General features: G+C 38.3%; 5 protein-coding genes across 11 annotated transcripts in view; 2 read left to right on the top strand and 3 right to left on the bottom strand.

Annotated features, from left to right (window-relative positions):
• The window catches only part of FAM172A (family with sequence similarity 172 member A), a 186,602-nt gene extending 132,762 nt beyond the window's left edge, over positions 1-53,840 (bottom strand). Inside the window, exons 1-6 of one of the 6 annotated variants that reach the window (XM_053474858.1) lie at positions 53,782-53,840; positions 37,871-38,004; positions 34,563-34,664; positions 30,529-30,629; positions 25,870-25,935; positions 20,322-20,513 (exon numbers count right to left, since the gene is read on the bottom strand). In XM_053474858.1, coding sequence (XP_053330833.1) covers positions 20,322-20,513; positions 25,870-25,935; positions 30,529-30,629; positions 34,563-34,664; positions 37,871-37,979 — 570 coding nt within the window. In that variant the 5' untranslated portion in view covers positions 37,980-38,004; positions 53,782-53,840. The other 5 variants (XM_053474876.1, XM_053474840.1, XM_053474867.1 and 2 more) reach the window with 5 other exon arrangements.
• Positions 53,841-61,046: 7,206 nt separating this feature from the next.
• KIAA0825 (KIAA0825 ortholog) lies at positions 61,047-195,407 on the bottom strand. The gene is made up of 20 exons (XM_053454363.1): positions 195,307-195,407; positions 191,157-191,295; positions 184,867-185,035; positions 183,596-184,241; positions 170,238-170,414; positions 166,771-166,847; positions 165,761-165,985; positions 163,876-164,132; positions 162,575-162,725; positions 156,388-156,578; positions 152,826-153,005; positions 150,066-150,179; positions 148,058-148,197; positions 145,142-145,324; positions 142,048-142,272; positions 140,227-140,635; positions 136,606-136,744; positions 135,582-135,734; positions 132,914-133,008; positions 61,047-61,440 (listed from the first exon to the last, which is right to left on the bottom strand). The coding sequence occupies exons 2-20, from the start codon at positions 191,288-191,290 to the stop codon at positions 61,335-61,337; spliced, it is 3,771 nt and encodes a 1,256-aa protein (XP_053310338.1). The 5' UTR covers positions 191,291-191,295; positions 195,307-195,407; the 3' UTR covers positions 61,047-61,334.
• Positions 195,210-245,167, top strand: SLF1 (SMC5-SMC6 complex localization factor 1). Its single transcript, XM_053474827.1, has 19 exons — positions 195,210-195,257; positions 209,739-209,791; positions 209,933-210,063; positions 211,541-211,616; positions 217,103-217,346; positions 218,764-218,914; positions 219,677-219,766; positions 220,029-220,082; positions 224,589-224,747; positions 225,343-225,509; positions 225,791-225,931; positions 226,351-226,513; positions 227,136-227,283; positions 228,221-228,366; positions 234,886-235,058; positions 238,948-239,054; positions 241,016-241,108; positions 241,872-242,054; positions 244,142-245,167. The coding sequence occupies exons 3-19, from the start codon at positions 209,947-209,949 to the stop codon at positions 244,636-244,638; spliced, it is 2,709 nt and encodes a 902-aa protein (XP_053330802.1). The 5' UTR covers positions 195,210-195,257; positions 209,739-209,791; positions 209,933-209,946; the 3' UTR covers positions 244,639-245,167.
• An 8,385-nt stretch (positions 245,168-253,552) lies between these two features.
• On the bottom strand, positions 253,553-490,247 carry MCTP1 (multiple C2 and transmembrane domain containing 1). 2 transcript variants are annotated; one of them, XM_053474807.1, is made up of 22 exons: positions 490,133-490,247; positions 428,172-428,286; positions 411,633-411,775; positions 410,596-410,675; positions 405,245-405,356; positions 403,326-403,355; positions 399,294-399,332; positions 392,107-392,277; positions 391,150-391,280; positions 381,188-381,374; positions 367,089-367,182; positions 354,615-354,717; positions 346,969-347,071; positions 346,502-346,603; positions 346,041-346,115; positions 339,515-339,634; positions 294,206-294,325; positions 279,955-280,008; positions 259,428-259,537; positions 258,251-258,360; positions 255,931-256,028; positions 253,553-253,805 (listed from the first exon to the last, which is right to left on the bottom strand). In XM_053474807.1, the coding sequence occupies exons 1-22, from the start codon at positions 490,214-490,216 to the stop codon at positions 253,734-253,736; spliced, it is 2,253 nt and encodes a 750-aa protein (XP_053330782.1). In that variant the 5' UTR covers positions 490,217-490,247; the 3' UTR covers positions 253,553-253,733. The 2 variants fall into 2 exon arrangements, with proteins under 2 accessions (XP_053330782.1, XP_053330790.1); XM_053474815.1 differs by lacking the exon at positions 490,133-490,247 and adding an exon at positions 449,252-449,419.
• A 43,127-nt stretch (positions 490,248-533,374) lies between these two features.
• Positions 533,375-547,994, top strand: part of FAM81B (family with sequence similarity 81 member B) — a 15,947-nt gene continuing 1,327 nt past the window's right edge. The window contains exons 1-8 of the mRNA XM_053457748.1: positions 533,375-533,714; positions 533,865-533,937; positions 535,080-535,317; positions 538,257-538,375; positions 539,334-539,463; positions 544,207-544,313; positions 545,341-545,476; positions 547,160-547,355. Coding sequence (XP_053313723.1) covers positions 533,894-533,937; positions 535,080-535,317; positions 538,257-538,375; positions 539,334-539,463; positions 544,207-544,313; positions 545,341-545,476; positions 547,160-547,355 — 970 coding nt within the window. The 5' untranslated portion in view covers positions 533,375-533,714; positions 533,865-533,893. The remainder of the gene's footprint in view (positions 533,715-533,864; positions 533,938-535,079; positions 535,318-538,256; positions 538,376-539,333; positions 539,464-544,206; positions 544,314-545,340; positions 545,477-547,159; positions 547,356-547,994) is intronic.

Genomic DNA, 547,994 nt, shown 5'->3' with positions numbered 1-547,994 from the left:
TCACTGGTTCCTAGATGGGCTTGTTACGGTAATATGAGGTAATATTTTAAAATCAGTTTAAAAATAAATTCTCTTAAATTTATTTACTATTGCGATTCGGTGGACTTTACTAATTCATTTTCCAGTCGATGATGGGAGCTGTAATCAAACTCTGTGTTGGAGGGAATGCATTCAAAGGTATAAAAAGAAAAAGTCTAATTGAATGATTGCCTAATCAGTTCCAGCAATATGGATGTTTTCTAGTGCTTTTTGAATAAACTAACTTAAGGTGTCTAGCCCTTATCTAATAAATCACGTTATACACATACTATAAGTGACCAGTGACGTATTCTGGTGACAGGCCCTATTGGGTTGTGATTAAGCTTCCAGTGCCATGCTTACTTAATGCGCTGGGTGGCGACATCAGACATCTCCTTTGTAAGTGCCCCGCTTTTTTATGGCGGCTGTGCTTATGATAACTGTGCCTTGATGCTGAGCAATGGCATATGATGTCATATTTGAACACTCAACAGAAAGGACAGTGCAGATAAGAGTGCTGGGGGCAGCTAGGGTGTTTTCCCGGTCAAGCCATAAGCAGCTCCCTGCCCAAAGACAGCACTGTAAGTGGCCCTAAATCCGTGTTTAATTTCACTTTCCGTTCAAGGAGCCTGTAAACATATGCAATTAGCACTTCAAAGTGCATTTTTTTCAGGCTGATTTTCCTTATACACATAACATTAATATGTTAACTTGTGTTTAAGGAACATCACAGTATGACATGGGTAGGAATATCAACAATTAAAACAAAGAAATTAAATAATAAAGAATAGTATACCTCTCCTGGTATAATCAATATCTGTTTTGAATCCTTGCAGTGTTTAAATAAATGTTTGCACTGAGTTCTGAAATTAGTAACTTCAAAGAAAACCAATAAAAGCACTTTATCACAAAACAGAGCAGAAATGCAGCTTATGGCGACTACCTTTGAAGTGTAAGCAATGCAATGTATTTCACAAGCCCTGGCATACAAAGGGTTATAAGGAACCATTACAGCAATAGGCTTAGTGATCCTTGGGCCCTACTTGAAAAACTACGAAACAGCATTTGTGCCAGATGGTACTAGGTAATGGTCATTGTTCCCAATTGCTAAATTAACACTTCGCCCCTAACAAGTAGAGGATGGAGATTCTTCTAAATGCTGGTCTTTCGGTCTCGGTTTAAATCACAAATGGATGTCGCCTACACAGAATTTCTGCAGAAACAGGTGCAACATTAAGTGTGAGGGTAACAGAATCACAGGGAGAAAGGACTCTAATTGGGATCCCAAGGACGTATTAATGTGCAGAAGTACTTGGTTTGAACCGTTCAGCAGGGGAGTATATGAAAAAATATTACAATACCTTGTATGGAAAGGGTTAAACTGGCATCTAACACCTGTTACGGCATTTGCCAATGATTAAAAGCCTTCCTTTTCATTTCTAAACCCTAGTATTATCCCAGCGTACTGTAAGCATCTATAAGCATGGACCTTGTAACTTAGATCTGTTAGTATCTGTCCATGTGAGTTTCTCTTACCTAGCATATAATTCTCCTGTATCTCGGTCAGTCTACAACAAGCACCTCCTTACCTAAAGAATCTGTAAATCTGTCCGTTCATGTAAGTTTTTCTTATCCCATACACTCTGTGTTATATTTTCATATAGCACCAATAATTGAAAGAGAAAATGGAGAAAAAAAAGTATCCTCTCTATATTTGGTTAACATGTTCTCAGGTTGAAAAGTTCCTGCACATTAGACAGGGTATAGGCTGATAAATAGCCATGTGTAATGTAAACACAGTCTACAAAGAAATCAAAGTATTTATACTTATGTTGGGTAGGGGTACAATTAATTATATCCTGTTATGAATGAGATAAATGTTATTTATGTATACTATATATATATATATATGTATGTATACACACGCATGTCCACCTGGCACACATTGAGTTAAATACTTCTGATATATAAAGACATGTTTTCCTTGATAAAATTTTCACACTGCGCAGAAAGGGTTAAAGCACACTGTCTTGACACAGTATGATGCTAGTTGAATGCAAAGAGAGGTTCTTAAGGTTCTGTACGTCTGATCTCAGAAAACCTTCAAAATCTATCCTTGATCTCGGCAAACACGGCAGAGCACAACGTTATTTATGCATTCATTTATCTTTTCATCAAGGGCGGCTTATGTGGTCTTTACTGACTTTGGTATCTCATCATCGCTGTTGCATTGTGTGCACTTGTAACAGGGATAATGGATCTCGGCTTACAATGCCTACAAACTCTGCCCAGGGCCTCGTAAAGCAAATGGCCATAAATGCCCCCATCGTGGCTCGAATCTTGATGAATAAAAATGAAGATCATGTCAAACAATAAAGTGACAGGTTTATTTGCAGAGCAGGGGGGGTGCAGGCGTTCCGTTTCCAGTCTGTATGGATGCTGCCATCTATCTGCAGCTTAGCAGAAAGCGGCGCTAATTTACACACCTGGGCAAACATAGCTACCATTGCTTGGTTTTAGTAAATATCAGAGGGATAGAACGGATGATAAAGGCAAATGCGAAACCGGACACATGCAGACGTTTTTAAAATGCCTTGGAAAAAAAAAACATTCAACAAAGAAATGTATTATCAAACAGTAACGCACGGCCTCGAGCACTCGTCTGATATCATGCCAGTTGTCTAGCTTAAATTCTGCTGCCCCATGGTTCCCGGCTTTGACATTGAGATCTGCACAGCTACCAGAGATAATTATTTCAACCTTCAGGCCATGAGCACTCAGTTTTGATCATAGTAGGTTGAAGGTTTTTTGGGGGGGTTTTGTTTTTATCTGGCGCTTCCAAGTAGATTTCAGTTTGAGGATAAAAAAAAACCATAAATAAAATATAGCACAAGACGTTTATTTTAAGGCATTGATTTTTCAAAACATAGCTTCTACAGAAAACGTTAATATAGACCTTCAGTGAGTGAAGTGCTAATAATCAGTTTATACGGCTACAGAAAGCTTACAGTTTTGCTGGGTTCATGATTAAGGGTGAATGATAGATACGCATACAAACACCATGACATCTCAGCGCCTTCCCAGCTGAATTCGTCGACTTGCTCAGCGTCACAATTATGGCTAAATGTGCACCGTACAGCATTACGGAATAACAACACAACGACAATATTAAAGTATAATAATTTTATACAATGTGCTTGTGCGACTTACAGCAAGACCTGGGAGATAAAGTTGAGCTTTAGTTGAAGCTTTATTGTCACTGTGTAAAACAAGTGTCCTACAATAGGGAAAAAACTTGTATTTTACTTATAAAGACATTTGTCATATAATTATTATTATTATCTTTTATTTATATAGCACCAACAATTTACGCAGCGCTTGATACAATACATATATTTAAGGGGTATGACAAGACGAGAATTGGCAGACTAAGACAAACCGATAAATTTGGTGCAACATATAAAATCTAATGCATATAATCACCTGGCAAATATGCAAAGTGAAGCACCACTTATTTTAGAACTGCCATGCTTGTGCTGGCAGCGTACCTAAGTATGCTTCCCGCTTCGTTATATATAAGCAGGGATGACTGATGTCTAATTTTATAAAGCTCCCAATAAAGGTTCAATGCGTTTGCATGACTGAATTGCATGCACTAATATGTACCGGAGTCTATGTAAAATGGACTACAATATGCATATATATAGGGCTGGAGTTTAAAGTCTATAAACATATGCATTTTAAACTCAAACACTTTAAACTGCTTATTTAAAGGAGAAGTCCAGTGTTAAATTTTGCAACTGAGTATGTACAAGACGGTTTCTGGATTCAGTAGAAGTGGCCAAGAGAGAAGACAAAAGTCTTACTTTTTCAACTCCAATAACTAAACAATGCAGTAAAATCATTTGGAGTCCGTGTAAAAGGGACTACAATATGCATTAAGAAATATACAATTTTAGAGGACTAGACTGTTCCTTTAACAATGCATTTCTAAACCGTCAAAACGCAGCACAATTTAATGAGCAGTAACGCTAATGGCAGCAATTAGCCTTTGCTTTTTTCTTACGTTTGTGTAGTCAGTTTTGGCCTAACAGACAGGCAAATCTCCCTTCAAGGGTGAAAGTGTGGCCACCCACCAAAAGAACTTGAACTAACCCACCATGTCATCCCCCTTACTGCCCCTTCCACATTACCACTCTGCAAGATACAATACCTTGTATTATCTGTTTATACCCATTGCATGAAAAAGGCACCTGCTTTCCCTTTTAAATCCTACGACTACAGAAGGTGGTCAGAAGTGATGTCGCGTATGTTCTCAGCAGCCTTTCAAGAGAATCACACAGAGTAGACTTAAGTCAAACATACTCGGTTACAGAAATACAATTTATAAATACAGCCACATAGTTACATCATCAATAAAATAATTTTAATATCTACAGAGAGAACACGTATCACAAAGTATCAGAATTAAAGTGTGAGCGTCACCTCGGAACAACCTACAAGGAAAAGCGACGCCAGCAGTGTGGGATTTGGGGTCATCTCTGGGCTTTCAGCCATTCAGATCACTTAGTTATAGGTTGATAATGCACCGGGGCAGTGCAGTGCCCTAATGTGTTTATCAGATGTGTTCTGGGTATCAGGAGTCATAATATCTCACTGTTTAAAATCAAACCATGCAAACTACACTGACTGCTCACGTTAACTGTAATATAATATTTTTTCTTTTAAAAGTTGTGGCATTAACTATAAAATAATTCATATTTGGAGGGAGGTTAAGAAAAAAGAATGCTAGAGCTTCTTATAATGCTAATATAACATAGGGATTGAAGGCTATTTAACCATATACCCAAATGTCAGGACGTGCTCGTGTTTTTCCATCTGGATTATAATAATTTGTGCAGTTTTGAGATGTGCATGCACTGTGAGCACTTATTTACAGACCTAGCATTATAAGAAGCACTGGCATTTTTTTTATTTTTTTTTTATTTTTTTACTATATTTACTAAAAATATATTTATTTATTTTGAACTGCCGTCCTGTTGTGTTTTCATAGAGCTCTGGGTCCAGTACAGCAGAAAACACCAGGTACGAAACTTGTAGACCCCACTAAATAACTACATAAGGAACTATTCATAATAATAGAATAATAAAACCGAATGGCCTTTTATTTATTTTTTCTTAGAAAAACTAAAAAACCTGAACTTTAAATATAATATTTTTAACAGTGTATAATCACCTAAGTGTATGTTCAAACCTTTGAATTATTTGCAGCATTTAAGATCAAATAATCTGTGTTAGGATCGTCAGGCAGTAAAACAGCAATGCTGAGAATAGCCACAGCTGCACTTCTGCTGACAAAGCTAAAGAATATGCAATAGAACAAAATATATTATATATATATACACATATATACCTGTCGCACAATTCCTTGTATGGTACATGCCCTGAGACATGAATCTGGTGTCAAAAAATAAATAAATGGATTTTAAGGGTTAAGGTGCCAAGGGACAAATGATTACGCACGTGGGGTTAAGTTTTATATTTTAAAATCCGAACGAGTTTTGAATGGTATTTGAACTGACAAACTTTACCCACACAAGGTTGAAGAAAGCGAGTCAGCATGTTCTCATAACATGCTAAGTCGGTCCCTTAACATCATGTAATGATTTAGAGAAAAAGTTCACACCGCTCCCTTGGGCTTCCGAAAGAAAAAAGCGGCCATTCCATTGGCAGGAAACCTCGCACAAATGAAGCGCCTGCAGCAAAATACCTTGTCCGTAGCATAATGATAGTCACGTGTGGGAGAAAACACAGAAAAGTCAAATTATTACAGGATTTCAGAATTAGCTTTCTATAAACCACCCTGATTTATTTTTTTCCCTTAAAGTTTGAAACGGGCAAATTCTTAGCAAAAATAATACAAGCAGGAAGCCAACTCTATACTCAAGTAGTATATAGAAAGCAATCTTCTTCTAAAAAGGAGGATGAATACAATTGCCCCCACGCCTCAAATTGTACCAGCATGGCATGAGAACTTGATTTGCACACCCAATACCGTACTTTGCAGCTTCCCCAGGTAATTATTCTTCTCGATACAGTTCCCGTGTATGCGGGAAGACATTCAGCTAAAAAAGAGCATCCACCAAGAAACGAGAAAAAAAAAAACCACACAAAATGAATAGTTCAGGCAAAGACTACAAATAAATTATTTATTTAGACTCATTACTGTTGACCTTTCAGAATTTACATGCTGCCTCATTTCCCATACCCGCATTTGAGATAATCATGCCCTCGGTTACGCGAGTATAAATAATATATATCCAGTCATCCCATGCGAGTCCTTGTTTATGCAACAGTGTCCTCAGATAAACAATAAAATAAGCACCGCATTGCCAGTTTCGGCAGCTAACTACTAACGCCGAGCGGCAGGAATGCGAGATACGGAACACCTGTATTACTTCGTGCTTCGCTGTCAGAGGCGCACAAAAAAATACAGCTCGTTAGTTTTAGTAACCGTTTGAGCACCAGGGGGTAAGCATTTAAGCAACTTGACAAATCGGATAACTAGGAAAGAGTTAAAACATTTTGGAAAACAGAAACCAATTGGAGAAGAAAAAGAAAAGTCCAAGGAATTCTCTTTTTGTTACTTCCAGTAAAGCATTAAGCAGGGGTGTAAATTTGAACACGCGACATGATTGAAATGAAACTAAAAATTGTATAAATTATTGGACGGTGACTTCTCTGCCGCTGTGCAGGTTTGGTTAGTATACAGATCCGTTGTTGCCAGAGCCCTATATATTCTTACATATGTAAAAACAGAGCTATCCCGTATAACGCTACTCTTAAAAAGGGCCATTCGTAATTTCAGCATTTAAGATCATGTCACATATACTGTGCTAAAGTTGCAGAGTTTTAGATTATGTTAAGCAATAACAATTTGTCCAGAGCTATTTGATCTGTAATTGTCTACTAAGCACTTAGTTGAATGATCTCCAGTCCAATGTGTGTGGTTTTTGTAATGTTAATGAACGTGAACGAATGCGGCACAACTTTACGGCCGATATAGCAGAGGTTAGATTCACCAACACAGCATTTGTTTGCATGTGCGTTATCTTATAATGCCTTAAACGATAGCCTTGTTTTGTTTTTCATGGGGGGGGGTGTTTATACCGGGAAATGATTACACAGTTTCTTTATGTAAACACATCGGCTGTGGAATATGGAAAAGGGAAAAGATTTAATTCTACTATATTAACTGGAAGTATTCAACATTTTTCAGTGATTAGCAGCGCACAAACTGAACTTTAAAGCTCTGGGAACAGTTAATATACGTCTAAATCTGTAAAATTCATTGGAAGAAGTGTGCTGCTTCATAACAGGTGTTATGCTTGCTTAAAGATGATTTCTACTGAGTAAATTATGCAAAAGGAGGTAAACTCTTAGAACCGCTATGGCTTGAAAGCCCTGTCCTTAGATTAAAATATTTTAACTATATTAATATTAATTTTATTTAGCTTTCTCAAGGATTTTTTTTTTTTTTGAAACAACGCAAAAATTAAACAAATTAATCTACATATCATGTCGTGGGAAGTGGAATGTATGTCTGCAACACCAGAAAAAATAAATAAAACTCCACAACATACAACTAAGAACAAGTATGCTAATTCTTCAATTGGGTATAATATTGTAATATGTTCAGGATATTAATAATATATAACATCAAAAAGGTACACCTAGTTTAAATCTAATTATTAACTATGAATAAAAGATCGAATTATTATAGCAGCTATATGCCGTGCCATATAAATTGACATTTATAATAAATTCAGTGTTTATTATATCTGTACATCTGCACACTCACGTGCACACTTACTCCATCAACATAGGTTATCTATTTGTACTGTACTTTTAGACTTAAGGGTCTGCGAGAAAGGTCTGACTATTACACATCATAGATGTATTCATCAAAATTAAACACAATTTCAATACTCTTGTTAATTCAAGCACAACACTTAATACTAATTCATAATCAGAGTAGTAGAAGCCTGTAAAAAAAAAAAAAGAAAAATCCCCAACACTTCCCCAAGCCGGACTACAGGTGCAAATTGAAAGTGAAATCCACAGCAAGTATTACTGGTTAAGTCTCATAGTCATGTCAACCCTGCTAAGATATTAAATCACAAATAGGAACACTTTATCATAATGCATATGAAAAAAGGCAAACTTATTAGAAAACAGTGGGCTTCACAAGTTCTGTTTCCCAAGAGCCATGAGCATTATTAATGTTCCTATATATATTCCATTAACACCTCCTGTGTTACCAGAGCCTGCAAAGCATAATGCAAAGAAGGCTTAACAGACGAGGACACAGATCCCTTTTTGAGAACAATGTGCATGGACAGGCAAGCTAGGGTATGATTTAACCCCTTACTGGCACCTGGTCTTGCTCACTAATGAATTGTTCAGGAATGATTTCTATGGACAAGAAAGCGGGAGAGAGGTAATTATTAATATAATGTGTGTATGCGTATTTAAAGAATGGTAACACTTCAAAGGTTCGCCTAAGTCATCTTTAAAAAAAAATTTCACAAAACTCTTCCAGCTGAGGGTCATAAATGTCACTTTTCAAGCTCCCAAGCCTCTAGAACATAGATTTGCAGTAAAGCTTTTTTTAAATCCCCACATCATCATCATCATCAAAAAAATAAATCTAGCTCCTGCTGGAGCGTTCTCTCTGGCTATACATTGCTGACCAAGACTGATCAGCCTAAACACCCACTACCTCCATCCACCCATCCAGACCCAGCTAAGCCAGGCTCTGGAAACCCTCCCCCAGGTCAGGCAGGTAATGCCACACTTGGCTCTGGGATCTTTAGGACCTCTTTTTGCCCTCGGACCACAGGGGGGCTTCACAACCTCCACAGTCTCTCTGATTGTGAGGCTTTGAGGGGTTTAAACGTTCAGAACCTGATGCGTGCTTCATACCAGTCCTGTACCGGATCCTGCTGACATCCAGTCTCTTACAAAAACTGGACTTGGAGGATTGGCTCCCCCTGCTTTCCAAATGCTCCACCGTAAGGATCTTAAATTCAAAATTGGAGGTGGCTAACATGACAGGAAACATGTTACCGGATGTCCTTCTGTGTATTCTATATAAGTGCTGTTAAAAAGCAGAGACATTTTAGAATATTTTAAGAGATGCAGATCGCAAGTGAGCCACTGAAGGGAATGAAACATTGAAGAACAGCCACTATGAACACTATGAACATGTATTAATGTGAGCCTGTTTCACCAGCACCATTTCCATTAATTATCTTAATTTGATCAATAGCACATGGAAGATTTTAAAATATCTGCCCCTAAGAACCTTCCACTGTGCGCTGTGATTCACGGATAAGCATGCAGGGTCATCTAATGTGGGCTTAACTCGGTCACCATTTATTTAGCAATGGAGTAACATATGACAATACCTACACCCAGTGCACCATTAAATTAAATCATGTGAATGTATGTGATCAAGATACTTCCAGGGGAGATTTTGGCTAGCACAGTAGTATTAGAGAACATCAGAAACATTAGAAAATGACCAAAACATTGAACATAAAATCTCTCCAGAACACCGTAAAATAACGAATCAACCAACAAACAATAAAATGGCGGCTTTAACTCCTGTAATACTAAACATGGTAGGGGTCTGATTAGTGCACGAGTTATATTTTCCCCATTAAAGGTTTATCCTTTCATTATACTCTTCATTGTCCTTCCCTGCCTTTGATCTCCCTCACAACCGAGCTCAGTGTTAAGTATTCACGGTGGTCTAGCATCAGGTCAGGTTGATCTGTCTCTCTCTATTGGCTTCCTTCAAGGGCTTCCTATCATCAGTGTTCTGACAACTTTATTAGCTCAGTCAGATAGTACATCTCAGTTGCTCATATACCATTCTCAAACAATCACACTTTTGTAGCCGACTTCGAACAAATAATTATATGAACTCTTCAGATGTTATGTTCAATAATAAGGTTGAAACTAGGGAAACTTCGCATTATATGTAAGTCAGGACTTTGTCTTCATGTTCGAGCCCAGAGAAAAAAAATCAATCTGGGATTGATTTTTGTCTATATATTGTTATTGTCAGAGGATTAATTGATGAATTTTTCATTTGATGAGTCAGGTGGAAGAGGCTGCCAGGCATAAAGTGAGAAGAATTTTAATTTACTCACTTATCTGAACTATTTTGATATTTCATTAGGATTATAGTTTGAGAAAAAAGAAAGGTTACAAAACAGAAAAAAAGAATAGATAAATGATAGTTTCTGTTTCAAGAGGAATTGTGTTAACCATTTGTAACTAATGTAATAAGTCCGAATTTCTCAATGCTCAGCTATACACAGTTAATGGGCTAGTGACTAGTGTTTTAAAAACTATATATAAAATATACACGTATACAAAAATATTTCTACCAGTAAAATGTTAGATGATGACGTTGATAATTGCTGTTCCCCAGCAGTTTTTCCAAGGAGCGTGCAGTCAGTTAGCTCTAGTGTACAATACAAGCTCATCAACTTGGTTAATTACGGTAAAAGTATAACAGGGAAACTATATTTTTTTATACAAAATATATGTAAAAATACCCACACCTTGAATGTGTTTACATGCAGAGGAAATGAACTGGCATTCGAGCTCTGAGACAAAATGTTTGCTGGATTTTATATATAAATGTTTCAAATATAACAATTTTGTACAAACACACATGTATGCGTATACACACACTAAACACCTTCCCTAGTATAATATACCCAAATTCTTTTGGAAATTTAGAATTAAATCTAATGTAATTGTCACTCATTTATAAATTCATTCATATATTTAAATACATACAAATCACGCATTGCCTACATTAGAAATAACTCACTGAACTCCAAATTGATGTAATGGACGGCAGACAGCATTATGCTGTCACAGTAAATTTAAGTGTTGATATATTTATGTAAAGTCCCATGCCCAAAAATCTACTTGAGCTACCTACTTATCAAGAGAGGTGGGAGAGTTTGGAAAAAGTGTAGTAGAGAATTCATTATGTTGCACCGCTATAACATGTAAGAACTGCTGGTGTTTAGGGGTCATTCCTCTAATAGTTTTTTCAGGGCCTTCAAATCTGGGGCTGCTGTTGCACTGTTCAGAATGAGGCGTGTTAATTACACACGTACACAGACACGTATGAATTATACACACGCGTGTTAATAAAGCATGGACATAAAACCTAAGCCTTCCAGCACAGCAGCCCACCGGATCTAGTGATACTGACTGCTGTGACCCCTTTTAACTGGGATTAGCATCACTGGTTATGTACATTATTTCCTCTTGATCACGATTCCGCTTGTAAAATGTCATCTGCAGTACCTGCTGGCGCTAAAAGAAGGCTGCAGCAAAGAGATGCTTGGCATGGCCGGGAAGGGCTGTGGATAACAGCTACGTGTCATACTGTGCCACAAACACATGAATTATCACACTCACATACAGCGTACCGAACGGCCAGTGACCTCAGCGGGAACTGCCTGAAAATCCAAGATTACACAGAATGAAGACTTGTAAACATGGCAATCAAAGGAATAACCAATTAAACACCAACGAACATGGGGCAATTAATAGCTAAAAAGCAGCCTGTGATCCTGTGGATGGGGTGCAACTCCCATCATTCTTAGTCAGGTGAAGTTCTATAATTCCCCAAAATACATATACATATATATATACATATATATATACATATATATATACATATATATATATATATATACACACACACCAAAAAAAAAAGGGGGGTTATGTTTTGTAACCGTATGAAAAAGAAAGTACACCTTCTTTAAATTCTATGATGTTGCTAACGGATTTCTTTGATTCATTTATCATGAGCAAGTGTGACCACCTCCATAAAAGCCAAAGTTTTACCGGTTTGCTGGTCTGAAGCATCCAGGCGTGTGTTGCTGCCCATCAATCTAGGAAGGATTACAAGGCCATTTTAAAACACACCAACTGTCAAGCACGGTGGCGGAGGTAGACTTGTTTTGCAGCTACATGACCTGGGAACTTTGCAGTCATTGAGCTGACCATGAACTAGAGTCAAATGTGAGGCCATCTGTCAGCCAGCTATATTATATATATATATATATATATATATATATATATATATATATATATATATATATATATATATATATATATATATATATATATATATACATACATATATATACATACATACACAGACACACACACACACAAATGCAGTTTTCTTGTCTTCATGCAATGACTGAAAAATCATGGCTGCCACATTTGCAGATCTCAAGAGTGACAAGGTGCTAATTCTATTTGATTTTACTCAAAGTACGATTTAATAGGAAAAGCTGGAAGCAAAGCACAACACAAAAATACACAATGCAGTAAACTTTTTTTTTTTTTAAATACAGTAAGTGTATACCATCAGACCGAGTGATCTTAACCTCCTGTTCCTGGGATCTGATTATCCTGCAGAGGAGCAATAAGGCCGGTGGCGTTGCACCCAGGCGCCAGCTGCAAGTGAAAGACAGAGGGAATGTGCGTATGTGTATGTTTGCATAAGAGCTCATGGTGTTTTTGGAACACAAAATAATATACACATAATACCAAAGTTATATATGATTCAGTCTAATAAATTGTTTTTTGGCCAAAATGTATGTTTTTTTTAACATATGTCCTATGACATTTGTGAAAATAGGGATTTGGAATCCCAAAGCTAGCTCTTCATACACTGACAGCTTTGAATGCATCGCGGTGTGAGAAACGATCATGAATGGCACAGTCATAACTAGGCTTAACTAGGCCCAGAGACTCAAACATTATTAAACGTTATTAATAAGTCATAAATCCACTGTACAGTTCTTTGTAGTCTACACATTATACATGTTTTACTTAAGAATACATTGAGTAAAAGTGAATTCCCAACTTCAAAAAACCTTTACAGTCAGAGATTAATTATTAATACTACTGTACTGGTACAAACTTAACTTCAGCATTATAAAGATGGGCAAGCAAGTTGTGAAGAGCCATAACCTCGCTGGCCCAAGTGTATACTTACTACAAAAAGGCCAGGGGCTGCAAGCATTTTTAGCCATACTCGCTAAACACTGGTGCGTCACCGGACTCATAAATCACTCTGTGGCATTATATATATATATATATATATATATATATATATATATATATATATATATATATATATATATATATATATATATATATATATATATATATATATATATATTCCAAATAATCCTAGCACCACATACCTTGAAACTTCATATACATGCCAACATGCCACACAATGGTCTTTAGTTTAAACAATACATTTAGCCAACCTTGTGTTGCAAAGGATCAAACACAGTATACTTTACTTAGCACAGTTTAGATTACAGACAGAATGCTATAGAAGATGACTTGAATCACAACAGCCCTATCCTGCTTGCTTACCTAGGATTAGACAGACAGCAAATCAATAGGCAGTCTAAGATGCCAGCCAAGCCAAAGTTTTGATACAGACTTACAGCCAGCTCTATGAATGGTGCATCTCCTTCAAAAAGCAAGACATGAAATGTGCATTTAAAATATATAATCAGTTTGCAAATGCTGGGGAAAAAATCCCCCCCCCCCCAGTATTTCTACTGCCCTAGTTACTAAGCCTAACAAAAAGACAATATCTGCAGCCAAACATAAGGCTGAAATGGTACTTGCCCCAAGGTCCTTACACAAATGACACACACGTGTACAACAAACACTAAAAGCCTGGCAGCAACGTGCTGTCTAAGAGCAGCAAATATCCTGACTTAACATGTGTGGCAGCAAATAATGTTGAATCCAACTTCTTTAGTTATGTAAGGGAACAGAGAAACAAAACTGCAGCAAAATTGTCACAAAGTTCCATTTCTCACTGGTTACAGCATTGGAGTCTCTGCTAAAAATATCCACAGTAAGCAAAATCAGCGTAACAAGAACTTATAGCTCACTCTCATGCAGTGACCTTTAGCTGATGTTGAATTAGATGACCATTTTAAAGTTCATTATCACACACAGGTAGTTTTAGAGGAGGTTGTGACTCATGTTCTTAATTTTACAACCTACAATCATTCTGTATCACTAAAATGATCTCATTGGACGGGATGACACATGCCACTTTGTTTTATCAAATTAATTCACTGGGCCAGACAATTAAAACCACCGAGCCAGGGAACAATGACTGAACATGTAGCTGGTGGAGTATAGTCAGGAAGATTTTACACAAAAGAGAGTTGTTGGAGGATGTGAACAAAACAAATACTGTGGAAGCTGGGAACCTCGCAGGTAGGAGGAGAAAGGAGCAAACAAGAAGAACTAAAGGACATTCATCTCAATGGTAGATCAAAAGGGCAACCATACTTTCCAGAGGCTCCTCAGGACATCTGGAGCACTTGAAAGTAAGCGCATGAACCCATCGTTATCTTCCATCCACCGCACTTCAGCATACAGCATACCAGGTAAGTACCTACTATGCCTAGACTATCTGTACCTACTACTGAAATAACCGTAGGTTTAGTTTTGTTACATATTTATTCTGGCCTAAACTAGCTATTAGGCATAACTGACACGTATCTGATGAGAAGGTGAAGGTGGCACCTCTAGCAACTCACACTTTTACATAAGGATACTTGTTGATTTCTTACTAGAAGACAGTCTCCATCTTTATACAACCTGACCGAGGGTCGGACTGGCAAGGTTATCAAACAGAATATTACCCCGGTCTGCTCTGCTTTAAAAGCTTTACACCATATCCTAAGGGTTTGAGTTTTTTTTTTTGATGTGCGTTGCTTGCAATTTCATACACAGGCACCGGGATTCATGGGTTTTCTATGCATTGCATATAAATCTGGGAATTTAACAATGAGTGATGGCAGCTACTCATGTGGAATATCAGGCACGAAGCAGGTTAAGCCGCGTGCCTAATCCATCTTTCCTACCACCCTGCATGAAGGCACTGAAAAATGTACAGTATCCACAATTTAGAACTTGGCATTTTGTTTCTCTTTCTTTCTAGTTTGTCTTCATTCCATCCGTTTGTCTTGAGGAGCAAGAAGAATTTAGGCTCCAGCTATTTTAGACTGCCAACATTAATTAGTCAGAGCATACTTTTTGAAATAGTTTTTGAAGGTTTTCTTCGGTTCTTAAAATGTGTAAGTTATTGATAAACACAAGTAAACTCACGCACACCAACAAGTATGCCATGAAATATTACAGCACAGATGCAGCCAAATAACAGTGATTTTTGCACACTTGGCACCCAATCTGGTTAAGCAAACAAAGATAATGTTACGCAAAAATTAAAGTTTTCAAATGGCCTATTTCTAACACAATGTGAAATGATATATACGTCTATATTGTGCGCCCTGTACTTAGGTATAATAGATGTCATCACTGCATACGTTACCATTAGCACTTCTGTTCCTGAGTAGAGGTTAACATATAGAAGTTGCTTTTTCTACACAGTAAAGCACGGCAGGGGAGTTTATATTGCAGCAACATAATTGGTTTCGCATATATTAAAAAAGCCTTTTTCACGCTATGTGGGTTAACTGCTACTATGTATCTTGAGTAAAGTTGCTCCATTACAGAAAATGGTGTTTCCCTCAAACATCCAGCAAGGTACAACACGAGAATGCTAGTCCCTGTGCACCGCTTACGATAATATAAGCAATGACTTGTCAACATGCGAGTCCGAGAGGGTTAAACATGTGACAGCACTGCAGGCTTCTTAATGGCATCTAGAGGCGAGGGGATTTAATTGTTGGTTAGGGCTGATTTCACTGTGAGGACTACTCCACCTCTGCACAAACAGGATGTTGTCTTCAGCGTGAAGGGAAAATAACACATTTTACAATAATTACAAGCATTGAATTGTTGCACGTGTATCCCCTCCTGCTCCTACAGTGTACACAAAGAATAAGGAAGGGCTCCCCTGAATAGATTAATGTTGTGTTAGTAAAGTGATGGATGGACTGACATAAGCAAAGTGGTAACGGGCTGGACTAGCCTTACACATTTGGCAGTCTGTCCCGCCACTCTGTAGGAAGTAGGATGGTTGATTCATGAAGACATCAGCGCTTTCTTTAGCCCCAGGTATTCCGATGGCATGTGGTCTGGCTGGCTTTACTTGCATGTGAAATCTTGGCAGGGGAAGGGAGATTTGCAACAAAGCCAATGGAAATGTCAGGGAAGGTCCTCAGCCTTCCACATAATTAAGATGTTAGATAGTAGCATTCGATTTGTTGTAATAAAGGCAGATACGAGGTTGAAGACAGACAATTTTATTTGATATAACGCATGCAATTATAGTAACAGTTGCTAACCTGAAATATTACTAGATTCAGCAAATAAAAACCTTAAATGTTACCTTTACACACATTATGAGTGATTACATTGTTTTGGCAGTGATTTACTGAGGATATTTCAATGTTTCTCTAATAGGTCTAAACAAAATTATCCAGAAAGCAAATCCCAAACACCCATATGCATTGATACTAAATAGCAGAAAACATCCTGCATGTGAAAAACCCATCACCATCTACCATTTATCGTGGAAGATTATTCCAGGACTAGTAAAGCCAAATAAATATGTGAATAACATCAAACTAACATGTAAAATGTCAAGTGTTGTGCACATTGCAACATCAATCTTTATGAAAAATATCCACTCAGATTATATCTAAATCAAGTATTTCAGATGAGATTATTGTCATCATAACAGAGCTGAAATTAAATATGTACAGAGGTTATGGTCCATTCCTATTGAAACAAAGTATCCATAAGGTATTAGATGTACCATCTTTAAGAAGGCATACTGAAGGTGCTTATATTATACATATACACACACACACACACACACACACACCTCATCCATCTCTGTCTGCCGATATTTTACAGGATTTCCATGCATCTGTTTGGGCCCTTCAGTCAAGACAGGATTTGGAAAGCCATTACACAGTCTACCGCAGGAGCAAGGACCAAGCGACAGCGATGGTCTAACAAAAATGTAGGCAGGGCGACAAATAAGGATGAGCGCTTGGCATTGAGCTGATGCAGCCAAGCACTGCAGAGAGAATACCCACCAAACAATACCCAAGTGCAAGACAAGACTAGCAGCCTAGTATCAAAAAGAAGTTCAAAGACCATACAAAGACCGGAACCACAGTACCGAGGGCCAGGGTAGGTACTACACATCCTATAATAAGGGGGTTTAAGTGGCTACTAGCATTAATCGAGCAGGCAAAGCACTAGCCAGGAGAAGTTAGTAAACCTATTGTCTTTTATTTCAAAGTTAATTTAAAACATATTTCCTGTATCGGTTAATGTGGCAACGTATTATACAGGTATTAAAACGTGAGTGAAGATTTAGTTAAAGATTCAATTGTTATTTGTGACCAAGTGAGAAACAACTATTTTACCTAATGCAAATAAAACAATGAAACAGCAAAATTAAGCACAACATGATATTTAGCAGTGTAGAAACGTCATACGCTCGCTTCCACCAGCCTCAAAGCAAACTATACTTCTTATATGGAACTTGCTGCAAATTACAGTGGATGGGTGATAATGAAACTGTAACACCATTTATTAATTTTAAATTTAAAACGTATCTACTGCCCTAGAGATTCCTCAGAGGGAAAGAACATGTGAATTTCACCATCCACTGCCACGAGCCATGAGTGAGAGAAACTAAACAAGGATGTCCCTAAGGGAGGAAAAATGCCTGCGGCTCTTAATGACCTTACATACCTTGTTGGTGAATATTTGATTTTGTAATTTGTTAATTTTCTGTTTTCTTTGTCTCAGCAGAAATGCCTGCCGTTTCAAACTGAATGATCAAAATAAACTGCTATTCTACAAAAAAAAGTCAGTTAATTGATAAAAAGGGGATTAGTCTTTCCTGCCACCCAATTTAGTTATCCAGGTTATGATTATCTATTTATAATCTATTGTAAATGTCAAACTATAATTACAGAAATAGTAGTCTAGACAGTTAAAACCAAATTAATACTGTTATACCAACTAAGACCCATATAAACCACAAAATGCCTGTTCAGAGTGTTTTAATTGGACATAGTAGAAAGTCCTCCGCTATTGAGCCATGGTGGCAGCATGGAAGACCTGTTGCATTAACATTTATCTCACCCACGTCCCTTAGCAATAGAAAGAAGAAGAGCTCTGAAAACGTCCCAAACATAAGGACAACTCAAGGCTCTGGGTCCCAACAAGGACTCCCAAATAGTCAAAAATAAACTCCTCAAGGATATATTATTTTTGCATGAAAAATCCTTTATTGATATGGCCACCCCACATAATTTCTACAATGCATAAAATATGCTTACTCTTTTAATGAAATAAAATCATTCAAAAACTGAAGTCTGTATGTGATATTAGTTTCAAAGGCATTTCAATTTTAGTTTTATCATGTATTAATATTCCGATCAGACATAAAACCCAAGGCTTTTGACATACTTTCACAAAATCCAAACCTCTTCTCAAAAAGGTCTCCAGAGTCACCGAGAGGCATCCAGCACACTGAATGGAACATCAGATGTGTGTAATAGAGGAAAGCTACGTCCATTTTACCCTGGTGGAAAACTTTTTTGTTGGCTGAGATAGACTGAATTATTCATAGTTATTTCATTTTTTAACACATTCATTTGAAGTTGAGATTGCAAGATAGATCAGCATAAATGTTAGATAAGGTGTGTAGGATTTACTTCAAGATGCTGTGTGCTCTCATAGCGATGACCTCGTGAACTATGGAACACTGGTGGATTCATGCAACAAGACAGCTCTTTTGGATTCCAGCTCCCACCCATGTGCTATAACAAGGAAAGGGGGTTTGATTTGTTTCCCCCCACCTGGCATAAGGAGAGAAGTTACATTTCAAACAAGTAACTGCTTTCTTGGGCTTTCTTTGCCTGCTCAGCCATGACAGGGCCACAAGGTAATGATACATCTGCCATAATGCAACAGCCTGGCATGTCTACTGTCAAAAGTTGAAATCATAAAGCGATAAGCTGTCGTTAACAGCCCTCTCCTCGAACACTAGAGCTGTCATCCCCATTGTTTCCCATCTCTGTTATGGGGGCTGGTGTGGGCTTCCAAAACCTGTCAAGTTCTGTAAAATAAGCTTTTAACCTCATCTATTTTTTTTTTAGATAATTCAGCATCTCTTTGCAGGCCTGCCCATGACAAAAGCTAATATTTTGCATAAGCAATTAACTTTGCCGTTAACAATGGTGCGTTATGATGTGCAAATCTAAGGCCACGTTCAGACCTTTTCTTGAAAAGCATTAAGACAAAAATTATTATAATTCTTCAGCGGCTTAAACAGTATTTACGTGCCACAAATTATACCTTTGCCTAACTTGATTTATTTCACACAGTGTATTTTTACTATACAGAATATAGATCTTTAATTACAATGTATGCCCGCGCACGCATGACTTTGGGACCTGACCTTTCTAATGCAGGATTTCAATTAAATCACACAATTTGAATCACACTATCTATGGGACTCAAAACGGACCATTCTGGGTATATTTTCCAGTTAGCCATGCAAAAAAAAAAAGTATATACAAATTGTATTTCTTTTGCCAATATAAGGCACTAAAATACTACAAAAAGGTACATTTCCATTAAAGGAAAGAAAACAGATTTGTGTCTTTGCTTGCACTTCCAAGACTACCGATAAGCAGAAACAGACCATTTGCAAATCTCTTCTTAAGGGTATTCCCACTGAATATGTCAACTTGAACACAGAAAAAATACTTTAAAACATAATAGTTTGATAAAAAGCAGAAAGCATGCAAAAACATCCCATAGCTAGGGTCATCATTTCAACACGACTGCAAGGTGTCTGCCCTCTAGAACTAAACCAGCCAAATGTGCTCATCTTTAAGATGCAGAGGACTTTATTGCCCCTGACCTCACACACATGAAACAAATAATGAGCAGGTCACAATATGCAGGGGAAAATCCATAATTTAATGTTATGTTCTACCTAATCCTACCGACTAGAAAAAGACTTGTCCCTATATTTTTGCTGTCTGAATGAAGTCACACACTCAGAAGATGGGGAGCACGAGGCACCTAGGAAGTTTCCCGCTATGCATATGATGTAAGTCAGTTCATTTAAAGGTTTTCATAAAGCCGTTTTACTCAGACTTAACATTATCAGATATACTGTACTTATTTTTCTTTTTTCATACCTTCATAGCCCGTTTGATGAAAGGGATTTGTGTACCACTGTCCAGGTCCTCGTTTATAATAAGTCTTCTAGCCCATTGTCCTGCTCTCACCACTCCACTGCCATGAATCAATACTAACAGCTTGTCTGGATTGGTCATTGCATCTTTACTCATAAAAATGAAACTTTTTGGTTCAGTCTCAGAAGCATCAACCTGTGAAACACAAGAAAGACAAATAAAAAACAAGAAAACTTAGGTGAACGTCAGTTATCAGATCGGATCACTAGTTTCCCCGATATCTATCGTTATCTTGTACTTTATGGTTAGAAATATAAAAACATGAAATGTTTATATGAAAATCAAGCGCACAGTGGAGGGGAATTACTTTCAGATTCTAAAGATCAAATCAACAATAAAGTCCAAATGTACCCTCTACTAAACAATCACAAAATAAGATTTCACATGCCCATAACAAAAGCCTGGACCCTACAAAGTCTTCATCAAAAGGGAACATTAGAAGCATAACAAGCCTGTTACAAAAATATCAACACGTCAACTGGAATACTGCAGCTTATAGCAAATGGAAAAATACATTTAGTTTAGGTAGTTTAAGTGCCATAAACTCTAACAGTAAAAGTCATTATAAACAGCTTCTCAAAACCTTTATTAAAATTAGAAACAAAGATTTTGAGAAAATGATATTTAATCCATACCGTTGGGTTATGCAAGGTGGGCAAAAACCCCGCAATAAAATGCCACATCCATGTAACCACCATCTTTCCTAGCGTTACGGAGAGTATATCTATTTGCTACCAAGTACTAAGTCATGTTTTGCAAAGGGGTCAAATACTTATTTCACTGAGTAAAATGCAAATCAATTTATAACTTATTTGAAATGTCTTATTCTGGATTGTTTTGTTGTTATTCTGTCTCTCACTGTTCAAATAAACCTACCATTAAAATTATACACTGATCATGTCTTTGTCAGTGGTCAAACGTACAAAATCCGCAGGGGATCAAATCATTCTTTCCTTCACTGTATAAGAGATTTGGAAAAACTACCTGTATATGTATATACACAAAGAAACAACACACGTACACAATGCCATTCTGTGAAGAATTAATCACCACGTTAAAGAAAACAATTTATTTTTAATTTAACCTATTTCAAAGTTCTAATTAAGACTTCATAGTCCGGCAATTTGTCTCTTTACTGTGGTAATTCATTAAATGGTGCTTTCACTATAGAAGTCTATGAAAGGTCAGAGAAGAGCACAACCTTACATTATCGACAAAGCATCCAATAATGAATTTAGTTCTCCAAGAAGGCAGACTACATAAAGCAATTTGTATCCATTAAAGCAGCACAGCATGATGTGGGTTAACAAACTCAACCAACCTTAATCTTCCCTTTAAAAACAGATTCAGATAACTTAGCGGGACCAAGGACATTTTAACAAGAGGAGGTCACTCCGTAAAGGTTATTAAAAGCACTGCCACTGAACTTGTATTACTCTATTCAGGAAGATAATATGGAGACAAATGTTTTATTATTAAGCAACTATATATACACTAAATAAAAACAGCCACAGTTGATTATATAAAACAAATATTTCCAAGAAAATAAAACAGCAGTACAATAGACAAAAGAAACAAAGTACTGCCAGACAAGACACAAAAACGGCAAAAAACAGGTCTAGCAGCGCACTCAAAATTCGAGAAAATGCTCTCACCCCATCGTACAATGAGCACACCAACCCAACCTGGAAGACACACCAAAAAGCAGAGGGCCACTGGTGGAAACATCAAGACATGGACAAAAAACAGTACACAGCTATATAGAGCAGATCATTTTCCAACATTTTAATCTAAGAGAGGGCAATAACGTCTTTTTAGAATCTATAGCATTTATTGATTTATACAGAATTGCCTTATTCCTCAGAGTCAGTCTGTCAGTGTGTGTATGTGTGTATATGTATAGTGCCCGAGTCAATGTGTGTAAATGTATAGTGCCAGAGTCAGTATATCTACGGCATTATAGATGAAGTATGTATATGTGCATAGTGTTAGATTGTGTGTTTTTACATATGTTTAGTCAGTGTTTGGTATTGTGTGTATGGTGTTGTGTATGTTACAGTATGGCATTAGCATGAATGTGTATGTCAGCATATGGTACGTATTAGTGTATGGTGTTAGCATGTGTGTACGTGAGTGTAGAATGTTTTTCTTTTAACTGCAGACCAGGGGGTCATGTATGAAAATAAAAACCTGATTGTGGGAGGAAAAAATGTAGGGCTGCAACAACTAATCGATAAAATCGATAATAATCAATAATGAAAATCGTTGCCAACGAATTTCATTATCGATTAGTTGAATCGATTTTTATCGATTATAAAATGAGGGTTTTTTCAGAGCAAACGCTCTGAAAATACCCCTCATTATATAATCCGTTTAGTCTGACTCACCGTCTCACAGCAGCAGCTCCTGCTTACCAGTCCCTCCCTGTAATCACTGTGACAACTGGCCCTGCCCCCTCCTTCTCCAGAACAACATGGCTGTGACACTCATCTAACTAAGTATAAAATTTATATTTGGGCTGCTGAAAGTTAGGGGAGGTGGGGGTTAATTTAGGGGCAGTTATGGTTAATGGGGTGTTTAGGGGCAGTTATGGTTAATGGGGTGTTTAGGGGCAGCTATGGTTAATGGGGTGTTTAGGGTTAATTTAGGGGCAGTTATGGTTAATGGGGTGTTTAGGGTTAATTTAGGGGCAGTTATGGTTAATAGGGTGTTTAGGGTTAATTTAGGAGCAGCTGTGGTTAATGTGTTTAGGGTTAATGTAGGGGCTGTTGTGGTTGATGGGGTCTTTAGGGTTAATTTAGGGGATGCTGTGGTTAATGGGGTGTTTAGGGTTAATTTAGGGGTAGTTATGGTTAATGGGGTGTTTAGGGTTAATTTAATGATGAGGACTGAGAGTTAATTTAATAAAGTTAACTTAAGGTGCAGTTAGAGATAAAGGGGGCAAACTAAAGGGAATCTAAATCCTGGGGGCAGTGAAGATTAACCCAGTACCCATTTATAAAAGCATTGTGTCAGTGTGATGGGAACGTGTCTGTGACTCTATCAGGGGACTATGAGATATCGGGGGCGTATAAGGCATATCTGGGGAGGAAGGAGTGACATATCTGGGGCCACAGTGGCATATCTGGGGAGGGCAGCGTGGCATGTCTGGGAGGCAGCGTGGCATGTTTGGGGAGGATGGAGTGGTGTATCAGGCACAGTGGCATATGTGGGAGGCAGCGTGGCGTGGCATGTCTGGGAGGCAGCGTGGAGCGGCATGTCTGGGAGGCAGCGTGGAGCGGCATGTCTGGGAGGCAGCGTGGAGCGGCATGTCTGGGAGGCAGCGTGGAGCGGCATGTCTGGGAGGCAGCGTGGCATGTCTGGGAGGCAGCGTGGCATGTCTGGGAGGCAGCGTGGCATGTCTGGGAGGCAGCGTGGCATGTCTGGGAGGCAGCGTGGCATGTCTGGGAGGCAGCGTGGCAAGCCTGGGCTCAAATGTGCATAAATTGGGGGGGCTGGTAGGGAAATAAATACAATAAATGCATTTTATCAAAGTTTTTTTTTATTCTGCTGTTTGTATTTAACATCATTTGTTTATTAAATTATTTTAAATAAATGAAAAATTTACATTCATTTTTTTTATCCGATTAATCGAAAAAATAATCGGCCAACTAATCGATTATGAAAATAATCGTTAGTTGCAGCCCTAAAAAAATGTTGGCTCCTAAATTTTTGGCTAGCACCTAGATCCAAACCAAATTTGACAACTGTATTACAAAACGATTTGAATTTACAGAAACAGGTAAACGGTGTGTGTTTAGAAAGTATCACAGTCCTAAAATGCATAATTTATCTCCCAACTTATAATTACGATAGAGGACTTCATTTGATAGAAATTTATCACTGGCAAGAACTATAAAATATTAAAACAAAAGTTTATAAAGTGTGTATAAAAAATCCGTATAATACAGACAGTAAATCAATTTTATTACCATTAATTTAAGTGAAAATAAAAAGGTGCGTGGCTGCATATTTCTATTAAGTAAAAAGTCCCTTGTGCAATTGTCAATAGTATTAGCCTACATGTGCTCTTTCATCTTTTAAGAACAGAGGAGGTACAGTCCCTTGGAAAATGAAATTCGGCCTTTATCAGGGCATAAGGGTATTCCTATCTGTCCAAGTCTGAAAGGGATCAAAATCAGGCTTTATGCCACACAGATATAAAGAATATAGGATTTCAACAGAGCAATAATAATAATAAAAAGAGCCAAGATCTGCAGAGGAACACATACAATACACTACATTACTACAAATGCACAGTGATCTGAGCCAACCAATTCAATAATTACTCTGCTGCTGAAAAGGCATTAGATTGTCTTTGCTTTCATCTTCCCCCATTATGAGTATAATGGGTTATAAATCAAGTATCCATCTTTGTATGATGCAGAGAGAGGAAACTTTCATGAAGGGCCACAGATTACTGGAAACATGAAAAGGAGCTAAAAGGGAACTCCATGGAGATGTCCAGCCGGGTTATTTGATTATCAGCTGAATGTTACAAAGGGCACTTTCCAAACCTTCAGAACCTCAAATAAGAAGAATTTACATTTATATAGCATCTTACATTTGTCTGGCTTCTTTATAAGGCTTTAAAAACAGAGGAAGTGCTAAGAAATCTCCTGTGCATTGATGAAATCAGTCATTTGCACCCGCACACAGAGTGAAATAAAAGACTTTCTTCTTCATATGTGGACTACAAACATTAATATAGGAACCGTTGATCTTCTATACTGCATCTCTCTTACATTCATTTCTGAATTATAGCGACTATATGCCTTCAGACAATTTTAACAAATCAATAGAATTTGGTAATCTTGCCTTATTAGTTGTAAAACTAGTTTATGCGGCACAAGAGCAGAGATTACACAAATTGTGCCAAAGAGCAGAGTTGACACAAACTGTGCCCAAAAATACTAACAGGTACACATTGTTTAAAAGCAACAGGACAGTATTCCAGGTGTAAAAACGTATTAACTAAATGGTATCGTCATTTCTGATACATAAGGGACTGCAACTGTTCACTTCATACCAATAGTCCAGTAGAGCCAGTTTTACAATCATATCTGGTATACTGGCACACTGAACCAGAAGACTCATTCTTCCCTCCCCATGAGAAAGCAGTAGAAACTTAGGGAAACTTGGTGTCGCTCACTCTCCCCACGAATCCAAATCGGTAAAAGTATGGCAGATGCATCAAAGACATACAGCCTTTGTGCCAAATCAAAGATTACATGTTACAACTTACATATGGAAGTACGTGGAATTATGCAGGAAAGCGCATGTGCTGCTCCAAAGCAATACACAAGGAAAGTATATGTAAATGCATGCAAAGCTTATCCAAGAACTGTAACTAACATTTTTTTTCCCAAGAAACATGATAATAAATCACATGGCTATACTGTATACAGTATATTTAAGTCAAACCTAATCGAAACCTTAGGTGGTTACTTACAGGCAAGTAAACTTTCTCTAGGTTGCATTCCTTCTCCAATAACTCATAAACATGATTGGTGATAATCTGCAGACAAAGAATATATCAATTAGTGCCAATATCAATCAATCTCATGAAGACTAAAAAAAAAAGGGGGAGAGAGGAGCTGCTTGGGGATGCCTTGATTTACTCGGGAAGTTCATAGGCTATATAAACTATGGGCCGATGATGCATATACTACTTTAAGCAGCAAGAGAAACTGAAAACTATTTTTGTTCGACTCTCAGGAGAATCTGGAGAATATCCATTTAGCAATAATATTCAACCAAACCAACGTGTCGCATTGGCATAAAGCATTAAACTTAATGATGGAAAGTTCAAATATGCACAATTTACAAAATGCCATAGAGAGTTAAGAGAGACACTGCATGGAACGTCACCTAATCCAGTAAATGTCAGGAATTGTAAGGGTTTAGAATACATATTTAATGCTTTCTGTAAAAATGCCTTCAAGCTTTATTAATGTTGTTTTCAGAGATTTGTTTTCACCGACTGCTCAGGACTTAGCAAAACTTTTAGCATGAAACTTGTGAGGGCTAACGAAGAAATAAAGTAGAAACTCTTGTTATGGAATAAGTGAGAAACCAATGGGATAGAACATGAAATACATTACCATGCACTGAATACTCTTTTGACCAAAAAAAAAAAGAATCTAAAATAAATAAAAGTGGGACAAACTTTTCAAAGGATGGTTTTAAAAGATTCCTTCTTTATCATTTAATCACTTGGTCACCATTTAAATATCCAACGAACGCACAACTCAAACTCAATGACTAAACTTTGAGGACTTATTGAATAATTCCCTTAAATGTTGATTTAAACTTGGTCCTACGATTGCGCAATTTATCTGAGAACAGAGGTACTTTGGAGCATGCAGCATGTCCCTGTCTGTGGCCTCGGTAACAGTTGGGAAAAGGTTATTCTTTTGTTGTATACACTACCTATCTCTCTAGGTATAAAAAACGCTGCGAAAAGTCTGAACGCACTGGAAATCTCAATCTGTATCTGGCATGGAAGACTGGATTAAGCAAGTGGAGCAAGTGAGAAATTCTGCTAAGAATAAGTACGAGACTTACACAGGTATTTAGACGGTGTGGCCGGACTTTCAGAAATACTCTAAAACCACACCTCAGGATTTCTTTTAATTTATTCTCTCTCTCGAGTTGGGAGTGGGGTTTTGATGTGTATAATAAACTTTGATTTGATCAGATTTTTGTGTTCTTTGTTACCAAATGTGTTTTTTGTTTCTGTTAAAAATGTTCCATGAATGCATTTCTGGCTTATTATAGAGAGATTGTTGATACATTTGGTCATTGCTCTTGGTATTTCCAGATTGTCCCTTGTTAAGCAGTCTGACTAATTGAGTTGGGATTTAATGTTGTACATCTTTTGTGTGGCAAAGTAAATTTAAAAAAAACCAAACAAAAACATATGGGGGTTTCATTTTGGAACTTAACATAAAATGTATTTTGGGTGACAGTGCACCTTTAATTAAACTACACCAACATATAAATAAATAGGTCTATATTCTATGACAGCTAATTTTCATGCATGTTTCAATTAACTTTCTATGCTAATTTTCCTTAAAAGTTTTTAGGGCCTAATAAATGTAATTTACCCAATAACAATATATACATATACACGTTGTAGGACCTGGCAATGTATCATGGAGGTTTATGGTTATTCAAAAGGTGTAAATAAATCTGAGAACTCTAGAACGGCACTTTTAGTTTCCAAGGACATAAAAAAAAACAAATTATTATTAAGTCATTTTAGAAAGTTTTGCTAAAGGCTTTTAAAGGAGATATCTTATTATTATTTAAAACTATTTTCTCCCCTAGCATTGGTTACTTTGATATAGGGCTGAAACAACTAATCGATAAAATCGATAATAATCGATAATGAAAATCGTTGTCAACGATTTTCATTATCGATTAATCGGATCGATTTTTATCGATTATAAAAAGAGGGTTTTTTCAGAGCAAATGCTCTGAAAAACCCCTCTCCTTATATAATCCGACCTCAAACAGAGATCGGATTATAACACCGGAATCCAGATCCCCCCGCAACGCTGCAGGGGACCTGGATTCCCCTCACTGTCGGCCGGTCTCTCACTTCCGTCTCTCTCCCCCTCCCATACATCACTCTGCCTCTCTACCCGGCACCGTTACTGACAGGCACTTTCCCTGCAGATTCATAGAAGCCTCAGTGTAAGTGAAGGTGAGTAACGGAGTCTGTCTGTGCGATGCAGACCCCCACCGGCTGACAGAGAATCATCCTCTCTGCATCGCACAGACAGACTCCGTTACTGCCCTTCACTTACACTGTGGCTTCTATGAAGCTGCAGTGAAAGTGCCTTCAGTAACGGAGCCGGGTAGAGAGGTAGAGCGGTGTATGGAAGGGGGGAGGAGTCAGAGGGGTGTATGGGAGCCACCCTCCAATACATCACTCTGGCTCCTCCCCCTCTCATACGCCACTCTGCCTCTCTACCCGGCTCCCTGGTTTCTTGTCAGAAACGGAGGTTCACAGGAGGCAAAGTGATATGGGAGGGGGAGGAGCCAACGTGATGTATGGGAGGGGGAGGAGCCAGAGTGGTGTTTGCGAGGGGAAGGAGCCAGAGTGGTGTATGGGAGGAGGCAGAGTGGAGCATGGGAGGGGGAGGAGCCAAAGTGATGTATGGGAGGGGAGGAGGCAGAGTGGTATATGGGAGGGGGAGGAGGCAAAGTGATGTATGGGAGGGGAGGAGCCAAAGTGATGTATGGGCGGGGGAGGAGGCAGAGTGGTGTATGGGAGGGGGGAGGAGGCAGAGTGGTGTATGGGAGGGGGGAGGAGGCAGAGTGGAGTATGAGAGGGGGGAGGAGCCAGAGTGGTGTATGGGAGGGGGAGGAGCCAGAGTGGTGTATGGGAGGGGGAGGAGCCAGAGTGGTGTATGGGTGAGTTATAGTGGTGTGTAGGGGGTATAAGACATATCGATATTAGGCATATCAGGGGGGCATAAAACAAATCTGGGGGTAAAAGGTATATCAGGGGGCTCAGTTGCATATCACTGGCATATAAGGAGTATAAGGCATATCAGGGGGCACAGTGGCATATCAGGGGGCACAGTGGAATCTGGCATATAAGAGGTATAAGGCATATATGGGGGCAGAGTGGCAAGCTGGGGGTCAGATGTGCATAACTGGGGGCAGTTTGGTAAATAAAAAAATTTAAACAAGGCTTTTTTCTCAGTTTTTATTAAATATGAAAAATAGTTAACATATGAATTAATATTTACTAATAACTTTGTATTAAAACCTAGTTTGAGAAACACTGTGTTTGGGTTTTATTATTATGTCAGTAAAATAAGACGGTGAATAGAGAGAGGCCATTGCAATAAAGAGATGAAAGTGTAAATTGTACGTTTTTTATTGCAATTTTTCTTCAATTTAAAATAATGTATTTTTTTATCCGATTAATCAACAAAATAATCGGCCAACTAATCGATTATTAAAATAATCGTTAGTTGCAGCCCTACTTTGATATACTGGCTAACACCTACAAAACAAGTGGAATAGTGTTGGACGCGGAAAGCAAGCATGGCACATTTTAGAAAGATAAACCTTACTATTGCTAATAATAATAATAATAATAATGCGTTCATTAACTTATATAGCTTTCTCTTATATATAAAGATATAACTTAATTCACTCTATGAATGGCAGACACCGACTTGTATTGGGTTTTAGTAAAATATCTGTGCGTCGCTGTTTTTTTGTTCCTCTCTACAGTAATTTTATTCATACTTCTATACAATTGTGTAATATACTGTAATGCCTAAGGGACAGGGTCTATAAAGACTCCCCAAGTAATATATATATATTATACACACACACTTTACTAATATATGGCTGCTTAACTCTTTAATAGTATAAATATTCTTCTATCCAGATCTTAAACCCTAGTAATTTTGGAGGTTGAACTAGATGGACACGCTTAAGCCTTTTAGAGATTTTTAATTAATTCCAGCATACCCCGACTTTAAAGAACGTGAAATAAAGGGGGACTATTATATCTTACTTACAGTAGAAAAAGAAAACAAAAAAGGCATTACAGCCAGCGACTTTTCACACTTGGAATAGCAGACTATGGCTCTTCTATACAGACGCATATTTACATGGACAATATTGCAAATTAAATCTATTACCGACTTCCAAATGGAGTGCGTGCTGCTCAGAGGGTCCTTAGAGAAGCAATGTAGCAATCAGATGTTAGGATGAAAACACTTTTAATTTTTAATGTGTTTACAATGTTTACTGTAATGTAGCTTATGAATGCAAGTGGTGATGGAGGCAAACAACAAAGAGAACAAACGGAGCAGATTATTTAAAGCACAGAATAAAAGTATGCAAGCGATATCTGTTGTGTGATAATGGTTTCAGATTAGCCTTAGATTTGAGGTTTTAGTATATTTTAAAAAAAACGCCTGGTCACACAGGGGTTAATACATTTTGTCCATTCCAGATTTTTTTCTTTTATTTTTGCTCGTACAAGACATAGTGTCTGTGACATAAAACTGTATTAGATTTCCAAGCTAATCGGCGGGTCACATGTGAACAAGGTTTCACGCAGCCGGCTACTTACCTCTCCCAGTGCTTCATACCGCTTTTGGTTCCATCTGTGTAAGTCTTCTCGATAGTTAAATACAAAAGGCTCTCCTGTTTTAATATGTCTTAGCTGGCCCACTAAAACAAAACGATTATTAATATACTTGTATAATCAGTGCAATCTAAAATGGTAACAGAGTATATAGATGTGCTCTAAATAATTTTATGACAAAAAAAACCTAGTTTAATCCAAGAAACGATGAACTAGAGATTGATTTTGTATCCAGGTAATTGATATCCGCCTCTTCTCTACAACGAGTAAGATTGTAATCTGATTAGAATAGTAGGGACAGACCGGTGTTCGGTGCCGCATTGCTACCTGGTGGCTGAAGCTCATTAAGAGCTTGGTTACTACCTGGTTGCATTTCTAGATATGTGGGAGATAAACTGCTAGATTGTAAATAACTACACAAACTTCTTTAATAGTAACATAGTAGTAATTTAGACAGTTAACTTTTTATTATTAAAGAGGGAGATGAAGGGAAAGAATCTCATAAGAGATGGAGATGCGTGAAGGTGTTGATCAACTCTCACAGAAAACCAGATAATGTTTACATTCAGTGAAGGAATTTAAATGTGCATGTAGGGCTGAAACAACTAATCGATAAAATCGATAATAATCGATAATGAAAATCGTTGTCAACGAATTTCATCATCGATTAATCGGATCGATTTTTATCGATTATAAAAAGAGGTTTTTTTCAGAGCAAATGCTCTGAAAAACTCTTCTCCTTATATAATCCGACCTCAAACAGAGATCGGATTATAACACCGGAATCCAGATCCCCCGCAACGCTGCAGGAGACCTGGATTCCCCTTACTGTCGGCCGGTCTCTCACTTCCGTCTCTCTCCCCCTCCCATCTGCCTCCTCCCCCCTCCCATACATCACTCTGCCTCTCTACCCGGCACCGTTAGTGACAGCCACTTTCCCTGCAGCTTCATAGAAGCCTCAGTGTAAGTGAAGGTGAGTAACGGAGTCTGTCTGTGCGATGCAGACCCCCACCGGCTGACAGAGAATCATCCTCTCTGCATCGCACAGACAGACTCCGTTACTGCCCTTCACTTACACTGTGGCTTCTATGAAGCTGCAGTGAAAGTGCCTTCAGTAACGGAGCCGGGTAGAGAGGCAGAGCGGTGTATGGGAGGGGGGGAGGAGTCAGAGGGGTGTATGGGAGCCACCCTCCAATACACCACTCTGGCTCCTCCCCCTCTCATACGCCACTCTGCCTCTCTACCCGGCTCCCTGGTGTCTTGTCAGAAACGGAGGTTCACAGGAGGCAGAGTGGAGTATGGGAGGGGGGAGGAGGCAAAGTGATGTATGGGAGGGGGAGGAGCCAACGTGATGTATGGGAGGAGGCAGAGTGGAGTATGGGAGGGGGAGGAGCCAGAGTGGTGTATGGGAGGAGGCAGAGTAAAGTATGGGAGGGGGAGGAGCCAAAGCGATGTATGGGAGGGGAGGAGGCAGAGTGCTATATGGGAGGGGGAGGAGGCAAAGTGATGTATGGGAGGGGAGGAGCCAAAGTGATGTATGGGCGGGGGAGGAGGCAGAGTGGTGTATGGGAGGGGGGAGGAGGCAGAGTGGAGTATGAGAGGGGGGAGGGCCAGAGTGGTGTATGGGAGGGGGAGGAGCCAGAGTGGTGTATGGGTGAGTTATAGTGGTGTATGGGGGGTATTATGAATTTTTAGGGCATATAGGGGGTATAAGGCATATGGATATTAGGCATATCAGGGGGGCATAAAACAAATCTGGGGGTAAAAGGTATATCAGGGGGCTCAGTTGCATATCACTGGCATATAAGGAGTATAAGGCATATCAGGGGCACAGTGGCATATCAGGGGGCACAGTGGAATCTGGCATATAAGAGGTATAAGGCATATATGGGGGCAGAGTGGCAAGCTGGGGGTCAGATGTGCATAACTGGGGGCAGTTTGGTAAATAAAAAAAATTTAAACAAGGCTTTTTTCTCAGTTTTTATTAAATATGAAAAATAGTTAGCATATGAATTAATATTTACTAATAACTTTGTATTAAAACCTAGTTTGAGACACACTGTGTTTGGGTTCTTGTAGCTTTTATTATTATGTCAGTAAAATAAGAAGGTGAATAGAGAGAGGCCATTGCAATAAAGAGATGAAAGTGTAAATTGTACGTTTTTTATTGCAATTTTTCTTCAATTTAAAATACCGTATTTGCTCGATTATAAGACGACCCCGATTATAAGACGACCCCTCAAATTTTGGATCTTATTGGGGAAAAAAAAGAAAAGGCCTGAATATAAGACGACCCTAATGGGAAAAAAATCAAAACCACTGTTTTTGTCATAAAAATAGTTTAATCATTAACATATAACAACCAGATTATCTGTAAAATAAACACACTTAAAATCTGACACTCACTCATATGCACTTTTAAAATCTAACACTCACTCATATGCACTTTTAAAATCTGACACTCACTCATATGCACTTTTAAAATCTGACACTCACTCATACGCACTTTTACACGATGACACAGGGGAATGGTGGTAGTAATGTGGTGGTTTCTTATTGCATGTGTATAGTGTTTTTTTTTTTCTTTCTTACCTGTCAGTGGGTATACGTCCCATCAACTTGTCCCATCAACATGTCCCATGCTCCTCAGTCACGCTTAAAGGGGTCTGGGAATCATGGGAAATGTAGTTCACTAGGTTGTGCCCCAAATTGAACCAGCTATGCAAATCATTCCTACCTGACAGTCTATGCTCCTCTTCACAAATTGTGAACAGGAGCACAGACTGTCAGGTAGGACTGATTTGCATAGAATCAAAGGCAAAAAACGTAAAAAACGAAGCTGGGTCATGTGAGAACAACGCGACCCACGTGACCCGCGCATCTATTATCTGTTATTCGGCCGCATCGGAGGATGCTGCTGCCGCAGATCACGGAGGCGGCGGCTGCTGCCGCGGATCACGGAGGCGGAGGCGGCGGCTGCCGTGTATACGGAGGCGGCGGCTGCCGCGGATACGGAGGCGGCGGCTGCCGCGGATACAGAAGCGGCGGCTGCCGCGGATACAGAAGCGGCGGCTGCCGCGAAAACAGAAGCGGCGGCTGCCGCGAAAACAGAAGCGGCGGCTGCCGCGAATACAGGCGGCGGTGGCTGCAGCTGATATGGCGGCGGCTGCCGATGGAATTGTAAGGTATCGTGGGGGATGATCTGAGGTCTGATTACAAGACGACCTCGATTATAAGACGAGGTCGGTTTTTCAGAAGTTTTTTTCTGGAAAAAACCTCGTCTTATAATCGAGCAAATACGGTAATGTATTTTTTTTATCCGATTAATCGATTAATCGACAAAATAATCGGCCAACTAATCGATTATTAAAATAATCGTTAGTTGCAGCCCTATGTGCATGAGATAGGCACATAAGACAAAACCAATGACTGAAAAAGGTTTGAATTCTTCACAGCAAATAAAAATGAGAAGGCATGGTGGGGGCCAAGGTGTTTTAACATGCCATGACATTCTATGATTCTACAAACTATAGGACTACTCATTCAGTGGTCATTGCCATATCGTTCTAACTTCTGTGTCAACAAATGCTACCCTTATGTGAGATTACTGATAAAAAGTAAAACATTGGTTTTCAGATGAATAGCTATTGTAAAAACAATAAACCTCTAGTATCCAGTATTTTAAAGTATCCATTTCTTATAGCAAACATATTACCGAGTGTCTTCAAAAGGTTTTAGCTGGATTATTTGATTGACCCCCCAGTGAACCTGGCTAAGGGAAGCTTAAAAGAGCCAACAGTATTATGAATAAATGAAAATGCAATTATTTAAATTATTGAACGCAACTCATCTGCCTGTAATTGATCCTGCATGATATGAAACAATCTCATCTATTCAGAACTAGCAGAGTATTTTCAAACAATATGAAGATCAATGCAGACAAAATGAATTTCTACTTAAAACATGCAAAATAAGGCATAAAGCATGGACATTTAAAGAAAGGAAAGGGATGCACTTACAGTCATTGAAGGCATATTCAAAACCCTCCAAAGTGTCAGGAAACTCGAGAGGTGGCTCGTCTTTTTTCATGAGTTCATCCAGGTCTATTCTGGAGAGTAGATCTAAGCATTTAAAGGATTACACAACCTGCATGAACGTTCAGTCACATAATGCCTACCAGTTCAAGCTTTAAATACCACAAAGGGGTCCAAGCGAGGCAGCCATACTTGCACAATCTTATCAGCTGCGGATAGTCACAAAAATCAAATCAGTGGGAGCCAACGAGACAGATACAGCCCTCAAGAGATGTCTGCTTGGTCCTTGAAAATACTCGGTTAAGTTGTATTATATGATGACATTTAACAGGGTCTAGACCTCTGTACTGGTTTTAACTGGCATTAAAGAGATAAAGACACTGATCCAGTTTAAACAGAGTTTATTTGAATACACATCGGAGTCCATTTTGCACGTTACCAAATCAGTGCATGACTTTTTACTACTGTCTCATTTGCCTCCTAATTATTCTGAAACAGACATTATACTTAAATATGATGTAGATCATCAGTTTAATTTGTGTATAAGCCAGTTCAGCTCCCAACAAAATCAATAAGAGTTCAGCACTTGCTTATTAAGTTCCTTCGAAGTCTATGGAATTGTATATCTTTATTTGCGGCAACTATCTAAGCAAAATATTGTAAAATAAAAACATTTTCTACATATATAGATTTTTTTTTTCATTCAGAAAACAAAACAAAAAAAAGCAGAATTGTTCCAGAATATGCATGAAACGCTCTTGGTTGCAGATGTAACATAGAAGCCGGGGGTTCTAACTATGGATAATTTAAAAATGGAATATTAAAAATGGGAACCCGAATTATGGTTTTCAGCATTGTGGCTAGTCTTATCTTAGATGTGGCATTAACTCTTCAGATCTTGTGATTGCAACTAGAAACCTCCGACTTGAATAAAATGTTTTGGGCCAAAAACACTGGAGCAGCATCAACATAAAAACCCATCTGATGCTCAAAAAAATATCTCTTCTGGTGATACAACTTAGTCTTTTCTGTTTCTTTTATAATATCGTGCCTTAAGTTGAGTTCAAACTACTGGAGACTTTTTACCTATTTCTGGTTTAGAAAAGGCCAACGACTCATTAAAAGCCAAACAAGATTACAACACATTTGTACTGATTAGGATGAGAAAACCGCGTTGAAACAGAAAGCTGTACTTGACCCGCTGAACTGACTAAATCCTACTTAAACTTACAATGGTTGCAAATAATAAATATACAATGAGCAGATTACTTTTCCCAGGTTCATCACATTAGCTTCTATCACAGAGTTGCACATTCTCTCGGTTTTATAATTAAATCTATAGCAGCGGCTTAATGAAAAATCATTTCCATAGCATACAGGCAGGCATCAGGGATTCTATTCAGCCAAGGTGTATGCCGAGCCTCCTTATTTGATGACAGGGATCTATGTAGCTGAAAAGTTCAGAATAATTAACAAAACAAATGCTTTCCTACTGAAAAACAGTGCAAAAAATGTTAATGAGAAGCCTAATCCTTAAATAAAAGCCTATGAACTTTACAGATCTGAGGCAGACCCATAACAAGAATTAAAAGTGAAACAATTAAATACTACTTTAAAAATGGAAGCAGGGAGATTGGTTTGTGAGAGAGGGTCTGACGCAATCATTAAAAAGCATAACCGCGTTACAAAACAAGCCCCACTAGAACAAGAGGACATATTGTAAAACGAGAGGGTAAGAGGTTTAGATGTATTCTCACCCTGAGCTGGTGGTAGATATGTGTTTATACCCTTGCAGCTAAAGTAGTACATATTAATCCAGTGAGGAGCTTTAAGTATACATGGGGCAGACATAAAAGTTATCATGAACAGTTAAACAAAGACAATGAGAGAAACAGCTTATTTTACTATCAAAAAAATTACATTTTAAATTTGTTGGCAATCACAAGACACTAGAGCAGGTAACGGAAGTCTATCTCTCCTGACATGTTCCAGAAAGAACATGCCCTGTTGCCAAAGGCACATCTCGTAACACTGCTCACACTCCACTCATGTTTCAAATAAACGATTGCTCACTCGTTCTTAGTGGTTATTTGGACACGTTTTACATTTTTTTGCATACTGCAGTCCTTTTTTGTATGGACCCCAATGCATTTTGTTGGGCACGGAAATAGGTGCCTATGTTCTTTTGCTATTGTAGTTAAAAATAAAACTTCGGTCTCAACTAAAATATAGGAAGCAATACTTCAGTACATATGTTATAACATGTCTTAAGCCTATGCAAGGCTTTTAAGACACATTAGGATGATGGGATTCCATATGTATAGAACTTGCAAATCAATAAAGTTTCCAAAAAAGAGGAAATGCTACCTCAGAGAGTTTTTAATCATATCTTATTATATTATATATTATAAAATGTGGTGCATGACCTCAACACAACACAACTTAGTGAGTAGGATCATTGCGGTGGGCGCAAAAGTGCAAGGAAGGGCCTGGGTGGATACGCTGTATGTGCAAATCATGATGGTAGCAGAACATATTGCAACGAAAAATTGGAAGACCAATGTGGAAAAGAGAGCTTGCCCTACTATGCACAATATCTTACTATATATTCCCCATTTGATCATTTTCTTTATCACAGTATCATTCCAGAAGAACCCTTGAAGAGTTGTGACATATGAATAAAAACACATGTTGCACCAATACCCAATTTCAGTATACACAACTACATGATTTCTTACATGTAGATTTTTGGGCCCAGATGGAGCCACAACAATAGGTGCAGATTTTAGCGATAGTAGCAAATATTCAAACGAGAACTCTGAAGGCCAAAGTAGAGAAGAGAGACCTCATCATAGTACAGAGTACAGACACGTTTTTTCACAATATGTGAATACTCATATTCCTACCGGATCATTTTACAATCAATATATGTATATGGAACAACAAAAATATTGATTCAACTAATAAATATTTCTCATATATGTAGAAAGATTAACATTTTTATATTTTTACAACTGGGAGTGTTACAGTTGGTTTTAATGTACACGTAGGCTGTCTTATTAGAGCAGTAATGCCCAAATCTGCGTGCCAACAATATCCAAGGTAAGAGGGAAAGATTCACTCCTTGAATGACACACGTAATATACGTAATAATCTTAAATAGCTAAATTAATTGAGCAGTGAAACGTAGATTTTAATTTCTTGTTGGGCTAAAAGTCATCTGGTTGGTTGTAGAAGGCAGATGCCATGTTGGTTGTGATCTAATACTGACAAAAGATAATATAAATTCATACCTTTCAATGCAGTAGTTTTCTCTTTTTCATCTGGACCCCCTACTTGCTGAAGCTGCGCCATTTTCACCTGAACAAGTAGCAAGACAAAGATAGAGAAGATAATGGGCATCAATCTTCACAAGGTACCCTGAAACTTAATAGAAAAAATAAAAAGTCACTACAAAGGCTTTCCGAAATCAGCACTTTTATGTTCAACAAGCCTTTATCTCTTAGAGAATTAACTACATAAATCCTAAATTATAGAACTCTAAGGGCTCTTAACAGAAATCGCTAAAAAGTGGTAGTAAGGCTTCCTGTTGTCTGTCCTAAAATAATAAATATATTTAAGAAAAATAGTAATACAAATTAAAGAAATTGGACAGACCAGAGCAATGTCACCATGATAGCATCATCAGGGGCCCTGTCTGATTTTGAGAACTGTTTTAATTTTTCTACAGTGATTTTTTTTAAGTTTAGGTATATAGAAGATTATTGATTACAGTGAAATTATTTTTAAGGAAATCTATAGTTAAGAAAGCTCTACAGATCTATAGGGTGACAATTCATGTTTTGATTAAGCAGCCCCTTTAAATACACAATATGATCAAAAGTAGGTGGACATCTGACCATCGTGTGTGTGTGTGTGTGTGTGTGTGTGTGTGTGTGTGTGTGTGTCACCCCATTCCAAAACAGCGTACCAAACTAGTCAAAGCATGTCCTTATTGACCTTGCTATGTGCACAAGGGCATAGTCAAGGTGGAACAGGAAAGGATCTTTACAAAGCTGGTGCCACAGAGCTAGAACTACACAGTTGTCTAAAATGTCTTTGGATGCTGTACCATTCATTTTACCCTTTACTGGAACTAAGAAGCCTAGCCAAAACACTGAAAAAACAGCCCCAAACAATTATCTCTCAAACCAAACTTTGCAGTAGGCACTATGCATTCTGGTAGGTAGCATCTCCTGGAAACCAGTGAAGCATAATTTCACTCCAGAGAACATGTTTCCAATTCTCCAGAGTCCGGAGGCAGCGTGCTTTACACCACTGCAGCCGAAGCTTGGCATTGTGCATAGTGATGTTGGTGCAGCTGCTTGGTAGGGCCAGATGCACAGCGCTTGTGCGGATGTCGCTGCCCGAAGCAGTTTGGAATTCTGTAGTAAGCGAGGGTTCAAAGAACAGGCGATTTTTACGCGTCATGCGATTCAGCGGCCCCGATCTAAGACTATGCGTGGACTACTAACTTTGTGGCTGAGCTGCTGTTACTCCTAGACACTTCCACTTTTTAATAATAGCACTTAAACGGGGCCAGGGCAGAGCTAGCAGGGCAGATATTTAATTGCCTAGAGGTAAAGATGGCATCCTATGACAGTGCCACCTTTAAAGCTCTTCAACGATTGTCAAAGGAGGTGACATGTCTATGTGCTTGATTTTATACACTTGATAGTAATGGGTGTTTCTGAAAAACCCAAAACACAATAATTACGAGCACCTGACCGTCCTCTTCTTGTGGGGGCAAATGCGAGACATATGTTCGGCCATTCACAGCCACATTGACAACCATGTGAAAGTACTGCGGCGGATACAGAAATGGTTAAAAGTCAGGCAAGTCGAAGAGGAGTACAGAAAAAAGCATTCCAAGATATGAAATCAAAAAAGATGTGTGTGGTTAACTTTCAAGCACCATTTGTGAGATACATTAAAAACCGAAGTACTCAACTGCACTCATGAGAAAATTTATATTTCATGCTTGAAATGGAATATATGTCGATTAAATAATTCTCAGTTCACTAGAAGAGTCAGAAGAATTGCATGTAGGAGGAAGCCCTCAGGAAACAAAAATAACCCTGATATTGCTTAATCGCAGAGGAGGTTTTCAGAATTTGGTAAGTGATTTGCAACATTAAAGCAGAATCGAATACTATTCCTCTTTATTTGCAATTTACATGAAGAGGTCTTCAGCTCAATGTTCCATGTAACTAAAATTGTTCAACATCCTCAAATCAATGTAGGAAATGTTCTGCTAAAAGTGACATCTCTCCTGTAAAAACACAGCTGCCATGAGAAAGAGAGCAAAAGAATTTAAGGAAGCCCATTTTCCAAGCAGTCATTACAGCTAATTGCTAAGTGTCCAGTAGATGACAAAGCAAGAAGCCAGCTAAAAGTCATCAAGTGGAGGAGAAAAAAGGGGAGATGGGACATTGATAAACGGATAGAATACCCCAAAACATTTGTGTAATACGAGTATAACTATGTAATGAAGGTATGAAATTCATGTTTTATTTAATCTTTACAATTATATATGGACTGAGCAATGGCAGCTCAGTTATTAAACATCGAGCAAAACCGCTTCAGACAAAATTTTCATTTCACTTTCGTGCAATGAATTTCAGGTTTGTTTTTTTTGTTTTTTTAATGTTCCTCTAGGGTTAGGCCAGTAAAACAGGTGCAGCAGCAGCAGCAGTAGTAGTAGTAGTAGTAGTAGTAGGGCACTGGGGCTAGGAAGGCAGACACTGGCATGACTGAATTTCCACAATATTTTATATAATACATATTATATTGTAACCAGTATTTATCAATGAAGAATAATAGATGATAATGTGATAGAAAGATACAAAATGTACTTGTCTACACATTACAGGTTTGGTCGGTAGCATAAATGGGCAACTGTGTTATTCAACTATACTCTACTCAGGGACAGGGGAAATGTCTGCTGCAGTCCATGTAATACACTACAATAGTCACTACAGCTTCTCCAAGCCATCATACAACAGTACATTTTCTGCACTAAAATAAACTATTCATTAACTTGCAATAACTACAATATGGTAGGTGAGTAATGAGCATTAGTGTCACTGCCCCACACTCCAACTCCTGGAGTCTGTAACTGCTGCTACTGACAAGATGAAACTGCAGTACATCAGTACACTTATACATCTAATGCTTGTCCCTCCCCTTGTAAATGCTGATTGGTCGGAGTGAAACAAGGAAAAAAACTCCCACTGGTTGTTTGACATTAAATGAGACCACCCCCCTTTTCTTTGGCTACTTATTCAGTCATTGATACGTACCCTCATACACAGAGTCCCTCCCACTTACCTCATCAACAAGCGCCAAAACGGCTTATAATGGTGCCAAAACGGCTTGTAATGTAACATTTAGACAGGATTATGAATTATTAAAAGGTAGAAATACATAAATGTTGCATATTGTCCTAAAGAAGTAATAACTTAAGCTACACAACACGTAGAAACTATAAGAAGGTACAGAACCTAGAAAAAATTATTCCAATATATGGCTTCCATAAGAAAAGGGGTGAAGGCTAAACCTGAAAACAGCTGGCTCAACAACAGCGAAAAATACCTGTAAAGTCCCACCAGACGTTAAGACACACAAGGTCATCATCAGTAATGTTTAGACTGACTAAGCCTGTCACTGTGTCCAAGCCAGTCTGTCACTTCATCAGTGTTCCTGGCTGTCAGTGAGCCGGATATTATGTCAGAGTGTCACTGTCAGTGCATCTTCCCAATGCTTCTCTGCTCGTCTGTAAGCTTCACTCGGCAGTGGCCTTTATTGTACCTTATTCTGTCTGTCAGTGTGTGGCCTGTCGAACGAGGCAGCGATGCATATAACAGACATAGGGGCAAAGGGACTGAGGACGATATGTGTATGAGGGATCCTGAGGGATGAGTGATTTAAAGGAAAAGGATTCTAAGTACAGAGCAACAACATTTAAACGGGATCAAATGACTACCTTAAAATGCACCCCCCCCATGAAACCCATGTCGTATATAAAATAATTATATAATTATTTATATGTAATGAAACATTATGTTTATTTCACTGATCCCATCGGGCTGCTAAGTCCTTACTTTAAGGAACACTCCAACCATCATAACCCTTCAAATTATCAGTGAGCCCCTCTTTCAAGTTCTAACGGACAGTCATGTCCAGGTCCAACAAGCATTTTCCTAATAGCTGAAGCCACCTTGGAGATTTTTTGTAAAGTACTGTGTAATGCTTTTTAGCGTCCTTCCTTCATGGATTCGTCTACCAGGCTTGAAAGACATCATGCCTTCCCACCTGAACCAAGCTACTGGGAGCGCACAACACCTCGATTAATACCACGAGGTAGTAAAATAATGAACAGATATCTGCTTCTGAAGTTCAGATACGTACATTACAGGGTCCGGTGGAACGTCCTACTCCGCCAACGCAGTTTACCGTGACAGAATGCTTCATACGTAATATGACGTATAATATTATATACGTATAATATGTATTGTATCTAAAGCAAACTACACAAAAATAACTTGGGAATTTTCTGTATGTCAGTACTTTAAATCCATATTTTTTGTTGAATTAGCATACTAGTCAAATTACAAGCAGCGCCATGTTTAGTTTTTCAGGCTCTCTTATAAATAACTTGTTTTTGCAACAACCAAAAACATGCACCCGCGGGACTCAAGGTCTCATTTGAGATGACCACGTTTTTGTTTTTCGTATATACTGTGAAGTTAAAAACACCAAATATCAAGAAACAAGAAGAGGTTGGCTGGTTGGTATGATCACAAGCATACACGCCATTAAGAAAACGGCAGCAGCCTATTAGCTCCTGTATTCGTGTCACGTGACAAATAACTGCTCCCTGGCAAAGATTATGAATGAGACATTTTACAATTTTGCCTCTTTAATAGTGTCCAGAAAAGGCTTTGAATTGCTTGAGAGTCTTTTGGGTTAAAACGCAAAGCAGTTCCATTGATTTAGCTCCTTGGTAAGCAACATAGCCATGAAAAATGAGGTAGGACTTGTCAATAGTTGACGTAGTGGTGAGATAAGCGATATATAGCCATATAGTGTGACTGAATCACCAATATTTCTGCCTTAGATAGTTGATTTTTGAATGGCATTCGCTGTGTATGTTCCAGATTCCTGCTTACCTCTCCCCTTTCTCTATACGTCATGTTTCTCCTGACCCCATTCCCTCTAGATTGTTAGCTGGGTACCTAATGTACCCGCCGCATAAATTGTTGGTGCTATATAAATAATACAAATAGTAATAAAAATAGTGTAAAGAACTTCATATTATCATATCATTCATCATTATTTGCATCTGTGCTACATGAATCATTTAACCAACTGTAAAATTAGCCTACTGGAAAAAACAATTTCTCACCATTTTTTTTTTTTTTTTTTTTAGATTTATAACAGGATATTTTCAGCTATATTTCATTAGTTTTGGGGGTATGGGAACCACACCTACTGGGATAACTTATGTCATATGAGTTAGCCCTTTAAATTCACATGTCGCCCATGTTGTAAATGCATGGAGGAATCTGTAGAAACTGGCATTTACCCTTTTCTCACCACCAGCTATTTACCGTGCAGGAGATGTGTTTGGCGTTTCACATTAAACTGTACCTTTTGTGAAAGCCTAAGAAAGTACCTTTCACAGCCCAATATTATTTTTACAGACTATAAACAGACCAATAATAGATTATACCATAGTTGTGACGAGTCAAGAATACACAATGCTTAAATTCCATCCTCTCACATAAGGGATGTACACGGCCAGGTACCGGGCTTGACGACCATTACTGATATATAAACAATGTGTGGTATAATATTAATGTCACATTCTGCCCAATGGACAATTTTTTCTCAGAAAGCAAACAATTATTAAAGAGCATTAGCTATTCATCAGAAATAACTGATTAATGAACTCTTTTGGAAAGCTTTACTTGTTAGGAGTCTTTAGGCTTATTAATATCTTCGTTTATGGGGTGTCATACTTTAGTGTTTAAATCTTAAAAGTGATGAAAAAAAATCCACATTTTGTTTGCTATAGCATCAGTGAAATACGTAGCCATCTCTTTTAGGACCATTGTAATTAGCTTCTACACAGGGCCAATAATCCATATATCATGTTATCATGAAATTCATGCTGCTAAGCCCCCGCCGTTGCACTAATCAACTCACAGGGCTAACTCACTCATCCATAACTAAGAACCTGTAAGCTGCAGAGTTGCTTAAAAAGAACATATACATATCTTAGGAATAGCACATTCTGTGTGATTTTTTTACGTGGAAGAATAATCACCTGATCACTTAAACAGCTTAGAATTAAAAACTTTTCATGTTCCAAAACCAGAACTTCCGAAGATAGTCTATGCAGGGGGTAGAAAAGAATATGTAAGACAAGATGCGGATCTCTGGACTGGAAGCTTGTTTGAGCAGGGCCCTCCTCATCTCTTGCTCTTTAAGTCAAGTGCATATGTTATATACTACTTGCTATGTCCAGTCTACCCATTGTACAGCGCTACAGAACATGATGGCACTACACCACTTGCTAATAAGATACAGTTTTGACACACTAATTGAAATACATGTCTGTAACACAGAAGGGTTTATATTCATGCCTATGGTTCAGGCAGTCTCTCGGTGGGTACCAACCTATGTTGAACTTTGATACACACTTGCTATGGGTTTAAAAATTACATTTCCCCCAAACTACACCTTGCTGTCTTAAGATGCCCATCCAGTTACATAACTCCAGGTTTGGACAAGGGGAATGAATCCACTGTTAAGGGGGCGTTAAAGTGCATATGATAGCTGTACTGTGCCTTTATATAAAAACCACGCACCCAACAGATATGTGCGAACACAAACAACCACAACGTACACAACCAAAAGCATTTATGGAGCCAAATATAAAAATCCAGGTGAAATCAAAAATAATGGCGCTCATAATGTTTAAATAATACTTACAAGAAGTCTGTAGTTAATATTCAGAGTAAAAATGTAAAAAGAGCACAGACTTTAATAAATGCTATTCATAACGGTGACATTTTAATGCAGAGTTTAACAGAAGATTACAGCGTATGAATCTGTAACGGCAGTGTCGGAGAATCTTGCTGGGCTCTTAACTGCATGTATTTTATGTATGCCGGTAAATGGACATGCCCTTCATGTGTATAAACACATGCATGTACATTTCCTAATGTATGCATGCAAACTTCCCTTTAGGAGAAGCTGCAGCTTCAGCGCAACACCTCCCTCATGGTCAGACGTCTCGCTCCATTGACTGGCTGGTTTAAACAGCTATTAAGTGTCAGGAAAGAGTCCCCATTGAAATAAACTGAAGCTCTTTCTGAATTTGCGGAAGGGGGTCTAGTTAGATTCCGCCGAGGAAGCTTGCAGAGCCAGCACTGGAGCCGACTGACGGGAAGTAGATCACCTGGCCAAACACATCTCTCTCGCACAGAAAATAGCTGGGGCCACATACAGAATCCCTCGCTATAAAAAGGGACCAGCTATCATATGATTATTATTATCTTTTATTTATATAGCGCAAACAATTTACACAGCAATTCTTACAATACATATTTCCAAGGGGTATGACAAGACTTGACAGGCCAACACAAACCGATACATTAGGTCATAGGCAATTAAGAGAATATGAGGGCCGGAGCATCTCTTTAACCTACTGTACAACGTTGACTCTGCAGATGAAGAGCGACGTTACAATAAAAAAAGAAAGCATCCCTTGCTTCCGCACTATGATAAAAAACTCTAACATAATGACTTGTTCCGAACTTTGCTTTTGGTGAGTATTTATAGACATGAAGGGCCGCTTGATGGCGGCTAATGCAAACGTTTAACATCAAAACATTAAAATGTTTACCGGTATATAGTGGGATTTTGTCCCTTTCACATAAATGCGGAATAAACAATTTGCGTTGGTTCTTTGAACAAGAACATTCCAGTAACAGAAGAGAGGTTGGAAAGAACACATTTCAATTTGTAAAACTAAAGACAAAAAAACCCCACGGTGCGTGCGAGTTAATGTAAAGGTCCCGTCTTTTGTTTTATGCTGCCTTAACCAGTCCCCAAAATAGAAGGCCATACTTCTCTCCAATATATGCAGAAGTAGTAGCAGGTGCAGCGAGCGGCGTGAACACCCCTTCCTCTCTAGAGCACCGTATCATTAGGCAAGTTGATCATTCACACAATCAGGACAATCAGCTAAACTCCACAAGAAATCCTACACAGAATTCAAAGCTTAGGGATTACATGTTTCCAAATTACAGTCACAGCGGGACAGCTTTATAAAAATAGGTGCCAGCACAAAACATACCTCCCACTACGGACCTAAAAACCCAATTACAAAAATAAAGCACAGCATGCGGGAAAATATTCCACTTTCCGAAGATTCAGATGGCTTCGCGGGGGTCCTTATATTTTGTAAACGGCGCAGTACTTAAGTATGGATCTTTATATATCCTTTTGTGTTTCCTGGAAATAAACATTATGCAGGCAAAACAAGCTGCTGCTCACAGGCGCTGCCTAGAAATGTATTTCACAGATAATAAAATGATAGAAGCATTAAATCAGAGCTTCTTCAACTCTGATCTGCAGAGTAATGGTGTCAGCAGAGCCACGGACACCCTGCGCAATAACGCGCTCACCTCTCGCCCGCAGTCTTGGTTTCAGTGCCGCAAAGTAACGCCACCGTGTGACCCGCGTGCCGGTCTATAAGAACACACCTGAACTAATGAGCATCTGCACGGGAAATCTGATGTTTTCTTTATGATCGATGAAAAGCTAATAACGTACCGTGTAGAAACCGTCCACAAGTTTTAGAAGAACGTGTCAAAAACTTCAGTCTGTCTGAGTCCAAAATCTTTACAACCCTATAAAAATAACGCGTCCCTTCCTTTCTATTTTCTGCTTCTAAAACAATTAATCAAACTTATATTGAAAGGATTGTTGACCATTACCGCCTAAGCAGTGTTTAAAAAAAAAAAAAAAAAAATTCAAAGTTAGAAAGAATTGTAACTTTGGCACCCACCTCCTGCGGCCGCATTAGCTGTGCTATTAGTCACGGACAGTCCTCATGGCAGCAGTATCCGCACGCAATATCAGATACTAATTCACAAGCAAGAAGTCACAAAAGGTGCAAACAGAAATGTTAGTGGTTGCCATGGCGATATATGGCAAATGTTCCCTACGCATAATTTTTCTTAAAGGGACCGCACCCCATATGCATTCGCTCCTTTCACCGGGCCCAGCTATTTGCGGTGCAGGGGACGTGTCCAACCCCCGCACGCAACATACTTACCAACAAGCAGCCAATCGGTGGCAACAAATGTCAGACCACAGAAGAGGTGGGCAGTTGCTGCAGCAGGGCTGCAACTTCAAGGTCAGGGAAGTGCCTTTTTTTCCCCCATTTTGGCAGAACGCCTACTAAATTGATGTGAGGTTATGAGGGGAATTTGACTGTCCCTTTAAATTCCACATAAAATTGCTCAGACCGGTGTGTGTAGAGTCGGAATTTTCCAAGAGTATTAGTTTTGAAATCCAAAGTACTTTTCACTATATATAATCAGTTCTTCTCTGAAAAACAGCATTTTGTGGCTAGCCGATTGATATATTTTTCCACGTTATTATACACCTATAATACTTGTATTTACAACATGTATGTCAATTTACAGCTAGCTAAATTCAAATATACGTGTCACATCATGTAGTCCAAAAGTAATGAAACCTAAATGAAGAAATAGCAAGCGGTGAACACATGAAATATCTAAACAAATACCATTAAGGTTAGCTAAGGGCACCCAGCACTGCCTAGGAGGACTTCAAGCACCAATGAAAGGTTATGAACCGTCTTGAATAAAGGAGCTCTTCAACAACTAAAGGAACAAGCCAACAGCTACTTGTTCTCTTATACATGAAAGAGCTATACAATGCAGCATCCTCCAGCTACAAAGAGGTCAAAGTGGACTCCCCCGACAGAACCTTTTCAGGTACAGCATGTCAATTTTACGTGAAGTACGACCTGTCTGCCCTCTAACTCACACTAATAACAAAGATGAGCTTTTTTCTTTAGCTAAGGGACCTCTATTGCAGTTTGATATGATCAGAGGGCAGCAGAAATGGGAAATCAGGGTTAGCAAATTTCATTACTGTTGGAATCCAATAAAACATTTCAGCTTTCATTGTGGAACAAAAATAGGCAAAGGAAACATATCCCATTTGAAGAAACGCTTGTTCCACCAGCAGTGATGGAATCTGGATTCAGAACATGAGTTTCTGGTTTTAGATGAATTATATTCAGTGGTTTTACAAAGCAATATCTAAAATTCAGATGATGTTGACTGGATCTGCATGGGAGCAGTAAAGGATCCAGGGCGATATGACATAGGAGATTAATAGAAAAACACGGTGTGGTTGGTCACATCACCTGAGCAAAAATAACGCAATGGTGGCTTGAACAGTGGATGCTGGGTACAAAATAGTGGGGCTCCTAGCCACAAAACACACAAAGAAGTGTGCGCAATTAATGCATCTCCATACTCCATCTGATGAATCCACAGAAGTCCAATGGATATAAAAATATGAAGTTTATTGAATAAAATAATAAAGCCAATGGGGAGAAGTCTCACATGTTTCACCGTGAGGCTTAATCATAGACTCCTAGACATAGGCGACCAAGAATACTGGCACTAATAAAACTATATTAAAAGTAAACACCTCATTTTGAAAACACAGAGGCACATTCATAAAAGATCAACATAGAATATAGAGTTAGGAGCCAGATGTAAAATCTAGGTACCATGCTATTTGTGTTTTCCCCCGAGCAGCCCCACCATATACATACTGAATAAAGGGAGATGGGAAGAAAACTTCATTATTCTGTGTGTGTACATATATAATTCATCAAGCTAATTCCTCAAATGTAGCACCAAATATATAAGGTTATTTATATATTGCTTTATATATGTGCTGTGTGGATTCTAATGCACATACTTCATTGATGGATATAGATCAACAAATTGAAGTTTTCAACAGAGCAGCCCTATTTTTTTTTGGCAACCTCCCACTGAGCAGCACCATTCTCATGTGGTCTTCTGCAATGACCTGAAGCGGAGTGCTACAAGGTGACTATCTGCAGTTCCGGGTGCCGGGCAGGTGTTTTGTTATTTTTCATTTAGCCTTGCTGTGGGCAAGCAGCAGGGCTAGGATCGAGGTCCTCTGCAGCACTGCAAGAGACCTGGATCCTCTTCAGCCAGTGAAAATCTGCGTGATGCGCACACAACGTCTGCTGCTGCCTGGCACTTCCGCCGGGACTTCTATGACGGAGCACCGGCGTGACATGACCTTTCGGTGCCCCCATCATAAGAGCTGCTGGGAACCAGCGGAGGGGGTAGCTGTCCCCACTAGACACCAGGGAGACTGGAGGGGGGAGGGGGACAAGTCTGTGGATGTATTGATAAGTCTGGGTGGGGCAGAGTGGCAAATAAAAGGAAATAAAACAAAAAATGCATTTTTCTCAATCATTTTTTATGAAATATGACAAAATAGTTTACATTTGAATATTTACTAGTAAAACTTTTTTAGGTATTAAAACCTAGTTTGAGATATAGCGTTTGGGTTCTTGTACCACGTTAATGTCAATGTTAAGGTTTTTTTTATTCTGCTGGTTGTTTTTAACAGCCAGTTTGTTCATTAAATTATTTTAAACAAAAATTTGCATATTGTTTTTTATCCAATTAATAAAAAAAAATTATTGTCCAACTATTTGATTATGAAATTAATCGTTAGTTGCAACCCTATGGATATCCTCCAACTCCTCACGCTGTGTTGTGGCTGCGCCGGATATTTCATATCCGACGCGATGCCCTCACGCAGCCCTGTTTGTTTCTGGCTGCGGGCACCAGAGCTTGGACGAGGAAGTAGTCTGGGGAGCAGATCTTCTGCATTTTAGTGGATGTGAGGAGAAACCCATGAGGTAAAGTCGCCGGGATGATGGGCTCTGTATGAGGAGGGCTGTTATGCTGGCTGACATGGTGTTATTAATATAACATTATTTAGCTGTTAATACATATGCCTTATTTAATTTAATACATAGATCTTATTATATTTCTGATTAAAATTCTTTTTTTGTATCAGGACAAACAGATTTTCATGAGAGACAAGTAGATTGAGCTACCATTTTAGTCCCTTGGACAAGTAGATTTTTTTAAATTTCCACATCCCTGTCTATAGAAACACACAGATGGAAAAATGTGCATTATTACCCATTCGCCCTACATGTCTAACATCTGTATGATATGAGCACTAATAGAAAAAAAATTAGGTGCATTAAGCCTACTGACTAACCCCACAGAACCGTGCAAGCTTTGCTGCTAATGTTTTAAACCAAGATACCTGTTCCCATTCAGGCCCTGTTCGCATAAACAATTTGGTTTAATAATTCAACGATAAAAAGTTTGTAGCTATCCAAACTTAGCTTTATCGGCTGACTTACAGCACACAGTGAGGTCGGAAGGAAAGAAAAACAAACAGAATTCCCTACCTTACCTCTTTGCTCATGAGCTGGTAGCGCATTGGGAGACATAGCGCCACCTCTTCTTAGGTAGGGCAGAAACAACAATTAAATACCACCCAAGCCTCTTCTTATCTTCTCAGTGAAATAAAGCCAAGAGAGAAAGCTTTATTGGGTGAGAACAAAAATAGGTGCTAAATGGTGATAAGGTAAAGAAATTCCTATGTAAGGAACTCTCTGTTTCCCTTGCTATCCCCAGTAGATTGGGAGAGATATACAAAAGGTTTAAGGAGGGTAAGACACAACAATCTTTAGAACTCTGCTCCCAAACATAGAATCCTCAGACGATAATGTTGACAACCAGTAGTAGTGATTAGTATAAAAACTCCAAGCTGCAGCCTTACAGATTGCACTTTGGCAGAACATCTGCTGATACAGCCCAGGAAGTGGATATAAAGCACATAGAATGAGCCTTCAGACCCACTGACACATAAGCTTCCCTTATGGCAGTAATGATCCAACTGATGGTTACTCTGGAAACCGTTAAGCCTCTTCTGGCACCCGAAAAATAAATTAACAGATTAGAAGATCTTCTCCAAGAATTAGATCTCTTTAAATACATTGAGAGATATCTCTTCATATTCAGGTAATGAAGATGTCGTCCCAAACTATTAAAAGTTTGAGGACATTTTTTAGATGAGATGTAAAAATAACTTTGGGTCTGGTGGTAAACAAAGGGAAACTTTCTTCATGAAGCCTCAGAAAACGATGGGACATGAAAAGTGCTTGGAGTTTGCTAGCATGCCAAGTAGAAGTGATAGTGATCAAGAATACAGTTGTCCTACCACATCTGGCATTATAACCTGGATGTCTTTCCTTAGTCTCTCTGGACTGACGCTTCAAAAATAAACCTTGAAATCTAGACCTAGGAATGTGCGAAACCATGGCACTTGTACCAGCAACCATGAGCATGGCTGACCGTTCACCTACAGTTGTCTCCCCCAGGAGTGTCTGTGGTCACTGGGACTCCTGTCCAGTTAGTTGCCAGTTCTTCACACCTAAGGCCCATCAGGTAATTCTTAAGGGCCTTCATTGTACTTCCTGGTCCTGCAGTATTATGGATCCTGTTCATTTGCCTTGTGTATTTTCTGGTTTTGACCCATTGGCCCTGGATTCTGACTATGATTCTGTTCTTACCTATGTACTTTCCCTAATTCAGATTATCCAGATTTCAACCTTTGGCTTGGACGTTAAATATTATCTTGGATCATCCTTTGGCACCACTTTTTCCCCATTGTGCATGACCTCATCTGCCTGACTTCATCTGTCAGTCACCCTAATCTCCGATGCCATCTGCCAATTTGCTATCATCTGGCATTTCCCTGCTCCGTGGCCGTCGATGGTGCCTAAGAAGAAGGCCAAACCTGCAACAGTCATCTGCACTGAACACCTGCCCAAGCCAAGTTCCAAGCTTGTATCTGTGCCAACACGAAGACTCCAGCCCCACTCAGTTACTGTAGTCATGACAATGTAATGTGTTGTTACAAAATCTCAAGGGCAATCTCTTGTGATGCCTGCCCCCTGTAATGAGTTAAAAGAGAACCTCAGACTACTCCCTAAAAGGGAGTACTGCAAAAAATATTGTTGGAAGCGGTATCTGTGGACAAGCCCCTTAAACCTCCTAGCCTGCACAGATAAAGCTTGATTGAGGTCAGAGACAAGACCAACCTTTCCCATATGTAAAAAGTTGCAGAGTATAAGTCATAGTGGATGTGGACCCGAAGCCCCGAGCCTGGGACAGAAAGGCCATAGGTATACATTGGAAGTACTTAAATGTTCTCTAGCATACAGAATCCAGGCATTTGGAAGGATCACTCAATGTCTTTCTACACAAAGTGAAGAGAGCATGCTTAGACTTCCTGGACTTCTCTTCTCCCAGCTCAAGCTCTGAAGACTTATCCGCAGACATGATGGCAGAAAACACAAGACAATACACATATAGGTAAATAAACAATAGCATAAACCTAACTCTCAATGTCAATCTCCCAAACTACAATAATAATCCGTCTTGAACGCCTAAAGCAGAAAGGAACAGGCAGTAGAGAAAGACAGTGTCACCAGACACAGAAGACTCAAGGAACTCTCAGGAAGGATCAGCCAGCTGAAGCATTAATTTCTCAGAAAAAGCCAGCAGAAAACTGAAAACATGCCAAAACCCGGCAATGTCCCTTTAATAGGGTGCATGTGAGGCTCTCAATACCCAGAAGCCCCATGACATGATCTGGTGATGCAAGCACGCACAGTTGCATGCTTGGCTGCTGCCCTAAAGGCAGACCTAACCAGGCCACTGGGGAACCCCAACCCGTCACAAAACAGCAGTGGCCGAGGACGTCCAGCGGAAGACCAACAAGACCGACCAGTAGCGAAGCGAGCCTGTCCAAGGGCTCAGTAGCTGGACAGTCTGCCCAAGGGCCCCTGAAGGGGAAAGCCCTGAAGATTCCCAGCCACCCGCCCGAGGCCGTGACTGCGGGAACGGGGAAGCCAAGGACCCCCCTAGGGTCCAAAGACAAATATAAAAGAGGGTAAGAGAGCTCCACACTAAGGATGGTCAGAAACAACACTGAGGGGGTAAGGGGAAGCTTCGGGGTACTTAAGTGTTGATTCTGCTGTGCCTAAGAAGAGGAGGAGCTGTGTCTCCCAATGTGCTACCAGATCATTAGCAAAGGAAAAGAAACTCCTGGATAAGGAATTCTATTTTTTCTTTCCTTCCAACCTCACCGCGTGCTGTAAGTCATCTTTACATTGACATCCCCTGTCACACTAATCGAGATAAAGGTAGGATTGGTTCATTTGAGGATAATGTTACTTATTAAGAGGGTACGAGGGTACCACAACGCCACAGAGACTGGCGACGTTTTATCTTACGTGCTATATAACTTTCAATAATTTCATAATTTCATACTTTATTGGAGAAGACTGCAGCAAAACAATACCAAAATATGACAAAATTAAAGCTGTATTTACTGAAATCATCTACTTTTATGACAGTTACCGCACTTACTCTTCACAGAATTGGCTGGGTAGAAGAAAGCTTTCAGATGCATTCAGAAGCAACAGAAAACCGCAGCGAAGTGCAACATAAATTCAAGCATTAATCCAGGCGCATACGAATTAATTCACATTTATGATTGCGACAAAATTCTTGTTTTGGGGGAGGGTGCTTTACCCACATTTTTAAACATCCTTCATTTGAAGCAAAAAACAGTTGCTGATCGTACAAACGCATGCGCTGCTCACCCACTCTGCCTCCTTTCTCACGGGGCACGTTGCACCGCTTCCACGTGCGATGACCACCACGTACGCAAAAGGTTAAAAACCAAAAATGAAAGAAAATTTCAAATAAAAATACATCCAGGTCTGCTACTATGCGTTCTGTGCACACATCTAAAAGGTAACACGGGATAAGTTACCACACAGAGGGTGCCAAGCAAACTAGCAGAGACAGGAGATTAAAATGGCAATATTGCCTGGCTTTCTGGAATGGGGTCAGTAACTTTTGCTCAGTATGAAAAATAATATCCCATTAAAAAAAAACTACACATCACAACACAAGCTACAAACTGGCAACAAGCTCATTTGAGAGAACCCGGCCGGAAGGAAGAAAAAATAAGGAAGAAAAACACAGAATGTATGCGTGCCAAGCCTCGTTCTCACTCTATCTCCTGATTGGAGTCTGTGAGCCATGTGAGAATTTTAGCGCCGAAATGCGTTCTGGAACTTATAGTTTTCATTTACATTCACCAAATTGGATTGAAGCCTCATAGGAACCACAAGTCCCAGAATTCTGCAGGCAGACGAACGCTCGTTGGTTAGTCTTATTTGAAGCGGACCTCTAGCGAAGTGAAGTATAACAGCGCCAGCTCGAATGCTAATTGGATTCCACGCTTGAACGGCATATTATATCTGCATGTTATTGTAATAAACGTCCCAAGACGTAACTTGACGCCATTATAATCCGATACTGTTGCTGCGTTGTGTAAATGTGCATATATCAGGTAATGTTTAGTAGTGTGTGGTTAGAGGGGTTGTGCTACAGTAGTATCTCTAGTAACTGCACGCACTCTTATATTCATGGTCAATAATTTATTATTCATTGTAATGGAAACCAACATTTCCAACAAAAACTGACAATACACAGCATGCATGGCAATTTCCAGGGGTATTTTTACTCCTTTACTAGCCGAGTAGGCCGTTTAACCCCTAGAGTGGCAGGTACGTATGTCCTATGTGGAAGGCAAAGAACTCCCTCACACAGCAAGGTAGGTTTTCCCCCCCATGAAACAAGCTGCACAATTGCTCCTATGAGTGCTAACCCTGCAATCACAGCATCGATCATGTCCCAGATGCCATAGGCATAGACGAGATCAGGGGATTGATGGGGTTAATGCATGGTCACTCTCATGGCAGCTTGATGGGAAAAAGTAAAGATCATTGACTTGCTCCTATGGAGTACTTGAAAAAAAAAAAGTCAAAGGTGCTTCCTGGTCAGTTGCTGTCAGTCAGCTCTGCAGTAGTTCAAAGTGCTGCAGAGCCAATCACGAGTGTGCTGATGATAATCAGATCACTCCATACAGGTAAAAACATTATAAATAAAAATATTTTTATCATTTTTTTTATGCTATTACGTACATTTTATTTTTCATGTTTATCTTTGATTAGCGACACTCACTGATCAATGTCAGTGGCCTAAACCTGTCATTTATAAGTGTTACAATATTCATTTTGACTTTTAACATTTTTGAACATAACACTTGTTGATCGCTGACTAATGTCCTTTTAGGTCACTGATCATAGATTGGTCTCGCCAATTAATAACCAGTGACCTAATCATCCCTACCACTAACACTATATATTAACTATAGCCCCAACATCTAACTGTACCTAACACTTTAACTCTCCACTACCAGTACTATAACACTGCATCTTACTCCAACCTAACCCCCAGAAATAATTACTAAGTGTTTTCATCATTTTTTAAAGTGCTAGTTTTAAGACCCCCGCCCCCCCCAAACAAATTACCTTCAAAGCAAGGGAAGGAGAGACACCAAAATCTACCAGGCCCAGGAAAGAACTTCAGCAAAAACCATGCCATTTGTGATGAAAATGAAAAAAAGGTGATACTCCTACGTCCACGAAATGTGAAAAGTCGACTGTTTCTGTTAGATGTGTGACTACAGTAGTCCACCAAGAAAGGTGAGTGGGGTGTCGATTTTCAAGTGGTAGGTTTTTAGGGAGTATATCGTTTTGTGTCTGGTTAGGGGTAGCTCCCTTCCCCCAAATGAGGTTTGCATCCTAAGTTCAACTGTAAAAATGTAGAAACCACTTTGTAAAAATGTGTGTATTTGTGTATTTTTGTTCCAGTATACAGCATCAAAAAATGTGCCTGACAAGTGAAAAGGTGTTTCCATTTGATTTGTGGTCGCTGTTGGCCACTTAAATGCCTTTGAGTGTTTGGTGTTTATGGGTAGTTAAGAACATCCATTTTAATTTTAATGTGGTCCATAAATAAAAGATTATAATACAAGTATTTTATGGTATTGAGGTAATTGCACTAATAGGGCTATTAGTGACTGTGGACATGAAAGTATAGGAAAAATAGTTTCTGCAATACATGTACGGATGTAGGTACAACAGACATGTTGCTACTTCAAGTGGGTTTTTCATATTGTAAAACTTACTACCTAAATATACAGCATACATACACAAGGTTAGGTGACCCAGGCAAACCACACACTGACCCAGGAAAGTATCCACTCAAATCGTAATGATGAAAAAAACCAAATCAATCTTTTCTTACTGCATAGAACTCATTGTTCAGGAAAATCGAAGATTCATAATCACATGACAGGAGGCTTCATATTTTGCTATTTCAACGCTCATGAATTAAAGCAAAGACGCATGGGCCCCAGGTTGAGAATAAAAACGTACAAAATGTCTCTTCCCTAGACCAATCAGCCAAATGTAAAATGTCAGATAAAGACGCACCATCTTAAAAGGCCTGAGAGGCAGCTTGACCTCCAAATGATTCCTCCACCCGGACCAACGATAAGATCCGTCAAACCCATCTGGACATTGTCACCAGTTTGTAAGGTTTGACATAGGACACCAACAGCTCTCCGGACCTGGAGAAGACTCCCAGAAGAAAGAATAAGAAATGGACGAAGAATCGCACTTAGTACGAAAAGAGATGGAAAAGGTAACTCCTTCAGGAGTAAAGGAAAAACCATCAAAATCTCTGACATTGGACACTCTCCTAAACAATACCAAGCACAACAGCAAGATCAATTTAGCCGAGAGCTGACAAAGAGACAACATGATTATCAGGCCAGTTCCTAATAAAAAGTAGCACCTCATCTACATACCAAAGGTGTGTAGATGAGGTGCCCCTCAAAAGCCTACACACTAAAGGGTGCTACCCAGCTGGAACACCCTGAAAAGGGACATGGGCCGCTGAAATAGCGGAGCGGAAAACATTTAAAGTACGAAACGACTTGTCTACTGAAAAAGGAAACAAAAGAAAATTCAATATGGCTGATATAGGAGCCGTAATGGGATCGAGATTCCTGTTCCACACACCAGCCACTCCAGTAATTCCAGATGGCAATATTGTGTACCTGGAGCTCATGAATCCCAAAGGAGATTTTTAGCCTGCAATAATCCATGGGCATCCCAGGATCCCCTGAATTCACCCAAGCCACCAAGGTGAGGCGTTCCTCCATCAGGAGTGGATGAGGTTGACCGCTGGGATCCTGAAGCAAAAGAGGAAACAACAGGAGAACTAGGTGGGATCCTGGAATGACAGATCCAAACTTGACTCTGCCAGAACGGTTCTATCAATAAAATCGACACTCCTTGATGCTGGACCTGATGAAGGACCCACAAAATCATCGCAACTGGAGGAAACGCATACGCTCCTTGAGGGGCCACTGTTGCAGAAACACTGCTAATGCTGAAGAACTGAGGAACTGGAAGCTAAAAGATCATGGAAAACTGACTGGTGCAACGTCCAGTCACTGGTGTGCCTCCAGTGATGTGAAAACCAGTCTGCCTTGAGGTTGGTCTCTCCCGGAAGCCTTCAGAGGGATATTGCAACGAAAACAAAACTGAAAGACATCTTTAGTGAGTTTGGACAGAACACGTGAGGGTGCTCCCACTAGATGATTTATGTACTGCACTGCTGGCACAGCAGAATACAGCAATTTGACATTCCTCTCGCCAGGCTCTGTATGACGAAAGATCCTGCCATCAACTCCAGGTGATGTGTAATCCTTTAGGTTTGAAGTTGGTCCCTTTGTGGCCCTTCCAATGTTTCCTCTTAGGTGCGGGGAACTCATCACCCGACCTCTGACTCTCCACTGTCCGCTACCCCTAGAACCTAACTGGCCTGAGGTTGTCTAAGCGATCATACTGTCGGTGGATGTGGTATTAATTTTGCCAGGGCACTCTCAACTGATGCCGTTAAGGTGGCATTTATCATATCGTGGATATCAGATGAAAAAAACAGTCTCCATCATTTTACTAATGAACAGGGAAACACTATAACTCCTGTAGCTGTCAGGATCCGGTTATGGGAGCAGGAGCCTATACAGACTATATTCATTGTTTTGTGATTAGTTGATTTGTTAACTCTTTGTTTGCTGCTGTTTGAAGTTAGTAAAGAGAGATTACCAAAATATGAAGCCTATAAAATTAAACTTTAAATTATGTTATAAAATTAAAAATAATAGCCTGCGACTAGCCACAGACAAAATGTCAAATTCTCCTCAATGAGTCCAGGAGGTGATTTCTTGTAGATTTCTATGGAAAATCCAACAGAAATTAAGCAAACCCCTGAAGCTTCAAATGCCAGCATTTCAAGAGTATTCTTATTCTGCCCACATGAATTACTGGCTAAATGAAGATAAGGAAATAAGTGCAGAAAAGAAATTGGCAACAATAAATTTAAGAAAAGTTAAGAACACAAAATACGACTACAGTTTAACACTTGTAAGTGACAAGTCAGAACCAACTTTGGCATAATGTTAATGGTACGTGACCGGACGTGAAGAGGTTAAAGGTCTTGGATAAATACGTTTTTTTTGTGGATTTCTTTTTAAACATTAATTCAAGAACATGTAAGAGTATAACCTCTGAAGGAGTCATAAACGTCATAAACAACGTTTAAAAATGCATCCTTTATCAGCAACCTCTTTTGTACCTATTGCTGTACCTTTTCTCAGTGCTAGTCCAAACCACTGTGCCCATATCTTCAAATGTCTTTCCTGAATCTATAATTTTATGTGAATTCTTTTAGTCCGTTAGTGGACAGAGTAGTGTACTCAGAGGAGTGGACAGAGTAGTAGACTCAGAGGAGTGGACAGAGTAGTAGACTCAGAGGAGTGGACAGAGTAGTGCACTCAGAGGAGTGGACAGAGTAGTGCACTCAGAGGAGTGGACAGAGTAGTGCACTCAGAGGAGTGGACAGAGTAGTAGACTCAGAGGAGTGGACAGAGTAGTGCACTCAGAGGTCACATTGCGTGCAAGAAGCACTAATTTAACTGGATCTGTATTGAACAGTGAAGATGAATGGTTGTCCATCCAATATTAGACAATTCCTAGCTCTTTAAAAATGGTCTTCCCTGAGAAGAATTGCTTTCTAATCTTACCCCAGAGACTAACCCAACAAAAACGGTTGGAAAGGTTGATTTAATTTATAGCCTGTTAAAGTGTTAGGGTCCTATATGGCCAGAAGTAAAATAAAAAAACACATCTGTTAACCTCTTACAAAAAGACATTGCTTGCGGCCTAATATTCAAATTATTTATTTGGCTTTTTTTAAATCATGAAATCAGAATCTTGTCTGAAAAGATACATATATATGAAAATATGAAAAAAGTGCAATGAATAACATCATGAGGTGGGGAGGATGATCACATTGGGAATTATGACTGTGCAACATGACGGTTTATACATGGCGACAAATAAATAGCAGAACATGAACAAGAAGTAGGAAATATGGCATTCATGTGCATAGGAAGGGTGCATGACAGTGACATAACTGGGTGGCAATGATAAGGCCCGGGAGGCTATGTAATCCTGGACTATGTATTATCACAGACCGGCAGGAGAGCGGGGAGACGTGGAGAGGTAAGGGTGAAAACATAGTGCTTCTATAAGAGAGGAACATGTATTACGCTGATGATAAACTTCAGAAAAAAGCAACTTCATACATGGCAGCTAAGACATAATAAGGTGGGTTGTTACATAACGAGCTATAATGTATAATACAAAGGAATTCATATTATACATTCCCGTAGTACGTGTTACTGTCTGTATTTTTTAGAAAATACATTTTCATTGATTCATCCTTGCTATTGAAAACTGAGATGGGCAACCCATGAGTCCCCTGTGTTTTGTTTATATTACTTAACAAAATATGAAGATATGTGATGGCAAAATGAAAGTGGTTGAAAAGTGGGGATTTTTAAATAATTGAATCAAGAATGAAGGTTGTGAATCCCTAAAATGCTATGTATGCTGGCTTTATGTAAGTGGAGACATAAAATGCAAAAAAAGTTCAGTATACAAATGCTGCATACAAAGATATTTTAAAAAAAATTGAGTTTAAACAGTTTTTGCAATGAAATTTTGTAAAACATGAACATATGCTGTGCTGAGAAAATAGCAGTACTTTACTCAGCTCCTGCTGATGTTATAACGAGAAGAATGGGAAACAGAAAACAAATTTCAATATCACTTTAAAAATGACACCCAGTATACTGTAATAAATCAGTGGCATGCCACTTAGTAATGTAAATTATATGCTTAGTTACACTTCATTTTCCTATAATTTAGCTCAATAGATGCTGGATGTTTTTAAAAACATCACCTACTCATAAGGTTTCATTTCAGTCATGTATTCTATGAGACTGAGCTCTAATCTGCTAGTTAACTTGTTAAATGTGACAGTTCCAGGGATGTACAGATCATGGTTGAGGGCTTTCTAGTAAATATAGGTAGGAAAGTTTGTCAGGGAGGTGTTGGCCTCCTCCTCTCACCCCTTTACCACCAAATTCCTTCCTTTTTTCCTCTTCCTTTACAGATCACACATCTCTTATCTGTATTATCGATCCCTGGACCTATGCATGGCTCTTATATTTTTCCAGCCCCACACTAATGCTGGTTGACTTCAATTTACCGATTGACAAACCCCTCTGCTGCCTCTAAACAGTTGCCTCTCACCTTTTTCTTTGGTCTTTCATCGTGGACCTAATCTTCTACCACCTCTGCACTGTCATCTATTTCTCAAGCACCCCCTTTTCTCTGACCACCACCTCCCAACCTGCAACCTTACCGTATCTTCTACCCCTCCTCCATTGATACCTTTCTAGCACTCCTTTCAAGCACCTTTTCCTGCCCTGATGTTGCCGCTGCATAGTACAACCACATGCAAGCCTCAGTCCTAGATGAGGATGCTACTGCTGTTGTGTTTACCTCCCATGCCTTTCACCCCTATAGCACTCCAAACAGACAGTGTGGCTGTCACAACTGAAATCTCTTTCTTTTACGCTTCAACAAATACTGCTGTTTACTCCTAATTGTGCCTCCCTACTAACCATCCCTTATCCACCCAAATCCATTCAGAACAACTTTGCTGGTCTTATTTTCTTGTTCCATCATTTTTCATCTCTGCTGCACCACTCTGCAGTCCCTCCGCTGGCTCGGTATAGTGTCAGTCAGAATGTCTACTGTAATGTAGTGCGAGATTCAGTGTGTGTTTGTATGTGTGCATAGTGTTAGAGTGTGTAGAAAAAATATACATGTTACACAAATATACAAATGCAGTTGTCTTATTAAACAGGTAGGAATTGATTTGCACAGCAATATAACAAAAAACCTGAATAAATACTTACTTTATTAGAACTGCTATTTTATTACAACTGCTCTATAACTCCTTTCTAAGCCCCTATAGCAAACAATAGAATGTCCAAAATGTTTGAGCTGCTCACATCAATCCCCCCATGAAAGGTAAAACCAACATTGTTTTTGTAACATTGAGCCACTGCATTAATGTGGCAATAAATATGTTAAGAAGCAGGAAACTTGTGCTGATGATGTCATTTGTTTAAAGATGATGGACTTTCGTTTAAAGTAATTTGTTTCAAATCTTCAAGGAGAATTTTCTCTTCCTCGGTGAGATTCTCTTCATCTCTGGCCTCCCACCTGTTAGACAGAAAACATGAATTAAACTTTGGAGTTTGTGACCCTTTTGAATGCATTCATATAGCACTGACTCAAAGCTGAATGAATCACATGGCACTTAATGGGTGACATATATCTCATAGTCAGAGGCGGTAAAATTACCAAAAGAAAGTCGTATGAGAATCGTATGATCCATTTGTCTTAGACATAAGTCAAATAATCACAGCAATTATTTACCTGCTTGGAAAAAACCCAACATTTTGATGTTCAGTGAATATAAATGTTTATTAATTGTTGATTGAAATGAAATAGTAATTAAGTTAAGTAAACTAGCTTAATAAATAATCAGACATTGCAATTAATTTATACAACCAAATAAATTGTATATGAATTATGCACATTAACTTTTCCTGGTCACAAGACCATAATCGACAGGTTATGATGATGGGTACTTTTGTGTATTAGAAGTGTAGGTGATAGGCTTCTTGTATGAATAGTTTAGGGAATGTGGAAAGAGCAGAGAGTTTAGGGAGAGTGTGGACTGATGCAGGAGTAGAGGTTCTTATGAGAGAAGAAGGATGAATAGGTCCTTGCCTATATAAAGATGGTGACTGTGGTGTGAGTTGTTTGAACAATAGCAAATATATATGGAGGAGCAGTATTATGTAAGAATTTTATGTTAGGATAAGAATAAAACATCTGGCTTGGTTGGGATGAAGTGGTGGCTAAGACACTGGGGAATGTTTACAGTGGTAATCTTAATAAGGCATTCATTATATAATGGAGAAGGGAAAATAGGGGTTCAGTGAGGGACCTGATGTAAGACCCCCTGTCTCAAAATGCCATCACTCAAAGACTTAACTTGGTTATTCAGTAGGGGCATGAACAAGTGTGAGAATAACCCTAAATGCACCAGTGGATTCCACGTGTCTTGTCATTGACACTTGTGTCCTTTGCCTTCCCTTGCTTGTGGATGTCAGATTTCCTGAAATATAGCTTTAGATTAAAAATCAGCCTGTTGACAACTCACAGATAATATTATCATTGCAATTTTTTTCTGCTTTTCAGAAGCATATGAGGAATGGAGAACTAAAACCTTTTACTACAGCACAAGTGCCAAGTTACTGTACATTACCTAGGGCTGACTTGGGTTTGGCCCTTCGTAATGCAGTGGGGTTCAACTCTTCTGCAAACTTGCAAAAAAACTCACATCAATTACTCCGCCGCAAAAAAACTCACATCAATTACTCTCCCACAAAAATAGTCTCTAAGGTTTGTTCTATTTAAATATATTTCAAGAACTTTGAAGCATAACATAAGGAACAAATGAAGAAACATTACACATAGTTAAATATTTTAAATTTAAAGTCTATTACTCAATATGTATATTGATTCATATTGATCATTTTGAAATGTCTGTGTCAAAAGTTGTGTTTATCTATCAATTCATCAGGTTTATATTATATGTCATAATTAACAATAGGACCAGTCTGTACTGGCTTTGGTTGGGGTATATTTGGAAAAAATATAATATGAATAAATTTACAGTACAGCATTTTACTCTGTGTGGCAGATGTTGAAAGGCAGGTCACTAGCCTGTTAAACAAATGCTGATACAGGGAAGAGAATATCTAACCCTGCTGGGTGAGAATATTTTATATGAAGCAATCAAACACCTTCTTCAGTCCTATGTACATCCAGAATTAAGATTTGCCCAGTAACAATAGGAGCAATTATCTAGTAGGCTGTACATTTACTGGATTACTCGGGATTACTCAATGTCATCAGATATCATTCTCACAGCAATTTGTAAAACAGTTTGATAAATAGTGAGGAATTATATTGTTCAGGTAGAGATAAAACAGCCAGTTAATAGTTCATTTCCCAAGTGTTTCAGCCATGCCCTCAAACCATTTAGCAAAGTCAGTTCCTTACATCAAGTCTGTGAAATGCTAGCATGTAACACTTTCATATTGAAATCATAGTGAGATCGCATTTCAGCAAGATGAGCAGAGTACCTTGTTCCCCAGCAGAAAATGCAATTTGTAAAGAGAAAACAATCAAAGGATTGGGTAAAGATGATACCTTTGTTGGCCATATGGTATTATCAGATTGAAGGTTTCTGTGGAGCTCATGTTATTTCCTCAGGCATCTATTTATAAGGATGTCTGAGAAAGAGAGCTATTGAATTATTGCCTCTAATAACAACAGTGTTCTATTATGCCTTAAAACCTTTGGTTATCTCATCTCTTAAAGGCATATACTACTCACACAATTATTACAACACACATTGTTTGTAGAAAAGGTGTATGAATGCCTTTTGTTATGCTATACGCAACTCAATAACTGCAATAAGATCTTTGTCCACATGGAACCTCTGTAACCCGTGTGATGAGGTTATTTGAGAATCAGGGATAACATACTCCGTAATCTATGGAATCCATAAACCAACTAAGGCTTAAAACCACAAGAGGAGCTGTCATTTGGAACAATAACTGGATGTAAACTGCTGCTTGGGTTCTGACTTAGATGTAAAGGCACAGGATGTGTAGAACTCCACCATATTATAGAGAAATTTGGGAACTGGTGCAGCAAGACTGTCTGCAGTAGGTTTATGCATTTTGGTCCCCCCTTTTACTAAAGGGACTTACACCAGTTATAAACTCACTAGAGGGCAATCTCACACAGGAGAGCTATCTGAGTCTGACCTGGAGTTGCCCAGTGAAGCACTGCCTCCCCTGGATTGAGTATTGTTTGGCCATGCCCATTCTGCACTCAAATTGCACCCACTGCTTCCCAACTAATGGGGATAGCCTTGCCACTAAGAATAGCTAGCCCTTCTCCTTCATAAAGCCATTTGCCCAGAAGAATGAGACCAGGTAGTTTACCTCAGACTGTTCCCAGGTTTGGCCATGACTATACATTGCTAAGTCCGTGATCCATTATCATATATATAATATATAATGCTTTGTGGCTTATTAGGCTTGGCATAGTGATCGAACATTACCATCTTCATCAAACACCAAGACTTGCTCAGAAACCCAAACGCTGAATCTTTGCTGGTGGATAGCAGGGGGAGATGCGGTTTGTTAGGCTGAAGGTAAATATGCCACTTACTAAATCCAAGAGGTTTTCAACATTAAATCCATAATTTTCTGAATGTTTACACAATGCCTTCAATAAAGACATGAAAACATATTTTCTGTGTGTCAAAGCAGATTGTGTTTGTCTATTACTGTGATTTAGTTGACGATCAGATTAAATTTAATGACCAATATATACAGAAATTGAGGTAATTCCAAAAAGTTAAGATACTTTTCTTCTGCAACTGTATTTTGTATACCATATAATATAACTCTGAATATAGTATTAGAAAGCCATCCTTGCCCATCTTGGCATCACATAGAAACTATACAAGCAGACTGTTCTCCTTCAGATTCACAATTATCAAAATGCAAGTTTTTGTTGACCTCAAAATATACATCTTATTTTTACAATGCAAGGGAATTTTTCTTTATGGAAATACAATACTGTCCTTCTTTAAAATCTATTTTAAATAATTAGAATCTATTTTTGTTTTTTAGGCCCATAACAATGATTCTATATGCATTTTTGGAACTCTTTCTGCTTTTTTTTCTCACAGACTTGCATTAATTTACCATCTGCTGGCTTCCAGTCATTTATTTGCTTTAATTGCCGGTCATTCATCTCTATGGTTTGATGAATCACTGGGAAAAGCTAGCAATATCAAAAGGATTATGTATGAGGTTTAATTTCTGTCTGAAACCATCACAGTCAGCAAGTTAACACCAGGAGCTTTTTTTATTATTATTTTTACTTCGCCCCCTCTGTCCCTGCCTTAACCACCACCTGCGTTAACGCTTTCACTGCAGGCCAACAACTTGCAATCTGTCATGCAGCTGAAAGAGTTAACAGAGGTCTCCTTTCAACCCTGTCCCCTGTTTGTTCGCAGATGCTACCCATGACGGTACTAAAAACATTATTCTTAGACATTCTCTACATTTACTCATGTAATTTACCACCACTGCCACCGTGATCTACAGAGTAAAAATGAAATCTGAAATAAAGAAAAATTAGGGTAAATATCTTTAATGACCATCATTGATTACAGTGAGACAGGTGTCTAATGCCGGGGAATTAATGTCAGAGAGCTCATTTTTCATCTTTAGGTGGCTTAATTTGAAAACATTCAATGAAAAATCGGTGTATTATAGTGTGTGCATTCTATCATACCACTGAGTAGAAGACAAGAGTCCCAAGGTGGGTTGCAGTTAGAGATAACCCAGATAAAAATTAGAGAAACATTAATGTTATATGTGGATGGGTGCGAAGAAACCTTTACAAGACTTAGAAGAGTTTCAGCTGCGTATTTCTTTGGCATTCATGATCTGAGGTGATACATTTTCTAGTTGCTGTAGCCTTAGCAACCTTGTTATCTTTTTTCTTATCTTTTCTTATTTTGTCAAAGATCCAGAATACAAAATCCATTCATCAGTAAAGATACTTTAAATGTAACTGAAAGTCTGGGGCAAATTATGTTTAGAAGTACATAAGCTAGTGATGTATAAATAATAATAATAATATAACATGAAGGCAAAGCACAGGCCTTAAATCAGACACCAGCAACATTCTGTAACAGACAGCCCATGGTCTACAGAGCCACGCTGCTGTGTATCATTTTCAGAAGAAAGGGTAGATAAGATCATAGATACTATGATAGTAGTAAGGTACCTACTAACAGAATACAAGGCTCAATATGTCTCCAAATAAAAAAACTGAGCAGTCTTACACATTACAATATCTCACTGTAGTGTGATCAAAAACATATATATAAACTGCAATGCCTTGTCTCTATCATCACGGCTAGATATGAGTATGGGACTGGATATCTGAATTTCCTAACATTAAGTATGGCTTAAGAAAAAAATTACTCACCCAGTCTACTTGTGATGCCTCTAGGTTATACTTAGCTCTGTAATAAGACAGACTTGGGTAGCCAACTGAGTAACACAGTTTGTCATCACTTTGTTTTCAAACAGGAGAACTTAAGTAATGGCTTTTTAAAGCTAAATTAATGGCAAATATTCCACTTACCTTCAAAGTAAAATACACAGTTGAATATAATTGATTGATAAAAACGCTCTAGGGGCAATTTTATTGGCATTTTCCCCTTATGTCCTTGAGCCAATTTTACTGGCATTAAACTGAGAGCAGCCTTTTAGACTAAAAAATCTTTTGGTTGTAAGTACATACTGTGCATTGTTGCAAATGTCAGGTAAACTAAATGATACAGAATATGTGGCCGGCGACACAGTTGTCTACAAAGTAGCAATTTGGCCCCCCTGGTACTATGGTCTTGATTGTCTAGTTACGAGATATGTGGATATTGTATGGATCAAGCATGTGTAGTACATTATAAAACAACACACTATGAGGTGTAACGCACACATAACATGTAGCAGTCAAAAAGTGATCCATGTCTCTGTGTGTCCTGGATTATATTCACAAGGATTGTTACACTTCAAACTAGAAATGCCACATATAGTACACATAAAAGTTCACCATTTAGGAGAGCATCAAACTTTAGCTTCTTTGTACCATTACAGAAAAAAGATCTTCATCAGCATATCTGACTTATATCACCCACAAGGGAAATTTATTCTGTAGGAGATAATTAACAACCATGCCTTGAGGAATACCACCCTGTGACAAGGTCCATTTCAGCCTCTAACAGGCCTTGTCGCTAGCTGGTATTCCTCAAGATACAGTGAGTAAGAAGACCACATCTGGACTGCTGTTTGGCTTTTAGGAAAAAACCCATAAATTTGTTTCTAAGAGCAGCAATGCCAACATCAGGCTATAGGGACAGAATATACGTATTGTTAGTATCTTTTCATTCATGCACCTCTGCCCTGCAATACATTACTGTGTTTTGTAGAGTTCCTGATCACCATATGTATCATGCTAATCTCCTATGGTTCAATGGCCTATTAGGAGAGGCTATCTATATGTATAGTGAATACAGTAAAACTTGTAGACAGCTGCCCATCTACTGTGCTCATAACACCTTGTACCTTAAGGAAGGCCATAAAAGCATTATTCCTCATACTTCTGACTGTCCAAACCCTATCCCGCAAACATTAGTCATGTGACACAAAAGCAAGCACTGATAGGTTGTTGTGATAGGCACATATTAAAAGCTCCTAAAAGGTTTCTGTGTTGTTTAAATTGAGGAAATAATTAAATGACATCGGCATGAAAGTCCCTATTTGCTTAACATGCTAGTATGTGTAATTAATGTCATTTATTGGGCACTCACTGGGAAGATCTGTAATATTAATATGTGAATACCAGTACCAAGCTCCCTCAGTTTTTGAGAAATTAAAGATCTTTCAGTAAACACGTTCAAAACCGCTGCATATTTCTTTGGAGGACCTATAACAAATTTTAGACGCCATTAGTACACGTCACTATCATACTTGTAAAAGATAATAATATATTATTAGGCATTATGTGGAAATTTCAGTTCACTGCAATTGCAGCAAAGGGATTCCCACGTGACCCACCACCCAGAACAAAGATAAATGGGCATATCCAGCATATAGGGGTGGCACTTCTGGGATACTGTATGCTCCTGACCCTGGAAGGATTAAGCCACAAATTGTGTGCACACCATGGCTATGCTACAAACATGGGCAGGGTGCAATGGGGTGGTTATGTGGTAGGTCAATGACATGCTCTACAGATTGAATTCACATCCCTATTGAAGACACTTCCCCTAACGGCAAAGCCTTGAATGCTAATAGCATGTTTGCTGTGTTGTCTATGAGTATCATGATAGCTGCCACTCTATAACATGTAGAAAGAGACAGAGTCAGACTATGTGATTGAAAGCATGTTTGGAATGCATGTACTCCATATCTCTAACTGAACATAATTAACTTCACAAGACTTGTTTAAGTACAAAAACAATAAAGTGGCAGTCAATAGCGACAGGAGATTAACTTCCCTTTTATTGATAAATCAATTGATACTCGCTTCCATCAATTGCCGGTTCTGCCAACCTGTCATTTATCACTAAGGATAATGTCTTCTTACGGCAATTCTTTATTGTCTGCTGCAAGTCAGATAAAACCAGATAGCTAAGACCACATTCATTCCTTATATTCAACCCAGCAAATAAGCGCAGTATAAGTACAATTAAAATATTTAATAGTCAAATTCAATAACTAACCCAATGCAAAGCTCAAACCCTTCCCTCACTTTCATACCACTCTGTCTTTTCAGTTATTCTGCCACTGATTTTATTTTATTCTTTCGTTTGCAACCACCTTATTTCGTTCTTTTAACTCCTTATATCAGTCACACAATTTTACCTTGCTTCACATGTCAAGGTTGTCCGTTTACTCATTTTTCATCTGTATGACCCCAGCATTAATAAAGTGTACAGATAATCATTTTACATCCTATGCTTTTAAACAGCTTCATAAGGGAAGGATTGCTCTTAATTGTTGATGTTCATTTCTGTCTAGTCACATGCATACAGCAAAATCCACTGAAGGCTGATTCCGTGATAGTAATGTGTGTAACAAACGCATTCCCTTCTTTGTAGGCTGCCGATTCCTTGTATATCAATAATCACACCTGGGGACTTCCAGGATAGAACACCAGGAGTTCTCCTATTCCTGGGTAGGAGGGAAGGGGTTGGGGAGAGCGCGTGACAAAACAGTGCTCACCTGACCAGAAAATACATTTTTTTCTTCCTCTTGTGAAGCAGGGCTTTACCAGAATCCTCCAGTTCAAACCTGGAGAAGCAGGTGAAACCCAGAGAGTTCTCGGGTATGTCAATGATAAATACATACATACATTTTAAAAAAAAGAAGTAAATAAAACCCTTGGAATAAACTGGTTTTCTTAATTAATTGTTCATAAAATGTGATCTGATGTAAGTCATCATGTTATCATCTAAGTCACAAGTATTGACAAACAAAATGTGCTTACTCTAATTACACACAAAGATAATTGTCCAGGTCTTTATTTAACACACATTAAACATTCACATTGCTTGTGGAAAAGTAAGTGAACGCTTGGATTTAATATCTGGTCGATCTTCCTTAGGCAGCAATAACCTCAAACAAGCCCTTTCGGTGCCTGCGGATCTGTGGAACATTCAGAGGTATGTTAGATCGTTCTTACAGATCAGCTTAAGCTCAGCCACATTCCTAGGATGTCTGGTGTGAACACCTCTCTTGAGGTCAGTCCACAGCATCTAATGGGTTCAAGCCCGGGCTCTGACTGGACCACTCCAAAAGGTGGATTTTCTTTTTTTTTCTGTAGTATATTTACTTTGATGTTTAGGGCCATTGTCCTGCTGCATTACACAACTTCTACTGAGCTTCAGCAGGCCCCTAGGGAGCAAGACAGCCCTAAATAATGATGCTCCCTCCAACGTACTTCACCACAGGGATGATGTTTTCATGAGGGTACGCATGCCCTTTTTACGCCATACGTAGTGCGGCGTGTTCTTGCTGAACAATTTAAATTTGGTTTAACATTTTCCCAGTAGTGTTGTGGCGTGTCAAAGTATTAACTGGCAAACTTCATGCAAACAGCTATGTTAAATTGGAGAGCAGTGGCTTCCTCTGTGGTGTCCTGCCACTGTTCAATGTTTTGCATTTATTACACTTATGAACAGAGATGTTAACCAGTTCGACTGATTCCTTCAAGCCTTTAGCTGTAAGTCTATTGTTCTTTTTTTACCTCTTTGAGCATTGTGTTGTGCCCTTGAAGTCGTCTTGGTTGGGTGTCCACTACTAGGGAGAGAAGCCACAAAACGAAATAATCTTCACTTATAAACAAATTGACTAACTGTGGACTTATGAATATGTAAACTCTTTGAGATTGGATTGTAACCATTTCCAGCTTCATGCAAATCAACAGTTCTTGATTGTAGATCTTCTGAGATTTCTTTTTGTGAGGCATGGTTCACATCAGCAGATGCGTCTTGAGAACATTTTATGTCAAAGTAGCTGTTAACCACATCTTAATTCAATGGACTCTTGTTGAAGTGATTATCGTAGGGGTTCACATACTTTTTCCAACCCACATTGTGAATGTGTGAATGATGTACTCAATATGGACACGAACAATACAATTATTTGTATGTAATTAGTTAAACGATTATGCTTCTTCATAATTACAACTTGGATGACGATCGTATCGGATTTTAAGACACATTTATACATAAATGCTTGTAATTCCAAAGGGTTCACTTACATTTTCTTGCCACTGTATAGAATACTGAAGATCCGATCCCATAGATATATGTATTAAATTAATGTTTACTTTATTCCAATAGCATACGTTGGGTTATTCAATACTAACAACAGAGCCTGTTAATATACCTAATACAGAAGAGTTTGAAATCCCGACAAATTAAAGAAAGTGCAAACAGAAGGTTAAATATGGCAAACAGCAATTGCAGGACAGCTTGCTGTGCATTTAGCAGCTTGGAGTGCTTTGAACATATGTTAAATTATAAGATAACTTTTAAAAGTGGTTTATAATGTAAGTGCCGAAAGAAATTGTTCCAGACATGCACGTTACTAACATGAGTGAGCTCTAAGTATCAGCCGATTTATTGCTATGCATGGCCCAATTTTGAATACATTGTTTTTTGATTAAACGTTAGAAGTGCATTAAGCTCCTTGATACTTTGCTGGTTTAGGGCACTCTTTGCCTATCTATAACAAAGTATAATTAATGAATACAGAGGCAATGATCCCAGACCCTGCACACACTGGCCTCACTTATGGATTTTTTCTGTAATATGTTATTGAATGCCAATTGTTTTAGAACAATATACATTTTAGTCTAACTAGTGAGCATCATTTATTATGAATTTTTTGCTGACAGCATTGGGCATCCCTTGGCCAATGATTTATACAGGAGTAACCCAGAAGAAACCCAGTGGATCTGAATATTTGTGGATGCCAACTCATGATACATCAGCTATAGTCTGCTAAGAAGTCTAATCGCTGCTTCCACTGATATGATTGATGCAAATATGAGAGAAAAGTAAGAGCTAGCCTTTTTTCATTAGAATTCAATCATTCAATCATACATGAGGAATTTTCCTTGAATTGCATTAGGCTTTACATTACTGTGTTTCTAAATTGCCTCTTTACATTCTAGTTAGTGGCTTCAGCATTAAAGAATCAACTCTGGATTCAGCCAATCAAGCCCTTGGATCTTCTTAATATTTAGGCATGCCTGTAATTCCCCCTCTCCCTGAGAAAGACTGAGGCATGCTTCGCAAGTAGGGATAAGGAGGTAAGTCCGTTAGTGTGAGTGCTCCTCTTGAGTCCAGGCTCTAGATCCACCCCTGTATTGCAGATGGTTTTTATCATTTCCATAAAAACTGTTATTATTTCTAGCTCTGTAAAGGAACTATGAAGTCACAAAACATTTTAATTTCTAATGCATTTTAACATCTATTTTCCACAGTTCATATAAATCAGTGCATGGATTTTGTAGTTTTTTTGACACCATTTGCGTCTACTGAAACCAGAAGTAGAAGTCGCAAGCTCCCCCAAAATCAATGGGAGAAGCAGCTGCCAGCATCAGCGAGCTTCTCCTATAAAAATGTTTACCTATAAAAGCCATACCAAGAGATTAAAACTGAAATTCTTGGTTATCAACGTCTACCATGGTTTAGTAGCAATCCTCATACAGTTTGCAGAAGAAAATGACTATAAGCACATTTGTAAGTCCAAAATTGTTATATTTACCCATTTTACAGTGCTGCAGAATAAGATATACATATCAATAAATTATAATAAAGAGGTTAAAAACATGACACATTGTAGCTCCGTTAATACGAGTGCATTCTCCAAATGATCATTCATACAACCTAGGACAACTCTTTTGTTAATATATTCATTTATAGCCATTCTTATGAAATATGTGTACTTTATTATGGTATCCTTACATAAGATGTGGAATAATTTTAAATCTGTACAATTTTAACAGTTAATTCCTACAACATAATAATTTATGAAATATCTGTATTTTTAATGTCTTGGATTTATTACATGATGCCATCAAAAAACAGCATAAATGCATATTATAATGTAAATACTGACATGAGTGTTTATCCTAGCTCTGTCAGTCAAACTCCCCGAGAGTCAGAATTCTTTCTGAAGTTGACAATCATATTTGAGTCCAAGATTCTAAAAGGCAAGGTTGAGGAAAGCTGTATGTTGAATGTATCACTTAATTATGTGTGAACCAAAGATGATGTTAAAATATATATGTAACCTAGTTAAAAAAAAAAAAGAAATACAGTAAAGAAAAGGTAAAATTTGGTTTCCAGCATATCTTTTTCAATTTGGTTTTCATAAAAAGGATTTTACAATTGTACAGTGTTATTGTGAGTGTGTTACAGTATGGTGTTGGATATATGTATGTGTAAGTGTACAGTGTTACTGTGACTGTGTGTTAGTGTATAGTGTTGAATAGTGTGTATATGTGTATATTATAAACGTGTAAGTGTATGGTGTTATTGTGCATCTGTGTTGCATAGAGTATGTGCTAATGTATGGTGGTAGACAGCGTGTTACTTTATGGAAGGGTGTGTTTGTTATATGGTGTTAATATGTGTGTGTGAGAGTGCATGTGTATTATATTAACATGTTTTAGTTGGTCCACAATGCAGAGCTAGTCGGCCCTGTGAAAGTTATGGTGTATAAACAAAGCACAGGAACAGCAAGAATGCAGACAGGAGGTAACAACCAGAGAGGGGCTCCAGGCAGAACAGGACCATAATCAAGATGGGCACACAGTTCTGTAACATAGTGCAGAAGGCAGGCCGAGGTCAGGTATACTGGAGCAGGACTCAAAAAGTCATTAGAAAGGGATAAGGGAGGAACAAAAGGCAAGGCAAGGCAGAGGTATGGTACATGGTTCAGGATCCAATGGCAACAGTACAGCAGGATAAGACAAACTGGTGGTCAAGGCAAGTTAGCAGATGTGATAGTGTTACTGCGATCTTGCATGTTACTGTGTGTTTTAGCTATGTGTGCTACACCCAGGGACCACTAAACTTAGGCTTGTCCCTGTAAAAATATTAATTTTGCACTGCTTTGTAGCACTAATAAACATATTTATTTGTGGTGCATTCATCAAGAAATCGACTTAACTTTTGTAGTGGAAACCTTCAATTATAGTGACATGTTTGTTCTGAAACATTGATTTCCACTATTCCTGAAATTACACAAATAATCCATGTACTCCATTTAGAACACTTTGATCTAAACAATGTATTATACACAAGGGTCCAAAGTTCTAGATCTCAACTCAGATATCAGTAATGTAAATATCTATTGACAAAATGATTTAGTTAAAAATACCCTACCGTTTTTTGTTCTTATCTCATTTCCATAAATCTTTATGCTAAATTACATTACATTAACAAAGGAGGAAGAAATAAATCCCCTGTATCTGGACTGCTCTATGCAGTTAATCAAGTTAAGAATAACATGCATGATCAAATTAACTGTTAGCATAAGCATATCCATTTTTATTCAGATTATCTAATAGATAACATGTTTACAAAAAGCATGTTTTAAACTAATTCATCAAGATATACTGTGGTATAGTTTGTGTGTATATATATATATATATATTGTGACAGTGAACCGGGCATGGTGGTGGATAACATATATATTTCTCAGAAAATACTGCAGTGCAATGTATATGATAACCCCAGGGAGAATGGTTTGTTACCGACAAAATAGTGGTAATACCGTAGTTACGTTTGGGTCCCTGGGGTGGAGCATTTGGAGAGAAGGGAGGGCCAGTGCTGACAGAGAGGATGATCCTCTGCAGGAGACCCCGATTTTCTGTCAGCCGGTGGGGGTCTGCACGATGCGCACAGACAGCCTCTGTTACTGACCTTCACTTACGCTGAGCCTTCTATGAAACTGCAGTGAAAGTGCCTGTCAGCAACGGAGGTTCACAAAATACCAGGGAGTCGGGAGAGAGGCAGAGCAGTGTATGGGAGGGGGAGGAGTCAGAGGGGTGTATGGGAGGGGGGAGAGAGACAGAAGTGAGAGACCAGCCGACAGTGAGAGGAATCCAGGTCCCCTGCATCCTCTTTTTATAAAAATCGATTCGACTAATCGATAATGAAAATCGTTGTCAACGATTTCAATTATCGATTATTAACGATTTTATCGATTAGTTGTTTCAGCCCTAGTGGTTACATGATCCCAGCTCACAATACACACATACACACACACACACGATATGACCAAATGTATGTGGATACCCTTCTTAATTAAGTTTAGGTGTTTCATCCTCAACCATTGCTAACAATTCCTAATAAAACTAAGCACGTAAGCAGCCATCTCCATAGACAAACATTGGCAGTAGAATGGGTTGCACTGATGGGCTCAGTGACTTTAAATGTGGCAGTGTCATATGATGGCACCTTTGCTCCAAGTAAAATATCTGCCCTGCTAGATCTGTCCCTTCCACTGTAAGTGCTATTATTGTGAAACATCTAGAAGTAACAACAGCTCAGACCATGAACAGTCACAGAGTGGGCCTGCCAGGTGACGAAGAGCATAACATGTAAAAGTGACCAGTCCTCTGTAGCATCATTCAATACACAGTCCAAATCTGCCTTCACAAAATGGGTTTCCATGGCAGAGTAGCTGGTGGCATATCCAGGCCTATGGCGGCCCCCTGGCAATCAAGCCGCCTGTGTCCTGGCTACACAAAGATCTCCCCAACCATCCTGTTTCCACTATGCAGGATGTACCAGCTCAGCGCAGTCTCCATAGGCTTCACTAAAAGGCCTTTAAAGTATGGCGCACCATGATATGACATTATCTCCAAGCAATCCACTTCTTGTAGGCACACAGTGCTTTTTTTTGTGAGAGGCTCACTTTACACTCTAACCGCAGTTTGAGTGCATTGTTTTTGGCAGCATGAACCTACAACAAAGTGAGAAAATAACACACACCTTGCAAATGCACATATATGAAGCATACATGTTGGTATTTGCATCATATTATACATATGGCCATATATAGCTTAGCCCGCTACTGCAAATTACCCCAATCTTGACGAGTCAGATCTGCTTACCAAGGAGCTGAATCAGTGGGATTACACTGCCTTCTAACCCACTGAGACTCTCCTGCAGTTTATAGCCCTCTTTGGACACCATGAGGCACCATGTGACGGGAGGGGTGCCAGGACAGTGGGATTGTCCCACAAAAACCAGGACTGTTGGGAGCTATGATATGCTTGGTATGGTGTGGTGAAATTTTTTAACCCCAAATACAGCCTTTAAATACCTGTGGTTTAAAGTGTGTCTACTAAATATATAAAGTACGTTATTAAAAAAACATTAATAATGTTCCACTTTCATAAAGGTAGAGTTTGGTTTTAAATCCCCGCTGCACATTTAATCCTACCGATAGCATAAACCCATAGACATTTTACAGAAAACCTGCAGTTTCAGTACATGTGTAGCTTCATAATTACTGCAGATTTTTTCATTTGTTTAGCTTTACAATAAGTAATTTTATTTGTGTTTCATCTCTCATCTTCAGTGCCAAAAAAGTCATCTAGCAAAACATGAAACAGCAGGCCTGGAAATATCGTAAGTGTGTTTTCCAGTTTTACTAGCACTTTCATGAAATTGTTCTGTTAAAAGCTACAATTTCTTTTATCTTTAGTGGCACAATTATTGAATGTAAAATAAAAGTGCCAGCTTCCAGGGCTACATATATCAACATACTTTCTCCCACTCTGAATTATACAAAATGCATGGAAGCCAACATGCATTGTCAACCCCCCCACCCCTAAAATAAAATAAAATAAACAGCCATGTATTTTTTCATTTCCTAATAAACTTGAAATAAAAACATCAATATTCCACATGTTTTTGATTAAAGGGGTATCACGTCTCCAATAATTTATGTTTCTAAATTATTTAATATTAGGGATTATATCTTATAAATTGTGTAAAATTGTAAATCTTGAACAGCTACCCAGAATTCATTAATATTTGGTAGACGGTCATAAATACTGGGCACTAGCCTTCTTTCTTATAACACATATGACAGTCCATGCACAGCTAAGCTGAATGTGTCTATATAGTTGGAAGTGGCCCTAGTGGCCGATTGGGCTCCTCAGTGCACTGCTCACTCAACAGGAGATCTCCCAAGTTACACTATGGAGTCTGGGAAAAGAATCGGCCTCATAAAAGCTCCTTGCAGGGTTACATGGTGTGTGAGATGTGTGTATTTAACTTAAATTGTATATACACGTTGTAAATAGTGCAAGAGGAGAATTCATTTGCAGCGTAAGCTGTTGTGGGGGATTTCCTGCAACAAAATAAAGCAGTGTTAAAGCATTTTACTGCAAGTAGGGGGTTTCTTTCTTATGCCAAATAAGACAGCCTCTGGGGGGACATGGAGAGCCACACTGGTATACTCCTACCAAATACCTACCATGATTGTGAGAAAAAAACACCCAATGATTTTGTGGCAATTAAATATATATTGCTTTGAAGGTAGAGATTTGCAAAAAGGGAGCCAGGGGAGGCAGCCATACTTCTTTAAAAAGGGGACCCTGGCAGAGGCGATGTGTTTTTAATAACAAAAAAACAGATGGTACCCTGAAATATTAACATTATGGACCATGTCTAGGTTGGTTCCAGTGGTTGATAATACTAAACTAAAGAAATTCTAAAGGCAGCTGTGGGTGCAAATTTCTAACTTCTGAGCTGAGTGGAGAACAGAGGGAATGGAGAGATTAAAGTAACAGGCAATTTGAAGGACATGCTACATTGGGGAAGTTATACGTTAAACAGTATAGAGTATGAAAGTAAGATTATGACCATCCTGGTGCATAGGAGAGTTTGGCCATTGTATGAACTTAAAGGAGAATGTTCAAGAAAGATAACTGGAAACAGCCGAGGAAGGTGGTGGCATCAATAGGTAATCAGACACATAGAGAAAGAACAGAATAATTATATATCGTAGGTTTTTAAAAGATTAGAAAGAAAAAGAGACTAAAGGTGGAATGGAATTACCGTATTTGCTCGATTATAAGACGAGGTTTTTTTCAGAGCAAATGCTCTGAAAAATACCCCTCGTCTTATAATTGAGGTCGTCTTCTAATTAGACCTCAAAAAAATGTCTGCTGGGGCCAGGCTGCTTACCGGTGCTTTGGTCCCGAGCAGCGTCTCTTCTATTAGCAGCAGGAAGCTATCAGAGTGTCACATAATTCTGCCTCCCCCTCCTTCCTCTGGGGGCGGGGCCAGAGAAGTTGCTCGCACAGCCGGGCCCCTGCAGAAGTCTGCGAGTGGGAGATCTGCAGTTCAGGTAAGGGGGTGGGGGGTTTGAGTGTGTGTGTGTGTATGTGTGATTAATGGAATGAATGAGTTTTTAAATGTTTGTGAATGAGTGTGTGTGTGATAGCATGGATGTGTAAGGGGGGGTGGTAGCATGGCATAGGGAGGCTGTACTCAAACTCCTATCATCCCCAGGTTCCTGCATGTACTGGCTGCCTTGGCTTGATAGGAGTTTGATTGCTGTTAGCAGTTATATATACCTCCAGAAATGCATTTTAACCCCCTATATGCCACTCTGGCATATAGGGGGTTAAAAGGCATATCATGGGGCAGAGTGGCCAGTGGCGTTGGCAGGGGGGGGCCAGAGGGGGCCATGGCCCCCCCAACATCATGCTGTGCCCCCCGGTGTGCCCCCCCAATTGAAACGCCGGCTTTTTTTTAATAGACCCGGAGGAGAGAAAGAGATGCGCCGAGCGGTCGCTGAGGATTAAGTTCTCAGCAACCGTTCGGCGCCTCTCACTCTTCTCCGCGACCGCGAGGCCTCTGCCTTGGTCGCAGTGCCGGCATTTCAAGCCGGGCGCCGGTATATGTTGTCATATCCGGCGCCCGGCAGTGAAGCCGCGCACACTGCAGAACCAGGGATACAGAGACCTCGCGATCTCACCGCTGGACAAGCCCAAGGTAAGTGAAATTCAAAGGGGGGGTAGAAAGTTAGAAGGGGGTTAGAGAGTCAGAAGAGGTAGATAGGAAGTGAGAAGGGGTAGATAGGTATAGATTGGGAGGGAGAGGGGATAGAAAGGATAGATTGGGAGGGAGAGGGGGTAGATGGGATAGTTATGATAGATAGGGAGGTAGATGGGATAGATTGGGAGGGAGAGGGGGTAGATGGGATAGATAGGGAGGGAGAGGGGGTAGATGGGATAGATTGGGAGGGAGAGGGGGTAGATGGGATAGATTGGGAGGGAGAGGGGGGTACATAGGATAGATTGGGAGGGAGAGTAGGTATATAGGGAGGCAGAGGTGGTAGATAGGGAGGGGGAGGGGGTAGATGGGATAGATTGGGAGAGAGAGGGGGTAGATGGGATAGATTGGGAGGGAGAGGGGGTAGATAGGATAGATTAGGAGGGAGAGGTGTTTATGGGACAAACTTGGCGTACGTTCAGCTGTTTGGGGACAAAGTTGACACAATATGTAATTTGGGTGCTGGTCGGGTTTTATGTGGGCATTTGTGGACACCAGGGTTGGCTTTGGGGTGTGTGACCAGTGATCTATGCCTGTAATTTAGGGTGTTTTATCTATACCTTTAATGCAGAGTTTATATGTAATTTCCAATTGATTTATATCTGCAAAGATGGGTTTTGTGTCATTCTGTTCATCTGTATCGGCTATATTTCCATACATTATGTTTACCCGCAAATATAGGATTTGTATGTCTTATTCAGTTGATCAATACCTGGAGTGCTGTTTCCATGTGTTGTTTATTTGATCTATACCTTCAGTGCTGAGTGTACATGTGATTTCCAGTTGATCTATACCTGCAATGCTGGGTTTGTGTGTTCTGTTGGTTTATAACTGCAATGCTATGTTTCCATACATTATTTATGTATACCTGCAAATACAAGTTGTTGTTTTTTTATATCTCATTTAGTTGCATGTGCTGTTTCCATGTGTTGTTTATTTGATCTATACCTGAACTACAGGGTGTAAGTAAAAGAGCGGTATGGTTTAGTGAATGAGGGGATAAAGGGACTCTGGGGATGATTACAGGGGAGAGGACCTCTCAATGTCACGGTGCAGGACTGACTCTCACGGTCTTTCCCTGATCTGCAGTCAGTGTGGGAAATATTTCTTTTTTTTGTTGTGGTAGCGGAGGGAGTGATTGTATGCAAGGAAGTGTTGAGCGGGGCCCAAGGAAATGCTTGGATAGGGTCCAATTTTTTCACTGTAAAATATATTGGCAGCAGGGGCAAATATTTATATATGTTTTGGCAGCAGGGGCTAATATTTATATATTGGCAACAGGGTCTAATATTAATATATATATTGGCTGCAGGGGCTAATATTAATATATATAGGAAGCAGGGACCAATACTATATATATCGGCAGCAGGGTCTAATATTAATATATATCGGCAGCAGGGTCCAATATTAATATATACCAGCAGCAGGGGCTAATATTAATATATATCGGCAGCAGGGGCTAATATATATTGGCAGCAGGAGCTAATATTAACATATATTGGCAGCAGGAGCTAATATTAACATATATTGGCAGCAGGGTCTAGTATTTATATTCATATTGGCAGCAGGGTCTAGTATTTATATATATATCGGCAGCAGGGGTTAATATTAATATATTGGCTGCAGGGGCTAATTATATATATTGGCTGCAGGGGCTAATTATATATATTGGCTGCAGGGGCTAATAATATATATTGGCAGTAGGGGCTAATGTTAATATATACTGGTAGCAGGGTCAAATATTTATATATATCAGCAGCAGGGTATAATATAAGTATATATCCGCAGCAGGGGCTAATATCAACATATATCCCCAGCAGGGGTTAATATTAATATATATCAGAAGCAGGGTGTAATATTTCTATATATCGGCAGCAGGGTCTAATATTTATATATATTGTCAGCAGGGGCTAACTTCAAAGAGATAAGTGCATATTATGTAGTTAAAAATGCACGTCTAACGTGTGTGTGTGTATATATATATATATATATATATATCTATATATATATAGATATATATATATATATATATATATAGTGTATATGTACCGTTTTATAGTTGGCCCCCCTACTTTGGTCCCTGGCCCCCCATGTGCCCCCCTAAATATGAAAGCTGGAGACGCCACTGAGAGTGGCATATAGGAGGGCATAAGACATTTCTGGAGGCAAAGTGGCATATAGATGGTTAAAAGGCACATCATGGGGCAGAGTGGCAAATAAAGGGGAATTAAGGCATTTCTGGGGGCACAGTGGCAACCTTGGGGGCAGATGAGCAAAACTGGGGGGGGGGGCAGGTTGGCAAATAAAAGGAAATAAAAAATATATATTTTTCTCAATCATAGCTTTTATTAAATATGAAAAAAATTGTTTACATTAATTAATATTTACTAGTAAAACTTTTTTTCCTATAGGGTAGTCTTATATTCAGGCTTTTTGTTTTTTTCCTAAATTAATATTTAGATTTTGGGGGGTCGTCTTATAATCGAGCAAATACGGTAAATGTGCAGTATAGCATAGATAAAACACCCATCCCACCAAGTTTGGCTGGAGGGTGGTCTCTGAGATTTCCAGCCAGTACCATCATCCATAGAACCATAACGTTTGTGGATGTATTGGAATGACTCCAGGATCACAAACATATTAAAACAAATTATGATACCTAAATACACTGCTTAAAATGGTTACAATATAATATAGGAAAACAAAATAAAAATAGTTTTCATGCTGAATGCAATCTTAATGAATTCACAGTTGAAAGAAAGGTAAATTATAAAAGTGTGCAGTTACCGAATAGTTTGAATACCATAATTGCAGAGACAGCTCATCAAAAGACTTGAAAGACTTAAAACATAAAACAATACTAATTAAATCCATATTTAAACAAAGGTTGTATGCCTAATGATACAATCAACCAGGGTTGAAAAAAATGTTTTGAAATAAATTCTAAACAAAAATATCAATATTTTAATTATTATTTTTTTTTTTACAGAAATAATTACAATATGTGTTTAGATCTCCTACCTTAGTACTAATCATGAATAAGTGATTCAAACTTTTTTATTGTGTAATTTAAGAGGCAGGGTAACCTTTAAACTGAGAATTAGGAGTTTATAAAATGAGCCTAACTGCACACACAGAGGATCCTGTGAGCGAGCGTAGGAATATACATATCAATTTTGCACTTGTAACCAAGAATATTCATATATCGTCTTTTGTTGGGATACTGCATGGGTATCTTGTAAAAATATTAATTACATGCAAAGTAGCTTAAAAGTTCCACATGTACTTAACAAGCATTGTTTTTTCCCCATAAGAAACCTCTCTTCCTAGGTAGCATTAATGCTAAAGCACCGCCATAAAGAGATTTCCTTCTTTTTTAATTTAAAAAGTGACATTTTGCAACAAGATCAAGGATCGAGGTTACAGGAAGTTACACATTCTCCCCACACGTCAAGGATTTTAACAAAATAAAGAGCACGCATTACCAAACTTTTTAATTTACATTTTGTTAGAAAATAGCTTCCTAAAATAAGTACATTTCATATTCATGTTTTCCCACTCATATGACCCCATTCATATCTGATATCGTTATACTAGGAGGCCAAACGAGATCCAGACTGGTAAAATGAATTATCCTTATATTAACAAATGAATTGAAATTCTTCCTTCCGCACAATCAGCCTCAGAATTAATTGTGTCTGTAGCTTTTCCTTGTGACACGTTCATCTTGCCTCAACTTGCCCGGAATATTCCGTGGTGTAAAGCAAAGCTTTCATATGTGATTATGAACATACAAATGAACCCCTAAATTACTAATTTGTCACCCAATACAATATGCCATGGGATATCACTAGGGTTGGTTGGTTGGTAAATAAATATATGGATTTCACTTAACAAGTGATCTACTAAAACACACAAAGTGATGGTGCTCTGTTCATGTTAGTTTCCTGTGCTTTTAGTGTCTTCCTATCCGCTCCTTGTATAATGTTTCCAACGGAGTCTGGATATTTCAATATTAACCTCAATTATTTGACTAAACGAATTTTAATATTTTTCTTTAGTATTGTGCCTTATTAAAGGGGTAATAACAACATGTATTTTTTTTCCATTTTTAATGTCTGCCTTCTTCAGGCCAGATATTTTTTTAATTCCTGGGAAAAAGCTGTCATCTACCCACTGATCTGCCGCCAGGGTGACGTCTCTCAATTTGATATTTCTCCTCTTGTGCTCTATAAAAGCCTCAGAGACTCATCCTTCTGGTGGTCATACCTGTGCTTGTCAATAGTGTATTCTAAGGATCGATCCTGTGTTTGACCTGTCTTTATCAGACTATTCTGTTCTCTGCCTTCGTGATCTGCTCTGTTATATAAAAACCCTGAACCCTGTTTTTTTAAACACAGAAATCACTCACAGTAGATAATAAACAGGTAAATGAACTTGTAGCTCTCCTAAGTGTGTGAGCTGCATGGATGATCAAAGAGAGTATGTTTTAAGTGTGTGGTGTTAGAGAAGCTGTGCGTGTACATATATACGTGAAAGGTGTTAGGGTCCGTGTTTATGTATGTATGCATGTATAAGTATAAAGCTGCCCCTGACCATCACCATACCCACCCATACCCAGCATCGAGACTGCCTCAGAGCAGGGGGTTCACTGGGAAATTTCCCAGTATCCAGTCTGGCCATGTCTGGGAACTCTTTAGGTTTAACCCAGGGTCTATGGGTGAAGCCTGGGTCACTTTACATTTTTATTTGGGCCATGCCTACAAACCCCCAAGACTCTCCCTCCTTGCCCCTGGCCAGTTAAACAAAAAATTGTAACAGGCTATTTTAGCAGATTTACAAATTACATATTTTAGTATTGTGTGTTAAAAAGATCATGTATAAGTCCTTTTCATTTCTGCATATTTAGCAGGATGAGAGTGCAAGCTTCTGGCCTGCGAAACGCCTTTGTTTTTGTTCTACTTCAGATCTTGTGTTTGATTTAACTGTTTTAGAAAACAGCATGGGACATAAGCCTAGCAGACAAACCACTGAGCCTTGCAAAATAGGAACAAAAGGAATTTAAATATGATTTGTATTGTGCTAGGCAGCAGAGGAAAACACAGCATCATTTATTTGATTTTATTCTGACCTTAGATCAGCAGGATGGATGAATTAGGAGGGGGTAGAAGATGGGTCAGCAATTGGTGGGATGCCCTTGATCCATAAATATATTACCTCACCGCAGTTACTAATAATCATTTTAACGGTAAAGAATCCATGTCCTGGGCTGCTTAACTCTTGCCGTGCCAAACAAGTATGTACGATCAACCGGTGCACAATTGGTTAGCCCTTTAATTGTTATGTCTAGATCACATTTTTATGCATTCAATATTTCCTGAAGTATCTGTCCCTTATTTTTATTTTAGTTATGCTCATTTTCCATGCTTGGCAGTTTTGACAGCTTAAACCTGGTTGATGAATGTCTTTTGAGGAACCCTATATTGGCTTATTTAGTGCAGGAATGCCTGGGCTGGGATGCTGAACCTATCCGCCACCCAGGTGGCTATATTTGGACTAAATGAGCTGTGAAAGGATTTTATCTCTCCTTGTCACTGCATTCGTTCATGGAGTCCCACTGTGTACAGTCACTATGTTGGCTTGATTTGTCACAAGCAGTCAATACAAAATAAATTATTGGCTTTCTCACTTGTCAATGAGGTTATCTTCACCTCCGCTGGCCTAATGATTGGAGACTCAGAGGAAACATTTCCGCCTTGGTGGAGGTGATTATAGCCAGACACGTTAGTCTGTGATGTCCTCCGACCAGTTTATACATGCAGGGTGAGCTGATTAATTGGATCTTTGTGAAAATGATAGTAGTATTACACTTGAATGCTGCAGAAGCCCACTTGGAATACACAAAGACTGCCTGCGTCCTAACAATCACTTGTTTTTATAGCTGCAGAAGAAATTGGTCCATGCACAAAGATCAACCATCCCTACGCTGTGATAAAAGTGATTGTTTTACCATAAAAACAAAAAGTCCCCCAACTGGCCAGCAGGCCCAACAGCAGAAAGAAAACAAGGCTACTTTATAGCCCCGCCATTCCTTTTCTTTATGCTCTCTGTATTTTTTCCAGCAATCTATTCCCATGTTCTACTCTTATGATCCCGGTCATTTGTAAATACAGTACCTCTGGGCTGCATAAAGAGACTATGTAGTATATAGTAGAAGACAGAGAAATATTATGTTTTAGTTTACTCATTTTTACACTTATCTGGGCATATATTAACTCTTTGGGGTGCACAGAGAACAGAACCAGGCAGCAGCAATGTTTGAAAACAGTTTATTCTTACAATTAATATTAGATTCTAAAGTATATACAAGTTTAGTTTTTGGAATGATTACATTTTCACATATGTTAGACTGATGTATTTGTTATGTATATAAAAAATCCCCCTTGTAAATTATAAGAGTTTTCTGGATTGCCATAAAATATCTGAATTTACTTTTTAAGACATTTTAAAATAAGGTCACGTAAAAAATGTCCCAACAATCGGAGGAAGGGTGTATTATATGCACACTTACATTATAGTAAATGGCACAGCATTTAATCAATGATTTCCTTAAATTTTGGTGGTTGACACAATAACCACAGATGGGGTTTGAAACAGTAAGTGGTGAAGAAACAGAGACACTTTTCTTAAAGATACATACCTGATAATAGTATATCTTTTAAGAAGATGAAAACAATATGGAAACATGAAGTGCATAACACCACTGACTTAAAGGGAACTTGTGCGTCTCCACAAAATCCTGCACTAAATATCTATAGTTAAGTAAACTAAGGATGACTCGCTGACAGCACACATAGAATAACACACAAAATGTACATAAACCGGATACAAGGGTAATGAGTTACTAACCGGTAATAATAACCTGGGCATTATCTCACACTAAAGAATTCAAGAGTAAACCAGACTGAATAAAAAAAAATAAAAAATAAGACCCTGTGAAATATCACAAGTTCATAATGAATCGAGGACTTGCAGAGGAATGGCTTCCTTTAGAGAGTACACAGTGGCAGATACCAGCAAAATCAATAACATTAATCCAAATTGTCAAGAAAAGATAGTATGGAGTTGACCCATGATGTGGGAGTTCAGTGGTTCTGGATAATTATACCAATAGTATCATATGTACACAGTCCATGGTAAGTAAATAGTTCTAGCAAAGGAAAATTAAAGTGACAACGGATTATTAAAAACATCAGTCTACAGACACACGCCAAGAAAATGCTCCTTTAATTACATTACATTTAGTTATCGAGTGCCAGAAGTTTGTGCAGTGCTATTCCGAGACGGAAGAGTGAAAATGATCAATACGAAATAGAAATCGACAAATAGACAATAACGTTAATAAACATTAGGAAATATTGTTTTAGACAGGGAAGAGGCCACCGCCCTTCTGGACTTGTAATCTCCCACCTACAGTAAGAGACGAAAGTGCTGGTCTAAAACAATCTACCATTTTTTGTGTTTCTTGTTCAAAACCTTATTTTCTTTATTCTGCACTACTCTGATCTAAATGCCTGACGACTTCGGACATCACAGATTGGGGTGGTTGCTTGAAGGTCTCCCAGCTGAAAGGGAACTGGGGAGTAGTTGTGGAAAGTCAGTATCTGAAGATGTTAATGCAGCTTTAACTCCCTCATGTTTTTCAAATGTTGTACCCTTTGTGAAAATGGCTATTCTAATATTTGTGCTGTGTTTTTTGTTTAGCTTTCATTTTCTTCTTTCTTATTTACCCCACCTTCACAAATTTATATTTTTATCAGGGCAAGATGAACATTTTTAAAATCTTTTATCCATCTACAAAAGCTAAATAAAATTGTTAAAATAGATTCTATTTTTTGCAAGTTATAGAGCAATAAGTAGTGTATTGCTATTTTATAAGGGTGTAAAATGCCCCCTTATTATTTTTTTACATTTTCTTGGAGCTGAATTTTTCCCTGTATGATATCATGTTGATATCATTGGAGTCTTTATTATTTTTATTACATTTTTACTCTAACTATATTTAAATTTGTAATATTTTTTCATTTTTAGATTTTATATTTACAGGGCTCTATTTCCCTGCTTTGCTGATTGCAGTACCTGTGATCAGAGGTCTCAGGAGGGTCCGGACAGATCCTCTTGTAACCGCTTTACTCGTATTTGTTTCTGGCCAGCACATTGCTGTCACCATCTTGTGAGAGGAATGTTGCCTTTCAATATGGCGCTTGTAATCACTCCCTGTTTTTTTTTTGTGTTGTCGAATGCCGTGATATTGAGAAATTTCAACAACACCGACTGAGCGAAGACTAAGCTCTTTACAGCAGCATTGCTTTTCAATATGGCGAACGTGATCAGTCCGGAGTAAGATCACACAGCGTTCCTGCAAAATGTTTTGATGTTGCTGGATGTGCCAATATCGAGGAATTGCAGCACCACCATTGTTCACTTTCTAAGCACCTTTATCCCCACGCCGTGCCAGGCACGTCAATTGTTGTTAACTGCATGTTTTTCCGTGACATGGCTTGTACATCTATTGTTGTTAAGGGCTTAAAGAGGTAGGGAGCACTGAGGAGAAATAAAATGTCCGATAGGCTTCTTTTGCTCCTATTTATATGATGCAGCACTAATCATTACGAGGCACCCTAGGTGGAACAACTAATGTGAGGATAGACTTGTCTACTTTTTTAGATGCTTCTTTGTACTCCTCTTGTATATGCTTCATAGAGACACTTCTCTTTAACATGATCCTTTACACTCCATTTTGTAGTATCTTGAGTACCTCCTTGAGACTAAGACATGAATGGTTAAAATATTTTTGGTAATAATGGCACAGGAAGGATCTACCAAAGCATCCATCTAAAAGAGTATTTTTGAAAAGCAAAGGGTGATGAATACTCGTTGTAAAAGCGAAAACAAAAATGGTATTAAAATACTTTAGAAGTAATAATGTTATATGTGTTTGTTAGGCCGTTAGGTACGGTTAAGTCATTTGTGAGGAAACACTAAATATTTTTTAATAAAATATTTATTCTGCCGGTTTATATAATAAAAAATAAAATAATGTACATGAGTATGTATGTTTATGTCCCTGAATACCAACAGTCAAGTATTTTATGGCATGGATTTCGGGTAACCAGTTGTAGGAGACATTAATCCTTAATATTAACAATTATATGAAAAACTATAAAAATAATTGGCAAAATGCATGGTACAATAACAAATAAATGTATTATCAATATTACCATATAGCCTCCTCTGGCAATGCTTCTGTAGGTATATGCCCTATATATGGTTATGGCCATTCTAGAACTCTAAGGGTTAACCACACACCAGAATGTGTAAGGCCCAGAATCGATAACATAAAGGACAGTTTACGCTTGTGATGCATTTTTTTTGTCCAATTAATAGATTGCCTGTGCGTTGGGTATTTTACATGACAAAAGAGCGGAATATTAAACTACCGCTCATAATGAAAATGCACTTTGCAAATTAAAAGCACCAAAATAGATTTTTTTTATGCCGCACTGTTTAGGAAATAAACAGTCCTTAACCAATTAAACAGTCTTGTAATAATCCTATGATTTATTGCAAGTTGTTTAACTTTCAAAACTCGGCTAACCCATATTAAGGTCACAATCCATCATGTCTTGGTTGGACAGACAGGGAGTAATGGCTGCTGTATTAGCTGCTTTTGATGATAATATGAAAGAAGTATTAGCACTTGTCAACAAAACTGCTTACAACATAACATTAGCATGCATGGGCCGCCGGTCCTATTTATTATGCTGGCAGCTCCACACATATTGTTACAAGCTTGGAAAACATTTGGTTGGGTTGAAACCGAGTGTTGCACGCTTTACTACGCTGATAGACCGAGAGACGTAAATGACTGGGCTGACTCGCTTTAGTTGAAGTGGAAATAGACAGACATATCCTTTAACCTGAATTATTTAGTGTCCGCCTCCTCTCTTTGTGTCAATCACATGTATCAATTGCCTATCAGTCTCCATGTCAAAACAGAATGAATTAATCTGGCTGAAAACAAGGCAAATATATGGATTGTATTTCAGGGGTGCGGGGTTGCCAAACTGTCAAAGAGAAATCGAGGCAGTGACATTTCCCATCAAAAATGGGATATCTGTCTTAAGTGAGCAAACGATTCCCCATTGTGAGCCAAGAATGCACTTAGTGTACCGTGAGTAAATTAATCCACCTGGAATGACTGAAAATGTATTATCGACGGTGACTGCGGCTGCAAAGTTATTTTCGCTACGCAGACTTCGTTCTACCTGGCCTTCTGGATACGTAAAGTATTTGTGTAACCTGGCTGTACAGATGATAACATTACGCACAGATTAATCGATTCATGGAATGTGAAGTGACTTACATATCAGTAGATAGAGAGGTTGGTCTAGAAGAACACCTAGAGGATCACATCAGATACCGTTGGCTGTCCTTGGATCCCTAGCGTGGAATCATCAATGGATATTTCTGGAGCTTTCTGTAGAAGAGCTCTCATTTAAATCTTTAGCACTTGCCCCCAACCACCCGACATTAAGGATGTACAGCATAACATAAAAGAGTTTTGCATCCCTTGCACATTTTTTCAACAATCTTAAGGGTTTCAGTAAGACTTTTATTGGGATAACATCCCTACAGTGAGCGTTCCTGGGTTCTTCTTGGAGCCACGTTGTACCTTTTAAACTTCATGTTTTTCCTGCAAGTGGCAGATATTCATTTTCTTACCAATGGATATAAATTCTAACATTAAAGGAAATTTATTACCACAGGTGGCATGTTATCTCTGTTTCAGTTAATTTTTTAAGTTTACCTAAATTATTTTTATTTGTATTTAAAAAAACAAGTTCAAGTATACTTCAGAGGCCTATTTTATCTTACATTTAATGTCACATGAATCATGAAGGACAAGTCTTATTGCTGAACACATATCAAGTACAAAAGCCATATATATTTCATATATAGTTGGGATATATACAAAGCCCTCGTTCCCTCTCATTCACTCGAGCTGCCCCATATCTCTGGCATCTACTTCCAACGAACCTTCAGCATTCACCCTCCCTCCCAACATTCAAGAAACATCTCAAAACTCACTTCTTCAGAGAAGCCGCACCGTCTTAGCTGCTAAAACGTCCTTGTCACTGATACAACCACCACACTACCTCTCACCCCTTCTCTGTACCTTATGTTTGTCACCCCATTCCCTCAAGATTGTAAGCTTGCGAGCAAGGATCTCTCCACCTAATGTATCGGTTTGTCCTAGTCTGTCAAGTCTCGTCTTTTCATACCCTTTGAATATGTGTATTGTATTAAGCACTGCGTAAACTGTTGGCACTATATAAGATAAAAATAATAAATATTATATAGATAACCTAAATTTAAGAATTTAGAGCACTGACCACTTTCTTGAATATGAATAGAATAAAATACACGCTGCTACTCTCCTGATATTGTATAATTTAGCTCTTACTTTCTTACAGAACATACACAAATATAATGATACTCATTATAGTACATTATACAGAACAGTGACCTTGAATCTGTGTGTCAGAGGAGACTCCGGATTGGAAAGAAATACTTCTAAAACAGCATGGACATCTACTTCAAATTAATTATGAATATATAATATGTTAACAATATGCTATATGTAATAATCATATGCCTTATGCCTCGTAGATTGTGGCTATGCAAATTGGTGGCACATAGGGTGCTTTTAAGCCATGTATTTTATGTGTTGAGGGAATACAAAACAGACTACTGTCAGATTAACACAAATAGAGATATTTAATTACAGCAGATTATTTCTTTTAAAAAATGAGATTTTTTTTTTCTTTTCACAAATAAGGTAAAAGGAAAAAATAAATATTGCAGTCTTTGGTAACCCTTTTCCCTAATGAACTAATATTTAGTTCCAGGTGACCTTTCTAGAGTACCAACCTCCCTATACAAATAAATCAAGAATTTGACAAAATATAAACCTGCGTTTTTTAGAATTTTAAAATAAAAAATGTGTGACTAAGAAACATTTTCCTTTACATCAATGTTTTATAGACTTTCATTCGCCTGTATAGATTATTGAATTATATATCCTTCAACCACTTAATTAACCCCTACTAAAGTCTACGCCTGTTATGTATTTTGTTTGTTTATTTCCATGCTTTCCACGGAATCGGACCTTACTGCAAGTCTGCGGTACAAGTCTACAGGGCATATTGGAAATTTAATAAAAAAAATATTGAAAAATGATAGGTAATTTGTTCAAAGCAGGCTATTTCTACAGCACATCCAATAAATGGATGGAATAAACCTTTAAACGTGCAGTTCCTGATTAGTTAACCGCCACATTATTGCTAAGCATATTAATGGAATTGAGATGTGCATCATTAACTTGTGCTCTATGTGACATACTGGGTCCCGGGGGCCAAAACAAAATCCAAGAGACTTGCTGTACCTCTATATTTATTATTTAAAAAAAATCCACACTACATGTGTATATATATTTTCAGGATGGAGTATCTCTCTCTATTTAATATATATTATATATAGGAGTGTGTGCACCAAATCACATTAGTGTTTTATTATTATTATTATTATGTATATGGTGCCATCATATTCGGCAGTGATATACAAAGGGTAAACAAGACATAACCAGTGGTGCATCACAATAGCATATAATAACAAGAGTAATAATAATAACATTAACAAAAAGCATCACAATAACAAAAGAGCAACATTCACAATGAAATGCCATGGAGAGCCTAGATTCACTCTTGTGGGTTCATCATATCCAGTTTTTGTATATTATTTCCTAAAGTCTGCCTGTGCTTTGTTTGTCTTTAAAAGCTATGAGCGCGCATGTCCAATGATGGGATAAGCTCTTCCGTCTACTTCCATGTTATGGTGACGTTTATATAAGCAACTCGGCTACAATAATGTATACATTCATTTAAGGATTAGGGACCCAGATTCATTTTATGGGAACATAGTCCTAGTATTAACATTACTATTAATACACGTGTAGCTAGTACAAGCTTTTATCACGCAATCACACCATCAGGGCGCATTATCTACAAAAACCAACAGCCTCTCTAATGATTTAGCAACAAACAAACAAACATTAGCTTTGTAACAACTCTAAAACTATTTAGTGTGATAGCACAACAACAATCCTTTCTAATTGCAAAGTCCATGTGTATCTTTTTTATTGCACTACACAGCTAAAAAAATAAACATGTTAGGATACATTAGCAGTGCAAATAATGTGCGGGCACGGGTTGAGATATGCTGCGCAAGCTGAACAGGAGGCCATTTGCAATTTAAAATATAATTCATGATAATAGAAATGTAAAGCAGTAGTTCTGTTTTATTCAGTATGGCAGGTTAGGAGTCCCTGTGAAGCCCAAGTGAAGCAAAGAGTAGATTAATAATTCAATTTAGCTATGAAATGTGCAAGTGCGGCACCGGGAGCTTTTATTCTGTTACCAGATGCTGACCCTAATATGGATCAACCAATTAGATGTCTCAATTTAATTGCTGGATGACCCATCTCAAACTCGCTAGGAATGTTCATTAGAAACAAAGCCAAATTGTCTAAAATAATCTGTTATGCCCCTACTGGAGACAAATGGTGTGATAGACACATAACAACTAAAAAAACACACAAAAAAAAAAGTGCATTCTGGTTAACATCCGGTAAAAAGCACGTCTTAATGACAAGCAGCATTTTCTCCTCGATCCCCTTTGGCAGAGAAACAGCCCTCTCAGATAACCCATATAAAGCAAATACCATCCGTCTGAAGTTACATTTGCTCCTTGTTATCACAAGTTATGCCACTTAATTCGTTATTCAACGAATTCACTTTCTTGCTTATTAGATGCAAGGTAGCCCTTTCTTCCCCGAAGGCCGTGTATGTAAAAGACTGCTTGTAATCCTGTCATTTCAAATCTCTCCTGGCTTTTACATTGCTCCAGGAATTTGAAATAAAGAAGCAAACAATTTAGATTTATTCATGACGATATTAAATCTGGGGGATGATAAAAGAGAGCAAGCAGAGCTTAGAAAAAAAAAAGTTACCAAATAGTTTAGACAAATGAGAGGGTTAGTGGATAGACATATCAATGTTACCAACAAGAAACTTTGGGAAATTTTCAATTTCTTAATGCACATTTAGTGCATAAAATGCTGAAGGTGCTGGGAAAAGAAGGGAACTTCATTTCTTTTTTTGCATGACTATCCATGTAACTTATAAAACTATGCAGACCATATGGTGGCATCTTACTCCAGTAAGTCTACTCAATAGAGCAAAAGTGAGTCCATATTAGTTTAATTTGCTGACATCATCAATAGGCGTAGGGGTAACGTGTGTGTCTGAGCCACAGGCCCTTCTCTTTTGACCCTGTAGACAGGTCTGTTTCCCAGGGATTCTGATTCGGGATTTATTCACCGATTCTGTGATGAACGTCTACAACAGCTTCCCTTTCACAGACATCACAACGTTTCTCTGTACTCTGAACGCACACAAACATGAACGCTATCTTAGTAATTATCAAGTTCTTGTTTATATAAAATAAGGTTGCAAATTAAAAGGGTTTTACATTTCAGACCCCAAGCCATTGAAGGTGACAGTTTTGTTCAGAGTGTTGCTTGTCTAGACACTTTCATGCTTTGCATGTCTAAGTGCAAATGGTTCCTCAGTCTACATATCACAGGAAAGTCATAGTGTGTTCTGTTTGTTTACCAAGTGTCAAGGAAATTCTGTTTCTAGTGTTATATGTTAACACATTACCAAACCTTTTTAACTATGGAGCCATGAGGCCTATGTCGTTATCGAGATCCACCAATTCTTTGGATAATATAAACTTCATAGAGGTGGGTATTTCTTATAAATTACCTAAAGACTTGAATGAATTGGAATGGATACTGAGTCAGATAAAGGCTACTTGATTTCAATGTGTTGGTCTTGGTTTCAAAGTGCACTGCAAAACCATGATACTTGGCTCCAAGTGATTTTAACAGCCAATGGCTAATAAATGAAGTCTAGGTAACATAGGAGTACAATTAGATTCTGTAGCAATATTACAATGAAGGTAAAATGTAAATTGACAACTGCAACATAAAAGGCCAAAGTGTTACAAGGTGACTGAGGAATGAGGCAAACCTGGAGTGGACAGGGCTAGCACCAAGATGAATGGTTATGGTAATAAACTGACCAGAATTGTTTTGTGAATGGTCAATGAATCAGTAAATGAAAGGACGAATAGCAGTGCTAGCTGCTACAGCCCTAGTTAAACTTTAGTGGGCGAGAGGTGGGTGAGAAGTAGGCAGGGAATAGGCGGGTGGCATCTAGACTGGGGAAACGGTCTAGAGCCCTGGGAAGAAATGCCCCAGAAAGGCCACATGCACATCTATAAACTGCACTGATGACTATAGTGTTTATTCACTAAACAGTGGGTTGAACCATTTCCCCTTGGTGAATGAACTGCAAAAATTAAAAAAATAAAAACAGTTTCTCCCAAAGAAACTCGCTCTCATTCCAAGTCCTCTGATATCTTTTTGTACAAACAAGTAATTGACAGGGATACAATTATTTTAAAGTTCATATCTGGGACAGATAAATATGTTCATCATTTTACAATCCACTTTTTTTAATTTATTTTTATTTTTTTTGCAAGTGGGGCATTTTAAAAGTCACCTAGTGATTTTTTACAGTTCAGCCATATGCTAGATAAAGATATTTAAGCTGTCAGGATAAACCGCTTCTGTTTTCATTTTGCATTTATTTCACTGCCAGACTCAAGGCATAAATTTTTCATCACCTGCAATGCCATGAATAAAAGATTAAAAAAGAACTAGGAAGACATTCTAACACATGCAGCGTATGCAGGACATTGTGCAGATTCTATGCATAACTATGTTGTTAATTTTTTTCTACATTTCTACATCAGGGATATTATTAATGGGGTTAATATATTACCTGATCAATTTACAGCTTCATATAGTTATAAATACAATGTTCTGCCCCAACTATGAACTATGCTAAATTGAAACATACTGCGATGCTTTAATATTGCCTACTACCAGGTGATATCTATACTTCACCCTTAGCAAGAGCAAACAAATATATTCATGGGGGGGCTGGAAAAGAGGGCTAATAGTTTTGTGAATGCCACTGGCTTTATTTTGTTTGTGTTTTATTTATAATTCTACATATAGCAGGATGCCTGGAGTAATATGGGTAACACATACTCATTGTACAGCTCTGTGGAATATGATGTCACTTTATAAATCAATAATAAATAATAATGATGATGATAATAATAAGTGCTTTCATATGCATTGTCCAAATGTAACTAAATTAATAAAGTGCAAGGACATGTGTTGTACACGTCTTCCTACACGGAAAGCAGCTTTGGGGCGAGTAAAGGGGCAAATCCATATGGGGGATTCTGCAGAATAGAATCCCCTCATGCATTTGGAATTGGGAGACCAAGGGGCCTCTCAGCTATCATATGCATTAAAGTGCATATGACGAATAGCATGTGCCCTTAAAGGAGTCTATATGATAGAGGTTCTTTGAATCCATCAACGGAGGAGTGGTAAAGAGTCTTTCCCCATTTGTTTAGCTCACGGGAGAAGGGAGTTTTATGGTAAAAGACCTCTATCCAAGACACACTCTGCCCGATGTTCATTTTGCCCCAATGCTACATATTCCCAGGTCTAGATCAGCCTCCACCTAACCATGCTGTACTTGCTCTGTTAGAGAGCTATGTGGTCATTAATATAACTAACGTGTTCACAGCACAAAATGATAAAATTGTGGTATTATGGCTGAACTCGGCTTTGGTATAATAATACTAGGATTAATAGATGTAGGCAGTCTGGATATTTACTACAAGATGATAACTAAGGGTCTTCGATGAATAGGCCATGATATGGCCCAAAACAACTTAATAGATACATACTTAAACTGTTATTATTTACTTACCCTTCTGTATGAAATCTGTCCTATTATAGGCCAAGCACACTCCGCTATAACAGCTGGACCCAACTTTGTAAAAACTCCCACTGGAAATGTAATTCTATATTTGCCCAGTCCTAAGGCCCTTCGGCTTCAGCCATGTTGTCATCACTCGGACTTTGGAAGAAGAATCAATTTCTTGTCTTATGCTTCCCCAGTTGACAGCCATTTACCTATTAGCAAAATTACCCAACTGGAGGCAGGGAACCACTAATATTTTAAACTATTAAATTTTACAATGCACTAACAGTTTAATGTCACACTGTAATAAAAAATCAATATCTTACCCAAAATTGACAAAACTTGATGAAGATTTTCAAAATTTTGCCTAAACATTGGGTGAAAAAAGTTAAAATGTATTTTCAAAGTTCAAAGAAAATAGAACTACTTAAATAAAATAAAAACTAATTTGAATTCCTAATTAAGGCTCAGTTCATGCTTTAAGCCGAAGGATGTGATCAGTCCCCTGGGAGAGAAAGTTATGTGCTCACACTTGAGGCATTTTTTATTCCACTCCTATGAGTTTTCTCTTCTAATAGCATTACTCATTTCCATCTTGGATTAACCCTGAAAGGTCCAGGGTGAGTATCCTTGTTATCTTCCCAGCAAACACTATTAATGGTGTGGTACGGGAATGCAACTGGTGTCTTTTCATCTCCATGTCCTTATATTTCTCAGCAATGTATTGGTGTTAATTGTCTGTATTTCACAAAAAACTGCTAGCTCCAAATACCAGGGAATTATTTAACACTTCAAGTTTTTTTCATTTTAATTATGAAATTTACATGAAATTAACATTATTAACCATTCAAATGCAATAGGCAAATATAGCTCTATTCAATAAACTGTTTGTCTTCCAACAAGGAGTGTAAACAAATCGAAATTCATGAGTGATGAGTGCTTTACCATTTTTGGCTTTTTAAAATACTGCTCTTGTGGGAATAGAAAATATATACTACTCAAGAACAAATTCAGGTTCTTTACTCCGTATAGCATTGTTTTTACTGTTTTTGTTATAACACCTATACAGGTATTGGTTATTATACTTGATAAAAGTTAACCAGATCCTAAATCAAACTGTCTAAGTTTATTGTGGGGCCCTGTGGTTGGATATCGGCAGATATTTCACATTTTGGAGATTTAGTTGCCACATTTGTATGGTAGGCAAATGCCACTCCTCTCCAAAAAAAAATAAGAAAAAAACCTATCCAGGGTATGGCAATGTGGGCAAAATACAAAAGGGTGTCGGGCAACATTGGTGGAGGGTGATGCCACATAACAGCCCCCAGTCGCTTCATAAAATACAATATTTTGAATAGATCCTATCCCTTCATGATCATTTACATATCTTTTCAGTGGATTAGCACATTTTCCCTGTAAAATATATAATCTTTTATTGATATATCTATTATTTCACAACACTCTCGGCTGAAGTAGGCTATTTTCATACTGCTTATAGAGTTTTTCCACTTTTAGATTTACTTTTTGGCGTTTCTGGGTATTTAAGACTTAATGTGTGGTCGTCTGATTAGTTTAGGTTGTTTATAACTGCACTGGAAGAAAACACGAGAGGTACTAAGAAAAGAGCTATAGCAAAATAACAATAGAAAGAACCTTCAACTGAGAAACTACCTCTCCATATGTCATCCTGACAGCCCACTCATAACAATGAGAAATCCTCTAGTTATGCCAGAGGGTATATTTAGCACTCACGGGGTTAAGGCAGCTAACAGTGGCACTAGCTCCAGGAGGATGTTAAAAAAAAAATCTAAAACTGGGAACCATATGAATAAAATATGATATTAAAACTAACTTCTCCCGCTATTATTTCTAAAGTAGCCCCTGTGTTTTTTTTCCTTTAACCCCTGCTTCTTTTTAATGGCCTAAAGTATATGATAAAGGCTTAAGTTGAGAGCGGAAAAATATTTGAAGGTTATGTGTATTCTTGAATGCCAAAAACTCAAAGATGTTCTTTCTTTCATAATCCACTATAATATGGTTACAAGTGCATTGAAATTCATCTTGTTAGAACGTTCGTAATATATCCCACCAGGACTACTGTTCCTAGTAGCAATTTAAAATAATTATTGTGAGACTTGATGCTAGACATCAGGTTTGTAACAGAATTACAATGAGGGAAGTGTATTAGAGACAAAACATTGCTGGGAGAAAACTTCATAATGGTGCAATTTGAAACCAAGCCTCAATTTTGCAGTAATAGACTCTCTTCATTGTGGCACAAAGGAGTAAATGCACTTAGCAAATTTAAATCTATTATTCACCACACTTTGCGGATTGTGGTGCAAAAAAAGAAAAAAAAAAGAAAAGAATGGTGTAATCTCTTTAAGCACATTTCTTGCATAAGCAGGTTCTTCTGTGAACAGGATTCTATATAGATCACCTTGTTACCGTTGCAAAAGACTGCAGGGAAGGCTACAGGTGAAAATATTTATGCAAGCGTTACAGATGCTAATTAGAAAGTATTCAGAGTCATGTCCACAGACAGACAATCAGAACTTTCAACAAAGAAAAAAAGTAATGATATACTTTGCCACTAATAATTTATGGCTTTTGTTGTGTCTATTCTTGCTAGGTAAGTTCATACTCAAACAGCAGCAATGTGTATGTATGTATATATATATATATATATATATATATAGCTTTATCTAATTTCCTTAGTTTGCACAGACCAATGTTTCAGGCACACAAAGCAATAGTATAGATTATTGTCTATAACAAATCACCAGCTGTTTAACAGGGCAGCTGCATGCGGGGGATTGCTGACCTTTGTGTTTAGTAAAGATGAGTCAACTAGGATACAACACCCACATGGTTTTACCCTCCTTGTCTATTGCTTCTTTACTGTAACAACCTAATAATCCTCCTCAAGTCATTTCCAGATACCCCACCATATGACTCATAAGAAAGTAATTATGTAATGTTACACTGTGGAAAGCAATATGTCGTCAATATATCTTGTAGACCAAACATATGCTTTCTCGATCCATACAGCTTTTGGACCCACCTTAAGCCTATTACCATCTACCTCAAAATGGGTAAATGGGCTGAAAAGCACCAAAACATCAAAATTATTAAATATATTACTAGGACAAAAATGTTATACTTCTGTACTAAGTGATGTTAGTTATACGCCACATTTGCTTAGTATAAAATTTAGTTATGACATCATAATTAAGGGTTTTTCATGTTCAGTTTTATAGATTCCCCATGTGTTCTAAGGATGACCAAAATAAATGACCAAAATAAATGTATTTTATGTGTTCTTTTACTACAAACATGGAGTATAACAGGAGCTGAATGGGTACATATTACCCTACCATTTCATACAGGAACAAAAGGCGAAGATGACCACATTGACCATGGAGAGGGAAGCTCGTTCTTGAAACAAAAAAGGAAAATATGAGGTGACTTCAGCATCTCTAGAATAATTTACACAGCTTGTCTAAGTAATGACACTGACCCAGCCACTGGCCATTATTGCAACCTTTCAGCTTATAATAACATGCAGGTTCCCTCACATCACCCCCCCCCCATTAAACAAATTAACTATAATGTTCACTGCAAATGTACACAGTGTGCAGAAATATGAAGAGAAACAATGGCCAAGCCTGTATTTAATTTTAATTAAATTTCATTCCTTAGCTCAATTAATCCACATCTCCAAATGTCAGCAGGACTTAGGCAAATGCAATGACATCTGCTGCACCGTATACTCGCTCCGAAAACTGACTTTAGATTCAAAGTTTACAAATGACACTGTAAATATTGGCTCTGTCAACAGAACATATATCATTCCTTGGAAATGCAAATAGATAAACATTCTTGTTCAAATGGATGTATCATTATTTCATTGTTAAAAGCCTTATTTTATGCAACCCAAGACTTTCTTGCCAATGTCCCTTTATCATACATTTTATTTAAAAAATAATAATACTAATAATAATTAGTAGGCAGCCGTGTCCTACAGGGTCTTCCTATGAGAAACTCTCTGAAGAGGAGTAGGCTCAAACACTTTACTGTATCAGTGACAATGTCAAAGGCACAAAGGAGGTGCTGCAGGGTTCTTTCATGGGAAAAGTCCTAAAAGCACACCTATGTATGCTTCCAACGCCTATGTATACACATATTGAAATACCTATGTCAGGAGGCAGTCTCAGGGTAAATGAGCAAGGAGATTATGGATCCCAAAAAAAGCTTTCCAGGAAAAAAATGGACGAGAATGAAACGAGAGTGAAATGATTGTGTCTAAAAAATCATACTTTTACATAATATCTGGCTTACTCATCATTCTGTCTGTCAGATATATTGACATGCAAATGCAATCAGTAAAATACACCTGTTTCTCTACGTCAGACAAAATCTTAATATAGCATTAAGCTGTCAGCTTCGTGTTTAGAGGAAATAGGGTTAGATCCCAGGCCATCGCTTTACTTCCTTATTTCACAGTGTATGCAAATTCATACAAAGATACAAACCAAATACCACTGTATAGTTTGCAAGTGGTATCTTATAAATACCTTATTTACAGGACAATGTTCTATTTAAAGAGAACCAGGAGATTTAATAGCATTGTTAGAAAGAATGAAGATTTACAATAACTTTAAATCGACAGTATACAAAATTGATAATATCTAACACATACTGGTACAGGAAAAGGAAACGGCCCTATTCTTGCAAGTTTACGGATGATTAGTATGAGCCTACAATCTATTAGATTGTATACTTAATAAGAATAGTATTGCAACCTTTGCATGAAAAATGCCCATGTTATAGCTTCCATACTCTTGTTATAATAACACAATACTTTCTAGGTGGCAGTCCTCATTTTCTAAAATATTTTCTCACAAGTCACCTGATTGCACACTATTGCTCTTGGATGCACTTAGGTCTGATCCATGATAAAGATACACTGATCAGCCATAACATTATGACCACCTATGACAGGTGAAGTGAACAACACTAATAATGTTGTTATCATGGCACCTGTCAGTGGGTGGGATATATTAGGCAGCAAGTGAACATTTCTTGCTCAAAATTGACAAGCGTAAGGATCTGAGCGACTTGGACAAGTGCTAAATTGTGATGGCTAGATGCCTGGGTCAGAACATCTCCAAAACTGCAGCTCTGATGGGGGTGCATTGGTCATTCAAAAGTGGTCCAAGGAAGGAAAAACGGTTAACCGGCGACAGGCTCATTGATGCACGTAGGGGCGAAGGCTGGCCAGTGTGGTCAAATCCAACAGACGAGCTACTGTAGCACAAATTGCTGAAAATGTTAATACTGGTTCTGATAGAAAGGTGTCAGAACACACAGTGCATCCATGCTGACCCCTGTCCACTGCCTACAGCGCCTACAATGGACATGTGAGCATAAGCACTGGACCACGGAGCAATGGAAGAATGTGTCCTGGTCTGATGTATTATGTTTTCTTTTACATCACGTGGATGGCCGGGTTCGTAACTTACCTGGAGAACGCATGGCACCAGGATGCATCCATGCAGGCCCTACAACACACCTTCAGAGGTCTAGTGGAGTTCATGCCTTGACGGGTCAGGGCTGTTTTGGCGTCAAAAGGGGGACCTACACAATATTAGGGAGGTGGTCATAATGTTACTGCTGATCGGTATATTTGAATAATATAGTTGGGTTGCAAGGAAAAACAGCGATGTCCTCCAACTGAAACTCTTATTAGGTTTCGAAACTAAACATTTATATGCCTACTGTGACCCTGCTGAAAATTCACAGTGGATGCCATTACAATGTAACAAGGGCCATGTACACATGTACAAAACAGAATATAAACATGTTCCTTTTCCTTTCAAAGTTCAAGGCATTGGTTGTGGGATGCAGCATTGAGTGATTACAAGCATTTAAAGAAACAAAAGTAACATATTTAATGAAACATTTTAAGAAAAACACAAGAAAGTAACTTCAAGGGTTACAAAATGTGACAGTATAACAACTTGCATATTAATTATTATTATTATTTGTTGTTTTATATAGCGCCATCAAATTCGGTAGCGCTGTATAAATTCAGAGTAGCAATCAATAGAAAACAATTAGTGTTACTCATACTAAACTGATAATATGTGAAGTTAACCAATTCTGATTATGCAGTCAATGGATTAAGTAACCATTCTTAAGGGGAACTTAAAGAAATGTATTATTGTTAATAAGCTAGCAGGGGTGAGCTCACCATACTCTGACACACTAACATAGACAGACCTTAACACCATACAATAACATGCACACACATGCTAAAAGCATCATCTCTCACATGCTAACATCATATTCTAAGACACATGTCAAACTCTCTCCAATATGTTAATATCCTTCTGGAGATGGGGTCTCCAGAACTGTACACAATACTCTATGTGATGTCTAACCAGAGCCACCCCACTATTTCTGCTGCTGATGCCTCTAGTTATACACCATGCTTGTTTTCTCCCATACTTTATGCCATTGCCTTAATTCCTTTCCTTCCAAGTCCCTCTCTTTTGTTGTGACTGACAGAACAGTGCCCCCAGTGTTATATTATGCCTTGGGATATTTACATGTGCATTATTTATGTGTGTATATATATATATATATATATATATATATATATAAACACAACATTTAACGGCAGTTCATTCTTCTAAAGTGTGTGCCAGCATGAGTGTAAGAGTATGTATGCATGTATGTGTATGTATGCATGTATGTGTGTTCGAGTGTGTAAAATGTGTGTCTATGTTACAAAGGAGGGGTCTCATGGGGTCAACTCTCCCCTGGTTTTGTGACCAGTAAAGAAGCATATTTTGATATTATACATTTATAAAAGGGGTGTTTTTATAAAAAAATACCTATGGTGGTAATTTGACCTTTGTAAAAACAGAAGCAATTAACCAGACTATCATTATTTTGTTATTTACTGGTTTATATAGCACCATCATATTCTAAAATGTTAGAGGGTATGCATACATTATTATTATTGCTATCCTAAAACATATATATGCATACATGAGAAGTCTCCATGTTTGACCCATAGTCTCCAGGTGAAACCCTGTTTCCCCAGGTCTCGGGTCAACTTCCTCATGTTTGGTTGACTAGTATAACATTTGAATGTTCATGATATGATTATATTGGGCAGTGTGTGTGTGTGTACATATGTGGATATACATATATACAAATTAAATAAATAAATCTGTATTTTTACATAAATGGAAAAATTACAAATATCAATTAAATATTAAATTCACTTTAAGTTAAATAATACCTTTTTGTCAGAATAAAGTTACCGTTGAAACTGACAGCAAGCCGCTGGCAAACTTAATTGCCTTGATGCACTTTTCTCATAGAGGCATCATAGAGGCAGCAGCGAGCCTCTGTGTAGAATACTTTTTGGTGTTTACACACATTTTTGTTACACCCTGATTCTCAACAAAAAAAAGGGCACGGGGATGGGAAAGAGGCACTGCCCCCCCCCCTATGGAGTTGTGCTCCTAAATGTGGTCACCACTGAAATAAAAGAGAACTCCCAGCAATTTGTGGACGCAAGGAATGGTAAATTGCGGCGAATGGTAAATTTGCAGAGCATTTGCAAGTCTTCACAAGTCTACACCAAGTTTAGCGACTAGACCCTACTGATGTGTCATAAACTATTAATCATTCTATTGGCAGAAAGCTAAAATACTGACAATAACATGCAATGTAATCTCACCCAGAAATGTATAAAGTAGGAGCTGAACTATCCAAATGATATCCTGAAGTTAATTAGTCTGCAGCAAAGAAAACTTTGAGAAGCTATTAGTTCTCATCACATATTTGCCACAGTAAGGCGGATGAGGTTACTGCTCATTTACACTTTATTATGCGCGCTCCTTTCTTCCATCTCTCTGTTCACGTGGGCTGCATTTTATCCTCCAGACATGCAGATTGGAGTTGACTCTCAATTACATAAAGTCTTTCTCCAAAGATGACAGTCTGAATACAGTAGAGATAAAATATATCAAGGCTTGAAATAGGTCCGTTCAGCCCCAGTGCCGCTTCATCAGGAAACGATCTAATTCACTGATGCCTCTGCCCAGTATAACATATGTCCTGTTCACAGCCTGTGTCACTCTTCATTTGAAATTATATCCCCTCTTTTTCTGTAATATACATTGCTTGGCTGAAGACAAATAGTGGAAGGCAAAAAGAGTATTATCATATGATGACCTGTTCCAGGGTGTTAAGATTTGATTTTAACATGGGGCACAGATGACAGTACATCACTTCAAGCGTCATGTTGTGAATTAGACTATATTAATTATCACTTGAGTGCACTATGCATGAAAATGCTGTGTCACCAGCGGAAAGGATTTCACTGCATACAGTAGATTTCTCATTTGGATCTGCATAGACGAAGGATTTTGCTTTTAATCTGTTTTAAAATGTACTATTATTTCTTGCAATTTGAATTTACTGTATGTCATATCTACTTCGAAAACATAAGATCTTCCTATTGGCAAAACATCAGTAAATAGAATTCTACAAAAAATATGTAAAAATCCTAAAATATTCTCCTTTCTACAATAACAAATAGAAAAAAATGTGTGGCATGTCCTGAAGCTGGTATATCACATGTTGGTACCTTTTGGTACCATGTTTTGTTAGCACAGCTAAATGGGATCAATGTGTTCAGGACAAGGCAGTGTCACACATGTTCTGGAACTGGTTTTATACACAGGAGGTATGGCAAAAAGCAGGGCCTCTTTTAAAATGGATCAGCAGCTTTAGTGTTTTAAATTGCTATTTTTATATGACCATTTTAGTTGCCCCACATTTGACCAGTCATGCATTTTATGGATTACTGTGAATGGCATTAAAAAAGCAAATTGGAAAACACGACCTATTGTATTGTTTAAGAAAGAATATACAGACTTCTATTTGTCTTCAAACGGTTTAGGCGACATGTATACACATTTTATAAAAGACTACAGGGTCAAGGGCCCAAAGAAAGCCAAGAGACAAGTAGTTGTAGCTCAGTTATTATTTGACTGCTTCCTGACCCTTTGCATAGCTTTTCTGTGTTTTTTTTGTGTGCTATGTACCTTGTTTCGGCCTTATGTCATTCCAGATATTGAACTAACTTGGACCTTGACTCTGCCTCGTTGATACCCTGTTTCGGTCTCCTGTTTACCCAACTTTATCCCTTGCCTTATCCTACTGTACCTTGCTCTGGTCCCCTCCATGCATGACCTTGGCTAGCTTGAACATGATTTTGTCTCAGACTTCTCTCATCTGCTGGTCCTAGTCTATTTACCCATTGGACCCTGTAATCAGATGGTGCCCAAGCCTGCAGGAGCACCAACATGTAGTGCCTCCTTTACTGGTAATTCTTATTTCAACTTAGGCATCCACACCAACAGTAGCAGTTACATGTGATTTTATTTTTTCATCTTGTATTAGATGAAGAAAAGGTAGCTTAAGGACAATAAAACATGAACAATAAGGGAAAAAGAGTTAACAACAGGACAACTGTACATCAAGTGGTAGAATCCTTTTATGGAATCAGTTTGTCCGTTAAAGAGAACAGAAAATAATAGGGGTTGAGTGCAGTTCTAAAATATGCCGTAAGTGCCCACAACAAAAACAAGTAAGTGTGATAATTGTAGCAATGTTTCCATTAACCCATTCTCAACGGAAAGACCAAACGTGGAAATACACCATATGATCAAAAGTATGTGGACACCTGACCATCACATGTATAAGAGCTTGTTGGATATTCCATCCCAAAACCATGGGCATTAACATGGAGTCCCACCTCATTTTGTGGTTAGAACATCCTCCACTCTTCTGGGAAGACTTTCCACAAGATTTCAGTCAAAAGAGCATTTGTGATGCCAGGCTTCCATTTTGGATGAGAAGGCCTGGCTTGCAATCGGCATTACAAATCATCCCAAAAGTGTTCAATGGAGTTGAGGCCTGGGCTCTGCACAGGCCCCCCACGTTCCTAAACACCAAATCACCTTTGTGGACTTTGTGAATCACCTTGCTTTATGCAAAGGGTCACAGTCATGCTGGAACAGAAGAGGGCCTTCCCTAAACTGGTACCACTAGTTGCTTTTACACACCTGTTATGGGTATGGCTGAAACACCTAAACTTAACATGGGTTGCCGCATACATTTGGTCATATAGTGTATATCATAAAGGAACTAAATTCGCAGTCTTGGAAGGAAGAGGAAAAAACTATTGAGTCATCTCTTGTATTGTTAGCTCACAAAGGAAAAAAACTTTTTAATTTACATTTTTTTTTGTTAAATATAAATATAGTATGAAATCTTTGTACCTAAATTATGAATTGGATTGTGACTCCTGATACCAAATGAGAGTTAACAAAATTGAAAACATTAAATTTTTGTAATTTATTGTATAACTGAGGCCATAGAACTAATGCACTTGATGCATAATGTGCTGTGTCCCTGCAGAGAATTCTGAAAGTTACAGTGAATCACTGCTAAATTGTGTGGAACAATTCCCTTATCACCTTCAATGCACGGGGAGGAAAGAATGGCTTGAGAACCTGCCTCCGCTCCACCAATTTATCATTTTCAACAATTCACTTCCCAATCCTCATTCTACATTTCGTAAAGGGAAGTTCCTGCTCAAACATACAAAAAAGTAACATTAATATTTTTTTGGAGCAACTCACAAATACGTAATCTTTAATTGTCTCTCTTTTCGGTTTTTTTTCTAGGAACTCAGAAACACACAACTGAAAATGTTTTTTTGGTATACATCCCTTCCAGCATTTTAAATGTCCAAAGGCAGACTTTTGTTTTAGGAGTTGTGATGTTGTGAGGTTGGCTTTACTTAAGAGTTATTTTTGAATTGTACATATTGATGGCTATTTATGTAATCAGAGTATATTATTTGTTGAATTTAACTTATAAACACATTTTTCTTGTTTATAAATACAATGTTGTAACTTTTAATTTCCGCAGAACCCGGTGAAACCCACCAAGATATTCTGAGCTCCTTGAAAAGAGGAGCTATATCCTTCAGAAGGCAATCTTGACAACTGCCTGCAGCACCATTGCACCACTGTACTCCCTCACGAAGAGGAAATGGGTGGACTCCAGGGCTTCTTTTCATATTTCACACAACTGAGCAAGTCAACTGATAAAAATACTTTCTAATGTCTACACATTACAGTTAAAGCTCAAAGATTTTCCATATGTTTAGCCTTAGATCATATTAAAAGCATAGGTCTCAAACCACCTCTTCCAAATGAAGTGTCAGAAAAACTGACTAAAATATCTCACTAAAATGCTACTTGGATATAAAGTTGGCAGGCACAGTGAATAGTACATGGCTTGATCATAACAAAATGGTATGTAACAAACATGCAGTTTTTTTGCATCACGGATTCCATAGATGGTGCACAATAGCTCTAAAGTGCTTGTGCTGACAGGACCTACTCTTCATTTGACCATCTGTCAAAATCACTCAACCACCAATGAGATCAACATTAATGAGGAGATGCATGTTTCTAATTTGAGTTGGCTGAGAGCCCAGAATTATTGTGGGATCTCAGCCAATTGAATAATTGACCGCTCCTCGGTTATTGATTTGGCTAAGATCCGATAATTATTATATTCTCGTTAATGTTAATTGTAGTCTATTATTCACAGAACTTGAAACAATGTCAGCATGAAAAGGGTTAAATTGCCTTGCTGCATGTCCAGTGTGTTACCACTGTCAGGTCTGGCTGAGGTCAGACAAAAAAAAAAAAAGTGCAAAAACGTATCAAGTGTACTTGTCCCAAAAACTGTGCAGGTCATTTCAATGGTTTGAATTCAGTATTTTCTGTTCGTACCATTTTCTGTACAATCGTTCTCTGCTGTTTAGCCAGGCTACTGAATTCCTTACTACATTTTTATTTTTTACCACAGCTGTTGCAAATAATTTGGTCAGATCGCTGAATCAAACCCTTGGTTCCACTTATCATCTACTCATTATCTGACTGTATCATCAAAGTCCTGTTCTGTTCCTGGGACCTCTGCTTTTTCGCAAGGCTCTGACCCTTCAAAGTGCTTGTGAAAAGAATAAGTGGACTTCAGAGGAGAACATTGTTAAAGTTCTCATGGGCAGCTACTATCCAGCGCGTAAGGAATTCTCTTTTTTGAGCTTTCCTCACTTTTTCTTTGCATTGAGGATATGGATGGTATGCGTAAGAGCACAAACAGCACAGAGAGCAGCAGATGTTATGCACAATAACAGTGGAACATTTATTGAGCAATGAAGTAACTAGCACAGCAGGCATGCGATAATATAGCTGAACTTGTGTCACAGCAGGGTTCTGTCTCAGTGAATCTCCTTTGCAGTTGTTCTCACAGAGTCCCCAAATAATTGGCATTTCTTGAAGGAAAAAAATGAATTTACCGCTTATTATGTTTTTTACAGCTTTTTTTTCTGCTGCTCTTAAGAGATGTATATATATAAACAGAATTATACAAATCTAGATCCCTTCCGCCTCAAAAGATTATATAAAAAATACTTCCGATAGAGGTTCACTAATTCCTGAAGAATTCTAGACCAATAATACCATTATACTCAGTAGAATCATTAGATATATTACCTGATAGACATCTAATGACAATAATTAAAAAAAAAAAAAAAAAAAACAATAAAAAACATAAGTAATTAGGCAAATATGATGCAAGATTAATTGTGGGAAAATTGGTATTATAAATAAATAAATTATATATATAAAGACATCGGGGTAAACAGCTAACAAATGAGAAGTGTTCTCCAATAGCGAAGTACTATTAGCGGGTACAGTTGATCCTGTTAGATAAAAGTAACAGTACTATCTATTTATCTATCTATTTATAGGAATCAATGAAATAAAAAGTTTGCCTCAATGCTGCCCATCACCATGTGAATCTGGCTGTCACAAGGAGCAGGTAGCCCTGTCAGTGTGCCATCACACCTATATGAGTGGGGCCTAAAAAATTATGTTTCACCCAGAAAAACTCGGAAAAAATTAGAATAACCGTGGGGAACCTAACAGTAATAGCAAAACAAAGATATTTTTTTTTTTCTATAAAAGTTCTCACAAGTCTCCCTCTGCAAAAACAATACGGTTGGTTTCGAGCTTAAAATTACACTGTCGGCATAGTGTATGTTAAAATAAAACTGTGGCCCTTCGTGTCTCACTTTTCTACAGCACAGTATTGTTTAAAGGGTATGCATGTATAACAATATAATTGAAAATGTCACAAAACATGCATATAAGAAGCTTAATATGTGTAAATAAAATAAAATACAATATTCTTCTAAATGCCTTATTCAATTATATAAATAGCTATTAATATTTCACATGATTACTTAAAAAGTTAAGTTTTACTCTAGTTCTTAAAAACTAAAAAAAATGTTAGCTAAACAAAGATAATTACGTACAACATATATACATGATGCAGATGATTGTATGCAGCTTAAGGATGGAAATATATAGACTTCAAGGAGTACTTATTGTTTGTCAAAGTCTTATATTTTGCAGTTTTTAATACTTAGTGAAATTATATATGTTGGCTGCATAAATTGCAACTTGTAAATATGTATGGAATGTAAAATAGTTCCCAACTTTTAAAGCAAATGAATTAGATTGACTAATGTACTAGTTTTTAAAATACAAATTAATAATGCATGATGCTGTGTAGAAGCAAAACCACTAGAAATATTTAACAATGAAAAACCTGAGCAATTTAAACATTAAATTTTACAGCAACAGCATAATCATGTATTTTTTTAAATGTAGTTTGTATTTACTAAAATGTAGAAGCCTGCATAGCCTTTCTCATATACCTATGGCTAACCACCGTTGGTGTGGAACATATTAGGGTCTAGTCCAGGGGCGTCCAACATGCGGCCCGCGGGCCAAATGCGGCCCGCGAGACCTCGAGGTGCGGCCCGCGTAAGATCGGCAGCCAGGGCAACCGATCTTACGCGAGCTGCACCTCAAGCCCTGCTACTTACTTGTGGGAGGGACTTCTGGACTGCACAGAGGAAGCGGAGTTCACGTGACATCCTACTTCCTCTGTGCTTTAGCAGAGAAGGCAGAGGGAGGCCGCGCCCCCTGCTGAAGTCTGTAAGCGGCATCAAGGAGCTGCAGTGCAGGTAAGTGGGTGGGGAGGGTGTTTGAATGAGTGTGTGTGATTGAGGGAATGAATCTGTGAATGAATGATTATATGAATAAATGAGTGTGTGTGTGTGAGCATGGATGTGTAAGTGCTGGAACCTAGGCATGATGGGACTGTGATTGCTGTTAGCAATCACACTCCTATCATGCCAAGTCAGCCAGTACATGCTGAAACCTGGCCAGCTGCCCCCCTTGTGTATTGATGCTGCCAGCAGTATGGGGTCTGCACTTACAGCCACCCTGTACTAGCATGTACTGGCTGACTTGGCATGATAGGAGTGTGATTGCTAACAGCAATCACAGCGAGCACAGTCCCATCATGCCTAGGTACCAGCATTTACTGGTTGCCTGGGTTGCCAGCATTTACTGGTTGCCAAGTCATATTGCTAATTTTGTCCAGTTGTGTGTTACCTACTTTTATTAAAAATGTGAGTTTTTATTATTATTTTTAAAGGTGGGGGTCATTTTCGGTTTTGGCTAAGTGAACCCTGAATGTTTTGGTCCAGAATTTTCATTTTAGTTCATCCCTAGAATAAATCTAGGGAATCCTGAATTTGTAGTCGCAAAACTTTCTAGGCCCAGAAATCAATGAGAGGAAGAGTAAAGGTTTTGTGTCATTTTACTTTATTTTAATCTGCATATTTTATTAAAGGCCATATTTTTTGTCACAGTGAAAAATGAGTGCGGCCCGCGCACGTATACAATTCTGATGAAGTGGCCCACTGCAGAAAAATCTTGGACACCCCTGGTCTAGTCACTAAAGATGAAGTTGGCAGAAGAGGGTCAACACTGGCAAGCTTCTAAATTGTGGAGCAGCCTTTAAAATGCATAATTAAATGGATGAGGAGACTGAAGTATTCTCCCTGATTTAACTATACATTATACAGGGCCAGCCAAGCTCTTCCTGCAGCAGAGGTTCACTGTAGTTTACTAAAGGAGCTGAACCAAAACTCTCTTTTTAGTGAACAGATCCCACTGTTTATTATTTCCTTGTGGGGTGAATGCTACCATGCACTAATAAAGTGGTGAAACCAATGAAGAATGCACATGACGATCTGATATTTTACAGTACAAAGAGTTCAGGTTATCCTCCAAGTTTTTAATAAGTGGCCTTTTTCGCATACGGAGGTAATCGCTATGTTCGGTGCCACATCCCGTCCCATCTCCACGTTTTTAGGTCTACCAGGATAGTGTCCTGATGCCACGGACAGGACTTACATAGAGGACACAGAGTTCATTGCTAAACTAAACCACAAAACGAGTGTGATCCTGAGAAGCAGGCAGGCAGGCAGGCATGCTGACGATGTTAGGATGCAACCAAGGTGTCACAAAGCAGAGGAGTTTCTCAGGGAAACACTGCTGGGATTGCTGGGACAACAAGCTAATATAGCCTTTATTCTTCACCTGAGAAATATTGGGAAAGTCACAATTTATTAGAATGACAGGAAAAAAATGGAATCTTATTCAATCGCTACACATTAATAACTCATTTGTGTTAATAGGTTGTAATTTATTTGAAACAGTAAGTATGCATATTAATAATTACAAATATGTAAGGTTTATTAAATTTCAATATAAAATGTTCCATGGTGACATTGCTAAGAATGTTAAAGGCCCAGAGTTTGCGGGATGGAATTAAGAAGCAAAGCTGGAGATCACGTTGTGGGTAAGAGTATGGAAGTTAGGTGTTTGGCACTTTGGCTACGTATGGCTCAGGGGTGTACTGACACAGAAAGCTACCGGAAAAATATTCCATCCTCCCAAACAAACGGAGACAGTAATTGTATAGTAGAAACATTATATTCATCTAAATAAAAACAAGATATGCATTGTCGGCCTCAAGTTCCAGCCCTTGGTAAAAGTTGAACTTGTTTTTGAGCAACGAAAAGACCTTTTGACCTGTGAAAATGTTTATATTGGTATAACGGAAAGCACAATCACTAATTATGACTAACTAAAAAATACTGGGAGCTGCCATGATAAAGTCAACAAACAAAGTAATATCTAAGTGTACATCCATCCTCTAACTTTTTAATATACCTTTTGGATTCTAAACCAAGAGCCACACACAAAGGATACCCTTGTACAAAGGTTTGTATGCCAGGCATCTTGTGTACATATAAATGAGAGATTCCTTCTGGCTACAACTCTTGACAGTTGTGTTATTTTTTTATGCTTTAAAGCATCAACTTGCTCCACGTTTTTTTTAATGAATTGAGTGTAAACTATTCAGGTGCTTCAGTACCCAGAAGAAGCCTTCATAAAGCCTACATAATGCACCATATTTCTTAGACAATATATTCTAATATACTAATTATTGTATTATATAGATATTACCAATACATATTCAGTCTACAGATGTTTCAGCTTACTTTAACCCTTTGAATGACAAGGTGAGATGATGGTGCGGCTTTCCTCACCACTAGCGCACTTGAAAAGTTAATGAATGGTCTCTGAATTACCAAACCATGGATTTATTGCTGTTAAAATATGTTACCAATTGGGGAGTAGCAAGGGGTGACATCCAGTGTACAATTTATTTATAAAATAGCATTAATTAACTTTTAATACAGCAAATGACCCCTGTGTGCCCTGTTTTGTTTTAAATTAAACATGTAGTTGCACAAGTGATACTTCAGAAAATATGTATTTTTCTGGTCATGAGATATTATTCCACAAATATAAGGAAATATTGTTATTTTAGAACAGTACTGTCCTAAATCAAAAATGACTGTTAATGTCTGTACGGTATGAACTAAAAGACAGAGGTGATAGAAATACAGACTTGGGGAGCAGATAAGAACCAATTGGTCAATCTTGTCTTCCCATTTGATGACTGACGGCTCACATCATGTCAATTTTATACATTTAAATTTATTTCAATCCACTTTCTTGCACCTGACAAAAAGCTACCCATTATTTATAAATGGCGTTACAGTTTGTACATCTAGAAGACAAGACAATTAGTCAGATATTGTCATGGCAGGCAACAATTATTCATCAAGAGCCTTTCAAACAGAGAAATTTCAGAGTGGCAGATTAAAGAAAATACAAAAACTTTTGTGTGAGGGAGAAAAAAAAGACAGTAATCCAACCAAAACAAAGAAGGAGGGAAATACTATGAAGTTATCGTGATTCCGCTGTGTAAGGATTCAGCTTTGCCTTGAATTCACAGGTTAACATTTCAGCCGATGAAGTCAGAATTTTTTTAAAATATTCTTGCCAAAAGACAGAATTGTTACCAATTATAATGAAAGAATAATCATATGCCAATCTTTAGCTATAAAGTGCTTAAGAAAAAATATACATAACCATGACTATCCCTTTGGAAAATGAAGGTTACTCATTGGGAAAAATTGTGGAGTGACTGAAGATAAATGGAATTATTAGACCCTCCTTTGTGTTCTGAATTTGTATGTTCAACTGTAATTTTAGTATGCATGCATACAGGTATAGACATAACATGGGACTTTTCTTTCAATTTTTTTAGGGTCATTTTAATTAGTTATATTTAAAGGGAACCGTATCTGCAGCTCGTGTTTGCCGGAGTACTGTGTCAGAGAATAGTTTAGCGCTCATCTAAATGCCTTTTTGATGTCCTTTAGCAAACCCTGCAACTTGTTTAAATGAAGCTCCAACGGACCCCCCCCCCCCTTGGCTCTCTACATTCCTCCTGTCAGCAACAAGAGACCATTTTTATTTACTCCCTAAAATAATTTCTCTGAATATGGCAACAAAGGAACCAATATCCCTAGCTATCAGTTTTCATACAACCAGAAAGGACCTTTTACATTACCGGTGCCCTGTCCTTATTGTCCTTTCACTGCAACTGTCAGCAGTTCCTGACAGCACATTATGGAGCGTATGGCTACAGAGTCACTATCAATCAGCCCAGGATATAAGTAACACACTATTGATAATATATCCTAAATCAGATCATCGTAGCTTAAATGCCCACAACTCTAAAAAAGCAGGAATACGTACTTGGCTTCATTTGAACATCAACGGCAAATAGATTTCAGAACTCAAACATTGTGCATTAGAATATCGGTGGTCACAGGTCAAAAATTTAGCAGTTCAAGGTAACTGCAATGAACTATACTTCTCTATTTATCTATAGTATATATAGATATATAATTTTCTAATAAACAAATACAATAGACTTAGATTAAAAAATGCATTTTGCACATTGGAGTTACTTAACAACCATGGCGATGGGACAAAGTGGGCTTTCCTCAATATCTATAAATCATAAGTTTATTTTAGAAAATAAAATAATATTTTTAGTTACATTTTTACACAGGAAAGTAAACATAAAAAACACATGATAAAAAAAATATAGAAAGGTGTATTTCAAGTTCAAAAACTAATTTAAACTTTTATTTTTTATACAGTTCGTGTCTTTGAAACAAAGTTTATACAAAAATTCTACACAAAACGGACTTGAAAAAAAACCCATATCCGAGAAAATAATAGTTTTAAAGAGTAGAATATTTAGAACAAAAATCTCAAATTCCTCAAAGACTTAATAAAATAAAACAAAAAAAGCTACTTTTACGAAGGAAGAAAAAGGTGTTATACAGAAAAGACGTTGACTTTGTGCTTAGTATTCCTTAGTTATCACCATAATTGCCGCATGTCTGTCATCACTAGAAAAAGGGAAAAAAAAGTGTCTTTCTCAGCTGCTCCCCTGCTTGTTTTGTTCCCGTATTCTTGTAAAGTGGGAGAAAATATGTGTCATTTAATGAATAGCGCTATTCTTTGTCTGACAGCTTCATATCTGTTAGGTGTAGGAGGATTTACTACTTTCCCTTCTGATAATGTTTTTGACAGTGTGCTAAATTCCTCCCCCAAAAGGCCGCCACAGATATTCTGTTAAAAGGGTCTTCGTCTTTTTTCCTGAATGAGTGCCCTCTTTTAACCCCCTTCAGCGTCTCTTCTTCCATTAATTGAGCTGATCAGATTGAGCATATGAATTTGTCTTTGATGTATTTGTGTGTGTTTAGTCAACGCTGCTTTCGCTCTCTCTCTCTCTCTCTCTCGTTGGCAGGGGCCGGAGCTCTCAGACAAATAGGACTGTTGCCGTGGTAACTGGCAATAGCAAGGGATCTCTTCAAAAATATTTTTATTTCAAAATTTTTACTGGAAAATTCTCACTGGATATCATGCTGGGGTTTTCAACATGTCATAACTAATGATAAATGCAATTAGGAATCTCACTTGTGTTTTAAATAATAAATAAGGCTAATTTTCTAGACCTTTTTTGATGGCGTATAAATATGGAAAGTGCTGTGTCTTTATCAAGCACAAAAGAACTTATTAATGACTTTTGTTCTTTGGATTTAATTAAATCACTGTAACTAGGCGATACAACCTTTTTTAGTGTTAAAACCATAGGCCTAGAGGTAATCATATTTTCAATTCTTTTAATGCTTTTCTAGCTTTTGGTAACTCCAAAAAAGCCAGTGTAAGAATATCTGTCTAGATATTGAAAGCTACACCAGTGAGTGATTCTCAGAGGATAAAGAAATGCCTATAGCAGTTTTTAATTACTGAGCTTGAAAAGTGGCTTGATGCTGAACATAAGTTCTACTGGCCCTGGGATCTGAAAATCCTATGCTGGTTGTTAATGGAAAAGAAAAGTGCTTGACAAGTTACATTAAATCCTTTCCCTGCCAGAGAAGTGTTATTGATAATGAAAGGTCTTTAATGTCATGGTTCTAGAGGTACTTTATGTTCTTTAAAGAGGAGACTTTGCAACAAGCAATATTTAATCTATAAAAGTGGCAATCAAGTTTTTGGTAAAGTAACAATAGTCAGCCATGGCTAGACGTCCCAATATTTGCAAAATTTATCTGCTTAATTGGATCGTCCCATCTGCAAGACCCATGCCCTACTTGACATTTGTCTTGACAGTCTGTAAAATACAGGACACTGCAACCAGGGCAAAGCACTGTGCCACAACTCAACCCACATGTTACATCACAGCCACATCATGACCCTAAAGTGAGTGAACTATGTTGCCAATTGTGGATTCTGGTGCAGCATAGAGGAAGAAAATGTGACAGAACTCTAAAAACAGAGGGACTCTGGTTATCATATTTGAGAAACTCCTTGAGCTTGACCTCGAGTCTCCAGGTGAAGTCCCGATTCCCTGGGTCTCCATGTCATTTTCTTCTGTCGGCAGTGGAGTGGGGCTTCGCCCTGTGGGCTCCCTACTCACATTCCACCTACTCCCTGCCTATTTCCCCTCCCACTAAAATCTGTCTATGGCTGTCACCCTCTTAAGCAAAGCCTCTCACCCAGGAAAGGGAGAGCTCTAGTTAGCCTTCTTAGGTGTGTTGCTAGATTCGGTAATTATTCTTGTTTTAATTTAGAGTTATAGACCATTCATTGCATCATAACAAGTACAAACATGTATATGGATCACAAAACGTTAAAGCTACTAGAGCTCGTATTTAGGAGGAGTAGGAACAACAATTCCCATCATTGTTCACTATTGTATTGGTACCACTTTTGTTATGTCCATAAAGAACACCCACAATTGTCATTTTGAGTACTACTGCAATGGAAAATGTAGCTCTTTTCTGATAATATCTGTAGTATGCCAGTGTATGGTTTCTACAGAAGCACTTCATTGCTTTGCAGAAAATGAAGTCTTTCAGTGGCACCACACAGCACGGTCCCTCGGTACCTCCATTGGTTAAAGGCAGGATATCCAGGAACGCAGTAACAAACTTATTGATAACAGAATCCACTTGCAGGCCTTCATGGCATTTTTCACAGGGCTAATACAATGAACATGTTCAAGCATGTTACATGTATTCTGTCTGCATTTCATGTATCCTACCTGCAGTCACATTCTGTGTTAATTACTTTGCTAACCTTTCTGGTGAAGTAGTACCTAAATGTACTTAGTATTTAGCGTCCTCATGCAACATTACAAAAACAAAACAAACAAAAACTCTGGGGGAACATATGGAATGAACAACACATCCTAATTCACAGCAAGTTAAAATCTAAAAAGACGGAACATGATTCAATTGTATCATTAAACTAACAGTAAGCATATCTAAAATCAATGCATCATCTTAAACCAATGCATGTTGTCTTCTTCAAGGCAGCGGCTAGGCAGCCCACAATCGTTCCCTTATTAAACACTCATGAAAACGCACTCTGTGCCTGTCCTTGCACTATTACCAATTAAAATTCACAGTTTCTGTGCGGGTCAGATTTCATAAACTAACTACTGAGTCAAGTGGCAGAACTCAAACTTTATCGATCTGTCTTTAATGAAAGCATGCATTACAGACACTTTGGCGGTAACGAAGGGGAACTGTTTATGGTAGAACCAAATCAACTAAAGTATATTTAGAAATTGGGAACACAGGGTTTATACTGTAGAGGATAAACCTTATAGATAACTTCCATTTTATTCGTGATACGATACTTGTAGAAGTAGAGTGATTTAGGGCAGGAACAATTTATTCCATAGTTTATATGCAGAATCTCATCTTGGACAATATTGTGAGCTTTTTCATTGTAAAAAAAAAAAAAAAAAACTCATTAGGAGGTATCTAAAGTACAAAGTATTAGAGAAATGAGAACTGTCCAAAGACTGAACAAAGTTTTATTGCCTTGTGCTTTTGAAATGATGTGAGATATGAATATTAACTAAAGGATATGAGATGGACATTAAGACAAGTGCTTCAATTTAAGGTTGACGCCTTCAGCTCACCACCCAGACCAGAGCTTCACTGGATCCTGGGGCACATAATCAAATGGAGATGGCTGTGTGTCTTTAGCCACGCAATACTTCCACATCGCTTTTTGGCCCTTAAATTAAGGGAAAGCTAAACAGTAGCTTTCCATTACAAGGGACAGATAACACATTGTTCAATAAAAGGCTAAAAAGCTATATACTAAATACCATTAGTTTTGTATGTTTTCTTATATACTTTCAGCAGTTGAAAAGCCATGTCTAGAATGCACAATCCTGTTAAAAGGAACATACACAGACATTACAGGGGCAGTACATGAATTGAAGAATGAAATTTGTTAGGCTGGCTTTTTATCACAGGAGTCAGGATCACAGATGTGTATAAATGGTCTAAATGTGCAATTGCACAGCTGCCATCAGGCTTTGGGCTTTGTCTCATTGGGACATCCTACAGAAAAAAAATCTTTCATCCTTTTTTGTCGTTGCAAACAGGCTGACCATACATTCCATATGTGCTTTATGCACTGCATCCCTACAGCAACGCCAGCGGTCCTTTGATATGAGGAAAATAACTCAGTGATTGAAATATTTTGAGTGGTACAAACATCACACATTGAATCTGCCCCAAAGCCTCCAGTTACTCTGCACCACATTTGAACCCTGTCCGTCATGTCTACCTGGAAGAAGCAGGAGGTCTGACCTCCAATCCCAATGCTACAAAAACTGCAGAAGTGGACCATATCGGAGGAGGGAGAGGAGGTCATTGCTCTGGATGTGCGTGTCTCATGTGCCCCCTTCAGAGGAAACACTGGCTGTAGTTTCCCATTTGGGAAGCATGTTTATATCAGGGTACTGACTATTAGCAATGGGATTTATGCATATAGCGCCCTCTGCCAAGCATGGGTGCTGATTACCCGGTAACATTGCTATCTAAATTATATTGCAACAATAATGCTAATATCTGTGCTTCTGACATTAACACTGCTGGAATATTAGCTAAGAACTATTAAAGGCTGCTCCCGTAAAGATAGACGTGTATGAAAACCAAAGACTTTGAGTGAGGTTGGAATGTTTCAATTATAGGCCACATATTTTTGTGACTGAGACAAAGGTAGGGGTTACAGTAAGGATGATAGGTTTTTAATTTAACCAAGACAGATTGCTAAAAGCAATTCAGTATAAGTCACAACATTATTAGTCCTCTGCCTTGGTGCATGTGTTTTTTGGTTATTCGTATTCTATTTTTCATTTACATCCCCATTCATCCTTTTAGTGTATTGACCTGTGTAGTTGACTTGCATTCTGCTACTGCTCATTAAAATCTCTTTACCGCTACTTGCCAAGACGAGGCCGTTCACATCTTTCCAACTACTCTACGCATTACACAAGCTTGACCACAGGAATCAAGCTTCACTCATGATACAGATGGCTGGCAAAGCAACAGAGATCCCTTGGGTACTGATCCATCCTCAGCACTGTCTGCACTAGAAGAACGCTAACAAGACAGTGTCAGAAACAGTGTCTTTTTTTTTCATTTGGAATACAGCCTTCAATAAAAATAAATTATATTACGACAAGGACCTTTTTTCTCTCCCCGGGTTTTTACAAGTGCCAGACTGACACAAATAAAATGATCTGCTTTTAGAAAGACTCATCAAGTGATCTGCAAAGATGGAGGTTAAATAGGAGTAATAGTTAACATAGAATATAACAACTTATAACTTCCTGTTAATTCACCTAGAACACCACATTCCCTTAAAAAAAAGAAGATATCAATTAAACAATGAAGTCAGTAGCATCTGCAAGGAATAAAAAGGTTTCAGTCCTCAATATATATTTTGTAAGACAGCTGGTTTGTGAGCCACCAAACCACTACAGCTGTAGCGGTAAAATTGCTGAAACTCTAATTCTCTTAATATTTAAATAATGTATTAAAATTTAATTTTCAGCACCTGGAAGAATCTGTTTGTGTGCCAGAAAATTAGGTAGCTGGGCCTGGAGCTCCCATCCATATGGGACTCAGAACAACCTATCACAAATAATTACTAGGCTGGAGCAGCTGGAGCCACCACACTCGTCATTTAGAAAAGCAGGTCAAAGTTACATGGATTCTTCTCAATTTCAAGGATTTTATCTAGTATTCATGCACTCAGAGGTTTTTATCATTTTCTTTTTTTTTTCCCTCAAACATTTGTGAGAATGTGATGCTTATGATGCTAATTTGTTAAGGCAATTTTTTTTATTTTGTCTGGAAGCCTGCAGCCATTAACCCCTTCATTACCAAAAAGAGGGGCAATGGATAGCCTGTAAAGGGTTAATGGAAGGTAATCAGAAATTACTTAGCAATATAGCCTTGAATCCTGGTCGATAGCTAGACAAAAGTATATCACAATTTTTCTTTAAAAATAAAAAAAAAATTACAAAGAGGAACTAGAGAGAGAGACAATGAGAGACAATGCGTAAAGCCCCACAAACAATATCTAATATTCTAAAGGCTGTTGAAATTTGGAATGCAAGAATCGTAATTTATTTTATCGTTGATTTTCACTCTATACCTATTTTAATAGCACTATGCTCTATAAATAGCTAAAACAATGTTTAATAATGTCATATAATGTAGTGAATGTCAGGACTCTCAGATTACCTTTATAATTTTGATTTCTTCCATTCAGCTGTTGGCCAAGAACGTTAGGCTGTTCATTAAATCAAACAAAAGGCATCCACACGCAAAAACATGGCAAGCTAACGCATACAGATACTTATGCCTATATAGACGAACAATATGCGGTGGCTATGGGTGGTATAGGGGGTGGTCTGTATCATAATTGACTCTGTGTGTCGCCATTTTAAATCTATTCATGCCACTATCACAAGAACAAAGGTTCATTCGATAAAGCAATGATTCTAAAAAAAAAATATTTAAACAATGGGTCCAGTGAAAGACCCAGAAAAATATGAAGCAATGCTTCACCTCACGATAAGCTTTACAATTAAAGAGTGCTAATGAACACTGGCCTCACCGGCTAAATTGGGAGGCATTGATTGGATTGCCTCGAACTTTGTTTTGACACCTTCGTCTTACGTGGCATTATATTGTCTTATTCCGTTTTACAAAGGAGGTATTTTGCGAGGCCCACACATGAGCTGGAGACGGCACTGCTCATGAAAGGGACTGTCAAGGCTGTGTGCCAAAATGGGTCTCATTTGGATTTCAAGAGAAGAAAACTCCTAATACATTTCATTACAATGTATGTGAACCACTCAAAAGAGGAATGGATTGGGATTTTCTTCCCTATTAATTTATTGTAATTCATTCAGTTCTTCCCTGTGTATCACAAAGACCATGTGTTTCAAGCAAGGTAACAAAGCGTTGGCTCCAATAATCAAATATGTTGTGATGTTACATACCCCTATGTAAAATAAAGGGTACTTTTATTTCTCCTTGATGACTGGGATTTGCGATGGAAAACACTGCATAATATATATATATATATATATATAGTTTTAGTGTAATGCTCATCAAAACAAAACTGCACAAATAAAGACCAAAACAGTATTAAATCTAACTAGGATGTGTTGTCGGTCACTGAAAAAGAGTTATTTTAACATAGATTGTTATCTTATTTATATAGAACCAAAATGATACTGATTGATAGTTCAGTTGTTAACATTTTTTTATATATCTCCTCAAATGCTTGTGTAATACGGATAAGGTTTGGTTACAATACAGGAGAAGCTGACTTTAGAGGCAAAAATACTCAAAACTTCTCTTGTCCATTTTCAAATATTTTGTTACCAATAAAAAGGTTTTTAACCAAATAAAAAAAAAACATTTTCATCGATATTCAAAACCGCTGTATTAAAATGGATTAGTTCATTTTTTTTATTTCAAATGCAAGTTATATTAAGACATGCATCTCATCATTGACTGTAGGAACATATTTTACAGCTTTTCACTAATTTCTGTTTGTCACCTATAATATTCCATTAACACGGTTATTTTAACCTTTTTTTTATTTTGTTAATTTTAACAAAGTTTTCTATTCAGTGTTAAGGCAATACATTTATATAATGAATATATTAAATTAAGCACATCATTTTTTGTAAATATCCTAACAAAGCATATTAATAAATATATATATATATATATATATATATTTATACACACACACACACACACACACAGATATCATCATACCTGGGAACTTCCCGGAGTAGGCTACCCGGAGCTCTCCCTCTTCTGGAGGAGAAGCTTTGTGAAGAGTTGGGGTAGGCTTGCATATTGGCCACATACAGCCTTTAATGGATGGAGAGGAGGCATGACCCAACATTGCTTCCCCTGCCCAGAAAAAGAAAAGTGACCTGGAGAAACAGGGTTTCATCTGGATACTCCGATCAAACCATATCATATGCATATCACACACACCTGTTTCTCCAGGTCACTTTTTCTTTTTCTTAATTCATTAATATTAATTCCACCTTATTTAATTCTTTTCCGACTACACTAATGTAATCAATAAAGCATATATTGTATCTAGAACATCTCTTTACAGATACCGGAACTAATTTACCTCTCTTTAAAATATATGGTGAGGCAGAGCCATAACACACGATAATCTGTAGTTACATACGATGGATATGGCTACTTATTGAATTCTATTCCCTTAGGTTTGAGCAAGTTTGATTTTGAGCAAAACCATTAACATTCATAAGGTGTTAAGTAACTAACAATCTGCCCGGGATTGGATACAGGACAACTAACAAGCCATCAGATATTCTTTTTGAATTTGTGTTTCTATATGGATATATGTTGATTATGTTAAATTGCACATATGTTAAATGCCCCTAAAATGAGTGGCACGTATATAAAAAGAGTTTTGTATTTTATGGTTAGTGCAATGTTATATTACTTTTTTTCTTTTTTTTTTTACTACATAATTGAAATGCACATATTACATAGAAACAGACAATACTTTTTTACATGTGCATTTACAATGTCGCGGTATTGAGTTATTTAAATGCACTTGTAAGACATGCTTAGATTGTAAAAATCCACTGCCTGCCAGAATATTGTTTTAGGAAGGCCAAATAATAATCAAATGGTAAGATTCAGTTATATATTAATAAAAGACAAGTTAATTGCAGAGTATTTGTAGCCACTATTTATGAATTGTGGACTATAAAAAAAAAAAAAAGTAAAACAAATTCCCGTGAATTTTCCAAAATAACATATAGAAGGACCAAGCTTACAGCCAGATGTTCTTCGGGTAACTATCCAATGAATGGTGCCATATGTAATCGTTCGCAGTCTCTTTACAGCAGGTGATACGATCTAAGAACTTGTGACTACCATTGTTTTTTTTTTATGTGGACTGTGTCATTATTTAATCTTTTTTTTCTAGACCCGTCACATAAACGTGGAAAAAATGCATCGAATATATCTGCATGAACATAGCATAAAAAGGAAAATAAATCTTTTACATGATAAATATACCTGAGAAGGTCCTAGGGTAGGCTACCCTGAACTCTCCCCCTCCTGGGGGATTGGCTTTGCAAGTAGACGGGCCTAGTTGTGAATGGGTAGGCCAGATCCAGGGCTTTTGCCCAACAGCCAATTTGCACCAAGGTCTTCCAAACTGTACATTTTGGCGAATGGGTGGAGATTATTCATTCTTCTTAGTTTTTTTGCATTAAAATCCATATTTATCAATTAAAATAAAGAACTTGTTGCCAGGAACCCTTAACTGTCATGTGAAACAAATGTAGCCACTGAAACTTTGTTGTCATAAAAAGAAAAAGTTTGAAAGTTGTTTTTTTTGGAGGGAATTGAACCTTAAGAAAAAATAATAAAATAACAGCTCTGCCAAAGTTTATTAGCTAAAAATACCAGGACGGCATCTTTAACAGCTAATACATGAAATTCACTTGTTTATTCTACGACAAGAATTCCGTCAATAAATAAAGTAAAAAAAAAAAGTGCGGTATGGAAAAAGTCGCATCAATAGTATATAAACAAAAAATAGCAGTGTTTGCCTTATGTGCTACCAGTTTATTTGGGTTGCACTGGGTAAATCACTCTTTAGAAACTTCACAGAAGAAAACAATTCTTCACATCCTAAGCATCCTAACAAGCTGGTCTCCTGCTGTACAGCTCCAGGCCCAAAATTAAGGCAAGAACAGTGCAGGGAATTTTCATCCAACATTTGTTTGGGCATTTCAAGACAAGATGCTATCTGTTCCCTTGCGCTCTGTCTGTAAACTATTTATAGCCTTGGTACTTTTCTACAAGCTCGGAGCATCTTTTTAGGAGTTTGAGACGTGTCTGAGAAGCATTTTGCAAGCTACAGTGAGAAGTACGCGGGATAAATTATAATTAACAGCAAAAAAAATGCTTAACCTTGTTAGATTTCCTCCGTGCAGACTTACTGTATTAAAAAATATCAAACATATGCTCTCAGTGCACTTTAACACCATTAACATTTAAAAATGATTGATAGCGTTACACCAATACCATTTTCGGAGTTTCAGGCAGATCTCTTTTTATGTTAATCATACACCCTGGTACTTAAAATAAAGGTTAAATAGACATAAAATCTTACAATACAAAAGTTAACAGCATATATAGCTTTTACATGTCACGTTACAGTTTCCCTTTTCCAAAAAAAAAAAATTTAAATGGATGTACAGTTTAAAAGTTTAGTCAATTTGCATTTTACTAGCATATCGGTGGATAGAATTCTGTACAAATGGGTACATTCTACGAATCCCCTGAGTAACACCGGCAGCCCCTCACACTGCTTTTTTTATATACCTGTGCAGAAGCAGACATATAAAAAAAATAATAATAAAAATACCATAAACCATTTCATCAAATATTCATCATGTGCCTGTTTCTTTAGGACACATAATTTAATCGGAATGATGCATGTTCCCGGCTTTATCTTGACAGTTCCTGTATATTCATGCAATGCCTATTAAACCCAAATGTACAGCAGGTTACTTGTTGAATTATGTATTTCAACCCCTAGAAATTACAAGGAATTTGCTAAGATCCGCACGTGGAAACATATTTCTTATATTTGTACTAATTTATTTGATCGCGTGCAATGCATGGGCTGTATTGGATTCTTACTGCAAATCTCATAAACATATGGTGCATTGGGTATTTAGCATTGTCATTAACCATCTTGTAAAAAAAAAAAAAGCTGAATCCTAAACAATAGGACCAGAGGTTTATGATTATTATTTATTGTTTTATATAGTGACATCAAATTGATCAAAATGGGAACAAAAACATAACGAAATGGTTGGGTCATATAATAAAAGATAAAAGAGGGAGAAACGTGGTGCGAATTGCTACATTTGGAGCAATCGCCATGGCAAAAATAAACCTTGCCCTTAATTTTATGGTATTCTCTCATTTACAGATATGTGGAGATTATCTATAAAGGGCCAATGTGGCTGGATCAGCAGGAACGTTTCATTGAATGTTATGGTGAATGCTCCACCATTACCACGCTGCGCCATACTGGGAGTTATAACCCCTAGTGTGTCACGAGATAAATGTGTCTGCTCCCAGGTAAAAGCCGGGGAAATTACCTTCAATGTTAAACCGCAAGACTCAATCCTGCCTTGCAAACAAGAGACACATTGAAAAAACTGATATTTTCCCAATAAATGTATTTGCTATCATTTGCCTTCTGTCTTGATAAAAGAGAGATCAATCATAAATGCTTTCCTGGTTTCTTCCAGTGCCGCTAGTGCTGCCAAATATTTTACAAAATTAATTGAAACTGAAGATTTACTGTAAAATCAGCTTAATAACATTTGACTGTTCTTGTTGTGGGTAAGGATGTAAAGAATTAAACATCAGGAAATCATCTGAAATGTTATCATAAATCCGGTGTCTGTAATTCCCCTAGCACTTTGGGGCCCTTTGTTCAATTAGAGCATTAATGTATAAAATAAAGAATAAATTCCTTTTTTTTTTGGACGTTGGTTGAGAGATATGATGGATTCCACTGACTAAAGCAATTGCATCGGTTGTCTAAATGGTGGTGATGTCAATGCGGCATCTGTGTTTATCTTTTCATCTTGCCCATTCTAGAACACACAAATCAAATGTTTGAAGGACATTTCACTGACCTGTTACGGCCCTTCAAACACAATACTGGTATTACTCATATAAGTGCCACATTTTGTACCAAGAATGCTTCATCAGCGACTGTTTTGCGACATCTGGCGGTTCCCGGCATTTATTAAAACAAAACATTAAAAAAAAAAAAAAAAAGCTGTCTTTAAAACGTCGCCATACTTGAAAATTTAGTCCAAAAGGCTTTAGTCCCCCCCACTAGTGGGGGGACAAAAGCAGCCTGGTCTGTAGAAATACTATTTGGACTGCCATGAATCCATATAGTGCAAAGGTCACAGATCTTGAGCTGGCATGACATGGCGACAATGGGACACTTTTCAGACAGGAGCTGACCCGGTTTGAATATAAAAAGCACCATGATTACATGTTCCCACACATTTAAAACTATAGATATAAAGCAACACATGAGACATTCAGTTTAAACGCCTGCCCGTGAGATCAGGACGATTTAACCCTTTAGCTTAGCACAGAGCTTGTAACGCAGATGCGTAGACTGCTGGCTAGATGCTATTTAATTGTGCTTGTCTAGTTGCTACAAGACAAATACAACAATGCAACGCGTTCGGCTAATAATAAAAAGCTGCACAAGAAAGAAATTAAACAAATTCTATATTCCCTTGATATCTTATCCCTTCCGATTTCTATACGTTCATACATAAAATATAGATGAAGAATGAAAACACTGTACTGTATACGTCTTGCCGAATAGAAAAGAAAAAAAAAAAAAGACTGACCTCTCTAAGAAACAGCAGGGCAAGGTATTGTTCTCAGCAGAAACCATAATCATTCCATTTTAGACGACGACTGCTACGGATTTACCCTTTCATTTTGCAGTTTTAAGATAGAATTTAACAAAGTCACGCTGTGGATGTAATATCCCCTTCTATTTACTCTTTGAATTTTGAGTAGAAGCCATTGTACTGTAGCTTTTATATCGATGTGTCTTTTCAATGCCCTTTAGAAAGCAGTTACCAGTTTTTAATTTTCTCTTAATCTAGAACACACCATCATTCTCAAGTGTTCGTTTGCCAATATAAGGAGTATGATCTTCCATTGTTAACATGGCAGATTATTAACACTTATTATCATGATTGCGCTGCTATCACAAGGGATCTGTTCAACAAGGGATTCCTCCGGTATTAAGCCTATGGCAGAACGCCATGTTAGGCAGGACCTTAAATTATTATAGGTTAATGATACATAATATTGAGGGAAATATGGGAATATTATTTAGCTTGCCTAGAAATGAAATGCGTAGAAACTAGAGATTCTTTGTAATACTGGCTATTCTGTAATGTGTGTATAGAAATACATATACACATTATATACACAAAGATAGAATTGTTTAAAGATACTGTAAACTTATCTGTACAAATATAATCACTTTTTGAAAATATAAAATAAATAATTATAACTGGATAAACATATATTGAATATTTATAAAATATTTTCACTTTTGACACATTTCATTGTAAAGTACATATTTAACTCCACAGTTAGCATGGAATTAATTTACTCAAACACAGAACATATAATATAGTCCTCAACACGATTACAATAACAACAACAATATAGTAAAATAATGCAATGGGACTAAACAACGCCCGACGCTCACATGCTCATAAAGTACATGTTATATTCATTTAATGTTTGATTTGCAACCCTTCCTTTAAACAAATGTATGTTTAAAATAAGAAGAAATCATATGCCTACTTTATAATTAGCTCTTCTTACGTTCACTTGGACGTGTTCTATTTATGGCTTGAGAAGGTTCTGACAGCAGACCCTCATGAAGTGAAAGGGATTCTGTGGCAATGATGCATTTTATTCTTTGTGTACTAGCCAAGACAGGCCCAGGGGTACATAGCATGAAAAGATAACTGAGGATAAAGACTAGTCAAGGTCCACCCAAATCACCTCTTATGCTGGATCAACTGCAGATTAGCGTTTTAAGGAAAGGTGGCTATGGAGTAAAGAATAATGTAACGTTAACACAGACAAAAGGTCATCTGGGCTCCAAGCAGCCATGGCTCCTTACATGCACACGCTTTACTATTGGTAACAATATATAATAGTTTTCTTCTTCTATCTCTTCTGGACCAGATGTCTAGTGGTTTCCCTGTTCATCAAGCAAACTCATGACTTCCCAAGTCACATCCCTAGTTAATCTAGTTGCACTGCGTGAACTACCTAATGATGATTGGCTTTGTTGTTTAGCCTTAAACCTTGGTTCTTCATTATACCTCTTACTACTTGGGCGCTGAGACAGCTGCCTATGTCACCTATATGCAAAAACAAAATACTGTCTGCGCTTCTCACCCTAATAAAGTTGGCAATAAATATATAAACATAATATAAATGAGAGGTTTTGGTTATATGAATTGGCCAAAGCATAATTAAGCTCACCCGCCACGTCAAGGCACACTCTCAATAGGGCGAGAACCTACTCTCACCTCCTACATAGTGGGCACACAAAGCAGTTTATACGGCTACCAAAACCAGATTAATGTGTTGGGGGAGGTGCAATTAAACCTCCTCTCCATTAACCCCTGGACAGCGAGCTGCAACCAGACTGATGAGGAGCCAACAACCTCAAATATGTGCAAACAGGGAAAAGAAAAATGTCAGTGCGCTAAGCTATATGGTAAGACTATTGTAACAATATGTTTAGAAAAGTGCCTAGAAAAGTATAAACACTACACTCTACAGTAAAGGGGTCATGTAGAAATAAAATTGGCATGTGTAACAGACCAAATGACACTTAGAATCAAATAATGTCAGAAGAAAAGAGAAATTGGGTACATTGCAAAATATTTATCTTCTTTTGTTTTTATGGACAAAATCTTGGATCATTGTGAGGGATTTGTGGCACATTATTCTGTATGGATACCTCATACTTGCTGATCTCCCAGGTGACCTATTAAATATGCAGCGCACCGCAGAGCCCCCAGTTTTGCGGCTGCCGGTGTAAGTCTAGATGGACTAGGCTGGAACATGCCACTAGTGACATGACATCAAATCCAAATACATAAAGAATATATGATTTAAAGAATACACAATGGGTAATTTTAACATTACTACTAACTGCACAACAAAGCCTCAAGGTGGCACTGATCTTAGATACAGCAAAACACTGATAGAGTCTGGGATCCAAACGCTTTCCTTCTGTGCTCTGGACTTGATTCACCACAAAGTATCTTAATTCACAGTTTAAAATGCATTTAAGCAGAACCTTGCGACTTCTTTCCTCGTGGGCTACAACCACAACAGACAAGCAATGATAACAGTAGATGGATTTTAAAAGCCCAGATGTTATTAATAAGGGGAGGAAGAAGACATAATTACACAACTAAAAATATCAGTTCAGAAGTATTTAAAAAAAAAAAAAACAGGTAGGCAGGTATGACCAATTATTTTTTTTTAATAAAATCACTATTGCATAAATAAGGGCATCCTTTAACGTTGCCTAAACCAATGGGAACAATACAATGCGTTAGAGATATTTTTATAATGTCATGTAGCTGATGGTGTAATTTTTTTTGTCTTAATTCTTTAATATTGTACATAGTGAACCGTTACTGAATAATGTGCTAACATCGAGTCTGGTGGCTTTTCAAGCAGTATAAAGGATTTTTTTTCAACCCACTATAGGAATTTAAATCAGAACAAAATTGTTTAAAGTAGAACAATGCTGTTTTTTTCATTAATTGAGACGCATTTCATAGAAAATGAATGCCTGTCTTCTGTCTGAATGTACTCTGCAAGGTTTAACTGTACATTGTATTAATTTTCTCAATTTTTCCAATTCGCTGTTAAATTGCCCATATAATTATCTCAGGAGAAATCATTATGTCCCTTTTATTGCTAATTTGATTATCTCTTTAATGGCTAGAGTTTGCCTAAATTTAATTCTTGTAAGTCAACTTTGAATGTGCTGCACATTTAGGGCAGCCATGTCTTGCACCCTTGAGGCAGAGTACAATTCACAAATTTCTGATTGTATTCACCTTGGATTGCAAACGTAATGCAGAACAATTTAAGTTAATATAATCAAGCAAATGGCAGATTGTAAAGACACATGCTACAGGTGAGCAGTCACACGCTGAAAAACGTGCTGCTCAGTGGGCTGGTTACAAGGGAGATCTCCCCTACTGGCATATTTATGCTATGGCAAAGCATGTTGTACCTTCTGAGCAGAGAGACATGGTATAAGTTCACATCCTGGTGCTCTCCTAGGATATATTGTTTTATTATTGTATTATTCCTAAAAAAAAAAAAGGTCTAGAACGCCACGACAGAACATTGCAGGACCACGTAACACAAAAGAAGCCTCTGAGAATTTAAAGGGATGAGGGGAGGGAGAGGAATGGAGGGAGGACAGAGAGAGTAAAATGGGGAAAGGGAGTAAGAGCAGGGAAGGAGGCAGACATGGTGGTAGAGAGTGAGATAGATGATGACATGGAGTGGCTATGTATGTATGTATGTTAGAGTGTATGTGTGTATTAGCATGAGTGTGTAAGGGTGTATTAGAAGGAGTGGGTGTTAGCATGAGTGTGTGCAAGTACTGTATGTGTTAGTGCGTTAGTGTATTTATGTCTGCCTATGTGCTTGTTAGTTTCTGGGAAGGGTCAAGGGGAAGATTGGCCACTTGGCTTTACCTGCTGCCTGGGCCAGAAGTTACCGGCCCTCCTCAGACTACCAGATTTATATATATGGTTTGAGCATTTAAAATACTAGATAAAATGGGAAATATGTACAAACAGAAGAAATCGCTTTAATAAAGTTTGGCATTAGCAATTTTTTCAATATGTGGAAAATTTGCAAAAAATGCCATCCATTCCAATTTAAATTAAAAAAGGGGTTTAACAGTACAAATATGTTTTACCATGCATTTGGCGCACACACAACATAACTTTCAAACAGCTTTAGTATAAGCCTTGAATCACATTGCTAAACTATGGAGACCAAAATGTCCACAACCATGATAATTTCATTAGTGTCAAAACAAGGTGAGTCGATTAGTGTATGTAGATCGTTAGCTCATAAGATCAGCACCCTCTTCTCCTCCTGTTTTTTAATTCCTTTTTAATGTTAATTCTCAAAGTCTTCCTGTTGTAAGAGTGCAACATAATCTGCTGGCACTCTATAAATACAATATAACAAAGTAGTAATATTTAGTATAACATACAGTTATGTATAGCACATGCATTAATACTCAAAATTACTGGAAAAAAACTGACGTGCATGCCACAGTTTTCCATAGGCTAGTTTGATTACACCAGGCTGCAACTGAAAGATAATACATGTACCTGTACCTATATGAACGTGCAGCCAAAATCAATTGTTCACCTGCATGCTTTTTTCACTAACCCACAAAACATACAGACAATTAACGTGTAATCATTCCCAGCTCTGGCTACACTGGTTTGGCTATAATGACTATGGATGCGGAAGGTCCGGTGTCTATGCACACCGTCTTCATTGGGACGTTTGAGTTCTGCATAACTCACAACTTCTAACTGGAACCAAATCCTAAGCCGTACCCACTTCTTTACTTTATCCAACCAACCTAAAAGCGAACTCTCTACAATATTTATGTCCTTACCCACATTCAACCAGCTGATTAGGACTGATTTAAGCAAGCTAATTAAGTGGTAGTCATAGTCTGTCAGTAGGCATATGATGATGGTCTGTGCTTTGGATGTGACTTTCACAGTCCACTGACAGCGTGCGAGGAAGTCACTACACCTGTGATGCTACGACTGATTAATGGGTCCTTCAAAATGTTGCCTGGCCTCTTTTTTTTTAAGCTCCGACGGTTTGTTTGCCCTCTGGAGCAGCCCTTTGCAAGGTACGTTGCATAAAACAAATTTCACCTGTCTTACCTGACTGCCATGACAGCAGCTGACAATACAATATGAATCCTTTAGCGCCAATAGATTTACAGGCTGTGTACGAGCTCAATATGTCATTTCCCAGACAAGTGAAAATGTAGGCAAAAGTCGACAAAAAAAGACTCACTAAAGCACCATGAATTCAGTTTTGTCATAACCCGTCAATCTAAACACTATCATAAAAATTCAACCCCCCACCTCTATTACATACAGCATTGTGTCACCTTGCCGAGTGACAAGCTCAAAACCAGGCATTAGAGACGAGGGAATCTGTGCCTATTATATTGGCGCCTTTCCACTATAGTCATTCTTTGTTGGAGGACTAAGGTTTTGCTCTCTTTCTGTCCTTGATAAAATGCAATTGTCTTTTAGTCTCAAGAGTCTCTGAGCTTATATTCCAAAATGTTAAAATGTTTAAGTACAAAATGACAAAAGTGTTCTTCCATTACACAAATAAACCGCAATACTGGTGTTGTTTATGTTAAATAACTGAAAGTAAAAATGTGTATTCTTAAATTATACCGGTATTCTTGCAATATATTAGGATTTTATTAAATAAAGCAGAATTTTACAAGAGATCCCACTTAGAGAGTTCAGTCTACATGATAAAGGGTCATCCGTGGAAAGTTTCTCCAGGAAGAAGGGCTGAACTGGCTCTGCATAATACATACTTCAATCGTTAAGGTGACTCAAGAAATCTCCTTGATTTAACTATGCATTATGTAGAGTCAACTAAACGCTTCTTATAGGTTAACCTTACGGGTCAGCTCTGTCTAATGCAAAGTAGATATAGCGAGTTGGAACTGCAACTCTTCTACAAATTGAAGTGTAAAACTCCGCTGAATAAACCTCTACGGTTCTCCCAGTGGGTATGTGTTTCCTGGAAGAGTATACGATCATCGGAGTGGTCTGAAAATGTGCCCAGTAGACTCATAGGACTTCCACCCTCAAAATAATTCTATATCTGTATTCTTCAGTCCCATGGTTTGGTACAATGACAATTTCCAAGTAAATATTATTTTCTATTTTAACCAAACAAAATCGAATCGGGTGAACTTTGAAGTGCCACACTTTCCAAGCAAGCCCCATTAAAGCACACAGATCGTTTTGCGTGACCTTTTGCTCTTGAGATCAATCCCTGCTGAAGTATCTCATAGGAAGAGTGGATTCACAAGCATGACTGTGCAAGGTATTCCCAAATTATATATATGATTAGCTTCCACCACACTCATGGATTAAAGAATTCTGCCAGTGACACATTATCAATATAATATTATAATATAATCAATTTGTAATATTATTAACTCTGGGTTGTTATTGTAGACATTTTGCATACCTGTGTTGAAGCAGGGCACTGAACGTTACTGGATTCACATCCAAACAACCAGGAAGCAGTGTAGACCAGTCACAACACCATTCATCTGAAGTACTCTGTTGATATATGTGAAAAAGGCCGTGTTAGTTATCAATCATAGCTATTATTATCGCTAATTTCCCAGTGATAGACGAACTAATAAGGAGAAAAAAGAGGACTTGGCCTGATGGCATAAATCAAATTCAGAGAAGCAGGGTATTTTTTTTATTTCAATAAGACAACAATTAATTTACAGATCCACTTAGTGATTTAGTCATTATTTATTAAAAGATAAATCAATTTCCCACCACATTCCAACTGTTAATGGCATCCTGCCCAACTACTTTGTCTGAGACCTGAAGTCTTTGTTTGAAAGGAGAAATAAATGACTACTCTGAGTGTGTCTTAACAATTTACATTTCCTACTGTCAGCAACTAGTTTACCAAGAATGAGGGCAGCTAGGATTTATGTTACATGATGTATTTTAATTACAAGCTGTTTATGGTTCTTATCTTAAACGGGTTCCACAATGTAAAATAAACAGATGGTACACATACATATTTGTAAGCATGAGAAGCACACGCATTCTTGGTATGTAATGCTGATTGCATGAGAAATAATATCCCTTTGGTTCGTTCCAAAATAATTGCACAAAAAATTGCAAAAAAATAAAAACATTTTATTAAAAAAAATTGTTATTAATTTAATAATAGAAGTTTAGTCTGTCATCAAAATGTAAGTAACAAACTATAAGGTAAGGCAATGTGTACACTCGTACGTATGCAAATAATACATATTGTGCAAAAAGTAACACTGAAACCACATTGAAATAGGTATTTTGTGGTTTATCATTGTAATGTAATTTTTTAATTAATAGAAATGTAAGTTCAAACATGAATTTGTTCTCTGCTATGTCTGTTAGGGTTAATGTAGTTAAAAAAAAACACCACAAGGTCATACAGATCATACAGTATGGAGTGGGGTCTCCATTTCATAGGAAACAGAACTGCAAAAGAGGGTGCAGACACTATCTGAAATATAAAAACTATTAAGAGGAAAGTTTGCTTAAAATAACATGGCCAACTACAGTATATCTATATATGAGATACTGTACATGTTGTGTATAAGGGACACCCATACATATATATATATATATATATATATATATATATATATATATTTATATAAGTGCATGTTCTAAGTATTTTATATGATCTGTTTCATTTTAAGGCGTCTGTATCTTGTGTGAGGCTAGCAAGCGTTTCTTGCAGGAGCTTTCCATGGTCTTTTCACTTGGTGGTGATACATTTTGGATGTGCTCCTGTTTATGCAGCGGTAGTGCACTTGGCTGGTGGTGCCATAGCTAATCATTGTCAGTGCATTAAGTGTTAATTATGTGCTGAATATGGCTGTTGTCTATGCCATTCGCCATGTTTGTGATGGTACATCCTCGTAATTTTAGCTGTTGTTGGTCTATGCCAGCGCTCACAACTGTACTGACTTCAGAAATTGTCGACACAAAATAATTAAACAAAATAAATGACCTTCGACATAATCTGATCACCTATATATTTGGCATAAAAATCATTTCACATAAAATGTCATTCGTTGTCCAAATGTTAGCATTCAATGCAATACGGAAGACATCTTGTTCCCTGTCACTTTTTGATTAATAAGGGTAAGAGGAAAAAAGTATGATCGTGGTGCTACAGAATTTTGCGTTTCCTAGGCATTTCTTCAAGGTCCTATTTGAGCATGATAATGATAAATGTAAAATAGATTTGATTTGAAATGCAATGTTTTATTTATATCTTTAGTGGACCTTGAAGTCTTTCTGTCTTTCCCTTGCATCCAGATACAGAGATACAGCATTTGGCTAAGCGTGTTGATCTAAGCATCTATTACTCTGTAATACAGGGATGTGTCAGTTTGTCCTTGTTATTTTGCCCTGTTTAATGTTGCATGGCGTTAGCAAAAGTCCAGCCTGAACCGATTAGCCAGGACTAAACTCTACGTTTCCTCTGTAATACTTCGTGGATAGTCTCACCGGGGGGGGTATGTGTTAGTTTTCCAAGCTTCCTTCAAAAGTCATTTTAATAGGAGTATGCCTTGTGCATGGTTATTAAGTGTATGATGTACCTTTTAAATGTTGGAACTTCAAGAATATACCAGCTACTGATAAAATGAAGTGCGCTCAACACGTAACAGCCTATGAAGGCACTTTAGGGCACCGGCCCACCAGGCTTTTGCCCCATTTGTCCAATGGCTGGTTCAGTCCAAACCTTTTTGATATCAAGAATCTTAATAAATAAAATATGCCATCAAACTATAACCCTCATTCCATGCACCTGCCCTCCTGCATGTCTTAAACCTTGGCATATGGACACAAAAGTTTTAAAGTCAAGATCATACCACGATTGACTGGAAGTGGAATCTTTCTCACATTTCCATTCTACAGTAGCTGTGAAAAAAAAACACTAAATAAACAAGGTATACGATGTCCTAACCATCTGGTTAGGCTGGTATAAAAAGCACCTGGTGAAATCTTGAATATATACCTTTACAGGAATTATATACAAGCTAGTGATAAAGTGTGAGTGCACACTAGAAATAAATGTGAGTGAAATGCAGTTCCTTACTCCCTGTTACCTGAGCTAGTAGAGCTTCATTGGGAAGAGTGAACATGCGCAGAGGGTTAAAGCGTAACTCCTTTTCTGTGCTGGTCCACACCATTTGGAAAGCTCCTGGTTGCAGTGAGCCCTTCTCTGGATCCTTGACAGATATCATCTCATTCAGACACTCCTAAAGAAAAAATATGATTTTTATACAACTGTAAAAAGGTATATAAGTAACAGTACTTTAAGCATTGTTCTCACATTCTAAAGAGCACCTTTTAATATGGATCTCTTGTAGGATATTCATCACTGCAAAAGGAAAATCATACTAGATGATTACATCGTAAAAGAGTAACAATACTATTGATTGGGAAATGAAATCAGCACAAGGAGAAAAAAACATTTCCTTTTAATTCTCCATTTTTAAGTTATTTTAAGACCACGTCAACAGAATATCATTTTAGTCTGTTATGTACGACACTGCAGAAAGTGCTGGCCCATTTTTAAACAAAATATGATAAAATAATAAAGCTGCCAGAAGAGAAGGGTTCAAAAATGCTTATTATAAGGCTTTTGTCCCAACTTATCAGCTTCTTTACAATTCTGACGATAGTAAATATGGATACTCGGAGGGCCTTTCCTATATACAGGTTTACATTTTATTCTAGCACTCGCACAAAGCGATTAGCATAAAAACAATATCTTATACATATATATATATATAGGCAAAGCATGTGTGCTGAATCTGCAGAAATACAGAGCTCAACGGATACCTAGAATCATTCACAGCTCCTATGTTAGCATTTCATGTTTGAGATTAACTATAATAATGCCTCGCTTTGAAGTAGATGTTGAATTGCAACATTCAAATAAATAAACAATAACTTAGACAATGCCTACCAAACGCAAATAATCCGATTATAAAGCAATGCTGAATCTGCTATTGGCATAGAAAAATAAATGGCAGGACCACCTCTACGATCGACGCTCAGCTGCCAGCACACTCCGCTTCAACCCAGTACACACCTAATTGCTCGGCAAAAAGGCACTTTCCCTACCTCATTGAGCTGGATGATATGATACATTTGCCTCAGGAACTCACTGCCACCTGGTTTGTGGCAGATATTCAAGACCATCACGTTTATTTTCTGCTCAGTCAATTTGAACCGGCCATGGTCTTCCTGTAGAGCAAAGTCACTAGGAGAAGAATAGAAGAATAGTTGCGTTATTCAGGCCAAACTCAAAGTGTATAGTCAGCTCGCTTGTGTGTCGATGACGCCGCCTGCAATGAACCGAACGTAACGTGGAATATAAAAAGTTAAGCCACACTGTCGGCCGGCAGCTTTGCAGCGCAGCCATATTTTTCCTGACTCTCTGCTCGCTTCTCTTTCCGCCTTCCGGATGACAATGTACGTGATCCGGCATTAATAAAATTACTGCTGTTACAAGTTAAATATGTTGCTTAGTCCAATATTTGGAAACGACTTAAAATGCAATAACGTGTGTGTGTGTGTGTGTAATTAGTATAATCACATACTTCTAACGGAGCTGAGTGTACTTACGCATACAAAAGAGAAAATCGGCGTGCTAGGTTACCGTCAAAAGGGCAGCTTTCACAGAAAGACCCCGTTAAACCAGTCCGCTTCTGCCAACTTCACTTGCCTGCTGTTTTAGCCTTTGCTATACACTGTTTTATTATTATCCTTGTTCTTCTTATTAATAAGGGAATTAAATAAGGTGCAACCCACAGCCGGCATTGTCTTCAGCCTTCCCCAGCATTGTGTCTCCAAAGACCATTGTGTGCGTGTGAACCCCTCTTGGTTTACATCTTTCACAAATATGTAATATTTCAATATAAATGTCACATAACAATTGGTTGAACACAAAGTTGCAACAACAGAATTTTCTCCCCAAAGTCCAATAGCCCCACTTATACTGTGTATTATATATTAGTGTCGTGTATGTGCAGGACCCCAGCCCCATCCCTTTTCATGGTAATTACTGGTAAGACTGGTATTACACCAGCGTGAAGTCCTGTACCTTTTTATTAGACTGGCACATGGGGCAGAGAGTGTGAAGACTCAGATGCCTGCGATTTTGTTGGCTCACCTGGCCCTGAATGTATTTGTTTTATTACTTCCACTCACATCACCTTAATCCTAAATCAATAAATTATTTTTAAAACTGTTCTTAATGTTTTCATAATCCTACATATTAATCCGTAAATAATTTAAAAACGCAGCCACAAAGCCCCTCTCTGCGCTCCCTCGGTGCGGTGTTCAAACGACAGATAACATGAAACTTTATTTTTTAAATTACTAAAAACGTGCAGCAAAACTAAAATCCAGAATCAAGGTGCGCCGTGATAGTGTCCTCCAAACTCTAGAAACATTTCCTTGATCGCTCCGTGATGTCCTATATAAGCGGATGCTATAGCCGCGCAGGCCTTTTGGTGGAATTAACAGGAGGATTTACGGCTGTTCTTTTCCTCGCAGGTACAAGCTACATTTCTTCTTTTTTTTTTCATGAGGATGACATTGAAAAAGTTGAGGGTCCTCTGACAAAGGAGTGTATCACCCAAATTGTATCCTTTCCTGTCCATCACTTTGCAGGTGAAGCAGATGATTGGATTCAGTCAGCACTATGATTAATGAGTTCCTCTCTGGATTTGGGACAGCTTATCAATCATATCATTAGGGAGAATGTGCCCTGAAAGAGGCAGACCTCAGCCGAGGAATAACTGCATTCATCTTCATCTATATATGCACCCAGCCAGCCAAATCAGGGTCACCATGATGAAAAACAATAATCTGCAACGCCACAAATTACTTTGCAAAGACGGACACCTTGCTTAGTGTTTTCGGGCAGCGTGTTCCCGACTATATAAACGGACTGTTTGTAGGCTAGATGTTACTTTGAAATGAAGGTTATTTTAATGAATAGGAATGTGTTTAGACGGGACACAAGGCAAGCAGTGTGTACAGCCGCCCCTTCCGACACCTGGGGGTAGGTTTTCTTAATTTAAATGACATCAGTGTTTGTAAATGAGCAGCCATTTGACTGATCATCCATTTCTAGGTATTTCTAGGTTACACGTGCACCGTGCAGTCAGCTGACCTGCAGGGGTATTTAATAGACAGAGGCAACAAGTAAAGATTTGAGTAAGGATCTAGAACTCAAGTAGTGAGCAGAAGGTCACAGCCATGTCTTTTGACACTGCAGTTCCACTTATTGAAATATATCACGGTCGCAGCCCCCCCTCTCCTACAATGTATTTCTCTGTGTTATACTCTGCAAGTAATCTGTGCCATGTACCTTTCCGGTGTCAGTGGCCTGTTTAGCAAGCCAGCATGACATTGAGCCAGACAGGAGCTGGGGGGCTTCATTCCCGAAAGGCACCGGGAGCAGAATACACTCACTTTCCCAGCGCATGAAGTGAGATACCACTTGTTGACCAGTCGGACAGTGATTAGTGAAGCACACATGGTTTGCTTTACTCATTCTTTACCAAACACTCTCATATAGCACATATATGACCAGGGCAGTAATACTATAATTTTACTAAACAGAACAATAAGTAACAAGTCATATCCATCTCTATATCAGATGTACCTATTGTCCATCATGGCTCCTGAACTCTGAGATCGGGTTAATAGTTTTAATTCTAATCAGTAAAGGAAAGAGGGATATTTCACAAGAGGTATGAGTCACATATTTGCACAGATGTATGTAAAAATAATAAAGTTTTAAGATACCATTTCAGTACAGGGGGTAAGGTTTCTTGTAGTCTCCAATACTTATTCAGCACCGGTAAGTACAGAAGCCCAGAACCTGGGGTTCACAGGTTATAGTCCGAAGATTTAAATTATTCTGTAGTTATATAGGTCAGATTTGTTCTTGAATATCAATTTCATGTTAAAAGATAGGTGACATAATAATAGACATTATAATAGACGGACAGATATGATGCTACTGAAGTGAAAAAATGCTCTTTCCAGGTGTATGAAATGAGTAAATACCACTGAAAGCTGTAGATAACATGTCGTTCAGCAGCGATTGGTAGCATGCCTTTTCCTGCTGACATACAGCTTGTACAGGGAGTCATAGCACTATACAGCTCGATTCAGCCAAAAAATCGCATACTATTTCATAGCACTTTTACTAAAATAAATACAAATGAGTGAACGCGGAGGACACATCTAAAATCCATGATGCTAACTGAATGAGGTTATGCTGAGGTTCCTTACATCTCTGTACTTCCAGAATCAACATTTATCAAAGTTTTTTTTTTTTTTTTTTTTTTTTTCTTACTGGTCTTTGGTAACAAACAGGCTTCATATCCACTGTCAACTTTTTAAACTAGCACTAAGGAGAACACATCTAGGTACAATTTAAGAACCAGATCTAGCTGGAATTTAGGAGTCAGATTTTCAGAGATGAACATAAGGTGGCACAAAAAAACAAAACATATAAATGTACTTGCAGCTAACATTAGTTGTATATTTTGTTTTTTATTACTTTTCACTGTTGGTCACATCATGTTTATCCTTTTTAAATGTGTTGTCTATTGGTTTTATTTTTTAATTTATTGATTGATCTTCCTTAGAAGAATGCTTTGAGATGCAGTGCATACATAAATGTTCCCACCCTACAAGAAAGAAAATATTAAGTAATCTTACCCTTCCATGCTCAACATTTTAGCTTTTTTCAATTGGTTTTCGATCCATTTTGGTTGTGTTTTCTCAATGTTTTCTAAGACTTTTTGTGCAACGTTATTGGCTTCACTGATGTTTTTTCCAATTGTCTTCTCCAAGCATCCACCAATGGCAGTAAGTTTCTCTTTACTCCATCGAGACAACACGCAACATGTCAGGCGTTCTACAGCCTCTCCGTCTTCTAGTACACGACATATAATGCCAATTAAGTTGCCAACGAGTATTCCTGTCTCTTTTAGCACAGAGTACTGTTCTGATATTTTTCTCTCGGTGAACAAGTAGAAGTATTTTATTGGAGGAGGCAGGCATGCAATTATTGAAGGAAGCTTGCTGAGAACAATGGAAACTGCTTCCGCTGTCAATCTTGTGATGCCTTAGATACAAAAATGAAAAAGAATTGTTAATATTTTGCTACAATGTTAAGATGACACATGGGAACCATAACTTGTGATGTAAGGAAGCCAACATTCCTGCTCAGGTTGGCCTTTCTAGATTAGTCTACTTAGCTATATCAGAGACCGAAATTTAGGCATTAGGCTATCCTGAGCTCAAAGCAAGGACGATGACACAAAAAAAGGTTTGAAGTTTTGCAGCATGTAGAAAAGACTGGATCATTAGACGGACTGAAAAGATGAAGAACAGATGTTTCTATATTTCCACAGCTATCTGATTAGAGAATTCATAGCCCTCTCGGTAAACTGCACCTCTTAAAAGTTATCTTGTTTGAGACAGGCTTCACAAATAATCAGTTGCTCTGCTTGATGTGAACATTACTGTAATATATTTAATATTGCCCAACACCTCCTCAATATTAGGCTTAGTTTTTTCTATAATTATTCTGCCATTTCCTTCCAAATTACAGCTTCTTCCATTAAATTTTCATTAAGATTTATCTAGCACCCCCTCAAAGAAATAACTTCCTTAGGGAAGGTTCCTTTTCAGGCCAGTCCAACTCAGTATCATATATAAAATCATTGTCCTAGCATGTCCTTCTCTTGCCTGTTTTGCTCATTATCAATGCAGAAATTCCTTCAGTATGTTAAAATCTTTTCAGTATGGAAAATCCCTTTCCATTCAACATTCAATGAAGAATCCCATCTACAACTTTAAAGGTGGATTCCAACATTTTTTTAATCATTACTAGTATCGGATTAAAAACCAGTTTTCAGAAATATTGTGCCGTTTAATGAAACTGTTCTAGCTCTGTATGCCCATCTACTTGACAAACACCTAGAATCCTTATCATACTGCCTGTGGCCAATGTCTCAATGTTAATCACATTAATATATGCTGTGGTATTTTGGTCAACTGAATTAATGTGATAAACTCCAGCTTTTTCTGTCCTTGAAAAAACAATATATAATGGCGGATATACTAAAAAAAAAAAAAAAAAAAAGGAAAAGCATGGTTAAAGAAAACGCAAAAGGAGGTTAAACTTGTGGATAGAAGGGAGAAATCAGTTATTTTAGGAGAAGCTGCAGCGGAATGCCCCCTCTATGGTCCATTGTGTCACTCTACTCTCCAGTCTGTGGCAGAAAAGTATATCATGTGCCACATCTCCGGCATCGGGTATAAGTGGGGAAAGGAGCAAAAGGTATGCATTTGCAGGGGGAAATCGTAGAAATTGAAAGGGGCATCTTTCATCCGATAGTTGCAGTTTCCCTTTAAATGATACATAAAGACAAGATTCAGAGCTTGTGATTCGAGGGGTGTGCTGCTGCAAGTAAGTGCCCTGCCTAATACACAGTTATAAAACGGTGAGATCAAAAGCAGTAAATTGCTTACATTTCGAAGAACTGTTCTTCTTCGTTTTTCTTGGCACAAAATTCCATTTTTCGGGTACTGCCTTGAGCAGACTTTCAGGAACAATGTACTTGTGTCCCTCCCGATCCACCGGGTCGCAGGATAGAACGAGTGAGGTTACCTGCTTCACTGTCCCCACAACAGATCTCATCAGGGTTCTATTCAAGTATTTGATCACCTGGGGCAAGGAATTTCTGTGATCATGATCTGTGAAAAAGATTGATATTCATGAATTATGCTGGTGGACCATGACATCAGGAAGAAGATTGTAGAACCATAAATACTGGAACACAAACCGGTTTAAAATCTGTTGATTCATCTATGGTTTGTTCTTTTCCTAAACGGTCGGTTTGCTTTATATATATATTTATATATAAATATAGGCTATAACATTTTAAATAAAACCAATGTTAAATAAATATATATATATATATATATATATATATATATAATTTATTTAGAGATGAAAAAACGTAAATAAAAAGAAAAATGAATGATACACTTGTTGAAGTTTGTTGAAGGTGTAAAATATGGCGTAACTAAAGAAGGAATAGTTTAGTTACACTTTTTCCTTTCTGCATCCCATGCTTCATTAAAAACCTCCTATTATTCAGCCACCTTCTAATTTGTTTTTTCTGTCTTCTGTTTTTGTTGTAGTCTGCATTGGTAATGACTATATGAGGATAATGAGAATAAATACTCATAGTCTCCTTTTTTCAAACACCCCTTAAATATCGGCCGTTTCCTTTTTCTCTCTCTGGCAGGCACTTTGATCACTCCCATTGATCATAGCTTATAATTAATCAACACTAAAAATTAGTCCATTTTATTTTTCTTACAGCTAACAAACAAGCGTACATTGATTTTCCACAAATTAGCAAACGACAATATCCAGTGTAGGGTTTCCATATTTGATCTTTCTGAAAAAAAATGTTACCGCATGTTATGTTTGTCCACTAAGCTATCTCTATGCTGGAGAGACGGGCACAGTATTGCACTGCTAACGCTTCAGGTACTAATATAAGTCAAATATATGGTCAATCTACTAAATCTACTTAGATTGGAAAATCAGATGCAATGAATATTACTCCACTAGAAAAATGTATCACAAGCGAGTTACAGAAGCAAGAAAGCACTGTGAGATCTGACATGTAATAGTATGCAGAGTGCAAAATCTAACACACTGTAAGCCATCTGGGCTCAAGAAGTGTAGCCTTTGAATAAGACAGTGTTTTCTACTTGCTCCCCCTTCCATCACATCGAGTGCCACGTCTGACGCACTGCAAACTGGAGTTGTGCCTTTTTGCATCTCTGTGACAGCTGCTGCATTTCAAATTCCACTTCTCTGATGGACTCTTTCTGGCTTGGCCAACGTACACAGATGGAGCTCTGGTCATTTAGACTGATCATTTCACTCACTCGTAACCAAAGTCCTTACAGTGACTCAAATGCATTTATAATACTCTGATTGTCTGATGGAACGTCACTAAGTTTATCGGTTCTGTCCAACGTTCTGATGGGAGTCATTCATATACTTTGAATAGGCATACAGCTATCTATCCCGAATCCAAGATAAGACCAAGGACTGATTAAGGTCTGAATATTTACATTAGGAAACATGGGCAGACTAGAGGGACTGAATGCTTCTGATCTGCTGTGAAACTTGATGGTTACGGGATATAAGCAAAGCTGCCACGTACTAAGAAATACACACGATGCACAATTACTCAAGTGCAATCATACCTATCACTAGAGTTAGTGAGGCATTCTACCTATCAACAGTCAACCTATAACCCCTAAATGTTTGTAGAACTACAACTCCCACAATGCCCAGCTAGCCACATCACTTCTTTAGGATGGTTAGTGGTGCCGGCTGACTTTACACAGGTCCTGTCTCTCAGAGTAAATATTAATAAACATTATTTTGGTACATGCTACATTTACGTATATCTGTAACATTCATGGCAGGAGATCAGTGACCGTACACGTGAATAACTGAGCCATTAGAGATGTTATTCTGCAAAGTATCATCCAGACTACCAGACTTACGTTTAGATGAAAGCTGGAAACCAACAGCACTGAGGCCAGCTACAGGAGAATGTTATGACTAATACAGTATGCATGCGGATGATTGATCACTAATTCAAAAAGAACATTATGTATCTGTACCAAAGGACTAGATGGGGCGAACGGATTTTATCTGCCATGAAATTCTATGTTTCTAAACAATGTAAAAATGTTCTTTTGGATAAAAATGCTCTATAAATCCATGCAGGAATTGCCTCTTATTTAGGATGACCAGAGTTTAAAAAATAGGAACATAGAATTGGACAGTAGATAAGAACCATTCAGCCCATCAAGTGTGCGCATTCTTTCCTGAAAAACACAGAGCTTAATCAGTCGTTGGTCTGAGAAAGTTTCATGCCTATCCCATGGACGGCTACCACTTCTGATGGGAGGCTGTTTAATTTATCTACCACCCTCTCAGTAAACTAAACCTTCCTTATATTACATCTAAACTTATGACCTTCAGCATTTAGACTATGGCCTCTTGTTCTAACATTTCTCCTCTAAAATATAATGTCTAATGCTTTATTTATAATAAATGCAAAAAAAAATTGTAAAATGATAAAGAATCATACTTACGAAGTTTAATCAGAAATAAGATTGATTGAAATAAGTTTTGTCTGAGCTATAGCCATTATTTAAAAACATTCAATATCACCAATGTGATAGTAGTATTCAATAAAATGCATGGACTGGTCGAGATTGTTATAATGCAATTGACGTAAAATCCTTTGTTGATATTAAAAGAAAAAAAGCTTTTTAAATATAAGCCTTTCGGCTTCAGAAAGTTTGAAGGGAGAAACTGGGAAAGAAAGAAACCAGGGAGGCAGACATCTCAAAATAAAAAGGGGAACATGTTTTCACCCTTCCCTTACTGCATACCGTCTAGAATCTGAACACCAGAAAGGTCTAATCAATTATATTATCAGTATTGTATCATACACTACCTCATCCATTATTAGCCAAAACTCTATATTTCGACACCAAAGATAATTCATATTTGTCATACCTGGTTGGCTGCACAGGAAATCCCACAGGTTTTCATCATCCATGTACTTTTCAAGAAGCTGAGTAAAAGATTTAGGTGACAGGGTACAGAGGGAGAACATGGTAAGGATCCCTTCTGTTACATTCAGGTCTTTGCAGAACTCTCTTTCCAGTAATAATGTGTCATCATCGCTAGTTTCAAGGACTGATTTAAAAAAAAGAGCGAGAATGTACATATATTATTAAACCATTGCATTGAAGAAAAATGTATTATTTACTAATATTTACATTTTACACCGAGTTGATACGTCTTTAATACGTGTTACTTTTGAAAAGATGTTTTGCACAACATTTAATGAAGATTATTATATAATTTTCCTGCAGAAATAAGTATCCAAGCTATGGACTACATCTCCCATGATGCAACACCCCCAAACACACACGTATATTAAAATGTATGTGTACCCCCAAACACACACGTATATTAAAATGTATGCGTACCCCAAACACAGACTTATATTAAAATGTATGTGCACCCCCACACACACTTGTATTAAAAGTAATGAAAAAAGCACACACAAGCAGACATGTTCTAAAGAGAATATCAGTTTTCTGAAGGCATACTTAAGTACACAGTGTCATTTTAACACACATATCCCATCGCAGCTCAATCACCGGGAGAGTCATTAGATTTATGCCTTCTGTCATTCCAGCCCTGTGATAATTAAAATAGCAATCTGAATTCAATACATACGACCGATAGGGTACTAACGTGATCTCCATCAAACATGTGTCAGTTTTTGTTGAAGATGACAGTTTTATGAATGGGTAAATGACTGGTGAACAGCTGTGTAGAACATAGGATCTGTTCGGCTTCTGACTAGCGGTAGACCACTTTATGACATGATGTAATTACTTGTGTATTAAACAACCTCTATAAAATAACAAAAATAAACCATACTTAAAAGGTTTCGTTCGAGAAAATATTACATGATAAGGCATTATAGCACTGTCCGTGTCTGCAATAAAATGTTTAATACAAATTTGGTTTGGATCTTGGAACCAGCCAAAAAATGCGTTTCCTTTTTTGCTTCCCAAATTATGTTTTTATTTTCATATATTATCCCCTGCTCTGCAGTTAAATGATGTTTATTGGGAGAATACACCATAAAACACACCTTTTTTCAGTGCTTCACCAGCTTGTACAGTAACAGTTAACCATCGTGACAAGGGGTAGTTTATACCATAAAGACTCAAGCTTGTATGTAAACCATTACACTTACACCCTCTGGCACCATACAGTAACAGACACATGCTAAAACACTAACACCTTACAGTAACACACACTAACATTCTTCACACTATCCAACAACATACACTCCCACACACCCACTTGCCAACACTATATAAAAATACACACTAGACATACTGGCACTATACATTTACACATATAGACACTGACACTACAATATACAAAAGCACATTCACATACACTACTCCTTCTCTTACTTTGTGTAAACTGGCCACACCACTGCCATCTTCTGCCATCGTGAATCTGGCACCCTACACTTTCCTTACAGCACATGCTTCAATGGTAATTCCCACTGTGCCTTATGGAAACAGTGCTACAGAATCTGCTTTATCTGCACATTTATTGCACATTTTTTTTTAAATATATTTTAGAGCAAGGCACAGGAATCTACTATTTTAAAAGTCAGGGTAGCTGTTTCTCCTTTTTGAGATGAGCAAGTGCAATCACCCCCATGTTTCTATACAGGTGATGCACCTGCCCTACGTGCATCACGAGCTGCACTCCTCAATACGTCATGTCCATGGTGCCGAAGGATTGATATAGGTGAAAACCTGTAGATGGTTTCCCTGTTCAAGACACCTCTTGGCCAATGTTGACAATGTTAACGTCCAAAGACCAGCTGAAGCCACCCGAGCACCTTCCGCACAAGACTTTTGAACGTTAAAGGACCGGCTTACTTTCACATCTGGGATAATGCATGGAAATTAGTCACCCTTCTCTCACATAGTAAGGAACTAACAAAGATTTAGCCTAAACGTACAGATCTTATTTAGCCTATTACACATATACAATAAAATATTGGGGTTTTCAGCCTATATAACTATGTAACAATGTGATGCTTCTCTAAAACATTTATAATACATACTGAAAGATTGCTGTACATATAATCGCATATAAAGCAGTTCCTAATGGGTTCTTAAGGTCATATTATATTAATAAAAATACTTTTTTTTAAGACAATCGCCACCAAAGAGAATAAAAATCTAAACAAGCTGTGTCATGCACACAACTACGTACCATATCTGCATGCACACATAATTTCTCACTGCTAATACACACAATATAAAAATACCAAATTATATATTGATATATACGGTGTACACACATCAGTAATCTATTTTTTTGCTTATTTACAATTAAAGAAAAAAAACTAAATTAATAACAATAAATTCAAATTGCCTAGCCTTGATGGCTTAAATTGCTGAAAATATATTGTTCTAATTTCAAAAGTATAGGGTTCTACCTCAGTCAGTACATCTGAAGGGTTAAGTGCACACAAAATATAATATATAGTATATATACATACATACATACATACATACATACACACACAAAATATGATATATATATATATATATATATATATATATATATATATATATATATATATATATATATTTATACATGTATAAAGTGTCCATTTTTTTCCCCAAAAAAGTTTTGAACAAACTTTTTTTTCCCTTTTCTTAAATCGACAATGTTTGTATAGGAGCAAAGGGGAAGGAAAAAAAGAAGAGAAAAAACATTAAGAAAAGGTTTTCAGAATTCCAAGAATGAAAGATATATGATAGTCATTGTTATTTATCCCAAAAATTGTATATAAGAAGAGGCAGAACAAACACCTACTTGAGGAAGTCAGCAAAGTTCTTGCAATGAGACAATCAGGGCGCAGTAGCGTCTCCAGAAGCAAGTTCCAATTACAGCACGGTTGGGATAAGAGCATTTTAAGCTGACCCTGGACTGCCATTTCTCCTGCTGATGGAGTTCTTTCAAAACAGAAGATAAAGACAGAATAATGCAGTTAATTTATCTATGAAATGAATAGCCTTAAAGTGCAGATGTAATGCTAACTCATTTAAATGTCAATTCCTCCCAGATTACTCAGAAAATGCTTTCATGCTTGCTTACTTTAAAACTGCTCAGGGAAGGAATTACATTTAATCTCAAGTAGCTAAAAGCAAATTAACATTTGGTCGGCTGCCAGATATGTTACTGACACAAAGTAACTTCACCCAATCATCCATGGTTGTTCTGGATCTGGTCAAAAAGGGGCGCTTTAACTGATGGTGGACTACAAGCACTGCCGTCTGGCTGAGTGTTTTGGGAGTTGCTCACACCTTGACATGAGCTACATGTGGAGAACTGCTATCCAACTACTTGCAGGGGACACTGGTGGGGATACTGGGCCAGCTAGTCAACACTTTTTTTTTAAATGTGTGAAACATATGTGTTTGGGGGTGATGGGATTTGTATTGGGAGCCAGGTGACCTCTAACGGGGATGTATTCACTAAATCAGGAGTCCTTGATATCATCATGCATTATGGGGCAAATCCCAATCAGCATTTCCGGCATGAAAGCCGTCGAGGCGGCCTTGGATAAAGCATTGCTGATGGCCGAAGAATTCTTCTCAGTGGTCTCACTAATTTAACTATGCATTTAGGTGAGCGACCTCCACCATTTTTGCAGAAGCTCACCGGGCCCGACTCTTTACAATGCGTAAGAATATTGGCATGGCGTTAAAAAAGAAATAAATCATCCTCGCTTCTAAAAACCATCACGAACCCGAAACACGACACTATTAAAATCCATCATTTCCGAAATCAAAACTCTGGGGAGGGCTGTGCTGACATGAAGGGGTTAATCATTTTATTACATTGTAATGTGTTTCACACACACACCTTAAGTACGAATCCTTGCAGAAGACCAGTAGATTATAAAGCGGCATAGAAAATTGGAGTGGTTAGTGATTAATAGAAAAGGTTCAAATTGATTCATTCCCTTTTTCTCAAGGGGAATTTGAGGATTTAATTTTAAACGCAGACTCAGAAGACGACGGGACTAAAAATTCAGTAGCGGTAAAGGCCGCCGTGTGTTACGCAACACTTAGCAAAGAAACATGATGCTTTTCAACTGCATCTCCGTAGAAATAATTAATAAAAAGTAATTTATAGAATATTATGTTACAAATATAGGGTTTTTTTCCTCTCCCAACCAGATGGAGAATGATCAAGTTGCAATATATACAAATTGTTGGCTCTTAAATTAGATGCAGATTGAAATATCGAGCGTAATAAAGTGATTCACTCTAAGGGGACAAATTACATGCTGTAGAGATGTATTGGCCATGAAGAGACCACCAATAGCTGTATGAAGCAGCTCTGCGGCTGACATATGGAGAGGCATATGCTATCTCATAACTAACAGCTCTGTGTGAGAAAGACAAGTCACATACACCGGTAAAGGAATACAGTGCGTGCCCATCATTTTTACTAAATCAAATATTTAACAGAATTAAAGAAGCAGATCATCCAACTTTTTCGTGTTACAGCAGATGCAGCTACGAAACATGCGAGAGAAGTTGACAAGAAATCATTCAAATAAATATTGCGGAATGAAGAAGTTTTAATTGCTAAATTAAAATAGAAAAAAGTTACTTCAATCGTTCAGTAAGATATAGAAAAAAAAAGACTGATCATAGGAAAATTCTGTACCCCATTTCTTTTCCCATGTCGAGTAGTGCTTAATAACCCTGTGCAACTGGGCTTTACCTATAAAGGCGGCCATAATGGAAGGTGCATATGGACCATGTTATTTTTGGTATGATGCATAATATCAATATTAAAAAATACCTACCTAACCAAAGGAGTGAAGATATCTGGTTTAATAAAAACAAGCCATTGTAAGTGATCTGAAGGTGCTGCTTCGGCGGGGTTTGAATTCAATCCATCGAAAATATTCTTGGAGATTCTAAATTAAAGACAGAAAGTCAGCCAATAATGAATACAGCACATGAGAGAGGGGGAAAAGAACGTCATCGGCTGATTTGTTTAAATGAATGGAACAGATGTACGGAGTGTTTAACCATTGTGCATACCTGGGAACTCTCGGCATTAAGAAGGTGTATCACAGTTGAACACGAACGACTTCATTCTGAATATCTTTACCTTGTGACACATTTCAAGGATTTTTATTAGCACCATTTAATTGCATCCATTACAAGTCATGCCATGTGAATCTATTGTAATTGTTAACAGAATTGTTTCGTTGTTTTTATTTGTGTACGTGGCACTGTGCTGTTATAAAGCAGCTTTGCTACAAGGCTAAAAGATAAAGGGCTAAATTTAATCCAAGGTTCGTCTTGCTTTAAGAGATAAAAGGAACTTGCCCTATGATATATGACCTACTAGGAATTTGAAATGATAACATGATACAGACCATTTTCGATTATTATTATATATTAATTTACACATTTACTGCACTCAAGGGTTTCAAGCCCAATAATTTCCAGAAGACAAAGAGCACGTGGTTTAGTAGTTAACCCCAAACCCCTTGCCCTGTACTAAGCATGCAGAATCTCCAACCATTGGCATGTCGCTGCCACTAACCAGCTCCATCGAGTTTCAGTGACTCGGACACATGGTTTTTTATCTGCTCAAATTGCCAAGTTACATAATAAAATCTGGAACTATACATTTTTATCCCGGGAAACATGTGTGCAAACATTAAAGTCCTAATGCCATTGCCCTGACAGGTGTTGCCCACCTTGCTGACACTTCAAAGATCTAGCACCATGCTCTCTGCTAAATGTAACATTGTGCTAACTAAATGCAGGATTAAAAGCATACTTCCCAATACTGTTTAATGCACAAGTCCTTCACCGAAATAATTATTTAATCAATAAATCACTAAAATCCCATCAATAATTATTGATGGGTACACTTAACTGTCATGTGGTACAAATGCAGGCACTGTTGCCATGGAAACTAAAAGGCTTTCTTAGATATTTTTGTGCCTTTGGATGGAAGAATAAAATGACAGATCCGCCCAAAGTTTAGTTTCCTAACCTTCTATAAAGTGCACCTAACAGCTGAGTAGAACAGCTCATTAAGATGCCGAAGGATAGCTGTTAGTTGTTAATTTGGGATTTATTATTTGAGATCAGTGAGAGAACCCAAAGACGTGCTCCAAACATTTTGCACCATATTAAGTCCAGAATCCCAAGATGATGGTGAGATCCCAATGAGTCAATCTTGTAGCAATAGATAAACATGAAACGTGATCCACACGCCTTCACTTGGACATCCTCAACATGGACTATGCTTCTAGCCAGAATGAGAACATATGACTTGTTCAAGGACCCAACGCGATCACTGTCAGCGCTTACAGCAGGGTTATCATAGTTATAAGACAAACCTTCCAATGCCTTCTGATCAGCAAATAGGATCAGCAAATTAGGATTAGAAAAGGAGACCGTTATGCCTTCCTGAGTGTATTGAGTGAGTTAAACAAGGATATATTTGCATGCAGTAGAAGGCCGTGTCTGTGTCTACAAAAGCACACGTTACTGTTACTGACAATGTTTATGTATACGATAGATCTTTGCATGAGAATCTGGTTCATTATTTTTTGCTCAGTTCCCTCCATGTCAGAACATAATAATTTAACCATTAGACAGTAAAACAGCAAGGGTTCGGAAGTGAAGCCGTGATTTTGCCAAGCTGTGAAAACAGTGAGGATCCTTGTGTTTATGAAAAATATCACCGCCAAAAATTGAAATGGCAGCTTGTAAAACGTCTCATATACCATTTTCTAAAGGTCTGCCAATAAAATGTTATCGGATTTTTCTATTCGAATCTTGCCTCCATTTCTTCAGTTACACGGAACACTTTTTTCCCCCACCGCAAAGAAAAAAACTCAACAAGTTGCCCGAGAGCTTTGGCTATTAAACTTTTCTTTCAATTGAGCAAATGACCTGCTACATATTAATTAACGGCACATAAATAGCACTCATTGGATTTACCCTATTTCTAAAGAAGCGATGAAATGGCAACCTCTTTATATACCTGTTCTTAAATTAAATAATAAGTGTCAGTTTTTATGTATTCCGGACTAGGCCGACAAGGGCAGCAGGTCCAGGGGGGCCGGCAGTGAGAATGGCAGCCGTGTAGGCTATGGAAGCGCCGCTGAAAGTCACTGTTAGTAATTAAATGGTCTTACAAGTTTAGAGACGGAAAGGTCATGGCCATACAATGTTAAGCCAGCACAATCAAGTCTAAGAAAATAAAAAAGTTAAAAAATGTTATGACATCACGCAAATTTTATGTCTATAGTTTTTGGGGTGTGTTGCAGTATATACACAAGTTCAAAAAGTTGCATCCTGTCAACACTTATCTGAGCTGCACAACACTAGGCCTTGAAACCCACAAAAAACTGGACTCCTTTGTATCTTTGCCTGAAAGCATGTAGTTTAATTTTAATTAAGATGCTCAAGTCAGGAAATCTAAAAATCGTGGCCTTTTTCGAAGCCCTCGAGGACCGGCGTGGTGCAGCCCAACACTTTATGCATCTGCTTGTCTATTACATTCCCCCTTGCTCTTGGCAGCTGATACTCACTCATGTAACGTCTTCAGGGGCGCTGTCAAGATGGCTAGTATGGTCAGAAGATTATTACAGTGATTATGTATCTTGAAAATCGTGTTAGGGTGCTGTGGTGGCTGTAAAACATCTTGAATGGAACTGCAAACGGACCATAGCAAGTCTTCCACACATGAAAATATAGCCAAAATGTCAATTCTGTAAAAATACAGAAAAAAACCATATGTAAATAAAAATGTATTATATAGAATAACATTGAAGCTACCAACAGAAAGATACAACAAAGCTTGACAAAGTTTACGTCAATCTCAACCAGACCCATATGCAGCCCGTTAATGAGAAAATACATGAAAAATAAATATAGCAAATAAAAAACAGAACGGTAACAATGCTCTGATGCCATCTCCTTCTGAAGTGAAAAACCAATACAGCAAAACCTCTTAACAATTTATCCTGGCATCTGATGCATTCCTCATACCTATGGACAATATGACGCATGAGACCTTTTCCTAAATACTATCCTTACAGTAGAGTACTGCTTAATATTTATAGATAGGTAGATGGAAAAGGTGATAATTATAGCTTCATCTAACAATTGTAAACACCGTTAACTTAAAGAATTGGTTTAAATCAGGACCAGGGATAGGATACCAGAGGGTTAATATAATTAAGATACAGGTATATCTGTACACCACTTTCATATATTAACAAAAGTTTGATTCTGCACGTACTGTAATTATTATTTATTTTATATATTTTATATATAGCACCATCATAACAAGTAATATATAACATAACAACTGAGTAATAAAAAACCGATACAAAAGTGATTTTGGTGTCTAGCTTTTTTGTTACAGACTGACGTAACCTCAGTTACGGTAAATATAGCCATTATTATATTGCTTTAAATAGCACCTTCATATTCCGCTGTGCTGTACGTTGCTTGTGAGTACTCACATACTGCCACACAAATTTTGCTTTGGAAGTAGCATTGAGAGGAAGGATAAACAACATGAATCAATTAATAATTAGATGTGACTGATTGCGGAATGCAGTCTTGCTTACTGTATATCTAAATAAACTGCGGAGAAAATCCAATATATTATTATGTAGTGTACATCAAAATGTCAGCGAGAATTTGTAACACATCATTGCTTGATTTATGGAGAACGTTTTATTCACTTCTCCACAGGAAATAGAAACAAAGCTTTACTAAATGATGAATCATGGCAACCCCTTTGTATTTTACGCGGTGAACACGACTACGGCTCGTACTCAATCTGCAGATCTAAGTGCTGTGTGAAGGATCACAAACACTGTTGGCCAGGAGCAACCAAGGCGCTGAAGTTTTACTTTAAATGGAAACTTTTCAGTTGGATTTTTAAAACAAAGTTGCCAACCTGAATGGGGTTTATCTATATCCTGCAATGACAAACCAGAAAAAAGTGATTTGTGGCCAATCAATTCTTGGTATTTTACAAAAAAAGTCATGGTTATGATTGACATAGTCCTCTTTCAACCAGGGAAGCCTATAGAACGTCCATCATGCAGGGCAGTGTTATCTCACCAGGTCTGTCTAACCAGAATGATGATGGGTCCTAGAACCTAGAAGCTGTGTTTTGGATTATCCTGTCTCTAGAACAGGATCAGAAAAGGCTGGTGGTATCATTAATTGGGTAAGGAGTCCTGGAGGTAAGACAGAATCACGGAAGTTCATGACATCACTAAGTGGGTAAGGAGACTCGGAGCTAACATAGGAGAAGGTGAAGTCATAGATGTTTGGAAATCCAAAATGTGGTTTATCTTGGACATTAGCCAACTCATATCTGCATAACAGACTTAAACATGACTTGTTAAAGCTAAATTCTCAAGTATGCTCCTGGGGTGAGATTATTCTACCTCCCAGTGCTGGAGGTTTTCACATACTCTTTAGAAACAAAAGTGTCCTTGAATTTAACTAAATTCAATAACCCATGGTTTATATCTTTGTAAAACATGTTGGCTATTAAATTGCTAAGATGAATCCCACCAGTGCCTTGTACAAGTAAGGATAACATGAACAAGAGTACAGTTCATTGCATTTTTAGAACAGCTTCTAAAAGGAGCCTCTCCATTCTAGTAGTGATAAAAAGAACCGAATACATAGCAATGTATTCAAAGAGAAGAGCGGCATTAGCTTCTCAGTATTGTAATGAAAAGGAATTGTACAGAATACGGTGCCCTAAGTGGGTCTACAGGGACAATATTGCACGTAGCATTTGACACGCTGCCATAAAGGGCTATTGATGCATCATTAACCATATGTTAATGGTTTTCTAGGACTGAAAAAGAGAAGAATCTAACAAACGAAGACTGAAATAAAGACAAAAAAAGACTAAATTACATAAGGAATGCGCGCAGGGCACAGACTACCTTATCAGCACACAGGGGTGACTGGTGAGTTACTGTAATCAATTAATTTCATAAAAATCCTCAGTTAAAAACTTATAGTAATTTTTTTTACTGTATGTCTAAGAATTTGGAATCTGGGACATGACCGATCGTTAGGACTGAAAAAGGTTATATTCCTTAAACAGACTTAAGACATTTTCCTATTCGGGAAGTAAGAGCTCGGTGGGACCGCGTTCTCTGATGTCTGGGACACCGGAGAATGCATAGTGTGGAAGCACAGAACGGTGCGCATGCACAGTAACGCTGCCAGTTTGAGTGACACTCTACCTCCCCAGCACTGTCCCCAGTGTCCTGATTCGCCAAGGTTAGAATGTGGTAGGTATGTACTTATATGTCCCTATTGTCATATTAACACAGCATATACTGTATTAACAGTATTAATACATGCCTGTTACCCTATTAAAACTGTTACGGCACACGTGTGGGCATAATCGGCATGTATAAATATATAATGTGGAATCCTGATTTTACTTGCTCTGTGACTAAATAATCAGTTTATTTCACTATTAACTCTGTGCTAAAAGGCAGGAGTACATTGAAATGTGAGACAGCAACTAATGAGTCATTGAGAGGGAAATTAAGGTTATTATTAGCGTTATCATGACGAAGAAAATACATTATTCACTGATTTTTTTTTTCTTTCTTTCTTTTTTTTTTTTTAAATACGATCATAGTTTTCCTTAAAATACCATAATCTTAATTACAATAAAATAACACTGTGTGATAGTAAAACAATACAGTAATTCTGACAATAATAATAATAAGGTAGGCTCAGTAGAACACGTACAGCCAATATATGGAAAGTATACTTGTTAAAGCCTTATTAACTGACGAAATCCTTTCAGAATACCACGTGCATTAAAGCAACAGTGTCACCTAGTGCTAACAAGAGACAATTCTAATTTTCCTGTGGATGTGTTTCTGACCCTGTCCTGAGTTTCAGGAATATACTGTTCCATTGGGTCAGAAAGCTAAGCTGAGATGTATACATTCCCATAACATTGGCATTAAGCTACAGTAAAAACAAGTTTAAACATTTATCATTTTTTTTCTGCATTTTGAGAGTGTTTTTGCCTATGGATATGTAACTAAAGTTTAAGGCCCTTATGCACCATTATAATAATAGTACCGTATCTGTGATGCACGTTTGTAGTTTGGAAGAACTTGGGCGTATCTGAACGTCAGCAAGGCCAAAGTCTCCTCCAACACTTCTGTAAGTATCTTCTGAGCCATTACGGGGGGCAGCACAGTCCACAGATCATGACGAAGTCCACAACAGAAGTAATGCCACATCTGGATGGAGAATGAACATCTTTCCCCCTGTCAGAAAAAAATGCAATTCCAGTAAGTCCAAGAAACGTCAGCTCACCTTGAGAGATTGAGTAGAACATAGCAACTGGCCATCCCAAATAAAGGGAGTAGAAAACAAAAGTTATCCCGGTAAAAAAATTAGGTAGAAATCACTTATTATCAAAAGCAGACACAACCAACCATAGCAGAGAGAAACGGTAATTGAACAGTAATTACAGATAAAAAGTATTACTTATTAAGTGCCAATTATATTTATGGAAATGAACATTTTTGGTTAGACAGAACATCTTTAATATACTATTAAAAGCTTTATAATATAACCTCATTAAATATTACTCATCTTCCCATTAGAAGTGATAAGTTGTTGGGTAAGAAGTTATATAAACTTGTATAATGCTATTTTTATAATGATCATACTTTGATTGGTAACAGGTCAGTGCAAATGCCACATGGGGGATGGCGAGTCTCTGTGTCATGTCATACAAGTACAAATAGTGTGACAAACAAAATGCCCAAGACGACACAGATTTCCCTTTGACCTTGATGAAGTAAACAGCATATAACATATTTTATAAGGAATATATATATTCTACCAAGGAATATGGTCTAGTATACACCGATCAGCCATAACATTATGACCACCTGCCTAATATTGTGTAGGTTCCCCTTTTGTTGCCAAAACAGCCCTGACCCGTCAAGCCATGAATTCCACTAGACCTCTGAAGGTGTGCTGTGGGATCCGGCACCAAGACGTTAGCAGCAGGTCCTTTAAGACGCGAGGTGGGGCTTCCATGGATGCATCCTGGTGCCATGTGTTCTCCAGGTAAGCGACACACCCGGCCATCCATGTTTGTAAAAGAAAACGTGATTAATCAGACCAGACCACCTTCTTCCATTGCTCCGTGGTCCAGTTCTTATGCTCACGTACCCATTGTATGCGTTTTTGAAAGTGGACAGGGGTCAGCATGGACACCCTGACTAGTCTGCATACGCAACAAACTGCGATGCACTGTGTTCTTTGGACCACTTTTGATAGATACTGACCACTGCTGACAGGGAACACTCCACATGAGCTCCAGTTTTGGAGATGCTCTGACCTAGTTGTCTCGCCAGTACAATTTGGCCTTTGTTAAAGATCCCTATGCTTGCCCATTTTTCCTACTTCATCGACTTTGAGACCGAAATGTTCACTTGCTGCCTAATGTATCCCACCCACTGACAGGGGCCATAAAAACAAGATTATGAGTGTTATTTACCTGCCAGTGGTCATAACGTTATAGCTCATAATGCCTACAGCACTACAAACGAAAGTTAAAGGACTACCCCAACCCAATCTACATGCATTTGAGGTTTATTTTACAAGGACTCCATTTCATTTCACTACATGCAAATTTGTGTGAGTTCAGCTTTTATTGAATTCAATGGTAGTGCTACGGAGCTTGTGCAGGCATTCTATTTCCAGCCAGAGGAGGAGATAAAGGAGACAGACATCTCTATTTCTAACTCCAGTTACTAAAGAATATCCTCACTTATTTGAATGCAGTAAATTACATTGGTGTCAACGCACAATGGACTCCAATATTAATTCAAAAATACAATTTAAAGTTTTCCATTTTTTGTTTATGTTTAGAGGAAAACATGGTCTTTTATCTCCACGGTGCTGCCCACCATCACTAAATTCTGACATGTGTACGGATGCATCACACAGACAATAAGTGATTAATAAATACCATTAAGGTACCCCCTGTTGTTACGCAAATAAAATCATTAAATGCCTTTATGGATTCCATAATATTTTCAGCACTTTTAATAAACAGATTAACCGAACCCTGATAATATACATATGATAAAAGAACAAGCGCTAATATAGATATATATATATAGTCTAATTATCTATTTATCTCATTCAGATAAGCCCAGTGCTTACATTGATTTACATACCTTGGTTACAAAAACTCCTGTAAAATATATATATTTCTATTCAGAGATTGTGCATAAGCAGATGAACATTTTATTTGCTCTCTGTCATTTGCAGAAGTAATAGTACAGAGCGCCTGGTACACATCTCCCAAGTGCCCCATACGATGCACAGCAGCATAATTTACACTTGTCATCATTTGGTGAACCCGTTCCTTCCTGGGTAGATCAGAAGCACTATGCGCCGTAACGTTCTCTAATTTTACTAATGCTGATTTATTATTTTCCATGTGACGGAAGCTGTTCTTTTCCCAGTATCTTAAATTTTGTTCCTGCCTCTCATAAAGAATAAATAAGCTAACAAGATTCGAGGGCTGCAACTGTTAAGCGTGACCTGATGATGCCTTTTAACAGAAACATTACTTGAGTTGTTCAGGCAACCACATTTGTGTGGATTCATTAGCATTACTAATGGACTTTTATTAACTTCTTGCAGTGTATTATGAAAGGCCAGAGGAATATAATTAACCACACAACTCAACTCACATAAATATGCATTCATGTGAGAGCAGAGGCCAGGGAACATTTTTAAGATGTGTCAAGACGTTTCACCTATTACATGCACTGAAACTGATTTTTACGACTTCATGAGGAATTGGCAGATGTTCTAATAGATTAAGATGACCTCATTTCTTTCTGACCAGATCAGAAGATTAGTGTAATTTCCGGGACTTCTTAAATAAAATCATCCAACTCTATTATGCTGAGAATAATACATTCTAATATGGGCAAGGATTCATCAATACAGATTTTATTCTGTTCTTGGTTTACTCGGCAGCTCATGATCAAACGTGGAAAGACTATTATTGAGGTGGTTATTTTCTTACAATTTATCCATCTCGTACTTCAGTGCTTTGGAAATTTGTTCAGCTCAAACGACAGGTCCCAATGACCTTTATTTATTATAATCTGTGTGCTTCCCAGTACTTATTTGCTTACTTGAGAAATTGGATTGTCTGTTATCTCATTAATTACACTCAGCCATCAAATGTTAGGTAGGCTTTTCTAACAGACACATCATTACTGTTCATATCAGTATCACTATACAGTACACCTGCTCCTGGAACAAATGGAAAGCTGTGTGTTCTGCAAGATTCCACTGCAAGACTGTGTTAAACCACTGGGACTGACACTCGGGGAATGCCTGGCTCCAAATATTACACATCTACAGGGTATGAGGACCAAAATTTTAATGGGGCAAGATGAGAGGCGTGCTGGAGCCTGTGGTGTTAAACCAAATATAAAAACATATCACAAAGGTGCAATGCTCCTTCACCTACTTTTGCTTCCAGAAGGGGCTGCCACATCAATATGGAGATGGACCTCTGACATTGCCCCAGGCACCAAGAGCCCCAGTCAAAGCTCTGCACACTGCTGTATTTATCTTCGGCCCTGCTATATACCTAACCCAGGAGAGAGACAGACCCTGTGCATGGTCCTTTATACCGAGTGCCTGGATATGACGCCTTTTAAACAGGTGTGACACCAGTTGGATGTAAGCTATATGGGCTGTGCCAACACAGCACCAGCCAGTTGGGGAGATCAGTGATCTTCCTTTTAACTCACCCAATTCTACAACTGTACGGAATTTCAAGCAGTGATAAAACAGGAAAATAACATGCATAGTCTACTGAAATGCTTGGGTAGTAATGTATTTAGAGTGCTTTCCCCAGCTCCTGTTCTTTGCGGAACCAATCAAGTGCAAGGTGCTAATCTTCATCCGGCTCCAGCGCTCGCTCGTGCATGATTTCTAGGGGGTCTAATAAGACCCTCAATACACACGCATTTGGTGTTCCTATCAAATTCAAGGGACAAACTTTCCTGCCAAGTACAGAGGGACTATAGGACTCTGAAGCTGCAATATTTTCACAAAGGTAAATTTTTTTAACTATATACAGGGTAAAAAAAATAATCCATATTCAAGTACTTATTAAGTCCTGTAATGTGCATCGGTCTTTGGTGAGGATGTTTGGGGCAATGAATATTGTAAATATATGAACAGGGCAACATTTGAGTTGATTGTTTCTGAGCAGATTTGGGTTATTAAAAAGAACTGTGTAAATAAATAACAGATTGTGCAGGAAAGCACTTTGTCTCGTCTCAAAAAGACTTGCATATGATGCTGGTGTTTAATAAAAAAATGCAATACCAATGGAAAGCATGTTAACATATTTACTAGCAAAGAATCCTAAGACAACTGTCTCTTGCGTACCTGTCTTCATTTATCCACTTGAGCTGCTATTTTTTTCCAGTTCTGTTGTGATTTCAAACTACTTCACTCTGGAAAACAGCTGCTATCTTTGTAAGCCGAGTACAAACTAAACAGATGCGAGTTTTTATTTAGCTTCTGCACAGGGAACCAAACATCTGGGCCTTATTGCATAAGCTGCTGAAATATTATCTTAACCGGCAATTAGTTGTTCTTTTACACTATACAAAAAAGGTTTAACAGTGGGATGCGAATACTATATTTAGCGGATAGTTTAGGAATGAAATCTGAACTAGGGTATGAATAACTGCGTATTCGTAGAAGAGCTCAGAGACGTCGTCTTCTCTGAGTCTATTTTGTCGATTACACTGCTTGCGCTAACTCTACCGCAGCAAGCAGCCTCCTTGTATTCGAAAAGTTATAGGATTTCCTTTGAATTTCCCAATAAGAAAAAAAGTAGATTAGATTAATGACACAATTATCATTAAATAAAAATTAGTCACAAAGACCAAAGATTAGGAATTAGATGTTCAATATAAAAGAAGAATTGTACGTTTTTTAATGGCTGACGAGTGGTATTTTTAAAACCTTAATGGATTTTTATTGGTTTCCGGATGCCACTAGTATATTTAGTTTTCTTAACTTTGTTCAAAATCATTTTTTCTGTGTTTTTCATGACCATGAGTTTACTTTTCAGAAGAACTAACAATATTATATACTGTATTTTCTCTTTTTTTGTAGAAAATATACAACATTTAAATAAGAAGGACCTCAATACTCAGCATAGATGTCAAATCCTTTAGGATTACACTAAGTTCATGTATGTAGGTTACTTGGTGTTAAAGAGGCAGATTTAGCTAATTTGTATGTACAAGGAAGATTTTACACAAGACGATCAGAACCCCCAAGTCGTGTCTACATCAAAGTGGGCTGGATGGGTGGTGAATTTGCCCTAATTTAACCTGAACAAATCATCATCTTTGTTAGAATACCCTGGAATAAACACATTAAAATATTACTAAAGCCCCAATCACTAGACTTCCACTACCATCCAAGCAATACACGCATAATTACCCAGCATATTTTTACTTGACAGTCTATGTATGGCTTGGCATCTTACTATGTATATATTGTTAAGACTTCACGTAGTAGTGTGCAAAAAATGCATTTAACCAATAAACGGTAGTGAAAATGCATTAAACCCGTGAAACCATGAACAATACGATTATATATTATCTAATAAACCTACTTGTTTGTTAAGTAAGGCCGGTAACTGAGATGTATTTAAATCTCTTAGAGTTTTGGACTTATCTCTATGAATGGTTGGCAGCTGATAAATCTATTATGTTACAGAAAATAGTTTAAAACAGATTTTAAAAATGCTATGCCTATACCATACAGCAGAGTGTTAAACCCTTAAAGGGAGTGTGAGGCCAGCTGGCTGAGATTTATAGGGTTAAGACATTTAATCAATGAAAAGATACTTTAACTATTCTAGGGTTTTAATCATTGAAGGGTATGTTATAAAAGTGACTCTAGTGCAAAGTGGGAAAAGCAATCAATGTAATAGATCATGAAATTTTGCCCCAGAGTAAGTTTTTACACATAGCCCACTTTATTTCCAATTGTGGAATAGTTAGAATACCAATGCAGTTAGCTCTGTACTACAATTACAGATGAGTAGATTAATCATGTAGGCAAAACCCTCTAGAATTAATCTTCATTCCATAAGTGAAATGATAAAAAAGTTAGTTTATGGTTTACATATTTTCCGACGTGAGTCAGTGAAACAAAACAGTGTTCTTTCTGGGACTCGCACCTCATAAAACGCTTTCTTGTCATCCCAGTGATGACTCTCCGCATCCTGAAGAAGGCTTGTAGCACAAATGTTGATGCAGTAATTTGTAATTTGAGTCTGGAGACTGCTGATGAATTCCTGATATCGCTGGACATTAGCTGGAAACAAGGGTCTGCATCGAGAGGATGATCAAAAGAGAAAACATTAAGTGCCTGTGAGCTATGGGGTAACAATAGCCGGTATACAGGTGGTTTTGATCATAACAAATCAATCAAATATTTCCTAAAAAGAACTGTAGAGGGAAGGAACATGTCGATGCTTTCCGAAAATGTGAATCTGTTCTGCCTCTTGTTGCTAAAGTGGCTCAAGAAATTGTGTGACAGCAGAAACACGTGACACATAAATTATGAAGTCAACAGGTTACAGGTTCGCTGTAAAGAAGTATGTCAGGAGTATGTCGGTTTGCTGTAAAACGAAGCATGTCATTCCCCCCCGGCCAACAGATGCACTTCTGCCTTTTGTTGGAAAACATTTTAAACTGGTAAAAGAAACAGTATCATTTCTTAAAGGCTTTAGTTAACCATTTACATTTTTTTTTAGCCGTAAACTTCAACAGGAATCTGTTCTGAACATCTACTCCTATGATTAGTCTAACTATGTCTATTAAACTCAATAGGGTATTTTTAATCCAATAAGGCAAGTTATGACAGGAATATATATACAGTCCCTTAGGTGTGCCATAGAGCACAGTGTAGAAATAGTGTAGAAGTGTAGAAATATTTTACATGCCTTACTGCAGGCATTGTGAAGAATATACACTATATGTATACTCACGCTAGTTATTGAGTTTAGGTGTTTCAGCCAAAACATATTGCTTACAATGGACCAGGGCAATGGATCTAGTAGGGCTGAAAGTTCATCCACTGACTTGCGGCATCCTATGACACTGCCACATTTAACATTACCGAGCTCTTCAGTACAACCCATTCTCCCGCCAATGTTTGTCTATGGAGACGGCTGCCAGAGTGCTTGACTTTATACACCTGTTAGCAATGGGTATGGCTGAAACAACTAAACTCAGTCATTACTTTTGGTCATATAGCGCACTTCTTGTTATATATTGTGAATTACTAGAAGCTGAGGTGTTGCAAGTAATCCATTACTACTTTAGTATAAATGTGTCAGATAACATTCACAGATTTTTTTCTCTGTCTGAAGAACTACATCTACACACAATGTTATACTATGCTACCAAAACTAACTGTATAATACAAATCGTAAAAAGTAATTTCTGTTATTTGGTAGTAAATATGGAGACCCACTTTTTGCTCATTTGATCACTGTAGTGTTTGAAGTGATGAAGGACATGGGTAGCTGTGGCTACGGCACCAATCATGGCGTGTAGCGGGGCTAGAGACGGGACTTCCATTAGCCACTCTTCCAACCTGGTTAGGATCAGAGCTGCTACTTTGCTGAAGGAATCCACAAAACATGTCTTTATTTCCTTCAACGCATCATGTTTGCCAGCCAGAGCCAAGGGAAGTAATGTGTCAAATTCTTCTGTGACGTCAAAACAAAACTATAAAAAAAAAAACGGAAAATAAAATGTCAAATAGGGCACATTATGTCAAATGCATATTACTTAAAAAAGGGCAACGGTGTATTAAGATTAAAGTCTGTTATGGATGAAAAATATGCAATATATAAAATATTGAGGTGTTTGCTTGAGGAGCAATGGCAGGTAGGTCTAAAAAGTGCTATAAATTAATTCATTTATTCAATTAGCATAAATGGTGATATAAAACGTCCATTGGCCATCTTTTGAGAAACAAAAAAATCATGCAGTAGAATGATGTCCTAGGAATCTGATTTTAGCATAGGAGTTGATTAATATATTCACATTACAAGGAAAACCTTTTAATGTTTAGTAACAATGGTTCAGAGGGAGAATGATAGATGGAAGATTCAGACAAAGATGATCTTCTGCTGTATTTTACACAGCATTAACTCTCTACTGCTCTCACGATCCAGATTTTGGAGACACTTGTTAGAATCCAACACATTAGGGTAGTAATATCTAAACAATGTGTTTAAACTGACCTAATGTGTATCTATGGACCAAACACTTGAAAAAGTTACTGCTCAAATTGCAAACGGGATATTGTCAGGAGATAAGTTTTAAGAATGTTTTAAGCTTTGTTATGCGATGTTCTTTGAAAGACAGGCACAGAATTCTTGCTTTGTTTTATGTATTTATTGGTCAATATTATTCTAGCAGCAACCCGGGAATCTGAATGTTTGTGCAATTTTGGTTGTACGCTCCTCATTTGTATCATTTGAAGAAAGGCTGGAATAAAAAGTGAATAATGGTGAAATGAAATAAAGGAGATGATGGTGTTAAATGAATGACTGCATGTAAGTGGGGAAAAGGCATATTACTAATTCATTTGGCCTGCAAGATGTTATTTCCTGAAAATGATCACTTTTCCTCACACTTTCCGCTCACATACTGGTTTAACGAATGTATTGGCTGCAGTTGACCATTGTTGGGATATAGCTGATTCTAAAATATTTTACATAAAGCAATATAAAGCCAGGCACTATGGGTCATATTCAGTTAGTGTAAAAATAACCAGATTTTTAAAGCAAAATGTAAGGGCATTTTTTAAAATGTTTTTGTTACATTTTTATACAATTACTTGGTACATATTTGCCAACATTCTGTCCTGGATCATTGCACTGAATGTAAATGTGGTATAATATTGTGATATTGTGATAAGGGTTATATTATAATAACGATGTTAACTATTATAGATAAACGTTATGGTATTTAAAGCAAAATACGAGCAGGTATCAAAAATATATGTTATCTTTAGTATTAAATAGGGCACCAGGTGACATTTCCAGAGATAAGTAGTTACCAGGGACAGAAGCCTCAGTCTGGGGACTGTCCCCTGGAAACAGGGACATCTTGTCATCTTGACTGGGAATGCCGTTAGACAGAAAATACATTAAAGGTCCAACTTTGCTCTGCTTATAGGGGCAAAAAGTCAGGTTTGTTTGTTACTAAAAACTACAATGACATCCAAAACAAACTGGGATGGGATTTACCAAATTAGAATCCCGTGATATGGAAGATTATTCATTAAAAAATTGTTAGAAAACAAAATGTCTTTAAATTGCCACTAGATTTCCATTGATACCTGCCTTTGCAATCTTTTTTGGTTTGTGCTCCTCAGAAATGTCTCCGTAGAACTCGTACGATTCGGTGACACTGACAAGGCTGATCACAGAGCTATTACTGGATGAATGCAGGATCTGAATAGTAAAATCTTCTACTTCGGCTGGTAAGCATTGCAGAAGAGAATCCATCCAGGCTTTCAAGGAGTTTCTCCACTCAAATTTCAAGGCAGGCTGCAACACACAAGGCATTCATTTACATGTATTATATGTGCCCTGGTAGTCGATAGGCAGAACTTCATTATGTTTCATTTTAATACTTTACATTGGATAGGTGTTCCCGTAGCTGCATTACAGTTCTACAGGTGCATTGCAACAGATGTAACAGATGTTCAAATAAAACATACTTGGAACTATTTATTGTAAGTTTTTCGCTCTACGTTATGCTAACATAATAAATACAATATTTTGGATTTTTATTTGGGGTCAATGGACTGGAGAAACAGAATTTGAGGGCAAATGCGAAAAATTGGGCCCATCTAGTCTGCCCATCTTTCCCGATATAAACACCAGGACTTAATCAGTCCTTGTTCTCGTCTTCATGCTATGTATACATTACATCTAAACCTCTGACTCCTCTCCTCATTTGAAATAAACTTCTCTCCTGTACTGTAGTAAATCCCTTGAAGCGTTTCAATGTTTCTATCACATCTTCTATTTTGCTCCTTTACTCTACAACGTACATATTAAGTTTGTCGATAAGAGTTTAAACGGGAACACTTACCAATTTATTGTATTACTATTTTCATATTAAAAATACATTTTCAAAAGTGTTGTGTTGTTTGTGAATTGTTTTTTATTGGATAATATAATGTTTTCAGGCATCATATAAGTCATTAGTCTGTGTTCTAGCTCTGTTTTCTTTGGCCCAATCTACTAGACAAACACCGTGACTTCTTATTACACTGCCTAAGGAAAACCCCCTTTAATAAAGTGCCAAGAAATGTTACAGCATTAGTGCATTGTGTCCACATTACCAACACAGGGAGAGAACCATCATCCCATGTATAGGTATCCTTTGGTTTACTCTCGCTGCAATCACTTTTCAAAACTCCTAAATTGTAAAGAAATAGAAAGCATTAAACATCTGGATTTCAGAATCTGTGAGAAATATAACAGGGAAGAAAATAAATGTTTTTTTCTAAACAATTTGATTTAGTGATTACTATTATGTACATTTTTACATCAAAGACAGCAAAAACCTATAGAAATAATAATATATGCAAAAACTGATAATTTTATGACCAGGATTGCGGGATAAATATTTGTGACATACTGCTTTAAAAAGGTACAGTTTACTGCTCTTGACTGTCCTACCTAAGAAGAAGAAGAAGACATCTCCCACACGAAAAACAGCTGGCAAAGGGGCAAATGCATTAAAACGCATATGGTGACTGGCGTCATCTTAAAGACAATATTCCCCTTGTTCGAGATGCTTGGCTTCAAAAGCTGCAGTATTTCATTGTAAAGCCTACCAGGCACTGTTTTGGTTTATTTAGTAACTTTATGAGCGTACAGGGGTCTCAAATAATATATATGTCATCTAGCAGACTATGATGCTATATCCCGGTGGCATTTGCTTGGGTCTGTGTATGCACGCTGACCACGACTCGCTTCCTTGTCTGATCTAGTTTCACGTGATCTAAAAAATTAAACAGTAATTGGCTGCCCCTCTAGATAAATGATATCCTGTAATTATTTTGGGAAAACCCTTCCTCAAAATTATCAACCAAAAATAAATTAACATCAGAAGACACTGAGAAAAGATTGATGGTATCTCTCATCTAACCTAATCAACCCCTTTTGCATTCACATGGAAGGACTACAGACTGTAAAATATAGGGTTAAAAAGAGACTTATCAAGGTCTTGTGTTACTTTCACCCATCCTCTTCTTTTGCTGCCTGTCATTTGACATCTTAAAAAAGACATATAGCTCATCTTTTTTTGGCTCATTACAAGAACATCTGCTGACCTGCCTATTTCCCAGACATTGCGTTCACCACCCAGCTTTGACCTTGGTTCATAAATGTATTAAAGCAAAGAGTCAGCGCGCCCACCGCATTGCTATCTGCTATATAATTCTGTGAACGGCATGGTGGAGCCGTCGTAATAAACAAGAACAATTGATTAAGTCCTAAGAAAATGAGTTTCATACAATGCAGCAATGGCATTTTTCTCCAGCAGTGTTCTGATCACACCTACCTCGGCGGCGTGCACAAATAGAAACTTCTAATCCCTTATCAAATCCTTAGTGGAAATTTCAGACGTTGGCAGCCAAGAAGTACCTGGATTTTTATCTCTTCGAGCAGTATGAGATTATTCTCAAAATTCATTTGTAGGACAAAGATACAGAGACCTTTCAGTCCTGACAATGCGAAAGCTGCAAAAACATTTCTCCCCTTTTTCTTATCGTCAGAGGTTATCTCATGGGAAGCAATTGCCTTCTTAACAGGTTCTTTTAATCCAAACTCGGAGGAGACCTTTATTAAGTTTTTAAAGAACACTGAAAGCCCTAAACACGCTATATGAGTGCCATGATGCTATAGGCTCCATTCATTTGTGCAGTCTCTTTACAATAGGAAAATGTGAGCGCTGATAAAAAAAAGGCCAGAGGGTGCAAGGTTCAACTTGCCTAACCCGTAGTATCATTCTGTAAAATCATTATATATAACAATTCTCGTTCGCTTGAGAAAGTATAATAAAAGAACTGTCCTGTTTAGTAACATTCCTTCTTATAAAAAATCCCTCTCTATATATATATTTATAAATGTATGTATATATATATATATATATATATATATATATATACATACATCTATAGGCATTGGTTTCTAGCTTAGTTTGGATACCAATACACAAAAGGAATTCTTGCATTACAGAGATTTATTTATTCTGTTCTAGTGGAGCTTATAGAGATAGAGGTGTTTTGTGTTTAATACAATTCTAAAGTAACATGTGTTTATTCAGTGTTCCATTTTTTAATTTATATATTTTTTTTTAAGTGGAGTGTAGTAGCAGACACCAGGATGGTAAAGTTTGGAGAAGGGTAATAAAATGATAGCAACACAGAGGGGAAAGGTAGTGAGATTACAAACCTGGGAGAGTCTGATTTGTGTTTTGAGGGCTGAATTAAAAACACAAAATAGAGTATAAATGATAAAAATCATTTACTTAAAACCATATAATAGTGTCTATGCATTAATATAAGTAAATTATAAATTAGCCATGGTATGGTATGTTTACCATGAGAGCAACTATCATAGCTTTTCAGGTGACCCTATTGATATTTGTTCTTGTTTGGTAGCACAATGATTTGTGACAGAGGAGAATGGCTTATAATATAAGGACAAGAAGTTAATGGCTAAAGGTATCAAACCATCTCAACCAAGTAAACTACTCCCTTATTGTTCTATCAAATATCTCCAAAATTGGTACTGGTATTTTATCAGTGTCTGCTAGGCGAAGGTATTTTGTTTGTGTTAGCGTTATGGCTCCATGCTAATTATCTCACCATCCCATTTTAATTTCTTCGTAAAATGTCAGCATCCCACTAACATATAATGTATGTCACGGTAGAAAGGCGCTAGCATGTGACTAGCTTGTATACGCACCTTTATCAGAAAATCGCTTTGACAAAAATCATACCAGGGGTTTGGGGCATGCATGTCTTCCACAGAGCAGCTGACTTTACCAACCGCAGAAAAAAAGTTTTTAAAAAACCCCTTAATAATACCTTGGATTTCATGTGGTATACTATACGTGACCCAGGACACATCACTCAAACAAAGCAGCTTGCACCTTCTTTTTCTATACCATATTCATTGATCTCTAAAGAGACAACCCTTCTTGATAGGTCATGTAGGCTATTAAGATAAAACCTAATTTATACAACACACAGAGTAGACATTTTGTTAAGTTTTCCATCACGCTTATGTCTCTTTAGGCCTTAGTCTGCAGCCGAGGTCAAACAATGCAAGTATGCAACTGCATGATGACGGCTCCATTATTCACAGCTTATTTACGGTAATTATGAAGAACGGGGTTTCTCTGCAAAGTAACGTATAAAATGAGGCTTAATCTCCTATGCCTATATAACATCAGATGTCAGTATTTGTGCTGAAACGTATCATGTTCCATAGTTATTTTGATGATTATCCTTGCAAAACGCAACATTGCATTTATGTTCCAATGGTTCACCAGAACGTCAAGTGTGAAAGTAAGAGACATTCCAAATAACTCTGTTACTGGGATTCTGTGTTATTCATTTTCATCATAACTGGGGACTTCCCAAGAATGACTACCCTAAACTCCCATTCTCACAGGGGGTGTGGCTACAATTGGAGGCGTGGCTACCATCAAGGGGTATGGCTACCATCAGGGGCGTGGCTCACTGATGCCTGGGAAAAAAGGTTGTGTCGTTCCCTTTAATAAATCATTTCTCACCTTGTACGCTTCCCTTTACTTCAGTAGACGAGGATATAAACAATATTTCAGAAGCTGATTCTGCTACTTTTTCTTCCAGCCATAAAAGAAGTTTGAGATATTTTGATAATGATTTAAGCTGATTCAAAATTAAATATTTATCTGATGTTGTTCTTGGGTGATCTTCTGCAGCAGGGCCTGAGAGAGAACAGACGGGTTAAAAAAACATGCACTATAAATATAAATATACTTTGCCTCAATTTTCCCTCTAAAATGCTCATATTGCCGCAAATAGAAGGAAGAAAACATATAAATTAGAGTTATCTCCAAGAACGACAAAAAAAAAATAAAAAAAAAATCACAAGACAACACAACACACAAGTGGTCTATTCAGCAGTACTAGTTTCAGGACCACAGACTGCGATGTAACATTTGGTGAGATTTAGGTGCATATTGGCTAATATTTAGGTTTAAGTTAAGAATGCAGAGGACACAAGCCATAAACAAGGATGTATTTCACTATTTCCAATACAAGAAGCTAAATAGAAGACGGATGGGAGAGAAGATAACACCCCCCGAAAAAGAAAACCCAAACCCCAAAACATGGGAAAAGAGTATCTGAAGTAGGACAGCGTATACCATCAACTAAAAACACAAATTACTCTGACCACAATGAGAGTGGAGCCTTTGCGCGCCGTACTTTTGACTTGGTTGTTGTAGGCACGGGTGTAAATATGGCCAGTAGGAGCGGACAGAGCTAAAGGAAGCATTTCTTTGTGTTCAGTTGCCTCCTGGCGTAGGCTTTGTCTGGGTTACGGGGAATCAAGCCATATAAACACACAATGTATTAAGCAACTTTTATATTTTCACTTTTCCCCTGAGAACAGATTGAAGGTTATGTATAAAAGTGGTCTTGTTACCATAGCAACCGCCGACATTTTCCTTTTAATTAGATCATGCATTTGGTTGCTATGGTGATAAAAATACTTTTAACTAGCCAGACCTACTGATGCCCTGAAAGTGATGGCACATATACATCTATACAGCAGCCCATTGCGTCTCTATACACTTACCCCCTCTTCCTATAAGATCCTGGACTATATATATATCTATACATAAATACTTTTGATTATAAAGAGACAAAGCAATGAGGAAAAAAAAACAAAGTTTGAGTACAGTAGCACCCGTACCTACTGTATGAACGATCATCATCTATTTACAAGACAGGTTTACTGCTAAACTAACAAAGGAATGCGTTTTATTGTAGGTCTCTTTGTAAAATCAGCTTCCTAAAAGAAATACTATCAATGTTAAAAAGTAAACACAATTTTTACTACTTGTTATTTAGTTTCAATGACACAATAAAAAGCTGGCGGTTTCGTTAGCTCCTTCCTCTGCTCTTGGCATAGTTGCTGTTTTCTCTTGGCTCACAGTGCAATCATTTACTGGATCGAACATAAAGAGGGATTTTATTATTTCTCCTTGAAAAAGTTCACATTTCAGTTTATTCCCGAAAAATATTTATATACATTTGTGTGTTTGCTATTGTCTAATCATTTTAGAGGTTTAATTACTTCTACTAAAACCAGAGCAAGAACACCACCAAGGAAACGATCCTCTTGGATATTGAAAAATATGAAGCATCTTCTGGACATTTAAACCCCTCGAAGCCTCACGATCAGAGAGACTGTGGAGGTTGTGAAGTCCCCCTGTGCTCAGAGGGCAAAAAGAGGTCCTAAAGATCCCAGAGCCAAGTGTGGCATTACCTGCCTCACCTAGGGGAGGATTTCCAGAGCCTGGCTTAGCTGTGCCTGGATGGGTGGATGGAGGTAGTGGGTGTTCAGGCTGATCAGTCTGGGTCAGCAATGTATAGCCAGACTAGGTTCTTCCCGAGACTCGTGCCCTAGAAGATCACGCTTAAAATCCCACAAACTAAGATTCATGACCCTCAGCTGGGGTTTGTCATTTAGGCAACTGAACTACTTAATAAGGCTTGTGTATAACAAAAAGTTGAAAATAAGTAATTCCTGTATTACTGAATGGTTGTTTTTGTAGCTTTCCTATTTTTTTTTTTTTTTTTTATAAAAATCCAATTTCGGATTAAATTCTCTGAGTAAATTTGCAGACACTGCTTCCTCTGGAAGCAAATTCCAAAGTCTGATTACTTTTTGGATTTCTTGTTACACAGCTGAACCTTCTCTTGACCTGTACAATGTTAGATATCTTCTTATTCTTATTGTTTCCTTCTGCACTAACAGCTCCTCATTTGTTTCAGTGTATTTACAATTTATCTATTTTTAGTGTGAAGATACCTCGGCGCCCTATATCAATGAAAACAACGGGTATCTCCATTTAAACACAACCCAGGGCTTGTGCTCTAGGAAGCTAAAATATTTACTCTGATTTGGTTTGTTATGTGTTGAGTACTTATAGGATGGGGCATGAACTTTGAATTCTTCTACACAATACCGTTGTTGTTAATGTTGGAAAAATCAATCAAATACTTTTGAAAACACCAGTCTAGGTAATCTCTAGGTTGACAAAGGACCTACGGTGAATCAACATGTATGGTACAGAAGCAAATATCACGTGTACCTCTTCGAGAAGCGAATCCTTGTGTCCCCTTTCCTCCTAGTAATGTCCCTCTTATCTAGGAGCTCAGAATGATTGCTCTGTACGAGAGTATCACTTTCTTCACTTTCTTCTATGGCCCTAAAGGTTACAATAATGCGCACTGAAATATCTGAATATGTTATCTTGGTGTATGCCTCTAACCGTACTCCTTTAATAAAAATGGCACACTTTCATCATTTCAGATGTTGGGCTATATACTAAGTATAGACTAAATATTTTAAGTACAGTGCTGTATATAATAAAGAAGGCAGCATTGACAAAAAGCTTTTATCTTTATTTTCCTGGTACCTTTATCTGCAGACATGGAGGCTGCCATAGTTGTAAATCATGTGATATTATGGGGGCCTTTGCATCCCCACTACACTGAACTGATTCTTTATGGCAATGTTTATTTTAACCTCATACTAATGCAAAAAAACAGAATGTTGTAGAATCTTGTAATACCTTTTTTATTGGACTAACAGTATTTAAAATAATAGACGAGCTTTCGGGAGTCCTCCCTTTGTCAAGTCAAAAGCATTTCTGACCAAGCAAGTGAAAAACACAGTTTAAAACAGTTTAAAACTGACCAGTACATGTTCTGATACAGGGTTAAAACAGGGGTTAAAATAACAAGATAGAGAATTTGCAGACAAAAAACTAAGAGGGTCGTAAATAGTAAATAGTGGCATATACTGCACAGATAAGGCTGGGGGGGAGCAGGGGTGAGCATGTAGGAGAGAGAGGGAGAAGGGAAAAAAAAAAAAAAAAAAAAAAAAAGGCACAGGTTATAGGAAGTTTTGATAATGAGCTAAGAAGCTCAAATCCACATTAAGTCCTCTGTTTTTACAATCATAAAAATGTATCATTTTGGCTTCAAATGTCTTTCTTTCTTGGGTGTTTTTGAAATGACCTCTCAGTGTTTTGATTTTGAGGTCATGTATGGAGTGACCGGTTTGGGTAAAGTGGTGCCCAACTGGGGTGCAAAAGTTTTCTTCATCATGATGGTTGATGGAGTATCTGTGCAGATTCATCCTTTTATTAAGTTGCTGGCAGGTTTCACCGATGTAACACCCTATAGTACATTTGGTGCATTGAAATGTACTATAGGGTGTTACATCGGTGAAACCTGCCAGCAACTTAATAAAAGGATGAATCTGCACAGATACTCCATCAACCATCATGATGAAGAAAACTTTTGCACCCCAGTTGGGCACCACTTTACCCAAACCGGTCACTCCATACATGACCTCAAAATCAAAACACTGAGAGGTCATTTCAAAAACACCCAAGAAAGAAAGACATTTGAAGCCAAAATGATACATTTTTATGATTGTAAAAACAGAGGACTTAATGTGGATTTGAGCTTCTTAGCTCATTATCAAAACTTCCTATAACCTGTGCCTTTTTTTTTTTTTTTTTTTTTTTTTTTTTTTCCCTTCTCCCTCTCTCTCCTACATGCTCACCCCTGCTCCCCCCCAGCCTTATCTGTGCAGTATATGCCACTATTTACTATTTACGACCCTCTTAGTTTTTTGTCTGCAAATTCTCTATCTTGTTATTTTAACCCCTGTTTTAACCCTGTATCAGAACATGTACTGGTCAGTTTTAAACTGTTTTAAACTGTGTTTTTCACTTGCTTGGTCAGAAATGCTTTTGACTTGACAAAGGGAGGACTCCCGAAAGCTCGTCTATTATTTTAAATACTGTTAGTCCAATAAAAAAGGTATTACAAGATTCTACAACATTCTGTTTTTTTGCATTCGTATACACTGGACTAATACGGCTACCCCAAACTACAACCTCATACTAGTAATAAGACATTGACTGCAGTGGTCCAATATTGCAGGCAGCACATGAGAATGGACACGACGGCATAATAGTAGAACAGGAACAGCACTGAAGACTGTTGCAATAAGACCATTGATATTCTATTTGGACTGCCTGGATACACTATCCCCTTGTTACAATGCTTGTATACTTTAACTGGAAATGTACATTATCTGTGTGACAATCCGTCCACAAAATTTGAGAAAATAAAAACAAAATGTTGAAAAGTAATAATTGGCTGGAGTTCCTCTTTAATGATAAGCATCGTAGTCTGAGATTATGGTGTTAGGGCTGTTTTATGTCAAATTGTGGCCTACTGGTAACTATTAGATTAAGGCATTTAGAGTACAATATTTATATTAACACTGTGATACACTTATAGCTGGCGGAGCTCTTCGGATACCTGGGACGTATGCAAAGTATCGCAGCTTTATTACCTAAACAATAACTGTGACAGTCTCGCCAACAAGGAACGCGTATTAAAATACTTTGTAAATATTCTAATGCACATTCCTCAGCTTGTTTAATAAAGAAATCCCTAAGCGTATGGAGAAGTTGCAGCTCCAAAGCTGCAGCACACCACCCCCTCTGTTGTGCTGTTTCTGGCCACTGCTGGCTTAAAGCAGCCAATCAGTGGCAGGAAACCATACCCATTGAAATCAACAGGGGCATCTTTTTTGCACGGATGTGGAGGCCTCATCAGACCCCATAAAACTTTTGAATGAGCAGGATGTTGGCCAGTATACCGTGTGGGCAAAGTGGCAGCACGAGGTGTGCTTGGCTGAACGCATCTCCTGCAACCTAAGAACCTGGGGGGGCCAAGGAATCTGCCTCAAGGGGAAAATTATTACCTAAAGGGACCGCACCGCTATCATATGCACCAAAGTGTCCTTTTAACATTACTTACACCATACAGCACATTTTATGCACATTTAAATCTGCTATCGTTCCTGCTAAAAACATGAGCTATCTCATCATGCGGACAACCTCCTATGATCGGTCGCTTATTTAACGGCACAGTCATAACATTTGTCTAATTATTCAATTTTCAATTAAAATTTTGTACTTCTACAAATGATAGGGTTAAATTGAACTAGCCCCATATCAAAAAGAACATGAATAAAAACATGGTTTCCTCATTAGCATGCTAATTATTTTTTTCTTTAAGTGACAGAAAGAAAAAGGTCATGTTTTTTGCAGCAACATTTGTTTAGCCTGGTATTAAAGCGGGGAAAAAAGTGCTGAAGTGAGTTATACAGTCAATAAGCTCAGCGGTTACAATATACTTTATGTTAAAGCACGGGGCAAATTATCATTTTTACAAGATGCTCAGTGGGCTGGATTTGCAACGTGATCCTATTTTCCGAATCTTTTTTTCCATACGCTTGCTGTTTTGCGTCTCGGACGGGAAAGCCATCAGTCACTGCGAATGACACAGGCAATTAACTTAGAAAAAAGAAGGCTTTTTATAAAATAAATAAATATAATTTTTACATCCTGATTTCAAAAAAGACTTTAGTAAGGCTAGTATGGCACGCAATTCTGTGCATTTAAAATTATATTAAGCACTCTTTTGTTTTTTTTTTAACATATAAGAAGCCGAGTTGCCATGGGGAAGGGTCCATTAACTAGAATCACCAGTTCTAAAATGATTTTCTATCCTCAGCATCGAAGGTGTTAATGAGATGATATTTTTGACCCCTTCAAGAGGGCTGTAGAGCGTTACCTCCAGCATTTAAGTGGATAATGGCTTTCTAGTATTCGCTAGATATGCAGAAATCAAAAGTGGTTAATTTCAGCAGCGCAAACACTCCCCACTTCGCAATTGCCCTTTCTAATCTTCTATGCTTCATCCGCAGGCTGGCGGTATCTGAGGAAACCATTGTGTACGGAAATGCATTTGCATGGGAGAGAAAAAAAAAAAAGAAATAAAGGTTAATTAATCGAATAAAAACAACCATAAATGCCAAGTTGTGAACAATAAAACGTTACAAAAAAAAAATGCAACTTCGGTCGGACTACAATTGAGAAAGGAGTCTGTTTAATAAAAGAAAAGCAATTTAACTGGTCTATTTTGAATTTCGAGACATTAAGGGGTACATTTTCCAAGCATTGCATGGGGAGTTACGTGCGCAAATCCCATTAACATTAATGTGTTCCTTTGCTCTCAATGATATTAACTTTTAAGTGATGCTATAACTATTATACCGATCCTTTGTGACAACATTGATCTGTATAGCGTACGCCCTCAATGTGCCTAGTTAGACGAAATACTATCTCCCATCTAATGATACATTCTAATTTACGGAATAGCGCATCCACGGCACATGAGCGAATGGCTTTTTTTTTTTGCCCTTTCCCGCTCTACATTGCCATATTTCAAATAATCTGCATAGCTTAGTATAACCAGAAATTTCCCAAAACTATAAAAAACGCCATCTTAATATTTCAGCATACCAGCTGCAATACGGCGAGCTAAATTATTACCAAAGGTGCCAGCAGTTTTCTATACACAGTACTTAAGATAATTATAAAAAATCATCTTCATTACTGCGTGCTAGCAATTTTTTTTTTTTGTTGAACAGTTTAATTTGGATAGGTTACAAAATACATCCGAATGGCGCCGCTCTAATTACCGCGAGCCGGAGAAGCCATAAAAACGTTCCCCACCAAATCCCTTTGACCCTGTTAGTGTCTGCTCCTTGTTAATCGAAGGCAAACAATGTTTGTTACGTGCATTTGTTATAGAATATGATAAAAAGAAAGGAATTCCCCTAGCGGTTGTTTCCTGATTCCAGCGTTTACCGGCTGAGAGTTAAGTGCCGTTTACCAAACAGAACAGATGTGGATGCTGACAAAAAGGTAAACAGTTGTTGCGTGGCTCTCTGCCAGATACGGAGGGGATATATTAGACTCCAAGCGAAACACATTTCCCCCATGGATTGCACTTATTGCCACTTCATTTCCAATGTGCTCCGTCTCTCCAGTGCCGTGCCGGGCGCAAAGCTATTTCCAGTCCTTCGCTGACCCCCGAGGCCCAGCGCTACCACACACAGCCATTAGCGAGGGGAATTGCATGTGTCTGACACGGGCTGAAACCAATTATTAGATATTTTCTTCAGGATGATGCCCAACTCTGTGGGGAATGAGCAATCATGAAATAATTTACCTCCTGATTTAATTTTTTCCTGCACAAATTAGTTGTAGTCTGAGGCCGGCTGTACACAGCTGCCTGTAACGCGCTGCATCTCGGGCTTATCAGGATTGTACTTGAAACACAGAACGGTGGAGCGGGAGGAGGGTTTCGGAGCGAGGGATTGAATAGGTCGGGGAAATCCTGCTTTAAAATAGGCATTGACAAGTTTATCAGATATACTGATCACAGGAGCTCTTAGCTGATTGGAAATGACAGGGCTATAAAAAACCATCAGTGCAGCTCAGGGACTAAGAAGCAGGCATATCCGTTCGATTAAACACCTGTCTGTTCCCAATTCCAATCTGGTTTAAGGGGAAACTTTATCTACAGTACACATTCCTCCAGCACGAAAGAACATTTGGGAAATTTCAGCTATGCAGAGGACGGTACACCCACTTTATGACGTCATTTGCAATTTTCACAGCAACCCAACGCTATTTAGCAACACCTTTTACTTTATTATATGTGTTGCTCCACAACCATGCTGTCATACCAAAAAGGAAGTGAGGAATGCCACAAAAACACCTTATTTTCCAAATCTTCAAGATAATCTTGCAGTCACTTTTATTTCTCAAAAATGTGTATTTTCTTATAAGAGATAGTATTTAGTTGTGCTTCCCTTTTACTGCTATGAACACGTAGACCTCCCAATTGGCAGGTCTCCATTAACGGCATTTTCTCAGCATGACTGCTATATATATGTTAACGCGGTTAAAGGGCAGGAATCGCAGGACCAGGGATGTATGCTGGCCGAGTAGGACTAGGGCAGCTGGTCCAGGGGGAGGAACTCTCCTTCAAAAAAGGAAGGCAGATCATCCTCTTGGGTGATCAAGCCCCCTGGTGTCCCACTGCACAATGGGCTGGTTGGATGGGAGATCTTTGCTCTCCCCATCTGGCCCATTTACGTTATTGAGGCTGCGCCAGCTGAGCACAGCCTCTACAGACTTCATTAAAAGGCTCTGTGTGCCTTTAAGGCATAGCGTGCCGGGATATGACGTATGGTGGGGGGGCAGGCTAAGGGTTTTGCTCTAGGTCGGGCCTAGGGCAGTACCCAAGGTAAAGATGTCACTGCATAGGACTCAATAATGAGTGCATTTTCTCATACAAATAATTATAAGGAATTCCAGGCCGTCACACAATATTGTTCTTTTAGTTTTTTTTTGGTTGCAAGTTCAATTAAATTCCTTGATTGCTCCATGATAAATAGGGGAACAATGTCACATCTTTTGTTTTTTTAATTTGAGCCCATAGGGGGAGGGGAAGGCTACAGAAATAGTCAGGTGAAGTCTTTTGTATTTGAACAATTACATATTCTTTCAAACAGACTACTATTTGTAAAGGCCCTGAGCTTTCATTGTTATCTTCTATGAAATAATATAAAAAAACTTTTTATTGGTATTACTATTTTTATTCTAAGCTTCTCGGTTATTTTACTTTTTTTCTGTCCTTTTTACTATATTTTATCCATATATATATATATATCCAGGTGTCTGCTATGCAATAAAATAAAAACCCATTAGACTTTAGAGTACAGTCTTAAAAATGCTTTAAGATGCAAAAATAGAAGTTAACTTTCAGTAACAATAGAGTACTTTCTTGTATAGATTGTATAGAAAATGTGCTACGCAGGGCTGTTCTATACATTGCAGTTGTATTATTATTAATGAAAATAATCCTAATAACTGCACTTGACTTAAAAGTCATATATCACCATGTGTTTCATATTTAAAAAGAGCCACTTTGAATATTTCCTATGTGTTCAGCAAATGGCATACATTTGCAAACCGGACACCCCCAAGAAAATGGGGATATTTAGATTGAGGGCAAAGGGTGATTCTACGCACTAAACATGTATTTTAATGTGACACAGTTTGAGGATTCTTATATTTTCTTCCAGACACATAGATAATAGATATGCCTTTAGAAAAAAAGTGGAAAAATAATTTTTCTCTTTTGATCATAAAATGTGTTATATACAGAAATGTAGATTAGCATTGATAAAAACAACTGGTTTATCTCATCTTGTTCCAATAAATTTCCTCTCTAAGCAGACCTGGAGGCTGCCATCATTGTCAGCGATGTGATATTTTGGCTGCTCAAACACGATGATGAAGTCTTCTTACACGGGCTTTCATTAGTTATGGAGTGTCCAGATGAGTGATTAATAATGAGATGTTCTATTGCTTTCCACCAGCACTATGATAAAGGTGTCAAAAGTGTTTGTCCGGTTTTTAAGACGCCGAGATAACAGAGCTAGAAGACACACAAATACCATTTTTTGTCGATGTGAAACTACATTTCTGTATACAGCACTGGATTTAAAGAAAATGTTTAGGTTTTTTTCCATAGGCTGTCCTCTTTAACCGTCTTCAAGTAGGATTCCAACGCTATCTTCACTAAGGACTTAAGGCAAATACAATTTAACATGATTTGCCCTTTGCATGCTGTTAATAAAGGTATTTATGACATCATAGAACTAGAAAGTATTAATCTGAATAATTTAAAAGCTCAACACTAAAAAATACATTTTAAAGAAATAGACACTAAAAGATCTTTATTAAGTAAGGTTTTTGTGCATTCTGTTTTGATCGGTATCAGACAAGTTAAAGGAATAAATAATTTGTGACATGATGCCTGTGAAATCTATTATTTCAGTAAAAAAATAATAATTTGCTAGCGCTGCCATCAATATAGATTGAGTTGTATGTGGGCAACGATGAATTACTTGGAAATAATTTTGTCAGGTGCTTACTGACATTATAAAATATAAAAGTGATGCTCAAGTGGTTTGACTACTGTCAAAAAAAATACAAAACAAAAAAAAAAACAGGATGGAATTATTTTTCAACAATTCACTTGTGTCCTATTTATTATTTGGAACGATATACAATATGTTTGTTAATCCTGATTTTTTTATTAAGTCATTTCTCTTTTTCTCTCTCGCTTGTATTTCAGACTAATTGGGTTCATATAAAAAGTCAAATAAAAGAAGATACCTAGCTGGAAACCAGTGTGAAAGTTACAGCGAAAAAGAAATATTTCCACAAATATGAATTATGAAGTGGTGCTATCACCCCAGGGCAAAAGGATTTATAACTTGAACATCTCAGTGAAATTAGAATATTGTAATAAGGTATGAATTGCCTTGCTGTGTTCTCAAATAGGTTTATCTTTATTGCAAAAAAAAAAAATACATCAGAATAATGTGTCGGAAAACAAAGTAAATGACCTACAATAGGTCACTGATTTCCAATTCTACCCAATTTCTTCATGTAATTGACAAATTAAATTACTTCTTTTCTTTTTTTTTCCCTTTTTCAGCGGCTCGGCCCCTACAATGCGGTATCCACCTTACAATAGATGCTGTCAAAACCGCAACATTCAAAACCTGCGCTTTAAAGATGGGAGTTAAAATTCATCTCTTTAATGTAATTCAGCCAGATGTTTAATATTAATGAGCAATTTTAATGCACATTTAAATCTGCTGTGGGTTTTCTATGTTATCCAAGGTTGTAAATTAGTGTAAAAATTAAACTACAATATAATTTTACAATGAATTGTTTAACATGCATCTAGGGGGCCTCTTGTAACCCTCTCATGCCTCAATGCAGTAAAGGGCATCCCCTGAGATCTTTGGGATCAAATAATAACGGCGGATGAGACTAGGGTATGGGGACTTTAGTAACGTTTTCAAGCAAAACCACTTTGGCTCCATGCATTGGTGATCATTACTGACAGCTCAGTCTTGTTCCAATTCTGACGGCTTATCCTGGGCCTCTAGGACACATTCTGGTCTATTCTGCATGGACCATCTCCCTCATAGATATGAGAATTTTGTTTGGAGACGTGTGACAGGAACACTATTCGAGGTGTGTCCAGGAATTGGACTACCCACCTATCTATACTTTGCTTCGGTGTGTCCTCCGGCAGCCCCCTGTGGGGCTGTGATAGAGGTCTTTGCGGCAACGGCAGTGACATCGCCTAAAGAACCCCACTAAAAGCTGGACTATGGGGGGGCACCACCTGAAAATCATGACTGTCCCACAAGAAAATGGGATGGGTTGGAGGTATGTAGATAGAATTAGGGAAAAGTGTCCTGGAACCAGATACAATGATGCATCTATGAAAGGTTCTGCAAAGTGCAGCGAAAGAGTGAAAGCAGAAGAATATGCTTCTTGATCTCTGCATATGTCCTCCCAATGGATTAGCCAAATATGTCTGACTCTAGCAATACCCTGCCTATGCCAGCAGCCTAGAAACATGTTCCACCAACGTAGGCATAGGGGTAGCAGGCACATATCCCATAAAACACTGTACAAGGTGCAAATTATGATTATCCCATGACATTTCATGTGTACATGAGAACAAAATGACTAGACCCCGGGGTGATCAACTGGTTAATAATAAAACATTTTAAATATGCATTTCAATCTAGCTCCGCTTATGTCACATCTTCCATCATGTAACACATTGTTCAGTTGTGGGAGCCGAGTACTAGAACGTCTGCATGTGGATATTCTATGTTCTAACGCACTACCTGATTCCTCTCCATAATCTGTACCGCATACTAGTAATAATTAGCGTGACTGGTGGAAATTAAAAGCTTTCCTATAATAAGATTACTTATTTTCTCCCTCTTAAGCCAAGTGTTTACAGTGGTTTCTGCAACCCCTTGAGGGCCTGCATTATCTGAGACTCAAGGAGTTAATTCTTTGCATTACTTTAACGTGTGTTAAAAATGGTCCTATTTTGCATGCCCTTCTTGTACTGAAATGATTAAATGTAAGCTACTCATCACTGAAACAGCTGTGCTTGAAATATTTCAGACTGCATGTAGTTCTCAGAGCTGCAGGTATGTCCCTCCAGGCTGCGAAAATCAAATCCAAGTGGAGTAATAATCTGAAGGTTAAAATATTGTACATCATGATTATCTCCTGCGTCTCAACTGCGATGATGCAACCGAACACTACTGCGGGTCTGACAGCATTATTGCTCGGATGAATTACGTTACGGCTTGAATAAGTCTAATAAATATCTCGGAGCGTATGTTCTGCCTTAGCTGCGGTTCTAGACAGCAGCTATACATCTGTATTAAATTTACATGGGTCAGTGTTAGATTATTCAGTTTTACTCATCCACCAGGATCAATTACTGAGGTTGTATTTCCCTGTATACTGCTTAGTAAAACAAACTAACACTTCTTTTTTTCTTTCCTCCTTTCTACAGTGACAGCTTTCATCACGATGCGAAGTAAAGGCTCGAATGAATTCAAGAATGCAGGATGGTCAGGTTGTGTCGTTTGGTACCTGTAAAGCCAAGCAGCCCTAGAAAATGCCCTATTAAATTGTTGCAGGCATCCTGGCTGATGTATTAACGCTACTAAGGCAGAAACGGAAACTAACACACGTGGTCATGATGTGGCCTGTTTTACCAATTTACTTGCCAGTTTGGGCTATGCTCGTCCTTTAAAAATACACATATTTCCAGTACCTGACATATGCAGATACTGGGTTCAGGTCTTCCAACCTTATATTTTCACAGCAAACAATGCTAGTTTCGTTCACTTTGCTGTATTTAAACATCTAGATTAATTGTGATAGCAAAGTCACTGGTTAATTATTGATCCGCCAATCTGTGCTCGCAGACCTCGGAACCTTCTATGCCAAAGTACAAATACTGCATTATAAATATACTGAAAAAGGGGAATACCAAAAACAATGGACCACATAAAATCACTTACCAAAGGCATGAACTCTTTGTTTATTCTTCTTCTTGCTTTGCTTTTGAGGGAGCGAGTGTTCCTGGTTGTTGGTCTCACAAAGCAGTTCAAAAAACATTTTCATTTCTTCTGTGATGCATTCAAAGAAAGTCTCATTGATAAACGTCATTATTAACTGAGAATCTACAATATGACTTAACACAAACAAATCCTCATTTATCATGGAATACACCTTGGAGAGAGTATCTTGGTAATCCTTAAGCACCATTTCAATGGTTCCATTGCTATGGTTACGTAGAAGACGCACCACATGACCTTGCTGAATGTTCTGATACTTCAGAAGAACCTCGGATTCTGGATACAAAAAAAGAAGGTGTTGCAAATATTGTATTTTAACATTAATCTTGGATTCCGTTTTATAGGTGTCAAGATTGTCTTGCAATTTTGAAACTAAATAACGGCGTAGGTGCAGCCTGATGTCGTCCCATAAAGTTTGTACTTCCATGGAAGAGTTGTCATCAACGACATGAAGTGAAGCTTGGGATGTACAATGAAAGGGAACTCCACTGGGAGAGCCCGCAAAGGAGACACCGCACTGACTGGAGAGGTCCGACAGGAACTGCAAAATCATATCTTCCTGCTTTTCATTATTCTTCAAAAAATATTGCTATTAATAGAAAGGAACACAAACCACATGTGTGGAGAAAACATTATTTATACACACATGCATAGAAAAATGCCTAAAAACATACAGGATTTAGTAGAATTATTGGACTACAAAAAGTGTGATGTAGAGTCACATAAGCTTTTGGAACCTAGGAGGTCTCTTCTTCAGATGGACTCTGTGACCTGAAAAGCTTAAGTGACTCTTTTGTATCTTTTGTATGTCTGCCCAATAAGAGACTCTTCTTTCAGCCAATACTAGTATATTACTTATTAAAATGATGCATTGATAAAAACAGAAATTTAAAACATGGAAATTATGTTAAAAAAAAATTCATAATATTTATGTTTCCTGTGTGTATGGTAAATTGTCTGCAACAGAAATCTCAAGTATAAATTAGATTACTTTTTCGATTATTGCACAGTGGGTGCAAAATGGCTTTTTTTCCCATCACGCTACATACAGTAGATGCAAACAAGAGCTGAAAGGCAAAATAACCTTCCCTGGTCATTTAGCTGGGTGGAAGAAGGCAGAGCTACTGTTAAGCCTAAAATAAACACATTACTGGGGCACCCAATAAAAAAAGAAATAGACGAGTTCACCAAAACTTGAAATGCTGCATGTTTACCAGTGTTGTGAGAAACTGTATGACTTGGCAGTGGGGAGTTTCAGGCAGTCCAGGGGGCTTCAGGTGGCAATTACTCAGCCACTGGAGACAGTCTGTGTTGTTCTGTAGCATTCCACTGGATCCCTCTGCGTTAACTTCCAAACGTAGACTAGACAGGCATTCTTCTATGCTGGAGACAAACATTTACCAAAAAAAATCCCATTAGGAAAACAAATCTTAACAGGATACTTCTACCAAGAATCATCTTGGTATTACTAGTATTCCATTAAAAACAAAAACACTAAGACCAGTTTTCACATAATGTGCATATTAGTGATGTGTACGTGTCTATTTGTTAAAAGAAAACTTGTGAAGACAATGTTGTGCAGAATTCAAAGCAAAGACTCTATTGGTCACAAAAGGGACTGTGCTTAGTTTACAGAGTTCCAAGAGTTAATACATACATAGAAATTATTCAAAAAAGGCCAGTGGACTATCCCACTGTCATAGGCAAGAGCAGAGTGGGGTCACATAAAGTAATGTGATATGACCCCAAGGTAATATCGCAGACCAGCTACACTATATGACCAACAGCATGTCAACAGCCCTCCAAACACTGCTATCAGGTACATAAAATGAAGAACATAGGCAGCCATCTCTATAGGCAAAACTGGGTCATACTGAAGAACTTAATGACTTTAAACGTGGCAGTGTCATAGGATGCCACCTTTACCACAAGCCAGTTTGTTTAATTTCTGCCCTATTTGATCCGCCCAGGTCAACTGTAAGTCCTATTATTGTGAAGTGGAAGCATTAGGAGTAACAACAACTCAGCCATGAAGTGGTAGACCCCGCACACTCACAGAGCAGGGCTGACAAACGCTGAAGCGGGTAACGCATTAAAATTGCCCTCTCTAGCATTAGTTGCTACAGAGTTCAAAACTGCCCCTGGAAACAACACCAGCACAAGTACTGTACATCAGAAGCTTCATGAAATGGGTTTCCATGGCTGAGCAGCTGCACACAAGCTGAAAATCACTATGGGTAATGCCAATCATCAGCTGGAGTGGTGTAAAGTACACCGCCACTGGACTCTAGAGCAGTGTTCTGTGGAGTGATGAATCACACTTTACTATTTAGAAGTCTGATGGGCGGATCTGGGTTTGGCAGACCTGAATTTATAGTGCCAATTGTGAAGTTTGGTGGAAGACGGATAATGTTCTGGAACCATTTTTTAGGGTTTGAGCAAGGCCCCTTACTTCCAGGGAAAGGGTAACGTTAAGGCTAAAGCAAACAAAGACAACTTTGTGGAACCAGTTAGGGGAAGGCCACTTCCTGTTCCAGCATGGCTGTGCCCCGTTGCACAAAGCAGGGTCAATCAACACATGGTTCGATGTGGACGAACTTGAATACCCTTAACCCCACTGAATACCCTAGATAGGTCGCAGTCTGTACGCATGTGGCCATCCTAGGTCTTTGGGGCCCCACCTTGACACATGGTTTCTGTGGCCCCCACTGTCTGTACAGATTGTTGCAAAGACTCTTTCTATGTTGCAGGCGAGTCTAAATTGGCTTGTGGCGGATTGTGTTGCTTGTCCATAACTAATTGCCACAATAACCAAATAGATTTATCCTGGTGATTGGACAATTGTACCAGAGACAAAAAACCCTTTGTACCAGAGACAATATTTCTACATATGCCCCCAGAGAACACTTCTGTGTGTGACAGGCATTGCATTGGAAAAATTATCTAGAGAGGAAAGGGTATTTCTTTTGGTGTTTACAATTATTACATAGCTTTTAGAACAACATCTCCTACAGATAAACTGGAGCATATTAATAAGAACAACCCACAAGCCATGAAATTAAAAACTGAAGATGTATTTCTCTAAAACCAACTACAACAATGTAAATCTTATTGACTAGAACCAGCGTTAAAATAATATAAAGTTTTTTCCAGTAGGAATGGAGTGTGGGTGGGCTGCAAAATGCTATGGAAAAAGATGAAAAAAGAGGCTCAAAAAACCCTCTAAGCAAGAGTGAACTCAAAATGAAGTGTAATGAAACTAATATATCCTCGTTGTAAGTAAGTGCTTTTCACAAAGGCTAAGCACTTTCATGAAAAAGAATACTTCTCAGCCTGTGGCCCACTCCGTTCCCTCCTGGGATGGCCCCAATTCTGTAGACTTGGTCTACAAATGACCAGAGATTGGCATGTATCTTCTTAACTTGTATAAAATGTTCTTGAGGCTGTGAAACATGATGCTCCGTCCGCACACCTTGGCTCTGGGGACTCCTTTAAAAAAGGGCTTTTATTGTGGCATTGTGAAGTGTCGCATTCAATGAAATCTACCAGATTACAGTGCAGTGAATCGTATAGGATTTAGTTTTGGTAGCCTACATAAACCTCCTTCACTTAGCCCTTGAATTGAAAACTAATCTCCAACATCTGAAACTGGACTTTTGCCAAAATCTGCAACCTGTGAGCAGGTCAAAGGAAAGTGTTTTAGCAATTTGTTTTAGTACAAAAATGCAAAGAAACCGACAACAGGTAGTGACAGTTACTGTATATTATAGCTGATTCACACGTACCGTATTGGCTCGGATATAGGCCGCCCCCGTATATAGGCCACACCCTAAAATGTTGGTGCTTTTTTAAAGAAAAAGTATTTTTCTTTAAAAAAGCACCCAAAAAAACATGCTGCCACTCTGTCCCCCCCGAGATATGCTGCCACTCTGTCCCCCCCCGAGATATGCTGCCACTCTGTCCCCCCCCCGACTTACCAGAGCAGACTCCCGGGTGCGCTTAGACAACCTCCCGTGCCGGTACTCCCCCCGTGGAAAGTGCCGGCAGGGGAGGCTGTCTGAGCGTATCAGAGAGTAGGATACAGGTCCCCTGCACCGCTGCGGGGCATCTGTATCCTAACCCCGCTGCCTGCCCGGCGCCCGGGACTGCATGTCCCGGGCATCGAGCGCTAGACCCCGAATATAGGCCGCACCCCCACTTTAAAGACTTAAAGTGGGGGAAAAAAGTGCGGCCTATATTCGGGCCAATACGGTATTTCTTACAAAATATTCTGGAGCAAAGGCTGCAATGAAGAGTTGTTTCATCCCTCTGACATACACGAGGTTATAGTTCAAAGACATTATAAAACTTGTGAAAATGCACCAGACTAACTTGTGAAACAAATGAATAGTTAAATGAAAATGTAACAACGTGGAAATAACCAGAAATAATATGATGAATATGACTAAGCCACAAAAAACGAGGAGGAAATTATGCATAGTAAATTAGTTCTAAATCTACTAATGCATAAGAATTAGAGACCCTACACTGCACAGTTCGGTACACTTAATATACCTATAATAATTAGATACCCACCGTATGTTCAGGCAATAGGAGCAGCCATCTAAAACTTCCTGTTCTTAAAAGGCTGCAAGAATCCTGGAATTAAGAACTGATATAAAGGCGCGTGGAATGGCCACTAAATATAGGTAGCCACTATACACAACAGCATAGTTTACTAGTTAGGCTTCGATAAAAGTCTGTACGATTACACAGTAGGATAGACAGTGAAGTGAGACGGTTAGGTAGTCACCATATTGGCATCGCACCCTATATGGTTATTATTATTCCCCATTAGCTTCATATTTTTCCTACTGTTCAAAGGCATAGGCAGACAGCTTTTAATTGAGAATATATCAAGTAGCAAACTAAGTACTGGACGGTTTTCTTTTTTTCTTCTTTAGAACAATTCTAGTTTTTCCATTATTATTATTATTAATTATTATTATATTGAGAGCTGCATTTGTTCTAGCTGTGTTATCTTAACCCAGTCTGAGCCCCAAACTATCCCATGACTGGCATCAATAGCAGCCTCAAGGTCTGCAGATAAAGACAATTTGTTCGAACAAAACGGAATCTTATGCTAAAAGAGAAAAATATTTGAATTATATATATTGTAACAAAAATTCCAGCTTTCACAAGTTAAAGTACCACATATCTAGGGATATATAGGACAGTTTTTCTCCCTGTGACGTTATCTGTCCCTTTTTGTTTAAAATTAGTTCAGTACTTTTAATAAGCTGTAGCGCTCAGATATGATAGGAAATGAGTTACGGATGCAGTATAAAAAACAACAAAAAGAAACAGTAAGCTAAAGTCACTTTCAACCATTCTGTGATGCTAAAAGATGCAATAGTGACATTTATTCTTAAAAGGACAAGTTCATGGAAATATCACAAAAGTATTCATACTCGTTCCTTGAGGTGCTGTTCCACCTAGCGTGCCTCATAAAATATTACTTTTATTCTCAATGCTTCGGGTCGTCTGAAAACTGCATTACAAGGTTTGAAATTCCAGAACTGAGTCCTGTCATTCTTACAAAGCCCTTCATCAAAACAATGTGACTTCCTTCAACAACTCCCAACCCCCTATAAACGGGAGACCTGCAAGCAAATGCCCGTTCTGTGATATCAGAAATTGCCAGGCAGCGCAAATGAAGCAGTCCCAGTTTTGAACCAGAAACTACAGAAAGTGGTACATTATTTTCATGGTCATTTAACATTGTTATAAGAGCAGTACATCATAATGTAAGTATTTAGCAAAGTTGGGAAAACACGTGTCTTTAAATGTTACACACTAGACAAACGACATGAGTCCTACGCCACTTTACTATATAACTGGTAATCTTGGGTACACTGAAAACATTTTCAGTGGTGTCATTATTAACCTGTATGGGTAATAAAATGCTACAGATATATGTTTACACCGCCAGGCATAGATTTTCATGGTATATATTTCCACGGGCAGCATGGGTAAGTAAAAATAACTGTTAGGAAATATACAATAAACACAGCATTACTGTTTTTACAGCTTTTTAATCAAAAGTATTTAAGAACATAATGGAACTGGATAGTAATGTTAAAGTACTGGCTATATCTGGAGGTTTGGTCTGACTTAGCATTTTAAGGCATGCCTTATACTACGAAATGAGGAGATACATTATAAACCTTTAGGAAATACAGCAGTAGTGCTTTAGATGTGATAAAGACCATAGAATTCCAAACAAATCACAAGAGGACTGTCAGGGCATTTCTTAAAGAGTGATTATAATGCCACATCCCGCAGATGCTCATTACTTATTCTATTTACAGTAAACGACAATGAGAAAATAACAACTGTTTATGCTATTAAAATGTTGAGAAGGCAATTCAATTGCTGTTGTCGAACGTTCTTGACAGCAACACTTTTTATATAAAGATTATAGAGCTCTTTAGTTATATCAAGTGATAGGTATAACCTAGAGGGAAAATAAGCTTTTGAATAAAAGTCAGGAATTTCTTCCCCTTCTGAAAAGGCTTGAATAAAATATACCAGCCGTACGCAGCTACGTGGACCGTGTTAAGGGATGGATAAGGCTTGGTAATGGAAAGTATGAATATAACATGAAGTATTATATTTTTGCTTGCATTTTTATTCTTTTAGCAACAATCAGCTATCTTGGGATAAATAACAATGCAGGTGAAGCACAATTGTATACATAGTTTAAAAAATGGGACATTGGATGATGAGGTGTACCAATCACAGCGGCTACAAGTTTATTTGTATAAAACAAAAACAATGGTCAAATATTGCCTAATCCGAAAAGGATCAGCTGCACGTTCTAGCTATGTTCACCACTGAGAAATATAGGAAAGTCGAAGTTCAAATTTTAAAAAATAAGAAATTGTATAAAGAACTTAAACTTTAATGTAACGGTGACTCTATTTATAATGATCCAAAAGTGTCCCAGCTTCATCGTGTCCTTTAGAGACAAACTAAGCAAGTCAGCTACAATTAGGGTTGTCACCTGCCGCAGTTTCACCTGGACAGTCCTGGAATAAGAAAAAGGTACGGTCCCTGGTCACAGACTTATGTCTTTATGTCACGTGAAATGCTGGGTCGGTGTAAGTCTGCATTGTGTGTGTGAAAAGGCACTAAGGAAAGCAAACTTGGAAAGCAAATGGTTTCCAAACTTATAAGGGCCCATCTCTTCTCTCATTTCATTTTTCTTTCTTCTCTCTCTCTCTTCAGTCCTTTATCATATCAGTTATTTCCCTGTGTCTCCTTTTCTTTCCCCTCTGTCTAAATTTTCATTAAAACATGTGGACATGAACCCCCAGGACGTGTTAATGCAGTAAACTATGCAGTTACTCTGAGGTTTTTTTTACTAAATACTTAACTTGACTGTTCCTTTAATCTTTTACTCTCAAGGCACCAAGGTAATCTGCTAGCGCTATACGAGTAAAATATAATAACAAAAACATACCTCTCAGCGTTTGCTTTTAATTTCTCATCAAGATCATTAAGGATATGTTGATATTCCATATCTCCTGGAAACATGTCCAATACACAGTCCAATAAGGCATAATTAAAGGGATCTTCTTCTCCACCCTCCATCATGGTTTCTGTAATAAAATCCATTCTTATTATTATGATTTTTGATGTATACTAGACCACATTATCAATTCTAATAAAAAGGAATGAAGGCAAAAATACAATACCCAGGCATTATTTAAAGTTGCTTGATATACTTGCCATTAGATTGTCGTCCTCAGGGAGCATCACAGAGTGGCGTTTAAGAGTAAACATGCCTTCCAAAGAGAGACTTCTAAAAGGGTGTTCAGACCCCCGTGTGCAGTTATGCATAATAAAGCATCGAACCAGCCAAACAGTGGCAGGAAAGTGCACTTATTAAATTTACTGTAAGCACTTTCCTGCCACTGTTTGGCTGATTCAATACTTTATTGTGCATTCTTGTGCCAGAGACATTAAACTGTCCCTTTAAGTAACACCAGTAATCATTTATTTTGCAAGCACGTTAGCTACTTTGCATGAGAAGTTCTGACAGCTCTCATTGTTTTCAGAACTACAAATTCTTTCAATTCAATGCTGACAAAGTGTACTTTTAGGACAGGGGTTGGAAAAGCATCGTGAAAACCACAGAAAACTCCTGTGAGGAACTAGAAAAATACCTTAAGTTTAGATTTATCATTTCCTGGGCTAATTGGCATACCTGGGAACTTCTGGGCTCCGGCTACCCGGAGTCTTCCCTTGCGGGATGCGGTCAGGACTGCAGACTGACGTCAGCGGGCGGTCCTGCTGACGTTGGTGGGCGGTCCCACTGACGGCAGGGGGAAACACCCCAATTTAAAGAAAAAAATGGGCGGGGAGTGTCAAGACCCCACTCCTGCGACCCGGAGAACCGGAGGAGCAGCGCTCACCCGGCAATCTCCGGGTCAAACCCGGAGAGTTCCCAGGTATGATAATTGGGGAGAGCAAAGCTTTGGTGTAACAAGAAAGCACATGTGGACTTGATATCAACCTGGGAATGGAGGAGACGGCATAGAATAAACCAGCTTTACAACACATATTACCCATTGCTGTATCAGGGAGGCATTTTTCATTATATTGGTTTGATTGCATCACACATACTTCAGATCCTGTTTAGCTCTCTCCACTAGCAGGGAAAAAAATAACAACATTGTGTAAACATGACAGCTTCGTTTGCATATATGTATTCCTTTTAGACATCTATGTCATTTTTTCAGTTAACTTGTCAAAACAATTTATTTGCTTCCTGCGGGATTTGCATGATCTAGTTAGCCTATGAAAATCAAACTGTATTCATTCGGTTTGGCAAATCATCATTTCAAATAACCAATAATGGTAGTTTTCAGAATTCCAACTACATTAACTCTGTGGCTGGGATTAGAAGCAGTGGAGAAAAGATTGCACATGGAAGCTTCGTATAAATACTCAGATTAAAATATATGCATCACTGTCTCTTTCAGATATTCACGGTCTGATAAAAATGCAGCAGTAAGAAAAAAATTAAGATGAATTTTTTCTTCCGATCTATATAAGCAGTTTGTTTATGAGCTGTCAGGGACCTGTTTATTGCATAAAAAATGATATGTATCAGTGGTAGAATACGAAGATTCATTCACAACCCATACATACAGATTTTGGCAGAGTTCTGCATCTAGTTTACATTTCTGCATTTCTCCTTCTTTATTAACAAAAAAAATACTAAAACATTTTATATGCCTTTGTTTTAAAGAAAGTCTGGACTAATACTTTACCTAAAGGGACACTTTAATGTCCCTGACACCCCTCTGAAAAAATTGCATATTAAAGTACTCCATGAGAACTTTAATATGCATTCTGACTTTACCTGACTTGCCAACTGTCCCAATTTATACGAGGATTTGGGAGCTTGCCCTGGTACTTCAGTGTCCCAGGACAAATCTGCAGTTGCGGGTGTAGGGCCAATCGGAGAGAACAGGGATATCTCTCTTACCTGAACAAAATTAAGGGAGTGGGACGGGAGGGATGTTCCTTTAGACACCGTGCCAGCGATTGATGTAGAGCGCTGGGATAAGACGTCATTTGCCGGCACAAATTATTGTATTGTACTTATCCATAATTAATACGTCATTTAAACATTTATAGCGTGGATTGGAAAAAGCATGTGAACCTATAGACTGATCACTTCAACAAAAGCTAATCAGAGTCAGGAGTTAACAAACCTGAAGTCTACTAAACGAAACAGGATTGGAGATGTGTTTTAGAGCTACTTTCATATAAAGAAAACATTTTGAGGTTGCTGTTCTCAAGAAGCATCTACTGATGTGATCCATGCCCCACGAAAAAGGAATTCTCAAGAATTGTTGATTTGCAGAAAAGAGTTACAAAGTAATCTTAAAGAGTTTACATCTTTATCTGCGAAGTTAGACAAATGTTTTTATAAAATGGTACGAATTAGTACTGTGGCTACCCTCCTAAGAAGATTCCAATGGCACAACACAGAATGCTCAATGAGGTAAAAAAGAACACATGAGGCAAAAAAGAACAAGCATGGGGTCCATGGCAGCACACCACAGAGGAAGCCACTGCTCTCCTATTTAACTTTACCTGAAGTTTGCTTAAGAGCACCTTGATGAAACTAAGGTTGAATTGTTCAGGAAGAACACCGCATACCAACAAGAAAACATGATCCCAATGGCGAAGTACGATGGAGGGAGTATAACGATTTAGGGCTGCTTTGCTGCCTTATTTGCCTGGACAGATTGCCATCATAGGGGAGACAACAAATTCCCAAGTCAATCTAGAAATTATTTGTTAATTTCTTATGAAACCATGCTTATATGCGTAACATAATATTTATTAAGAAAAAAGTAAAAAAAAAAAAAGTGAGAAAAGTATTTTCTATAGTTATGTTCATTATAAATTAGACACTGCCAAACAAAAAACAACAACTTTCCTTCACATTTTGTATATACTGTGACTATAACCTTAGGGCCCAAAAGTAATAAAGAAAAGCAATACAAGAGGTGGCGTTATGTAGTATATGGTGTGGTATAAGGGATGAAAGGTTTTTACTTTTATATAGAACAGCTCCTATCTGCAATGCCTCGCCGGTGATGTCTCATAACCCAAAGGTGCTAAATTTGATCCTCACAGATTCCAAAATGAAATCATAAATTTGCATGTTACTAAAAGCAGACAAACAAAGCTACACTATATGGACAAAAGTATTGGGACACTCTTAATTATTGAATTCAGGTGTTTCAATCAGACCCGTTGCCACAGGTGTATAAAATTGATCGCCTAGCCATGCAGTCTGCATTTGCTATTATTTGTGAAAAAAATGGGCCGTTTGGTAGAGTTCAGCACATACTGTGATAGGATGCCACCTTTCCAAAAGGTCAGCGCCGACACCTATCATTACGGAATGCCTGATCGCGCTCCTCTTTTATGATGGCACTCGGGCGCTTGCGGCCAGCACGTCTGCAGTCAGGAAGTACCAGTACACCCTAATGGGCTTTTGGGCTCAGGTTTTAAGGACTACCGGTACATCCCTCCTAGCGCTATAAACGGGCAGAGGGATTTGTTTTGTTGGGTGTTGGTGGAAGTGTGCTGCTACGGGCAAGGCTTAGGGTATGCATTTTATTACAACAGAAAAGCAGAAGCACTGCTACATACATTCTAATTATCTCTGTATAAACATAAAAGCAGCAGAGAATTTGGTCTATTCACTAAAGAGTGTGTCCTCACCGATTTATTTATGCATTATACAGGGCCATAATATATAAATTATTGTGTAAGTAAAATACAGAACACGTCATACAAACACAATAGTACAACTTCATACATAGGCCACAGAGACGGGCTATGGGCAATTGGGCATAAGCTGTCAGAATCCCGACAGAGAACGCGATACGGCGCCTCATTGGTTCATTTCGAACTGTCGCCCAGCGCTCTCCCTTACCGCCTTAGAACGTGACGTCGCAGGGCACGCCCACTGCTCTTTCCCGCCGCTTCCCTGACAGCGCCGCACGGAAAAGAAACCCGCTACAGATCGTGAGTACGTATCGCCCGAGCAGGGGGGTGTAAGACGTTACTATCCGCGCTACCTTCACAAGTCGCTTCTCCGCCAAGTCACGTCAGAGCGCTGTCGATTATCTCTGTTCGTTGTCTTTGCGGAGATATAGAGAATCGCTGTCAGTTGCTATCATTGCCGGTTAATTTGATGGGCTAGAGGCCTGGAGTGTTTCTGTCGGCTTGTGCTGCTAGGGAGGTGACGTAATGGTTGCCATGTTGGTGTCGTCATCCCGCTGCCAACGCTGTAACGTGACCGTGTGAATGAGTGGGAGGGCTGATGAGTGGGGTATCCCCGGTGTGTTCTGCGTGCCGTGTCTGTCATTATACTAAAGCTCCTCGTTGAAACGTGTGTGTCATGTGTACAGCATGCTTTAATACAATGATTCTTGGCTCGCCATAAAATAAGTAGCCCGTTATTGAAGGCTGACCACTTACTGCCGTCTAGGCATCGCTGCAAGAGTCTGTAATGGGGTTGTGGAAACTCTTCAGCTCCTGCTCTTGGAAATGATCCCTCCGTGGTGATGTCTATCCCTGCGTTGCGTCTTAGTGCGTTTTTCCTTTTTTTGTGACCTGCAAGTGGCGAGCTGGCCGGCTAGACAGAATAATGTGTTTTCAAAAAGCCAGCAGCTAATGATTGTCTTCTAAGTAATCTTGGAGGGGTTCCATTTCTATTTAAAGAGAAGTTCCACTACTGCTGAAAGCCACCTTTAGATTGGTGTAAGGAGGAAGTCATCAGAACCCCTTTACACCTTTTTGGCTGATTCCCTGGCCCTCCGCTCTTTGGCTTCGCAGGGGATGGGTTTGGCGCTGACCGTATATTTATGTCCGGCCAGTTCCAGTGCTGAAACTTCCAGAGGGTCTAATGAGACCGCTGGTGCACAAAGCACTCTCGCTGATTGATGGAGAGCAATAATCAGACAATACTATCTATGAAGTTCAAGTTGGGTCTTAACCCCAAAACACATAATAAAAGAGGGAGGGACCTTGCACATTCTTCTCTGTTTAACATATTAAAATGCATTATTTATAATAAACTATTATACCATCTTATCGAGAGGAAAATAAATGTGTGCTATAACTTAATGAGGAATTTGCAGTGTTTTGTGTAGTTCACAAATCCAGTGTATCATTTACCGCTGCCTCCTGATCCACAAACTGCTGCACACTGATGGGTGATGAAACCAACTCCTCCATTGAGTAATGCTTTGATACACAACCTCCATGATGAGCTCCTTGTTCAAGATCGTAGCTGCCTGGCGCTCAATGCAGCTCCCCTTGCTGGTTTATTGCCTGGATTGGCACGTTAACTGCATAGAAGGTTGACTCCCTTAAAACGGTACATGGTCATATTATGGCACCGTGTAAAATCAGCTCTGCTTGTGGCAGAAAGTACCAGCCTTTAACATACTCTCTGCTAATCACACCCGTCTGATCATGTGCTAGAAAGATGGCGCCTGGCATCATGATATAGACCTGATTATTATGATCTTGTAGAATTATATTAAAAACAATCCGTTATGTTCACTGTGTAAGAAAAATGATAAAACATGGGATTGAATTGTTGGATGAAGCCATCAAATGATCCATGTACAACTAGAGTTTAACCCCTTCGTGACAAAGGCTGATTTTAGTTTTTGTACCCTTTGGGACAATGGCCGTTTTAACATTTCTGCGCTGCTCGTAATTTTCTTCTTTCCCGTTTACTGAACCCACACAAGTTATATATTGTTTTTTTCAGGACAAGAAGGGCTTTCTTTAGATGACACTGTTTTGATTGTATCATATTATTTACTATTAAAAGAGTATAAAATATGGTGGAAACTTTAGAAAAAATGACTTTTTCTAACTTTTAGTTGAAAAATCTTTTACTCATCTATAAAAGGTAATGAAAAAACCTGCTGAATAGATTCTACTATTTGTCCTGAGTTTAGAAATACCCAATGTTTTTATGTTTTTTTTGCTTTTTTCTACACGTTATTGGGCAATAAGTACAGGTAGCGTTTTGCTATTTCAAAGCCATTTTTTCCAAATCTGGTAATTCTTCCCCCAATGTGCCATTTCGGGTCTCTTTGAAGCCGGCCAATGCAATTTACCCAATCAAATCATATATTTTTGAAAACTAGACACCCCAGGGTATTTCAAATGCTAGTATTTTAACTCTTTCCATGCACCATATCTACCACCAGTCTATGTCAAACTTAGTGGTAGTCATTTTTTTGCATTTGTTTTTTCACACACATTTTACTTCAGGTATGAATAAACAGGTTCTGGTATATGTCACTGTCATAAAACTAGAGCTGAAACAACGAATCGATAAAATCGATAATAATCGATAACGGAAATCATCGATAACGATTTCCGTTATCGATTAATCGAGTGATCAATTCGTTGTTGGAGCACTCGGCTCCTTTTACTTACCTCCGCGAGCGTTCCCCGCTTCTGCTACACGCTCTGCAGTCTCCGCCTTCTTCTAGCTACGTGACGGATGTGACGTGTTCCGGTTCGCTCTGTGCGAGTGGCTCCACTCGCACAGAGCGGTTCGCTCTGTGCGAGTGGCTCCATTCGCACAGAGCGGTTCGCTCTGTGCGAGTGGCTCCATTCGCACAGAGCGGTTCGCTCTGTGCGAGTGGCTCCATTCGCACAGAGCGGTTCGCTCTGTGCGAGTGGCTCCATTCGCACAGAGCGGTTCGCTCTGTGCGAGTTGCTCCATTCGCACAGAGCGGTTCGCTCTGTGCGAGTGGCTCCATTCGCACAGAGCGGTTCGCTCTGTGCGAGTGGCTCCATTCGCACAGAGCGATTCGCGGGGGTGGGGGTCCACGGCGGGGTGGGAGTGGGGTTTCAGGGGATGCAGGGCAGGGTGTGAGTGTGGGTGCAGGGCAGAGTGGGGGTGGGGGTGCAGGGCAGAGTGGGGGTGGGGGTGCAGGGCAGAGTGGGGGTGGGGGGTGCAGGGCAGGAGACTGGGTGCAGGGCAGAGTGGGGGTGGGGATGCAGGGTGTGAGTGTGGGTGCAGAGCAGAGTGGGAGACTGGGTGCAGGGCAGAGTGGGGGTGGGGATGCAGGGCAGGGTGTGAGTGTGGGTGCAGGGCAGAGTGGGTGCAGGGCAGAGTGTGAGTGTGGGGGCAGGGCAGAATGTGGGGGCAGGGCTGGGTGCAGGGCAGAGTTGGAGACTGGGTGCAGGGGCACAGTGCAAAGTGCTGGGTGCAAAGTGCCAGTGCTGGGTGCAAAGTGCCAGGGCTGGGTGCAAAGTGCTGGGTGCAAAGTGCCAGGGCTGGGGCAAAGTGCTGGGCGCAAAGTGCTGAGTGCTGGGTACAAAGTGCTGGGTGCAAAGTGCAAAGTGCTGGTGCAAAGTGCTGGGTGCAAAGTGCTGGATGCAAAGTGCCAGGGCTGGGGCAAAGTGCTGGGTGCTGAGTGCTGGGTACAAAGTGCTGGGTGCAAAGTGCCAGGGCTGGGTGCAAAGTGCTGGTGCAAAGTGCTGAATGCTGGGTGCAAAGTGCTGGATGCAAAGTGCCAGGGCTGGGGCAAAGTGCTGGGGGCAAAGTGCTGGGTGCAAAGTGCCAGGGCTGGGTGCAAAGTGCTGGGTGCAAAGTGCTGGGTGCAAAGTGCTGGGTGCAAAGTGCAAAGTGCTGGGGCAAAGTTTCTTGAACAGTAATAGTCCACCTCTTTTCAGAATGTTTGGGGTTATTTTGTTTCATAAATATTGTGTTTGGGTTCTTGTACTTTGAAAATATTGTTTTTTATTACATCATAACAAAATAAGAATGTTAATGTAAATTTTAAGTTGTTTTTTAACATCCAGTTCATTAAATTCTTTTAAATAAACGAAAAATTTGCATATTGTTTTTTTTATCCGATTAATCGATTAATCGAAAAAATAATCGGCCGATTAATCGATTATTAAAATAATCGTTAGTTGCAGCCCTACATAAAACACCCCAATATTTGTTCAGCAACATCTCCTGAGTACAGCGATACCTCACATGAATGATTTTGCCTGGCTGGGGGCAAAAGGGCCACGTTTGGGGCATGCGCATTTTCAATGTTGAACTTTGGCATTTGGGGATCCACTGCCCATGCCCTATTTGGTACATTTTTGAGCCCGGCCATTTCAGTGTGCCCAATAAAACCATATATTTTTGAAAACTAGACACCCCAGGGTATTTTAACTCTTTGCATGCACACATTTTACCACCAGCATTTTTTCAAAGTTGCAGTAGTATTCTTTTGTGTGTGTTTTTCCCCCACACACCTACTTTATGTATAAATTTACAGCTCCTAGTATATGCCGCTGTCACACGACACCAATATGTGTTCAGCAACATCTCCTGAGTACAGTGATACCCCACATGCATGGGTTTGTCATTTTTGGGGGGGACTAAAAGGGCACATTTGGGACGTGTGCATTTTTCTAATTGGAAATTAGATGTGTGGCCATCCTTCCCCTCGTGTTAATTGGGACATTGTTGAACCCGGCCAATTCAATTTACCCCATCAAATCATACAATTTTTTTTTAAAGTAGACACCCCATGGGCATTTAATATGCCAGTATTTTAACTCTTTCCATGCGAGAATTGATTTTAACTCTTTCCATGCGAGCTAATGTGCTAATTTTAGGACTTGCTCACAAAAATATATTTTTTTACATTTTTTTCAACTTGAAGGTTCCCGATAGTGACATCAGTGGGAAATTATTTTTACATTTTACTGTTTTTTTTTTAACTATTTTTTTTTCTAATTATTATTAATTTAATTTTTTTATTTATTTTTACTAATCACACTGTGATTAGAAAGCTGGGCTCCATTGACTTGCACGGTTGAATGTATTCAACCTGCAATTGGAGCCAGAGTTCTCTAGAGGGTCTGGAGACCCTCTAGCAAACTTTTTCATCTTTATTATTTTTTTCCCGGGCCGCCGCCATCTTGCGGATGGTGAAGATTACTTGCGGCTGTGACCGCTCTCTGGTGATTTTTGGCCTTTGTAGCACAGTTCTTCTTGGAAATGTTATGTAGATACGCAATAATAAACATGCATAATAAGACAAAATATTAATAATCTTGCAGGTCTGCCAAAGTAGTCCAAATAAGGTTCAGGAAAGTTTGTATAGCTTGCAGAGCCTTTCTCGAGATGGTTGCTTGGAATAATGTCACTGATATATGGGATATATGGAAGATATATATATTTTTCCCCCAGTATATAGTAGGCTGTAGTGGCGCTTGCTCCGTATATGACCTATCAGATCAGCTTTAAACTCTACCCTCCTCCAGGAAGCCTTTTATTTTGATAATTTTAGGAGTCTTTTCCTGAAGCCCATCTGCTTTATCGTCTCTCGTGGGTTTGTTCTCTTTCTTGGTGGTCTGCAGAACTGTACTTGACGTTCCAAATTTCAATAGTGATTTATCTGGTGACAATAAGCTTGCATCTATAACCATTTTAGTACACGATAAAACTAGTTTTGTCTCTGCAGCTATTACTTATCTACGAGGCTGGAAATTCTTTATTGGTGATACAGATCTTTCATCGTTGTAACATAATTTTGTTGTCTGTAAAGCTGGAAAAAATTAAACTACTATATCATGTACAATTTTTACTACTACAGGGACTAAGCCAGTTTGTGTATGTAACTGTGAAATTCACATTGTACACTTTATCATTAGTTTGTGTTTTATGAGTTTGTTTTTGAAAACTTGATACTCAGGTTTACTGTTTGCTATTTGGGGAGGTGAGCCATGATTTATTAACCATATGTTACATAATCACTTATACTGAACTACTGTCATTTGTAGCCGCAAATATGGTCCTTGATAGACATTAATATGTGAAATCTAAACCTTTATTTAGTTTTGTTGGGATCTGATACTATATTGAACCAAACAAAAAAATAAGTGCATTCATGTGATGACTAGAGTCAGTGCATGGGTGTGTGTTTATACTGTTATGTCACAGTCCATGTGTATGTGTGTAAATGTAAAGTGCCAGAATCAATGTCTACTGTATTGTAGCGCCATATTCCGTGCGTATGTGTGCATTGTATAAGTGTGTGTTTTTTTTAATATATGTTTAGTGTTAGCTAGTATGTTGTTAGTGTGCAAGAGTGTAGCGTTAGCGGTTATGGCATTAGCATGTGTGCGCATGAATTTAGAATGTTAGTGTGTGTGTTACTGTAAGATGTTTGCGACCATATGACTGTGTTACTGTTACTGTATGGTGTTAATGCGTGTAAGAATAATGGTTAAACATACATTATGATGTGAAATACCCCTTGTCATGAAGGGGTTAACTGCAGTACCATGCAAAGTGAGGCAGCACCGGAGAAAGGTGTGTTTTATGTTGTGTTGCCCCAATAAACATCCTTTAACTGCAGACCAGGTGGTCATATATGAAAATAAAAACATGATTGGGGAAGAAAAAAAGCTGACTCCTAAATCTGTTTATACCTGTTAGCAGCCCCAGGAAAGAAGAATGCATATTAAAAAATTTTATGCATTCTTTAACTCCTTTGTGACCAATGATGTAACAGGTACTTCACTAAAAGATGTCCCTGCAGGACCCATGATGTACTGAATACGTCATCGGTAAAAACCACTTCTGCTCTCCCAATCGCAGGGTCATTCAATCACTTGCACGGATACAGTCAGATGACAAAGGCAATGCTTGTGAGCTCTTTGTCTATGTTCTTTCCTTCTCACTGTGATTGTGAGCTGGGGAGAGACGGAGAAAAGCAAGAAACAGTATATTCCTGGGGCTCGTGACAAAAATGATAATTAGCTTGACACTAATTTTTTGTTTAGTTCGTATTGTGTAGTTAGAAAAGTTTACAGTTAGGGATTCATACATTACAAAAGTGTTTTTATCGGGAATAAAAGGTGTTTTCCAAATCACACGTTTACCATGTTTATGGTAAGGTTCCCCATCTTTACTAGCTGTGTATAATTTAAACACCTGTAAAAGTGTGGATAAGTGTGTGTTTTTGTTTTGTGAAAAAATCTAATTTTTAAATTGTATTCATAAAAAGTGAGTAGCACTTACTTGAGTAAAGTATATAAGTATATCACATGCAAGGAGAGGTTTTGGCTAAAGGGGCAAATGCAGAATGCCCTGACGCGTTTCAAAGGGGGACATCATGGAGACTTAAATGTACTTATCAGCTATCCTATGCATTAAAGTGCAGATGATTGCTGAAGTGTCCCTTTGAAGTGATGTTATTTCTTACACACACCCCCCGGCCTCCATGTTCTCAGCAATGTGCTCCATGCAGTACTGATCCTAGCGTCTAGAATGTCTAGAGGGGGTTCTCGTGGATTTATATCTGAACCTAGCTTCAAGCGAGGATAAATAAAAATCACAGAAAACATGTGAATATATATATATATATATATATATATATATATATATATATATATATATATATATATATATATATATATATATATACATATATAATATAATGGTTTAGTATGAATATAAGATACTAGTTGTAGATAAAATGTCATGTATTTCGGTAAAATGCATATAAATGAAAGTTCATGTGTTGGCACAAGACCAAATAAAATGACGAGTAATTTTATGCCGGTAGCCATGCTCTATTACATTCATGCTGAGCGACATGTTCATATGTAAGAGGAAATCTAAAGCTCCTTGGATGGGTTTGGCATGTATTCTAAGACTCGCAGGTAGGAGCTGCTGACTCGTCGTGACCGGGCAGCAGGACACAGGGCGGTGAGAAGAGGCATCACGCTACTTCCCGAACTTTTTGCCTGTAAGAGCCGATTGGAAGTTTTATCTGTTAACACTTCCTTTTTTAAGACATAATGTATACTTTTTTAAAGCGTTACTTCCTTACAAAATTACCTTTTTGACTTTTTTTTGCTAAAATAAATTTGTAACCCAGAAATTAGCAGCTTAAAATGTTCCAGCATCGAATCTCGCGGAAACGGCAAAAAAGCCGTCTCAGAAATAAAACAATGATTGCTTAATTTATGGCATGACACAGTGTGGGAAATGTAACCGGATTATATACATGAATAATCAGAGTGAGCACACGCATTGCGAGGAATATTTGCATTTTTATTGAAGCAGCCTCGTCACACGGCTGTACATCTTTCTGGCTACATGATAGACGATAGCCCTGCAGCAAAGAGTGCCAGACAGACGTGGGCACGACGGCACATAATCTGAGCGAGAGATCCCGTGTGAGACTGGTCCGCCTCTGCAAGCTACCCAGAAAATTAAATCTTCATCAAGAATCCCATTCAAATCCCATTTTCCCCAAAATGAAGTTTGCCCCCCCATATCGATGCATATTCACCAAATGATCAGTGCGTATTCACAAAATCATCAGTGCTCGTTCACGTGTATTTCTGGATGTCCCCATATTTGACTCATTCTCACCGCATCGTGTAATCCCATCAGAGATGGACCGCCGGATAAAGTCTGGGAGTTTGGCTCTGGCTGGTTGGAACATGTTATATAAAGTGTGATTTCAATTTCTTTAATATCTGATTATTGTTGGTTAATGAAACCGTTTTGTGGCCGTCTTGTCACAAGAATATAAATTTATAAACATGTTTGTACTTCCTGGCCGCTCGTTATCCTGTCTTATTAATCGTGTTATATAATGAACCTGCAAGGTAATCCACTCCATTCAAGGATGTGTATGGAGTTTATCTCATCTGGTGTAATGGCTAGTATATATTCCATCTCAGGGCTGGACCTTTTAGCGTAGCTGTTTAGGAGCCAAACAAATCTGGGGGGCTACCTGAATATATTTTAGGAGCCAGAAAGAGAGCTACACCAATTGGGGTAGATAAAGAGGCATCAAGATTCTGTGTGCACTATTACATAAAATGTCCTAAGGACCAAACAATAAATTCTCGTTATTACCGTATTTGCTCGATTATAAGACGAGGTTTTTTTCAGAGCAAATGCTCTGAAAAATACCCCTCGTCTTCTAATCGGGGTCGTCTTCTAATCAGACCTCAAATAGAGGTCTGATTAGGAGACTAAGATCCAGATCCCCCGCACTGCTGCAGGGGACCTGGATCCTCCTGTCTCACACACCATCATACACACACTTACCGGTGCTTCCTTGCTTCCTACTGCGTTGCCGGGGCAGTGGGTTGACGTCTACGCGATCCGCGTAGACAACGTCCGCTGCAGCCGGAAGGAGGTGTGGCTAGCAGCGGGGGTTGTCTGCGTCCGTCGCATAGACCTTCCCCGACTGTCAGAGATTAGAGTTCCCCGCACCGGTGCCGCACCGGTGCGGGGAACTTTGATCTCTGACAGCCGGGGAAAGTATACGCGACGGACGCATACAAACCCCCGCTGCTAGCCACACCTCCTTCCGGCTGCAGCAGAAGGCGACGTCAACCCGCTGCCCCGGCTGGAAGCACCGGTAAGAGAGGGGGGAGAGCGGGGGAAGGGGGGTGAGAGAGGGGGGAGAGAGAGAGAGAGAGTGTGTGTGTGTGTGTGTGTGTGTGTGTGTGTGTGTGTGTGTGTGTGTGTGTGTGTGTGTGTGTGTGTGTGTGTGTGTGTGTGTGTGTGTGTGTGTGTGTGTGTGTGTGTGTGTGTGTGTGTGTGTGTGTTAGTTAGTTAAATGGGGGTATAGGGTGTGTGTGTGTGTTAAATGGGGGCATAGGGCATTTCTGGAGTGGCGTTAAGGGGGGATTTAATAGCGCACTCTGCCTCCTGAAATGCCTTATACCTCCCTATATGCCACTCTGCCCCATAATATGCCTTTTAACCCCCTAAATGGCAGAGTGGCATATAGGGGTATAAGGCATTTCTGGAGGCAGAGTGCTCTATACAATGCCTTTTAACTCCCATAATGTCACTCTGCCTCCTGAAATGCCTTATACCTCCCTATATGCCACTCTGCCCCATAATATGCATTTTAACCCCCTAAATGCCAGAATGGGATATAGGGGTATAAGGCATTTCTGGAGGCAGAGTGGCACATAGGGGGTCAAAAGGCATACCATGGGGCACAGTGGCATATAGAGGGTTAAAAGGCATATCATGGGCCACAGTGCCATATTAGAGTGGCAAGCCTGGGGGCAGATGTGCGTAACTGGGGGACAGGTTGGAAAATACAAGAAATAAAAACAAAAAAAATCTTTTTCTCAATCATAGCTTTTATTAAAAAAAATAGTTTACATGAATTAACATTTACTGGTAAAACTTTTTTCCTTTGGGGTCGTCTTATATTCAGGCTTTTTCTTTTTTTCCTAAGTTAATATTCAGATTTTGGGGGGTCGTCTTATAATCAGGGTCGTCTTATAATCGAGCAAATACGGTATTAGTTTTATTAAATTATTTAGTAGAATTTCGCAATACTTTCCTGATCTCACGAGCCACAGCTGCTGCATTTTGACTTTTGGCAGCAGACTTTTGAACTAATTTATATCCATCTTTATATCCATCTGTTATTTAATCTTATGTTTATACGCATTGTACAGATAATTGCTCTGATTAAAAGAGTAGGAATCCATCACTGTTGCTTTCCTTTACCCCGGGGATTCTGACCCTTATTTCCCTTCATATCTGGGAATTATGCTGTGATGATACGAAAGGAGAGCGGAAACCTGTATAAAATAAAATCTCAGGGCCCCCCAGTCTGTTTCTATAAAACCGTGCACGATTCATGGCCCTGTATTTGCTGGTTAATGCATCATAACGTTTAATAATATAATATCACACCGTAGTCATCGTGATTCTAGAAGGAAATAATAGAGAGTGTCACTGTCGGCTTTGCTTTCTCACATTCACTTTTCTTCACTTCATCTGATTTTTAATAATCCCCGTCAAACCACAAACAGTCCACATTACTTTTCTGATGCCGTAGCTTTCGAGAAGACAGAATCTCAACATTCATTTATCCGCTACAAAAGAAAGCTGTCCAGCTGGACAAATATTATTCTGTCGCTTGACAATCTCTACTGTTAAGTACGCCTTTTAATTTTAACTTGAGCTGCCGAGCGCTTGAGATGAGCTTCTTGTTCGGCGTCAATTGACTTTCTGGATTAGAAGCACAAAAAACATAATTGTAGTAGAAGAACCCAGCATTTTCCTTAAAAAAAATAAAAATAAAAAAATAAGATGGATAAGGTTGGCTGCAGAAGTATTCATACTGAATCTGACCCAGGTCCAGGTGGCCGTTCACAAAGATTATGATGTGTAGGGGAGCCGTACTTTTCCTAAATCCAGCAAAACGTATACAGTTTCTTTATTAACATTATTTCACATTAAAGCATTATTACTCTCATACAAGATCTTATATCTTAAATAATGTACACATCTTATAGTAATTTATATTAAAAAGGCCAGTATAATTTTAGCAGAATGAAATGAGCGATATGTGTAGAGAGAGATAGCAGGAATGATAAAGGTAAACGTACATGGGCATGTTATTTTGTATAGTGTGCTAATGAAAATGTGAACGTGCGTGTTCAGATATATGTGAGATCGGGCTAAGTCGCTTCCCTTTGGGACGTTCTCATCGCCAGTGCTGGCTCTATTCTAAATGGTGGTTAATGTAATAGGGAACCCGCTCGCGCCTTGTGATTTATAAAAGGAAGCGCATTCTTAACCGACCTGTCTCTGCTGATTGTTGATTTGCTATTTCAATAATAGATTATTTTCCTTTCTACTGCTTGTATGACAAACTTCTGTAAGGGCTGTAAAAGTGTACCATTTGTTGGATGACTCCATTGCACTTTTGGCCACAGCGTATGATACTTATACATATCATACATATGAATTGTTACTGAGAAGACTTTCCATGCATCTTCTCTGTGATGTACTGGGATGCACATAACCAGTATGCTGCCAATCCTGAAGGCCCAGGACCATGCTTATAAAATAAGCGAGCCTCTAATTAGCGTAAACATGCCTTGACTAAACATTTCATTTATACCACCATGAGAGAGCATGCTATGTTATATTTTAAAACACCTTGACGATGAATGGCTTAAAGTAATGTTTTCTACATTGTAGCCATGAGACATAATCTGTTTTAGTAATGGAAATTGGATAAATTAGATGATATAATATGCATGTATATATGTTCAGGTATCTCACAATCTAATTGAAAGGCCCTTGGTTTGGCAGAATGTTTCATGCTTCCTTTGCTATAATATGTTAATGTTTCCCTTGCCTCGGTGGGGACAAACATTAAAGCGCTCTATTCATTGCAGAGCTATTGTCGTCATTGTTTGGTAAAGGCCATTCAAGTTAATGACCCCGATCAAGTCATAATAACCACCTGACGTTAGAACATAAACTAAACCCACTACCACACAGATTCATCAAATGTAAGAAGCGATCATCCCGCGGGCACAAAAATCCCATCTCAACCCCAGCCATCAAACAGTCCCCAAATAAAAAGCAATGAATGAAGATGGAGCCGCAGTCACCCCAATAAGCTGCTCTACAGCTCTGGATAAATCAATGCAGAATATATCAATACAAAAAAAAGCGTAATTGCGCTCTAGTGGTGGATCATTGTGCCATGATGCAGTTGTAATACCTTTTATTTATACCTCTTTGAAGAATTCTGTGCCCGTTGTGGACTCTTTTCGAATGATCGTTCCACCTAACCCTGTCTCAGTTACTGTAAAACAATTATGCAACTCATCATATCCTTTATTTAGACCCCCAAATAATTATATAAATAGAATTATATAAATCTCCAAAAAAAAAAAAGACACCCAGATAAGAATATATTACTTGTTTTATGCAGAAGAATCCTAGGTTTTCCATGAATTACTAGCTGGGGATATTTTACATGCAGTTAACGTGTCTTTGTTCGAAAATAATGCTGCTTTATTAAGTATTTTCCTGAACTGCTCGAGACAGAAGAAAGCAGCCCTACGAGTTAAGAATTTCCTATTTTTTTGGAGCATAATGTATTTTGATTGACACGTGCAAGCCTTAAATAAAGCACTAATTATTCAAGTACTGTCAAGTTCATCAGAAAAATCAATTACTTTTAGAATGATTTATGTGAAACTGTGAACTGCGCTAGAAAGTTCACTTTGAAGACGACATTGCAGATAGAATTGGAAAAAAAATGTGAATAAAGCTTTTAACATGAACCTCTTAGAAGATAATATCTCATGCTTCTTCCTGGAGTGCTCCGTGGTGAGATCTGCATGTCCTGTACAAATCTAATGATGGATTTCAATTTCATTATTATTGATTTTTAGCATAGTGTTTGAGTCCTATTTAGCGATGTTGCTCATAAAAATAGTAACCGTTGCCTCTGCGTTTTTATTTTTTTGGGTTTTTTTTTTTACTAAAATGCATTTTTCTCAGGGGCGAATACGTTGTTTTTTCCCCGTGATGTTATTTTCTCCTCCAGTTTTCGTTTCCAATTTTTTTGTGCCGTACAATCTTCTTTCGTTGTGTTAATAAGGTTATGTCCGTTCACATAAAGCCAAGTGCCAGTCTTGTGCTTTGTCTCTTGGCTACAGAATTGATTAATTTGATAGTGTTATTATTATTAGTATTATTATTGGTAAAAAAACAAACCCCAAATGGTTAATAATGAAATCTGATGTACAGGTGACTAGTAGACACGTACCGTGCTTGCAGTTTGTAATTTCTATAGAAATAAGCGATATAAATGGCTGAAGATATTTGAAAGGTTTTGGATTGTTTGGGGAAGTCCGAGGATTCTGTGCTTGTTTCAGAGAAAGCAGATGTTCTGTGCGTTCTGTGTGCCGCCTGCTGCTGATCCCTGGGACATCCCGGTACTCTCCAGGTGCACATGGGGGGGGGGGATATATAGATATATTCAAGGGGAATGAAGAACTAGGATTGGCAGACTAAGACAAACCGATACATTAGATAAAGAAGGCCCTGCTCTCAGGCTTACTCTCTCTCTCTCTTCCAACTCTGTTAGACGTCTTGCCCATTGAAACAGATATGGAGGAAAGATGTTGTGAAGATGTTTGGATTGTACCTTTTGCTTTTCAGAGTCCTGTAAAGATGCTGCGCAAGTTGCTATATCGTTACCGTGCCCGGTTCCTCTTAAGCTGCCGTATACAAGAAGCTGCATTTACTTCTTGTTAGTGAGAAAGATAAAGGTTGCAGCTCTGCATGGGACTGTCTCTGATCTCATAAACTTACATTATGCTTATCCATGCTGGGAGCAGTCAGCCCAGTAAACGCTGGGAAAAAATAACACCTTTGTGTTTGTGTGTGTGTGTACATAGTGCTCAACAGTTTTCATCCCATTTCTAATAAGATTGCGATGCAAATTGTTAAGAACCATAAGGTAGCCTAGTGTGTTATTAGACCTGTCCATATGGATCAGTGTGTTTTTTTTTCTTGTTTTATTTAATAGTCAAGACAATTATACAGATCTTACTGCCATGTTAGCTGAAGTTTTGGTGTAACTGTACCCTACAATGCTACAAAATATAGCAATTTCTATGAGTTCCAATCTCTTTTTTATTATATTTCCAGGAGTATCCAGAACCTCTACCTCTTCTTCTATGTACTTGTTCATCAGCCCTCAGGTATGATGTGATATGTGAATCTGGAAGCACTGGTTATCAGGGAGGTTTGGATTGTGCCTGTATTCTCTGTAAATGGATACTGTGGCATGTTTCAGCTTCAGAAAGTAACAATATCACCGTATTTTGTAACTTTGTTTATAGATTCCACTATCCAGATGGAAGTGGCCTTGGCTAAGAAACATGTAGTTCAATTGACTGGTTTCAGGGGCGATGAGAAGGAAGCTTTGATTGAACAGATCTTCAGACTTGATTGTTTCTTTATTGACTCCGAGGTGAGTTCTCATAAACTGTTCAAACATGGAGAAATAATACAGCTTAAATATGTATATATCTATAGTCTGCTAAGCAAATGAGAAACCTTGTTTTTGCCAACGTGTGATCCAATTCTCCAGCACTAGTCTCGTGATAGTCGATAATAATGGCAGTCTAGCCAGCAACCTACAAGTTTAAGGTATGTGGACATCTGACCATCACAGGAGCTTGTTGGACATCCAATTTCAAAACCATGGGGATTAATATGGAGTCGCCTCCCCTCCCTTTTGCAGCTCTAACAGCTTCCTCTGTTTTGGGACAGTTTCCATAAGATTTTGGAGTGTATCTGTGGGAATTTTGTACCAATTCACCGAAAAAATCAGTCCTGAAACACAAAGTTTGAAGCACGCAATCGTCTAAAATGCATTTGTATGCTGTAACAATAACATTACCCTTTACTGGAACTAAGGGCCAGACGGCCCAGACCATTACCCCTCCTTCACCAAATTTTACAGTAGCTGCTATACATTCCATCAGTTTGCATTCCCCTGGCATCCGCCAAACCCAGGTTCTTCCATGACTTCCAGATAGTGAAGCGCGACTCATCGCTCCAGAGAATGGTGGTGTGCTTTAGACCAATCCAGCTGACGCTTGGCATTGCCCATAGTGATGCTCGGTTTGTGTCCAGCTGCTCGGCCATGGAAACCCATTTCATGAAGCTCCTGACACACAGTGCTTGTGCTGATGGTGCTGTTAGAGGCAGTTTGTAACTCTGTAGTGAGAGATGCTACAGAGGACAGACAGTTTTACGACAGTTTACCTGTGGAGATGGCTGCCTGTGTATGATTTTATACACCTGTAAGGCAATGGGTGTAGCTAAATGCCTAAACTCAATAATTAGGAGGGATGTCCAAATAATTTTGGTGATATGGTGTATCAGGCCATCAAGATAAGTACAGTGAAGGCAAGTGGTTCTCCAGATTATTAGCCACTCGGTAAAACGATGGGGCACTGTTCATATAGAAAGGAGCAATCGAAGAAAAAAAAAAAGGTGCTGTTCTACCCATCTATTGGATTTAATACTTTTGTTTTGTAACTAAATGCACAAACTTCATTTCTGCTACTGTTAAGAAATAATTCTCTAATCAAGTAAAATTCTGCCTCCCTTGTGTGACAGAAACACAGGCACTGATAGATTGTTGCCATATTAATTGGGAAATAGTTACTAGCCGTTAATACAGTCTCAATTGTGTTTTTGTGATTAACCCTTCAGAAGAAGGAATAAAATGAAGGTTGTGATAGTTCTATTTGCTGTATAATAAATGTTTTATCTAAGTGGGACAGCACCTTTAACAGATTATTAGTTAATACAATTAGTTTTCCGTAGATTGCAAAGTCAGAATCCAAATCATGTGCAAAATAAAAGTCATAAGTACAGTTAATAGCTAAATAAATAGTATCTGAGATATTTTTATCATGTACCTTTTTGTTTTTCAGACTTTTGAAAACTGCACACACCTTATTGCAAGTAAACCGTGCAGGAGTGAGAAGTGGCTTTCAGCCTGTGCAACAGGTCAGTGAAAAGTATGGTTTCTATTTGTTTTAGATTCTTTATGTTTCTCTGTGCTGAGCACCACACCTAAAATTTATTGCAAAAACAGCATTATTGGACTGCGTAGTAGGAGATGCGCACATAAAGATGCAATGCCTTCTGTCTCTGGAGCCAAACCTTTATTTTTTTCTATTCATATCTCTTTTACTGAATCTCAGAACATCTATAGGCATTGTGGTAGATGGAGCAGCCTTCAGTTTTTGCAGTTATTTCTCCCAAAGTTGTTGTCCTCTATCTTTCTTGGGAAAAAAACCTTCTGTCTACTTTTGTGCTGGACAGTTTGGCTGTCTTAGCATTTTATTTCCTTGAATGCAAATACTGATTTCAGAGTGTTGCTGAACAGTTGTTTGATGCTTAAGAGTTATCAATGTTTTTACAGATTAAAGTAAGCAATATATGGATGTATTACAAAACCCATTTTAAGTGAGCAGCCAACATACTTTTCTAGTTTTCAGAACTATGTGATTTCCTTTGATTGTTAATTGGTTGGTTCAAGTAGCCTTGGTGAAGATGGAGTGAGGAAAACTTACGTCAGGAAACTGATAATATGCTGCTGGTTCTACATTTAGACATGAATCTCAGTGGCCACGTGGGTAACCCTTTCAAAACTTTTCCCAGTGGCCCCTTAAAAATACAATATATATATTGTGTGAAAGATTAAAGAGTAAAAATTAGGTAAATACAACCTTACAGTCATTGAGTCAGCTGTGAACTAGAGTCAAATGTGAGGCCATCAGTACGCAAGCTAAAGCCTGGCCGAAATTAGTTCATGCAACAGGACAATGAACCCAAGCACATCAGCAAATCCACAACAGAATGGCTGAAAAAGAAAAGAATCAAGGTGTTGTAATGGCCCAGTCAAAGTCCAGACATCAAACTGATTGATATGCTGTGGCAGTACCTTAAGAAAGCTGCGCATGAACAAATGCCCACAGACCTGAATGAACTGAAGCAACGTTGTAAAGAAGAGTGGGCCAAAATTCCTCCACAACGATGTCAGAGACTGATAGTCATACAGAAAATGATCACTTCAGGTTATTGCTGCTAAAGGTGAATCATCAGGTGTACTTAGTCTTTCACACATGGCTTCTCCATATTGGCTTTATTTTTGTCAAATAAATCATGACACGCTATAATATTTCATGTGTTTTTGTTCATCGGAGGTTGTATTTACCTAATTTTTAGACCTGGTAAGGAACAGATTGTTGTTGTTCTGGCCTGATATGTAAAACAATAGAATTCAAAGAGGGTACAATTTCTTTTCCACACAATATATATGTATATATAATTATATAATATTTCATGTTTGGCAGTATTTCCTCTTGCCAGTGTGATCACGCATGTGATATATTGCATAAACCAGCAAACATAAAGATCTCATATTAGAGGTTTCCAAAGTCAAGATCAGGGATGTAATATATAGAATTTTATTGGAAGACTGCAATTCAAGGAGTACGTACTTATGCCCAGATCATCTCAACAATGTGAAGACTCCACGGGCGCTTGTTCCTCGATCAGTGGTTATCACCAACTTGTTGAACGCTTTTCCAGCAGTGTAAATGTTTACAAATGCACTTGCTTCCAAACCTACACAAACAGAACACTGTGTAAAAAATAATAATAATAAAATAAAAATGTTTCCCACAGCAGCTTCTGTACTCCAGGCAAGGGGGTGGGCAATAATCTGCTGCACCAGTATAAGTCAATACTTTATATTTTATTTTTTCAAAAGGGGGATAAACATAATGCTATCCATGAGGGTACTATAAATGCCAGTGTCGTCAAGGAGAAATACTATTTCTTTGCATCTATTTCATGCAGTAACTTAGGGCAGTATAATTACAGATCATAGCGGAACCTAACCTCCTCTCATTCCTTTGGCTACGTTTATCCCTTAGACAGGGTTCGAATAAAACCCTCGCTTTCCCGCGTGTATCTTAGTCCTGATTTAGCTCAGAACCAAAAGATGATACTAACAAGTATTATAATAACTACAGGAAGTTACACGATATATAACATGATCAAAAATAAAAGACTCAATACCGCATGAAGGTTTCCCAAGCCTGCGTGCTGCCATACCTGGCTCCTGCTATCATCATTCCCTTGCACAATCTGCTGATATACATTAGAAGATGTAATATCTCTCCATGGAAACCATACCGCTGCATGTAGTTGGTGTCTATCTTTAACCATTAGCATCTGTTCTTTACCTACTGTATTTCCTCAATTACAATTGGCAATGTTCAATAAATACAGAGTTTTACCGATGGGCAGCGCCACACAATATGTACGATTGTTCCCCAGTGATTTTAACATTTCCAACATCTGCCCGCACTGTGTTTATTTGCTCTAAATCAGAAGGCACTCTTTAAATAAGAATTTAAAGAGTTTTCTTGAAGCCGGGTCGAAATTAAAGCTTGTGCCAGTGTTCCCTGAATAGGGATACATTGCGGTCTCTCGAATAAATAGTCATCTTAGGTGACGGGTTTAGTGAAACTTTATTGTTGTGCATGAAAACAAGGGCAAATAATTAGGTGAGCAGTCTTATAGAAGTCTTTATTAAAATGTTCTTCCATTGTTCTAATATATATATTATACAGTATTATATATTATGCTGAAGTATATATTATACAGTTACAGTACATAACAATTTTCAACTAATACAGCGCCCTCCACAAATATGAGCACCCTTGGTAAATATGAGCAAAGAAGGATGTGAAAAAAACTCTTTATTGTTTAACCTTTTATCGTTTCTTTAAACAATACACAAAAGTATTCTGCTGTCATGAATATCAAACAATTGCATGCGCAATGCAGGCTTATCCAATCAAATATAAATTGTTACACATATGTGTGGAACAATTATTGGCACTCTTTTAGTCAATATTTAGCTCTCCCTCCCTTTGCCAAGATAACAGGTCTGAGTCTTCTATAAAGCCCGATGAGGTTGGAGAATACGTGGCAAGGGATCTGAGACCATTCCTCCATACAGAATGTCTCCAGATGCTTCAAGTTTCGAGGTTGGCACTGATGGACTCCTATTCAGTTCTCCCTCAAGTTTTCCAGTAGTGTCAGGCAAGCTGAAGACGGTTGAGTTTGTTTTTGGATGAGAGTAGAGGCTTCTTTCTTGAAACCCTTCCAAACAAGTTGGTGATGTAGGTGACGTCGGGATTGCAGTTTTGGAGACTTTCTGACCCCAAGACGCAACTAACCTGCAATTCTCCAGCTGCGATCCTTGGCCACTTGAACCATCCTCTTTAAAGTGTGATGAGACAATACAGACACAAGTCCTCATCCAGTTTGATTCATAACATTTTCATTTGACTGGAACGTCTTAATTATTGCCCTGATAGTATAAATGGGCATTTTTGATGCCCATTTCACTATTTTCTGATATTTTCATTTTGTGAAGTTGAATAACCTTTTGCCACACATTACAGCTATATTCCTTGGTCCTCCACATTGTGATGATGGCTAAGGGGGGTGGCTAACATTTAGTCACCCTGGTATACTAAAAAATGTAAAATATCAATGGGAATATACTTCAAATATATTTTTCTCATATGAATTCATAGGGGTGCCAATAATTGTGCCAAATATATGTATACATATATTTAATAATTTTTTAATAATTTTAATTGCTAACTTACATTTCAAAACCATATAAGGTTACAAGTGTAATCAATGAATGTCATTATGATAAAAGACAACAGCTCCCTTTTTAACTACGAATTCTCATCACCTCGCTCTGAACCCTCTTGTGTATGACATTTGCATGGCATTTCAATGGTTAGAGTATGTTCTCATTATAGTCCGTTTGGACATTAATTGCACTTTCTGCTATGTTGGATATATATATATATATATATATTCTAAAAGGACTAGGCCAATTTACCTTGAAAAACCGAGGTCTGTGGCAAAACTAAGATACTGAATTAATTTCCTCTCCTGAAGTTATTTTCCTATCCCACTCAAACAAGGTCTGTCTGCCTAACACCAATTAGCAGGTTAAGAACAAGGTAGAGATAACTTAATAAGTGTATGTGTGGGGGGGTAATAAGATGGCTGCCTCCATGGTAGTTATGTAGGTTTACAATACTGTGCAAAAGTTTTAGGCAGGTATAAAAGACAATGTAGTAAAGTAAGAATTCTTTAAAACCAGACATGTTAATTTTTTATTTTTAGCATTTAACAAAATGCAAAGAGGGTGAACAGAGTGACCATATACATCAAATCACTATTTGGTGTGACCACCCTTTGCCTTCAAAACAGCATCAGTTCTTCTAGGTACACTTGCACAAAGTTAAGCATTTTGTAGGCATTTATTTAGATGTATGATTATACAGTTCTACCAAACAGGTGCTAATGATCATCAATTTAATATGTAATGAAATTATTAACTGAAACAGCTGTGTAGGATGAATCCAACTGGGTGATGAACAGCCAAACTCGCTAACAAGAGGAGGATGCTGATGACAGTTTAATGTAACAACAAGACTGAAGTCAGTTCTACTGAATTGGAAGATGTCCAGCAGTGCCATCATCTCAGCATTGGCAGGAAATAATGGGACCCTGGTACATCTATCTATTGCCGGAGCAGTCTAGTCAGAAGTGGTCTTCATGGAAGAATAAGCCAATGTTAAATATTTGGCTGTAACAGAAGGCGATTTTTGTTGAAGGTCTGGAGAGTGTTTGAAGGCAACAGTGAGGCATGGTGGAGGTTCCTTGCAGGTGTGGGGCTGCATTTCAGCAAATGGAGTTTGAGATTTGATATCCAGCATGTAATACCAGAAGGGAGGCATCGGATTCGCCCCAAATGTATTCTGCAGCATGACAGTGAGCCAAGCATATAGCCAGCCACTAAGAATCATCTGCAGTGTGAAGAAGAACAAGGAGTTCTGGAAGTGATGGTGTGGCCTCCACAGGCTATTTTGAAGGCACAGGGTGGTCACCAAATATTGATTTAGTGTGACCACTCTTTTCCTCCAAAACATGTATATTTTGGAAAGCAGTCTTACTTTACAGCATTTGTTTCATACCTGCCTAAAACTTTTTGCACAGTACTGTATATTAATTGTTTTAATCTTTAAATGTGATTACATGTTTTTTTCTGGTGGATAGGCCTGTAAAGTATAGAATTTTGGGTAAGTATATCCTATTGTACATGTGTGTGTATATATATATATTTCTCAAACAATACACTATACTTCAATTATACAATTTGCCATATTTGCCCTTGTAAGGCAAGACAAACAAATAGCAAAGAGCATATGAACAGTTTTATAATAGATAAGTAAAGAATGGGACATTCAAAACTGAGGGCACTTTTGTGTTTGTGTAAATATGTTCTTGGTGTAATTGCTGCTCTGATCGTTCTTTGGTTTACCGTTTAATTGCACCCACATCTTTTTTTTCTTATTTTGGCTCATAGTTCATTTACTTTCCAGGAAAGTGGGTACTGACTAAAGACTACATAATTAACAGTGCAAGAAGTGGCAGATGGCTTGATGAAACGACTTACGAATGGGGATATAAAATCGAAAGAGACTCCCATTATTCACCTCAGATGCAATCTGCACCTAAAAGATGGCGCCAACACCTGACACGCACTGGTGCTCTGGGGGCCTTCAGCAGATGGAAAGTAGCCCTGCTTGTTAAAGAAGGTCATAAAGAAAGGGGGGCTTTTATAAGGTAGGCTGGGAGACCCTTAATGAAATATAGGAGACAAAACAATTGTCTTCCTTGCTTTCATTGTTCTATCTGTGCCGAGCACAATGTAAAATGAAGTATGTTTGCTGTTTTTTTTTCTTCTCCTGGGGGAGCGCTTGCCGTATAGAATCTGGGCACCCAAAGGGTTAATGCTTTTAGTTTAATGAATGTAAATTCGGTTTTGACACATTAAGTGTCAGACAGGATTACTGCCTTTGTGCTCTTTGTTTTTATTTATTTATTTATTTTATAAACATGCAGAACCGATGTTTTAAGGGCATTTTCTGAATACTATATCTAGAAATAGAACCTTTCCAAAGGAGGTCAGAGCAGAAGAAACGTCACATGTAGAAGTTGGTCTCATTAACCCTTTATTAGCAAACTATTAGCAAAACTACAAATAGTGTTTTTGTTTGGATAAGTTTTACTTGAATGCTGCTCTTTAAATACTATAAAATGCTTTGGTGTACAAACTCCCCTGCCTACTGCACTTTTATATCGGTCCCCGTTTACGACAAGACCTCTTAGGTATCCAGATTCCTTATGCCCCTCTTTCTTGATGTCCCCCTTTTCTAGGAACTCAGAATGTTTGGCATGGCTGTATCCCAGTGTCCTACAGCCCTTAAAGTCATTATAATGTGTATAGAATAAAGGAACAGCAAAAAATGTGTGTGCATAAATATCTAATAAATAATGGAAAAGGGATTTTTAAAGTATTGATCAATGCATTAAATATTTGGCAAATATAAATTAATGTTAATCAATTTATTAAACAATTGCTGAAAACATTAATCCAGTTAATAAACATTAATAATACATTTTTGATAAATCAAGTTAATACTTGATACATTTATAATTGTTAAATGAATTGACAAATACAATAATTGGATAAAAATCTATTGTTTTAATTAAGTTAAGTTGAGAAATGCATTAGTACATAAACACATATAGGAATCAACCTCAAGCCATATACACTAACATACTGACACACTAACACAACCACTCAAAACACATCCAGACACTCACACTAAGCCACCTAGACACACAGACACTAACACACAGTAACCTATCCAGACACTCAACACACAGGGCACTTACCTTGTTAAGCCTCAGCATGTCTTTGATGCTAGCACACAGTGAAAGCTGCAGCGCTACTCCTGCGGGGTCACACAATGCAACCTTACATGACCCCACACCATGTCAGGCGTGCTTTCTTGTCGCAAAGGCAACCTTGCTCCTAGGCTTTGTTGTAGAGTATCTTTAACGTAATTTAATGCCACCCTTATCCCAGAACTCGGAAGACATATTACGGGGTAACAAGCAATAGTAATGGTTATTGGGAAGTGACACATTTATGAAACATGAAGTCTAACAATTTGTATTGTGTGTGCTTTACTAGAGTTCTGAAGGCTGGACATGCAACGTTCTGTGACACAGCAGATTCTTCTGACGTTACTCACGTTTTTACTACCAGTTCCTCATTACTGGAAAATCAAGTATTGAATGCACCATATTACTCGGTGCAGTTCCTTGGAAGATATCTCTTAGAGGTAAGAAAACGCACACCATTTTTTATTTTATTTTTTTTACAACTTATCTGTCGCTTTGATGCATCAACAAATTCATTTCAGATAGAAGTGAGAAATCAATGTGTGCAGGATTAACAGGAGAAGAGCTTCAAGAGAAATGCCACTTGAAATGACCTGTTTTGCTCTTACTTGAACTCACAGTGGTCCAATTCCGGGCTTTATTCAAAATTCCAAAGTTATACCTGCTGTTTTGTCACCTCGTCCGATGCCTTTGTTAAGGGGAACTGTGTGGTGAATACTTAACTTACAAACTGTATTTTTATATATTTTTCATATATTTTTTAAATGCATTTGATGTGTTATATATAGTCCCACCGTTTCACACTGCGTTCACAAAACTGGTAGTGTCATTCCAGCTCTTCCTTCTCCCAGTGGATGCATTATCTTTTCATTTGATGGTCAACAGATATTTCACTCTTTTCTTAACCATTTTAACCCAATGGGTTTGGAATCACGATAGCAACAAAAACAGGGCAATCTGCATTGGAACTGGTCCACAAAATGTCAATTTCTGAATCCATCATTATATTTCAGTCTTCATTTGAGATTTCGCACTTCCACGCAGCATTAGATACACCCTGCCAGTGTATCTCTGCATTTGGCAACATATATATATATATATATATATATATATATATATATATATATAATGATAAATGCATCTTTATTTTGGTCCAAAATAAGACAATATTGATTTTATCAAATTTTTTTTTTCTTTTGCAGGACCCCATCGAAGATGTGTCAGTAATTATGACAGATGAGATGGCTTCTGACATAATGCATTCTGTATGGAAACATCTTTGTTTTGCTCAGGTATGCAGTAAAATAATACAAAATGTGAAATATCCTCATAGTGTTATTCCATGGTTTGTTAGAGGTGTGACCGGCACTTTTTTATGTGACTTAATAATAGCTATTGATGCCCCTGTCACACATTTTATTTTATTTACACAGTAAAATGTATAAATATGTTTTAGCAAGAAAGGACAGTCATGACTGGAGGAAAGAGGGGCAATGATTTGGTTCTGAAACATTTTTTTTTTACTAATATGTAATTTAATGTTCTCTTTTCTAGGCTCGTCACCATAATTGCATTAATTGGCAAAGTTCACCAAAGGAAACAAATACGGTAAACTTTACTTTATGTAGTTGCTAATATTTAGGCTGTCGTTTTGTAGCAGGTGATAGGGAGATGGGAAGGTGTTTTTTTTAAAAAAAATATATTGATTACTTAGAACAATCTAAAAAAACAATTCTTAAAAGCTGCATATAAAAATTAATAAATATAAAAATGTAGTAACTGTCAAAAGCATTCTGTATGTAAATACACTATAAAGGCAGCCGTCTCCATAGACAAACACTGGCGGTAGAATGGGTCGTACTGACGAGCTCAGTGACTAAATATGTCAGTGTCCTAGGATGCCACCTTTGCCACAAGTTAGTTTGTAATATTTCCGCCTTGCTAGATCTGCTCCAGGCCGCTGTAAGTTCTACTAAGTGGAAGAGAAGCAATAGCTCAGCCACAAAGCTGGGGACGACTTATAGTCACCGAGTGAGTGCTTAAGCGTGTAGTTTGTAAAAATCGTCTGTCCTCTGTAGCATCACTCAATACAGAGTTCCAAACCGCCTCCAGAAGCGACATGCGCACAAGAACTGTGCATCTGGAGCTTCATGAAATGGGCTTCCATCACCGAGCAGCTGGACACAAGCCGAAGATTACTAGGACCTGGGGCAAGTGTACGCTTACAACTTTGTGACACCGGTTTGGGGAACACCCTTTCGTATAGGTCCGAGGGCCGGGTGTTCACAAAAAAGTTTCTAGATCATTTTCTAAGTATATCGAATCTTAAGAAAAACCCCTGTCTAGAGCACAAAAAGACAGTTAAGCAAGAAGAAAAGCCATCTTTGCACAGTTTCTCCAGCAGGAGATCCAAGGTATCTCAATAGAGTATAAAGAAAACCTGAAACAAACTGTGTACAGCATGTTTGGGGAAGAAATGGCATTTGCAAACTGCATAGACAGAATATATATAAAAAAATGACCATTAGACACAGAAAAAGGCTCTTACTAAATATAACTATCTTCTAATGGAACTCCACCTGCGGAAACAAAGTGCGAGATTCCTTTTAACATTTGTAATAATTGTAGGTAAAATACCCCTGCTACGCAGCGTTAGACAACGCACAGGGAATGAAACGTATAACTAACGGCATCCAGCAGACTATCGTACTCAGTATGTAAATCAGCAAAACAAAAGATTAACACTGCTTGCTTTGGAAATTCTGCCAGGAGCTCATAAACACCTCACAGTAACATCAAAGGGCTCGCGTGAACAAAACCCAAATATCAAAGGAATCAGCCCCCAAATAGGCTGCAACCCTCACATTCACGCATAGTACACATCCGCGGCAAATAACAGGATTTCATGGGAACCTTCCGTGCGCGCAGAAACATTGATTATATACTTAGAATGGCTTTGAGGGGAGATAACAGATGTCGAGTCTCTAAATGAGCAAACATACAATGTTTTCTTGTCTACAGGAATATAAAGCATGCTTTTATGTAAAATATTTTCTAATTACTTATACAAGTGCATGTGCTTTCTGAGTTTATCTGTTTATTGCTCCATAAATGCCACTATGGCATGTGCTTTCAAATAGATTAAAAATCACATTTTTATTTAAGCGCAGCCCAGTGTGGGGAATGTAACAATTTGTATCGCTTAGGTGCGATTAGCATAAAATCCTGTGTTTATGAGGGTTTTATCCTTGTGTTAAACTCTTGTAGGTAGCCGAGTTTCTGAATGTTATCGGCCTCCTCGGCAGGTTAGTCTAGAATCGCTCTGCTGGATCTGGAGGCAGTTACAGAATTTTCCGCCTGTCATTATTAGCTGTTAATTGTGACAATAGGCTATTCCTTTTAGGTCTGCTTCGGAGAAAATGACGCATTAAAGGATGATCCTGCCATCATATGCGCTTTAACGCTTCCGATGTCTCGCTGTCCCCTTTGAATTATGGTTTTCTTTCAATTGGAAATGTTTTTTCTCCCAGCACCTAGGCTTGGAGGAAATGTACTTCCAGAACACATCATGTTAATCATTAATTTTAGACAGGGTCTAACCGATTTCCTGTACAGTTCACTTCTTTATCCTTACCTAACCTTACAAAGACCTGAACCAATCACAAAAAATCAGCAACGTAACAATAGAGGAGAGATGACAAAGTGGGAAGGAATAATAAAATGGAATTAAGATGTATTTGCCCATGGTAAATGGGTTTGTTTACATCATTAATTGCTTACTTAAATATCAATGTTTGGAACATTAAAATATAGAATTTGCATAAAACGTTCTGCTTTAAGGTAAATGCTTTTAACCCATGGAGGTAAAATGACCTCTCCTTTACTTCTGGCTGACTCTCCATATAGAGAGGACCAAACGTATCTTGAACAGGTGTTCTTTATTGTGCTTCTAAACTCCAGGCCGTGTTGATGAAAGAAGCCCTGCGGTCGAGCGTTATTAACATACCTGGTGTAATCAAATCATAAAGTTTAGTTTTCTTAGTTCTTACCATGCTGCCTTGTGGCTAACAATAGAATGTCTGTTTTAAATAACCATAGGGACCATCTGATGATTAAAGCTTGATGTGAAAGAGCTCTTTGTTATCATAAACAGGACTTCATTAGCATTGCCGTAAACCGTCAGCTCAGCGTGGTGTTGGGATGTAACCAAAATATCACGACTGCTTACAATGGACATTTTGTAGATAAATATAATTATTGTAGATCTTTGCAGTCAGTGAATTACTGCATACAGCACAGTATTTTAAATGCAGAGATTGTTTATTTTTTTTCATGAGACTCCCCTTTAAGTTTATTCTCTTATGAAATATCTTTAAAATATTGGTTTAATTGACCGCCTGTCAAATAAGAGCAGCTCCTTTTAAGCAATCTTTTGAGACATCGTCCTTACCTTTTCTACATTAGAGTCCAGCCCGACATTGATCATTCATTCTTTATTGTGGCGAAGGGATTAGGCATTGGAAGATAACCGAGTATAGTTAGTGTTTTTTAAGCTCTTGAAAGCCTGCAAAAAGCAATTTTGCTGATAAGCGGAGACTTGCAAAGAGTTCTGGCCCTGGCTGACCTCTGGATGAGATGGTTAAGTGCATGCTTTTTATTGTCATAGAGTGATTCTTCAGCAACATTAAACTTTATAGTTTATTAGCAAAATTAATTTATACAATTCCACATATTCTCTAGTACTCTTCTATTCTTAGTTATTTACATCTTCATATCATGGCAACCCTTACCATCATTACCACATCACCTGTTTAGTTTTATATATATATATATATATATATATATATATATATATATATATATATATATATTTATATATATATATATATATATAATTTGGCCAGCACAACGGGTTGATGTTTTTTCAGTTAATTAAAATAAAACGGCGAGGACACAAGGAAGAAGCTCATCATTATCCATTATTATGACAGTGATCAGGTTTTATAGGGCTCTAGCTGGGACATCCCAATTCCTTACAGGTGGGGAGGACTCACTGACAGAGCGTGAAGTGGGTGCTGGAGTTGACGTAGGTCAATGGAGGATGTTGAAGTGTGCAGGAATGGTCTAGTCCATGATCTGTGAGGCGACCTTATGATCTGTTGAGCATGTTTGGGGGTCCTCCTCTCTTGCCGGCCAGCCTTACGGCTAGACCTCTCCGTGACTCCGGCATTAGTTAGTCTCTAAAGCTGCCGATGTATGATCTTGCTCTGTCCATGGTTTCTAGTCATGTGCGCAAGCAGCAGTAAATTATAATCTTTTCTGAATATTTTTACCAAATATGCACCATTCAGGGGATTTTTAGTCTCGTAAAGCTGCATAATTCCGCTTAATTTCAAACCCAACAAATATATGGCTGGCAATGCCGATGTCTGAGTTCGAGCGCTGTCTGCTCCTGACAGATTTATTGGAGATGAACTTGCAAATGTACGGCATAATTAAGTACAAAGAAGCGGTTGTATGCATAGACAAGAACTAAGATTTAAATTATATGGAAGCTAAATGCTGCAACTTGTCGAGGGAAATAATGGTGTTATGTCTGTAAATGCGATCCTATACTGACAACAGCAGAATGCACTCCAGCAAAAAATAAAATACTAATGATAGAAAACAAAAGGCGATAATTCAGTTGGATGTCAAGCCTTAGGAGTCTTTTGAGAGCCTTAGACAATTGCCACGTGATCAGCAAAATTATACACACAGTATATTATGCAGATATCGGAAAAACTACTTTAAAACTTTCGGCTTGTATGTTGATATAGAAATAGAATGCGCGGAAACAACAAACCACGGGGTGTTTTAAATCTATAAAGATTCCACTTGGATGAAAAACACAACAAAATATGTTATTCATACATAAGCCTTAGAATACACATAAGCTTCAAAGCTGCAATACAGCAGTTCATAGAGAAGATGTAAATATTTAAGAGCCCGGTTATCTTATAGCTATATTAAATATTTACTGTTCCTTTAACTGACCCCCCCAACAAAAAAAAAACAATTTAAAAAAGAAGTGCAATTTAATTGATCCCATCTAACGTTTTCTTCTTGCTTTAGGTGAAAAACGCTTGGGAAATTGGCAGAGTGACTTTGAATAGGATTGAGGGACTTCTAGAGATTCAGTTCTTCCACGAGGCGATCATGGAACTCCATCAGCTCTTTCCCTCTCTCCCACCTTTAAGTTTGTGTCGGTCCCTTCTTCGGCATGTTCTCCTGGTAAAATTCCATGAATTCCTTAATTTTATGTCTTTTATATTTATATACATATAAGCCTGCTTATGTATCTGTATGTACAGCTATATATATCCATATTTAGTGTATGTGATGTAAAGCTTACATCTCCCCTTCATCTCTCGCTTATTTGGGTTTACTTATCAAATTGAACATTTGCAGATGTCAAAATACTTCCTATACCGGACCTTGTTCTCTTTTTGCTTTTCATCTAAAGTTCGCCAACTATTGGTAGTATCTGGTTATGAGAAGTATTGGGACATTTATAAATAATCTGTATCACGTTTTATCTTATTTTATATATTTGCTTGCATTTTAATGTTTCATATTTACTTATTATAATTTTAAATAAATTAATATAGTCACCCATATTTTATGACTATTGCATCATCATGTCTTTTGGTCTCGTGTTTGTAGCTGACGCTGCATGAATTGCAAATACCCGCATCCGATGAAAATGGCTAATCATTGGACCGGTCTATTTCCAATATTTGCTGCTCGTAATTGAACTTGTATCTGTATCTTACCTTGATTATTATTATTATTATTTGTTTATATAATTTTCTTATCTCACTGACAGGGGAATGTAGACGTCAGTTGTTTTAGAAGATTATTTGACATTTTTTACAACTTACTGCTTTTCCATCCGCCGTGGGAGTCCCGGTGTGTGATGCAGTATTACATCGATTTACTTCAGTGTCCTATATGTGAAGCGGGCACATGGGCGTTTGTGGAGTCCCTCGTGAGGTTTGTATGAAGACAGTGTAAGAAAAGCTAAATGGATTTTCAGATATTACCATTCTCATTTGTGTAGCCAAGATCTGTTCACCAGTTACTATATTTTATGTTCTCTTTTTTTTGTATTGTTCATTACCTTTGATCAAACAGTATACATTTAATTGAAGCAGGCATTGAAACTCGCAAAGCTAAGTGGCCAGCCTAAAATAAGGTTCTCACAGTTCATCAAACCCTACTCTGTGTAGTAGGGGGGGGATCATAGTTTAACAGCTGATTGTTTGTCATTCTAGGTGCTTTCTTAACGACACATTTTGTTTTTGCCATCAATCTGACGTGGAAATCGATTATCAAAAGAGGCAAATGGTGGTCAGCTCTCTTCTGAAGTTTGTCGCCACTGTGTTGCAGGAAGAAGCAAAATTTCTAAGCGCAAAGTAAGATTTTCTTTTTTATTAAACTAATTCCCCTACGGAATCATCTCGGCGTGTAAGGCGAGGGTCAGGCTGGAAAGCGCTGAGCTGGCCGTTCGTAAATCTAAAGTTAATGTAGGCAGGTAACATTACATCTACAACCCACAGTTGTTATTTTTTGTCTTTTTCTTTTTACGTCAACTTCATATATGAGCTAGTTATTAGTATATACATCGGATGGTATCATCTTTTAGAGACTTTGAAATGAGATGCATTCATTGTTTCGTGTAAAAATAAAATATGCACATCTTACCTTTATGTCTGCTGTTTATTGAACACAAAAACTGAACCTTTAGGCTTCTTTGTGTGAAATGCAACCTGTTTACACACAGACTAACCTGTACATGAAAGGGTTTGACGTTCAGCCTTTTTGTTTCTTACAGACTTTGTCAATGTCCAGAACTTCCACGCAGAACTTTGCCCCTATCTTTTACTGTTCACGTATTTTGGTCTGAATTTAAGACTCTGAAACTTTTAACAAAACAAATGACTTCTTTGACAGATTTGGTATTAAGATGCCACAAAGAAATAAGTCATTCTGATAAGGTAAGTAGCATTATCTCAAGTAATTTGTTTTGTGTGTTACCCATATATCATTTTTTTCTGCAGTGTTCTGTTATGTAATTATGTGATTATGATTTGTATGATGTTCTTTCTTGATAGAAAACTATTATTGGCTTATGCTAATTGGATCATTTCTAATGAACAAATCAGGGTTATATAACACAGGGAAAGAAAAGCAAGCAACATATTTGGTAATGTTACAAACAGCAACGATGCTTAACACAGGAGGGACAGGAAGATGGCCATCGACCAGAGGAGATTAGATCAGAGGTCCCGATTTGTATTTCATTAACTGCAAAATTGTTTGTAACATCCGTTACTGTTAAATGCTGTTGTCCAAGCAGGACTTGTGGTAAAATATGAGCAGATTAAGAAGCTGCTCAGGGCCAACACGGATCTAAGGAGACCTTGGCCGATTAAAGTGGAGAGATCTATAGAAGTTTGCCACGCATTGTAAATAAATGTACATTACTGTAATGTAACTCGACCCCAAGTGTGAAGAACCATCCTGTATTCGATCCACATGTTTTACCCGTTTCTTTATTTCACAGAAAACCTATTCTGTTTAATATGCTAATGTTTATTCCTAATGTGTTGTTGTTAGTTTGTATTCCAAGAAGTAAGATATCACTTGAATATGATGCTCGGTGCTGCTGTGGAATATTGGATTCTTCTTGGCTTTTATCTCAACAAACATTTTGTCAACCAAGTGGCCAATGACCTAGCTTATTACATCTGTGTCTCATGTGAAGGTATGTCTATTTTTTGTTTAATTTTAATGACGTGTGGCATATATATTTATAAGGTATATGGCTTTATGCTATATTAAACAATAAGTTATATATATAATATCTGTATTGGGATTTAAATTGCACATAACTATTACAAAATAAGGAAAAGTAATGTAATAAAAATAACTGAGATTGGTGTAAGTCATTCAATTAATAAGAATATTAGAAACAGAATGTAAAATACGAAGTTTAGTTAAGGACAAGGATGAATTATGCAGGTGGAAGGTTGTTCTGCACCGGAAAAAAAGCATAAACAGGAGTGGGAAAACAGGCATATACATGGTCCGTTCTTCCACTCCACCATGGCTCCCTTTCTTTATATGTGCTGTCTCTGGCATCCATCATGGGGTTGTTACAGTTCCCAGATCTGCCCATCTGTTCATATGCCACTGCACCAACGGGGGCAATAAAGCCTGCAATTATTGTAATGCTGCCTTGCACCTAAACCAGATCCCTGAAGTTCTCACCAATGCTTTCGTGCCAAAGATTCTGTCTATAGCATATTCCATTGCTTAGGTGTCTCCTAGTCCATCACTGTCATGTTTATTATCCCTGTGGAGAGCACACTGTCAGCCCATAGAGCATGTCCATGTTATATCCCAGTGCAGCTTTGCCCAGGGCACAGGGTATCTGTAACCAGTTGAAGCTGTTCATGGGCAATGTCCTATAGTCGGGTTTCCAAAGGACTTTGTTAGGATCTGTCATTTGTTTGATTTTTAGATATCTCAGTAGATAGGAACGATGCTTTGTTAACTCTTCCTATACCACAGAATAGCTTAACTTGTGGATTTGCATAAGGGTAACATTGGAGATATGAAAACCACTAAAGATTTATGTGCAAGCATTTAGCATATTTCTACTTTGAATACTGACAGTTTAGTTTTTTTCTCCTTTACAGATTTTTCAGTCAAAGAGAAAGAAAAGTTAATCTACTCAATACAATCTCCTTGGCTTCAAATATTAGTTGCAGAATTGGTCTTTAAAAACCTCTGTATAAAAAGTGGCATTAACCTTTCTTCAGAACCCTTGTCTTTGGGAAAATTGGTAAGCACAATTTTAAAATTTATATTTCCAATTAATAGCGCTGAGCGCGGATGTATACAGTCATGGTTTTCATTAAGGTGGATCTTAAAACCATGTTTTCACTACAGCACTGAATACCTCTTATCTTATCAAAAAAACATAGGATTTTGAATATGGGAGTAAGAACTAAGATCAGAGATTACCTAGAATTGGACAACTCTTTTTAACTGCTTGCTGACCTTAGGTCGTACTAATACGTCCTATAAAACAGGCCCAAGATGACCAAGGAGGAAATGGTGCATCCAATGCTTTTTACACTGGTGGGGAAGATCAGGGTGTGATTCAACAGCCCGGGCTCTCCCCTCTCAGCAGGAGCTAATATCCCTAGCTATCTGCTGATCGATCCTGTGCAAAAACCGACGGTTGGGCATTCTCTGCCGGCCGTGTCAATCCTGACACCACCGGAAACAACATTGGAAAATAAAAAGTATGAACAAGTAAATAAAAATGTAAGCAAGGCCCAGCTAGGTCTTCACATGTTTTTTCTCATTATTTTAGTGGCCGGGGAACTGATAGAACGATTTAATGTAAAGTATATGTGTTCATTGCATGCGTATATTGTGATATTGAAATGGATTAATATAATGTCCGCAAAGCATGCAGCATCGTATGCATGGGTTCTCTGGATCCTTCTCCTCGACATGCATTATGTAACGGTGATCTATTATACGACTGGGATGCAAATAACACAGAAGCGTCTGACTCTGCTTTCATAACCCAGAGAGTTGTAAAGATCTGTGTATATGTATGTTTGATGTGGGGTGAAGTGGGGGTGGTATGTTTATCTTGTTATTTGTGTTTTACTTGTAAATGGAAGGCAAAGGTATTTAAAGAGATACAGCCCAAATAGGATGCTGGAACAGCCATTTGAGCAGAGTAAAGGTTGTACACCTCTATTTTATGCCCTCCCAGTATATCTGGACACAGCAAAATGGCAGCTCTCGCATAGAGTGCCTTGGAAAAACTAACAAAGATAATGGGTTTTATCAATCCTGAAATGGAATAAATATTACACTTGTGCATTCGGATTTGTATGAATTGCGGTTTTAATGAAATTTTCCAATTTTGGCAATTCGTACAACTCCCTGAGAATGAGGAGGGACCCCCATTGTACCTTGACAATGGGACATGACCTCCCAGGGAACTTCCGCAAAATGATGGAGATTCCAGTCATACTCTCTCTCCATTGGAGGAACGGGGAGAGGGTGTTCCCAGAAGGAAGTTCAATGTGTGGTTACCTCGCAAAAAAGGGCAGATCCTCTGGGCACACCCTCTCCCTCGTTCCTCCAATCGGGAGATACGTCCTTTTGTGGAAGTTAACCATGAGGTCATTTCAGGCAAAAGGGCAGAGACTTCTGCCTGGGCACACCCTCTCTCCCATTCCTCCAATCGTTGGAGAAAGTGTGCCCTAAAGCTCTGCCGTTTTGTTCACGAGAGGTCATGTACACATGGAAGCGAACGAAGACTGAAGAACAAGAAGATCAGGAAAAAGCAAGAGAAGAAGGGGAGCTGCACGAAAGGAAAGGGTAAAATGGAAGCTGTTTACGGAGAAGGTAGGGAGACATCAGTGAGAGCGTGAATCAAGAGGATTCACACCCCCCCATTCAGTTTTCATAGAAAACAAATGGGCAGGAATCAGAATTTGTTGTCTGAAAACAAATGGGCCCCAAAGGAAACAAAAAACTGTATTCCATGTATAGTGTGAGAATTGGTATTGAAGATAATTTCCTCTTTTAAATGAATCCTGTAATATATATACTGCCCTCCCACCTGGTGTATTTTATTTATTCCAATGTCTTGCTACTATGAATTATCTGTGTCACTGTTCCACATCAGCTTAACCTTTTCTGATGGGTTATTTGTGTTTTACCTACTTGTTGTAATTGAATACCAGCTGCAGTTTCTGCTCAAATGTTGTATGTCTCCACGCTACTTAAAACTGCTTTACTCCGAGAGCTGGATTGTAGATCCTGCAATAATTGGATCATTAACCTGGTAACATGTCCATTTTCATTAGTACTCCTTCAGATGGGCTTGAGCTCGGAGAGTTGGCTATGCTTTTCTGCCAGAAACATTGAAATTTACATGAGACCGTTGTTGCTATGTCTTATAAATAGTAGTTATTTTAAGGGGCGTTGTCAGCCTGTTACGAGTTCTGTTAATGAAATACAGCTTGATAAGATATGTATGATGTAATCGTGTGCCGCTGGGATGAAGGTAGAAATATAATTATGGCAACGGAATTGGTTTTGGCATGGAAATGGGAGGTCCTGAGAATAGCTAATAGAATGAAACAAATTGATTAGCAAGCGGCAATGGAAATCAGCCATTATAAAATAACAGATCAGACTTTTAGATATCATTGTATATGGGACCCTTGGAAAAGCTGGAGAGAGCAGTATTCGTTGCTGTTATAATTTTGGTGTTATTGGCCTATATGAGATTACGCCTTAACCTTTAGTAAGGTCATGGATTGTCTTGATTCATTTATGGAATAGAGCTCCCTCTTGGTCTTCTGTCACTAAACTAGGTTGGTCATGGGGTATATGCTATGTTATGTTGTAGGTTTGACGGTATCTAATTATTTCTAATGATTTGAATATCATTTGTACAGTTTGTTTATATTTGTTGTATAATTTCTTTTGTCTAACTTATTAAATTGTGCAGTATGCATTTTCTTCTGGTACAAGTGGTAGTGTTTCCAGGCATTTGGTCTCTTAACCTTTTCAGTCCCCTATGGACATACCGGTACGTCCACGAAACGCATCTCAAGAAGCCCTGGTGGACGTACCGTTACGTCCTGACCTTCTTGCAGGGACACATCCCCCTACATGGGAGATCAGCCTGGACTCCCCCCTGTCAGCAAAAGCCAGCATCGTCTGTAACAGCTGCCAGCGCGAGCACCGGAAAACTGTTAAATGCGCAATCGCCCTTCTGGGTCGCATCACTGCTGACGCCATCCAGAAGTTCATTGGAGGACAGGGTATCCCCTGCAGGATCTGTCTAGACCCTGCTGGCAAATCAGATTGCTCCGATTGTGGCACTGGATTCATTCAGTATCCAATTACTGACCTATATTACTGGATTCATTCAGTGACTAATTACTGACCCATATTCTCTGCTTTACAGAAATATATACCGTATTTATCGGCGTATAACACGCACCCCCATTTTAACAAGGAAATTTGAGTAAGAAAAAATAAATTTAAACTTGGAAGCTATGAACTTAATGTTGGAATAATGTTTATAACATTATAACATTTATTATAATGTAATAAAAGAAATAAAGAATAAAGAAAAAGCACAAAAAAACTTCATCAGAATCACTATCTGGGAAACCACACACACTCAGACACACACACAGTAAGACACACTCAGACACACACACACTGAGACACACACACACTAAGACACACACACTAAGACACAAACACAGTAAGACACACTCAGACACACACACACTGAGACACACACACACACACTAAGACACACACACTCAGACACACACACGCACTAAGCCACACACACACTAAGACACACACACTCAGACACACATGCAGCCAGACACAGACTTAGACACACACACACAAACACACTCAGAGACACACACACACTCAGAGACACACAAACACATTAAATTTATATATAACTCCCTACCGTTTGGGAGATCTGGTATGGGTCCTCTTTATCTTCCAGCGCTTCACTTTTCGTGCTGATGCCGGGGCCGGAGTGACTTCATCACCCGGATCCCGGCATCAGAGAGGGCGCACAAGAGAGCTGTGCAGGGGAAGATTGTGCAGCTCTAGGATTTATCGGCGTATAACACGCAGGTAGGGTTTCAACTTCATATTTTAGTTTAAAAAACTGCGTGTTATACGCCGATAAATACGGTACTTTTGGTTTATTTGTTTAAAATTAGAGTTGCAATCCTATCATACCTAATGTAAAATTTCCACGGCTTTGTAAAGAATAATGTACACCTTATAGTGGTGCTGGGAAAGTATGGAAATTCTATATAAATAAGGTATTTCTGAAATCAGCACACCTGAATTGATGGAGGGGATTTTCCGCCACTTTACCTAATTTTGTGAGGATTCAGAGGGGGAAAATATATATAAATTTTTTTTTTTCTAATTTTCACTAGTTTTTACAAAATTTCCCATCCTAAATTTTTAACTAATTATCTAACTATGGTATCAAAAGAAAGCCCTTTCTCTCCTTGAAAACAACAACATATAGTTTACATTTCACAGGAGCACTATTCACAGGAAAAGAGAATAATCGCTGAACCGACATACCGCAAAAATGGCAAAATTGCTCTGGGACTGAAGGGGTTAAACTAATAGCTTTTTGAGTTTATAATATTTATTGAAAGACACCCTTACAAGTAACTATATCAGTTCCCATCATCAGGGAAATTACTAATTGGTTGGCCCTGCACAAAACAAGCCAAATTAGAAACGCATGTTTGTTATAAAAAACATAGAAACATGCAAATATTACTGTTAGAAGTAATAGTGTAACTAATGACATAATTAACTCTTAAACTTATTTAGTTTGATTATGGTGGAAGGCATACAGAAAGTAGACGATTGCGGTGTACTTCTGTGCTTCTCATATTACACCGGTTTTATATAACCATGCAAATGCGTTGGTTTTCCGCTGATCAGGAGTAAGGATCTTACAAAAGAGGTGAAAACAAGAGAGTGCGCAGTGTTACGGCTCTCCATGAACTTTGCACTGCTTCTTGGCCAAAAAAATCTGATCATTTCTGACCCATGTTACTGGATTCCTTCAGTGGCCAATTACTGACCCATATTACTGGATTCACTCACTGGCTAATTACTGACCCATATTACTGGATTCACTCACTGGCTAATTACTGACCCATATTACTGGATTCACTCAGTGGCTAATTACCGACCCATATTACTGGATTAATTCAGTGGCTAATTACTGACCCATATTACTGGATTCATTCACTGGCTAATTACTGACCCATATTACTGGATTCACTCACTGGCTAATTACCGACCCATATTACTGGATTCATTCAGTGGCTAATTACTGACCCATATTACTGGATTAATTTAGTGGCTAATTACTGACCCATATTACTCGATTCATTCAGTGGCTAATTACTGACCCATATTACTGGATTCATTCAGTGGCTAATTACCGACCCATATTACTGGATTCATTCAGTGGCTAATTACCGACCCGTATTACTGGATTCATTCACTGGCTAATTACTGACCCATATTACTGGATTCATTCAGTGGCTAATTACCGACCCATATTACTGGATTCATTCAGTTGCTAATTACCGACCCGTATTACTGGATTAATTCAGTGGCTAATTACTGACCCATATTACTGGATTCATTCACTGGCTAATTACTGACCCATATTACTGGATTCACTCACTGGCTAATTACCGACCCATATTACTGGATTCATTCAGTGGCTAATTACTGACCCATATTACTGGATTAATTTAGTGGCTAATTACTGACCCATATTACTCGATTCATTCAGTGGCTAATTACTGACCCATATTACTGGATTCATTCAGTGGCTAATTACCGACCCATATTACTGGATTCATTCAGTGGCTAATTACCGACCCGTATTACTGGATTCATTCACTGGCTAATTACTGACCCATATTACTGGATTCATTCAGTGGCTAATTACCGACCCATATTACTGGATTCATTCAGTTGCTAATTACCGACCCGTATTACTGGATTCATTCACTGGCTAATTACTGACCCATATTACTGGATTCATTCACTGGCTAATTACTGACCCATATTACTGGATTCATTCACCGGCTAATTACTGACCCATATTACTGGATTCATTCACTGGCTAAATACCGACCCATATTACTGGATTCATTCACCGGCTAATTACTGACCCATATTACTGGATTCATTCACTGGCTAAATACTGACCCATATTACTGGATTCATTCACCGGCTAATTACTGACCCATATTACTTGGTCACTCTACCTTTATGTTAAATCAGCTCAATATTTCAATTGTAGAAGGCTGACTCAAAAACCTAAAAGAAGAAAAATAATGCCGCGCACGTCCATATAAATCTAACATTGAGCCAACACGTAGCTTTGATGTCCTTATTAAAAAAGGAATAGAACCTAAAAATGGGTCAGTGGTCTTTTTGCAGAAATGAAAGGTGGCAGATGAATGCTTCAGGCTACCCGTTAGGTGGCCACACTCCCCGGAGAGTAGCCATGCGAGTTTTCCTAATATATTGTGCGGAACTCTTCAATAGCACCAGCGGCATAACATTTTAAGGTTCTGATTATAATAAAAATTGCTTTTTGCTTCTCGTTGTATTGCTTTCATATCATAGAACAATTTTATGGGGTGTGATGTCTGGTAATCAAGCCACTGTGTAATTTGAACAACTATTATAGAAAAACTAGCCTAACCCAGCATTTTGCCCACAGATTTTTGCATACATCCCAGCATTATGGAGCGTGGGAGCATGTGGCACCGAGGAAGTGCGGAAGATCCAAAGAAAAGGGAAAATAGGGCATAGGTCCTGCCTGGAGTCTCAAAGGGCTTTACTGATGCTAAATGGTGAAAATCACAACCAAAGCGAAGTGCTGCTTGATCTCCCGTAAGTAATAGCAATAACATCAGCGTTTTCATGCTTTGGGGGACAGCCCTTGACCTGACACATGTCTTGAACTTTACGTGACCTTTTTTGTTGCTGGAAAATGGATCTGACTGTCAGAAAGCCTTTTGTGTGTTTAACCTACAATACACGCAAATGGTCTTCCACCAATTTACTCCTGAGCAGCCTAGAGGGCCATAAAGATTTGTTGAGAGTAATATGTAGAATTTTCTTAAAGCCCCAAAGGTTAAATTATTTTTTTTTTAAAAATTAAGAGTTTATGAAAGCAGAAAAGATGCACAATCAGTCAGTGTGGGTTCATTTTCAGTAATCATTAAGAATAAAAAAAAGGTGTTGGGTATACAGTACGGTTCTTTAATCTCTGTCCACTACCATATGTCTCATACCGGCTACCTGTCATCTTTAGTACCCTATTCAGTGTTAATGGCTGTGCTGAAAATGAGAGCATGCTCTTCCTAATAATGGCAATGGTGAAAACAATGGCATACTCGCTGCAGCAATAAAGAAACCATGACACTTCAGATATGATATTTATAGCACTGTGTAATTCACACAGTAGAGCTCTGTTTAACATAGTCTGTTAGCTTATGTAACCTTAGGTAACATTATTTGCATCAATGCTACTGAATCTTTTACCAAAATAATAAAAAAAACCCTTCATTTTTATTTGAGTGTAAATTTTACTTGATGTCCCCCTAATCCATACAGTATATATTATTACAAGTAAGTTATTAATTCATATTGTCTCATTAATCATGTTTTTCTGTTTATGTACCAACTACAGTAGCTACAAAAAGTAAGTGGCCCTTTGGGGTTAGCAGCATTTATATATACATTTGTTTCAAAATGTGATATGTTCTTTATTTAAGTTACCATAGTGAACAAACACAATCTGTTTTAACAAATGACACAAAAAATAATTGCATTGTTCCTGTCCATATTGAATACATCATTCAAAACATTCAGTGTAGGATGGAAAAATATGGGAACTCCAAGGCTAATCGCTTCAACAAAAGCTAATTGGAGTCAGGAGTTGGCGAACTGGAAGTCCAATCAGTGAAACTGGGTTCAATGTGCGTTTTAGAGCTTCTTTGACATTAAAAAAAACCACTCAAACATTTAGACTTTGCTATATGCCAAGAAGCATCTGTTGATGTAAACCATGCCCCACAAAAAATAAATCTTGGAAGACCTACAAGTACCGTATTTGCTCGATTATAAGACGACCCTGATTATAAAACGACCCCCCAAAATCTGAATATTAATTTAAAAAAAAAGAAAAAGCCTGATTATAAGACCACCCTAAAGGAAAAAGTTTAATTCATGTAAACTTTTTTTGTTTGTTTTTATTTTCTTTTATTTGCCAACCTGCACCCAGAAATGCCTTATACCCCCTATGTGCCACTTTGCCTCCCTGATATGCCTTTTACCCTCCTATATGCCACTCTGCCCATGTTATGCCTTTTAATCCCCTATATGCCACTTTGCCTCCAGAAATGCCTTATACCCCTATATGCCACTCTGGCATATAGGGGGTTAAAAGGCATATCATGGGACAGAGTGGCATATAGGGGGTTAAAAGGGATAACATGGGGCAGAGTGGCATATAGGGGGACACTTACACACCAAGACACTAATATACCCACTTACCTACCCACTCTGACACTTACCTACCCACTCTGACACTTAGATACCCAGACCCTAATATACACTCAAGCAACTAAGGCACCTCACTCACTGTGATGCCTCAGCAGGCGCTTACTGCAGCTCCCACGGGATCACACACAATGACGCTGTGTGACCCCGCTAGGCCCCGCCTCCTCTAGAAAATGACCGGATCCGCCGATGACTTTGGGATGGCACAGTGCCGCCGGGTCCCAGTCTTTCTTCTGATCTCTGCGACCGGCTCTGCTTCCCGGCAGTGGGTGGGCTATCCCGGCAGTGAGAAGGTACGCACATATGCAACCTCCTCTACTGTCCGCGCTTTCGCCGGCGCTCGGTGATAAACGCCGGTGGAAGTGCCGGCAGCAGCTGAGGTTATCAGACAGTAAGATCCAGGTCCCCTGCAGCGCTGCAGAGGGTCTGGATCTTAGTCTCATAGTCAGACCTCTATTTGAGGTTTGATTAGAAGACAACACCGAGGTCTTATAATCGAGCAAATACGGTAATTGTTAATTTGCAAAAAGCTGGAAAGGGTTACAAAGTAATCTCAACGAGTTTAAATATTCCTAAATCCACACTTAGACAAACTGTATATAAATGGAGATGATTTAGTACTGTGGCTACTCTCCCTAGAAGTGGGCATCCAGCCAGGATGACTAAAGGTTTAAAGGAATGCGGTTAATACCTCTGTTCATGCATGGAGTCCATGGCAGGACACCACAAAGCAATCTGCTGCTCTCCAATTAAACATCACTGTTTGCCAAAGAGCACCTTGAATCTCCACAACGCTACTGGGGAAATGTTTTGTGGATTGATGACACTAACGCCGAATTGTTCGGGAATACCACGCAGCACTACATATGGTGTAAAAAGGGCACTGCGTACCAAAGGTGAAACATGGTGGCGGGAGCATCAGGAATAGAGCGGCTTTGAAGCACATCGTGTTTGTCTATACTTGCCACTTAGATAAAGATCAGATCGCATTTTAAGAATGAATGCAGAAAATAATGCAGAAGGAGTAATTCCAAAGGGTTTATTTACCTTTTCTTGCCATTTGTGCATAGAGATAATTTAACTAATCACACCAAACACTTTTGTTATAAGCATAGATATGGCAAAGTATTTTCTGTCCCACAGAGAAAGGGTTGGTTTAATTGGTTCCTGTCTAACGTTGTTTAAATTCATGCTTTTACTTATGTATTCATTGCCAGGTGCTTTTCTATGCATAGGTAGAATAATGATGATCCTGTTTGCAACTCTCCAGATGTTTACATTAGTACTTAATTAAGATATCCAGTGATTCAGAGTTAAAAAGAAGTATATTACAGGGGTGTCATGACTTACAGGTGTATGTCTATTCAGCTGCAGAAAAATATGCCCAGGATAGGAAATACATGATTCTTCCCAGGATATACAAAACCTCTCATAACCCTTCCTGACCCCGCATTAATACCAGCTCAGTCATGTCTGCAGGTGTGTTTCTTAAGTAGATGTGAGAACGAAATATCGTGAAACTTTCCACAAGTTTTTCTGATAATTTGTTGGCCCTGACCTATTATGTAAAGCAAGGTTTGTATGTTGCCAGGCCTTTAAATGTACGTTCTTTTATATAATCTCAACAAAGTGTTCCTGTACCCTAGAATTATATATTTATTCTGAATGCATATTAGACCAATTATCCAATGCAGACTTTTCTTTTTTTTAGTTTCCTTTCTTTTATCAAAAGGTTTGAGAGTGAGCATCTGCAAGACAGTATCTTTTATTTTGCATTTAAATTGTGAAATACTTAAATGTCTTCATAATTTTATAAGCCCTGGGACAAAAGCTATATTTTATACACAAGCTGTATAGCACAAAATTGGGCAAATACTTTTCCACAGCCAAGCAATCCTCACGCTCCTGCATTTATCCATCGGCATTTTCAATCAGTCGTCACTGCCTTTGTTGCTGCAAATGCTTGAAATTTTTAGCAAAGCTGCTAAAACTGTAGATTGGCGATAACATCTACTGTAATAGTGCTTACTCTTATCAGAACAGTGGTTTAATTTGTGATTTTTCCTATCAGTAAGCATACTTTTACACAGTTATTTGCACATACTCTTTGTAGATGATTTTGTTTGCTGGATCTGTGTTTCTGGGCACTTGTGTTTAGTTGGATGCCTTGGTTTCTCACGTTTTATTATAACCGATGTATGTTTTCGTTTAACAGATTGTATCCAAAACTAAGAAGGAAAACAGAAGCAAGATCTGATTGCGTGAAGGAAAATATCCCCACTGCAGTGTCAGGGCTCCCACACAACTATCATAACACTAAAGGTACAAGTCGAGTTTACATTAACATCACGGGCAGTGCAGAGAAATAGAGAGCGCCCGTCCACCTAAACATTGTCTAATTGGGAAAAAACATCCGTTTAATGTGTTCACTTTTTTCTTTCACTCTGAAGATGGGCTGCATCGGGGATCAGCTTTGGGCTGCATTATGTAGTTCCCAAAATCAAAGCGATCAGAAAGACATATATATTATACCTGTCAGTATGATATAGATTATACAGCTTGGAGACCGCCATGATAGGCTTTTTAAATGGCAGCAAACATTCATCTTTAAAGAGGAACCCCAGTAATGGTAATCATACGGTCTCTTTGGCTGCAAGAGTTAAGAGGAAAAGACCATGTGACCTCATATTTATTTGAAATGTGTGGATGACGACAATCCCACTCACCTCTACTAGATTCTGCCACCTCTCCATTTAAGATTTGGTGCATCTTACTGATTGTGTAGAATATGGGCTGTTTTGTTGCAGGCATTGAGCCCAAAGCGCATCATTCTTCTGGCTCATTCTAAACAAAATTTGAGTATTTTAGTGTGAAATATTGTGCCTGTAATTCACTCAAGTCCCATGTACTGCTGTACACAAATCATAGGCTATATCTGGCACTACATGGCTATAAATCATTTAAAGTGGGCTTACTCATACATAAGATGTAGATACATCATTGGTATGATATCTTGTGAAGGGTCTTCTTTTGTTGTTAACCTGTTTTTTTCACATATATATTAAAGGGCAGGGCAAGCTTCTCATAAATTATTTGTTTGCTCAATGCAGAACAAGACAAAAGAACATTCAAAGAATTGCTAAGAGAAAGTGGCTGTACATAAACCGATTACACAGTTTTCAGTTATTAATCATGGTCCTAGAATAGTTAAAATACAGTCCGAATTCTGATTAGACCGAAGAGTAACCATATGGACAGGTAGACCAACTTTGAATCTAGTGTAAGGTGGAAATAAGCATAAAAGTGGTTTAATTGGTAAACAGCATATGTTGTTGGTTAACAGAATTGTTTTAAGCTGCAGTTTTAAACACGCATTTGGTATTTTTCTTCTTCAAAGTCTCAGTCGCCAATTATTTGGCAGACAAAGTTTATATATCTTAAGCCTCTATGCTTATACAAAGTACCTCCGTATCCCACACTTTTATGACAGTAATGTGAGTTACATGGGCTATTCTTCACGCAGCGAGCACTTTTCTGTAATCAGCCGGTTACTGCGCGGCAATGAACCGCCAGGCTGGGAGAAAAAGACGTTAATATCTCAATCATGGCTGCTGCCCGGCCCTTTCTGCGCTAGAAATGTCAAGTTTATGAGACCCTAATATCTTAACCAACACTGTGCTCGATATTCCGACTTCGCTTACGCGGGCGTTTCAGAAGGTGTCACCTTTTTCTATTATAGTCGGCGCATGTATCTGCAGTCCGGGCAGCTTCCTGAGAATCCGCAAACCATCTGCTAAAGGATTTCAAATTGAGAATGATCCTGTGCTGTGCGGAGGCGCTCGTGCTTGGCCGGGAACATTCATTTGAATTAAGCTATAAATGCCGTGTAAAAGGCCGGCTCGTGTAATGGAGGTTCATGAATAATTTTAAGGGAGGGCAACTGCATACTTTAAACTTTTATTGCTTTAAAACTGAGTGTTTTTGGAGTTCACTGTTCATTTCAGGCTTTTATTGTATGTCACAGAAGCTTTAAAACCTTGACAGTGAAAAGGAGGGGAACGCTTTTACTGGCAAACCTTGGGAACCTCATTGCTAAATGCCTGCTAGACCAAATGATCTCTACTGCCTTTTTTAAATTATTATTCTTTCCCCTGAACAGGAGTCGCTTTTTTTTATTTTTCCTGGCAAGCATCCTTGTATCTTAGTTTTATGGGCTTTTAAAAATTTGTTGCCACTACATTGTAAATCTTTATAAGCCTAATTTTTAAATTCATTTTTGCTAGGAGAGACGGCCCTCCATACAGCTTGCAGAAACAACAAAGTAAAGAAATTAATCACTCTGCTCAGCATACCCGGCACAGACATTAACGTAAAAGGTGAGCTCTTTACATTGCTGCTTTTTCACCCGTTGGCGTTTATAAACTCTCTGCCGCAAGAGTTAATGTTGTAGCCGCTGCCCGTGAGAATTCTAATTATGATCTGTAAAAGTACGACTTTTCGAGCTTGACTGTTATTAGTAGAATGTTCGTATCACACGATGTGAATGTGCGTACCATGTATAACCGTCCTATGCGAATGTAAGTACCATGTTTAACCATTCTATGCGATGTGTACAGCGTACCATGTATAATCGTCCCATGAGTTGTGTACAGCGTACCATGTATAACCATCCTATGCGAATGTGCGTACCGTGTATAACCGTCCTATGTGATGTGTACAGCGTACCATGTATAACCATCCTATGCGATGTGTACAGTGTACCATGTATAACCCTCCTATGTGAATGTGCGTTCCATGTATAACCGTCCTACGCGATGTGTACAGTGTACCACGTATAACCCTCCTATGTGAATGTGCGTACCATGTATAACCGTCCTACGCGATGTGTACAGTGTACCATGTATAACTGTCCTATGTGATGTGTACAGCGTACCATGTATAACTGTCCTATGCGATGTGTACAGCGTACCGTGTATAACCGTCCTATGTGAATGTGCGTACCATGTATAACCGTCCTACGTGATGTATAACCGTCCTATGCGATGTGTACAGCGTACCATGTATAACCGTCCTATGCGATGTGTACAGTGTTCTCGTCGCGGCTTCCCCTTGTTTAATTGTTACTGATTTATAACACAGACAATGCTGGCTGGACGCCTTTGCACGAAGCCTGTAACCATGGCAGCACAGAATGTGTCCGGGAAATTCTGCAACGCTGTCCAGAAGTGGACCTGCTCAGTCATGTGGATGGTGTGACTCCCTTACACGACGCCTTGCTAAACGGACATGTCGAAATTGGCAAATTGCTTCTTCAGTATGGCGGTAAGCTGCGTTTCATTCTATACTGTATTGCTTTTATGTTACACTTCAACATTCCTACTCTTTTTTCCATATTTTTTGGGATGGTTCTGGAGCATTTTTGTGACTTATGCATATGAGAACATTTTATTTATCTTTCAAGAATCAGCATGAAACATTTATTTGCTTTGTCTAGACATTTTTTAAAAGAGGACATCTTATACATTTATATATTTAATTTGATTAGCAGAAAATCCAATAAAAGGCTCAACTCTGTTTCTCTACCTACAAGATATTACGTTTACTGGTGTAAGTTGTGTTTTCTGTTGGCCAAATATACCCAAAGAAAGACTCTTATTTCATATAAATAGTTATAGTATAATCGTTTCTTTTATCTGCTAGCTTCTCCTGCCCTCTAAAGGCCACTTGGTGTCTAGATTAAAGCCTCTTCTCGGTCTTCGTCTTGAACATTCTTCACTCTTTATATTTATTGAAGTGTGATGGTGCGTCTCCTAGTTGTTTTATTTATCAACAGAGGCATGCTTGTGACATGCCAAGCCAATACCTGGCTACACTTCAATCAGTCTAAATGATACGGCAGCCAATATTAACTTACTCTCTAGCCCTGTATGGGAGATGGTTCGGCACGGACGGCTGTGCGGTTTTTCTTAGCCTTATGTGAAAAATGGGTAGCAAAGAACTTTGATGTCCTAAGGGAGGAGATCTCCGTAAACGTGCATACATCAAGGTCTTTGAACAAGAATTCTGGCAGCGTGCGGACTCATCCTTGGCTCATCCTTGGCTGTCTGACATTCTAGCAACCGGCCTCACAGTAATCAGACACAGCGGAGAAAAGCTGAATTTCAGCGCTGATGCGGGAAGTATTTAAAATATTAAAACATTCCCTACCCTAACGTGTGCTGAAATAATAATGTGCTTTCTCAAACAGTTTTGGAGATGTACTTGACCTTTGCCTTATCAGAGAGAGAAATAAGTGACTATTTTTATTTTTTAACTTATATATAAATATATATATTTTTTTTTTTTAACACTGCCACCAATAATCCCTTTAAGTATTTCTTTCTACTAGTACTAACGTGCTTAGGTCCATAGCTCCGGTCTATTCACTGGGAGACGTCACTCGTTGGTCTCTGCTTATTCTTATTATGCTTATTATTGCTTTTGTTCAGCAAATAAAACAATAGTTTATAGGTGTTGGGACGTTTGGATCACGGGCAGGATTGATGCTCTTTTATATACTGTGTTTTTGATACTGGGGCTGCAACTAAATTATGCACATCCATAAACAAAAAGTGTTACTGATGTGAAGTTTGAAAACCAGTGAAATACTCCTCCTGATTGGACCGTTTCATTTGTCGCTATGGTGACAGGGTTACTGTTTAAACCATTTTTATGTATAACCCCCATTCTTCCATGTTTATATATCTGCATTATAGCCAAACGTTTGTTTTTTTTTAACCTGGCTGTTGCGTTGAAAACATGAATGAAGGACTGAAGGAGTAGCATGACACTTCGCTTCATTTTCAGATCTCCAGACTGTGTGTCCCTTTATATATTAATTACCCATCAAATCTTCTGGTAACAGAGGTTTTACATTAATAATGTGAGAAGCACTGGTGAAAGATATGGTGATATAAAATCAACATATGTTTTAGTATGCTAAGATTTTTATGTTAAGCGTGAAGCAATGTGTGTTGTTGTACTTTCTAATCCTAATTTGTTTGTTGTTTACCTTCCACTCACCCGCTTGACATCATGGCTTGGACATATTCTGTCTGCAAGGGACCCTTGAACCTTACTTGTCCTTTTGATTCAAAAATGTAATCCATGCCCATCATGCCAATGGCACTAAGCCTTCAAAACACTTAAGGCGCAAAAAAGGATGGGGCTCTGTGACTGAATGTGTCACCGAATGAAGAGTGACTTGTTGGAAAGGGAAAATGAATATTTTTTCTCAAAATATAGAAAAAATATTTATATATATATATATATATATATATTGTTTTTTTTAATTCCATTTCATGTATTTTGAAGTGGCTTCCACATACTTTGCATAGAATAATTTTTAACTAAAATCTTTTGTGTTGCAGGACCTATTATTTTGCGTCAGAAAGATGTCAATGGGAAGTTTCCACTGGATTATGTTATTTCAGCCCAAGTAAAAAAAGAACTTTTTGACATTGTCGAAATCAATGAATCAATTGAAGATTTTCACAAAAAAGCAGCGCATGAGTTTGACAAACACAAAATAGAGTTTAGCGCGTTTCTGCTGTCTCGGATGCTCTTGAATTTCCGGTCTTTGTTTGGTCTGCCTTGTAATTCGCTCTCTGCGAAAACAGTTTACTCAAATGCAGCTTCCCTGATTAGTCACGTCAGGGCTAATAATACAACAAATTCCTTCTCAAACTCGCTGGTGGAGCGTTACCTTGAAGCCATAGTGACTATGCAGAACATCGGAGACCCTGTGCAAGCCTTTCCAGAGACCCTTCTGCACACAGCCGGCCTAAATTTACAGATTTTAATGGCAACACTGCGCACCTTGACTTCAAATGAACCTCTTTCACATGACCAACAAAATCTGCCTTAATTGTTAATAGACGTTCGTTATACAACACTATGTATGTATAGATGGTCCATACAGATTGTTAATATATACAATTTAATGTAAGATAGTACGCCTCTATTGTTTTTGTCACACTAATATGTTGGAAGCAAACTTTTTGACAGTTCCGTCGCTTGTTTTTTTAATCCTTTTTATATTTTAATGGAGTTCGTTTCACATGGAAACTTTTTGCCTCGTTTCCATCTTCCCCCATGGCTGCCTCCTCTGAAATCCGTAAGTATGCTGCTGTGCATTGTAGTGCTCCGACTGAAACCCATGGGAGCAGCGTTCAGGTAGATTATTTGCATCAGGGGTTTCATACTTAAGAACACTTCCTGCCTTCAGTAGAGGCAACATGGGGAGGAATAAAAAAAGGCAGACGTTTCACTGTCTATCTCTAGTAACTAAACAATGCATCCTACGAATAGCTTGTAATAAAATGCATTGGAGTTCATGCTATGAAAATAGGGCTAGAGCGGACCTTTAATAGTATCGTAAGCTAAAGGAAAACAACAGTGTATGTAACATATGTAAAATATTTTCTTTAATGATCAGTTTGATTTATATACACAATATGTTGTTAATAGTTATGTCAATGTCCTACCTGCTGGGATAAGCTTGCATCTTTAGTATGTCTTCATTTTTGGTTACACCGTTATATAGCACGTATGTACGTGACGTATGTACAATGTACAGTATGTCAGCGAGGGCAGTAAAAGTAATAGGAACTTTTAAAAGCGACCTTATCACCATAGAAATCAATGCACATATCCAGTCGGATGGCAGATAGTTGTTTTCTTTCATAATCAGAGCAATTATGGTTTTATTTTTTATTTGAATTATTTTGAAAATAATACAGTACGTACCGCACTTCACTGCCTCGGAGCTCGTATAATCTCCAGGAGTTAGTTGTAGCAATTTAACAAGCGTGTAAGTGTTATGATAAACCATACAGCATTGAAACACGTTCATCCCTAACCAGACAGATTAGCCGTTGTATACAGATCTCATTAGCTCACATAAATGTCTGTCTGCGGAATGCGTCCCATTATGTGTAACCGTGTTACCTTACATTTCCTTTTACATCATGCACGTTGGACTGCCTTTCGTGTTCCCAGATTGCAGTGATTCACAAAAAGCTGTTGCCCTTCCCTAGTGACAGCACCCAATTAATGCTAGTACAACACATTTGGGTTTCATATCCTGAAAGTCTTAGTATGTTCTGTAATACGGCACCAAATATTCTTTCACAACAGAAGCCCACTCAAGCATCTGTGCAGCAGAATGTCGCGAAGGACTGCTCAATCGCTCCTGATGAGCAGTATGTCTGACACAGATTCTTCACATAAAAGCCCAACAATAGACTCATCCTAATGTGTCATAATACACAGCTGCAGTTCACCAGTGTTTGGACCGTTATAGAAAATATCTATAAAAGACTATCTCTTCTTAACCGTTCTCATAAGCAGTGTTTTCTGGCTCTACCAGATCAGAGGAGACTATATGTTTTTGGTAGTTTTTCTGTATATCTTTATTAAACTAATGGACACAGGTGAGTTGAGATAAAACCTTTTTCTGGTTTCGTTTGTTATGAAACGCCTGGATTTTGGATTCCCCTGTTCATGAATAAACCTAGCATAAAACTAGCTGCGGAGGCCACCCCTGATTTAGGGAACATAACAAGCGTATTTTTCATGCAGGACGGATAGAATATTTGCCTATGTGATAAATAAGACTGGTTAAGGTTTTATATATTAACCAATAGAACACCTTGATTCGATTTTTATGTTTGGTAAAAGGTACTTACATCAATCCACTGTCTCTCCTGTAACATTTTGTGTTAGGTACAGAAAGTAATAGAGAATATAGATATTTCAACACCCATGACATTAAGGGTAAGTCTATAATTTAAATAACCTAAACGTTATATATATAATGCAGGCAGCTATAATATAGTTTATACGTTTTGTTGATTTAATGCACTTTTTAGCTGACATCCACTGGGATATCACAGGCACTTGTTTACATCCTATACATGGTATTGATATGTTGTATAATATTTTAAAATAACTCTGTTCAAATATTTTAGTAATTGATAACCTTTGGCCAAATATTTCTTTCTAAATGTTGTGTATTAAAAATCTTTTCACGGTCTTGTTTAGTATTTGCTGATTTAAGGACTGGATGTGCTTAAATGATACTTAAAGGGAGACTCCAGCTATCATGCACCTGTCAGCCATAACATTCTGACCACTGACAGGTGAAGTGAATAACACTGATAATCTTGTTATCATGGCATCTTTCAGTGGGTGGGATATATTAGGCAGCAAGTGAACATTTCATCCTCAAAATTGATGTGTTAGAAATAGGAAAAATGGGCAAGCATAAGGATCTGAGCGACTTTGACAAGGGCCAAATTGTGATAGCGAGACAAATGGGTTAGAGAATCTCCAAAACTGCAGATCTTGTGGGGTGTACCCAGTCTGCGGTGGTCAGTACCTATAAAACGAGGTCCAAGGAAGGAAAAGCAGTGAACCAGCAGCCCAGGCTATTGGTGCACGTGTGGGGCAAAGGCTAGTCTGTGTGGTAAAATCCCACAGACGAGCTACTGCAGCTCAAATTGCTGGAAAATTTGAGTGCTGATGGCAAGTTGTCAGAACACACAGTGCATCGCAGTATATTGCGTATGGGGCTGTGCAGTCGCAGACCAGTCAGGGTGAGCATAAGAACTGGACCACAGAGCAATGGAAGGTGGCCTGGTCTGATGAATCGGTTTCCTTTACATCACGTGGATGCCGGGTGCGCATGCGTCGCCTACCTGGAGAATACACAGCACCAGGATGCACTATGGGAAGAAGGCAAGCCAGCGGAGCAATGTTTTGCTGGTAAACTGGCTCCTGCCATTCATGTGGATGTTACTTTGACATGTACCCTCTACCTAGGCATTGTTGCAGACCATATACACCATTTAATGGACACGGTATTCCCTGGTGGCATTGGCCCTTTTCAGCAAGATAATGCTCCCTGCCACAAAGCAAAACTTGTTCAGGAATGGTTTGAGGAAAACGAGTTCAAGGTGTTCACTTCCCCTTACACCTCAGTTATGTTCTGTGCAGCAGATGTAGTTGGCTAAAAACATCTTGCTCTTGATATACTTACCCCTAGTGAACTACAGAGTTGGTCTGGAAAATGCTGCGGGTGGGGACCTGTTCAGATTCCTGTGTGCATGCGTTGCAAGTTTTCCTGCCACTAACAATCGGGCAGAAATCTTCCGACCATGGTGGAGGAGGGCAGGTGCAGCAGATTCAATCTCAGGTAAGTACATTAAGACTTTTTTTTAAAAAAATGCATATTAAGGTACTCACATGGTACCTTTAATAAGCCTTCTTCCCTAGTTGTACTGATGTATTTATGTTTTCAGTATAAATGACCCATTCGATTAATCTTCTAAATTGCAGGAGGATCACCACCAACATTTAAAACCTTTTGAGGCTTTTGCCCTTAAATGGTCATAAATATTCAGATTCACAATATAAACTGGTCCTTGGAGACTGGAGTTGGGGAATCACAAAGGCATGCAATTTAACTTCATATTAATATATATTATGGGCATTTTTCCTAGCAGATTCTCAATATTTCTGTTATAAGAATAATAATATATAAGCTTTGGAACGTCAGGAGTGTTTGTAAGTGAATAAGTGCTATAAGTACTATATCTTTCACCACCTGGGAAAAAAATACCTTAGGCTTTTTTCAGATTGTATTCTGTCTTCTATTGAAGTCCTCATTAGCAAAATGCATGCATATATATAGAAGAAAAAAAAATTAAATATATATACACATATATATATTATATATATATATATATATATATATATACACACACACACTGGCCACTTTATTAGGTACACCTTAGATTGCTTGTTAACACAAATAGCTAATCAGCCAATCACGTGGCATGTAGATGTGGTCAAGACAACTTGCTGAAGTTCAAACCGAGCATCAGAATGTTGCCTTCAAACACTTTCCAGACCTTCGGCGAACAAACTGCCTTCTGCTACAGCCAAATATTTTATTTTGACTCGTCAGTCCAGAGCATCTGCTGCCATTTTTCTGCACCCCAGTTCCTGTGTTTTTGTCAATCATTGAGTTGCTTGGTCTTGTTTCCGCACTAGAGGTATATATTGATGATGAAGGATGATGGCAGAAGTTGGTGGTGCCAAATGCCCCTGCCCACACAATAAAGCGCTGCTTTGGTAAACATCTCTGATCCTTGGCACCTCTGTGGCAAACCCAGAGCGTTCCCATGTATGAGGTTAGTGCCAGCCCTGTATATTCTTACTGGAAATGCATGTTGTTTGTATGCCAGTGAGTGCACTCATCTCTTGTGAAATAATTTGCATCATTACTTATCTCTAAAGTCTGCTGAATTAGAGATTTGCCCATGAATTAGGGACATTGGCCAGTTTGTGGAAATGAAGATAGTAGTAGGTTCTCAGCACTCTCTATCTTTGTAAATATTTAAGCCTTTTTCTAACACTGTCATCTCACCCTTCACTTTATGCACCATTGAGTAATGCTGTTACCAAATAATGATTTGTGCATTGACATGTACATTGATGAACTTTATTAAGTAGTAAAGAGATCCTCCTGATGATTATTCCATCGAGTAGTGTGTGAGATATTGAGAAAGGAAGGTCTAAGGTCTTCATTGAAAGATGGTGGCAGTCAAGCAATGCATATTAAACATATTCACATCAGTAGGCTTAGTGCAGTCAGAACTCTTTTTGGTATTAAGTCCCAATCATGCTTGAAGAATTAGTTAGCTAGAGGTCATACACAGCAGTTCAATGTGGTATTAAAATATAGCTGCAAAATATTACTGTCTTTTACAGTTCTTTTTAATAAACCTTTCAAAATGACTTTGGATGCACTCTCGTTTCTGCCAGCGTGTTCCACGGCCGCTGTTTTTGATGGCACATTAATTCAAAAAGCCTGCATTTCCTGGTAGAAGAAGACATACCTTTCCATCTGCCCCCACCTACTGGTTTATGACCTTCATTGTACGGATCCCTATTATCTGTGTCTAATACCTCTTACCCTTTTCTATACTGAAACACAGCCTTGCTGTAAATATACTCCCGATTCACTGATAATCCCAAAGTAGTCTGCCCCAGTTGATCTGGACTCCAGATCAGAGCTGGTCTGGGGATGTCTAAGCACTCCTGCAACTTGGCCAGTGGGCAGCAAATATCATATACCTGGCTGGCTGCCGGCGGGATGCACGTGGCAGTACATTACGTTTTTATGGGCTCCCAGCGCGTGGTCGTGCGCATCCAGCGTATCGTGAGCGGAAGGTAACCAGTCTGCACATAGTTAACCCTTCAACTACATGCTGTGTATGTAATTATAAGAAGCACACAAAGTAAGTACCAAATTGCTTATTTTATTGCAGTCATATTATTAGACAAGCAACACTTAAATACAAGTTGTATAAAGTCAGCCATAATGAATGAAGGCAACTGCACACATGTTTGCTTGGTTCCTACACATTCCATCTGAAGCGTTCTCATAAAACCTCAATTAAAACAGTTTACCTGGTTATTGAATATAAGCCTTGGAGTTGTGGTAAATGGGTAAAGCGTCTATAAGGCTGGATAGGATATGGCTTTTGTAATAAAGTATTAATATAAGTTTGTATCCATATAGAAAATGAACTTTACCTACTAGGTGAGTGTGAAACACCTCCCATATTGGCTTCTTCCAACCACTGGCACACATAGCGTCAAAGTCTTTTTTCCAATAAAAAATAGACTTTACAAAGCATGTAAAGTCAAACAATGCAAACGTGTCAATATAAGTTTATTACAAGATACGTTATTCTGCAGAACAATTAAAAAATAAATTTGTCTAATAATTTCTCAATAGCAGTTTTACAATCCATACAAGCAGAGATGTAAATACAATCCATATTTCTTCTCTTCTCTTTGTAGTCTACATGTGAAATGTTTAAACACATACATTGCTATCAAGACCCATGCAACATGGCGAAAATGAAGCTTTTTTGCCAACAAAGTGCTTTCTAATATCAAGAATAGAACTTTGTAGGTTTTCAGTGAGAATAGCTTAGATATGTATGATTTTTGTTGGGATTCCGAAATAACAGGCTACTTTTTCCCCAAAGCTACGCTTCATAATTACCTTAAATATTTAATACACCAATATCAGTTTGATACAATAAAAGATTTATACCATCTCTAATTGATTTTTGAATGGGTTTGGATTTCTCTAGACAAATATGATTAGCATTAAGCTAAAAAGATACTTTCAGATTCTGTATAAAGTAGCATTCCAATAAAAATCTATTAATTATTGTAATATAACTATAACCTCTCCTACTTGCAGCTGCTATTCAGGAACAGACGTTCTCTGACTCCAGCTTTGGTATATGCAATCTCCCATCATCCGCTGCCAGCAGTAACAACATCATGCACTTTGGGTGGCCCTGCAGTGCCGCTACTCACACTTGTGCGATGCAGAGACCACAAGCTCAAAGGACGGCCTGACCCCTGCATTACTCCTTCCTGAGAAAGGGAGCAAAGACAGGCCCTGGAAACCCTCCTTGCCATAAGTCCCGCAAACCATGACATCAGCCATGTCTACCAGACAAAATATTGCCATGCTTTCCATACCCTTCATAAGGTGCCCAGAAATGGCCCATTGCTCAAAATCTGGCATGCTTGCACATTAATATGGCAGTACTTCTAAATAGTCTAGATTAAAAAAATCCTGATTAAAATGAACTCTTCATGCAAAGTGTTGGTAGGTGAGTCACCAGGGCAATAACATTATAGAAGTATCAAAGCCAAAATCATACTTGATTTTTCTTATTATAGCCAACTCTTTTTGCTTCATCCTGCTAGGTTTCCGTCCCTTCAAAAATATTATAATATTGCTTGGGTACTTAGAATTATGTGGAAATACATTCTTAATTACTAAAGTGCATTCTTAGTGTGGGTGTCAGAACATAAACTTCTGCACAGATGTATCCTTTTGGTCTATCTCTCCATGTTTACTATTATTATACAGCTCTGAAATCAGAAATGCTAAATCTTTAGTTATGGGAACACACAATGCAACATCATGTGGGGGGCCTCTATACATATACAGCAGACTCTATCATGATATGAAAACAAACAAAAACAAATGTTCTGTTCTATTCTTGTCAAAGCATAAACCTTCACAGTGCAAAAGGGACAGTTACTTGGAGAATCTCTGATCTTGCTAATCACCTCACTGAGCTGAGCACCGCCAGGTATCCTGGTCTTACAAAAGGCAAGCTGCTCCTGGTTGTAGCACAGTGTTTGCTGCTGACCTTGGACCGGCCGTCCTGGTGGACCTTAAGCGAAATACATCACTGCTACCGACCCAACAACCTGTGTTCCCAATGCAGAGTTAGGATGCTAGGCAAAGCCTCTCCAAACCCTACTCTGTAAAGTGGAGGGAAGCCCTGCCATCCAATTTGTGAAATATGGAGCATTTGTGAGGTTTTGGAGGGCAGGAATATTTGACTTGTGTGTAAAAGGAGTTGAGAGTACTAAAGTGTTAGAGGGCTTTGAGTGTTCCCTGCCCCCTATTTGGTTGTCTCATACCTGGTAATTTATAAAACATTTACTGTCAGAATATCACAGACAATCCTAATACAGGCTCTGAGTGAGGGAATCGTACAGTTTGACCAATCTGAGGGGCCTGCAGACACTCACGATGGGAGAGATTTATTGAGAAGTGAAGCCTCTTTCAGACTGATGAATGCATTTCAAAATAAATTTCCACAGTGCCCACCTTTAAGAGTGGTTTATTCCCTAAAACCAGAGTTTGCGTTATGAGGAACCATCACCATTCATCCTAGGGTGTCCACATTGGCCATGTTTTCCAGGACACATATAAGTTTTTCATACTGATGAATGATGAAAAGTGTTGCCTTGCCGTATGTGGGATGTATAGACTCGTGGAAGGGAACCAATCAGTCAGTTTTACATCCTCCATACTGTCTGGGCCGTTCAGCAATATGTCAACAATACATGTATTCTGGAAAACATGGCGGATGTGGTGAGGCTTAGCTCACTTCTAACAAAAATAAGTACTTATAGATTATTTCCTTTATTCTTAGTTCACTTCAGACTGTGAATAATATCAAATAATGACACCTACTGTAATTTATTAAAACCTGAACTATTGGTACCAACAATAGGATCATATTGGAACCCAGACTTGGGCATTACATGCGCTGCAGGTGGTGTCACTACAACTCCCAAGAAACTCAGTCATGCTAGCTGTTGAGGTCAGAAAGGCAGCTGTTACAGGGACCCTGGCATGAAGTCCCCACTGCCAGAGAGAAGCCGCTGGCTGGAAGTAGCATGCACATGCTAACATGCGGACAGTGGGGGGCTTGGGAGACCACCCATGTATAATCAGGGATAACCACTGGGGAAAATGTCATTGGGTGTACTTCATTGTAAACATCTGCTACTTGGCGTACATAGTTGTAAAATATTAAGAAACTCTGATATAGTGTACAAATATACATTAATCTATTGGACAGGGCCCTGTGCCTGTATCATCATATATTGCAGCTCAGCTAAAACCTCCTATTACCTGCGTATATGTATCAGGCACCGAATCAAAAAGTGCAGTATTAATTCCCAACAAAAAAGTCTGCTCTCCTTACTTATTTTTGGCTAATGTGTGCAAACATAAATGCATATCTGAAAGCGCATCTCATTTCATAGCTGTGGGAAACATTGACATTACGCTGGATCCAGATCCAATCGTATCTTTCAGGACATCACACGGCCTGCCGGAGCAAACACATTCTCTCAACAAGGGACGAGCTTCCGAGTTTTATCAAACTAGTTTTATACAGTGGTATCTGCCTTTATACAATATTTACAAAATGTCTCCGTTATGGTAAAAAATTATATTATAAGGTAATGTAAGGAAGGAAACTGCACAAGAGGGCTGTAGGCTGTCTTTTTTATCTCTTGCATGCAGATGCCTTTCTCCCTGATGCGTTGAGTTTCTTAGCCGAGATTATTTTTCTTCCTTTTGCTTGGGCTTTGGTTAGGATCCGGTTTCAGTTCACGATACTGCACCTGTTTAAACACAGAAGGTCAGCCAAAAAATGGCCAAATACAAATCTTTTCCCTTTTTAGTAAAACTGTATTTGTCTGGGGGGGGGGGAGTCCAAGTCTTCCAAGCAGGTCGGGGGCTGCAGACTGGACATGAAAGCAAATGACTGCGACATAAGTATTGATGAAATGCTACAAAGTTCTTGTGTGAGCTCCTTCCAAGCACAAGGAATTACACAGAACACAAACTGCTTGCAGTGTAAATATTCACATGATCTCGTAGGTCCATTTTTAAATGATGATAAATACATATAACCCCTTACTGTTACACTATTAGCGGGCTAGTTCATAACCTTTCTCTTTGTGACCTAAATTTCTCGATCCCTCCTTTTAAGCTTATGTCTCTCTTTCGTATCTGTATTTGTGGTGTTTATGAAAGAATTAGAAGCTCCCCAGCAATGAAACCAACAATAATGATTGTATGAGCCGCATTTAGCAAGCACATATGTGATATTTTGATATTGCTGAACATTACCTTCTCAGTTCTGTTAATAGATTATCTGTAGGTCAGGAGGGACACACAAAAATTACTTCCCTCAAACCGCTAGTGACTATACCTACTAGTAATTGAACTATCCAGGGAATGAGTGGTCAGACATTTCTATACACACAAAATGTGTATTTAACATTACTAATTAAATACACATTACTGCTTCAACTAAAAACACAATGAATGATGTGTTTCCATGTCTTTGCTGAACAGTGCGAACATTCACTTGGCTTTAATAATTGGTTGACCCTTCCTTGGAAGAAATAATCTCAACCAAACATTTCTTTTAGTTGTGGGACAGACCAGTAGAAATTTTGGACCATTCCTGCTTACAAAGTTCAGCGCAGCAATATTCTTGGGATATCTAGTGTAAATTGCACTGTTGAAGTCATGTCAAAGCATCTCAATCAGGTTAAACCCAGGATTTTGACTGGGCCAATCCAGAAGGTGTATTTTCTTGGGTTGACACAATTCTATTGTTGAGTTACTCCTGTGCTTTGGGTGGTTGTCCTGGTGCATCAGCCAAATGTTGATCTTTAATTGGCAGACAGATGGCCTTACATTCTTCCGCAATATGTCTTTATAAACCTGGGAATTCTTCCATTGATGAAGCTGCCCAGGCCCTGAGGCAGCAAAGCAGCAACAAACCATGATGCCCCTTCCACCATACTTTACAGCTGGAATGACGTATTGATGTTGGTGTGCGGTGCCTGTTTTTCTCCACACATAGCATTGCAAGTTTATTCTAAACAACTGAAGTGTGGTTTCATCTGTCCGCAGAAGCGCGGTGGAACGTCCATGTGCTGTTTTTCTAATTCTGACGGGCAGCAATGTTTTTTCTTGTGCTGCTTCATCTGTGGTGTCCTCCCATGAACACCTTTCTCTTCATTGTTTGGTAGACTTGTCTACAAAGATGTTGGCACGGAGCAATCTGCGGTGTGTTCTTGCAGCCACATTCGCAGGTCACCCACTCCTAGGGAAAGTAGCAACAGTGCTCATAGACAATTTGTCTTACTACTCAGCTTCAGAAATTTCTTTTGTTCGAGGCATGGTTCACACAATGCTTCTTGTGAGCAGCAAACACAAACTTTGTGTTTTTTATGAGGCAGGGCAACTCTGACCAACATCTTCAATCTTGTCTCCAGATTAGCTGACTCCTGACTACAATAGCGTTTGGAAAAGTCATTAGCCAAGGGTTTGACATACTTTTTTCCACCTTGCACTGTGAATGTTTACACTGTGTGTTCAATAAAGACATCAAAATGTATAGTTGTTATTAGTAGAAGCAGACAGTGTTTGCTTATTGTTTAGTTGAAGATCAGATCAAATTTAATGACCAATATATACAGAAATGCAGGTAATTCCAAAGGGTTCACATACTCTCCTCAGTGCTTTTGTAAGTGATATTTTTTGCTGTTTTGTGAAACTTATATAGCTCTATTCCTTTTTGATGTGCCAGTAACAGTTTTTGTGGTTCTCTGAAGGTTATAAAGTGTTATAAGATCCCATCACTGAGTTAATTACATAAGGAAACGAGTTCTGTAAGTATTGGGCATCAGTTCTCTCAAACACACATAAAATAAGGCACCAGCTACTCACCAGCTGGACATCAGAGGGAACTCTTGATAGAAAATCCAGAATCTCATTGTTGTCTATCATGTATGGACTTCGTATTTTCTTTGTAAATTTATTAATGCCTGTAAAACAATACAAAGTAGAAGATCAATGCAAGTTGGGGATCATTTCCTATGGTGCTGTCAATTAAAAGCTAACCCTTGTTATTCTCACTTTTATTATTCCCTTTACAAACATATGATGTGAGGTCATTACATGTCACAACTACCTACTTATTCCATGTGTGTCATACACCACCAGATATGAGGGGGAATCGTCATGTCATGATGCAATACGCTCACATTTCTTGTGTGACATAGCTTGTGTCATTTCTTACCCAATGACCCCCTAACAGATGACCCGTACTGAATGCCCCCCAAAATTCTAAATGTTTCTAGCCCAAACAGCTAAGAGGCCAGAAGGCAGCTGTCTAAGTGTTGTGGAACTACAATTATTATGATAACTAAACTATGGCAGGACAATCATGATGGGAGACAGCACTCTAACAGCTGAAATACCTTTCAATACCTCTGCCATAGACGGGACATTGTTGGGGAAGACATTAAGGGCCGATTTCCTAAATTTTGCATCCAGCAAGATTTTGTCTCCAATTAACTAAAAACAGAAAGCCAACTTCATTATGAGGAGCTGCCAAGTACATGACAGGGAGTATTTAAAATGCCTTTAGCTGAGGATCAGTAAAGTCACTTTTAGGGATCTTCAGTCTTCTAGGGCAATAAGGCTCAGAAACAACGTACTTCAAGCAAACTGTTCATTTTATTTACAAGTGCACCAAAACACCCTTAAAATCATAAAAGTCTAGCTCCCAACTGGCTTATACTTTACTGACCCAGACTGACCAGCCCAACCAGACCCAGCTAAGCCGGGCTCTCCCCTCAACAGTCTCCGTGATTGTGAGTATATATATATATATGAGTGAGAGAGAGAGGCAGAGTGATGTGCGGAGTGTCCCTTTAGGATTAGACTGAAAGTATATGTGGTCGTGATAATCTGCCCTTGCACCCTAAACTAGGAACTAACAAGTATGCATATATTATGGTTAAATAGAGTCACGATAGCTACACAGACATTCAATATTCACAGCTTTATAATTGCTGTGTATTAGTGGTACAGCCCACACATTTCATTTACTGATTACAGCCTATAATATATAATGCAATTATAGTGTTGGTTTTAATATCCATGCAGTCAAAATATATTTGTCAAATCATCGTGTGGCAGAAAACTTGGCCCGGATCTCCGCTTTGTTGGCAGAAGTGCCGTCAGCTGGGAGATCTCAGTGTAGACCTTTGTATCTAATCAAGTCTTTGCCAACGCTTGCTCCAATCTCTTTAGTGCTGGGGTGGCGTGTCACACATTATATTAAAGTCACTGCAGCATAAATCCATTTGCACATAAAGTGCTCCTAGTAGGACAGAGATCTATGAGCTGTTTATTGTTGCAAACACATTTCCAAATACTTCTAGTTTTATAGTCTATAACAACATAGTATACTCTAAGGTTTTTATTTATTAATGTTTACAAGTGAGTGGATGAGAGATGATCCCATATAATAACAATTATAGAGTGTTTATGATGACTCACCATGCTGAGATAAATACTATCAGCGGATGTCAAGTGATATTCGGAAAAAAGGTATTCTCTTACTACTTGCGTGTAAACATTAAAGAAATACTTAGATGTACATATCCTTAACATTATGTATATTATACTGGTCCTGGGCATTCTAAGAAATGCGTGCAAGGAGTGATGTTAAATAAGATCTAAAATGATGATGATGAACAAAAGAAAATAAGAATATATAATTTGGGGAACACAGAAAAGGGGAAAAAACATAATTGTAGAAATGGCATAAAATAATCCGGTCTGTAAGGTACAAAACACCACCGGTCATGAGAGGGTTATATACATACCTGGGAAGTCTGCGCTTTGCCCAGAGACTCTGGGATAATGGTTGCTTCTACGGTTCTCCAGGTTGACACCCAAATCCTCCGGGTCATGGGAGCGGGGTCCTGACAAACCCCACTCCCCACCCATATCCCCCCCTTAAATGGGGATGTGTCCCAGCCATGACAGCCATTAGTGGAAGGGAAATGGGTGGGGAGTAGGTGGGAAGTGGGCAGGTAGTGGAGGGGGTCCTGGTGGAGTAGGGCATCTTCTGGAGGCCCAGAACCTGGAGAGTTCCCCGGCATGAATATATGTTTTAACACCAAGTATCATCCTATCTTTCAGTATGTTCAGAAATCTGAAGAATAAACCATTAATTCAGCAATGATTTACTTACCCCACGCAAGGACAATGTATCTGAGTGGAATAAAATACAGCACTGCAGTAAGGAGACAGAGGGCAATGATCGCCAGCCATGTTAGGAACGGGACCGTCCAGTTGAACGTACTGCATGAAAAATAAGAATGAGTCAAAACACCGATCAATCTTATATATCTAATAAAAGACATAACAAGCAAAGTGAAGGCTTCTTAAGGAGACACAGAGACGTATTACTCTTCATCACATCCTCCTGAAACTGCACAAGAGGAAATGCAGAGATAAATGATACCAAATAAATTGTATCAAGACAACATTAAAGACAATAGTGCACATGAATCATAGCTCAATATCCAATAACCCTTTCACAAGAGTTACATGATGAGACCTGGCCCGGAAACAGTCACAAATTAGCACATTTTCTTAAGGGTCTTAATACAAGACGTAATAAGTAAAGACAGAAGATGAGGGTCAGCATTTAATCTGTGTTTTAATTGACATATTTTTATAGATGATAACTGTAATTCTCCCTTATTCAGAGATGAACTAGACTTGACTATTGTCTAAGGCAATTCTGCGCACCTTTTCGGGATCAGTTAGTTTTAATGGGACACAGAATAACAGGTTGGGGAGAATTCCCTATTATTTAAATAAACCAATGCAGACACCACTCCCTTGAAAATAAGAGCAGGGCTCAGACCATGAAATAAATGAATAACCGCATTTTAAATTTAACTATTTCAGATATAACAGAGCAAATGGATCCCAAAAAATGTTGGAGAATGATTGAATAGCCTATTAAAACAAAACATAAATAATCCACTATTTCTCTACTTTAAGATGCTAATAGTGAAGCTTGACTTTATTTATTATACCATACAGTATGTTCTTTTTTTCATTTACGTAAAGCCACCATGGTTGCAGGGTTAAGCAGAGGGGCAAAGCCCAGCCAAAGACCTGGTATTATAGTGGCTCAAAACAAACTTGCGGAATCCTAATTACCCCAAGATATCCAAGTGGCTGTATATGTAATTACAAGTAAAACGTCTGGTACTGGTCCAAAATCTTAAAAACAAAGCAGCCCGATTGCTCCCCTGCCTGCCTTGTCAGACCTCCCCTGAACATGATCTATATATTTTGCAAGCAGTGTTGTGTTACGTTTGCAAATTGAAAGAACATGCGCATTCAATACTCACTTCTTTATCCTCTCACCAATAGAGGCCACTTCATCAAGAACGCTCTGTACGCTAACACAGACTTCTTGAATGGCGTAGAGTTTGTTCATAAAACCTTTCTTCTCGCTGTCCTAAGGAGCAAATCCATGGTAAGAATAATGAGATAACCTGGGAGGTTCTACAGCTGGATAGATTATGACACCTTATTTTGAAAAAATCTCTATTGATCTATCTATTCATATTCTATCTATATCTATCTATAATAAGATATTTTGAGTGCGTTCCATGCTTGTTTTAAGTGCCCGTGACACAACCAAGGAATGATTAAGGTTTGAGTCTTTACAGCAGGGATAATGGGCAGACTAGATGGGCCAGATGGACAGATCTGCTGTGAAATTCTTTGTTCCTATAATGCTAGATATAGGCAATATCTCACATATTAATAATATTACACATTTAAAGGTGTTTAGAGATGATGTATAGGTCGTAAATCAGAAATCTTTTTTTAAATTTAAGTCTGCCATTAAAAATATTCCCCTGTCACATTGCTGGGGTATCTTAATGCATATGTTGCACATTCTCAGATGATTAATATAATTTATTGATACATAAATAATTATTTTTTAATTTTTCAGTGAGAAAAGGTATAATGACACTTAAATTGGAAGACACAAGTATATCCTTCCCTTTCGTTTTGGCTTGCGTTCCATATTGAGGATTAAGTTGGTGAGGCACATAAAGTCTATGCCCTTTCATATCATATTTTTTAAATGATTGTATTCTACTGAAAAAGCTAAAGAACATTTAAACTATATTCAGCCAAGCAAGAACCCGTATAATCTGTTCTTCAAACACTACTGGTATTTCCTTTCCTAACCAAGATGTTCTGGGACTGGAATCAATGTAATCATTTATTAAGCAGAAATGTCTCAGAGAAGCTGGAAATAATTACTACTTGGGTATCAGGCACAGATTACACGACACAATAGCTTTTGTCCGGTTTCTAGAACTGTTTTAATATTTCAGGGAAAAGACAAAAAGACACGGGATTTTCAAAATAATGAATTCTTAGATTTCGCTTTACACCAATATTTGACTATGCGTATCCAGTTTATATGCATTCACAGCATTAGCATCCTGCATTTATTATATCTTATCCTATGTCCTCACATAGTTTCTGTATTTCTAGCAAGACATCCATAACCATGTTTTTCAATGCTGCTCGTTCTCAAACCAGTTATCTTCAAATAGAAATAACTGACACTTGGCAACCCAAGCAACTGCTTAGAAACCAGGGCTACATGAAGATTTCAACTACAGGAGACCAGTGCTAGACCTGGTGAGGGCATCTCTCTGCCGCCTTGGCCTGACAAATATATAAACATAATATACAAGCAAGAGGGTAAGGGAGGTCTCATGGCAGTATGGATGGATCTATGATCACAATTGTTGCTTATGACCTTCCCTTGGTTTCTGCACCTGTTTTAAAGGGACACAGATCTAGCAGACAGAATATAGGTTCTATGCATTACACGCAGGTTGATGGATATGGTATCTAGTCCACAAAACAGTAGCAACATTATCTCTTAATGGATTTTCTTAGAGCATCCACTAACTTAGATTTAAGTAGAAAAGCAATACTTTCACAGACAATAGAGAAGGTGGGGGAAATGTTTCTGACAGATATGATTAGTCAGGCGCACACTGAAGGAGTACACCAACCCCTGAAGTGCAGTAGACGCAAGAGCTATTGGGCACTAATGGCCAGTGTGGGCTCCGATGAAACAAGGGTGTGATGGGCACAGGTCTATCCTAACACAAGACTAAGAAATGTTTGAAGTCTCACAGCAGGTAGAAGAATCAGACAGACTCAATGGATCAGTCAAATGTTATGATTTTGACAGCCCCTCTCTAGGTCATTGGCAGATGCTTAACCCCCTAACATAGGTATTTCTGCAGCCTGAACGGCAAAGCTTTGAAATCATCAGTGGTCCAGATGTGTACCTAACGCTTAATTATCTCATAGCAACTGTTATCAATTAACATATTCACTGCTGGAAAGCAATTTACGTTCAAACTGCGTGTAAACCGACTGCCGTGTATCATTGCTGTGTTATTGTTATTGATACAAAGATGTCCTCAGGATGTCCTTATTCAGTCCTTCTAACAGATCTGTGCTTTGGATATGTTTCTGTAAAATGGAATACTATTAGGAAGGGTGTAGACCCATGCTTCCCCACAATGCGCCAAACTAACAGTTTGGATGCCAGAGGGTTGCCGAGTTTAATTTTAATCTTCTATCACTTTGTATATCCTAAAATGTATCATTTTTGTATGATGACGAGCCAGATACACTGGAACTCACAGCAGTGTCGGATGAAAGCATCTGCACATGTTCAGGAGCCACCTAGTGGCGGATATCTTGGCAACCTACTACAAAGAAGTTAATTAAGATATTTTGGCTCAGTGCGATAACCTCTGATGCCACCCTTTATGAAACATCAAATTAAAACAGAGTAGGGAAAAAAGTCTTAAGGCTTTACAAGATCACGCTAATCTTCTAAATAGGATTGGTGAAGAGGCATGTTCCCAAACTGTGCGGATTGTTTTACTTTAGTTCTGCTGGGAAAGGGGTCCATATTCCCAAAGCTTCAAAGCCTTTTTTTCCTGCTATTATTTCAGCTTCCTAACAGTTTATTTATTTCAAAATGGGAGGAAATGGCTATGTAAATATTTTCTAGCGCAACATTCCGAATGACAGCCTTCACAAACAAAAAGATTTTGAATTAACGCATCAATGATGTGAAAAAATACAATCTTAAAATTAAAGTTGTGATGCTATCCATATCACACTTGAGGATGGATATTAACAGCTCTGGGTTAATCTCTCTCTGTATTGGGCTGTAGTTGGTTTCCTTTGTGCCCTCCCCCCAATTTTTGAATACGTAAGTGTTGTCTTTAATGTACATGGAAATAAAAAGAAAGTTCTCTAATGTATTTCTCAGTATGTTCCAAGAGTATGCTAGGAAAACGAATCATCTACTAAGTGTAGATCTGTCCAACGATATCAGTTGCCCCTTTACTGTAATATCCTTGAAAAGCCATGGGTCAAAGTCAGCCTTCCCAATACTGCTTAATTTTATATTTCAGTACGCTAAATAAACCTAGTTTGCTTTGTTAAAATATTATATATATATATATATATATATATCATAAATCATATATATATATATATATATATATATAATCAAACAGTATGGAAGCTTTAAGAGTGGACTTGATTCATTGTGACAGGTGCTTAAAGGGAACTGTCACCTTCACGGCTTTCAGTATACAGAAATTCATCTACTAATGCTACATATCCTTGTGCTTTTGGTTTGATAATCATTGTAAGTGATTTGAAGATATCCAATGTAAGGGTTCCCCAGTGTATGGAAGCATTATCTATTCAGTTTCCTGGGCAGCAGTTCACGTCATCATGCTCATCCCAACCTTCTGAAGGCTGCCTCAACCAATTAACAATGAGCAGTAACCTGCAATCAGGAAAGAAATAACTTCTACATCGAAATTAAGGGGGTACACATAGGGTGGGTCTTTAATACATCACATACGTTTACTTAGTAATATGGAACATGTAGGATTTAGTAAAAATGACACATCTGGATCAAATGCATTTATTGATATATTTCAAGGATCAAAATCGTAAGGCTTTCACTTTTTTCTCAACTTCGCTAGCCATGTGACTATGAAACCAATATGGATAATTAAGAATATCACTTCCTACTATTTTTCTTTTTCTAACAAAAGCAATTACATTTTTTTTCCTGATGGCAAAAAGGATCAAATACAACGTCACTGAAATGCAATGTACTAAAACACTGACATGCGGTGAATTGTCGGATGATGCTTCAGAAGTCAAAACGTTGAATCCTTTTTTCTCGTGTTATGACCATGCAAAAGGGAACCATGGCTGAAACCAATTTAATTCCTTTATTTCAGCTTCTTAAAAAGAGTCTTATTTCTAAAACCCGCAGTTTTTCTGGATGCCAGAATTTAAGAGTTTCCAGATCAACGGGATGGCACTGGCCATGTGCCACCGAATGGAACCCTACAATGTAGCATCGGCAGAGTGCAGTCTGCAGCTGCTGATAAGTCTACAACAGTTTGCTCAAAAGAAAAAGAGAACCTGTTTGATTTGCAGATTTCACAATTTCTTCCAATAATTTAACGCAGCCAGTATGGGCTCCAAGAGAAAAAAAAAAAAAAGGGGTCATCGTTCACTTAAACCCTGCTGTCTGTTTCAGCTGCCGTGAACATAGATTCCGAACACAAGAGCTTTTCTATCATTAAGTTCTGCAGGATACTTGTAAACTTAAAAGGTGAGCGACAATTAGGTTTTATATTCTCACAAATCCTAGCATTGTCAAAGATTTGTCCTCATGCCCCCGTTCGCCCCCTGGTACTTGGATCTTTTGAAGTCATTATTACCGTAGACGAGCTCTCGGAGATAAGAGGTCAACGCGTAAGATTTGTGAAGACAAAAATACTCTTGGAGGCTTTCTTTCACTTGAAAGTTTTCTTCTCCAACATTTCATATTACTTGGGACTAGCCACAAAAGCACTGACAAAATGTACGCAGTTCATTTAACAGACATCTTGTCACAAAAGCATTGTTATATCTTGCTAAGCATTAGGCCTGAGTCTAGGTCTCTTTGTATAACCACTTAACTATTTGAGGACTGGAGGTTTCGGCTACGGAGGCCTTCCAATGCTGGAAGCCTTTTCATAGATACAACAAACCCACGTGGTACAAGGTGCTGTAGGGCCCCAGCTGTCTTAACCTTGGCCTAAGCATGGCCCATAGTTCAAGCCCAGCAAAGCCACTCTCCCAGATGAGGGGGAGCTCTGGGTAGCCTACTCTGGAAAGTTCCCAAGAATGATTATGTACAGATATTCAATACAACCCACTAATAAAATGTATATCACACACCTTTGGTCTTGTTAGACAACGTGAAAGTAGTGCTATGTCAGCTCCATCATTGGTGGTTTGGATTACATTAAAGCACAATTATGTGACTTCACTTCTTTATTATATTATTTCACTGCTTTATTATAATTCTCTAGATTTTTTCTTTTATGTTAACAACTATGAACAATATAAAGAGCTGCATACTTGTTGAATCTGTATATAAATATTATATACTAATAATATTTATTTTACAGAAGTATACAAATACAATAATTATTTGGCCTAAGGAATGACGTATCCATGTGGGACTTGGAGAGACAAATGACAGCCTCTGCTTCAAGCTTATATGGTCTGAAAAGGAATAGTTGGTCAAGGATGAGTCAAAATGCTTATCATTATAAGCTAGTAATAGCATTGTTTTTTGCGTTATTGTTTACAAAACTTTATTAAAAAAATATATATTTATACTTTTAAAAAGACTTGCTAGAAGTGCGGGATATTAGTTGTCAGAAGGCAGATATTTGGAAGTCATCTTTATTTAAGCAGAAATGTAATTCGATCCACCGGTGAGAAAAGCACACATTGGACGGCTAGGATACAGGGGAGGGCTGGCACCTTCTGGCTCAGGGGTCATTCCTCCCACCCCACACCATATCTAGCACACACACTAACACACACACACTCACTCCAGCACATGGACACAAACTCATTTACTCTAACATTTAGACATACTTACACTCACTCCAACACACAGACTCACTCTAAAGATATACACACATTTACCGTAACACATACATACACACGTTCTAGTTGCACAGAGCCTGAGCTTGTATTATCATGCTACTACCCTGGGGTCATTTAATGGCGTGATCCCCACTAAGTGGAAACACCCTCAAATTACTATCACAATTATTACATTACTTTTGTATTTCATGAGTTTCGCAGCTCCAGTACAACAAAAAATAAAAAAATGTGATAAAGGAATGATATAAGCTGACAATAGCAGTGCCAACTTAACATACATTATATAAATTATGCATAAATATAAACAGTTCATGTTAGCTATGGAAATAGGTACCACTTGCATTCAGTAACGGGATGGGGATATATGTAGACCAAGGACAGAGAGCCTGGCAAGCCTCAGACAAGCTCAACAATAAATTACCATGAATTCAGATCATCTTTATTAGTGTAACCCCAGCCATTGGCACAAAAGCTACATTGGCACCACTGAGCACCATCTGGCAGCATGAAGCACTACGCTGCGGTGACACTCATAGATGACTGATCGGGTGGATCTGGAACCCTGGATTGTTTCACTGCATTCACACAGTGGAGAGAGCAGTAAAATAAAGCTAGGTAATGAGCCTTAATGTCTACAAATGCAGGGAGAACGCCTGAACTGAACATTCCAGGGACTCCATACTCTGACTATTACTGGAACGAAGAAGATGTGTATAATACTAGAGTGACAGGATAAATCAAACAGTGATATCATCACTAACAGATTCAGTACACACTGAAACACATCACCCGCATATCATAATGCACTATATATATATATACATATAGATATATATATAGATATATATATATTCCAGAATGATGATACTCTCTCTTCAATTTAATTGGGGCAGCAACAATTTGACATACAATGAAAGAATAAGTGAAATAAATGGTAATACGGGTCTTGCTTACTGTACGATCTACACGTGAGAATGATTAAGGGGGAACAACTGGTGTAATGCGCATGTGAACCCCAAAGGAGGCTTTCTGGCATTCAGAGTTCATCTGAGCTCACATGAATCAGTCATTTATTATTGCTGCCACATAACATTGTTCCCCGTGATAGGAAAATCTATGTTTGTTTCTTTAGCCAAACATGCAATACGCCTGTAATTGGTCGAAGGGCTCCGTTAACCCCTGAGTGATGGACAGCGGGAGCTATGCGCTGCTCTTGCCTCCTCTGGCATTCCCAGGGTTTTGTTTCTGGGCAGTATGGTTAAATAAGACGGATTCATTTATGTTCAAATTCACATCACACTGAGAGATCAATTGGGCTGCTTGCAGTAGCCCTGGTCTTCAAAGTGGATTAAGGCTCTGCTCACAGCTTGCTTTACTGCAACCTTTTTCGTTTTTTTTATTTCTCCTTTAACGATCAATTTCCTTTTTTCAGATGTTTTTGCCTGGTCTCCGGTGCTTGTGCTACCAGCACAATGTATACACATATGCTATTGATGACGGACTTTCCAACCACCAGCAAATTAACTAAAACATGTATGAATATGTTAATTATTTGACTATGCACCAAAAAACTGACAACGTGCATTTCATTGCAAGATCAATATAAAATATCTTTATTTTAGCCTCTTCACAGTTCTTGGCGTTAACATGAATAATAAAATCCCTCCTGACATAGGGATAGCATCTGTAATGAGAAATAGTCGTGTTTTCCAGGTCACCGTCATTAGGACACAGTAGGTTATATTACTGAGAGATGAAGGGGCAGAGCTATAGATAGATTCCATAATTTGACATTATAAATCCCCCCTCTCATGCAGAAGTAGGTCACAGGGGCTGCACGATTTACCTTCGCTAAACACGAACCTAGGGAAATAGTTTGAAAAAAACCTTCTACTCGCCGGCGCTGGTGAACAGATTCAATAGAGGTTCTCATCTCTAGCTCTTGGCAGAACGTTTTTGTATTTATTGTGCGGTAAATAAAGCCTAAATGCTTTTGTAGCTCTGTTTGCAATCTATCTACCCATTCACAGCCCAATAACAGCAGGGAATAAAAGCTGCCATCATCTAATGTCTTTTTCCTCCTCTGTGTGTCTCTCTCCCAAAGATTTCATTATTTTTCAACTGGATCTGCGCACGCTGTCATATCTAGGGCACCACAATACTAAATAAACAGGGAGATAGGATTCTACAATACGTTATCACGAAAGGGGAAAAAAATGGTTTCATCAGAAACAATGGAGGGCTGAAAGGTGGACTTGAGCGTACCGTGCTATTCAATCCGTTTCGAAAAGGAAGCTTGAATCAGAAGCAAAAAACATAACCTCCCTCTTGGAAAATGATCTGCACTTTTCTATTTCTGACAGTTAGAGATTACATACAGTTAGACTTCAGAGACATTCTAGTTTGTCACAGACGGGATACTTACATAGATTCCCATCCCGCTAAACCAATCATAGACTTTTCAAACAGCATCGAAAAGCAGCCTGCCGCTCACAGCATTGTCTGTAATGCTTGTTAAATATTTGCGGAAATTCTGTATTCATGAGCCGGTGCGATTCTCTACTTAGAACTGTTTCAAAGCATTATCGAAACAATTTATTCTCATCATATAATCGTGTATTTTAACATCAAATTTAAGTTAACTATTGTTGATCTTGGTAGCTGGGGCTTATATTGAGATTTTTTCAGTAATAAAATACTAAATTGCATTTACTAAGCCCTTTGGTGGAACTTGTGTTCACTCTAAGGTGGGTCAGAATGGGAACAGTTGGGAAAGAAAGCAGAAACTGGAAAGTAGAAGAAAAACATAATGGGGTGGTCTATAGGGGAAAACCATAATAGGTTGGGAAGCAGGAGGGAACATAATGAAAAGGGGAGCAGAAGGAAAACAATAGGATGAGGATACGATGAAAACCTAATGGGGTGGGGAGCAGAAAGGTAATCTAATGGGGTTGGGAGTAGGAGGAACACATAATGGCGATGTGGAGCACCATAAACTCAATGTAAGTAGTGAGCATGGGAGAGGCTTATAAGGAAGATTGAGGAAGGTGGGATGAAGTATGGTTCCTAACATCATCAATTGCCTTGTACAGACAGACATGATAGCTTACTGTAACCTAAAAGACTGTTTTTTTTTTCTAAAGGATCATTTTATCATGCCCACCGTACCACTTGGTGGTTCTCCCCTTCCTGCATGATTTAAAAAAGCACTTTTATACACTTTATATACACTTCTCTTCTTTATGCTGATTTATAACACTGCATTTTAACAGCATTGGTTGCTTTGTTTCTTTAAATCTCTATTGTGCGTCCCATCTGCTCCCAACACACTTCTTCACCCCTTTCGTAATTGTCTAGAATGCCATGGTTTGAAAGACTAAATGGCTTATGTCCCCTTTTATTTCTGGCCTTTATTTTTTGAATCTGGAATATGTGAAAGTATAGGGAAGTGTTAGCTACTGCTATGTAGGCCAATTAAGTTGGGGATTGGCTTTGCATGCATCTATTGTGTCATAGGACCAGAATGTATTACCAAAGCAGGGCCAGACTGGTGAGAAAAAGTGGCCCTGATGCTTCAAAGCAAGCAGCCGCTAAATGATGATTTACGCCCGAACTGAAGTAAAGGTACTCATGCAGTTCTCTCAGCCACTGGGCCACTGGGCATTTGCCCGCTGTGCCAGATGGTCCGAGCTGGCCTGCCAGAGAGAAATATATCACATTTTATGTGTTTGTTTCCCTCTATTGCAATATATGGCAGAATACTGATACAAATAACAGAAATTAGTTTATTTTGGGTAATATAAACTTTTCCCTATTCTGCCTGTGTTGTAGATACACTGAGGCAGATGCTATACTAGAGCGTTGATAATTGTGGTTGCACAGACATAGAATTTGTAGAATAAAAGTCAGGAAGTGACCTATTTAAACTATAATGAACTAAGTTGCATTGGATGTGGCTTGTATATTAAAAGGTTAATCAGAGATTGTAATTAACTGAGATGTATTGTGTGCCATGAATGTGATCAATCTATTTGTTCATATATTCTGTGTAGGAGAAAGGTCAGAACTGGGGCAACCACACAGATAGGATTTTCATTCCTCTGTACTTAAAAATGAATTTTCAAAGTATATTTTTTAATATTATCTTATTAAACACTCTCCTAGGTTTACTAGTAAGTCATAGCCTACGGCAGAGAATGTACTCAGGGATACAATTCGCTTGCACTATTACAAATCCGCCAGCTATCTGTTTATTTTCAGGCTCACTCAGCTATCACTAATGTGATTTAAATATCAATGTCAAGTGTGGGAAAATATCATTTTAACAAAACTGTGTATATCATGCAAAGTTCAAAGGTCAGAGAGGCTAAACAGTCATGGCCAGAACTATGAAATAAAGTGCTAATGTTACAATATTTGCATTTGAAGAAATGAGCAAAATCCATTTTATTACTGTTAGTTTTGAAACTTTAAGATTTTGAAGAAGTTCTTAAGATAATGTGTTACAGCGAATTCCAAAACATATATATTTCAAATGGACAGTAATTGACACTAAAAATAATAGTGTTTTTTAAGCTTAGAATACAGGGATTGTATTGAATGGATTGAAGGAACCAAAAACATTTATAAGTATTAACTTATAAATAAAACAATACTAATACTATCAGCCAGCTTTTAAGCAACACAGGCTATGTCCCATTTTCTGTCTTTTCTAATTAGCATGGCATAGGCAACCCAGAGCGCTCCCTATTTTGCGGGAGTGCTATTGAGACGGCCATGCATGTAGTTGGGGCTAGCCCTGCATGAGGAGGGGGCAGATGGCAGTGGTTTGCCTGTATGGGGCCCGTTCAGCCAAAAGAGCATTTATGAGGTCAGGCACTGATGTTGGATGAGAAGGCCTGGCTGGCAATCCACATTCCAATAGATCCCAAAGGATGCAGGATTGGGTTGAGGTCAGAGCTTTGTACAGGTCACTCGAGTTCTTCCACACCAAACTCATCCAACCATGTCTTTATGGACCTGGGGCACAGTCATGCTGGAATAGGAAAGGCCCTTCCCCAAACTGGTGCAATAAAGTTGGAAGCAAACAATTGTTTAAAATGTTCAACTGCTCAGCCATGAACACCCATTTCACCAAGCTCCCAACGCATCCTATGACACTGCCATATTTAAAGTCACTGAACTTCAATACAACCCATTTTGTTGCCATTGCTTGCCTATGGAGACGGCTGCCTATGAGTTTCATTTTATTAGGAATTGTTAGCAGTGGGTATGGATGAAAAACGTAAACCCAATAATTAGGGGTGATGTCCACATCCTTTTTTTCATGTAGTGCATTATTCTTTTGTTAAGTTAAGAGTTCTTTTTCACTTTTTTCATGAAATCAAAGTGTTCTAAGTTTGTGCGGCAAAGCAGGAGTGTGGATTGTGTAATGGGACATTTCATTTACAAGTGGAGATACCTCCTTGCTAATAAAGCTTCCTGTGCTTGCTCACATTTAAGTTGGACTCGGTATCAGAAAACGAAGCCAATACTCGCTTGGGGTCATGAGCAGCTGGTTTGGATTCTGGCTTCAGTTGGTTGGTTTCTGTTTTTTTGTAGCTGAGAGGTGACATGGGCAGTGGGGCTGGAGCCAGGGAGGTTCAACTTGGCAGTAGGCAGTGAAAGTGATGTGCCAAGAGCAAAGAGTGCCCAGTCATTGGAAAAAATCACAATAATAATCCTTATCTGCTTCTGAATACCACTACACTCCTACCATTTTATTTATCTTCTACTGTATGTTTTGGATTTCTGTGCTTTAGTAGTGTTTACAGTGGAATTTGATTTTATGAACATATAATACTATTAAAATTTCACTTCTGGCATTTCAATTATTACTTTTTGAAGTCCTTCTGAAATGCTACTGCTTATTGACAATTGGAATACACCAAAAAAATATAAAATAGATGCCATTATATATATATATAAAACATGTCTAAATAAAAATATATTTGAAAACAGATAACAGTGATGACTATTTATAAAACAACTTTAGTTGAAACATTAACAATTATAAAACATAAAATGTTATTGATAAGTTTTACGTGTATTTTTTAAACTTTCACTTCCCTCTCCCCTTCCCCTCTCAGTTGGGGAACCTCCAGGCTCAGTTCTAGGACCCCTTCTGTGCTCTTTTACACCACCTCACTTGGCAAACTCATCTTATCCTTTGGCTTTCAATACCATTAGTATGCTGATGACACCCAGATCTACCTATCCTATCCTGTATATCCTTTGCCATAATTATGCAGTAATGAGACAAGTTTCATAGTGCCTAGTTAAAATAGTGACAATAAATTAAACTGCTATAGGATGTTGAACTCTCGTCTTTAAAGCCAGTGTGTCTACCTTGTGTCTTGTTGCTGTGCTCAGTCTTGGTTGTTCCTCACCCAGTTTTAGTTTAGTTGACTATTATGTTTTAACCTACATATTAAATTGAAGATTATTAACAGCTGTTTGGCATAATTGTTTAATCGTACACCTAACTATATGTCTACAAAATCCCTGACTTTGTGCAAGTGTGGAAGAATTAATGCTGTTTTGAAGGCGAGGTCACACCAAATATTGATTTGATTTAGATTTTTCTTCTGTTTATTCAACATGTATATTTTCTAAAGCATTCCCACCTTGCAGAATTGTTTCACACCTGTACTGCACACACACACACACACACATATATATATATATATAGCTATATGTCATGGTAGCTTTATGCCTATGCCATGCATATTTAAATTCCCTTAATGTATTAAGCTTTACCACTTCTGCTGGGAGGCTGTTTCTCTTGTCTTCCATTCCCTCGGTAAAGCAAATATTACATCGAAGACTAGTTTTATATTATGGCCAATCCTGGGGCATGGTGGTCCAGGGGCTTACTGTGCCGGTACATGGCCTCATGATAATAATGTGGCTGCCAACACAGTGGGCAGGCAGCTATAAGGAAGAGCTGAGGGCAAAGTTCAAGGGTTAGGTATGTGAGGTGGTAGTTATGATGGATTGAGTTGTGGTGGATTGAGTGTGTTTTAGAGTTGGTGTATAGTGTGTGTGTGTAAGTGTGTGAGACTAAGAGGACCACTCATCTGTACCTGCCCCGGAGGTCAGAAAGTATCAGCCCTCCCCTGTTACCTCGTGTACTTTGTTAAATCCTTTGCAAAGTAGATAAATAGATATAATTCCTAAACTCCATACGGGGGGTATAATCACTCACAAGACAAGTCCTGTTCTGTTCAAATGTACTGATAATTCTTCTCATATACATATTAATGTTATTAATAGTCTTTTACTCCATTCCTTAAGTTGGCCTTGTGAGGACAGGTAGTTAATAGAACTGCACAACGAAGAAAATACATTACACATTCACAATAGTATATCGTTGCCCATTTCAAATGTAAGGAGGTATGTTATTTAAATTGTTCTCCCCTCAAGCTTTTTCAAATTTTTAGGACTGACCTTCTCTGAGAAAGGGACGCTCTGTAGGGTCACGTAGCGTGACATTACACGGCCCTGATATGGTTTTATAGGGTATGCTGGACTGCCCACATGAGATCTGCTCCCCATTTCTCATGTTTCTTTCTTGAAGCACTAAACCAGATTTGTAAAGAATGCCCCAGCGCCGTCCTATTGCTTTAGTCCTTTTACCGTATTTGCTCGATTATAAGACGACCCTGATTATAAGACGACCCCCCAAAATCTGAATATTAACTTAGGAAAAAAAGAAAAAGCCTGAATATAAGACGACCCTAAAGGAAAAAAGTTTTACCAGTAAATGTTAATTCATGTAAACTATTTTTTTTAATAAAAGCTATGATTGAGAAAAATATTTTTTTTTTGTTTTTATTTCTCGTATTTTCCAACCTGTCCCCCAGTTACACACATCTGCCCCCAGGCTTGCCACACCAATATGGCACTGTGGCCCATGATATGCCTTTTAACCCTCTATATGCCACTGTGCCCCATGGTATGCCTTTTGACCCCCTATGTGCCACTCTGCCTCCAGAAATGCCTTATACCCCTATATCCCATTCTGGCATTTAGGGGGTTAAAATGCATATTATGGGGCAGAGTGGCATATAGGGAGGTATAAGGCATTCCAGGAGGCAGAGTGGCATTAAGGGAGTTAAAAGGCATTATATAGAGCACTCTGCCTCCAGAAATGCCTTATACCCCCATATGCCACTCTGGCATTTAGGGGGTTAAAAGGCATATTATGGGGCAGAGTGGCATATAGGGAGGTATAAGGCATTTCAGGAGGCAGAGTGCACTATTAAATGCCCCCTTAACGCCACTCTGCCTCCTGAAATGCCTTATACCTCCCTATATGCCACTCTGCCCCATAATATGCCTTTTAACCCCCTAAGTGCCAGAGTGGCATATAGGGGTGTAAGGCATTCCAGAAATGCCCTACACACACACACACACACACACACACACACACACACACACACACACACACACACTCTTACTTACCGGTGCTTCCAATTTCCTGCTGTATTGCCGGGGCAGCGGGTTGACGTCTCATTCCGCGGCAGCCGGAAGGAGGTGGAGTTGGCAGCGGGGGTTTGTATGCGTCCGTCGCAAATACCTTCCCCGGCTGTCAGACATCAGGAACTCTGGAACTCTGATCTCTGACAGTCGGGGAAGGTATTTGCGACGGACGCATACAAACCCCCGCTGCCAACTTCACCTCCGGAAGCACCGGTAAGTGTGTGTGTGTGGGGGGGGGGGCGACGACAGGAGGATCCAGGTCCCCTGCAGCGGTGCGGGGGATCTGGATCTTAGTCTCCTAATCAGACCTCTATTTGAGGTCTGATTAGAAGACGACCCCGATTGTAAGACGAGGGGTATTTTTCAGAGCATTTGCTCTGAAAAAAACCTCGTCTTATAATCGAGCAAATACGGTAATACTAATTGAATTCACTATTTAATTTTAGAAACAAATGTGTACAACAAAATGTACACATATCATACGCGGTAATTGTATTTATGTTTGAAACAGCAGTTCGGACTCTGTCGGCGCGAGTTATTTCTGCAAGCCTGCCGCTATACTGGGTTAAGGCACGTTTGGCTCGCTTATGCAGCTATTACTTCCCAAAAGTCTATGGTTCTATGCACAAAAATGTCAAAACCTGTTTGTGATTATCAAAGGAGCCTGACTAGCGAATAATTATATAGCCCATGCTCCCGCTAGGCTTCATTACTAAACCATTAGTAATCTGTATAGTGTAGTAACAATCTATTATTATAACTAATGGCTAAACGAATTCCGTACTTTGCAGCGTCCTGGCCTGCGAAATGTTCTGACCATAAAATACACGGCGCGGAACGTAGGAAAATATTAGCTTAGTCACATATCAATCAGCTTCTATGGAAATATGCTTATATGGACCTCATCAATAGCCACCGACTTTTTCTAGAGGAAAACTGACTAATATCTGCGCCAGCTTTATAGAAAGACACATTTTATAATCATTCAACAATCTGCTAAGTGGAAACATCTGAGCAGGCTTATGGAAGGCCTACCAGGGGTTTTTGTAGAATGTAAAACAGGTGCTCTAGCTCTGTCATATAAAGCCGTATTTACCCCTGCGTCTAGAGGTTATAGGACTAATGGCTGCCTTGTGGTAATCAACCAAAGTCCAAGCAGTGGTCACAGTACAACATCTGGGACATATTTGCATACTTGCAACACAGGCTTCAACTTCAATTATGGAGAGGCTTTGGCACATTTATTAATCTTTTTTTTTTTTACTTTTATCACACTGAACAGTCCTCTGACCTAATTTTACTATTAACCCACCAGAGAAAACAGATGTAATGAAAATAAGAAAAAGCAATGTGGCCAAGTGATGGAGGGGTATGTTTCCTAGTTGCGGCATTTTGTAAGATTTAGCATTAGACAGTTAATAAAAGTCCACGTTTTTGCTGGCGATGCGGAGTCTAAAGTGAAATTATTTGTGGCGTGGTGATAAGAATTAGCTGAGGGGAGAATTTAGGAGTCTCAAGGTATCCCCCTAGATTTTTGAGTCCCACCTATGTACTCAATTCCTTGAGATTAGTTTAGTTTATGACTCTTAGGGCCCTAGAAAGGTTCTCAGGCATGTCCTTATATTCTTACTAACATGCTTTGATGCTAAGGTAATCTACAGGTGTTGTGAGGGCAAGTGCTATGGGTATTATTATTATCTTTTATTTACATAGCGCCAAAAATTTACGCAGCGCTTCTTACAATACATATATTCAAGGGGTATGACAAGACTAGAATTGACAGACTAAGACAAACTGATACATTAGGTGGAGAGAGTCCTGCAAGCAAGCTTACAATCTTGAGGGTATTCTATGCTGCCTTAGTACAGCACTTAAAGGAATAGTGACATCCATATTTATGTGTTAATATGACCATTCAGTGCTACAAAAGCCAGCTCTCCACCCCAATTCTTTCAAGAGTTTTTCGGTTTAATGATTGTTGTGACAGTACAGACATGTCTTGGCAAGGTTCAAGCACTGGTAATATGGTGAGAATGCATTGGGAGAATTAATAGCGTACAATAGGATCAGAAGTATGAAAAATGGCTCAGTCCATTTGGTGACCAGTAGAAAATTCAGAATATTTTTATTGAAACATAAAACTTAAAAATGATTTTAGTTCAATTGTTTAACACAAATGAGTAAAAGAAATACATGTCTATCTCTAAGCAGAGATTAAAAATGCTGTTTTTATATTACTCAAAAAACAATTGAATTTGTTAAAGCCACAGGTCTTCTTTAAAACAGACCTGGGGGTAACATCGTGTATTGGCATATCGAGATGGAAAGGCCAAAGTCAAGGCATGTTGTTACAACACATCAATCTTGGTTACATTCTTGCCGATATGAAGCTCCATTCTGCGGTTCCATCACTAAGAAATGTATTTGCAAAGAATGTAGTCTCAATTTCAGTATACCCAAAGCTCCAACCAGAAAGGATAGCAATAAAATTGTGCCTGCCAACTCTGAGTAAGGGAAAGTGATTATTTTCCAAAAGCTCGGAGTTAAAATACAGCCAAGTTATCAGACTGACCTTTGCAATAAATCGTACAGTTATTGCCAGATATGAATGCTTATTACTCCTTAACATAAGAACCAGCACTCATATCTGCTGCTTTCCTTTATATAATATTTGATGCATCGGGGAGGGTGGAAAAAAAACCCAAACATTCCTCCGAGATTTCTCATCCAATCTGTTGATTTCCAACTGTGAGCAACTAAATGCATCTGGGAGCTTAGGCTTCTGTCCTTATTGAAGTGTAAGTGCGTAAGGAAGATTGTTAAGGGGTAACAAATCACTGTGAATTTTTTTGACATTTCTAATGCGTTCTGCCAGAGAGTGAGTTCTTGCTGTGTTATTTAACTATACAACTCTACCAGAAGCAAAGGTCGGGGGTATAAATTAAGACACCGTTTTTTTTTCCCTTCATCCATTAGAAGCTATCTTTCCTTTAATAAAACATAATTCAGGAGCCAGCTGTCGTGGGGTAAAATATTTGGCAATCCTGAACGGTAAAATGAGAGGTTATGTCAAGTGTATGCGCGCTTCTGAATAATGTACTACCGACTCTTACCCCCGCTACACACCACAGAACATCTATGTTTCATAATTTGATTATGTATGATTAAGAATTAATGGAAACCTTTTCAAAAGCATCAGGTCAGTTACAGTAGGAAAATGTAATTGCTTACACACACACACACACATATTTCCCAGGGCGACTCTTCTATACTGATAAAACCATTGACTCTTGGCCAGTGGCCTCTTGCATGGTATCTTAGTTTGAGTCATTGTATATCTTACCAAATGGCTTCCCACCTCCTTGTACATGATGGACCTCTGTAGCTGCAGCTTCTCCCTAGGTAAGTGTTTTAGTTGTTAAGATTTCATATTAGGGCCTACAGATATTTCATATTATGAGGTAATGGTTAAAATCCGCACTCGACTCAGTAAAGGATATTTTCAACAACTGGCAAGTATTTCCTTAACTGTAATGAGAACCAGTTAACAATTTATGACATACATTTTTTATGTTAGATTTTTCGATGTTAGTTTCAGTAAATTCCCAGATATTCTCCTCAATAAATTATTCCCTCTCTTTGCAAAGGCTACCATCCTTATAAAAAGAAGTGAGTTTTGAAGTAGGTTTTGCCCCACAAAAATGTGTTTCTAGGTCAGTATGTAGGACTCCCACAATCCAATCCACTTTTGGTGAGATTTACCAAGTAAAGCAATTTATCGAACATGATTGGAGTTTTAGGAATCCTGTGTGCTGTATGAGAAGCCACCCTGAGCAGTAAGTTTCATCAATTCTAGGCTGTAACAAGGGAGTGCTTTATGGCAACTGAGAGATTAATACTGAAAGTTTATGCATTTTTGAAAATTATTATTGTTTAGGTCTTGAAAAGTCACAGATCTGTTAGCCCCGACTTTTGAGAACTAAAGATGGTCTCAAAGGCCCTCAAGCCAAAATTTGCTTATATTGGGTATCTTTGACAAACTTCTCAAACATTAGTAGCGCCATGATTCTAAAAATGGAATCTTCACAGTAAGGGCTGGAAAGCTATGGAGATGGTGCCTGCAACTTCTGTGGAGGCTTTTAAGAATAAAATGTCCTTGCTTTTTCAACAAGGTATTCAGGGTTATTTATAATAATTGAAAAAGTTATTAATCAAACTTGCTTTAATATAGGTATATATAAAATGATGTGGTATGCTGTAATTATTTTCTCGCTTCTCGGCAAAAGATGGCATGCATTTAAAAGAGTTCTGGATCACCTGGATCAGAAAAGGGTAGAACTTGATAATCTCATGTACTTTATGTCTATTTTTAACCTATGTAACTATAGGCAACACACACACAGAGATGCTCACATTGTCAGCTTCAAAATAGTCCTTGCTTTCGGTGGTCAGTGGTCTCCAAGGAGGTATTTTTTGGCTTTGTCTGTAGGCTTTTTTGTGTAACATGACAACCTGCGTACATTCCAATCAACTGGACATTTTGCCCCAGATAGGATGTAGCCTGCATTGACAGGCTTGTCTTTTCATGACCCCATCATCTAATTTTAACCATTGTTTTATTGTTCCACTGTATTCTGTAGTTTCAATAAAACTACTAATACTTCTAATAATAAAACCACTACATTGTATTTATGGACAGTAGGGATTGTCCATTTTATGGATTAGAATAACATATTTAGTTCTTCCTTATCTCAGCAACATCCTTATTTATTTGGTTGAGTCAGTTGATCTCAGCTTGTAGAATCTTTAGTTGTATAGGAAGAGGTTAATAATGAAATACGATTTAAAAAGAGCATGCATCTCAAAGCAATTTTAACAAAAAAGGGGCTTGCTAAAAAACATGTTTTCGGCCCTTTTATGAATATAAGTAAGAGTCTTTTCAAGAGTTTAATTGTAACTTTTCATCTTTTGAAGGTTCCTGGAGAGACCAGAAGATTTCAGGTATTGTAAAATTGCAGACAGTTTCAGACCTTTATCACTTCGCTCTTGTGTACTGCAAAGTAGTCCCGCTAGCAAAATCCATTGCTTTTGTGGTACAAGGTCACTCTAATTTCATCCCTCTGGTTTTCATATTCCCACAAGGACAACCAATCCAAGTGCTATCATATCCTGACACAATGAATTGTGGAAACAAGCCTGTATTTCTCTCTCCTTTTTTTCACTGTGTTTGAACTGAACACAAAAGACACAAAGCCAAAATTTTAACCCTTATGATGACAGCCTAACATACAAAAGTATCTCAGAAGGGGCTTCAGCCGAATACAGTCTCCCATACGGCCTACTACACAATAAAGTATAAAAGAGTATGATGAAACTGTGAAAGTGTCCACTGAAGTATTAAACATTTTACGTGTCATCGGCTTGCGCACTTCCTCTTGAACTGGCAGGGTTAATGAAGCTACCGTGGTAAGGATCACAATGCTATTCCAGAATACCAAATACAATCATCACGTCAATGCTTTGATGTCATAATGTTGCCCTCTGCAGTCCAGACACATTAGCAAGTATAAAATGTAGTTTTATATAGTTTTATGGTTTTATATAGTCGTTTTTTTTATAGTTTTATGGCCACTGACATGTTTTGGGATTTTTTAAGATTAAAAACCAATTAATCTGTAGGCAAAATATATTTAGGGCCATATTATGTTTCCTGTTTAAAATAACAGCATTTAGTTCGGCTCCTAATCCTCCCGGGACTAATTTAGATCATTTAGAGCTACGAAAACAGAAGAAATATATTTATATGTCACAAAATCCAGAACCCAGGGTTCTTGGTCATTGCACAGCACGTAGACCTTTGAGTATGTCCCTCACCCCCTACCAAAACCGCTTAATTTATTTTTACATTATGAATACCATATGGTTATAAGGCCGTATGCTCAGCTGTTTATTATTGCTGTTATCACCAAATTCATTTTTATTCTAAGCAGAGACCGATTTGTTACCCTCAAGATCAAGTTGTGTCCTTCATGAATAGTTGACAGAGCGGCCAACTTCAAAAGAGCTATCAAGTTCTAGACAAGCTGAATTATATTTGTCCCTGGCAGACAAAAAAAATATTTGACCCAGCTCTGGACAAAAAAGAAGAGGATTTATAGCCTTCTTGTAACATACAGCAGCATTGTTAGGATGATAAACAGTCCGTTCAGTTTTCTAGGCTTAAACGTCGTCTTTTTCCCCCACTTTCTGTGTAAAAACAGTGTCATACCTTTTTTATCCCCCAGGTACCCAAGTGTTCAGAGGGATAATTACCTTGTCATCTTTTTCATCCTCCTCTTCCTCGTCCTCTAACATGTCCTCCACTACCTGCAGACAAAAAGAGCAGGATGTTACTATTTCCCAAAGAAACCTGTGTTGCTCATTTAAAATTGAAATAAATCTAGTGGAAAAACATGCACTAAAATATAAAACTCCAGATAAAAATGAAGTAGCTCATTATCCTTGGTAGTCCAGCCCAGCAACACATATTTCACAACTGTAAGGTAGCACTAAAAGTTCACTCATACATCCAATATGGTAAAAAGCAAACATCAGTACCTGCTATTACGGATAAGAGAGGCCACTTTAGTGAAGAAGAATGTGCAGCAATTTCAGTTTAGTCTTTTATTTCACAATAATATCATAATAAGGCGATCATCATGGATGGTGGCCTTACTGTTTTTTTAAAGGAGTACAGAATATTTTAACTGAGTTTTAGGATACGAGGACCAAAGTCTGCTGACTTCAGGCCCACCACCATCTTTTAAAAGTGCTTTATACTATTATTTTTTTTGGAAGTGCCTAAAAATGTTAATGATATCTACATAAATATCTACTGTTTATAGGGTACTTTATGCAGTATAGGTTATCACTCTTTATCGTGTATCTTCTTCGCTCCACAATATATATGAGTTATGTTATGAAAAATATAGCATTTTTATCTCAGTACACAGCAGAGTTATTGTGACAGTATCTTTATAACGGTGACGTTACAGCACAGATGTTCACATACTGGAGACTGGAATGCGATAAGAAGGTAGAATGTATATGTGTGTTCTTCACCACGCAGCTGTACTACCAGGCAATAATAAAATGCAGAAGACAGTGGTGTTTAGTAACATTGCAGCTGGACACCTAAGCCCATTATAAAGCTTGTGTGACATTAATGTGTGTGTTTTACTTAACCCGTGTTGCACAGTTTACCGCTGCTATGGCAAGAACAGTATACTGGCGTGGACAATTAAGTACCATGATTGAAATATAAAATGGACTCGGTGGTACATTTGAAGATACCCAGCATATAGCATGAGTCTGGAAAGCGTTAATTAAGGATTTCAGGTAATAGACATCCTTTTAGTCATTTCTCATATTGGTTTTCTACATCCCAAAATGTATATATATATATATATATATATATATATATATAAATATATCTATATAGATATATATATGTATAATATATGCCACACCCCGATTGTGCACTGATGGGCCACTAAGTGATGAATTGGGCTGTCAGATGAATAGCTATAGGATGACAGTAAGGCATGGATAGAATAGCCTGTTCTACATCATTTATTTTTTCTGTTTATAAAGCTGTGCATAGACAGAAAGCAAGACAGACTGACAAAGAACACGCACACAGTCAAACGAAGTGCACGTGTCCTTTTACACTGCTGTTTCATAAAGGAAGCGGTGTCTCTATATTACACATCCAAAGCTTCTTCTCAGAAATGTCTGAATACAAGAAATGTTCCTGCGAAAAAGTTTTCATTTCCATTGAAATATAGATAAAGCAAAATATATATTGCTTGCACATGAAAGATGATTTTAAAAAAAAATGGTGCAACTTTATATATCTTGGCTTTCCACAACACTTAGGTCACAAAATTGCAGTAATTGCTGTAGCAGCAAAAGTTTGAAACATTTGTCCCCATTCATTTTGTCGCTTTTGATTTGTTCCATCCAGATGCCTTTAATAGGGCACTATTTTTGACACTGGCTTTCAGCGCATGCTGAGAAGCTGGCAGAGTGTTCAGAGTCTTTCAAATCCTCATCCAGAGAGCTTTGTGGGTCCTGAACTGCAGGATAAATGCACGGGTTCACCTCTGAGTGATGGAGGTGTTTATCAAGGATACACGCTCTACATTATAATGTAGTCTGCCTGCGGTCCATCTTAAATGAGGTGAGAAGGTCAATTTAAACCACCTTTGAGGACCTTTAGGGATAAAATATATATATATACGTGTAAAGGTAGTAAACGGTATGGCAGCCAGAGATGATCTCGTAGTTTGGCACAATAAAAAGTTAGGAGATGAATTTATTTTTATCACAGAATGTGGAGCTTTTAGTAAATGTTTTCATTTATCATCAAATTCAGAAGCAAAGGGTCATCGGGGTGATGCAAAGACTTCAATAAATAGAGGAATTATTGAGTCACCTGTCAGGTCCCATACAGTTAAAGGATGTAGCAATTCTTCCAGCCATAATAACGTTGGGCAGGCTGGGAATGACCGTTTAAATTGTGGCTTATACACTTAGCACAGAGGCAAAATAAAAATGGAATTTATGTATATAATTAACGACGGTGATTTTATATCTCAGGTTTGTACCAATTCCAGCTAAGCTGGTCTGGAAGGTTATAATTTTAGTGTTAAGGTCATGCTCGTTTTCTGTGACTCAGCTGACATCTGGAGAAAAACCAGACAACATAAAAAAATGCAAAATATCCTATTTAGTGCGGCCAGATCGAAACTGGACACCAGTAATTTCTACATGGGGCATGCCTCTAACAAGGGTAAATGTGCTTGTAAAACCATATGTCGACACAGGTAACTGAAATCCAGTGGAAGAATTTAGACTTAAATTAATTAAACAGAACCAATAACCTTTTTTCCATGTCATTTTATAGTTATAAAATATATTTATATATTGGGGGCACGCGAGAGAATTTTCAGAAAACTATTTACGTTAGATGACCATTAGATGGGAGATGGTATTCCTTCGGTGTCTGTCTGAACTGGCCAGGGTGTATTAAGCTTGTTGGCTTAGTCTGAGTGCCAAATGTGGAGGATCATAGAGTTGTAGTCTGTCCCCATTTAAACAGTGGCAACCTTTTTAACCCTTTACCTTTTGAAACCCATTATTTACCTGCATACATTTTGTCTCATTGCTAGACAGTATGTCTAATTAACAGGGTGCTCCATACCTTCTGCCTCTGTTTTTAAATGTATATAAAACTCATGGTACAGAGTTTCCGAAACGGTCCATAATAATGGATTTTTCTCATTTGTCCTTCTGTAGATTATTGTTATAGTCAAAATCCACTCCATTAATGACACAGGTAGACTTCTTGATAAGAGCAACATTATATTGTGTCTGTTGCATGCCTACCTTAAAAATACACATGTATTCTTACAACAGGATCATGGTTCATGTTATGTGGATAGTCTGTGTAACCAGCTTCCATTCTGGCATAAGCATTACTCAAGTATTACCCAATATTTTTACAAAGAATCATAGAATTTGATGGTTGATAAGAACCATCTGGTCCATCTAGTCTGCCCATTTTTCTTGATCTAAGATTGAAATCAGTCCTTGATGTTGTCTTGGATTCAGGATAGCTTTATGCCTATCCCATGCATGTTTCAATTCCCTCACTGTATTAACCTCTACCACTTCTGCTGGGAAAGCTGTTCTACTTCTCAACCTTCTCAGTAAAGAAATACGTTCTTACTAGACTTGGGCGCCGGCCAACCCTACTTGTTCGTGTTCATGGGGGAAAAAAATCTTCGTACTCCATGAATATTCGCCCGTTACTATGTTCGGCTTGGCCGAATATTCATGTACATTCTTCAGGTTCGTTTTTTTCCCCTTTTTGGGGAGAAGGGGTTAATACGGGGTTAACGAGGTACGCACTACGCAGCAGCTTTGGCGCCAGGATTTTAAATGTCCGTATGAGCAACTCTATTGGTTGGCTGGCAGGGGCCTCCTCTGCCATCAACCAATGAAGTGCTACCAGTAGAGTTGCTTGCACTGCCCTTTAACTCCTGACGGGGAACTTGGCCTGTCTCCCACGTTCCAAGAGTTAAAGGTCTTTAACTTCTGATGGCGAACCTATGGAGTCGGTCGCGTGACCCTTTAACTCCTGACACGGAACTTGGCCTGGGCTCCCCGCTCCAAGAGTTAAAGGTCTGTATGAGTGACTCTATTGCTCGCCGGCAAGGAGCTCCTCTGCCATTGGTTGATGACAGACAAACCTCTTGCCCACGACCAATAGAGTCGCTAGTATAGACTTTTAAAATCCTGGTGCCGCAACTTGGCCGGGAGATACCACTGGTCTCCCCGCTCCAAGATTTAAAGGTCCGTACGAATGACCAATAGAGCCGCTCGTACGGACCTTTAACTCCTGACCGTGAACCTACAAATTTCCGCTCCCATTAACCCCTGCGATGCGGTGTAGATAAGGTAGGCTAGATGGGGAAAGGTCAAGGAAGATTAGTAAACAAGAAGATTCTTCGTGTTGTGTGTCTTTGTCTTCGCATAAGTTTTGCCGCCGCCATGTTCATATGTTCGGTATTCGGGCTGAACAACGAAAACGCATCCTTCGTGCTCATTTTCATGTTCGCCCGAATCCGAATGCACAAGTCTAGTTCTTACATTACATCTAAACCTTTACCTCTGAAGTTCTAGATTATGGCCTCTTGTTCTAGGATTTCTCCTCCTTATAAATAATCTTCCCTCCTGCACTCTTTTAAATCCCTTCATGCATTTAAGTGCTTCCATCACATCTTCTCTGTCTCTCTTTTCTGTTCTCTGAAATACCTGAGATGTTCCTAATGATTTTTATCCTGCAAACTATTCACCATTTAACGCGGCAATCTAGAACCTGACACAACGTGAAAAGATTTTCCCTTTTCCGTGAAATCTTCCGTCACCCTCCTAAAACTAGGAACTGTCTCCACCTGCTGGAATAAGCACTCAGCATAGATGGGTACGTTTACAGGATACACCAAGCATCTCAGTGGAAACTTGACTACATAGACATACAAAGTATTGTTTTGAAAGCAAATCTGTTTTGCGGATTTGCCGTTAAATAATGTTTTCCTATAAGATGGCTAGAATCTAGTAATATTAATCAAACAAAGGAAGGGCACAGGGGAAATCAGGCAGATTTAATGCAAGCAGTTAAAAGTGACATGACCTTCTGTAATGTCACTTGTCACAGACTTATATGCCACATACTGGTAGCAGGTCTTGAAGGAAAGTGATGCTTGCTTCTGTTACCTGAATGTAAAACTAATACAGATGACATTTTAAAATAAATAGACAACACAAAGATATTACATGTCAGCGCTTTTAGAGTCAAACAGAAGGCATTTAAAGGGGAAACAACACTTTAGCATTGTCTGCTTAAATGAACGTATCCATGCATATGCACATATACATATTTTGAAAACATGTGATATATTAAAAGCATTTTCACTTTAATTATATTAAAAGAAAAGGCTGAGTTTTTATTTCGCAATGTTTATATAGTCAAAAAATGTTCTTGTCATGTGGGTACGTTTCACGAAAAGTAGCAATTTGCTTATTCACTAATGACAACAAGGTCATAATGTAAGGAGCTTATCAAACATCTTGAGAACAGAGCTACACTCAATAAAAAGTGTAAGTCAGGAATTCACAGACACCCAAGATCCAGCACTTTCAGGATTGTTGGCAGTAATGATATGAAAAAGACTGGTTACCTGGGTGGTTACCCTACCTTGTACGCAGTGGGGGTGGGGAGCATGCTTATCTAATGTCCACTTGGGGTTATTAATGACCTGAGCTGCACTGGGGTAGCCTAAATAAACCAGTCATTCCAGATTATGAGGCGTGTGTCATATACTTGGACTTGATCCAGAAAACCAAGGTCCATTTCTTCTAAAACAGAGGAATTTTTTTTACAATCTTCTTCATGACATAAACATGTTTCTGTCTCCAGGTTTTCTTTTTAAAGTCGTCCCTTGAAATGGGACATTAAAAGCACATTTGCAACTCATACCCCCTAGATAATGGTGCAGAAAGGTTTTTCTTGAAACAGTGGGGATCATCCATCACGCAATTTAAAACAAAGCAGAAAGACGCTCGTGACCTGTGTACTTGACTGAACATACTCCATTATTACAGAGGACATGCAGTTCAGAGGACAGTCTTGAATAATGAGTGTGTCTATTGCTGCCTTTTACTCCATCCATACCAGGCATGGCTTGACAGTTTAAAGCAAGCGCACCGCACATTAGCTGCGCATACCTGTATCAACGGGGCTTTCATCACACGTGCTCAGTATCCTACTCTGGGAAGCCATACAATTGACGGCTGTTATAATGACATATTAAAACTATTCCAAGAAAAGTCCAAAGTTCCTAAAAACGATCTCAAAACTTTCCATGAAAAAAAAAAGATTCAAAACATAGATAAACAGAACATTAGTTATATTAATAAATGGCATTAATAACCGCAACATGGCCTTTCCCAGATGATGGCCACCAACTAGCGCCAAGTTCATGTGAACAAGATAATATTAAGCAGGACTTGTAGGGCTAAAATGGTCCTTGGACACTTTCTGTTTTTTTTACTTTTTTATGCATGTTTAAAAAAATAATAATAATAAAATAAAATGGTCCTTGGATGGTAGACACAGCCTTTTCTACTTAAATTTAACAGAAATGTGACTTTTGTATAGTATTATGCCTGCCTAAAAATATTATTCAATATTCCAATTCAACTAAAGCAGCACATTGGTAGGCATGGTAGGTGCCCCCTCTAAAGTACTTCCCCACCACAGACATAGAGACAGAGGTAGAGACAGTGGTATAAAGTGGCAAAATCGAGAGACTATCCAATACAAAGCGGGACAGTTGGAAGGCTTTGTACAAGTGTCACAAAATTGGTACACTGCGCCCAACTTCATTGAAATTGAATGAAATAAATGAAAATTCTTTGTTGTAGATATATGTGCTCAGCAGATGTTGATATTTGGACATTTTTCAAACCGCAATAACATTTCCACCCCTAGCACACAAAGCAGCTCATCTTGAGCTGATCTCTGGAGCTCATTAATGTTCATTCTCCTGACTTTGCATGGACTAACCGCAACATGTGTTTGTGTGTCGGTGGATTTATTGCACTTATGAGTATATACGGTATGTCATAAGGACAAGAATATGCATGGACCAAGAGGATGCTGAAACTCACCATGATTTTATAGATCACTGCACAGCATCGTCTCCTGAAACTACAAAAGGCTTTCATTTTTGCCAGTTTTCAGCAGCTGCATTCTTATCAAGCCAACATCTGCCTTTATTCATAAAAAATCCCAAATCTGTGTCAATGGATTCTGAAGCATAAAACATGGTTTCATAATGCCATGTGCTATAAAACATGGGTTTGTTTATGTGTACAGATGTCCATGATTATTATAAAACAGGATATAGAGTCTCGTAAGCAATACCAATTTCCAAACTGGGTTGCTTTGGTGTAATAATGACTAGACTGGGAAAACTAGGTGGCCTCAGAAAGACTTCAGTGTGGCCACCAGCTGGATACGCACAGCTGCATGTTACATTTTTATACTCATTCGGTGTACAGCTGGGCATAGCTGGTGGTTGCACACTGCACTACCCAGAGTATGGAGCACAGTCAGACAGTGATCCACAGAAATATATGGCCAGATTTCTAGTTATTAAAGTAAATCCCAACATCCCATTAAAATCCACAACGTGTTTTTTGGAATAGGCAGACCACCAGAACAAAAAGGGGGCCAAGAGAACGCATCAAAATTAAACAAAACCAATTACGGTGGAGAACACACTTATATTCACTACAATGGTGGTGCAAAAAAGAAGTACGTTTTATTGATGCATTAATAACCTGACATCATCCCCTTACTGAAGACCTCTGATGATGAATTCCTTAATTTTAAAATTCCACTATTTATTTTATCCAGTTGAATGCAAGCTCATTGATATAGGAGGGTTATATATAACCCACACATTAAATCTCCTGTCCCTCTTATTTGGACCGGACTCTCCCTCATCTGGGGGGAGGCTTCATGAAGAGGCAGTGCTAGCTGTGGCAGGGCAGGTCACACATAGGGCTGGGGTTAGGCCCAGATACTCAGAGACTCCTGGTCAAACCCAGAGTTATTTATTTTATTAACAAAACTATTTGCAATCTCTTGATGTAAGATATAAGAATCTCTCCCAAAATGTCTGCCGCACTTCAGCGCATATCTAGTCATTGGCTGCACTTATGGGATCAGGCAGCCACTGGCTTTAAAATGCCAGGGCCACTTCACCGTTGCCCGTCTGGGTCTGGTTTGATGAATATGGGTCTATTCCTTCAAATCGGCTGTGCATCCATGCCATGCTCATGCTTTCGGCTAACAACTACCTCGTGCAATGTATGGTGGCATACAATGAATGACTGAAGAACCAAATAATTATAGACACACTGTCTAAAGCTGATAAAGCTGGTTCTGCAAGACACATGGTACAAAAATTACTGACAAAATTACTATATTGAGCGGTCAAAATAAAATGGTAATTTGTGTAAAAATTATTGTGGTCCAACGTATTGGAGGTGGTGCTGTCATCATAACAGCCAACAGTATGTCCCTTCATATATTATACATAAAGCCCACCGCTGCTATTCCTAGCTGAGATATTTACTTCTTTAATGTACCTCATCATTTACCATAATGTCTGAAGAAAATGTAATTGTAGTAATTTTCCCAACACTACAAGTCTGAGGCATTAGTTTACGGAGCATTATTTTCTATTTAAGATTTATTTTGCAGTCATTCTCCAGGATATAATCCTATGAAATATGTAGGCGCATTAACATACATTTAGCCATGATGACAACAGTCCAATTAATATATTACTAATTCAGCGCAGGAAAAGGAGTATTTAATAAACCATTGATATGAATGCAATAAACAACATGCAGAATTATACCTCCTTACTTTAATTTGAAACATTCCAAATGTGACCTTGGCATATCTCCTCTAACACAACCATCACACTAACCAAGACATTAGACCTAATAATAATTAGTTTGAGAGTCTTGTAAGAAAGCTGACTCTTACAAAGGTACAAACGATGACAGAATACAGAGAAAGGCATTATTGCAACACCTCTGTAAATGTTCTGATTTTCTCATAGACATTCAATTACAATTACTGGCGTGAAGAACACATTTCATCTGCTGCCGCATTGTAATTCACTGATTTTTAATGGGGGCTGTAGCTTTGATGTGGACATCTGATGATTCCTGATGAATGGTGCTTATTACATGAAGTTTGATGTGATCAACAGCTACATTCTTATTAATGGAGCGGCAGGCATTTCTGTGAGCCTTGTAAAGTAAATACCCTTTTGAGAAGTGAATGATCTGTAACCTTTGGACTAATGTCAGTTCAATATCCACAGAGCGTTAGCTGCTCAAGCACTACAAGAACAAAACTAATTCACTATGTGTCAATAATATGTGTACCTTTAAGTACTGTATCTGTTTTTTTCCTTTTCAAGTGCTGCTATTGGTGGCTCTTATAGCTAAAACATGCACTGTAAATAGGTATTTGTTTTTTTGCTTTAAATGTTCTGTAAAATCTATTATTCTTATTATTAATATGTTTTTTTGTTCAAGGGCAGGTTTATGCAGTATTTGCGAGGCACAATGCAGGCTTCTAACACTGGGGGATGCTTCTGTAGAGGGGCATATCGCTTCCACGCAGTCAATAATCAATTTTCCATACGCTGGCAAAAAATGTTGCGTTTTACCGTATTTTCTTTTTTGCATGGCCGAATATTGAGGAGCCAGGGCTTAGAAAGATAAGCGACTCCTTTATACTTTACAGACCTGCCTCGCAGTCAGTAAGAGTACAAGCCGCTTGGCTCCCTGCTCGTAGGGAAAAGGATCGCAATACCCCAGCTATCAACCTACAGCTGCAGGAAAAGAGATACTCTACAGATAGCAGCTTGGATCTGTGTTTGTGACAATTTGTATGCAGGTGTGTGTATGTATTAATGTGGGGATATCACTGTATGAATGCATAGGGTTGTGCCTATTAAGCAAATAAGTGTATGCATGTATACATATATTGGTGCGGCAACACAAAGATAGAAGCAGCTTCCATTTATGTAAAGATCTGAATACTACTTGGGCTCTCCCTAGCTTTGTCTATGGCTCCCTTCCTGCCCACTTAATAAGATTCTTGCACATGATACTTTCCTTATGTGCCCTTCAGCACAGCAACACATTTTGGGCAATGCAATGGTTTGTGGCTAAAGTTTTGGGAAGGCCCTTTTCTATTCCAGCATGACTCTACCCCAGTGGACAAAGCAAGGTCCATAAAGATGTGGTTGGATGAGTTTGGTGTGGAAGAACTTGACTGGCCAGCACAGAGCCCTGACCTGAACAACTTCGGGATGAACTGGAACGGAGATTCTCATCCAACATCAGTGCCTGACCTCACACATGCTTCATTTCAACAGGAGCTCAGATAGAATGTGGAGTTCTACGGAGCATGTGCAAGAAGCATACTGAGATATTCTCCCTGTTTTCTGTGGAGGCAGCCGAGGAAGGAAATTTAATGAGAAGGCTTAGTACTTACATATAGTAGATTGCACTGGAGTTCATGCAAAATGGACTCTAATAGGCGAGTAACATATTTAAAGTTATCACTGACACTACGTGGAGTCATTTCCTCTTCTGAATCTTAGGTTAATTGTTCTGTGATAATCATTCTGGACAAACATATCATTATTGTAACATTGTAATCTGTGGTTCAAATTACTGCAAGTATCTTTTCCCCTTTTGTGTAAATATTCTGTTAACATAAGGAGCTGTAATTCTGTAATTATAGTTGCTTATTTTTGAATGGACGTAGCTGATGATAAATATGAATGGTATCAATCACTATTTCTTTGCCAATATTTTTATTTTTATAAAACCATCTATTTTGCCACTGGCATCAGACTAATGCATTTGCTCCAAAAAGAATAAATATACAGACTAAAATGCATTCATGTTGCTTGCATCACTATTTGGCACTTGAAAAATCGCTTTTCATAGACCATTCATTAATATCTTAATTATAGGTTTCAAATTCACACATATTTCAAACACATTAATTCTGGCATCTGCAAGCACTTTCAGAGGTTTCCTAAATGAGCTCAAATAAAGCTATTTTTGCTGTAAGGCAAAATGACTCCAGCTTTGCATTTTCACTGGCAAACCGGTAATAAATAAGAGAGAAGGTGTGTTATCATGACTGGTCTTCATTATCCAATGTTTCTTCGTCACGTCCTACATGGACCATTACTGCTGGATGAAATGTAATCGTAGCTCAAACAGAAGGATGTTAACCAAAGTGCACATCCAAATACAGCTTGTATTATATATTTAAAACATCAAATATTAATTTCTGAGCCTCTTAAAACTAAAAATATTTTCAATTAATGTATGTTAAAAGTGAAGGAAAAAAAGCATACTAACATGTACATGTAAATAAATAGAGCCAAAATGATTATTTAGCACTTTACAGATTACAGCAGAGGTTTGGTTAATAAGTCCCACTTTATGAGGTAGAGCTCAGAAGGACAGTGGCATTGATGTTGTATACTGTATTGTATACTCTGCATGTGTCCCAATGTGCCGGGGGTAGAAGTTGGGAGGAATACTTACAGAGACTAGCAACCTTACACACGCAAACTAACATACACACATACAGCAACATACTTACATACACTAACATACTCACTTACACTTAGCCATACAATTCAAGAGGGGTCGGCTATTGCCAGCTGTTCTGCTCCCTCAAGGTCCTTAAATGCTATGTCTCAGCACCAAAAAAATAACATCACGCTGGGCCTGAGAAATCGTGGCCTGTAGCTTTGGCCTAGTGTTGGGGGGGTTGGTGGAGTTGGTAGTTGTGGACCATAGGGACTTTAGTTGTGGACTTTAGATGTCAAGCAAGCTCATAGATGGTAAAACCACATATTTTTGTCATACTAGTCACTGGTTTATATAAAAAATCCATCCATAGTTACATAGGCTGTTTGTAGAAATAAGACTTCCAGACCTCATGCCAGTGATCTTTACTATCAAATGTATTGGTCCAAATCCAAAAACTGGCCCTTTATGACTACTTGTTCAATATGTGAATTGCTTATTGGCTTAATTTTAAATACCATAGACATGCTACATTTAGAATTTTAAGATGTATCTCACTGTGGATTCTAGAAGCTGAATCCACATTAAAGCCATTCATTCCTTCTTTATGTAGTGTGCAGTATGATGGCTAAATTAGTGTCTAATACACTAGTAATATTTATAGTGCCAACACTTAGTTAAGCAACCTTTATGTAAGATTTATGTTGATTTCTTCATTTCTCATTTAATGGCAAATTATGAAGACCATGTTTCATAAAGATAATTCTCCATTTAAATTCATCAGCCCATTAAATATTAAAATTATGTTTCTTATGCAGCCTAGAACAAATTTGTCCAGCTTCAGCGATTATTTGCACTCATAAAAATTAGGCCTGATTAATAAAATTTAAATGCTTGATTAAGTTGACATTTTCATGTTTCACTACTGATTTATGAAAATTATGCAGAGATTCACCAGCTATATTACAGTTGCTAGAGAGTGGCTTAATTTTTTTCCCTTGGTGCAAAAGATACATCTGTGGGTATCAAGAAGTGATTTTCCTGCCAGATATACAAGGACCATTTACCCAATTTATAGAATTACCTGTAAATATTTGGAGTATTTTCACAACCAGATGCGGTTCTTGAAAATCAAAATAGTGCACAATCTCACTTCTGATTGGGAGAAGAAAAAAATACTCAAGTAGCTTACAATCTCTAATATCTTACATTTAAAATGGATTGTACCCAAGCAAAATAAAAATCCTATACGGACATATAAGTAGAGACTAATGCGGATGAGAAAGGAGAGCTGAGAGCTGACTTAATGCGACTGTTTATGGATCTCAAATAGTAAAAGTAATTTTTAAGGGCTAGTAAATTGGAAGTAGAACAATTACCCATTTCTACCTATTTACCAAGTACTCATATTAAAATGATTCTGTGTACAAAACAAAGCATTATGTGACTTTTAGTATCTGCAATCAGTTGAGCGACATACTGCATTTCATATGAAAGCCTTTAGTATGAAAGGACTCTCGCGCAGATTATTGTGTGTTAGGTGGCAGTTACTGTAATATTCTGCCATATGTTCATACCCATTAAAATCTCCAGCGCTGCTATAATCATACCACAGCGTGGACTATCAGAAAATGTTATCTACTTTATGCCTGTGGCTAGCAATCTAAACGGCCAGCAAGGATATTAAGACATCTCAGTTTCTGGCTCTGTGCAATACTTCTCTGCTGTGTCACAATGCTTCCGCAATTAATTAAAATATGTTCATAGACTGAGCAATATAGCCAGGTACAATTATTAGGTAGAAAACGAAATAACCAATTCCAGGGTATTTAGAATATAACACTGATGCATAAACCCAATATTTTGGGTACATACTGATGAAGCATGCCACCCACAGGATACAAAATAACTGGTTATGAGACTTATTCGATTGAATCGTCTTTTACCTGATGCCAGTGCTGTTGGAACCATCTACTCACAAAATATTTAACCGTTGTCTGTATGATTGTGTTTCTAGCCACAGCAGTATCTTTTTACATGGGAATTATAAACCACAAAAATGCTAAGCGCTGTCGTATGCATAGGCTATCTCAGCGGCCTCATTTATCTCCCAATGACTTCCATCATGGTGAGGTCACCTTTTCAAAGGACTGAATCACAAGCGGAGGAGGAGGGAATTCTTGAGAAGCTGGCTGGAGCTTGATTTAACTATCAAACTTCATAAGGTCTATAAGAATAAATGCACTGAGGCACCAGGTGTAGGGGTGCATTACAGTTTTTTTTTTTTTTTTTTTTTTAAAACTGAAAAGCTATGAACTACTACAATCCAGATGTGTAACCCGATGGGAAACCTGGGGACACATAATTATTGGGACACATTGGAAGCCTCTTGCGATGCATATATATCAACCCCAAACAACAAACTGTTCAAAGTTTGGACCCCAAACAGGTCTGCTATGCCTTATTTTTGTTGCCCTTATGAAGACCATTATTGTTTTGGGTCAAAATGTCAGTATTCTAATGCACAATTTATTTTCTCCAATATTTTCAATAAATATTTACATTTGCATTGAGAGTGCTAAGTCACAGGACTTAGAATGAAAGAGTAATCTAAAAGGTTTGTGATACTTTTTAGGTCCAGCATTCATAGAAAGAGTTCCAAACATAATGCCTTCAGCAAGTTGAAGAGCCACATGAGCCTTTAAGCCATAACATGCTCCCTCCTTAGAACATATGTTTGTCTTAGTCATTTTATATCAGTTAAGGGATCATTTCAATATTTAAGGATCTCTGAGCTTCTCACCATATCTTGGGTCCTGTTATCCTTCCCCGACACCATCAAGAAATAGTTCCAAACTAGTATCAGCAGTAATGCCAATGGGATCATATAGAGTTCAAAATTCCAAACCACAAGAAGGAAAAGCTGGAGGAATAAAGACAAAGAACAAATATTTTAATTAATATATTTAAATATATTTAATTTTAAAATATTTAAGAGACTAGAACATGTCCGTATTTCAATACAATGAAAACATGCTTTACTATTGTAAGGAAAAATATACAGTATATACATACATGTACACAGTATATATATACACATACACACAATGCATCAAGTGTAGCTGGGTCTTTTCTTCCCATGTATCCAATAGTATTCCTACCAGTACCTACAGGATCCAGTAAGATGGTTGCCCACAAATTGATTACTCACAAAATTCTTGCAAAAAGGGGGTCACATAATAGATGTAGCATTGACGTCTTGCTCATGCCACTACACCCCAACTCTGGCAAAGAAGCATTTCAACTGTTCCAAGTTTAAAACATTTGCTTTTTTCATTAATAGTCATTTATGCCCCCATATCGCCTATAAATGTGAAATAACATTTTGCCTGTACACATTTTATTTTATTTAATTGTAAGCAAACCGTGAACTGTTATCAAGCACCTTTCATTCACCTTGCGATTGTCTCTTTGTAATCTTTGCTTAATCATTTTATTACCTTGAGGGGTTTTTATAATTTTTTCCCCTTGCAATGAGGCTATGCCCTACAGGATTCAATCCTCAGTAAAAATGCTTGATGACTTGCTTTTAAATGCTGCGATCACTGGTATCATTATTAATCCTACACGGTTGTGCTAAAAGCAATTTCTTCATATCTTCTTATGTATGTTTACCATTAGCTGTAGCTTTAGAATATTTATAATCACTTTTGATTTCCAACAAAAGGACCTTCAGGCATGCTGTACTAGGCTTGACATTTGCATCATACACCAGTTCATCTACCATTGCACACCAGTGAGATCAAGGGCTTCGGTATTAAATAATGATTCAATGTTAATCAGTAATATAAATAGGTTGAACTGTATGCTGAGCTCATTGTAATTCCTTGCACAGTACTGGTTCTGTACTATCAATAATTTTACCAGTGGCGTTAAAGCAGAATTCTCTCAAGGGTGATATAAGGACTACTTTTATGTACCATGATAAAAAGAAACCCCCCAGAAAATATTAGTATTGTTCCCCTTGTCATGTACAGTAAATTGGATGGGGGGTAAGGAGTGTGCTCTGTGTTTCTGTTCAAGGCATCAAAAAGCACAAGGGTATGACATCATACTCTACTGTCTCTGGCCCCATATGGTTTCTGAGAGATCTGCACTGAGCCCAGTGAGGCTGACCCAACTTGAAAGTCAAGATAAATGGCTGTATCAGAAGATGGTTATATACATACCTGGGAACTTCTGTGCTCCGGCTACCCAGAGCCAGGACTGCAGACTGACGTCAGGGGCGTTCCCGCCGATGTCATCGGGAAACACCCCCATTTAAATGGAAAATGAGTGGGGAGCGGGTGTGTCAAGCCCCCGCTCCCGTGACCCGAGGATTCGGTTCTTGACCTGGAGAACCGAAGAAGCGGTGCTTCACCCGGCAAGCTCCGGGCAAACCCGGAGAGTTCCCGGGTACGGTTATATAGGTGTTGGGGAATGATGGCTAAAGATAGGGGAAAGGCTGGAGGAGGAACAAAAGATCCAGAGGGGGAGAAATGTAAAGGGTTTTACAAATACTGATAATCCATTCGTGCTTTTTTTGTTAGCATACTGTCATATATTTATTTTGGATGGTTTAATTATACAGTTTACACGTAATGCTCAAAAATCATAAATAAATAAGCAAACAAACCAGGAAAACTGTTCCTGAAATCTTATTAGGCCCTAATACATTGAATCCCCAAATAATAATCTATAATTAATACATACGACCATTGAAATGTTCATTTGTGTAATATGATTCAATGTCACAAGAGTGAGATGCGTCTGTTCCCTGTATGGTTTCATTTTTTTGCTTAAAAGTGTAGAAAATTGGCATTTAATTGTCTAGGATACCCCAAATTACGTTGTCAAATCCAGGCTTTTTGGCAGTGTGGGTGTCAGTCAATAAGGAATTCTTCACACACTTCAATAAACTGAATTCCCTGGGTGGTGAAGAAAACAAGACTTCAGCTGCCTCCAGGAAACCATCAAAATTTCGTAGAATTCTCCCAGGAGAAAACAAAACATTATTACTGCAAGAACAATCCAAATATATGTACCACTTTCTTTCTTTTTTCTTTCTTTTTTCTTGTTTTAACATGTTCATAATTGGCTTGAGACACTAGCGCAGCCAACGAAGGACAGAAGATTGGATTTCCTACAACATTTATGTGAATTCTCCTAACAGTAAATATGCATTCATTGCATCCGTTTAATGTCCCAGACGGTCTCAGCAAAGAAGAATGCATTTTCAAGCACTTTGTGGCTATGCTGCTCCTTACCTTCTTCATGATCTGACAATTCTTGCCACTGATTGGCTGCTTGAAGCAGTCAAAGCTGGAAAGCTCCCCAATTAAGATCAAAAGGGGTCCTTTCAAGGGGTCTCATTAGACCACCCCGTGACGTTTGCAGAACCAGTGCCGGAGCTGACTGGTGATGAGTATATTAGGTGCCAGGAGATGTGTTTGGCCTAATACATTTGAATACTCTTACTGTTAAAACTACTATCACTGGAAACGTCAAAGTCAAAAGCATAATCGGTTACCCATGTAAAACATTTTAATAGATATTCTGGAGTCAGGGGATGACTCAAATTCTATGATCATTGTAAAGTTTAGTGCAATTGGTTCCAAGTTTACTAGCAACTAAAACTACTAGCTGAATACAGTTTAAGCTCATTCTCACACAATTAGATAGAAATTTTATATTAAAGAAGTTAAGATTAAAAAGGATTTAAAGGCAGAAAAAGCCCAAATGAAAGTGAATTTAAAGACAGGCTTGTGCCTGAGTATACAATGTTCTAAAGATCTGTTTCAGACAAAATAACAGAAGAAAATAACTAAGTCGTTAAAATAATAAAACATAGGTCTCCGACTAATTAAATATTTTACAATATATCTCTGTTTCCAAGAAGGAGACTTACAAATGATGATATAGTTTCTGTGGGAAATATTATCCTGTTAACGCAGTAATGAGATGAGATCTTTAGTTGGGACAAAAGATACGAGAAGGATTCTCCTCTTATGGTCTTTCTTTAGCTTCATCTGAGCAGGAACAATGAACTTTTACATTCTCGCTCAGCTTCCAGGCTTATAAATTGATATCTACAGTTGAGAGTTGTGATAATGCATGCATTAAATGATCATTCAGAATGACATGTGAGAGTATCCCTTGTGTAACACACTTCAAAAAAATAATTTAAGTTGGAATATTGAACATTCTCTTCTTACTGCAAACCACAGCATCTATAAAGAAGAGATGATTAACACCTTACAGCTCGAGAAACAAAGCCTGCCCTTTATACAGGCAGCTGTGGATCATTAGCTTTGGTGATGGGAGCTATGTGATGTGAATTTTTCTTTCTAATTAAGAGATGAGATTTTCTCTATAACTATCTCTTCAGTCAAAACTGAGAGGTGGATTTTTCCATTTTGAACAGAAAGGATCTTTGCTCTTGAATAATAAGTTACTTTGGCTTGCTTTTTTTATCTCTACCCATTCACTTTTAAAACCTGGCTCCCTTTAATTCTGCAATTTAATTTGGTCTATAACATATAATGGATTTTTATTCAGAAAGTCCTAGCATTTATGTAGCTGTCATTGAGTCCAACTATCATACTGCCTCTATTTCCTGGCCGTTAAATACGTCGATGATGTAACGTGTGGATCTTTTTTGTATTATAAAAATCTGGCAATGCCTGCGTAGATCACAAATCAATAACAATACCAGATCTAATACTAACAGCTAGATTTTTATTGCAGAATTGCAGACATTAGAGGTTCACCTATTGACCTGAAAATATGAAAGCCATGTAGATACAGCTCTGTGAAAATAGGCTTTAGTGTCTAACTACCAAAGGTGATTGTACAGGTACACATCGTTTAGCACTGGTCAAGCTCCACAGCAATAAAATAGGAATAAGCTGTTTTTCCTATAGTATTGTCTGCCCACAAGGAGACTGACTTTTATGTTGTTTTCTCAAATTATACTCTTGCATGCTGTTAAGGGATGGAGAAGTTCTCTTCATGGTATGGTTGCGCTAGAGTATAGTTTTTCTGATATACAGTTCTCAGGGCATTTCAGGATCATCTCAAGGTAGTGTCGTTGGATTGACTTGTACCATCTTTACCAGGAGACAGATACATGCCACATGTCACTGACAAGTACATGGAAAATGCAGCTCTTCGGTACAAGGGATATATAAGCTCACAGAAGGAAATCAGCTGTTATACACTACAGATCTAACACTCACAGGGCTAAATTTGATGTGTTGATTGTTTGAATATGGCCATCACTACTGGTCCACCATCAAAGTCCAAATAGAGCAGTGGGTGGGCCATTGCCAACAAGATATTTCATAATAGTACCCTTAAACCGCATAAGCTATCTGTCTCTGTCGCAGTAGGTCTCACACATTTCACGAATTGCAGGGCAGCACAACATGTGGCAGGTATATTGAAAACAGGTCAATGTAATTATCCTACTCTGGACTTGAAAACGCTACAGCTGAACGCAATTGTTGATTCACATTAATACACACATTAATTCACCATCTATGTTGGAAAATTGAAGGTTAGATGGAGTCTATTCACTAAAGGGAGCATTGGTAGGGTGGTTTCCAGGAGAGGTATGGTTTCAGCTCCTTGGTTCTACTACAAGTTATAAAGGGCCAATGCCAGTGGGCTACTGTTGCAGGAATAGCATGTTTCACTGTGTATAATGTATAGTTAAATCAATAAGATGTCTTCAAAGTCTTCTCACCCACTGAATTATGCATTATACAGGGCCAGCTGAGCCCTTCACACTGGAGGAACCCTGCAGTGTTGGAACCGCAACTCTTCCTTTAGCGAATAGCGAAACCTTTAGCGAATAGACCCCAGTCACTTAGTAGTTTGGTTTTCATTCGAAAGTCATGTGTCTGTGGGGACCCAAGTAACTTTGAGGAACCCTTTAACTCAGTAGTTTTTAAGTGATTTTGCCAAGTTTAGTGTAAGCAGCGTTTAGTAATTTTTGTCTACTCTTTGTGCCTGTGGTTTTGGCACACTATGGACTTCCCTTTCTCTATAATTTCAGTACCGGAGGGTTGAGCATTGCGCTCCTCATTCTCAGGCACAAAAACAATATTCTTGCATACAAGTGACCGTTTCAAATTCCCACTTGCTAAGCACGTACATATTTGCACAATCTTGAATGAACAGATTCCCAAATATATGTATGAAACAGTATTTAAATAAGATAATTATATTCCCATAATGCACAGAACAATCATGATGTGCAACAGAAACTAACTTCCACTTACTTATCATAAGAAACATTAGGTTCTAAAAAATTCATTGATTTACCATATTTAATAATGATAAATGAACACCGCTCTCCATAGCCAGGAGCTAATATCACCATCTGAATAAACATCGGTAATGTTTTCCCTAAGAAATTCAAAATTTAATTTAATTGCTTTTGTTTCACTTTTGCATTTTGTGGTTAAAAAAATGTATTTCTCTAGGGTTCCTATAGTATTATTCATTATGCATCAGCCTAGAAACATAAAGATTTCATTTTACACTCCCAAAAGGCACAAGAAATTTGACCATTTAAAAAAACCTTTAGTGTTTTTTTTTTTATAATATGTTACAATATGGACGGTATCTTCAGAATCCACATTTGTCTAATCTGGCAGAGGGCCAATGTTCGCATTTGGAGGGAAAAAGGCCGGAGAGTTGAGTTACTTTGTGCAATTCCTACCTTGTACAGTAAGAGCTTTTGTTAAGAAAAAAAAAAAGATAGTTAAAGAAAATAAATTTGTTAAAAAAGAATACAAGTTATGATATTATGATAGTTATGATATTATGCACTTGACATCTTGCTTATTTCCTCTGGAAAGCTTTGTAAAACAACCTTTTGAACAAAGCTAAACTACGTATCAAGACAGCGCATGGTATTTAGGCCCGTGATTGCATTTGTTTTGACCTTCTCTCAGCAAGTTAAGCTTCCTGGTTATTTTGATATAAAATACTTTGAATTATCTACATTGAGCTTTTGGTTAAACAAGTAGAAAATAACTTTTTTAGGAGCAAGGAAGTAGAGGGTTTTCTGTTTGTTTATATATATATATATATATATATATATATATATTCCAAGATGTAGATGGTAGATGGATCTATCGATAGATATGGATGGTGTCCATGAGCACTGGGAGAATGTCAATATTACCCAAAAAAGTTTATTTTCTAAAATACCAATTAGGTATATGTGTGAGGACAAGCTTTTTTAAAAAGATGTATTCTTGAAATAATGTATGGAAATATTATTTAAGTAAAATAAGTACATGAAAATTATGCTGTGTGTACAAGAAAGGCTTAAACAGACAAAAACATAACCTCTTAACCTTTTCATCCATCAACATCCTAGGGCATATTCAACACACAGGAAACTGTTTCATGACTTATAAAGACAGGAATCATGGCACTCAAGGACATTCTTAATAACATTCTACGTCATAGTTAAAGTGCTGCAAAATGCAGAGAGAGTATTAATCTCATATTTCTTGATAGCTACAGATATATTTGCCAGAAAACTATGACTTCTTTCTATAATAATGTCTGTCACTGAGATGCTTAAGGACATGGCTACTTTCTTAATCAGACGAGGACACGAGGACAAATGTGTCATGGTCTGCTGGAAATAAAATTTTGAAAAGGCACACTTGTCTCATAGTCCTTGGACTCCGCATGTACGTACTTAGGCAGTTCTGAGAGTAGGCTCCCAGGTGCTCGCCCTTTCTGGAGGAATAGCTTTGTGAGGGGGCTGGCTATCCACATGTGGAAGTGGACCTAGTTGTGCATGGGGTGGGGCTAGCCACGCAGGTGTGGGGATAGCCCCTGGCAGCCTTAAGTAGGCAAGAAGTAGAAGGGGGAGTTGGTGTGGTCAAACCAAGTTCCACTGCCCAAGAAAGAGGAAAGTGTGCAGGAGACATACAGAATCAGCACTTTCCCTGGAGACTCAGGGTCCAGAGAGTTCCAAGGTACGCCAAGGTTACTTGTTTTGGACTTGATCCTAGCATACCTGATGGGTCACCTGTTGATTACCTAGTTTGTATACATGGATGTGTAGATTTGGGAATGGAGGAAGTAAAGCGGACACTGGGTATGATGCTTTGTAGAAATGTTTTACCTCCACTTATCTCACAGCACTGAGGAAGGAAATTGGCCAGGTACACCACTAGCTACTGTTATCCACAGCTCACTGCACATGAAGTGGTTCCTGCTTGAAATATTGACACCTGTTAGGCTAGGATTAGTATTAACTGAACAACTGACAAAGCTGACGGTACAGCAATATGGCTCAGCTTAAGTTTAACTTCATTAATTGCATCAGTTGCATCAATTTACCCACTAAATTTAATCTTAAACACCAGAGAGAAATCGGAATTTAATGAATATGCTGCTGTTTAAGCCGAACCCTCTTTATATGGGTTGTGAGACTTCATAACAGCAGTTGGCTTTACATAAATTCTATAGTGCTATTATACTAGGGGGAGAAAATCAAAAATAACATTAAAATTGACTTATACAAATTTTACAACAACATTAACACGTTAGGATGTTCAGATATAGATGGAGAAGAGGTCCTGGTCTTGCAAGCTTACAGTATGTTGGGGGTTGAAGGGGTGTGAGGCAGAATGTGAGGGACGTCTTGGTTGAGGATGGTTTGATTGGTGAGAGGGTGAAAGATGCAATCATTAGGATGATATATGATGATATATGATGTTTTTAACAAGCTTTTAAAGTTAGAATAAGGGAGAGAGAGAAGGAAAGAATCTGACAGAACAAGGTAGGGGATTCCAAAGAACAGGCACAGCTTGGGTAGCCAATGAAGGGACTAGCACAGTAGAGCAAAGAGTAATGGGATCATAAAATTAGACCAGTTCAGAATGGATTGGAGACGTGAAAGGCAGAAGAGGGGGAGACAACATAACTCGGAGTATTGACAATTCAGAAGAGGTATTACAAGGAAATGGAGTTGTATTTTAGTAATCTCTTATGTGAGGAAAATATGAAGGAGAGAGTCATGTCTTAGTTAGATTTGGAAATATTCAATTTAGATGGAAATTGTGGATAGTGGGAACCTGGAATAAATAAAAGCTTAGTGTTCAAGTATAGGAATAAGAGAGACACTATATTCAGTCATTGCTCCCATACTCTAGATGGATGTAATCATCAGGAGGAATCTGCTCTCTAACAGCTCCAGTAGAGAATGTAATAATTATCTATGGTTCTTTTGTACAGCACCAATAGGTATATAAAATGCCCGTCTCATCCCTATTGGTGGTATGTGTCTTCCTCAACCTGAGGGTTCTGCGGAGTATCTTAGCTGTTCCTAGCACTGCACTCTGGGACAGAATGTTGTTCCTGGAATCTGTTGGAGCCACTTTCCCAACTTATGAGTCACAGCCTCGAGTGCTCCTATGACCACTGGGATCACTTTGGCCTTTATTCTCCACATCTTCTCTAGGCCCTGATACTTCTCCAGCTTCTCATACTTCTTCGCCCTGATGTTTCTGTCACTTAGCACCACTACATCTATCACCAACGCTTGTTCATTAGGACTTAGAAGACCCACTGGAGCTACTCCCACAACTTGGGACTGCACAGTATGTATCTATCTATCTATCTATCCATCTATCTATCTATCTATCTATCTATCTATCTATCTATCTATCTATCGTTATGGTCAACATTATTGGTGCCCTTTAATATTTTGTACATCATGTACAATATCTTCAGAAATAATTGTAAATATAATTACTCTGTATTATCATAATAATTTAATGTGATGTCCAATGGTATTCAACAAAAAATATGCCTTTTCAACTGACATAAAGCAATTTTACAGAATATATACACAAATATAACCTAGACAATATCAAAGGCACCATTCCTTAGTGTTTGGTTGCACAATCCTTGGAAACAATGACAGCCTTATGATTCTTGTAGTCATCTATAAGATTCTTGCACCTGTCTGCTGACAAATGTATTCAAACTTTCTGGATTACCCATGGTCTTTGACCTATACCTAGGTTTCTGATACTGGTTATCACATTGGTCAAGGCCTCAGTACCAGAGGCAGCAAAGCAGCCCCACAACATTGTTGATATTCCAACATATTTTACTGTAGGTAGTGTGTGTTTTGCCTTATAAGCTTAATTTTGGTTTAACCTGTCCTCAAACATTTTCCAAGAATAATTGTGGTTTTACTAGGTAGGTTTTGCAAAAATCGTCCATGCCATGTTATGATTTGCTTTCAGCAGTGGGGTCCTCTTTGGTCTTTCCCCATAAAGCCTTTCTTGATTTTGTCTGCGGCATATGGTACAGGTTGAAACCATCACCATGTCTTACATGGTGTTTTTCCACACTTCTAATCAACCTTCCATGACTTCTCTGATCAATTTTCTCTTGTCTACACTTCCTGGGAGGCTGTTTACAGTTCCATGAGCAGCAAACTTAATAAATAATAATGCAATGAAGCAGGGATTCCAATGTCTTGAGAGATGGCCTTGTACGATTTAGAAATTTTAAGTTTGGTGACATTAGGGTTTCTGATGTCTTCTGTCTTCAACATTGTGAACAAGGAACGGAGAATAAAAGTGTCCCTTTCACATTACATAAATACACACACAGTGCTGTGAAAAAAGTACTGGCCCCTTCCTCACTTCTATTGTTGCTTATTTGTCACATTTAAATGTTTCAGATCATCCAACTACTTTTAAGACAAACACAAAATGCAGCTTTTAAATTATGCCTTTTTGGATTCAGGTCAGGACTTTGACTTTGCCCTGTTCCATAACCCAACTGTGCTCGAGCTTTAGGACACAAACTGATGGCCAGACATTCTCCTTCAGGACTTTCTGGGGTAGAGCACAATTCACGGTTCCATCAATTACAGCAGGTCGCCCAGGTTCTGAAGCAGCAAAGCAGCCCCAGAACATCACGATATCACCGTCGTGTTTGACTGTTGGTATGATGTTCTTACTGTGGAATGCTATGTTAGTTTTAACAGGACCCATTTTTTCCAAAAAGTTCCAATTTTGACACCAGTCCACATAATACTAGGCCAAAAGTCTTGGGGGTCATTTGGCAAATCTCTCAAACCTTTGTGTCCTTTTTGGTCAGCTATGGTTATTTGTCTTGCAATTTTTGCATTCTCTTTCTTATTGTGGAATTGTGAACAGTGACCTTAACTGAGGCAAGTGACGCCTGAAGTTCTTTACATGTCAGTCTGGGTTCTTTTGTGGCCTCCTGGATGTATCTATGATGCACTCTTGGAGGAATCTTGGTAAGCTGGCCACTCTTGGAGTGCACAGACAAGAGAGACTATGTTAATGACCTGGCATGCACTGACTGTCTGAAAAGTTTAGCAAAACATCCTGTCAAAGACAAGACTATTATCACAGGAATAGAACAACAGATGAAAAGATCTTCAAGGTAAACTCCTCAGCAATGAGCTAAATGTAACTTCCCTGACCAGCAAAAAAGCAGAGTGACTCCGAGAAGTAGTGCCTCACCAGGAGTCTCGGGGTGAAACTCAGAGAGTTCCTAGGTATGTATATACATTACATTTGTGTGAAACATACTAATTAAACAAGTATGGCAAAGTTTGACTTTTATGGTGATTACATTTGTGTCAGTATATCGACTTTTCAGAAAACAAACACTGCTACGGAAATTTTAATGAAGGCACTTTATACAGGGTGGGTGCACTACGACACACATGTCAAGAAGAAGAAAGCATCCCTGCCAAAGAGTCAAGAGTTTTGCTTTTATTATTTTTCTAACAGGATTTTTTTCTCCTGTTTTTGGCTTATACCTTATAACTCCCCTTGACATTTCAAATTACTTTATGGAAGTCAGAGATAAAAGTGTTATCAATTTGCTTTGTGAATACTGACATTTAAAGGAATTTAAACCTTGAATCATCTGATCCCAATCATTACAGAAGCAACAGCTGAATCACTGATGTAACATCGTACCATATTATCTTTTTTTTTTAAAATTTTTCTTTTTTTTTCTTGTAAAAAATGATTAAGCATGCACTGCAGCAGAAAGGGGGGAAAAAGAAAATGTAAAATGTCTTGTTTAACCAGTTCTGTGATAATGGATATAAGGATATTCTGTTTATCCAACAGTACCCAGTAGCTGCAGCCAAGGAGGAGATAAAAGGAATTTTATATACCACTGTATAGTGTAACCAGCGCTCTAAAATACATTAGCAACCAGATCAAAGAAATACTTAAGAATGAAACAGAGCTATTAGGTTCAATGAAGCTTATCCCATTTTAGTACTCCATTTCCCCTATAAGAGTATCCAATTGTTCAGGAATGACCCGTGACTTTGTCTTGAGAGTAATGCCCGACAGACCATCCCATACATTAATTATGTTCAAAGTGAAAATGTGATTGTGGTAGTGTCTGGACTCAATTTGTTTGCATTTTGCCTTGATTATGCTGTTTTTCTCTTTTATCCGAGTTTAATTAAGAGCAGTTACATGTTATGAATGGGGCCTGTCAAATCATTTACTTTAATCTTTAGACATTAAGTAATCAGGTATGTGCAAGAGTGATTTTTTTTGGTATGAAATTACTTTTTATTGTTATAATGACAAAATATGCAATACATTTATTATTGCTCTAGTATTCTCATATTCACTGATACCCTATAATCAGTGACATATTTACCTTGGATGCTGGACTGGGCCTGACCCATGGTAGCACTCCAGATCCCACTGAGACTCACTTTCACAGCCAGTGTCCTTACTACTGGGTGCTGGGATATGACATCATATCGGGGCATCATGTACAGCATGTTATGAAGGTTGGCTGGCCAGGCGCAGTCCTCCATAATGGAAATGGGCCGCATGGGGAAATCAGAAATCTCGATTGCGACTGGCCCACTGAGGAGTGGTGATTTGCCCCCAGTTTCACACAAAGGGGCTGCAGCTAGTTGATATAGGTCATGCTGCTCTATGCAGTGATCCGTGCCATTGCATAGGATATACCAGCCTACTTAGGGACTTGTGTCCATGGTTAATATTTGCTGACACAAATGTCCCTGGACCCCTATTAAGATAAAGCAATAGTATTTTCAAACAGTAAATCTGCCTTTTGTTTTAAATACAATAAAATGCAGCCACTATAGTCAATGGCGTACAGACTCCAACCACATTATTTTTTAATACCATCCTTAAATCATACATCAGTGATATACTATATTAAGTATTTAATGATGCTTCAACAGACCAGGATAAAATGCTGATCACCATATTTAAGTCACGTGTATTATCCTAAATGTTTTGTCCTGTCCCACCACCAGCAAATAAGCTTAGCAGGCCGGCCACAGCAGAATCTAGCAAACATGCCTCTTCTTCTTCTACGAACAACAAGTATATTAATGAATGTGTAAATTAATTAGTAAATGCATAAATAAAATGAGTGGGTAACTCGGTAAAAGTGACAGGAGAATTGATAAATGAATGAATCTGGACAAGAAAGGCTGAACACAAGACAAAATTCATGTGTGTAAATTAATACTTCCAAGTGACTGTCTACATGAATGAATTAGTGTATGAGTAATTTGATATCACTGGGATGAATAATAGGTGTGAGCCATAAATTGCAAAAAAGTGATATAGTACAAAGCATTTCTGTACTCCTTGAAAGGGATAACATCATTACATTGTAAGAATAGTCTTATTACATCATGAGACATGTGTTGCAGATAATTACCACATTCCGACCCAAGAACATTGCTGGAATTAGTCAAAATCTGTTCTCAAGTTAAACTCTGGGCGTTGTGGAACTGCTGAAAGTAAATAAGGCACAATCTTAAAAAAAAAAAAAAACAAAAAAAAAAAACATATGGGAATTGGAACAGGTGAGTATGTGAGTTAAACAGAGTAAGGCTCAAAAGGGAAGGGGTAATGCAGTGATTTGCCTTGGGCATACCTTCAGAAGATAACATCCGAATAAACGCTTTTACTTTTGGTATCTTAACATATGTCATATTATGTGATATCCACTAAGGGGTTTACTTACTAATAACTGAGTTTGAAGTTGAGGTGACATGAGATAAAGTATTCCAGAGAGCATTCTTTCTTTAAAATAAGCCAATCTAATTTTTTTTAAATAAAGTCGTGCTTTATTAGGTATTTAAGACAAAAGATGATCGCACTGTATTCTGGCATGTTGGGCTAAAATAGTTTGTTGAAAATGAAAACATGAAGCAAATTAAGAAGCATGAGTAAAGCAGAAGTAACATCTTATAGAGAGACTTATAGAGGTGGAAGGTAAGGGGGAGAATTGACTCTACATAGAGCAAAGATATTGATCAGGTATGTATGCATATTGAATGAACATGAATATTAAAATGCACATGAAAGTTATATGTAGAGCTCCCTGTGGGAGAAAAAAATGGAAAATATGGTTTGTTACTTGCAGAGTTTCCTGATTTTCCAATAGATCTAACACATCAATGCAATACTGGCATGCTAAAGGGGCGCCAAAAGCACCAGGATCTTGGTTGCATGGAATCTGCCCTACTCTTTTAGTGGGTCTTATATAAACTTGCCCAAGGTGATGAACAGACATATACCCAGCCTGAATAATTAAAATTAAGTGTATCTTTAACTAAGTTTACAGACTAGCTACATAGATATTATCTGCTGTCAAGTTCTATGTCTCTTTCATACCGACATACTCCCCCCTCCATCCTGAAGACTAGAGCTCTTCTGAATCCTGAGCAATTTTACACTTGATTGAAATGTATATGCTCTCTCAGCCTTGGTAACATTAGAATTTATAAGTAAGATCTATATTTTCCCTCTGTTGAACATTTTAGAATGGATTTTTAGTAGGGTTCTTCCCTGTAGTTAGTTGGATTCCAATTCATCCCTACAATAATGACATTAACAAATACATGATACTATTATAGTGTCATACAGCTGCTCTCCCTGCTCCCTGAGACTTGATGTCAGTTTCTGCAGCTACAAGAGCCAGATCAGAGCTCACAGCAGGGTTTGTGCAAATCCCTCAGCTTCTACCACCTCGGGCACAAGTTCTTGAAACATAATGTGCTGAAAAATTTGTTATAAAACTGGGACTGTGTTTAACCCCTGTGCAGTCTGCTTTGCAGCGTGTCCTGGCACCTCTGGCAAGGAAAAACAGCCTTTGCTAATTCTAAAAATATTGTGAAGGTGCTTCTAGAACGAACTTTCAAGACATCTAATAAAAATAAAAAAGCATCATGAAGGTTATTTAAACCGAAGTAATATGTGCCCTACATGGCGAATATGTGGTTGATAGGAATTAATAAAGGGATCACAGCTGTGACAGATAATGTGCAAGCAGAAGTAACAGCTATTTTATATAGTAAAAATGTTTCCTTCTATATGCTCAGCTAGTTAACTAAACTTAGGCGTAACTACACACTAAAAGGAAAAGATAGCGAGCAAACCTACATTACAAACACTGTGGTGCACTAAGGCTTTGCTTATAGAATAATACTTAACTGTAACTCAGCTTTAAAACCAAACCAGCAGCGATGAGGTTAAATTTATATCCAATGGTCTCCTAGGCTCAAATACAACTAATGTCACTTCAATGGCTTCTAAAATCCTTTTCTACAAGAATAAAATACTTCAAATATAGAGCATAAGTAAAAATCGGGCTCAGCATGTGAATACAGGGAGGATTCTTTTTAACATTATATCTATTAAAATTATTCCATTAAAATACATTTGGGGTACCAACAACCCAACAGTTGAACTGCACCAGTGCATGTTATAATATTTAATAAATACGGCATCCAAAAACAAAGTAACTGCTAGCTTTTGATCAAGCTTTTGTATGCATAGTACTTGGTCTCTGTTATTTTGGTGATATTCCCCGTCTTTCTGTTGGGTTCCTAATACATTTGTACATTGTTTGCCTCCTTCAAAGCCACCCGACATAAAATGGTTTCTAGATTCGCATACAATGAGGTGGCTCATTATGTACCATTATTAATCATGCTTTTTGCCCCGAGGTTATGTCTGTGTTTTTTTGCATCCTAGTTTTTTGTTTTTAGTTTAAGTATCACCTCGCTTTCTATTTTCCTTTGATATCTTAGCCATAATGCATGTTTTGATCCCTGGATGTAGCCTTTTTAAGTGAAGCAGGTCCGTATCCTCTTTCAAAATCTGCTGATACCTGACAAAATATGTTTTTGTTGATTTTTTTTGGTATACAATTTTCACTGAGAAAGATGTATCAGTCTTGCAGAGTATTCATTCACTTACACGGCACAACATCTAAAGATTTTAAATTATAATTTTTAGTTTTTTTTTCAATGGGTCTAAGGTTGGGGAGGCACCTTTTGCTAAGCCTTATGTGGACATTTAATTTGCCAATTGAGTTAAGGATTAATGTCCAGATTTGACTCAAGTTGCATGCTCTTGCAAGACAACTTGCATATTAACTAAAGTGTGAGTTGTGTGCGAGGGCATGCGAGTATCTGCAATTTTACTTATTTTACTTTTTTCTGTTTCATAGAAGGCAAAAGAGTTCAATAAAGTTTTATGCAGATGATAGCTGAGTGGTGTCATGATGCCCCACTAACACATGGATAGAGATTATTGAGAATCCTCTATGTCAGGCCCTATCCAGGCTACGGAGCCGCACGTCTTTAGTTTACCTTGCCTTGCTATAGTTTCTCTAGTCTTGCTACGGTTTTTCTGCCTTTGCAGTACTCCATTTCTGGATGTCCCTATGTTCTGTCCTGTACCTCTGATTCCTTGCTTCCAGTCTTGCTCTTTGCTTTAGCTCTGTTTCCTTTATAAGGTGTGCCCCACCTGTGTGTTCCGTTTGTCCCAGTGTGCAGTCTACAGGTATGTCTCTCATTGCTATGTGTCTGGGTTTCATGTTTAGTTTGTTTAGTATCACTGTCAGCAGGGATTAGCGTTAGAACCCACCGTCATTGGAGTACTTTGGCGTAGTGGTGGGCTAAGCATACTATGGCCATAAGATGTGACAGAATCTCCAATAGTTATCAAATAGTCCTAGGCTAGTTCCTGTATGTATTTATGTGTGTCAGTCTCATGTAACCTGTATCCCCGGCAGCGGGGTGTCCTGTCTTGTATCCCCGGCAGCGGGGTGTCCTGTCTTGTATCCCTGGCAGCGGGGTGTCCTGTCTTGTATCCCCGGCAGCAGGGTGTCCTGTCTTGTATCCCCGGCAGTGGGGTGTCTTGTCTTGTATCCCCGGCAGCGGGGTGTCTTGTCTTGTATCCCTGGCAGCGGGGTGTCCTGTCGTATTCCCTGTTGTGCCCTGTATTATGGATGTCTTGTCTGGTTATGTTTCTTGCTTGGTCTCTCTGTTCCTTGCTATGGCCTCCTTGCTCTCTCTGTATCTTGCTCGCTCTGTCCCCCTTGCTTGCTATGTTTCTGCTATATCCTTTGCTTAGCTTCCATGCTCCCAGCCTGCAGCATCCTGCCCATTTCTAAGTTCTGTTATGTCTCATACCTGCTCCAGGGTGCCTGCAGGTTATTACTTTGTTTTGAACTGGATAACATCCGCTGCTATGTCAGGGTGCTGTTATGTGGCTGCACAACCCTAGGTGCTCGACACCCTGGAGAGTGCGGTCGCCCTGCATCAGGCCCTGACCACTCCGCTACTTCGCAATAACTCCTAAACTCCATCTTTGGGCGTTCTGGGTCGTGGTAGCCTTCTGACCACGGACCCGGGCCCTTACACTCTAAATGCATTTGCCCCCTGATTGCAGCCAATCAGTGGCAAAAATCATCGGACCCTGGTGAATTAAGAAAGCTGCAGCTTCTCCCTTTGGTAGTTTATTTATTCACATTTTATATTTTACTTTCGGATACTTTCAATTAGGTAATTGTTTTCAAAAGCATCACTAAAGAAAAACAATACACTGTTTAATTGCTGATTACAGTTTGCAGGTAATACATGTATGCATATGGCGTAAGTATGTGTGGGTGCGGGTGTTAGTGTTTGATGTTATCAAACATTGTATGGTGTTGGAGTATCAGGGTTGAACCTAGGGTTAGTGGCATCTGGAAGAGGCAGAGTAGGAACAGAAGAAAGAATGTGTGTGTGTCATGGGAGGGGCATAGGGGCCCAGGCATTAAGCATGTACCAGGCCCCAAGATTCCTTCTGTTATGAATAAAACCAGCAGATGAAGACAACACCACATAGAATGAAGTAGCCTTTGCCCAAACTTGACAGGAGCAATGCTTAACCCTAAATTACATAAATAAGACAAATACCCTTTTACGTGATTAAACTCCTTAATCGCAGTGGGCTTAGAAAATACATTAAAAACTAGTTTTATCTGTAGGAAAAGTCACCCACTCGCAGATGATAGCATACAGTAGGAAACCAGGCAATACAGATAAGTGGTCATAGGTTTCAAATGTTACAGGCACTATCTGATATATCTTATAATAGATCAACAGTTAACAAAATTGATGTGTTGGTGATGTTATAGACTTTCAAGGACTGATAATCCTACTGAGCGCATATTTTACATAAATTCATAGATTAAATATTTGAGGGTAATTAATGTGCTTACAGCTCTAGTGCACTTAACTTAAGGCACTTTTCTACAACTGAACAAAGATGCTTCATGAGCAGAAGAGCCACGTGTGCACTGGACAGGTTTCCAATGTTTATACCTACGTTTTTTTTCCCCATTTTTTTCTTCTTGGTCTTTTTTTTTCCCAGCAAGCGACTTTCACTCTGCAGCTGTGAGTCCGATAAGGGACAGGTGTGGCTTTGTGCTGTCAGAGTATGACACGTTGCTGAACGAAGCTCACATTTTAAAGCTTATGGAACATTACATTGCTTGAAACATCTCTCTTCTCTGATATGTTTGGGCACACTCCGCCATAGTGTTTCAGACATCGAAATTCTGTGACAATATTTATGTGTCAGGAAAAAGAAACTTTAAAGATTAAGGCTTGGTATGGAAACAAAAGAGCTAATCTTCACCATGAGCCCAAAATGCCTTTGCAGGAAATGTGTGGTTACAAGTATTGTAAACATAATTGTAATTATAATACAATACAACCTGGTAACAGGGCTTAGAATGCATTGACCAGATTTTTACATGACATCCATGAAAATATTTTGAAGGATGTACTATGCATATCACAACTTTGTAAGTACAATAGCAAGCGAGGTAGGTCACAAGCATAGATAATATCTACAGAGCCCTTAACAACACTGCAACCTTCTATATCTCCACTCTTATCTCCACAAACTCTCCTAACCACCCTCTTCACTCTGCCTGTGTCTTGTGGCTCGTCAACCATTATCACTTCTTCTACTCACGTATGATTCTACCTGCACTGTTCCTGTTCTCTGAAATTCCTTACTGCATTTTGCCAGACTTTGACCTGCTTATTCTAACTAAAACACTTGGTAAAACACATTCAGGAAATCATACAACGTACCTTCCAAATACCTACAACCTACATTATGAAAGAAACCATCAGTTCTCCCCATCTTCTAATCTAGATTGTCCACCACACTGACTTCTCCATATGACCTTCACTACAATCAAATCATCCTCACCCAAGCATCCTATCTCATTATGTCTCATTCCCTATCTCCTGATAGACTGTAAACATGCAAGGGTAGGAGAATCTTCTCCATCTTTATCAGTAAGTCTTAACGTGTGTTAATGGACGCCATCCTGCGTTTAACTTGCTTTTCAACATACAACAGAAAAAACAAAATTGGCTTCTGCGGTTATCATAATAGTATGTACACTATTTCTTTTTCCAATACTTTGCAAAATAGCTGTTGTTGAAATATTAATCATACCGGGAGTTGCTCTCCAAGTATAGGCCATCATTACACAAAATGGATGGCCCTGTTTTTGTTTGTAAGCATTTGTCTATGCTGATAATGTATTGTCATCATCCAATTGATACCTAATAAAATAAATAAATAACACAAAAGAGCATGTTATGTTTGAAATATTTTCTGCCTTGTAGAGGTAAAAGGGTTGTAGGGGACAATGCTGGGCACAAAAGCTTTAATCAGGGGTCCCCTGAATACAGGGACACCTGAGCACTTTAAAAAGAATGATACGGGTGTACAGGAATCGATTTAGGGATAAAGACGTATTGTAGAGTGAAGAACACACCTGCAGCTTTTGTCTATAAAGCTGGTTTGAAAGCAACACCAGTAAACTGCACTGAACTCTTCAGGATTTAGGGATGTGATATATTAGCTCTTTTTATGAAGAAAAAATACTTTTAAAAACATACGAGAAAAAATATCTCTTTAGTTAATGTACTTAGACCTGCGTACAAAGCTAACTGTACAAAATATGTTTACTATAAAGTCAGTATTATCTATTAAATGATTTAAGAACATCTTCTCCACTGTAAGAAGATTTAAAAACATTTTTTAACCAGAAAACATTTATCTGCCTCATAAGAATATACTGGATTGTTAAAAATGATTTAAACTAATGGAAACTAAAGAGAATAAAAAAATAAATAATTCACATATTGAAAAACCCATCAAGCCCAACAGCCCCAGTTATTTCAGCTTAGTATCCTACATAATCTAAAGATGGTCCTGATTTGGTACCAACCCTAGGACTACATTAGTTCGAGATCAAAGTCATGCCTATGGTTATTCTAATTTGAAACGACCCAATCCCATTTTTTTATTGATTCATACGGCACCATCATATTCCCCAGTGCTGCAAAATGGCACCCAATCTCTAGAGCAATGCTGATTGACAGCGACCAAGATACCTTGTGTTTAAGGCAACACAAAGAATTGTGAAAAACGATTTTGTACGCAGTACTCTGTTAATAGTTTTATTGATAAACACTCACTATTTAATGGATACCCGATTTCGAATACAAAGCTCTGCTTCATGTAATAAATACCTGTGTGCTAAATGCATTTGTGATTCTTGGGATTTTTATCAGATGAGACATCAATTCACATGGAAAAAAATGACTACACTGTTCCCTTTTTGCGTAACATAAATAGATTTTAATTGCCTTAAGGTACACTTTACTAACAAAATATTTTAGTTCCATGCTTCTCTTGTTTTATTGCAGACCGTGTGGCAAGATGCAGCTAAGTCCAGCAGGTGTTACCGCATAAACTAGGTTAAATGTCTTAAAGTAAAGGAACACAACCTGGGTTCTTACTTCTGTATCTTTATTATCCTTAAGACAGTGTATCAAAATACAAGTAAATAATCCCCTTGCAAAGCTGGCCAAGTAGACTAGACCATGTAAAACCATGAATGTACTCTTTTCAATGGCAAAGTGCAAGCCACTATCTTAACCAGTGGCTGCTAGAGTAGCAGGGATGAAGTTTCAGGGTAACTGTGGATGACCTTTAGTTTTTTTGCCCAAGGTCACACATAACAAATTAAATCCTTTCCTGCCTCAGCAAACTTAATATACAGAGGGAACCCGATACACACACAAAAAAGTATTTTTGTTCCTTTACGTGCTTGTTCATGGATGTCAGCAGGAATATACAACACGGTATGTCTTGATTTTGAGATAACCGCATAAGACTCTTGTTACAGAACCTTCAGTCATCTGAAACATGGAGTTATCTCACCACCAGGATTTTCAAGTTTCATCAAGATGTTATTATCTGCACACACAGAAAATGAACTAACAAAAGAAGTGGCACCTATGAGAACATATATTAACCCCTTAATGACAAAGTCCGTACATGTACAGAAAATGCATTGTTTTCAATGGGTTTAGGGACCGCCCATTGTCCTTAAGGAGTTAATCATTTGAACATCCAAAATATACAAAACATTTCATGTAACGATTCATTAGTATAAAAGTTTGGTTTAACAAGAGGCTTTTGCTAAGATCACATGGTTTGTCTGTTTATAATGTATAGATATAGCACTTACAGTATATGTGAGTAATATTATGAACGAAACCACCACAGAGAATCACGTTAAATCTGCACTATAATTGTGTAGAATTAAATTATTTTTATATTATTATATTATTATATATTATTATTAGTATTATTATCACTACTACACACGCATGAGCAATGTTTTCCACATGCTACTGGACATGCATCCGATAATGCAGCCGACCTTGTATGCTAGAGATCCTATTATCTGTCCTGGCTGTGAATTACATGCATCTTATTTGACTCAATATATTACTTTACAGATGTAGCTATGCGGCAGCAATGTGCTATCAGAATATCCTTGAGATTACTATGATTCATGTATACATTAACCATTTGTCCTCTGGTCACGTGAGCTGCAGTTTAACTGCGGGTTGGCTATGATGAGGTTAAAGTGCACTGCGGTCTGGTGGAAGCACCCCTGTCGAAACTCTCAGCGCCCCATAAACGAGTTTGTCAGCCTGTTCTAGTTTTAGCTGTGAGAAGGTCTCCAGTGTATTGTACTACATGGTTTCCCTACGCACTTCACCATGCTCATTATATGGGAATAAGTGCCTTGGAAGGCAATCCACTGCTGCTACATAAGTGTTCTTCCACAATTAAACTCCAATCAGCTTCAGTTAATTCAGTGGGGGATTAACATGCATTACATTACTTCACTTGTATTGTGCTTGAATGACTATACCGCGTGGAATTAGCAGGGTATAACTCGAAACATTTAGTGTTTTCTGTACAATATTGGTGAACGTAGCAGACTTATTATTGCCTTTATTTCCTTTATTTCTGCATTATACAATGCATTATACAACCCGGCATTTTAGGAATATCCGCTGTTTGTGTTTTAGAAATAGTAAGTCTTTGTCAATAAAACTATTAACAAAGTACATGAGATCTGTTCTTGACTCTGAACAATATGGTTCTAAGCCCTTTAATGAACTGCTATGCAATTACCCTAACGACACTTTGATACATTTGTAACTCTGCTCATGGAAAGAGCATCACTGCCCTATTTGTTCCTTGATAAATTATATTTAACCCATTAATGTGATGGTAAAATCAGCCCCAAACCCTCTGATAATGCGATTTACTGGTGCTAGCAATTCATACAAATGCATGGATAAAGTAAAAATTGTTTAGGTATACTTTTGTTTTTATAGCAAAATACTTATTATTATACGAGTGCTATTTTGAGTTCAGTCTGTATGCATCCCTCTCCTTTAGGTGTCGGAGGGCTTTGAAGTGTGTTGATTATTGCGTCGGTCCTCAAAGTGTTAATAATGTTATCCCTGTAATCAGTCATTTCTGTTTTAGGACTTGAATTGTCTTTGCTTGGTCCTGAAAACACGTGTCTAATGTGCAGAAATGTCTGAACAATGATCCAGCCATCCAACACTCAGACAGGTGCGTGTGTGCTGATCACACTGATCGCTTTCTACAGCCATGAAACAGGATCCGAAACAAGAGGACGCCATTTCATTAGTCTACTGTTTCCGTTCGACATTTATCCAAAAAAAAAAAAACAGCGACTGGTGTTGATCATCAAGTCTCGCGAGGAAGATTTCGTTGAAATTAGCACAGGCAAACACCCCTAAGGAGATAACTGGAAGCCATGCTGAGAATTTGCCTCGGTACATGGAAATAAACATGAATTTTGCAGCACTCCAGACGCAGTAAAAGTCACTAGAAGTGCTGTCACATCAGGGGATAATCTATTTCAGCTAATTAGCACACAGTTGTACACGACATACGGGAAACTGTTCCATAAGTTGTTGCATTAGGGCTCAGGAGCACTAACACAAACAGGTATTAAGCAGAAGTGTGGCAACTGCAAAGTAGGTGTTAACGCAGCTACCAACAGGTATGTTCTATCGCATTAGACGTTTATTTATGCGCTGCATCTATTCGGAAGACTCAGTTACTATCCTTAACGTCAGCTGACCCCATAGGTTTTATTGTAATGACTTGCTAAATGGTTTTGATAACAGTCCTTATGAAAACCGTTACTTGTCAGGAGATAAAAATATTCTGAACCAAATCACCTGTAGTCAAGCAGGGACTTAAATTGCTCAGATGTCATTAAATAAGAATATCAAGTACTTAGCTCTGGACTACATTATGTTGCCTCCATGGAACAGGACAGACAGTATTTTGACCACGACCGGTTTCTTGGATCTGACAGGTACTCATACAGGTGTAAATATTTAATAAAACAGCCAGTCTTGTTTTTCCTCATTGGTAACATAAGTGTTGTTAATTGGGGAAATCATCATGAAAACTCATGTTAGTCTACAGAGTCTAATTTCCAAGATGGTGAGTATGTTCCATAGCATAACACAGGGACGGCCACAGGTATTTCAACAAAGCGATTATAAAACATAGTCTCAAATCAATTCTTGTAGAATCTCTGAATTGAGTCCCAATGCTAACTATGACATCCAGTAGAAGCATCTAAAGTCCCTATTATAGCAACACTGGCGTGTTGGTGACAAAGTAGACATGGCCGAATCCACGTTACTCTTTAGAGCAATTTTCATTCCCCCCCTCTGCAGTAATCATTTGCACAAGCCCCAACAACCAAAAACCAATAAATGTTTCCACTCGTTTCTAAGAAAAAAACACAACAGCAAAGAATTGTGAAAAGAAACATATATAACGTCCTTAGCCAAGGGACAACTGGCTTTGCAATAATCCATATTATGGGCAAAGTGCTGACAAAGAGATCTTATTTAATATATTGTGATCACTACTGTGGTTGCAGTAAGTCCTGCTGGATAGTTATCAAGCAATATCTAGCAGATCTTAACCCCCTGACAGATGACAGGAGGGAGAGGGATTAATAACTTTACAATGCTTTCCCAGTTCCGACAAGTGACTCATTAGGAAGTAACCCTGGTAAGGTGACAAAATCTATAGAAATAAATTAAATCTAAATTTTAACATTGCTGATTATTCTGCAACCAAAATAAACTTGAATATAACATTCAAAAAGCTGTTAAGTAAGAAGCTGTCTGCATGCTTTGAACCATGATCGTTGTCAGGAAAACAGACACATGATATAATGTAGCAGGTGGACTTTCATGTATTATTGACAAATACAATGTTTACTTTCCGACATCTACATTTTCATAGCAGAGTACGCAGTCTCGTACCGGGTTTAATGACCTTTCCAATGAAATGGCAAATTCATGTAATTCTGTCCAAATTGCCATGAGGTGTCCTACTAGTTATGTCCTGGTTACCACTGAACAGCATGATAGAGCTATATAAAATCCTTTGGCATTACCTCAGATTTTTACCATTCTCTCCTGTTAATGTGTGACTTTTTGGTTTTGTAAGGTTAGTTTTATTATTTCTATCTAGCGGTAACTCTCTTGCAACACAGCTGGCGTGGAGGGCAGAGATACCGAACACTATTCTTTTCCTAACGTTTAACAATGTTCCAACAGCCAAAAAGAGATGAAGAAGAAGAAAAGACATCCTTGGTGACTGGGCCACTGTCCCTTTCATGTTGGAGCGCTGAGGATTGCATTCCTTGAAAAGTGAAATGTTATCCTGTGGCCTGATAATGACAAATCATTGGCTTTGTGCTCAGCAGTTGACTTTCATATCAAAGCCTGTTTCTCCGTAGGAGAAGGAGAAAAGCTTTGCCAGGCAGGGGAATTTACATGGGCCGTGCCGTGTCCTTCTCAGAGGGAACTAAATGTGACCTTATTTTCAAAGGACATTAGAAAAAAGCATTTGACGGAAGTTACACTACTGCAATATTTCTGTACTGTGTAGATCAGTTATATAAAGAAATCATACATACAAATATCATGTACTTAAGTACTCAAGCCTAGATGGATACCAACCACACCTCTAGACTGTCCTTGTTGGCTCTAGACTGTCCTTGTTGGCTCTAGACTGTCCTTGTTGGCTCTAGTCTGATATCACGATACTCTGTAATGGACCAAAGGAGCTAAAATCTGAGATTCTCCTGAATGGGGAGTCACCGCAGGGCTGTCCATTCTCGCCTCAGATAGCCTCAACTTTTTGGTTTGTATATAACAAATAAGTCAAGTTAGGGGCCAGTAATATAAATTACCCTTCCTGTGATTAAGAGGAAATAAAAGCTAGCCTGTTCCCACCACTTAAACTGTGTTGGTTGATAATTATTTTCTTCAACGTTTGTTTTTTGGCTCCTGAGGGGTACACAGAAGACTGCTCGTGGTTTTACAGACAACTGACTAAAAATAAATAAGGGCACAACTTACATAATTGCATCCTGTAAAAATATGTTTTCTCATCACTCCAACTTCTAAGGCTGCAAAAAGTTCAACAAATTGAAAGAGTAACTCCAATTATATATTTCATTTAGAGAGCCAGACATATAAAGGTTGGTTTTTCTAATATGCGTAAATCACTTTTTTTTCCCTGTATTTGTACACATCATTACACATTGCAGGATTTCTGCTACGTTCATAATTTGGATTTGGAAAAGTAACAAACCCTGTTTTTAACTCATTGCAAATGTTCGAGAATATCGTAAGTTTCAGGTTTTCGCGATAATTTCCCCAGTTCATGTGAAGAACATGTGCAGCCTCAGCCATTTGGAAAACATTTTGACAAACTTGACCTACATGGAGAGGGAAACTGTATTTTATTAACATTATTTTAGGAAAAAAACATTCTTTCAGGCTGTCACACTTGGCCTAGTCGTACCAAAGGCAGGCATAGGTTTTACTAACCATCCTTCTCTCCAATTCCCTGAGCAACAGTAACAGCTGAACCACTCTGTATACGTTGTTAACTACTCTTTATATACCATGGAGAAAATGTGTAGCTTGTGCATTTCCAGAAAGAGTAACACAATGTTCAAAGTCTGGGACATATCCAAACATATTTATCTATACTCTCTTTTTAGGTGGGTAGAAGTATTTTACAGCCCTAAATTAGCCTAATTCGTCCTACGAATGGGGTCTCTATTGAGCAGAACCCGCCGAGCAACAATTATGCTTTCTGAAAAAGGAGACAATATGCCAAAGATAACACATCCTTTCCCCCAATATACCATTACTTTAAGGTCATTTATATTATCAAAGTGCGTTTAGACAGGAAGTAAGTAAGACATATATCTGGATTACTTGATCCTAGCTGGTCAGGTAGGCATAGATAAATACCATAGATAAATAACTACAAAGACAAATTTAGTATTCACAGACACACACATACACACAGGTAAGCAACTAGAACAAATATTTCGAAACAATGCAAGATTCCTGCTAATTAATAGAGGCAAAAGCTCACCATACTGTGCTGCTATCACACTCTGAACACTTGTTATAGAAACAATAAAAAGACTGTTTTATCTCACTCAAGAGTATGGCTCCCTTGTTGTCTCACTAGTTCACAAAACAACCGGTGTTGGAAGAATAGCCATCATTTTAGGGACAATGGCAGTCCCACTCGGGCACTCAAGGATAATAGTTTTGTATCATTAACTTTGCTGCACTTCCAGACAAAAAAGAAATCTCAGATTCTATAAGCCTGTGTGAGCAGACTTTACAGCGTGTCCTTTTATTTGAACATATTTACTGATATAATCAGGTTTAGTATGCCTGAGAGCAAGCACAAAATTACCCAACCTTTAATATTTTCAAAAACCATTTTTCTAGAAAGTATGCCAAGCTTGCTGTGTGCGAGGACACTGGAGTAATGAGATTTCCTTCTGAAGAATATAATTTCTCTAATTCCCTTTTTTTTTAAGTAAAAGGACTGAAGAACGATTGCGTCAACCTCTATTCATTATACTGCAGTAAGAGTAAATTAGAATTGTATAAATTGTATGGAAATATTTATGTCAAAATAAGTGTTTTTCTCCAGAACTAATTATTTTACATGGTATAACAAAATAAAGTTAATATTCTATATAAGAGAAAACTTTCTTGCCATATATCTATTTATCTAGAGGTTATTCTGATCCCTTGGGGCACACAGGAAAAGACGGAGACGTAAAATATTAATTTCAGCAACTCTGAGCAATACAATGTTGTGCCTACAGTTTGTAAAAAAAAGAAATCACATTTAAGAACAGATTCAAGTAGTAGTTCATGAGATAAACAAGATTTTGCCCAAATTAGTGTACAGTGTTGCTTTTAAATTACAAACATGAAACTGTAATAACTTAACTCAATACGGGAGTACCATGACTTAGGTACAACTTGTAATGAAATATAACAGTAGCCAGTTCAATATATAGCAACATGATAGCTTTTCAAAATTAGAACGCACACTAATAAGCTGAACATTTTTGTATTGCTTCCAAAACAAGCAAAAAGTAGCCAGCAGTCATTTCAAAAGTTATTCTATTTATGTAGATATCTTATTGTAGAAATAAGTTAACAGTGCCACATTTTGGATAACAGACGGACAGAAGGTAAGCTGTCTAACTATGCATTTTGCACTGATGCCTTTTGGTTAAATTATTTTATCGTCTTTTTTGTTTATTCCCCTTCATATTCTTTATAACAAGATTTCAATGGCTAGTAGAACTGATAGAGTGTAAGTGGATTATAATAGACCGATCCTTTAGCCAGATGAGTGCTGGAAATAGTTGGGGTAACGAGATGCTCTCAGTTTAGGGGAGAGTCCCCATGCCATCTAACATCTGCCCTCTGGAAATGCCCAATGGAGGCTCGAATTCTATTGTAGGTCTAATGTCTCCTGGTATGTAAATATTTAAAATGTTTTTATTATCAGTATATCAATATCCACTTATTGAGGTTACACAGACTTAAGTACAGTTTCAAATATATTCACATTTCTTTTCAACAACAAAAAAAGTTAGCAGTTAAAATCGATAATCTGCTCATTCCAGTTCTGTACCTTATTTGACTACTAAAAATTCACTATTGGGGTCTAATTTAACTAACACTTTCCAATTATCAATGCTAAATCTTGACAAACAACAATGCTTTAAACCAAACATTTTTTTCAGTTCAGGATATGTCTTTGTAGAAATGGTTACAAATGTAATTAACAAAGTACAAAAAGACAGAAAAAAAATAAAAACCTTAAGAGAAATGAAGAGGTGTAATTACTATATATGATTGTGGACCACAATAACGTCATAAACTTGCAGTAAATTGTTCTTGATCAGTCCTCACTATTTTTTGTTATTGATTATAGTATGGAAATAGGTAGGAAAACAGACTCTTAATTACACTTTCTGTAGGTCATAAGGAATAAGCCAACTAACGAGACATAAAATGTTAGCCTTAATTATACAGCTACAAATTTAAGATATGAGATGAAATGGTGCAGTCTCTGACATATTGAGAAGGTCTTCCTAAAGATGTATTTCCTTAAATAAACAGTCCTTCTGTCTCGCAGATGTGCATCATATGGAGTAAGACTGCTCTCTACAGTATAAATGTAGAAACACATTATCTGGAACATCCAGTTTCACTATCCTATCTAGAAACTGTGCTCAATTGAAGAAATGTACAAACCGGCTTCTTAGGTCACAAAATCATTAGAAGGTTACCTAGCTTGTATAGCTTACATATATATATATATACTCGCACATTTAATGTTCTTTTATATATGGCTTACATTTAAACATATGCTGCTGAGTATTGGGAATAAGTTTTGCACAATCCTGTTCTGGTTCAGTCTACGCACACAGCTCATTAAATATGGCAAAATTCTCTGTGGGCAACCTGCCTTTTTAGAACAGCCCCGCTACATTAATCTGTTAATGTTCCCTATCACTTTTTTGTCATCATTCTCTCTCCATATTACCTGGACTCCAATTCCATTCCTACATCGACAAGATGGACATAAGCCAAGGACAGCAAGAGAGGTATGTTTCCTGAGTGGACCCAATTTATGGTAAAGAGCAGGTGGAACTGTTGGGCAATAGTGAGTAGATACTAAAGGGCAGAGACTGGCAATATCTAGGCACAGCCTAATACCATTCCTCCTATCTGGTGAAAAAGACTCTGGTGCTGAAACAAAGACCTGTCACAGTGTGAGCTTTGGGGCAAAACCCATAATATGCTTGTGAGGAGCATAATAAACCAGTCAGGTGAACATCCTTAGTCCTTGTTACAGATGCTGATGTGGCACTTAAGTACATGTACTCTAAAGAACAAAGAGGTACCTCTACCAATGGAGGGAAGGTTCTCCAGCTTTTAGGGCATTCTCCCATAGCAGACACACAAGGGTAACACATGCTATAGAATAAAAAAGTCAAGTTTGCTCCTAAAGCTTTTCTGTTCTAAATCCATATTCAATTGACACAAACGGAATACTTAGTTTCTATCTGCTAATGCCGCCCAGCTAATTTTCCATAATTAACAAACCTCTGAATCATATAGAGTTCTATTTAAATCTAGACCACTTGTTTTGCAACTTTAAAGAAGCAGGTCATACGCTTACTTTGGCTTTTTAATTGAGCCCCAGGTCAATATAATTATAGATGTGAAACTGTAATTTGTAATTCATATATCTGACGGTACTGCTATAATTTCAATAGCTTCTATTTGCCCGTAGGCTAGTACTGCCAATTTTACTATCAGAGTTTTTTCTTTTACAAGTCACTTCAACTATGGAGAAAATGAGATATTAAAAAATATTAGATATTAAAAAACAAATCTTTGTTTTCTGAGAATAATGTTTCATAATAATTCAATAATAATTCAATAATAATGAAAAATCTCCGTGAACCCCTACAGATTCAATGTTTCCCCTGACTTTAAAGGATAAGAAGGCTTGTCTCGCAGTTGGTGTTTCAATTGATCCCAAAGGTGTTAAATGAGGTTAAGGTCCTCCACACCAAACCCACGTTTATTGGGCAAAGTCATGCTGGAGCAGGAAAAGGGTCTTCCTTAAACTGGTGCCACAAAGTTGGAAGCATACAGTTGTCTAAAGTGTCTTTGTCCTTCACTGGTACTTTGAAGAACAGTCCCAGACCATAATCCCTCCAAACTTTATAGTAGGCACTATGCATTCCAGTAAGTAGCATTCTCCTGACATTCGCCAAACCCAGATTTATCCATCAGACTTCCTTAAATTGAAGCACGATTCATCACTCCAGAGGACATATTTCCAATGCTCCAGATTCTGTTGGTGATGTGCTTTACACCACTCCAGCTAATACTTGGTATTGCGCATAGCAATCTTTGGCTTGTGTGCAGCTACTCAGCCATGGAAACCCATTTCATAAAGCTCTTGACGCACAGCGCTTGTGCTGGTGTTGCTTCCAGAGGCAGTTTGGTACTCTGTAGTGAGAGATGCTACAGAGGGCACGCGATTTTTACATGCGCTTCAGCATTTGGAGCCCTGTTCTGTGAGTGTGCGTGGTGTATGCATGGTCTATTGCTTTATGGCTAAGCTGTTGTTACTCTTAGAAGTAGTAATAGAATAAAAAGATTTAACAGCATGCTTCCATATTAAAAATCACACTCACAAAAGTCAGATGCCTTACAAAATGTTTGATCTTCAAAGTATACACAGAGAGTGTACACGGCAGTCAAGTGAGTGCGCTGTTTACAGTATATGCTTATTCTATTAATACTTTGATCGTGACCATGGGGGAAATCTGTTACCTTATTTTATTGAGAGAGTTGATGGGTATAATGGACCTAATTCCATGTGTTACTCCTAGATGCTTCAACATCACAAGAATAGCACTTACAGTGGACCTGGGCAGATCTAGCAGGGCAGAAATTTTATGATCTGACTCGTGGTAAAGGTGGCATCCTAGGACAGCTCCATGTTTAAAGTCATTGAGCTCTTCTACTGCCAATGTTTGTCTATGGAGACAGCTGCCTGCGTGGTTCATTTATACACCTGTTAGCAATGGGTATGGCTGAAACACCTAATCTCAATGATTGGGAGGGGTGTCCACATACTTTTGGTCATGTAGTAGAATTAAACTTTAGACATATGAGGGTTTCAAAGAACAATTAAAAACTGGGGGCAGATGTCCCAACAAAGGGACTGTTCCGTGAAAACAGGGAGATTTATTCACCCCAAACTCAGGGATCCTAGATTAATACATGTAATTGTAACAAAAAGTTTTGATCCACCAAAGTGGGTTGAAGACATTGGACGGCAGAATACAGATTTTTTCATGACTCTTTTTTTGGCTACAGTTTCTAGGTGTATCAGAGTGACTAAGCTAAGGACACCTACTACACGTTCTCTACTTCCTATGGCGGCACATTTGCATTGTAGCACTTACACAGGATATAGTTGAATGTCTGAATACCTGACTTTTGAGTGTCGCCTGACTGGAAACTGATCAGATATGCTAGTTAGACTGTCTTATGCCATTTACACTACTTTCTTGAGGGAAATATATAAAATAATAATAGTCAACTAATTAATTGAAATACTGTGCCTCTTGTATAATATAATAATACAGTGTATTCCATTGTACAGCTCTGTGGAATATAATGCCACTATATAAAACAATAGATTTAATAATAATAATAATAAAACAAAAAAACTCACAAATGATCTCACACCTAGCCCCTAAGCTGAGGTAATCATCAAGCCTCCATATATCTGAATGTTCCTAACATATACTTTGATTTCATCTGTGTTAGATTTGGCTCTGTTATGCACCATGGAGGCATAATACTTTGTAAGGATTAAAAAAAAACAACTGATCGTAAAAGGGAATTGTTCTTTCAGTTAGACGTCTAGAACTACTTAGCTCTGAATAATCATATATTCCATGGAATAACCATTCCATGGAATAACACTTGTAATATTGTTTACATTCAGACCAGACATGGATTTTGCTTGTAAGTGACTTATACCCTTTTGTATAAAATTACAGATCTGAATTATGCATTTCTCAGGACATATTAAATTTCTCCCTCTTTATATTATTCTAGATGGACCAAGATTATAACTGCATAATACTTCCCTCTAGCAGAGGTAAATGCAATAAAACCATGTTTAACAATCTCTCCGATGCTTAAAATAAGCTTTACACGCATGCTTCATAAGAAAATGACAAACAAGAACTGCCTTCACAGAAAATAAATAAATAAAATTACCCTATAATATAATAATATTAATAAAAAAAAAGTCCCTTGTCGCTGATATCTTTCAGTATTTAGAAACACTCCAAAGAGGCGCTAACAAAATATGAATCACAAATTATCAATTATGAAAAATAATCTGTCTTGTGATGCAGCTGTAATGTGAAAAGATGGATTACTTGCCATGAACTAATAACACCATAGTTTGCGAAGTCCGTATTTGTGTTTGTCTTATATTAGGTAACTTCAAATTATTTTTTGAAACCACATTAGTTACAAAACAGATGCGTTTGGCAGGTGTACAATCCGGTCGGGTAAAATATAATATTGCATGCCAAAAGCAGCAGGTTCATTCAAGCAACAAATCTAATAATCTCAGGAGCGATGTCGACGCTGTAAATTCAAACTGGAAGCTTGTTATAAACAAAACGAAAATGCAAATCTACAGACCATCTAAACAGTGTGAGTATATCTCTTAAATGTTTCATATTAACGTGAGATCTGCCCCTCAGTGTAATACGGAGCTTACAGATATGCATACTAAATGCTATATTTCACACTTATATACACTAAATGAATTTACGTAATTGCATTTACATACTGAATTAGGGAATGTATATGTATAAAATCCACTTTAGCTTCCTTTTGCAAGGAGCAGCATGATTATTCCTGCCTGTTAAATTATCTCTGCTCCGGCGTTGCGTTGCTGACTGTTGCTGATTGGTTCAGACAGCCTTTATAAGGGCAGGTTGTAGAGGAGAGAAATAATCATACCTGGGAACTTCTCGGCTCCGGCTACCTGGAGCCTTCCCTTGCAGGACGCAGCCAGGACTGCACACATACGTCAGCGGGCGGTCCCGCTGACGTTGGTGGGCGGTCCTGTGACGTCAGGGGAGTTCCCGCTGACATCGACGGCGTTCCCACTGACATTGGTGGAGTTCGCGCTGAGGTCGGGGCGATCCCGCTGACACCCCTATTTAAAGGAAAAAATGGGCGAGGAGCAGGGCGTGTCAAGACCCCTCTCCCGCGACCCGTTGAATTTGGGTCTTGCCCCAGAGAACCGGAGGAACAGCGCTCACCTGGCAATCTCCAGGTCAAACCCGGAGAGTTCCCAGGTATGGAGATAATACTGCCTCTGCCACAGTCTGCCCCTGATCTACGATTCCAGTGAACTAAATATCTCCAAAACAATTATACTGATTAGCAAGAAAAAAAACACAAGCTATAGGTAATTCCAACACATTAATTTACCTACGTTAAAACCTATGACGATCTCCTCGTTAATTGTCTGAGCCAGCATGTGAAAAGGTATAACAGATAACAAATAAAGTCGTGGAACTGATTGACACAGTAAACTTTTCCTCATCAACTTTCTTTCACTTTTTTCAAACAATTTGATCTAAAAAAAATTCACTGTAATTTGATCAATTCTCAAAGTTTATTAAGTGAATTTAAATTATACAATGTTTTTCAGTCTTAGAATTTGAACATAGATTAAAGATTGAAACATTTTTTCTTATTTTTTTCTTAAGGGTTTTTTTTTTTCTTTTTCTCTTGGAGCATGAGAATTTTAGGGTTTTCAAGTACGCTGACGTGTTCAACACTCCTTCAAACTCCTTATTTAGCCATTTCTTAGCTTTTGTATTTAGGTTTTATCTGGTTTCAGATTATATTTAACACACCCAAAAATCTAATAAAAATTTTTCTTGAAGCAAGGTCAGGAATTTTATTAATTTTAAAAACACATTCTTGGCAAGCATGCACCTGACCTCCCCTCTCCATAATTAGTTGTTCATATATTTTATTTTATAAGATCTTTGTAATCTAATTTATAATTGATGCAGTAATTGGGCCATATTTTATCATCCCAGAAACCCTAAAGCTGTTAGGTTCCATTTATTGTTTTTAATATATCTTAAAAAAAAGCACAACAACAAAAAAATTGCAAGTTATTAACAAAAAGGTTATTTTAATACGAAAACTCAATTTTACGTGGCGTGAACTTTAAAGCTAAATACAAGCTAAATCCATCAATGGGATTGGGGCAAGTTTCGGTTTCCAAAAGAATATTTTCAGTAACAGAACGTTAAAGAAAGTTAAGAATCTGAACTTTCAGCAGACCAAGGATTTCACGAGCAAGTGCCTTCATCATGTGTAGGCAATCTCCCTCTTATCAAGGCTACCTTTTACCTAAAATGCTGAACAGGTGTTTGGAGCAGAGTCTATAACCAAAATATTTCCCCTTCTAACCTGTGCGTCCGATAAGACGTCTTTCGGAAATATAGTGGTTACACATTCCTGTTATACCTTTAACAAACTACTATTTGATTTCGGCCATGCTGCACAATGCCGACTCTATTTGTACCTACGCTGTACTAAATTACAGATAAGGTTACAGCAAATTTGTTTTCTCAAAAAATCAGTGAGGCCTAATATCCCCAGAGTAATAACAGCCTTGTCTTTCATTTAGAACTAGCACCGGCGTCATTTTCCATCAAACAAAGTCGACTTCCTGTTACAATGGAGCTGTTCTTAAAATTCTGAATGGGATATGGCTCAATTTGCAGGTGTTCAGGTAGAAAGGTAAAAGGGCATTTGACCCCTGTCGGGCAATTGTTACATTGGAATGTAACATAAGAAAGTTACCGGGATCATTCGCTGGACGAACTAAAGAGTTTTCAGCTCAGCGTTACCAAAGTCAGATCAGATGAATGCATACTAATGAAGATGAAGACGGTGATACCAGTGAAGTTAGTGATACCATTGGACAAATCCAAAAATGAGTATTGTTGTTCAGCAGCTATACTATTATAAAATAATAATTTCAGATTGTACAATATTTTTCTTATAAATAGCATAATATTTGTGTGCTGAATTATTTTCCTGATTGTGTCAAAATTAAAAGATTTAGATCTTGATTTATAAATCAAATAATGTATCCCTTAAATGGCCTTTCAACACACCATTCTATAAAAAATAATCAATTATTATCTTTTTCTGAAAAAAGGCAAATGATTGTTAAAACAAGGTATAGAGCATCTTAATATTCTATTAATGTTACTTTTTGAGGTGGCAGGGCTCTATGATGAAGCATTAGATCTTTTTTCAACAGTAAGATAATAAAGAATAATTTTTTTAATGTTTTTCTAAACACGAATCAATGAAGATACGCTTCAATAAATTATTCCTTGGTAGACACAAACACAATATACAAAAGAATAGGCAAACAGTAAAAATAATTATTCCGTATAGCCTTTATTATAGGTCAGCGGCTGAACCGTGCTCACACTGGAGGCGTTCATAGTCACTTGTTATTTTATTCCTATAAATTAGTCTGCAATAAAACACAGCAAGCATTTCAAGGCGCTTGTTAATAGTCAAGACAGCAAATTAAGCCTGAAATGAAGGTAAGTTGCAATAACAATTAACAAGAAATAAAGAGATGTGGAGTATTAACGGTAACTTTTTAAAATGAGACCCAAGAGTTTGCAAGAAACGTCGTAACATGTCTATGCTGTAGTAATGATTCTTTCAAAACTTTTAATATTTTAATCATAAAATACTAAACTATACACGATCGGGAAGAAAGGTAAATAAAAAATGACTTCTTTGTTCCTAGCTGCAATATAATTTAATTGATCCTACCTAATAACAAACAGTTAGTATGCTTGCTATTTTATCGATCATGGTTAATATTTTTTTTGCTTTTTTTTTCCCTGTGATACTACAGTATTAGCATTACAGAAACTAAATTAGTTTCAAAAGAGAGGAGAAGCAAATGCATTAGGGAATTGTTGTTAATATAGCTTGATAATCTTAATAATCATATCTAGGAAATTACATTGTATTTCACACAATAATACTTTGACACTTTTATTAGCAAAAATTCCCCGGGCTAACAACGGTGCGTAAGGGAAGTGTTAATTAAGAGAGGAGCAAATATTAAAAATGCCTACTTACAAATTCTTCAATCATCCTAACAAGGTGTACTACAGTTAAGGCAGTCAAATGTATTCCTCACTGGCCTAAGAAAGTCAAAAACAATATAATGTCCCAATGTTTGATTGCAAAAATAAATTATATAGTGTGTTATTTTATTCAGCCAAGTTGTTGAGCGCTCTTATTAAATTAGGCCGACAATGACTACTATAAATGTAATTGGCATGCTGTAAAACACCAACCACTCCTGCGTTTAGAAAGTATGATAAGAAATCAGAGTTTGCACCAAACAAAATAAGTTGCCAGCACCGGAAATGCAAGAAAAATAAATAAATTATATATACACTACAGTTCAAAAGTTTGGGGTCATAAAGCTGTTATCATGGAGAACAAGGTCATTTCTAGCTGCAAAAGATGATCAATTAGCCTTTTAAACGTATAAATGGATTAGCAGACCACAAGATGCCATTGGGCTTTCTCATTGGGAATGATAAAGGGCCTCTGTACACCTATGATGATAGTACAGCTGTTTCCAGCCATAGTAATTTACAACGTTAACAACACCAAAACTGTATTTACATTTCTGATCCAGTTCAGGGATTCTATTTATGATCCATTTCATGTTATTTTATTGGGAAAAAATTGGTTTTCTTTCAAAAACAAGGACATTTCTATGTGACCCCTTTTGAACGGTTGTTTATGTAAATATCTAGCCAATAGTGTAATAATGGAATAGTCTACCTTTGGACAGATAGCTAGCCATATTTGATTTAGAAATAACTTGCATATTTCTTAAAAAAGTCTGTTGACCCATTGTTAATATTTTTGCACGTTCTCGGTTTAAAAAACATTTTTAGTTTCAACTAATTATAGTTTACTGTTTAATTACACTGCTGTGAACATTGACATTTTTTTTGCCTAAATTAAAATATGAATTTTTGTCCTTGCTGCATTGTAGCTTTTACAGTGCTATTTAAAGAGCGCTTTTTTTAAATGATTAAAAATAATCATCAGTAACAGAAATCAATGTTCATTTTTTGTGGTTGATGCAGCATCTGAATGCAAGACAGTAAGGTAAGAAAGATCTGTCTGTTAGAGGTGTTTGTATAAAACATTACGCAGGTCCCCCCATCACTACGATAGTTAATCACTAAACTTGGAGTTTTGGGTCCTAAAACCTTAAGTCAGATAAGTGTCAAGTGTACTCACATTAAGTGGTTATCATACCCGCATAATCATTGGGATCACCCAGTTGGGGAGATCCTTTGATCCCCTCTGACTGGCTCAAGCAGCTGTAAAATCAATGGAGATCTGTGCTGCTGTAGTATAGACCACATAGTCACCTTGTGATGCTCTGTAGTTACTAGGTGGTTCTTTCTGTAGGGCAGGTTGGTGGCCGCAAATGATCCCATCCACTTCCAACAATGGCTCTGCCCACTTCCAGGGTAAGCCACAAACTGTCTCTTGCCATATAACACTAACACAGGTGCCCCAATTTGGACACCTTGGGGGATGTGGGTATACACTTTCGACAGCTTCCATTGTTTTAAAAAGGTGAGTACCCATTGACTTCAATAAAGATTCAGTGGAGCTACTAATGTTTTTTGCATTGACTGTGTTGAGATGCCCAAAAATGAGAGGCCTTGGGAATCCTGGACTCAGAGTTGGCCTGAAATTATCATAATGTTTACCTTAAGTGACAATACTTACCATTCCATTATCAACACTTGGATTCGCCTAGCCACTAAGAAATGTAACACCAACTTCTACACACTGTACAATGCCACACTACCCCCACCCACCCTCTGCTTGGAGAATGCTTGGAGAATGTTGACAATTAATGCTGGATAAGAGTTGCTCCCTAAGCTTAAAGGTGACTCCAGATATGGGCCACCTTATTTAAAATGTCCAGGAGGGGCTAAAACATCTGTCTAGAGTTGTGGGTTTCTTCGTTCGGAGGCAATTTGCCTTATATTTCAGTTCTAGATTGTCCTTTTGGGAAAGAATAGTCTAATACGCTGCTGGAGATTCTACTTCTTTAAGAGCAAAGTTAAAGCGTTAGACTCTCCGAAGCGACGATTCAGCATAGGGCAAGTTATTTAAGCTTTGTGTATTCTCAGCTAAACCAGTATCACCCTCTTTGTACACATTCTTTAGCCTTCCTTAGAAAGTTCACCTGTAGCAATGTATAACTGCGGGCAAGGCATTATTGTAAAAACTTACTGGGCTCTTTCCTTGTGGAGCTTCTTATGACCTGACCTTAATAAGTGAGAGAAGCTCCTGTCTTCTGTTAAGTCTGCTTGCTGATATGAGGTATCAAGTAGCACCTGTCTTTGTAACCAGTGTGTATTAATAAGTGTAAATCATTACATACATTGTGAATAATAAGCAAAAGCAATGGGGTAAAAAAATATGGTCTTTTTTGAAGCAGCTAGAAATAATGTCGAGTTTCTGACAGCTAAATATCAGTAGATAATGAACCAGTTACCATAAACATAGAATGTTATAGATGGTAGCATTTTATTATTTTATTAAAACTTTCCATTTAAGGTACAATGACCAATACATAGAGAAAGAAGCATTGATAAGCAAATGACGTGGTCACGTGTTATATATTTTTTTTTAAAGATGCTGTTCCGATTAGACTAATCAATAACTGCATCAGTATATTAAGCATATGAACACAAGAAGATCTTTCATTAAAAAAAAAAATCACATAAAATAACAAAAAGTTTAAAAAGCGTCTTTGTTCTTTTTCTATCGCAACAACCTATTAATGGCTGGTTTTATGTCACATGATAATATTAATTATGTGTCCCTGTAAAAAATTATAGCTATTCCAGGCTAAATTTTACTTGAATAAATCATTTCTTAAACAATAATTGACCAGTACTAGGAATGATATTACCAAGTCTGTGTTTAGTTGCAAAAGTGTTAAATGCAGCAGAGTTTGTAGAACCCCAGCTTTAATGCACTGTTGATATATATTTTATTATTATATTTTTTACCAATATTTTATTGGTAACATATAAAGAAATACAGAACCTAGCATTACATCAATACATGTCATTTAAGAGGTAGTTTAGTATTTGTTATTTTTCTATTTTTTTTTTATAAATTAAACTTATAATAATATAAAATAAATCTCAGTAAATGTAAGGTATTTTAACTCTGCTCATCCCCCCTTACAGCAATTGCCCTTAATCTTATGGTTGGAGTAAGAAGCTGTGGTGTATGGAGCCCTCTAGTGATTCTGGTGATGGCAATAATTGCACACTTCTTCATATTGATTTCTGCCTCGCTCCAGGCATTTAGCTATGAACGAGTCACTCAAAAATAATAATTTCTCAGTCAATCAAGGGATCACACAAGACATATGTAAGTGCATATATAATGTCATTAGTCTTCAGATATAACCATTCAGGAAAATATGCTATATGCTCAATGATCCTAAAGAGCTGATCACCTTATTCAGAGAGTGTTTCTCTGCGAGTTAAAGGAAAATGCTCATTAACATATAAATAAGGAACAGACTGGCAAAAAAATGGCCTTCAGGTGCTTCATATTAAGAAAACAAAAAACATTACTTCTTATTTATATATTAGGTTTGCCATGATTTTCAAATAGGATTGTAATATCATACCCTAATTTACTTTGTGCTACATCAATCTGGATATAATCCACTTTAATTATTCCATTCATAAGTGGAATGTTACATTGATGAATGAAAACAATGGCAAAATTAACGCTGTCAGTCTTTTAGACTCGATGCATTTTAAATATACTCCCAGGCTCCTTTCAGATTATTTTATTGCAGCCACTTAGAAGAGATAATCCAATTCTCCTTAGTGTTTAACATAAGAACACATTTTATTTAAACATTAATTAATTCATAATCTTCTTCTTCATAAGTAACATACCGTAATACCATTTTTTAAAATACTAATAACGATAAAAATGAAAGTATCTCAACATAGTAGCTCATCAAACATGGTAAGCAAATGGTTTCCTTATGGAAACCTTGACTTGCCAGGACTAAAATATATTCCTCTTGAAGAAGGAATTTCAGCTACAACTTGCAAGTAGCATGCTCTCAAGTATGGTCAACGTGACTGATGTTTGAGCGTTATGGTTATTTTGTTACTAGAATGACATAGTTGGAGCCTCAGCTACCAGCAGATCACTCCGTTTGGACGATGGATTGGCTTCACTTCAAAGTGATAACTTTCACTAGGCAAGAGAAGCAGCTACCCGAGGTGCAACAAGGCGAGGGGCACACTTGAGCCACCTGGCAGAAATACCACATGCTTCTCTTAACATCTTGAAGCCGAGGTGACATCAGCACCAGGCACAACCTCTGACTTTGCCCCAGGGATAAAAGGTTTAAAGGATATTTTGCACATAGGTAAACACAACGTTTAACATTTCTATAGCCAAGCTGCAAAGTTAGCCAAATAGTAGTCTTACTGGACTGATACAATCCACTATTTCATTACACAAGAGTTCATCTTGCCTTTGAGGCTAAATGGTTTTGAATACTTTTAGCCACCCATTTAAAATGGAAAGGGTGGCTTCTAATTCATTTCAGATGCTTTGAGTTCTTCACGTTTGTTTGGAAATAAATATACAATAAGCTGAATTAGTATAAAACATTCGTTTTCATTTCTTCATTTCATTCTTTCTGTATTAAAGTAATTTTAAGCCTAATTTTGATTACGTTCTTAAGAAACAGAATGGTCATTAACATTCCTATTCCATTCCACAAGCACCATACAGGTGAAGAGGTCATACAGCGGTTGTTGGAAATTAGACTATATGACCTATTTAAGGTCAAAAATGACTAATATATGTATTCCCTGAGAGATGGGCAAATCGAAGGAAAGCACCTATCATCATGCAAATTATACATCTGTTGGATGACAGTTCAACATTCTAACAGCAGGAAATGAAAACCACTTCTGCTTCTGTGGCCCCAGTGACACCACCACAAGGCATTATCTTTTTGCGTAAATCCACTAAAGTAGATCTGTTGCTATTCCCAGATCTTGTATTTTATCATTCTATATGCTAAATAAATCCATGTAATGCAGTTAACAGAATAAAATGTGTATAATACTCCTTATGTGTATACCATGGGGAAAGTATAATTTCTTGTTCTCAGGATCTTCGTGGTTCCCTCCATCACCTCAATCATGCTGATTGTTGTTGATTGGTTCGGGCATGGAGAAGGAGGCAACTTCGGGGCAAGAAATGAATCAACTAATGGTTGCCACAGGCTTCTACCCTTTTCAGCTTTTACAATGCTAACGTTTAAGCTCTTCACAAGAATGAGTGGACCTTCCAGAATGTGGAAAGTATAGAACTACACTCAGGTGCATGAATGTACATATATTCAGATTCATAAAATTCACAAATATATATGTTCTTGTTTCAAAAAAGATTGTAAAAAAATATATGCATATTTTAACCCTTCGAGTGCTGGAATGGTGTATTACTAGTGTTCTGCTTGCCTTTTCGGCTACTTGAGAGGACCAATCTCTCCTCCAGCTTCTGAACATGGACCAAGTTGTCACAACACAGAAAGTAAAAAAAAAAAAAATCAAAGTTGTTTCTAGATTTCCTTAATAAAGGGGGGAAATGCCAGCCAAGTCTCTAATTGTCATAGGGATAGCAATGGTGCTTTATAAGAGCAATTTAGGAATATCAAAGTTAGTTAGATTAGTCTCCACCTTTCATATTTCATGTTCAATGTTCCTCTAAGTAAAAAACCTTTCCTCATTCGGTTACGAGCTCTACGTAAAAGGCAAGGGCACAGTTTTTTTGATAATGCACATCTTAAACTTTTCATTAAACAACCACATTTAAATTCTACCTTTTTGTGCACTCTGACATTTTTGTCTGGCATTTTCATTAATTTTGCGACATACATAAATGTAGCTGAAATGTTAACTGATCAATACTTTGTCTCTCTCATGTAGCACTAGAGCACCGTTCCCAAAGGAACACACAGCAGTACAGAAATTAAATGTGTAAAATATCAAATGTTAATGTTAAACACAGCAGCACTTATAGCGACTGAAAAGGCTAAAACAATTCAAAATGGACAGATGGTACCACAAATTATCTACAATCACTTTTAAAGATTAAAGTTTGTCCTGTAGAATAATTCACTGACGCACGCTTAAGTGTGTCCTTTTACTGATGGCTGGTTGTCCAATTATTTTTTGCACTCGTTACAGTGAGAAATGAAAGCAATGAAGAAAAGGGAAAAGAGCAAAGAAATGAGGGACACCACATTTCGTCTAATTTTACATTTGTTGATATCTACAGTAGTCTGCGTGACATATAAAGAAAAAAGGTAATACATATATATTTTTTAGATGAAGGGCAATTGCCAAGTCCCCCATAGCACCCGCTAAAACATACCGACCCTTTACATGGGCACCGGTATGGAATATGTATGCTACATTACCATAGCCTGTTGGGAACATATGTTATAGGGGTCCATCCTAAACTGGGCATTTTGGTCAAAATCAGGAGACCACAACTCTGCCCATGGGTAGCTGGATAATAAAATCTGACACCAGGGTTTGATCGGTGTATATCTAATAGGCTAGGTGGTGCTTGCACAGGGCAAGGACGAGTTTTACGAATGACTTCTAATATTCAGGCAAAAAGTATAGTTAAAAGGATACCATTTATTGGCTAACTGAGGGTTTAATTGCAAGCTTTCGAGACCAAGTTGTTAGGTCCCTTCCTCAGGCATTAAACCCTAGGGAAGGGACCTAACAACTTGGTCCCGAAAGTTCGCAATTAAACTCTCAGCCAATAAATGGTATCATTTTAACTATACTTTTCTCCTGTTTTCTCAACGGCTAACACGGTACAAAACCTTTTTAATATTCAGGCAAGAAAGCAAATGACATTGGCCCTTATGAAGAATTTAAGTGTGAATACAGAGAAGGCTGATGTATTTTTGCCTTAATTATTACTGATTTATAGCGTATCATTCCACAGCACTGTACAATGGGTAAAAAGGGGCGTAGCAAGTGGTGCACACTTAATTTCGATTTACCAAAACAAAAGATGAGGAGGGCACTGTTCAAAGGAGCCTACAATCTAATATCCTGGCAAGATGGCAAATCATGATGTTGACGAAAAAAGGGAATAAGAAGGGACTGGCAAATTTCTGCCTTAAGAGGACGCTTTCAAAGGACGCATACTACTAGATTTTAGTGAGTATCTCCCAGCCTACAAAAATAAAATCCTTTGCCTTATTTTTGTTTTACGGTTTTGTATTATTTAACGTCACGTGGGTTGATGAGAAAAAAAAAGCACAAATCCAACAGCAGCGAACATTTTAGGGTTAAACAAGGGTTAACCTCCAGAGGGTCCTAATCACTTGCTTAGCACTGTATAGCCCCGTCTACAGACAAAGGTGAATTGCGCATACTCACTGCACCGTTGCAATGCATAAAATATATCACATAAATTATACACTCCATTTTCTCATTAAAACTAAGTCTCGTAGATTTTTTTCGGTGCATTCCCAGAGATGACCTTTACCTGCTGCCAGTGAGGACCTGGCATAAGGTATATTATACGCATATGGCACCGGTGCTCAATTTCTTCAAATTAATTATGATTCTAACAATGTTCCAAGTGAAGGGAAGCCCCATCAGGCATATAGAGATTAAACTTCATTTTTTCAAATACCAAACCAAACCATATTACCTTAAAATGTCCTTGCAAACTAGAGAGATGACATACATTAAAGCAACAGTCACCTCCTAAATACAGAAAATAAAAAGAGCCATTTGGCAGTCTGTTCTCTTTTTCAATTATTCATACAAACGATAGATTAAATGTGAAGTATGTAATACTCGATTAAATAAGGACGCTGATTTATGCTACATTTTAACAAACTGTTTAAACTTTTCCTTTTTCCTTTTAGGGCTTTGCAACTTTTTAGGGCAATAAAAATGGCTTCTGTAATTTCATTTGACCTTAAGAAATGACATCTATAAAAATTTCAACTTCATAACACATATATCATGGAATGCCTACCAAATATCCCCTCTTCTAAACAGTAATAATGTGGGTTTTTACTGTGCTTATCATAATACATAAATGTAAAGAATAGGAAGATCATATGGCTGCTTCTGGAGCATCTTAAAGGGAAATGGCTCTAACAATCACAGGGCAACCCTTTTTTCCATTTACCTGTCTAAATAGCATACTGAAACTGTAAAATAAAAGAACGCCATGTTGTGCATATGTATTAGATACCCTCAAAGGGTCTGTTTCCACATGCGTTACATGGGGGGTATGAAACCTTTACAGAATATACAGAAACATAGAATTGACAGAAGATAAGAACCATTCAGTCCATCAAGTTTGAGTCTTAATAGCAGGGAAAAATGGTCAAATTGCAATCAATCGTTGGTCTCTTCTTACATTCAGGTTAGCTATGTGACTATCCCATGCGCGTATATAAATGTATTGACCTCTACCACATACGCTGGGAGGTTGTTAGACTTATCCACTACCCTCTTAGTAAAGTAATACATGGAGTTTACTTCTAGTATAGTATGCAAAGTGCAGTGAAGGAACACTAGAAATGCAGTTATATGGAGAAGACTTATGCTGGCATGTTTTGGGATTTGTAGCTCAACAATACATCAGGTAGCAGTCTATAGATGCTGGCCCATATATTTATAGCCAACTTCTAACCAGATTTAGGAACATATAGGGTCATTTTTTGAGTCTTTATCCAAATAGGTATTATAACAAGCATTGTCTGCATAGTTTGACATATATATTGAATTTATATGATATAATGTAAGAAAGTTGTGTGCATTGTATAGGATTGACTTTGGCGAACACATCCAGTATATCACCAATGTCAAACCTACACAATGCATGCAACTATGCTAATGTTACAGCTAATGTTCATTAAATAACCCTAACAATGATAGTGGTACTGTGGCTCTTTTCAAACCGCTTTGAAAGTGCCGGGGCACTCATTAATTGCAGTGCACCGAGCGCAGTAGATGACATTTATAGATTATTTTCCTTTTAAGCCACTGAACGGATGAGATAATTATGTAAGACAGTAGACGATTATCATACCAAGAAAGCAGCAAGACTTCTTTGGGGTGATTCCCAATCAAAGCAGCTGTTAATGTAGTAGGCTGCATTGATGAGCACCATGACACTCCGTTTCATGCGGATAAAGTTCCTCAGCAGCAACTGTAAGAGAGATAAAACAATCGTATCAGGACAATTAAGCCTTAGAGTGACCTCGGAGGTTGACAATTACCTTTGGACCATCATGCTTATAAGATATGCTTCAAAGGACAAGTCTGAAGAAGTTCATCACATGGATCAGTTTAAATGAACACTGTAAGTACGGCTCAAATAGCTCACTGTACAAACTGCGACTGTGGCTGAACTGCTAATAACATAATTAGGCAAAGTTAAGTCTGGGAACTTGTTCATTATTGTTGTTAGAAAAAAAAGTGATGTTGGGATATCGATGCACCAAAAACTTTATTTTGGACAACCTATTATGCCATAAGATAGTTTTAAGTTGATAAGTAAGCTGTTCAGATGGATGGATGTGAGCCACCTAGATTAGGGTGGCCTTGGTTCATCACTTTAGGATGATGAACCAAGGATGTCACAGAAAACACTATAAGCACAATATCTGTAGAAGACCTTTGAGAACAACAAAGTACTTTTACACATTTTTATGGAATTTGTTAAAATCAGGAGAAATCTGTTGATGAACTAAATGTTTTACGTATTTAATCTCACTTTTGTAATAGCCTGGTTGAGTTAAGCCAATTTAGAAGTAAGTAAGTAAATTTTAAATAAAGAAAGGTATGAGAGCAGAGTATTTGGAGTAATATTTTATAAGAATATTGGTTGAAAAGACATTGGGTTTGTTAAGATATTGCATTCAATGTTAAGCCCCCCCCATGTTCATCCTGTAAGATTTCAGCCATTTATAACAAAAATAACATTACAATCAGAAATGTAGCTGAATTGCAGCTGTTTGCCAATACATTTTCTAGCAGCTAAGCCGTTTGTCCCATACATCAATCAAAAAACGTGAACATGGTAGTGTGATCTGTGCCATCTACAATGAATGCTTTAATAAGTTAACATGATACATAAAAACATTTTGCTAATGATAACATTTCCAGAACCACAAAAAAAATTAACCTATATTACTGAAAGATAAATGGAGATAATACAAGTCTTTGGCACAAGCAATTACCTTTTTCCCCCTAACCTCCAGAGGCAATTTATGTGCAGTTTAGCATTCATATACATGCAATGTGGGGATGATGTGAATTGTAGTTAACAAACCGCCTGAGGATTTTAGATTTGCACATATCATACAGTATATATATATAAGCATTTTTAGTGCATCAGATAAGTGTAAAATCAATTCATGCCTAAAATTATATGAGGTAACTGACACCATTTTGTTATTCAGTCATTATAAATTCTTAAGCTTAATTCAGCTCCGTTTCAGATTCTTGGGTCTCCTTGGCATAGGAGGGTTTTGTAACAAATTGATTTGCAAAGAGATGATTGTCCATCACGCGCTCAGCAGGTGAGAACCACGGAGCACCTTGCTTCAGGCATATGTGTAAAGTTGCCTCCTTCTACCCAGACAGCTCTCGTAATTGCCAAGGTTCAAGGGCAAAAGTGAGATATGACAGTTCTGGGACAAATTCTGCTTTAACTCATTTCACTCCAGAGAGCCAGGTCACAATTGTGCCAAATAATACTTAGAAGGTCTATTGATTCTATTTGACAGTTACTTTGTCATTCTTATTTTAACAACTCTATTCAAATTTGGATAGCATAGTTTTTTTACTTTAACTATTTTTATAGTTATGTAGAATGGAAGCTGAGTCTCTCAACAGAATAAGTAGACGTTAACACAGTAAGGGAATTTAAAGATGCCTGGGATAGGCATATGGCTATACTGAATTTAATACTGGAAGGGATCAATTAATAGGTAGATTAGATGGGTCGAATGGGTTCTGAGTGTCCGTCAGATTCCATGTTTCTATGTTCAGGATACAGCAATCAACCACTAATCACAATGCAGTGATAACTCTTGGTCTGGTAAATGTGGTAGGGCCGGACTGGTGGCCCTGGTACTTTAAGGCCAACAGCTGCCTGATGACGCAAGTGTGATGGCTGTAAATGCGCAGTCACACATTATGTTTTTATGCTCACCTAGCATAAACATACACTGGCTGCATGCTCCAACACTCGATCTGGTGCTGCACGCCACCGGCCCACTGGGCATTTGCCCAATGTTCAAGATGGACAGTCTGGTCCTGGTGACAGTAACTATCCAGTAACATATACACTTGTTCTTCCTTTACCGATGTGCCCTTATTTCTGCGTAGCTGCTGAGCTACAAAAGTCAAGCTACACAACACAAGCCAATGCAGCAAATGTTTTAAGCCGAGAGCAGCCAGGTAAATAGCCAAGCAACATCCCATACTAAAAGCTGTTTGGAGCTTGGATAGACTTGAGCAGGAAAAAAACTATGTTTACTTAACTTATCCATTAAATAATAATTTGGCAATACTGCCCCTTTAAATGTCTGCAGTGTAAAGGTGGTTAGGAAAAAAAGACAAAGCATTTCTAATAAACAAACAAAAAAACAAATTGAAAATCTAAAACTGTGAGCATTCATAAGCTACATTTCCCAATATTATTTCCCTTTCAATGGCACTAAATATACCACTGATTTAAACAGCTCCTTAAAGGAAATTTCAATCTGCTCTCTTTTCCCATGCAAACAATTGAAATATGATTTAGTTCCGAAAATCTAATAAAGTGCAACTTGGAGTTCTATTACACGCTCTGCAAATAATTATGACAAGAAGAGTGTGTCTTATAATGTTTTTAATGTCAAGCACAAACGCATTTATAATTAATATATTAGCAATATCTTTGTGTTGCAAATCTTATTAATGCTGATGAACATGCAGGGAAAACAGTTTGGGATGTGGCTGCATGCTGAGCAAATAACGCAGCACAAAAGCAAGTAGGGTAAGAACGTGACATACTCGCAATGTTCCTATAAAAGCGTAGCGATGATATACTGAAAAGCAAATGCACATTAAGCTCATTATTAGACTCTATAGAAAAGTACTTTCCACTGAAAGAAATCTCGTGAAGTTTCTTTGCCTAAATAAATCTACCTTGGTGCCTACATCTAATAGCTTAAGGAGCCTAGCAACTTAAGATGTGTCTGTATGTGCAGAGGAAGAGAGAGAGGCAGTCCATTACAATCTATGGGAGGATTGATATTCAAGTATATTTATCTCAGCAATTTAATCTATCTCAATATATGCAGTACAATAGATTTTTCCAAAAAATAACCAATATTTTTTAAAAGTTATTTGGTTTTTGGTGTTAATCCTGGAAATAATTTAATACCAGCCTCATATTTCATGGCGCCATTCGGTGGGCACACTGCACGTGTCAGTTTAGATTAGATTAGGGAGAAACCTTTCATTTTAAAGTATATTTGAAATAAGAAACAAAAGAAAACACATAGTTCCTAATATGACTGTGGCTCATGACTGGGACCAACTGAGAGAGCTCCGGTATAGTTTGTGTAGTATGATTTTAACAAAGCTATTTAACCCCTTAATGACAAAGCCCGTACATGTACGGGCTCAAAATGCATTGTTTTCAATGGGTTTAGGGACCGCCCATTGTTCTTAAGGGGTTAAAACAGAGAAATGACTTTTACAGTGTGTAATAAACATTGCAAAAACAGGGAGACTGAGGGGGACGTGTGAGCTGTATGGATTATCAGTGGATAGTGTTGGAGGAGCTATGTGTGCAATCTTTGTCCCAAACAGCTTGCCTATACCCCAAACAGGTTGTCAGTGCTATCTTTGCAGCCAAACAGCCTGCCTGTGCCAACTTTGCAACCAAACAGCATATATGTGCCAGCAATATTTCACAAATTGGCAGATTCACAAATTGCCAGATATGACGTTTTATCTGGTGCAAGGCTGATTGGCATATGCGTAGTGGTAGTTATTATATGTGTCAATCTTTTTTGATCCTGCTGCTTCACTGACAGCCACACTTATAATTAGACGGTCTCAGGACCAGACCCAAGGAAGGTGGCCAACCAAGAGATCTCTCTTTGTCCCGGTAGGTCAGTCCAGCCCCTGAACCTCATACTTGCACAAGGGACCAGTGATTTCTATGCCTCTAATACCAGAAAGCAAAGGCATGGATGCATAACATCATTACCAAAGTCCTCTTTAGTTATAATGGGACATTGGGAAATGCTTCACTAGTGCCCCCAGCTTGGTTGTACTTGTTGCCACTGATGGCAGTGCATTTGCTCACCCACAGGTAGAGACCTCTTCTCTAGATTCCTCACATTCTGTGAAACTGAATATACCTCCACCTGGTGCACTCCTGGTGGATGCTGAGTGACAGCTGCCGTGGACCCAAAGGTAATCCTAGGACATCATCAATGCATTACCTTGACCCTTAGTGAATAGGCATATTCTCAAAGTGGCATGATTTGAAACTGTTTCCTTCAAGTTCTACTCTTATTTAATACCATCCAAGACTAGACAGGACTGGCTCTCTTTGGTCCTGTAAACAAGTGACTATTAAAGGGTTAAAATATGGAGAATGTTTCAACATATATCCACCAACTTCAAAGCCATATTATGGAGGAGCATATGATAGTCAAGGGACCCTCTTTTGCAACCTTACCAATACCAAAATATATGTGAGTGTAATGAAGCACATTTGTGTTTTAAACCCCTGTGCAAAGGGGTTAAATCTCCAAACACAAGTGTAATTTTACAAATGCAAGCTAGACTAGGAATACAATTTCAGGTGAGTTGTGAGTTATAGTATAGATTTTAAGATAATCAAAATTGGCGTGACCAGTGTAAATTGAACATTTTTATTTCATCTTTAAATTAGTTTATCTGTAATATCTGTAATAAAGTGAATTTAAGGTAAAAATACATTTCAGTCCTAGCTCTACACTTCAAATGTGGAGTATGATGCACAACCCATTGCCATTGAAAATGTTAAATATTTGAATGACCTCTGGCCACTAACCCAGTATGTGCAGCATCGTTCACACAGCAGGCTTTGCATTGTCACATCATCTTGGTTATTCCAATGAAGTACTTCCCAGGAGAATATTTGTCCTTATGACAATCTCCAACCCCCCAAGCATCAGATGTTTCTATATAACTCTGTTATTTACACAGGGTGAGATAAGAATAATTTAAATTATGATTGAGGTGCAATGTCATGATGATGTCCAGAAGACATTTCCCCCCGAGGATAGTTCTATATGGTCTTATTGTTATGTTTGTTTTCTGCAAATAGACAAAAACTCGGACCTACTATTCACATATAAGATATATAATATTATGCAAAAGTTTTAGGCACATGTAAAACAATGCAGACAATGCAGACATTTCAAGGCAGACAGAGGTTTCCAGAAGTTATTTCCAAGTTCTTTTGAAAAAGCACAAAAAAGGCAATGTTGAGGACTAGAGACGCAGTGGTCAGCTGAGGAAACTTAGTGCAGCAGATAAAGGACACATCATGCTTACTTCCGGTTAGGGTTAGATGTGGTCTTCATGGAAGACTTTCAGCCAAAAAGCCATGCCTATGAAACGGTAACAACGCTATTCCCAAAAACAGGAAATGGGGTGCAGAAAAATGGCAGCAGGTGCTCTGGACTGATGAGTAAAAATTGGAAATATTTAGCTGTAGCAGAAGGCAGTTTGTTCACCGAAGGGCTGAAGAGCAGTACAAGAATAAGTGTTTGCAGGCAACAGTGAAGCATGGTGGAGGTTCCTTACATTTCTGCAGTTGGGGATTTGTTCAGAATTAATGGTCTCCTCAATGCTGAGAGTACAAGTAGATACTTTTCCATCTTGCAATACCATCAGAGAAGCATCCGATTAGCCCCACATTTATTCTACAGCATGACATGATATCAAACATACAGCCAAAGTCATTAATGACTCTCTTCCGCATTAAGAAGAGCAAAAAGTCCTGGAAGTGATGGTATGGCCTCCACAGAGCCAAGATTTCAACATCATCGAGTCTGTCTGCTATTAGATGAAGAGAGGGAAGCCACTCAGCCTGCTTAAATCCACAGAAGAACTGTGGTTAGTTCTACAGGATGTTTGGAACAAACTGCCTGCCGAGTTCCTTAAAAAAAAACCTCTATGCAAGTGTAACTAAAAGAATGGTGGTCACACCAAATAGTGATTTGATTTAGATATTTCTTCTGTTCAATCACTTTGCATTTTGTTCATTGTTAAAAAGAGACTAGCAACATGCCTTACTTTACAGCCTTTTTTTAACTAAAACTTTTGCGCAATAATGTATAAGCGCATGACCAATATCAGTAAGATTAGGAGACTTTATGTGCACGATGAATTATCATTACCTATAAAGTCTACTATAACTCTGGTCTTTTTAAGGAAGTCCAGTAATATTTGTGTCACTGGTTCAAGATCATAAATTAGCCCTTCTTCGGCCATGAACTGGCTATAAAATATTTCTACATTCTACATACTAATAACATAAAAATTGGGTGTTTTACCTGTTTCGAAAGTCTGGGATCTTCCTCGATATACTTTTGCTCTTTTGGAACAAGTGTCCCCAAGCTGGCTCTCACCTGCACATAGAAAGATACATACAGTTTATTGTGCAAATCATTAAGGATTTTCACATCTTTCTTATTTTTTTTTGTAATCTCTGACTGATTGGGATCCCTGATTGGAGATTCACAAAAGCAAAGAGGGTAAGGGACATTAATGTGCAATTCAGCAGAATCCAAGCTTGAATACTTAATAAGATGTGTGCCATCAGCTTCAACAACAGCTGCATAGTAATGTGCAGGAAGGGTGCGCCATGCTGTGGCAGAATTCTATTCTCCACTTTACAGCGAGTTTTAAATAAAATCAGGAATGACAGACATACTTTATAGATCCCAAACAAAAAGCATTGAAGAAATCGAGCTCTTTAGCTGTAAGAAAAAAAAAAGCCAAAGTTAAGACTTACAGCATTAAACATCACATCTATTTCAAGATAGATGACCCCCTTTGTTGGCCCTGTCAGCTGCTTGTTTTTCAAGACGTAGGCTTTCTGTTCACCATTTTGAATCTGTGGGAAGAAAGACATGACAGCCGTCTGTCTCATGGTCTCCAATGAATACACTCCCCCCCGGTAACCTTTGACCCCCAGCTGCTGAAACTGACAGGGAGCCCAAAACAGCAGTGGCAATTCTGACAAGTACCTGTTCATTACTAGCACTAAGCCTGTCAGGAAAAATTAACTATCGCGGGAATCAACATGGCCATGGACTGCGGGTGCTAAAAAAAATAAATAAAAAATATTTATTTACTTTTGAGTGTGGGTTTTATTATTGCATATTTCAGCTGAAACTTGACAGGCTTGGAATTGAGATATAGCTTCAGCCTCAGCTTAAAAGAAACGCATTGAGATGCACGGCAAGAAATGAAACTTACACTCAGCAAAGGTATCGCAACTCTGCCCAGAAAGTCTGCGCTCCGATCCCTGTCTTCATCGTATACGGTCACTTCCAGGACCGAATGGATGTCTTTGATGTTACTTCATTATGAGGTAGAAGAGAGAAAGAAAAGTATTTAGCAATGCAATTATACTGTAAATTCTCATGCATATGGACCATATATATAAGACCATATGGACATTATACACAAGTAAAAGAATGTGAATTAGTCATGCATATTACAGCATATTGGCAAACTCAAGGCTCTTGTTTAACCACAACTCCCAGCATGCTCAGTCACACAAAGGACCAGCAAATAGATCTCAAACCTTGCTTTAGGAAATATAACACAAATACTACTTAATGTATAGACTTAATATTATATATTACATACTAAATGGAATACTTAATGGCCAAAACTCATTTAAGGACATTATTATGGGAAAACAGTTTTGCAGATGAGTAATAGTCTTTTTTTGCCTAATGGAGCCAATGGGAAGACCCTAGAAGTCCATCAGCCCCAATTTTTCTGTCACACATATTCCAATTAACACGACCAAGGCTGACAGCATAGATTCCTGGGCCAGTTCCCAGTTTCAGTTCTTAACCTGCCTTCACCCATGGGTCAATAGGGTTTATTCACTTAACTTTAAGTTGTAAATGAGTTGAGGTGAGATGAAAGATATCATATTAACAATGCATCATGTGTGCGCAACCATGTTGAGTTTCTTCATCATGATAAGCTGCCTATCAAAATACATAATTAAAGAATTGAGCTGAAGGTCTTCCCTTCCCAGGAGTTCCCATTAGATTGAGTTCTCATTATAATCAGGGAAGGGTGCAATAGATTCTCCAAGTGCTTGGGGCCACTGATGCACAACATTATAGAAACACACTCCTGTGCAACCAGTAGTCACCCTGGTAAGCCAGTCGAGCCCCAATCCCAATAGGCACAGGGGGCCACAGGTGGGCTCTATGCCTCCATGATAGTGTGTTATCCATTTAATATAAATTCCCCATCCCACAGGGAACAGCATGAGGAGTGAGCGGGGAGGCATATGTGTCCCAACTGGTGGATTTAATGGTTACATAGATGTTCAGCGGCATAACTCAGCAGTGGGTGGAAAACATTTTCGCAATGTATCGAAAAGTTATATAGTGTATGATGTATCATTCTCCTGCAACATTTACTGCTTGAATCTATGTCTACGTATTTGTTTATGTTCCCTAAATGATGTAATACTTTCACTCAACATAGGCTGCATACCAAACCTGCAAACAGATACTGTGAATAATGCTTTGAGTGTTTTGGATAGTTCCCAATGTTATATCTTTTGTATACCATCAAATGTCAACTGTAAGTTGTAAGCACTGATATGTGGTTTAACTTAATACTAAGGTTCCCTGGCAAGTAGAAAATGTAGGTTTATGTAAGTAACATTTTATAAATCTTTACAGACTGTACTAAGTCAAGCCTGTGAGGTTTATTCTTTTCCAAAGCACATACAGCATGAATTAAAACCTGTCCACTCGAATCATTAAGTAAAGTCAACTGTTTTAATAGACATTTAAAAGTGTAGTTCCCCTGTCTCGGCTGTCTGAAATATTGGCAGGCACAAGGATCGCTTTCACACATCTGACGAGTAAGCCCTCTATTTCCTAACAACAGGCTTGAGACTTCACTGCCACTTTAAGTGCTTCAAATCATACCCTTTACACACTACACTAGCATACATAAACCAGCAGAGAAACGTAGCTCTGTTTACACAGCCTTTGAAAGCTAAGTGGATATGTTAGGAAAAAATAAAGTGCGTGGAATTCAGTTAATAAAACATTATTGCTAAATTCTGCATTATACTTCACCTGTATCAATCAAAGCAAGTAACATTCAAAGATGCTGTTTTTCCTAAAGTGCCAATTGTTACTGGCATTCGAGGAGTGACATTGCTTCAGTGTCATTGAGGACTATTACTAAACATCCTCTTAAAATCAAATAACTAAATGAATATAGGTCACTTCAAATCACTTTGCATCTGGAATGAAAATTCATATATCTTAGCAGGTGACAGTACAGCCCAGTTGTTGGGTGATTTGTCACATCTGTCTGAGCTTCATATCTGTGTAGGTAGGGAGCAGTAATAAAAGCTGCTCTTTTTGTCCTCCATCCCCACTCATTATTACTAATCTGCTTGGTAAACTTTTTTATGGTCAGTAGTGACATATCTCCCAACCATCCTGTTTTCTCAAGGACAGTTCCAATATTCAGACAGTGTTCTGCTTTTGTGGGCAGTGGGGATCATGGGCCAGATGGGAAGATCATCTGATTTCCCATGACCACCCGAGGCAGCTGTAAAATCAGTGGAAGTCCATGCTGTTGCCACGTGGCCACAAGACTCTGAAGCTGAGTGCTGAGGTTCCTCATCAGGTAAGGTAGGAAATCAGTCAATCCTCCTTGCCTCCAGACCCACTGATCCCTGCCTCCAGCTCTGCTCCACCCCAACAAAGATGTCCCGAGTTTGAGCGCCTGAAATGTTGAAGGTATGAGTAATGATAAGGTTTAACCTCTTTGGGGTCCTCCCCACAAACAAAAAAGTACTAAATTATTAACTAAAATGAAAATGTTCGTGTTTGGTTAATTTTGACCATTGACTTATCAGTGACGTAGCCTGGCCTAGGCCAACTAGGTCTAAGCTTGGGCGGCAATCAACCTGCTGCAAAACTAGGGGCAGGACGCCCCTTGGGTGATCTGGCCCCCAGGTGTGCTGCTGCTTAATTAGATGGTTGAAGGTGAGATATCTGAGCGGGCACAGCCTCTTTAGACTGTATTAAAAGGTGCTCTACACCTTTAAGAAGTCTGAAGATGGCGGCTAGGGGGCTGCCCTGGGTCTGGCCTGGGGCAGTACCAAAGGTAAATACATCACTGATTGAATTGTCCTATCCATGCTCATGAATAAGTATCTGTGAACTAACATCTCAGTTGTTGCGTCTTGTGTTTGGAGCTCTTTAACTCTTCAACCATCGTCCAAAAAATTGACATCTTACTCTTTGACGCTTAAGTCAAAGGCACCAATAGACCTTTTTATACAGTTAGTATCATTGAAATAAATGTCCCCGTGCTGTGAAAAAGTGTGTTTGGTTCTTTACGGCTCTTACATAAAATTGTTAAAGGCAAACAGGACACAATTTTGGTCTCTATTAGAGAAAAGCAGAAAATAAAATCAGTTTTTATTAGATCATTTTTAAATTACTCTTTTTGTATTTTCTTTATCGCTACAAAAATATATAAATGATTTCAGACCGTTAAGTAGGAGAATAGAAAGGGGAACTGATTATTCGTATAATTGCTGCGGTGACTAAACAAATGTCTGTTTGTTTTTCGCTAATTTTGTTGTATAAAATGTTTTCTACCTTGTAATAGCTGGTGTTTTAATGTGGTACTAGCGAGATGAAGCACTGGAGTGATACGTTTCTGCAGACCTAATTTGTGACTATATCCTGCGTGCACATAAAAGATGACAATGGGTCTTATTTTCTAAAAGATTTCCCCTATTCAATGCCCAGACAAGATGCTTTTGAAAGCAGTGCCGTAGGTGACACAGTTCAGCTGAAGTAACAGTGGCGACGGATTTTCTCTTTGTTTGTTTCAAGTTCATTATTAGGGCTTCTTCAGAGGGAAAGAAAAAGCTGAGTTTAGATCTATTGTTTTGGAGATTTTTTTTCCCTTCAGAAATGACACATTTTAAGAAGCGGCAGATAGCTAAACCCGCAGGTGGCTTTTGAAAGTGAGAATGTACTTAATTTCACTATTTAGGTTGGAACATAGATTGGAGCTTAGTATCCACTAAGTGTCTGTCTTTTCAATAGCATGTAGCAGCTTTAGTGTTCTCTAATAGATCATGGTTATATTATCCCTTTTAGTCTGATATACAACCATTAAAATAATATCTGTATGTAAGGCTTTAACTCTCTCACAACCAAAACTTTTGTATCTGCTACTTTCTTGCGATTCCTATGAAGCTAACATGAAGCTGACATTTAATAAACATAAATTCAGTTTGTTGCTAGTAAGACTTTTATTTTATTTATTTTTTTGTTTTTTTGTTTTGAAGAATGGATATTAACCCCTTCAATCCCAGGGGTTTTTGGTACCTCAAAGCCTGGAGCAATTTTGCCATTTTTGCGGTATGTCGGTTTAGCGATGATTCTCTTTTCCTGTGAATAGTGTACCCATGTAAACTATATATTGTTTTTTTCAAGGAGAGATAGAGCTTTCTTTTGATGCCATAGTTAGATGATTAGCTGAAAATTTAGAATGAGACATTTAGTAAAAACTAGCGACGATTAGAAAAAAAACCTATTTTTGTTTTACATTTTCCCTCTGAATCCTCACAAAATTAGGTAAAGTGATGGAAAATCCCCTCCAAGTTTATCAATTCAGGTGTCTTGATTTCAGGAATACCTAATTTATATAGATTTTCCAGACTTTCCCAGCACCAGGGAGCATACTATAAGGTGTACAATTTTGTATAATTTTTATGACTATGGCTTAACGGGTTTGGGGTTTGTGAACAGGGGCAGGAGGGTTATACTGGCTAGATGTTATGCTAGGGCAATGGGAAGTAAAGTTTTTTTAATAATTTTTTTATTATCTTTTTTTATATATATTTTTTTTAATTTTTTATTTTAATTTTTTCACATTTTCTTTGAATTTTTTATATATTTTTTTACACAGAAATGGTTAGAGGTCCTCCTGTGATGCCAGTGATGTCACAATGACATCACAGCTCACATTATAATTTTTTTTTAGTATTATTTATATTATTATTTTAATGATTTTTTTAATATTATTTTTTAAATGAATTAACATTTTTTTTCCAGCTTTTCTGTTTCAGGATGGGAGGGGGAGTGAGAGACATGGTTTCTCACTCCCCTCCCCGCGATCCCCCTGCACCGATCACACTCTGAGATCGCAGCGTCTCTGTGTCTCATCGGAGGGAATGCCCAACCGCGCGTTTGAAACTGTGATCGGGCAGTTTGCAATGTAACAGCTTACCGGCTTTCATGCCGGAAGCTGTTACAGGAGATCGGACAGTAGAAAGCCGGCAAGGCCGGCTTCTGCTGTCAGTAGCGAGTCCAGTGATCTCCAGTGATGTGTCCCTGACGCGGCACGAAGGGCTGGACGTACCGGGACGTCCATAGGGGTTTCTTAATAGGCGTTTTTTGGACGTCCCGGTACGTCTATAGGGGATTGAAGGGGTTAAAGTAGACAGAGTTAATGTTGTAAAGGAAGAATGCTTTCAAAAATAGACATGTTAAAAGTTTATATTTATCATTTAACAAAATGCAAAGTGAGTAAACAGAAGATGAATCTAAAGTAAATCTGTATTTGGTGTGACTACCCTTTGCCTTCAAAACAGCATCAATTCTTCTACGTACACCTGCACACAGTTTTTAAGGAACTCGGCAGGTAGGTTGATCCAGTTCTTCTATGGATGTTGCTTCATATAATCCCAGACAGACTTAATGACGCTGAGATCAGGGCTTTGTGGGGCCCATACAATCAGTTCCAACACTTTTCTTTCTTCTTCTTCCAGCACTGTTCTTCTTTACAGTCAAGATCGTTCTTAGTTACTTTGGCTGTATGTTTGGGATCAACCAAATCCCCAAGTCCATTTCCAGAAACACAAGGAACCTCCACCATGCTTCACTGTTGCTTGCAAACACTCATTCTTGCATCTCTCTCCAGCCCTTCAGTAAACAAACTGCCTTCTGCTACAGCCAAATATTTAAAATTTTGACTCATCAGCCCAGAGCACTTTCTGCCATTTTTCTGCACCCCAGTTTCTGTGTTTTCATGAATAGTTGAGATGTTTGGCCTTGTTTCCACGTTGGAGTCATGGCTTTTTGCTGCAAGTCTTCCATGAAAACCATTTATCATCAGACTTCTCCAGACAATAGATGAGTGTACCAGTTCCCACTATTTTTTGTCAATGCTTGGCTGATAGCACTGCTGGACATCTTCCGACCATGATGGGAAGTAAGCATGATGTGTCTTTCATCTTCTGCCCTAAGTCACCTTGGCCGACCACTGCATCTACCGTCCTCAATATTACCTGATTTTTTTTTTTCTATAGCAGTAAAACTACTTGTCCGAAATACGTGGGCCCACATTCACTCACTCTCATTCTCATTCACTCTCTCTCATTCTCTCTAAATGTTTCCCTACCTTCTCTCCTGACTGCTTCCACCTCTTTATCTTCTGTCTTTTATCTTCTCCCTTCTTTTTTCTCTTCTATCTTCAATCTGCTATCTTTAATCTTTTAATTTGAACTCAGGTCAATATGGTAGCACTTTCAGTGACGTCCTTTCCCCCAATTGGAGGATTACTGGGCTCGCCGTCATATTCCTATATGCCTACAAATCATTGACTTTTTGCAAGTATACCTAAAAGAATTGATGCTATGATAAGGACTAGAGGTGCCCTAGCAATCCATATGAACTGCCCTTAACTTCAACAAAGTGCTGACTTTTCAGAAGGGTTCACTGATTTTAAAACTAGGCTTCTTTCAGTGACAGCCAGATGAAGGTTCTATTTGAAATAACAGTGTCAAAGCCAGTCTTAACGTGCTAAGGCACATTTGGAATTTTCCAGGCCAGTTACTGGTGTCCATCTGCACTTTCTGTTCTTGCAGGAGTTATCACAGAAACAAGCAGGAAGCAAGGGTTAAGTGGAAACTCCAACAAGAAAGAATTTCCACTTTTTAGCCAACTCTACTAAGGACTTAAGTGAGCAAGTTGGAACCTAAGCACACAGAACACAGAACACAGACCAACATTTTGTTTTAGAATATCAGACCCACCTCTACCACTTCTGATAGAGAGAGATTCCATGTATTAAACACTCTTTTGGTCATGTAATACTGGCTGATGTTATCTCTAAGCCGTATACCCACTAGTATTACAGCATAACCTCTTGTTCCCAGATTTTGCCTCTTTAAAACAGTAACAAGTTGGTACAGAATCTTTTAAATATATATAGGGATTATATAATTTTGTAATTGCTTACAGATTTTTTTTTTTGCTAACACAGTTACATAGCTACATAGTTCATAAGGTTGAAAAAAGACCTAAGTCCATTAAGTTCAACCCTTCTACCTAACCTTCCTATTCTTGATCCAAAAGATCAACATACCTTCCAACATTTCAGGTGACTAAATTTGGACATCCGTGTTGGGGTGGGTGGTCATGGCCAGATTCTGGAGTGGGTGCTGGAACAGCATAGACCTCCAACGATTTCACAGCTACCTGGGATGGTCAGGAGAGATTGGAGGATCTCCCCAACCAAACCCATGCTGCTCACTGCCCGTAAAGGTAGTGCAGCTACCTGGGATAATGCCTGAAAATCAGGACTGTCTTGTGAAAATCAGGACTGCTTAGGATGTATTCTGTATACTGACAAACTGAAACAGCAGTACTAGTTTTTTTTTTAACTTAATTAAAAGTAGTTTCAAACACATTCATTTAGGGGGCTCCCTTGAGTGTTCCTTTAACAAAACATTTAAACCTGATGTTGCTGTAGAAATGAGTTGGGTTTTTCATTTTAATAAATACTTTATTATCATCTTCTATCCATCAGAGACTTACAATGTAAATACTTTGTTCCACTCAGGATTAAGGTTCTTGTATACTGTGTGAGTCATCAGTCTGTCATTGTTCAGCTCAACTACACAAAATGGGTCACTTTTACCTGTAAAGACAAAAAAAAGAAATATGACAAAGTTGTCAGGACTGGAATTTTAGAGAGAATTAATAATTTAGACCAATCCATAACAGTGGTACACAAAGAATACGAACGAGAATAGAACAAACATAGATCTAGATCCCTCTAACAATTTGGTTCCTGAATTGTAATGTACTAGCAAATGTCCTTTTGCTCCTGGATGTGCTGCCAACCTGTGAATTTGTGTGTTCAAAAGACCATTTAAAACATTTATTTTCTTATAAAAGATTTCTGCAGGTGGTGAGAGAAGATGTGGAGAACTTCAGATCCAGTAAGGTATACTCCTCTGGAGATTTTCATATACACAGCAAACCCATGAAACAGGAGAGAGTCCTTACTCTCATGCCCCTGCTGAGTGTAGAATATCCCTAGGTTTTCACTAAAATGTCTAAAGGCCACTTCAGCTCTTCTCACTGTGGAAAATTGCTGGGGTTGTTCAGAAGGGCACTCCACTTTTCTGTCTCAAGTCAACATTGATCAATTGTCAACAGTTCACGAAAACCCTTGTGCTCCTTTGCAGATGTCAAATTTGATGAACCTTATCTTTCGTTCTACTTGTACATCTCCACAAGTTTCCTCTGAGCAATGCCCTGAGATTTGCTTCTTCTAAGCTCATGGTCAGCAAATCCACCCTTTCGTTTGACATAGGCAGGCATTTTATGAAATGCACAACATTCCTGCCTTGCCTGTAAAGCACACAGATATTATTTTCTTTTTCTTTTATTTTATTAACTGCAGATATATTAGAGGAAAGCTTTAACACATTCCATCACACTTCTCATTTAGGTTCTGCCGGTGTGATGCCATCATCTAAAGAAGCATAGATAATGCAAGTTTTAATACACATGTAAAAGAATGAGTGTACTTAACTAAGTACAAAGGGCACAAAAAATGTAGTTCCAGCACAAATGCCCATGGTTTTGCGCAAAGTAACCAACTTTTTAGTTATAACAAACTACTATAATTTTCCGCCCCCAACAAAACAGCACCTTGTCGAAGCATCAATTATTAAAAAGTAAAGATGGAAGTGTCCTGTCTATAGTTAAATCTTTTTTTGGGTTGTTTGAAATAGTAGGCTTTGACAATAATAGCTACTTCTTTTCTCTTTCCGTGCAGTTTACCATCTGTTGATTGGTACAAAAGAACCGTGTCATGCTGGGTTTATTGACTCCTCGATGGGTAATTTAAAAGTAAAGTGCAGTATTGCTTTGTATATCTGTAGGGGTGCATTGCTGTGGAACCAACACATTAATGCCAAATCAGAGAAGTAAATCATGCCCTCATGGCCTAGGAAAACTGCTAGCCTGCTGCATGCAATTTGACATTAGTAGCTACGCGGCATGAGTGCTGTCGTTCCACTCAACGCAAGGGATATGAGAGTTATTGAAATCTGCAACTTGGCTCCATTAAGATAATATCAAACACACTATGCAATTGTATTTTGTCAGTTGTTCAATATGTTACTGATGCAATTTGCGAAGCACGTTGGGATGTGCAATCGATTACACATCTCTGTTTGCCGAAGCTTTGAACCCTTTGATTTGTTGTAAAAGGGGAAGCCGGTTAAATGAAACCGTTTTATAAGATGGTGACTGCAGGGGGTGACCGCGAATAAAATAAAATCTAATATTAAATTGGAAATCTGTGTAGTCGCTAAGCCCATACTCATTTATTTTGTTTACGAAAAGTCATTTGTTTTCCAGAGTCATTAAACCTGGTGTTAACTCTCCTAGTACAGCGGGTCCCGTGAAGGGATGTTATTGTGATGCGCAGATCTGAATCGGCAGAGAAGGAGTCTTTGCGGTTTTCGGCACGGGGTGCATGATAGGTTTGTAACACTAGACAGCGGTTTCAAGAAATCCAACTGCAGACTCTTATCTTCATACAAGATTCTGAAGTAGATTTTATAAATGATAGATTAAAAGGTGCTGCAACTCACAAGGGTTATCTGTGTGTTTGTAGCATCATGCAGCTAAGCCATAGTGTTATATTATATAGAGAACTCAGAGGTCTTAAATATTGTACCCTTTACATCCTGCCCATTGTATGCCAAAGCCCCCAATATAAAGTTGTTTTCATTTTTAACATATATATATATATATATATATATATATATATATATATATATATACACCATTAGTCTTTGTTTCAAATAAGTAACTATAGTACTCTGAATAAAACAATATATGGACACGCCAGCCATCACATGCACTTTAATGCATATGATTAGAGATTTACAGGGTGTGCCCTTTGTAAATGCTTGGGTAGCATTCTTTACTATCCCCTTATGCATTCACCCCTTTGCCCACCTATTTTCCATGCAGGAAATATGTTTTGCCAATGCGATATTTATTTTTTTCAACACTAACGCTCATACTTGTGATATAGATAAGAACATATTTTACAAACAGTGTGTTATAAATAAAAAATTCTGGGAATGAATTACTGTGTTTTTAATCAGCTTCTATTAATTTGTTTGGACAAAATGTAAGGCATTTGGCCAAGAGATCTGAAATAGTAATTAAATGTAAGACCAATGTTTACCTTGCGTTGAATCAGATTATCAGTGCAAAAATATTAAGTGTGACAAGCCGTTTGCTCAAAATTTTGCATAAATGGCCATGTAAATAGGGTTCAGGGGTCTCCTCTCTTTTCAGCTATATTATAATGCTTAGTGCAAAAATTATCCTAATTAATCTTTTCCCAGGGTGTTTCTTTTCTCTCTTGCTAATTGCACCCTTATGCTCTTTATCATTATAGCTCTCAAAAGCTTTGTGTCTAACCTAAGATCAACATAGTTATCTCGATTTTGCATGACCTTTTTTTTGCTTTCTGGAGAAATTGCCTTTTATTTCTTTAACTCATTATCTAACATCGCTTATCTTAAATTATACTGCACAAAATCACACCTGCTAAGTCTCACTTACCATGCTGCCATACTGTGTTTACAGTGGAGAGTATTCTTATCCAGTCCTAGGTATACAGTTATAGAAGATTGTAAGCTTGCGAGCAGGGTCCTCTCTAACTAGTGTATCGGTTTGTCTGTCAATTCTCGTTTGTCATACCCCTTGAATATATGTATTGTATTAAGCACTGCATAAAATCTTAGCACTATATAAATAAAAGATAATCATAATAATAATAGTATATGCAGCAGTTGAACATATAGCAACAGGGACACTCCAGTTTGACATCTGAATGCATATGATATGTGGTCACTTTTGTCCCCCTTGTAAATGCTTGTAGGGATTATGAAAACATATTGCTAAAAGTAGTGTTAGTTTAGCTGAGTATGATGTAAATCCAGTGGGACAATAGTGCAATTACCCATCGAGAAAGGTGGCAGCATGATCGGGTCATATGGATAAAAAGGTAAGACTGGAGTTACCTCTTTATTCCCCTAATTTCAAGGACGAGGTGGGGTTCAGTGGGGTCACATGACCTTGCGGCAGTAGAGCAGTAGCTCACACTGTGTGCCAAGTACATTAAGGACAGGCTGAGGCTTCTCCATCTTAAGTGAGCTGTGTGTGTCTGGGCAAGTTAGTGTCTGGGCATGTTAATGTGTGTCTGTGTGCTTGTATGTGTCTAGGTATGTTTAGTGTATGTGTGTGGGTATGTTAGTGTTTGGGTGTGCGTGTGTCTGTTTATCTGTATGTGTCTGGGTATATGTATGTGTCTTTGTTAGTGTGCCTGGGTATGTTAGCGTGTGTCTACTTATGTGTCTGGATATGTAAGTGCGTGTGACTGTGTGTTTGTGTAGAAGCATTGCATTGCTTCTATTAAGGTCCATAAAGGCATGGTTGGATGAGTTTGGTGTTGAAGAACTTGACTGGCCCACACAGAGCCCTGACCTCAACCCCATCGAACATCTTTGGGATAAACTGATTGCGAGGCAGGCCTTCTCGTCCAATATCAGTACCTGACCTCACACATGCTCTACTGGACGAATGGGCAAAAATGTCCACAAAAACACTCAAAATTATCAGTTGAAGCTGTTATAGCTATAAAGACCAACTACATAGTAATGTCTATGTATAGTAGAATGCACTGTCATAAAAATCCCTGTTGTGTAATAGTTATGTGTCCCTATACCTTTGTCCATATAGTGTATGTTCCATCTCTGGTGAAACTTACATCTACAGAACCTAGTGCTACAGTCTAAGCTTCTAATTGACTGTGAGTAGAGTCATTTATATTTAAAATACACAGTGAACCAAGAGAAGGCATAATTATACCACATTATTCATGCACACTTTAGTGAATATATGTCTTAGAATTAATTCTTTTAGATCACATATTTTTCTTAATCACATGATACATTTTTACTAAAACTATTCCGAATTATTAAAGAACTATGTTAATTGCACTGTGTATATTTTCTAAACCTTAGGTGATCGCGGTATTATGGAATCAGATGAATCAAAAAAAGCAGGAAAAAATGTAGTACATTTGTGATATGCTTTGCTTGGAGTTCCACAAAGCTTTCAGGCATCTCCAAGCCTTTCCTCTTCAAAGCTGCGCAAATGTGAAAGGGTAGCCAACTTCACCTTGGAACATTCTGCCTGGTGTTTTTCTCCCAGAGTTCACATTCTGAGTGTCAGCCATTCCGAGTTTAAGCATTTGATTCTTCAGATTTGTGCAGCGATTAAATGTTGCAGCTCTGACCCACAGTAGCTGAGAAGATGAAAAGCTGCGAAGCAATGAATGAGACAGCGATGCATCGTTGGCAACGAGCTCTCGTTAACATAGACACAGAAATATACTGGGTATGCCAAGAGACATAATAATGCCAGTGATAACTAAAAAGAAAGACTGTGAAAGACTTTTACTATGAAGAAATTCAAAGCATGTCTAGTGTACTCTTTTGTCAGCTTAAAAAATCTCTGCTATGTCAAAGTAAGTTAGGAAATGGGTCATGCTCCTTTGAAAGAAATTACAGATCTGAAAAACACCTTTTTCAGGATTCCCAACGGCTTTACTTAGATTTGTATATAACTTATTGTTTGTGGATAAATAGTATAAATTAAACGTAGAATGTGTTTCATCCGTACAAGGCATTCTTATACCCTCATAGGATCTTTTTTTCAAGGTAAACCCCTGAAAAGGTAACACCAGGCAAACTAATGTTGTAGAGAGGATTGCACCCAAATGAAGGCATTTGGCCACTATGCAGCATTAACAAATTTGCTGTGGCGCCAGCGCTGAGAGTATTGGTCAAATCCCATGATTCCAAATTAGTGGCCTAACAATAAATATGTTATATGTTCCCAGAACACATAAATGGAAACCAAGAATGGAAACCTGGTAAGAAAAAACTGAGGCAGCGGGTAATAGCAGATATTGGAACATCAAATGTACATATCTGAGATAAGGCAGGTGTTATAGACATTCCTGAAAACCTTGGGCAATATCCCAACAAAGAATTGAGCCCAAACCGCAGCCCATAGATATCTAACTTCCCTCTGAATGTGGCACTGAGCATCATGATCAAAGTCTTTCATGGGACTAAAAGATAGCTGGGAACAAGGGAGGGTTGGCAGCCTGGGGGGGGGAGCACACCCTTTGTCACCTCAGTAACATATACACTAGTAGACACTCAAACACATACACACACTCACACTAAGACTCCTACTACTTATCACACACCCTTAAACATACGTGCTCACTCTAACACGAACACACTAACACACCTACACTCCCTCTAAAACACTTTTATACAATATACTTTTATATCTGCTGCTATCTGCTTATACACTGTTGCACTAATATTATTGTTATTTATTGTTTTATATAGTGGCATAAGATCCTGCATCACTTTACAAAGGGTAGACAGAACATAACAATTAGTATATAACATAACAAGATGACATGCTGAAACAAGACGTGAGGAGGGCCTTGGTCAAATGAGGTTACAACTTACGGTGCGCACAACTTTATATATCATATCATATCCTTCTGCTCAGCATCAATAGCCGGCACGCTTCACGAGGGAACAGTGAAAAAGAGGTCTGTATGAATAGACCTTGCGCTCCCTTTATTTTAGACTGATTTAAAAAATTAACTAGTCAGTCTGGAACCTGGCCGAATGTCAAAACAGAGGCCTTGGCATGCCCGTTGTGGCATGCGTACCATACGTTGCCATTGCTGTCCTGTTAAGAATGTTCTTAAGAAAGCATTATTCCAAAATGTGAGATGCTACATGAAGCATAATATTAATAATATCTCTCCCACACATCTGCCACTCTAGCTAGGATGGTCTCCAATCCATTATGTCCATCAATCCAAAGAAATGTATTTCTCTGCATCTGTTTGTTTTTAAAAAATGCAGCAGCATACACACAAAGGAGAGGAGAGAAATGAATATGAACATGTTTACTGCAGGTATAGCAAAACAACATACCAAGTCAGCAGATTCTGTGATGTAACTCAGGGTTTGTGTGTAGGCTAAGGGGCCTGTTATTTTTGTTTTTGCTCTGATGAAGACTTCACTGAGATGGAAACATTGGCATAAGGTAACCCTTATTTTTTCTGCACTTACTGGAGTATGTTAGTGTGAAGGCTACAATCCCCTGGCTTGATGCACCTCTACTATATGCATTTTTGCTTTGAATGTACACACACCCAGACACTCACACTAACATATCGAGACAATCACACTAAGACACACATTAGCAAACATCCAAACTTCAAGGAAGCCCCACACATTGCAGATTAAGAAAATAAAGTCTTTCTTAGCCTTCCAAGAGCGCACGCTAATGCCTTTGAGGGAATGGGCATGTTTTTAGAACTTAGATAGGGAAAGCGTCTCTCCAAGGAAGCCAGTTACTTTCTATAAATTATTAATTTTGATTTGCTAATCTGAAATATCGCTTTAACATGATAAAGCAAACGGGTGTGAACGACATGTTTCTATATGGCATGAGCCCCTCCTAGGGGACCATACATGCGAACCTTTGTTATCTCCATTGGTACTATAAATGCGACATGTATGGAACACAAAGCTCAGACTGGAATTAAAGTACAAGATTATTTGACTTCTAAAGATGATCAAAATAATTATATTGATCATTATATTATTGATGGTTTTAGAACAGCAACCACGAGCACCTTAATTATACAATTTTCCTAAACACAGTGTACATGTGATCATGGATATAAATACATATAACATGTAGATGGACCTGGGCAGAAGCCTTCATTACATGAAGAAAAAAAAAACGTGTTCACATTTTCATTTATCTACATTATGTATATTAAAGATGATACTTATCAAGAATTCTGTGAGAAAATTGAGGTGTGAGATGATTCAGATAAATGGCTCAATTAATTGAATTGAAGCAGACCCCTTTGCACTGAACCAGAGCTGTGAGCTCTTTATTAACAGCACTGTTCTGTAGCCCATAACCTTGTTCCTTGACTCCTCTCTAGTTTCCAATTTAAACAAGTCCCTATGCGGCCTGCTCTAAAGGCCTTTGTCTCCCTGTCATTGTTAAAAGAGCCGAGGCATCCTGGAAGTGTGAAATCAGAACTCATGAGTTGAACGGTTCCCCAGGGAACGCAATACCGCTCAGAAGGTCAAAGTCATGGGCTGGTCCATCTGAAAGTGTCTGATCGCCAGTCTGTGACACAGCAGGTGGGGGGCAAAGGAGCTAGCGCAGAACACATCTTAATTAAAGCCCGCAGACAGCAAAACAGCCTGTTTTTAAGTGGGCTGTCAAGCAGGGCTCAGATTTAGCCCCGTTAATGAATTTGAATCTGCTAACTGTTAAACATAAGCTATTAAGGTTTCATGAAAAAAAATGTTAAAACATCATTATATTGTTCTTCTGTTATACATTTATTATATATTAAAATCAAATATCTTGCTCACTTTGGTTTCTTTATTTGTTTTTTCTTGTGTTTCATTGGTTAATTAATACAAAAAGAAAATGTAGAAATGGATGCAATTAACAAAATGTATTATTATTTATTAATTTTTACATAATACTAAGTAATTAACTTACAAATAATTAATTTGGCTAGTCCACTATTTTTGAAGGAAAAACTATAACAGTCCACATTGCAAAATTGACTTCCTTCTTATGACATCATACACTCACCTAACTGATGTGAAAGAACATGCCTCACACGAACCTCTCTTTATTAGGATTTGGGTCGTTTTCTCCATGAATGTATGGTATTTATAAATAATAACACAGGAGATGATCAACCTGTGTTATACCTAACTAAAAAGTAGCATAGGATTTAAAGAGAACATTTTTTTCCCTATCAAATTATTAGCACTTATCTTGACAGCTAAAAAAATATGTGCTCAGATCAGTGACCAAGAATTCACCTGGTGTACACAAATGTGCAGACAGAAGTCTTAAGAATGCAGGTGAAAAGTCAAAACCCCTAATTAATGTAATAATTAATAATTAACATAATAATCTAATAATCTAATAATTGAACACTGGCAAGTGAAAAAAATCAACAGCTATAATAACCAGTATAGGGGGTACAGTTACAAGAGAAAGAAAAGCAAGGAGAAGTTACTAGAGTTATCCCCTAATTTGGAAGGTATTCTGGAAAGGTGGTCAAATTGAGTAAACCTTACAGCTGGATTAAGGTGAAAATTATGGCTTTTAAGTAGGCCAGAAAAAAATTAAGAGTATGGGTGGGTTGCCAGGAACATAAAAAAATATATTGAGTTGACAGATGCTGTGTCAAAGAGACAAGTCTTTAGTTTCCGCTTGAACGTGGTCTGAGGGAGGGTGTTCAGATCCATGAACCTAGTACATAAGGTGAATGGCCTCCTCATTTTTCCTTGCAGTATCTCTTGCTTGTTGGGGGGCAGTTGAGAAGAAGTGGGAAGGTTATAGGGGTGAACACCTTCTGTAAATGTAATAGTCCACTTTTACATAGTGCCTAATGTACCATTGTGAGGAGTTTGAAAGTTGCTCATTGCTTCACAGATTAATCAGTCCAACAGATATGTGATCAAATTTGCATTTCCCAAATATGATTCTGGCTGTGATATTCAAGAGAACAGGGAATCCGGCAAACCCACATATAGGGCATGTTTGTATTCCAGGTGTAATTGGACCAGCAATGTGGTAACTGTTTTTAGATGCTTCTTTCTAGCAGATATGCTATTCTGTGTATCATGTCTAGTGATTTCAGAGCTGTTGAGTTGTAGTGGGTTAGCTATCATTGAGTCTTGAATGTCTCTTGGGCATGAAGTGATGATGTTTGCATGCTTTCTGTGCTGTACTGATGGTCCAAGGTATATTTCAGTCATCTGCGAGAGGTGGAAATGTAGTCCTCTTGCAAGTGGTTTGATGCACATGTTGCAACAGCAAGATGTGTGAAAGGGATGATCCTTGGGGCACACCACCAATTCTGGCAGGAGCTTCAAAATCGCTTTTGGAGCTTGGTTGATGACCTTTTCAATGACTTTAGTCAAAATGGGATTGGTGATAGGTCTAAAGTTTGCAGGTTGATCTGTGTTGATGTTAGCTGGTGAAACTATTGCAGGGATGCAGATTCTAAGGAGGTTAGCTGGGAAAGGCTCTAATTTGGACTAGGATTTCTGCCCTCATAAAAAATACTTGTTCTTTATGTTCTTCCCATGGACTAAGGCTCCCCTCCTATCACCTTTTCCTTTTTCCCGTCTATAAGACTTCACTCGTGCTGCCCCCATACCTCCTGGAACCAACTTCCACCGAACCTTCAGCTTTCATCCTCCCTCCCAACATTCAAGACAAATCTCAAAACCCACTTCTTCAGAGAGGCCGCACTATCTTAGTTGCTAGAACTTCCCTGTCATTGATATAACCCACACTACCTCTCATCTTTTCCTTATGTTTGTCCTCACCCCATTCCGTCAAGATTGTAAGCTTGCGAGCACAGCCCTCTCCACCTAATGTATCAGTTTGTCTTAGTCTGTCAATTCTAGTTTTGTCATACACCTTAAATATATGTATTGTAAGAAGCGCTGCATAAATTGTTGGGCGCTATATAAAAGATAATGTTGGCTTGGTCTCAGCAATGATATTGAGTGGGTCACTGATACATTTAGGCCCCATTTTGATTGTCTGTGGCAAAATGTGTTGATTCATAGTTATGCTTCAGTGTCCCTAGGTGTTATCAAAAAGGTGAGCGGTACCTAGGGATGCACCAACATGATAATTCTGGACCGAAACCGAAAAACCAGGATTTGCTTGGCCAAAACCAAAAATGACTTTTATTAAAAGTAAGTAACAAACCAAAATTGGACAAAAAATGCAATAACAATATATATATATATATATATATATATATATATATATATATATATATATATATATATATATATATATATAAAGTCCAAAAATAGTTACCGGCACTCCAGGGACTTTCCAAATAAGGGCAGGGCAGGTTCATAAAGGCAGGGCAATCCAGGTAACAAGGCCCAGCTGGATGTATTCACTAGGGCTCAACCCAGGTAACAAGGCACACCTGAGTTCTGAGTGCTCCAGAGGGCGGAGGGTGGCCACTAGTGGTAGCAGATTTAAATGCCACAGGTATAAAAAAGCCATGTTTCAGGCAGCGAAAAAGTAGTTCCTGATACTCCCTATGCCATGCTACCCCCACACACACTTACACATCTATGCTATCACACACACTCATTCACAAACATTCATTCACAAACATTCACAAACTCATACTTATATTCATTCCCTTAATCACGCATACTTGCTCATACAAATTCCCCCACCCCCATACCTGAACTGCAGATCTCTCACTCACAGACTTCTGCAGGGGCCCTGGTGCTTCCCTCTGTGTTGCTCGCTTCTCTTGTCCCGCCTCCAGAAGACAGAGCAGAGTCATGTGACGTGCATTCACATGACTCTGCTGAGTTCCTGCTTCTCATGGCCGGTACAAGAAATGCTGCTCGGACACTGTGCGACCAATGCAGCCTTACGGACGATTATTTTCGGCCATTTTTAATAAATAAATAAATATCTAAGCATCTCAGATAACAGGAAATCAAGCCTACAAGTAAACATTTAGAAAACAACCATTGCAATAAATTAAGTTGAACACATTATATACATACCTGGGAACTTCCCGGAACGCGGCCAGGACTGCACACTGACGTCAGCTGATGTTGGTGGGCTGTCCCGCCAACGTCGGTGGGCGGTCCAGCTGACGTTGGGGGAGTTCCCACTGACACCTGGGACGTTCCCACTGATGTCGGGGGCGTTCCCACTGACGTCGGGGGCGTTCCCACTGACGGCAGTGGGAAACACCCCCATTTAATGGAAAAAATGGCCGGGGCATGTCAAGACCCCGCTCCCACGACCCAGAGAGAAACCACATCATACCAATGGCTGATACGAAAATTAAGAGCTATAAAATAATGACTGATCAACATTGTATATAATGCCCATAAAGGACGAAACAGCTGTCCATCAGTAGTGATCTGGCTATTGTACCTCTTTCCCATGCTTTGTTTAAAAGTCTAGTACAGCAGACATTTGTTCTGTGTAAAGTGGATCTAGAGGCAAAAGGTGATCGTTGTTAGCCTTGTTTTCATATGCCTACTCAGAATCCCTTGCAGTGGTGATGGTAGCGCTACAATAATTGTGAGAAAAGCAAGTCTTCTGGCTTGTCTGGTGGATGTAGATGAGTGTTTAATAATGCCTGCTATTACATAATAAAAGTCTTGACATTCAGACTTTTTCACTAAATAACTATCCCTGGCATTAAGAAGACATGGAACCTGAAATAATAATTTTAATGCTACCCTGATGGTGGATACATGTATTATAATCTTAAATAAGCCATTTAGGCTTAAACAGGGATTTTGACTATGCCATATTAGTAATATAAGCATCTAAAAAGCTTGAGATCAATAAAATGATTGAGGAATAGATATAAATTGTGTGAGCTTGATAGACATGATATACATGGGCCCTGGGAACCCAAAACTCTATGTAAAAACTTTCAAGTATTATTTTACCATAGATTAAAACAAAGAGCCGGTAAAGATCAGGACGATCCATGTCTCCCAGCTGAATCAATCTGTTGGGTATACATATGTAAATAATGGGTGTTTTTCTCCCCTAAACATGTCTACTGGATTCCAGAAGATAAACCTACTGTGGTCAGCATCAAACTCTAGAGAAATAGACTACTCTGCTCAGCAGCTAAAATGTAAGGTGTGATGTAAGGAGGCTGCTAGTTTTCTTTAAAAATGGGAATAGGAAATGTTCAAAAAGTTACATTGCATGAAGTAACTGACATTTGAAAAATCATATTATAGATCATGTGATGTGCTGTTTTACTATAAAACGTTAACAGTTTTTTCTTGCCTGTGACATCAGCTGCCATCAAACCATCTGCTCTGATGACCTTCACTTGAAGAAACCCCACATCCTTTAGATTGCTTAAAGACCGCATAAGACTCTGTAATAAAAAAACAAAACAAAAAACATCAACCTAGTTATCAACAATGGTTCAGTCGTTTTATTCATAAACTACAAATGTTCCCGTGGTTGCTTCACTAATTCCAATTAGTGCTAATATTACAATGGTAAATAATAAAATATGTAGCTCACTAAGATGCTGATAATGATCATCCTTTTCCTTTAAGAAGGTTTTGTAACTAGCATATTAATAAGCGTTCCTCTTTAGCACCCAAATCCCTATGCACATCTTTCTTCCCCTCTTTAGGGATTCAGATTGTTTGGTATATACATGTGAATCAGAATGTTCTACAGCCCTGTAAGTCACAAACTACATGCATGTTTAATTAGTAGTGAGTTGTACAAAAACTTAGTAAATATAACACTTAGTGAGAACTGAGGAGTATCATAAATATTTTTTTAAACTTTTCTGCACTACCCATTTGCTTGTGAATGTGTAACCGGTGAGCCTTCTTTTATAATCATGATCTACAAGCCAGAGGAGATTGATATTGACATCAACAACACAGATTTAGGTTTACTTGATCTATTTGTTTTTAAACCCAAAGCAATACATCGTTCTTCATCTGATGACATTCCACTCATACGGTTAAGTAGCATCCAGTCCTTTCCACTGTATATTTTTTCAGTAGTAATATCTGGTATCCTAAAACGTACATGTGTCTGTCTCAAGGAACATTGTATAGCAGGGATATCTAACATGATCCTATTACTTGAGTTACATAAAGACCTTGGCCCTACCCAACGGAACAAGGGAGATTAAGCATTATTATTTAACATGCCGTATTATTGTACAGTCATTTTTTTGCACTGCCATGTGGGTGCATTGAATACATTAGCAAGAGTTTCAAGGCAGAATAACTACAATTAGTATTCCTGTGCTTGCATTTGTAGCTGGATCATAATATCTTAAGTATGCCATTGTGCCAATGAAAATAGTAGTTTTGTATCGTAAAATTACCTATAAAAATGTTATGGATGTAAAGAGCAGCCCGTGTTTTTATTAATAATACAAGAAAACTGACAGTCGGGGCAGACTATGATATTAACTTTATATGCCCCAAGTGACTTTTCTCTGTTTACAATAAAGATATGACCTTGGTACGTAAAGATGAGAAATTATTAAGATAAGTTCATTCCTGCATGTCTTTTACTATCACATTTGTTTATATAAAAACATATTTATGAGCGATATTAACTTTCAATCTTTTCACATCCACATAACATGGACACTAAAGCACAGCAGGCCTATAGTATTTAAAGGGGTAGGGCACATTATCGAAAGCTTTGACAATTTTGATATGGTTTCTTTAACATCTTTTATCTTAAAATTTGCATATGTTTATAACGTCCAGTCTTTCCACATTTGTGTATTTGTCAAGCCCTATCTCTAAAGGTGGTTAAAAGAATGCTGGTTTTATCTATAGTTTTGCAATCTATCTATCTATCTATCTATCTATCTATCTATCTATCTATCTATCTCAATCATCTATCTTGCAAAAACACCCTTGTGATTGCACTCAAATCCCCATCAGATAGGTTATCTGGACATAAGCTGGACCATGCTCTGCCTCTTCCAATGCTCCGTGACCACCTCTTGTGGGTCCATGGATACTCATGTCAAATACCGATGAGATAGAAAAGATAAAATTCTTCTTTTGACGTGTTTTATCAGGATTAAGAAGATGTGTTATCTTCAAGAGTAAGTCAACAGTACACTGTCTTCCCTAAAAAAGGCAGCTGGACATTTCTCCTGAAGAAAATTATTTGCAGATAACTATGGTAACCTGACCCATGTCCATAGAAACACGTATACAATCCTCACCGCAAATGAACTGTATAAATAAATGTTCACCACACCGAAATAACATATCTCCCATAAAGGGCATACGAATTAGAGGTTAAAACCTAAAACCAATGCAAGTATTTTATGTCAGCCATATTATTATGTATACAACCCCCGCTCAAAAGGACCAGTGTAATTAATTAACACACATAAAAAAATAAATTATATAGATAAAATAACAAAATAAAAAAAACAGTGTCACAAAGAAAACATTGCCCACCCAAATCCATTTAAGGGCAACACTATAATGCCCATATAAAAATGTTTAGATATTGAAGAAATTAATATAGTATCTAGGTACATGACCCTTGCACTGCCCATACCCAGGCGGTTCCCCATTTCTCAAACCCGAAATAAGAGACAGACACCAGCAGGATTGGATTTAGAAAAGGCCGAGACATTTATTTAACAAATGTCTCGACATAACTTTATTTAACATCTTATAAATTATTGTAAAAACACTTTAATAATAACTTCTGTATAAATACTATACAGTCTTCTGTACACCTGTGTACAAACAGCTGAGGGTTCCCAACCTAAACACAAAACAATGGCTTCACACTACCCCTTCCGCCGGATACCACAATCGCCCAAGCGACCGCGGGTCGGATAGGGGAGCTCCACCTTAACGCTTTGGTTAATCCTGTACAGGGAGGGCATTAACTCTAACCTCTAACCAAAACCATCAACTTGCCACTCCCATTATCATTCAAACTTCTCCAGGGAACTCCTCCGCCACAGCAAAGAAAACGGATCCTGCAAAAAGAAAGAGGGAAAGGGGGAAAGAAAAAACACACAAAGCCAAAACAAAAACACAAAGCAAAAGACAAAAAGAGGGAGGGCGGGCGGGAAACTGCTCCTGTGGTGTTCAGTAATTGCCCCTTGCACGTGTGCTTAGAGGGGCTTTATAGCCCTGTCCCCTTCCCCCTACAGTCACGTTCCTTGTGACTTCCCCCTCGTTCCCTGTGCATTCTCACCTCGTGCTAACCCTTGCTGAGTTAACCCTTTCCTGCCCTAATACCATGTGCACCGTCCTGTAGTGCTGGCAGGGTCATGTTCCCCTTACGCCTATGACTCCAGGGTTTCTTTACGTTGGTTTTTTTTTTTTTTTTTTTTTAGTTTCTAGTGTCTATGTTTGTCTTCAAACATTTTGTCTTCAAATGATTTTGCCCAAATATTAGACACTACAAAGGCATTAAAGGGAGTAAATACAAAATAATAATAATAATAATCTACATGTTTTACCCCCAGTTATAAAATACATTAAACTTTATTTTTACAGTAAAAAAGTACACATCTCACAGTTCTTGCATCTGTAAATTTGTTAGGAAATAAACTTCACTCATTTGGGTTAGTTTGGGTAAAATACTTGGGGTTAATAACATTTTTAAATTATCCACTTTTCCAAAAATAGCTCTTGGTCCAGTAGGAAAAATAGGGGAAATCATATTCTAATAAAATGGGTCATTAATTAAAAAACCCAAAAAACCCTTTTTTTTACATAAAGGACTGGTATTTTGTATGGTAATCGACACATACCGTAGCTAAGATCATTATTGTCCTGCTTTTTAGTTGTATTGGTAAATTTATTTTTAAGGAAATAACACTCTATTTTATTCTAAGTTTGTATTTCTTTTGTATCCTCCTGGTCAAACTTGTGTTTTACAAGTGATCTTATTTCCTTCTGGAAAGGGATGGAGCAATCAGAGAACTTGAGGCATAAAAATCCCCAAATAGAACATATCAATAGGGGCAACAGAAGAGTGGGGCGAGTATTTATTTCTGAGGATTTAAAGGTAAGCAGGCAATGAAATAAAGTGTCCAAAAAAGCAAGACTAGATACAAATGCTAGAGGCATTTGTATCAGGAAGAGGGAGGTGGTTTGATCTTATTTACATAACTCTGGCCAGACCTCACCTAGTATTGTGGGCAGTTCTGGAGACTCCATCTCCAGAAGGATATTCAAGAACATTCAGAGGAGGGCTAGCAATATGGTCAATGGTTTGCAGGAAGGACTAAGGGATCTCAATGTGTATAGCTTGGAGGACAGAAGAGAGATGGAATAAAAACACGTTTAAATACTTAAATTGGTTTAACAAAGTATAAGAGGAAAGTTTGTTTCAAAAGAGGAGAAATGTTAGAATTGGAGGCCCTAATGTAAAACTAGAGGCTCAAATGTTTTAATGTAATGTGAGGAAGTTTTACTTTTCCAGGAGGGTGGTAGATAAATGGTATAGGATAATACACTGAGATAATGTAAACATTCATGGGATAGACATAAAGCTATCCCTAATCTAAGACCAAGGACTGATTAAGGTCTTTATATTTGGGAAATTGGGCTGACTAGTGGGCTAAATGGTTGTTATAGCCTGAAAACTGCTATGTTCCTATGTTTCAAGACATGGAAAAAGTTTTGACGGTACAAACTCAAAAACTCTGTACAATTACAGAGAATGGGACGTAAAACTATCCCATATCTATGTGGCTGATGACATCAGATGCCCCTTGCATGAAGCCAGATATATAGCAAACACGAACGTCACAAATTGCAGCCATTTTGTCAATGTGCGGCCTCAGTATATTTACAAGATGATATTGCAAGCTACATTGCATGCAACACCATTGTTGCAGTGTTCTGAGTTCTTGGCGGCTTCCAGGTCATGAGGGCAGACACCAAAGAGTGCCTAAGGACCATGGAAAGGTGAGTATTCCTGTTACAGCTTAGGTTAAAGTAAAATAAAAGATCTAAAGTATGTACACACTGAATAAAACATCGGGTAGGGTGGCAAAAGTTCACACTTAAGTAGTTTGGACAACACAAAAAACGTAATGAAACAAACAAATAATATGTTCTTAAAGAACTGGAGGCAACAGAATAAAGATAGCTAATATCTTATTTCCCTTTTGTCATCTGCATTCCAAAACTAGCATGGATACATCTTCTTTATACGGACAGGTGTTCATTAAATTCCGTGCGGTCTGTCCCCTTGAGTTCATAAGTATACAGCGCTTAATACAGTTTTAGTTGCACTCTTGTTTTTCTTGAAGCTTGAAACACAGTCACCTTTGTGACAAGCATGGAGTTAATAGGAAGAGACGTTTATGATCCATTGGTTTCTGTTGTCTTACAATCTCCCCAAGTGCCTACTGTAACATCAAAGGATTTAGAGTAGTTCATATCCAGGTCAATCCCTTGAAAATTAATTTGTTGCTGTATGATCCAGCTCAAAGGACTTACATCAGAGTTTGTGAAAGCAGCACGGGGCAACAATACACATTCCAATGAAAGGCAACATATACTAATTTTGTCATGTTTGGTTTTTTTTTTCTTTGTTGTACTTTTACCCCTTAAAATAACTATTTCAGTCACACTTTTTCTCTCTAAAGTTCTAATTGTTTCACAAATGATTTCTTTCTGTAGCCTGACAAAGAAAGAAAGCCCTTATTTCTTTTAGATCCCTGAAGCCCCTGTGATGGTCCCCCATTCTTCACACAAGCTTTTTTCTTCTTTTTGTTTATTTGCCCCATAATATAGCCATATGTAACTCTATATGTAAATCATGGCATGCGTTGCCAATTGTCTAACAATGGTCATGTAGTTTTCAATCATGGAACCCCAACCCACATAGGTACGTATTGCCAATATTATAGACCGAGTAGTACATACAGATTGATTGAAAGTCCATATTTGTATTTAGAGTTATTTTATGATATATTTTATAGCTCCAATCAGGACTTTCTGGATTTTCCTATGTCACTTTAGATATGGCATATTTTCTTTAGTTAACGTATTCACAAATCAGCTTTGAAAAGTGTTAAAATGAATAGCTCTGAAATGTTTAATGCGAGCTGAAAATACATCAGTTTTATTCCAGAATTTCTATCTCAGCGTACGTTGATGGAATAATGTACGATGTCAAATTCTTGATCAAAGTGTTTTTGCAACTAAAATACAAAGTATTTATGACATGACTACCTGCTTAAGCTGTGTTTTATTTTCTGTGTGGTAAAACCCATATATACTGCAGGGTGTTATTTGAAAATATATTATGGTAGCCAAAAGCTATGTGAAATATATTTTATTACTATTATTTGAGGGTCTAACGTATTATAGCAACATGAGTGTCAAATCTGAAGGCATGATAAGATTTTTTTAGATTGTACTTCAAAATATTAAATTTTGAATATTAAAAGCTTTTCAACGGTTTGCATACTCTATACCTGAAGTAAAATCATCCCACCATTAAAATGGGCACCTGTTCTTACCGCTTTATAGACAATTTTATAGACAAATATTAATGTCCAAAAGTTAGATCCAAGGAATTATGTGGCAGGTGGAAATTAAGATCATAACAAATAAGATCTTTAATATATAACAAAATTAAAATGAAAAACAACATCACAAACCAAGTGTCCGTGCAAAGCCATGAAGTCCTCAGATTAACACAGATGAGGGCTGGGGGTTTGCCTTCATATAGTGCCAATTTAGATCCTTTAAATGAGATCATCTTTGCTTTGAGTTCCATTTTGATACTATGGTACTATCCCTAGATACACTTCTGTCTGAAGTTGCAACAGGCTCTCTAAAACAAAGTCCTCTCCAGATTTCCATGGCAATTGTTGACTCTGTGCCAAGTTCACAATGTTTTAGGAGCTGATTGTCTATAGTCACCTTATTGTGCCTTTGTAGTAATGCTTTCAATATGTAGGGAATGGATTTATTACTGGTTTAGATGAGGCTAGTTAGTCTTTCTAGGCTCTAGCGAGGACCTAGCACTGTACTACAAATTTTGAAAGAAGGACTATTAGTCTTGGTGGATGAAATGGAATTTGCATTTGTCTCTGAACTCATATGTAAGCTGCTTGGACTGATACTTAGTCCAATACATTCTCTGAAGCTTCTGACAGGGACAGGGATGTGCACATTTTATTTGTAGAGCTGTTCTAGGCAGAGATGCAGGTTTGAGAAAGGTGTGTTCTACACGGCATCCATCAGGGGATACGTACCATTGAGAAGAGGGCCTGGAATGCAGTCAGGTCTATGATTTACTACACACTTTATCAAGAATAGTGACTTATTTGAAAGAGGAAAATGTTGGTTATGGCCAATAATAAATATTAACAGCCAATCAGATCAAAGTGTGTTGTTTTGAGATGTTCTACTTCACAGCTAGACCATATACCAGGTTATATCCCTGAGTTTTGTAAGACTACTGTATAGCCAAAGGTTTGTAGCAAAAATAGAAATATTATATTTGTTTTCCTGAAAAACACACCTTCCTCAAGAGCCCACATGCAAGATTTTGTCCCTTATATACAGTAACCTTTACTGTATGTTATCAGAAACAAAGCCATTAATACTTTATGTATCAATTGTAATTCATTCTGGTACGAAAGTTTCTTTGCGTCTTTGTTTCACATTATGTTGGTTCCTGATAAATGTATGTATTCATATGAATAATGTATTGTTTAAACTAGGTAAATGTCTACAGTTTTCAGGGATTAATCTAAAAATGATAAATCAGCTAATAGGCCCAGAGGCAGATAGGAATGACCATTGGGCATCTTTTACAGAATGGTGAATTGGATAAGGTGCCATACTGTGGACAGAACAATGAAACATTAGGTAATCAAGAAGCAGGGTACCTGCTTAAAAACCTGATCGGGGACGTTTGGGCATTTAAATCCCCATAATGTTAAAGAGCTAATTTTGAGCTCTCACATTAACCTGCTGAGCTTGGGACAGTTTGGCCTCAGCTAGAAGAGGGGGGACCAGGCTGTCAGATGTCAAATTCTTGATCAAAGTGTTTTTTGCCACTAAAATACAAAGTTTTTTTGACATGACCACGTGTGTTTTATTTTCTGTGTGGTTAAAACACATTCACACCTCAGTGTGTTATTTGAAAAATATTTTATATGGCCAAAAGCCATGTGAAATATATTTTATCACTACTCTATTTAATGTATCATAGCAACATGAGGGTCAAACCTGAAGGCATGATATGATTTTTTTTAGAGTGTACCTCAAAATATTAAACAGGCATAGAGCTTTTCAATGGTTTGCATATGCTATACCTGGGTAACGCCCAATTAGTAAAACGTTACCTGTTTGTGTCTTTGCCATTGTCCCACTATTAAAATGGGCACCTGTTCTTGCTTCTTAATAGCCAAATTTGTTTCCTAAAAATTATGGACAATCGCAGAAGATGGGGCTGTTTAGAAGCTATCTCTGCCGCTAAATTAAACGGGGGACCAGGCTAAATCCCTGACGATGTTTAAAGGGACAGGACATACTAGTACGTCCTCCGGCGCCAACTGCTGGAATTCTGTGACAAATTCATCGCTGCAAAGGGGTTAACCCAGGAACAGTCCTTTCTTAAAATTATTACTGCACGTATGAATGAAATTCTCATGCCCCCCCCAAAAAACACCTAAAATGTTTTATAGAACTCTAAGTTGTCGAATGCCTGACGTCTCAAAAGAATTTCCCCCCCAAAGTTGTGTAAAGATGTTGCGTTAAGCAACACAGCCTCGTAAATAACAAATATTCAACTATTAAAAGGAATTTGCTTTTTTCCTATGCATATTGCAATAGCCTTCTACATTTTCTAATATAAAATAGTTTCTCTCTCTCTCTCTATATATATATATACAGTACTTGTTTTGAGGCAAGTGACACGATGGATGCCTGTTCTAGGTACGGCAATTATTATTTTTATTTGCAACAGTGGTTAATGAAGAGTTTAAATAAGAAATTTCAACAATATGTCAAATGCCTTCACGTGGGTAAAAAACGTATTGAAATAAATGCAAAACTTCAAATGACAAAAATCTGTTTTTATTGCTGATGTTAAAACAAATATTACAAGACTGCTGTGGTTTTGGAGCTGGAATTTAGCGTTATATATAAAAATAAATACATGTTAAGTATATTTCGGCATGGAGCAAGCTTCTATAATAAACCCTCAGCTTTGTAATAAGTAAATAGAAATGCTAGATTATCATAAATACTCAACTTTACAAAGCAATTTGTTACCAGAAATGTTGATGTGTTATTTATGAATATTGTCTTTAAAAAAAATTGTGTTTTTTCAAGAAGCTAGAAAATAAGGCTACTGCAGATGAATCTATCATTTGCTGTGAATTTGCTCTACCTTCTAAAGACAGAAAAAAAATTGAAATGCTCCAGAGATGAGCCCTCTTTATTTTTTTTTAATGAAAGGCTGTATAATATATTTTCTGTATGGTTGCCGCAGCTGTCAGGAAAAGAGTCTCAGCTCAGCCCCATTACGCGAGATGCAATACCCTATCCTATGGCACGGAGATCCGCAGAGGGGACACAGCTGATTGACAGCTTGTCACTGTGACGTCTTATTCCATCTCTGTTATGGAGAAAATTAATGTCACACCACCAGCCTTATGACTTGCTGTCATCTTAGAGGCGCTCACCTTTTATCAATGCTCTAAATAACATTTCAAGCCCATCGTCTCGCAGTGGACAATCCGGTCAAGGGACATTAAATCGGATGACTGTGAAATGTCATAATAGAAATCGAATGCTAACAGCTTCTTTTCTAAACTAGCTCCTATGGTTTTTAAACTGTGACAAGGGGAACTAAGGGTTCAACACACCCGTTTGAAAAGGTCATACAATCTTGCTTGGTCTGCTAACCGTTAATGGACGTTTTTCTTTCCTTAAAAAAAAAAAAAAGCATTAGTAATCTTTCTCGGCAGTTTTACATTAATGGTTCAGGGTATAATGTCCATTTAATTTGTAGGGCTCTGTTGTTCATCGAGGGACTGGCAAATGGCTCTAATACTGTCATTTTCCCAGGGCCTTTCGATTCAGGATTCAGGGTGAGCTCATTAGCTGCCTCTGGATAAACAAGCTCGAAGGTTTAAGAATACAAAAAAAAAAAAAAGCCAGATATAAATAAATTCTATTTTGGCAGTGGTATGATGATCATTTACAGAGGAGATATTGAATGATGAAGAGTACAAAAAACCCAACAGATAATGCGATCAATCAATACAAATGATGGCAATTGTGTAATTATTGTAAGAGGCTTAGCCATCTATTTCTGCTCTTTAGTACAATATCTACGGGTTACTGGCCAGGGAACAAAATATAGCAATTATAATAGAGGTGGACTCGCAGTATAAATACGCACGACAAAGGTGTCCTGGGTGACCGGTACAAGTGTCTGTTAGAAATAAATGAAATTCATTTTCAAATGACTACTTGTACTTAATGTGCAGTGCATCAATGCTGTCGTGTATTTTTATATTTATAATAAAAAAAAAGAGGTTTGACAACAATTTCATAAGCTCCTTTCATCTGGAACATCTATTTATTTTGAAACCACTCCAAACGCTTCCATAATTATTTTTACAAACCTTTTTATGCATTTTAGTGGATTAGTTATCATGAAATTGTTTTCAATCATGTTTTATGTTTTTGTAAAATACATAGAATGGGAAAAAGGTGGCAAATGATTGCTAATATTGAGGGTTCTAGGACTGGTAAATGCTTGGGCATACTTAAAGGGGCAGCAACATAGAATAACCCATATGGATGAATGGGGTGATATTTGGTGAACTGGCATTCATTCACCAATAATTCTATCCCACATTTCTCAATGGCACATATTCTAAAATATAATCTAAGAGAATGACAGAAATCACAACAAGTAATTAAACTTGAGTTTAGATCACCTAGCTATACCCTTAATAGCAAGAGTAACTCCTCTATTCTCACTACCATTGTAGCTGGGTGGCAATAGATAGGGAAGGATCCGCAATGCAAAATTGAAGCAGGGTGCCCTTTGGAGAACGAACCAATCAATAAATGCAGCAATATGGCGGGAGAGGCCAGCTAGGCATAAGCGACTGGGCACAGTGGAACCCAGAATATGCCAGTCCAACACAATAACAGGAATTTGGTAGACAGCAGGTCCCGGCATAGTTCAATATAAACAGAGAGCTAGGCAAATGCATAGTCGGGGTCACACGCAAGGGTCAGAGGCAGGCAGCAGGCATAGTCGACGCAGAAGCACAGGTCAGCAACAAGATTCCAAACAGTGAACCCACTGGCACATTTCTCTCTGATTGCATTTACATTGTGTGAGCAGCCTCGCTTTCAGCGCGGGGTCACGTAACTTGACCCTGCTGTGTTTCTGCAGTCCAAAATTATTAACAAAGGACCATTAGGCCCCCTGTCCCTAAAACAGCCCACCCACTGACCATTAGACTTCCCTCTCACTGACAACAACCCACAACGATAATGATCATCATCGATTAAAAAACTATTGGTGTGTCATCTACTCCTAGATAGAATGCAAAGATCTCATGAAAACTGACACGTTACAATTTAATAATAACATTAATACATGTTAAGACATTATTTTACAGAAGGAGACAATGGCCCTGCTCTTGTGAGCTTACAATCCATTAAGTTTGCAAACATGCCAAAATATTTGTACTCTATCCACTCCACAAGATCAGAAAGAGTCTTCTATGTAAATTGAGCTCAGCGGAGATGCAGGATAAGCCGTTAAACACAATTAAAATTAAAAGTACTGGTGGAACTTGCTGAGTATTCTTAACGGCTGACAGCTTGGAATGAGATCTGACGCATCTTATCTATAGCTCATCCAAGGTGGTCCCCAAACATATGTGTTTAAGAAGTATATTGGCTTCCTCTGTCTCTTTTTACTATTTTCATACTGTCCCTCACACATAAGTGCCTGCAATAAAATAAAAGTGGAAGTCTGACAAGGGCCTCGACTAAGCTGCTGCATTCATCCAACAGCTTGAACCTAACTATGCTATCTATGTCGAACAAGTTAATTAATGCATTATCTTTAATGCACATCAATTAAACTCTATAAATCTAATAAAACTCACGTATCCTGTAATATTTCAAAACAGCAGACTGGTCAAAATCAGCAAAGCCACTCACACAGAAATAAATACCCACCAAATCATTATACTTACATCAGTGAATAACACTGGAAACACTAATCTTTCCAAGGCATATAAAAGCTTGCCTATATTAAGGTTTTGCCTTAAAAATATATAAGACATAAAAAGTCTTATGGAAATCTCCAATGGAAATCTATTTAATTGCTACAACATTACCAACAGAAATAAATCATCCAATTAAGCACACTAGGCATATATAATATATACCGGTATATATATATATATATATACTGTACATATAATGTGGCTATTATAATCGATTCTAAAAGAATCAGAATGTAATTTGACTTCAATGATCTATCATCTAGAAGTTATTGTCGCTTTCAGAAAAGATTTTATATGGTTATTTATGTATAATACCATACATAATCTTATAGTGGGATTAAAGAAATGTATATATAATATCATATATATAGCATACATGTAAGTACACATATACACACACACACATATATATCTATCTGTCTGTGTGTGTGCGCCATATACATATCACATGATATGTACCCACACACAGTTTATGAAACATGTAATATATATATTATCATTAATAATATTAATTATTAGCCGTGAAGACTTCAGGCAGTACATACCCTGCATTTACAACCGCTTGATAAATATGACAGACGTGTTTTTGCGTTTTTCCGGCTGAAGCCTGAAATCCTGGGATTGAGACGTTGACCTATGAAATGAAATCTATGGCTCTGAAATGCGGCACCACCTCTGTGTGACTGAAGTCATTAACATTATCTCCTTGTACGACTCTAATGAAAAAAATCTCATCACGGCCTTAACTGCAGGTATCTGTACGCCTGGGCAGGTCTGCCGTGCCCTTCATTTACCATACCGTTCCCTATTAACAGTCTGATACGGGAAGAGGCCAAGGGCATTAACCCCTTACGTGTACCACTTTCCCATAATATTCTAAATACAGTACCTACAGTTCCCATCAGCTTTGGAAATAAAAGGCATTGCTTAGTGGTGCTAAGTCACCTCTGCTAAAGTGTATTTATAATAACGCTGTTGGCGTGCGAGTTGTACAAGCATTAGCAGACAGCTGATTCAATGGAGATAACGTGAATAAATTTACCGAAGCACACATCCAGCTAATCTGTTTGAAGAATATGTACAGCATTAGTACTTGCACTTCATGTTATCTGCACTGCCTGATAAGGTACATCTTTATTAAATTCCATTATTGAAAGGATTCCAGTCAGGGAATAGGAATATTTTATAATCTAGAAGGAAAAATAAGCTTCTCTTTGTTAGGCAGAGTTTGGTTTAATGGTTGAGTGTCTAGAGAAGCCTTCTAAACACCTGGCAGTATTTTACAATAAAAGCTTTGTGATATTAAGTGGAAATAGTTTTTTTTTTTCTCTCCCCTTATGCGGGTATACTTTTTAGTGATATCGCGTTTTGTTAAATTGTAGAGTAAGAGCTCCCCTCTCTGTCTTACCAATAAAATTGCCATTACCTATTCCTGTGCTACCGTTCAAAGATGCCGTGAAACAATTAGTTGGTGGCTTCCGAGCAAAAGGTTCCGTTATTGCTTTTTTTAATGACATATCCTTTCCTTTATGAGACTATTACTAAAATAACATTTTTCATATTTTCTGTTTATATATTTTTTTATATTATTAATATTATTGGAATATCATAACATATAAAAACAAAAGTATAAAATGCAGGTATCAAGGTATCATTATAATGTACACAATACGTATACATAAAATATGATAAACAGATAAACGTGTATAAATTATATTTAATTTATTAATTGGAACATCAATTAAAACCGTAAAAAAAAAAATGATTACTATAAACTGAGTTGGTAAATTAAGAAAGAATTAGAAAAAAATAATAAACATCTATTTTGTGATTTGTTATTGAAATCATATTCAAATATATTTTTTTAGTATTTGTTTCATATTTTACAGTTTCAAATCTTCACATAGCCCTTGCCGGCAAAGAATTTGAATGCAATTTATTTCAATATTTATTATTTCTTGTACTAATTCTTGTCACACGTCTGGATTGCAGGGATTCTACTTATTGTGAACATGCTTCTGGAGATTCTAAGACCTGTCTGTCTGTGTGTGAACCCATTTCTCTAGCTGCTAAACATACTTTCAGAAGACGGCTAATTGGTATTACGTACGTATCGCCTGTGAATTTCTTCTCGCACTTTCTGATCTTCCAAACAGCTGACAGAGAGGTCAGAAACACTGATGGCAGCTGAGGCTGTCAGCGTCACCAGAAGGATCAGGCATCCTTCTCCTTCTTCCAGTTTCAGCTCCAGTTTGTGCGTCTGTTCTTTGCTTAAGGCCGACAGGTCAACTTGGCATCTAGAAGCAAACATTTTGAATCAGCAAGTGGCTTCTTTCACAAGATCTAATGAACAGGGGGAACCTAACCTGCAAGATGCTGAGAAAAAAAAGATACCGGTTCCTTAGAAAGAGGGGAAAATAAAGATTCCTATTGCATTTCACAGTTCACTTCTCCAAATCTAAAAAAAAAATATAACCGCACACACTAACACGGTAAAAAATAAAATACTGAAACAGCGTTGAAGACAATATGACTCAGTCAACTGTGGCCAAAAATAGAATAAAAAAAAAGCATATCCATTTCCGAATGTACAGTAGGGTGCTTGTCAATATCTTTTTCTAAGCACCGAACGGGCTGAAGGTTATATGCTATTTTTTCCGTTATCTCCCTGTAAAGAAAATATTGTGGATAAGTGTTATTTTAATACATTTTATTATTAATATTATATTATGATCATTATATATTATTTAAAGACAAAATAAAAAGTGGAATCAGTTAAATTCATTATTATTATTTTGTCGTTGGTTTATAATCTAAAATATGAAATTCATTTTTCATGCACATATGACCCTTTTTTTTCCATATAACGTGAAGCTGTACCAACAGCGTTAGGTGGTTGCATAGTATGGATACAATGGATACAATACAATAGAATGGATACACGAGCAACTGAAACGGCTGCTCATCCCTCCTCTGGAAGGGATAGAAATAAAATGACCATAAGCCAAGTACAGTTTGACAGATGGCAGCCCTCTCGGGTCCTCAATTAATTAGCATATGGCTATTTGACCCCATTCAACTGCTAGCCATAGGACTGTTTATTGTTTATGCTATACATATTTATTTATGCTTTTTAACATTTCTTCCCTAACTGGCAGACATAAGTTTTGTTATGTTAAAGGGAAACCAGATATCTTAAATTATATATATCATATATATATATATATATCATATAAGTGACTTATAGGAAAGCAGACTAATTCATATGATGTATAAGTGTGTAGAGCTTGCATTTTGTAAATTGTGGGAGAGAAGAAGGTCATTCCTTTTATGCTAAAATAATTATTTAAAAAAAGATAAAATGCAAAAGAAAACAAACTGCGTACATTGTTTGCACTATATAAATAAAATATATATTATAAAATAATTATATATTATATATATATATATATATATATATATATATATATATATATATTACAATGTGTGTGTATTTTTTCAAACTTGGCTCCTATTTGAGGAGAAAAGACAAAAAATAAACACATTCATTTTTCAAACAATTATTTATGGAACAATAAAAAACCTCTTGAAATTAAAATAGCAAGGTGTATAATAACTCATTAAACCCAAGAAGTCAAGCAAAAGACATCAAAATGTCAACCATTCTAGTGTATATTTCCTTAAAACACATATGTGCCAACATTGGGATGTGCACGTTATCTGACAATCAATGGGTTAATTACATTTTACTAACCAGCAATGTGTCCATGCAGATATGACATATAAATACATAATATCACTAATGAATTTCCCACCAGGCACCACTCCAACTCAGAAAATGTAATTACATTTTAACCCATTAAAATACCTGTATAAAACAAAGAAAGGGCAGAACATTGAGACAGATGTTTTATAAGTATTAAAGTTTTGGTGAGACACGTGGCTCTCTTTTATAGCTAAAGCTCCTGTGATCGTCAACCGGCCTAATATGTAAAGCAGTCTGAGGATAATGGGAGTTTTTGTCAAACATATTGAAAGCTAGTTGTTGGCTAGCGCTACAAAATATCTGGCAACGTCCCAAAATCCGTATGTTCCCAGTGCTGGCTGAAGACTATGATGGCTGTTACTCAACCACAGATCATCTGTTGGCTGCATTTTAACCCCCTAACATTTTACTAATTGTGTTATTTCAAGTATTTTCTGGGTTTTGAAAACCATACCTTTTTGAGCTTGAATGGGTTATGTTTTTGAATAGGAGAACATGGTGTGTAAACCCCCTATAACTGATGCTTAGTAAACATTTTGATTTTGAAAAGAAAAATAAGGTGGCAACCACTGGGTTTGACCCAGAGCCTCTGGGTGAAGCGCTGCTTATCCGGGTCTCCCAGCCACTCTCCTCTTTCTCCGAGCCAGGGGAGCGGTGGTTAGTCATGCTCACTAACTGCTCGATTCCACTGGCAACCCTTTTAATGCTATCTGGTGGGTGCCCTTGCCAGTCTCTACCAACACCCATAGCACGACTAATCACACTCAATGAGTAGGTGGCCCAGCCGTCTCAAGAGGCCACTACCTCAGAAGAAGGAGAGCTTCAGGTAGCCTGCCATGGGACATAGGTGTGGGGTTGACAATTTATTGATGGGACACTGATCGACATGCAAAAAAAAAAAAACAGATAATGTTTTAAAAAGTGATATTTATATAAATTCATAAAAAGCATTTTTCTGTGAATATACTGAAGATTGTCATGTAGGTCCAGCGGTATAAAAGTGAATACTAAGTTTTGCAGTAATACCTTTTTATTGGGCTACCATTTAAAGTTAGTCCAATAAAAAAAAGGCATTTCTACAAACCGCAAAACTGATTTGCATTTATACAGAGAAGATAAAGAGATGATACGCATTCACATGTACAGGATATTCAGAAGGTAAAACAACCGCAAAAAAAGCAATATCGCACATTAAATAAGTCATCTTGCCGTGAAAGATATATGAACCAAAATCAGTGTCATATTAAAGATAAATATGCATATTTTCACACTAATAACGTTTCCCATAAATCTATCTGTATTGGACCAGAAATTACTACAGCTAAATAAAAATTACATGACACAGGATTTACTTATCCCGAAGATGCACAGAAACAACTTGCTTCCTGACAGCTCTCATTCACGGCAATTTACTGCTGTTGTCAGTAGCCAATTTGCTCCGATTTCCACTATGCATAAAGGTGTAACAATCATATGGATTTATTAGTTGATTAGAACTTGGCTGCGCTGGAACGATGTGGTGGCAAAAACGCAGGTGACAAGAAAGTTAAATAATTACACGGAGATTAAAATCGTTTCACCTCTGCTTGATATTTTAATCCTAATGACATTTACATTTCCTTCCTCAACTGTGCGGCATGCTTTAATCAATTTCGATCTCACAATATTTTCTCAGGAACAAGGAAACAAATTGCTGGTTAATTGCAGTTTTCGTAATTAGCATTTTTTACCTATAATATTTTGTATTGTTTGTTCATCAGCACGCTGTTTCAACAGGGCTTTTTATAGTGACATTAGAAACAATAGAGATACTCAACTGTTGGAACTGCTTAAAGAAGCTCCAGGTCAAGAGGGAGAGGGTCCAGCCATGTTATTTATCGACATTGGCCATGGACTGACCCAGGACTACCATCCCAACCATCCCAACTGCACCTGAGTAACATGTGGTGCCTCGGAAGAGCATGCTGTAAGGGATGTGCGGGAGAGATTTGTCTTGTAACTGACCCATTGAAAAGCTGAACACTGGGAACCCTGATTGCCCAATTGGGCGATCTGACCCCAGTTTGGTAGTAAAGGGGTTGCCGCCCCACAGGACCTGCTACCCTGGGCCTATTCCTAGCTGGCCAAAGCCCAGATATGCTTCAACCTGGGACAAAAATACAGACACCTCCCCCAATAATGGACCCCCCACATTTTACCTTTCTGCATAGGTGTTGGGCATGTAGGATCTTGGTGGCCTTGTGAGGGGACAGGGCATATTCTTTAAAGGGATACTGACTTCCTTGCAATGCACAGAAAGAGGGGACGTGAGATGTCTGTGCTGATGGAGTTCTACTGCCCCTTTGAACACAAAAAGCTGTCATTGTTAAAAAAAATAAATGAAAAAATAAAATCAAGTGAAGCCACCAACATTATTGGGGAACTGGGGATGGATAACATATAGCCACACCAACTGTTTACTGCTTGGTAATTTACCCCTTATAGATACAACTGTTTGAAATAATTTACAGATATCAAGAGATGGACTGGCAACAAATTCAAGTAGGGGCTGTGTTAATGGTTACAAGGAACCGTGGACAGCAATCCCACAGTCCCAAAGGGTTCTTCTGTAAAAGCACCAGTTTGAGTGTTTGTCTATTTTTCATGGCCCTTTCTACCTGTTGTGCGTTCTGTTCTAAGGATGAGGCGTATGCCATCATGACATATATTTTCACAGATTAGCTTCCGCTTTGCTGATAAAGGCATAATTCATTCGTGGCAAGGCTGTCACCAAAGGAAAATCAAGAAAATCTAAGTAAAATAAAACAGTAGATATTTTAATTATAAGCTAAATATTATTTAAAATAACATTTAATTAAATAATCCTTAAATATTATTTAAGGATGTCTCTTATGTATATCATTTTTAATATACACCCAAAAAGCATTTGTATTTTGAATTTTTTTTTTTTCGGATTTTGCATTCCTATTACACTTGGAGGCCTTTTAAGTACTGATTTTGTATTTTATTACTCGCTACGTCTGTCATTTAATATTTCTTTTATCAGTTTGATGATTTTGGGACTTATGGTTTCTTTCTGTTTGATGTTATGGCGTGCCCAATTACCTTTATGAACTGACACATGTAGCATTAGTAAATGTAGCTGTCAGGTCACTGAAACTTGACTTGAAACATTTTGTTAAAAATAGAACTTGGGATAAATAATACATTGGGGAACTATACACCATATAATTTGTGTGTTGACTGTCATTATAGTTATACAGAATTCCACTCCTGTCTTTTTTGTTTAGCATCATGGCAACCTCTAAATAACATAGTGATTTAGTAAAGCATTATATGGTGATGGGATTGCTCATGCATTCTAGGAAGCAAAATTGGGTACATATCAATTTTTTTGAAAACTGTGGAATATCAGTTCAAAAGCACACCCCAAAAAGCATGGCTAGGCAGCTATTACCAAATAATATAACCCCCCCCCAGAAAGTCAGAAATTGAGCAAACAGAACACACATAAATAGAATAAGACAAAGCTTAGGAATAATAGCAACAAACAGACAAGAACATCACAAGAAAGTCACTAGGCTTAAAGGATCAGGAGCCCTGGAGAAGCAAGTAATAGGAAAAAAACAACAGGTTGAGATGGGATATAACATTAAAGAAACAGTAGGTCAAAAAATGCAATTCTACATTCTGTAGTCCTTCTTAAAAGGAGTTTATTGCAATTTATTTATACAACTGCATCCACCCAACATGTTTAATCACTTTGTGCTTCTAAGAAAAATATCAAAACCGAAGGGATGGTAAACTAAATAAACAATATCAAAATAAGAGCGTAAACGTATAGTACTTATGCTTGGTAAATAAGTCTCCCGATAATTGATGTTAATGTGGGAGCCATGTTTGGAAAGCAAAAAAGCAGACAAGGTCTCGGAATACGCAATTATAGGATGGAGGTTTAGACAAATGTTTTGCTGATTTTTTTTTACAGTTATTTAGGATGTTAGTACGGTGTAGGAAGGGGTTATATTTTGCTTTAATATAATTTGAATCAGCAATAGATTGTCAGGTAAGTATAGACTTCTACGTGCATGCATCTTATATGGTAGGTAGAAGCTGCTTTGACTGTCTTGGCCCTGATGCTTTAATCTAAGTAATCATTGTCTTGGACATACTGGGAAAGAAAATCCGTAAATGAAGCCAGATGTCTAATGGCTTCTTTAAACAGCACAGGGCCCCATATTACTGCTCGCCACAAGAACTAGCAATCATTTGTTTATGACAAGGTTGCAATGCATTACTCATTTGCATAAGCATATCAGCATCACTCGAATCCCAGTTCCATTATTAATATGTGTCATTTCTTTGCCTCAGGCAAAGTGACATGATGCCAGTGGGAACACTGATGTACAGAAGGCAATATGTCACTCATGCCTTGTGCCTGTCTAAAACCTTGCTTCCAATATTATTAATATATATCTATCTCTTTGTAAGAGGCAAGAGGGAGCTATTATTCATAATAATCATTAATAAAGTCCAAAAAAGATAATATTTCCAGATTATAAAACAATATTAATTAATAGGAGTGACTGCAATAATTTGCCGTATACTCCCATACCACCACAGGTCCTATTTTTTCACCCATTTATAGTTATATGAATTCATATATAAAACTATACTGTAAATATTTTTTATTGTTTTTGAATTTTATAAGATGCTCTGGCAAGTATTATTCCTCCTAGTGTTTAAACAATATTTTCTATTATTCCGTAGATTCTGTAATGCTATGATGGGGATGGGAGGATACATGTTTCACAAAATGTAATATTTCCAAAAACATGGACACATGTTAAGACTGGAATAGATGAAAAAGACCCTGCTCTTGTGAGCTTACAATCTACTTAGAGGTTAATGGAGATTTAGTTCCCATATCCTGTGCCCAGTAAATATGAGGCCATTTGTTTCGGTGTAAGTGCCCTACATATGGGACTTGGGTTCAGTATAGGGGCAGTACAGAACTGCTTTGCCAAAACTCACATCCTGGGCCCTGCTACATTGCCTCTGAGGTTTAACTAAGATCTCGCCGCTTTGTTTGATATTCACCTGACTCACTGACAATGCCAGGTTACATAGTACATAAGGTTGAAAAAAGACCCAAGTCCCTCAAATTCAACCCTTCTACCTAACCTTCCTATTCTTGATCCAAAAGATGGCAACCCCCCCCCCCCCGAATTAAGCTACTTCAAATTCTGCCATCAGGGGGAAAAAAATCCTTCTTGACTCCAAGAGGCAATCGGATTTCTCCTTGGATCAAGAAGCTCTAAATTATGAATTCTATTTATAGCCCATATGTCATGCCTTTCTAAAAAAATATCCAGACCCCTTTTAAAGGCATCTAATGTATTTGATAACACCACCTCCCTTGGCAGTGAATTCCATACCTTTATTGCCCTTACTGTAAAGAATCATCAGGTGATTTTATGTCTTAGCCTCGGAAAGGGGGCTATGCCAAAGCTACATATCCCATAGCTTATCTTTGCATGCATTTGGTTCAAGGTAATATATTTACATTAATTTATTACTTTATTGGCGACTATATTAAAGTTCTAAATGAAGACACATATCACAAGCGTTATAAAAGAGATAAAGGTCTCGAGGAGTAATCGTATAGTGAGTGTGTGTACCTTCATACTGACGGATGTATTAATATTATTACGTATTTGTCCTGCTATATCTCCATTCCACTTTGAAAAGTTCTCTTAACCCCAGTTTATTAATTTATCATATTATATATATTGTACTGGAGATGCAGTCCTGTAACATTTCATGAGCGTTGTGCATACAGTTATTTCTATATATGCAACTCACACTCGATAAATATTCCAGCGTGAAGCTCAAAGTTCATTGGAATTCCATGCACAGAAACCCACCGTACCTTCTGCACCGATGTACTTAGAGAGGCAGGAAGGTGTGATTTTCTTAGCATAATACATTACTTTACGAGTTGCCATCACTATATGATAACCTTAAATTATATATCACATCAAAGAATATTCTAGTTACAGGAAACACGATAATTTCACATCCTTCACTTCATCTACTATGTATGTAAAATATGAAATTTTATATTTATGTTGTGTTCACCATCATCCTGGATTGGATCACACGTAACACATCTTGGAGTAGACAGATATCGCATTGAAACAAGGGACAGAACAAATTGTCTAGTATAAAGTTGAGATTTGTGTCAGTTGTGTATTTATCATTGTGTTAATATTGATGGCGCTGTTCCATTTAGACAAAACATTAACTGTGCTCGCTGGGATTCTAAAAAACTAATGTTAGCTGATCTGCCGTTTTATTCCGCACAAAATTCAATCACATAAAACAACACTGAAAAATTTAAGAAGTCTTTTTAGTTTCTATGGCAACAACCTATTCGTGCCTGCTTTTGTGTCACATGACAAAAGAAAAAGTAAAAAAAAAATATATATATATGAATGAGAAACCAATATGTCTGGGCATTCGACAGCAGTAGGAATGATGCATTTAGTTGTGAAATGGTTGCATTCAGCATAGCATCACCCTTACAAAATACTGAGAAAACTGTTCACTGGCTGCATGTATCCCCTGACAGAGTAATGTGAATATTTAATCTTTAATTATTAAACTTTTTTTAAGTTTGCCATTGTTCTATAAACAATGGGCGCCTGTGGGATCCATTAGACTTGTACCACATAGTGTTCTTCTACCAACTTGGACAACACTCTGGAGGCGCAAGGCATTACGTTAAAACTAAACAGATTGTTTTAGATTTATTTTAGCCAGTTCATATTGTCAAATATACAGCATTCTTAGAGAGATTTTCCTTTTTCAAAATGGATAGTAGGAAATTAGTTTTTTTTTCTCCTTGGTATCTCAGCTTCAAATTGAGAATAAGCACAAAAGTGTCAAGCAAACGAGAAATATCTGATAATTTTTTAGGAATAGCAACACAGCATTCTAGGAATTATAAAGTTAATTTGTTTATACCCAACTCCATACCCATTCTACCAGGTTTCAAGATCTGTGCTAAATTTATTAACAGGGTACTTAGACACGTGCTCTGTAAAGTAAGTGTCATGTTAGAGCCAGTGTCTACGTTTAAATATGGATAGAAATAAAACATTGACGTCTAGATTACAAAATCCTGAATGTAATAATAATACCAATGATAATAGTAATAATAATAATACTACTAATAACAATAATAACAAAAAATCATCATAGTTGTTTTTAGGAGTCTGTTGAATTAAAGTAATGAGAGGAACTCAGAACATTCTGGTGTGTCTAAGGAGTGAATCTGATTAATTGATCCAAACCAAGAAATAATTATTACATGGTACGTTCGATTTTGATGTTGTGTTGGATTTTTAAAAATCTGATGTGACTATTAATTGAATTAAAATATCCACAATAATATAAAGAGGGTCACTATAAAAACAAGGAAAGCAAATGTTATATAGGATGAAACACATGCAATAAAGAACTTGTAGCGCCATGTTCCCAGAAGCCAGCTTAGAAAGTCAGGGAAATAGTTCAGGACCCAAACTATACATTATATACATCATATATCTATTGTGGGCAATCTTAAAAAAAAAAGGAAAAATGTATTTTTAGACAAATTTGAATAAAAACATTAATAACATTAGTATCATTGTTTTTCTAACATTGCGTGCTTCTCTAAAACAAATGGTACAGTGTTATTATATATAAATGGGTAAGTAAAACTTAATTTTTGATAGATTATGAAACCGTTTGGATGTTCCCCGTGTATGGATATTCCCAGTGTTATCAGATTTCACATCTATCTACTTGTATACATGGCGGAGATATTTAGTTTATATGTTTTCACATTTGGCTTCTCTCAAAAATATTTTAAAACTAATTATATTTCCAGGTTTGAACTTTCTAGGTGTTACTTTTACCACATATTTGGGCTGTACAAATAAACGATCGTCAATGTGGCACACTGCTTACACTAAAAACACCACGTTTTAAATAAGTGCATCACACTTGTAAGACGAAAATACATTCTTGCTGGTTTTATAGCAAATGTTAAAGGAATCGTGCTTTACTTCAGTAACAAAGACATCCTATAAATACATTTTACATTTAAGAGCCACATGTTTTAATTCAATTCTGGGTAGACGCTGCCATCTAGTGGCCATAATTGGAACTTTCACTGTTTGACAAGTCAAGGAGAAACATTGGATGTTCAGTATATCTGTATCAATGCATTGCTGTTTCTTTATCCCATACTTACTCACCTTCCAATGAAATCATCTCTTTTGCCAGCATCTTTGTCCCATACTGTGATATCTATTACTCCTCCTCGTTCTTCAAAAAGATGCATATCAAATTGCTCCCTCCACTGAGGATTCAATGTCTTTGGAAGAGTCTAAGGTAAATAATAAAACAAAAAAAAAAACACTCAAAAGTATAGAAGCATACCCTTCTCACACAGAGTTATGTACAGTAATATTATGATTGATCAATTATTACATCAGATTCAGGGAAACACAAGTGACTACTATTCCTAAGATGGAACAGAGCAATTTCTGCAGAAGATGAATGAAATACGCAGGATCAAACCGTGATCATTTTATGATCACTACCCTATATAAGTAGGGCTGGTCCTAGACCAAATAGCACTCCAGGCAAGAAGTCCCTTTATTACCCCACACTAATATACCCTATGTCTTTTTTTAAAATACTTTTGGAGGGCCAATGTAAGCATAAACCTCTTCTGTCTCACACATTGTGGAGGCTTACATTGCACCCCTGGCAGGCAACAGACCAACGCCTACACATTAGGGGTAGTTTCTGGGGTGACTGTTGGTACCCCCTTGATCCAGGCACCTCAAGATGTTGCTGAATTTTTGACACTAAGATCCTTTCTGTATTTAAGAAACAGTCCAATTTAACTTCAAATCGTACAAAACCTTACATTGTAAAACTTGACAGAACATGATAAAATGGAAATGTCGGACTACTTGAAAACATTTTGCATGCTTAACGTAACAAATATTCTCATTTTAAACTATTGCCTGATTTTATGCCTTTATTTGGTTACGAATGGAGAGACCCTTTTTAATGAACATTTTTACAGTTTTTTCTTCTTGGTTAAACAACTGACTAATTGAAGAATCGATGTTGGCAAAAAGGAAGAAACACAACTGTAGAGGGAACACAAAAATGTTTGGTACAGTAACACTTGAGCTTACCTTGCTCTTGTATTTCTGATGCCCCAGTCTGAATTTCACATAAGGGTCACTTAGTCCATTGGCATCCATGGCTTTGAGCTCCTGTCCCTCAATAAGAGTGATGCTTACAATCCCTCTCCATAGCTGAGTTTTTCTGTGCAAGTCAGTGAGGCGTAAACTTTGTGTCTGAAACTGCAAAAGCAACAAAAATGGTCAACAAAATGAATACCAGTGCATGGCAGGTTCTGCAGAGATTGTATACTGTATGTATGCAGACATATTCGCAGCAGGATAAACTAGATATAGTATGTTTTTCAACGTGTTATGTTTCCCAGTACAAGCCTTTCTAAAGTATAAAGTTGGGGTCTTATATAAAGATTACTATACTTAGGTTGAAGGGTTAATTTTCAAGTGGACTACAATTGATATTGTCACGTTACAGAAAATCAGTCAACGTTTGGTTTCCGTAAAGTTGTTGTGCATAGACCATTGGTGCAACTTTATTGGTCGTTCGTACGGACATTTAGCTGATAGAACAGGGAGACCAGTGACATCTGCCGGACAAGTTACGGCACCAGGAGCCTAAAAGTCTGTACGAGCGACCAAGAGAGTCGCTCGTACAGACTTTTAAAACCCTAATGCAGCAACTTACCCAGCAGATCCCACTGGTCTCCCTGTTCTATCAGTTAATAAATGATAGAACAGGGAGACCAATGGTATCTGCCGGGCAAGTTACGGCACCAGGAGTTTAACAGTATGTACGAGCGACCCTATTGGTCGCCAGCAGGGGACAGACGAGCCCCCTGCTGACGACCAATAGAGTTGCTCATACAGACATTTAAACTCCTGGCGCCAGAGCTGCTGCGGTACGCGTTAACCCCGTATTCGCGTTAACACGACGAATGTCCACGAATATTCGCCCGAAGAGAAGACAGGAACAGGCGAATATTCGCGGAATACGAATATTTTTTTGATGAGCACGAAGACGAACACGAAGAGCCCCCTGGTGCCCAAGTCTAGTTATTACCCTCCTTGAGCAACATGCCTAATCTCTGATGTTGGTACCAATATGTGATAGCATGTTACTGGCGCTTGTTTGTGTGTGTACACATTACTAATATGCTAATATAGTATTTGAATATAATTATTCACTACTATAATACTAATGTAGTTTTTTTCTTCGGGGTCTCAGAGCAGGGGGTTAAATCAGGTCAGGATCTATTGGTTAGCACCCAAGTGTTCCCCAACTTGGCCAGAAAGATACAAGGTCACTAAAATCAGAGTTAGGACTTATAATGTGACCAGTAATGGTTCAGTCATGTAACATCACCCTTATTAACCAGACAGCACCTCAAATCTGGTTGTTGACCACCCAAGATGTAATCAAGTCTTGTAAACAGTGACATTCATTTTACAGTAAAAAGTACCAACAGCAAACACACCAAACTCCATCAATTATCCACACATCCAATGGGCTAGCCTAATCTAATTTCATTACAGTGCTAGAGGGGTCTAAATGTTTTCATGAAGAAACAATGATCTTGGACTCTATTGCATTGATGTAAACATAGTTAAGGTTGAGTTGCAATCCAATAAAACTCTATTTATTGTGCATTGTCTTAAGAGTCAGTGTTATAATGGTTATACTGGTTTTTTTATGTGGCAATGTCAAGAGTTCAAGCAATGGAATAAAAAGAGTCAAGTTCAGTTGGCCTTCAGAAGAGGTCACTTTGAGTATGTGCATCCCTTTACATGGTTCATAGTGTGGGAGTGACATTTTCGAGTCATGTACCTGTTATAACAGAAATAAAAAAATAATATTTCAACATCTTGACATCTTGACAAGATAAAGTTCATAGAAGCTTGGTTTAGGACACATAGACATTGCAAAACAAACCCACCAGATTCAGATGAAATGCTAGAATGCTTTCTTGCATTACCTTTGCATTAATTTTCATGACATTTTTTAAAAAAAGCTTGTTGTACAACAAAATTGGAAAACATAATTGCTCTTTCCAAGAATTACTATTATTCAAAATAGCTGCAGCTCCTACATATAATCGCCACTTTTAGGTTAAGATTGCAGTGATGCATGACTGTACATTTGTATAAAATGCTGCTTTTATGGAAAACAAGCGTGTCTTGGAACTGTGCACGTAACAAACGCTTCATTCCAGGAATGTGTAGAGGTTTTAGATTATACGAATTCTCTCTCGTATTCCTGCAGAAAGCATCTCTTTATGTTTGAGCTCATGGCAGACAATGATATCTCAACCGTCCTGCATCTACTGCTTAAAGAACATATTCAGGAACTCATATTGGCCTTTCCATTATAACCATTTGTCTTCCCATTTGGTTTTATTTGCGAGAAGGAAGAAAATGTATAGAAGCATTTTTTTATTAAGAAATGTAAGCTATCTTGAAAGGTCAATAATATAGCTGAGTATAGCTTGTGATTGAAAATGAGAGTGTTATCCGAATAACTAAACTCCTTTCATCTGAAATGCACTTCCCTTTAGCTAAATATATTTCAATAACAATACGAGTTAAGCAGTCATCCATGTAACAGCTCTTCCACCGGTATCGGGATTGCTTTTATAAGTACTTTAAATCACACAAGAACAAGTATATTGTCAGGGCCGGATTATCTACATATAATTTAGTCAAATGAATATGATGTCTTTCTAGAGGGAACCAAATTAGCCATGTAAATAATATTTCACTAAGCTTGAACCGTATATTATTAACGTATGGATCTATATTTACCAGACCATAAATCACAGGAAAACATAGCAAAAAAAGGAAGCAATAGAGGCTTTAGCTTGTAGTTTCCAACCGAGTGAATTTGGTACAAGACTCCAGTGAGCAGCAATAGATGACGGAGATTTTGTGGGTGAAATTATCACGTAATGTTCAGGATAACATGTGCAATAGGCAAACGTTCAAAATATACAAGACTTTACGTAAAGTTACGTTATAAAAATCTTTAACGGTGACTTAGAGGGAACAAAAAAGATGCCTGAGGTACTCTGAAGTTATAGGTTTGCTTGTAATAAATGAGGTCATTTGGTTAGATAAGCAATTCATTGTGAATTTCTGCTCATCTGGGTATCCAGTGTATTAAGAACAGCAGATAATTTAATCAGAAACAATAGCTTGTAAGACAAACTGAATTCAACGTTTAGTAAATAACGCCTTAATTAGGGCATTGTCCGTAGATCTGTGTTTTAAAGAACAAAGGTATTTTCAAGTTGCTTTAGATGGCTATGTTTGGTCATATCCATGGGTCAGACTAGAAGGTATACCTAAAAACCTGGGATTGTACATAATGCGGGTATTAAACTCTATAAAAAAAGGGTTCAGTAGTTGATATCTGGTAAAACCGGTCTGAAACATTTTGCGTTCAAGATTTATTATCCTAGCTTGGTCATCTGGGGCAAAGATGGCCTATGGTCACGCTTTGGATGCTTGAAATAATTCTGGATTCTGCCTAAACACGGCCTGCTAATGTTAAATACTATCACTAAAGTTCAATGCGTCCCTACAGTTTGGCTTTTGAGCTACTTCCAACTATGTCTGGGGCAATCCCATCATCTGCCAAATGAATGAGAGTCAGGGATTCACATTGGCTTTTTAGAAGTTCTGGCCTTCCTGTTTTTGATTGGAAATATCTGTACCTTCTGTTGGGTATACTACTCATGATTGCTTAAATATATACTGTAAATATACAGTTAATGTTGGCAAAAGTCATACAAAAAAGGAACAGGTTTTGAGGGCAATAACATTGATGAGTTGTTGGTGGTGGAATAACAGAATTCATACATGGTTACCAAAGGTCACTGCCCCTAGGAGCTAGTATGTTATTTGCCGGGAAGGGGAAACTAATTTATAAGGTAAAACTTTTAACTTTTATACTATACTTCTATCTCTGCCATTATAGTTCATGAAGCTTGGAGTTGAGACACACTGGATACATAATAATGAAGCCCTAGTGTGATATTACAGCAGAACTATTTAATCTCACCTGACATGGCCACAGAGTTATTGATTGATGACAAGATGGACCATGCAGAATTTATATATTGAATAATCGGAAATTAATAATAATTAATAATATTCATTTTTAGGGATGTATTCACTAAACAATATGTTTTACGTAAGTTGAAATGTGTTATATTACAAAAAATACATAAAGTATGCAGGGAAAACTTACTACTGGGGCATTAGTGTGATGCACCAGAAAAATCGCTCACCCCCTAGTAAATAGACACCTTCTTAGGACAAAATGCTTTGGCATCAGTAACTTTACTTTATTTAAGATGTTTATCTGGATGTTCATATTGATTTATAAAATGATTTTGTATGTTTAAAGGGATGTCATTTTCCACACTCTGGTCTAGGCTATTAAGCGTATAAATAACTTCTTATTCAAACACACCGACTTTCACAAACAATCAGGTTTAAGCTCCGTCTGCCCTGGCAGGAAGATATATGGTTTGAGAATTATAACACATTTGCTACAGACATTTGCTAGATACTAAACCAGAGCTGAACAGCAATTACCTTCTCACTGTCCAGAGGCCTGCTATTTATCCTTCTCATTTCGGCAGTAAATACCATCTTGCATTATTTGAGTGTCACAGGGAATAAGGTTTCAACAGACACAAGCCATTAGTGGCAGAAATGCTTGGACAAAATGAAAATAACAAAAAGATAAAAAAAACTCAAGCCATGGTATCAGCTTTTGGTAGCCACTGGAATTAGTTCTCGCTATGCAGTTTGATTCTATAATGATCCACACGAGCAATCTGTTAAAATGACTGTATATGATGGTAATCTATCATTTACCCATCGACTCTCTTTACATTTTTGAAGGGCAAGGACTTTCTGTCTGTGTATCTAAAACATTTCAAAATACTATTTGTCTATGGTCTTCTCCATTAGAAGATCCATTGGTAGGTCCTAAACAATGAGTTTTAGAGTGACGCTTAACGTATTGCTCACTGATAAACAATATTAGCTTTTTGAAGAAATTCCAACAGTGCTGACTTTCCCAAGGACCACATTTGAGGATCCTGAAGGTTCTTACGGCTTTTCACATGCTACTGTTAATTAATGGGCACTGAAAAAGACAGTAGCATTTAGAGATACCGGGCTAGAAAAAAATAAAAAGCAAGTGATCGAGGTAATGGTCTTCCAGTTATGCCCTGTTTCTTTTCTGGGGTCACTGAATGAAACTGTGACTGGTTCTACATCACTGTCTGGCCAATAAACAAGCAGCATTTCACTCCACTCAGTTATTTCATTGGCTGTTGTATCCTTCTGCTGGGTTTCATTGTTAAGCATATATGGGCATCAGAGGTGCACATTTACAGACTGAACCCGGATGAACCCCATTTGTGCCAATGGCACACCAGACGTCCTTCAAAGACTTTCACTGAGAAGCACTAGATTGGGCAGCCATTGCAAAAAACAAATGGACATAGATGTTCCAATAAAAGTCAACTTTGTATCGGCACAGAAAAAAAGACACTTACTATATCCCAGTGTTGATATTGAGAGGGGAGAATAATATGTGCTGTATGTTATGCTATTATGTTAGTTGTTGCCAACTTTATTAAGGTGAGAAGCGCAGACAGTTTTTGTTTTTTGTATACATTGTACAGCCAATACACTGTTTTTGCAGCATGCTTACACCTGTTTGGTAGGCCTCGTATTTCACATTTGTATTACCGTATTTGCTCGATTATAAGACGAGGTTTTTTCCAGAGCAAATGCTCTGAAAAATACCCCTCGTCTTATAATCGGGGTCGTCTTCTAATCAGACCCCAAAAAAATGGCTGGGGCCATGCTGCTTACCGGTCGCGAGCAGCGTCTCTTCCGTTAGAAGCAGGAGGACAGGAAGCTTGTAGCTTCCTCACAGAACTCTATCTCCCCCTCCCTCCTCTGGGGGCGGGGCCAGAGCAGTTGTTCGTACAGCCGGTCCCCTGCAGAAGTTTTCGAGTGAGAGATCTGCAGTTCAGGTAAGGGGGTGGGGGAGGGTTTTTGGGTAAGTATGTGTGATTAATGTGTGAAGTATGTGTGATTAATGGAATGAATGAGTATTTAAATGTTTGTGAATGTGTGTTTGTGTGTGATAGCATGGATGTGTAAGGGGGGTGGGGGTTGTAGCATGGCATAGGGAGGCTGTAATCCCACTACTATCATCCCCAGGTTCCAGCATGTACTGGCTGCCTTGGCTTGATAGGAGTGTGATTGCTGTTAGCAGCAATCACACTCCTATCAAGCCAAGGCAGCCAGTACATGCTGGGTTAAAAGGCATATCATGGGGCTGAGTGGCATATAGGGGGTTAAAATGCATTTCTGGACCTGAAGAAATGCATTTTAACCCCCTATATGCCACTCGGCCCCATGATATGCATATATACCTCCAGAAATGCATTTTAACCCCCTATATGCCACTCAGCCCCATGATATGCCTTATAACCCCCTATATGCCAGGCATATCATGGGGCAGAGTGGCAAATAGGGGGGTATAAAGCATTTCTGGGGGCAGAGTGGCATAACTGGGGGGGGCAGGTTGGCAAATAAAAGGAAATTTAAAAAATATATTTACATGAATTAATATTTACTGGTAAAACTTTTTTTCCTATAGGGTCGTCTTATATTCAGGCTTTTTGTTTTTTTCCTAAATTAATATTTTGATTTTGGGGGGTCGTCTTATAATCGGGGTCGTCTTATAATCGAGCAAATACGGTACATGAAATAGCATGCTGATATTCCATTATTTTGCATACATTTAAACATATTCTGATATTTTATTTCACATGTTGGAATATTTATTTGCTATGGGTCATTTTTTATTTCACGACAAGTGTATTTTTGTCTGTTGATACACTGTCCTGAATATTCACTCTAACTGAATTTATGTTGTTCATGTGTCATTAAATACTGCAATTTAGTCAAGTAGTAGCATATATGAACCTGGGCATCATATCCATTCCTAATACATGATGGAGTATCCCTGATGCAGTCTTAATTGTTGGGTATGCTTAGAGATGCTCTTCTCCTTTACACACCCCACTGGTATTTTTACTTAATGGGTAGAAAGTAACTTTATTTTTTCTTTATACACCTGGGTATTAATTCCCTTATGTATTCAACAAAGTTTTCTGTTTTTTATTTTTGTTTCATGAGACAGAAGTTACCTTACTTGATCTTTTCCAATTCTTCTTTATTAGCATTGTCTGCAAACAAAATAAAGCTAGGTTACATTTAACCTAAGGAAAACTTAGAATGAGAGGCATGGGATGAAGGCTTCTGTCGGAGGCTCACGGATGAAACAGCATATTCAGTAACACGCCAGCCACGCATGCAGAGTCTGATGTGCACAGAGAAGGTTGAAAAAGCAAATGCATTGTGTAACTAAAAGGTTGTCAACCCTAAACTTTATCACAAGATCACCTGAGATAGGCTATGCAAGAAATGAAAAAGATTCTAACATAAACCTGATAGAATTTAAATCAAAATGACATTGCCAATAGCTTGAATCAGTATAAAAAAGGGAGGGGTTTGCATGTGTGTGAGCATGAATGTGTATGTATAAGAGTATCAGAGCATGCATGTCTATGTATAAGTGTATAGGATAATGCATTTCTATGTATAAATGAATGTGAGCATGTATGTCTATGTTTAAGTGTATGTGAACACAAATGTGTATAAGTCTATGTGAGCATGAATGTCTATCAAACCCCTTTGCAAATCAGGTTAATTGACACAATTTACACACTCTCAGCTGTTGCAAAGTAGCTCCAGGGCATCACTAAGCCACCACCATGCTTAACTCTAGGTAGAGTGTTCTTTTCAGCGTATGATTCATTCTTCTTCCTCCAGACATGCCGCTGATCCATCAGGCCGAAAAGATCCATTGCTCCATAGAACAGAATCCCAAAACTTCTGTGGCTTATTTACCGTATATGATTTTGAGCATATTCAAGCTTGTGCTTTTGGGTCAGTAGTGGTGTACGTCTTGAAGTTCTTGCATGGAAACCTTCCGTGTTTAGTATGTCACTAAATCCTAAGTGCCTGTTGTCACCAAGTATTGCTGCAGGTCTTTTGTTGCCACTCAAGGGTTTTTCTTAACCTGACTCTCAGAAATCTGGTTGAAGCCAATGCTAGCTACCTTTTTCTGCCGCCACCCAGGTAATGTAACCAATGTTCCTTCAACTTTGAACTTGCAAACTGTGCTTCTAACTTTTTGTACATTTGTTTTTGTACATCTTTTTGTATCCTGTTCATTGTTTGTGAAAGACTGTGATCTCTTCTCTTAACTTTTTGGACCATTTGTTGACTTAGCCATATTTCTAACATGCAGTCCAGGTATTTCATGTGTCCCAGCTCAAGCACATCTGCACCGGATGAACTAATGAAGCCCTTGATCAGGCATGCTTGAGACAACATCTGTTTTGCATATTTGTGCTGTTATGAGGAATTCTGTTTAGAAGTTATTATAAGATATATTTTCAGTTGGATTTGGGGCAACCATTCAAAGCATTGATTGTGTTGAGCTTTTACAATTGCTTTTGTTTGATGTGTTCATTGCAACAACTGAAAGTCTGTTAATTTTGACAATAAACCTGATTTGCAATGGGGGTTGAATAATTTTGATTGCAAATGTTTAAGTATGAATGTGTAAGTGTTTTTGTGTCAGCATAGATGTGTATGTATTAATGTGTGTAAGTATGGATCTGTATGTGTAATTATTTGTCTGTGAGCATGTTTGTGTAAGTGGTGTGAGATGGGGTGTGTGTTAGTATGAATTTGTACGTTTGTGTGTGTTAGCATGGATGTGTATGTGTTGTATTTGAGTATATATCCACGTGATGTAAAAGAAAACGTGATTCATCAGGCCAGGCCACCTTCTTCCATTGTTCCGTGGTCAAGTTCTTATTCTAACGTGCTTTCAGCAGTGGACAGGGGTCAGCATAGAACCATGACTAATCTGTGGCTACGCAGCCTCATACGCAACAAACTGCGGTGCACTGTGTGTTCTGGCGCCTTTCTATCAGAACCAGCATTCATTTTTTCTCATACTCATACTTAATAAAAGATAAATGGGTGCCACAAAGCTTTGCAAAATACAACAAATATTCTAATCACACTTGCAAAAGAATGACTATCTCTGATGCATACTCCTATTGTAAGAGCAATAAAAATATTTTAATAGTGGTTTTCTTTTGTTGCAAAAATACAGCTAATATGAGACAACAGAACTTGAAATGCTCTATTGGTTTGGTGTAATCCAGCGCATTTTCACTCACATTCTATTTAGTTGCATGGCTGTCTTATGCTGGAATTTTTTTTTTAGAAAACTGTTTGCATTACAGTTATAATTTTACATTTGTTTCTTCAATTTTGAAATGGGTTTCCATGGCCGAGTAGCTGCACACAAGCCGAAGATCACTATATGCAATGCCAAGCTTAAGTGATGTAAAGTTGTAGTAAAAGTGGTTGTGGAAAAGTGCTCTCTGGAGTGATGAATCGAGCTTCACAATCTGTAACTCTGAAGGACGAATCTGGGTCTGGCGGATGCCAGGAGAACGCGGACAATGATATTATGTATACAGAACAATTCTTATCCAAAGGCATATTCCGCTGGTTTCCATTATCATGGCTTCACATTGAGAAGTTTGCCCCAGAAATGCTCTGTCTGCTAAACACAGCCAAGCCCATTCCACTTTCTAATCAGCAGAAAAGGGGCATTGTCATCCTTGTAAGCGGGTGTTGAATGTGACAACTACCTCTTTACTATATATCATTCACGCAAGATTTAATAAAACCAACAGCATCCCAGCACATCTAATCAGTCACAATCATTGTTGGCAGCTACACAACAATCACCAACTGTCGCAGATATTATTTTCATTAAATATTTTGGCCTCAAAACTTCTAAATAAAAAATGTTCAATACTAAAATCTTCTAAGACTCAGTTTGTAAAACTGAAATATTAATATAAACTCATAGCAACACTATGCACACCCCTTCCTTAATGTAAAATTTTAGTAAAACCACAGCATATGTAATTTATGTAGTAATCTGAAACAGTGTACAAATATTTATGATCTGTCCTAAAATATACACCTACACACAGAGGCGTATCTAGAGTATGGCACCTATGGCTCGTGCCATAGGCGCCATTTGAAGGGGGCGCCAGTGAGCAGCTTTCAAACGCCGTCTTTTATTTATTTTTTTTGATGCGGAGGGCGCCTAGCAACCGCTCGGCGCCCCTCATTCCCCTCCACGAGGCCTCTACCTCCGTCCCGGTCCCGGCGCCGGCATTTCATGGTGAGCGCCGTAATATGACATCATATTCCGGCGCCCAGAAGTGAAGCAGTGGGCACCAGCGAGCAGCTTTTAAACGCTGTCTTTTTTTTTATGCGAAAAAAAAGAAGACAGCGTTTAAAAGCCGCTCCCTGGTGCCCGCTGCTTCACTGCTGGGCGCCGAAATATGACGTCATATTACAGCGCTCAGCAGTGAATCAGTGGGCACCAGCGAGCGGTGCAGGATGACAGCAGCATCGTGCTCCCGTTGCTGGACTTCAAGGTGAGAGAACTACGGGGGGGGAGGGTATATAGTTGCTAGGGGGGAGAGGGTATATGGTTGCTAGGGGGGGAGAGGGTATATAGTTGCTAGGGGGGAGAGGGTATATAGTTGCTAGGGGGGAGAGGGTATATAGTTGCTAGGGGGGGAGAGGGTATATAGTGGGTAGGGGGGGAGAGGGTATATAGTGGGTGGGGGGAGAGGGGGTATACATTCCTTCAGTGCTGAGATCACAAGTGAATTTCAATTGATCTGGGTTTGTGTGTTGATCTATACCTGCTATCGGCGGGAGTTCTGATTTTAAAAAAAATGTGCCTCTATACCTATGTTTCATTCCATGTTATGATAATCTTCTTTGTCAATATGTTGGGCCAGATAAGAAATCTCAATGAACCTCCATATTAAATAGCATGGATATGTAGTACCCACGTTCTTGCACTTGTATGCAATTAGAAATCAGATGTTTTAATGGTATTTACGGAATTGATGAACATGCACGTTAGGTAATGGATGGGACTGAATGCTGCAGATCATGCAGTGACGTCCAACAGACCAAGTTAGCATGCAGTTTGGATGAATTACAGCAAACACTATATAGACACTAGACATGGAGTAAAAGCACTTTCATGAGATTCTTACCGGCTCTGCAGACTTAATTATTGGTAAAGACTGAAAAATGGAAATATATTAATGAAGGTCCATATATGTAAAGGGCCATTTTCCACATTTTATTTTCAATTTTCACATATTACATGAGTCTGTAGAAATGAGTGATACCTTCTAGCGGACCAGTAACAGAATGTGACAAAAGAGGAGCTGCCCTCTCCAATGGGTAGCTTTTAGTGCTTACTGCATCATATTTCATGTATGAAAGAGGCAGTGGTATATGTATTCGAATGCAGCTAGCGCTATATAAAAAAAACCTAGATAACAAAAAACGAAATGGATAAAATACAGCATATCTTCCAAATTCCATTTTGTTCAATACATTTTGGCAGATTCTCTCCGGTAGCTCTCATTAAGGAAAATGTACTCCTACTGTAGAGTCGCTTATGCCTTGGAGACCTCTTGAATACTTACAAAGTGCTACTCTATGGCTACATTGTGCTAACAAAAGGTATTAGTTACTTCTACAGACTCGGTCTTCTCTGGGACCAATACACCTATAGCCATTTGGTGTGAAAAGCTTTTAAAATTTGCAACAGTTCACATTTGTTATTATATTTCATGCAATTATAAAAGCACAATGTCGCACGGCTATAATGGGGCAGAATCATTGCCAAATGTGAGTGTGGGGCACACTATTTAACATTTCGTTCATTAACAGTCAGGGTCCAAATATTATAATATTGCTATATGGACAAATAACACTCCTCTGCCAGGAGAAAAAATAAACTGAGCTGGAGATCTGGGGAAGCAGGGCATGGAGAACCTGGTGTAAAGAAAAATACGTTAATTAAGAATGCTTTCAAAAATAGACATGTTTTCATTAATTAACAAAATGCAAACTGAGTGAAGAAAAATCTATATTTGGTTTGACCACCCTTTGGCCTACAAAACAGCATCAGTTCTTCCAGGTACGCTTGCTCATAGTCAGGGATTTTATAGACATATAGTTAGGTGTATGATTATACATTAACTGAAACAGAAACAGCTGTGTAGGAGGATTAAAGCTGGGTGAATAACAGTCAACCTCACTAACAAGGTGACAAGACAATTTAATGTCAAAAGTTATACACAATGGCAAGACTGAGCACAGCAACAACGTGCAAGGTAGTTATACTTCATCAGCAGCAGAACTGTCAAGGCAGACAGGGATTTCCAGAGGTTCTGTCCAAACTCTCATGAAGAAGCACAAACGGGCAACGCTGAGGGCCATAGAAGCAGCGGTCAACCAAGGAAACTTATCGCAGCAAATGAAGGAAGACACATCATGCACATTTCCCTTCGCAATCACACCCATCTACTGTCTGTAGTCACACCAAATATTGATTTGATTTAGATTTTTCTTCTGTTCACTCACTTTGCATCTTGTTCAATGATAAAAATTGAGGCTATTAACATGTCTATTTTTAAAGCATTCTTACCCCAGAACATTTTCCACACCTGCCTTTTTCATACCACTGTATTTATATTACACTAAAAATTACAATAAAAAAGCAGATTTTGTAGATTCCCCCAGCGCTGTTTTTTTAATAGGGGACTTCTATAATCACGCCATGTAAAGCCCTAGTAGTGAATGGAGTATGGGCTATACTGGGGCAAATATAGTAACTTAACATTTGCATCTCGCTGTGCTACCTGCTTTTAGAAGACCAATAATTTTCAATTGGCTATGAGGACACACAGCTTGTTATAAACCAAAATGAATAGCAGGTGATGTCACGTGATTTCAATAAATAATAATCATAAAAAGTTCTGCATTCTCTAAACACAATCCCGAGCCAGTAAAAGCAAACAATAAAAATTATTATTAATATTATTAACACAATAATTAACACAATTCACATCTTACCACATGTTTAAATGTTAATCTTACTGTAACACAAATGACTTACTGAATCAATAGATATATTGTCTTTTGGAGACAGAAGGACAGACAGATGTATGGTTCCCAGTACATGGTCAGGGTGCTGTGGGTCCTTCAAATTCAATGCAATATCCTTAGTACTATAAAAGAATAAAGAGATATACAATATGTTAAACTTCTGGAATCTGTCACACCTTTTACTTGTTGTAAGGATAAACTGGATCACTATAACAATAAGATTGAACTTTTTTTATCTAATTGTAAGACACTATTGAATAAATAAGTTGTTCCTATTATATGCACATGATGTGTGACGAAAAAACACACCTAATAAATACAGCAAGGGGCATGGTGTACAGAATCTTCATACCTACATCGCTCTGTGCATGATTGAAAGAAGCAAAGCACAGTATCCAGGGACCTAGTATATGTATATATATATATATATGTATATATATATACATATATATATATATATATATATATATACCGTATTGGCTCGAATATAGGCCGCACTTTTTTCCCCCACTTTAAGTTTTTAAAGTGGGGGTGCGGCCTATATTCGGGGTCTAGCGCCCGACGCCCGGGACATGCAGTCCCGGGCGCCGGGCAGGCAGCGGGGTTAAGATACAGATCCCCCGCAGCGGTGCAGGGGACCTGCATCCTTCTCCCCGATACGCTCAGACAGCCTCCCCTGCCAGCACTTCCCACGGGGGGGGGGGGTGCCGGCACGGGAGGTTATCTAAGCGTTTTACCTCTGCCCACCCCCGACTTACCGGAGCAGACTCCCGGGTGTCTTGCGGGGCCGGCGGGAGACATTTACGCAATACGCAAATGCAACTTCCGGTAACGGTACCGGAAGTTGCATACGCGTATTGCGTAGATGTCCCTCGCCGGCCCTGAAGACACCCGGGAGTCTGCTCCGGTAAGTCGAGGAGGGGGGGCAGAGGAGGACAGCGGCAGCGTATCGCGGGGAGGGAGGACAGCGGCAGCGTATCGCGGGGAGGGAGGACAGCGGCAGCGTATCGCGGGGAGGGAGGACAGCGGCAGCGTATCGCGGGGAGGGAGGACAGCGGCAGCGTATCGCGGGGAGGGAGGACAGCGGATCTCGGGGAGGGAGGGCAGCGGATCTCGGGGAGGGAGGGCAGCGGATCTCGGGGAGGGAGGACAGCGGCAGCGTATCGCGGGGAGGGAGGACAGCGGCAGCGTATCGCGGGGAGGGAGGACAGTGGCAGCGTATCTCGGGGAGGGAGGACAGTGGCAGCATATCTCGGGGAGGGAGGACAGTGGCAGCATATCTCGGGGGGGAGGACAGTGGCAGCATGTTTTTTTTGGTGCTTTTTTAAAGAAAAAAAACTTTTTCTTTAAAAAAGCACCAAACTTTTAGGGTGCGGCCTATATACGGGGGCGGCCTATATCCGAGCCAATACGGTATATATACTGGGTCCCTGGATACTGTGCTTATATATATATAAACTCTGTTTTATCAATACTGCCAGCAGACAACACACAACTGACATTTGCGCTAAGAGATTTGGAAAATGTATTACCGGGGTGCTGAGAATATCTAGTTCATGACAGCTGAACAAATTCCTGCTTAATTTTCTAGAACAGATTATTTTGTTATTTCTGTCATGCTTGGTTCAATGTGACAAGCTGTCCCAAAATATAAACTTTTCAGGCATTTCCAAGAGATATATATATATATACTAACTTGTATCAGTACACCTACAGTATACTGCGTTAATTTTTTGAGGACATCAGGTTTTAGTAGATAAGTACCGTATTTGCTCGATTATAAGACGAGGTTTTTTTCAGAGCAAATGCTCTGAAAAATACCCCTCGTCTTCTAATCGGGGTCGTCTTCTAATCAGACCTCAAATAGAGGTCTGATTAGGAGACTAAGATCCAGATCCCCCGCACCGCTGCAGGGGACCTGGATCCTCCTGTCTCCACCCCCCCATCATACACACACATACCGGTGCTTCCTGCTGTGTTGCCGGGGCAGCGGGTTGACGTCTACGCGATCCGCGTAGACAACGTCCGCTGCAGCCGGAAGGAGGTGTGGCTAGCAGCGGGGGTTGTCTGCGTCCGTCGCGTAGACCTTCCCCGACTGTCAGAGATCAGAGCTCCCCACATCGGTGCCGCACCGGTGTGGGGAACTCTGATCTCTGACAGCCGGGGAAAGTATACGCGATGGACGCATACAAACCCCCGCTGCCAACTCCACCTCCTTCCGGCTGCAACGGAAGGCGACGTCAACCCGCTGCCCCGGCTGGAAGCACCGGTAAGAGAGGGCTGAGAGGGGTGAGAGAGAGAGTGTGTGTTAGTTAAATGGGAGTATAGGGTGTATGTGTGTGTTAAATGGGGGCATAGGGCATTTCTGGAGTGGGGTTAAGGGGGCATTTAATAGAGCACTCTGCCTCCTGAAATGCCTTATACCTCCCTATATGGCACTCTGCCCCATAATATGCCTTTTAACCCCCTAAATGCCAGAGTGGCATATAGGGGTATAAGGCATTTCTGGAGGCAGAGTGCTCTATACAATGCCTTTTAACTCCCTTAATGCCACTCTGCCTCCTGAAATGCCTTATACCTCCCTATATGCCACTCTGCCCCATAATATGCATTTTAACCCCCTAAATGCCAGAATGGGATATAGGGGTATAAGGCATTTCTGGAGGCAGAGTGGCACATAGGGGGTCAAAAGGCATACCATGGGGCACAGTGGCATATAGAGGGTTAAAAGGCATATCATGGGCCACAGTGCCATATTGGAGTGGCAAGCCTGGGGGCAGATGTGTGTAACTGGGGGACAGGTTGGAAAATACAAGAAATAAAAACAAAAAAATATTTTTCTCAATCATAGCTTTTATTAAAAAAAATAGTTTACATGAATTAACATTTACTGGTAAAAAAATTTTCCTTTGGGGTCGTCTTATATTCAGGCTTTTTCTTTTTTTCCTAAGTTAATATTCAGATTTTGGGGGGTCGTCTTATAATCAGGGTCGTCTTATAATCGAGCAAATACGGTAATATGGTGACGCAAAATCAGTGGACCAGACTAGCTGTTTTGAGAAATAAATTGAACTGTTCATGCACTCACTATTATGCAGGGAAAAAAATACTAATTTTGGCAATGCACATTTTTGGCCCCCAATTTGGGACCTTTATTAGGGCACAATCAATGGCTAATAAACAGGCCACCAGGGGACTAACAAAAACACAGAGGTACACTCATAGTTAAGCAGTCCACATATGCCCATTAGTCATGTGGGACTATGTGATTCTAAATACCAAAAAAAAAAAAAAATACCAAGTATATCCTACACAATTCCAAGCAATGGGTCTTACATTAGGACCCACCAGTAAATTAAAAGTGGGATTAAATGTTGAAACAATTTTGTGTTTAATGAATAAATTACTTAGTTTTTTGGTGTTTTAAGTCATGAAGCAATGCTATTTTCATTGTCCACTATTGTTAGTGCTGCTTGCTAATTTGTGTTACACCATGTGAGGGCGCCATTGCTCCATAAATGATAAAGTAAAAAGAGTCAACGAAACCAAGACTAGAATTTAGATTAAGATAACCCCCAATCTGTACAGTGCAAATATTGAATAAATATGAGAGAAACGATGTAGCAATCCTAAAAATCAAACATGCAATAAGACGCACAGACATATTTCACAAGATAATAAGCACCAAAAAGCTATGGAAGCTATGGACAGCCACTGTCACACAGTATTTCTGCTTTTTCATTTTACATAAACATAAGGCAAGCTTGCCCTTACATATAAGGGTCGTCAAAAAGAAAGCAGGCTTTTTTGGCATTTTCAAGCATGTATCAGTTCACCTATAATGTGTTTTTTGGGGGGAAGATCAGGTCTGAATTTTTAAATAGAGACCTAATCAGTTACGTACTCGAGTGATGCAAAATGAGTACAGCAGACTAGCTATTTTTGGGGAAAAATGAAATGTTCATCCACACTCAACATTATCATTATCAGGGCACAATATAATATACAATAGATAAATCATATAGGACTACCCATGGTACTGTTTGAAGGATTTACACGTCAATTATCACATTTTTGCACCTCCATGTTTATTTTGTTTTAGTGAATTCAGTTTTGGTGTGCTTTTCAGTTTATTATATATTTTGGCCATTTTCAAAAAGCGGTGACATAACAGGAAAACTCCATCCTATATGAAAATAGCTACTTGGTCTATATTTAATTCATACAATTAACATTGAATGCAATGTACCCATTAAAAGAAGAATAGCTGACGATAAACCTTTTGTCTGCTCTGATGCTCCATGTTATTAAAAAGAGGCATTGTGGGTAGGGAATGGGTGTGAAATATGTGGATATAAAAAGACGTGTGTAACATGCTCCAAAAGGGACAGGAAAGACCTACCATGAGTAGGAAGGGCATGATATTAATTACATACAAATATTCAGAATTTTACTAATTTTTCAAATTTGGTACAGGCACAATATTTTGTCACACCTCTTGAAAAAAATAACACAATGTGAATATACAATGTTACACGTCGCATGGAAGGCTTAGAAGATGCATGCGCACATGCCTTTACTTGATTTATGCACTTGAAGCAACACATTCTGTGCACACTGCTTGGGCCACGAAAAAGTCATTTTGCTACCATTTTTTGTTAAGATGAGAATGTCTTCCGGCAGGGGCGGGCTGGGCTGGGGGGCAATTGCCCGCCAGGCCGCCCGAAATCTAATCTAAACGGCCTCTGGGTGCTGATGCCGCCGGCCGGAGCTACTTTAATACTTTTTTTTTTTTAATTTAATATGGCAAGCCGGATCGGCTATTAAATGAAAAAAAAAAGTATTAAAGCAGCGCTGGCCGGCGGCATCAGCACCCAGCGGCCGTATGCGACGGCCGCCAAGTGATGGGAGCAGCGTAAGGGGTGAAAGCTCCGCCCCCTCGCACTCACCTCACGGCTGCTCCCATCACTATGCGGCCATCAGATTGTTGGAAATCGAATCTAAACGGCCGCTGGGTGCTGATGCTGCCGGCCAGCGCTACTTTAATACTTTATTTATTTATTTTTAATATGGCAAGCCGATCCGGCATATTTAATAAATTAAAAAAAAAGGATTAAAGTAGCTCCTGCCGGTGGCATCAGCACCCAGCGGCCGTTTAGATAAGCTTTCCAGCAGTCTGATGGCCGCATAGTGATGGGAGCAGCGTGAGGGGGCGGAGCCACTTCACTTGACTTGCCCCCCCCCAGGCCTTAGGCTGCCAGCCCTCTCCTGTCTTCCGGCTCACTAAAGAATTCTGCCATCCGGGATTACGTATCATTATTCTTAGGAATGAATGGGAAGCTATTAAATGCAGGACTTCACCTTTGCAACTCTAATGTAGTCAGATCAAGAAATGCTGATCCCATAAAGTCATCTTGCAGACCAAAATCATAATCGAACACCTAGGGGGAAAGAAAAAAAAATAGAGTTATTAAGTTAGATTAGTAAGGAGCCGTACCTGAAATAACACATGACAGTGTTCTAGGACATCCAGTAACGTACTCACATTCACCTCACCGCAACGACAGGTTTTTCATAATGCCAAGGGCAGTTGGTGGTGGTCTTTGTATATATGGGCCAGTTGGAAATTCAGGGGTCTTCTCTGACAGCCCATATTATTGAAAAAAAGATGGCATGCACAAGGACTCAGCTCTCTGGGCACATTTACCTTCTGATGGTAAAGGTAACTGGTAAGGTGCTGGTAAAGGCAACATTTCACCACCAGGAAAAATGACATCTTTCGAGAGTAAAGCCATCAGAAAGTTGAAAAGAGTTCGTGTAAAGTTGCCTCAATGACTTGCTAGCTCTGTTTCGAGTAATAGCTAATACATTGAAACTTACAGTGTGTCAGATTTTACTGAAATTGATGATTTTGCTTTCTAAATAGAGACCCATAAGGCAATAATTAAAACAACACTAATGGTTAAGCATTACATTTATGCACAATAGTCTATTTTTAATGTCTACTTTTGATGGTGCTCCTTGATAATTTGTGTTACGCCATTAGAGGGCGCCATTGCTCCATAAACAACAAACTAGAAACATTTAAATAAACCAAGACTAAAATTTGAATATGACCCTCAAACATTGAATAAACATAGGTGAAACAATTTAGCAATCCTACAAATCAAACATGCAATACATATTGCAATGTCTGTAAACATACACAAAGACATTGGGCGCAAAAAAATGGACGCTGCATGAATACAGGTGAACATCATGATTAGTATTAAGGCAATTACAACGAGAGTAACAAAAATAATGTCTTTTGATACTAATAATGGCATAAATTATATGAAAAGGATAAAGGCAATGAACTACAGACTCTCCACTGCCACATAAACAGAAGGAATATTTACCTTTACATATAAAGGTTCTTTAAGAGTGTCAATCAGAAGGCAGACTTTTTCATCCCACGCTGGATTGAGGTTCTTATGTATTGTCTTACTCCGAAACACTTCCTTTCCACCAATTTTAAATTTCACATAAGGGTCGCTTGTCCCTTTTAAAAGAAAGCAATTGAGATAAGTTATTCCAAAGTAAATTACACACATACCAATATATAGATGTTAAGTAATTCATTTTTAAGTAACAAAATACAAAAAAGTGGTTACGTCTGATAGACAGGACAAATCAAAGTTATGTCTGATAAGCAGGACAGATCACAAGTTTAAAAGTGTAGCAACAAGACGTTAAGAGTCAAAAGATTTTTGAGGGATTATATTGAATGTAATTATGTAAAGCATGGGTATGGATATGTGAAACAACAGAACTGTTTTACTTTGTTGAAAATGTTAATTTGCTCTGCATTAGGGCTGCAACTAACGATTATTTTAATAATCGATTAATCGGCCGATTATTTTTTCGATTAATCGATTAATCGGATAAAAAAAACAATATGCAAATTTTTCGTTTATTTAAAAGAATTTAATGAACTGGATGTTAAAAAACAACTTAAAATTTACATTAACATTCTTATTTTGTTATGATGTAATAAAAAACAATATTTTCAAAGTACAAGAACCCAAACACAATATTTATGAAACAAAATAACCCCAAACATTCTGAAAAGAGGTGGACTATTACTGTTCAAGAAACTTTGCCCCAGCACTTTGCACTTTGCACCCAGCACTTTGCACCCAGCACTTTGCACCCAGCCCTGGCACTTTGCACCCAGCACTTTGCACCCAGCACTTTGCCCCAGCCCTGGCACTTTGCATCCAGCACTTTGCACCCAGCATTCAGCACTTTGCACCAGCACTTTGCACTTTGCACCCAGCCCTGGCACTTTGCACCCAGCACTGGCACTTTGCACCCAGCACTTTGCACTGTGCCCCTGCACCCAGTCTCTAACTCTGCCCTGCACCCAGCCCTGCCCCCACATTCTGCCCTGCCCCCACACTCACACTCTGCCCTGCACCCACTCTGCCCTGCACCCACACTCACACCCTGCCCTGCATCCCCACCCCCACTCTGCCCTGCACCCAGTCTCCCACTCTGCTCTGCACCCACACTCACACCCTGCATCCCCACCCCCACTCTGCCCTGCACCCAGTCTCCTGCCCTGCACCCCCCACCCCCACTCTGCCCTGCACCCCCACCCCCACTCTGCCCTGCACCCCCACCCCCACTCTGCCCTGCACCCACACTCACGAACCGCTCTGTGCGAATGGAGCCACTCGCACAGAGCGAACCGCTCTGTGCGAATGGAGCCACTCGCACAGAGCGAACCGCTCTGTGCGAATGGAGCCACTCGCACAGAGCGAACCGCTCTGTGCGAATGGAGCCACTCGCACAGAGCGAACCGCTCTGTGCGAATGGAGCCACTCGCACAGAGCGAACCGCTCTGTGCGAATGGAGCCACTCGCACAGAGCGAACCGCTCTGTGCGAATGGAGCCACTCGCACAGAGCGAACCGCTCTGTGCGAATGGAGCCACTCGCACAGAGCGAATCGCTCTGTGCGAATGGAGCCACTCGCCCAGAGCGAACCGCTCTGTGCGAATCGCTCTGTGCGAGTGGCTCCATTCGCACAGAGCGATTCGCTCTGTGCGATCTGTGCAGAATACTTACCTCCGGAACGCGTCACATCCGTCACGTAGCTAGAAGGCGGAGACGGCAGAGCATGTAGCAGAAGCGGGGAACGCTCGCGGAGGTAAGTAAAAGGAGCCGAGTGCTCCAACAACGAATTGATCACTCGATTAATCGATAACGGAAATCGTTATCGATGATTTCCGTTATCGATTATTATCGATTTTATCGATTCGTTGTTTCAGCTCTACTCTGCATTATGCAGCAATCATGTCCAAAACCAGACAGGACTTTCCCTGCTGCAGTTTGCAAGAGAAAATATGTACATATTTCTACATTTCTACATTAGCAGTTGGCAACATTCTGGGATTTGTCTTTGTTTAAGGAAAATTGTGCAATCCATCACATGATACAATAGCAAAATTACAAAAAAAAGGGGAAAAAATACTTTCCCCCTTATATACGGGGGGGGGGGAAACTAAAAAACAAATAACAAAACTAATGACAATGTATCCAGTATATGCGATTGTACATGCATGGAGATTGCACACGCTGCTGATATGTGCTGCGATGCGAAAGATACTGCAGGGTAGGCACACATAATTGGTAGTTGGCAGGAGGTAGGGCACTTGCTATGTGACAACGTCTGATCCCTGCATGTTAGATCAGGCAATTTCTGTAAGCTGACAAGCTCATCCAATAATGGATATTGACTGCCTGCTCCATGCACTGGTTGGCTCATTTATTATAATTATTATTATTTTGTATAGAGAGAAAAAGAGAGGCTGATCATTAATTACTGAACTGCCAGACTCCTTGTTTCCCATTTCCCTGAATGGGGTGTAAATGTAGTACACTTTACCCTTAGAGTGCAGGATTTGGAGCACATTTTGCCTCTTTTGAGACCATGCAATTTTTGTAGTTAGGACAAAGTTTAGACTTTACACTTTACCTAGGAGAATATATATATATATATATATATATATATATATATATATATATTTATATATATATATATTTGAAATATCCAGCCCATATAATCACGGCTGCAATGCTCAGCCCTATAATTTCTTACATCACATAATTAAGATGGGTACCGGGAGCTATAGAAAAGAGGTGTAAACATAAAGGGGCGCTTTTATCACAAATCAGCACTCACAGAAACTTAAATATAGGTAGATTAATGAATAAATGTATTTAATACCAACATTCATATAGGAGCAGCATTAGTGTGAATCACCACAACAATATATATTAAATTCATAAACATGATTATTCCAATACATATTAATAATTAAATAGCCAAGTCAGTAAATGTAAATATATAAAATGAAATAAAGTTAGTGTTACTCCAACACAATATATATATATCCTAATATCAAACAAAATGGTCTCTGAAGGTCTTGTTATGCAGGCTATCAAAAAGGCACTTAAAATTCAATTGAGGCACAACATCAAATGAAATTTACATTACTTCTGGTGAAATTAACATAGTCATACAATCCACAAATTCTCAAGGCTAGAGCCTTTTAGTATAATGGTGAGCTAACTCGCCCTTTCAAGTACATAATACATCCCTTATACAGGATCGTCAGAGCCTTATGTTGGCCCATACAGAGCTTCTCAGTGTATGTGGGCTATAATCACTCGCGATTCTGATGAATTTCCCACTATGTGGCTGGAGTTTCTCTGAGATGTTGCAGACAAATTCCCGCGACAGACCCAAAAGAATCCAGTGTGGTGAAATGATCGTTGGTCGCATTTTGTATGGGTCTCTTTATCGGTTCTCCTAAACAGCGAGTTAAGCACGATTGGCACCTTATTGAACTTATTGACTGAGGCACGGGGACCTGATGCAATATGACTGAGCACCTGGTCACTATACTAAACACAGGACATCATGAATCATGAAATTACTCTAATTTCATTGCAATGTATGGCAGGACAATTTTTTGTAGAATTTGTTTTTTAACAACATGCACTACAACAATAAATATGCTAACATGTCCTAGACTTAAGCCCTTTCCAAAAATACCACTTGAGCATTCTGTATTAAAATGAAATAATCTCACCATTCTGAAGGTGGATGTTTGCAAACTGCCGGAAGATATTCTACCACTAGATGGCAGCAAAGTCTTCTAAACAGGTTCCATGGCTAACCTGAAAGATTCTAGGTCCAGTAAGAGCAATAAGAAGCAACAATAAAACATAGGCTAACTATGAAGACAATAGGGTTTCAAAAATCTTAGCTCTTGAGGTTAATTTTAGATTATTTTTTAAATTAATTTGTTTATTTTACTCTAAAAAGACACCTCGGTTGAGTGTCACATACAGACCCACCAATGAAGAAAGTGAAAAGGCAATTTGTATAAGTATGTTAATATGCATCCTTTAACTTGTAGGGAACAATAAAGTACTTAACAAAAAGCTGCAGCTTCAGCGCTTCAGCATTACCACCCACCCTCCATGGTCCTGTTTTTATGAATCAGAAGATGTGGTGGGAAAGAAGTCTACAGAATTCCTCCAAGTATTAGCAAGGAAACCCAAAGAAAAGGGGACACTGCTATCATATGCATAAAAGTGCAGAAGGGTCTGTTTAATTCTTCCATGTGCAGGACAGATTTGTGTATTTCTGAGACCAAAAGCTGACAGCTTTCTTTCTTTGAAGCACTACTCTTTAGCCTATCCAGCCACCTCAATGAAGAACTAGCATCATGTTCTGCCACTTTCTTGAAGTGATACAGTCTTTAAAGTTTTCAAATACTTAACCTCCTTTGGAACAGTAGGAATAAACAAATTTTTCCCGAGGCCATGTTAATATTAGGAAAGTGTTGTATTTACCAGTATCTTAACAGACTCATGAATACAAATTGATTTTCAGAATGCAAGTCCTGGAACTTGGACAGAGTGTTATCCTCAGGCAACGGAGACCAATTCATTCATTGGGTGATACAACATTGGTATGTTCAGTGAGTTGAAAAGTATTCAATTGTCAAACAAATTCAAAATGTGCAAAACTATATATAATATAATATATAAATATATATATATATATAATTAGACAGACTTGAGTAACTAATTATGTGAGTAACACAGTGATTGCATTGATTTGCAAAGGGAAGAGCTCAGTAAAGTCTTTTAATAGCAAAATGCCATACCTTCAAAGTAAAATACACTGTTGAATATAATTGAACCCGTGTCACACCCTAGAAGCAAATTTTACTTTAGTTTAAAGAGTGGTTGGTAATAAGTTCATACGGTACATTGTTGCAAATGTTAGGTAATCTAAGTGATACAGGATCTGTCGCTAGCGACATTGTTGGTTACAGTGGCATGGATGCCATGTTTATTTGGCACCTTCAGATTTTCCTTTCATTTTGAAACAAAGGCAATTCCCAGTACATTTAAGTTTTGCAATGAGCATAAACAAAAGTCAGGGTTAGACGTTAACTACGGTTGGAATATATTCGTTCTGACCTGTATCTAGTCCGGGACATTTGTATGTCAGTTTTTCTAGACCTACAGCTGAAAAAGGCAGTCAAGGTGAAAATTCTTCATACTCTCACTTAGGGTTGCTTGGTACTAGAGCCCTGCGCGGGACTGCTTTTTTAATCCCGCTCCCGCCTGCTCCCGCTGTTTTTAATCCCGCTCCCGCTCCCGCAATGTGGGTGTTCCGCTCCCGCCCCATTTGTGGCCAATCACACTCACCTCCTTACCTGATTTCCCGCGAAGTCCCGCAAGGCTGCCCTCGAGTTGTTCCCTCACAGCGTCTCTTCTCTTGCTCCGCCCAGGAACAAGGCGGAGTCACAGGAAGTGACGTCACATCATGTGACTCCGTTTTGTTCCTGGGCAGAGCAAGATAGGAGACGCTGTAAGGGAGCAGCGAGAAGGCATCCTCGCAGGACTGCGCGGGATTACCGGGACCCGCAGGTACAGTGCCTGACCGCCCGCAGCACCAGCAAGACCGCCCGCAAGTTTTTTGGTATATATATCTTAAAAAGAAGGTCCTGATGGTGTTAATGGTCACAAACATCTTATATGACACATCCGTTGTTTTTCATCACAGACCCGTCTCAAAGTGTTAAGGAACCAAATCAAGAGTAATACTGTTGACTAAAAGTATGTGCTCATTCTCATGGGAAACTGTTAAAAGTCTACCATTAAACATTAAAAACCCATCTATAGAAAAAACTTAGGGTGACATTTAGCTATTTCAAGAGCATGTGCACACTGAAACATCAAGCACCTATTAAAACAACCTGTGCCAACATGGTAGGGTAAGACCTAGGGATTGTGCACCTCTTTAACCCCCTCAATCCCAGGGGTTTTTGGTACCTCAAACTCCCTCATCGGAGTGATCGAGTAGCCCAGCAGGGTCTAGATAGACCCTGCAGGGATACCCGATCCTCCCGTGAACTTCCAGGTGACGTCAGTAGTGACGTCACCTGGAAGGGAAAGCCCGATCTCGCGATCGGGCATTTCTATCTGTAACAGTTTTCCGGCTTCGCGCCGGAAGCTGTTACAGGAGATCGGGCAGCAGAAAGCCGGCGACGCTGGCTTCTGCTGCCAGGGGGAGTCCAGGCTGTCAAACGACAGCCTGGTCTCTCGTGCAGCGGCAGGGATGTGTCCCTGACGCTGCACGAAGAGCTAGACGTACCGGTGCGTCCATAGGGGTTTCTTAGTGGGCGTTTTTTGGATGTTCCGGTACGTCTAAAGGGGATTGAAGGGGTTAAATAAATTAGAAATGTAAAAAAAAAAAAAATATATATAACAAGGTACATTTCATGAACTAGTACTTTCAGTAAAGTGTGTTTAGCAGCAGGACCCAAGAAAGGGGGCAATACCCATTTTGAATCTGCCTTGAGTTCTGCCTCACCTTCGGGATAGACCTGTGTACTACGGTCTAAAATTACTTTTCTTATTCACATTCATTACAAATTGTTGTCTGGAAACATGTAAAACTGAGATAAGCTGGCAAATGAAAGATCTAAATCTCCAAAACTGAAAAAAAGCAACAGACTAAATGAAAAAGCAAAAACAAGCTTTAGCATTTTCATTAGTGAGAATCACGTGTACAATCTGTGACTGCTTACAGATCCAAATATTAAAAAATGATCAAACTGGGAATCACAGCTTCTCCGTTTATAACATTAACAGGATCAATTGGTACATGGAGCAGCCAGACAACCTGGCTGCTCGCTAAAATGTTAAGTAATCAAGTGATTAAAAATAATAAAAACAATGTAAAACCAAAGTAAAACAAAAAACACACAGCCACATTCATGTAAATATAATTTTTTTTTTTTAAAAGATGGCTTTTGTGGACTACAATTCTCTTTTCTACCGCCACTCTTTGCCAGGCTGCTGATGAGGGTGGTTGGAATTGTAGTCCTCATAAGCAGATGCATCCGTAGTACAAAGTAAATGCCATACTTGTGGACCTATATTTTACCTAGATGTTATTTCTAAAATGATTAGCATTAATAATAATAATAATTAATGGAATCCCTTCTAATGTGTGCTTACCCTACAATATGCCGTTTACATAGCATCACCTACAGAGGCTTCATGTGCAATCCACATGTATGTATAGCCACATCTATTGAATAAATGTATGCTGTGGGGGCTTTTCAGAAAATTAGTTTGTTACTTTTAATATTTGGTTAGGCATTTATGTGGAAATAATGGGGGGGGGGCATTTTTCTTCCACTATATCATGTGATCCCTTAACATATTCTTGTTCTATCAATAGCTAATTTGTCCCGAGAACAAATATATAGATTTCCCTGCGTAACTTGTTGCTCTTTATAACATTGTCGTCTTACTATAGATATAGCAGAAATATGCAAATTTGGCTGGGCTGCTCAAAGGCACTAAAAAGGATAAGAAAACTTTTAGACGTTCAGCACAGTACATGGAACCTGACTTTCACAAGTATGTCTCTGAAACTTTAAGCCTAAATGTGTTAATCAATCTTTTTTTCCTTGCACTTTACCTTTTTTTCCTTGCATTACAGTTTCTACTGCCCGTCTAGAAACTATTTCTTGATTTACCCTCGTTTCCACCCTGTTTATTATATTGCTGTCCTCTATAACTTAAAGCAAAAAACGCCCCCCCCCCCATTTCTTGAATGAATCAGCCAAATAAATCAAGAAACCAATTTAAGAGCGCAATGAATCACCTGGCTTTATCAAGTAATAACAATAGGGAGTTTGTCATTGTGTACCTGACCATTGTTTGGAGTACAGATAATTTTGCGGGGTAAACAAAGGCCTCTCAATAATTCCTTTGGCAGAAACGCAGGAAAATAGACATGTTTTCTTCAAAGCTGTTCTATAGCACTTAAGATTTGTTAAGAAAGGCTGTAGCATAAAATGTTAACTGTTTATTAAATCGGAGTTGAAATACTTCAGATTATCTCTAATCCATCTCATTACCTGTATGTAAAACTCCAGTTCTCGAGAGCCACAAAGAGACAAAGCATTTTGTGCATTTTTACTGAAAACAAGTAGTCTGATAACTTTCTAATACAGATGCCTGTGCTCAAGATGGAATATTCAAAAAAAGTGTGATCTATTTGTAGCCCTTGTCATCATGTTTAGCCTTCTCGTATCCTTTTGCTCTTCTTTCTTCTATTTTTGCTGTTGTCTCATCTTATTTTGCTCTGCTCTTTCCTCATTTTCCCAATACGTTTTTCCCCCTTTCTCTTCCTCTCTTCTCTCCTTTTGTCAGGACTCGGGTGATCAGGTCGGGTAGGAGCCCATGTGCAGGGGATACTTGGGGGTTCAGTCTGTAACCCACGGTGCATGATTATGCAAACAAAGACACCACAAACAGAAATCCAGGTAATGCAGTGTATTTTTTGTATATAACAGGACCAGCAAATAAGGGTAATACAGCAAGAAACCGGACGTATGGCAAAATAAAATACTGGTAATAAGTCTTTTGGCAGGGAGCCCGCTTGGAAGGGCACGAAAGCCAGAGAGCCCGCTTGGAAGGGCACGAAAGGCACACAGCCCGCTTGGAAGGGCACGAAAGGCACACAGCCCACTCGGAAGGGTACGAAAGGCACACAGCCCGCTTGGAAGGGTACAAAAGGCACACAGCCCACTCGGAAGGGTACGAAAGGCACACAGCCCGCCTGGAAGGGTACAAAAGGCACACAGCCTGCCTGGAAGGGTACAAAAGGCACACAGCCCGCTTGGAAGGGTACAAAAGGCACACAGCCCGCTTGGAAGGACACAAAGCAGGGAATCCACTTGATCATGACACAAAGCAGGGAACCAGGAACAGTACAGGTGCAGATTTCTATTAAATAAATTTAAAAAAGCCAAAGCAAAGCAAAGAAAACCATAAAAAGCTATATTTATCTGAGGCCACTTGGTCTGATAAACACACAGATAAATCTTTCTGGGTATTGTACCTGTGCTGTTGAAGCAATAACAAGACTTACAATAAAACCATCCCTTGACACAATGGGAAATCGGGGTAAACTAAGGGCAATGTGAGAAATAATGTGTCTACATATTGCATTACATTACACAGGGGAAGCCAAAATATCACAATCCATAAAAAAAAACCAAAAATAAAATCCAATTTCCGGAGAACCGCATAAAACATTTATAAATCCTCTCTTCCAAACCCATTAAATGAATGATTGGTGATATAATACAGCCTGGACTCCAGGTAAAGATGTTACACAAAAAGTAATGTGTTCTATCAACGGGAATAAAATAGTCCTGTGTTAGGAGTCCGCATGTGTATAAAAATGCTTACATGGCAACTAGCTGGGGATGGGGAAAGGGACAATTGCATATTGGGGGGGATTCTGCAGAACCCCCTCCATGTATAGCAAAAAGGGACACCATAAAGATTTAAAGCAACCACACAGCTATCATATGCATTAAAGGGCAAAATATGGCAGGAGTGTTCCTTTACGTACCCCCGCAGAGGTTTTAGCTATGTTGGAAGCAGTAACTACAATGTATCCACTACATCGCATCCAGTCTGCTGTAGGGGAGGCTGCCTGTTCATGTGAGTAGTTATGGCTTCTACTGTCGGAGAGAGACCGGATTATGGTGGAGCACCTTCCCAGCAGAGGTGGCAGAGGCATATACAGTAAGGGTATGTATGGGATAGGTATGACAAGACCAAGGACTGATTAAGATTGGAGTTTTTCATCACAAAAATGTGCAGACTAGACAGGCCCAGTGTTTCTTATCTGCTGTCAAGTTATATGTTTCTATGAAGTCAACCTGCTTAAAAACTGGCCACTTGGCAACACTCATATTATATTTGGAACTGGGTTATCAAATGTTGTGAAGATCAGTTTTATGAGCATAAATCAATAAGCCTCTATTCTAATGTCTAACCACATACATAAGCGTGGTAATTATTATTGGTGAAAACAGTTAAGCATCAACCACAAAACATGAAATAATATTTTCCTTTCCTATTGTTAAAGGGATAATCAGGTTTATACTGTCCCACAGGAGCCTTATACGTAGTGCAGTAAATTGATGTGAACATATTACCATAAACTCAGTTAAATGCTTCCGATCTACCCTGTGTGTCAAATTGACCGCATTGACCACTGAAGGACAGCAATACTCTCCATGCGAGGAAACAATATACATTAACTACTTTAATAATAGACATTAAGAGATTTCTAGGAAGCCAGGGACTACATAGAGACCCCCCCCCCCCCATTGAATTGTAACAAGCAATACGTATTCAGAAAAATCACAGAATTCACCTGAGCTCAGACATTGCTTATATGTAGAAGCCAGAGCTAGTAACGGGAATAGATGAGCGTTTATATCTATATCAAGCCAGGTTTTATAGTATGTATGTCTGTGTGTGGGGATGTCAGTGTGTGAACACATGTATTTGGGTATGTTCATGTGTGTGTCTGGATATGTTAGTGTGTGTTTAGGTATGTAAATGCATGGCTGGGTGTGTCAGTGTGTGTCTATGTATGCATGTGTGTCTGGGTATGTTAGTGTGCGTTTAGGTGTGTTAATGCATGGCTGGATGTGTCAATGTGTGTCTGTTAGTATGTGTGTCTGTTAGTGTGTGTGGGGATGTCAGTGTGTGAACACTTGTCTTTGGGTATGTTCATGTGTGTGTCTGGGTGTGTTGGTAAATGTGTATGTCTGGGTATGTTAGCGTGTGGACATGTGTCTTTGGGTATGTTAGTGTATGTGTCTGGTTGTGTTAGTTTGAGTAAATGGGTATGTTTGTGTGGCTAAAAGGCCATATCTTCTCTCAATAAGAAATGAATTCAGCCGACGCACACATAAATTTCGGGTGTGCAATCACTTATCCTTGTGTGCTTTCCATTCCCTCCACAGTTTTAGGTTTATCTGTGCTACTGTAACAATCCCGCAATGTCTGCGTTATAAACATTATACAATCTAAGTAATTTCTCATGGTCCTTGTGCCCTACGTATACTACAATATCTGTCAGCAAAAGTGTACATGTCCCACAGGTGGAAGTTGTATGTTACACATTCAGTGAAATAAAAGTTAAGTGGTAATGGGATTTCCCAATACCTAGAGATAAATCCCTGTATGCAAAAAGCTCTGCTTACATTTTCAAATTATAAATAACTTCTAACCACTGCACGCAATATTATGATTTTTTTTTATCTTGTGTTGGCTATTTGTACATTAAATATTTTGTGCCTGCTATGTACAGAACATTGTGATTTATATTTATGCTGTAATTTTAAAATAAATACCTTTTTTTCAAAATAAATGTTTTTTATTGTCTGCGGTATAATTGAACACAATATTGTGTGTACAGTACACCATTGCCTATAGCATACAGGAAATGAAGAATAACATTTCAGCAAATCAAATTTATCTGATTATTGTTTTCTTCAAGAAATTAAGCATTATTTAACCATTTGGATTCTCACACACTGTTTTTGTCTATTTGCATGCATTTAAAGGACTGTGTCTTCCTTCCATACTCATTGTGTGCGTACTTCATCATGTTTTGTCTCTTTATATCTCTGTATATCTCTTTTGTGGGTATCTCTCTTTCTTTCACTTAAAGTGACCACATTTTATCTGAAACTGGTGTTAAGTAGGTGTAAGACTGCATGACAATTAGAGTTGAAAGTGTTTAGTGCAATTTTATGAGTCCACTATTAACAAGAGAAGATGAGAATAACTAGAAGCTTCTTGTATGTTTACCTTATGTGTTAAAGTGTCAAATGGCAGTTTCTTACATCTAATTAAAAAATAATTGTGATAATTTCTTATTAAAATGCAGTTACATAGCTTTTGTAAGCGCTACACTATTCTGGATTAGCCACTGTAACAGTCAACAGTAGGTTTATTTATACTATTAGAATTGTATTTATTTATATTATACAGAATTCTTAATTTTATAAACCAGAATCATATTATAAATAGGGCTGCAACTAACGATTATTTTAATAATCGATTAATCGGCCGATTATTTTTTCGATTAATCGATTAATCGGATAAAAAAAACAATATGCAAATTTTTCGTTTATTTAAAAGAATTTAATGAACTGGATGTTAAAAAACAACTTAAAATTTACATTAACATTCTTATTTTGTTATGATGTAATAAAAAACAATATTTTCAAAGTACAAGAACCCAAACACAATATTTATGAAACAAAATAACCCCAAACATTCTGAAAAGAGGTGGACTATTACTGTTCAAGAAACTTTGCCCCAGCACTTTGCACTTTGCACCCAGCACTTTGCACCCAGCACTTTGCACCCAGCCCTGGCACTTTGCACCCAGCACTTTGCACCCAGCACTTTGCCCCAGCCCTGGCACTTTGCATCCAGCACTTTGCACCCAGCATTCAGCACTTTGCACCAGCACTTTGCACTTTGCACCCAGCCCTGGCACTTTGCACCCAGCACTGGCACTTTGCACCCAGCACTTTGCACTGTGCCCCTGCACCCAGTCTCTAACTCTGCCCTGCACCCAGCCCTGCCCCCACATTCTGCCCTGCCCCCACACTCACACTCTGCCCTGCACCCACTCTGCCCTGCACCCACACTCACACCCTGCCCTGCATCCCCACCCCCACTCTGCCCTGCACCCAGTCTCCCACTCTGCTCTGCACCCACACTCACACCCTGCATCCCCACCCCCACTCTGCCCTGCACCCAGTCTCCTGCCCTGCACCCCCCACCCCCACTCTGCCCTGCACCCCCACCCCCACTCTGCCCTGCACCCCCACCCCCACTCTGCCCTGCACCCACACTCACGAACCGCTCTGTGCGAATGGAGCCACTCGCACAGAGCGAACCGCTCTGTGCGAATGGAGCCACTCGCACAGAGCGAACCGCTCTGTGCGAATGGAGCCACTCGCACAGAGCGAACCGCTCTGTGCGAATGGAGCCACTCGCACAGAGCGAACCGCTCTGTGCGAATGGAGCCACTCGCACAGAGCGAACCGCTCTGTGCGAATGGAGCCACTCGCACAGAGCGAACCGCTCTGTGCGAATGGAGCCACTCGCACAGAGCGAACCGCTCTGTGCGAATGGAGCCACTCGCACAGAGCGAATCGCTCTGTGCGAATGGAGCCACTCGCCCAGAGCGAACCGCTCTGTGCGAATCGCTCTGTGCGAGTGGCTCCATTCGCACAGAGCGATTCGCTCTGTGCGATCTGTGCAGAATACTTACCTCCGGAACGCGTCACATCCGTCACGTAGCTAGAAGGCGGAGACGGCAGAGCATGTAGCAGAAGCGGGGAACGCTCGCGGAGGTAAGTAAAAGGAGCCGAGTGCTCCAACAACGAATTGATCACTCGATTAATCGATAACGGAAATCGTTATCGATGATTTCCGTTATCGATTATTATCGATTTTATCGATTCGTTGTTTCAGCTCTAATTATAAAGTGATTGCAGGAGTCCTTGGTCTGTAATTTTGTATACCGCCACGTGCTGCTGGATTTGATTCGGTTACACTACATCTTAAATATGAAATGTAATAGGTGACAAGCAGGTGGCTCGACTCATAACAAACCTTCTACTAAGCAGCACCCACATAGCGCCTGCTTGAAATCTTAGAAGATTTAATAATCCATAGAAAAGGGCAAACCTTTTCAATAAATTATACAAAGAAGGACAACTGTACTTAATAAGACAGAAACATACTAAATTATATTGAACGGGCTGTAGAGGTTATGATGTGCCGAAAGCTTTTTGTGCTGTTCTAGATCCACAATGCCAGTTATATGTAGTAATAGATGGTTATCTGACATTTGAGCGTCAAAAATAAGTGTTGACCAAAGGGAAAGCCCCAAATAAGTTAAAACAAAGACGGCATAGCGATTGGGGATTTTTAGGTTTAATTAATAGAGATTACACTGTAAAGTTTATATGGTTTGCAAGGTGGTAAATCTATTCCTGACCGAAACCATGGTAAAATAAAAAAAATAAAAGATCAGTGGGCTAAAGCAAACAGCAACAGAAAAACAAGGCATTTGAAATCATGTACAAAAGCTTCCTATGAACATGCTTTGCCAGACCCATTGCTATATTCACAAGTGAAAATCTAATTCGACCACCTATTACTCTATTATACACTGTTCAAAAAGACCCGTGGGGAATATTGACAGATATTGTGTTGATCGCATGCATTATTGCATTTATTTATAGCATGACTGCTTGTAAATATCCAAGCAATTCTGTTTGACATTATTTCTCGTGTATAATTTAAAACAAAATCCCAATTATCTACATTTAAAACATAATTACATCTATTTAGCTATAGCCATAAAAGCTGAAAAGGAGAAAATTGCATACCCCAAATTATGTGTTGAGGAGGCTAATTTAGTGGTGCACCCATGCTGTCCTTTGTACAGGAGATAACTTAATTTACGACAATTGTCTCACACACTTACTTTATATGGTAACTATTATATTTACACTTTATGACTAAAGTATATGGATGCCTCATCATCACACCTATGTTAGCTTGTTGGACATCCCATTCTAAAACAACGGACATTAATATGGAGCTGGCTGCCCCTTTGCAGCTATAACAGCTTCCACTCTTCTGGGAAGGCTTTCCACAAGATTTTGGAGAGTTTCTGTGAGAATGTGTGCTTATTGAGCCAAAAGAACAATTGTGAGGACAAGAAGGCCTGGCTTGCTATCAGAGTTACAATTCATCCCAAAGGTGTTCGATGGGGTTGAGATCAGAGCTCTGCGCAGGCCGGTCAAGTTCTTCCACACCAAACTCATCCAACCATGTCTTTATGGACCTTACTTTGTACACAGGGGCACAGTCATGTTGGAATAGAAAAGAGCCTCCCCCAAACTGGTGCCACTAAGTGTAACATTTCACCCTTCGCTGTCTGGACTTGTTTAATGCTACTCATTTCACGTTTCCAGCCACTAATGGCCACCCTTGCCACTCAGAACCACTCAGACTGATTATCAGGTCCAGCTGCACCTTATTACCTGATTTAGCCAGCCTATATAAACCTGCCCAGCCCTTCAGTCTGGGCCTTGACATTAACATTTTAGGACTGCCTGTTTTGGTTCCTGATCTGCTCCTGTTTTGGTTCCTGATCTGCTCCTGTTTTGGTTCCTGATCTGCTCCTGTTTTGGTTCCTGTATTGTTCCTGAGTTGCAGCCAGCGCCCCACTAGGGGACTCCCAAGTTGAGTGCCCTGCATACGGGCTCCCTGGTTGAGTGCCCTGCAAGTGGGCAACCTGCCGTGTGCCCTGCAAATGGGCTTCTAGTTGTGTGTGCCCCATGCAGAGGGCTTCTAGTCGTGTGTGCCCCATCCAGAGGGCTTCCTGCCGTGTGTGCCCCATCCAGAGGGCTTCCTGCCGTGTGTGCCCCATCCAGAGGGCTTCCTGCCGTGTGTGCCCAATCCTGAGGGCTTCCAGCCGTGTGTGCCCCATCCTGAGGGCTTCCAGCCAAGAGACTTTCCTTGTTTATATGTTGTTGTACCATCTGCAATACAACTATTATCAGCATCCTCTGTCTGTGATTTATTTCCTGCGCCTGTCTGTACCAACCCCAAGCCATCATGCATCGTGGGGTACAGAAAGAGCCCCTCGTATCCCCTGCACCTGGGCTCCTATCAGACCTGCTCACCCGGTCCGTGACACTAAGTTGGACACAAACAATTGTTTAAAATGTCTTTGTATCCCGTAGCATTAACATCACCCTTCATTGGAACTGGCAACAGCTTACACAAGTAAAACATTTTCAAGCCATGCATTTTGAACCAAGTTTAAGATCAGTTAAGGTTTAGATGAGTCCATGAATCAAGACTCATGAATATTGGATATTACGGCTGTAGAACCTCTACTGTGGATGACTTTGTCAGGGCAACATAGCAGAGAAGATAAAATAGAAGCGTGTTCTGCCATATTGGGTCTTATTTATATATATAAGGACATATAATTTGTTTGAGCAGGACCCTCCTCACCTGTTATGTCCTGTCTACCCATTGTACAGCGCTACGGAATTTGATGGTGCTATATAAACAATAAATAATATTAACCAGGGTCCCACCAAATCTGAGACTTTTGTGATGGCTTCTATAAAGAAGTCAACTGAACAAGCCTTGCCGCAGCGTGTTGTGTCTTATGGCTGAAGTCCAGTCATGTCTGAAAAATAATAATATACATGTGGCACCAATCTACTTGACACATTATAAGTTCCTAATATATACTGGCAGCATTAATTTTGGCACCATTGCCTGGTATACCATTAAATTACTGCAGATCAAAAGTAATGGCAGAGCCCCAAGTGGTAAAAAGTGCTGAGTATGTACATTCACAAATATTTAATCTGTCGGCGTGTCAAACTTTTTTAATGAAATGTCAGATGAAATGATACAATACCTCCACGATCCCGAGCAGCTAAATGAGTTCCTCTCTTCAAAGTAACATCTAGCTGGTACATTCCAAGCTTGGGGACTGCAATGTCGGCATTACTACTTCCAACACTGTTGATTTTCTGAAAAATAAAAAAAGTGTACCAGTTATAAAAAACACAATTTCTACAATTTATGAACAAACATTATAAACTGAGACCTTTTCTCATTAAAACATCAAATTAAAAGTTTGTAAAATCAAATACTTGACAATAAAGAATTCCCATTAAGGTCTATGGAGTTGTTGACTGAGTTACAGTGGTGGCTCGGATGACCTAACTCAACGCCAAGATCCAATATCTTCACTTCAAATTGAGAGACTGTGTTGTTGAGTTTTGAAATTTCAAGTTTACCACTGAGTTGTGTTGAATTACTCATACATCTCCCCACCTGACAAGCCAAACTGAGCCAGCATTCACCTAAATGCAATGACGGTCTGCTTCACCAGTACCTTCCCATCAATAAATCATTGAAGAATAATCCACCTGCAAAGTCACTGTTTGAATTGCTACTTTCCATGCCATTAAAAATGAAAACAGTTGATCATGTCATGTAACCAGTGTTTAAATATACACTTTAAACTGTAGACATTGTGAAACAATTTTACATTCAGCTTCCGGTCCATAGACCCAAATGCTGCTATGTTTGCCTTTTTCAGAAACATCATCTGATTTTATTCCTAAGTAGGAAAGCAAGCATCTTACGCCACAATTCCATGTTGTAAATCTAGAAGTGAATGCTTTGACGTAAATGCCCGAACATTATGTTCATAACCTGAATAATAGACACTCAGTCTTTGCCAATTTGCATTACAATGCCCCCTGTGCTCACTCAGCCTATTTTGTATATTACTCACAGTGTGTTTCAGACCTTTCAGACTATCTACCACTTGTGATGGCTTTAATTACATAATCAAAAGAAAGCACAAAATGTTCAATGGTATGCTTAAAAAATTCATTTGGTGGCTGGTGTACCATTGGCACGGGCAGGTTTAAACAGGGTTTATTTGGTGGTGTCTGACAGCATTCAGACATCAATCACTGACTTGTGTCCCTAAACGAAGGGCATTAGTTAAGCAAGCTCTCTTAGGCCTGCTGATGCCTGTACATTATTTGTTCATCACTTCCCAGTTGAATATCTTAATGTTGTAATAACCGTACATCTTCTCTAAGAAATACCGGTACTTGAGAATTAGAGAAATCTCATTTTTTTCTCTTGGTAAAATATTTTATACCTAAAAATGAAATTGTCCCCTTCCAAACACAGTCCCTAACCCAATCATGAACAAGGTACCAGCAAAATAATAATAATTTGGTGACATATTAAGGATAGAAAACGAAAAATACAATTGAACCTCAGAAGTATCAATACAGTGCATATGGATTACTTGATAAAGCAAGACCTTCAGCTTGGTGTCGAAATTGCTAAATAATATATATTAATTTAAAATAATTGGCACTATTTTAAGCATTTTCCATCCTCCACTGTAAAAAGGGGGAGGCATCTTGAAATGTACTTGTCTTTTTATGAAAGCTTCCTTTTAAAGCTGTAAGAACATACAAGATTTTTCTCTACAGTTTAATGTACCTGACACCACGACCATTGAATAATGCATAATGAAATACTACGTGAGTACTTTAAAATGCATTTTTCCAAAACAAAATAACCTGCTTACGCGACCTAGACGCTGTAGTGCTGCTGCAGCAGCTGCCTTCCTCCTCCATGGTCTGACGCTGATTGGCTGCTAGAAGCAGCCAGTCAGTGACAGGAAAGTGCTCCCATTCAAATCAATAGGAGAACTTGCCACGTGTGCACAGCGTCTGGACGTCTGCACACAGCATTCCCAGAGCCAGTGCTGGCCGTAAGTGATTATATCACATGTAGGGAAATGTATTTGGCCAAATACATCTCATTCCTGGGATTTAGCTGAGTGTGGAAAGGGACAAATGGACGACACAAAAAAAGTAAAGTGCATATGATGGCTGGAATGTCTTCCCCCTCCAAGGCTCATCCTCTGCTGAGCATTTCTATGTGAAACACCCCAGAGAATTGCTTGGATCCAGTTGCTTTCCTGATCTACCTCTCTAGCATGTCCATTAGGCTAGGGCATCATGAACATCTTATGGCAGGTTAAGACATCAACACAGCTACTTGGGCACTGAGAACCTAAGTCCAGACCGTGCTGCCTGCTAAGGAGTCTGGCAGTGACAAGAACCAATGTTTACATTATGTTTTTGTTTTTATAGAGTGCCAGCAATAACATTATTAGAACTATTACAGCAACAATTAACAATAACACTAAAATGGTCAGGTACAGAAGAAGTGGGCGCTGCTCTTGCAAGCTTACAATCTATTAACAGCTTGAGGAAGGAGACAGGAAAAAAAACTGCTTGGGCAAGGATGATGTGATTGTAGCAACAGGAATGTGGAAAAGACAGGCTGCGGGTTGAAGAGAGGTTGTGTGCTTTACTGAATAGACAAGGCTTTACTGAGAGTTTAAAGTAAGTGTAACTGGCAGAGAATATAACAGAGCAGAGTAGGAAACAGTAGAGTATAAGTACTGTCTGGGTAAAATCCTGGATACGCGAGTGGGAAGAGGGAAAAACGACAGAAGAGAGACGTGGGAGGAGGACCGATGGGAGAATTTAGTTCAAAGAAGGCATGAGTTAAGCAAACAATGTTTTTCTGATGTCTGAAGAAAAAAAAACAGGCATGACTGTTCCTTTAATGAAAGCCACTATGATATATTAATAGAGCTATCTCACAAAGAATATTTCATATTTTCTGGGGAGCTGTGTTGGCGGGATTGCGTCATTAAGCACGTTAATTGCATTCCAGTTCTATTGAAGTTTGACTAAATGAATATTCTGAAGGATTTATACAAAAGTTAATGAATGAAGCTACTGTGATTCCTTAGCATTTTCGGTAAAAATAATATTTCACAGAATAGCCCATGTACTGCAAATATTACACATAAATGCAGATGTGTCTCCTACATTCATACAAACGTTCGATAAGCCATCTATAAAATCATTGAGTCACCAGAATTAGGAATCTGCACTCACTCCCCACAGGAACTCAGGTGCTTAGCTGTGCCAGGAAGGGCCAGCTCCCCAGTAAATCAAAAATAGAAGAAGGCTCCAGGCACGCAGGGGTTCCATCAGACAGATTTATTGTAGGAAACAGACAACAACGTTTCGACCTCACGATGAGGTCTTTATCATTGGCAGTTATATTAGATACGTCATTTCAAATGATTATTCTGTAATTGCATTGTCAGATGGAGCAGGAAAAAAATAGCCCCCGCAACATGTTTATCAGGTTTTTTTTTGGCATTTAGTGTAATCAGTTCAATATCTTCACTGGTTTGAAAGGATTTAACCTGAGTCTGTGCTGGGAGCTTGGGGACTGTTAGATTGGCTCCTGTTGGTTTGGATAAATATTTTAGGTACCAGTAGCTCCTTCAACATTTTGTAACTGGTACAATTAATCTACAAATGTTATTTAGAACATTTCATAACATTTTATAAATATACTGACGTGAGTGCTACCTGTAAATACTTGCGTTGCAATACACAGTAATATATTATACTACATACTAGAGACCTGCGCGGGACTGCTTTTTGAATCCCGCTCCCGCTGTTTTGAATCCCGCTCCCGCCCACTCCCGCCCGCTCCCACAATGTGGGTGTTCCGCTTCCGCCACATTTGTGGCCAATCACGCCCGCCTCCTTACCTGATTTCCCGCAAGGCTGCCCTCGAGTTGTTCCCTCACAGCGTCTCTTCTCTTGCTCCGCCCAGGAACAAGGCGGAGTCACAGGAAGGGACGTCACATCACATGGCTCCGCCTTGTTCATGGGCGGAGCAAGATAGGAGACACTGTAATGGAGCAGCGAGAAAGCATCCTTGCGGGGCTGCGTGGGATTACCGGGACCCACAGGTACAGTGCCTGACCGCCCGCTCCCGCCCGCAGCCCCAGAAAGACCGCCCGCAATCTTTTTGGCGGGTCCTGCGGGACCCGCCTCCCAATGCAGTACTCTACTACATACCACCAAGTGAATACAGCGATGAAACCATTTTGCCATCGCCAACATCTGCATTCTGTGAGTATACCTTACTGTCTTGTTCTATCATTTTTTTCCCAGCTACAAACACTTCAACCTCTAAACTTAACCAAACTTATCAGAGAACTCAAGCCAAACTATCAACGTCTCTGAAAATATCTGTTTATTTTAGATGAAATTACTTACAGCTTATAGGTGATACTTTCAGCTACATGATCCATTTCATGCACCATTGGCATACTCTTTATAACTATTCTATTAAATCTCTAATTTATAAGTGGAGGTGTATACATGTGTATGGTGTCCATTTTGGGTCTCCATCCCTCAAACTCCAACTTCCCTCCTCCAAAAGTCATCTTTCCTCTCTAACCTCACTCGTCCATCCTCCATCCTGCCAAACTCATTTCTACCTCCCCACTACTAACAATTTTGTGTCATTTCATGCAACTATTCTCTATGAAATTGCATCTACGATGACATATCAGTGCCTTTAACTCAACACCTCAAAAACCGAGCTACTGGTCATTCTTCCATCTCCTCTATGACCAACTCCTGATACATCTATCACTGTTGAGAATTTCACAGTCTACCCAACAAACTATCTTCACTGCCTGTGTGTCACACTTGACTAGAAACTCCCTTGCAACATCTTCCTAGCATGTCCTTTCATCACACAGAACACTATTAAGATACTAGTTTGTTCCCTTATGATATCCCACTTGGATAATTATATCTCCCTACAACTGCCCTCCTACCCGACCTTTTACAACTCCAATGCATTCTGAATTGGCTCACTGTGCCAGTCCTTCTTGGCTCCTCATACCCTCTTGAATGCAATTTATTTTGCCAACATTTACCTACCAAGCCACCAACAACACGTGTTAATTCACAGAGGTCTGTATATAATTCTGTAACAAGTAATTATATTATTTTATTTTAAAAGGAACTCTATTACTGTATTTTTATTTCTCATTTTTATTTATATTTTTTTTCTCTTTGTGGGAAGAGGGAAAACATTTCACTGAACAAGCCAGTCATACCTGCCCCCTTGGAAATCAATTACGCCACCACATTTCTTGTAATAATACATGTGCAACAAAAGTTTTTATAGCATTCTTTGTTCTTTTATGCTTGCGTTGTTGAATTAAAGGGATATTGAGACTTGTCTTATGATGGTATTCTCACATCATATTTTACCCGCTCTCAAATACAGACATTCTAAACCCACTCACCCTCAAATGCCAAGATCCACAGTGCAGCAGGGGTCTCACTCTTGCTATAGTCAATGCAACAGCATAACGAAAGACAACGGTTGCCAAACGGTTGTTTCGTCCTGCTTGGACTTTCATAGATAACCACTCCTATCTCTTACACATCATAAAGAGCTTTGGATACAAATGCGGAGTGTATAATTAAGGTTAATTATATCTACATTTAAACACATCTATTCTTATAGAACAATTTATATAGAAATTATAGATTGTTCATATATTGTGTAAATAAATCACTTGACGATGTATAAAAATAAAAAATATATATTTTGTAATGTATATAAATATATCATTGTAGATAATTATTAAACACCCATTTCATCAAGTATATAATTAAATATCCAAAATTAATAATAATGGAATTGGATAACAAATTGACAGATCAAATATATGATTCATCCTGGTAATCATGCGCATTCATATATTTCATTCAGTAATGGGTTCATTCATTGTGAAACTGACAACGCTTTAATCAACAAATAGTATATATAATTAAATAACCAGAATTAATGGTCAATTCAAATTACTAAATCAATGAATGCAGCTATTGGACTTAAAATATTGAAAGATGCCTATATATAATTAAATAAAATGTCCTAAGTCCCACTGTGGTTTTCTACAAGGTGGGTGACCTAGCTATTAAATCCAAAGGTGCACATACTTTTTTCACCCTGCATTGTCAATGTTTACACGTCGTGTTCAACACAAACATGAACACTTTTACATTGTTAGTGTGTTATTAGTTGAAGCAGACCGGTTTGTCCATTGTGACTTAGTTGAAGATCAGATCAAGCTTGATGACTAACATATGCACAAATCCAGGAAATTTCAATGGGTTCACACACTTTTTCATTCAACCGTATATATAAAATGTAAAGATGTATTAAGTGTTTTGAGCTGTAAAATGTAATTTTCCCAAAGTGCTAGGTCTACAGTGAAGGGTCATTTTAGGGAACATTATCACTACTACTACAAATATTTTGAGGAATGTACATTGAGGAAGCTGTGTCCTTGTCTACAATTTTCTATTATAACTTATATCGAAGGGTCCACCTCAGAGGTTCTCGGATATTGGTTTTTCCACTGTGACTTTCTTAAATGTCAGAGTAAATGACACTGTAGACATCCCAAAGGGAATGAAGCTTGATTCATTGATCTTCAGTTTCCCGACACTGTCACTTGTGAACACATATTAAAAAACAGGAACTGAGTTTATATATATTGGGATCAATAATATTAATAATATAATATTTGTTCCACATGGGATTATTGTGTGTCACAAGATTATTCTCCTTTTGCATGGCACGATAACAAATACATATTGCATTCAGACAAGGCTATATTTCCCAGTCAATTACTTTTTCTTAACCAAGCTACTTTTTAATTGTGCTATCATATCAAACGAAATATACCCTATCTCATCCAACCTCCTGCAACATGTCCTACATAATAAACCTCCCACTGAGTCAAGAGGGTATATCAACAAGTTGCGAGTGCATGCAATTTGACTAAAAATTTATTTGGAGCAGCAAATTTGCAGGAGTTTGACAAAAATCCAAACTCGCAAATTAATTTAAGGGTAACTTGCATTTGCAATCATTAAAAATCACACACAATTCATACATCACAAAAATCACAGACAACTTATGTGACTATGTGGGGTTGATGCGAGTTGAAAAAGGCGAGTATTAGTTCCAATCTGAAAAAACGTAGTATTGTTTTTGTCATACTGAGCACTGTTTTGGATGCTGAAATTGATGTTATAGAGCACATACCTGAAGAAGTAGCTGAGGAACAAGACAGCACAGCATACTGATAACAATTTAGGTAACTGGGTTTGTTGTTTTATGGTATAAATAACTGATACAAGATAGCAGCACCATTTTAAAGTATGAGTGGTCAAATGACCAATAGGATAACACGAGAAGAAATAAAACATTTACTGAATAGACAGCATCATTTGAAGCTCTGAATTATTATAAGTGTTCACTTAACATTATTCTTAATGATAGTCATTGGGTCTTTGTAACTGAAAGAGGGAAGCAAATCCAAAAATGATCCCAAAATTGCCTATAGTCAATATGTTGCATAGTAGAGTCCCAAAGTGTTAATGGGCCCATAATGTATTAAAATTCTTTATTAACATCTGTCATTAACATTGTTACTCGATAATGTTTATGCTAATAGTTTGCATAAATGACATATTGCACAAAGCCTAAACGTTAATGCCACTGCAATACAACTGTCTTCAATCACTCAAGACAACCCTTCTAAATCTCTAGTATGGTATAAAATCGAAAGCAGGGCCCTGTCTGTAAAAATACAAGTGAGCCCCAATACTCCGTGATAAACCACTGCATATACTCCAAAGGATGTCTTTATATTGTTTTGGTTGAATGGCTAGAGTGCATAGAATAAAGAATAAATTATTCTTACCAATGAAACCCAGAGACTGGGATAAAGCGTTGAGTAGCATGTATGTAGCTGCCAGCTGCCTAATCCACATATAAAGTTTTAATAAATGTGCCAGTGCCCATGCCATCAGATCTCATTAGAGAGAACCAGATCAGGAATTAGAAATGCAAATGAGCTGTAAAAATGTTTAAATTATAACTAGAAAAATAGGTAGAAACACAGCTTATAGAGACAATTTGGAGCACTCAGATACAGATAATTAACACAGGGCACTTTTGTCTTTTGTATTAAAATACCATCTCTATACAAAAGGTACTGTGATGCATGTAAATACTCTAGCTGTGGTCTCTTTGAAAAATACTACGTCAGGTTTCAGTCAGTATCTGAGGAATATCGTGTTTTTTTTGTTAGTTTTCCTTCTTTTGGACCTAGAGTCACAAGGGTTCAAGCTAGTCTGACCCTGTGTGTAGTTTCATGGTGGTCCTCTGAGAGGCTGGCAGATATATATACCAGTGGGCAGGGCCGGCCTTAGGGGTGTGCGACCTGTGCGGCCGCACAGGGCGCCATGGCGACAGGGGCGCCTGCCCAGGACTTAAATTAAAACATCGGGTTTTTTGGTTGTTTTAACAGAAGGGGCAGAGGTGGTAGGTAGTGATAAAGGGGGAGAGGGGATAGGTAGTGACAAGATTTTTTTCCTTTCTTTTTTTGGGATGGGGGGGGCACCAGAGGAGTAGTCCGCACAGGGCGCCAGAACACCTAAGGCCGGCTCTGCCAGTGGGTAACGATATCTTATCGCAGCTTATCTACTACCTGTTGGCCATTACACCCTAAACAACACAAAAGAAGCAAGTGGAACTTATACTTACTTCTGAGTAAATATGAAAATGTTATATTTATGTATCATTGCTGGATCAGTCAGGTACAAGTATTGAAATCCTAGGCTTCGCGTTTAAATCCTTAATTGAATTATCTGTTACTTCTAGTTCAGTGAAAGCATAAATCAAAACAAGCTACGTCTATATAAGTGATATCTTCTATTGATTATTGCATCTTACAAATACGGTAATAACGGTGGAAGCCATGGCCACCAATTGTATTTTTTAAACACTGCAATCATATCGATAAATTATAAAAACCAGCCTGTTGTAACAAATGGACAAAGGACCAATGAATACAGTTAACAGAGCAAAAAGGCAATATCAAGGTTAATGTGCATGAATGTATAAATGAGGAAATAGTCAATATGGATTTAAAAATGCATTCTTTTAAGCACATAAACAACATTAGTCTAATTACCCTTTTAATTGCTAAGCTGCTATTACAGAAATAAATCTACCAAATGGAAGAAACTAGGATGGGCTCACGGGTTACGGATTTAAATTGGCTAATTAACTATAGTGTAAGCAAAACATTGTATTTGTGAATGGAACACTATCATTATGTCATCATTGACACCTAACTGTCATTAATTTTAAATGAATGTCCTATGATTCCGTACATTACATAATATTAAACCACTTGCTTAAATATATGTGATGGCAGGGATGGATGGAGGACAATAGGCATGGGATAGGGTCTGTGCACCTCTAAAGGAATGCTTGGAGCATTTCACCCCCCTCACCCTAGTGAGCAGGGGTTGGGGTCAAGAATGCCCCAAAGAACTGATTAGTGAAGTATTTACCTTGTGCACTGCCCTAGACTTGACCTAAGGCAGCACCCCCTGCTGGCCCTTCCTTGTTCGACTGCTACAAAACAATTAAAAGGCCCACCATGCCTTTAAGACACAGAGTGCCAGTATAGAGATTAAAGGATACACTGTGGAGGGTGAGGTATAGCTTGAGGTCCATACCTCCCGTAGGTTAACTTTATAGTTTTTAACCCCATGAATCATCTGAGCAGGGACTAGGGGTATATTTGGGCAATATCCTTCATTAGGTTAGTTTAATTATGCCTCATCCCAGGAACAGCTGGGTGATTTTCACGGCTTGGTTAGTTGGTGCTGAGTTTCTTTTTCCCCGCATTTTTTTTCTTCTATAACACTGGTAGGATTTTGCTGGCACTCGCAAACAACTTGCATTTCTGTGACTATGCAAGATCAATTTGTAAGTATTAGCGTGCAACCCCAGTTGGGTCGGACAAGTTAACCCTAAACTTAAGTGGTCACATCGACTGCTTAGTGAATAGTCCCCAAAGTTTAAAATGTAAACAAAATTCAAACTTTTAAATCCATGTTTTAGAAAGCAGATGGTTCAAAGTCTACTGGCGTTGACGACTATAATACCAGTTATATCATAAATGACAGCAACGCTATACAAAATCGTTTGTTACTCTTGGAGTTAAACTTACTCATACCTTTTTATATGACGATATATTTATAGGACAAATTGTAGACTCACATAAACAGCTGAACATTAAAAACACTGCTTAAGAGAGCTCACAATGAGGCGATGAAAGATCACCTGCCTCTGTTGCATAAATATGACACCTACTAAAAGGTATAACACTATATAAATGACAATATATTCTCTGGGACCAGTGCTGCAAATGTAAAACATATATATATATATATATATATATATATATATATATATATATATATATATATATATATATATATATATCTGTTATAGTGCAGAGTAGATTCAGTTATTTCAGTATGACCTGTTTAAAACAACAAGGGACGTCTACATTTATTGTATCTAAGCAGACTGCTCATTTTGCAGAAGGGGTGTGAAAATGATTATCTGGATAGATACACTTATACGGTAATTGTGTTATTTACAGTTTTCGCTATTTCTAATTAGTTATGCTACAGTGTGTGTTCCAGCTAGTGTTGTGGGAATGCTAGGATTTAATAGTTTGTTTCAGGCTTCCAAACCAATAAAACTGACTTTGGCCAGCGTTAAGCTGTAGTTGTATTTCCAAGTCTATCATTTCAGGCAATATACTGAAAATCCCCACACTGGGGGCGGATAGTATTGTAGCTACGCAAATTACGTTAGGACATATGCCGTGTCAATACCTTATAGTAGCCTTACCTAAAATCAAATGTAAATTAACCCAACACAATGTAGGTAACTTTTGGTATCCTGTGTTTGTTTTTAATCATTTAACAGTTTAAGATATAGACACTGCAAAACCTGTATGAACACCTTGCATAACCCTGTCCCTGTGTTTTAGTAGGCCAGGTAATCACATTGATCTGCACAAATTAAAGAGGAAAGGTCAGTACTGTGCATGTGGCAGGGCAGTTGGCTACAGTAACTGCAGTAATTATTCATAAAGCAAGCTGAATCATGGCAAAATCTGAGGCTTCAATAGAGATAAATGCACGTTCCCAGCAAACAGAATAAAAGCTGCCTTAGGAACAGACATAACTGAAAAGGTTGCCAGAACTAGAGCCTTCCAGTGGTGGTAGGTCAGAAGACTGTAAGATCTTATATTATGTAGTTAGGAAAATATGAGTTGAATCACTACACCAGCAACACAAGCTGTGATTTATATGATTGCTTATTTGTCATTGTCAGACGCTCTAGTTTTAATAATTGGAGCCACTAGAAACACTGCATTAATAATTCCAGATATTGTCCCAGGGTGCCTTTGGCAATATATGATCAAATATTAGACCTTCTGGGTGAAGAATTATTAATCCAGATAGATCTCAGTGGCCTTGACTGTGTATGCCAGCTGCGGCTCTGTTCCTTCAGATGGGCTGTACATGTACAACTGACCATGCCCTTCTGGAATGAAGTATTAGTCAGAATGCTGTATCATTTAGCCCAGTAGCCTCTCTGTCTTAAAACACCTAACGAGTAAACTACAAGGTCTTTTATTTTCTAACTATGCAAAGTTTGGAAATAGTTTCATCAGTAGGCCATAACTGGTCTTTTTACCAAGACAGTAACCTATCACTAATCAAAAATATTATTTTGATATTCGTATCACTAATATCTTACAAAATATGAGGTAAATTAAATAAATATTTTGAGGGAACTTTAAAAAGGTTCTGAAAACTTTTCAGATACAATAAGTTATTGGAATAAGTTTGGCAGGGAAAAACTTGGCTAAACCTTAATTGGCTCTGACGATGTAAAAAACTCAGTCAGCAGCCTAACATAACCTCATAGAATGATCCTACGTTCAATGGTACGAGCCCCCCAAAATTTTATTTTTCAATGATTCAATGGGGTGCACGATGGGTCGGAGCATCTAGAATTGATGCATTCTTGCCTTTACATTTCAGACATCAAATCTTTAATCCAATCTCCACTATGCCTGACAATGTAGCATATGTAGGCAGCGGCTATACACTGCAATCAGTCCTGTCACTTGCCAGTCTTGTTTTTTTTGTATTTTTCCTTTATTCTTATTGGTAGTTAAGTGGTTTGCCCATTCTCATGGTGTTTGTTGGGCTAAGTACTTTATACAGTTGTTAACGACGTATGTACATTTTGTATAGATTTAATCAGGTCCTTTGACGTGTGACATGGTGCTAAATATGTAATATTCTATGTTTTATTATGGAGGTTACACTAGATATAGACCTTTGCCAATCATTTGCCTTGGTAAATATTACACTTCCTTCTAACTTGGCATCCCTGGGTTTAACATTTGAAAAGTACAGTAATGGCTAAGTACGCAGTTCAAGGAGTAGGAAGTAAATAGTTTGTAGGTAATAACAGATCACTTAAAGGTAATTATTAAAAAAGGCTTAAGTGACATTTTCATAGGCTCTTTCAGAAAAGTTAGCATTTACAGGGCAATCTTTACTATATATAAAAAAATGCAAGATTTTGTGAAACAGTGGTTCTTAAAAGAATAATAACATTTAAGCTTATGACAAATTGATTTCCCAGCGGTTTTAATGGAAAAAGTGAAAAATTAACTACCGCATACTGTTATATCCAGCATAATGCAATGTCTACAGTAAGAGGTGCTTAGTGTCAATATGACAAAAAAGAGCATTAAAGTAAATCTGTCACCACCTTAGCTTTTAGTATCATTAAATATATTTATTAAAAGTAATAAATACCTTGCACATTTTGTTTTTTACTCAATTGTGGTTGTTTTGTAGATATTTGGGTGCAAAGAAATGAGCTATTTTACATTAGCAAAGTTTAATGGCTATCCATAGCAAAATCTACATAGTGATGGCAGCACCATGTTGTGGTGATCATTTATTTCAGAAGTGATTGGAAAACCTGTCAGTATTTAGGTGGAAACCTGGATGGAGACAAATACCCTTCTATATGTAAACCTCACTCAATTAACAAGTTTCATGAGCCAGGGGCAGATATCCTTCTTGCAAGCCGGACAATAGACCCCCGACACACAACTAAGGTTACATTTGAGTGGATTAAGAACAGGAGCCGATATGTCTCACAATTATCCAGTCAAAGTTCAGACCTTAGTCTGTCAACTGGAAATCAAGGCAAGATTTGAAAACTGGCGTTCACCAAAGGTCCATACCCCTCATGAAAGTATCCTAATTAAATACATACATCACACGTAGTAACAGAATATAGAAAATCTATCGGCAATATCTACTGTTTTACAAGCATCCTTCACACTTATCTGTTGTATTGAAAATCAAGTGCTAGTCTGTGTTTGTTTTTTGCCTAGAAACTACATACTACATAAGCACAAGTCAAGCTTCTGGATGCTCTGAAAATGCAGGTCTTTGTGCACACCAGTAAGGGTCAATCAGGGACCTACTGCCAGAGAAAGTGGAGGTGCTGAGGTTGGTTTTGCTATTTGTGGAGGACATATGTTTGAGTCCTTACATGGAGCCTTAATCTACAAAGACAGGTGTAGCCAGTATGTTCAAGGATTCCTAGTATAATGTTAGAAGCCAAGTAGGACATTGGTAGAAATACATTAGAGGCAAATTAAACCTCAGAAGGGCTAACAATTGGCTCGATATACCTAGGGCGTTCAAAGAAAATTTAGAGAGTTGCCATCTATTGATAATAACTATTTTATTCTTTAAATAGATTTTAATATGCATCACATACAGACTAAACCATCAGATTTGTGTACTTTTATATATGGATCATCATTTGGAATAAAATTGTGAAAAATAGAATGGTTTTAATGGTTTGGGCTGCAATATCGAAGACTGCAGGTGTTTCAAGTATGACGTGCTGAAAAGCCAAAGAAGGTGGGTGAATTATGAAGTCTTAATTTAAATTAAGATTGCTTTTTTCTCTTGGCAAATGGAAGCGTTACTACGGTATGAGGTCTAAAGATTTAAAACTGGGAGCAAGCCAACCAGTAGATCATTACAGGAGGTAAAAAGGGAGCCTCTATGAAAATCAGACACTAAAGGATTATTTAGAAGAAAACACATGGGATATGACACGTTATTCTGGTTTTTCAGCAGCAGTGCTGGAATTTCTGTTGTTTATGGGCTTGATATATGCTAATGTTGAATTGTATTAAAATGTAGCAAGCAGGGGGTGTGGAGGCATTTGAAGATGGTGACTTGAGCTCGGATCTCACCAGCTTGCGTTTCGTAGCTTAACGCCTGTATACTACGAGATCGATTGCAATAAACCACAGAAGTCAGCCTGTCAGACTCAGAGAACAAAAAGATACCATTCACAGGTGGTTTCAAGCACTACTTTCTGTCCAGGACCGATGAGCGCCCAGACAGAGACTCAATGTCCGACAAGATGGCAGGTGGCTAGAGTGTGTTGGTGGCTAGGGTGGTGAAGTGGACAGAGAAGATGACTTTGAAGGATGGAGATTGAGAATTGCTCCACGAGAGTTCTCCTGGCGGGTATTCTGGGAATACCTCCCACATTCTGCCCAGAAGGCTGGCAATCACATCACATCGGCCATACGCTTTGCTTTTGGCACCGCTAGCATGGAATGGTCAGGATATCGACACACCTCTCCACTTTGATTGCACGTCACGCAAAAACGGTCAGGTGACGACCATGTAATTTCATTAAGATAGGGCATAGGCACAGACGGACCAAAATGGGGAATAACTGTACTCGGGAGATGTTGCTGAGCACATATTGGGGTGTTGTTTCATAGTGACGTATACCTGGAGCTATATTTTTTTTCCTGAAGTACAATTTGTGTGAAAAAAATACAAAAAAAATTACCACAAACTTTGGCAAAGGCTGGTGGTAGAATCTCATGCATGGAAAGGGTTAAGATACTAGCATTTTAAATACCTTGGGGTGTCTAGTTTTCAAAAATATATGGTTTGATGGGGTAAATTGAATAAGCTGGCTTCAAAGATGCCCCCTATTAGGACATGGGGGCAGTAGGACAAGATGTAAAAGTTCCAAGTAAAAAAATGTGCACTTCCTAAATGTAGTATTTTACCTCCCAAACAACCCAACAAACCCATGCATGGGGGGTATCACTGTACTCGGGAGATGTTGCTGAACACATATTGGGGTCTTGTTTGAAAGTGACGTATACCAGGAGCTGTAAATCCATACCTGAAGCGCAATTTTTGTGATTAAAAAACACAAAATAAATTACTACCACAAAGTTTGACAAAGGGTGGTAGTAGAATGTGCATGGAAAGCGTTAAAATACCAGAATTTGAAATACCTTGAGGTATCTAGTTTTTAAAAATCTATGGTTTGATGGGGTAAATTGCACTGGCCAGTTTCAAAGATACTCGAAATAGCACATGGGGCAGAATGCTTTGGAAAAAAAATGGTTTTAAAATAGCAAAACCCTACTTGTACTTATTGCCCAATAACTTGCAGAAAAAAGCAAAAAACATAAAAACATTGGGTATTTCTGAACTCAGGACAAATAGTAGAATCTATTCTATAGCAGGTTTTTTTCATTAGCTTTTTTGGATGAGTAAAAGATGTTTCAAATAAAAGTGAGAAATTTTTTTTCTTCCAATTTTTCATTATATATATATATATATATATATATATATATATATATATATATATATATATATATATTTTATAGCAAATTAGATAATATTTCCATCTAAATGGTATCTGAAGAAAGCCCTGCCTGAAAAAAGCAATATATAGCTGGTATGGGTACACTAAATGAGTGAGGTGAAAATTACATCTAAACATGAGCACCGCAAAATTGTTAAGCCTTAAAGTTAACTTACAGGCCCTACCTTCCCTGATGAGGGTTAACGGGAGCAGAAATCCGTAGGTTCCGCGTCAGGAGTTAAAAAGGCCGTGCGAGTGAGCCTGTTGGTTGCCGGCATGGTCTTCCTCTGGCATCAACCAATTGGAGTCGTTCGCACGGCCCTTTAACTCCTGAAGGGAAACCTAGGAATTTCTGCTCCCGTTAAACCCTGCCATGCTGCGGAGATAAGGTAGGCTAGATGGGGAAGGGACCAGGGAGATTAGTAGGCGAAGACCAAGACTAACACGAAGATTCGTCGTGTTGTGTGTCTTCGTGTACGTTTTACCGCCACTATGTTCTATTCTACGTTTCTTTGGAACGAACACGAAAACGCACTCTTCGTGTTTGTTTTCATGTTCCCCCGAAGACGAATGCAGAAGTCTACTATTAACCTATGTGATATGACACTAAGAAATCTATGGATACTAAATGATTGATTAAACTTTTAAAAAACGCAGCAGGCATAAGTAATACGTTTATCATTAAAACCACTTGCAAAATTACGTTTGGTTTTGTTTAATGTATGTTTAGTCACACTTTAACTGTTTTGCACTGTCCTGTCATCATCAAAGACTGGGGGTATTGATAGTTGCAGTCCAGCAATAATTGAAGGGCTTCCAGTTCCTTGGCCTGCATTAAGAAATATCATAGACTGAAACATTGTATCTGATATTGCTGGGATCATGTGCTTCAGAGTATGTTTAAGAAGACATTATTACCTCACTAGGATGATGGAGCGGTAGTTAACATAGTAATATAGCCACTGCAGATCTGACTGCTCGCTGGTTACAGGTTTTATTATTACCGTACACATTACAGAACTATAAATTTATCAGTGAACAAAGCGCACAGTGAGAGTTATAAGTGAAAAGTGCATGTTTTAGAGGCAACAGTAAAATGGTTACCATATTTATATACCCCCGATGGGTGCAAGAGTGTCGCAGAGACAAGTGAGCATGGTCAATGAAGATCACAGGCTTTCCATATGGCTCCTCTACCAGGGGACGCACAAAATACAGGACAACCTTATTTTTAATGCAGTCCTTGGGTATATATTTTTTATAAGCATCCAGTTAGAGAAGATCTATTTCTAGTAACAGTAGACAAAAGATAAAGGGGGCTATGTATAAAAAAAATATGAAAAGTATCCTTATCACCATAGCAATATGTCTCCTGAGGGGACCATACCATTAGTTACTACGGTGATAACCATACCTGGGAACTTCTAGGCTCCCTTGTGGGACACGACCAGACATCGGTGGGCGGTCCAGCAGACATCAGTGGGCGGTCCCGCAGACATCAGTGGGCGGTCCCGCAGACATCAGTGGGCGGTCCCGCAGACATCAGTGGGCGGTCCCGCAGACATCAGTGGGCGGTCCCGCAGACATCATTGGGCAGTCCCGCAGACATCGGGTGGGCGTTCCCGCTAACATCGGGGGGCCGTTCCCGCTAACATCGGGGGGCCGTTCCAGCTAACATAGGGGGGGCATTCCCGCTAACATCGAGGGCCGTTCCCACTAACGGCAGCGGGAAACACCCCCATTTAAAGGGAAATGGATCGGGAAGCGGGGCATGTCAATACCCCGCTCCCGCGACCCAGTGCTTCACCCGGAAGTCTCCGGGTCAAACCCGGAGAGTTGCCAGGTATGGTGATAACACACGTTTAAATTTTTGCACCAGAATTACTTTTATACAAAACTCTTAAAGTGTCTCATGTTTACAAATGGAACCTTGTGTGTATTTTCCACAATAATTTGCCCCCCCCTAAAAAAAAAAAAATCACATTTATCATTAGTCACCCCTCCAATTGTTAACATTACAGGGGGAACCCATATTGGCCTGGTTTTGTCTGAATATTTGTTCTGATGGCTCCAGAAGATGTAATGAAAGGAAAGGAGATGAAGTATGGATAAAATGATAAGGTAAATGAATGCCCTGCAGATCTAGAGGTTAACTAGTCTAAAAAAATTACCCTTTTCAAGAACGTAGTTTTGAAATATTAATTTGATCAAAAAGAAATCTCAAAAAATAACATTATTATTGTTATTCTTATTAGTGAATATATATATATATATATATATATATATATCCATTCTCACAATACTGAATTATACACATGTGCCACAGTGATAAAAACATATATATATATTTTACATTTATGAAACAACACAGGTGAACTCAGTATTATCAGAATACCAGTTAACATGAAAAACATGTTATGTTACATTATACTTTAAATATTGTAAACCAGAATGCTTCCTGCGGCATTTGATGGGTGACAGCTTAGCCAGTCCTCAGACTAGATTATCAGTGAAAGCTGTTTTTATTGATTGGTCTAAGCTGGTGCTGCTATAGCCCATAAGAAATATATAATTAAGTAATGACAAGATAAAATGTAACCTTTATTTCTACATTAAAAGCACAGTTCAATAACGAGTATTTAAAGTAGGGATGATTGATATCACATGTCAGTGCTCAGCATGTCCTTCAAGTGGACTGTTAGCAAGATGGACTCTGGAGTGTGTCCCCTCGTCAAAACACCCCAGTAGGTCACCAGGGAACAGGTAAGCAAGTCCTGTGGGGTGCAGAAAGAGAGGATAAACGCTGGGATAAAGCAGTTTGCAGATTTGTGTAATAGATATTCTTGCAAACATTTTTGTGGGTGTTTTTACACTTTAAACTGAGGGATGCCTAATATAGGATCTGCCTCAGGTGCCACATACTCCAGGTACGCCCCTGGTCTCAAGTAGACTAAAGCCTTCTTGCCAAGACTCTGAAATACAACCAGCCACATGTAGTACACTAGCGGACATTCTGTGGCACAATTTTAGTCACTTCCAGGGACTCAACAGGGGGTGATGTTCTGGTGCCTTGGTGAAGTCAAAGGTGAAGATTGCTTGTAAACTATACCTTAGTGAAGCATGAAAAAAAACATTGTCAATGCCACTGGTGCCACCCCTACTGCAAACACTGCCATCACTGGAATATTTTTAACTTCCCAGAGTAATGTTGGCACAATGTCAGATGATAGTAGTTGATCTATGTTTGAGGCAGAAGACGGTAAGGAAGAAGAGGGAAGATCAACCCTTGCAGCAGAGGTAGGTCTTCCTCTGCCTTGTGCGCAAGTGGAAAAGGACATAGTCACTGACCTGGATTTCAATTATGAGCCAGGGAGGAGAAGTCAAGCAAAACACCCTCCAGTAATTTCTCTGTTAGATGTGTTGCTCATTCCACTCCACAGAAGCCCCTACGTGCACCGGCACCAGTACCACCATCACCGACATGGGTGCACGGAGGGGAGAACCAGAGGGTGAACCATGAAACACCAATACTCTTATGAAAAAAACACTAGTACCAGTACTACCAGTACTACCTTGCCTAGCATGCAACGCCAAAGTAATGTGTGGGATTACTTTGAAAGTGTAAGAGATGGGTTACCTGGGGTAACATGTAAGACTTCTGACCAATTCTGGTTTGAAACAACCCCTAAATAAACACTACAGTGCAACTTTGCTTCAGGGACCAACGCTCTAGTTTTATAATACCTCAAACATTATTTATTGCACTCCATATGTTGTTTGACATTTGAATGCATTTTGGTTTTGCTTGCATTTTATACCCCAAACACCAATGAAAGCTAGAAAACAGGATGCATGTCACCAAAACATTTTAATCGATTTCCAAATGGTGCAAAACAATTGATATAATAATATCATTTTAATTCCCGTCATCCTACCACTCAATCACCATTAAAAAAAAACCACAGGATTATTGGTGTGATTTCAATACCAGTATAATGGTACCATAAAGCAGTATAAAATAAATAAATAAAATAAATAAAATAAAAAATAAAGTGAATAACTAAATGCAACAGAGAGATACATTTCAATATGAATAAAAAAAACACAATTTAACAAAAATATTAAACAAAATCCTTCATTAATTCAATTAAAATGTAATGTAAGAATACATATCCAAAAACAGATACAGACTGATGGTCATTTTGACAAACGCTGCCCAGCAGTATGTAAAACTAAAATACCCTTCACGGACATTGAGTGCATGTATGAATTTTACATACTGCTGGCCAGCATTTGTCAGCGTGCAAATTTCGGAAGTGTCGGGTTTTAAATAGCAGACGGAGCGATTGTCTATGGTTTACCTTCGTTCCATGAACCACTCAGACTGTGGAAACCTGACATTGCTATGCGTATGGATTTAAACCGGATACATTTACTGTTAATGCCCTTTTTGGATTTCAGATCACTACGTGGACATTCATTTCACACAATCCCTCTGGTCACATAAAGCCACCGGATCCTGCTCCTCATCCAAATAATGGTAATAATAGTAAATGTAAATGATACCCCAAACCTTTCTAGATAGCCACCTTTTTTTGTAGCAAGCGTATGTATATAATTCACCCGTATCGCCACTCCATAAGTACAATTAGAATTTTATGATGTGCGTTATACAAATACCCGTTTTATGAAAATTTGTTATTTTAGGGCACAAATTAAATGTGCAGAATTCAACAAGAATGTCCCACATTTTAAGCAGAATATATGGCAGTGAATACTCAGATTCAGTATGGCATGCTACACTGTTTACAAATAACATCCCACCTATTTCAAATAAAATTGTGATGGTATGAAATTATTTAAATGTCTTAAAAATAATATCATTTGGAAATGCGTCTCCTTGTTGAAATTCACAGAGTCTATTTTAGCATCAACAATATAACTGAGTTTCCCTGCCCGTTATTATAAATTTACATCACGTGCCGGTGTTTGCTATTTCGAAGAGGGAACCTTTTTGTTTATGAAGATACGAGCTTTGCATTTAAACGAAAGAAAGCTCTTGTCTACACCATTTATACAACACATTGCAACGCTTAACCTGTAATGTTAATCTAGTTGTTAAACAGTCAGGTCTCCCCATTCAACACAATACAGTAGTGATCTTTGCATGCACACAAGTTTAAAATGAGAATTCAAAACCAGGATCCAGAAGGAAGTTAAGCATTTGGATAACATTGAATACAAATTATTTCTGTGGCAATACTATTCTGTACTGATAATGGTAAATTTCATGTAATTTATGTTTTGATGGTGCATTGAGTTTTACGCAAGGAAGTTATCACATGAAGAGAACGATGAGAACCTTACCTGGGCACAGAGAAATGGCAGGTTGCCTATGTTTCTCAGTCTGCAAATGTCTAACATACTGCGGGAGGGCATAACACGTCTCCAGCCTGGCACTGCACCTCCACCTTCATGGCTAGCCCATTCTCTTCTGCACACATCCAGTCCTCAGCGACAGCCTCTTAACTGCTAGGACCTGCTTCTGCTTCCAGCTGCCACACACAGCAAGTGCAAGCAGAATGGGACGTGATTCTGAAGCACTGTTGCTTCATGCTCTGTGAAAGAAATGATTCATCCGATAGGGAGAAAGCCTTTTTTGCAAAGACACAATCAGCTTTACAGCTGTGCTGGACTATAAGTCCCACCATCCAAATCTATGAAGCAGGAGACTCAACGATGGATCATTTTTGGGGTTCCCTGTATTTGCTAAACCTCTACCCCACCCAAGTATAGCTTAATAGAGAAGAGAGCCACGTAGCCAGTTGTTTTTATGTTTCAGCAGAATATTCGTTTAATTACCAATGTGGTTATTTGGCATAGCCAAGTAACCTTTACATTTAAGAAAGGAAAAATGCGGTTGGCATCATGCGGCAATATTTAATGTGTTCATCATTAATATATTACAAGACTGCATTGAGCCAGACCACAAAATCACACAAGGTTTATTCTGCTCTCTTCTTTGCAGTGAACCACAAATAAATGTGAAATAAACATTGTTCCCATGATTCCATCTCTCATTTACATTTTTACCTTAATCAACCAGCGAGGACATATGTTGATTTGATCTGTTGATTTGATGACCACTTTTTAGCTTTTACTTGTGATTACTTATGAATAAATATTTGGCCACAGAAGTGTCAATTACACTGTGACACTTCAATGGACTCAAATATATAATTATACATACTTTACATTGTACACAGAACACATAATACAAGCTAGCGTATTTAACTTATTTTGACTAACACCATGAATGGTACCTGGTCTAGAGTTTACATATGTGTAAGCTTGTTAACTTACTCACGATGGCCTGTTCCTGCACTATACCAAGGCACCAATATATGCAACCCCCTTGAATATGATTGCCCCACCACACACCACCATTGCTCCCTCCACATTGGCTCCAATCATGTCTAAACCCACATCTGTCAAATGCACCCCATTCATCCGGATCACCTTCCAACTCCCTATGCCGGACCAATATAACCCCATGAATTGCAACAAAATGACAAACAGTTTTCTATCCAGCTCAATTCCTGTCATTGAAGTAGCTCCTCGCTATTGAACCTAAGCCACAATCACTGATCACACCACTGACAACCTAGGGTACTCTGCCCACAATCATAAAAGAGCCACCTTATTGCTTCCAAACAACTGCCCAACCAAGCATAAATCAATGCCATACAAATGAACCACTAGGACCTGATGCTCGCCATGCATACCAATGTGGCCCCTCAAATGCCTGATAAACCTGTCCTAAAGCATACCTCGGAATTCAATCCCCTAAACTTTCTCTGGATTTTAACCATGGTGTCCGCCCATAGGACAAACCCTAGCACCCCTCACTGTCCAGTATATACAGCAACGTAGGAGATATTCCTGGGAAATTCCTGGACAGTGCGGTACTTTCTATAAAAATAAGCAGAGACCTCTGCCCCATAGGTATTGCATAGTATTTCAATAAACATTACTTAGAGTATACCACAGTTACTAGCAATTCCCGAAAACCTTTGCCTTCAAAATCAGTTTTTGCAGCCCCCAAACACATACCGTCACCACGTCCCCCACCACCTTGAAGTCCTGCGTTGAACCCCCAACTGCTTTGATTACTAAGACCAAATCATGGTCAACATTAGCACATTGGCAAAAAAAGAATTTCTGCATCATTGAAAGACCTCATGCTATATAGATCAAATTCCAAACGTTCTTAATACATAATGAATAACTAATAATCAAAAACCTTCAGCCAATAACAAAACTTCTGGCCCCTATCCACAGTGCTCAACAACAGTGTATCCTACCAACTACCAGTATCTGTCGTTAGCACATACATGCCAGAGATTGATGATGCACCACTAGTCGTAACAACACCATCTTAGTGGCAAATTGTATGCAGCAGGATACCAAATACAATAAATCTGTTATTGTATAACCAGGATAGTCATACCCATTGTGGCTAACCACTTCACACTTTTCAAGAAAACCTAACAAGTTACATCTTCTGCCCATGAACAAACATGATAGTGAAGATAGATGATGCACTATTAGCCGTTATGACATCATCTTGGTGGTAAACAGCACTCATGGTACAGACCACACAATAAGTATGTTAAGACATAAATCAGAATACCCATACCATGGCTAACCATATCACATAATTCTTGTAACGTATCCTACCAAGTTCCAACTTCCGTTACATGAACAAGCATTGACAGTCAATGATGCACCACCAGATGCAACATTACGGGCTCGGTGCCAATGGGGCACCCTACATAATATACCACTAATTGTCTAAGCCAGGCTAACCATAAACCCCATGCCTAACCACATCAGGAACCTTGGTTAACTGAGCTAACGTTGGGGAAAAGTGGACGAAGAAAGAGGCAAGAGAAAAATTGAAGCTCCGGAGAAAGGGACACGGAAGCGGCTGGCGGAGAAGAGAGAGAGAGAGGGAGAGAGAGGGAGAGCGTGAAACCTGCCTCAGTCAGGAGTGCGCAGCACTACACTTTCTTTTAATCATTGTACTGCCATAGCTAAAGTAGCCTACATTAGATTGGACAATACCTCTTATCTCCTTAACCAGCCTTCAACATAGCATCATTTTGCATATTAAAGTAATTCATTTTTATGTTCCATACATAACTTGCATACCACTGGCTCTTTACAACTACTACTCCTACCATTCTAAACAAGCCTTCGGCATCTCATCCTTGTATTCCACATAAAAAAAACTAAAAAACATTTTGGTGCGCTGTGTGACATACTGTTTGACTACCATTCTTAACATCCTTAGCTTCAAAAGGATGGTGATGAGGGTAACATATTAATGTTAGGGGGCTACACTATCGGTAATAGCATTGTAACTCATATATAAATTTTAGAGGTATTTTAGAGGTATCCCATTTTAGCAGAATATGGGCAAATAAATGTGTACCCACACACTCCCTCTTTTCCTATGCTCTGCTAACCCTATGAATTAATCCATAAACATAACATAAGCTAGATATCTATCAAAAAGAGCCAAGCTGCGACAGACTTACTGGGTGAAAATAAACAAAGTCAGAATGATGAATTTCACTTTTGATAGGATTCTTGCAAATAGCAAAAAATATGTCCTTGACTGGAAGCTCTGGTCATCATTTATTTAGGTACCAGAAGTGGCACTGATGTTAAAATGGCAGTTTAATATTTTATAACTGATTAAGAATTGCATATTTGTATGAGGCTTTGGGTTATGTTGAAAAAAAAAGTCTATGACAATATTGAAACATTTAGCAAAATGTCAATTGCTGCTACTCCGTTCATGCTAAATATTGAGAAATGCCTGAGGGAAATGAGGGTTATCTCCCATCTTTAACGAACAAATGAACATGCGTTAACTACTAATGTGCCACAGTATACATTCTGACAGCTGGTTAAGCTAAAGTATTAAGTATTGATTTTATACAATTTGAAGCTTTGAGTTGGGATGTTCCCATTGTATCACAAGGTGTGGTCTGCAGATCAATAGTTGCATATATATATATATATATATATATATATATACATATACATACACACAACTCACAGAATGTACACATTCTTCCAATATGTTTCTACGGGGCTATCCTAAATAATTTGAAGCTCCAGACACATGGTGGCCCTTTCATAAGGTCACTTGGGGCAATGCCTGTTACTATTCTATGTCCTTGGTACATTTATTAATCACTATGTAACTCAATGTCTGGTCTCTGTCTGTTTTATCAAAAAAGGTGAGGCCCTTTACCTGGTGCCCCTGCTATGCGACACTTTTGGCTTTGACTATGAGGAGCTCTGTGAGGTGAGGTACTATTACACGTTTTCAGTGGCTGCACCGGCTCTTCAAGAGATAAGATCTTGTAACTCAATGTATCGCATAATTCTGCTAGTATATGCGCCATGTGCTTCCAGCCAATCAGATGCTTCCTCACAGACGCAGGACTGCCTAGCCGTTAGACAGTTTGTGATTGGATCCAGAGATATTTGGCAGCCCTGAAGAATGTAGCCCTGGGCTGCAAATATGATCCGGCTGATTTGAGTGCGGAGCAGCTGGGCTGTCTCATATAGAGTTAGGTTGACCACACTGGCTATTTTTAACATGACACACATGTGTGTCTAATTACCCTGCCTTATGTGTAAATAAATGAATCATTCTGACTTCAAATACTCACAAAAATCAAAACTAAAAACACATGTTTAGGAAGGCATACAATCTATGCTCTTAATACCTCCAACGTACACACTACAAAAAATGTGTATCCCTCCGCACCACTGTCACCCATTCACACGGTCCTCAGTAAAATGTAATCATCTTCGCCCAAGTAGTCCCTCACCTTCTGTCCAAGTAGTCCCTCACCTTATTAATGTTATAGCTATTTTTTTCCAGTTTTAATGCTATTGGTAATGTTATATCCCCTTTTCGTAATCTTTGTTATATCACCTTTTTGGTGCGAATCTCCCAGTGCCCTATAAATAATGTGTAATGCATTCAGTCATCCATTTCATATACTGTGGTACAGATCCTTACAAGTGTCTCAGGAACACTGGACAGCCCCAGCAACACGTCTATGCCATAGCAAAGGTTCTGTTTAATATTTTTTAATATATATTTTTATATACACAGTGTTTGAATGTAGCAATGTGTATACAGAGTATGAGTTGTCTTCCATTTTGATTTTATCTGTAAAAAATGGATATTGAAGAATATGATGATCTTGGATGCTCTAGAACCTCTTGGAGCATTAAATTTAATTACAGATTACAAATGTAAACAAGGTAGCCTAATATTCATAAAACGTAACACAAAAAACACATGGACAAAAAAAAAGAGAAAATGTACTCTGTTCCTGTGTGATTAAAATTATACTTATGAAAATATATAAAACGGTATTACAGATCAGCTATATATCAATCAAGTATAAAAAATACAAATGTAAAAAAACAGGATGAATAAATGGATGTAAGAAAAATATAAAATGGTTACTTTACTATGCAAGTCCATAAAGTATGTGTACATATGTGTATGGTGCTAAAGCCTGTATGTATAAGTGTATAACTTGCAATTTCATCCTTACGCCCTTCTGCACGATCATGTGTTTTTATAAATAAAAGTTTAGAAACAGATACTGCAAGTGTATAGTGCTAAAGTATGTCGTTAGAGTGTGTTAATGTATATGTAAGTGTATGGTAATAGCGTGTGCATATACATGTACGTATGTGTAAGTGTATTGTGCTAGAGTGTGTGCCACTGTATGACGGTAGACTGTGTGTGGTATTGTATGGTGAGTGAGTATACGGTGTTAGCATATGGGGTTGCATGTTTCAGGAGAGGACATGGAAGTTGGCATTGACTTAAATGCCATCTCCTGAAACTTGCAAAAATCGCCGTACCTTACAAACTACTTGCATTTTAGTGAATCTGTGAGATGTTTTGCAACACCATGGGAAGCTCAATAGAGAAACAATCACTGAGCGCGCGCCTAGTGGCAGGCATGCTGGCAGAGGAGGAAGAAGCTGATTCAGTACCCGCGGGCATTGGGTACTCGGGTGAGTAGCTTTGTCAGGTCCGGAGTTGCGGACCCTGACAGTATCTTACAAAATATTAAAATGTTAGATAAAAATGAAAACACAAAAATGCAGAAACAAATGGAGGAAACTCTGGTTGAGAAATATATTTTATGTACCAGTGTGCATATTGTCAAGGGGCTTTCTCTGTAAATGAGATCACTTTAACTCCCATTATCACAATAACTTTGGGGGGAAAAAAATTTCTACGCTGTTCATCAATCTCTCCTATGAGTAAGGTCTATCTGGTAGGTGTGGATTAGTCATGGAAATTACCTTGCTTTTGGGGACTCTCCTCATCTACTGTCTAGAGGATACCATGCTTTGCAGTGAAAGCATTTTTCTATAAATATCCCAAAGCAGGAAAATGCATCACAGTTGTGTGGAATTATTCCATGTGTGGGGATAAAGTGTGGGTACTAGTTAGTGACAGAATATACAGAGAGTCCTTTAAGAGGCAAGTGAGGCTCTCATGCATAGTTGAAGTACAAAGGGGCAGCCCAAGCACAACCACGATATTAGGTGCACTCCTCATGGATGATAAAAGATGTAATATGCAAACTTCATAATGCCCAATATTTATATACTTTCAGAGTCCATACTTTCATGGGTCTATTCAGACATAGAATATTTGTGAATATGCTAGTTGTTTGTGAGGGCATGTGCATTTGTGAGTTTCTGGTTAGGGCATTTGAAAGCACGTCATCAACTGGAACTCTCAACAATTACCCCCTTCCAACAATACACATTAAAACAAACAAACAAACAAAGATTACCTATCAACCAAGGGAGGCCAGCAATTACTTGTAGATATTGAGTGCTCTTTCAATTCCATTTTACAACAGAATTTATTTTTATCCCAACTCCAAAGCCTTTTTGAATATCATTACTTTGCTTCTGTGCCTGCTGAATTAACTTGTGAACTGGTTTTGTGTCTAGCATACTTTGGTTCATATAGCATATTGTCTCAGCTGGCTTATTCTGAGTGACTGCTGCTCACAATCCGCTTCTTCACTGCATAATTATGAAAGTAAAATACTTAATATAAAGTTCGCCATGCCACAGAGTAATGACTGTAAACACTTATGCAGAGCAGGGGCTCTTGAAAGACACGGGGAGTGCAAAAACCCAAAAGAACACAAATCCACTCAGTAAAGAACCATGTATACAACTCCCTGATAATACAATGGAGTTAAAAGGAGGAAGTCACACAATACTGGAGGGTCTCTAAATTATATTTGCCATAAGAATAAATTATACGTCACAACCGTTGATTTAACCAGAATGATGCATCCACTTTTTAAAAGAGAGTCCCATTGCAATACTTAAACATTAGATGTAAAAGGCAATGGCCTTCACCAAAACCAAGACTGCAAAGACATGTTGTTTGAGAGCAAATACGCCACATACAAGCTGTTTGGGGGAAAGGTGGCACTGTGGGACATGTTGCTTGTAAAGTCGAGGGGCCCCTGGGCAATGTCTGCCTCAGGGTCCTGTGGTTTCTAGCTATGCCCCTGTTCACAGAGTACTGTAATGTGCATCCCTCTATTGTAGAGGTTTTAGAGACATCAGGCTATCCATTTAATGTAACCATATTTTGCTTAATGTTTTACTGTTACTGTTGCATTTTCTGATTATGATGATGTACTTTGGGTAAACTATGCCTAACAGTGCAACACATAATCATTATCTGCCAACAAGGTACACAGTGCTTCTTACAGTACGTACAGCCAAAGAGTATGACAAACTTGGACAGACTAAGACACACCAATATATTTGGTCCTGCTCGCTAATTGGCTTGGTTTCTAGTTTGAAACATTTGAAAAGATACATTTCAAGGTGTCAAGTAAAACATAAGTTATCTTTAATGGTTAAAACAGAAACAGTGTTTAAATAATACCAATTGTCTTGGTTCTGTGTTTTTGGGAGGTCTCCAATGGCTGCCTGCGTGAGTATAACATAATCAATGGTAATAAACATCAAATATAAACATGGAAAAGAAGAAATGTCGGTGCGCTAAGCTAGTCACAGGCTCAAATAATCCAAATGTGTAATACGAGGCCTACCAAACAGGTGTAAGCATGCTGCAAGAAACAGTGTATTGGCTGTACAATGTATACAAAAAACAAAAACTGCCTGCGCTTCTTACCCTAATAAAGTTGGCAACAAATACATAAACATAATATAAATGAGAGGTTTTGGTTATATGAATTGGCCAAAGCATAATTAAGCTCACCCGCCACATCAAGGCACACTCTCAATAGGGTGAGAACCTACTCTCACCTCCTACATAGTGGGCACACAAAGCAGTTTATACGGCTACCAAAACCTTATTAATGTGTTGGGGGAGGTGCAATTAAACCTCCTCCCTACGTAGGAGGTGAGAGTAGGTTCTCACCCTATTGAGAGTGTGCCTTGACGTGGCGGGTGAGCTTAATTATGCTTTGGCCAATTCATATAACCAAAACCTCTCATTTATATTATGTTTATATATTTGTTGCCAACTTTATTAGAGTAAGAAGCGCAGACAGTTTTTGTTTTTTGTATCAAATATAAACATGTTTATGTCTTTATGTGGTTATTTTACCTAAGCAGTGGTAGAAGTATTGGTTTGTTCAAATCTACAAAAAAAAAATAGACAAAATGGGAAAAACATGTATGGGTGTTTGTTCCTTATCTCTCACTTGTATGTACTACTTCACACTAAACGTCAGGGGAGTTAAACATGGTATTTAACATATTTTTGATGATCCATCCAGTGCTCCAGTTTATTAGGGAGCATCTCTGCAAGAGTTACTCTTGCACCAGAGCTATATAGACCTTCCTCCCATTTAGGTTAGTTGGATAATTCATTGAACACTCTAAATCATTGTGTCTCTTGAGTGCTTATATGTCTTTGCAATCACAGAGGAGGTACGGAAGATCTACTTTAGATATATCCGTAAGAATGGTATTTGCTACAGATTATATAATAAGAATTAAGATGAAACACAAGATGTAGATGTCTAACAACATTTTAATAAAGAAATTGGCAAATTACTTTGACCCGAGATGTCGCTTGGCTTGCCACATTAAACTAGGATTCTTTTTATATTGTTCTTGTCTAGACCTATAATTTTTAAATGTTGCTGTAAATAAATGTTGCAATAGAAATCCAAACAAATCCATCTAACTTTTCCAATTTCATGTAAAGAACAGAGCACCAACTGTATCCATTAGGCACACCAGACATAAACTATGGAGTCCAACGATGCTTTTATGGATAATTAGGCTGAAGATTTTCCATTGGTGGCGCTTAGCATCAGTAGCTTTCTATATAGTACTGTAGCTGGGAGGTGGGAACTTATCAAGGCCATATAACATAAGCTTGTGGTACTATCGTGTCAGTTTCCATACAGCGCAAGAAAAAACAAAGCCAGACACCTGGAGCATTTGAAAGATCTATTAGCCAGGTTAATACAAGGCACCATGATATATTAGACTGGGCTGTTTTTATCTGCTGTTTTTATCTATTGTGTCTGAGCATAAAGGGCTGATATAAATAGAGAACAGAAGTACAGAAGTAACATGTAGACATAAACAAGGATGTTTGCATATATTTAAAAGTAAATGGTTAATGTTCAAAAAGTTCTGGATCCCAGTAGCAGGAATCACAACTGTAGAATCCAACACAAATACCAAGGGTTTTGGGACAAAGTGTATGCAATAAAAGCTCTTGGGAACAAGCAATCAAGCCAATAAGTCACAAACCAATATAGATTGGGGTAATGTGAGTCAATGTAAGCAAAAAACTCTCAGGCACAGCACATTCCTATCACAAAAGTAAGACTAATGAGAGCAGCTGAGTTAAGTTTTCCCTTACAGAACATCCATTTAAGACAAATTGATGCACAGAGAACAGAACTGGGACTCTACAGTGCATCAAGAAAACTGCCGATGCCTATACTGTCAACAATTGGCTTTGCTATCTACAACAGAGACAGGACACACTACAGTGGGTTAGCATCAAAGGCAAGTTTCTATGCCTTTTCATTGAATGCCTTTAAACTTCATAAAAACTTTTAATAAAAGCATCCCATTTAAGTTTCCTTTAAGTTTAAGAAACATTTACATTTCCTAGATGTCCATAAAAAAAAAGCCTTAATGGAGTTTTACACATAATGAGTCTCAAGGAACACCAAACCATTAGGCATGTGCAGCCTACAAACCACTGTTTGATGTATGTGTAAAGAGGCTTTTTCCTGAATACATTAGTAAAACACCAGGCACAGGTAAATGTGATGCGAAATGTACTATCACAGACCACAACCAAACTACTGTTCACAATAGCAATACTGCTATTCATCTGCAAGAAAAATTGAGGAGACCCAATGTGTCTAGGATCTAGGTCCCTTGTATAACTTTTTTCGTGTCCTACTAGAGATGAAAATGCCTTTCTTTAGCTGTGCTGCTGTGGGATCTATAGGCACCTTTCATTCACAGTTAAGAATTTTCATTTTTTTTATTCCATTTCATTTTCTTAATGTTTCTCTCTGCTTGCTGTTTTCCTTCGCCATTTGCAAAGTGTGCTTCATCATCGAGCAAACTCTGGTTTGTGTGTCTGTGGGTGACCATTGACTATGGTCCGACCAATTATTCACTCGCCCAAGGCAGCCCGTGGTCTGCCACTAATGATTTAAATGTAGACAAATAGGACAGAATGAATGACATTAAAAATCATCATAAAAATGAGAGTTGGCTTTTTAGAACACCATGTTAAACAGGGCACTCATATCAGGGATACAACTTCCTATTGTTTCTCTGTTCTTCAGAAATATCAGTAGTGTTTTTCATGGATTACTTACCTTGTGGCTGACATTGTGGGTTCAGGAATGCTACTTATATGTACCATTCTTGCACCTCTCTTTGTTGCTGCTGGGTACAACGTCTCAGGCTAGACTGCCTTAAGCTCTTTCTCTTCTGGAGAAGTAAGAGGGTAGGCACATCTGTGCATGGAGGTGGGCTAGTTGTTGGTTGGGTGAGGCTAGTCCCAGACAGACTTAAGTGGGCATGGAGTAGAAAGGGGAAGTCGAAAGGGAGAGGGCATGGCCAAATGCCATTCCCTGCCCAGAGAATGAAAATAACCTGGATTCCTGGGGAAGCAGCCATTGACCCGGAGACTCCAGGTCAGACCAGAAGAGGTATTCCAGTGACGCCCTGTTTGGCACAAATGAAGCATACAAACTACTGTGTAAGGAAACTACAAGAACTTACAGTCATTAGTGTGTCTGATTTTGCCAGTGCACTGGTTGGCCTGGGGGCTTTTTCTTCACTTGAACAACATTAAATTAAAATTTCCATGTATGGTTTTAAGGAAAGTATCAATAAGAATTAAGTTACGCTACACATCATTTATTCCAATGCCAACGCCCTATTCCTTCTCCATTTCCTCTGACCTACACATCTGCATCTTCTCACAGCATCTGTATTTGTTCCACTCAACTTCCATCTCTTTCCTCTTCATTTCCTGTTCTCTTTTCCCAGCGTCTTCCTTTAGCTTGTCTTTCACCGACTCAGTGATACAGAAAGAAAATATTTATTTTCTGCAGTAAAATACTAAAATGAATGAATTCCTCTGCATATGATTTACATTATAAAGTGTACTACCAGTCAATAACATGAGAGGATAGGTTTGCAGTTAGACAAGTTTTAGCATATCTCCATAAAATTCAATATCAGAAGAAAAAGTATGTTGTTCTTATTTCACTATCAAATGCTGATTTAGCACAGAAGCAAACTCTGGGCTCAGTACATTTTCATTAAAGCGTTATACATTTTAATTTGTTGATATGTATTACATAGTCTATGGTTACCTATTTGTATAGCATTGGAACAACCTTGAAAAACACCAAAGTGTATCATGTGATATTCAGTAATATAAATTACAGTTCAAAATTGCAATTTTTTCTTACTTTATGAGCATTAAACACAGATCTTGTCCTTTCAGCATTTGCCATGACAGCTGGGGCTCAAAAGTAATCACTAGACCAGGTAGATCTAAAAGACAGATGTTAGCTTTGTGTTTAAATACAATAAAGTAAGCAACTTTATCTTTGCCAAGGCTTAATTTCTCTCTCTGATCATAAAGTTGCTTAGAATAGTAATTCTGCTTTTATAGAAGCTTGAGTTTGTGTGGGTATATTATTTCTAGAAATTAATCATTTTTAAAGGGTAATAATGTATAATTCTTATAATGAATTGTTTAACCAATATTATCTGAAGTAGTTTTGTTTAGGAGTGTGGGGCATGTGGCTGAATATTTCAGTGAGACTGTCTTCAATGTGCGGTAGAAATACCCCACGTATTACAGAAGCCATGTATTCTAAGGAACAATATGACAATACCTGCAAACTATCCAGAACTGGTCACCGAGAGTTGAATTTGGCAGGGTTGATCATGGAGAGGGCGTTACCAAACAACTCCCCAACACATACTCACACCTAGTGATTAAATGTTGCTCCAGATCCAAATACTCAACTGTGATTCCCAGAGCCTTTGGCCAAACTTGGAAAGTTCCTATATATGAGCATGGCAAGTCATAATGTTTACTATTCACCTATAGAGTGCACGCAACCTTAAAATTAGAATTTTGCAGACCAAAGCATTACAGTTAAATGACCCTGAGTGGAAGTCATAGACTTTCTTTATGGTCAATAAAGGATGCATATTCCAACCGCTTGACAGTTGATAAGGACAAAATGATTTGATGAGGATCGCTGAATAAAGTGTGTTTTCCAATGGTTGTATCCACTGAGTGCCAAGTGAGTGGACAGAAATTCTCAATTTCCATCTACCTGGCACCCAATCGATGCATTGGATAGAACTTGTCCGCTAATACTAGAGAACATTACATGAGGGTGGTAAGGATACGGCATTCTTTTTAGTTTACTCACTTAACCCTCTCCCTCTCATGGTTAAATCCCATTGACACAGGGGTGGGAGTACCTATGTAGGCTGTACATAACGTTCCTGTTTCAGTTTTAAATATTAACTGAGATATCTGGTATCTTCTATTACCCACTTGCAAAGTGTTTAGGCTCATTCATTCTCTCACACCTACAATCAGATTGTAATACTGTAAGAAATAGCCAATTGGAGCTGCTCCTCACTCATGAGTACAATTGTTGGCTAAGAGCAACTGATCTGTGCCAGCAAGCAAAAGGTCTAAACACTGTTAACTTGGAACAATATGTGTAAATAAAAATGTAATATTTAGCATTACCAATTTGTTATTATGGTTAAATATGTTAGTACCTGAGTAACCCATGTCCATGTACTTTCCAGCACCTTATACCTGCACACGGTAGCTTGGCCCAGCCATTGCAAGAAACAGGGGATTGAAGACAGAAATGATGTATTTTTTGCCCAGAGAACATACCGGTAATATAAAATAAATGAAACGATGAGGATCATTTTCGCAGATGGCCCAATTTATGAATATACAGGATATAAGAAATAGATGTCAATCATGGATGAAATCAGAAGTTGGGAATGAGGAATGAAGATACAATACATTATTAGTGTGTCACTCAAGATTCTGCGAAAAGGAATATATTTCAAATGCAGTCAATGTCTATACGCAAGTCAGTGTTTAGAAGTATTTTTTCCCCCAGTAATGATAAATGCCTACTGCTGGAATTTCTGACCTTACAGAAAGGGACGAAACACTTTGACTAATCAAATTAACGAAAATTCCTATGGTCTATATCTTTATTAAAGTGGTTAAGTAAATTTGATTGTTTTACTGAAATAAATATCTAACCTGTAAATAAAAGGAATATCACTTAAAGTTGTTTGCCTGCCCAGTGCATGTTTTTTAACTGTATTAAAAGCATTAAGGGTATGTACATAGAACAGTGCACTATTCTGTCATCTAAATGATATTGCTTAACATAAGGCAGATAAACATGACATACCATGGTGTTATTATTATTATTATTATTATTATTATTAATAATGTCATGTATGTTTGAACTTGTTACCTGAACTTGTAAACTTACAGTATGTAAAGTCTCATTCTGCCCCATCCATATCTTGTGCTTGGCTGCAAATAGGCTAAAGCTGAAGCTAAAGCTCCTACTTACTGCAGGAGCAAAGATGTAGACGCAATAATTTCTGCTTATTGGTATAATGCTACACAGGTTTCCTGAAACATCATGGGTGTGACACATACGACTGGTACTAGCCCCAATTCCCCTTTCCACAATGCTGCACTGTCAATGTCACCTTCCATCACAGAAGTCTCTGGCTGAAATGCCAGGTTTAATATCCTTATTTATGGATGACTTGTTTTTTCTATCCTAGAGACACTTTGAGTGTTCTTCTCCTCTCATATACTGTACATAATTTATTAGGATAGTAATAGTGGTGTAGGACACTTAATAACTTCATCATTAAACTGTTATTTGAAATATACATCATTTAATGTTTTTTTGTATGATTACATGACACATGTATGGAGTTACTTGACTAGTGTGTATAAAATCAAACTATTTGGGTTTGACAATGACCCCCTTGAATTTGTGAAAGCCCCCTCCACCAATTACCTAGAAATGGCATACAATAAAATGCTGCAGTATATCTTCTTGCCCCAATTATTTTTAATCAGGCATATTTGAGCTCTTAATATAGTCCATCCATCTTTTTTTCTTGTCTCCTTTGATTACAATCATAGTTCATTAATTATGAGCCTGTCTAGCCTTTGGCTATTACCAGTCCACACCTTTATTGTTACTTTAAATACATATCTATCTGTAGGTCATTCAAGGTAATTTCTATGTTTACACCTGGAAAGTGTCCCTAATAACTATGTAGCATAATAAATGAAATGAAATATCTAATACCTTGTCTTTTACATACTTGAAAAAGCTGATAATTAGCATAGCTAAGAATCTTAGAACAGAATATGCCTCCGTACCGGCTATGGCAGTACATGGCCACCATGACACTATAGACTGAGTGGTGGGGAGAAGAGAGGCAAACATGTGGGGCTAGCCTAGAGTTAGGAGCAAGCCCATCACTGATGCCCAATATTAGTTGCACATGGCAACCTCAATACAACATGAATATCAATTTTACTACAAACACTCACAATATTTTACATTATATTTCACAATGCGTCTTCCAGATACTATCATTAATTGGTTATTTTTTCTCATTTCTCTTCTCTTCTAGGACGCTATTCCTGACATTACACATCAATGTAAAATATTCCACAGTAAAAACAAGCAGAAATTTTGATTGTTTTGGAGCAAAAATAAAAATGCTGTCAGAGAAGATGGAATGACTGTGTTAAAATTCAGACTTAATAGGAGCTTTGTAACTGTTTGAAATTACTTAATGCTTGACTGTTACAGCCCAATGCAGTATGATATACATCAAATACAGTGTTATTTAGAATGTAGATTATAAATGCACTCATGCAATAAAGCCATCTCATTGAGCTAAGTGGTATCAATTCTGTGCAGCTGAGTTGAGATTTATGTAGAGGTTTGACAGAAATTGATGCTGCACAAAACGATCAGTCAACAAGATTGAAAAAGTAGCAGTTTGAGTTTCGTGGGAGTATCATTTTTATTGCTTTGCAATCTGTTTTTTTGTTATCTTTGTAATATTTTAGAGATAGAAAAAGTTAGCTGTTTTTGAAAAAAAATTTAAAAAATAATAATAATAATATTCGCAACACCAGATTAAGAACCCTAGAGGCATGTCCAGGGGATGGCAGTCCACAGCCCTCTTGGGCAATCAGGCCTCATGGTGTATGGCTGCTCAATGGGCAAAGGAAATCCCTGATCTCCCCAAATGGTCCATTTACACATATCTCCACAGTTAAGGTCAGGCCTAGGACAGCTCCAGAAGTAAATATGTCAATGCCTAGGGGCCATTAATTTTGTGGTTTCCAAACATGATCTACCTGTTGTGGCATACATAGCTGCCAGCAGTCCCAAATTACTTGTTTGCCTTATGTTCTGGCTGGAATATATGTATGTGGAAAGGGGGCATTTCATGGATTCATATTCTATGACATCACAGTACTGCCCCTGTAATGTGTGCAGGGGTAAAATTTACTAATTTTTGTGGTTGTCTGTAGACTAAATTACTTGTTGCTAGCTTTTATGAATTTGAAAAAAAAATTGTATTTACACGTTATAACCACATTTCTGCTATTTTCAGAGAGCATTTCTGTGCTTACATACATGGCAAATTCCCAGGTATGCTGATATTACAGTAATCACAGCTCAGGATCTCATTTTGAAAGTTTTTAAACCGTGACCAATTATAAAAGCCTTAAGAAATTTTTTTATGAAATAATTCTCTTTTAATCTTGGTGGGTTCTTGAAACATTTACATGACGCAAATGCTGCAAAACCCATATAATTCGAAAAAATGCACAAAGAGAGCAATTAGTTTACTCGGACTACCACTTTTTATTCTTAAATAGCAGCTTCATTTTCTGGTTGGCATGGTGTGAAATAAAAACACTAAAGTGGAGGCCTTAATTAAAACACTTTCAATACATTCCACCAAGTAGTACACTGAAGATGATAATGATCTTGTAGTCAGAATTAATTCGCTCATTTATTACATTTATTGGTTTTGTTCCCTTGTAAATAACAATGCCCAGTGAATATTACAATTTATTTTATCGTATATGAGGATCTGTAGCGTTCATTAAAAAAAAAATTCATCAAAGAGAGGTTAATGGTCTGTGAATCTTCTCCATCAAAGCTCTACCACTCTTAAAGCCAGATAGAAAATGCCAATGTGTGGTAGATTCCCACGGGCAACCTAGCCTAGTTTGAAGGCTTTGGCATTTTCTGAACTATCTGTCTCCAAAAGCCTCAATATCAGCCTGACCTCCTTAAAGAGTCTACAGTAAACGGACTAATGACTTTTTATAAAGTGTGGCAAAAGCAGAGCGTATTTGGTTTTTTTTTAATGGCCACATTAGATGGATGTGAATATTGGCTTTTAGTCTCTCCTAGTATTAAAGTGTTACTGTGTCAGGATTTAAAGCATGAAAAATGCAATAAGAAGACATAAAATACAAAATGTCAAAGTGTAACTTAAAATATGACAGTGTCGCTAAAAAAAATATGTATCAATAAAATTAAGAAAGAATATGTTGAATCTTCATATATATGATTATATATTTATAATATGTATCAATAAAATTAAATAATTAAATAAGAAAAGTAATTAAATAAAATGTTGAATATATATATATATATTACAGTATATATATACACATAATGTATATGTATGTATATGTAAAATACAGAAGACGTAGTATATCTACTACTGAATTTATAGTGATTCATTATACAGAAGAAGCAACAGTGTGGTATCATTTAAATAATTGATGGACATCCACCACTGAATGCTGTGGCGCTTACAGCTGTGTTATCAATATTTATATAGTTCCTATTAATATTTCTGTTTGTTTGAAAATGGTTGGTTTAACTTGTGTACTGTGAAATTATGGTTTATGTATTCAAAGACCAGGATATGCATAGAATAGAACATTGTACCTTTTATATGTCTCAGCGGGATGGCTGAAAAATATCATTTCCACAGTTATACCTTATCTATGTTTGAATGTGTGGCTAATGGGAAAGGGAATTTCATTATTCTATTGTCTCCAAACCCTAGGACACAAACATTTTAAGGCTGCTCAACAAATAGCTCTGTAATTTACCAGGAAGTAACACTCTCATAATGCTCCACTAGCCATATACAGACTCATGTTTTCTTTTAGGATGGTCATTAAGCATCCTGGGAGTTGTAAGTCTACAACAGGTAGAGACTTACTTGTCAACTGCCTTGATGTGTTTAAAGATTTAGGTAGTGGTTTGCTAATGAGCTAATGAACTGTCCCAAGTGCAGTTATCATGTGTTTATGTGCTACTGTGAGATAAGTACACATACTAAGAACAAGACTCAGAGAGTTGCATTTAACATCTTCCACTTAACGAGGTTTATATGTACACATATTTATTCTTCCAGAGGATGCCTGTATTCCATTTTTATAAATAATTATATCATAACTCAGATTGTTGATGCCAGAGGAGGCCCCTGCAGGCGACCAATAGAGCCGCCCGCACGGCTCTTTAACTCCTGACGGCGGAACTTGGCCTGGGGAGACCATGGTCTCCCCGCTCCAAGATGTAAAGGTCCGTACGAGCGAACACGAACATGAAGAATGTACAGGAATATTTGCCCATACCAAACACAGGAATGGGGGAATATTTGTGGAATACAAAGATTTTTTTCCCCCCACGAAGACGAACACGAAGAGTTGGCTGGCGCCCAAGTCTAATAATTAGACCAGGTGAGCTGTAGTTAGTCACCTGTAAATCCTGCTCTGGATTTTAGAAAACTGTTGGAGCACCAGCCTACCCCACTCTGGGTACTGCACCTCAGGGACCTATTACACAATTTATAAGTGTCACACTTATATTTTAGTTATTTATTGTGCTTATCTTTCCCTGGGGCTTCATTTTTACGTGACACTCCTGGTTCACATACTTCCTTTCTGATTGTACCTTCAATGTCTCCCTGTCCAGTAACCAGTACTCCAAGGCCCACTTACACATTGCTTTACTGACACCTCTCCTCTCTGTCAGTCTATTCACTGACTGCCTGTGCGCTTCAGGATTCATTTCAAAATCCTGACTTTTACTTCAGAGTTCAGAGTGGTTTCCCTTCTTACATCTTCTCACTCAGCTCTAAATACACTCCTAACGGGTCTCTCTCTCCTTCTGGACCCGACCGATCTGTCAACTACCGTCCAATCTCGCTAATTCCTCTTGCCTCCAAGCTTCTTCAACAAATTGTATACACTCAACTAAGTATCTTGATTACATCTCTATCCCTCTTTAATTTGGATTCAGCTTTCACCATTCTACTAAAACCACCTAACTAAAGTTACTAATGGCCTACTAATAAATACAAAGGCTACTACTCTATTCCCTTACTAAAGTTACCTACTAACTGATAAATCCAAGGGCCAGCATACAAGGATTAGCATAGAGTAATCAGATAATCTCTGTCTGTCCACGCTTTCTCAAGGGCTGCCCCCATCCTCTGACCTACCCTCCCCCAACCTATCCAGTTTTCTTTCCCCTGGAAAAAATCTCTCAAGACCCACTTCTTTAAGAACACCTACAAACTTGCTAAATTAACATCCTTCCTCTCATATTCCTTTAGCTCACCTTTCCTCCTCCATCTCATGCAATACTTATACTAGTGTGGCTGGTCCATCCCTAACAGTGGCACTTTTAATCTCTTGAGATTGTAATCTTGTTGTTATTGTCAAATTGTTATGTTATATATTACTTGTTATATGTCTTTTTTACCCATTGTACAGTGTTACGGAATATGATACATAAAACGATAAATAATAATAATAATAATAATAAGTATTCTGTCTCTCCATCCTTAATGCCTTTCCCATTAAATGAAGTCTCCACCTTTAAATCCTCCAGGTGGGGGGGGGGGATAAAACATCACCTTTAAGTGTAGGGGGCATAACTGTCCTTCCATTTGTTGACATCCAGTGATGATCACTTAAATTCTTGGTCCCCATCGTTGACTAAAGAAAAGGCAAGGCATCACTGTCCATCCTTCTAGCACTCTATGTGTGTTATGTGGAGGGTGATGGGTAAAGTAAAGTATGCTTATTGGAACTAAGTCCTAATCTGAATTTGCATCTCACAAGTGACTTGAGTATTAAGGAATCTGCAACTTTTTTGTCTTTTTCAACTTCCATATACTCAACTCACCTAAAGTAGAGCATATGCTAGTTGAGTGTAAATTTTAGTAAGTACTGTAAACCTCGTGTTAAGTATATTCTAATGTGGAGCCTATCTGCCTTTTCAGGACTGACAGCTTGCTATATGTCTAATGTTCCGCTACAAGTATTGCAATCTCAAACAATGACTGTGAAAAAAAAAACATCTGGGAGAATGGCTTTTACATAGTGAAATTTAAGTGCTGAGTAATAAAATATTCCTGTGTCCTGTCAACTGTGATGCAGATTATTTTTTTTCTAAGGAACTACCTTTTAATGCATTTTTGTCTATATACGTTTCTGGGCCGTGTCTCTGCATAATATGCCCTATCTCCTTTGTGTTATGCGATAAAATAGCTTGGTGGTGTTTTAAATCAATGATGTGTTTTGTTTTTTTTTGGAACAAATGTCTGAATGTAAGGGGCCTTTTAATCCATTTTATTCTTATTCTTGTTATTCTAGATTTGGCTATTATTTATTAATGATCCAGCCAGACTGACAATCTGGGCTTGATTCCATCTAAATCTTAATAGGTGTTAACGATGGTTACAAATGCATGGTTTCCAGTTCAATACCCTGAGTAAACCCCTAATTGTTTAATGAAAGAGTAAAAAATATACAGTGGTCAACCCCTACTAAGTGGTTCAATGGGGTACACAAAGTGTTAGTGTTACTTAAATGGATACAATTTTATATGTATACTCTAGACCAGTGATGGGCAACCTTTTTGGCGTGGTGTGTCAAAAATCGGCAAAAAATCGAGCATAACTCGCGTGGTGTGTCACTTCGACAAAAAAACATAATTTTGCGCAATTTATAGTTTAAACTACAAAAATGTATAATTGCAATATATAATTGTATTTAATAAACCAAAAACAAATTATTTAACATACCTGCTTAGTAACTACTTACCTTTCAGGAGTCCTGCGGTGGGGGTGCAAGGCCTCTGTCTCCCAGCTCTGCCACTGTATGGAACAGTATAGAGTGATGGGAGTTATGATGCACTTTAGAGCATAATTATATAATGAAAAATACATTGGAAATGGTACAGCATAACACCCATCACTCTCACACACTTACCAATCCGCATTTACCAATCCACACACATATCAATCCATACACATACCAATCCACACACATACAACAATCCACACACACACCAATCCACACACACATACCAATCCACACACACATACCAATCCACACACACATACCAATCCACACACACATACCAATCCACACACACACACCAATCCACACAAATACACCAATCCACACACATACCAATCCACACACACATACCAAGCCACACACATACACCAATCCACACACATACCAATCCACACACATACCAATCCACACACATACCAATCCACACACATACCAAGCCACACACATATACCAATCCACACACACACCAATCCACACACATACCAATCCACACACATACCAATCCACACACATACACATCCACACACATACCAATCCACACACATACCAATCCACACACATACCAATTCACACACATACCAATCCACACACATACACCAATCCACTCCACACACATACACCAATCCACTCTCACTGTATGCTTTCCTACCTTTCCTCTTTTCTCCTTACAGCTCCTCTTCCTTCTCTTCGCTCCTCTTCTTCAGTTCTTGTCTTCTTCCGGGTCAGAGGGCACGGACAGCGGTGGGCGCGGCTTCAGTGTTGTGCGCCGGGATTTGACAACAAACCCCGGCGCACAACAGCTGTTGCCGCGTGGATCGCAAGGGAGCGGTATCGGAGGTCTTTAACAGACCTCCGGCTCCCTTGAGTGATTTTAAGCCGGGTTCAAGGGAGATCCTTGAACCGGCTTAAAATCACTCAAGGGAGCCGGTGGTCTGTTAAAGACCTCCGATACCGCTCCCTTGCGAGCCTGCTCCTCCACCGCCCCGCCCCCAGCTAGGTACGCTACTGCACGTCCCACCCCACCCCCTTTTTTGGGGGGGTGACACGCGCAGGATTTCCTGCGATTCTTCCTCGGCTCCTGCACGGCCGCCGAGGATGAAAGAATCTGTGCTGGAGGAACGGGTCCTCCAGCACAGATTCTTTCATCCTCGGAGGCCGTGCAGGAGCCGAGGATGAATCGCAGGAAATCCTGCGCGTGTCACCCCAAATGGCTACGCGTCAGCACTGACACGCGTGTCATAGGTTCGCCATCACTGCTCTAGACCATACAATACTTTGTCTAAAATCTCTAAGAAATAGTTAAAGAAATGTAATGGTCAGTTTTTGCACCTGTGCTAAAACATGAGAATTGATGGGCTGACTGACTACCCCACAGGTACTTTTGAGTACCAAGCAGGGATGTATGGCAAGAAATAGGCATTGTATGGGGTCTATTGTGCGCCAAAGAGTTTTTATTACGTGTAACCTCCCTCACCTCAGAATGTGTGGGTTTAGGGAGATAAGATGCCATCTAAGGGCCACTAAAAACAGGGGTGAAAGGGAGGCATAGGCAGGATAATGCAACATTTAAAATAATTATATATTTGGGACTATCCTCTTCACACATGATTTAATTACCCACTGCCCCGTCACCTACTTGTAGAGTGAGGGGCGATATCCTCACCTCCCTTCCTTGGGGATCCATGTTTATTTTTTTAAATTGTTTGATTATTTTTAAGATGATGTGGATTGTGAAGGAGTAGAATATTTTCCGTGTTTCAGGCGAGAACATGATAGTTTACACTCACATGCCCTTGCCTTAAACACACAAAATGTAAAGTCTCAGACATTTCTATGCCCCTCACATTTTAGTATATCTACATGTAAGGGTATGTAACCTTAGTTAACCCTTAGCTTGACTGAGTATTTAACTTCTTAGTGAACAGACCCAAATAATTAGAATGTACAGGACTTATGTATTTTAATAAAAGTCAATTTTCTGCTTTAAAATGAATACCATATAGGTGACAAGTAGATATACAATTAATAGAAATACAATTGGCTTTTGCCAACGTTCTAGACTAAATAATGCAGAGAATTCAATCTCCAAAAACTCAAAACTCCTTTCCACTAAAGTCTTTATTTAGTAGTCTGTTTTATAGTTTTTGATGGCAAGTGATGAACGTCTCTGAAACCATATTTTTGATACCAGTAACCACTAATTTCTAAAATTATTTCTAGTGTGCCCACAACAGAATGAGCCTAATTTGATCTTTAAAATTGCACTGACGTCTTAAATAATGGTACATGCGAACTATAAATGCGTACTATTTTAATAAAAACGTGGTAACATAGAAATCACAGGATATAAATGGTAATCGTTACATGGCATGAGGTAATGTGTAATTAAGGCCTTAAAATTAATCAATGTAAGAAAGTGCTTCTCTTTCTTGGGAAAGTGCAGATAATTTCATTATTTCAGAGTCAGAAATCCCCAACACTTCTTGCCTTTTTTGGAGTAACGCATTTTCTCTTCAGGGGGGTGCTTGACAATGAGGTGGTTAAAAGGGTTTCCTTTGTATTCTCTTTATATTTCTGATGTTCTCCCACTGTGGCCTTTTCATGCCAAGCACATTAGTGCTGCTTTTTTGTGCTTTGCAAATCGACTGAAGTGCAAATTGCACGTTCGTAAAGCAAGAACCAAATAAGTAAACCGCACCAACATAATGGTGTTATAATTGTCTGTGTAGTTTATTACCTATTTCTAATACAGAGGAGGATGGTTTTCTACTTTGGTCATTTGTGGATTACTGTGCTTCACAGGGTGTCTGTTTATCCAGTATGCCAGAGTCAATTGTCCAGGGTGCAGAATAAATTGACCTTAGACCAGTTCTTCTCAACAAGGACTAGGTACACAGATGTCATTGAAAAGGGAACCATTGCACTGTATGTTAATTTTATTGTCACTGGTTAACATTTCGTTACATGTTGATATTTTTGTACACGTGAATGTCTCTAAAAATGAGGTACAAAATCTCTGCTTAAGATCCACCAGTGCCTCCAATCTTACCTGCCTGACTGGGTTTAGTAGAAGAACTCAACGGACTCTCACCTGGTGAGCATTCACCATTTGCAGTGCTCCTGGATTCACAAGGATTACTTAGAAAGGCAGGTAGATCATTATTCTGAGCCTAATTTTCAATAGCTGTTTTAAACTGTTATGTACCAGTGTCCGCATACATCTTGCATATTTAAAAGGGTAAAATTAGAATTTCAGGCTGCTTCTCTACAATGCTGTATATCTGCCTCTCTTGTATGCGGAGAACAATTACAACACATGAATGGTCCCTGTTTAAACCCACGCTTGGTCTGAAACATTCTAAGTCATTTACCTCTAAAATCATCTACTGTCATTACGTATCCTTTCTTAATTATTTATTTTTGTCAATCCCAGTTGACAGTTTATTTATCTGCACAGAATAAACCAAATAGCTTTTAAACCTACTAAAGCCATGGGATGAAATCAAACTCAAAACTACTGGGATGGGATGAAGGCCATTAAGGTCTGCTACTATGACCATGCCTGGCAACCAGAGGCTCTTGGAATCACTGCTGATTATTGAGCTCCTGATGCAGTCTTTGATCTCTGTTTCTTCTCACTTCTTTTTTAGTCCGTTGACATGCCTCTGGCCTGGCTCTGCCTCTTCTCAACTCCTATATGACTCAAATGGCGATCAAACTGGTGATTATGGTACCTGCCTGCTGGTTTACTGAACCATAAAGCAATGATATGATTCCATGCAAGTGCTTTGATTGAACTAAGTACCGAACCAGCGTACTAGAAAAAATCCCTAAAGTAAGAAACAATTATTAATGTATGAACTTTGCAAGAAGACTAAAGTTTTGTATAAAATAGTCCACTTTTTTACATTAAAATTTATATCATGATTAATCAGGAGTAGATAAAATTAATCAGAAAAATATTCATAAAAATGGCCATTTGTGTAAATCTATCAAACATGAAATTATTTTTAGAATGTAAAAATTAATATAAGATGCTGAGATTTTTGCATATGAAATGATGTGTGTGTTGCCAAAGCATTTACTTTTTGAAATGAGAACAATGTTTTAAGGTCTATATTTCTGTTTCATAAAATGATACATAAAATATTTTCATTGTGTCTTTATGCACTAAATTAAAGTAATTTCAGCGTAATAAATGATGTTCTTTTGTTTCTTGGCTGTCCCCAAGCTGATAACAAATGTATTACATCTGCTTATGGCACTTAAAGGATTTTATTCTCTGGTCGTATTTTGTATAAATTCACTTGATGAGTACTTAAAATAGAACGTGATAGAGAGGGTTTCAAACAAAACACAGTACAGTTATTGAAAATGTCAAGACCAAGATATCCAGTGGCTTCACAGAATAGGAGCATGGGCCAAAACAGACCGTGGTCTCGGCTCATTGATCTGGTCTCTCCTACCACATACGGAAAGTCGTGTGTCTGTATAAATGCCAGGGCAACTGATCTCTAGGGTAATTAAGCGCTAGGACAGCACATTTGCAGGAAACTGTGATTTAGTTACAAAGCGGAAAAAAAAAAACGAAATCACAGAAGCTCCCACTGGAACCCTCTCTGGCTTATACTTTTTTTTTAATGATTTAATTTATGAACACAATTTCTGCAGCTTATATACGTGTTTTACTAACATTTAGGCATATAGAATACTATGACCTTTTATCATTAAATTACATAGAATGATGGATTATGCTACAGCTAGTTCAAACCATGTATCGGGTTTGGAACCCTAACACTTTGAATCTAGAGTCATTTTTATTTTCGGAGAACAGAAGAACTCGAAATTACATTTCACCATGCCCTTTTAAATAATACGGAAGGGTGTCTTACAAATGAATATAACATGCAATATTATTTTATGCAAGTGATCATTTTATCCACAAGCCTATTGTTACAAAAGCATGCTCAGTTAGTTCTAAGACATAACACAATTCATAACCAAGATAAAATGAAGCAAAGATTAATGACTAGGAATGTACCATTAAAATCTCATCAGAAGTCACAGAAGTTTCCTTGCACGTTGCTAGCTAATATTAGAGCAAACTATCTGAGACCACATCACAGTTTAAAATGAAAGCACTTAATCATGTTTTTTCATTTGACTGAATATTAAAATTGCCATCCTAGGATATTTCTAATAATTTAATTATATTATTTCATATTAAACTGTACATCATTTTTTCATTCCTTGTAATGAAGTTATGTATATTGTGTAACCCTTTACTTGGTCACAAAGCTGATGGTCAGGTTGGTCATTCCTGTATGGGTCAGAATTAAGCCCTGCAGATTTCCATGTACGCCTCAAGGGCCCAAGTCCTGTCTCAATGTTGACTTTCATTTCCCAGGTACATTTATGATGGAGGTGCCTGCATATTCTGAGAGTGTGGACAATGGCTTTTTATGATGTTATGGAGATTCCCTTCACCCGTCACATTTAATACTCACTAAACCTTATCTACAGAAATACAAAAGGTATGTCACATTGTCGGTCATGCTCGGTGGGGCTTAAATCGACGGTTCAAAATCACTTGGATATTGCTAATAGTGGCTCCTGTCCTTCCACTTCAAAGCCTCCATCTCTCCCCTGTTGACAAGATAAAAAGGTACCGGTCTGGTTTATCTCCGGTCACTTTCATGCAGGTGTTTGTGTGGTTAAGGAGAAAGAGAGTAGGGAAAGCTAATTGGCCATGGTATACGGTCCAGCATTTAGGGCTCCACTAGTTTTGTCCAGTTCACTGGGAAATATGAAATGCTCAAATGTTGGTAGGCTAATTAACACAGTGTGCAACATGGAACAACATGGGAAAGAGTGTAAGCTCGTTTGAGCAGGGCCCTCCTCACCTGTTGTCTCTGTTAGTCAGTGTGTTATGTTACATACTACTTGTTATGTCCTGTCTACCCATTGTATAGCGCTACAGATTTGATGGCACTATATAAAACAATAAATAATAATAATAAATATCTACAGTATGTTTTAATGAATGGTTGCAATAACCAGTGAATACATTCTTGACAGTTCCCCTTAGTAAAAATGAGTCATTGCTTTTTAAGAATCCCATTGGGATATTCTCCAACTTCCTAGTGTCTGTTAGGATTTCCTGCTCGGTTCTTTGTAATATAAGCAATCTCTTGAAATGACTAAATGTTTATATGCATATTGGATGGTGCCAAAATTCACAATCAGTTAACATAACACATAAATTAAAAGATAGAGAACAGAAAACTGCAAACATTATATGACATTTTTAAAAACGTACAAAACCAATAGATCTCGCACAACCTGGACCAACCATTCATTTGTACCTATCCCTGACATGGAGAATTACTGAGTTTGCGGATTCAGCACCAATATCGTCTGAAATGTGGGGGCAACTGAGATAGGAAACATAATGAAAGTGCCTTTGGGTGTTTCAACCCACCTGAGCACATAATGTAAGAACATTAAGGCACATATTTAAAGGCGGCGCTGCGGGTGCATGGCACCCAAGTATATGTATGGTGTCAGAGCAAATGTGTGTTACTATTGTGTTAGCTTGAGTGTGTGTGTCAGCACACGTTGTTAAAATGTCAGGGGTGAGCCTAGGGTTAGCAGTGTGAATGAGAGGAGGGAGATATTACATGTATGTTTATGGAACTGTATGGTGTAAGAGTGAGTGAGTGGTAGAGTGGGAGTGCATGTTAGTATGTGTGTGCACTCAGACACTGCTACTTGTCCCTGAACTTGCTGTTCCCACTACTCTGCTGAATTTAGAACATTTTAATTAGGGTAAATGCAGCAACAGAAACATCAGAATCTATTCAATAGACTAAATATTCACTGCTTTTAACAGTGTATTCATAGTTTGTGGTTCAGCTTCTTCTCTATGAAAGCTTTGCGATCAAAAGATAAACTACACTGGTGAGAGTTTAGCACATGTTGAGGATGATAGCATTCAGCCAGGGGTCCCAATGGTCTAGCAATAAAGCAGCCCAAGACGTACCTGTCAGATAACATGCTCATTGTGTACTATTCAGTCCTGTCCAAAACACACTTGCAGAAAGGGAATACATAAAATGCCAATAAAAGGTGCACATAAAGGATCCTGTCAGGATAAAAATGCCACCCCAGACAGCTTCATCGTGGATACCTGTGGAATTTCATGTAGAACATAAAAAGTTCAATAGCCCTGGAAGGGGGAGATTGCCAAACAGCCACCCATGTCCTGTGACAAAGACTATATATAAGCTGGAGGAAAGGCTTTACTTAATGTTAATATGGAAACGTTGCTTTTAAAAAGTACTTTGTACTTGAAATGCAAAGCTAAACAGATTTATCCAAAAGAAAAGGTATGAGAATGTAAAAACTGCATTTCTTATTTTGTTATATCATATTTTTTTTTTATAGACTCTGGAAACCTCTTAAAAAGTCTAAAATCAAAATATTTATCTCACAGACGGCTGGTGCTGGAACAAGCAGTACCGGTGTGAGAAATGTCATATAAAACCTTTTTAAAGGTCATGCAGGAAACATCTGAATGATTAACCCATTGATCACAGTGCAAGACCCTTTCTATGGGAAACGGTTATGAGTCATTTTATCTTTGTCAGCCCATTCGCATGTCTTAAAGGGTTAAAAAACTGATAAGTTTATAAAAAAAATGTATAACCGAGTCAATGCATGAAAAGTTAGCAATAGAGCAACCAATGGAATGGTGCAATCAGCAGGAACAGTGTCCATTGGTTGCTATGATGGTGACACATCTTTTATAAATGATAAAGCACCGGAAATTTTTTATACATAATCTCTCTGGCCCAATAATATAATTGAACATTTGAGTTTATCCCTATTAGTCAGTAATTAATTTGAACCAATGGTGTATGTTGGCTGCCCTCAGCTCTTATCTCCGGGGCCACTGTCTCCTCTAGTGATGAAGAGACCAGTGTGGACAAAATTCAAGCGCAAGCTATATTTTTTATGTCTTTAGACAAAACTATAAAAATACCCTATACAGCAAGTAAGAAAAAAAAGTTAGATCTGATCAGCTGGTTAATCGCTAGCACATCGCTGTCATCGCTATTACAATGATTTATTTGGGATAAAAACAAAACATTGCATTCAATTTTACACCAAGTCCATCATGAAGATGTGTTGCATGTTATAAGGTGATGTTTCCAAACTAATCTGATTTGACAGATGCTGGTGGGATTCAAGCTCCCAGTGAAGACAGGATCAATCACTTCTGATTATTCTTTAATTTAAGAATCTGATTCATGCACTGATAACAAAACCACTTTAAGTACAAGCACGGGTGCATCCTATAAAACACTAACAGGTTTCATCTGTTCTGCTCTAGCAAGAGTAGCCAATAAAACCCAAAAGGGATACAAGTAAAACGCATGCCCTTATTATTTTGCCATATAGCAGTTGATAATGTCTTTGCTAGTTTATGATGCATAAACATTGGAAAAACAAAAACAGCATTGTGGAATGAATGAATAAATTGGATCTAGGACTTTTTTTTGGAACAAACTAGAATTTGTTGGGCATGTGTTGGGGGTGTCTGGGTTTTTATGTCTTTCATTTTTTTTTAAATCTGACTTTTTTTCAGTTCTACAGAGATCACAATCATGAGGTTGGTTGTACATAACAGAAAAGAGACCCCACAAATCATTCTTGCCAAAACCAATCCTGACAGCAACATCAAATTGACTAGAGGAGGGTGTCCTCTTTAGCTATACATAGCTGGCTCCTCTGCTAGGCAAATGTAAGCATTAAAGTAATAATTATAATACTAATGAAAAAGATAGAAAATTAAACAAAATAACTATTTCTGGCGTTACATATGAGTCGCAATAACGCCACCCCTCTACAGAAACAATTTATTTCTGAGCAGCTAATATATTCAACATATTTGTTCAGAGTACACACTTGAAGAAAACCAAATTGTTCAAGGTAAATGGTTACATTTAATTTAACGCCGCATTTATTGAAGCTGCTAGAAGATTCTCGAGTATATTGCATAACTGTGACAGACATTAGAAAACAGATTTGAAATGCCATGGTCAAGAGAAAAGTCATTTGGTAAACAGAAAACGGCATGTCTTAATCATGCTATCATTCCCTGTAATGGATCTTAGCCCGTGCCGGGCTGTATTACCTGTAAAACTGAGTAAACGCAATCAGATTTATAACCTGTGGTTAATGAAAAAGGTACTCTAATATAACAGCGCTCATAGTCCACAATAGCCCAAGGTTACCTATTAATCATACATTCCACCTAAAGTTGAGACCCAAGGATTTCTTCTGATATCAATGAAGAGAAACATACATTTTATAACAAGCTAGCTGAGGGGGCAGAGGGGCAAATGGGTGTGCTACTGCGTATGTTGTGTATTTTATAGGCCACTTGGCTTTCCTGCCCCTGAGCCAGAAGGTGCCAGTTGTTTCCTGATAACAAGGCAAAATTTGTACAACCAGACATAGCAGTTGTTAAGGAATCAGGATAAATGAGACAGAACTGTAAAATATTCAGACGTAAGAAGTGGGAAGTTGGAGGCCTTTTTGGGAAGTAATAAATCACCCCTTAGAAACATCCTACAGTCGATGATGACTGCATTTGTCTAGAATATATAGAATCCACCTGTATTATAAAAATGTGTAAGTTGGTGTGTAATATCAACATGGACCAAAAACAATTTGGACTAATTTTTCGTTTCATTTTACAGTTCAGATGAAATGAAACTCGTACTTATTTACCCTCATTCACACGCTCACTTTCTCCCACAATCTCTCACGGAAGCTTTTATGTACCCCTTTATCTCCTCAAATCCATCTGCATAATTCTGTTCTCTTGGAGGACTAATGCATAACGGCAGAGCTACAGTCAGTGCACCACACACCCCCATTCCTCCACCCTTTTCTGGAAGCACTCTGGGAGGCCAAAGCGGATAGCGGACCAAGAAAGATGGCAGAAGAAAAAGAAGAAGAACTTCGAGCTACGAAAAAGGCGACAGGGACACATAAGCAGTGAAAATTAAACACAACGAAATGCAATCAAAGCTGCTTGCGTTTGTGCAGGTTTCCCTGCCACTGCTTGTATCCTTTTGGTAGTAAACACAATTTATGATCTCCACAGTCGTCTTCACTCTGGACTGGATATTTAAGTGGCCCTGGAACATTAAGGCCAGTTGCTGCCAAATTACTATGTGCGGCCACCGTGGCATTACATTTTTATGTTCTCGCAATGTGCAGCCTGGTGCATCAATCTAGCACTACATGATCTGATCTGCCGCTTGAGGTCTGTATGGCATTAAAAACCATGTTAGGAGGCTACAGAAAAAATCCTCTAAGAACAGCTGGTCCGTTCCCAAACTTAGAAATGTTAAACATTATGACCACTGACAGGTGAAGTGAATAACGCTGATAATGTTGTTATCATGGGACCTGTCAGTGGGTGGGATATATTTGGCAGCAAGTGAACATTTTGGCCTCAAAGTTGATGTACTAGAAGCAGGAAAATGGGCATGCATAAGGATCCGACCAATTTTGACAAGAACCAAATTGTGATGGCTAGACGACTGGGTCAGAGCATCTCCAAAACTGCAGCTCTTGTGAGGTGTTCCTGCAGTGGTCATTATCTATCAAAAGGGGTTCAAGGAAGGTAAAGCGGTGAACCAGCGACAGGGTACACAAGCTACTGTAGCTCAAATTGCTGAAAAAGTTTATGCTGGTGTTGCGTATGGGGCTGCATACCCGCAGACCAAAGCCAAGGAGATTATATTTTGAAACTGTTTAGGGCTTGTAGCTAAACCAATAGTGCTGACTATTGCAACTCACGACTAGAGAGGCTGTTTTAAATCAATAAACACTTCCACATGTAAAGTGTTCCGACAACGAGGGCTTCTGAAATTCTTTTTTGTTTAATGTACTGTTACTACATGGTGTACCACTCCAAATGTCCCCATAATTAATTAATGCTCCATGGATGTGTGACTTCCTTATTCTTTTGTTTATCAGAAAGTCTTTACAACTGGTTATTCTTTATTAAAACAAATGGTCTTAGCACAAGGAAATGGATCCAGTGTTATCAGAGATTGTTCTTTTCCACTTTCCTGTTTAAATTTATAAGCATCAAACCACTTATAGATGTCAGTAAATTATGGCATGAGATTAACTGTGAACTGGGGTATATGCCTGGGGTATAAATGGTGTATTTTTAAACGAAAGTTGTTCAGATAGGAACAAATATTGTTAGACACTGTTTTAGGTGGTATTTGCTAGTATGACAGGAGTAGCTAGTCAAATATACACACAGTGCTGGGCAAAAGTTTTGGGCAGGTGTGAAAAAATGCTGTAAAGTAAAAATGCTTTCAAAAAAAGAAGATGTGTTAATAGTTTTTTTTTTCATTTAACAAAATGCAAAGTGAGTGAGAAGAAAAATCTAAACCACATCAATATTTGGTGTGACAGCTCTTTGTCAAACCCCGGTTCTAAAGTTCCATGGATTTGCAGCTAGGTCCCGATCAGACACATGGTGCGTTTCTGGCCACATAGTGCCCAATAGCTAGTCCATGGAATTCAAGTTATTCCACACCAGATTCATCCAACCATGTCTTTATGGACATTGCGAGACGCATGTAGCCTGAATTATCTCTATGGTATACCAGGCCATCGTCAGAAAGTCCTCTGAGGCCATGAAAGCTTACTTGACATTCCACATTTTCCACACAAAAAAGTATCAGCTTCAACTAAAGACACTACCTTCTCTGGGACCAATTTGGTTATATCAATTGTCCTCATCTAGACTTATCAATGTCTCTTTTTTTGTGTGGAACACTGGCTAGCCTCTGTACATTCACAACAATATTTTGTTGCATGATTTCTTTAGCTTTTATCATGTTATTTTATATGATAATCACATATTTTTATATTTTGATCATTTGAGTCTATTCACTAAATCAGTTAAATTAAGGGATTATGCAGTTGACAAGACTCAACTCGGATATTCGCTAAAATGTAAGTTGTGTGAGAGGATGAAAGGGCCTGTGACCTTACATTTTACAAGTTTCAGGCTACGCTATGCAGTGTGCGTTGGCTTAAGTGAATTTACAAGCTGGATTTCTGTCCAACTTGCTTGCACTCACAGTTCAGTGAATAGACCTCATGACTCATTGAAAACTGATTTCAAAGTAGAGCATTTGTATAGATATCTCCCACTTTCCTTCCAAACTTAAGTTTCATGCTTTTCTAGAGCTTGCACTTTTATTACAGCCATCTCTTTCCTACGCTGACTTGCTTACTAATCTGTGGGAGTTTAAAATTTACCAAAATTGCCTGATTATTTTTTAGTAACTGGTAAATGGGTTTCTTTTTTCATTTTAAAACCCCTATTGATAGTACAGGTGTATAATACACTGACTAGCGATCATAAACTCACTAAATGCCTATAAGAGAGAGTGTGTGGGTCTAACTAACACACTTAACGCAGTTTGATGCTGTTTTATCGTCATCATCTTAGCACCTGAAAAACATCTTGAGATGAATGAAACCGCATGCCTTTACTGCAGGTTTAAGCAGCCAACTGTGAAAATGATGATTATGGTAACTAGTGATTTAAAATACTACATACTGTACACTTTATAAAATGAAGTTGAGATTCAGTTTGGAAAATCAGTACCAGAAAAAGGCATCATTTTTTCATCAAAATGTCTTGGTATGTCCCCTACAGCATACCAAGACTCTTTGGACAATGCCATGCTTTCAACTTTCTGGGAAGTTTGGGAAAGGCCCTTTTTCTATTGCAGCATTACTGTGCCCCAGAGCACAAAGCAAGGTCCATAAAGACACGGTTGGAGGAGTTTGGTTTGGAAGAACTTGACTGCCCTGTACAGAGCCCTGACCTCAACCCCATCGAACACCTTTGGGATGAACTGGAACGGAGATTGCAAGCCAGGCCTTCTCATCCAACATCAGTGCCTGACCTCAGAAATGCTCTAGTGGATGAACGGGTAAAAATTCCCACAGAAACACTCCAATATCTTGTGGAAAGCTTTCCCAGAAGACTGGAAGCTCTTAATCCATGGGCCACAACCCTTACTAAAGTTACTAATGGCCTACTGACTAATAAATCCAAGGGCTAGCATACAAGGATTACAATACTGTAGAGTGGTGGCCCTTGGATTTATCAGTTAGTAGGACATTTATTACCTTTAGTTAGGGTAAGAGCTGAATTCAATGTATTAATTTATTTATTATTAATTATAATTAGAGGGTCAAGTAAAGAGTTATAGTCAATAAACTTAGTTGGGTGTGTATATATACAATTTGTTCAAGAAGCTTGGAGACAAGAGAGCTAAGGTATATGGTTAGGCAAGAGCTGTGTAAATATATATATATATATATATATATATATATATATATAATAAAAATGGCTATGCAAGGGAGTGTGGCAAGAGAGAGGACATGTTTTACAATGTGCACATGCATGGTTGTGTATGTGATCAGCGGTGGTAGTAGTAGAGGCAGCATGCAGGTTACAGCTATCCTGCGTGGTAATTTGCTTTCATTCTTCTTCCACCTGGTAGGTATCTATCTACATGTTCTTGAGTGAAAGCTGCTCCTGAGTAGGAAAGTTGGTGTATAAGGGGTGGAGAGCAAATAAATATTAAAGTTCTGAAACAACTCACTTAGGTGTCCTCTGCTAAATATTTGATCAATGCATCAGGTCAATATTTTCTTGTTTATTTTTATTTTTTTCTAATAAATCTATAAGTCCTGCATGATTTTGTTTCTCACATACTCAGCAATATGTCTTTAGTTTTAAATTCTAATAGTTATGTTTTATATGAATGATTACAGCTGAAATGGAAAATAAATTGGGTGTCAGAGAAGAAGGGCCTTTTGTTTGTATTACTGCTTCAGGGTCCAAAGCTCCTTAACTCCTTTTTAGTTTTAGGGAAACATCACAAAATTCACTATAATGGCCAAACTCCAATGGGTTTCTCCTTCAAGTCTCTGTATAATGTACAGTGAGATCCCATTAATTAAGTCAGTTTAAATAAATTATGCTTTATACAAGCAGCCTGGCCTTCTTGGTAGAAGAAGCTACGCAGGACTAGCAATTCACAGTGAACAGTGAGAAGTTGATGGACATATCATCTAAGTTCATCTGCAGACTCCCAGTCTAATGAATAAACCTGCAAATCCCATACTAGATATGCTGGCTCGACTATGCTTTCTGAGTATATGCCCTGTGGGCAATATTCTCCTTGTTAATGTGGCACATTGAACAGTTACAAAGTGCTTGTGATCTAGAATCACGGAAAGATTTTTTTAGCTTGCGAAAGTTTGATTATGTGCTAAATATCAGGCAGTGGGTGCAGGCTTTAAATATCAGCGGACAGATAAAAACAAACTGAGTCACACATATTAAAGGTCACAAAGGACATGGTAATAAAAGATAAAATACATTTTGTTTCTATTCACATTAAAAGTAAAAATACATAGTCTATAAAATCTTAGCACATATTTGTAATTCTGTATAAATCCAAGCAAAACATATAATTATGGGAATGTGAGAGTGAAAGACCCTTGAGTAAAACTATAATTTTATATATAAACAAACCTTGTATCATTAAGCAAGGAGAATATGATTTTGACGCCCTTGTTTTATTAAGACATGGTCCTCACCACGTAGTCATTTACATGATGGTTTCTAGAATTCTTGAATTTAGGGAAATCACTGTGTGTTAAATAGGTATTGCATGTGTACGCATGCTAAGCATCTGAAAACATGAGTCATTTTTTTTGTCGTTGAACAAACATGAAGCATCACAGCCTAGGATTTTTGCTGTTGACAAAGACGTATGATTAATTTGGTAATTAAAGAGTCACCCCTTTTAATTAGTGCAGCGATAGAAATAAAGCCACTAGATCAGTGGGCTCTGGATTGAAATGACAAATATCCCTATTTTCCAATTTTCATATTGCAAGAAAATCCTCTGTGATAATCTTTCTACGAGCAAGCAAATGTTTAAAAGCAAATAAATACATGACAAGCGCATAGTTGAGTTTGTGCCCAGGAAGACTGTACCCCATACCCAAATAATGACTCAGACACTTTATTTGGGTGCAAAATATTTTGTCCACAGCTTTATTAACATATATACAATATTGAGAGGTCATTGTCAACCCAGCCACCCCGGTTAACATTATTAACAGTTTACATCTTATTAACACTGACAATGACCTCACATAACCAATAAATTAACCATATAATGGCACCAACACATACCAGGTGCCTCCACATTAACATATTAACATATTGACCACAATAGGGATGTACCGAGACACCCCTACCAGACCGTTTAACCAAATTATAACTATGTAGGGGCATACCGAGACACCCCTACACCACCGATTTAACCAAATTACCACTGCAGGGGCATACCGAGACACCCCTACACCACCAATTTAACCACACACCAATGCAGGGGCATACCGAGACACCCCCACACCACCAATTTAACCACACACCAGTGCAGGGGCATACCGAGACACCCCTACACCACCCCAGGTTCTGAGCCACAGGCCAGCTCGAAACCTACACCAATAACTTGAACCAAGTCAAATTATTAACCAAAAACATAACAAAACACTGTATTAGGCAATAATCCCCAACTATCCCCGCCGCTGTGACAAAACGGGGTAGTCACCCCCCACAACGCACCTTAAAGGGAGGGAGGGTGGGACAACCAGGATTTAGATAAGCAGTTAAGTGACCGTTTACAAAATGGTTGCCACTTATATACCTTATTAATAACCCCACCCATAACAACTCTGAACCAATTAAATTAAATCATTCCTTTTTGCACACCACCTAGCTCTGTCAAGGCCCACTCCGCCTAAGCTGCGCTGCTCCATGGGCTTCATTAGTTATAGATCAGGGAGCAGAACCAGGGCTATCTGATCCCTTCAACCAGCGCATTGAGCAGAGCGATGCATCGTGGAGCCTAGGACCCCCTTGGACCTGACTAGTCAGCCTAGGCCAGAATAAGCCACTGAGTAGAGGGTAAAGATATTATTAGCTCGAAGAACAACTAAAAGATCTCCCCTGGAAGATGACTGCTAACCTCCTGTTGCAGCTGTTACATCTAATTCTAATTAAAGTGAGTGTCAACAAATTGTTAACGATCTGAATTAACAGATACCAAAACTGTTTATTTGGCACATTTGTTATGCAGTATTATGAAATGCAAAGTAAAAGCTATGCTTCTATAAACCAGTTGAGCCCTGTTTTCCTTTACATTATATAACTACACAAGTGTGATCATTTATGGATATCACAGTGCAAGCAGCATGTAGACTGTGCTCTGTGGTCGACTGGCTCGACTCAATGATCTGTCTAAAACTTAATTGGTTTTAGTGGAGGGGAAAATTGTATGATTTGCGATCCAATGACCTGTCTAAAAACAAACAGGGGTAGCATTGGCTCCAATAAAAGCTAATGGAAACATCTGCGCTTAACTGATTCAGTGGGGTCCATAGAAACATAGTGTGTGTTTGATTGACACTCAAGACCGTCAAGAAGCAGTTCTAGAAATCTGAAGGCAGCTTTAAATTCAATTAACACAGCATAAAAAGGTAAAACAAATATAGGTAATGCACAGATAACAAATGAATGAACTCTTTCATTGCCACATTAAATTTAATAGGTACCAGCAATACATTATAATGTAGTGTAAATACTGTTGTTTGTATAATGAAGGGTATGGGATTTTGTGCTCCCCTTCATAGGTTAGTCTTAATTGTTTTCTGGGAAGTGTTGCCAGCAATACTACAAAAGTATCATTTGAAATAACCACATCATTGACAAATGTATCACTGTGAGCAGAAGAGGGCTTTCAACAATGAAGATTGGACTTAAAAGGTATTAAGGTGAAAACAAAAGATTCACAAAACACAATAGACAAAGGGTTTGCAATGTAACCTTTGCAGTGCCGATGGCTTTTTAATTTTTAATATTAGTAACATCCAGGCTTCCCCAGCCCTATATTAACTACTAAACATAAAACTAATGTATGAAGATTGACTTGTAAATCAGCAGTTCCAGCACTAGTCTTACTTGTATTGTGGATTATAACATTAAATTAAGCAATTTAATTGTTTTTGCCTTAATGCCCAATTTAATGACTTACTGACAAACTCTTTGACATCAAGTGATTACTTTATTATTGTTTTATATTAAATTATATGGATATTAACTCCACATATTTGATTTCTACTCACATAAGTATGCAAAACAGTTGTTACATAGATATGATAATCAGGGCTGGACTGGCAATCACTAGGTGGTTCTGGCAATTTATGGTCAGCGGCCACCTGATAAATAAACTACACCTGAGCGGTTAAAGACAGGCCTGATGATAATGCGTTGGATTTTAAATACATTTGTAATGGTTCTATTTGTCTTGTATCAGTTTCAGTTCATATCATATTTAACTTAATTGAACTTAATTGTTCAATTACTTTGATCTGATTTGGCTGCCTGGTGACTTGCTTTAATCACCTTAGACAAGCAGTGATTGTTAATACAATGTATCGGTTTGTCTTAGTCCGTCAATTCTAGTTTTGTCATACCTCTTGAGTGTATGTATTGTCAGAATCGCTGCGTAAATCGTTGGCGCTATATAAATAAAAAACAATAATTTAAGTACAGTCTACAGATCTTATCGCACAAATGACCGGAAACCACACACGCGTGCTGAGAGTTCTGTTTTCTTAATGCTGATGTTAATTTGAATGCTATTACTCATTTTTTTTTCAATGCAAATAATGCCCCCTTTGAGTAAACTGATTTAGGTGACACCTGACACATTTGCATGCCTGCTAAGGCTTGCTATGATACAATGTAAATGTGACAGGGCATACTGAGAAGATATTGTACATTCCTTGGAATCAAAAAAATAATATATTTTAAATACAATTTAAAGCAAATCACTGGCATAACAGGTATAAAGTATAAAGTATAATACATATTTTATAACATCGAGGGTGGTACATGATACATAGATACATGATAAAGAATGGATTGGCCCAATCTAGTCTGTCGTTTATGAATAACCTTTCTTTAGGATAGCTTTATATCTCAAGCTTTCTTCCTTTACTTATTTAATGAATACAGTGCAGAGTTTCTATTACTTTGGTTTAAACAATCTCAAAGAGTGAAATGCTACAAAGTGAGCCAGCAAATTCTTACCTCTTGATAGGGAGGTACATGGCTTAGATCCATAGCATGAACCTATCCCGCAAATCCCCCCCCCACCCGTCAGTCCCTTTAATAAAGACACTGGACTCTTTTTTTCCTTTTTTGGTCTATTTGTTTTCAGACAACGGATTTCGTTTTCATGCCTTTCGGCTCATAAAAAAATCAGAGGGCATATTACATTCGAAAACTAAATTATTTGTGACTCACCCTCATTCACTCTCTCATGCTCTTTCACATTCTCTCACACTCTTGTTCTCTTTCTTTGTCCGCTTCTTCATGGACATGGGCTCCTGGTGAATGTCCGCAAAAAGGCATTCCCTTGGCGGAAAACAGGAAAGGATGCGTACAGAGAGGCCGGAATAATGCTGATAGATTTGCTGAGAAAGAGAGGTGCAGAAATGCGTTTCTTTCTCGGCGAATCTGTCTTCGTTATTCGGGCCTCCCGGTGAACTTCCACATAAGAGGAGCCTCCGGGCACATCCCCTCCCACGATTGGAGGAACAGGGGAAGCTCCGTCATTTTGCAGAAGTTCACCGGGAGATCTGCAAAATTAAGATTCATACGAATTGCCAAAATGAGGAAATTTTGTTATAATTGAAATACGTACTAATCCGAATGCACAAGTCTACTGGACACCATTTTTTGGGGTAGGCCTTGGTTTTACACATCTATTCCCCAAGCCAGCGATACACCTAGAAATCCACATCCCAGCTGGTGAGCACTATGCCTAACAGGCAGCTCTTTACTCATATGGGTCCAAGTCCCGCAGGTGCCATAAGCCCCCGTGGGACACGCCTCCTCAAGCTTGTTATGGGCAAATGTTTCTTTGTCCTTGGATTCTGCAGCTGTGACAACAAATTCAAAATCTCAACGCGGGAGAGGGGAAGCAAAACATCAACATCATAATTCACCTAATAGCATGTAAACATCATAATGTAACCTGACTCAACAAACAGGGCTGGCTGGAGGCAACGGCTGTCACTTAGCTGATGTCCCAAGCGAAAGAAGTAAGGAATCACCTCTCCCCTCAATTTAACCCTTCCAGCTGCAACATTGTTGCAGCCACCCAACAATGCTGAATCCCCTTACTGCTGCCTCATGTATCGGTGAGAAGTCATGCTTTGCCTACCCTACCCTTTATTTAAATTCTCAATGAAAGACATCTGGAATAACAGTATGCAAAATGTTTATAGATCTATTTCAATGTTAACCAACAGATTTTTGCAATCTGTTATATAACAGGGTGCCCTGGGGCCACAATAGTAATAAAGACAACCCTGGCTTCTCATTGCTTCTATGGATTTCTGGCTATTTCCTGTACCATTTTATTTTACCACCACCAGTGACATTAATTTGTGTTTTGGAGAACTCCATATACAGGTAGAAATAGTGGGATTAACAAACTGCATACAGGCAGGCATTACAAATTATATATACGGTATATATCAATAGATCAATAGTAGTCACTAGTGGTGAATTGATCAGTTTGAATGACACATCTCAACGTACTGCTTCTCAGTTCTCAGGGTAAATTAACAAACATTTGAATGAGTAACAAATCGAAAGGAGATCATGTCCTCCACCTGGCTATTTTAGGCTAAATGATTTGCCCACGTATGTATGCAAATATATCAAATTACATTGCTCTCAAATCACAGCCTGAAATCACACCGACTTGTTATTGGTAAAAGAAAGCAATGCTACTGTATGTCGGAAAATAAGCAGAGCATCTTAAAGGGATTTTTTTTCAGATCAGATTCCTCTTTGATTACTGGATATGCTTAATAATGAAAGCCTGCGCTAAACTTAAAGTAACCACGGAAACTATGACATAGGAAAGGTCACGTGAGAGATTTATATTATTAACCACGCAAAAGTGTACCTTTATATAGCCAAAAAAAAGAAAGAAATGTCCTTTCACAGGGGAACAGTCTCCTTAGGCTGGTACATGTTAGAGGAAGCTGTCTGCTTCTAATAATTATTTTACGCTGTATAATGCAAATGTAATCCTTACCATAAGCTGCAATGAAGAAATAAGTTCTTGCATGGAATCGAGGTAATCTGAGTAGCTGGTCCTTCGAAGCTGTAGGTTAAACATCTTGCACTACGAGGAGTTTCTGTAACATGCAGTACTAAAACCGGCAGGTCTGAAGGACTGGAGAACGGAGGAGTGATTGACCACAGACACAGAGGTGGGGCCTAGCTCTCCACCAAAGATCAATCACCAAAGTGCCTCGTATATATATATTGGGATATATATATATATATATATATATATATATATATATAACAGATCTTTCCTTATACACTGCCGTTCAAAAGTTTGGGGTCACTTCAAAATGTCCTTGTTTTTGAAAGAAAAACACATTTTGGCCATTAAACTAGCATGAAATAGATCAGAAATACAGCACAGACATTGTTAATGTTGTAAATGACTACTGCAGCTGGAAACAGCTAATTTTTAATGAAATATCATCATAGGCGTACAGAGGCCCTTTATCACTCCCATCACTCCTGTGTTTTATATCAAAACAGCAAATATATATACATACACACACAATGTATATATATTGTGACAAACCACCACTAATACTGAGGTGGTGTCTGAGATTTTCATGTCTTCCAGGTTAGGAAGGGCTCACATGTCTGCATTAATAAGCAGGTGCCTGTTTTATTTGCACACTCGTTGCGCTCCTAACATAAACAAAACAAAAATAAACAAAAATTTAACAAATCCTGCCCTAAGAACTTTATAAACATTGAAGTTTTGTTTCTTACTCTTGGGCAGCGTGTCTGCTTACTAACGTAAATAAATGCAGATATCTTAAAGGCAGTCCGCCAGCATCTCCCCTGCTCATAAATGAACCTCTCAGGCTTTAGGCTTTATATCCATTGATAGGTCACAGGTAGCATCGATCAATTAGTAGATACCTGAGTGCCAGTTCATGGAAAGTATGGACTGGACTCTTCATTACACAGACACCCTGTTAGTGAGATAGAGAACCGGCCCACCCTGCACTTATAGATTCTCCACCGCAGGGATGTCCCCACATTCTGCATTCTGGCTAGGCCTGTTCCCTGAGGTGGGAGAGCTCCAGCCTCCATGTAGCCGGCTGCCAGATATGACCATGGTGTGTCAGGGTGTGATTAGAGGCAGAGAAGCTGCAGGGATAGAATAGTTTTGACCCCTCACGTACCACTTGTCACACTTGACATTTCTTGTCCTGGTTCTTGTTTTTTGAGATGGCTATATTGTGGCTATATTGTGCAGGTGAGTGCGGGTTGCATATTTCATATTGAGGTTATTGCCACTAATGACAAACTATATCCTAGCATTCAGAGATGTACTGTATACATATATTGATACATACTGTACATGCATGCATTGTAGTGTCTGCTTAGGGTAAATTGGGATGAGGTACTCATTAGAATTAAGGAAGGCCCTGATTAACAATCAATACTTCTGCTAATTATCACAAAAGGTGAATCAAATAATATAAAACTTTAAAGAAATTATTAAAATATATAGGTTAAACACGATACATTAAAGATGAAAAACTAGGGAGTTGTTCTGTATTCAGAATTTGAAAACTGAATGCGCTACCTCACCAGAATATTATATTTTCTATTTATACCATAACTCCCACTCTACCTAAAAAGTTGGAATCCTGGCTGAGTGTCATCCTTCCCCATTTAAAGGTGGAACATACTCAGTTTCTAATCACCATTTCTTCGATGACGCAGACATTGCCTAGGAATATTCAATATGAAATAATCCTCATGGTCGTGTTATATCCTACAACATTATGTGACATTAGCGGGCTTGTCTAAGGATATATGCTTGTAACCATATAGTGCAGCATCAGTAGAAAACTTGACATCCCTATAGTTATACTAACCTCCAACATATTCACAAATCATCAGTCATATATAGGGGCTCAGCTCATTGCATCTCATATATGGAAATCAAATGATTTTAGTTATATTTGATGATCAATTCGATGAAACATTCACCGGTCAACATCCAATAACCAGTAGCCCTTATTGTTGTATTATATCCTGCTGCATCATATAGTTATGACAGGCATGTCCAAGGAGACTAATTATCTGTTTGTGGCTATCCACTCCAACATTATTTACATTGCTCACAGATCATCCGCTGCAATATCATATTCATCATTCACATGTAAATTAGTACCTTAACTGTGCAGTTCTTATGCAAATTCATAAGGAAATGTTTTTTCCCCCATCTCAAAAGGGTACAGTATATACAAACTTCAATACTTGGCGGATGGTTCATCTCTGCAATCAAATACCGTCAGTAGTCCATTTACTCAATACTCCAAAACCCTTCAAGCCTAGAGGACAGAAACATAGATAACATAGAAAGTGACAGCAGAAAAAAAAAACGTTCGGCCCATCTGGTCTGCCCAACATAAATCTTCATATAACAGATCTTCGTACATAACACCCACAAGATAATGTATCTATTTTCATTTATAAAATGTCAACGTGAGTGATGCATACCACTCACAAGATAATATATTACCCAGGTATCTCACATCAGCCCCACCAATTCAAATGGCTAAAGGGCCAGGCTATTTATATCAGGCACATATTATCTAAATTGAGTTTAAACTTTTTGTTAATTTACTTTTGCAGTCGGTGTATTTGTTTTGGAGATATTAGGCTTAAACCTAATGGACTATATTGCCCCCAGGAAGCTGAGATCTGTAGCAGGACAAGTGTAATAATTCGTTTTTATAGAGTCCTCCATTCTACCAAAGGCTTCAGCTTCTATGAAAGAGAAGGCGTAACTTCTGTAAGCAAGTTCTTTAAAGGGGAGCTGTCATATTAGAAATAAACCCATCATCGAAACCCGCACTGAAAACCGTTTCTTGATTGTGTTTATTTTTCTTTAATCCTTTCTTTCCTAGTATTTTTAATTTTTATATACCAACTTATTTCTATTCCGACTACTAAGGCAGATTCAGACTATCCTATGAGCCCTCATGCACTGTATGGAAATGGTATTGCTATTGGAATCAAGAAATTCTTTAGTTAAGCCGATAACCCTCCGAGGATGCCTGCAGGGAGCTACTCATCTCCCAGAGTTATGGCTGTGATCAGGGGGCAGGCTAGAAGAGGCTAGAGAGTAGGCAGTAGTGGACATAGCGGGCAAGCAGCGGTTCTGATCAAACTCAACTTCCAAGCCTAGAGCCACTAAAACGGAGGCCGAAGAAAGTAGTTTCACTTTGATACTCCGGGAAAAGTCTGATAAATTACCAAGCATGGTTATTATAACAAGTCAGCAAGTTAAATAAACACGATGCAGCAGAAAGAAGGCAGCTCTCAATTACGGAAAAGCACAACTTTAGTCATTTCTACTAATTCATAACTAAACAACCAAAAAAACAAAACGTAAACTTAGACAAAATAACTGTGCTCACTAGTATTTTAAGCAAATAACCATTCCCATATCTATCAGCTTTAATCACAACGTCCAAAGTTTCAATCACAACATACAAACTTTTTATTCCAGTTGCAACAATTTATCAGTACCTGCTTCTGAGTCATACGACAAGTTTTACAAATGAGACAAAACAGTAATTATGTCTGGTAAAGGACTGGCCATCCTACAGCACGACAAATGATTCTTCTAAGGCTGCATTTTTGAATTATAAATGGGTTAAGTGAAGCACCGCTTTTAAAAAGGTAAACAAAAAACAAAACTAAATATATATTCCAATGCAGTGTCAGAATTAGGATGGGGTAATCTGTAACGTGACAGCCCTGGACCGGAATATCACCGTCCTGTTTACTGCTGCTGTCACTGCTCATTCGTTATAAGCGCAGACTACCTTCATGTCAAAAATAGAAGCACTGATACAATACCGACAGATGCATCTGTTTCAGAACAGAAAGGTCAGTTTAGAAAACATGTTTTGGCACGGACAGACCACAAGTGGAGATCTTGTTGCATTCTGTTGGCTTTCACACGGTATTATGCCATCAGATTCTGCACCCTTGCAGCGTGCGGCACTTTGACAGAACTAGCAATTTTTCATTATGTTTCCGAAACCAAAATGTAGGCCTCAGTGAGCGGGCAGACAGCAAAGATCAATATGTTTGTGTTATGACTGGGAGCACAAAACATCATCCATCTGTTACTTCATTTTATGAACAAACATAGGGGGTTTGGCAGCTTACGAGACCCATTCGGCACACTTAGACTGTCCAATTTCCATTTAAAATGTTATTTAGGACAGTCTTATGTCTGTTATGTGTGCTTACTTTCTCTGAATGAGCAGATAGGGCTAAAGACAGTTGTCTGCTTCCCCATCGAATATTAAACAGTGATATATTTGATATATGTATAGATATCTGTGGTTCATATTATACAATATAGAGTTGAAAAGGACCAGAAAAGGATATATACGGTGCTTTTGCCCACAATACATAAAATAAAAACTATCAACGTATCCAAACGACCAAATACAAAAAGCATAGTGATTAAAATATAGATATGTGGCAAGTAAAATGTAGCCCCAAGTTATCTGGCCAACATAGATGTAACAATGTAGCTGTTACTTGAAAGGAAGCTGGGGCTTACTCCATACTGTGTGGTAATGTATAACCTGAAGCACTAGTATTTATTAAAATGTTTCTCTCATATCTTTAACCTATGATTTAAAAGTGCACACCTACAGACACATTCACACTAGTACAAATTGTAACTTCCTAATTCATATTATCGTTTTGGTCACTACATCTGCTGCTTAAAATGACAACAAGGCATTATTATACAGAGCAACCATTTTCGATAAATATTTCGATAAAGTTTTTTTAAGATCCTGGGTTTTCGCACACAGCTGTGCCATCTAAGGTAATACGTTTCTGTGCCATATATATGTGCGGATGAGCCCTCTTGTGGTAGAAATCTAAACATACGTCAAAATGCTTATAATATACAGGTTTCAGGATCCTAGACTGATGTGTTGAGGTATATTAAGTATAAATGATGTGTTATTCAGAATAACACACCAATATATTTTGCTACTGTAGTATTTGTTGTTTTATAATGATTTATTGTTATCCTCAGTGAGCATTAATCATTTGATCCTACTTTACATCAAATCCACAGAAAGATACCTTGTATTAGATCCACAACACTAATACACTTGACTGTCTAAGCAGTCATATAGTTTGACTATTTGGCATACAATTTTAATCATACATAAAATGTATCAAATGTTAACCTTAAAGAAGAGACGCTGCCAAGAAATACAGAATTCAGAGAGGGTTTTATTAGATATCACTGATATTAGATGTCGCTGGTGAGGAAGAAATATATTTTATAAAGTAAAACAGACACTGTGACAATATTCACATCTCATGTTCTACTTATCAGTACACCACATTTTAAATGCCATGGACGCAAATGGAACAGCAAGTTGACTTCATGATTTAATTAATTGAATAATACAGTTGGATGTCCCACGTTAAATAGACCAGCAGTCAAATGCCTCTAAACCCATGCTTTCCTTTCATTTAGGACGTAGAAAGCGGTTTGTAAATGGACACATAGACATACTGTGTAACTCTTCTCTTGTTCTCTGTGTGACATGGGTCCTATGTTAGCTTAAATAATATCACATCTATGCACAGAGTTAAAAAAAACCACACTGATAAGATAAAATCACAATGTTTGGAGTTAAAATTCAGTTGCACATATTCAGGGCCGGCCTTTGGGGTGTGCAACCTGTGCGACTGCGTGCCGCCGTGTCCGCCGCCGACGCGGGGTCCGACGCCGCCCCCTCTGCACCTAAATTAAAACATCTGGTTTTTATTTTTTTGTTTTGTTTTAACTTTATTTAACATCCTCCATGTTAAATAAAGTTTTTTTCACTTTATTTAACATGGAGGATGTTAAATAAAGTTAAAACAAACTTCATTTATGTCCCGGGCAGGGGCGCCGAGCGGTCGCTTGTGAAGCTTTCAGCAACCGCTCGGCGCCCCTCACTCTCCGTGACTCCATCGCGGTGCCGCTCAGCTGTGAAGCACGCACTACGGGAAGACGGACGCCTCCCGCTCCCACCGCAGGACTCAACAAGGTAAGTAAGGGGAAGGGGCAGAAGAGGGGGGTCAGTGAGAAGAGGGGGGGTCAGTGAGAAGGGGCAGAGGTGGTAGATAGTGATACAGGGTGGTAGATAGTGATACAGGGGGATAGCTAGTGAGAAAGGGAAGTTTTGTTACAAGTTTTTATTCCTTTCTATTTTGGGGATGGAGGAGGGGGCGCCAGAGGAGTAGTCCGCACAGGGCGCCAGAACACCTAAGGCCGGCTCTGCACATATTAACCTACCATGATCCCATGGCAGTACAGTGACAGATGCTCTGAGATTAGGCTCCACACTGCTCTGCACAAGGTAAGAGAGACAGTGTGTGTTATTGTATGGTGTTAGTGTGTGTATATGTTAGTGTATGGTGTTGAGTATGTGTAGGAATGTGGTGCTTCAGTATGTGTGTCAAAGACTACTGCCTGTCTCATAAAATCCGTTAGAATGTGTCATAGGGCACTCTTTTTCTCCATGTACATGCAATTTGCAACCATTGTGCAACTCTAAGTGTAGCTTAATAAATATGTACTATGTTTTTTGACTTCTGAAAATGGTAGTGCGTTTACAACCTATTCCGAGCTCACAGAATAATGTATACAATATTTATGAAAAGCAAAAGGTCAGACTCAAATGTCGAACGGTACTAACGTTTTAGTTACAAAATAAGATGCATTATTTAAAAATGTTCTTTTCCTTAATAATATCAACATGAAAATATTAATCCAAAAATGATTTTCCCTCTAACAAGGGCTCTAACAAGATTTAAAGTGGTCAATCAATTGCTTTCAGGCTCTTGACAGATTCATTGATTAGTGGTGAAATCATGTATATGCATTCAGTATACATAGATATTGCTAATTAGAAGTGTGATATAACGATGGCAAAATAACTAAAGAAATCAGTTTGAGAAAAACACACAAAAAAGAAAAAGGTTACAAAGTTCACAACCCTTGAATTTAGCCAAGATAAATAATGGAAACTCACTGAAAAAAAGATATATTTATTTTGATGACATTTTTGCTATTTCTAGTCCTTTAAACTTTGGGTTTTAAAGTTGTCATGGAAGCCCAATAGGATTAATATCATTTTTTTATGAAAACACTAGATGAAACTATTATGCTATCCAATAGTGAGGAATGTTGTTTTTAACATTAAATTTGTAGATGGGATTTAATGGAAATCCCTCATATCATTGCAAGAATAACGGGAAACAAGAATTAATGTTTCCCTTAATTCTTGGGAACTTTGGCTTCTTCAAAAGACTCCAACAATTAACAAATAAGTATAGAGGAACTTTAAGAGTTATGTTATCTTCCTGGAAAAAACTCTTCCCAACTCTTCATAATCTAGTCCACATTCATGGTCTCTGAACCTTGCTGACTTCTAAGCACCTAGACTCGTGAGGTTAGGAGCAAGGGTTCAGAGCTGTTCTTTAAGTTGAAATGGAGTAGTTCACAAATAGTTTTCTCTTAACTTTTCTTATACCTTCTCAGAAAAGATCAATGTGCAATACACTCTCAGCAGAGAGAACAATGCTTATATTATGGTCACAATGTTTCATTAACTCTGCCTTTTTTTTCTTTTTTTGACGCATTTGATTTATGCAACAGTGCAAATGTAGACTTTGTTTTGTTTGTTCTATGTGGTTTAGAATTTAAATTCCTCCTTGAACAGCATTACGATCGGAGTTATTTTTCTTGTCAGTAGGGACGAGTGATCTTTGCCCATACAATTAGATTTAAGAATCATCTTGAGTGATAGATAGATAGATAGATAGATAGATAGATAGATAGATAGATAGAGAGAGAGATAGAGAGATGAAAATGAATCACAGTTACCACCTTTACCTCTGGTGTATTGAGTAGATATAGTATTATAACCTTTCCCATATCTAAAGTGTAATCAGTTCAAACATTAAACACCTAATACAGTCAAACACAATAGGCGGTTTCATATAAGCCACTTATATTTGACAGGTCCACTTTCAGTAGGTTTGCTGCACCAACCATTTAAATAATTGATGCTGCGAGCTTCCACATCACACATTCTGTAGGATACATGAGCTGGTCAGCAACATTTGATATATATATATGTATTCTGAAACAATACGACACGGCAACCCTATTTGTTAGATACTTGAAACCTGTAGCATGTTGGGTTTAAAGTCGTAAATAATTCAGAACACTACCAGAGAAGTAATTTGGCTTATTCACATTAACAGTAACTTGTAGGTGAAGGGAGGTATGATAAATCCTACCTGCTCACATTCTTAACTACATAGGAAGGGCAGGTCTACTAGAAGGGCCTTTAGGCAGACTTGCATAATGCATAACAAAGTTGTTAAAATATCGGCATACATCCCACCAGGGCCGTCCCAAGACATGAAATGCTTCCCTCCCAAACTACACCCACATCCGTTATGTGACACCCATACTAGCACACACGCATAAAGAAACTCTTACTAACACATTCCTCCAGGGACTCACACTAACACACACATTCAGACACTCACACCAGGCACAACCAAGCACTCAACATGTACACACACACTAACATAGCCATATACACACAATACATTCATAGACACTAATATGCCCATACACATAATCAGACACTCACACATACTTACCCAAACATTCACAGTAACAAAACACTGGCACTAACACAACTGGGGATACACAGTAACACACACTCTAACATACCCAAACACTGACGCTAACATACACAGACACACACACTAAGGTACCCAGACACAAACACTAACAAACATGCAAACTAACATATCCAGGCACACACACTAACATATCCACACACTAACATACTCAGACACACACACCAACAAACACACAAGCTTTGTATATGATGCCAACGTGCAGTAAATGAATTCTATATAATGCCAAGGGTAGTAAGTACATAAAGTGTGTACACAAAGTAAATTAACAGTAAATACATACACTTTGTGCATGATGCCAATGCGCAGTAAATACATACATGAAATGCATAAATAAACGTAATTAGTGATGCTCATTTTACTTCTGTGTCCTTATAAAACCCCAATGTGTTAAAATGTTTTCTGTTATTCCAAATCACAGCCAAGCGGTTGACAGATTTTAATGGATGGAGCATATGTAATAAATATATAATTAAAAATGCCAAAATGCTAGGTAAAGAAAAATAGGACAAGCAGCTACAGGATCCACACTCAGGTACAGTATATAGTATGTATAGTATTTTTGGATCTGGGCGTGCTGCACTAATTTTGTTAGAGAGCGTGTGTATATATATATCACACACAATGTGTTTGGGGTCACTAAACTGTTTTCATGAAAAACGTGGTGATTACTAGCTGTAATATAATTGCTAAAACGTTTTCTAAAGATCAAATAAAGGGCCTTTGTACATCTATGAAGATATTTTATCAAAAATCAGCCGTTTCAAACTACAATAGTTATTTACAACATTAACAATGTCTACACTGTGTTTCTTTTCCATTTCATGTTATCTTAATGGACAAAATTTGCTTTTTCTTTGTAAATGAGGGCATTTCTAAGTGACCCAAACCTTTGAACGGTAATGTTTCTACTCGTTTAAACAGAAAAAGACGTACTCACGGGATGTGCTACAAAATATCCAGACAGTGCACTTAAAGTGCACACAACGTGGTCAATGTTTCAGCCCACACTGTGGACTGTCTTCAGGATAACTGTGCATAGAAACAAGACTTGGTGTATACCTTTCTAACAATCAATCAGAACGCTGAGAACGTGTTTCATTCTTGATTGACAGGCAAAGTTTTTTTTATTACCGAAAGAATTAGAGAACCTGTACATTGGAAGTTCTATTTATACATTTCAGAAAGATGTGCATAACTGTCAATAGGAGGAGAGGAATTATCCATTCATTTATTTCTTGGAACAGAAGTGAGACATGGCTATAAAGTTTTTTTTTATCTTATTTTAATTTAAAAACTTTCAATACTGTCCACCTTTTCTGCTGTCTTGCAATTCAGTGATGACAATAAAATAGCTTTTATATAGCTACATATAGGATAGTACTATTAAACTGTTTAATAATTAAATAGCCACAACATTCTTGGGTAGCACCCAAGACCCAATCAAATCCTCAAACTTGTCAATGCTAAATAAAAATAGTATGGATGACATCTAAAGAGTTTAATAGCTTAAAATATAATGGAAGCCATATTTACATCTGAAGGAACTCTCCAGGTCTGACCCGGATGGAGTTCTGCTTCTTTATGTCTCCTGCTCAGTCTCCTATTTTACTTGGTGGGGAGCAGCGCTTTTCTCCCCATCCCATACATTATTAGCCTTGCCCCTCACAAAGTCATTCAAACAGAAGATGGAGGGCATTGGGAAGTTCCCAGGTATAAGCATTTATATATGTACAAGCAGAAAAACACCTGTTTAGTCACCTAAAGACATCTTGAGCATTGGATTAAAACAGGGGAAGAATTTAAGTATAAAAAATCTCACCCTATAATGAAAAAGATTTTAACATCCTACAGATTTAATCTAAAATACAAATAAAATGAGTAATTTTATATTTAACAATAGCATATTAAAAATACGCTTAAAATAAACTATATGGAGATATATATCTATAAATATCTATATCTATCTATCTATCTATCTATATATATATATATATATACTGTATATATATATATATATATATATATATATATATATATATATATGTGTGTATATATATATATATATACTGTTTTTTAGTTTGTATTTAGTTTTCTGTATTCATTACTTTAGGTATTTTAAGAGTAATAAAGATTAAATTAAAAACACGGCTATAAGTTTTTTTTAAAGCAATCTATGCACAATGTGGAATCAAACTATCTGGCCAGCTGTTTTCCAGTCAAATTAAGGAAAGGAGGACTTAAACTCTTAATTACAAAAGATTAAATACCGCCATCAACAAAGGACTGACAGCCTGTTGGTAGAGAGGACAGATGACACGAAGTATGAGTTCATTTCAGTTAATGAGATTTGATGTTGAAACATCAGAACCTGTTGTATCTGATATACTGACATTTTATACCATAATAACTAGACAATGACTTGTGTTACATTTACAAAATCACAGAGAAAAAGGTATTTATTCAAAGATCTCCAATTTTTATAGTTTGTTGGGTGATTGGAAGTTAAACTTTTGTTTGGTGTATCATGGGAAATGTTTGGGCTTACGACAACTAACAGAAAAGACCCATAGATATTACATTTCACCCTCTATAAAACATGATGCAGCGCTAAGGGTTTATTCACAAAAGGAAGGCTTGTTGCCGGAGATTTGTTATTTCAACTCATTGGTGTCACTATACATCATAAAAGGGCCAACCCCAGTGAGCTTCAATGCTACACTTAATTATGCATTACACAGGGCCAACTCAGCCTATCACGCAGGAATAACTTCCCAGTCTTCCCTTCACAAAGAATAGTAAAGTGAGGGAGTAGAATACTCAATTTTCCCTAAGAGCGGACAGCTTATGGTGGCATAATACATCTATGGCTCTTTCTGTTAGAAACATGGAATTTGATGGCAGATAGGAACCATCCTACACTTAATTTAATTTGTTCCCCACTTCACTTATCAACATTATGCCCCATAATATCTCTTCCCATGTCCATGACATTTCAAACTCTGCTGCTGTGCTTCTAGCGATCTGAGTCCACCGGCTCGCTTGCTGTCTCTGCACCTGGGGTTCCTACCAACTCACTATTTAGTTTACACTCTAATACTTAAAGGTATATTACATGTGTGCCTGTAAAAATTCAACAAATGTGCATGAGTTTCCAAGTCAGAACTTGGTCTAAATAATTGTAGTTACAGTTTTGCTTTTAACTTAATTGTTTTTTTTTTGGTTGGGTAAAAATGTATGCCTCTTTATATTTCAGCGGCCAAAGAAGAACAATAAAACTTTAGAGAATGTGGGTAAAAGTTTGAATAGGAGGGGGAGTTTTAAAGCCTTTTATGTAACTTTTAAAATTATCAATAGCTGTTTATGCCACTAAATAAGACAAATGTGTTGTATTTATGATAATTTAATCTATTAGCACATTTTATGACATTCCTATGCACATTTACAAGGGAAGTAAATGCATAGCTCATGCACAAGGCAGGATGGGACCATCTATGGAGCACATTGGACAAACGCCTGAGGGTCTGGGACCTCCTTCTTACCTTCATCATACGCTCATGACTTGGGCACTATATATTAACATACCGCAAAACATAAATAAATAAAAACACAGGAGACATGAGGTCGTTGGAAAATGAAGGCCACAGCGCTTTATTGCTGTGACAAGTGCAAGAAAATACATTCAAAAAAAGGTTATGCATCAATAACATGTAAATAACCAATAACATTTTGTAGGGATATCCCGCCAAATTCCAAACGGAGACCGTTGGGTCGGAACACCCTACCCCTCAAATTCCCCCAGGGACTGAACCCGTGGAGAAATTAAATGAAACATGAATGTTGGTATAACAACCATTTTGTAAAATTCAGCATACCTATCTCAGAAATTCTGCCATACAAGTAACAGACAGATAAACAGGCAAAAAATTTCTTTTTTAGGGAGGGAGGGCGGGAAAATCTCAGGTTTATCTCTCAGGTTAAAAGTTTTCCTGAGAAGTGGCGGGAAAACGGTCCCTAAATAGCCACACAAAACCCCACCCATAAGAATGTGGGACCCCATAGGATGTCCCCTAGATGACCCCAGACTGGCCAGCAAGCTCATAGTTAATATAGGCCCAGTCATGCAGCCCTTCCTCTTAGTATCCAGGGCTTGTCTATCCAGTGTTTTAGTGTGTCACCACCATGCGGCCGTGAACCCAGGCCTTTAGCAGGTCTCACATAAAACACTGGTTCTATGTTAAAATAAGTAGCAGTAATGATAGTATAGGAGAATTTATTTACAGTTGCAGAATGTATTGGTATTTCTGTGCAGGTATACAATACTATGATCTACAGCTTCATAATGCCTAAGAAAATTGTTTTTTTATTTCCTATAAATCAGTATTTTGCAAGTAAATTGTTTCACTCCCCTAGGTTTACTGGAAAAGCATTATAATTAATATTTGTCATTTTGTCACTCCATTGTAAGTGACCGTGCTAGGAAATGCATAATGCATATCGATTTTTGTTGTACTAATAAACTCCAGAAATGCTGAGTAAGGGGTTCACCATAAAGGTGAGATACATCTGAAATTTTAAAGGTTGAGCAAAAATGTATATTAACACTTATGCTAACGTGCTTAATAATAAGAGTTTTTTTAAGAGCAAGGGAACACAAATTCATTAAGTAGCAGCATTCTGCTGACTGTACATTTTTTCTGCTGCAATATTGAATGAATAAACTTAGACATGTTTTTTCACTCATTTTTCAAGGGAAAAAGGTGCTTAGTTATCAGGAGCAGGCATTCCCATACCTTGGAACTCTCTGGGTTTAATCTGGAGCCTCTGGGTGAATCCCTGATTCCCAGGGTCTCCAGGTCACTTTTCAATTCCTCAAGTGAGGGGTGTGGCATTTAAACTATACTTACCCCCACCCAATGCCCTTGCCACTTCCAACCCATTTAAGGCTATTTGGGGCTAACCCCATTTTTGCCTGTGTCTAGGCCTCCCTCTTGGGTGGCTCATCCCACCTCTTGTACATAGCTGACCCAATCCGCTCATAAAGCCACTCCCCAGAAGACTGAGAGATCTTACCCTACCCTGGAAAATTCCCAGTTTCGGGCATTCCTGGTCAGGATAGAGTCAGGGTACAGAAAATATGCAGGGCATTGTGAAGTAGAACCCCTTTTTTCTACTTCTATCACTTTTCTGCATGTTCTTTGGACTTCATATGTAGGTAGGACTTGGGTACAAAATAAATGATCATAGACTTGTAGAAGGAGTCAGGTAAATGGATACATCAAGTACCAAAAAGCTCAAAACGCAGGCACAGGATAAAAGATAAGATCGCAAGAAATGTGGGACAATATTGTTTAGTCCAAGCTATGGTCTACAACCTACCGGGGTTGAGAAACATGCCACCACATTAATATGTTATGGTAAAAAAAAATCCCTTTTCAACCAAAAATTACTAAACATTTACAGTGCCTAAAAGCCCAAAAGCTTAGTCAAAGATAATTTAAAAATCACTAAATGAATGCTCTCCCCGGTATAGTATATTACGTGTCCTTGTTTGCTTGTTGAGAAGCTTTATACATTGCATAAATTATACCTTTTTGTCTCGAGTCTGTTTTTATGTTTCCTCTCTGTCTTGATTCTTGCACAGTAGTTATACCGGCGTGAATTTTGTTGGCGAGACTGCCAACATTTCTATAAACGCAGATAAATTGGTATCTTATTTGTGCAGTTACAAAACTATTTGAAGCCAGTCAGATTGGATACAAAGAGAAAGCACATATAAAATGTACCCACTGCATGTGGGGTTTTGAAAAGGGCACCTTAGCATTATATAAGATTCCTCAGCTTAACTAGGTATTATGGCATCATATGAATTCAATATGAAAACCTGGTCTGCAATTAATTAGTGACTAGTATTAAATGCCCAACGCTTTAGCCCAGCTTCATCAGTATTCATCAGCAATATTTCTAGCTATCCCTGCAATCAGCCCCGTTGACCAGGCCTCTGGGAGTACTTCAGCAAAAGGGGCGGAGACACAGTGCACAAAATGTGAACAGCCTCTCCCCTGTTCCTCCAACCCGGGGGAGAGGGTGTGGACAGAAACTCCGCCCTCACAACTGGTAAAACAATTAAATATCTATGAACAACAGAACGAACCACAGTAAGACAGGAAAGAGTTAGAAGGCGATATGTCATTTTAGGGTCACCTACAGCAAAATCAAAACACTAAACAGACCTTCAGCAAGCAAACAATGAACAGTGAAGAATATGGATACATATTGAACTCTCCAATACATCTAAAAGGTGTTGTTTCTGTACACAAGTCCATTGGCCAGCCAGGGTAAGCTTATTTATAGATAAGCTTGCAAAGCGTTCTGCACTTTAGTCTTGGATCAAAATTACATTAATATTTTTGGTTAAGCTCCATATCTCAATATAAAAGCAAATGGAATAAACCATCAGTTATAAATGTTAAAGTGGAGTTCTGAGCTACTTATGAGGTAGTGCGGAGGATTCATAAATCTTATTTATGCCCTTGAGGTTTCTAAAAGCTTTGATCTATATCCTTTGCTCCAGTACATTTGTACACTTTTTGATACACCATAGAGATTGTTTCTTGCTTTTTGTTGTATTTTCCTTTTGAGTGATTATTATTAACTCTCATTATCACACTTTGTCTTGTTCATTATACTGACCCTTGCATTTACCGTCAGACATAATTAGTATCTTTCTGTCTGCAATTTCTCATCTACTAAATGACTTCCCAGTTGGGTTTATGTGCGAGAAGTGATTCTGATGCAAAGTTTTACAAGAGGTCTTTTGGCCAAAGCAACCAGTGGAATGAAGCAGCTTATTTTGAAGCTTTCTGCCAGAGTCACTTTTTATACACATTTGTTTTGTTAGCCACTTTTGTAGTTGCTGATAGAATGGGAGGGATTGGATTGGAGTTTATTCTATTATCAGCCATCTCTTTCCTTGTTCGCTCATAAATGACCCAAATCGCTAGTACAAAGTAGAATGTAGAAGGTTATTCATCAAAATGTCACTGTAGATTAGTGTAGTGTTGGCAGACTAGATGGACTCAGTAATTCTTATCTATGTTTCTGTCCAGCTTAATAATATATGGGGCAACATGCCCTGTACTGGCCTTCAAACAAATAAACTGATTTTTTTTCTTTCTAAAGTGAAAAAGAAAAAGTGACAAGGTGCTCCAGTTTTCTAGGTTAAGGAAGGAGCGGTTCCTCTAGGGTCCCCTCCGATTACTGTGACATTTCAGGGCTGGCACTAAAACAGAATGTTTTTCTTTCCAGCCGTACGCCAGGGCATATTTAAGTGGGGGGAAAAATAACAAAAATGTGCGAGGCTCAAACAAAAAATCCCGGGAATTGAAATGCAGTATGACTCCATGGTGTTTGTCTTCTGTTTAGTGCATGAATGAAGTGCAGCCACATAAGGGATGCAGAGCAGGCACTATTTTTACCTAAATGTTGAGCTGCAATCCAAACCACAAAAGAGAGATCTCCTTATAAGTTTATTCAGGAAAAGAGAGAACGTGTATTATATAATTCAGGATAGGAAATTTTACTGCATCACTTGGTGGGCACTAATGCCAAAGATTCACAGGCAGAAACAAGCAGATCAATAACTCTATGCAGCATAAGGTAAAATCAGGACAACCTGTATGAGTCTAGTATAGAAACGATTCACTTACCAGAGAGATGAACCTTCCCACTTGCCCCAGAAAGTTTTGGTTTACTGCTCCCTCTCTCTCTGACAGCAAAACTATGGTGCCCAGATGTGAGTCCAAGACACTTCGATGTTCTAGCCTGGGAGTAAAAGGCATCAGCTTGGCGCCCCCTTGAGTGAGATTACCCAGACATGTGTCATGCACTGTGGGTACAGCACCACTCCAGGGCCCTGGAACAATTGCTCCAATGGCTCCGTGGTTAATCCAGCCCTGTACATTGAGGGGATACTGGCGTGTACTTGTAACAGTTTTAGTAGATTGCATGTCTTATGTATGTTCAGAAGAGACTGTTTGCTAATGGTAGTGAGAAACCCCATGACCTTCACAAGGTCAGTTGAATAAAACCTGGTGATATCACCCCGTATGTAGGCTTTTTATATTAAATTCACTGGGATGTTTACTTTATCAATTTGTAATATATAATATATATATAATAAAGGTTATGCTTTGCTAGTCATTATCTATTCTAGGATCTTTGTTTTTGGGTTTTGTGTAGATAAATATTCTTCCTATACAGGATGTGTTTATTGTAGAACTGCTTAGAATGGTGCCAGAAGCCAAGGTGAGATTTTTAACAAAAGTATGTTCTTAGTGTTCTCTGAAGGGAGGAAAATGCAATAATCTAATTAGTTGAATATGTGCAGATGTCCTGATCTAATTAGAGTGTATCAAATTAATTTTATCATGTTTTTTACCCAGAAATATCTGTGGTTTATGCTATAAACATTATTTCCTAACTCCTTCATATGAATTATACAGTATCTAGTTTAAAGGCATATTATCCCGATACTTCATCCACCAGAACATACTATTAAATATATATTTAAAAATAATGAATTAACTCATGAGGTAAGAAAATGTGGTTACTAAGGTATAGTACTCTATGGTTAGAGATAATCTTGGTAGAGAATGCTGTAAAGTAAGAATGCTTTCACAAATATTCAATAGACAAATAGAAAATGTTAGAACAACAATCTAAATGAAATCAGTATTTGGTGTGACCACCCTTTGCCTTCAAAACAGCACCAATCCTTCTAAGGACACTTGCACAAAGTTTTTTAAGGAACTCGATATGTTGTTTCAAACATCTTGGAGAACCAACCACAGTTCTGTGGATTTAGGCAGCCTCAATTGCTTCTTGCTCTTCATGTGATCCCAGACAAACTGGATGATGTTGAGATCAGGGCTCTATGCGGGCCATACCATAACTTCTAGGACTTCTTGTTCCTCCTTATGCTGAAGATAGTTCTTAATGACTTTGGCTATGTGCTTGGGGTCAATGGCATGCTGCAGAATAAAGTTGGGACAAGACAGGTGCCTCCATGATGGTTCTGCATGATAGATAGGTATCATCCTGTACTTCTCAGCACTGTCTAACCAAATCTCCAAGTGCAGAAATGCCAGAAAGCTCCATGTGTTTAAAAGCCGCTCGCTTGGGGCCCGCTGCTTCACTGCTGAGCGCCGAAATATAACGTCATATTACGGCGCTCAGCATGAAATGCCGGCACCGGGACGGAGGTAGAGGGCTCGTGGATGAGAATGAGGGGCGCCGAGCTGTTGCTAGTCGCCCCTCTCCTCCGCATCAAAAAAAAAAAAAGATGGCGTTTTAAAGCTGCTCACTGGCGCCCCCTTTCAAATGGCGCCTATGGCACGAGTCATAGCTGCCATACCCTAGATACGCCTCTGGTGTAATTTGTCTAAGTGTGTTTACATATGTACACCAGAGTGTATGTTGGAGGGGGGGAAGGAAGAGACAAATTAAATTGGTTGCCAGCACTGACAAGCTAGGGCAAAGATGGCAAAAGGCAAGCTGTTTCTGGGTTAGGATGGCACTTATAAGCTGCTTGGGGGCAAAGATGAAACTCACAAGCCGTTTGGGGCAAAGGTGGCGCTGTGGGACATGTTGCTGGTAAAGTTGTGGGGCAATTTTTGCACCAGGGCCCTATGGTATCTAGTCACGCCCATGAAACTGCCTAAAACATTGGCACAGTACTGTGTATATTTAGTAAATTCAAATGCTCTTACATCTAATAAAATTGAGATAAAATGTTATCTTAATTTGTTGTTACGTGAAACACAAATGTACATTAACTTTAAATATTTATAATACATTTTGACAATTGATTCTTTTTCAACATTTAATTTGCCATTAATTGACAAAATAATCTGCGTGTCATCAGATGGTGCGCTATCTATAGGTGGTTTATTGAAGTGGTTGCATCGAGCCAAAAGAGGCACTAAGATGCTGTGACTTTTTACTAACATAAGGCTTTACTTCATATTAAATATACTATTTAACCAAAGGATTTCATTATTATTATTATCTTTCATATATATGGCCCCAGTAAATTCCACAGCCCTGTACAATACACATAGATAATGAAACATTTAAACAGAGGACAAATTTACAGAGGGCTCTGGTCGTTAAACCTTACAATGTAAACCAGTTGGAAAGATCTACAGATTTGCTGTAGATTACTATTGCCAGATAACGTTACTTGACTTAGATCTATGTCTGATAAGTGGGCTTAATTCTGCAGGGCTAAAACAAAATCATGAAATCCTGTCTGGACACATAAAATATAGCAGATACGATATCTCTGTCTAAGTATTCAAACTGGGAATTGTACATATGAGTATGGCATTCCGGACTGGCCATCTGGCACACTGGTCGCCAGCCCCCAAGGTCACCCAGATCACGTGCGCCCGCTGGCTGGATATGCTTTAGTGGGCATGACTGGAAGTGTGGCGCTGGCACTGTGACATCTATTGATCTGAGTAAATTATTTAGAATAAGAATAATGCATTTTTCTAAAAACCATAACAAATGCTGATACATTATGTTAAAATATGACAGATTTGTTTGATATTTGCAATCAAAGATTTTCACTAAATGCACCATGACAATTGTTATAGTGTTGGCGATAACGTTTTCCAAATTATCATGTGTAACACAATATTTTCTTATTTTAGGATACTAAGACAGTGGAGGCATATTGCGCACATGTACAAAATAACATGAAGTTAACATTTTTCTGAAACCTGTTTGTGCGTGTTATATTTCCAGTCTCTTTAATTTCACACATCGTAAAAATGAGCATTTAGTGTGTTAACAGCATCCAGCTCCGATAATTAATGTTATGTTTGTTTTTAGGGACAGGGATACATCAATTCCTTAGACCATAGACTATGCTAGACACAACAATGCATCAGCTTTACCATATATAAATACTTTTCAATCATATATAAATACTTTTCAGCACTTAACAGATTTGGTTTATTTATCCTATAGGTGCAAAACACATTTAGATAAATAATAGATAAAATAAATTGCCCTTGGGAGCCTCTTAACAGTAGGCAAGCTATAAAGGGAATAGCTAGTATCCTCCTTAATTCACTCGCTTTATACCCATGAGTCAGCTTTGTGACATGGCCTAAAAATTAAGCAGAAAGAAAACAGATCGTAGAAAGTATATCTGCTTCAGGTGCATATACCTATATATATATATATATATACTGTATCTACATAGACGCTACTTGATTTTGAAAGAAAAGAAAATGTTGTCCATTAAAATAACATCAAATGAATCAGAAAAATGATTTTTAATGGATTATCTTCATAGGCGTACAGAGGCTCTTTATCAGCAAACATCATTCCTATGTTTTAATAGCACGTTGCATTCGTTAATCTAAGTTTCAGTTTAAAAGGCTAATTGTTCATTAGGAAACACTTTATAAAGCTAGAAATTGCCTCGTTTTCCATGGAAACAGCTAAGTGACGCCAAACCTTTGAACATTAGTGTATACCTCCCAAATCACTATTTCTGTGTGCGACTAGGGCAATGAATAGACATCCCCATCAATAAGTCCTCAGCAATAGCGCAGTTTATGTGGCCAAACATGCAGTGGCGTCAGCGGGGGGGGGCCAGAGGGGGCCATGGCCCCCCCTACATCATGCTGTGCCCCCTGGTGTGCCCCCCCAATTGAAACGCCATATTTTTTTTTTTATAGATCCGGAGGAGAGAGAGAGGCGCCGAGCGGTCGCTGAGGAATAAATTCTCAGCGACCGTTCGGCGCCTCTCACTCTTCTCCGCGACCGCGAGGCCTCTGCTTTGGTCGCAGTGCCGGCATTTCAAGCCAAGCGCCAGTATATGATGTCATATCCGGCGCTCAGCAATGAAGCCGCGCACACTGTGGCAGAACCAGGAAGACAGAGACCTCGTGATCCCGCCGCTGGACTTCTACAAGCCCAAGGTAAGTGAACTTCAAAGGGGGGGGTAGAAAGTTAGGAGGGGGTTAGAGAGTGAAAAGAGGTAGATAGGAAGTGAGAAGAGGTAGATAGGGATAGATTGGGAGGGAGAGAGGGGGTAGATAGGATAGATTGGGAGGGAGAGGGGGTAGCCCCCCTAAATATGAAAGCTGGAGACGCCACTGCAAACATGGCAGAGACCGGTCTATTTTGACAGCTCAGGTACAGCTGATTGGATCACTGGCAGGCCAAGTGTTTATTCCCGCATAATGGTGGCTTTGACAAGGCCTTGGGAAGTCAATGGTACTTATGGGGGATTTACTGAAACCTCTAACTACGCTTACTCTTATTTTTTATACAAGAATAAATAGTTTATGGTGTATTTTTACCAATGCAGCTTTATCCCATTATCAGGGGCATGCTAGCCTGTGGGGCAGGAGGGCAATTGCTGCCTTGGCCTGTCCGAAGTTGGCTGGTATGACCTGGAAGGGGGAAGATCGGTGGGAGCAGGGCTGCAGGCAGGCTCTATGCATGTGAGTGAGTTTTACTTAACTTACCCCAGGCCAGAAGATGCCAGCCCTCCCCTGCTGATGATCAAATCCCATTGCATGTTACTGAGCAAATAATCCACCGACTCAGCTTTAGAATATATAATAATCAAAGGCCATGGTCTTCTTATAATAAAACCTAAAGACCCATACATATTTAGCACTGACGTTGATGACATCAGATCATTTATTATTATTATATAATTATTATTATTATTATAATTATTTTCAGATAATTTGTTATACCAACCTACCCTCATTAACCTTCTCTTAAAGTGAATGCTGATCATAAAGTGCACAGATGAACCTCTGCTATCTCTCTAGCAGGAGCCATTTACCTGCAAACTATTGCCCTATCAGATCCTCACTATATGCTATAAGCATATAAAGAGGGACAAACATGACAGCAAAGCACTCCTGGTCTTTCTCCTTCATTTTTATTTTTTGACCCCAAAACTAGAGTCATATTTACTATGCCTCTGAAGTCTATAACTTTGCACACACATAGTTACATTGTTAATTGGGTTGAAAGAAGAAATTAGTTGATCCAGAAGAAGGCAAGAAATAGTAATGTCATCTTTAAGGGGAAGCAATTCCTTCTTCACTCCAAGGCAGCAGGACTCACCCTGGATCAACACTACCATATCTACTTTTACTTTAACTCTGATAACCCTGACTTCAGATGGTGGTCTATTCCACAACTTAACTGACCCAACAGTAAATAACCCTACTCTATGTTTGGGATGAAAACTCCTTCCTTCCAATATTAAGGGATGCCCACGTGTTGTCATACTTTGAACATATTTGTAAAAGTTTGTCATATCCCTCAAATATGTCTTTTCTCCAGAGAAAACGATCCCAATCTGTACAGCCTTTCTTCATGGCTACAATTTCCCATTCTTTCAATCATATTGTAGCCCTTCTCTGAACCCTTTCACACATGGTATTAGATTTTACACTTATTAGTTCCAAAGGATCCAAAACACTTGGCACACAGGCACATGAACACTTATTTTGGTGAGGTTATGAGTTAATCGTGGTTACGTATAAAAGCTATTTACCTTTCGTTGTGCATGCACCAACCGGAGGGAATTCATGAGGCTTGCCACAGTGAATGATAAGAAAATGGATATAGCAGTATAAACCCAAGAGAACCTGGAGTTTTTAGTTGAAGACGATATGTTTTATGTCACAATGTGTATTATTGATGTAATGCAACATACTATTTGAGGAACCCATAGCTAGTTTGCAGTTATATACATACACATAGTTTTTAAGCTTACTTTATCTGTAATTAAAATAATTGTCGCATACTATGCATGCCATAAACGGTGTGTGACATGATGACACCCGCAACTACTTTGTGCATGGCGGATAGGATTATAGTATCTTAGGCATTTCTATTCCTCTAACACTATTGTTAGAAAATAATATCTTTGATAAAGGTAGCAGTAGGCTAAAAGAACTTTGAGGGATAGCATGTAGTGTCTGTCCTTTGTTCATTCTAGTTTGCTATACCACTCATTTTGTTTGTGTGGACACTTTTTATGTGTCTTTTTTGATATGTCTTTTCATTTTATCTATGAAAACTGACTGTGTTGTATGCTGTCCTATCGTCATAGCAAGCACCAAAATGTTTCTGCTGACTGGACTATGCCATTAGTTGTTAATATGTAATTATTTTCACCAAATGAACTATACATAACCCCCAATACTACTACTACTATATGTTGTATAAAGGGTTAAGGAAAAATTAAATCCTCTTACCGTATTAACATAGGTGATCTTACATGCAATACAAAATAGCATGCAACTTACACTCTAATAATGAATCTCCTTCTGTCGTCTTGGCAGAGTCTCAGTCTTCTTGTCGCTTGGAATTTAGAAACCGATGGCTCGAGAAATTACAAATAATGTGTATTTTATATTTGGTATGAAATACATCGCCTAGTCCCACTTTGTAAATGTTTGATGAGGATGTAGTAGATATAAGTAGATTAATGGTTTTTAAAAATGATATTTTTATGCATCTCTTTTACACAGAGGATATTTTAAGATAAAGTACAATAATTATCATAGACAATTACAGGGGTGATTCACAAGGGGGTCAGTGGCTGCGCTCACACGGATGTGGATATGTGGAAGAAAGAGAAAAAGAGAAACACGAGTATGTCTCTTGCGAGGATTATATCGCCCAAGCGCATGCTTTGGGGCTAGCTGAAGAAGCCCCCACTAAATATGAGTAGCCCCTTGCTGCCTTAATTTTGTAAAAAATACGCTTTAAGATACATTTTGGACGTGTTTCTCTTTCTTCCACATATCCACATCCGTGTGAGCGCAGCCACTGACCCCCTTGTGAACTACTCTACCTGTCCAAGCCAAGAGGAAACGTTGGCAAGTGGTTCTGCTGCCATATTCACAATAACCTTGTTTAAACCCCTTAATGACAAAGCCCGTACATGTACGGGCTCAAAATGCATTGTTTTCAATGGGTTTAGGGACCGCCCATTGTCCTTAAGGGGTTAGTAAGGACTTTTTATTGTTCCCAAACACCGCTAGATACTTCTACTGGCTTATAGTTGATATCCTTAAGCCTTAAATCAGTGATTTATTGTTAGTTTTTTATTGCTTTTAGCGCTTTTATCCTACCCCTTTTAGTTTACAATTACAGGGGAGGGCCTGCAAGGAAGACCAAGGGGCATCTAATATAAACATTGAGGGCTACTACCTGAAGCTGTTTTTGTGTGATTTATGTGCCTTTCCACATACAGCCACCTATAGAGCAGCCAGAAATCTCGGCACCATTTACATGACTATATACTTTCAGTGCTCCTTTTGGGGGTTTTCTATGCAGACCCTGGTAACTTTGGACAGGAATTACTATGTCCTGCAGTCCTCACAAAGCAAGACACTAGATATATTAACATACGTCTTAGAGTTTATTTCCACAGTTTGGAAAAGTCCTCCACGTAATATCGCAGTGTTTATACTACAAACTTGGAATGGATGTGTGAATTGATATATCTGACATATAATCGACACAAAGCATATATGGTTTATATATGGTTGTTAAGTGCTTAGGTAGCTTTGTAACATGCTCACACTACTGTTTATGTAATATAAAAATCTAAAGCAGATAATTATTGTGAAGAGCCATCATAATTTTCTTGCTCTCACCACCGCATACATTAGACCTATCATTGTAACAGTAACTTCCAAATTGCATAAACAATCCCTAAGCGTATGCATTTCTTGATGTCGAATTACAACATTTTGCACTTAATACCACAAATTATAGGCATATTATTTATAGAACGTGTTTTTTGCTTTAATAACGGCGCAATAGCTTAACACACGTTTCTATCTTGTACACAAAGCCCTGTGTACTTCCTGACACTGCACACTAATATATCAATGTCAGCAGCTATCTTCTACATGTGATCCATGACAAGCATGCACCCCAGAGGTAATCACTAGTGGTGGGTCTTCTGAGACCACCTGATAGCTGCACATTAATGCAAGATATATTTCAAACACAGAGGAATACTGATCAGAACTGAACCTGAGGGTGGGCTTACCCATCATGTGGCCCAATCATTCCAGTAGCCTCTGAAGAAACTAGGTTTATGTAGTGGATCTTGTGTAGGGTAGGAGTGCTTCATGGAGCTGGTCACCTATTTGTAATGTAATTCTTCTTTTGACTCAGCAGTTTAGGACCAATGCAGTAATGGCTGTAACGCAGTAAGTTCATTGTGATTGTAATGGATGGTGGAGACACTTGAAGTCAGTGTAGTCTTCTATCGGCTTTGTGTGAGACACAGTGTGACCCTTTGCCTGTTTATAAAGAATTTTTGTGCCTCAAGGTGTATGAATGCAACATAAACTGTATTGATAAAATGTAGCGCTTTGTACTTCTTGATGATGAATAAAAGTTACATTTTAAAATATATTTTTTGCATTATTTGATTCCAAATTGTTACACTTTTCTAGAGACTTCCAGACTGATGAACCAAACGTGATGTTAGTCATGTATAAGACAGTTAACCTATCTGTTAGCCATTAAGGCAGACCGAATAGATAATGTAAGCTCTAGATTCTAAACTTATTCTTCTGTTGTTTCTGTAAGTTATGTTATATACTAATTGTTTGCCCTGTCTACCCTTTGTACAGCGATGCAGCATATGTTGTGCTATATAAAACAAAACAATAAATAATAATAATAATAATAATAATGTACTTAGATTCATTTTTAAATTCCAAAATGCAGTGGCCCTATTATGTATTATTATATAACATTATTTAGAAAATAAATATATGAATATGATTAATATGATTTTTTTAAAGATGCGTAATAGTTTCATAAAATATCCTAACACTGTGTTTATTCTGTATTAATTAGCTATGCAATATTAGTTAATAATCTATCTTGATCTGGATGACCTTGGCAAGAAATCACACAATATGCTAAATCCAAGAGACAAACCAGATATTCTGTTCCCAACTACTCCGCTGCCAGTAAGAACAATTAATTATTACATATTCATGTAATAAATTGTAGGTATATTCATATCATAGTATCCTAATTAAGCTCGAGACAAAAAACAGACAAAAGGACGCAAAACAATCTACTTTATTAGAGGTTTGGAAAACCACCATCCAGGCCACGTAATTATCTTTATTACAGAAGTAGTGACACTTAAAAATGAAACATGATCACCTACCGTATCTACCGTCACACTCAATGTTCTCTCAACCAAAGATAAGAAGGTTCTGATATAATAGCTGCTGTGAACTATAACATGCTGATACAGCAAAGCTTAACATCGTATAAAGGAAAGATGCCTCTTATCAAGACAAACTGAACGCACCAGCTCATCCTTTGCATTTTATTATTCTATTTATTAAAGCTGCTACCCAGCTGTGACACCACATAAACAGCAGATGTTAATATGTCTACCGGATTTTCTGTTTCCTTGGCCACATCTAGTACTCTGAAAGAGAAGCTCTGATGAGTATTGTGTAGTCACATACCTGAGGAAAAGGTAGGGACACTTGGCAGAAGGCAGCAGATACTCGGTATACGTTAGAAAGGTAAACTATAGCTATACTCGCAGCAGGACAAGTACAAAAAAAACCTCATGCTTTCTATAGAAAAGCAAGAACACTTAACAGGATGAAGAATAGGAATGGATAGTAATGGTGAATGACCGTTAGGGTGACTTAGCTAACACTAAAAGTACAGTCCATAACTGGCCAACATGTGAAGAGCACAGCCATATTCTAAACCTCAGATGAGGCCAAGGACTGATTAAGGTTTGAGTCTTTGCTAATATACACTAAAAAGTGGGTACCAGTGACTTTAGGGCAAAAGTTTGCAGTAGCGTTATAGTTTCAGCTGATGAGCTGACATTTGTTGTACGTCTCCCTCCTGGTCCGTGAGCACCTAGCAGTCCCACCCAATGTGGAATTACTTCCCAAAATGCCATAGGTGAAAATTCTTTATAATGCTCTTCATAAAGAAACTCTCACACTACTTCTTTCCTTATTCAATGATTTTTTTTCATTCTCGCACATCTCATTACATGCCTGCTTTACTCTTTCCACTCACTGCTTGCCAATTTCTTTTGCCAGACATTAACAGTACCTGATCCATTTAACCATCTGTTCACAACGAAAAACAATTCTCTACTGCGTTCCTGCATCGATCGGTCTGTCTTTTTCTAAACAAAACTATCTTCTGATACTACCTTCATTCTATTTGATTTTCAAAAAGTTTCTAAATAACAAAAGTTATGGAGGGTAAAGGTGATGGAAAACCCTTCCCCTTAAAATTAAGGAAGCATTATTAAGTACTAATCTACATCTACAAGACAACCCAAAATTTTGTTTTTTTCCCTCAGAAATCTTGTGGTGCTGCGACAACCACAAGGGATTCTGGGTAGGCGCATGCAAATAAGGTCAACAATGATCACCATTCATCTCTATATCCACTATACATGGATCCCTTGAGAGTAAATGTCCGCTGTACCACAGCCTTTAGAAGAAGAGAAGAGGTGCAATAGCCAGATCACCGCTCATGGACAGCTGTTTTGTCCTTAATGGGACTCGTCAGCATGAGGTTGTGATCCTGGCTTAATACTTGAGGCTTGGAGAAGCACAAGAAATACCAATAACAAAGGTTGTGGTGATTCTGACGCTTTCCAGATCGCTGTTATTAAGAGTTTATCTGATATCAGGATGTGCAGGTCCAACTTCTGTGCGAGTGTTGGGCCTTATGGGTGGCATCCCAAAAAGGATCAAATAGTTCATAGACTACCCCTCCTTTGCTTTAACAGCAGAACATGGCAAATGATTTTGATTTCTAAATGACATAATTCTTGCAACTGAATTGACTCATTGTTAAGTGTACATGTGGATTTATTTAAAACCGAGTTGTGTGAATCAAACGTTTTACACGTATATTTGTAACTGGAGTCAGTGATGCATCTACCTTGGTCGCTGCCCCCATCCACAGCCATCATCCTTGCACCGATATTTATGAGGTCATACACCTTTAAGTTTGTCTTCTATTGTTCTCAGAAGAAACCATCCCTGTGGTCTTGCTCTGGCACCTCGAAAGTAACCTCCTTGAGTTGCGTCCAGTCTGTAAGACTCACTGTCACTTTCTTAGACTACTTAGCCTAATCAGATATGGGTCATCACATATGATGGTCATCAACTTTGGCCTAGCACAGCTTGTGTCTAAGATTAAGACAGTTCGTATCTGTATATCACAGTTAAAAAACAAATCTTAACTCTACAGCTCATTTGATTTTTCATACCATAAGTGCTAATGGCTATAGAATGGCTATAGAATATCACTAACCCCTGTGCAAATGTAAATACATTCCATCACATACAACTCATACCGGGAAAGAGTATTTTATCCTTGAAAATGGTAGCTTTAAATGTTATTATTTTTTTACAATACCAACAAGCACACTTACTGTCTAGGGAGTTTGGGATCCAGCTTTCTCCCGTCCTTCTCAATATTCAAGAATATCCTCAACACTCAGCCTTTCAAATTAGCTCATAATAAATGTAGTTGTAATGTCATCCTTTAGCTGGCACCTCAACATGACTTTCTCATCTTTACCTATTATATTAGCTTTCTACCACACTTCTTTTGATCTTCCATGCAGGAGAGTTCCAGAATTGCTTTTGGGTTAAACTGTGATTTCAAGCAAAACTTCATTTTTGAGAAGAACTCATGGGCATCCCAAGGCTTCCCAACCCACTGAAATGTATAATGCAATTCTATGGGACAATTGTGAAGAGCCTGAGATGAAAAGTTTTTCAGTGGTAATCTTACAACTTAAATAGAACCCCTATTATATTTGTAATACCAAAACCTTTGGGGTTGAAGAATACTAAAACAGTTTCTTCTTTTTGTTGGAAGCATCGTAAGGAAATGTTCATAAATTTTCATAAATTAATCAAACTTTATCGCTTTTGAAGGAGTGCTCCGGAAAGTTTTAATGCCTATAACTGAAGAACATTTAAGTCGACTCACAGGAATATACTAGAACATGATTTTATGGATATAGTACAGTCTAGATACATTCTACTTTGCACTTGAGGCACTCAGCATCAGGTGTAGGCTGATCGGTTCCTACATGATCATAGTTATTAAGGGGGAGTTGGACCATTTCTGGGTCTGGCCCAGAGTGCCAGATATCCTCAATGATGAACATGGACCGACATTCACTACAGAATCTCTGTGATTTGTGGCAATCAGATAATGTCTGTAAATATTGATATTAAAGGCTGTGTGAATTTTACTTTGTGGTTTTATTAACACAGATGAAAAGATTCTAGTACTTTACTATTAAATATAATGCCACCCAATACATTCTTTACATGGGTGGCCACTCGTTGGATACATTCCTGATTAATTATCAGGGTTTAGGGTTTCCCTAAACCCCTGGATTCAATGGTTGGTGATCATGTAGCATTCTGTTTACTGTAACCAAATCATATGCAAAGTTCTAAAATCCAAACCAGACACCACTCATGGTCGGGAAGCCAGAGAGTTCCAAATACACAGCTAAAGAAGCAGAGGATGTTGAGATTGAGAAAGTAATTTAAAGCCAAGTAGTACTCACTGAGTCTCCACTTGTCCTCTGGGCTGGCTCGCTGTCCATGGTGCTGACCGCTGAGCGCAGGAGATGTTCTATGCAGTCTGTCCCAGGCAGAGAGGAGCTCTTTTGGTGGGACAAATAGTGTCCAGTTTTAGGGAGCGTCCTGGGTGGGGTTGTGGAGGAGGGGGTCCCAGTTTTGGTTGCAGGGTCGACATTTCTGTCTTTAACCTGTCCTGCCCTGCTGTGTGGCAAAAGCTGATCCCTCAAGCGCCTTAAGGTAGATCCAGGTTCAGGAGTGCTGGCTATGCTGTTGGGGCTACTGCAGGGGGCGCTAGAGGCTAGTGACTCCACACCTGAGCAGCAGAGGTTTGGCTGAGAAGAAGAAAATACCCTATCCAGCACCTGCTTCCTCCTCTTCAACCCGCTCCACTTGATCATGCCCGGTATGACCTCCTCCATATTTGCCCCTGACTGCCCTCTTCCAGGTGGGGGTGGGGAAGGACAGGGCGTCCCTGCACTGCGGCGCTCTCCTTCAGCTCTCCCACCGCTTTTCTTGGACCTCCCGGGCTGCAGATGCCTCCAAAACCTGGTCTGGAAGTAGGAGGCGGTCGGAGGCTCTGATCCTACATCTCCCAGGGGCTGCTCCATCCCCCGCGACCCTTTGCTTCTGGGCTGCCGGCGTTTGGAGGGGAAGCAACAGGAGTGGAAGGACTTCGGAACCTTCAGCCCTGCCCAGGAAGAGCCGCAGCACGGAAGCGTGGTGGGGGGGAGAACAGGTGGGGGCTGGGTCCCAGGGGCAGTTACAGATGAAGAGTAGTCTTTGCGTCCGACACCCAGCGAGGGCGTATTCTGCAGCCGCAGGTCCGGTCTCCGCAGTAATATTGTTGATTTGGTTGAGCCAGCCTCCTATTTTTATCATTCTCTTAAACTAATGACATTGATTTAAAGGAATGCATTAAAGAAATGATGCAGGAGAGGACTTTCAGCCGGTGCCCCCTCATAGCTTTCCACTTCAGCCAATGTTTCTGTAACAAGCACTGTAGAGATGCCTCCACCTCCCCACCCCCTCTCTGTCCCAAACGAGTCCGAGGTCCAAGAAGCCAGCTAGCCCCTGGCACACTTCCATCCGGGGAACACGTGGAGGAGGAGGTCTCTGCTGATGGCAACCGTCTCTGGCACAGCTCTGGACCGATCCATGACTTGACTGTGCTCGGGATCTGAGTGAAGCGCAGGGGTTATTCTCCTCTCTCTCTTCGGATAAAGCATGCAGAGCCGCAGTGCTTCTCATTCTCCTACCCCCTCCCCATCAACCAACACGTCCTGCATCTTTGCCAGGGGCCCTGCAAGCTGCAGCAGGGCGGTGTATTAAGGGTTAATCTCGGTATGGGGTGCTTTTGGATGTCCTGCCTCGGTAAGATCATTCACAGGGAAAAGGTTACGTGTCTCGCAGCATCTCCCCAGCAGATGATGATGATGATGCTGATGACGTAATACGCTCTCACATTCGGTACATCAGCAGTCAAACCGGTAATGTGATTTACCAGTACTGTAGGAAATAGATTCCAGAACAGAACGCAGATGGTGTTCAGAAAACACAGATCCTAGAAACCTATTTACCAACCAGAATGTTTTTCTATGACTTCTGTATAATCGAAGGCTGTAACTGTATGCGTGTCAGTAAAGAATAGTTTTTGCTGATCTATGGGTCAGTGGGGACATTCTGGGGCGAATTCCTACAATTTAATTATTCAAGTCTGGTCAGTTTAGCCTTTCTTGCAGAACAACCCCACTGGTGTTGGTACTTAATGATACCCAATGACATCATGAAGCTGAAACTTTCTAGTCTCACAAAATCTCCCCTTATGGTGAAAATTAGAACCTTTGTATCAGGAGCATATAATGTCTGAAGTTTGCCTTTAGTGATAGATGTGTCCTTTTTCCACTCTATTTATCAGGTCATTGATCGCTTCAGTAGAGTAGAGATTAGGTAGCTCATTTTCTGGCTGAATAGCAATTTGGATCCTCTTTTGAGCAGCAACTAGAGTTGGATCTTACCTACCTAAATTATACAAGAATTACCCCTCAATCTGGGAAGTCATCTTCCTTCTCTGTGCTAGTACTAGGCTATTCCCAACATCCAGCTAGGTTATTACCCACTAACACTGCTTAGACAATGAAGTCCTATGTTTCTCTTCTCTCATGGCATATTGATCCTTCCACAAATCAGAAAAAGGAATCTAATCAGTTTGACTCTTTGCTAATGAGCCCTGGGCTGCAGTCTCCTACAGAGATCCCCATAACTCTAGAAAATTAAGGAAAATTCTAGGGTATCATGCTAGTTGTCGATATTTACTTTAGCAGTTTCACATTAAATTCATAGTAACCTGGTTACTAATGTGACCATACTCTCCGAGTCATGCAACGCTCTAGACATTTTCCCATTCACCTTGTACCTGTGAGAAACATATGTAGAGAGAAATATCTATATTTGCTTTGATTTCGTTTGTTCCGTTGGGGATCCTTCCTAGTTTTTGGGGATGCGTACAAATTGCCGAAACATGCAAATTCCATTAAATTAAAATCCCTATACATCTGAATGCACAAGTCTAATAGAAAGGACAAATTCAGCTCAGGTTCGAGTGTTTTCATTTGCTTGACACTTAGCAACAGCAGCAGTTGAAACACAAATTTCAAAATAAACCCCTTTATCATTCTGAGCATTAACTAAACATTTAGTTTAGTTACATTTAAGAGTTCCTCTCAGAGTTCCTCTCAGGCTGGTGCAAGGATTTTTGCCACCCTAGGCCAAACATAATTTTGCCGCCCCCTGGCTCCACCCCCACAAGCCCCTCCCCCTGAATGACTGCGTCCGGCGGCTTGTAGCTGCAGCCTGCACTGCCTGTGCGGCTGCCTGCCTCCCATCAAGTGACCCCGAGCTGCAACTGCCGGCGCCCCCTCCAAGTAGGCGCCCTGCTCTCGGGTATTGGGCTGGTTTCACCACATATCAACTCAACACAGACTCGGGGGTCGTGGCTCCAAAGCATCCATGAAGTACGCATCTCACAAAGGCTCCGCACTGCAACATTACCTTCACACGGGAGCCATAGCAAAATATAACGTTATTTATGCAGAAATGCTCAATTTCCAGTAAGATTCAAGAAACATTATTGACAAGATGGTACATGGTCCCCTTAGACATACACAGGTTCTCACGGCGCGTAAATGTCTTAGATTTGGTGGATCTGTTTGGCACGTCGGGTCAATAGGCTATATTGTTAAAGGTTAGAAATGGCCTGCTGTAATGTTTACTGGACAATTTCATTTTCCAATGTATAAATATTATGCACATTTTGGGACTTGACCTGTGCTGTAAACTAGTTACCTATGCCTTGGTGTAAATCTGTATTGTATTGACAATATATGAAATATATGACTCAATAAACTCAATAAAAAACTTAACACAGTCTCTGTATATCAGCACAACTCTCCTGGTTGGGATGGGGAAGATTGTAAATTGGACCTGCCATGTTCTTTTTAAATACAATACTTTGTTTCGGTAGATAATATTGTATACTTATTGTACAAAAGAGTCTGGCATTAACACTCTTAAGTATAAAACATATAATAATTCTTCCCATGGTTATTAAAAGGTAAGACAGTACTATTGTTTCTCCAGTTGCATTAGGGATTTTCTGTTTTACTCCGGGGGGCTTGGCTTCTTTATATGACTTTGCAAAATATTGAAAAATAGATTTTTTTTTAAGAAGAATGCATTCAGTTTATACAATTAGGAAGTGGCATTTTCCCAGTTTGCCTGCTGGCCAATCTCATAAGATGTCTAAGGCTGAACAACATTATGAAATACTCATACTGAGCTCTTAGAACAGAGGGGCCGGCGAGGGACAATTGATAGTTATGCAATAAATACCATATATACAAATCTAATTTCGGAAGAAAAACAAACATATGAATACTATTTTTTTTATGGACGCTACCATGATGAGCTGAAAGATGGTAAAAACGTGAAAAAAACCTAAAATCTGAAGTCTAATGTGCACAAAGTGATCCTGTTTCCATGCCAGCAACAGCTTTTGCTATTCAGCATCTTGCAAGCACTCTCACTTCTGCATGGAACGTAAATCTTTAAGCAGATCATCACAGTTCCGTCATTAATGCAATGTTCATTTCACAACTCCGTGGGCATTTAGAGGCAGCTTCGCACGTTTTGTGATGGTGGAATTAGAGGTGTGATAACGGCATGTTACTACCCAGAGATGGAGGGCTTGGCTAGAGTATTTTTTCTTATGAAAGCACCAATACCCCCCAAAACCCCTAGGCAAGGCTGCCACCAGAAAATTTGGGGCATGACTCCTACCCCAATATGGCCAATCATGTTAATGGCCCAAGGTGCCCTGCCCTCCATATTTAAATATGGCAGCCCTGCCCATAGGTATTAAATATATTTTTGTAAAATACTTGTGCCCTTGCCAGCTTTTGCTTTCAGATGAGTTCAGTATCTGTGGGTGACGATAGTTTGTGCTTCATGGTGCTATAAATCTGAGACATGGCTGCCGGCCAAACCGACCAGCCCTGGCCTGACAGCTGCATGCTCAAAACAAATGAGAAAAGATTAATACTCTTACATACTTTTATATTAAAGCTTATTGTAGGAAACACAAATCAATACCTCGGAACGCAGCACCTTGGTGTAGCGTAAAAGGTATACGCATTCAGATTACTGGGTTGCTGCCAGAATGGTAATGACCAATAAGTACACAAACCAAAGCAAGAATTCAGTCCATATCCAGCGAATACCATTCAAAGAAACAAAAGAATGACATTATTGCAGTAGAATATTTAGGTCTTAATACCCTGAATATTATTTATGTTTTCTTCCAATGTGTAGATTTCTGTTTTCCCTGTATTGTCCTTTTCATGCCTGTGGATTTGAAATGTAAATTTGTACCGTAAACATGAAGAGTTTTGCATATCGACCATTCAGCCAATTTGAATGTCTATATATTCTGTTCCATAGAACACACCATGTAGTGTTTAGAGTATGGTTTGTTTTATATTCTTAATTCATTTTATCATATAAAGACAGAAAACACAATACCGTAAAATAATAAATACAAAGAAAAAAAAAGATATATACATAGATTCCATACCCTCATATTATCATCAAATTGGATATTCAACCGAATATATATATCCAAACCATAGACAATGTAAACACAGACGATAAAAAAAAAAGAGTATTATTTTACTGCTAAAATAATTTCAGAGTTTGTCAGAAGAACCATTTACAACAAGATGCGTATGACGTTTACGTGCCAACTGTTGGTCTTCTTTAAGCCCTGCCCAGCAATAGGTTTGTACATTAAACAATTACATTTCACTATGAATTAAAAGGAAAATATTGTACCTTACATCAGCAAACTAGAACAGATCCTGAAATAACATAACACCAACACACTCTGTTCAAGAACAAAGGCAGTTTATTTTATCGAAGACAAGAAAAGATCATTTACTTAGCTTGGGGGTACTTGAGCAATGTGGGAGAAGCTTGTGTCCCACAATCGAGAGTATACTACACACACAGTACAAGACAGTAGAGCAAAGAAGAAGAGAAAACCAAAAAAAGAACAACCAAGAAAGATAAGAACAACAAGGAGAAAGAACAGCTGCATGAGCACTAAAGAAGCAAAATTAATATCCAGGTAATGCCATTTAAGGTGAAATGTGTAGTAGGGTGATGCCTCACTTCCATCCAGGAATCCTACCCTACAGCACACAGATTCCCACTTTCTGCAAATGCTATCAGTTATGGATGAATGTTGTATGTGGCTTTGTCCTCATTTCTAAGTGCAGTAGTTTCATGTTATTATTGGTAACAGAGACTTGAAAGTAATCCCCAAAACTTGAAGATTTTGCATCCACCCTTCTGGCTTTCTCCTAAAACTCCTGCTTAGGTGGTCCTACATAATTTATAGTTAAAATCATGCAGAGCCCCCTGAGCCTTGGAGGAGAAGATAAAGCTGGTTAGTGGAAATGTCCAATGCACTCTTGAGTAAAGCATAATCCTTTTTTAACCTTTTAACTTGAGTTCCTGGAATTTGAAGGGGGTCATATACACTCCCTGAAAAAAGCAAGCCTGGGAAAGAGCCAGAGACGTGCACAATTAAATCTGTGCTATAGGTAATGGCAACAGACTTTTACAGTAGTGACTTTTTTGACTTGGCTTTGCCTGACCCTCCGCCCACCTTATTATTCTGCATATAGCATGGAGGAAGAAAGACACACCACTCCTGCATGTAAGTGGGCAGCTTCTGTTTAGTGGCACAGAGGAACGCGGGCAAAGCTCACACAGACAAGCTGTTTGGGGACAAAAGTGGCACAGACAAGATGTTTGGGAACAAAAATGGCACAGACAAGTTGCTTGAGGGCAAAGCTGGCACTGTGTTGCTTGTGAAGTTGGGAGCCCGGGGTTCCTAGTTATGTCCCTGCAGTAGCGTACCTAGCGGGGGGCGGGGGGGCGGTCCGCACCGGGTGCCGCTCATCAGGGGGGTGCCAACTTGCCGGCACCCGGCACCCCTCCAGAGACGGACAGTAATGTCCGCCGCTGGAGGAGCAGGCTCGCAAGAGAGCGGTATCGGAGGTCTTTAACAGACCTCCGGCTCCCTTGAGTGATTTTAAGCCGGTTCCCTTGAACCGGCTTAAAATCACTCAAGGGAGCCGGAGGTCTGTTAAAGACCTCCGATACTGCTCCCTTGCGATCCGCGCGGCAACTGCTGCTGTGCAGAGGGCACTGTGGGCGCGGCTTCAGTGCCGCCGGGATCTGACAACAAACCCCGGCGGCACTGAAGCCGCGCCCACAGTGCCCTCTGACCCGGAAGAAGACAGAAGAAGAGGAGCGAAGAGCAAGACTGCTGTAAGAAGAAAAGAGGTAGAAAAGAAGGTAGGAAATCATTCATTGAGACTGAGTGACAGTGAGAGTGGATTGGTATGTGTGGAATCTGTGGAATGTGTGGATTAGTATGTGTGGATTAGTATGTGTGGTATGTGTGGATTAGTATGTGTGGAATGTGTGGATTGGTATATGTGTGGATTGGTATGTGTGGATTGGTATGTGTGGAATCTGTGGATTGGTATGTGTGGAATCTGTGGATTGGTATGTGTGGAATCTGTGGATTGGTATGTGTGGATTGGTATGTGTGGAATCTGTGGATTGGTATGTGTGGAATCTGTGGATTGGTAAGTGTTGATTGGTAAATGTGTGAGAGTGATGGGTGTTATGCTGTACCATTTCCAATGTCTTTTTCATTATAATTATGCTCTAAAGTACATCATAACTCCCATCACTCTATACTGTTCCGTACAGTGGCAGAGCTGGGAGACAGAGGCCTTGCACCCCCACCGCAGGGTGCTGGTCAGGTTCTATGTGGGCAATGTGGACGCTGGCTTTGGGGTGTGCAATCTGTGATCTATGCCTGTAATTTAGGGTGTTTTATCTATAACTTTAATGCTGAGTTTTTATGTGAATTCCAATTGATCAATACCTGCAAAGCTGGGTTTGTGTGTTAATGTGTTGGTCTATATCTGCTATGCTATGTTTCTATACATTATTTATGTTTACCAGCAAATACAGGATTTGTATGTCTTATTCAGTTGATCAATACCTGGGGTGCTGTTTCCATGTGTTGTTTATTTGATCTATACCTGAACTACAGGGAGTAATTAAAAGAGAGTTGTGGTTTAGTGACGTAGGGGACAAATGGACTTTGGGGATGATTACGGGGAGAGGACCTCCCAATGTCACGGTGCAGTCAGAAGAAGGGAAGGCTGTACTGACTCTCACAGTCTTCCCCTGATCTGCAGTTGAGGGCAGTACAGCATAATCCCTATCACTATACATCGATCTAGACATTTACAATAATGCAGCATAACCCCTACCACTATATACTAAGCCAGACACTGAAGTGGTAGGCCTACACCACATCAATGGCTTTGTATATAGTGATATGGGTTATGCTGCATTATTGTAAATGTCAGGCTCAATGTATAGTGATATGGATTACGCTGCCCCACCGTCAATGTGTGCTCAGTATAAAGTGATAGTTGTTATCCTGTATCACCGGCAATGTGGGCCTCAGTATATAATAACAGTTATGTTGTACCACCATCAGCGCGTGCCTCAGTATATAATGGAAACAGTTATGTTGTACTACTGTCAGCGCGTGTCTCAGTATATAATGATAGCAGTTGTGCTGCACAACTGTCAATGTCTGCCTCAGTGTATAATGATAGTTATGTTGTACTACTATAAGTGTCTAGCTCAGTATATAAAGATAGCGGCTATGCTGTACCACCATCAATATCTGGCTCAGTTATAGTGATAGGTGTTATGCTGTTCCACTGTAGTATCTGGCTCAGTGTATAGTGATAGGAGTTATGCTGTTTCACTGTAATGTTTGCCTCAATATATAATGAAATTACTTAAGCTGCACCACCGTCAATGTCTGTCTCAGTATAGAGTGATAGGCATTATGCTGTACCACCGTCACTGCCTGGCTCAGTATATAGTGATAGGTGTCATGCTATACCAGAGTCAGTGTCTGGTTCATATGGTATATATAATCATGAGTCGACATGGCAACACCACTATATATGCAAATGCTCACATGAAAAGAGAACAATGTTATGGTGACTCCGGATTATAATATCAGAATTTTTTTTAGTTTATAGTGTCTTTAGCTGCTTAGCCAGTACTTAATTTGTAATGTTTGTCACTCATTTGTTAGGTCTTCTTAGAAACTTGTTGTGTTTGTTGTTTTTTTGGGGGGGTTATTAAAGAAAGCACTATTATATGTTCAGTAAATGTTATTTAAACATATTTATTTTACTTATAAGTTATTAATTTATTTTTTCAGATTTCTTGTTGTTTACAGTTGACATACAGTTTACAAATTGGTGCAATAAATATTCTTGCCAACATAATTTTGTAGATGTCTTTACATTTGGGGGGGGGTGCCACTTACAGGATCCGCCCCGGGTGCCAAATACTCTAGGTACGCCCCTGTGTCCCTGGTCTTATATTTTTAGCATAATAAGGAAAAATGTTACATATAGGTGGTAATTTCAACAGGGTATAATATCTGCTTTTTTTGTTCATAGCTCTTTCTTGACATAGTAGTGGGACAACAATGCAGACATTAGAGGCGTGAGTGGCATTGGCAAGTAATAATAGGCGGAAAAAAAACAAAACAGGGCAATTCTTGCATATCGGTTATATGACTAGAATTCTAAGCACTGTCTAGAATGGTGTAGAAGTATGTATGGAAGAGGAGTAAATCCGCCTGAGTCTAAATATTGAGGAAAATAGAAGTGCCAAAGAGAACAAGACAAAGAATAAATGGAATAAAGGCCATGCAAATATTTCCATAAAATAGAATATGCTGTGAAAAATGGGCATGCATATAGGATTTGTATTTACCATCTGTTTACAACAAACAAACACCCATCTGTTTCCTTCAGCTATTATTTGATTTGTTCTGTACAAGAGCCCAGGCTATATTTCTTTGTTGTTATTTTCACCAAGAACACAAGTACACATAATTCAAGAATATGTAAACATCAAGAATATTAATATGTTCCAAAGTAACATAAAAAAAGTAACAGTGATCAATATTGCAAATTACAATGAATTGAGAGCATATATATTCATGTGGGGTGCTGGATCACCGTATTCACTGACAGCAGCAGTTAATATTTTGCATGCATTATGTATTTTGTTTCTTCACGTTAGATATAGCTAATTTCAACTGGACAGCCACCATTATATTTCATTTTTTTTACATCTGACACCCTGAATAAAAATTATATTTTGAAATCTTTACCAGTTAAGTGATATATGGTGAAATAGAGGAATATCGCTATAGTGGTGCCATGATGGTTATAGTGAAACAGGGGACTCGAGACGTGTGTGTGCGCGTGTTTGTTCGTGTTGCTCTGCAGGCAAAAAGTAAAGTTGCCAGGGATTTGGGAAGGCAGATCCAGGTAGAAAGCAGGCATGGCAAGAGCAGAGGACAGGAATACAGGCAAGCACAAAACATACAGACTCGCTCTAGGACCTGAATGCAAATATGTGAAATGACCATAAGATGTACGCTTGTCACCACTTCACAGCAGGCAAGTCCTAACACTCACCCTAAACTAAAAGTCAGAGCAGCTAAACTAAAACAGGGAAACCAGAACCAAAGTTCTTACCTGTATCAGGTAGGAGACACACTCACGTCCACATAAATCCCACTCTATAACACACCACTCTCAACCAAGATCACATAACCACACACACACCACACCAATCACATGACCGAGGTAGCGCCAATGCGTCGCCCTCTTTTACCCCCCTTCCCAAATAAATACACAAACACAAAGTAAACAATATAATGCTTTATTATAGTCAACTTATGGAAAAATAAGGCCACGGTGCAGTCCGCTTTACGCCTTCCACACCGTGACACAGATATAAATAACTTTATTAATAGAAAATAAACTTTATTATGTAAACACCATATAATAATATAGCGATGCACGTGCCGCACCACCCGACTTACTTATGACACGTGCAAGCCTTAAAACTAACAATTGTAAACCAAATGTACAGGTTACACATCGTAACCCTAAATTGTAAACAACGACTGAAACTACCGAACCGGCTGGCACAGGCGTAAAACCGCAAAACCGTAGAAACCACCGGCGTCCCCTGCACGGCAGCCATTGTCACTGCTAGGATTCACCAAGGCACAAGCCCAGGGAGTGTCCTGCACTTAGGCCGAGGGCCTGTGCACCACGGGTAAAACCACACCTAAGGTGGTTAACCCTTGCTCTATGCCAGCTTGATAACCAACCGCCAAGGAACAGACAATTAAAGAAAAGAGAGGGGTGGGAGGGAGGGAAAGCTTTTCAGGTCAATTGAAAAAGTGACCTAAATGGGGTGGGCTCCCATATATATAGTGACCCCCACCCCTAAGCACAGTAGGATGATTCACTCCTATCATATTCAGCCCAGGGCCGTCAATCAACATAAACTGACAGCCCCCTGAGCTGACTCAGCAGAATTTCAGATAAACAGGAAAACGGGAGGGGGGAGAGGGCTGCCTGTCGTCCCCTCAGTCATGCGCCCTTCTTGCTCCATACTCTCGCCTGGGGCTTTCTTTTGGGCCCAGATAACACACTCAGCTATACATTAAATTTTTTTATAAAGTTGTAGTTTGATACAACTCCATTCTATGAGCTTATATAATTACATGCATGTATAAGACATGTTTTAAAGAAGATATGTAACTTATGCACGTATATATATATACTGTATACACACATACATGACCCTATTCTTTGTCTTGCAACAAAACTTAATGGTTTGAACCATTTTAATTATGTTATATAATAGCAAATACTATTAATATTAATAGACAGGTAGATAAAATCTATCAGAAAAAAATGCACATAAAACACCGTAATAGGGCTTCGTTGTTTTTACTTCTGATACATTTGGGATTTGCCTACACGCTCTCATTTTCCAGCTGGCTTAGTCCAGACCCACATTAAATGAATGCGGAAAGGGAGTGGAAAATTATTTGGAAACCTTCTATGCTTTTCGCTTAAATCTAATATGTTTTTTTCCACAGAAACGTAAAACATTATTTCGTATAAGCTATTGTTGGTATTACAGATTCACTTGATGGTTAATACCCAATATATATGACTTTTTATTTTTCAGCTGCTGATATTATTGGGGTGAAATGTAGTATAACATTTTCTGTTGAGGTGCTGCTATAACCCAGGAGGGGCACAACTCTGCCATGAAAAACAAATTACCTCGGGAAAGCCTAATACCTGAAATGACATAAGCGTCTGGCTTTCGGATATAAAGAAAAATAGAACTCCAGCTATGGCAGATTTCTGTACTTCCACAACAAGATAATTATTTGTGATTTGAAAGCATATGTAAATATAATGTTGTGGTTTTATATATGTAACGGGGTTTTGGGTAGGCTCACCAATATCTCTGTGGTCCCTAACCCTGGTTACCTTCTCACGCTCTGCAGGCCGATCCTTAGCATCCGCTACCTAGGAGTTGGGGTACATGGCGAGGCAGTGCCTCCACCCAGCTGGGCATCCGGGGTATAGATGATGACGTTGGATCCTGCCACCCACTTTTAGGCTTCACCCTTGTATTTTTAGTTGGGGCCCATAAAACATGGTTACATATACACTATATATATATAAACCTCTTAGCTTAGAGCCACTGAAGTCATTATCTTCTCACTTAAAGCTTGGTCCTCTATGGCAACAAGGTTTAGGAACAATTTTTATGGCAAATTGACTTTGTTTCCAAACAGATGATCCTCTGGCCTATCCACACTAACCAGACTAAATGTCCTCAAACTAAAGCCTGCCAGACCCGTAGTTTGTGTGCTTGCCTTGAATGAAATTCTAAAAAAGGCAAAAATGGGGACCTCATCATAAAATCACAAATGTAGTAAAGCACTTATAACAGCCTCTAATTATTTTCTCCTCACCCTCGTAGATACATAACGCTCCATACTGTCATTTATAGGGCTCATTTAATGCGGGTTTTCAATATACTTTGGTAATTAAAGATAAAAGATGATTAGAATCTGATCCACACACAGGAAAGTGATAATCCTTTTGTTATTCACCTATATAGTTTCAATAGAAATATAAATAACTAATTAGATAAAGAAGCAAAGCCAGCTTCTTGTGTTCCATTAAGGCTGCACACTTTTAGTAGTGTTCCCATTCGCATTAACACTTAAATGGTGTAATCTATCAATGTTGTTACAACGCTCTATTATTGATGCAGCGTTTTTGATGTGTGCATAAATTAAAAAATAATGAGATAATGCTGGATACATTTTGTTGCACATAGATGATATTTAGAATTAAGTAAACAGAGGAGAGAATAAAATATGTGATAAATAAGAGAAACCAAATATGTCTTATGTTATATATTAGATTTCCCAAACGCAAAATACCATATTATAACCTTGATCAGGTGACCATGGGAAAGATTTACCGCTTGAAGACATATTAGCTTTCTTCCCTAAGGCAGGGTGTAGTCTAAAACTAGAGGGTCAGAGGCTTCGATGTAATGTAAGGAAGCTTGATTTTACTGTGTGGGTTGTGGATAGGTGGAGCAGTCTCCCAGCAGAAGTGGTAGAGTTTAATACAGTGAGGTAATTTAAACATGCATGGGGTAGGCATAAAGCTACTGTGAATATAAGGCAAGACCAAGGACCGGTGAAGATTTTGAGCTTTCGCGGCTGAAAATAATAAACCGACTAGATGGGACGAATTGTTCAGTTTTTATTCTACTACCAGAGATACATCTAACTCTATACCCATAATGTATATTAGCAAACGTGTGTATAGGTCTACAGGGCAAAAATACATTTTTGTAACCTATGGAGGAGATAAAATCAGTGATATATACCGGTATTTATTTAAAATAATTCTGCGGTAAATGTAACAACGATCCATTCCAAAGTGTATTTATTAAAACTTATTAAAAGTCTAGAGCCGTAGTAACCTGGACTCAGCGGCTAGAGAGTTAAAGCCATAGTCTTGCAATGCTTGACCGGTGCTCAAATAATTAAGGAATGCATTATTAACCAGTCTAACCTGCTACTGAATGCACAACCAAATGAGTGCCACAAATTCCTGTTGCCTAGTAACGGCAGTACACAAAAGTAGTATACCGTGCGAAGAGGGGGTGTGAAAGCCATGCCGTGATATGGAAAAATCCCAAGACCTAAGCAGTAATTATGGATCTGAATTAACGTGGCGGATAGTTTGAGTTAAAGACCTAAAACAGGAACTTATATAAAGACTTGCGTCTTAAGAGTTGATCTGTGAGTAAGGAGCTCACTGAATGGGGTGTTGAGAAAGAGATTAGGCACAGGTTGTACATTCACGCTCTGAGTATGTTTGGTTACTTTGTTTACTAAGATTTAAGTCTCTAGGATATTGCTTAGTAAAATGGCCAAGAACGCTGTAAGCAGACCCTGCCCCGGATCTGTATCTTGGAACACACTGGAGTATTGTTAATACCGATTAGAAGGTAAGACACTGTTTGTTCTAAATAATTTCAATAAAATAAAACAGGTACATTAAGATGCAGCGATGCCAGGAACTCAAATATAACTCCCAACCGCAGTCAGATCTCGGGTAACTGCTTAACTGAAGCATCTTCTATGCTGTTTTCTTTCAGATATACGTTTAAGTGAAGTTGCCGTTGAAATGTCAAGAGAAAACCCCATGCAGCTTTTAACCTACCCTGACAGGTATGTTTGGTGCACATTTTAGTAGCTATTTTCCTACTAAATTCCTGTTAGGAGTCACAGAATCTTCGAACAGATTAGATCTATTCGCCCAATCTAGTCGGCTCATGTTTCCTTAATCAGTCCTTGATCTTGTCTTAGATTCAGGATAGCTTTATGCCGATCCCATGCACGTTTACATTCTCTCATTGTATTAGCCTCTGCCACCTCTCATGGGAGGCTGTTCCATTTATCTGCTATGCTCTTGGTAAAGTAAAACCTTAAAATGTACCTCCATCCTGTATATTTTAAATCCCTTTACATATTTTAATATGTGTATGATATCTCCCTGTATACATAAAATGTACAGGAAGCATTTACTTTTATAATTATGCATTTTCTTAGCAAAACTACACCGATCAGCCATAACATTTTGACCGCTGACAGGTGAAGTGAATAACACTGATAATCTTATCAGAAAACACAGTGCATCGCAGTTTGTTGTGTATGGGGCTGCCTAGCTACAGACCAGTCAGTGTGCCCATGCTGACCCCTGTCCACTGCCTACAGCGCCTACAATGGGCACGTGAGCATAAGAACTGTAATGGAAGAATCTGTCCTGGTCTGATGTATTATGTTTTCTTTTACATCACGTGGATGGCCCTGTGCGTGTGCGTCACTTATATGGAGAACACATGGCACCAGGATGCATCCATGGAGGCTCCACCTTGCAACTTACAGGACTTCAACGGTCTAGTGGAGTCCATGCCTTGATGGGTCAGGGCTGTTTTTGCAGGAAAAGGGGGACCTACACAGTATTAGGCAGGTGGTCATAATGTTATGGCTGATCAGTGTATATGTTACCTCATATGGCCAAGTGGCTATACAGTTTGGGCAAGAGTGCGTTTTCACTTATCGTGGGCTACATTTATATGTACTGAACATGTATAATCTGTATCAATGTCTAAACTCACGCCTCATGCCTAATCACCTAGATGCCTGTGGGGGCCAATACCACAAATTTGTAAAATTGTCATGAGTAGTCTATCCCTGAGGGAACAAATCATGAATCTACTCTCAGTTAATCACATGAGGACGTATTCACTATTATCAGTGATCAAAGCACCTTTTTCAGTATGCTCCATTAACGTGTTTGTTTATTACAGGGGACAGTCATTTTTGCCAGCAATCCCTGCCGCTCGAGTGGAAGTGTTAGAAGACAGGCTATTTAACCAGGAGAAGACCACTTCCATGCTTTTGGAGCAGGCTTTCAAGATAAAGGAAGATGTTTCAAGTTTGCGTGGAAACCGTGGGAGTCAGTGGGATGCTATGGCACAACGCCTACTTGAAAACCACATGCAGACCATCACACAAATAGTCAAGCAGCTTAGCAAAGATATCGAGGTACTATAGTATAAAAAATATAAGGTATGGGCTCTGGTATATCTAATGAACAGTAATTCACCAGAGACTGATTATCGTACAAAAGGGGGGGCTTGGCCTGATGTCAACTTAAGTCAGACCTTAGTTGAAGGTTAAATACATTTCTTATTTAACCTCAATGTTTTGTGAATCTGTCAGATGGTGACAAATAGAATTGAGTTGTGTATGTGCTCACCACAGTGCCTGCGGGAGTTTTCTTATTGGACAAACTGGTCACTTGCCTAGGGGAGTTCTGAGAGGCAGGTTGTGTGGTTTCATGTTAGCACTAACCTTACTGCGTTAACTGTGGCGGTGGTGCGATACTAGCTGGGCACAAGCCGAGCCAGACACTAGCCAGACTGTACGGACACAATCACAAGTGACTTTCACAGGTACCGGTCTTAGTGTACGTCTGGAAGGATGCTGCAAAGATCTACTGTTTCTGTCACCCAAGAAGCCTGCACCCAGCCTAAGACGTTCAACAACTATGTAAACTATTTTAAAATGACCCTGGAATCAATAGTATCACCTGGCCAGTGTCACCAGTAACTAAGCCAAGAGCTATCGGAGAGCGAGGCCTGGGCCTGTTTCTGCTTCTGCATTGAGTTATACAAGCTATTTATCTAATAATGCCTGCGGGGTTTCGGTCTTTGCTTTCATGAGGCTACTTCTAATTCCTACTTTGGGATTAAGCATACCCATATACGTCAATTTGTCATTTGAGCTAGATGATATCATGTCTCCATATTGTAGAAGACACAAAAAACCAAAGCAAAGAACAGGGGTCAAGCTAGTTATTCGGTCATTGTGGGCACTTCTTCTAATGATCATCAGATATGCTCTGCCTGGTATCTTTTAGTAGTCGATGTAAGGGGTGTACTCAGTTATCAACATGTAGTCAATATTTATACTAAAAACAAGATTGCAAAAGTACATCAATAAATAACAAAAATAAGCTTTAGCAGCAAAATATGTTAATGCACTGTAAGGCTTCTTGCTGTACTTTAGTGAGGCCATTTTTCATCCTTATATTGGTTGCCAGCTATATTAAGATATACTGTGCCAAAAATTGTGTATTGGAACCACAAGAGACATTTCAGACCAGGAGCATCAGCAGTGACAGGCAGAACATGATTTATTTTTGAATCATTTTACCAATCACTAAAAATAACAATAAGTCAGTTTGCATTTTGTTCTATCCAAGATGAACGTCTATAAAGAGAACAGCAAGTAAAAGACTTTTTTTTTAAAGTTTTTAAAGGTTTTAAAACAGGAAAGTTAGAAATATAAGGATATCAGGAGTGCGAAAGACTTGTTGTATCAAAAGTTATGTCTGGTTATATATATTAGAATGTTATGTGTCAAAATACTTTCACTACAGCTATATTTTCTGCTTTTGTAAAAATGTGTGTATATTCATATATATATAAATATATATATATATCATAACATTTGCTAACTTTTATAAAACTGTTAATTTCATTTGATGACATGACACACTGAAGCTACCGATATATAGACTTATACACTATATGGACAAAAGTATTGGGACACCTGGCCATTACACCAACTGGGACTTTTATGACATTGCATTCTAAATACAGACAGTAATATGTAGTTGGTCCCACTTTGCAGCTATAACAGCTTCCACTCTTCTGGGAAGGGTTTTTCACAAGATCTTGTAATGTTTCTGTGAGAATTTTTGCCCGTTCATCCAGTAGAGCATCTGTGAGGTCAGGCATTGATGTTGACCGAGAAGGCCTGGCTCACAGTCTCCGTTCCAGTTCATGGGGTTGAGTTCAGGGGTCTGTACGGATCAGTCACTACCACACTACTCATCCAATCACGTCTTCATGGACCTTGCTCTGTGCGCTGGGGGCCTTCCCCAAACTGTTCCCACAAAGTTGGAAGCATAGCGTTGTCCAAACTATCTTGGTATGTTCTCTTCAGCATACCAGGACATTTTGTACAATGCAATGCTGGGACCAACTACATATTAATTCCCTGTTGGTGTAATGTCAGGTGTCCCAATACTTTTGGCCATATAGTGTACATGTATTCCCAAGCGTTATGAACGTTGTGATATTTCAAAGTAAATAAAAGATCCCTTTAACCCCTTAATGACAAAGCACGTACATGTACGGGCTCAAAATGCATTGTTTTCAATGGGTTTAGGGACCGCCCATTGTCCTTAAGGGGTTAATTATGCAGTAATTCATTATGTGCCAACTTATTCTCCAGTCTCACAAATAGGCCTGGGTGGCATATTGCTTTTTAAGATCTTTTTTAAAACGCTTTTTGAATATATGCCCAAAATGTGTTAAATATACTTTGGATGCTTAGGATTACTTTCTGTTTCATTATTCCGTCTCCAGGGTGTTTTTGGCACTCATTTTAATGGCTACAAATGGGCAAAACATTTAGAGAACTATTGATATGGAAGTAGTTCCTTCCAAAACATTGGAGTCTAACACAGAGCATGATTACATATTAAAAAAATACAGATGTCGTTATTATTTCCACCCTGTTTACTCCGTCGCCCAAAAGAAATACAGACCGATAACAGGCGCACCAATTGTTGAGGTGTAGAAATTGAGGATGGGGCTGAAGCCTAGAAATATTTGTGTTTTGTAATGATTAAACATGGTTTACTACGTAATGAATAAATGTACTTGGAGCTCATGGTATCAATCTGTACTTTGGATAACTCAGAGAAACAAGTTGTCAGCCTTGCTTGCAGTACACGCCATGTCCATAAAGTAATTTGGAGTCTTTTAATTTGCTTTATTCCTATATACATACCTTCAATATTGATAATTTAAAAAAAATCAAATATTAACACTTTATTAACTTCGATTCATTGAGAAACAATATTTTTTGCATGTTGAGCAGTTCAGCACCTCTGCGTACTTGTTTTTTAGGCTTTGGAAAGTCAGATCCACACCAGAGATAATGTGAGTACTGGAACAAGCTTTGCTGTACAAAGTCTGGACAAAAAACAGCTCCATGGAATCGGTGATCTACGTGGTCGAGTGGCAAGGTCAGCAACCACAGAACTTCCATCATTACATTTATTATTGTGCATTATCGTCTCAGATTCCCGTTCACGATGGGCTTTATTCCAAAAAAAGAACTGTTCTCCTTGTAGTTTATAGCATAATTTGTGTTTAGCATTGTACAGTAAATCTGAAATTTGCAGTTACTGGTTAGAGAAAGTGAATTGCTGAATTTCACTGGATTTTTTTCATCAATTAAAATGTTGTTTGGTAGCATAGCCAAAGTGGCATTGAGGGATTTATTCATGTAGCAATCATTTACGTCTTCTCCATGATAGTTTAGTGAATAAATTTTATATACTGTATATACAGTATATATACCACGTATATATGTCAGTTTATTTAGTTAATACCAATGGTTAGTTTAACAAAATAATATTCAACAAAAATGTTAAATTAAGATGCTTTATTTTTTATGGTTAATTCATTTTGGAAAAGTCAAGGGTCTATTGACCCAGAAACGGTTTTATGTAAAATCATTTGCATTGATCACTTTTTTGTTCTTGGAAATTATATCCTCATACACGATGTAAACCCTTCTATCATTATTTAGGTGACATTGTGGGTGATGGGTTACCAAAATCATACCATGGAGGCATCACTGGTTTATTCATATCTTCTGACTAACCTGGCCAAATTTTAGTCTAGAAGCGCAAAAGCCTAATTAAAAGTTTTGTAAAATTTGTTGAAGCCATGCCCTGATATCGAATCCCAGAATACATGCCTGCTCCTGTTCTACTGATCTACCTAGCTTAAAGGGATAAGCACCTGCATTTATCACTACACCAACACGGATAGATGAGTGGCAAGAACACAATTGCCTCCAAAGGGCTCCAAGCTGCCTTGTGGAGATCAGAGCAACGTGCTAATAATCTCTGTTTTAAAGAAAATGTTGGATGAGTTCCAGCAGTTAAAGTAATCTGTATATTTCTTGGCTTTCAGGTGTGATGCCAGCATAGCAAAACTATCCGGAGATCTGGCCGTCACTAAACACGAGCTGCGAGCCCAAGAGAAGGAAGTCCAAAGCATCACGGCTGCGTTAGAAGCCCATATGAAGGAGATCGATGTTAAGGTTCGAGCGGGAGAGCGGGAGGAGGGAAGGGATGACTGGGGATGGAAAGGGCAATGAAAATCCTGGAAAGTACTACTGCTGTTCTAAATTCATCACTTCAAAACAAATTACTTACATTAAAGCCGAGCTCTGAAAATGAGATCTTGTACCCTGTTCATCAAATTAATGATGTGTGTACAATTTGCAGGCTCTGCCGGCATATGTTGCAGTGTATGGAGCTTCCCTGTAACAGTGAGGGGGCTGAGCATGTCATTATTCCTCTACACGAACCCCAGCCTTAATAATCTCATCATCATTTTATAGTGAACACTTCCACGGTGCCCTGGTAAAGCACTGATGCTATGGCAGATTCTGGATCATGTACACTATTATTTGCAAGATCACCTTCTTAACCTCCTTTCCCCGTGATTTGTTCTTATTTAGTGCTAGCATTCTCTTGGCATTAATCTACTGCCAATCCTGACTAAGTCAATATGGCGCTGTCATCAATCTTCTAGATGACATTTCCAGGAGAAGAGAAGGCAGTGGATGGCCAAATAAAAAATATGACCGATAGTAGGTGTTTTGACTAACCTTGGGGAGTTTAGATGCTGTATATTCTGACCTATTACATTCAGCTACAAATATGCATTTATGTACACATTAACTATGAATGGATCAACATCGAATCAAAGGGTTGGGAATGTTAGCTGCTATCAGCTAACCAAATTAGTATAAACTAGAAAGAATGGAACATAGGTCACAGCCCTAGGGGCCGTATGAATTACTTATCCTAGTTAAGGTTAATATTGTATGGAAGTGTGTTCGCATCAGGATTCAGGTCATGTTTTTACTCACTTCAGGCCTTTGTCCAGTTGCTGCAGTCGACCATGTTCCCCTGAGTACACCTTTCCATATATGTTATTTTCTTATGTAATAACCAGAGGCGTTTTGCAACCTTTACACCCATCATTTATTAGAATAAGATTAAAAATAAGTTTTCAAGAATATATATATATATATATATATATTTTTTAACGGTTCTGTTTTTTTAATAATAACGGTATATTATTTATGTATACAGTATTCTAGCTCTGTTATCTTAACTTAAGTGTATGGAGGGAGAGACTTCATTAGCATTGCCGTAAAGAAACAGCTCAGTGTGGTGATTGTGTAGAGAAGTTCACCACAAAAATATCACGACTGACAACTGCTACAACATCATAAAATACGTTTATTGGAACAAAAGGAGAAAACACTAGGTTTTTGTCGGTACTAACCTACATTATGCTCCAGTTGCCCCCCCCCAATAAGGCTTCCCCTTTCAAAAGTTAATGGCTATCGCACTGTATTCATTAATACTTGTACTTTCTTATAAATTGTGACTCAATGCAAAGATTCACCATGAAATACAATTGTTAACTGGTTGATACGGGAAAAAATAGCAAAATAATACATTGATCATTAATGTTATTATGTAGACCAAGATACAAAAAAAAGAACTTTGCAAATAAATCAAGTAAAAATGCAACAGTTCGGGCTCTGTATTTGATATAAATCGTAACATAGAGAGGCCAAAAAATAATAAAATAACTAATTTAACCTTACGTTTAATGTGACATACTGTGAGTTGGGATTCTAAATGGAAACACTTTCAAACGGACATCTGTCCATCCTTAAGCACCTAAAATGTATGAGAGCTGCCAATGCCTAGTAAAAAGGGAACAGAAGGGAAACATGTCACAATTCTATCAAGTTGTCAGCCAAATTATGTCAGGCAAACTAGAGCCATTATATAAAGATGTTCACCGGATAAGAAGCACAAAGCCAGGAGAGATGGGAAGATAAGGAAGCCACACACTTCAACAGGAAATATTCCATCAGTGACAGGCAAATCGGATCAGATACATATAACCCCCTCACCCATACTGTAGCTTCCTATATTATCCCGTTATATGATCACTCAGTAGATTTCTGGAGTCCTTCCCTGGCACAACCCACAGATCGATTTGTAGGAAGTTGGACTAAAACTGATGTAGAAAGGAGGCATCTTTTTCACATTAAGAATCTAATTTATATAATAGCTTTGTCATGCTATGCCAGTCTTAAATTAAGGAATTAAGAGAAGAAAGTGAGAGAGAGAGAGAGAGAGAGAAAGAAAGAAAAAAAAGGAGGGAGAGAGAAGAAGGATAAAGAGAAATAGGGAGAATAAAAATATCGACATCATTTTAATAACAGCCATATACACCAGTACCATAGTGCATTAACCCATTCAAATAGTTCCATAGTAGCGTAGCAGTGGGCACAGGTCTACACACACTGCTACTTTCTCCATGATGTTCCATGTCGTCATGAAAAAAGTGGCTCAAAATGACAGCATGCACACCGCTACCCGACGGTTTCCAGTGCAGGAGCCTCAGGATCTTTCAGAATCTGAGAGTATAGTCACAAACTGTTTGGGCCCAGTATAGATTTAAGACAAATTGTAATCCATCATGTTGATCCACCAGATTGCACAACACACAAAAAAGTCCACCTGCTCCTGCCCCAGTGTCTCCCATATCAAAGATGAACAGCCCCACCAACCTCATGTTAAAAGCTTGAAAACAATGCATTGGTATTTAAAAGTGATGCGGGGGGGAGAGTTCACTACCAGGGGCTTCTCCAGAGGTCGAGTCTCTTAGTGCAGGTGTAGATGACACTCTGCCGCGGCACTGTACAGTGTGTTGTACATCCAAGCTTATACAAGCCTGAGGACGCTGCGCAAACGTCATGTATACACAGCTACAACGCCATTCCTGGGTAAGAATGCCCTATATCCGCAGAAGAAGGGGGTAAATGTCTAACCTTTATTGTTATGCTATGGATTCATTTTTGGGGGACAATTGTGAACATTATCCTATCACTCACATTAAAACCAACACTCAGCTTGCACTAGTGCTATGAGTTCAGCTATACCCAGATACCCAACATGTAAAATTTTGCTTTATTTCATGAGACTTGACATTAAAGATTTTAATCGGATATGCAGATTTGGACATATTGGCATATTGGACAGTTTTGATCTGCCTTGCAGTTTTAGTGAAGTCACTCAGTGATCCAGCTGCAGGCAGTTCCTCTATAAATATTTCATAGAATAAATACATCTGTCAGAACGTGTGCAGTTGTGAAAGTTGGGGAAATGGAGAAAGTTAAAAATAACATCATATATCTAGATTTCATATTATTTCAAACCGAAAAAGTGATTTAAAGCACGCAGCCAAACGGCATTATTAAGGAATGTACCCAAGGAGGAAGATGAGTCACCAAGTCACAAAAAGCAGGGAATACAATCACACAGCTCTGTCAAACCAAGCTAGCAATAATTATGTGTAACCTACGCCAAGAATAGATCAAGACAAAAAGAATGTGTAATTAGAAGAAAGAAAAAAAAGGATGTTTAGTGCGTCTGTGCTTTTAACATAGGGAATACAGATGTATACGGGGATTTCTTTGTTGAGACTTATTGACGGGGTTTAAGTACGTGAAAGGTCAAAGCAAATGATAATAGGTAGGAGCTATTTTTGATTCTTGGAGCAACATTTTTAGAGCAATTTCCAAAAGGCTAAACATTTTTAGTTTAAGAAAGATGGCAAAAAATAAACTACACATTGATGCGTGACAGACCCGGTGAGTTTCTCCTGCGAGATGGTTGGAGCTGGTCTTGTATTATACATAATTGTAAAATGTTATTTTATTGGTGCTAAATCTGTGTATTTTAATTTGGGAAATGATACTTGATGTGACCACGTTAATCAATGGAATTAGCAGAACAGGGTTCACATTTAAAGGTCTTGGCCTACGTTAGTAGAAATTGCTGCGCATGTGATTTCTAACAGCAGATTCTATGCTTTTTATTACTCGAAGCATCCCACAGACATAACACACAGGTTGTCAGCAATGCGTTCCTGTCTTTTCTGCGTGCTCGCTTAAAATACCATATATACCTAGAGAAAACGTTTATTATGGAAACACACGTTAACTATGCTGGACTAAATAATTGCCTGTTATCATGCAACAATCTAAAAACTATGCAACGCCACGCATCCACGCATTCATTGCTGGCACCAATAATTTGATTTAACTGATAGTCGAGCGTGCATAATCTGGGCTTAGTTGACTAACTAGTTCACTGACCTTTTATGAATAATTCGCTAAGAAAACAGACTTTTTATATATTTTAAACACTAAGATGAATGAAGCACCGGATATCTTACATTGAATCCATTTGCAAATGCCACGTTCTGTAGGCCTATAAAATCAGACCCTCAGGTCAGGAGGCTTAATGCTGCCTTCTAGGTAGGTTGTCATTCTTTATCTCACTCGATGTTCAGTTTCATAGCATGTAGAACATACACTCGTATCAAAGAGCAGAGTCACATAACCCTTCAGGGCCGAAGAGGTGGCATCTCCGAGGTCCCAAGAGCTTGTGTGTCTGCATCTTTTATTGTCCCAATAAAAGGTATCACTTTTAATGCTCTTCTCTCCACTAGAATGCTACCCCATGTCTGGACAGGTATGGACAGATAGGAAGCAAAACAATTCTGAAATGGGGTGCCCTCATTTCCTCAAACCTCTGCAGCGTTTGTGATACGCTTGGCAAATGCGGAATCAACCTCCAGTCCATGCAATCTGTCTCCTGAGTGCTCAGAGTAAGCGATGCATAGTTAATGTAAGAACTGATGGACTGGCTTAACACACTGTTCCCTGCTGAATTTTGATTAGGTAATGCAGCTATTAGGAAGAATGGAAACGTCCATTTCTGAACAAAGCAGCAAAGTAAAGAGTGCCCAAGGGAAGCAGCACCACGAGTTCCAACTTCTAGAAATCAAGTATGTATTCTAATTACTTTAATGTTGCCGTGCACAGAAATAAGAGCCTCGGTCTAATGACTTGGTTGGCATAAAACAAGAAACTGAATCAATACAATTAAATAAGGAAACTGGACTTTTTAGCAGTCTTGACAACTTATAGCCAGACTCATTGTTTTATTGTATTATAACAATATTTTATGCATATGGCTGAGTCACTATAGTATTCGAAAAATGTTCTTGCAAAAGAACTTATCTGACATTTCCAACCAATTTTTGAGACACATTTTATATATTTATACATACATACATACATACATACATATATATATATATATATATATACACATACATACACACACACACATACATGTACATACACACTATCAAAAATATATATAGTAGTTACACAAAAGCAGGATTTAGAGTATATCCCTAATCATATGCTTCCTCACCCTGTGTTTGTGATTAAAGTTTCGAATGTAATGTTACGCAAGTCCCACCTTACTACATTGTTTTTAGACCACCTGTAGCATGTTATTTTTTTGGACATATATCATGGAATCAAAGATAAAAAGTATTTTTTACGTTTTTTCTTATACAATGATCACAGCAGCGAAACTGAAAACTTCTTGCGCCAAAGACTTCTGTAATATTGGAGGTCGAAGCCAGGAAGCGACTAATAACTTTGTACATGGGCTGACAGCAGTATTACAATGCGGTCTTCAAAGTCGCTCAACACGTCCAAGAAATGACTGGTGGATATAAGAGCTGAATTATATATTCAGATTATGTTAGATGCTGAACATTAAATAATAATATAAGCGTATGAGGCGTTTTAGTCCTGAATTGAATTATGGTTTTATGATTCACCTTAGCTGTGGTCAAGTCCACCTTAAGTCACAAACCTGGAAAATCCCCATCTGAGCCCAAACTGATTCTAGCAGGGATACATGTCAAAAGTGAAATATTTAAAACTTCCTTACTTCTGAGCTGTTTAGAGAATATAAAACCTATAATGAATTTGACCGCATCTCTTGGTTCCTAGAATTGGAGGTCTAGTTAAAGACATAGAAGACCAAATCCTAAATCAGCGGAGGTGGACAGAATCTCAGCTACAAAGGTCTGATCAAGAGCAGGCTCAACATATAGAAAAGCTCCTTAATTCTGTGAGAGAGAAAATGGTAAGAATGCAACATGTTCTCTAAAAATGACGAGACTACATCTACTTGAATGGGACAACAATATCCCCCTAAAATCCTTTCACCCATACTAGCCCAGTAGAGAGGAACGGTAGGCTTCAAACATTCTTAAGTGTATTTTCAGGACGTTCAGCACAATTGAAAAAAAACAAACAAATGTGAGGTGTACCTCAGCCTCTATGCCACACGCTGACAGCACTAAACATGTGTTTCCCCCACACGGAAACAGTAATAGTGAAATAAATGTATTTGTAGTGATAAAGTGCGCTTAGTGCTATATGTGATGCAAGAGGTACAGTACAACCTGGACATTCATTGACCTGCATTAGTCTTCCACTATTACAATATATATAGCAACATTAAAGAAAAAAGCATATGTAGTGTAACAGTGTTTTTATAAAACAGTGCACCTTCCCCAGCTTAGCTAAAAAAAAATACCAAAAAAATATTTGAAGGAGAGCTTAGTATACAAGATTGCAACATTGTAAAGTTCATAGTTATGAGAAGATATACAGTGAACCCTACTGAAGAATCAAGCGACGTTACCGTCTCAGGAGAAGATCTGGAAAGCGGACGAGACCTACAGGATGAAGAAGTAGACATTTAGTGTTGCAGCCTCACACTACACTGGAGGGTGCAACACACGTTTCATGTGGGCTTTTCCTGATTCTGCCTACTGGTTGCTTTGTGATGGAAATACTTCAGTATACACATACTTTAAACTATTATTTAAGGATACTATTGTTATTATATTATGTATACATTATCATCTACTCATAGGAATGTGTTCTTTTATTTGAGGCAATACCTAAGTGGGGGAAGGTAACCGTTTTATTTCTTAAAAAAAAAAAAAAAAAAGTGTTAACACTATATACATTTTATTTTTCTTTTATGGCCCCCAATATATATCGTAATACCTGAAGACTAATGCACATCAAACAATCTTTGGGTTGCAAAGCACTCTTTATCGCAAAAAAATACATTTTCTTCACAATTTGTCAAATTCCAGTACCCACTGCCCACACTCCATGGAGAAATAGGTAAGATTAGTGTGATGGGGACCATATAATAGAATAAATAATACCCTTTCAGAGCCGGTGATTCACCTGGATTGGTACTTTGTGTTTCTTAAAATACTAAATATCAAAACACTTCTGATTTTTGACATGTTATTTGCCATTCCTAGCATCATTAAGACACGCTTTTAAAATATGAAAAATGGAAAATGTTATCTACTGTCAATGTATCTAATGCAGAATCCAAAGCTGTAATAATAAATAACAAAAAAGCTGTCATTTTATTAACTTAACCTAATTTTAAAGCACACACAATAAAAAAAAAAAAGGAAAATCAGAAAATGTTATTGTGACCACCATTTTCATGGGCTGCGCATTTATTGATTGCTGCCTCCAGGATCTAAAGTAATAGCGCTACAGAATCTCCTGGTGCTCTGTAATTCTAAAATAAAAACTTACCGAACATATTAAATCCAGTGGAGAAAGTTAATATTTTCACTATTTCTTAAAGAATGCATAATCTCCTAGTTTTAAAAGATTTGACATTGTTGATTTTATAGAAGCATACTATTTTAAATCAAATTTTAAAAATCAATAGACCTCAATTGATTAATTCGTTTAAAAAAAAAAATCTCAATGTATTTTACAGGATGCGACAGACAACAGGTTTCAAGAGAACTTACATCATCTTACTGAAAAATTAGACAACAAGGGTCAAATTCATAAACTTGAATCTAAACTGAACAGGCTAAAACACGCAGAGGACAAAATGAGCGCAAGAATGAGCAAAATGGAAGCAGAAATCTGGGATGAGTTGCAGAATATAAAAAGTGAATACAGAGCAGGTAAGTAATAAAGCCCGGGGCAGGTTTAACGCACCAGGTTACATGAGACGACTTTTATGATGCCCGCTGTGCCTCCTCCAAATACCAGTATACACATATATGTGACTTCTACAGGAATATTCAACAGCACTTAGGAACACCAAGCAAACAAATAATATTGTGCTTCCTCATATACTATTATTTATATGACATATCTCAAATACTAGTTGTGCCTTTGATAACATGTTGTTCTGTACAGCAGACTAAGCTACCAATGTGTCAGATCTGCATCCACATTGAGCGGTCAGGGATATGTTCCTTTGCCAAAATGTTTTGGATCCCAATGGTCAACCGCAGCGGGACAGTTGGGTCGCCATGAAAACCTTTAACTTACCCTGTTTAACTATGCCTTCTGAAAGAACAAATTAGCCTCTGTGATGTGAAAATGTCTCTCACAAAGGCTTACTGTTCATCGAATAAAGCTCAGGGTCATTTATTTCTTGGGCCCACTGATCATAACCTGTAACTGCCCAGTTCTGGGTACTGACTTCACGAAGTGAAAATAAATGTAAGCCAAAGCTGAGCTTGCATGCACACATCGTGATATACAAACTGTTTAACATTAGTTATAAGGGACACTGAGCTCAGTGTACAGAAACA

Source organism: Spea bombifrons, chromosome 1 (genome assembly GCF_027358695.1).
Source record: "Spea bombifrons isolate aSpeBom1 chromosome 1, aSpeBom1.2.pri, whole genome shotgun sequence".
In the NCBI taxonomy this organism is placed as follows: domain Eukaryota; kingdom Metazoa; phylum Chordata; class Amphibia; order Anura; family Pelobatidae; genus Spea; species Spea bombifrons.
This window is presented reverse-complemented; position numbering and strand designations above follow the sequence as displayed.

What these genes read in the sequence shown, in the direction of transcription:
- KIAA0825 (XM_053454363.1), bottom strand. Translation starts at nt 191,290, where the DNA reads ATGATGGAGGGTGGAGAAGAAGATCCCTTTAATTATGCCTTATTGGAC. An exon ending in AACCAAAAAAGATTGCAAAG is followed by an intron (nt 164,133 to 165,760) that starts GCAGGTATCAAT and finishes TTTTTTTTATAG; the next exon opens with TTTTGTTTTGACGTCACAGA. An exon ending in GAAGAACAGTTCTTCGAAAT is followed by an intron (nt 140,636 to 142,047) that starts GTAAGCAATTTA and finishes TTTGTATCTAAG; the next exon opens with GCATCACAAGATTGACAGCG.
- SLF1 (XM_053474827.1), top strand. Translation starts at nt 209,947, where the DNA reads ATGGAAGTGGCCTTGGCTAAGAAACATGTAGTTCAATTGACTGGTTTC. An exon ending in TTTGTGGAGTCCCTCGTGAG is followed by an intron (nt 225,510 to 225,790) that starts GTTTGTATGAAG and finishes TTGTCATTCTAG; the next exon opens with GTGCTTTCTTAACGACACAT. An exon ending in GCAAAATTTCTAAGCGCAAA is followed by an intron (nt 225,932 to 226,350) that starts GTAAGATTTTCT and finishes TGTTTCTTACAG; the next exon opens with ACTTTGTCAATGTCCAGAAC.
- MCTP1 (XM_053474807.1), bottom strand. Translation starts at nt 490,216, where the DNA reads ATGTTTAACCTACAGCTTCGAAGGACCAGCTACTCAGATTACCTCGAT. An exon ending in TTTCTTCATTGCAGCTTATG is followed by an intron (nt 428,287 to 490,132) that starts GTAAGGATTACA and finishes TTTATTTTTCAG; the next exon opens with AAAATCAACAGTGTTGGAAG. An exon ending in GATGGCAGCTGATGTCACAG is followed by an intron (nt 354,718 to 367,088) that starts GCAAGAAAAAAC and finishes TTGTCTTTACAG; the next exon opens with GTAAAAGTGACCCATTTTGT.